This window comes from Pleurodeles waltl, chromosome 4_1 (assembly GCF_031143425.1).
Source record: "Pleurodeles waltl isolate 20211129_DDA chromosome 4_1, aPleWal1.hap1.20221129, whole genome shotgun sequence".
In the NCBI taxonomy this organism is placed as follows: domain Eukaryota; kingdom Metazoa; phylum Chordata; class Amphibia; order Caudata; family Salamandridae; genus Pleurodeles; species Pleurodeles waltl.
The window spans coordinates 317,496,204-318,072,919 of NC_090442.1; positions in this window are offsets into that span (position 1 = coordinate 317,496,204).

Genomic DNA, 576,716 nt, shown 5'->3' on the forward strand with positions numbered 1-576,716 from the left:
CAGAAACACGCCCATGCTATTACGACCCACGAATCCACGCGGCGATCTTTCAACCGCGGTATTCCATTGGCGGTACACACCGCTGCGCTCAAAATACACACATCTCCAAAACACCGCCACATTGGACAATTCAAAATACACACACCTGATACACATACACCCACCACCCCCACACACCCAATTCAATATAAAACACACACCCACATCACCCACAAACCCCTACGACCAAAAATTAGAGACGAAGGCCAGAGAGACAGCACTGATTAGACAATCCCACCACACAGAGTCACACAACACCATCACCCACATACCATCCACGCACAAAACACCACACACCACTACACATCACTACACTCATCACCACATACACCACCTCACACATCACACACACCACCCCATGGCACGCCAAAGACACCCCCGCTTTTCCGAGGAGGAGCTCAGGGTCATGGTGGAGGAAATCGTCCGGGTAGAGCCACAGCTATTTGGCTCACAGGTGCAGCACACATCCATAGCCAGGAAGATGGAGCTATGGCGCAGAATAGTCGACAGGGTCAACGCAGTGGGACAGCACCCAAGAAATCGGGAGGACATCAGGCAGAGGTGGAACGACCTACGGGGGAAGGTGCGTTCAGCGGTCTCCAGGCACAACATCGCGGTACAGCGGACTGGCGGCGGACCCCAACCTCCTCCCCCACAACTAACAACATGGGAGGAGCAAGTCTTGACCATCATGCATCCAGAGGGCCTCGGAGGAGTCGGTGGAGGAATGGACACTGGTAAGACAAATCTTAACTATCCTATCCCCCACCCTACCTGCATGCTATCACACACCCCCACCCTCACACCCTCCCCTATCACCCCAAATCCTCAATAATGTACTAATAACACAAACCACTCATCCCAACACCAAGCCCTGCATGACACAACTAAGCATGGTCACCCCTCACCAAAGCATGCTCACTGCACATACCCTGTACAACCCCCTAACCATCATCACACAAACCCCCACACAGGAATGCTAGCACTGGGGTACACAAACACCCGCCTATTGCACACCATCACACACACACATGCAATAATCATGCTCTTATGCCCCTGCAGAATCACGAAGGACCGTCACCACACCGGAGGGTCCAGATATCTCCACTCCACCCACAGAAGAGTCCCACAGTGACGATAGCAGCTCTGCCCTACTGGAGCCTAATGACCAGCCCGGACCATCGTGGGCCTCGGGACAGTCGGTTCCCCTCGCTCAGGCACAGCCCAACACTGACCTTCCACCCTCTGGTAACACCAGCACAGCACCCACCCAACGGGCCCAAACCTCCCTACCCAGGACAGGTCAATCAGCTGGGTGTCCACCACTACAGGGAACCCAGGATAACCCACCACCCCAACAACAACAGGGACCTGGGGACAGTGGTAGTGGGCACATGGTCCAGGGGACGGAGGCACAGGAACAAAGGGGAACTGGGAGGGCTGCTGTGCGGCAGGTGGCGGCCAGGCCAAGGGAACCCACTCTCCACGAGGCCCTCACCTCCATCATGGGAGCATACCACCACTCCCAGGAGACGATGACGACGGTCCTGGACAAGTTTCAGGAGACCCAGCGCATGCAGGACGAACTGTATTTGGGGTTCAGGGAGGAGCTCAGGACCATCAGCTCCGCTTTGGGCACAATCGTAGGGGTGCTGAAGGACATACAGCAGACCTTGAGGGACACCGTGGCACTCCAAGGGGCCCCTGACACTAGCCAGGATGATGAACTGCCCACCACCTCCGCTGGCGCTAGTGGACAGGATGCCCACCACAGGACCACCACACCAGCACCCCACCCCCTGCAGACGGAAAACCACCACGCAAGCGGTCCCTGAGATCCAGGAACAGGACAGAGCAAGATGGCAAGACCCCCGCCAGGAAATGAGACCACCCTGATTGTCCCCCCACTGTCTCACTTTGTTACCCTGTCCATACTTAAACTGCCCCAGCTCCACTTCCTATGCCCAGATGGGCAGTGAACCTGTGAGACTAAAAGACTGGACTCTGCCATGGACATTCCTCCACCATCACCCATCACCATTTTACAACCCCCCTCCATTTTTGAGCACTTGAATAAACACCCTTGAACCACAAAACATTCTGGAGTCAGTCTATGCTATTGTAAAATGTATTATCAATGACATTGTCAAAATGCTTTTATAGTTGTTAAGGCAACATACCAATGTCACACATCACAAGTCCTTGAAGGATGCATGCAGATGACACACGTTGGTAACCACACCTGTGAAACCGTAATGGAAAGGAACAACTCAGTTACCAAATAATCCCAGTAAATTACACACAGGATAGAGTAAGACGTGTGACAGTGAATGTAATGTAAAAGATGAAAATGTTCTCACCTGTGTGTCACTGGAAATATTGCTGTATGACTGACTTATCATTGTTATCATTGTCTTCTTCCTCAGCTTCCTCCTCATCACTGCCCACAGGCTCCACAGGCTCCACAGCTGCCACAACACCGTCATCTGGAACATCCTCCTGCAGAAAAGGCACCTGGCGTCGCAAAGGAAGATTGTGAAGCATCGAGCAGGCGATGATGATCTGGCACTCCTTCTTCGGTGAGTAGAATAGGGAACCACCTTTCATATGGAGGCACCTGAACCTGGCCTTAAGGAGGCCGAAGGTCCGCTTGATCACCCTCCTAGTCCGCCCCTGGGCCTCATTGTAGCGTTCCTCTGCCCTGGTCCTGGGATTCCTCACTGGGGTCAATAGCCAGGAAAAGTTGGGGTAACCAGAGTCCCCTAATAGCCACACACGGTGCCTCTGGAGTTGACCCATCATATCAGGGATGCTGCTATTCCGCAGGATGTAGGCGTCATGCACTGAGCCAGGGAACATAGCATTTACCTGGGAGATGTACTGGTCTGCCAAACAGACCATCTGTACATTCATCGAATGATAACTCTTCCTGTTCCTGTACACCTGTTCACTCCTGTGGGGGGGGACCAGAGCTCCATGGGTCCCATCAATAGCACCTATGATGTTGGGGATATGTCCAAGGGCACAGAAGTCACCTTTGACTGTAGCCAAATCTTCCACCTCAGGGAAAATGATGTATCTCCTTACGTGTTTCAGCAGGGCAGCCAACACTCTGGACAGCACGTTGGAAAACATAGACTGTGACATCCCTGATGCCATGGCCACTGTTGTCTGAAAAGACCTACTTGCAAGGAAATGGAGCACTGACAGCACCTGCACGTCAGGGGGGATTCCAGTGGGATGGCGGATTGGTGACATCAGGTCTGGCTCCAACTGGGTACACAGTTCATGGATTGTGGCACGATCAAACCTGTAGGTCACGATTAAATGTCGCTCCTCCATTGTCAACAGGTCCACCAGCGGTCGGTACACTGGAGGATTCCGCCATCTTCTCAAATGTCCAAGCTGACGGCGCCTAGGAAGGACAACAGCGAGGATCGGGTCAACTTTTTTCCAGGTATGTACCCACTGTTACACAGAACACGACACCAAACACAAAACCCTTCCTGTATGTGTGTTGAGTGTAGGCCTAGCTATGTGTGACGCAGAAGTAAATGAAGACATGTGGGCCCCTGAAATGACGGCTGCCTGACCTCTACACTGGGACAATGGGATTGTGGGGTAACTGCGTTGCCGTTGCAGACCGTCGCGTTAGGCGGTCGTAGACCGCGGCGCAATGCTGCAATGGTTAACATTGGACCCTATGGGTCCCACGAGCCAATGAGGAAGTGCGACGGCGGTGATGATACGCACCGCCGCGGACGTCACTGCCATTTCCTATCTGTTCAATCACTAGATACCTGATCTTCGACAGGAGAGGACCTACACTGCAAGTGCTGCTGTGACCTCGGTCTGGAAGAGACAATGGCTGCTGCGTCTGGGGAAAGGGCCCCTGCCTTCACTGCTCAGGAGTTGGAGAGACTTGTAGACGGGGTCCTCCCCCAGTACACGCTACTCTACGGTCCTCCAGACCAACAGGTTAGTATACAGGTAGCACGTTGTATGGGCTAGGCCTGGGTGGAGAGGGCTGGTTGTAAGAGGGAAGGGGGCAGAGTTCAGGGAACATTAATGCATGTGAATAAATGTGCCACATGGCTAGGGTAGGGAGGGGGGCCACGCACATTGACGGTGCGGTTGTTAATGACTTCTCTTCTTCCATTGTGCATGTCATGTTATTCAGTGCCCACCAGAAGAAGGACATTTGGCATGCCATCGCCAAGGACGTCCGGACCCTGGGTGTCCACCAGAGATGGAGCCCCCACTGCCGGAAAAGATGGGAGGACATTTGCCGCTGGAGCAAGAAGATGGCGGAGGCTCAGCTGGGGATGGCCTCCCAACGTGGGAGGGGTGCCCGTCGCCCCATGACCCCCCTGATGTTCAGGATCCTGGCGGTGGCCTACCCTGAGTTGGATGGGCGCTTGAGGGCATCACAGCAGACACAAGGGGGTGAGTACAACCTAATTCTGCGGACTTTGCGCGCAGTAGAGGGGTCTGGGTGGGGGAGGAGGCCTGTGGGTGTACCTAGGCCAGGCAGAAATACGTAGACTAGGCCCCTCCATAATGCAGGCCATGTGGCACCCTACCCCACCACAGTAGAGTGCCAAGTACAGGTATACATGCCCCTGTGGCATCCATGTGTGCAGATGTCCGCCATGTAGGCCAGATCCCAGGAATTGCATCTGTAGAGGCCAGGAGCACGGCGTAGTGCAGGGGGCTGCTGTGTCTGTATTGTCCGCCAACGGTCGCCGTATGCCATGCACTCAACCTGTCTTTCTTCTGTCTCCCCCCCCTTTTTGTGCTCTCCCTGTTCTTTTGTGCATCAGCATCATCAGGCGGAGGTACAGTGGTATTGAGGCACGAGGGAGCTGCATCCCACATGGCCATAGAGGGCCATACCACGGACTCAGAATGCACCAATGGGACGGAGGGCGAGGGGAGCTTCATGTCGGCCAGCGGATCACCAAGCAGCGACACAGACTCGTCCGCCGATGGGAGCTCCCTTGTGGTGGCAGCACCATCTGTGCGCCCCACTTCTACAGGTACAGCCGCCACCTCCCCTACCAGCACTGCCCTCCCAGCAGCCCCTCAGCATTCGCACCGTGCCCGCTCACCCAGGAGGGTGGGCATCACCTTCGCCCCAGGCACCTCAGGCCCTGCCCCAGTCACCCCTGCTGCCCTCAGTGAGGAGGCCATTGACCTCCTCAGGTCACTCACTGTTGGGCAGTCTACCATTGTGAATGCCATCCAGGGTGTAGAAAGGGAGTTGCAACATGGTAATGCATTCCTGAAGGGCATTCATTCTGGTCAGGCTGTCTTTCAGCGAACCCTGCAATCTCTGGCCTCAGCACTGATGGCAGCCATTGTCCCTGTTTCTAGCCTCCCCCCTCCAACCGCCTCCACCCAGACCCACTCCCCTGTACCCCAGCCTATCCCAAGCACACCATCAGACCAGCATGCACATACCTCAACACACAAAAGTAGCTCAGGCAAACATAGGCACCACACAACCCACAGGCACACACACAAGCATCACCCACGTGCAGACACAGCAACATCCACTGCCTCCACTGTGTCCCCCTCCTTGTCATCTCCCTCCTCCCTCCCAGTGTTGTCTACACTCTCACCTGCATGCACTACATCTACAGGCACTAGGCCTCGCAGCAGTACACCCAGCACCACACCCCGCTCACCTGCACTCACCACCTCCACTCCCATTTACACGTCCCCTGTGTCCTCTCCCAGTGTGTCTGTGATGCCCCCTCCCAAAGTACACAAACGCAGCCACCCACACACTCAACATCCATCCACCTCACGGCAGCCTCCAGTACCTGCACCTGCACCCAAAACACCTAAAGTGACACCTCCTACAACCACCTCCAATTCCTCCACTCCCAGACCCCCTCCAACTACCCACCCCAGTGTTCGTCAGAAACTGTCCCTGTGTAAAGTTGACCTTTTTGCCCCCCCTCCAATTCATCAGTCGCGTCATAGCGCCTCAGCCAAAAAGCCTCCAAAACCAATGGTGCCTGTTCAAGGTGTATGGAGTGCATCGGCCACCAGGGCAGGCAGTGTGACCCGGAGCCAAGCACTGGCAGCCCACCCCCTGTAAAGGCTCTGAAATTGGAAAGTGGGTGACAGGACCCTGTGAAGACTCCTGGAGGCAAAACAACTCACAGGGGTTCCAGGGGGATTGCAGAGTCAGCTGTGACTCCTCCAAAGGTGGGGAAGGGCCAAAGGAAGTCTGCACAGCCTAGGGTGAGCAGCACGGCGGAGAAGGGCGGCATCCTTCCCGGCGGTCGGGACGCCACCGCCAGCACCGTCCTCACTGGTCAGGAGACCACCGCCACTGCCGGAGTCAGTGCCCAGGAGGGCCCAAGTATCGTCACTGGTCAGGAGGCCACCGCCGGAGTCAGTGCCCAGGAGGGCCCAAGTATCGTCACTGGTCAGGAGACCACCGCCAGAGTCAGTGCCCAGGAGGGCCCAAGTATCGTCATTGGTCAGGAGACCACCGCTGGAGTCAGTGCCCAGGAGGGCCCCGGCTGCCACAGCCCCGCTGGGCAATGAGGGAACGTCATGCCACACACCAATGCCCAGTCCAGAGAATGTCATGCCACACACCAATGTCCAGTCCAGAGAACGTCATGCCACACACCAATGCCCAGTCCAGACACCGCCATGGTAAAGCACCGCTGAACAGTCCAGACACCGCCATGGCAAAGCACCGCTGAACAGTCCAGACACCGCCATGGCAAAGCACTGCTGAACAGTCCAGACACCGCCATGGCAAAGCACCACTGAACAGTCCAGACACCGCCATGGCAAAGCACCGCTGAACAGTCCAGACACCACCATTGCAAAGCACCGCTGAACAGTCCAGAACCGCCATGGCAAAGCACCGCTGAACAGTCCAGACATCGCCATGGCAAAGCACCGCTGAACAGTCCAGACACCGCCATGGCAAAGCTCCGCTGAACAGTCCAGACACCGCCATGGCAAAGCACCGCTGAACAGTTCAGACACCGCCATGGCAAAGCACCACTGAACAGTCCAGAACCGCCATGGCAAAGCACTGCTGAACAGGGCATGCACCGGGGAAGAATGAAAAGGCCGCCACTTCAAGCATCGTTATCCCATGTGCAGGTGGGACAGTGACGGGACAGGAACTTTGTAAGAGGCTGGACTGGCTTGTAGTGAGTACCAAGGGGTACTTGCACCTTGCACCAGGCCCAGTTATCCCTTATTAGTGTATAGGGTGTCTAGCAACTTAGGCTGATAGATAATGGTAGCTTAGCAGAGCAGCTTAGGCTGAACTAGGAGACGTGTGAAGCTACTACAGTACCACTTAGTGTCATATGCACAATATCATAAGAAAACACAATACACAGTTATACTAAAAATAAAGGTACTTTATTTTTATGACAATATGCCAAAGTATCTTAGAGTGTACCCTCAGTGAGAGGATAGGAAATATACACAAGATATATATACACAATAGCAAAAATATGCAGTATAGTCTTAGAAAACAGTGCAAACAATGTATAGTTACAATAGGATGCAATGGGGACACATAGGGATAGGGGCAACACAAACCATATACTCCAAAAGTGGAATGCGAACCACGAATGGACCCCAAACCTATGTGACCTTATAGAGGGTCGCTGGGACTATTAGAAAATAGTGAGAGTTAGAAAAATAACCCTCCCCAAGACCCTGAAAAGTGAGTGCAAAGTGCACTAAAGTTCCCCTAAGGACAAAGAAGTCGTGTTAGAGGAATAATGCAGGAAAGACACAAACCAACAATGCAACAACAATGGATTTCCAATCTAGGGTACCTGTGGAACAAGGGGACCAAGTCTAAAAGTCACAAGCAAGTCGGAGATGGGCATATGCCCAGGAAATGCCAGCTGTGGATGCAAAGAAGCTTCTACTGGACAGAAGAAGCTGAGGTTTCTGCAGGAACAAAAAGGGCTAGAGACTTCCCCTTTGGTGGACGGATCTCTCTCGCCGTGGAGAGTTGTAAAGAAGTGTTTTCCCGCCGATATAATGCCAACAAGCCTTGCTAGCTGCAAATTGTGCGGTTAGCGTTTTTGGACGCTGCTGTGGCCCAGGAGGGACCAGGAGATCGCAAATTGGACCAGGAGGTAGAGGGGACGTCGAGCAAGGCAAGGAGCCCTCTTAGCAGCAGGTAGCACCCAGAAAAATGCCAGAAACAGGCACTATGAGGATGCGTGAAATGGTGCTCACCTGAAGTTACACAAAGGAGTCCCACGTCGCCGGAGACCAACTTAGAAAGTCGTGCAATGCAGGTTAGAGTGCCGTGGACCCAGGCTTGGCTGTGCACAAAGGATTTCCACCGGAAGTGCACAGGGGCCGGAGTAGCTGCAAAAGTTGCGGTTCCCAGCAATGCAGTCTAGCGAGGTTAGGCAAGGACTTACCTCCACCAAACTTGGACGGAAGAGTCACTGGACTGTGGGGGTCACTTGGACAGAGTTGCTGGATTCGAGGGACCTCGCTCGTCGTGCTGAGAGGAGACCCAAGGGACCGGTAATGCAGCTTTTTGGTGCCTTCGGTTGCAGGGGGAAGATTCCTTCGACCCACAGGAGATTTCTTCGGAGCTTCTAGTGCAGAGAGGAGGCAGACTACCCCCACAGCATGCACCACCAGGAAAACAGTCGAGAAGGTGGCAGGATCAGCGTTACAGAGTTGCAGTAGTCGTCTTTGCTACTATGTTGCAGTTTTGCAGGCTTCCAGCGCAATCAGCAGTCGATTCCTTGGTAGAAGGTGAAGAGAGAGATGCAGAGGAACTCGGATGAGCTCTTGCATTCGTTATCTAAAGTTTCCCCAAGACAGAAACCCTAAATAGCCAGAAAAGAGGGTTTGGCTACTTAGGAGAGAGGTTAGGCTAGCAACACCTGAAGGAGCCTATCACAAGGAGTCTCTGACGTCACCTGGTGGCACTGGCCACTCAGAGCAGTCCAGTGTGCCAGCAGCACCTCTGTTTCCAAGATGGCAGAGGTCTGGAGCACACTGGAGGAGCTCTGGACACCTCCCATGGGAGGTGCAGGTCAGGGGAGTGGTCACTCCCCTTTCCTTTGTCCAGTTTCGCGCCAGAGCAGGGCTAAGGGGTCCCCTGAACCGGTGTAGACTGGCTTATGCAGAATTGGGCACATCTGTGCCCAAGAAAGCATTTCCAGAGGCTGGGGGAGGCTACTCCTCCCCTGCCTTCACACCATTTTCCAAAGGGAGAGGGTGTAACACCCTCTCTCAGAGGAAGTCCTTTGTTCTGCCATCCTGGGCCAGGCCTGGCTGGACCCCAGGAGGGCAGATGCCTGTCTGAGGGGTTGGCAGCAGCAACAGCTGCAGTGAAACCCCAGGAAGGGCAGTTTGGCAGTACCAGGGTCTGTGCTACAGACCACTGGGATCATGGGATTGTGCCAACTATGCCAGGATGGCATAGAGGGGGCAATTCCATGATCATAGACATGTTACATGGCCATATTCGGAGTTACCATTGTGAAGCTACATATAGGTAGTGACCTATATGTAGTGCACGTGTGTAATGGTGTCCCCGCACTCACAAAGTCCGGGGAATTGGCCCTGAACAATGTGGGGGCACCTTGGCTAGTGCCAGGGTGCCCTCACACTAAGTAACTTTGCACCTAACCTTTACCAGGTAAAGGTTAGACATATAGGTGACTTATAAGTTACTTAAGTGCAGTGTAAAATGGCTGTGAAATAACGTGGACGTTATTTCACTCAGGCTGCAGTGGCAGGCCTGTGTAAGAATTGTCAGAGCTCCCTATGGGTGGCAAAAGAAATGCTGCAGCCCATAGGGATCTCCTGGAACCCCAATACCCTGGGTACCTCAGTACCATATACTAGGGAATTATAAGGGTGTTCCAGTAAGCCAATGTAAATTGGTAAAATTGGTCACTAGCCTGTTAGTGACAATTTGGAAAGAAATGAGAGAGCATAACCACTGAGGTTCTGATTAGCAGAGCCTCAGTGAGACAGTTAGTCACTACACAGGTAACACATTTAGGCACACTTATGAGCACTGGGGCCCTGGTGAACAGGGTCCCAGTGACACATACAACTAAAACAACATATATACAGTGAAAAATGGGGGTAACATGCCAGGCAAGATGGTACTTTCCTACAAACTTCCACGGGGAGACCAATCCAGTCTGGGCACCAGTCCCCCTCCAGAACCAGTGGAGGCTGTTATCTACTTGTGAAACTGTGGCTTTGCACTCCCCAGGATGGAACAGTGGGCGACCCACCCACTGTATAGACTTGAGAGACTGTGGCTTTGCACTCCCCAGGATGGAACAGTGGGCAACCCGCCCACTGTAGAGACTTGAGAGACTGTGGCTTTGCACTCCCCAGGATGGAACAGTGGGCAACCCACCCACTGTAGAGACTTGAGAGACTGTGGCTTTGCACTCCCCAGGATGGAACAGTGGGCAATCCACCCACTGTAGAGACTTGAGAGACTGTGGCTTACACTCCCCAGGATACATCAATGGGCATGGAGCCCCATCGTGGATCTGCCTTTGCACTCCTCCGGCTGAGGTGCCCCCCCTTCCCTTCCCCCTGAGGTGCCTGTAGTATTTCTATCTGATGCCCTGGCAGTGTTCTCTCCGTGTGTGGACAGGTATCTTTTGTGGGCCTCGCCCATGCATTTTTGGACTAGTGGTGCACGGACATTGATATGTGCATATCTGCACTACTTCTCGGAATGTATATACTTTTGTATGAATTTCTAATATATGTGTTTATTTTGGAGACATGTATATTGATACATTACGATGTTTGGACTGATTTCGTTTTGTCTTTGCATTCTTCCGGGGGGGTTGTGGGTTGTTACTGTGATTTTTGTGAATGCATTGGTGTGTGTGTTGTAATATGCAAGGGTGGGGGTGGGGTGGGGGTGTTGCGTGTGTGTCTTCCTGACTTTTGCCTCCCCCCTCCCCTATGTCATAGGTGCAGTACTCACCGTTGTCTTCGGCGCCTACGTAGATGGTGATCGTAGAGGAGCAGAAAGACAAATGCAGGGAGTATTTGTAGTTCCGGCTCCATGGAGCCCTCCTTCCTCGTGGGATGTGTTCAGGTGAGCGTTTTCCCATTGAAATGTCTGTTTACGCTGTGTTTTTATCGACGGTGAATCTGCCCCAGAAAAGGTGGCGGATTGGCGGGTTGTGATACTATGGGCGGTACATTGTCTTCCGCCTGTCTGTTGGCGGTGACCGCCGCGCTGCTTGTCTGTACCGCCGTGGCGGGCGGTTTGTTAAAGTGGCTGTCTTTGTTGGCGGTTTCCGCCAGGGTCATGATTCCCTTTTTTCGTCCGCCGACCTGTTTGCGGTATTACTGCACCTTTAACACCGTCCGCCCGGGTTGTAATGACCCCCATTGTCTTTGTGGCATTAAGGGACACTTTGCCAAAGTATGTAGGAAAGAAAATAAATTACAAATGTTGCCATGGTTAAGGAGGAGTCCAGCTCTGAGTCAGAATCAGAAAGTTCTGCAAGAAAAGGCACCTAAAAAAATGATTATAAGAATGATTGTGTTTTAGGGATTAACAATGGGGAAGTTACAGAAGTTGTCATTGTACCACTGGATGAAAACTATGTGAACCCTCTCAATTTACAATCCAGAAACAAACCAGTTTGTAAAATATGTTTAGGAGGAGTAAAAATACTCCTTGTAACTGTCCCAGGCTCCCCATATACTATAGTAAATATGAGGTTATGGGAAAAAAGGTTTGTGGGAGTAATAGGCACATTTTTAAATCCTACAGAACACCAGAAATTTTTACTGAAGAATTTATACCCATGATTGGTTACAGGAAAGTCACTTTTGAATTTAAAGGAAGAAAGGCAATTTGTAAATTACAAATAGCCGAGGAAGGTCCAGTTGTACTAGGATGGATACATCAAAGAGAGTTGGATATCATACTTGATCCCAATAGTATAGTCCAAGTTCTAATTGTGAATGAAAGTGAGAAACGTGGAATCATGTTCAAGAATACATTTCTAGAAGTGTTTTCTGAGAAAATTGGAATGCTCCATGGTTATTCTGATAAAATCATTTTGAAAAATAATGCAGTACCAAAGATACATAAATCCAGAGGCATGGCATGGGTACTAAGAGAGGAGGTCAATAAGGATTTGAGTACCTTACTAGAAGGTGGAATTATTGATGAAGTAGAAACAACTGAATGGATTTCACCACTGGTTGTAACTCACAAGGCCAATGGTTAGATCGGTTTATGTGTTGATTTAAGAGAGTTGAATGGGAATATAGCTGTGGAAAAATGTCCCCTTCCTAAAAATCAATGAGATGCTGGCACTTACAAAAGGTACAAAATGGTTCACTTCTGTGGATTTATCATATGCATACCATCAGATAAACTTACATGATGACAGTAAAAATGTAATTGGGTTTATGACACCACAGGGGTGTTATCGATACGTACGCATGCCAATTGGGTTGGCTTTGGCAGCGGCCATATTAAAGAAACCAATGCACAGACTTTTTAAGGACATGGCAGGCATAATTTACTTCAAAGATGACATTTCACTCATGGGGAAAAATATGTAACAACATGATGTCAGGGTTGAAAATTGATTAAAGAAGTTATGTAAGAGTGGATTAATAGCAGAGTTTTCTAAATGCAAGTTCTGAATTACTTGGGGCATGAAATAACAGCAGAAAGTGTGAAGCCAAAGAAGGATTTGTTAAAAGCAATAAGAGATGCTCTCACAGCTTGTAATAAAGATGAGTTAAGATAATTTCTTGGATTGATAGAATTCTACGTTAAATTTGTGAAGAACTTTTCTGAAAATGCATGAAATATGTGACAATTGTTGAAAGAAAATGTAAATTTGTTTGGACAGAAATGTTGCAACATCATGTCAATGTTATTAAAGATGAAAAATGTAAAGCAGGAGCCTTATCAGGTCTTGACCCTAAACTCTCTTGTATTGTGACTACTGATGCAAGTAACAAAGTGATTGGAGCTGTCTTGAGTCAGAAATCTAAGCAAGGCAAGGAAGATATTATAGCATTTTCATCTAGAGTGTAATCTCCTGTGGAAGAAAGGTATTCCGTGATAAAAGAAAATAAAAAAAATTAGAGGTGGTTTGGGGACTTGAGCACTTCAGAAATTTTGTATGGGGTCTTGAAGTAGTAGTAAGGTGTGATCATAAACCCTTATTGAAAGTATTATCCACAAAAGGGCTACTAAAAGCCACCCCAGAATTGCGAGAATGTCTATAAGACTGTTGGACTTTAGATATACGTTAGTGTATCTACCTGGAATTAAAAAACAGAGTTGTAGATTGTTTGAGTAGAATGTCGTTGCCACTGGAAGAAAAATATGAAGAGTGGGAGGATTTAGGAGTAGCATGGGCTTGAAGTAAGTGTGGAGATGCTATTGGTAACAAGGAATGGATGGATGCCAGCCTAAATTATCCCATTTTGAAAACCTTAAGAGAGTTTATGGGCAAGGAATGACCAGGAAAAAGAATGATTGATTCTGATGTCAGAAATTTTTATGAGGTACAAAATGAATTGTCTGTGATAGAAAATAATGTTTTCAGAGGTGATAGGGTTATTCCATCTTGAGAAAGTTCATTTTTAAACTATGTCATGATGGTCATTTGGGTATTGTCAAGATTAAGAGAAGAACCAAGAAAAGTTACTGGTGACCAGTAACTTTTCTTGGTTCTTCTCTTAATCTTGACAATACCCAAATGTGGTAGTTGAAAGGATAATTATACTATGTGATTTATACATGAATGCTGAAAACCACAAGTTATTATTAAACATACACTATACCCGATTCCTTGTCCTGAAATGGCATTGGAAATAATAGGATCGATATTGATATTATGAGACTGAATAAAATTAAACATGGTATGTAATAGTAGCTATGGATAGTATAGTAGCTATGGAATAATTTTATAAGTGTCCGGATATCAAATTTGTTAATAAAGCCAGTGCTGAAAATGTACTGTTATTCCTGGATGAGTTATTCCAAAGGGATGGTGTTACCAAAAAAGATGATTACTTATAATGGAGTACAATTTAAAAGTAGACAAGTACAGGATTTTATGAACCGTAATGGTGTAAAACATAAATTAACACAGTTTACGATCCTAGTGGTAATGTGGAGACGTGGAGAGGTTTAATTGTATGATTAAAGATTCAGTGCAATTGACAAAGTATACAAATTTGAATTGGAAATCTTGCATTAAGAAAATGCTATGGGTGTATCACACTACTCCTACAGTTACTGGATATAGCCCATTTACCATTATTAGGGGAAGAGTGCCTGTCACTAAGGACAATCAACAGCGGTTGATCAACACAAGGTTGAAGAATTGGTCACCCTCTGAGGTAAAAATGAATATTCAAAAAGCACAAAATTCATATAAAAACTACGTAGATAAGAAAGGAAAGAGCTAATGATGTGTGTTTATAGAAAGGAGACATTATGCATGTTAAACTACCAGTTAAAGTAAAGTGGGGAAAAAGTACATATTCTGATCCAATGGTAGTTGTGGACATCTTTGATAAGTGCAAAACTGGGTGATTGGCACATGAGCCATTTTTTAAGGTGTAAAGATGACAATTGGGAAATGCCAGAAGAAGTAGAAAAGGAAAAATATTTCTGGTTGTATTCCAACCAAGTCTATGTAGGTTAGATGGTTAACAATTATTCTGGAAGAGAGAGTCAAGAAGGTGAAGATGTTATTCAAGAAAATATGTCTTGTTCAGAATAAGATTAGAATAAGATGATGTATTAGAAAAAGGTTGCTGGGAAGGTTTTAGGCAGTTGAAGTCCCGTCCTGTGAAGTAGATGTGTTGGCCTTGTTAATTTCATCTTTCGTGAATAAAGAAGTTTAATCATCATGGTGTTTAGAGGATTAATACAACAAATACCTGCAAGCTCCGAAGTCCGACCCATGTGTAAACAAGGGTTTATGCATGGATCATAATTAAACAACCAACTCGTAATCAGGCACTAGTATAGAAACTCCTGTTGATTATGTAGCCCACCTCCAAAACCCGAAAGTAAACAGATATTTTGTGTATATTGGGTATTTTCCAGCATGCAGAATTATTATAGTAGGTGGCCTCTAACCAGTAAGGGTTGTTATCCTGTTTGTCCCAGTTTCAAAATCTAGAGACTCTGCTTGCTACTCTGCGGAGCCAAAACCACTGGAGGCATCAAAAGCAACGAACAGAGACACCTGAAGTCAAACAGTGGGGCCTGAAAAAAGGGTGTCTGTGTTTGTACATACCCATACCTTGGACATGGGAAAGGTGACTTGTGCAGGTTCTCCTCAGCCACCAGATGCGAGGACTTCGAGCTCAGAAATATCACAAACCACGAAAAGCAAGTGCACTGTATCAGTTACTTGCCATTTTTAAATAAATTGTTTTTCCAGCTTGGGAAAGGACAGCTGTCTAAAATGTGATCACATTTCGTCAGCGTTAGCACCAGACCAAAGTTAGCATTCTTTGTGAGGTAAGCTTTTTAAATGATTGAGTGTCTGTATCTTGGAGATAACACTTGGTAGCTTAAATTGGTTGAGGACTCTTAGTAGAAGCCCATGCAAATGGGAAAGGGCAGAATCCCGGTGTTGGAATTGGGAACTACACTGCAGTTCCTACAAATCATGGGGGTTCCTCACTATTCCAAAGGGTATGGAGCATAGGGCATTCCCACTGTCTCAATTAGTTGAGAAGAAAGATTGGAGTTAATGGCTGAAGGCTCAATGCAAAAAAAGAAAGTGCTCCTCTTTGTCGCACCTGAGCAAGGGAAATCTTTGCTTCACTAAATCTGTGGGCGCTGGATAAGGGTCTGTATGTTAAAAATCATACTTTTTTCTCCGATTGCAGACTGCGGACATAAAGGAAAACCACATCCCCACGTGGCTCTGAGATGCCAGTGGAAATAGAGGTCTGCACTTTATGTGACTGAATATCAGGCTTGTATCTATCAGTGTTATAGCTTGCTGGCTCTTATCCTGCTTTGATGTGCTGTTCTTCACGCTGCTACGAAGCGTTATTGAATGCACCATTGACTGTTCCACTTTGCTTCAGCCGATTCTGGGAGCACTCCGTGACATTTTTGCTATCCATCATAGACTGGGCGGGAGACAATCACAAGGCTTAGTCAAGCACACATGCTATCACGTTGTTCTAAGAGGTGGTTAACAGCTGTGTTCGGGTTTATTGACTTTGTGAACTTTCGTGATGCCAAGAATGTGATTTGAATCTAATGACTGGATCTGTGACAACAATGGAGGATTTTAAAACCACGTGCTGTGCAAAGAACACGCATAGTTAAATAATGATTTTGTAAAGACGTTCAGCTATCGTATTCTAAAACTGAATTCTGACCAGAAGATATCATTGTGCTAGTGTTTGAATTTAGCCAAACATATTTCTTGTTTTTGTCTGCTCTGTCAGTATATGTTTTTGCACCACGTGCTTGTTGTGCTAAGTCATTTATCTTCCAGAGTTTTGGACTCTTTTTTTGAAGCTTCAATTTGTTATGGTTATTTTAGGAGTCAGTTAGGCCTGTTGTTTTCAATACATAACTGCCTAGGGTGAGTTTGGGGTCATCCCCTTACCAATGACTCCTTGGTTTTATTGCCTATCTGACTTCCTTGCTTGTAATTTGATGGATGGCCTTCCTATTCTTGTGTGTCCCTTCACGTATTTCTGTCTCACAGTGTTTTGATTTGCTAACGCATTCTTCCACTGGTGATGTCAGACCTTGCTTGCAATGTGTATGTGAAACTATGTTCTTTCCAGCTGTCTGTACTCTCCCTTGCCCTCCAACCCCAACGCCACTACCCTTTCCTCGTCCTACACGCCATCCAGATTTCTCTTGGCACCCACCCAACTTTTTTAATATACATTTTTCAGCCGGGTGTTATTCACTGGCGGGCATCTTAAAACAATTTTTGGACCATTCCAAGATAGTCGGCTTTGCTTACACATGAACACCAGGTATGGGTTTTGTTTTTATTTAATAAATCCCATTCAAAAAGAGCCGCCACATAAACAGTACATTCGGGGTGGCCATGTAAGAATGGGATGTATTAATAGAAAACAAATTAAAACATTAAATGATAGGTGCCACAGATGAACAAACATTAGAGGTGGCTATCTTTGAAAGGAATTTGTTAAAACTTAACAACATGCTTTCACTGATGGCGTCTGTGGATGCATGTACAACACAGTCAAGACCTATTAGCTCTACCAATGATTGTTTACTTTCATTTGAAGACACAGATGATGCTGATGTTCACTCTGGATTCTTTACAAACTGACTAATGGCTTTCACAAATTTCAAACGTTCTTTGCGCTAAAAGTATAATAACTTCTTGAGAGACTGATTCCTCGGTGTCACACATTTCACAATATTATTAAACTGCAAAATAATACATTATTTATTTCTCAAGCAGACAAACATCCCAGAGGCCATCAGGATGCTGCAAAGAGCAAGCCTGTTGAAACTGTCTGGAGAGGAAAGGCAAAAGGTGATTAATTAAATAGGTGAGTTTTAAGTCATTTTTAGAAAGACAGGAAGTTAGTATGCTTCTGTAGCTCAGGTGGGAGAGCTTTCCACAGTTTGAGACCGAGATGGCAGAGTGCTGTTGCTCATACCGGATCAGTAAAAACTGTAAACTTTGCACTTGTATAGCGCACTACTCACCCTTTAGGGTCTCAAGGTGCTGTACGCATGCCCTGTGGAACCCCTCCTGGCTTTTCCCTGTGAGGTGCTCACTCCTGGACATCCCCAGGGTGAAGCCAGGCATCCAAACACTGTGAGAGCCATTGTGGAGATTAAGCAAGCTATTGTGCCCAGAGTTACAGAGTGGGACCCATTAACTAGATTAGGCACGGAGGTAAGAATTATCTGGTCCAAGGGAATTTAGCCCAAGACCCGCTGAGGTGGGAATTGAACCCTGGTCCCGGGTCTGCTGCTCTAACCATTGGCCTTGAATACAGGAACAAGAGCTTAGAAGAGAAGTGAAGAGATTGGCAAGTTCTTGCTTTAGAAACTTGTCCTTAGTGCAAGACTTGTAGGTTTTCTGCATCTTGCATGAGAGTCTGAAGTGAATTCTTTGCTTGAGCCGAAGACGGTGAAGATTTTTCCCTGCCTGGGAGACAACGGCGAATTTCCTGAGCCCAACGGCTGCTTTGTCTGCCAACTTATGAATCCATTAGGTTCTTTTTGATGCAATTTCCTGCAGTCCTAACTAGAGGTCATTACAGTAGTCTATATGAGTGAGAATGTAGGCAGATACTGCTGTAGCATGCCAACACCTTCGAAAGAAAAGAACAGCTTTCCTTGACATACAAAGAACCAAAAATTGATTGGCTTATTTAGTATTTAACTTTCTGATCTGGGGTGCGTGGTGTCTCCAAAAAGGGGTCCATATGTCATGCCATTGCTGTCTGTGTTTGCCAAGAAGAAGGTATTCCGTCGTGTTACAGTTATTCAAATATCCTCACAAATCGACACAAGTATGTCTGACAAGCATGTGTTTAAGCCAGACAGAGACTTGGGTGCCTGTTTTTTTCTATTTGGACAAGCATAGCTGCCAAGTTTCAGATTATGAGCAACATTCTACTGCCAAATGAGTGACACTTTGAGTGACACTTTCTTGCAAGTAAACCAAAGCAGTGTCACATTTTAGTGCCTCTTTATTAGTTTTCCACTGTTATATCAAGCCATTAACATACCAGTCGCAGCAAAGCCATAAGGAATCAATAAAATGCAATGAAAACAAAGTATGAGCGGAATTACAGGCGAGAGGCCATGCAGCACTACTTCCAGGACAGTGACAATTGAAAGTGGAGCCGACAGCCCCAAACCTAATTCCAGCATACCGCACAATAAATGAGCAAGTTCGCAGTCAGCTACAAAATGTCATGCTTACCCCACGCAGATAGGCAGCAATGCGATTCCTTCTACCAGCTAAGGAAAAGTTAGACTGCATTAATACCCAGAGAGATAGATGCAACACAAAGTACTGCAAGGAACAAAGCCAACACTGGAAGCAGCCAGGTAGACAGAAAACAATTGTGGGCTGTGGACACCGATGAAACCGCTTCAACCCCCCCCCACTAAAGTACAAAGCCCTGGTTAACCTGAGGGCTCAACATGTTTTTTGACAGTATTGCTACCCCCAGTGCCTCACCTGGGGAAGCCCTTTTTGAGAACAGCGTCAAGTGAAGTACATGAAGGCAGGCTGGGGCCTGTACACACAACTTAAGCTCGGGCGGCAGTCTGCTGTATAAGAAAAGAAAGGGCCCAAAGAAGCACTACAAGTCTGATTGTAGTGCCAAAAGGCTGAAAGCTGCTGAGCAGCTGTAAACCGCATTGATCTTAAACTGAGCAGAGCAAAACTGGTCTCGCAAGCAACCCAGCACAGTCAAGCAGCAGGCAGTGTTACCTACGCTATAATCCCATCCTTTAAGAATGACAAAGCATTAACATCTGATATCAGATAGAGATACCCACCCCATGTAGTGGTTGAACTGTACAGTGTGAAACTGGAAAAGCTGGGCTCAATCCCAGCTCCTCTACTTGATCAAATGTGCTCGTGTGTGACATTTCATGTTTGAATGTTTCGGTTTTCTGAAAGCTATCAATCAATCAATCAGTATTTGTAAAGTGTGGGTACTCACTTGTAAGGGTATCAAGGCGCTGGGGGAGGGGAGGGCCCTAAGTGTCTACAGTGGGACTTAAATGGCTGCAGTAGCCCTGAAATGCAGATGCAACGAATACAATAGGCAAATGGTTTTTCCCTAAGCCTTCTTTCTATTTGGTATTACATACGGCATGTGAGCTGTACAAAAAGCATGTTTTTTTTTTAAATCTGTGCGATTTTATTAAGCGCAAATTCGAATCAAAGGTATTGGAGTGCTTTTACATGAACGACAGTTACATTACACAAAGTCACATTCATTTTTTAGGCATGGGGATGATCTGCCCAGAATCACAGGGTGTCGAGCCAACCAAACCTAGTTCCACAGATCCAACGCCTCATCCTCTTTGATGTAGTCTGCTTGACCTAATGGCCTATAACTTTGCTCCAGCTAAAATGGGAGTTTAGCTTAGACCTCATATAGAACTGACATGCCTCTAAGTTTACAAGGGAAAGCACGTCACACTGAATATAAACAAACAGTGCTTCCATGATGTTCGTTAGGGCTGCTCTTCTTTTTTTTCTACTCCTGTCTTTTTTCACCATGAGTTGGAGTTGTCCTCATCACTGCTATGACTAATGGGCAAATTAGCATTTTAATAAATAGCATGAAAATGCGTGTAATTAATTACATTTTAGAATATTTGAAGACATAGTATATGAAGAAACACAGATGGTGTATTTTTTTAGTCGTTTTCTGATTACTTTTGTGTACATCATTAATAAACTACTTTTCTAAAAAAAAACACTTTACGTGCTTAGCACAAAAGGACTAGCACAACTACAGTCAACAGACTGCATGGTCATGACAATCGATTTTTTATAGTCTGCTCTTACCTCACCATAGCTGCCAAGTTTCCAGTTTGTTATGTTGGATATTTACACGTTTTTAGTGTGCTTATATGTGACATTTCAGCGCACTATGTGTGCTACTTTGAGTAACACTTAATTACTATCATATAATAGAAATGTCAGTAATAACCTCTTTTTAGCTCTGGCATTAGCCAAGACCTTTTGATTTTATTACAATTATGTAGCTGTTATACTCTCTTAAACGGTCTTTTAGCCAGTCCTCTTGATCTGTAGGTCTGCTTTTGACTCATTCACATATTTTTTCCACCCACTGCGGCATTAGGCAGTGGATCATCCCATTTCAGAAACTGTCTGTCTTCACTATTATAGCATTCTGCTCTTTCACAAGGAGAACAGCCGCATTAAAAGTATTTCCCATAAGTGCCATGGACTACTATGACATATGCGCTTTTTGAGACCAAAAATATGTTTTTGCTAAAGTTTTATTTGTATTGGTGAGGTCCCAGCAGGTCCCTCAACAATAAAGTTTTACAAAAGCCATAAAATATAACGCAAGCATTGACAAAGTCAATAGATTGACAACCAAAGATAAACCCATTGGCTTTGCCAAGTCTTACTCTGATCAAAAATCTAAAAATGAACTTAAAACACCTGCAATGTCCTTGAAGTTGGTTGCGATTTGGTGTTGGCTAAAAAGTCAAAACTGGCTTAGAAGTCAGTTAAACATGAAAAGAATGCGTGGTTGCCACGCCTTGCACATACAACCCAGTAACCCCTCCCCCACTACTTTCACTCTTTGAATGGCGGAGAAACACAAGGCCACATTTGCTTCTGAAAAATATTACAGTACTTTTTTCAACAAATTCAGTTGGAAATTGGAAGTCAAACATTTAAAACCGTCTGCACATGCAAACTCCGGGTTTAGTATAATTAATCTGGCCTTTGCCCCCTTTTAAATTTCACTTCCTTTGCACATTTACAAAGTGGATTGCCCCTTTAAACATTTTTGGCTGCACGAGTTTACCTAGCTTCCAGTGAAACAAAATAGTAATGAGAAAAGACCAATAAAAAGGTACAATGTGTCTACAGAATGTTTTACTTTTAAATGTTCTTAGAAAAATACACCATTGCGGAATGGGAATATGGTTTCCTCATCCACAGCTTTCATAGAGACATAACAATAATGTACCTCCAAACGAATCTGTCAATATTGCAAAATGTATTTCTTATTACAGCTGTAGAGCAACGAGCCCACTTCTCACTGTGTGTGTGTGGCCAAGGGCTGCGGTGGCAGCTGGAGGTTTTTGTGGCCTTTCACTGGGCTATTACATGATCTGCTCACAAGGGCCAGAAAGAGGTAAATCTCAAGCGCCGGTGGGACCGCAATTGTATTTATATCAGCAAGCAGCTCGGGGACTTTTGTGCTCCAGAATCAGAGGAGGGTGGAAGGGGTCTGGTGGCACTCACATCCTCTCGTTGGAACTAGGTGGGTGAAATGGGGCAGTTCAGGGTCTTGCTCCCCCTCAATGCTTTGTTACCCCATGAGAGTCACAAAGATGCACACCAGGAAAGCTGCTCAGTATACCCCGGGTCCCAGTGTACCTCACTGCAAGGAAGTGGAGGGCTACTAGCACAGTTTCCTGGGCAAACGCTCATGATTTGTCCCATGTATAACAAAATACCTCCCTGCAAGCAGCTGCGGAACAGATGGCTGTGCACATTAGCCTTTATTTGCTCAACTCAGCCCTACTAAATACCACGCATATGCATGATAATGTCCAGTCCTTGCGGGTATGTGGGGAGATTATTTGCGTTAGACTAACCCCAGATGTGTTGTACTTGACAGGGCTGGGCAATAAGCTGGGTATTGTCTCTGTACATGACCATTTTACAGCTGTGGTGCTTGATACGCTGGAGCAAGGGGGTGATGCAGAAAAAGAAGGTCCGACATATATTCATACATATCGTGTAATCAAAACGTATAATATAGTGTGATTTTAGCAAAGAAAATAATGTACGAGGGAAATTGTGCCCTCGGGGTAGTTCGCCATCATTGTAAACGAGCTTTATTAATCATGAAGTATTGAAAATGTAGTAATCCGTCATAATTACAAATGTATGCCATGATTTCTTGTTTGAAAACCGTTTTGCTTAGCTTAAATTTAGTACAGGCTTTGGCCTAGTTGCCTGGTCTCAAATTCTAACTGCGTGGTTTTTCCTTGAACTAATGAAACATATATTCTTGCTTGAAGTTGTATTTTTCCAGTAGAGCTGACTGATACACTTATCTCCAAGGTTTCGTACTAGGCCGGTTTCATCCCCTTTGATACAAGGTCAGTCTGTAGGTGCGGACAATGAAGGTACAGATAGTAAAATAATTGGCAAACCATGTTACAATTTGTGTTCCAAGGCTCCAAGGACAGTGTATGCATAAATGAGCGCTAGTAAAAGACAATTTTCATTGGACAATTTCAAGCCAACCTATGAACCCTCCAATGGAAGACCCTGCAGAATTTGGAATGTTTCTTACTTAAAGCCACTGGACAAAGAGAAGTCAGCCATTTGTTTTCCTCGATGCCAGTTTGAAACCAGATGCTAGACTCCATTTTGGACGACACCCTGATGCCCTTTTCTCTATCTGAGAGAAAGAGACTTTAAGAATTCTCACCCTAGAGACTTTAACTTTGATTTGCCCCGTCTTGCCCATGCAGTAACTTTGCCCCATTCTCCTTGCCGCCGCAAGGGAGCTTGCCCTTAACTTTGCCCCCTTGAAACTTGCCCCATGCTGATCAACCGGTACCTGAAGGACGAAGACTTTTCTTGAATGCTGATTGTATTTGGTAAATATGAAAGGATAAATGTATTATGCATTGTGTTTTTCCTTTTAGGTACCAACTGCTATTTTGATAGGGTCCTAGCTAGAAGTTTTCCAAATTTGTGTTGACTAAATTCGTTTTGCATGAAGTCCCACATGCCAATGCTAATTAGAGGTTAGTCAAGGGATTCATTTGATGCACCATGTTGATTTGAAATCTTGTTATGATGACCAATGTATGAGATTAGTCAAATACAGTTAGTCATATTAGTGATTTGTATTGCCATAACTGAGTGTATCATTATGCAGATTTTGCATAGACTGCGTTTCTTCCGCCGTTATGGACAGCTAGTAATGTTCATATACATATATCATTTGGTTTTGAGACTTATATACATTGTGCTAGCTTTGTTAATATAGGGAAATAAATTCACTAACTTTTAATAAACTGGTGTGGTTATTCATGACTGAAAAGTCATGGTGCGCCGAAATTCCAACTGTTATTGATTTCTGATGTGTTATATTGATCTATTAATTGAGTATTGATTACCGATCACAATAGTTATTGATTATTGATCTGAGTGACCCGACTATTCTAGGATGAGGAGAGCCCGACTCGGTTAAAAGATTCACCGACCTCCAACGTGTCCAGGTACAGGTAATTTATAAGGACTGGACGCGTTATCAGGGGCAAGAAGGAAAATGCTACCACTGTGCTAGTGCCTTTACTTAGTCTCTTCTAATCTTTCAGAACGCTTCGCAAGTGTATACAAACCAAATATAAGGATTTTTTAAACCTATCGTATGCATCAACAACATCCAATGAAAATTTAAGGCTGTAGATGCACGCGCACGATAAAGGCAAGATGTTGTTTTAAGAATGGTTTATTGAAATTGTGGCGATAATGTCCCCGATCTTGGATTTTTTATTTTCATTCAGCCTATGGACCTCATCAACAAATTCAATGATTGATGTCATCTGCAGAATTTGCACATTATAAGACATTGAAGGAAACAACAATATTTTGCTGCTGTGCCCCATATATTTGCCCTATGCATATTTCTAACTGACACATTTATCATGTTATAAGCCTCTATTATGTGGAATAGAAAAAGAACCCAGGGCCTGGGAGTCGAATGCCAGCTGTGGACTGCAGCACCTATTGTGCTATCAACAAAGTGGACCTACAAAACACGGTTTCAGGCCTCATTCCTGCAGTGTAAAACAGTCAGTGAAGTTTGTCAAAATAACTATTTTTGATAATCAATTTTATTGATTTTCAGCACAGCAAAAGTAAACCACTCAGATGACACAAGAGGGTACATGGCAAGCAACACAGGACAATTGTACAAAGCACCACAATAGCTTAGGTCGAATACCCAAATAGAAGACAAGATCGTAAAACATAAGACAGAGTATGGCTCAGGGCTCATTCCATTTGGCCCAGCTGTTTCCCCCATATGTGTTCATGTTTTGAGGGACAAGCCCTGCCCTCATATACTGGTTTCTCTTGTTGTGCACATCAATCCACTCCCCATCGCCATTGCGATATCGCACAAGGAGTAGGTTTTTTCTCATTGGGCTGCTATGTTGTGCTTAGCCACCACAGTGGCCGTGTCTAGGAGCTTCTGGTATGCCCTTGATCCCCCTGAGCCCTCTAGGACCCTAAGCAGCAGCATCAACGTTGAGGGGTGCAAGTCCTATCCCACCACATCCGACAGTGCCCTCGTCGCAGCCTCCCAGTATCCCTGAATCACAGTGCACAACCATACCATGTGATAGAAGTCAGCAGGTGCTAGAACAGAGGGGGCAGGTGGGATCAGGAAGAAGGCCTGCTCGGTGTAGTCTGGCTGGAATGAGGTAGGCACAGTAGAGATAGTAGGTCTGATCAGGTGTAACCTGGAGGAGATCGTTATGACTCGGGGTGCCATCATAGCATCTCACCAGTCGTCATCTTCAAGGGGATCCAACCACTCCTCCCAGCGTGCCCTCAGATGGTCCAGTGTACTGGAGGCATTAATGACTAGTGTGCAGTAAATCTGTGAGAGGCCTTTTTTGCCTAACGTACCCATGAGGAGTTTAGCATCCATACGACTAAATTCAGGGAGAGTGGTATTGCGTGATATGTGGACATGAAGTGCATGTTGTAGTTGTAGGTATTTGTAAAATTGTGAAGAGGTGAGTGTGTAGGTGTCTTGAAGTGCCTGAAAGGAGTGCATGTCGGTCCCAGACCATATGTCGCCTAGTTGCACTATACCAATAATGTCCCATCTCCTGAAGCCTTCCAGCATTGCCATCTCACGCAGCCATCCCATAAGGGGGTTTGGAGTGTCGGTTTATTGTTCTATTTAATATGTTGGAGCGCGGCCTTCCAGGTGACGAAGACCACCCATGGGAATGTAGCAGGGATTGAGGATCCATGCAGCATACCCATAATCCAACAAAACCCCAGAGATGTCATTTCCAACTGGTAGGCGGGGTTGAACCAACCCCCGCCATACAGTCATTGATCACCAGAAGATAGGAGGCGAGATAGTAGAGGTAAAGTTTGGTCATCTCCAACCCTCCGTCATAAGGGCCACACTGGCAATGGTCAATGACTAAGTGGGGTTGAGAACTATGCCAGAGGAATGATGAGGCCAACTTGTCTAGATCACGGAACCATTGACAAGACAGGAGTATTGGGAGATTTAAAGTAACATGAAGGAATCTCAGCATGACTATCATTTTGTAGAGGGCAATTCTGTCCATCACATTCCATGGAAGGGATTGGCATTTATTTAGGTCCTCCTTAGCTTTCTGCATCAAGGGCCCGAGGTTAAGAGACCATGTGAGTTCAGGGCGAAGTGCTACCCGGACACTCAGGTATTGGAAGCTGAAGCGAGGGCTCTCAGTCTGCCAGGATATTCGGTCTTGAGTCGGGCCAGAAGTACTAAAACGGTTTTAGCCGAGTTAACTTGGAGGCCCAAAGCTTCCCCAAAGAGCAGAAGGTTCTAAAGTAATCTCTGTCTGCTCATCTTAGGGTCTGCCAGGGACTGAAAGACATCATCCATGTAGAGCATGATTTGGCCCTCTGTTCCCTGTCCCACTGCAATCCCCGCACCTGAGTGTCACAGCAGAGGAGGCAGGTGAGCAGTTCAATTGCTACAGCGAAAAAGAGGAGAGATAGGGGACAACTTTGCTGCATCCCTGCCTAACAGGGAAGACATCGGAGAGCCCACCGTTGATCTGGACTCGTTATAGTAGAGCACGCAGAACCCATGAAAGCGGGGTCCAAAGCCAACCCTCATCAGCACCTACTCCAAGTAGTCCCAGTCCACTGTGTCAAAGGCTTTTTTGAAGTCAATGAGAAGCATGGCTAGATAGGGTGGAAGGAGGTGATGGTAAGCCGGGGCAACATGGAATCACCTGAGGCAGTGCCGCATGCTCCTGGCCAGCATAAAACCACACAGGTCAGAGTGTATGAGGGTCTGGAGAACCTGCTTGAGTTCGGTGACTAGGGTCATGGCATAGATCTTGACCTCTCCATTGATGAGGGAGATCAGACCATAGGTGAAACAGGAGGCCGATGGGGCTGCGTCTTCAGGATGGCCACAATTGTGACAGTATCTATCTCAGACAGAAAGGCACAGGTCTTTGACACATCTTCATAAAGAGCATGGAGCCGGAGTGTCAAGATGTCTCTAAATGTAGTGTAATATTGTATTGTATTGTAACATTCTGTGTGAAACCCTGGGTTTTCCCAGAGGCCACACCACAGGTCCTGGGGTTTTCCCAGAGAACACAGCGGAAATGGCTGTTCCAACCTTTTCAACTGATAGTGCTTGGTCTAACAGCTAGGCCTCCGACAGCTGAGGTTAGGGGCACTTCATGCAGGAAGTGAGGGTCAGGTTTGGCCTTCACTCTTGGGGTTGTCATGTACAGAGGTGGTAATACTCAGCAAAGGCTCGAGCAATACCCAGAAGCATGCAATAAATATGACTGTGCTTATGCACATTTTCTGGTTTTATTCTATTCAGCAATGAACGGGAGACCAGCCAGTACAGTAACTCCATTATTGTCTCCCCATCCATAAACCCTGGCTGCCAAGGCTTGCCACATTTGTTTTGCTGCGTCAAGCGACAAGAGGTGGATCTCCTCACGCATTGGGCCTAGTTGTCAGGTTACATCCCCCAAAGGGTTGTAAGCAAGACGTTTTTCCAATCGAAGGGCACGGGCCTTCAATTGAGTGATGTGCTGGGAGTGGGCATGTTCCTTCTCCCAATCCAGTCATTGGCGTAACCCCTGATAGTGGCCTTGCTGGCTGCCCACAATGTGCCAATCGAGCAGACCGAGCCGTCGTTAGTATGAAAATAGGCTTCCAGCTCAATTTCTAGTGCTTGTGTATAGGCCTCATCCTGGAGATAACAGGCATTAAGATGCCACATGGAGCATGGACCACCCGTGGGGGGAACAGAAGTGGAGAAGAAGAAGAGCATGGTCACATATTCCCTGTGGAAGGATCTGGATCTGAGACACCTCACAGCAGTTTGGAGCTGGCATGAATATTAGGTCTATGCAAGAGTGATAATGCTACGCTGCAGAGGTGTGGGTGTATTGACACTGTTGAGGGTTCCATATCATCCATTCCTTGCGGAGACTTGGAAGAAAACAACCTAATGGACACCTCTCAATCAGGCTTAGCATTCCAACCACAGAACCGGGACCTCACTATGGCTGCCGCTGATGACATCAGAGCATACCTCGACCGTGAGGAAATCACTTCCCTGATCCTCCTTAACCTAACAGATGTGTCCGACACCGTCTCCCACTGCACCTTCCTACAGACTCCACAGCATTGGAATACAAAACAACACCCTCAAATGGATCACCTCCTTCCTGACAGGATGCACTCAGAGGGTCCCACTACCTCCTTTCACCTCCGCATCCAAAAGCATTGTTTGCAGCATACTCCAAGGTTCATCCCTCCTCCCCACTTTGTTTAATACCTACATGACCCCCCAAGCCAACATCGTTAGATCCCATGGACTCAACATCATCTCCTATGCAGATGATACTTAACTGACCCTCTCACTTACTGAAGACCCCATCACCACCAGAAAAAACCTCTACAATACCATGACCACTGTCGCAGACTAGATGAAAACTAACTGCATGAAGCTCAACTCCAACAAGACGTAAGTCCTGATCTTTGGGAAAAACACCTCAATTTGGGACCATAGCTGCTGCCCAGCCAAACTCGGACCTATTCCCACAACTACAGACCACATTTGCAACCTTGGCATCATCCTTGACAGTGAGCTGACCATGAAGCTGCAGATCAATGCATTTGCCTCCTCCTGCTTCCACATCCCCTGCATACTCCGCAGAATCTTCAGATGGGTCCCAGCCAACACCAGAAAAACCATCACCTAGGCCCTCGTCACCAGCCGCCTTGACTATGGTAATGAGCTCTATGCCGGCATATCCTCCCAGCTCCTAAAGAGACTCCAGAAAATACAGAACACCGCTGCCAGACTCTTCCTGGACCTTCCCAGGCGTACCCACATCATCCCCTACCTCAGAAATCTGCACTGGCTCCCCGTCCAGAAGAGATGTAATTTCAATCTCCTCATGCACGCCTACAAAGCCCTACACGATCACGGACAGGGCTACATCAACCACCATCTACACTTCCACCAACCCACCAGACACCTGTGCTCTTCCTCTCTGGCCCTCGAACACAGACCTAGAATCTGGCAAAGCCACAGCGACAGCTGCTCTTTTTCATTAAGCGCCACCATGCCTGGAACATCCTGCCCCTCCCCCTCTGAAACTGAATGCTCACTGGCAGACTTCAGGAAGAGACTCAAGACCTGGTTCTTAGGCAGAGACATCACATCTTACACCCAGATACCCCCCGGGGTGACAATGACACGCTCTACAAATGACTGATTGATTGAGACTGAGAGCAAAAGTCCAGTTCAAGAGATGACGAGCACCTGTCCGACAGGAAGCGGACGGAATGTCTGTGGTGTCCATATTTGGGGCCAGGACCTTGTTGAAGTCACCCCCAAAAACCACCAGCCCTTCAGGGGGGCCTGGAGTACTTTAGACTTTAGGAGCTGTGTCAGATTATGTTGACTCTGAGGGTTTGGTCCCCAGGGGGCGGGGAATCTCCCGGCCAGAGGAGCAGTGGATCCTTAGTAGGCCATGTCCAGGCCACATCTGGGTTGTCAAGGAAGTGGGTTTTGTTCTCGAACACTACTCTGATCTGGCCCGGGAATAGCATCCTGGAGGAGAGGTTGAGTGCCTGTAGCTTTTGTTCTGCGCCTTCAAGGTGGTGACCTCATCGTCTACTGTGGACAGGTGGGTCTTCATTAAGTCGATTCGTGGCATTACGCAGATCTTGGCTTGGAAGAGCGATATCAACAGGCACCTCCCCAATCTTGGTTTCCACGAATGCCTGGGAGGTGTGGAGGATTGTGGGCAGGTTGCCCTCACTTTATGCTGGTTTCAGTCCTGTGACCTATGTTTATTGGCTTGATGGGATGGTGGCAGGGAATGGGTACGCATCATTAATTGAACCAGGTCAAAGCATGTGGGAAACGAGTGAAATATCACAAATGGGCAATTGATTATGGGAATAGTTGAAATAATTCATGCACATTGGGTGGAGGAACCCCTTTTGAAGGTTGAGCCTAATCCTATATACATACTATTTCTATTCCAAGGGCTGTATCTCTTCCCAAAATGGTGCCAGAGAGGAAGTCATTGAAACCTGAGACTGGTGAGACTGGTTGGAAGTAAACAGGACCGAGGAAACACTGTCTGACAATGGACCACTGTTTAAACATAAAGAGGCAATAAAACTCCTTCAGACTATGTCTAGTGCTGGTGGTTATTTCTTCCAAGAGCTACAAACACTATCCAGATCTGCGGAACATCAGAAGAGGACTCTACCTGCTGTCTGTGACCTGAGACAAGTCCTAGAGGACTGCACCCGCTTCTTCTTGTACCTATGATGTTGAAGTAAGGTTAGAAGTTGGTTAACCTCATGTGTTGCTACTAGGACACAAGAAGCTGCTAGAAGCCTTCTCCCTGAAGTGCCAAGCTGACTAGAGACAACTGGATTAGGACTGAACTTTGCTGCTGGCCTCTGCCTGACATTCTGGCAGTCTCTAAGTGCCTTCCCTGATATGCTGGGGTCCTTAGAAGTGTATTCCTGTGGTTGTTTGGGCACCAGAAGAAAGTTTGGAAACGTTTGATAACTTTTCCTTGAGGGCTTCAGCTGGACCAGCCTGAAAAAGTAGCCACCTGTCAGTTCCACACCTTCAGACGAAATTTCATCTTCAACACACACCGAGATATCTGTGCCTTCGAAAAGCAGCAAAGTTCCATTCGGCATTGAGACTTAGAAAACTTTCAGTGAAAAATCTCGAAAGTGCCAGAGATTAACCTGCTACCCGTATCCAACTTTTGGTTCCATGGTGGCAACTACAATTTCAGTGGCAGCCCACCCACACAAGGAGATTTTTCTTCAAGAAAGTGACAAAGTGCATTACTCTGGTGCAACTAAGGAACATTTTTGAACTTTTTGACTTCCAGACTTTCACTGGGACTTATCCACTTGGTGTATCCAAACTGGGCTTCATTGCGGTTGGCCTGAAATTGCACCTTAGTCCCGGCCTTCCACTTCCTTAAACTTTCATTGGCGCTTAGTGCCTTTGCCATTATTTTGACTTAAATATAAAAAAAAAAAAAATCTCCAGTTCACCATATTGGATTGTTGTTGCTTTAGTGTCATTTTGTTCATTACATTTAACTTTTTTTCCTAATTGGGTTTGGTATTTTTATTGCTTGGTGTTTTACATTTTTATTGTTTTGCTATTGTATACATACTTTACAAGTTGCCCTAGGTTAAGGCTGCCTACGCTGTGCCATTACTGTCAGGGGGTTGAACTCAGGTTAATGTAGAGACACTTTAAAGATTCACCCTGACAAGAAATGTTATTATTCCTTGGTGGGGCAGTCACAGACCCCAAATAATAATCCACTTTCTTACAGTTAGCAACCTAAACAGAGATAACACTGTCTTTTATTCTTTACGATCTAAAAGGTTCATTTAAACCATGTGCCAGACTAAAGCTATTCAATATTTCATGAAGATTTATCCTTGTCTCACTTATCCTGTTACAAATCAATGTAAAACAAGACCATGTCACAAAATAGCAAATACAGACAAATAAACCAGGAAAGAGGATAGCTTGTGCTTTCTTGGCTGCCAATTCTCAGATATAGTCCATGAGATTTGGTATGGCAGCTACTGTCCCAAACCCAAAACAAATAACATATTTGAACATATGCAAGTTGTCATGCTTCATCATTTGTTATGGGAGCTGTATATTTACTATAAAGAGCACTGAATGTTTATAGTTAGAGTTTCTATGTGAACATTTAAGTGTGTCAGTGGTGTTTTCAGGGAAGAACATAATACAATTACTTTCCACACTTATGAACGAAGACTATAACCTCAAGTTGTAAATTCTTCATTGATTCAAAATATTGCATAAAATCATCCCTGTGAGAAGCGGATTTTTAGTTGAAGGGTATATCAGTCGTCACTGAGTAATAATGTCACAATGCCCTTCTGGGTCCAGTTAGGACTCAATATTGTAAAGCTGAACTCAACCTTTCTTAAAAGTAACACAGAGCAGAACAGACGTACCTTAGGAGAAATATGTAAAGCATTTATCAGTGCTAAAACAATTAAAAAGTTGACAACACAACAAAATACAAAAACATTCTAAGTTTTAATGAACTATTAGCCAAACAAGTGACAAAAATCAGTAGTAGGGAGTTTCAAATATAATCTTTGAATTTTAAATTCAAAATAGGGAATAAAAGCGCAACATGCCAATCATGGATATCTGGTCACAGTAGACCCGGTTCAAGTCAAAAGTTAAGGTCCATCATGAGCTGCTGCTAGACTGGATTTGTCTAACTGGAAAGGAAATTTTATCTGCTGGCTTAGAATATTTTCTAGAGAAAAGTCCTCGTCAATGGGTTGTCTGTGGGGTCTTGACTACAGCAGTCTGGTGAAGCACAGATCCTCGGTGTGAGCCTCAGGTCTGGTGGGAAACTTGGCATGGTTGTCTTCGATGGCAGGAAGCTCCGAGCTGGTGTTGTTTAAAATCTGTACCCAGAAAGGCTTTGTCAGCTGTCAAATGCTGATCAATATCAGCCTCAGTGAAGTCCAGCTAAGGGTTCAGGACCTTGTGGGCACCATTTGGGTGTTAGGATTTACCCCGCAAGGTCTAAAGCAGATCTAGTTTGAACTGGTCATCTGGGCTCTTGAAAAAGTCATTTTGTTGCAGTTTGTATGCTATGTAGCTTAACAAGAGGTCAGTCACTTGACTTTTGGAGAGCCCTTCTTTGACCTGGGTACAAGTGGTAGAAGGTCCAACCCTTGCGGTCCGTCTCCACGGTTTCAACAGCAGGTCCAGTCCATCTTCTGTCTTTCAGAGGTTGAGATGTGTTCTGAAGAAGGTATCCAGGAGAGCAACATTTATGCCTGGAACTAGCTTGTGGGTAGGAGAGACTCCCTGAGCAATAGGAAAAGAGTTCAGAGGGGTAGCTCTACCCACTTTGGCATCATTTCCTAGGGAGTTTGGCTGTAAAGAATCCCACACTACACTGTTCTGCCGAAATCTAACATGACAGACTCTTTCTTCCCCTGTGCAGAGCTCTGGGCACACTTCTGTGATGTGTTTAGGGTAATGATAAACTCCCCTTACAGACCAGTTCTGAGGCAGGTTTCTCCCACCACTGGATTTGGTGCCATCCTGACTACCTTGACAATGTAAGGTGCAGGCCTTTTTGGAAGCTTGTGCAGCTGCTGGGCATATCCCCATATCTCCCAGTCAGGAGGAACTCACAAGTTCTCCATCTCAAGACCCTTTAATCCCCTTTCCTGGGAGCTATTCACACCTCTTTGTAGTGGCTCAGTACACTGCCAAGTGACCGTCAGGGTTTAAATCTGGAAAGGCTGTCAGAGGCTTTTGGCAGAAAAACAGTGATCTATTTAAGGTTTCCATTACTGAAATAGACTAAATTCAAAGTTAATTTTATATTGGATTTTGTTTACATAGGAACATGAGTGTTTGAAGTATTTTTCTAGCTAGTGCCAATCTGAAGTTAGCTTTATTAAGTGTTGTGAAACAACCCATTTTCTGCTATAGCACACCCATTCTTGCTAAAGTGAAAATGGGTTTTGGGCCTTTTATACTCCAAGGACATGTAAAATACATATGTCCTACTTTTCAGTACTGTACATCCTGCCTTAGTGCTGGCAAGGCCTAATTTAGGGATGACTTACTACCATTTAAAAGTGATTGTTAGATTTCTGTTTACATAGTCACTTTAGTGGTGGCACAGTAAGTGCTGCAGTCCACTTGCACCATTTAACCACAGGCCCTGCCTCGTGAGGTACTGTATACTAGGGACTTATAGGTAAGTTAAATGTGCCAATCGTGGATTTTAAGGAAGTCAACACGTTTTTAGGCGTGAGTGCACATGCAGTGGAGGCTTTTTAGGAGGGTCCCAGAGTACAGAGTTAAAAAAAAAGACAACCACATCATTGTAAAACAATGAGAGGGGGGTTCATGAAAAAAGATGCATTTTCTTCATTGGCCCCACATCAGATTAAAGGTGAGGAGCATCTAAACCAATCTCTTGATTTTTATCATCATCTAAGCGGAAAATTGTTGAATGGCCTTTTGCATTACCATGGTCAATCCCAGTTCTAGATTCCACTGTGAAGTTCATTCCATGTAGGGAGATGGACCACACCAACAGTTTGGATTTTCTCCTCTCACCTGCGTTAGCCATCTGAGAGGCCTGTGGTCACTTTAAACCTCGTAGTGCATCCCAAACAGCTGGGGTCTCTGCTTCTTCATGGACCAAACCACAGTAAAGGCTTCCATCACAGTGGAACACCCACACTGCTCTCTGGGGATGAGTCGCCCCCTAATAAAGACAACTGGTTGACCTTGGCCCTCATCATTCAGCTAGGAAAACACTGCTCCAATTCCATGTTCTGAAGCATCTGTTTGTCCTCCACCAACAAGGTGGCCCAGGTACCAACACGTATCCCTGTCCTATTTGTCACTTGCTGTCCTTGACAGTCAGTTCTGCCTGTGGCAGGGCCAGAAAAACATCCCTGAGATGGATCAGGTATTCTTGCCATATGGGGCTAAAGACAGCTAAATCATCAAGATATGCTACACTAAAGGTCTCCATCCAGACAGCACCCTGTTCATCACTCTCTGAATGGTGGCAGGTGTCACAATTCCATCTTCTCCCCTATATGCAGTGGGTTTTACTCGCGGGGCTCCTGTCACCATTCCCTCGTGCCCCCTCGCCCTGAGTTCTCCAAGTCATCATGCCCTTGTGGCACCTTCCAGTCTCAAGCATTCCATGGCCCCATACCTAGAATGCTCAAATCATTGACCCTCCTGTTCTGTTGCAATGCAAGTTTAGTCTGTTTTTGCACCTGCAGATCATCATCACGTGTCTATTTAGGATAGTTATGCTTCTACTGTGAACCACTGAATTGGGGTTCTGTTGTATTTGTTTATTTTGACCAATTATCCTTTGCACTTGAAACTTGCAAGACTTCATATTCGTTGTATGTAATATGTGATCTTCCCCAGGTTCATTGGAATATTCCATGCTTCCATGTGGGACAGGTGCCTTCTGGAACACTCTTTTCTTCCAGCATAAATTTCCCCTCTGAACCTGCATCGGTGCTTGGCCTCATTCCAATCCTGCACAAGCATCGTCCCAGCACTCCCCTCTTGAGACACCCGGACCTTCCAGCACTCTATTTTTTTAAGGCTTCATGATGATCCTGTGTCTGTGACACTTCAAGTGTCTTTCTTCATGAGCTATGATAACGCCTCCTCTTGAGCTTCTTGCACCAAGTCTTCTGTCATCTTCATGGCTAAGTACTTTCCGCTCTGGTAAGTGCACACTAATCCATAGGTTAGCAAATAATTCAAAGGTTGATTCCTATGAGCCTTTGAACAAATGAATTTTGTCATTGGATATTGTTTGAATATTAATCCCCTTGAGAACTAGTCCTCTGGACTCTTTCATTGTAGCTCTCTGAACTCTATTGTACCGCAGCTGAAAGTTTGCCACTGTGTTTCATGACAAGTTGTATCTAGTATTTTGGGAGAAACCTCTAGAGCTTGAAGTTGTATTCGAGTTTGAAATTCAACCCTGAATGTTCCGGGGTGCCAGAAAATCTCTAGCTTATTCTTGAAATGGTTTCTGCGCTTTCTCATGCAATATTTATGATGACATCTTTAAGTGTACAAATAGGGTATACAATTGATAGATCATTTGGAGTTGAGAACATATGGGTAACTTTGCCTCTTTAGTGTTCCACACTTATATCAGGATAGCGAGGACGAGGGAGTGCTGCTCCTTTCAGACAGTGCATAAGACAGCAGTACAGTCCCCTACAGTGATGAAAGTTCATCTTTTCTTGTGTATCCCTTTCCTCCTTTTCCCTTGGAGGCAGTGGGTGAATAAGAGTTGATTTTGTCTTTGTTCAGTCTCTTTCTAGGGTGGGATAGGAGGTCCAGGGTCTTCTTTGCTACTGGAACCAGGTGAGTGCATGACAGCAGGTTTTTTTCTTAAGAAAAAAGAGCATCACTTTAAAAGGAAAGCTGCCCTCAGGAGTGAAGAATTATGACGTCTCCTTGGCCCCCTCAGTTAGGGCAATCTGCCAGGAGTGAGATTTTAAAAATTACTGAGACACTTGGCAGACATACCTGCAAATAAGCTCATCAGCTCTTTGGATTAGGTGTATGTCGGTCATGATGATGGTATTGAGCCCTCTGCAGTCTGCACAGAATGTGAGTTCCCCACTTTTGATCTTGGGCACCACTATAAAGGGCTGGCACAGGAGTACTGGAGGGCTCCATCACCCCCAGGTCAAACATTTTTGCAACTTCTACCTTAATGGTGGCCTTGCCTTTGCCTGAAAGCCTGTAGATTTTGTTTTTGACAGGTAACGGTCACCAGTGTCTATTTTACAGACGCATCACTGAGTATGGCCAGGTAATAGAGAAAACAGTCCAGCAAACTGTTCCAGTAACTGGTGTCAAACCTTCTGCAGCTATTTAGTCAGTGCTGGAGAGAGGACCACTCACTCTGTGGAACCATCAGTGGCATTACAAGATTAGAGTTGTCAGAGAGGTCTGCTTTCTCTTCTTCTCCTCTGTCCGTTCATAGTCATGCCTTCCTTGTCAAAGTGCAGTTTCAACCATTTTACATGAATCACCCTTTGGGGGGGGGGGGGGTGGAAGTGCCAAGTTCTAAAAGGGAGGCAACCTCTTCCATTTTTTCCAGCACTGAGCAGGGCCCAGTCTACTTGTCTTGGAGGGCACTGGGACAACCCACACCTTCTGACCTGGCTGGTATTCTACCAAGGAAGCATTTTGGTCATGACAGTGCTTAACAAGCTCTTGGCTGGCTTCTATGTTCTGGTTAGCATTCTTTGTGTACTCTGCCTTAAGGGAGAGCATGCCTAGCACCTAGCCCACTATTTCCTGTTTAGGTTCCTTGAGAGAGTTTACCCACCCTTCTCAGACTAAATTTAAAGTTCTTCTAACCGGATGTTAGAGTTCAAAGGGGTCGGCCCACTCCCTTGTGTGGTTCCTCCTTGTAGGTAAATAAAAGTCATGGGTGTAGGACATCCCCCTTCCTATGGAGTTTCTCAGGCAACCCCACTATTTGGCATTTGAAGGTCTTGATGAATCTTTTTGGTTTGGGGATGATAAGGAGTGGTGAACTTGTAGGTCATCCCACAGTCATCCTAAATAGTCTTCAAGTAGGCAGAAAGGAAGTTTGTGCCATGTTGGATTTTACTTCTTTGGGGAATCCTACTCTGGTGAAGACACTAAGCATTGCCCTGGCCCGAAGACCCTACACTGTTGTTGGACCACCAATCTCCTAAAAGTCTTAGGTTTTGTGTCTCTACCCTTACTGCCAGTAGCTCCTGTGGATTCCACTGGTTTCCTTGTGTGCATAGGCCTCAGTCTGGTGCTGAAAGCTTTCAAGAGTTGGCATGTTTTCTAACCTTGGCTGAATTCTTCTCTGGAGGGTCCTCCTGCCCTTTGTACTTCAGCAAACTCTGGCTGGTCTGTCATAGAGGGCTTCTTCCCCTTGAGGTTCCAGATCCTCCCCCTCATGGTCAGACTCCCTCTGGACTGTTGGAACATTTAAAGTTGGTTTCACACTCATCTTGCTCTGTTCGGCACAGGCAAATCAAACCAAATTCTCGCAACATAATTGATCCTTTAGATCCAGCAGGAGTGATGCTCAATGCTCATTTATCAATATTCCCTCCAGAACAATTAGGTTAATGCTGGCTCCAGGAGGACGTCGTGGTAAATGGGGGTTTGTAATGATAGGAAACAGAGAATAACAGGTACCTTCTATGTTATGTCCCTCACTGATGCACCGATGTGTTCATTTACACATACATTCTCCCGAACAACTAGGTTAATACTAGCTCGAAGAGAAGTTAGAGTAGAGATCATAGGGAACAGGTTCCTTCTATGTAATGTTTTCTAAGTGATGCACAGACGTGTTCCTTCACACTTATCGGTTCTCCCTCTGGTTTCTTAAAAGGCAATCTGATTGGGTTTTGTAATTCAGAACACAACAATTGGAAAATCCTCTCTTAAACTGTGGGCATCACTTTACAAAGAATTAGGCCCTCATTACAACCATGGCAGTCGGTGATAAAGTGGCGGTAATTACGGCAACAGGCTGGCGGTAACTACTGCCAAATTATGACCATGGCAGTGCGAACTCAGATAGGCAGCCACTTTACCACACCGACCGCCAGGATGGAAACAACAGCCCCCACGGCGGTAGCCGTCTACAACCAGGCGGAATTCAACATTCCACCCACCATATTATGGAAACCCAATCCGCCACCTTTTCCGGAGCGGTACCAATGACATCAAAAGCCTGGCAGAAACATTGCACAGAAGGGAAAGGACTCACTTTGGGAGACACAGGGAACAACCACGCTGCTGTGGAGCCTGAACTTCAGATCTTCCCCGTACTCTTCTACGTCCTGCTCCACCACGGACACCAACGACGGCGAAGACGACCACAGTGAGCACAGCCGCCTAGCACACAAGGGAGGGGGGAGGAAAAAAAGAGAGTGACACACACACTCACAACACACACCCCCACCCCCAAAACTATACACACAATCAGATGCAATAATAAAACATAATTACCCTGTACCCCTCAGGAATAATACAAGGACTACAGGATTTGATGAAACGTGAGTGTAATAATATAAATACAGGAGGAATACGAAAAAACAATCTAATGGTATGTACATTTGTACAGTTCAAGGGACACTGCCCAGTCCATATTGTGCATGGGCCACAGGGTCAAGTCCAAGGCCCCACTTGTCACCTGCAACAACACGGAGAGAACACTGCAGGGGCATCAGTTGGAAAATAGGCAGGCACCTCAGGGGGACGGGGGACGGGGGGCACCTCAGCCGGCAAATGGAACAACACCACTGGTCCTGGAGGGGGCAACATGCCCAGTGCTTGATCCTGGGGAGTGCAAGGCCACAGTCTCTAAAGTGGGTGTCTTGTCCACTGGTTCTGGAGGGGGCATCGTGCCCTGTGTTTCTGATCCTGAGGAGGATGGGGTGAGTGGGTGGCTTACCTGCTGGTTCTGGAGGGGGCATCATGCCCTGCACTTCTGATTGTGGGGAGTGCAAGGTCAGAGTCTCTCAGATGGGTGTCATTCCCACAGGATTTGCAGGGGGCAGGCCGCACAGCAGCCCGTGGAAGCAGGACTACACACCGTCCGCCGGCGTTGACAGCTGCTCAGTGGTTCAGTGGTGGTAGTAGTGTTGCTGCAGCTGCTGATAGGGGGAGGCTCCAGCCCGTCCCCTGCAGCCTTGGATGGCTGCTCACTGGTGTTGGTGCTGCTGCTGGTGGAGAGGCTCCAGCCCATCCCCTGCAGCCTCGGATGGCTGCCCACTGCTGGTGGTGGCGGTGCTGCTGCTGCTGGTGGTGGTGGTGCTAATGCTGCTTATGGTGGTGGGGGGAAGCTCCAGCCGATACCCTGCAGCCTCGGACTGCTGCCCATTGCTGGTGGTGGCAGTGCTGCTGCTGGTGGTGGTGCTGCTGCTGGTGGTGTGGGAAAGCTCCAGCCCATCCCCTGCAGCCCCGGACAGCTGCACAACCATGGCTGGTGGTGGAGGCTCCGACTGAGTCCCTGCACCAGGCACCTTGTCCTTCTTGCCTGCTGGTGCAGGCCCATGCCCTTCCTGGCAGCAGCTGGGGATGGCTCCTTGCCCTTCCTGGCAGCACTTGGGGCAGGCTCCTTGCCCTTCTGGGCAGCAGCTGGGGCAGGCTCCTTTCGGGCAGCAGTTGGGGCAGGCGCACTTTCTTTGAGGGTAGCACGTGCCCTGGATCCTTTCCCACCACGAGTGGGTGTGGAGACTAGTGGTCCCATGGACTAGGTGGCTGAGGTGCTTGCCTGGGTCTTTGGCACCATGGCCAGACATGAAGGACGGGTAAGGGGTAGGGAAGAGGTCAATGGTGGCGAGTGAAAGCTTCTTAGGGACACTGGGGCGAGAAAAGGGAGAAGGTTTGGGAGTGGAGGAAGAGGGAGTGGTTGTAGGAGGTGTCTGTCTGCTGTGTTTGGGTGCAGGTGCATGGGCTGGATGCTGTTGTGAGGTGGATGGCTGTTGGGTATCTGAGTGCTTACGTTTGTGTACCTTAGGAGGGGGGGACAGACACAGTAGGAGAGGACACAGGGGACGTGTGCATGGATGTTGTAGTGGTGTCTGCAAGTGAGGTATGTGTTCTGCTAGGTGTGGTGGTGATGCTGGTAGTGGATGATGGTGCAGTGCATGCAGGTGTGAGTGTAGACGGAACTGGTATGGAGGTGAAGGAGGAGGAGGGGGACACAGTGGAGGCAGTGGATGTTGGTATGTCTGCATCTGGCTGGTGTTTGTGTGAGTGCCTCTGGGATGATGTGTGGTGCTTATGTTTGCCTATGCCACTCATGTGTGTTGTCTTATGTTCATGCTCGTCTGCCTGTGTGCTTGGGATACGTTGGGGTTGAGTGGAATGGGTTTGGGAAGTTTGAGGGGGGACAGTAGAAACAGGGACAATGACTGCCATCATAGAGGAGGCCAGAGCCTGGATTGATCTCTGTTGGGCCGCCAAGCCAGTGTGAATGCCCTCCAGAAATGCATTTGTCTGTTGCATTGGGCTGCCAGCCTCTGGATGGCATTCACAATGGTTGACTGCCCTACAGAGATGGAGGTCAATAACCTCCTCACTCAGGGCAGCAGGGCTAACTGGGGCAGGGCCTGAGGTGCCTGGGGCGAAGGAAATGCCCACCCTCCTCGGTGAGTGGGCATGGGCAATTCGCTGAGGGGCTGCTGGGAGGGCAGTGCTAGTACAGGGGTGGCGGGTGTACCTGTAGCTGGGGGGAAGAGACAAAGGATACACTTGGTCAATTGCTGCTCCAAAACCACCATTGGCGTACACACCACCATCACACACAGGGAACAGCCCTACACACAAAGCAATGCACTACCAGTAATAATGCTAGCCACAAGGGCATGGGGAGGGACACATAACGCCAACTGCAGCACACCTTAGACCCACACAGCCCTGACCAGTAGTAGGTGCCTACAAGCTAGGTAACAGGATTATCACTTCAGAATCCTGGCCAACATGGGACCTACTCTGCAATGTCAGGACTGGCCTAGGGGCACCCACTGACACACATCCCCCACCCGGGTGCCCCCACCATGCGTAAGTTGTAATTGAGGGGAACTGTACTCACCCCGTTTTGGATGGGCGCTTGGGGCCCTCAAGCGCCCATCCAGATCCGGATAGGCCACCGCCATTATGCGGGCCATCAGGGGGTCAGGGTTCGACGGGCACCCCTTCCTTGTTGGGAGACCATCCCCAGCTGGGCCTCTGCCGTCTTCCGTGCCCAGTGTCTCAGGTCCTCCCACCGTTTCCGACAGTGGGTGCTCTGCCTGCTGTAGACCCCCAGGGTCCGCACCTCCTTGGCGATGGCACACCACATACCCTTCTTTTGATGGGTGCTGACCTTCATTGGAAATACACACATGAAAATAGATTTAGACAAACAGTCCTGTCTGTTACACTTATGGCCCACCATACCCCTTTGCATCGCCATTGCACACACAGGGCCCAGCACACAAGCTGCACGCTGCCCTGGTGACATCCACCCACCCCCCTACACGAGGCCTTCACACACACCACTCCATGCATTCTTGCCCCATGCATCGTGCTCACAGTGTACTCACCTGTTGGTCTGGAGGCCCATTCAGCAGTCAGTACTGGGGTAGGACCCCATCCACCAGTCGCTCCAACTCTGTTGAGGTGAAGGCAGGGGCCCTTTCCCCAGTCACACCAGCCATGGTGGGTTCCAGACACAGGTCACAGCAGCACATGCAGTGTAGGTCCTCTCCTGTTGAAGGTCAGGTAGCAAGTATGTACCACCAATGGTTTACCGTGGTTAAATGTCCGCCGTGGTGATTCGTGGGTGATAAAGTGATGAGCGTTTTTCTGTTGGCGTAACGGTGTGGGTTTTGATACAGCCAGTTTATCACTGACATTTGGTGTGGCGGACTTGTGTGTGTGGCTCAATAGTGACGGATTGGTGTGTGTCATAATATGGTGAATGGATATTTGCAGCGGCGGCGGTATGTTGGTGGCAGTCAGCGTGGCAGTAAGTGGGAATTACCGCCAATGTCATAATGAGGACCTTAGTCTTTTATTGTAAAAGAATTATCTGTATACCTTAAGAGTTCTTAGTTATACTTTGAACGTTTCTTCCTAGTCTGAGTCTTGGTTCCACCTAGATTTGTCTCTGAGCTTTCCGTGGTTCTCTTTAGTTTCTATGTATGTTGAATATTTCTTGTGCCTAAAACAACACTCACATTATTGTCCTCTACTTAGTGTTTCTGACGATAACCACAAAACTTGTCAAAGGTTAACCCTGTAACTGATTAAGCTCAGAAGACAATGGTTAACTGCTAGTTCAGAATTAGCTGTGCACACATGCTAACTTTGTTACTCGAAGATGTGTCCTACTTGATCCTTTGTTCTTTGATTTCAGGTCAACAATCCTCTAAGAGACAGCCCAGCTGTGAGCAGATGAATTTTTAAGGTGGGCCACCATATTCAGGTAAGTAGTAAGAGCGGGTGATAAGCGGCAGCTTCTTCTCGGATTGTCGATTGCCACGCAGGGTGAGGTTGTTGGGGCATGGTTTATGTAGTTGCACCCTTTAAAAATGGCTGTTGTGTTTCCAAATTCATGTGGGAGCCTTTCTATGGGATGACTCACTTCCTGGTAGTGCTTAATGTGCACCAGTAAGTCTGTGTTTATTTTTTTGTGTATCTCTATAGTGCAGCAAAAGGTGTGTCTTGTCACACATTGCAATAATTAAGAGCTTTAATGAGGACTCTGATCGCTTGTCACAGATTTGCAGCTTAATCCCTTGTCTCACATTCACAGTAATGATCTAATCAGCACACACTTGTTTGAATTTTCCACCATCACCTCACGAGAAATGTCCAGTTGTTGATTTAGTGATTCTGAGTGCTTCTCTAGTGTTTTGTACATGGATTGCTCTGAATGATAGTCTTTTGAGTGGCCATGACATGCCTGTACAGTTGGTTATAAGAGCCTGGGCTATTGTTCCAGATACTGCTCACCTCCCTGACATGCTGTCTGGGCTCTTATGGTCACACACAGCCACTAAGGGAGACCCAGCATCTCTGCATGGGTCTTTCTTTCCACTTCAGACAAATCAGAGGCTTCTATGTAATTTACATGACATCACTCTACTGGAATAGCAGGGTTCAAAGCTAACTTCCTCAGACCTGTAACCCCTTCCCACCAAAACTGACCATTGCCAAAGGATGGCACTTCACCTCACTGTCAGCATTGATCACATTATGGAGGACATCCATGATAAATTGCTCTGGGAAACCAGCCTAGCCGCCACAGTCGTCATCCTGGTTCCTGTATCCCTCAGAGGTTCTACTTTGGTCCCTTTGATGTTAGGCCATTGTCTGTACTTCACATTGCTGGTAGGTAAGGCGGCTAGAGCTTCAACATGTACCTCACCCACAGAGACTATGGGGGTCATTCCAAGTTTGGCGGGCGGCGGTTGCCGCCCGCCAAACTTACCCCGTCAAATGACCGCGGGGGCCATTCAGACTTTCCCGCTGGGCCGGCGGGAAAAGCCCAAGGGAGCGACCGCCGGCCCAGCGGGAAAAGCCCTGCAACACAGGAGATTTGTCTGTCTCAAAGGTAATCTGAGTTAAGGAAGCTTCTTCCAAGGCCTGGGGCAGTTTTTCAAGCGTGTGCCTCAGTTTCAATTTCCTATCTTTGCTCAAGGCTCTTAGGTCTGATACTTTGAGGTTGGGCAGGCTAGCCAGATCTATCTCCATGTGTCCTTTAGACTTGTAACAGGTTCAAAAATTGAAGCCCAGTATTATTTAGAAAAATAAAAAATGACCCAATTAAAGACTTAGGCCCTCATTACGAGTCTGGCAGACTCGTGGTGGCGGTTTTACCCCTGACGAGCCCGTGGTAAAGACCGCCATATCACAAGTTCGGCGGTTTGGACTCAGCGGAACTGCTGGTACACCACCTGTACTGCCACTTTTGGGCGGTCCACCGGGCTGGAGGGGAGCACCTCCAGCCCTGCGGAAGCCATAGTACCGCTAGCGGTATTATGAGGTGGCAGACCACCGGCATTTTCATGGCAGGTGGACCACCACGAAAATGCTGGCGGTCCTGCACCCGGCATTCCTGTCGCTGGGAGACACCCCTCCACATGTCCACACACCCACACACATGCATCCACATACTTCTACACTCTTACAAACACTCATCCACTCACTCGCTACATACACTCAAACACACAAACAGAAACACTCATTCACGCACATACACAAACTCAGGCACACCCAGGCGAATGCTCATACACACACGAATCCCCCCATTCACGCGTACACACGCACACAAACATTCACATTCACTTGCTTACACCACCACCTTCCCCCATCCGCATATTCGCAGTCATGCACTCCCCGCCTCCCCCATCTGCATAGTCGCACTCACATATGCAGACACCCCTGCATTCAATACACTCACACACGCACAGACACCCCCCACTGGATGATCAATTACCTTTTCTTGAAGGGGCTGTGTCCTGGCGCTTCCACCGCTGGCATCACACTGCCTTTAGGACACCACCGTGCCGTATTACAGGTCATAATATGGCAGGTAGAGTCCTTTTGGTGTGACGGTGCCAGTGGTGGAACCGCCTCGCCACCACCATACGTCAGACCGACTGCTGTCGGGTTGCAACTGAAATCACGCAGAAATCCAACAGCAGTCGCAATAGAGCAGTCTTGAGACCGCCAGCGTAGGCGGTCTTACGGCTCCCGCGGCTTCAGCGGTCTTTGTAAAAGAGCGCCAAAGTCGTAATGAGGCCCTTAATATCAAGTAAAAATCCAAAACTGTTTTTGTATTCAGTGAAGCAGGGATTTTAAATTTCCTAGTCTGACAGTTGAGTAGCACTGCTAAATGCAAGTTCTGGATCGCCACCAATGTGAGAAAGTGGATTATTAGAGAGAATATGAGTCCTCGCCAAATAATAATATCACAATTTTGTACCAGATTCAATTATGTCTCAATAATATAAACCTACAAGCTGTCAGGTTTAATTTAGGAGAAAGTTGTAAAGCATTTATCAGCATCAAAACAGTTAAAAAGTATAACACACAACTCAATAAAGATCTCACTCCAATTTATAAAAGATTAATAAACAAATAGACACCAAAACAACAAAAATTGGATGTAGAGAACCGTAAATGCAATTTGAGAACCTTTAAGTTAAAATAGAGCCTAAAAGCACAACACACCAATTGTGGTTATCTAGGTGCACTGGACTGGGACCAAGTCAAATGTTAAGAATGACCATGAGCTGCTGCCGGTTGGGTATGGAGACCGCGTTTGTCCCGGTGGACAATTTACCTTAAGACGCAGAATTTGTTTGGGAGACAAGTCCTTGTCAACAGTTTGTTGGCAGGTCGGGGGACAGGCTGGCTCTGAAGGAGAGCTCGACAACATCAGTCTGAAGAAGCAATGGTTCTCAGTGTATGCCTCAGCTCCAGCGGGAAACTTGGTATGGTCGTCGTTAATGACAGGAAGCTCCAAGCATGCGAAATCTGGCATCTATGCTCAGGAAGGCCTCATCGGAGATCATCTGCTGTTCAATGTCGGCCTTAGTGAACTCCCTCAACATTTTGACTTTTCAGGAAGTTTAAATACTTTCAGCAGGAGAAACTGGTGAGTCGAATTTTATCGTCAATTTGACATCAGCTGCAGCGGCTTCGGTGTCCCAGTCTCTGTGGTTCTCGCTAGGAAAAGTTGTGAAAACAATTCTCTAAGTATCCAGTTTGCAGGTTTTAGCATCAAAGAAGTATACTATAATAGCCGTTCTGGACCTTTTGGGCAGTTGGGGGTTAGGACTCCCTGTCCCAGAAGCCACCAGCAGGGTCCATGGCAAATCCAATTAAAACTGTTCAGCTGAGTGATTGAAAAATGTAGATTTCTTGTAGCTTTTGTAGCCCTGTCGATTAACAGCCAACTGACCCCTAGAGTCCACTTCTTTGTACTGGGTACAAGGGGAGCAGGCACAGTCCTTGCGGTCTCTTCTACAGACTTGACAGCAGGTGCAGAACCTCTGTCTTCCAGGGGTCCAAATGCATTCTGAGGAACTAATTCAGGGGTGCCACATTTATGGCTGGTACTAGCTTGTGGGTAGAGGAGATTCCCTGACCAGTATGCAAAAGGTTCTAGGGCAACTCTATCCACTTTGAAATAATTCCCTGGAGGGTGAGCATAAACTATCCTACAGTGCACTGTTCTGACAAAATCCAACATGACAGAACCTTTCTTGCCCTGGGCAGAGCTCTGGGGTCCTTCCTAAGATTTATCTAGGGAAAGGGGAAACTCCCCTTTTAAGCCAGTTACATCTGCCTGTGACAGGGAATTCCCCTTGGAACCTTGTGCAGTTGGTGGGCACATCCCCCATCCCATCCTGTCAGGAGGTGGTCACACCTCCTCCCACCCAAGGCCCTTTTTGTTCCCTTTCCTGTGAGGCATTCACACCTCTTTACAGGGAGCCAGCCCGATGCCAGGTAACAGTTGAGGATTAACTTAGAAAAGGCTTCTGGGTTTTCACACATAAAAATATTGATCTTCTAAATTCACTATTTCTGAAATAGACAACAATCGACTTTGGCATTAAGTTGGATTTTGTTTAACTAGGAAGGTGTTTGAAGCATTTTTCAAGCTAGTGCCAATCTGTAGTCAGCTTTATTAAGTGTAATAGATTGACCTGTTTTTTTGTATGGGACAGCCAGATTTGCTGCAGTGGATATTACGTTTGGGACCTTTTTCATTGTAAGGACATGCAAAAACATTAAATGCATATCCTACTTTTAAATACAGTGCACCCTGCCTTATTGCTGGCAAAGCCTACTTAAGGGGTGACTTTCTACTATTTGAAAAGAAGGTTTAGGCCTGGCAAAACATAGATTTAGGCAGGTCGAAATAGCTGTTTTAAAAATGCTCAGCTCGGCTGCAGTGGCAGGCCTAGAGTCACGCTTTACATGGTCAGTTGAGAGTTAGCACAATCAATGCTGCAGTTCACCGGTGGCAGTTAACGTACAGGCCCTAGGACACTTAAAATACCGGTTGGTGTTTTCAGCAGTGTGTAACCATTTATTGCCTTGTGCAATTGATATGAATTTTCTTGACAAGTGAAATTTCTTGACAAGCAAACCCTCCTCTGCAGTGCACAATGAAATAAACAATGGGTCTAAAAATGGAAAACATTTTGAAGGGAGATTGCACTACATAAAGATCAAAGAATAAGCATGTGCATCATAGCTGCACGTTTCCAACATTTTCCAGAATCTTAGCGACCCATGACTAATCAAAATGGAGCTTATAGTTGACAAAAACCTCATGGACGTGTTGAAGTCAAAATGTTAATTAAGATAATAATGAGTGTTTATGCATTTTCAATAATAATAATAAAGTGTAGAGAAAACAATGTAGAAAAGTAATGTGCACGTTTGAAAATGTGCCCTCGGAGAGTGGCTACCAAGATTCACAAAATGTACTAATAATATAAATAACATGTATGAAATATGGAAAATGTATTAAAATAATGTAGCAGTATGTCATATTGAGATATACAATGTATTTTTTGCATTATATTATAGAGTTAACTTAGCCGAAGTTGTGGCCTAGTTTTGCCAGGCCTCATGCAGAAGCTGAATTATTAGCGCAATGTAGAGAAGCTAATGTGCTGAACTGACCCTGAACTGCTTATTGTTTAATAAAAAATCTGCTCAGCAAAAATCCCATGCGTGAACCGACGGACAGGAGGTGATGGAATCATAAATGTAACAAGGACCGTGTAAAGCAGACGATATGTACTTTCCCAGGACTCGAACAATGGAGACACTGACCGGAGAAGAAGATGCAACATTTTTGATACCTGACGAGCCGAATGATGAGAGCGTCGTACAGTGAACCAATCGACACCTTGAGAATTGTGTAATACTAGAATTCATAGATTTTAAGAACTGAAAGTAATGGGTAGCATCATAACTGGTGACTAATTGACCAATTAGGAATTGGGGGGTAGTCTGAGTGACTTTGATGTAATGACGTGACAGAAGGAGAGAGTTCAGATGTTAGGGGCAGATGTTGGAAGAGAGACCTTCGATATTAGGGAGAAGAGATTCGAGATTCTGTCATTGGGCTCTAGCTCTTGGGAGCCTGATGCAATGCTGATCGGTTGATGACCTGAAGACCAAGACTGACTTTGTTGTTGATCCATACCGTGGATAGGTAGCTATGACAGTGTGACTGATTTACTTTTTGTGCCTTCTCTTTCTAGCTCCCAAGTGCGCTGTTTATAGTTTTTCTCCTAGTTAGATGTTTTTTTTCCAAATTCATGTTCTAAACTGTTTTCGCATGAAGTCCCACATGCTAATGCTTATCTTGGTTAGGTAGGGTTCTTATTCTGAGAAGTTGACATATATTGGTGACAAATGATTGACAGACTGATTTGCTGAACTCTGCTACTCATGTTAACATATTCATCGTTATTGGCTTATGTTGAGGCATTAGAAAGCATGTTTTCTAAAGTTTTGATTAGGTTATGTTATTGGTGGTCGCTAATGAATTAATCTTGAGTGGATTTGAATAAAGTTTGAATTAACCTCATGACTTAGTATTGTAACTAATAGGGAAATAAAATTGTTAAAACGTATTTTGAGTTGTGGTTTTCATGATTGTTGACTAATGTTTTGTTTATTGGTTATTGGTTTGTGTATTGATTTTTGATATACCTTGGTTACACCGTAGCTAGGATACTCCATGCAAATCAAAAGGTTCATCCACCCATATGCGTCCCCTTGTAAGTTTACTTACTAAGGACAAGGTGTGCTAGCAGTTTTTGGTAGTAGCTTGATGGTTAGTTTCCTTGGAGAACTAGTTATGTGGTGACCAATGGTTATAGTTTAAATTAGGGTTAGTTATTCATTTTATGAGATTTGAATTTTGTTTTCTGAAATGGCAATTGTAGCAAGAATGATGCCTCCTTAAGCCCAGAAATTACTTTCCCAGGTCCTGGATCCTGCAAGTAGAGTTGGGTATGTTCTTGGCGTCTTTGTGATAGTGTGAAAGTGGTAGATTGCACTTGCAAAGGTTTATGCAAATCGCAGATGAATTGTGATGTATGTGAGGAAAGTAGGGAGTCTGCGTGCTCCAGTTGAGGTTTAGTAGGAGTGTGCGTACTGCGCAGTATGAGAGTAGGTAAGTCGTTGAACTTCATATGTGTGCGGCGCTTTGTGCTAAACAATTGTCCACGTGGTTGTTGGTGATGTACGGACCCTGCATGGTCTAAGACTCTGGAGTGTATTGACAAGTGTAGGAGACACTTGGTTATATGCTGTAATCTGTCTGGTTTAGTAGGTTGATCGGACATGGTCAACAGGTCAGTGTGTGGGTTAAGTGGGTGAGACAAAATTTAGACTGAGGTTTGGTGAGTCCTATGTGCACCAGGACAGACCCATTGATCAGTTGAGAGTAAAACTTGCGGGTCGAATTTTGCTTGCAGATGTGGGAGACTGAGAAAGAGGAATAGCTGCATGAGCGAAAAGGGCCATCAGTGAAAATTCATAAGGTCTCTGAAGCGATTGTGTTCCTTCCTGTAGTAAACCGGCAGGTTTGTTTTGGTTATTGATTTTTTATTAGTCCTCGCAATAATTTGCATTAGTTTTGTGTGAGTCGAAGATTAGGAGGACGAGCAGCAAGACTTTGTCAGCCGCAGTGTGTGAGTGTGATGTCAGAGTGAGCCGCGCTGGGATAGGTTGGTTAGTAAGAAGAGTCGCAAGCGGATTGGCAGCCGTCCGTGAGAGACAATTGGTTGAGAAGGCAGGTGAAGGGAATCCTGGGAGTAAAAGTCATTTCCTTATTGAATCAAATAAAAAAACTGAGAAAGATGACGTTTTTCAAAGCATTCAGGAGTGCCAGGAAGGGTGATACATATATTAAGGTGACAGTGGGGGAGCCTACCCCACCGGAAAATTCTCCGGCTTATTTTGTGATGGAAGAGGGAGGTTTCGCGCCATGTCTTTGGTTAAAACAGTGGTGCAAATTGACAGAAAAGCAAAGAGCTCTAGCATTTCCAGAGCATGGAACATTTAATTTGAGAATTTTGGATCGATTGCAAATGACATTGAATGAGACAAAGCCTCTTCCGAGACCAGCACAGTTTGAAGCATTAGTAGTTTGGGAGCTCATAGCAAGACGGCAGCAAGAAATCAAATTCCAGAGAAGACTAAGGAAGGTAGAGAAGTCTTTAGCAGAGGCAAGATGGGATTGGGAGCAGAAAAGGTGGAGAACGGAGATGTTGCAGGGCGTTAAGTTGTTTCCTGCTATCACAGAGGAAGATGAGTCGGAAGAAAAAGAGGGAACTAGCAAGAGTGATAAGAGTTTGTCAGGGGGTAAGAAGAACAAAAAGACCTATGTAGAAGAGGAAGATTCAGATGTTGAGGATCTTATTACTCAGGTGTTAAGAGACCGACCTCCACCATATGCGGTGCATGAGGGGGGTCCAAGTACTAGTTCTGCTCCAACTGCCCCAGCTCAAGTATCGGGGACAGTGAGACCAATGCAAGCAGATAATGGACAGGTACAAGGGGTAGTAAAGAGTACTCCTAATGCAATGACTACTTCGGTAGTTCAAGCGCGGATGCACCCACCACCGATACAGAGAATTTATCCAGAGATATGATACTTGAGACAAGCTCGAACATAGTGGTTCCTACAGAGCAGGTGGTTCAGAGGCCGATGTTAGTTCAGAACAAGCCGACTCCAAATTTGATGCCTCAGGCACAGCCATAGGGTTTGCCAAAGGTCACACCAATGACCGGGACACAGTTGGATGTGACACCATTAATGAATCAGAGAATGGGAGTATCCCTTCCACAAAATGCAGGTGTCAGAGCGGCACCAGATGCCATCTTGCTGCCGATTACTGTTGGTCCAGAGGTACTATTATTAGTGCAGAAAAAGCCAATTGTAGGAGACCCGGTGAAATGTCACAGAGCCTCGTGAGGAGGGGGGTTAGAGAGCATGTGCAGGTGGTTTCATCTATGGGTCAGACCTTTGATGGATCTAGGCCATAAATGGACCTTAGTCCACTTGTTGCGCTTCCAGATGCTGTAAATGGCCCAAGTGTAATTCAGAGCTTGAAGCTTTTGACACCGCAAACTCCAGGTGCAGTGGTACAACAGGTGCCATTGCCAAACACAAGTAATATTTAATTACAGGGATTGACAGCACAGCAGTTAAATGAGTGGTTAGATGGTCTGAATACCCCACGAAACACATCCAAGGGTGAAGAGCAAATTGATCGCGTAAGGCTCTCTACAGAATTGACTGAACTGGCTGAGGGATCAATGGGAGTGAATAGGTTAGAATCCTAAACCGAAGAAGAGTTGAGATATTTGTGTCCGAGAATTACGAGAGAAGTGGGCAAGATACATCAGAAATTGGCAGATTTGGCAGAGAGGCATGACATAGAAATTGTGAAAATGAAGTATTTGAAACGAAGCTACAGATTAGATTTTGAGGCAAAAGACTTTGAACACATGAGGTCAGCTGGGATGAAAGCGCATCTTAAAGAGCTATTGCAGAATGCTCAGATCTGGGGAGCATTGGAGAAGTGGGAAGGCAGATGGGCAAAGAAGAAGGATAAACAGAAACGAGATTCACAAGAAAGGTCCGAAAGTGTTCAGAAAGAAATGGATCCAGTAAAAATTTGACCAATGAGGGAAATTCTAGGAGGGTAGTTTGTTCACGTTCCATGGCACAGGAGTGATATTTTGTCATTCACAAATGATTATCCAAAGCTGAGTAATAAACTGGTTGAATGGTACCAGCAGACAGAGAGATTTGTGTAACTTTCAAAATGTCTGTGGGAAGACCTGAATTCCCTGTTGGAGATAGTAGTGCCAGCTGATTTGTAAGTTGAACGCAAGGGAGCAGTAGATTGTCCGATGAGTGAACCGGAAAGAGATAGAGTTACAGGTGTACCATCACCTGAAGTGATACAACATTATTATAAGGTGATTTAGTTCCCGAAGACAAGAACCTCGCCTAAAAATATTGATTGGCAGAGAATTCACAGGACAGTGTAGGAGGGACAAGAGTTGATACATGCGTACTATGAGAGGCTGTTGAATGTGTTCAAGGAGTACAGTGGCAATGAAGCGATTGAGCTGAAAGACATGCTACACTTTGGCCCTCATTGCAACACTGGCAGTTGGTGTTAAAGCGGCTGTAAAACCGCCAACAGGCCAGCGGTAAAAAAAATGGAATCACGACCGTGGCGGAAACCGCCAACATAGACAGCCACTTTAACACTCCGACCGCCACGGCGGTACAAACAAACAGCATGGCGGTCACCACCAACAGCCAGGTGAAAGACAATGTACCGCCCACAGTATCATGAGAGGCCAATCCGCCACCTTTTCCGGGACGGATTCAACGCGAACAAAAACACGGCGGAAACAGGACTTGGAAGGGGAAACGCTCACCTCTACACACCCCATGAGGAACCAGGACACCATGGAGCCGGAACTCCATATTCTACCTGCCATTGTCTTCCTGCTCCTCTACCAGGAGCACGAACGCCGGCGGCGAAGACCACGGTGAGTACTGCACCTAGGACACAGGGGAGGGGGGAGGGAAAAGAGAGTGACACACACACGCAACACCCCCACCCTCACCCACTACAACACACACACAAATACATGTTGATACATTACATTTACACCCCCCCTGGAAGAATGCAGGGCCAAAAGGAAATGATTGTAACAATTGTAATCAATAAAAATCCATTACTCAAAAATATATATACACTATTAACAAATATATACACCAAGAATTTAAGTCCATGTACTGCACCTACATAGTCCGTGGACCACTGGGCCAAAAAATGCATGGGCGAGGCCCACACAAGATACCCGATCAAAACGGAGAGAACACTTCAGGGGCATCAGATCAAAATAAAACAGGCACCTTAGGGGGGAGGGAAGAGGGGGCACCTCAGCCGGATGAGTGCACGACGCCAGATCCACGAGGGGGCTCCATGCCCAGTGATGTATCCTGGGGAGTGCAAAGCCAAAGTCTCACAAGTCTTTACAGTGGGTGGTTTGCCTACTGCATCATTCTGGGGAGTGCAAAGCCACAGTCTCACAAGTCTTTCCAGTGGGTGGTTTGCCCACTGCTGCATCCTGGGGAGTGCAAAGCCACATTCTCAAAAGTCTTTCCAGTGGGTGGTTTGCCCACTGCTGCATCCTGGGTAGTGCAAAGCCACAGTCTCACAAGTCTTTACAGTGGGTGGTTTGCTCACTGCTGCATCCTGGGGAGTGCAAAGCCACAGTCTCACAAGTGGATAACAGCCTCCACTGGTTCTGGAGGGGGCTTTGTGCCCAGAGTGCTTCATCCTGCCAAGGACTGAGGTAGTGGATGCCTTTCTCCACTGGTTCTGGACGGGGCTTTGTGCCCAGAGTGCTTCATCCTGCCAAGGACTCAGGTAGTGGATGTGAATCTCCACTGGTTCTGGAGGGGGCTTTGTGCCCAGAGTGCTTCATCCTGCCAAGGACTGAGGTAGTGGATGCCTTTTTCCACTCGTTCTGGAGGGGGCTTTGTGCCCAGAGTGCTTCATCCTGCCAAGGACTCAGGTAGTGGGTGTCTTTCTCCACTGACAGTGGGCCTACATGGAAGCTGTCCAGGCCCCTGTAACTGACCACCAGCTTCGTACGACAGACCACTGGGGATGCAGGCCATGTCTGTGGTGGTGCCACTGGCACATGATGTGGCGTGGCCGCTGGCAGTGCTTGCGGCGACCTCAGTAGCGGCATTGCTTGCGGAGCTCATTGGCCTGCGGTGCTGGTGGGTGGCTCAATGAGCGTGCTGGTGGCGGAAGTGTCCTGGGCAGCAGTGCTGGTGGTGGCGGTGTCCTTGGAAGCGGTGCCGGTTGCGGCGGTGTCCTGGGCAGCGGTGCTGGTGGCGGCTGTGTCCTGGGCAGTGGTGCTGGTGGCGGCGGTGTCCTTGGCAGCGGTGCTGGTGGCGGCGGTGTCCTTTGCAGCAGTGCTGGTTGTGGCGGTGTCCTGGGAAGCGGTGCTGGTGGCGGCGGTGTCCTGGGAAGAGGTGATGGTGGCGGCGGTGTCCTGGGAAGCGGTGCTGGTGGTGGCGGTGTCCTTGGCATCGGTGCTGGTGTCTGCGGTGTCCTGGGAAGCGGTGCTGGTGGCGGCGGTGTCCTTGGCAGCGGTGCTGGTGGTGGCGGTGTCCTGGGAAGTGGTGCTGGTGGTGGTCTTGTCTGCCGTGCAGGTTGGCGGCGACTTCCATTTCTTTCTCTGCTCCTTCCCCACCTTGCCACTCCCAACTGTAGTCCTGGGCTCCTGGGTGAGCGGCCACGGGGCACACGCTGAGGGGCTGCTGGGAGGGCGGTGCCGGTAGGGGGGGTGGTGGCTGTACCTGTAGATGCGGGGCACAGAGGGCCCCACCACCGCAAGGGAGCTCCCATCAGAGGAGTCTGTGTCGCTGGTCTCAGCTCCTGTCCCCGCCGTGGAGCTCCCCTCACCCTCCGTCCCACTGGTTAATTCAGAGTCCGTAGTCTCGCCCTCCAGGGCCATGTGGGATGCAGCTCCCTCCTGCTCCGGTGGCACTGCTCCTCCACCTGATGATGCTAATGCACACAAGAACAGGGAGACCACAAAAAGGGGGGGGAGACAGAAGAAATACATGTTCTGTGCATGCAATACAGCTACCGTTGGCGGACACTACAGACACAGCAGCCCTCTGCCCTACGCCATACACTAGAGTTCCCTAATTAATCACAGGGCCATGGGGTACAAGGCCTATGCCCGATTGCTGCACACATGGAAGTCACAGGAGCCTGACTAGGTGTAGTTGGCCCTTAACACTGGTGGGGTGGGGTGCCACATGGCCTGCCTTACAAAGGGACCTTGCCTACAAAACACGCCCTGGCCTAGGGGTAACCACAGCCCACCTCTCCCACCCAGACACCTCCAATGCACGCTGATTCAGCTGAATGAGAGTGTACTCACCCCCTTGTGGGTGCTGTGATGCTCTCAAGCGCACATCCAACTCCGGGTACGCCACCGCCAGGATCCGGAATATCAGGGGGCTCATGGTGCGACGGGCACCCCTCTCACGTTGGGAGGCCATCCCCAGCTGGTCCTCCGCAGTCTTCTTGCTCCAGCGGCGAATGTCCTCCCATCTTTTCCGGCTGTGGGTGCTCCGTCTGGGGTGGACCCCCAGGGTCTGGACTTCCTTGGCGATGGCACGACAAATATCCTTCTTCTGGTGGCGCTGACCTACAGGAATAGTACAGGGGAAAAGGAGAAGATATAACCGGCCGGACCGTCACAGTCATTGGCCCGTGTTCCTACCCTTGCCATGACGCACATATACTCACCGTCGTTTCATGCACGCCTCATTCTCCCCCCCGCATCTCATATCCACACCACTCCACACAGGCATTGCCCATACAGCATGCTCACAGTGTACTTACCTGTTTGTCTGGAGGACTGTAGAGTAGAGTGTACTGGGGGAGGACCCCACCCACTAGTTTCTCCAACTCCTCTGTGGTGAAGGCAGGGGCCCATTCCCCAGACACATGAGCCATTGTCGCTTCCAGACTGAGGTCGCAGCAGCACTTGCAGTGTAGGTCCTCTCCTGTCAAAGATCAGGTATCAAGTGAGTGAACAGATAGAAAATGGCTGTCACGTCCGCGGCGGTACGTACCGTCACCACCGGCGTACATCGTCATTGGCTCCTGGGACCCATAGGGCCCAATGTTAACCAATGCAGGATTGCGCCGCAGTCTTCGACCGCCTACCGCGACGGTGTACAACGCCAGTGCAGTTACCTCATATCCCATTGTCCCACCTTCCAGGTCAGGCAGCCGCCATTTCAGGGAGCCACATGGCATTATTTTTAAATGCGTCACACATATCTAGGTCTTGCATACACACTAAGACAGGCACATAGCAGATTGAAAAATGCGTGCAATAAAGTTGTGTTTTCGTATCTCAGTGTTGGCTGACCCTCTGCTCGCTGTTCTCCTCCATAGAGCACGTCCGCTGGGGCAGGTGAGGAGATGGCGCCTTCCTCCGGTGTACAGACAGCTGGTGGACCTGTCAACAATGGAAGAGCGACATGTAATTGTCACCTACAGACTGGACCGTGCCACAATCCATGAACTGTGTGCCCAGTTGGAGCCAGACCTGATGTCAGCTATCTGCCATCCCACAGGTATCCCCCTCTAGTGCAGGTGCTGTCAGTACTCCATTTCCTGGTAAGTGTGTCTTTTCAGACGACAGTGGCCATAGCATCAGGGATGTCCCAGCCTATGTTCTCCAACGTGTTGTCCAGAGTGTTGTCTGCCCTGCTGAAACACATGCGCAGCTACATCGTGTTCCCTCAGGTGGAGGATTTGCCTACAGTGAAAGGTGACTTCTATGCTTTGGGACATATCCCCAACATCATAGGTGCCATTGATGGGACACATGTGGCCTTGGTCCCCCCCGCAGGAGTGAACAGGTGTACAGAAACCGGAAGAGTTACCATTCAATGAATGTGCAGATGGTGTGTTTGGCCGACCGGTACATCTCCCATGTGAATGCCAAGTTTCCTGTCTCAGTGCATGACGCTTACATTCTGAGGAATAGCAGCATTCCTTATGTGATGGGGCAACTCCAGAGGCACCGTGTGTGGCTATTAGGTGAGGACATGGACCCTATACAGTGTGAATATTTGTCTGGGTCTGGGGTTGTCCCTAAGGGTTAGTGTGTGTCTAACAGTTGTCCCTCGACATTTGCAGGTGACTCTGGGTACCCCAACCTGTCATGGCTACTGACCCCAGTGAGGAATCTCAGGGCAAGGGCAGAGGAACGCTACAATGAGGCGAACTAGGAGGGTTATAGAGAGGACCTTCGGCCTCCTGAAGGCCAGGGTCAGGTGCCTCCATATGACAGGTGGTTCCCTATTCTACTCACCAAAAAAGGTGTGCCAGATCGTCGTGGCCTGCTGTATGCTGCACAACTTGGATTTGCAACGACAGGTGCCTTTTCTGCAGGAGGATGGTCCTGAAGGAGGTGTTGTGGCAGCTGTGGAGCTTGTGGACAGTGAAGAAGAGGAAGCAGAAGAAGAGGATATCGACAACAGAAACACTCTGATTCATCAATACTTCCAGTGAGACACAGGTAAGAAGACATCACTGCCTGCTACATCTGATACACTTGTTCTAACTCTCATCTGTCTGTCACTTTCACCCAGTGTATGGACCCTGATTTGTCACTTTCCCTTTCCATTTCACAGATGTGGGTCCCACTGTGTGACCTCTGCTATGTTTCCTCATGGACTAGAGCTGTGTGATATAGATATGTTGACAATACAATGGATATTGCTATTTTCCTCAGTTATTGCAAATACACGTTTGTGAAAGCACAGACTGACTCCAGATAGTTTTGTGATTTAAGGGTGTTCATTTAAGTGCTAAATAGTGGATGGGGTTGTAAAATGGTCAGGGGTGATGGTGGAGGAATGTCCATGGCAGAGTCCAGTCTATTTGTTTCACAGGTGCATTGTCCAAAGGGGCATAGGAAGTGGAGCTAGGGCAGTTGATGAATGGACAGGGGACAGAAGGATGACAATCAGGGTGGTCTCATTTCTTGGCAGGGGTCTTGGCATTGTTCTCAGTCTTTGTCCTGGATCTCAGCGACCGCTTGCGGGGTGGTTCTCCATCTGCAGGGGGTGAGGTGCTGGTGTCGTGGTCCTGTGGCGGTACCTCCTGTCCACTAGCGCTGGCGGACGTGGTGGGCAGTTCATCGTCCAGGCTAGTGTCAGGGGCCCCTTGTTTTGCGACAGTGTCCCTCCTGGTATTCACAAGTTCCTTCAGCACCCCTACAATGGTGCCCAGGGTGGTATTGATGGATTTGAGTTCCTCCCTGAATCCCAAATACTGTTCCTCCTGCAGCCGCTGGGTCTCCTGAAACTTGGCCAGTACTGTTGCCATCGTCTCCTGGGAATGATGGTAGGCTCCCATGATACTGGAGAGGGCCTCGTGGAGAGTGGGTTCCCTGGGCCTGTCCTCCCCCTGTCGCACGGCAGCCCTCCTAGTTCCTGTGTGTTCCTGGGCCTTTGTCCCCTGAACCGTGTTCCCACTGCCTGTGCCCCCAGGTCCCTGCTGTTCTTGGGGTGGTGGGTTAGCCTGGGTTCCCTGTAGTGGTGGACACACTGCTGCTTGACATTTCCTGAGGTATGGGCCTGCTGGGTGGGTGCTGTGCTGGTGTTTCCAGAGGGGGGAGGCTCTGTTGTGGCTTGTGCCAGTGTGAGGGGAACCGATTGTCCCGAGGTCCCAGATGGGCCGGGCTGGTCATCTGGATCCAGTTGGACAGAGCTGCTGTCATCACTGTGGGCCTCTTCTGTGGGTGGAGTGGACATGTCTGGAACCTCCTGTCTGGTGACATTGGGAAGGGGTCATGCAGGGGTGTAAAGGCATAGTTTTAGTATTTGTGTGTGCAATGGTGTGCAATGGGTGGGTGACCCTGTACCCCAGTGCTTGCATTGCTGTGTAGGACCTTGTGTGCTAATTGTTTAGGGGTCTGTGTGGGTATGTGTAGTGGACATGCATTGGTGATGGGTGTCCATGCTTTGTTGTTGCATGCAGGGCTTGGTGTTGGGATGTGTGGTTTGTGATGATTGGACATAAGTGAGGAGTTGGAGTGATGGGGGTGAGGGTGAGGGTGGGGGTATGTGTTTGTATGCAGGTAGGGTGGGGGATTTAATAGTTAAGATTTGACTTACCAGAGTCCATTCCTCCAGCTACTCCTGAGAGGCCCTCAGGATGCAGTATAGCCAAGACCTGCTCCTCCCATGTTGTTAGTTCTGGCCGGAGGAGGTGGGGGTCTGCCGCCAGTCCTCTGAACCGCGATGTGGTGTCTTGAGACCACGGAACACACCTTCCCCCGTAGGTCGTTCCACCTCTTCCTGATGTCATCCCGTGTTCTTGGGTGCTGTCCCACTGCGTTGACCCTGTCCACGATTCTGTGCCATAGCAACATCTTCCTTGCAATGGTGGTGTGCTGCACCTGTGATCCGAATAGCTGTGGCTCTTCCCGAATGATTTCCTCCACCATGACCCTGAGCTCCTCCTCATAAAACCTGGGGTGTCTTTGCGGTGCCATGGTGTGGTGTGGGTGATGTGTGAGGTGGTGTGTGTTGTGATGTGTGGGGTGATGTTTAGGGGTGTGTGGTGTTTTGTGTGTGGATGTGTATGTGTGATGGTGTTGTGTGCCTCTGTATGGTGGTGGTGTCTTTGCTGTGCTGTCTCTCTGGCCTTCGTCAATATTTTAGGTAGTAAGAGTTTGTGGGTGATGTGGGCGGGTGTTTTATATTGTATTGGGTGTGTGGGAGTGGTGTGTGTATGTGGATCAGGTGTGCGTATTTGGAATTGTCCAATGTGGTTGTGTTTTGTAAAAGTGTGTGTATTTTGAGCGGTGTGTACCGCCAATGGTTTACCGCGGTTGAAAGACCGCCACGTGGATTCGTGTGTCGTGATAGTGTGGGCGAATTCCTGTTGACATGACGGTGGAGGTTTAGTTATCGTCAGTTTATCACTGACCTTTGGTGTGGCGGACTTGTGTAGGTGTCTAAATTTTGGCAGATTCCGAGCTGTGGGTCGTAATAGCTGTGGCGGAATTCCGCGGCCGCGGCAGTGTGTTGGAGGTCTTCTGCATGGCGGTAAGCTGGATTTACCGCCAATGTTGTAATGAGGGCCTTTGTGTTCAGGTTTGTGGAAGGATTGAGACCTGAAATAGGTCAGATGATTAAGAGTCATTTGATTTGTTGGCAAGCAAAGCCAATTAATGAGGTATTGCAGTATGCAAAATACTGTAGTGACGAGATTGAGCAGAGTGCAATTTTAAACTGCCAATTCGACTTGGCAAATGTACCCACTTGACAGGCCTAAACCTTCCCATTTTATACATGTAAGGCACCCCTAAGGTAGGCCCTAGGTAGCCCCATGGGCAGGGTGCAGTGTATGTTAAAGGTGAGACATGTACTTATGTGTTTTACATGTCCTGACAGTGAAATACTGCCACATTAGTTTTTTCACTGTTGCAAGGCCTATCTCTCTCACAGATTAACATGGGGCCTGCTTTTAAATATGATTAAAGTGCAAGTTCCCTCTGGGAGCAGATAGACATGTGGAGTTTGGGGTCTCTGAACTCACAATTTAAAAATACATCTTTTAGTGAAGTTGGTTTTTAGATTGTGTGTTTGAAAATGCCACTTTTAGAAATCAGGCATTTTCTTGCTTAAACCATTCTGTGACTTTGCTTGTTTGTGGATTCCCTGTCTGGGTCAGTTTGACAGTTGGGCTGTTTGCACCTCTCCTCTAGACAGTGACACAAAAGGAGCTGGGGTGTAGCCTGCACATCCTGATGGACCATCTGAGCTGAGGGGAGGAGTAGTCACTTACACCTGAAAGGGCTGTGTCTGACCTCACACAATGTAGTTCAACCCCCTGGTGTGTGTCTGGTGCCTGGCCTGGGCAAAGCAGAACCTTGAAAACAACAGAGACTTTTCTTTGAAGTAGGCCTACTTCAAAGGCAGAAAGGGGTATAGGAAGAGCACCCAAAGCCCCTGAAAATCTGATTACTTCTGGAACCAAGAGGAACCTCTGCCAAGGAGAAGAGCTAGAGGAGCTGGAGGAGGAGTACTGCCTTTTTGCCTGTACTGTGTGTTGGCCTGCAGTAGCTGCTTCTGCCTGAGAGAGGACAAATACTGACTTTTGTGTGACTTCCCACTGGTGAAGAATCTCCAAGGGCTTGAACTGAGCTTGCCTCCTGTTATTGAAGTCTCAGGGACATCAAAGGCTTCTTTCTGCCAGCATTTGGGCTTTCTGCTGAGAGTCCTGCCTGCCAAGTGGTGCCATAACCTGTATCTCGGCCCTTGAAAGGTGCAGGTGATGGAAAAAGACAGAAATCCATGCAAAGAACTTTCGATATACCCCTCGCTTCGCAGGTGAAAAAGATGCGCCGCCGGCCTCGTGGCTTACATCGACGCTCCACCTGCATTGTGGCTGGAAGATCGACGAATGCGGCTGGAGAATCGATGCGCAACACCTGCAGCGGCTGCTGTTGATGACGCAAACCCCCCCCCCCACAGCACGGTTTTTTGACACCGTGCAACTGGACTTTCGACGCAACATTGCTGGGTGTGGAAAATCAATGCAAACCGTGCCCGGACCCGAGTTGCCCGTTTAGATCAATGCATCGCTCTCTTGCGGGAGAGAAGAAACGATGCACGCCGACCCAACCGGAGGAGGAATGACGCAATTGAGAAATCGACACATCGCTGGCCTTTCCCCATGCACACTCGCCTGTGCGGCTTTATTTTGACACTACCCAGGTACTTTTGTACAGTAACAACGTTCTCACTGTTTTCTAAAGGATTTTAGACTCTTTTGCTTTTTAAATTCATAACTTGACTTGTGTATGTTGGATTTTTGTCGTTTTGGTCTTGTTTTGTTTAGATAAATATTACCTATTTTTCTAAATCTGTGTTGTGTCATTTTGTAGTGTTTTTTAGAGTTACTGTGTCTATTGGTACAAATACTTTACATAGTGCAACTGAATTTAAGCCTGCCTGCTCGGGCCAAGCTACCAAGAGGGTGAGCAGGGGTTAACTGCGGGTGATATCTCCTTTATCCTGACTAGAGTGAGGATCCTTGCTTGGACCGGGGGTAACCTGACTGTCAACCAAAGACCCCATTTCTAACAGGTGCCAAGTAGCCAAAGGGCCAGTGGATAACGTGCCAGGAGATCAACCTTCCCCAGGAGGGATCCCCTCCTAGATCTTGCCGATGAGGAGGCCCGGTCAGCATCAACCACACCATCGCAGACAATCAGCCTGTGGAGTGAACTCAATGTAGAGCTATCAGGTTAGAACACCACTGGAGGATCTCCCATAGGTTGTAACAAGAGCTGTCCTCAAATGGCTGCAGGCACCACAGGACTGGTTCCAAGCCACATAGTTAGAGGCATTGAACAGTCCCCCTGGTAGGTAAGGACAAGAAAGGCAGCCACGTCACAGGATATAGCATTGAGGACAAAGCACCTGAGCCTCACTGAAACATCAATTGCTGTGCTGAGGGTTCCAAACTGTCCTGACCCTTGTGGGCTGTCACATCCTCTTACACAATGCCCTCCCTACCTGGATGTTGATCCAGGACTTCAGCGTTTCAAGCCATATTCGGGGTGTGGCAGCAGTACAAAGACAGGTGGAGCAGAACCCAGCTTGGCAGGACCTCAGTGCTCTTAGTTGCACATCACAGATAATTTTCCACTGAGTGCCTCCCTAATGCATTAGGATGGGGGCCAGCAGTTCCTCGCCCTAGAAGGCCAACACCATCCCAATCCTCTGTCTGTGGCCACCACTATGCTTTCCTCTGCAGATAAGGCCTTGCTAATCAGCCCCAGGAAGCAACCAGTAATCAAAGAGGCCCTGATGAGTGTAGCTGATCATGTTTTCCTGCGCTGAGCCAGTACTCTCCCCTCCACTCTCCTCTTTGCCGAGAGAAGATGGTGCCCGATCCTCCTAGGCTGCTGTGGTACCCCAACTTGTGCAGCTGTCACAGCATCTGCTGACAAGGCAGGCAAAGGCTCCCCCAACTAGCATGAGCAAAAGAAGCGGCCTCGCTGACGCACCGATCTTCGAAGGTACTGCATGCTGTACAGGGGTCTGCCGTTCGGATCGGGAGGAGGTGACCCGAGAATGAGCCACGACCCGGCAGTTGTGTTGTCTCAGTGTGTGTGGCCTTCTGTTCACTCTGCCACCAGGAGTTGGGCACCAGCAAGCGCCCCAAGATGTACTCCAACTGCAAAGACACAGGAGCCAGGCAGAGTCCCACTGAGGATGAAGCCAACACCAGTGGTCATTGCTCACCAAGCCCAGTGGTTTAGGAAGATGCCACCTTGATTCTTGGCACCAAGCTCTTGTAAGTTACTCCACTCATATTCCACATTGACTTCATGCAAACAGATATAACATTTGTGCCCCTGTCAAACACTACTTCTTCAGGAAACTCCACACAGGTAGAAATCTCCATTAAGGCCCTAGCAACTGCAGGTGCAGTTACGGTCTTCAGAGGGATGGCCTCTGGGTATCTAGGGCTATAGTCCACCAAAGCCTAGGATAAACCTGTTGCATAAGGCAGGTTTAGATTCCGGGACCCAACAATGTTGATGCCTACCCTGTGAAAATAACAGGTAAGGGAACCAGGGGAGCCTCAAGCCTTTTCCCTGACTTTCACTGGCCTGGTAGATTGGGCATGACCTGCAGAATACATCTGGGGTCAATAAAAGTGGGTGACAAGCACAGCAAAGATCTTGTCCTTCCATGGGTAAATCATGAGCCAGACTCAGTAGAAAGGCTCTGTAGCACTGTGGGGGCACCATGTCAAAGCCCAGCTCACCTGAGTTCTTGTTCAGTTCTGATGGAGGTTGAAGACAATCCGACCCCACCCTGAAACTGCTTGTTCCAGCACACTAGTTTTTAAAACAGTGCACTAAGAACAGAAGCTCAAGGGAAGGGGGGAAGTGGATAAAATAAAAAAGAGAGACAACACCGTTCTTGCGTTTCCACTGTTGAAGTGCTGCACAAATCTGCGGCCCTTTCTGACTTCTGTAGAAACTGGTGCCTAATGAAACATAAACAAAGAACAGATAAGTGCAACCTATTCCTAAATGGGTTCCTGACTATCCCTTTATTTATTAGAAATTCTCTTCTAAAAGTACCTCTTGGATCCTGGTCTCTAGTTTCCAGGTTTGGAATGTGTTACTGCTCTGGGATGTGTTTTCTATTACTGTAAAGCTTCTAAAACATTAAACAAATACCATTATCAGAATTACCAATATCAAACATTCATCATAATATAACTAAAGCCTAAATTCCCAATAGCAGACTCACTTTTCCCATATTTCCAGAATCTTTTATAAAACAAATACTGTACTTTTACATCAAAATACAGCATGTAATTTGTGCAAGTCCTTGATTTACTGTTTGCCTTGCTGTTAATGGTTTCCACTGTTCGATTCTTAAAAGTTCCATGAGAAAAAACAATGTTTGCTTCACAAAGTTCTGCAACATATTCTTGTAACAAAGAGTTTGAATCACAATGTTCGTGGAAGGTATTTCGTTTCAAATTGTCTATACACGAATCCAGAAATTGTTGTCAAAGTTCTTTCAGGTAATAAAAGGTTTTGCACTTACTTGTTGCTGGCAAGAGATACTGATCAGTCTAACCTTGTCTTCTTTCTCTTTTTCAGGTTACTCATAGGAGAGAGGCTGAACCAAGGAGGAACCGGAAACCGGAAGAAGGAAGAGCCAGAAGCTGCGCCCATTGAAGGCAATGAAAGTCTGTAAAGAGCAGGAGTGCCAGCGCCGAGGGATCTGTTCTCAGGTAAGCGGGAGGTAGACGAGCACAAGCACTGGGTGAGGCTCGGGGATGCCTTTTATAGACATGGCTGGGTGTGGTTTGAAGGGCTGGGTGTGGTCCTCACATGCTGCACATGTTCTTGGAAGGTGTGCAGAGCTGGGTGTGGTTTGAAGAGCCGGGTGTGGTCCTCACATGCTGCACATGTTCTTGAAAGGTGTGCAGAGTTTCAGTTATTATACAAATGAGTTGGATTAACACATGGCCTAGGGAGGAGTATTTTAAAGAAGCCTTGGTAAAAGCAAGGCCCAATGTGTAAACAAAACAGCACATTAAACAACATACACAGAAGCCTAGGGGGGGGGGAAGGTGAGATAACAAGTAAGGCTTTCAATAGTATGTTTAAAAGGGAGCTATTACAGAACCCACTAGTGCAGTGAGAGGGGACATGCTCTTTGCTGTGTACAAACCCTAACAGTTGCCCCCCTCAAAGGCCCTCCTACAGGACGGGGTTTTCCTGGATTTTTTAAATAAAACCGTCTAATCAGCTGTGGGGCATGTACATATGATGCTGGTTCCCATGAATTCTCAGATTCATCATATCCTTTCCATTCTACTAAATAAAACAGATGTCCACTAATTCTTTTTGAGTCTTTTATGCTTTTCACTTCATATTCCAGATTTCCCTTTATTGGTATGGGTGGAGGTGGTGGTTCAGGTCGGGTTTTTGAGTTGTACGGCTTAAGCAAGGACACATGGAATGTAGTATGTACTGGATATTCTTTTGGTAAATATAATTTTACTGTTACCGGGTTTACTATGGCAGTTATAGTAAAGGGTCCAATGAAACGTGGTTGCAGCTTTCGGGATCCCTCTATGTTTAGGTTCTTTGTGGAGAGCCATACCTTGTCACCAATTTTATACATTGGGGCCTCAGACCTGTGTTTGTCTGCTTGTCTTTTCATGCTTTCCTTGTACTTTAATAAATGTTTCCTGGCTTTGTCTTGTATGTCACCTAACCTCGTTAGTCTATCCGTTACTGTAGGCAACAGGGAATCTTCTAACAAAATGGGTATAGCTCTTGGATGATACCCCTGCAAGAAATAGAATGGTGAGCAAAGTAGAGCTGAATGCTCAGTATTATTATAAACAAACTCTGCTACAGGGAGAGCTTCCAACCATTCACTAGAATAATCAGCCAATAAACAACGTAGTGTTTGAAGTAAGGTTTGGTTCAGTCGTTCAGTCTGTCCATCTGTCTCTGGGTGGAAAGCAGTGGATAAGGCCACATCTATTTTCAGTTTTTCACATAATTTTTTCCAAAATCTGGAGTTGAACTGGCTCCCTCGGTCTGACACCACTTTGCTTGGCAAACCATGTAAACGCACAATTTCCCTTATAAAAATATCGGCAAATTCTGCCGCCGTGGGTAATTTCCGTAATGGTACAAAATGTGCCATTTTAGATAAAAAATCCACTATAACCAACACTGTTGTGAAGGATTTTACAGGTGGTAAACCTACAATAAAGTCTACGCTCACAGTGTGCCAAGGTTGTTTGGGTGTTGGCATTGGTATTAAGCCGTCAGGAGCCTTATGAGAAGATTTATGTCTTGCACAAATTGGACAGGTAGTGACAAATTGCTTAATGTCCTTTCTTATAGTGTCCCACCAAAAGTGTTTTTGCACATTTTCCAGGGTTTTTACCCAACCAGGATGACCTGCCAACGGTGAGGCGTGATGCCAAATTATCACCTGTGTTTGTAATTCAGAGGTGGGCACTAACAGCATGTTGTCGTGATACAATAAACCTCGTTGTATTGTGTTATGGGAATCCTTTAACCAATCCTGAAGTGCTATTTGCATGTGTGCATTATATAGATCTGTGATGAAATCCTTCTGTTGTGCTGGTGCCAACAACTTTTGGGGAGGAATAATGGGTTCTCCTATTTTATCTTGTTTCATGTCTGAGGTATGTCCGTATCTAGATAACACATCAGATTGAATTTGTTGTGCACCTGGTCTATAGGTTATAACAAAGTCAAATGTGCTAAAAAAATTTAACCAGCGCATCTGACGTGGTGTTAGTGCTTTAAGTGATCCAAAAAACTGTAGGTTCTTATGGTCAGAAAAGATTGTAACTGGGTACTTGGCTCCCATTAAATGGTGCCTCCATTCTGAAAAGGCTACTTTGATAGCTAGTAGTTCCCTTTCAGCCACAGTGTAATTTTGTTCAGCTGGCAATAACTTTTTAGAATAGAAGGCTATAGGATGTAACTGGCCATCTACTGCATCTCGTTGAGAGAGAACTCCTCCTAAAGCTACTTGTGAAGCATCCGCTTCAACAAAAAAGGGCAAGTCAGGATCAGGATGTTTCAGAATTGGGGCTGAAGTGAACTTTTGTTTTAGGAGTTGAAAGGCGTGTGCCGCCTCATCAGTCCAAAGAAATCGTTGCCCTTTCCGCAACAAGGTAGTTATTGGGGCCGCAATGTCTGCAAAATGTGCAATAAACCTCCTATAAAAATTGGCGAAACCCAGAAATTTCTGAATATCTTTTACAGAGGATGGTTCTGGCCAATCAGCAATAGCACTGATTTTCTTTATCCATAGTTATTCCTTGAGGTGACAGGCAGTATCCTAAAAAGTCCACCTTGTTGACATTAAAAGTACACTTTTCTAACTTAGCAAAAAGATGATTTTCTTTTAACTTTGATAATACTGCACAAACATGTTGGGTATGTTCTTCTGAGTTCTTAGAGTAAATGAGGATGTCGTCTATGTATACTATGACACAAACGTCCAGGAATTCGTGTAGGACCTCATTTATAAAGAACTGAAAGGCCGCAGGGGCATTACATAACCCAAAGGGCATTACTGGGTACTCAAATAAACCAAACTTTGTCTTGAAAGCTGTCTTCCACTCATCCCCCTCTTTTACTCGGACCAGGTGGTAAGCTCCCCGCAGATCTAGTTTAGTGTATACAGTAGAATGTCTTAAGTGATCCAACAACACAGGTATTAGAGGAAGAGGATATTTATTCTTTATTGTAGCCTTATTTAGTCCTCTATAATCGATACACGCGCGCAGGGATTTATCCGGCTTCGGGATAAAAAAGAGTGGAGATGACACCGGAGATGTGGAATGACGGATGAACCCAGACTGTAGTACGTCATCTAGGTAGGTTCTTAAGTATTTGGTTTCTTCGTCAGTCAAAGCATATACTCAGTTATTAGGTAAAGGGGCCCCTGGGATAAGATCTATACGGCAGTCATAAGACCAATGTGGGGCAGCACACTAGCCTTTACTGGATCAAAGACGTCTTTAAAGTCAGAATATTCAGGAGGGAGACTTGGTTCATCTTGTGTAACACTAGCACAGTGTAATACTGTGCTCTGTTCTGTACCTGCTTCTTGATAGCAATTGGTTCTACAGAAAGAGGAATCCAAAGTAACAGTTCTATTCACCCAATCAATTTTTGGGTTATGAGTTGTTAACCAGGGTACCCCGAGAATCAAACCAAAATTAGGAGTATCTATCAGATCAAAGCTAATCACCTCTGTGTGCCCGTTCTGACAGACCATAACAAGTGGACTTGTTTGTTTTGTGATTAATCCAGAGGTCAATTCTGACCCATCCACTGCACATACTGCTTCTGGACAAGGCTTTAGGCACATAGGAATTCCTAAGATTTCAGCTAACTTATTATCCACAAAATTTCCTGTCGCGCCTGAGTCCAGTAGGACAGGGAGAGAATGCCTCACTTGGGTAGTAACAATTAAAACGACCTGAATTATGAAATGTCTAGGTATGTGCGGTACCCTGAAGGCTGCAGCATTAGAGGTTTGATTAAGATGTTTCTCGAACAAGTAACCTCTCCCCTTGTCGAGCTTAATCGTTTCCTGATTCAGTTGAGGAGGTGGAGGAAACAGCACCCTTTCGTGGAGTTTTAGGCTTTACTGGACATTCTCTGGCAAAGTGACCTGCCCTGCCACAATATAAACATAATTGAAATTTTCTCCTTCTTTCTTTTTCCTCTGATGTGAGTGGACCTCTGAGTGTCCCTATTTGCATAGGCTCTGGTTCAGGGAGTTTATTATCTGTGTCTTTCTTCTCGTGTCTAATAAAAGTTAACCGTGATTCCAGTTTGTATTTATCTCCCTTTCTTTCTCCTAGTCTATGTTCTAATTTCACAACTAAATCTACAAAGTCCGAATAGTCTTTTGGCAAATCAACGATATGAGCCAGCGCATCTTTTAACTCGTCTCTCAAACCTTTATAAAAAAGGGAGACACGCTTTTCTTCTGGCCACTGTGTCTCGGTGAGTAAACGATTAAAACTAGTGAGATAGGTCAATAAATCCTTGTTGTCTTGTTTAAGATTTAAAAGCTCATTATCACTTGCCTGCATGAAAGTGTGTTTTGCAAAAAGGCTGGTCATGGTACGTTTAAATTGATTCCAATTATGGAGGATGGGATCATCTCTATCCACGAAAGGAATTGACCAATTGGCTGCTGTGCCACCCAAATAAGACAAGACGAATGCCACTTTCGTATCATCAGTAGGGAACTGTTGTGGCTTACAAATGAAGTGTAATTGACATTGATTGATAAAAACATGGAATTTGTTACTATCTCCATGAAAACGTTCAGGTGCTGCTAAGGGCACAACATTAGGAACATTAACAGTAACCTCAACTGGGGAAGGCAAAGTTGTATGTTTTGATGGCGCCCCTGTCTCTGAGGAGGTTTTAAACAAAGGCGTAGAAGCTGTGTTCCACTGAGATCCCCTAAATTTATACCTGCTTAAATCCTGTTTTAAAGAGGTATTCTCCATCTTTAATCTCTCTATTTCCTCTTGCATATGTTGCAAGATGCCAGACACTTATTCATTATGAGCCAAGTCCTCATTTAGGGCCTGCGCAATATCCGTGACGTCAATGCCCTCTATTTCTTCCCCGGTATTCATCGTCCACCAGAACAGAAATTTTTTAAGGCTTGTGCTTCTGTCAAAGCCCAGCTCACCTGAGTTCTTGTTCAGTTCTGATGGAGGTTGAAGACAATCCGACCCCACCCTGAAACTGCTTGTTCCAGCACACTAGTTTTTAAAACAGTGCACTAAGAACAGAAGCTCAAGGGAAGGGGGGAAGTGGATAAAATAAAAAAGAGAGACAACACCGTTCTTGCGTTTCCACTGTTGAAGTGCTGCACAAATCTGCGGCCCTTTCTGACTTCTGTAGAAACTGGTGCCTAATGAAACATAAACAAAGAACAGATAAGTGCAACCTATTCCTAAATGGGTTCCTGACTATCCCTTTATTTATTAGAAATTCTCTTCTAAAAGTACCTCTTGGATCCTGGTCTCTAGTTGCCAGGTTTGGAATGTGTTACTGCTCTGGGATGTGTTTTCTATTACTGTAAAGCTTCTAAAACATTAAACAAATACCATTATCAGAATTACCAATATCAAACATTCATCATAATATAACTAAAGCCTAAATTCCCAATAGCAGACTCACTTTTCCCATATTTCCAGAATCTTTTATAAAACAAATACTGTACTTTTACATCAAAATACAGCATGTAATTTGTGCAAGTCCTTGATTTACTGTTTGCCTTGCTGTTAATGGTTTCCACTGTTCGATTCTTAAAAGTTCCATGAGAAAAAACAATGTTTGCTTCACAAAGTTCTGCAACATATTCTTGTAACAAAGAGTTTGAATCACAATGTTCGTGGAAGGTATTTCGTTTCAAATTGTCTATACACGAATCCAGAAATTGTTGTCAAAGTTCTTTCAGGTAATAAAAGGTTTTGCACTTACTTGTTGCTGGCAAGAGATACTGATCAGTCTAACCTTGTCTTCTTTCTCTTTTTCAGGTTACTCATAGGAGAGAGGCTGAAGCAAGGAGGAACCGGAAACCGGAAGAAGGAAGAGCCAGAAGCTGCGCCCATTGAAGTCAATGAAAGTCTGTAAAGAGCAGGAGTGCCAGCGCTGAGGGATCTGTTCTCAGGTAAGCGGGAGGTAGACGAGCACAAGCACTGGGTGAGGCTCGGGGATGCCTTTTATAGACATGGCTGGGTGTGGTTTGAAGGGCTGGGTGTGGTCCTCACATGCTGCACATGTTCTTGGAAGGTGTGCAGAGCTGGGTGTGGTTTGAAGAGCTGGGTGTGGTCCTCACATGCTGCACATGTTCTTGAAAGGTGTGCAGAGTTTCAGTTATTATACAAATGAGTTGGATTAACACATGGCCTAGGGAGGAGTATTTTAAAGAAGCCTTGGTAAAAGCAAGGCCCAATGTGTAAACAAAACAGCACATTAAACAACATACACAGAAGCCTAGGGGGGGGGGGAAGGTGAGATAACAAGAAAGGCTTTCAATAGTACGTTTAAAAGGGAGCTATTACAGAACCCACTAGTGCAGTGAGAGGGGACATGCTCTTTGCTGTGTACAAACCCTAACACACCAACACATGAGTTGTCTTAGGCCCACGAACCTTAGGCTCACTATATAGGACACCATTCTCCCAATAGATAAGGTGATCTCCAGTTGTGTCCCCGGCTGCCTGGGCCTCAGCTTGAAGCCTCAAACACTCAATAGTTGGGCACTCCTTCAGAGCTCTGCACAACTACTGCCTGATGGGCCCACCCTCAACTTGCCATCCAACCATTTCAGGCAGGTCGTTCAGAGTTGCAGTGTCCTCTCCTGGAGGATTCAGGACATTGCCCTCAGTCTTAGCCTTCTCCCAGACTGTAGGGCTTTCAGGGCCTGGTTTTCCATGTCCCTTGCCCTTCCTCTTCTGGACAGTTACCTGGGCCATTTTTCCAGGCTCCAGGTTTCCATGATTACCCTATCAGGCTGCCATGGACGTTGTGGTCAGGCACACCCACTCAGGCAACCCTAACATCCCCGGGTGACCCCAGAGCTCTACTCCCTTCCAGATAGTGTTCTCTGAGTCATTCCCTATCCTAGCAGACAATCTACAGGCATGACACATTACAGTCAATCAATCAATCAGTTCGTTTTTATAAAGTGCAACTACTCACCCGTGACGGTCTCAAGGCGCTGATGGTGGGTCTGGGCCTCATTCAAAGAGCCATGTCTTGAGGTTTTTCCTGAAGATGGTGAGTGATGGGCTTTGTCTGAGGTGTGTGGGCAGGGTGTACCAGCTCTTAGCTGCGAGGTAGGTAAAAAATCTTACAGGAGGTTCAGGATGAGTCTGGCGGCGGCGTTTTGGATGAGTTGTAGTTTCCTGATGTTCTTTGTTGTGGTGCCGGTGTAGAGTGCATTGCCGTAGTCAAGCTTGCTTGTGACTAGGGTGCGGGTGATTATCTTGCGACAGTCGACTGGGATACATTTGAAGATTTTGCGGAGTTGGCAGAGGGTGTACCAGCAGGAACAGGTGACTGTGTTTACCTGTCAGGTCATTGATGGGGAAGAGTTGAGGATAATTCCTAAGTTGCTGGTGTGGTCAGTCAGAGTAGTGAGCGAAGTGGGCCACCAGGATTCGTCCCAGGCTGAAGTGGAGTTTCCGAAGATGATGAGCTCGGTCTTGTCTGAGTTGAGCTTGAGGCACCTATCCCTCACCCAGGCGGCGACAGCTTTCATTCTGGTTTGAAAGTTCCACTTAGCTTTGTCCGGGTCTTCAGTGAGGGATATGATGAGTTGTGTGTCATTGGAGTATGACACAATGTTCATTCTGTTGTCTCTGAGGATGGCTGCAAACGGAGCCATGTAGATGTTGAAGAGCTTTGGGCTTAGGGAGGATCCCTGAGGGACTCCACAGCTGACTTTTGTTGGTTTGGATATTAAGAGTGGGAGCCTGACGCTCTGTGTTCTTCCAGTGAGGAAGAAGTGAATCCATTGCAAGGATTTTCTGTGTATTTCTGCGTCGTGGAGTCTGGAGCATAATTTGCTGTGGGAGACCATGTTGAAGGCTGCTGAGACGTCGAGGAGTATAAGTGCTGCGGTGTGGCAGCGGTCAAGGAGTGCACGGAAGTCAGCGGTGGCTGCCAGAAGAGCTGTCTCCGTTGTGTGGTTGCTGTGGAAGCCAGACTGAGAGGTATCCAGAGAGTTGTTGTCTTTGAGGAATTGTCACAGCTGTGAGTTTATGGCTTTTTCCAGGACTTTGGCTGGGTAGGGTAGTAGCGAAATGGGCCAGAATTTCTTGAGCTCTGATGGGTCGGCTGTGGGTTTCTTCAGGAGGGCCTGTTTCCAATCTTTGGGGAAGGTGGCTGTTTTGATAGAGCAGTTCAGCATCTTGAGGAGTTTGGGGGCAATGGATGCACTGGCTCTGTTGTAGATGTGGTGAGGACAGGGGTCTTTGAGACCACTGGTGTAAATGCTGTTCATGATGATCTCAGTCTCTTCTGTGGTGAGAGTAGACCAGATGTGGGCAGTTTGGGTGGATTCTGGGGGGCTTGGATGGTCGTAGGTTCTGATGCTGGGTGGGTTCTGCGGGAGAAAGCTATCATAGATGACCCTAATCTTGCGGTGGAAGAAAGTGGCCAATTTGTCGCAGAGGTCTTGTGATCAGGGGATGTTGGGTGCTTCGCAGGGAGGATTGGTGAATTCATTGAGTACCATGAAGAGTTCTCGTGTTGTCGGGGAAGTGTTGATGCGTTCACAGAATGTGGCTTTTTTTGCATTCTTGATGTGTTGGTGATGGGTGGCAGTGATGACTCTGAAAGAGGTGAGGTCTTTGTTGGTTTTGTTGTTTCTCCATTTATTCTCTAGGCGCCTGCAGTTGTGTTTGGATTCTTGGAGTTCGGTGGTGAACCAGCTGGCTTTTTTTGGGATGCGCTTGACCGAAGTTGATTGGAGGGGGGCTAAGGAGTTGGCACATTCGGTGACCCAGGAGTTGAGGTTGCGTGCTGCGGTGTTGGCATCATCGTGGGGGTGATTTGGCAAGGGACGTAGTGAGTTGCTCATCTGTGATTTCATTCCATTTCCTGTGGGAGGCCATGGGGACGTGGAAGCAGCTGTTGGGTGCAGTGATGGTGAAGTGCAAGCAGTGATGGCCAGTCCAGTCCTGGGTGGAGATATTCATGATGGTAATCCGGTTGTATTAGGTGAAAATAGGGTCTAGTGTGTGTCCTGCGGCGTGCGTGGGTGCGGTGATCTGTTGTCTGAGGCCGAGGGTGGCGAGATTGTCGAGTAAGGAAGTGTTTCGGTCGTTGCAGTCCTCAAGGTGGAAATTCAAGTCACTCAGGAGGAGGTAGTTGGTGGCCGCCAGGGCATGGAGGGTGGCAATGTCCACAATGGTGTTGATGTAGGATGGGCAGGGGCTGGGCAGTCTGTAGTCCAGGGTGCCTCAGAGGGAGGAGTTGTGAGTAGTGTGGGTCAGAAAGTGTAGGTGTTCCATTGTGGTGCAGTGTTCCTCTGTGTTCACCGTGATGCGGAGTGAGGACTTGTGTACGATGGCCAGTCCTCCGCCCGGACGGGAGGGCCAGTCCTTCCTTAGGATGTTGTAGCTATCCTGGATTGCGATGGCGATGTCTGGTCCGAAGGTAGGGTTGGTCCAGGTCTCAGTTAGGAATGCGATGTCTGGAAGTGCGGAGTCAATCAGGTCCCAAAGTTCGGTGGTGTGCTTATGGAGTCAGCGTATATTCAGAAGGAGGCAGATGATGAATTTGTGGCGGGCGTTGGTGGTTTCAGGTTTGGGGTGTTCCGGTTGTTCATTGTGGCTGAAACTGAGGTTGCAGTTCCGGCAGGAAAAAGGTCCGTGGGTGTCCTTATGCGATGCAGCAGGCACTGAGACGTCCGGTGTTAAGGCGGTGGAGGGTCTTGGTGCTGTAATGGAGGGTGGTCAGGGAATGGCTTATCAGCAATTCAGGGTTCCTAGTTCTGGGGGCGGTCCAGGCACAGACGGGCTTGCCTTTGGCACGCCTGCAGCCGCCATTAAGTAAAGGAGGGAGGCGGGGGGTCCGGTCAGCTGGGAGGCGGGAGGGTGGTACAATTGCTTCACAGGGGGAGACGGGTGGGGCCACAGTGGTGCGGGAGGGAGAGGGGAACAGAAGAGACAGAAAAGTAAGAGAAGAGACAGAAAAAAGAGAAAATAGAAAACGAAGTGAAAACAGAGCTAATAAGGCAGAATAAAAGCAGGAGTAGAAAAGAGACAGAGAGAGACAGATGATACTGACTTGTAGATGGCCACTAGGCCACCAGGGATAAGGTGCAGACAGGAGCCTGTGGGTGGAGGAGGGCATCGAACTGAGAGTCAAGCAGGCTCTCAGTTCGTTCCCCAGGCAGAGGCAGCAGCAGCTCCCGTCATACTGGCTCCTGTGTCCCTCAGCTTCTCTACCCTCTTCCCATTTATCGAGATCCAGTGCCTTTACTTGGAAGTGTTAGCAGGCCTGTGGGCTTTGGGAACCATCATCTTGTCACTCAGGGACACTAAGATAACTTCAGCTCAATGCCCCATACTACCCATACTGACTGGGGTAATCTCCACACCAAGCGCTACAATGCTCAACCCATGAGTCTGCCAACCAATAGGGCCTGTGCCTTATTGGGATACTTCACATTCCCCTTCATGTGCCCAAAACATATAGCACTCATAGCACTTGGAGACAAACTTCTCTCTCTTCTTATCTACAAATCCTTTCTTTTTGTGGTCAGTTTGGGGTTGGCTATCCTTCCCCTGTGAACTGGTATGAGGGTCTTTGTAGAACTCCCTATTTATATGTTTCCCCCTTCTTACTTTTGTTTGGGACCCTGACCACCCTTTTTGGGACCCCCTCAGATTTCTTTTTGGACACTCTGGTGCTGATCCAGAAGTCTGCCTCTTTTGAAATCTCTCTGGGGTCAATGATCTTACTACCAATAAGATGTTGGCTCAACTCTGTAAAACAAGTACTGAGCATGTGCTTTCTCATAATTAGGTCATACAGCAGTTTGAAATCACCTACTTTACTGTCCCTCACCCAACCACTCAGTGTTGTGCTGGAGTAGTCTAGTAAATCGACCTAAGACTGGTTTGGCAAATTCTGGCTATCCTTGAACCTTATGCAGAATTTCCCTGGGGTGAGCCCAAACCTAGTGAGCTGAATGGCCTTCATGGCAGCATACTTCAGCTGATCCCCCACCTCTAGTATAAGAAAGGTGCTGTTCCCCATTGACTACGGGCATGTGTTTCCACAAGCTTTCTCCCCAATCCTCCTCTTAAACCCTCTGCATCCTCTGGGCCACCTCACTGGCTGAAAACCATTTGTGTATATCATCCCCCACAACATAGCTAGGCATCAGGTCTTGGTGTATGCGAACTCCCACCTTTCCATGAGACACTGGATTGCTGTAACCAGTGTTGCTGGACACTGTTTCTTGCTTATCTTTAAAGTCCAGCTCCCTCAGACTCACTTCAGGAGCCAAGATCAGTTTTCACTCTGCTTTCTCCTTTTCCAGGGCCAATTTCATTTCTTCTAGGGCTCCATCTTTCCCCTTGCTTCTCTCTTTCATCTTTAGTTTGGCCATCTTGAGCCTGAACTCTCTTTCTGCTTTCCTCTCTGCCAGCACCTCAGGTGATAGGTTGCGGGAGGACACATTGCTCCCTACCCTGGAAAGGCACCCATTCCCATCAATGAGTTGTCCTCCGGACAACTCAAGTTGCTTCAGTTCAGGACCTATGACCATGTCCTTCTACTCTTTCTTCTCTAAGCCCATCTCTTCCTCCTAGGGACCATCCTTTTTCTGCTCCTCTGAGGTGGACTGTGTCTTTTGACTTTCTAAATGGATTTGAGGGCTACTTAGTGATCCACCTTTGTGGCCTTCTTTGTCACACTCATCCTCCTATCCTCGCAAAGTATCTGCAGCTCTCCTTACTGAGGTTACCCATGTTTATAAAATCCATCTCCATTGTTATCAAAAAGGAAGTGAGGTAACTTAAATTTGGAAAAGAAAAATGATCAAGCCAAGTAGAAATTAGAAAAAGCAAAAGAGGCCAATCAAGGAGAATTAAAAAACAAATCGAATTTAAGGCCCTATTATTTATATAATGCATTAGTGTTACACAAACTCACTGAATGGTGGTGCACAAACACAAGCACTGAATCTCACCATTAAGCACCAAAGTCGAAATTGGATTTTTGATTGAGGAACGTAAAGATCCTTCTCAAGCAACAACCACAATGCCTGTCAGAATGAACCACAAAAGTCACTACATTAATCCGTGTTTAACCCTCTAGTAGCTGCAACAAAAGCAGTCTGGTTTAATTTACAAACAATGTGTAGAGTAAATATGAAACACTTAAACAGTAACAAAGTGAAATCAAAGCACAAGACAAATCTCACACTAATTTAGAAAAATAGAGAATACTTTAATAAATAAAATGACACCAAAATGAACGAAATCCAATCAACGAAAATGACGTTAGGAAATGTAAATTTTTTTATGAAAAATGCCACCTAAAAAACTAAAGCGCCAACCGCGGATATCAGGTTGCACGAGACACAGAGTAAAGTTACAAGTTAAGGCTGACTGCAATGGAGTGCGGTTCGGCTACACAAGGTGGATTTGGCACAGTCTCAGCTTATCTTTGGACTTAGAAGACATTTTAAAGAAATGTTCCTGAAAAGGTAAAGTTCAGCGGGGCAAGGCAGCCAGCAGAGTCTGAGGAGGAAGTGTTGTCATCAGGGATTAGCTGAACGAAGTCACACTGAACATTTCTGTTTTCAGATTTTGTCACATTTTTGGAAGTCTCCAGAGGGATAAAGCTGCAGACTGTAGCAGACAAGGGCTTCTTGAGGCCAAATACTTCTTCCGACAGGGGCTGTTGAACAAGATTTGCTGCCATGAAGCTACCATAAAGTCAGCCCGACAAGCCATGCACCTTGGGTAGATCGGTGAACAGGTAAGTCCCTGGTCTCCTGTTGGCTCTCAGTCCACTTTTTGGTGGAAAATGTTCTAAGTCCCACGTTTCAGTTGTTGACTGTTTGGGCATATTTAGCGCCTCTTCCAAGGGTCCAGGACTAGTGGGGCACCACTTGGAGTGCAGGGCTCACTTCAAACAAGGCCCAGGTGTGTGTTCAAAATTGTTGGAATTTATTGTGTTCCTGTGGCTCACGACAGGATGCCAGCCTTGGAGTCACACTGGTAGTCTTGGGATCAAGCAGCAAGGCAAGCCTAAAGCAGCATGGCAGTCCTTTCAGGGTATAAGGCAGACTTCATTCAGCAGAGTAGTCCTATGGTAGCAACAAAGCAGTCCTCTGGTAGCAGTAGGGCAGTCATCTGAGGTACAAAGCAAGCCCCAAGCAGCAGGGCAGTCCTCTGAAGGACAAGGCAGTCCTTCTGGGGTTCCACCGCAGATACAGGAGTGAACTGAAAAGTTGCTTTGAGGGCCCAATATACCTGGTGCCAGCCTTTAAGTGGGAGAAACTTCTAGGCTTCCCCCCACATCGAGGTATGGAAATTTCCTTCATCCCCTGACCAGGCCCCAAGAGTTCTCAGGTGACAATAGGCTGGTGTCAAGCTCTTTGTTAATGTGCTGGAGGCAGCCTCTTTGAAACGTAATTTAGACAAGTAACAGCTCTGCCCCTTGCATCCTGAGATGATGACCCATCATGCCAACACCTAGTGCCCCTTTATCTCCCTGTCTGGGAGGAACAGACAGAGGCCAAATGCCACTCTATTCACAATCATGTGACCCAGCCTCCAGACTGCAGGCACCAAAGGATTAGAGCAAGAAAATGGCTACTTTCTGAAAGTGCAATTTTCAGATTTGTGGCTTAAAAGTCGACTTTGCCATTAAAGAGGGTTTTAAATTACAATTAATTGGAGATCAAATATGACTTCTGTCTCTATCTGCCCCAATTCAAAGGTTAGCATGTATGAAATGCAATATGGTAACCCAATGAAGAGATAGGCCTCACAGAAGTGAAGAACTAATTTGTGAGTTTGTCAGTTCCAAGACATGTAAAATTTAAAAGTGCATGTCCAACTTCCTAATTACATTGCACCCTCGCCTATGGGCTGTTTAGGGCCTACCTTGGAGGTTACTTAAATGTATTAAAAAGGAAGGCTTACCTTGTTTGTGTGTATCTTGCCAGTCTGAATTGGCAGTTTAAAGCTGCACACATGCGGCAATGGCAGGCCTGAGGGATGTTTTAAAGGGCTACTTAAGTGGGTGTCACAATGAGTGCTACAGGCCCACTATTAGAATTTAATTTACATGCCCTGAGTACGTTTTGTACCATTTTACCAGGGACGTTTACATAAATTAAATGTGCCACTTAGAGATAGGACAATTCTACCATGTTTTAAGGAGTGCACACTAACACTTTAGCAGTGGTTAGCAATGGTAATGTGCACAGAGTCCTAAAGCCAACAAAAATGCAAACAGGAAGGTGATAAGGCAAAAAGTTCGGGGGAAGCCTACACAAAACGCTGCCAGGTCTAATATCCCCACTCACTATCCTGCTCCTTGTTTTGTAGGATGTTTAATTTTTTTTACATTTAATTAACATTGTTTCTGCAGGACCGGCAGCTGCAAAGTGCGATCAGGCCACTCACTTCCTTTTTTGCACCTGGCCACCCTTTGTTTTATTATTATAATATTTTTTTTTTACTTTCAACATACCCTTTTAAAATGGCCACCTACAATTTTAGAATACTAATTTAAAAACACCAGTAAGGCTGTGCATGCTTCATAATGTATGTACAACAATGCTTGTGCGAGCATTGGTGACCATTTTGGAATACTTTTCTTTAACAGGAAACCCATTCCAAGATGGCCGGCCACGGGTCCAAGTGCGCATGTCTCTTGACAAATGTGTCCGCATGAGATGTGATGCACTGGAGGCCGATGGCTTTCTAATGCTAATGAAAAGAACACTGGCAAAGCCAATATCCCTGCCTTTTAGAGCGTATGACTATTGACTTTGCCAATGTTTGTTTTTATTTCCAACATTCTATTTAGAATATTAAAATGGTAGCAGTTAAACATTGACTATAACGTGTTGTAATTTAGAATGCACAAAATATTCTGTCAGATTGTATCTAAGATTGACTCGTGAAACATTCCGTTCATCCCTTTTTTCTCATTTGCGGTGAATATTTTCCTCCATCTTGTATAATAGATGAACACTATCACTCGGTTTCCACAGCAACTCTCTAAAATACCCTGCAGTTTCAGTCAGTGTCATCTATCGCTCGTTAAGATGAATAGTCCTATCATAACATTTCAATCTAGTGATACCTAGAGAACATGCTTCAAAAATCTTAAGCATGACATATAAATAATATGTTTTCTATGCTGCCACTATCAAGCATCGCAGTCTATACTTAATAAGCGCTCTATACTGGAGTTTTATCAAGGAACACCGAGTGACAGTGGAAAAATGTAGAGGGATGTCTACAAGTAGTATACCTATGTTTGAAGTACTGCAACATGGGCCCTTTGTACACTGAAGTGTTCATTCTAGCTTTGCTCTTAACTCGTGAACAATACCGGTAACAGTAGTGACGTTAATTGTTTAGTGATACCACCAGTTTTAGGGTTAGAGTCAAGGAAATAGCAATAACTAGCAATATTATTGTTAACATAGGATATAAGTACCAATACAACACAGGCACAAATATTTGTAATTTGTTAACACCAATTTACTGCATAACCTCATACAATATTTGCGCATCCTTCCAAATATGGGATGAGGTCAGAAATGTATTGTAACCTTATTACTGGAATTGTCTGCTTCTAACATATCTCTCCAAATTAGCCTTTTACTATAGGGTAATAAATATTACAAAAGGGAAACAAATAAAGTTATCGTGCATGACAGTAAGAAAATGAAACAAGTTAACGCTGTACCTAGAATTAATTCGACCAATTTGCTTAAGTTATATGATAGAAGACTGAAGTAATTTCTGGGAAGTTAAAGCGAAAAAATTAAACCTGAGGCCGCAGAGGGGCTGGTGAGGGCTGCAATCACCCAAGAAAAATACTGAAATGAATTAGAGAGTACGTTTGGAGCTGAGGTAGAGCACTAGAGACAGCGGAGACATTAGAATCCAAAGTAGTGAAAATAATTTTTTTGTAATTTGAATGAGCATTTCCCTTATTCAGCGCGGCGGCAGCTTCATGGACGCCTCGCTTTTTCTTTCACAGACACTCGCTCTCCTCATCCCTGGCTCAGCGAAGTCCACATTGTGGCCCTCATTACAACCCTGGCGGTCCAAGACCGCCAGGGCTGTTTTGACGGAAGCACCGCCAACAGGCTGGCGGTGCTTCCTGGTGTATTACGACCGCGGCGGTAGCGCCGCGGTCGCACCGCCGGGGCCGGCGGTTTTCCGCCACAATGGCCCCGGCGGTTGTAATCCGCCAGGGCAGCGCTGCTTACAGCGCTGCCGAGGGGATTACAAGTCCCCCTCCCGCCAGCCTTCTCCTGGCAGTTTGAACCGCCAGGAAAAGGCTGGCGGAAAGGGGAGTCGCGGGGCCACCGGCATGGGCAGTGCAGGGGCCCCCTGACAGGGCCCTAATGAGCTTTTCACTGTCTGCATAGCAGACAGTGAAAAGCGCGACGGGTCCAACTGCACCCGTCGCACAGCCGCAACACCGCTGGCTCCTGTGTTGCAGCCGAGATCCCCGCTGGGCCAGCGGGCGGAAACTCGGTTTCCGCCCGCCGGCCCAGCAGGGATGTCCAAATGGCCACCGCGGGAGTGCGGCCGCATTGGCGGCCGCACGGTGGTTACAACTTGGCGGGCGGCTACTGCGGCTAATGTTGCAATGAGGGCCTGTGTTTGTTATAGTATTCCTAGGAAGTGGTACCATTCTGCTGGTGGTAGTATTAGGGCCGTAAAAGCCATGCCGTGCGATAATTCACTCTTTAGAATGTATTTAGTAAATTATCATTTTAACATTTATTACGTACAAAGCAATACTTCCATTTGTAATCCTAAACATGAAAAATATATTGCCTGACTTGAAAATGGTGCCCACTTCCCACAAAGTGCGGACCATAGTGATGACAAGCTTGCTGCAACTCTAAGCAAGATGCTCTTTCTTGTCTGTCATCTTTCATGTCAATTGGTGCAGTGCCATTGTCCACCTTCTATGTTTGTGAGTAGGTTGGTCTTGTCAGTGGTGACAGCTCTTGTAGTGTCTCATCTTTCAGCCCTTCAAGTGGTGTCTGAAGAGAGTTTGTCGAGCAGGGGTGAACAAGTTCCTCCCTGCTGGTAGTGCCGGCTGGAGACTGCAGCAGGCGCTAGGCAGAGTGCCTTTTACCTGCCGCTTCATGTTTTTCTTGAGAAGCAGCTGGAGAGCCGGCAGCTGCTGCACCCGCTCAGGAGCCGTGCCTATTTACCGCTGCCTGATGCTCTCCGGCACAGCTGCTATGGTAAGGTGGAGCTGCAGACACGCAAGGGTGTCCGGGCCCCTGTGCGCAGGTGAAGTGCTGGTCTGCGTCCCAGCCTGCAACCTATAAGTGCTTTATTTGGAGGCATTGTGGTTGAGCAGCCTTAAGTTTAACAGAGAGAAGTGCAAGACACACACAAAGACACACAATAGTCAATAAATGAGACACACACCTAAAAAAAGGAGATCCATACCAATTCATAAAAATAGCAAGTATCTTTCTATATGTTTAGGTATCAGAGAAAAATCGTTCAGGTAAGTCTGTTTTTAAATAGGAATTCTTTTCACTTTAAAAAGTGAACACTGCAGTTTCTGAGTTCTGCAATGTTAGGCTATGGGAGGAAAACATGTTCTGCAAAAAGTTAGAGTACAGTGACTTACAAGACCAATCTCCAGAATTTATGGTCAGTAGTGGGCAAGGTCCAAGGCAGCATCGGCAGTACACCACCAGCAGCACGGGGGCAACCGGGTGCAGGGTGTAAAACAGCATGGGTGCAGTCACTTCGAAAAGAGGCTGCAAGCTCTGGCCAAGAGGCCATTCGGGCTGAACCAACAGTGGGGCTCAGGCCTCACTGTGCTCATGCACAGGTAGGCACCAGGTGCAATGGGTGCAGAGGTGTCTTTAGGTGTCGGATTTTCCTTTCCGGAGCAATCGCGGGAGAGGGAGACTGCATGCAGAGGCTGCAGGCATATCCGGGTAGTCCAGGAGGGGTGAAACCCCGATGGACTCGGACTTTGGAGAGCTGGGGGACCCAGAGGTCCTCTTTAGTTCGGCTCAGAGATGGCCGGTGCAGTGGTGACTTCAGGTGTCAGGTTTTTGCATTTCTGGAGGCTTAAGAGTCCCTTCTTTAAGGTTTGCTGGAGAACAGGTCTGCTGTTCACAGGAGGTCTTGAGTCTTTTTCAAAGGCAGGCAGTCCTCCCAGGTTTCTAGAGAAACAGCTGCAGGACGAGTCGACTTTGGTGTAGATTTTTGGCGGGGGATGCAAACAGGCTGGCGGGGTTGGCACCAGGTCGGCTGCTCCTTTTCTCCTCTTCTGCTTTTGCAGCTCTTCAGTGTCCTTGGTCTTCTTAGGTCATCAGGATCTGCTCCTCTGGTGCAAGGGGCTCCCTTAAATATTCAAATTAGAGGTGTTATGAGTGTGTAGGGTAGTAGCCAATGGTTTACTGACCCTTGGGGTCACTATGATGCCTACATAACCACTTCTTGTGGGAAGTGGGCATACGTCTGTCCTAGAATTCCTAGGTATCCCATCTCAACGATGGCTACCTCTGAAAAATCATGTTCACTTCGGCTTAGCCCACCCTATGGGTGCTACTAGCCTAAGGCGGGGCACACCTACCTGACTAACTAATTTTCCCACCTGTTAGGTGCCAAGGGGCTCTAGACAAGGGGGTCAGCTTCCTCTACTGTGAGGGGAAGCCAAGATTTTCATTTCAAAGGCAGCAACCCTTTGAGGCTTGCCACCTTAGGAAGGCTAATCAGCAGGTCATCCTGTGGGATGGGGTGTTGCACACTCTTCCCGAACAGGCTTTTGTTTTGGGCCTCCTAAGAGCAGAAGGCTCTCATCCTAGGGGGCCAGAACCGTGCCTTGGGTGGCAAGGTGGCGGAAACCAGTCAGCAAGCACACCAGAGTCTGGTAGGTTTTCAGGGAGTACCTCTAAGGTGCCCACTGGATGCATGTATTGATGAATTCATTACTGGAATCAGTGTGGGCTTATCAATATGAGATATTTGATACCAAAAATCCGTGTCTTCCGTGAAGCCATCATGTAGCTGGAGAACTCAAATTGCCCAGTGTCCAGGACATGCATTTAAAATGGCTTCCCTGGCCACTTACTATGCCTGAGAATTGACAAAGGCAAAGCAGAAGCATACTTGTTTTTGCAGATCTGCCCTCACATGCAATATAATACACCTTGCCATAGGGCTGTCATGCCTGCTGTACGGGTGACTTACATATATTGCATGCAGTGTTATGGGACATGGCACACAGTGATGTGTGACATGTCATGTTTTCATGTTTGTCTGCAGCATTACATGCAGCTTGCAATGGCAGCCTGACATGTGCTTGGTGAGGGGTCCTTTAGGGTGGCACAATTCATGCAGCAGGCCATAAGGACCCTCTTTAGCACCTCAGGCCGTAGGTACCATGATGATAAATGCAAAAGCAACAGAAGATGGACGGAATGCAGGACAAATCAGATATTCACCCCTAGTCACAGATCTGGGTTTAATCCATCAGTTTTTTTATTCACCATGCCATTCTAGTTTGGACCCAGCCATACGCAAATGAGTTTTGAACCATCTCCCCATGGGAACAGTCCAGCCCGTACAGGCAGGCCCTGTCCTCCCTGGACTAGAAACAAGCATCATGGGACTGGTTTTGGGGTATCACCCCCCATCAGCCAGGCTAGCTTGAATCCAGTGGCATAGCGAGCATGGGTCCCACGTCCTGGCATACCCTTCCCACTTAGGGTGACAAATGCAAAAACAACAGAAGATGGACAGAATGCAGAACAAATCAGACATTCACCCCTAGTCACAGATGTGGGTTTAACCCATCAGTTTTTTTGCTCGGCATGCCATTCCAGTTTGGACCAAGCTATAGGCAAATCAGTCTTGTTCCTGCTCCCCATGGAAACAGTCCAGTTCAAACTGCCAGGCATGGTCCTCCCTGGACCAGAAACAGGCATGATGGGACTGGTTTCAGGTTATCATCCATCATCAGCCAGGCTAGCTTGAATCTGGTGACATAGCAAGCACGGGACCTATGTTTGGACATACCCTTCTCACTTAGGGCGATAAATTAGAGAACAACGAAAGATGGATGGAATGTAGAACAACTCAGACATTCAACCCTAGTTACAGATCTGGGTTTAATCCATCAGTTCTTTTGCTCAGCATTCCATTCCAGTTTGGACCCAGCCATATGCAAATCAGTGTTGACTCTGCTCCCCATGGGGACAGTCCAGCCCGAACGGCCAGAACAGGTCCCCCCTGGACCAGAAACAAGCATCATGGGATCAGTTTTGGGGTAACACCCCTCAACAGCCAGGCTAGCTTGAATCTAGATGGATAGCAAACACGGGACTCACGTCTGGACATACCTTCCCACTTAGGGCGATAAATTAAAAAAGAACAGAAGATGGACAAAATGCAGAACAAATCCGACATTCCACCTAGTCATGTAAATGGTACGAGGGGTGCCATTTAATAGGGACTTTCAGAAGTTGCTAAAGGATTTGCCAATTGGGGAAACAATTGTACAGTTTAGGAAAAGAGATTTGGCACTGGGGCCCTGGTTAGCAGAACCCAGTGCACTTTGAGACAAAATCATGCTCGATACTAGGCAAAATGAGGGGGATAACTGCGTCAAAAAGAGGCACTATCCTACATGACCCCCTCCAAAATGAGAGATGAATAAACTAACCTTTCCCAAGAGATTCTTCATCTTCTAAGTGGAGGAAACTGGAAAGGCCATCTGCATTGGCATGGTCAGTCCCAGGTATGTGTTCCTTTGTAAAGTCCATTCCTTGTTGGGGGATGGACCACCTTAACAGTTTGGGGGTTTCACCATTTATCTGCATGAGCCATCTGCAAGGCATGTGGTTGGTTTCGACAAGGAAGTAAGAACCAAACATGTATAGCCTCACCTTCTTCAGGGACCAAACCACAGCAAAAGCTTCCTTCTCAATGGCACTCCACCGCTGCTGTCTGAGGAGTGACCTCCGACTAATAAAAGCAACAGATCGGTCATGGCCATCATCCTCGATCTGGGATAAGACTGCTCCTATCTCATATTCAGAGGCATCTGTCTGCATAATGAACCACTCCGTGTAATCTGTAGCTTTCAGAATGAGTGTTGAGCACATTGCTTCTTTAAGGGTGTCAAAGGCCTTTCGACAGCTCACTGTGCAGTTCACTTTCTTTGGCATCGTTTTGGAGGCAAGTTCTGTGAGGGGTGCCACAATAGGCCATAGTCCTTTACGAACCTTCTGTAGTACCCATCCATGCCAAGGAATATCCTGACTTGATTTTGGGCGGTTGGAGCTTCCCAGTCCAGAACGGACTGGATTTTGTGTTTTAATGGTTGAACTTGGCCTCCACCTACAAGGTGTCCCAAGTATACAACCGTGCCCTGCCCTATCTGGCACTTGCCTTGATAGTGACACCTGCACTTTTCAGGCCCTCCAGAACCTTCTCCCGGTTGGATCAGGTGATCCTGCCAGGTGGAGCTTAAGAGTGTAATATCATCAAGATATGTTGCAATAAAGTCTTCCAGCCCAGCCAAGACTTTGTTCACCAACCTCTGGGAGTTGGCAGGGACATTCCTTAATCCAAAAGGCATAACAGTAAACAGGTATTGTGCATCAGGAGTGGAGCATGCTGATTTCTCTTTTGCTACGGGGGTCAGACCTATCTGCCAGTACCCTGATCTGAAATCACAAGTACTGAAATATTTGGCCGCCCCTAAAATGTAAATTAGTTCATCAGCCCTAGGAATTTGATGTGCATCTCTTTTGGGTACCACATGCAAAACCTCAATTTTCTTTCCACCCTGGGAATGAGGCTTTGAGACTGAGATAACTGGGCTGGCCGGGGGCTGTCAGAGTGATCAATGACTCCCAATTACAGCATCTTTCTTACTTCAGCTTTGATGCTCTCTTTGACATGATCAGATTGTCTGTAGATTTGATTTTTGACAGGTTAGCTGTCCAGAGTGACTACATCAAGTGTACACCAGGTAGTCTGACCAGGGGTCAAAGAGAAGAGCTCAGCATACTGATGCAAGCCTTGCCTGCAGTCAGTCAGCTGTTGGTCAGTGAGAGTGTCTGAAAAGACCACTCCTTCAAGTGAGCCATCTCTGGGGTTGCTGGAGAGGAGTTCTGGGAGAGGTTTACTCTCAGCTTCCTGTCCCTCATCCGTGGTCATGAGTATGGCCATCCCAGCTCTGTCATGGTAGGGCTTAGGGCGATTGACATGGGTAAACCCTTTGGGGTTCCTGCATGAGCCAAAGTCCACCAGATAGGTGACTTCCACTTTTCTTTCTAGGATAGGGTAGGGTCGACACCATTTGTCCTGGTGGGCCCTAGAAGACACAGGCTCCAAAACGCATACCTTCTGCCCTAGTTGGAACTCCACCAGTACTGCTTTTTGGTCATACCAGAACTTCTGGAGCTCTTTGTTGGCCTGAAGGTTTTTGGCTGCTTTTTCCATGTACTCAGCCATTCGAGAATGAAGCCCAAGCACATAGTCCACAATATCCTGTTTAGGTTCGCTGAGAGGTCTCTCCCATCCCTCCTTCACAAGACAAAGTGGTACCCTCACAGGATGCCCAAACAGAAGTTCAAAGGGGGAAATCCCACTACCTTCTGTGGCACTTCCCTGTAAGTGAAAAACAGGCATGAAAGTAAGACAACCCATCTCCTTCCGAGTTTTTCAGGGAGTTCACCCATCAACTTTTGAATGTCTTGTTGAATCTTTCTACAAGGTCATTGGTTGGTGGGTGGTATGGGGTAGTGAACTTGTAAGTCACACCACATCCAGCCCACATGTGTTTCAGGTAGCCAGGCATGAAGTTTGTACCTCTGTCTGACACCAACTCCTTTGGAAAGCCCACTCTGGTAAAGATACCAAGGAGGGCCCTAGCTACTGCAGGGGTAGTATTAGTCCTCAGGAGAATTGCCTCGGGATACCTGGTTGCATGATTCACTACAACCTGTATAAACTGGGTTCCTGATGCTGTTGGAGGGTCTAGGGCACCAACTATGTCACTCCCTACCCTCTCAAAGGGGACCCCAACAACTGGTAGTAGAATTAAGTGGGTCTTTGGGTGGCCACCTGTCTTTCCATTGGCTTGACAGGTGGCACAGGAGTTACAAAACTCCTTCACCTTCTGGGACATACCTGGCCAGTAGAAGTGGTTCACCAACCTACTCAAAGTTTTAACCTGGTCAAGATGCCCAGCGAGGGGGATGTCATGGACAATGTGAGAAGAAATTCTCTAAACTTCTGAGGCACTACCACTCTCCTAGTAGCACAAGGTTTGAGATATCTGGCCTCAGTGAAAAGGAGTTCCTCCTCCCAGTAGGTCCCGTGGAAGCCACTGACATTTCCCTTTTCCTGATAGGTAGCTTGCACACTCAGGCCTTCAAGAGTGGAACGGGTCCTCTGTCCCTGGCACAGATCTTCCCTAGAGGGACCCCAGGGCCTAAGAGCTCTAACCCACACCACTACACTCTACTCTGCTACACTATACAACACTCCACTCCACAATACTAAATTCTATAATGCTATACTTCATTAAAGTATGCTCTACTGACACTCTAATTCACTATTCACCACTACACTCTACAGCAGTATACTCCACAATCTGTGATTCTATGAAAGTAGTCCACTCTACTACACTATACAAAGCTCTACACAACTCCCTCTATACACTACATACCATGTTATGCCACTAAATTCTATGACACTACACTATATAATAATCTACTCCACTCTACGCCACTCTGCTTTACAACATGATACACAACACCCTTTACACTACTCCACTGTATTCTACACCATTACACAACACTCTATACCACCCTACTCTACGACACTGTACTCCGTTCTCACCCTATACTCCACTCTACGGCACTCTGTTCCCTCCACAACACTTCATAACACTTTAAGCTACCACATAACACTACTCTTCACTCCTGTCCACACCAATAAACTCCAGTATACAGCGAGACCTCTGGCATTGCCAATGCTTGATCTTTGCTGTTTGCCACAACAGGGAACAACTATATTCAAATCAGCCTTGGTCATCATAGAAATAGTGAGCATGGGGCACATTTTTGGGTATAACCTTTGAATATGTTGCACCTCGCTGAAAAACACAAGTAGGCATTGGCAAAGCCAGAATGTCTGGCTTTAATGCGGTAAAGTATGCGACCATAGTCATACATACATGTGCAGTCTGTGTCTCATCGCTGTGCAGCCTTCCTGTTTCTGTGTCTTACATCTGTTCTCCTCTTTTGATTCCCCTGGTTTTGGTGCCATGCAGCAAGTTACTTTGTGAGATGGCAGCATTATTCTACAGATAGTCAAGTTGCACATTCTTGTGTTTCAATTCATTTGCAGAGCCAGATCAACAGTCTCTGCCAATGCTTGTTGTCTGAAGATGGTTTTTGCAGGGATGCACTCAAGTTAATTTAAAAATGAAATACCCTCTGGAAACCGCTAATAATCTCTGGAAGCCGCTAAGAAGAGAAGCATTTTGCAAAATCTTGGAGTCTGAAAAGAGTGAAAGTAGTTACAACGGAGTAGAATACATTGTGTAGCTTTAAATGTCTGCAAGGGGTAGGGATGGGGTGGCAGCTTTGGTCACTCATGCACGTTGTATCAAGTGATTAGTTTGTTTTCTTCTTATTCGGAGATCCATAGTTATAGCCAAGGATTTTAACTATGCGTATAATATTTGGACATTTCCTGCCATCCAAGCACTTCTATTGTGCTGAGCAGTTGCACTATTTTTAATTCCTTCATGTGACTATAAGATTTATTTTACCAGCCATTTCTTTTGGAAAAACTGCAGTTGGTTGCTGTTTGTAAACATCAGGGCATTTGTTTTAGACATCCTGTGCTTCCCGACGTGTCTTTAAAAGTAGGGTTTGTTTCGTCAGAGTGCAGCTGAATATACAGGCTATCGTGGTGATAATGGCGCCCATTGGACTCGTAAAACGTGTAAGAGAGCACGAGAGACCAAGGGCTTTTGAGGGGCTCCACGGGGTTGAGACTTCCTGTGTGAGTCTACAGTACCTATTTTTACTTTGTTTCCTGTTTTGCAATAATTAAATCATTCTTTGAACTCTGTCATATGTTTATTGTGACTAACGCTAGAGAGCTGCCTGTTAAATCAACAGCACTCCAAATCATACACATATTGCTGTTTTTCACACATCACCTTTACAAAATATGCCATTTGCACCCAGAGAATGTAATAAGAATGTTTGGAATATGCTATCGAGCTAGTGAGTAACTAGAAGCACACATTACAGGTAGACGTACAAATATTTATATCCTCATGATCAAGATCATTAGGGTTGAGCGCAAAGCCCTCCGATCCTGCTGTAATCTCTCTTTGGGCTTCTACCCACACCCATGTTACCTCAGCCACTTTCATTGGTTCGTGGGCTTGCCTTTTAAAGTCCGCTTGCCTTCATTAGAAAAAGGCATGCATATGTCATGCCTTTTTGCCCTCCTCGAGCTCACCAACCACTGAAAACATACGAGGCTACGTGTTTTCCGTATGATTTCTGGACTACTTTTTCTCTTTATTTCGCAGCACGATCGCGCTCATTTGTTTCCAATTAATGTGGCAAGAAAAGTCCGGTTAGGAGTTTACAACCCTAATAGCTCTAACTCGTCGAAATGCGAGACTCGTTGCATTGTAAATGCATGTTTTTAGGTTTCACCTGCACAGTGCTTGCGCTGTGCTTGTGAAATCTATTGTATTTAATATAAATATTAAGAGGGGCTCATATTCTTCCTTCTTGCTTTCCTTGCTTTTCATTGTTCCTGTGCTTGCCACTTGTCCTCCCTTTCTATTGGCTGTAGCATACCGTTTCCTGTTCTTCCTCGTGTGCTTCTCTTTTCAGTTTCCCATCGACCACGTACTGTTTCCATCCACTTTTGTGGAATTTTTTTAAAGATTTTGTCTGCACACCGCTTGGGCTGTGCTTGTTTTTGTTATTAAAGGGCTGGCATTTCTTTTTGGAGGCCTAATTACTTTGTCAAAGGTTTTTGCCATCCGATCCAGTGTCTTTCATTACTTTATCTAGTTTCTGTTTCACTCGCGCTGTAAATTTTATTTCGTACATGAGGCTCGCTTTGCACCTTGCAACACCCCCCTGAACGCCCCCCTCCCTCTCATGGGAACTGTGGTCTACAGCTGCTGGATGTTTCTACTGCGAAGCCCCAACCCAGGGAGCCTCAGCGCAATGGACTTGCCTTCCCCACGTGGACTTAAAGCAGTCTCAGTGAGTTGGTGGCGCCTTTTCTCTAACCAGAGTTGTCCTGCAATAATCAGCCAAAAGTTTGGAGCACTACTAGCTACTCCTCATTTATTTCAAAAGCATTCCTGATGTGCTAGCATGGCTAGTATCCCTCGAAACTGACAAGTAAACTTGTGTATATTCAAGTTGGACCCATATGGTCCCCGCAGCGCCGCAGTGCACTCTCAACGATAAGGGAAAGTGAAGCCTGCCAGAAATGCATAATGTCACACAAGACATGGAGCCAGTTAGTTTCACATTCCATCTGCTTATGTTGCTTCTTTGTAACTTACACTTGTGTACACTCTCTGCTGATGATTTATTAAAGAGCATTATTACATCCTTTTCACTCCCACTCTACTGCACATTTGTCTCCTCTCCCACATGTGATTATTTTCAAGATAACTCATGCACATCACCCAATGCCCTGACACCCACTGTCCTTCATATGCATCTGACCACCTCATAAACTGTAATCTCCTGTCAACGCTCTTTTTAGGTCTCAGCTCTAGACAGCGCAGATGTGCTGTCTCGAACTGAGACTGCTGTACCTACTGTTGTGGGCTTCAGCCTGCCCACAGGCTGCCCATTGGCTGGCACCATCATTGCTCCTTTTGTCTTTCTGTGTATTTGTTAAGGGCATGCTTCCATCATGCCTGTTTATGAGTTTAACCCTCCCTGTGTGCACTGCCTAACTTCTTTGCACCAGTATGCAGGGCCATTTTGGTGTATTGTTTCTGCACTACTTCTTTCAGTGAGAGCGCTTTTTATGAGTGCCGGTTATGGTGAGCTTTTTCCCATAGCCCTTCACTTCACATTGTCTTTTATTGATCTTCCCCACTGCCACGCCTCTCGTTCTCCTCAAGCCACCACCAGTGGTATTGCCCCCCTTACCTGGGACACCCTCTTGTTATGTTTATTACATGTGCAGGGGCATTAGAATGAACTACAATCCTGGGACCACATTGAGCGAATAGGTGATTTACAACTATATTTGGTTGATGTTACTGAGGTTTATAGTAATCTTTTGAACAACGGGTATGGATTTCCATGATTTAACTTGTTACAAGTATTTATTCAAATAATTTAAACAATATTGCCTGGCAGCCGAGGTAGCATGTGGGCATGCTTCAGTGGTGTGCAGGAGTTGCAGTGGAACCCAACAGCAGTTTGTCCTTGTTATGGCCATGCTTCTTAAGAGATTTGCTTATGAGAATGTCCCACTGTTTTTTCAACAAGTCTACATAAAAGGAGAATGCTATACTAAAGAAAGAATATCTAAACTCATAATGTATTTTTTTTTGTTTCACTTTAGTTTGCAATAATGACAACAAAATTACTGCAGCACTAAAATTGCCCTTGCACTAAAAGCCTCTACTTGCATCCCTATCTAGTACAGTACTTAGCATAACTTGTTTTAATTAATGTCACTTTTTTAAGATATCGAACAATTACTTTGTTATAATGTTTTATTTTAGCCTTCATTATAACCAAAAATAAATTGTTTATTTTCACATCTCTTCATTTTATTTACGTCAGGGTGTTTCTTTATTACAGTCTCTTTTTTCGCATGATGCCACTTCAGCAGCTCACACTTTAAGCTTGAGTCCAATTGTCCCCTTCTGTTAGGATCAGATTGCATTTTGGGTAACCATCAGAACTGTGGCCACACATGGGATCAATATATTGGAAGGCTCTGCTAAATATTTTAGTCATTTTCTTTCTTCTGCAAATAAATCTCATTACAATATGTTTCTCTGGTTCTGAGTCAATGGTTCATTGGTAGAGTTTTTACTACATCATTGGTGGAAAATCAATGTTCAGAATATTAAATTAATTTGATAGTTCGACTATTGGGCTTATGTTGATATTTTCATATCACAGTTCCCTGTAATGACTTTTTGTGCTATGCAGTGGAAGACAATAACATTGCGGAATACCGCTATGGTGCACCACGTTGTAGAAAGTTCTTAGACAAGCAGGCTGCTTTTGAGGAGTAGACTTGTTGATTCTTCAGAGAATATTAACTTTTAATTTTTCAGATTCTTAGCAATTGTGTACTAAAAAGTGACAAGTCCTTTCTTCAGTGACTAAATTAAATCCTGCCCAAATGTTCCTTTCAGGTTTTGAAACCATAAACTCTAAAGCAGCGTGATGTGTGTCAGTCCATTAATTGGGCTGTCTATTGCTCCCTCTTTATCTGTCCGTTAATCCTGCAAAGCAGGACTTTATCTGATGAATGCAACACAAATGACAACATCAGAGCATGTAATTTCAGCTAGTGCATGACTGCAGTACTTAGATTTACAAAAAGTGGCTATGCATGATTCTTCCGACACAAACCGCTGCAGCTCACAGGTGCATTTAATAGCAGGAGTCAGATTAAGTCAGTGTAAAAATTGGTCTTGTTTTTTTTTTTTTTTTTGGGCAGCTCCTGGCTCAGATAACAGGACTTCTACCCACACCGATAAGTCACTCATCTGTTGTATGGATGTATTTTGACAACAAGTCACATAATCCAACTCAGCAGCACAATTACACAACACACCACATACATCCAATCCACACCACAGAATTCCATATCATGCCACAAAATTCAACATCACTCCACATAATTAAACCCCACTATATACCACTCAACAACACAAAATACCAATCTACATAATTACACTCTGTTAGAAATGGGGACTTTGGTTCGCAGTCAGGTTACCACCTGTCCAAGCAAGGACCCTCACTCTAGTCAGGGTAAGTCACACACAATCCAAATTATCCTGTGGCCACCCTCTGGTAGCTTGACACTGAGCAGTCAGGCTTGACTTACAAGGCAATGTGTAAAGCATTTGTGCAATAAATCATGCAATAACACAGTATAGCACTACAGAAATACACCACACAGTGTTTAGAAAAATGTACAATATTTATCTGATAAGATGCAGGTCAAGACGAATAAAATGCAATAAGTAAATGTTGAGAAATCACTGTAAAAGTGTCTTAAGTCTTTGAAAAACAATAAATGTCTCTTAAAAACAATAAATGTCTCTTGCAAACAGAAAGTACCTGGTTTGCATTCAAACTCTCCACAAGGGACTGCAGAGGAGGCGATGCGTCGAAAACGGGGAGGGGTGCATCGGTTTTGCCCCTTCGCACACCGACTTGCGTCATTATTTTCCACACAGGGGAAGACTTTGTGTTGATTTTCGGCGTGCAGATTTGGTTCCTCTTCCGGTTATGGTGTTTTCTCGCGTCCCGGGGACAATGTGTGGAATCCTGGGCTTGCGGAGCGAAGTCACAAGCACTGTGTTGTTCCAGTGGGCCTAGCGTGGAAATTTCTCCTGCACGGCAGGCACTGTGTCAATTTCTCTGTGGAAGTCGGGCTGTGTCATTCCAGGTCGGCTGTGCATCAATTCAGTGGGCCGTGGATCGAAGTTCCGGTTGCTACTCTAGCGCTGTGTCGATCTTCTCCTTGTGAATTGGGCTGCGTCGTTCCGGTTCGGCGTGCAGTGAATTTCTCACCGCGGGGCAGGCTGTGCGTCGTTTTTAGCAGGCTGTGCATCAAATTTTCCCCACAGAAGGAGTCCAGTTGCAGGAGGGAAGTCTTTTTGATTCTGAGACTTCAGGGAACCGGAGGCAAGCTCCATCCAAGCCCTTGGAGAGCACTTCTCAGCACAGCCAGAGGGCAGCAAGGCAGCAGCGCAATAGCAAGGCAGCAGTCCTTCTTAGAAAAGCAGTCCCAGTGAGTCCTTTGGGCAGCCAGACAGTTCCTCTTGGCAGGTCTGGTTCAGGGATTCTTCACCAGCAGGTTTCTTGTCCAGAAGTGTCTGTGAGGTAGAGTGTCCACCCCAAGAAGTGTCTAAAGTCTGTGGTTTTGGGTCCTCTTCTTATACCCATTTTGACCTTTGAAGTAGGCTTACTTCAAAGGAAAGTCTCACTTGTTTTTGAAATCCTGCCTTGCCCAGGCAAGGCCTCAGACACACACCAGGGGGTTGGAACCTCCATTATGTGAGGGCAGACACAGCCCCTTCAGGTGTGAGTGACCACTCTTCCCCTCCCTCCTAGCACAGATGGCTCACCAGAATATGTAGGCTACACCCCAGCCCCCTTTGTGTCACTGTCTGGAAAGAGGTGCAAACAGCCCAAGTGTCAAACTGAGCCAGACAGGGAATCCACAAAAAGGCAGAGTCAAAAAAATGGTTTAAGCAAGAAAATGCCCACTTTCTAAAAGTGGCATTTTCAAACACACAATCTCAAAACCAACTTTACTAAAAGATGTATTTTTAAATTGTGAGTTCAGAGGTGCCAAACTCCACATGTCTATCTGATAAGGGAATCTACGCTTTAATCATGTTTAAAGGCAACCCCCAGGCTAACCTTTGAGAGAGATAGGCCTTACAACAGTGAAAACCGAATCTGGCAGTATTTCACTATAAAACGCATTAGTATATGTCCTACCTTAACCATACACTGGACCCTGCCCATGGGGCTAACTAGGGCCTACCTTAGGGGTATCTTATATATAGGAAAAGGGAAGGGTTAGAAAGTTGAATTTACAGTTTAAAACTTCACACACAGACACTGCAGTGGCAGGTCTGAGACATGATTGCAGGGCTACTTATGTGGGTGGCACAACCAGTTCTGCAGGCCCACTAGTAGCATTTGATTTACAGGCCCTGGGCACCTCTAGTGCACTTTACTAGGGACTTACCGCTAAATCAAATATGCCAATCACGGATAAACCAATCAACATTACAATTAACACAGAGAGCATATGCACTTCAGTACTGGTTAGCAGTGGTAAAGTGCTCAGAGGTCTAAAGCCAACAAAAACAGGTCAGGAAAAATAGGAGGAAGGAGGCAAAAAGTTTGGGGATGACCCTGCAAAAAGGGCCAGGTCCAGCACACTCCATGACACACAATCCAACTTCACAGAATCCCAGTACACTCAATATCACTTAATTGGTATCCACATATTTCCAATGCACACCATGCCACATAATTCCACTACACACAACTCCACTCAACACCACACAATTTCACGCCGCACAATTCAACAGCAAACAATTCCAATCCAACCCACATAATTCCAATCCAGACAAAATACATCCACTCCACTCCACTCCATAACACATAGCTAAAGTACATTGTCACTGACAATGCAAACGGCTGTCGGATTGCCAAGACTAATTGGCATTGCCAATGGTTGTTTGTGTTTGTGTTTCCATTATTTAACTACTCCCTAAATCAATGCTGTTCTAAGTGTGATACTGTTCCTAGACAAGTCAAGGAAATGCTGTTACCATTCCCTCTCCTTTCATTGTCCACTAAAGTCCCTTATGCTCATGGACCCCGTTTAAAATGCAACTGCTCTTGCTTCACCATTGATAACTAGTGCTGTTCCCTGCATTGAAATGCAAACGTTACCATTGATTATTTGCCTTTCTAAAAAAACAAGTCATAACACTTTTTCGACGTTCCTTTAAATTATATTGCACAACTGCTCACCAAGCTAAAACCTAAAAAAAATATTATTAATCACATAGGTGAAACCTAATGCATTTCCCAATGCTTTTTGTCATTTTTGTTGATGAAGGGAGTACCATTTTGTTAGGTAACAATAGACATCTGTTGTTTGTCAATAGTAAAACAAGGACTCTCATACTGAATGCACTCTTTACAAATACACATTATGTTATGCTGTTACAATTGCTGCAATACTTGCAGTCCCTTCAAAATTATGTTTTAATCGGTTCATAACGATGAGTCCAAGCCCCCACCAGAGTTTTCAACACGGATTAGAAAAGCCAGTAGGTTTGGCGTTGTCTACCAGCTTTTCTGCCATTTTCTTTTTAATCAAGGTTTTTTGTAAAACTTTATTGTTGGGGGGGTGAAGAGATAGGATGCCAATATGAAACAAACATGGCTAAAAGCAGAAAAAAATAAGGTTTAAGGCCTCAAAATGTGCTAATTGCATAGTGGTTCATAGCACTGAAGGGAACTATCTTGTGTGAACATGTGCTCCTTGTGGAAGAAAAAAAAGCCATCACTCACAGTATACTTATCCAATATCCGAAGTGGGCTGTCCTACACCCCATGCATAGTGGACAGGAGAAAAATGCGAGTGACAGAACAACAGACCAATGGGTGAGCTGATGCACTGCTGATGCTCACTTTTGGATACAAGCCAAAATGTTGGTTATGTGTTCATGTCCTATGGCAGAAAATAGCCCCAGGTATGTAGCTAATCTCTCCAAAACCACATAGTTTCAACTTCTGAACACTAAAATCATCTATCGTTGGGTGACACACCTATAGATCCTTGATTGGATGGCTGGGAGACCATTCCTAAAATGGCAGCTTTTATTTTATCCAATCTACCACTCTTTCTTTAGGGGTGTACCTGTTAAAAAGGAAAACCTCTTTGGGTCTCTTGAATAAAGAGACACCAGTCATGTATGGATTTTCAATTATTAGGCTGAGCTGGACACAGTACCAAGTTCTGAAAGAAGGGACATCAAAATCATCATTTTGGCTACTGTGAGAAAACAGGGCTGATTGCCGAGGCCCCCTAAATGTTTGCCCCCATTTTCCACTTTTTTGCTGGTGTTTTCCTGACTCTGATGGTGCCCTGGGTACTGCTAACCAGTCCCAGGGCCTGTGCTCTGTATAAAATAAATATGCAAATTAGGCTAATTATAATTGGCTAGGTCAACCTAACTATAAGTCCCTAGTATATGGTAGGGCATGTAGGTTTAGGGACCCCAGCATAGGTAATGCACCCATAGGTGCACTGCTGAGGTGCCCAGTGTCATTTTAAAAGCAGGCGTGCCTTGCTGGCTGTTTTAAAACTAAAGTTATATGCAAATTTGACTTTGGAATTAAAAGTACTTCCAAAGTCTTAAACTACCTTATTTTTACATATAAGTCACCCTAAGGTGTGCCCTCTGCACCCCTAGGGTTGGGTGCCATGTAACTATAAGCAGGGACCTTATAAAAATAGTTTTATAAGCTGTGGTAAGGTAAAAGAGTCAAATTTGTTTTTCCCTCATTGTCGTGAACGGCCTGCACAGGCTAGAATGGGGAGACTTTATTTTAGTAAGACCCCTTAAGTGTCAGATACATCGTTTGGTATCAAATAATTGTTATAATACATCCTACAACTTACAATTTGTGGATTTAATATACTTAGTTCAGGTAAAGACTTTTAAACTCTACCTAAAATGTTGCCAGCTTCAGCCCTGTAGTGATCTGCTCTGATTGGCCAGCCTCTGTCAGCCTGTACAGGCTGGCTTGATGAGGTGTGAAGTGGCCTGGGCTGAACACAAAGGAATGTGCCTGTGGGAGGAGAACTCCCCTCAGCAGGTGGAGAAGCAGGAAGGGGGAGGCCTGCCAAACTGGCCTTCAAAGACAGGGAAGGACATTTGGAGTCACCCAGCACCTCCCTCACATCCTGTAACCCCAGACAATTAGGTGCCCTCTTAATGAGATTAGGAGAGGGCAGGAGAAGGGTGTGTTTAAGATTTTTAGCCACACCAGTGGGTGGGCCCAGCCATGATAGATTTTTGAGGACTGTTGCTCCTTGGGATTGATTTTTGCCACACTTCCCAGGAAGTGGTCATCACAGGGGGAAGGGCCCTGCACCTGAGTAGAGAACTAGGACCTCCTGTTTTTCACCCAGGAGCAAGGATAAAACTAGCAGACCTGCACCCATGCCTCAGATCCCTGCCAGATCCCTACAAGGAAGAACTAAAGGAGAAGAAGCACTGCCCTGCTGGACCTCTGACCTGCACCTGGACACTGCACTCTGGAGGACTGCACCAGCTGCACACTTGGGCTCCACCACAAGAAGGACTTTGCCTGGCTTCAACTGGTTCAAGGAGGGACTCCCTGTTTTCTATAGGTACAAAAGAGCTGCCCTGAGTCCCCTGCATTAAGTCCTGCAAGCAGAGGCCAGCTGACCAGCGTCCATTGGCCATTTGAGGATTCTGACCAGGTGCATTCTGGGAATTGTAGTCCCAACTCCCGAGGAGTAACTCAGAGCTTCTGGAACCTTGGATCAAGTTGTGGACATTTCAAATACCCAAAAATGAACCTCTGGAACAAGATCCAGAAGTTTGGAGCAACTCCATAAGTTGAAGAGGTGCATTGTGGGAGTTGTAGTCCCAGACCCTAAGAGGCAAACCGGAGCCTTTGAACCCTTGGCTGGTGCTGTGGACCACTTTCCTGAATCAAGAAACAGTTCTGAAAGTAAGTGTGACAGTGTTACCTCGTGGGTGGCCTGAACTCTGGACTTTGTTCCTTTCCAGTGTGACCTTTTTTAACCCTTTGAGCGCTAGTTGCTTCTTTGCGCCATAAACCATTAATTCTTAAAAAGTTCATATTTCCGGTTTCCCTTATCCGATTTTGATCGTTTGGTGTCATTTTAAAGATAAAAATATTATCTATTTGTATAAATTGGTGTTAGATTTTTATTGTGTTTTGTCTTTTACTTATTTACTGTTTGTGATTTTTAAATGCTTTACACATTTATCTCCTCAGTTAAGCCTTGTTACTCGTTGCCAAGCTACCAAGGGTTGAGCTGGGTTTAATTTATTGAGACCTAACTGGACCTAAGTGGAGATTAGTGGCCTATTGCTAAGTGTAGGTACTTACCTGCCCTTACCAATACTCCATTTTCCAACACCTACTGCCTGTTGTTTGCAGATATTAAGCATTAATGGCCAATTGAAAGTTTAATGGACAGAGTACTCTGTCACAAGCTTGGCAGAGTAATCTGTCTATCAATCCCACGGTTCACCTGCTCTATTTTGAGTCAAACAGACCGTAATCTATCCGAAGATGGCTTTGCCATTGTAAGGCATGCTCTAATGGGCCTGCAGTGTAGGATGAGTCGGAGGAACAACACCAGATTGGCCACTTATATAAAGCAGGCGGTCTGATGTATTTTATTTCCTGTCCATTAGCTCCTGGAAAACCTGCCAATACTAGACAGTTTAAAAGAAGAAAAAAAACAAGAAAAACCATTCCATACCCATTTGTTTTTCAGACACTGGTTTGACTGTGATCTCTAAATATGGCATGGTAGTCTGCCAAGGTGGAGGACATAATGATCTCTGCCAGCCTGGCTGAAGGTCGGGTCACACACCAAACTCTAAATCAACCTCTAAGTCTTAGTGAAATTTATCAAAGCTATATATTTTAACACCTGCAGGCCATAAGGAATCTATTAATACATGTTCAGACATCACAGATGCAGAGGTTTTGAAAGAGTGTTGGTGAAGTTCAATGTGGGAAATGGCCCTCCCTACACGGTCACCCCAAACATTTTGCCTTTTCCCTACATGTTTTCCTGAATCTGTTTTTATTGGTTTTAGGACTCTGGGTACTTTACCACAGTAACCAGGGTTAAAGTGCATGTGTTCTCTTCCTAAAACATGGACTAATTGGTATATACCTGATTGGCATATTGGATTTACTCATACGTCCCTAGCAAAGTGCACTACATGTGTCCAGACCCTGTACATTAAATGCTACTAGTGGGCCTGCAGCATTGCTTGTGCCACCCAAAGAAGTAGCACTTTAAAACGTGTCCCAGGCCTGCCATTGCTGCCTGAATGCAGTGGTCCACAGCCATGTCGACTTGTCATTTGAACCCCCTTGTCAAGAATTACATTTCCCTTTTATTACATATAAGTCACCCTTAAGGTAGGCCCTAAGTAGCCCACAGGGCAGGGTGCTATGTAATTAAAAGGCAGGACATATTTTTCATGTCCTATTAGTGAAAAACTCCCAAATTAGTTTTTCACTATTGTGGGCCCTACGCTCTCATTGGAAAACATTGAGGATTCCTTAATACATTTATTAAACTTCATTCCTGACTGGAGAGAAAGTAGGCTTTCATGTTTAGTGTAGGAAAGTACCATCTTGCCTGGCATGTTACCCCCATTTTTCACTGTATATATGTTGTTTTAGTTGTATGTGTCACTGGGACCCTGTTCTCCAGGGCCCCAGTGCTCATAAGTGTGCCTGAATGTGTTACCTGTGTAGTGACTAACTGTCTCACTGAGGCTCTGCTAATCAGAACCTCAGTGGTTATGCTTTCTCATTTCTTTCAAATTGTCACTGACAGGCTAGTGACCAATTTTACCAATTTACATTAGCTTACTGGAACACCCTTATAATTCCCTAGTATATGGTACTGAGGTACCCAGGGTATTGGGGTTCCAGGAGATCCCTATGGGCTACAGCATTTCTTTTGCCACCCATAGGGAGCTCTGACAATTCTTACACAGGCCTGCCACTGCAGCCTGAGTGAAATAACGTCCACGGTATTTCACAGCCATTTTACACTGCACTTAAGTAACTTATAAGTCACCTATTTGTCTAACCTTTACCTGGTAAAGGTTAGGTGCAAAGTTACTTAGTGTGAGGGCACCCTGGCACTAGCCAAGGTGCCCCCACATTGTTCAGGGCCAATTCCCCGGACTTTGTGAGTGCGGGGACACCATTACACGCGTGCACTACATATAGGTTACTACCTATATGTAGCTTCACAATGGTAACTCCGAATATGGCCATGTAACATGTCTATGATCATGGAAGTGCCCCCTCTATGCCATCCTGGCATAGTTGGCACAATCCCATGATCCCAGTGGTCTGTAGCACAGACCCTGGTACTGCCAAACTGCCCTTCCTGGGGTTTCACTGCAGCTGCTGCCAACCCCTCAGACAGGCATCTGCCCTCCTGGGGTCCAGCCAGGCCTGGCCCAGGATGGCAGAACAAAGGACTTCCTCTGAGAGAGGGTGTTACACCCTCTCCCTTTGGAAAATGGTGTGAAGGCAGGGGAGGAGTAACCTCCCCCAGCCTCTGGAAATGCTTTCTTGGGCACAGATGTGCCCAATTCTGCATAAGCCAGTCTACACCGGTTCAGGGGACCCCTTAGCCCTGCTCTGGCGCGAAACTGGACAAAGGAAAGGGGAGTGACCACTCCCCTGACCTGCACCTCCCCTGGGAGGTTTCCAGAGCTCCTCCAGTGTGCTCCAGACCTCTGCCATCTTGGAAACAGAGGTGCTGCTGGCACACTGGACTGCTCTGAGTGGCCAGTGCCACCAGGTGACGTCAGAGACTCCTTCTGATAGGCTCCTTCAGGTGTTGCTAGCCTATCCTCTCTCCTAGGTAGCCAAACCCTCTTTTCTGGCTATTTAGGGTCTCTGTCTCTGGGGAAACTTTAGATAATGAATGTAAGAGCTCAGCCGAGTTCCTCTGCATCTCTCGCTTCACCTTCTGCCAAGGAATCGACTGCTGACCGCGCTGGAAGCCTGCAAACCTGCAACATAGTAGCAAAGACGACTACTGCAACTCTGTAACGCTGATCCTGCCGCCTTCTCGACTGTTTTCCTGGTGGTGCATGCTGTGGGGGTAGTCTGCCTCCTTTCTGCACTAGAAGCTCTGAAGAAATCTCCCGTGGGTCGACGGAATCTTCCCCCTGCAACCGCAGGCACCAAAAAGCTGCATTACCGGTCCCTTGGGTCTCCTCTCAGCACAACGAGCAAGGTCCCTCGAATCCAGCAACTCTGTCCAAGTGACTCCCACAGTCCAGTGACTCTTCAGTCCAAGTTTGGTGGAGGTAAGTCCTTGCCTCACCTCGCTAGACTGCATTGCTGGGAACCGCGACTTTTGCAGCTACTCCGGCCCCTGTGCACTTCCGGCGGAAATCCTTTGTGCACAGCCAAGCCTGGGTCCACGGCACTCTAACCTGCATTGCACAACTTTCTAAGTTGGTCTCCGGTGACGTGGGACTCCTTTGTGTAACTTTGGGTGAGCACCATTTCATTCATCCTTGTAGTGCCTGTTTCTGACATTTCTCTGGGTGCTACCTGCTGCTAAGAGGGCTCCTTGTCTTGCTCGACGTCCCCTCTACCTTCTGGTCTAATTTGCGACCTCCTGGTCCCTCTTGGGCCACAGCAGCATCCAAAAACGCTAACCGCACGATTTGCAGCTAGCAAGGCTTGTTGGCGTTCTTTCGGCGGAAAAACACTTCTGCACGACTCTCCACAGCGAGAGGGATCCGTCCACCAAAGGGAAAGTCTCTAGCCCTTTTCGTTCCTGCAGAAACCTCTGCTTCTTCTGTCCAGTAGAAGCTTCTTTGCATCCACAGCTGGCATTTCCTGGGCATATGCCCATCTCCGACTTGCTTGTGACTTTTGGACTTGGTCCCCTTGTTCCACAGGTACCCTAGATTGGAAATCCATCGTTGTTGCATTGTTGGTTTGTGTCTTTCCTGCATTATTCCTCTAACACGACTTCTTTGTCCTTAGGGGAACTTTAGTGCACTTTGCACTCACTTTTCAGGGTCTTGGGGAGGGTTATTTTTCTAACTCTCACTATTTTCTAATAGTCCCAGCGGCCATCTACAAGGTCACATAGGTTTGGGGTCCATTCGTGGTTCGCATTCCACTTTTGGAGTATATGGTTTGTGTTGCCCCTATCCCTATGCGTCCCCATTGCATCCTATTGTAACTAGACATTGTTTGCACTGTTTTCTAAGACTATACTGCATATTTTTGCTATTGTGTATATATATCTTGTGTATATTTCCTATCCTCTCACTGAGGGTACACTCTAAGATACTTTGGCATATTGTCATAAAAATAAAGTACCTTTATTTTTAGTATAACTGTGTATTGTGTTTTCTTATGATATTGTGCATATGACACTAAGTGGTACTGTAGTAGCTTCACACGTCTCCTAGTTCAGCCTAAGCTGCTCTGCTAAGCTACCATTATCTATCAGCCTAAGCTGCTAGACACCCTATACACTAATAAGGGATAACTGGGCCTGGTGCAAGGTGGAAGTACCCCTTGGAACTCACTACAAGCCAGTCCAGCCTCCTACATTTAGTACTTATGAAATTGTAATTATAAATCCCAGTAAAGGTAAAGTTGATTTTATCATTACAGTTTTAAAAGTGCCACTTAGGTGAGACTTAATGGGCCATTAACTGGATTGATGGGGGCGGAGCTTAGCATTGCCTCACTTACACCTGAATAGGCTTGTCCTGTAAACCCACAATAGATTTTAACGACCCTGCATTGACACTCCAGCCAACTTGGAGCCAGGACAGGGGAGGAAGAGTATATATGTACTTCAAAGGCATGCCTCTATTAACTTCTCCCACCTTACAGAACCAGGGCACCAAAGTATGAATAATGGACCTCAAACACCACTACTTTAGTGCACTCTCAGACCCTGTGGATGCTCTGCCAGCAAGTAGGACTGTTGTGCTGCTGAAAGGACTGCCACTTTGCCGGGCTGCTATTTTGCTGGATTCCTACTTTGCTGTGTTGACCTGTGCCTGCTGCCCTCTTGCCCTGGAATGAAAAGGACTGGACCTGTATCTCTACAACCCAGAACCCAAAGTGACTCTAAGTGCCAGCTGACTGGCCTCCCGTTTTCTGAACTCTCAGGGACATTAAAAACTTGCAACCAAACTGCTCCTGGACTCTGCCATCTGTACGTCTGCTCTGCAGGTGATACCACCACAGTTCTGGACCCTTGGACCCTTGGAAGTGGGCCTAAGGTGCTCTGCCCTCTGTGGTCAACACTGGAACCACTGTTAAGCCTTGTAAAGCAACTCCATGCTGGCTGCTCACCAGGAGTTAGGGTATTGTGTTCAGTGGGTTTAAGTGGATCCCTGTATCTGGCCTCCGCTCTATCGTGGGTGGCCTGAATTCTTAGCTTTTTCACGGTCTGGCGAAACCAGAGAACCACAGTTGGCACTTTGCGCTTTTATGCGCTATTTTCACCTAAATCTTTAAAACTGCGTATCTCAGGATCTTTTGGATATTGAAGATATGGTCTTGTTTTACTCAGATAAATGTTCTCTATTTTTCTAATCTGGTGTGGAGTCTTTTTGTGGTGTTTTCACTGTGTTCCCGTAATTTAAGTGTTGCACAAATACTTTACATATTGCCTCTTAAGTTAAACCTAATTGCTTTGTTCCAAGCTACCAGAGGAAGAGCACATGTTGATTTAGGGTGTGTATCTGACTTACCTTAACTAGGATTGTGGTCCCTACTTGGAGAAGGGGCATACCTCTGACAACTAGAAACCCAATTTCTAACACTCAACTTCAAAAAGAAGTGGAGCCTAAATGGTGGCTGCGTCCCTTGTTATTTGATTTCCAGAAAGCATATAGTCAGCAGCTGAACAAAACAAAGAGTCTATTAATCAATGCCAAATCTCTCTACCCGAATTGCTCGGCCAGAATACCATGCAGAAAGCACCCTGTTCTGCAAACAGCTTTGGTCCTTTTGATCCAGATACCTTACCCTAGACTGTAAGGAAAATTGTTACAACCAAATGTTTTCACCATATGAGAAATTTATCAGTTATTGTCAGTGTTCATCACCTTGATTTAGTGGTCAGGGAATTGTGCAAATATGCCTGAATTCTGATTTGTTTTCCAAACGAGGGCATTTTCCTTAAGGCTTGTTTCTGCAGGTGCTTGTTTGTGCAGAAGTTTGTCTGGTTAAGCTTAAATTAACTATGAGTCACTCTGTGGTCAGTTACGGATCTGAACTGACAAATATAGTTCAGGAGAGAATAAATGGTGTACTGTTGAGTATAACTCGTCAGTGAAGGCAAGCAGAAAGGGACGGAAATGTTATGTGCGTTTGCTCACAGACCTTGGCGATGTTAAAGAATGTTAGATGCAATAAATAAAAAAATAATTGGCTGAAAAAAGGTGTTTGTTCAATGGAGAGTGAGTCAAGGGAAGATAGGTGAAAGTATATCAGTTGACGCAGTACACATCTAATAATTATGTAGCCTCTACATAATGGGCTTACGCAAGCATATCCAGTAGCATATGTTGAATGAGAAAGTGGTTATCTTCGTGGGTGGCCTAGAATAAATGTGCTTAGAAGAATGTATGCATATTACAGGGACTTTCAATCTGCCCTCTTCAGCAATTGTTTCATTAGCATTTGCTTTAGCCTGCTTCAGCATACAGTTAGGGTTGCCACCTTTCAGAAAAAAGTACTGGACATTTGTTTATGTGTACGTCTTTATGTTTACATGTTTATGTCTAAAACAGGCAGTAGATGGCAAGTGAAAAATAAATGTGTTTAAAATTGTCCAACTTCTACTGTAACTTATCAATTATCCCTCTGTTTGATCTAATTATTATTTTCAAATGATTTAGACAACTCTCAAATTATTTGAAACTGTTTTTTATGTCTTTGCTTATCAGAGGTACTGCTCTAATTTTAAAATCTGCGATTTAAAAATCCTTGCTTGCCTGACATCCAGTCACACCTCTTTGTCCCTCCTTCTTCTGTGTGGGAGCAGGGACCAACTACTGTATAATTACTCTTTGTCCTGTTTATCTGGTCTGTAGGGGATTTTTTTGTGTTTCCTTTGATGTGGACTTTAGTACAGATCGGCATTTGAAGATTTGCAGTTGTTCCGTTTTGTTTGTTTCCATCCATATTTTATGTAGGAATTGGGAGAGCTGATGCCAAGACTGGAACCAGGGCACCGTCCCAAAGTAGGAAGCTCTGTCCCTTACGCCATATCTCTCAGACCCTAACTGCATTAGCTTTCACAATGGTTATACAATAAATATGTTGGCTTGAATGACAATAGACACATCTCAATTCTGTGCTGCAACATGGCTTAGCTGCGGTAATAGATCTCATAATACAGTAGTTATTTGTGATACAAAAATCGCTACCAGTAGTTATTTGTTATACGCAAATCACTACTCTTATGATTTTTAATTAATATTGCCCCAAATTAAGAGGACAGCTGCATGTCATGTGCGCTGATATCATTAAAAGAACGCGTCATGACGAGGCCGTCTTCTTTTATCCATTTATCATTTGTTTTTAGTGTTTACGTTAGAGATAACTGTTTGGGAATGTGTATCTTTTAGACAGTGAGACCTCTGCTTGTGGGCTTTTAAATGAAAGTAAGTTTATTTTGCCTAATGTATTTGTGTTCTTCTATCCGAAACCTCACATGAGTGAAGTGTCATAGTAATATTAGTAATACGTGACTGCCATTAGTAAGGGAAGCTTGGTTTGTACAGACATCTTATTAACGTAATTTTCTGCGATTCTGGCTGCTGTTTACAGGTTACAATTAGTATAACAAAATATTGTTATTAGTATGGCCTTGAAACATTCTGAGCAAAACTGGAAATAGAGCCACTTTGAATTGTTGAGTTCTCACGTGTGGTTTATAGGGTAATGTCTAAAGTAAACCCTGGACAGTGAGTTGTTTTCTCAAAATACCCGTTATGTAAGTTTTGAACCATGAACCTTCTTAACTGAAGTTTGACTTTCTGGAACCAGTGTAAGATGTTTTTGTATAGTGGGCACAAAATAGACACTATGGGCCAGATGTAGCAAAGTTTTGCGAGTCGCAAATGGCCCGAATCGCTATTTGCGACTGCGCAAAATCGGAAATGGGATGCAAAAATCCCATTTCCGACTCGCAAAAAGCGATGTGAGCCGTTACCGACTCGCAAAAATTGCAACCCCATTTTGCGACCCGCAAATAGGAAGTCGCAATTTGCGAGTCGCAAACCATATGCAATTGCAACTCGCAAATTGCGACTAGTCGCAAAAAGCCAAGTTTGCATGTCCCATTTACCAGTAACTCAGAGCAGGTGGTAATCATTACCAAAGTATAAAAGGAGACCCAGAAGGCATCTGGGTTACTCAAGATGGCAGAGATATACCTGATAGCAGTGAGGAGGAGAGTCCACGCAGCCCAGCAGAGGAGGAGGAGGAGCCACAGACAGGAGAAGATTTACAGAACAAGGCAGACTCTTTTTCAGCAAACTGAGGAAGAGATATATGACAAATACCGACTTAGCAGCGCAGCCATACTAGAATTAATAGAATTACTAAAACCACAGCTAGAACGCCAGACTCTGCGCGGCTGCGCCATCCCTACGCATGTGCAAGTGCTATGCTCACTGCACCTCTTGGCCTTGGGGAGCTATCAGGGGGTCATTGCTGTGGCAGGTGGGGTGTCTCAAAGTGCACTATCAAGGTTCCTCAGGGCTTTCCTAGATGCCATACTCACACACGTCTCACTTCATATACCTACCCAGGAATGAGGCAGAAATTAACAGCACCAAGTTGGAATTTTACCGGATTGCCAACTTTCCCCATGTCATAGGGTGTGTAGATGGGACACATATTCAAATATGCCCCCCTGCTAACCTGGAATATCTGTTCCGCAACAGAAAGTGTACCCACTCACTGAATATTCAGGTTGTTTGTGACGCTCATTATGTCATCACTGACATTGTCGCAAAATTTCCAGGCAGTACCCATGACTCATACATTTTTAGGCACGGTGGGATACACCAACGCCTGGAACGTGGGGAGTTTGGAGACGGATACCTCCTAGGTAGAGCTGCATACACCTCGTAGACATACACACAGATCAATGCTGCACACCAACCAGGAATTTCTAACAGTGTAATGTTTGTGCCCAACAGGTGACAGTACATATGCACTACGGCCATGGATAATGACTCCGTTCTTAACACCCAGCAATGATTCCGAGAGGCGATACAACAGTGCACATAAGAGGACCAGGAACCTGATTGAACGCACCTTCGGTTTGCTGAAAGCAAGGTTCAGATGCCTCCACGGCAGTGGAGGTGCCCTCCAGTATACCCCCATTACAGCATTCAAAATTGTTGTCGCATGCGCCATCCGGCACAATATTGCCACCCGACGTGGGCTACCTCTCACCCCTGCAGACCCTGATTCTGAGGATGAAGAGCAGGAGCAACCACATCGCCATCATGGGGATCGGAGCATCGCAAATCAAGGCAGACTGAGACGGGAACACATCGCAACCCAATACTTTGGAAGGTACGTGTCAACTTCAACCATACTCACCTATTGACCAAAAACTCCATTTGTTAAGTGTAACAAAAAAAATATTTAATATGTGCAGAAAGTGAACTATTTACAATGACAAACTGTTCATGTACTTCAAAAAGCCAACCATGCATGGGGCACATTGCCGTCATGTGCCCCAACATCAGGGACAGGGTTTTGTCTATGACCTACGGCGGCCTCTGCCAGCCTGGCTGGTCCCAGGTTGTTCTGCAGTGCTCTGCCTGGTACTCCCACTTCGGAGCACCCTAGTGTCAGTGGCAGAGACACTGCTCACAGTGGAGCCCTCTTCGCTGTCCTGGGGGGTGTCCCCTGTACCCCTGGACACATGCCGTGCCTCCATTAAATCGATCACATGTGTGATCCGGCCCAGGCCTCTTGCCACATCCCCTGCAAAGTGGCCCATTTTCACTTGGAGGCCGACTGTCCTTCTTGACAGGCCAGTGGTGTTGACTGCCAGTCTGCCAATTGATGAGGCCATCCTGTCCAGCCTCTGGAGCAGCTGGCGGTCCCTGTGCCGCCCACCCTCACTCTGTGACAGTAGTCCAGCCACCAGTTCCCGCATGGACAGGGCTAGGTCCCCAGTGTTTGTGCCAATGACGTCCAATTGGGCATGGAGCTGCTGCATGCTGGTCTCATTGCTCCTCACAAAGCGGTGCAGAACCCCACTAATTCTCCCCAACATTTGGTTCTGCAGGCGCTGACCACGGAGCAGTTGTGCCTCGGTCATGGTGGTGGATGGACGCCCGGACTCAGCCTGCAGCCCTGCTCTCCTCAACCTGCGTCGCCTGCGCAGCGGTGGATGCCCTGTGAGCTGTACTGTGGCACTCCTGGCTGTTGCTGGCGCAGCCTCCGGAACCACTGTTGCAGCAGGTGTAGACATCAAGGGGATGGTGTTTGTGGTGCAGGTGGGAGTGGTGGCAGCTCCTGTGCTTTCCTCATGGGGCTGGCTGACTGTTGGCACCTGGCTGCTGTGGCTTGTGGTGGTGTCTTGTGGGAGACCTGTGGGACATGGGGAACAAACTGTCAGTGTCTACTATCTGTTGCACACTTCCTAATAAATATTTGCCTATTGACTGCCTACTTGACTGCTTACTTGACTACATTGCTCATAATGCATCATTCTGGTGTTTGCTACCCTGAAATGGAGCTATCTTGGTTGTGCATGCCCCTGTGTACATGGTGGGTGGGGGTATGGCATTGATGGGGGTACAGGCATATCACATGGTACTCACCGGTTGATGTAGTGGGCTCAGAGGTGTCCAGATCTCCAAATCCTGTAACTGCCTCCTGCTCCAGGGTCTCCTCCACCCTTTCCTCCAGGGGTGTGGGTGGTGGTACGGATGATGGTCCCCCTCCTGTGCCTCTCATCTCCCGGAGCCTTTCTGCCACCCTCTCCTTGGTCCGGGAGCGGAGGTCATACCACCTCTTTTTGATCTCATCCACACTCCTGTTGCTGACCCCCAGGGAGTTCACTTTTTCCTGAATTTCCAGCCAGAGTTGTTTTTTTGTTGAGTCAGGCACATTGAGGGCTGCCTTTCCAAAAAGATCATCATAGTGCTGACAGCATTCTTCTGTCAGCACCTCCAGCTCCTTCTCAGAAAATTTCAGTTTTCTCTTTCTGGGTGTTTCTGCCATTGTAGCTGCTGTTCCTCCTGTTGGCTGTTCAGCAGTTTAAAATGGGTGTGGTCCTCCCTCCTCCCAGGTGTATTTGTAAACTTCCTGGCTGTGATGTCATCATCATGTGCCAGGAAGTGTTACCAGAGTGTTCTGGAGTGGTTTCTGGAGTGTTCTGCAGCACCTGCAATCAATTTACATGGTACTCGCAATTTGCGATACCCACTCGCAAATTGCGAGTCCGTTTTTTGCGCAGTCGCAAACAGCGACCTCGCAGACAGCAGACTCGCTATCTGTGTTGCGACTCCGGGTGCGAGTCGCAATTTGTACACGGACATTGTACCTGCATTCTTATTAGCGACACGCAATTTGTGAGTCGCACATGCTCGCAAATTGCGAGTCGCTAATTTTTTTGTACCTACATCTGGCCCCTAATGTACATAAAAATGGTCGAGTGCACCTCACAGGCATGTGAACCTCAGCAAGAAGCTCCATAACAAAATTGCAGAGTGAGAAACCTCTGACTGCGCTGCTGGGCATCTATGTACTAGCTCTTAGATCTATCCCTTCCTCCTTAAATGATGTTCCGGTAGTGGGTTCTTATTGAGGTCTCCAGTGAGGGCTTGTGAACCGCTACTTAATGCATATATAAGGAATTCATTTCATGACATTGGTTTTGTTTTTGGGATGTGGCGTGCATGTGACAGTGCAGGACATTTTCCGATCACCATTTTGGGTGCCAGTCTATTCTTCCTTCCAGAGACTATTTAAGTCAAATGCTGGCATGACCGTGCAGCTTATCAGAGGTACTGCTCTAATTTTTAAACCTGTGGTTTTAAAACCTTTCACGTTGAAGTTTACACATTCTGGGTGTTCAGAAATTTTACTGGTGGGCTTTTTGTTGGGTTTAAACCATTTTTATACTTTCGGTCTCGTCTGTCAGTGCAGGACATTTTTACACTGATATTGTGGGTTCCGGTCTAGTTTTCTTTCAGGAGACTATTTAAATCAGATGTTGGCGCAACCGCACAGCTTATCAGAGGTACTGCTCTCATTTTAATACCTGTGATTTGAAAACATTGCTCTTTGATGTTTGCACATTTTTGTGGTTCAGAAATTTTACTGGTGGGCTTTTCACTGTGTTTAATTCATTTTCATACTTTCGGCCTTGCTTGGCGGAGTGGGCCATATTTCGACTGCCATTTTGGGTGCCGGTTTGGTCTTCTTTCTGGAGACTATTTAAGTCAGATGCTGCATGACCACACAACTTTTAAGTGGTACTGCTCTAATTTTAAAACCTGTGATTTTAAAACCTTGCACTTTGAAGTTTGCACATTTTGGGGGTTCTGAAATTTTACTGGTGGGCTTTTCGCTGTGTTTAAATAATTTTTATACTTTTGTCCTCGCCTGTTAAAGCAAGACATTTTCTGACCACCATTTTGGGTGCTGGTCTATTTAAGTCAGATGCTGGTGCCACTGTGCTGCCAGTTCACCAAAGGTGCGCCAAAGGCAAGTCTGTCTGTGCCCGTCTTACTGCGCACAGTGCCAGCCATGCTGTTGGTTGCACCTCAGAGGCACGGGGAATCTCCTCTACCAGCACAAGACTGAGGACCTGTTACACAAGGGACCTATGCTACTAATTGGTACTCCTACAGCCACTATTTATAAGGTATGGTTGGGGCCTTCTACGTGTTCCTCGAGTATAATACCTGAGGCCATATTACACAAGCACCCTGAGGGCGCAATGGGCGTGTGCACCTGCTTTATGTTCCCCCAGGGCACTTTGATATTACAGAAGAGGCTGCAAATGCTTGTGTGGCCCCTTTTGTAATGCTTGTGTGGCCCCTTTTGTAATACAGATAGCGCTGGCAAACACACAGAACCAGCGCTATAATTAGAGGGTGTTCTCTCCTTTGCATGGGGGCATGGCTCGTGCAAATGAGATTCTCACTTTGCCTCTGCACCCGTGCCATATTATCGACATGGGAGCAGACGCAAACAGGCCTTTAAAAGGCGCACTGAAAGTGTGCCACAAAAATGGTGGCTCACTTTCAGTGCAACTTATAAATATAGCTCTGTATAGTAGGGGTCTTCAAACTGGGGGTCAGGCCCCCCTAGGGGGGCCTCAAGTAATCCTGGGGGGAGAGGCACCAGGCTCTTGCCAAAAGAAGCATTATGCTGATAACTGGGCTTTGTTTTAAGCTGAAAAAAGTAGCAGCAGTAAACCGCTCTGTAATGGGCCATCATTAACATGTTTTGTCATTTATAACCAAACTGGGAGTATGTGTCAAAAGGAAAGGGGCCCCAAATACTCTTCAAAACCCACACTCTCACTTCCAATATTCACACTGTGGATACTTTTACTTTTATGCGTTAGTTAGACCTGCCTGACCAGAATAGTATGTTTGACATCATTTATTTGATTGCATTTTTAAAACAATGTCAGAACTTAAATGCAATGTTTAATCAGTCTAGATATAGTTAAACATTGCCAATTTAATAGAATAATTATTAAATATTCGGAGGGAGGGCACCAGTGCTATTTTCTTTACTGGGGTAGGCGCAAAATAAAAACAATTGAAGACCACTGCTGTAACGAGAGAGAAGGGGGTCCTATGGACCCTCCAGACATCCCCTTGCAGCTGGGTGCAGTCACTCACTGCACCCGCCTGCAAGGGATCGCTAAACCCTTTTGAAAGTGCAGATGGATTGCTGCTTGCATAAAGAAACACAGAGCAGCTTTTAAACAGCTGCTCTGTATTTCCCTTGAATGCTCTGCCCTCTGGGCAGCACATGTTTATGGCTGCCCTGAGGGCAGCACATTCTGCCTAATGGGGTGCACTTTCCTAGTTTGCACTTGCTTTAAGGTGCACTGTGGCACAAACCAGGAAAGTGAGCCCTTCAGGTAATATGGGCCCTACTGTTCTGAGATGTAGCCTACTAAATACCAGATCATTAGTGAACCACTCTACTGAAATCAATATACTACTACAATTGGATGCATTGCTTATAACAGACGTAGACTATCCCCGATTCAGCAACAGACTTACGCATGGCCTGTCCATTGGGTTTTAAATCTTTTCACAAGCTACATATTAATAAAAAGGAGGGAGGAGTAGGTGTAATTTACAATGAAAAATTTAATTTTTCCATACTTGCACTTGATGAGTTGGGAGGTCCAGAGGTGCTGGGCTTCACCTTGAAAACAAAGAAACACAGTGCTTTTTAAGGTGTCTTGTGCTATGAGCCCCAGGTCTCCCAAAATTACATCTCCACCCTTTGAAGTCCTTTCCAACATGGTGCTTGCTCATTTGAATTTCTTCATATTGGGGGACTTTAATCTCTGGGCGGGGGGGATCTATCACTCCCTTTTAAAGAACTGCAGGGTTCATTTGAAGTTATGGGTCTACAGCAACAAATAAATGGCCCACCCATCATCTGGACATACTCTAGATCTTATCTTCTACCCTGATGGACTGATCTCCATGAAAGATATCATACCTTTACACTGGACTGATCATGCACTTATATCTTTTCATGTGCTGGTGAAGGAACCCTGTCTCCCTGTTAGACCCTGTGCTCACTATGCCACCAGATTCAGGTTAGCCTGGCTGAAGAGGGGTAATCCCCCGAAACTGGTCCCAGGATGCTTGTTTCTGGTCCAGGGAGGACCTGGCCTGGCAGTTCGGGCTGGACTGTTCCCATGGGGAACAGGGTCAAGACTGATTTGTATGTGGCTGGGTCCAAACTGGAATGGCATGGTGCACATAAAAACGGATTGATTTAACCCAGATCAGTGACTGAGGGTGAATGTTTGATGTGGTCTACATTCTGTCCATCAACTGTTCTTTTTGCAACTTTCTAAAAGTAGCATTTTCAGAATTGTGATTTAAAATTTTACTTTACCATTAAAGCAAGCGTTTAATTACAAATCTCTAGACACCAAACTCTAATTGTACACCTGCTCCCAATTGAAAGTCATCACTTATTAAATGTAGTAAAATAACCTAATGTTATCCTTTGGCAGAGGTAGGCCTTGCAGTAGTGAAAAACAAAGTTAAGGGTTTTTCACTGCCAGGACATGTAAAACTTGAAAGTACATTTCCAACTTTTTTAAAAACACTGCATCCTGCCCTATGGGCTGAGTCCTAGGGATGATTAACATGTAATAAAAATGGAGGTTTAGACATGGCGTACCTTGCCAGGCTGAACTGGCAGTTTACAACTGCACATACAGGCTGCAATTGCGGGCTTGAGGCATGTTTAAAGGGCCACTTAAGTGAATGGCAATCTGTGCTGCAGGACCATTAGTAGATCTTAATTTACAGGCCCAGGGTGAAGGTCATAATACTTTACTAGGGATTTACAAATTCATTAAATAGGCCAATTGGTTGTGGGCCAATTCTACCATGTTTTAAGGGGAGAGCACACGCACTTTAGCACTGGTTACCAGTACTAAAGTGTGCAGAGCTTTAAAGCCAACAAAAAGTGGTTTAGAAAGCAGGAGGCTGAAGGCAAAAAGGTTGGAGATGACCCTGAAGAAACTAATGTTAGGTATACTTTTGGGCTTAAAATCATTGGGAGTATTCTGCCTAAATCAGGTCTGTTGGCATGTATTGTTGTACTGCCACTGCCCCTTCCTTCTGCTCTCAAAGGTCTGCTATTTTGCCAGAGCCTCTCTTGTCTGTCCTGCATGGTCGGTTTGTTGCCCCTGCACCCTTTCACCTGCCCTCCATGGCCCATTGTACTGCCACTGCCCCTCCTGCCTGGCCAGCATGGTCAAATTGTTACCTCTGAACCCTCCTCCCTGCTCTCAATTATCGGAGTCCGTGCTTCTGACCTCTGCCTCCCCACATTATTCTAATGAACAACTTGATTGCTAACATTCTATATTTATTACAAAAGTGTGGCAAGGCTGATGTCATCTTGATTAAAACTGTAAAACCCAAAGCATTTCCTTTAGAAATCATAAAAAATAGAGGGTCTTATTTGCATAGAAGTTATGGTTAGTGCTTTAAAAAACTAAAATGAGGACATATTTTCTGAGTCCTCAAATAGTGTTAGCGTACCAGACCTTGTTAAGTAAACTTACAAGGGAGACATTCATAGGCCGATGGACCTTTTGACTGCGCTTCCAGTTTTTCCAACCATGAACCCTGTACCTATACAAATCAATAGCAGTAACAATCAATTATATCAATAATCAATAGGAGTCAGTAATTTACACACGCCATGACCTTTCAGCCATGAATAACCACACCTTTTATGTAAAAGTTAGAATGTTTATTTCCCTATATTAACAATGTTAGTGTCACGTAACTTAGTCTCAAAATCAAATGATAAACATACAGAAACAATACTGGCTGACTAAAGCGATGAAAGAATTGCAATCTAATCAAAGCATGAGCCACTACAAATTCTAAGGTTACAGTACAAATTAATAGCAAGAATAACTGCGCAAAAGAAATGACATACATTTAGGATTCAGCAAAGGAAATACATTTACGGTTATTACATGAAACAAGCATAATCAGTGAGAATCCTAACTAGCATATTTGGACTTCATGCAAAGAATTTGGTCAACACAAACTTGGAAAAACATCTAACTATGGTTCTGTCAAAATTAGCAGCTGGTACCTAGAAACAAAAGCAAATGGACATAGCAATCAATAACATTATCAGTATCCCTCTCCTCAGTTTGGATCAGCAAGCTCTGACAGTCTTTGTTATCAGGTCATCAGTCTGGTCAGCAAGGCATCAGGCTCGGCATCAAAGTTCATAAAAGGCAAAGTCTTTAAGTAATAAAGATAAGCATGTCTCTTCCCAGGAAAAATGGGCAAAATGGGCTGTCTCCTCTCAGTGCAGTCCGGCTAAGTTAGATTTCCTAAGAATACTTCCCATATCCTTATTGGTTAAGGAATCACATGTTCGCCTTTACTCTAATTAAAATAAAAACCTAAATCTACACTTCTACTAGTACATGATTCACATGTCGATGATTGGCGTATGTTCTTCCGTTTTCGTCATTGTGCTCATCAGGTATCAATATTGTTGCAGATTATTCTCCAGTCAGTGCGTCCATTGTCTTTTCCTGGGAAGGTCAGTCATACACACATTACATTAAACATTGTTTCACCAGCGAGTACATAATTTCCTAGCAAGCAGTTCTCATGAGAAAGACTTTTAACTATGAGCACTTGGTCAGGACAGTGGAAAATCACAATTTAGTTCTCTAAGCAGACATGTTATAAGTCAGTTAAAAAATGCAGCTTGACATGAGGCCGTGCAACTAGGCCAAGACCTTGCTAAGTTAAGGCCTATGATTTATAAAGCTAATACACAATACATAAACCTTAATATGACATATTACTACATTAATCAAATAAAAACTCAATATTTCATGTTAATAAGCTATTCATTCATAAGTACACTTCATGAAAAATGGTGGCCGATCTGGTGGGCTCACCTTGAAATACGTGCATCATTTTTCTTTACATTAATATATTTTCTATGCAAATTCTACACTTAGACTACATCAATAATCATAATTAATTTCATTAATAACTCTGCGTTAACAGTAGCGACAAAACACTTTTAAATGATTTTCTATTTTTATGCACCACAATGAATATGTCCTTCTGTAATGTAACTGATGCTCATGTAAAGCACTCCAATACCTTCAGGTCAAGTCTGTGCTATGTAAAACTGCAAAAAAAATAAAAAATTAATACGTTTTTTTTCACACTTCTTTTGGATTATACTTGGACTACATTTGGGCTCTTTTGTCTCTGGTGGCCATCTTGGGAAACTTATTTGTTATGAACCTCTCTCATTTCCTTATTTACTACAGTATCCTCAGTAGCAAATGCGTTTTATTTTTCCACTTTGATTCAATTAAGATGGCATTCAGATGTGCCACATTTTTGCCATAAATTCTGAATGTTAGCACATTAGTTGCTCATTAGGACACTGTAAATTGTTAATCACCAGGAAGTTAACTGGCAGTCCATTGCTGGTATTGAAGTGCATGTTTCAGTCCGCATGTCAGAATGTTTTAATGAACTAGAAGAGACAGATATTTGAGAACTCACTTAAAACGTCCTAATATTTCATTTTACAGCACTAACCATAATTTCTATGACAAAATGAACCCTCTCATATGTTCCTTTCTAAAGTAAATGTTTTAAGTTTTACCAGTGTGATTCAATCAAGATGGCCTCAGGTTTTCCACACTTTTGTCCTATCAAAGACTGTTAGCACTCCAGTTGTTCTTTAGAACACTCTGGGAGGCTACTGTAGAACACAAGGTAATCAACTGACAGTCTGAACCTGTTGGAAGTACATTTTTTTTACTGAGGATGTCAGTCTTCATTCTCATATGGCTGAGAAAGACAGTGTGAATTCACAGAAGCTCTCATTTTAGCTTCCGGGGCACCTTCCATCACCTCAATTGGAAAAGCATGATTCAAGAAATCCCAGCAGAAGGCTTTTTCACAGGGTAAAATCATCTTAGAACACACCAATATTCCTAAAATTAGTATGGTACCATCAACAAATAATTTATATTGCAATAAAATATTTTATTTCCCTTTATATGTTCTCATTTTTGTGACTCTCAAAACCTGCCAGTCACTAAAATGCATTTTAGTGGGGTGCTATCATGTATATTGGTCCCAATATGGCTGCCAGCACTTCCTGGTTGAAGTGCTGGCAGCCAATCAGAACTCACCATGAGATCTGTGCTTAAGCTCCACCCAGATATGCAAATTTGGTTTTCTTTAAAAGTCTCAAAAACTACTTAACAGATTTACATCAAATAATTAAAAGTGTGCTTTCCGGACCAAAAGCTACCTTTCTGCCAAATCTGGTGTAATTCCATCCAGCTGTTTGGGCTGTAGTTGTGCTCAAAATTAAAATGGGAAACTCACTTTTATTGACTCCTGTTTTTCTCAGGCCTCACCCTAAAACCTTCCATGTACAACAAGACCTTTGAGCACACTTTTTTTGGACACGTTTATAAGGATTCATCAAATGGTGCCAAAGATATTGGCAAGACAAAAATTGCTTTTTCTATGGAAACTTGGTCCTAACTATAGCAACCACCAGTATGGGATATATATCAATATCTATATATATCTATATATATATATATATATATATATATATATATATATATATTTATATGTGTATATATATGAACAAACAAACTGGTCCTCCTTATGGCGCGCTCTTTCATGCTGGTGCAGGTCTGAGGAATAGACCATTTTCTCCCATAAATTCAAAAACAAACAGTTGCAAGCAACTTCACCACCGCACTCCAGGAGGATATTTTTCCCTTTTTATTGCAGTCCAAAATAAGTCACCATCCTTCACCACCGACGCGTTTCGACCTACTGGTCTTGATCACAGTAAAGTAGTCCTATCTCAATGTCCCCTATTTATAGTGTCTCTCCTGTTGCCCCTACTAATGCATTATGGGACATGTAGTCTGTTAAAAATAAAATCAATGTTATAAGTTAAAAACCAAGATCCCATCCACCACAAAACTATCCACCATTCGAAAAATTACATAAATTAATATGTGCAAAGAATGTCGCTGTTCACAATAATGATAACCAAGTCTGTTTCTAAGCCTACCCTACGGGGACTACTATCCTCATTCCATGAAATTCTTTCTATAATTTCTATACTCCTAATAATAGATGATTGCACTTACTATTCTCTTTTCATAGATTATCACATATATCATAAATCTACCTCATTATTTCATTGATGTAAATGCCCTCAATCTATGCATCATCAGATCTTATTATCTAGTAGCTGTTAAAAAGAACGTTATCACTCCTCAAATTACAGATGATAATGTAATTCTTCATCCCGATTAAGGCCCCTCAGACTCTTGGTTTTGAGCTGTATTATAAACCGTGACTCCAACTGTCTCATTTGTAACTCTCTATCTCCTCCCCTCTCAATGCTATCTACACTTGCAATACCAAAGAATCTCATGTCTGTCCATTTAGCTCCATCATGAGTCATTAAGTGTTTAGCAATAGCATAGGTTGGGTCCTTATTTTGCACAGCTCTAATATGTTCTAAAATGCGTTTCTTTAAAGGACAAATTGTGCTGCCCACATAACGCAAACCACATGTACATTGAATTACATATACCACATAATTGGAATTACACGTGATCCTTTTGTTGATAGTCATCTTATTACCACCAGAGTCCTCAAACTCCTTCACGTTAATCCCAATGCGGCATGCTTTGCACTTCTTACAACACACAAAACCAATAGTTTGGCTTGAGAGCCAATTCGACTGCTCTTTGAGCTGGAAGTGGCTATTGACCAGAAGGTCCTGTAGAGATGGTACTTTCTTATAGGTAACCATTGGTTTTTCACCCACCAGCTTACCCACATCAGGGTCCTTCCTTCTGACGTCCCAATATTTTTTTCAAAATTTTCAAGATCAGATGGCTCTCCTTAGTATTTGTCATTACAAATTTGATAGTTGAATCTTTCTGAGGTTTCGCCATCACAGATTTGTTCAATATATTCTCTATGGTTCGAGCTCTTGCTTTCAATTCCCCAGATCTAATGTCTTTATATTTACCTTTTCTTTGGAGAAATCTTTGTCTCGTCCCAGTAAATTTTTGTTCCATTTCTCTCTCCGTGGAGCAATTTAGTTTTATCCTGACAAATTCTCCATAAGGTATTCTTCTTTTCAATGACATTGGATGGAAACTATCTCCACGCAAAATACTGTTAGTCGAAGTTTCCTTCCGAAATAGGGTTGTCTGAATCCGATTGTTCTCTATATATACCATCACGTCCAAAAATTGGACACCTTCTTTGCTCATATTGTATGTAAATTGGAAGCCCATATCATTTTGATAAAGTTTTTCATAATATTGCAGTAATTCCTTATCTGTCCCATTCCAGATGATAAATAGATCGTCTATAAATCTTAACAAGATAATAGCTTTCTCCACAACTTTTTCATTGTTACCTTCCCAGGCTACATGTTTCTCCCACCAGCCCATGGTCAGGTTGGCGTAGCTCAGTGAGAAAAAAAAGCCCATTGATGTCCCGCGGATCTGGACAAAGATTTGATGATTGAATAGGAATATATTATTATACAGACATAATTCTATCATCTTCAACAGCATTTGTGAGTGTTTCAACTGACTAATGTCATGTTGTTTTAAAAAATATTGCACTGCTTTCAATCCAATCTCGTGATTAATAGATGTATAAAGAGACACCACATCAATGGTGATCAATTTGTAACCTTCTTCCCATCCAATATCAGCAAGAATCCTCAAGAAATCACCTGTGTCCTTAATGTAAGAACTCAAATTTTGTACTAACGATGCCAGAAAGGAATCCACATAAGTAGAAATATTTTCATACAGTCCTCCACAGCTTGAAACAATTGGACACCCTGTTTTTTATTTAAAGCTTTTATGTATCTTCGGGAGAAAGTATATTGTAGGAAGAGTGGGATTGTCATTTTTAAGGAATCTTCTTTCATCATCATTTAACAGGCCATCCTCATACCATGAGTCCAGATATTTATTCAACTCCAAGATCAAATCATTTATGGGATTTCTTTGCAATTTCAAATAGTGATTTTTGTCATTTAGTTGACGATAAGCCTCCTGCATGTACTGTTGCTTCTCCATAATCACTATGTTTCCACCTTTGTCCGCTGGTTTAATGTCCAAATTGTTGTTATCCATAAGTGCCTTGAGTGCCTGCCGTTCCCGTATAGTGATATTTTCACCTTTCTTATTTTTGATCTTAATCATCTTGTCAAGGTCCTCAATTACCATTTCATGGAATATATCCATTCTATTACCTGGTGACAATGCTGGGCAAAATTTGGATTTGGGCTTAAAGTCTGTGCGACAATGTCTAGATATCTCAATCTGCAACTCCTCCAATACTTGTGTCTCTGTGAGCTGATCATCTTCAAGATTGTGCATCAAATCAAATGCAGTCTTAATGTCCGATTTCTGTTGAATGATCAAACTAGAGCTGGTCAGACCACCGTCATTATTCATCACTTTCTTAGGTGCACTCTTTGCAAAGAATTTTGCCAGTTTCAATTTACGTACATATTTGTATAGATCCACTCTAGTTTCTTCGTAATCATAGTGCTTTTCAGGACAGAAGGTCACCAATCATAATTAGAGTTATCTCAAGTAACTATAACTAGTGCTCTAAGGTAATTGTAACTCGCACCCACGACATGCACTGCTAATTTCCCCACAAATTACAGCACTTATAATATCTTTGATAACATCATTGATAATATCACTGTGATATGTGCAGTAATATTTTTGATGTAAAAACTGTGCATGGCGGGGGCGCAAGTTATAGTTACCTTAGGGCACAAGTCATAGTTACTTGAAGTAACTATAACTATAACTGCTGAATTTCTATGTTTTTGTGCGAGTAAATTCAGAACCTAAGTATAACTTCCCTGTAACCTTAGTTTCTTTAAGTGAATTTCTATATTTTTTGTATTCTGTTTTCTAGCTTTAATGTCCCTGTAACCTTTGGTTTTTTTTCAGTGAATTTATATGTTTTTTTTAACGTAAAGTAATTTCGATTACAATACATTAATCTAACCACTTCCGTGCAGGCCGCACGAGCACAGCAGAAGGCAGGAGTTAGCTGCAGGGCCTGTCTCTCTGGGTGTGACAATAGGTGTGAGAGGGTGTCTCTGGGAGTGAGAGTGGATGTGATAATGTCTCTGTGGGTATGAGAGTGGGTGTGAGAGGGTCTAAGTGGGTGTGAGAGTGTCTCTCTTGGTGTGAGAGTTGGTATGAGAGGGTGTCTCTAGGTGTGACAGTGGGTGTGAGAGTGTCTCTTTGAGTGGGTGTGTGAGTGTCAGTGTGGGTGTGTGAGAGTCTGAGTGGGTCTGTGTTTTGGTGCATGAGTCTCTGAGTGGGTACATTTCAGCGGACAGGAAAAGAGATGTCTCAAAGGTCTCAAAGTTCCAGCGGGTGAGAGCACTTTGATATCTCTCCTGCTGGAACTGGAGTGCTTACTCTGACTTGTGGGAGCTGTCAAAGCTCCCATCACGTCAGATCCAACAGTTATGTCCTGGGATTGGGCATCCTGGGACATAGCAGCAGCAGGCCCTTGGGTGGAGGCCCTATTAGCTCCACGAGGGGGGCTGTACTGCCCCCTTCATTGTTTCTATTTAGGACTCCCCGGGGCTGGAGGGTCCACAATGGATCCCCTATCTTACTTTGTTTCAGCCCAGGTAAGGTGGTGAGGGTGCAAGTTATAGTTATCCTAGAGCGTGACTTATGGCTACTTGAAATAACTGTGACTATAACTGCTGAATTTCTCTGTTTTTGTGCCAGTAAATTCCGAACCTAACTATAACGTCCCTGTAAGCTTTGCTTTTTAAATTGAATATATATATATATATATATATATGTATATATTCATCCACCTTAAAATGTCCAAGCCATGATCATCAAAACAACAAAATCTGGCTCATTCATTTCTGCAAATGTGCCTTCTACCGGACTCCATTTTGTTCTCAAGTAAAAGAGTCCATCATTGCACCATACCTCTCAAGATAAACCACTTGAATGTCAACCCATGCACCACTACGGTCTCGGATTGGTCACCATGATAAAATATTCATTGTATTCAATCAATGACTCATAAACAAAAATGTAATTTATTTTATGAGTTATTTCCAAAATATTAACTATTGTCAAAATTAGCAATTGCTCTATGAGGGAATTCCACCCCGTCATTAGTTCCTCATATTTCCACTTCGGGAGCCACCTGCCTCTCATACCATTCTGATTATACTTACGATGGTATTCAAATTTGTAAAATGATTTCTTTTTATTGTTTTGGCTCAACTTTTTCTTTCTGTATGTATATTCTTAACACATGTGTTCTTGTCTCTTTCTCTTCTTTGATTTTTCCATTTTTCATGTGCTCCGTTCATCAATTTTCATACATCTTTCTACTAACAGCTTCATAATTTATATTCATGTTTGTTCACAATACACTCCTTGTTAGACATTCAACATGACAACGATGGTTACATATTTTGTTAGTAAACTCATAAGGACACTTTCTAATTGTTATACATCTTCTACTATAACTATTTTGTTCTATTGTGTTCCATTACATATCTGGGATTTGTGGACAATCTCTCACATTCACATTCTGAGAGCAAAGTAGCTTTGGTTCCTTTCATCTTCCATGGAATAATAGATTTTTTCCAGTACTTGTAATCAATTGTCCATTGCCCATTTTTCCTTTCAGGATAAAGCTCACTCCATGATCAGTCCTTGCTTAAACCATAACATTTCCTTCAAACTACCTGGCGATTTGGATTTTCGCTACATATCCCAACTTTCCACTCGAGATGTCTGGTTTATCATCTTGATTACGCTTATCTTTTTCTCAACATCCAATTGTATGCTTTTATTTAACACCCACATTTTGCCTTCAGTAACAGGAAACATAGATGGATACTAGACTGTGCCTGATTTTACATTCAGATCGGGTGGGACTGCTGCAATAATGTTAAAATCGAGTTTAGAATATTTGCCCAGAACACGTATCCCCCTCTCAGTGTTGGGTCCATATCCCCTGGTATGTTCCTATACTCTGCATATCCTAGTATATTTGCTCTTTCAGGAATTTACTGACATACTGCTCATATCATCTTCGTTGTTCTTCTACTCAGCATTTTAGTAATCACACATGTACATATAGTTCTACATTTAAATTGTGCCTCCATGTGGTTTCTGTGCCCAAAGAATTAATATTTTGTACACCTTCTTCCTTAACTCACCACTGCTCTCTCTGGGATGCACTCAGTTGTGCTTTATCATATATTTTAGTACATACTTTTCAAATTGTCCTCATGCTCCTTCCAGAAATGAGTTGCAAGATTATATCTCCCATAGTGATTCTTGATTACATGCTCATGCTACCATATCCTTGCTTTTACCTACTTGGTTCCTTCTTTCAAGATATTTTGTTTTGCAGATGCATTCTATCACATAAAACATGATTAGTGTTAGATTTTATTTTTTGTTTGTTGTCCCTTTTCTTCCATTCAAAGGTCTCAAAATCATTCTTGATAATTATGTGCTGCCATGCTTTACATGAGTTACATTTCCAAAACCTGCAGCCCCCCTCCCCATGGCCGATTTTGGCTCCATGGACTGACTCCTCCCCAGGGCAAGGCCAATGTTAATCTAGGAGGAGGGGGAGTCATGTGGCCCTCCTTTCCGAGGCTGTCTACAGCAGCGGGGATCGCCACCTCCCCAGGGCATAACCTATGTTTCAAAGGGGAGGAGGGATGCAAGGACCCCTCTCCTGGGCCCACTGCGGCTCCGGGACACTACCTCCCCTCCCCCATGGCCGGCTCCGTATGTCCCGAGTTACCCACCCTCTGGACACAGTTGTTTGCTTGTGCTTAGAGGGAGCTTGGACAGCTCCCGCCAAGCGAGAACAAACAGTATGTCCGCTCCCAGTGGGTGGGAGCAGGTATATTGCTCCGGCTTGCTGGGTCATGGACTTTTGATCAGGAAACAAATGAAATAAATTGTTCCTGCATGCAGGGAGCAGCATTTCTTGCTTCTACCTGGTTGCAGGAGCAATGGCGGCTCCTGCTGGAAGCAGGCAGCCAGCTGGGACTGAGGGGGCATTGAAGCTACCCCTAGAGTCCCCAACAGTGCACACTGAAGCGGCAGGGCCCAGGGGTTTGGGTCCCTGGGGCCAAAATCAGCCCAGTGAGAGGGGCCAGATGGCCCCCCTTCCCTGTGCACTAATTGGCCAGACTATAAGGAATGGGGTCCCTGGGGCCAAAATTGGCACAGGAGGATGGCCATGAGGCCCCATTCCCTTCCAGTAATTGGCTGGCTCCCTGGAGATGGAAACCGAAATTGGCCCAGGGAGGGATGCTGCACAGACACCGTCCCCTTGCAGTAATTGACCTGGCCCCAGGATATGGGGTTCCTGGGGCCGAAATCAGCCCAGGGAGAGGGGCTGAGTGCCCCCCTCTCAGGTTGCCTGCAGATGGTTCGTAGGCCACAGGCCAAGCCCTGATGCTCATCCCCTGCTGGCCAAAGGCCATGCAAGGTGCAAGGTGGGTGCCTGAGGGGGACTGGCCATCCACCGGTGCGCACGTCTGAAGGCCGCCCCCGTGCACAGCCCAAGGCCATGCCTGGTGCAGTGTTGAGTGCCTACTGGGCTTGGCTAAGCCCTGTCACGCAGAGCCAAAGGCCAACTCCTGCTGCGCACTCCTGAAGGCTGTACATGACGCATTGTTTGGTGCCTAGGCCAGGTCATGTGGCCAATCCCTGCTGCGTACGACTGAAGGGCATGCATGGTTGGGTGCCTATGGGGGGATTAGCCACAGGCCCTGCGGCAAACCCCTACCACACAGGGCCGAAGGCTATGCACTGTGTGGGTTGGGTTAACGTAAGGTATTTAAATATTACATCACATAAAAAAAAAACTAGACATTCCCTGAACAGAAACAAAGGTTACAGGAATGTTATAGTTAAGAAATAGAATTGTTTTAAAAATGAAGATATTCACTAAGGTTACAGTTATAGTTATACTTATCTCAAGAAACCATAACTCGTGCCAACTTTCTAAAAGTAAAAAGAACAGATGATGGACGAAATGCTCAACAATGCAAGCATTCACCCCGAGTCACAAAGATCTGGGTTTAATCCATTGTTTTGTTTTGCTCACCACGCCACCCAGGTTGGACCCAGCCATATGCAAATCAGTCTTGACCCTGTTCTTCATGGGAACAGTCCAGCCTGAACTGCCAGACCAGGTCTTCCCTGGACCAGAAACAAGCATCCTGGGACCAGTTTCAGGGTATCACCCTTCATCAGCCTAGGCTAGCTTGAATCAAATGGCTTAGTGAGCCCTGGACCCACATCTGGGCATACCCTGCACACTCAGGGCACCCAAAGCAAACAAACACAAACGATGGACGGAATGCAGAACCAATCAAACATTCACTGCCAGTCACAAATCTTGGTTTAATACATCAATTATTTTGCTAACCATGCCACCCCAGTTTAAACCCAGCCATATGCAAATCAGTCTTGACCCTGTTCCCCATGGGAACAGTCCATCCCGAACTGCCAGGACTGAAAACAAGCATCCTGGGACCAGTTTCAGGGTATTACCCTTCCTCAACTAGGCTAGCTTGAATCCAGTGGCATAGTGAGCCTGGGACCCACATCTGGGCATACCCGGCGCACTTAGGGCGACAAAAGCAAACAAACTCAAATGATTGATGGAATGCAGAACTAATCAAACATCTAGCCCCAGTCACAGATCTGGGTTTAGTCCATTAATTATTTTTCTCACCATGCCACCCACATGCCTGCAGCACTGATTGCACCACCTACTCAAGTAGCACTTTCAACAGGTCATAGGCCTGCCATTGCAGCCAGTGTGTGTGCAGGTTTAATCTGCCATGTAGACCTGGCAAAATACAATTTTTGTCAGGCCCAAATCTTCCTTTAGAATATATATAGGTCACCCCTATGGTAGATCCTGGATAGCCTAGAGGGCAGGATGTGATATATTTAAAAAGTGGGACATGTACTTTTGAGGTTTGCATGATCTGGTAGTGAAAAACTCTTAAAATTGTTCTTCACTACTGCAAGGCCTACCTCTCCAATATGGTAACACTGAAGTTCCCTTATTACATTTAATAAGTAATTTCCAAATGGAACCAGCTAACCAGTTTATGTCTGGTGTCTCTGGGACTGTAATGAAAAATCCTAACTCATGGGAGAGTTGGGTTTTAAATTACAATTTTGACAATGCCACTTTTAGACATTTGGCATTTTCTCCTGGATTAGCCATTTGGTGCCTGTAGCCTGTCTCTGGTTCACATAGCTGGGGGTAGTTGACAGATGGGCTTTGTGTATTCCTCCTAGACAGCCGTATGCAATGGGGAGCTTAGGTATCACTGACTGGGCCATCATTGGAGGATGGGAGAGAGGAGCTGGACCCAACCCCACCTACACGTGAATAGGCTGTGCCCTGTTGCTACACAAGGGTTGCATGCCCCTGTAGGTAGTCTGGAGCCAGGGACAGGAAGACAGGGCACCTGTGCACTTCAACTGCATGCCTCTAGAAGCTTCATCCCACTTCAGAGGCACAGCTGGCTATAAATACATACTGGACCTTGGACACCAACTCTTCAATACTCTTCCAGACCTGGGATACTCTGCCAGGAAGATGGACTGCTGTACATGTGGAAAGGGCTTCTACTCTGCTGGACTGCTGCTCTGAAGGATCTGCTGCCCTGCTGTGCTGATCTGCTGTCCTCTTGCCTGGGTGAGAAGAGAACTGGACCTGCAACCTCATCCTTGAAACCAGGACACCAGACTGACTCCAATAGCTAGTCTGCTGGCCTCTTGATCTGAGCCTTAGGAGCATAAAAGGCTTCTCAACACCCTGCACCAGCCCCTGGACCCAGCTGAAGAGAGTTACTGACCCCCAAGTGGTACCCTTCAAGTCCAGAGGACCCGTGGTGTAGCTCAGGGAGCTGTATTCAAGATTTTGGCTCTGTACAAATGTGAACGGGCCCGTTTGCACTGACAATTCGCTCCTCGCAATCAATTCAGTGCAAAGCTCCGGAAGCAACCTCTTGGAGCTAAACCTTCTACCGCTTGCAAGTGATCACCAGCGTGAAGGTCCAGCAATGTCTGCCTGCGATCCCTGGCCTACTCTTTGCCCTACTCAGCAGCCTCTCACAACACTCACCCTCCTCCTCGTGGCTCCCCCATCATGAGCAGGATTCTTGTCTCAGATTCGAGAAAGTACACTTACGCAGGCCTACCCTATTGACTGTAGCTGAGCTACGCTCCATTATAGTCAGTCTGAACATGTGAATTTGACCTGGTCCATTTTTTTAAATTCATAACTCTGGTTATATTCATTGGATGTTTTTAGTTATGGTCTTGTATTTTTTAATCAAAATTTACTCTATTTTTCTAAATTAGTGTTGGAGCCTTTTGTGTGGTGTATTGCACTTGTTACTGTTTAAAGTGTTGCAAAATATTTTACATATTCCCTCCACGTTAAGCCTCACTGCTCCATGTCAAGCCCCCAGAGGTTGGAGCACAGGTTAATTTAGGGTTGTATTGTGTTTCACCCTGAAAAGGACTGTTGTTGCAGGTTGGCCCGGGCTCACAGCCCAATCAACCAACAACCCAATTTGTCACAGGAATAATGTTTTATAAAAGCCACTCAAAGATGGCCAACTGGAAATGGATTTGAAAGGCCATTTTCAAGATAGCCGCTGCTTGTCGTAACATAATACACAAGTACTCAGCTATCCCACCAGTATTGCAAGATGCTGCTAATCTGGAAGACAGAAATTCGTCCTTGTGCTACTGAGGTGACATGCTTTATCATCGTTTTTTCCTAACACAACAACCTATGGGGTGGTGAGGGCTACGTATCCCTCAAAAAGGTGGATCTCTTTGGATGGGCAAATCCTATGTGAGCTCAAGGTGTGGGTGGAGAGGTGGAGTACAACAAGGTTTGTCGATTTAAACTACCTCCAGATGGAATTCAATTGCTTTATTGTGTCCCTAAGTGTAGGAAGCTGGTCTGGTGTGTAGTAGGTACCTAAGGTACTTACACCTTATACCAGGTCTAGTTATCCCGAATTAGTGTAGTGTAGGCAGTGTGTAGAAGCCAGGCTCTCTAGAGGTAGCTGTGGATGAGCAGCCAATGCTTATGTAGAAGACATGCAAAACTCATGCAATACCACTGTAGTCACACAGCACTTACACACATGAAAGAAAACACTCAGGCCCTCATAACGAGTTTGGCGTCCGAGGACAGCCATGGTACGGATGACGGTTGCATAGTCTCTGGTGGTGGAGACTGCCATATTATGACAATGGCGGTGTTACCAACAGAACATAACCAAATCACCACCAGTACTGCCAGTGCAGGCAGACCGCCATGGCCGGCGGTAGGCATCTCCAGGTCGCCACGGACCATGTTTCCGCCAACCATATTACAATCCAGCACACTGCCACGATTTCCAGGGTGGTCTCGCCGCCACGTAAATGCTGGTGGAAATGAGCAACATAAAAGGAGACACTCACCTTCAGGAACACAGACACGTCCGCAGCCCCGTAGAACCCGAACTGGAAGTCTTTCCACTGATCCTGCTGTCCAAACAATTCCAGAACCAGTGACAGTGATGAAGACAACACCCGTAAGTACACCCATCTAGCACACACTGGAGGGAAGGCAATTAGTACACGCCCACACACAACCCCACCATGGCCAGCCATGCCCACACACACACACAAACACATACCCATACCGACACACAAATACATCTGCATACACCCACACACAAACAACACACAGCATGCCCAACATACAGGTGTCATGTACACAGCACACCGCACACACACACCGCCGCCACTATTAGACAGATCCACACACACCACCGAGTCACACAACTACAACACCATCGTAACCACACAAACGCATTGGCAGAGAGGCACAACGCACACCTCCACAGGAAAACACATAAGCCCTCATTACAACCCTGGCAGTTAGTGTAAAAGTGGCGGTAATACCACCAACAGGCTGGCGATAATTACCGCCAAATTATGACCATGGCGGATAAATCTCCGATAGACAGCCACTTTACCACACCGACTGCCAGGGCGGAAACAACAGGCATCACGGCGGTAGCCACTTACAGCCATGCGGAAGTCAATGTTCCGGCGACCGTATTAAGACATGCCAATCCGCCACCTTTTCCGGGGCGGTACCAACGACATCAAAAGCCTGGCGGAAACAAACCTCAGAAGTGAAAGGACTCACCATTGGAGACACAGGGAACAATTACGCCACCTTGGAGCCCGAGCTGCATGTCTCCCCCATGGTCTTCACCGTGCTGCTCCACCACTCACACCAATGACGGTGAAGATGACGACGGTGAGTACAGCCGCTTAGCACACAAGGGAGGGAGAGAGGAAAAACAGAATGACACACACACGCACAACACACACCTGACATACACACCCCATACACACAACCAGATGCACAAAAAAACAAGTTGTTCCCCCTAAATCGGCTGAATAATGCAAGGAGAAAACAAATTTACTAAAGTGAGTGTAATAAGATCAACACATTCTAAATAAAAATGTAGCCAATGTAACAGATATTTACAACTGTACAATTCAAGGGACACTGCCCAGTAATCAGTTTACGTGGGCCACAGGCCAAAGTCCAAGGTCCCATTTGTCGCCTGCATCAACACGGAGAGAACACTGCAGGGGCATCAGTTGGTAAATAGGCAGGCACCTCAGGGGGACGGGGGGCACCTCAGCCAGGAGATGAAACAGGACCACTGGCACTGGAGGGGGCAACATGCCCTGTGCTTGGTCCTGGGGAGTGCAAGGCCACAGTCTCTTGAGTGGGTGACTTGCCCATATGCTCTGGAGGGGGCAACATGCCCTGTGCTTGGTCCTGGGGAGAGCAAGGCCAAAGTCTCTCGAGTGGGTGACTTGCCCACATGCTCTAGAGGGGACATTGTGCCCTGTGCTATTGATCTTGGGGAGGCTGGGGTAGGTGGGTGTCTCACCCACTGGTTCTGGAAGGGGCATCTTGAACCTGGGGAGGATGGGGTTGGTGGGTGTCTTACCTACTGGTTCTGGACGGGGCATCGTGCCCTGGGCACTTGATCCTGGGGAGTGCAAGGTCACAGTCTCTCAGGTGGGTGTCATACCCACTGGATTTGCAGGGGGACGGCCACACAGCAGCCCATGGAGGCAGGACTACATACCGTCCGCCGGTGGTGATGGCTGCTCAGTGGTGGTAGTGGTGCTGCTGCAGCTGCGGGTGGTGGAAAGCTCCTGACCATCCCCTTCAGCATCGGACAGATGCTCAGTGGTGGTGGTAGTGCTGCTGCCGCTGGTGGGGGGAAGCTACTGCCCATCCCCTGCAGCCTCAGAAGGCTGCTCAGTGGTGGTGGTGCTGCTGCTGCTGGTGGGAGGAGGCTCCAGCCCATCCCCTGCAGCCTCGGATGGCTGCCCACTCGAGGTGGTGGTGGTGCTGCTGCTGGTGGGGGAAGCTCCAGCCCATCCCCTGCAGCCTCGGATTGCTGCTTAGTGGTGGTGGTGGGGCTGCTGCTGGTGGGGGGAGGCTCCAGCCCATCCTCTGCATCCTCGGTCACCTGCACAACCATGGTTGTTGGTTGGGGCTCTGTCAGAGTTCCTGCACCAGGACCCTTGCCCTTCCTGCCTGCTGGATCCTTGGGCTTCCTGGCAGCAGCTGGGGCAGGCTCCTTGGTCTTCCTGGCAGCAGCTGGGGAAGGCCCCTTTGTCTTCCTGGCAGCAGCCGGGGCAGGCTCCTTTGTCTTCCTGGCAGCAGCTTGGGCAGGCTCCTTATCCTTGAGGCTGCCTGGTGCAGGCTCCTTCACCCTCAGGACATGTGCCCTGGATCCTTTCCCACCACAAGTGGGTGTGGTGACTACTGGGCCCGTGGACTGGGTGGCTGAGGTGCTTGGCTGGATTTTTGCCACCCTGGCCAGACATGCAGGACGGGGGGAAGGGTAGGGTAGAGTCAAGTTGGGCAAGGAAAAGCTTTTTAGGGACATTGGGATGGGAAGAGGGAGAAGTAATGGGAGTGGAGGAAGAGGGAGTGGTTGTTTGCTGCTTTTGGGTGCTGGTGCATGGGCTGTATACTGTTGTGAGGTGGATGGCTGTTGGGTGTCTGAGTGCTTGCATTTATGTACCACAGGAGGGGGGGACAGACACAGTGGGAGAGGACACAGTGGAAGTGTCTGCCAGTGAGGTGTGTGTTCTGCTAGGTGTGGTGGTGATGCTGGTAGTGGATGATGGTGTAGGGCATGCAGGTGTGAGTGTAGACGGAACTGGCAGGAAGGTGGAGGAGGAGGGGAGACAGTGGAAATTGTGGATGTTGGTATGTCTTCATCTGGATGGTGTTTGTGTGAGTGCCTTTGGGATGAAGTGTGGTGCTTGTGTTTGCCTGACCACTCTTGTGTGTAGTCTTGTGTGCATGCTCGTCTGCCCGTGTGCTTGGGATAGGTTGGGGTTGAGGAGAATGGGATTGGGAAGAGGAAGTTGGAGGGGGAGGGACACTTGCTGCCATCAGAGAGGAGGCCAGAGCCTAGATTGATCTCTGTTGGGCCACCAAGCCAGTGTGAATTCCTTCCAGGAATGCATTAGTCTGTTGCAACTGGGTTGCCAGCCCCTGGATGGCATTCACAATAGTTGACTGCCATACAGAGATGGATCTCAGAAGGTCAATAGCCTCCTCACTCCGGGCATCAGGGCTCACTGGGGCAGGGCTTAAGGTGCCTGGAGCGAAGGAGATGCCCACCCACCTGGGTTAGTGGGCAAGGCAACTCGATGAGGGGCTGCTGGGTGGGCGGTGCTGGTACGGGGGTGGCGGATGTACCTGTAGCTGGGGTGGTCACAGAGGTATCCGCCACCACCAGGGAGCTTCCATTGGAGGAGGTATCTGTGTCAGAACTGTCCCCCTCCAGTCTCCACTGTGGTGCTCCCCTCACCCTCCGTCCCACTGGTGCCATCAGCGTCGGTGGATTCTGCCTCTTGGGTCCTGTGGGATGCATCTCCCAACCGTCGACGGTGCCTCTGCTCCTCCGCCAGATGATGCTAATGCACATAAGGACAGGGTGATAAAAAAAGAAGGGGGGAGAGACAAGGGATATACTTGGTCAGTGGCTGCACCAATACCACCGTTGGCGTACACAGCACTCTCACACACAGGGAACAGGCCTACGCTATATGCATTGCACTACCAGTGAAAATGCTAGCCACCAAGGCATGGGGCGGGGCACACACCGGCAAATCCAGCATACCTGGGACTCACCCAGCCCTAACCATTAGTGGATGCCTACGAGCTAGGTAGCTCAATTTACCATTCTGCACCCTAGCCACCAGGGGACCTATGCTGCAATGTCAGGCCTGGCCTAGGGGCACCCACTGACACACATCCACCACCCGGATAGCACCCCACCAACCGTAAGTTGTAATGATGGGCACTGTACTCACCCCCTTGTGGCTACTGTGATGCCCTCAAGCACCAATCCAGCTCTGGAGAGGCCACCACCATTATGCGCGCCATCTGGGGAGGTCAGGGTTCGATGGGCACCCCTTCCTTGTTGGGAGGCCATCCCCAGCTGGGCCTCCCCCGTCTTCCGTGCCCAGCGTGCCAGGTCCTCCCACCGTTTCTGACAGTGGGTGCTCCGCCTGCCGTAAACCCCCAGGGTCCGCACCTCCTTGGCAATGGCACGCCATATACCCTTCTTTTGATGGGCGCTGACCTGCAGAGGCAATACACACAGGAAAATAGTATTAGTCAGACAGTCCTGCCTGTTACACTTATGGCCCACCATACCTCTTCACATCACCATTTGCACACACATGGCCCAGCACACAACCTATATGCCACCCAGAGGACATCCACCCACCCCCCTACACGAGGCTTTCACTCACGCCACCCCATGCATTAATGCCACATGCATCATGCCCACAGTGTACTCACCTGTTGATCTGAAAGCCCATCCAAAAGTCCGTACTGGGGTAGGACCCCATCCACCAGTCTCTCCAACTTTCCCCAGTCACACGGGCCATGGTAGGTTTCAGACACAGGTCACTGCAGCACATGCAGTATAGGGCCTCTCCTGTTGAAGGCCAGGTAGCAAGTGAGGAATTAGATAGAAAATGGAGGTCACGTACGTGGCGGTGGATACCGTCACCACCGGCATAAATCACCATTGGCCACTGTAACCTATAGGGCCCAATGTAACCCAATGAGGAGTTGCACGTCGGGTCCTGACCTCCTCCCGCAATGGTGCAAAACATCAACGGAATTGCCTCACTTCCACCTGTCCCTCCAGACAGGACAGGCGGATGCCCTGGATAATTGCTGTGTCACTGTCTAAATTTGGACATACTGGAAAATTCACACTGACCCATTTTAAATTAAAAGCATGCAATGTTCTGTTGTAGCCTGATTGTTCAGTTAGTTACCAACTCCTCACTCTTTTGCCCCATAGATTGCTACCGCTGCGGATGAATAGGAGATGGAGACATACCCCCTTGTTCAGACCCCTGGTGGACTTAGAAACACTGGAGGACAGGCACATCATCCTCACCTATAGACTGGACAGGGCCACAATCACAGAGCTGTGTGCCCAATTGGAGCCTGACCTGTTATCTGCTATCCATCACCCCACTGGTATCCCCCCTCGTGTGCAAGTTCTGTCAGTGCTCTATTTCTGGTAACTGGTTCTTTCCAAGTGACAGTGGGCTTGGCAGCAGGAAGGTCACAGCCAATGTTCTCAATTGTGCTGACAAGAGTGTTGGCTGCCCTGATTAAACACATATGCACCTACATTGTATTTCCCCAGGTGGAAGATTTGGCCACAGTGAAGGCCGAGTTCTATGCAATGGGACATATCCCCAACATAATAGGGGCGATTGATGGTACACATATTGCATTTGTCCCCCGTCAAAATGAACAGGTGTACAGAAATCTTAAGCGTTTCCACTCTATGAATGTACAGATGGTGTGCTTGGCGGACCAGTACATCTCCCACATCAATACTAAGTATCCTGGGTTGGTGCATGATGCCTTTGGAATAGCAGAATTCCAAATGTGATGGGCAACTACAGAGGCACAGGGTGTGGCTAATAGGTAAGCCCTGGTCTCCACCCAGTGTATGTTGGTGTATAGGTATGGTGTGGGCCATATGGGATAGTGTGTGGCTAAATGTTGTCCCTCAATATTTGCAGGTGACTCTGGTTACCCCAACCTATCTTGGCTGCTGACCCCTGTGAGGAATGTCAGGACAAGGGCAGAAGAACGTTACAATGAGACACATGGGCGAACCAGAAGGATTATTGAACAGACCTTTGGCCTCCAGAAGGCCAGGTTCCGGTGCCTCCATCTTGCAGGTGGATCCCTGTGCTACTCACCCAAGAAGGTCTGCCAAATAATAGTGGCATGCTGCACAGTCTTCACCTGAGACGCCATGTGACTTTTCTGCAGGAGGAGGAGGCTGGAGATGCCCATGTGGCAGCAGTGGACCCTGTGGACAGTGAGGATGAGCAGGCAGAGGATGAGGACAACAGAACAGCATTCATCAGACAGTACTTCGAATGATACACAGGTAAGACGGTGTAACTTCACATTTCATTATAATTATATTTAATTTCCATGACACTGGCATGCTGTTATTTCCCACTTCTATGCCCACTTACTGTACCCTTTGGCTATTCATTTAACAGATTTTGGTGCCTCACAATAGTTCCTGGTGTGAGCGCTGCAGCCATCTACAGGTCATTAACATATGCTCATTTACTGTACCGTTGAATTGCATTGTTTGAACCTGTTTAAATGAATACACATTTGAAAAATTTGACATACTCCATACATCTGTTTTTTCCAAGGGTGTTTATTGAAGTGCTAGGTAAAAGAGGGGCAAGTGCAATGGGATGGGGTGATGATGGAGGAAAGTCCAGGGTATTGTTCCAGTCTATTTGTAGCACAGATGCATTGTTCAAAGAGACATAGGAAGGGGAGCAATGGCAGTTCAAGGTGGACAAGGTGACTGTGTGGGAAACAAGGGTGACAATCAGGAGAGTCTAATTTCCTGGCAGGGGTCTTGGCAATAGTCTCTGGCTTCTGTCTTGATTGCAGGAAATGTTTGCGGGTGGTTCTCCTTGTGCAGGGGGAGGGGTGCTGGTGGCCTGCTGGTCCTGTGGTGGGGCTTCCTGTCCACTAGCCGCAGCGGAGGTGGAAGGCAGTTCAGATGTCTGGCTAGTGGCAGGGGCCTGCTATTGTGAGACTGCCTCCCTCATTATATTGGCCATGTCTGCCAGCACCCTTGCTATGAAGACCAGGGTGGTGTTGATGGCCTGCACGTCCTCCCTGATCCCCTGGTACTGCCCCTCCTGCAGCCACCTGTTCTCCTGCACTTTGTCCAGGATCTGAACCATTGTGTCCTGGGAATGTTTGTAGGCTCCCAGGATCTCTGCAAGTGCCTCCTGGAGAGTCGGTTCCCTGGGCCTGTCCTCCCCCTGGCGCACAGCACTCCTCCCAGTTTCCCTGTTGTCCTGTGCCTCTGTCCCCTGAACCGTGTGCCCACTGCCACTGACCCTGGGTCCCTGATTGCCTTGTGTGCGAGGTGTGGCCTGGGGTCCCTGTAGAGGTGGACACACTGCTGATTGATGTGTCCTGGGGACAGAGGTATGGGTATGCTGGGTGGGTGCTGGGTAAAGTTTCCTGATGGGGGAAGCTCTGTGGTGGTGTATGACTGGGCCTGGGTAACCGGCTGTCCAGAGGTCCCTGATGGGCCAGGTTGGTCATCCAGATCATGAAGATCAGAGTTGCTGTCATCACTGTGGGCCTCTTCTGTTGGGGGACTGGATATTGCTGGCACCTCCTCTCCGCTGACATTGGCCAGGGTACCTGTGGGGATGTAAATGATGTGTTATTGTTTCTGTGAGTGACATATTGTGAATCAGTGGCTTGCCCTCTTTGTTTGTATTTGCCCTGGCAGCATTCACTTGTGTAAGTTGGTATGTGGTGGGCTAGCTGATTCTCTCTAGTGTGCATGCTTAAGTGATAGGTGTCCATGCTGGGTCGTGGTGGTGTCCATGCATTGGTATGGCATGCAGGTCTTGGCATTGGGATGAGTGAGATGTGATGGTGGGGTGTGTGAGACGTGATGGAGTAATGGGAGTGAGGGTGAAGGTGAGGGTGGGGGTATGTGATGGCATGCAGGTAGGGGGGTGATAGTAGTAAAGAATTGACTTACCAGAGTCCAGTCCTCCTCCTACTCCGGACAGGCCCTCAGAATGCATGATTGCCAAGACTTGCTCCTCCCGTGCTGTTAATTGTGGGGGAAGAGGTGGGAGTCCACCGCCAGTCCTCTGTACAGCGAGTTGGTGTCTTACTGCAATGGAACGTACCTTCCCCCGTAGGTCGTTCCACCTCTTCCTGATGTCATCCCTGGTTATTGGGTGCTGTCCCATGGCATTGACCTTGTCCACGATTCTCCGCCATAGCTCCATCTTCCTAGCTATAGATATCTGCTGCACCTGTGCTTCAAATAGCTGTGGCTCTACACTGATGATTTTTTCCACCATGACCTTTAGCTCCTCCTCTGAGAATCTGAGGTGTCTTTGTGGTGCCATGGGTGTTGTGTGAGTTGTGTAGGTGAGGGTGTGTAGAGTGATGTATTGGGGTGTGTGATGTGGGGTGCGTGGGTGGTGTATAGGTGTAGGCAGTGTGTAGCTCTGGTTTTGTCTGTGGTTGTGGTGTCTGTCTTGTGCCAATGGTTTGTAGTCATAAGGGGTTGTTGGTCATGTGGGTGTGTGTTTTGTAGTGGTGTGGGTGTGGTGTGGGTATGGGTGTCAGGTGTCTGTTGTTTGAATTGTCCAAAGCGGTGTTGTTTTGTTTGTGTGTGTGTATTTTGAGTGCTGCTGTATGGACTGCACATAGTTTTCCGCCATTGAATGTCCTCCGTGGTGATTTGTGGGTCATAATGTAATGGGCGTTGTTCTGTAACAGTGTGGGTTTTGATACCGCCAGTTTATCACTGACCTTTGGTGTGGCGGATTTGTGTATGTGGCTGAATAGTGACGGATTGGTGTATGTGTGTCATAATATGGTGAATGGATATCCTCTGTGGCGGCGGTATGTTGGCGGCAGTCAGCGTGGCGGTAAGTGGGATTTACCGCTAATGTCATAATGAGGGCCATAGTGCCAGCAACACTTAACAACAGCACACAACCAATACAAACAATAACACTGCCAAACAACGTGTCACATCACAAATCACGTCCACCCAACACACAAAGTACATCAGAGATGTATCACAACACACACACCACCACCACACAATGCCACACAACACCAATACAACACATCACAAACAGCCCATAGCACAACTCACCCACACAACTCATGCTGCTACAGTAACACATCACATACACTAAAGACACACACCAAATCGCACATATACAACACATACAACTTGAAGGAAAGGCAGGACAAGTATGTAAACTTCAACACCAATGGGTTTATGTCCTCATGAAATAAATAACCTATATACAACAGAGGCCTACTGACCAGTCCAAAAGTGTTCTTGGCCCCAACTTGACTCCTGTCTGCAAAGTGGCCTCCTCAAGGCAGGGGCATCAATGGGGCATGCAGGCACCTGAGAGGTGATGGAGGGGGGGGGTTCAGGTGGTGGTTTGGGTTTGAGGGGGTTCTTTGGTTTGTGTTTGGGAGGGGGTTCTTAGGTTTGGGAGGGGGTCCTTAGGTTTGGGTTTGGGAGTGGGGCTTTCAATTTTGATCTTAAGGGGGGTGCTTTCCCCTTCGTATGGCCCTTAGGAGGAGGGCCCTTGCCTTTTGGGGTGGTGTTAGTCTCCGTAGGGGAGTGGCTGGGGCATGGGCACTACCACGGGGGCCATGGGAGGACTGGGAGGTGGAAAGACTGGGTATGGGGAGGGCTTGAGGGCACTTGGGGAAACAGGGTCGGTGGGAGGGAACTGGGCAAACTCAAAGAGGAATCTTTTTTTAGGGACACAAGGGCGGTCATGGGAAAGGCAGGTGAGAGGGAGAGAGAGTAGTTGTAAGGTGTGTCTTGGTAGGTGCCTTTGGTGCAGGAGTGTGGGTGGAAGCCATGTGTGTGCTAGGTGTCTGTTGGGTAGATGAGTGCGGGTGTTTAGGTGTCTTGGGAGGAAGGGGAGGAGATGCAGGGAGATGACAGGGTGGATGTGTGAGTCTCTGTTGGGGTGGTGCCTGCAGGTAAGGTAGATGTGCTACATGTGGAGGTGTGGGTAGTAATGCTGAGTGCACATGTGGTGAATGGGGTAGATGTATGGGGGTCTGCTATTGTGGTGAATGGTGGGCATGATGGGACTTGTGGAAGGATCTGGGAGTACTGATGTGGTGAAAGCAGTTGTGAGTGGTGTTGTGTCTGTGAGGATGGAGGTGGGGGAGTCTGTGTAGGGAGTGGATGTTGTTGAGCATGCATGTGTCTGTTGGCTGTGTGCATGGCAGTGGTGGGATTTGTGGTACCTGTGTTTGTCTTTGTGAAGTCTGTTGAAGTGGAAGAGTGCTGGTCTGACTGTGTGCTCTGGATGGGTGTGGGGAGAGGGGTGTGGGATTGGGCACATGTAACTGGAGGGGGGACAGATAACAAAGCGACACTGGTTGCCATCAATGAGGAGGCCACAGCCTGAAAGGATCTTTGCAGGCCAGTCAGACCACGGTGAATGCCTTCCAGAAAAGCATTGGTCTGCTGCATTTGTTATGCCAGACCCTGGATGGCATTCACAATGGTTGACTGTCCCACAGAGATGGACCCCAGGAGGTCAATAGTCTCCTCATTGAGGGCAGCAGGGCTGACAGGGGCAGGGGCAGAAGTGCCTGTGGCGAAGGAGACACCCACCCTACTGGGTGAGTGGGCACAGGTAACTGGGTGGGGAGCTACAAGGAAGGTTGTGCTGGTAAGGGGGTGGCGGACTAGGATGGTGCTGGACTGGTCCCAGATGGGTCCTGCCAGTGAGCATCCATCGGAGGAGGAATCTGAAGATAATGTTGTAGATCCGGTCTCCCGTGTGGCACTCCCCTCGCCCTCCTCTGCTCTGCTGGTATCAGCATCCTGGGTCCCGTGGGCTGCAGTTTCTCCACTTGCTGGTTACCCTTCTCATTCGCCTGATGACGCTGATGCACACAAAGACAGAGGAGGAGAGGGAGGGAGGGAGGGAGGGCGGGAGAGAAAAATGGGTGCAATGGGTCAATACCTACATATCATTCACAGAGACCGACAGCCTAATGAACTGCTGGTATGACATGCCATGCCATTGCACACCCTTACATTGTAATGCTCAACTTTAGGAAATCAGAGGGGTAACAGAAGCTATGCACTCTGATTCAACTAATGTGGGAACATTGGCATCTTTGACTACGTGAAGAGTCATACAATGCACAGTAGCACAGTACTTGGCACACACCCATTGTCGTTAACGTAGACTTACCCTGTACTCCTTACTCTACCGATTCCTGCATGGGAAGGTAGCATGGCAATAAATCCATCAACAATGTGACCAGAAGCATTTTGTTCCCTTCAGCCATCTACACCTACAGTCTGAGGCAGCTAATTTAGATCACACCAATTACTTCTGTCATAGTGGCAGACTATTAGTCATGGCAATGCCGTGACACCTCAGGTATACTGATGCTGATGGAAGGAGCTGGTCATCCAAAAGATGACAAATATCAGGAGACAATATCCAAAATTTAAGTTCCTACCCGCATGAGTCAATGTCTGCATGGTTCTGGCGGTCTGGACTCTTTCTGGTGGGTGCTGACCTGTATGGGTGACACAGACAGAAGGAGAAAATCATGTAGAATGACATCACACTAACAGCAGTGGACTTCGCACATCAGACACATCTCATGACCACACAAATGTGCCTTAATGGCACTTCTGCACCTACTCCTTCGCCATCTGCATGCATCTATCCATGTGCATTGTCTCCACGCCTTTCAACCCCACACACATCACCATCAGACAGAACAGGAACATTAGACTCACCTGCTGCTCTGGTGCCCCATGCAACTGTCCATACTGGGGTAGAACCTCGTCCATGAGCTTTTCCAGTTCCTCCTGGGTGAAGGCAGGGGCCCTATCTCTTGCAGGACATGACATAGTGGCTCCCAGAGACAGAACACACCAGCTCACGCAGTGGAGGATTTGCTTGCACAAGTGTTTTGCTTTACTGCAGACTAAGAAGTGATACACAAATAATGAAAGGAATTTCTGGTATGCAGCACTCTCAGTCTGACCAATACATTTATCAAGGCACTTTGCAAGGTTTGAATAAGAAGGTTATGAACACGAGTGAACATTTGAAGAAAGTCACAGAGTGAAATAAAAGTGTTCTGCTTCTACTTCAAACTGAGAGGAAACAGGAATAAAAGGAATTCCAACAATGCAGAGCCAGTAGTCTGAATAATAAATGTATTAAAGCACTGCGTAAGGTTTAAATAGAGGAATCATGTAGACAAATGCAGTAACACGAATACCCTTCTAAAAATGATCATAGCAGTAGAATAATCATGATCGTAGAAACAAAAAATGAAAATACAATACTTTAATCATGGATTTGATATCTGCATATACAGTGATTATATATTCATTTACAGTGCAAAGCTAAAAATAATATTTAAAAAGAATTTATCACCATGCGGCTCGCTTGCTTCATCTCTTTGCCAGCAACAGGCCATGAACCAGTCGACTGTGAAGAGAGAACTACCCTCAAGGGAGTGGCAGGCACAGGCGTCCCTGTCCCGACCAGAGTTCAAAATTCACAGTTGTCTAGTTTCTTCCTCTTATATACTTTAAACAAGCTGGAGAGGAGAATTCTAGAAATCCCTCTCCCCTTCTGTGAGTTGTTGTTCAAACGCTGGCCCTATCAGTCAGCGTTGGAAGAGCACATAAGAGATTTGGCCATATCCCAAGGTGCTCTCCTAAGACCGAGCAGTTCCCTGCCGTACCATAAACATTATCCTGGTACATCCCTATCTTACTTGCACTCCTCCATGTTATGTTCTAGTCCTTGGTGAGAAAGAGCACAAAGAGTGAAAACATGAGCAAAAAACACATTGCATAACAGGTGCGCCGAAAAATAACTGCACCTCTAACGTGACGATGGCTGAAGCTATGTTAAGCACAAAATGGAGTCAGTGGTCAAGATGGAGCAGTGGTTAAATACAGATATCATTACAGAGTGTCAGGAGTCAAATGAGCTATGCAACACAAAATGGCAGTCACGGCCGCCGCGTACATGACAGTGACTGCTGGCGGTGATCATCATTGGCCCCAGTCTACCATAGGCAGCAATGTTATTGAATGTGGAGTTGCACAGTGATTGCGACCGCCTACCGCCATGACGACTAACGCTGGCGGAATTTGGTCATTTCTATCTTTCCCCTGCTTGCAGGACAGGCGGCTGCCATTTTACATGTAGCTTGTGTATTGTATGTGAATGATAAGTGCGTCATGTATGAATTCTATTGACGTGCATAGATTACCATGTTCACACATCAAAGCAAGGTTCACACATGTGGCATTCAGGGATAGTCAAGTGTGTGTGCTGATAAATACGACACAACGTGCAGTCACTTGCTGCATCGTAGAGGGCCTAACCAAATGTGTGCGTTACCAAGCTGCATGTGTAGTGTTTGGTGGCATGTGAACTGTTGACATCAACGTGTGGCTTACCTCGCTCTTATTGCTAGACACCATGCAGTGGTGAAAATGAGACATGCACCAGTGTATCAGCCCTTAGTTGACCTTGCTACATGGAAGAGAGACACATCATTCAGACCTATTGTCTGAATCATCAGACCATCGTGGAGCTGTATACACAGTTGCAACCGGATCTCTTGCCAGCCATCCGTAATCACTTTGCCATCCCTCCCACAGTAGAGATCTTATCTTTTCAATACTTCCCTGCCTCAGGCTCGTTCTAGATGACAGTGGGCTTGGCAGCAAAGATGTCACAACCTATGTGCAGTGTAGTGTTGAACGACGTACTGTGTGCTTTACTGAAACACCTGGACAGCTACATCATATGCGTATTTGGCCTCTGTTAAATCTGACTTCTGTGATATGGCACATGCCCCTCATGTGATAGGGGCCATAGATGGCACCTGCATTGCTTTGGTTCCGTTCCTCCCAGGGCAAATGAGTAAGTGTACAGGAACAGGAAAAGTTTTTACTCCATCAATGTCCAGGTAGTGTGCCTCGCTGGCCAGTTCATCTTGCAAGTGACGGCCAAGTTTCATGGATTTGTGCATGTCTCCTGCATCCTGAGGAACATCAATGCGCCACACATAATGGCACAACTACAGAGAGAGAGGGCCCGGCTCATTGGTATGTATCCAAAAGTATGTGTGCAACTGTTATGACACCTCTCTTCACATTCTACCCAGTGTCACTACCGGTATTGTGATAGGTCCAACCTTTGTGCACACAGGTGGCTCTGGCTATCCTAACCTTCTGTGGCTGCTGACACCAGTGAGATATCCAACAACAGATGGTGAAAACAGTTTAAATGAGGCCCACGGCAGTACGAGGCGTGTCATCGAGAGAACCTTTGGGCTGCTAAAGGCCAGATTTTGGTGTCTGTATGTGTCAGGAGGTGCCCTGCTCTACAGACCACTGAAGGTCTACCAGATCGTAGTTGCCTGCTGAATGCTACACAATCTGTCTCTGCGACGTCGCATACCACTGGATGTTGAGGAGGTGGTATCTGGACCTGTGGCTGATGATGGTGACATAGACACTGGTGAGAAGGCAAATGATGAGCATATTGCTGACTCTAGGACTGTTGTGTAGCCATTTTAGTTATAGCTTTATGCATGTTATTTTAACATACTAAGCATGCAGCTGTGCACTTTAACCTAGATATATTTTATTCAGCTTTGTTTTATTATTATTACAATAGCCACTTTAACTGTCTTATTTTATTTATTTCTATCTAACTGTTTTTGCCTAGGCCAGCACTTTGTTCTCAAACAACACATTCTTGCTCACTCTGTGCTTCTTCCAAGGCTGCAGTAAGATAGGTTGCCGGTGAACGTGGTACAAGTTTTGTCTCTGACATTCATAGAAAAACACACATTCTTACGTAGGGACATTTTCTCAGAACATCAGCTGTTTAATTATAAAAACACTTCCTTGTCCTTTATAAGTTAGAGAGAGATTCCAGCCAGAGATCCAGGACTGTATGCTGATTGCTGAATGCTTCGCTACAGCTGCTTATGTAGACTTCAAGCCTTTGCTCAGGTATGGGGGATGATGTCTTCCCAGGGGAACCTGAAGGGCAGAATTAGATTTTAATATGCTGTGCTCTATTATGGCCTAGGTAGGAATTAGTCTATTGACTCTAGTGACAATATGGTAGCGTTACTCTCCTTGTCACAATTTTAATCTTGCCATGCTGTATCGTCCCGGTTTTTGCAGCACATGCTTTGCTATCTAAGATACAGTCGCTTCATTCAAATCTTATTGAAACATTTACTGCCTCTGTTTATCATTGTGTATGTGAGACTAATGTAACTGAGAGAAACGGATGACATCTGAGTGACCACGTTTTCCCTGAGAAATCAATTATGTCATGCGCTCGGCAGCCCAATCATCCCTGCCCTTGGTTAGAGATGAAGCACTGCTAGTTAGCGGGAACAAAACCCGGATTGGAGCGACAGGTGTCACCTGTAGTGGGTCAGACTCAGTCTCCCACACCGCAGGCGATTCTGCTGCTCAAAATCCAGTAATCTCATTAGAATAATGAAAGCCTACGTGACGGGACAGAGTTGATCCAACAATATCATACCAATGATCTACAGGTATGTGTCAAGTGTCTTGTATGGGAACTGTACCCCTGTCTGCCTTGTGACATAGCTCATCTTGGTGTGTGCCATCAGTGGAGGTGTTAAGTGCAGCTATCCCTCTGTGTGTGTTTGTGGCAATGTCCTATTGCCCATCAGGGAAAGTGTCACTGTTCATATGTCAGTGCTATGTTTACTGTGCTTTTGGCTGCCATCACATCTGCAAGGGAATGACCATGATGTATGGTCCCAGTAATACAGTGTAAACTGCTAAAGAACTGGCAGCAAAGGTTGTGTCAACAGTATGGCAACTTGTCCTCACTGTACACAATGGATGGATATGGAAGGTAACTCGTATTGAGAGTGGAACTCAGCTTTAGTTGGATACTGTGAGCTGTGAGGGATGGACCATTGGGTATGGATGTCTTGAAAATGTGGATCTGCTATGGTCATTTATGTTCACATGCCACTTGGGTACTTGCACTAGGAAGGACAACAGTGTACTGCATGTGTGTTGGCTGGGAAACAGTGACTCCTATTGTGATGGTTGACCCTGTCTTGGTGTATTTGCAAGTAATTTGGGTGGTGCTACTCTGGTTCCTGCCTTGACTGGTGGCTCCCTTGACAGAAGATTTGAGGCTAAGTCTGTTCTACCACCAAAGTTGCTGCATGTGCCTCCCTTTTTGTTCATCTAAAAGACTTTTGCTGGTCAATGGTTTAAGTAGGCTGACATGTTCCACAACAGTTAATTCATACATGTTACAATAAAGATAGGTAAGCAATAGCTGTGCTCACTGGTGTTTATTGTGATTTACAAGTGCAGTGGGTGATGAGTGGGGTCATCGTGGTTAAACTCATCAGAGCAGTTCGCCCAACTGTTGGTAGTACAGGTCCAGTATCCAAAGACCATGAGAAAATGGACAGATGACAGTGGACAGTCAAAAGGGTGTGTCAGTGGCACACAAGGGAGAATGTTCAGGAGAGTCTCAATTCCTGGCAGTGGTCTTGGCCTTGTCATCAGCTCCCGCAGGATGTTTGGATGGATGACCTCATTTGCGGAGGGTTCCTCAGCTACAGAGGGAGGAGTGCTAGTGGCCTATGGGTCCTCTGGCAGGACCTTCATCCCACTAGCTGAGGTGGAAGTGGATGGCACAGATGGTATGTGGCTAGTGGAAGGGGCCTGCTGGTGGGAGGAGGACGCACACTGGATGGATGTGAGTTCCTTTAGCACCCCTACAATGGTGGCCATGGTGGCATTGTGAGTCTGCCACTGCTTCTGGTGGTGTTCCCTCTGCAGCCTCTGGTTCTCCAGCAAGGTGGAGAGTATCTGGCCCATCTTGTCCTGGGATAGCTGGTATGCTCCCAGGACTTGAGAGATGGCCTCCTGGCCAGTCCTTCCCCTTGGAGGGAAGGAGCCCACAGGTGTCCTCCCACTGGCCCTGGCCTCCTGTGCCCCTGGCACGGTGTATCCACTCTCAGCTACACCAGGAACATTATCGTCTTGGGTGTGAGGGGTAGACTCAGGTCCCTGTACTGTGGGGCACAATGTTGTTTGAACAGTCCTTGGGACACAGGTTTGGGGACGAGGGGTTGCCTGTGTTGTTACCACAGGGGGGGGGGGGGGCACAGATGTGGGCAGTATCAGGTTGGTAGTGGTGGACTGTCCAGATGTCCCAGGTGGGCCAGGTAGGTCATCAATGTCCAGACATCCAAAGCTGTAGTCCTCAGTGGGGCCTTCATCTTGGGGAGGGCTGTCTGTCTCTGGCATTCTCTGCAGGGTGGCAGTGGCAGGGGTACCTGTGGATGGAGAGGGGGAGAGTTACATTGTGGAGGTGTACTTGTTTGTATCATTGTATGATGCATGCAGTAGCTTGACTTGCTTCCCCGTGATGGCAATGACAGATGAGGCACTGCAGACATTGCTAGTGGGTGATGGCTTGTGAAATTGGTTCCATGCTCCATGGAGGCTTGTGGATTGTGGATAGCATAGCTGTCATTGACATGTAGTGGTACGCAGTTGAAACATCCAGTTATTGTAGCTTGTGTGATGGTTTTAGGTGCAGGTGTTCCACTGTGAAGTGGGACTGGCAGCTGGGGAGTCATGCATTGTTGGAGTTGGAGTGCTTGACATTGTTATTGCTATGCGTGCAATAGGGGTGGACTGTGTGGGGATGATGGCAGTGGGGTGGTGTGGCATGCAGGGGAGGTACATTCGGTGATTGGGTGGGGGAGCAAGTGTGAGGTGAGTTGAAGTAGGGAGTGATAGGGTACGGGGACGCATGCTGTACAGGAGTTTTTGGTGGCATGAGAGTGTTAGTGACTTACTGGACTTCAGTACTCCGATTTTTCTAGTCAGGCCCTCTGCATGCAGTATGTCCAAGGCCTTCTCTTTCCACGATGTGAACTCTGGGGAAGGAGGTGAGGGCCCACTGCAAGTCTTGTTGATGACGATGTGGTTTTGTGATGTCATGGTATGCACCTTCTCATGTAGGTCGTTCCACCTCTTCCTGATATCCTCCCTTGTGAGTGGATGGTTGCCCACTGAATTGACCCTGTCGGCGATCCTCCGCTATAACTCAATTTTCCTGGCTATGGATGTATGCTGTACCTGTGGCCCGAACAGTTGCGGCTCTAACCTGACAATTTCATTGACCATGACCATCAACTCTTCGTTTGTGAATCGTGGGTGCTCTTGAGGGGACATGGTGGTAGTGAAGTGGATTGTGAGGGGGTGTTGTGCGCAAGGGTCATGTTTGGTGCTTGATGGGGTGTGTGGGGTGTTTTGGTTGGTGTGGTAGTGGGTTGTAGTGTTCGAGTGCAGTTGTGCTGTGTGTGCCAATGGTGTATATGTGCTATACATTGGGTATAGCAGTATCTCCAGGTCTGTGAATCGTTCCTTTTGCAAAGGATTGTCAGATGTGTGGGGGGGTGATTTATAATGGTGTGTGTGGGTGCGTCTAATGTGTATATGTGTCTCAGGTGTGGGGTGTTTGTATTGTCCAATGTGGCTTTGGTTCTTCTGGATTTGTATTTTTGAGCGCAGCGGGTTGCACTGCCAATGGTTTACTGGCGTGGAAGGACCGCTGTGATGATTTGTGGGTCACATTTTTTTTGCCGTTTTTGGTGCGCTGGTGGTAGGACCGCCTCTCTCCTGCCCTCAGCCGGCCTGGCAGTGTCGGATTTTTGGCTGTTTTTGGCAGATCTTCTGTCTGTGACTTGTAATACGGCAGTTGTGAGACATCCAACACTGGCGGTCTTTTGGCAGCCGCCACCACAGCGTTCTTCAGAAAACACAGCCAAACTCATAATGAGGGCCCAGTGTTACAAAAATAAAGGTACTTTATTTTAGTGACACTGTACCAAAAAGTACTAGACAGGCAACCTTCCAATAGGAGGTAAGTAACACACTATAAATATGCAGTAGTTATCAGAAATAGGCAAAGAAAGTGATAGAAAACAGTGCAAATGCAGTTAAACAATAGTGCCCCTAGGGGGAGCCCAAACCATATACTAAAAAAAGAATGCGAACACAGGGCCCCTATCTAGGTAAGTGGAATATGTAGAAGGGAGCTGGGGGTACCAGGAAACCCCAAAGGTAAGTACCACAGTGTCCCCTAGTGACCAGGAAGAAAGGAGTAAGTTACTGGATTTCCCCCAAACCACATAAAAGGAAGAAAATGCAACAATCAGACAAGACTGCAAGAAACCAACAGTGGATTCCTGAAGAGGAAGACCTGTGGAAGAAAAGTCACAGAAGAGTCCTGGAGGAGTAGGAGCTACTGTCCACCGAGCAGGAGTTGTTTGATTGTAGGATGAAGACGGTCAGGAATACAGCCCTGGAGTAGGTGAAGAGTTCCTGGAGAATGCAGTTCATGTCCAACGCTGGATGTATAATTGCAGTCGGTCAGTGGCGTGGAAAAGCCACAAGCGTTGGCAAAGGCAGAAGTCGTCTGGAGGAAATGTGGAGCTTCCGGGGACCAGCAAAGTCCAGGAGGACTCTACCCATGGGGGGAATCCTAGGGGGACCCTCAGCGAGGCAGAGAGTCCAAAGAAGAAGAGACAGCCCCCACAGGAGACCCACTGGATGCTGAACCAGGAGACGCAGAGAAGCTCATGAAGGGTCCCACGCAGCAGGAGAAGAACGCACAGGGCTGTGCATCGCAGGAGGGAGTGCTGGGAGCTGGAGCTACAGGGAGCCTGAAGACCCCCTGGAGGAGATGCAAACAAGCCTTGGTAGCTGCAAGAGATGCAGTGCATGGGGATACTGTCCTGCATGGTTAGGCGAGAGCTTACCTCCACCAAAGTTGGACAGCTGGCAGGAAGAACCAAGAGGACTACTCCGGATCACCACCTGTGATGCAGGATTCACGCAGGCCAGGATGAGAGGAGATCCACGCAGTCGGTCGTTGTTGTAGTTGGTGCCTGCGGATGCAGGGGAGTGACTCCTTCACTCCGAGGGAGGTTTCTTCTTCCTTCGTGTGCAGACTAAAGACATGCCACCCTCTGATGATGCACAGCCGGGGGAATGTTGCAGAATCTGGAAGGAGCCGTGGAAACAATGTTGCAAGTAGAGTCTTCTTCCTGGATGCAGATTGACTATTCCTGGCAGGGACGGCTCCTCCGCTAGGGTGTTACCCTCCTCTCCCAAAGGAAATCCTTTGTTCTGCCTTCCTGGGCTTGAGCTGTTCAAGCAGCAGGAGGGCAGAAACCTGTCTAAGGGATGGCAGCAGCTTGGGCTGCCCGGAAAACCCCAGAAGGCTGGTAGGAGCAATGCTGGGAGTCCTCTAACGAGTCCCCAGATTACATGGAATCATACTTCCAACACTGGCAACAGTACTGGGGTATGATTCCAACATGTTTGATACATGCCTAGGTTCGGAGTTACCATTATATAGCTGGACATAGGTAGTGACCTATGTCCAGTACACACATAAAATGGCGTCCCTGCACTCACAAAGTCCATGAAAATGGAATTGGAGTTTGTGGAGGCACCTCTGCTAGTGCAGGGGTGCCCTCATACACAGGTACTTGCACCCTGCCATCTGGGCTAGGAGGGTCTGCCATAGGGGTGACTTACAGTGACTTGGTGCAGTAACCTGTAGTGAAAAAGGGCACATGCACCCTTTCATGCAGGCTGCAATGGGAGGCCTGCAGAACACTTTCTATGTGCCCCCAATGGGTGGCATAATACATGCTGCAGCCCATGGGGATCCCCTGGAAACCCAATGCCCTGGGTACCATGTACTAGGGACTTACATGGGGGCCCCAGTATGCCAAATGTTGGGTGCAAGTAGTTAGGTTCCCAAGTTATAAAGGAGAGAGCATAATCACTGGGGTCCTGGTTAGCAGGATGCCAGTGAACACAAACACACTGACAACAGGCAAAAATGAGGGTGACCATGCCAAGGAAGAGGATACTTTCCTACACCAAGAGACGGGATTACAAACAAAACATAGGGAAGATATTCAACCCTAGTGTGATAGTCTGGTCAACACGTTTCTGCCTTTTTGTTACCTTTATTAGGTGTAGGGGCATTCACGAGGGCCTGTAACTTGTCACATTGCCAAACGTAACCAGAAAAAAACAGTTTGAAATGCATGTATATAAATGGAGAAAACAAAAATAGAACTAATGGATCGGTAATACAGGGAGTGCAGAATTATTAGGCAAGTTGTATTTTTGAGGATTAATTTTATTATTGAACAACTACCATGTTCTCAATGAACCCAAAAAACTCATTAATATCAAAACTGAATATTTTTGGAAGTAGTTTTTAGTTTGTTTTTAGTTTTAGCTATGTTAGGGGGATATCTGTGTGTGCAGGTGACTATCACTGTGCATAATTATTAGGCAACTTAACAAAAAAAAAAATATACCCATTTCAATTATTTATCATTACCAGTGAAACCAATATAACATCTCAACATTCACAAATATACATTTCTGACATTCAAAAACAAAACAAAAACAAATCAGTGACCAATATAGCCACCTTTCTTTGCAAGGACACTCAAAAGCCTGCCATCCATGGATTCTGTCAGTGTTTTGATCTGTTCACCATCAACATTGCGTGCAGCAGCAACCACAGCCTCCCAGACACTGTTCAGAGAGGTGTACTGTTTTCCCTCCTTGTAAATCTCACATTTGATGATGGACCACAGGTTCTCAATGGGGTTCAGATCAGGTGAACAAGGAGGCCATGTCATTAGATTTCCTTCTTTTATACCCTTTCTTGCCAGCCACGCTGTGGAGTACTTGGACGCGTGTGATGGAGCATTGTCCTGCATGAAAATCATGTTTTTCTTGAAGGATGCAGACTTCTTCCTGTACCACTGCTTGAAGAAGGTGTCTTCCAGGAACTGGCAGTAGGACTGGGAGTTGAGCTTGACTCCATCCTCAACCCGAAAAGGCCCCACAAGCTGATCTTTGATGATACCAGCCCAAACCAGTACTCCACCTCCACCTTGCTGGCGTCTGAGTCGGACTGGAGCTCTCTGCCCTTTACCAATCCAGCCACGGGCCCATCCATCTGGCCCATCAAGACTCACTCTCATTTCATCAGTCCATAAAACCTTAGAAAAATCAGTCTTCAGATATTTCTTGGCCCAGTCTTGACGTTTCAGCTTGTGTGTCTTGTTCAGTGGTGGTCGTCTTTCAGCCTTTCTTACCTTGGCCATGTCTCTGAGTATTGCACACCTTGTGCTTTTGGGCACTCCAGTGATGTTGCAGCTCTGAAATATGGCCAAACTGGTGGCCAGTGGCATCGTGGCAGCTGCACGCTTGACTTTTCTCAGTTCATGGGCAGTTATTTTGCGCCTTGGTTTTTCCACACGCTTCTTGCGACCCTGTTGACTATTTTGAATGAAACGCTTGATTGTTCGATGATCACGCTTCAGAAGCTTTGCAATTTTAAGAGTGGTGCATCCCTCTGCAAGATATCTCACTATTTTTGACTTTTCTGAGCCTGTCAAGTCCTTCTTTTGACCCATTTTGCCAAAGGAAAGGAAGTTGCCTAATAATTATGCACACCTGATATAGGGTGTTGATGTCATTAGACCACACCCCTTCTCATTACAGAGATGCACATCACCTAATATGCTTAATTGGTAGTAGGCTTTTGAGCCTATACAGCTTGGAGTAAGACAACATGCATAAAGAGGATGATGTGGTCAAAATACTAATTTGCCTAATAATTCTGCACTCCCTGTATGCTAAGCGAATTCACTGTTATCTATACCCAAAAGAGTTGGATTCGGGCCTCAACTCGAGGCTTTCAGCAGGAAAAAAAGAACAGGGTTGCGGCTGTCTGGTCCTCTGTTTTGTGGATTGCCTGCCGAGTCATTTCATGTCGCTTGTCATGCCCAAGATTAATGCGACCCACTACAAGCAGCTGCAAGGGCCCAGAAGCAGTGTCTGGGGAGCTGGCGGGCTGGCAGGACGTAAAAAATCTAAAAACAACGGGAAAAAACAAAAATAATATTTATGGAAAGAGTACAATTGACTCCACTAATCCTGGCATGAAAGGGGACTATTTTTTAAGCTGATGAGTTTATTCTGCAAAGTAAAAATGCCATAATTCACAGTGAGGGGAACCAATGGCTTAAGTGATCTGATCTATTTGCCCATGGTTTATGCTGCGGTGGGAGTAAGAAAATGTGAATGACATCACAAAAGACTGAGGGATGAAGAAGGCTAACTGAGTCTTGAAGCCGCTCTATGTACCTATGTTTATGTATGTATTTTTAACGCCAGATGTTAAAAGACTATCAGTGCAGAAATGCAGCTTTCCCTTCCTGGCGTCAATATTACTTGGCCTGAAAAAGGCAAGAAACTGTGAAAAAGACAGAAAAATCCACGAATTGAATAGCATCAGTAAACAGCGGCCCTTGCTTCTATAGTGAATGAGGCAGTGAACAAATGCATGTTATTAGTGTAAAGGAATTGATAAATGGTAAACCCCATCGTTTTCTTTTTACTGTAGAATTACTGAAGTCGAGGTGATACTACCTAAGATGCTAGAGGTGGTGTGATTTGTACAATTAGCATAATCAAGGAAGGCACTGCCCAAAATATCCCAAATGGTCCATCCCAGAACCATAACTACACTGGAAGTATTTCAATACAGAAAATGTAAATGAACCAAAGTAATAATGTTTAATGAAAAACGGGAGGCAATTGTTTCTTTTGAACTGTGGAACTACAAATGAATGATGGTTGGTTGTAATGATTTTCTATTTATAGGTTTCCTTCACCTTTAAATGGCTGTCAGGGACTGCCCATTCTTTCCTGGCAAGGTCTTTCATGTTTGCCTCTAAGAAATAAATCAGCCCAGATACTCCCGTCTCTAATCAGCGAGGTGAAGCTTTGGAGGCCGAACCTGACTCAAGAATTGTATTTCATTATTAAAAGCCGGACTTTTAGCCCTTCATTGAGCCATCAGATTAATGATTTTGACCTTACCTTGCTCTTTTAACAAAAATACCGACAGACTATTGCAGCAGGAAAGTTATTGGTTTCGTGTTATTCGGTACAGAGCACAAGCACTTAAGTTATGAGAATCGTGGAATCCACTGAAGGTCACTCGAAGGAGAGTTCATGTGTTCAGTGCCCGTCACTGTGAAGAGTTACTGTAGTCGTGTTTTAACTCATGGTTTAACGGTGTAAATAAACACGGATTATTAGGTGTGGGTTTTTTGTAGTAAATAGGCGAAGTGTGATCGGTGAAATAGCTACAGGCATGTCATTTTTTGTATTAAAAACTTAACAAGTATTGGCAAAGCAAATACAGACATGAATAATACTGCTTGCATGTGTTGCAGGTACAAATGGTGTTTAGCACATTAACGGCAAATTGGGGAAGAAGAGCAAAAAGGATTACTTTCTGTATGGAAAGGAAATAAAGAAATGATTCTGAGAAACAGTGTGATTACATTTCAGACGTAAACCGTTGTCACTGCAATGTGTTTGGTCCACGAAGGCCGGTGAGAATTTTGCTGTACAAACAGTGACGACTACTTTTGAAATCAACTCTTGCTCGGATGTATAAAGGAGTGAGTGTTTGTCCTGTGCGTATATGTCACAGAATACATTGAAACATGTTTTCCCCTTATAACTGGTATGAACATATTTATGTACATAAAGTGGGGTCTCTTGGACCTACTGACAGATATGTTTTTTACCCAACTCAATCCTATTAATTTTAAGGTGCTTAAAAGGCTTGAAGGCTCTTCAGGATTCATACCTGTGACCATGTACTAAAATACAAATCCCTGAAGCCAATGCCTTAGTAGGGGTGTGCACGTTTTATTAAATCTGTACCGCTGAGCAAAATCTGAAAAAGGTAGTAGGACAAAGTATTCCATTTTCCTGTATACATTAATCATATTAAAAACCTACAATCCCACCGCCTTTCATTTCCTGATACACGATGTCCCTGGATCTCCTTCCATGATGCCTGGTGGTTGCCAGTGAGAATAGTACTTGTGGACAGGGAAGATGGCATTTCTGTTTTGTGAGTGAGTGGAAAGGTGAGTAGGGCCTGCAGAGTTTGGCCCAGTGCATTGGTCAGTGTTTGTGCTTGGAAAAACGGACGGACCAGTGGGATCCTTGCTTCACTTGTGGGGTAGAGGTGAGGCTTAGAGTAGGGCCCCCTAGGCTGGTGCCAACCAGCACCAGTTCCCACTCTGCCATGAGAAGAACTCTGAGTAGCTCCAATTGTTTAAAAAATATGCAAAATTGCTAGTCTTTAGATTTTGTATCTTCCCACAACCTGATGCATTCCTCCACTAAGCCACACTGTGATATTCAATTCTATTCACCTGACTTTATATAGTGCTTGGCCACCCAACGGGCTTCCTAGCACTCTCAGTGCTTATTCGTGTACATGGAGCAAGATCGAATAGAGGATAACTTATGAAAAGAGATAGGTTTTCAGTTTATTTCTACAACGAATGTAATTACTATCCCTTCTCAGCTCGATAGGTAAAGTATTTCAGAGTTTGGGTCCAAGATATGCGAATGAACGACTTCCTCTTCTGGTTCTCTTCACTCTGGGAACAACTAGAAAATCAAGGTTGTTGGATGTAAGATCTCTATTGGTCTGATAAGGAGTGATCAGCTGGCAAAAGATAAGTGGACCTGCATTATGTTTAGCCTGATGTACCATACAAAGGGCCTTGAATTTTATTCTGCAATTTATGTGTAACCAATGCAGAGCTTTGAGTGCAGGACACCTGATTGTGATTTTGGATCACCCAGTAGTAATTGTGCAGCAGTGTTCTGAATAATTTGTAATCTCGTAATAACTGCCAGTGGGCTGTCCAGGTACAGTGAGTGCCATAATCGAGGCAGGAAATAATTAATCCTTGAATCACTGTTCCTTGAGCCTCCACTGGCAGCCATTTCAGAGTCTTCCTTAAGGCTCTCAAAAGGCTAAAACAACTGCCAGCCATCTTCTTTACTTGAAATGACAAATAAAGATGCTTATCCAGCAGAATCCCTAGGCTCTTAACTTTCAGTTTGGAAGACAGACGTTCTCCCAGGGAAGAGGGCCAGCTAATTTGGTTCCAGCGTGATGCATTATTGCCAACTATCATAACTTCTTTTTTTACTCCATTTATTTTTAAGCAGCTGGCTGCCATCCAACTGGAAACCTTCCCTAAGTCGCTGATAAGTCTCTTAGAAGTGGAACCCATATCAGGGGATAGCAAGACAATCAATCAGCTGAGTATCGTTCACGTTCAATACCATTTTAAAGCCAAAGGACCAAATTATATCAGTAAAGGGGCGGACATATAGCTGAAGAGTGTATGACTCAGGGATGAAACTTGAGGAATCCCACATATCAGTTGATGTCTGGCAGAGAAAAATGGTCCCTCACTAACTTGGAAACAACTCTTGTCCAAAATTGATGGAGACCATCTTGGGGCCCTCCCTGTAATACCAGCTTCCTGGGATGGAATGGGAGACCGTATTGAATGGAGCACTTTGGTGTAGAAGGATCAGAGCTGCTGAGCCACCTTGATCTGGGACAAGTTTAAGATCTTCTGTGGCTCTTAGCAGGGCTGTTTCTGTGCTGCAACCCGAACAGAATCCTGTTTGGGTGAGGTGGAGGATATTATTGGCTTCCTAAAAGTCTATAAGCCATCTATTTATTATCTTTTCAAAGATCTTACTAACTCTCGGGAGAAGTAATATGGGTCTATAATTTCCTGCAACCTCTGGGTCCAGGGTTGTCTTCTTAAGTCATGGCTGAATAATCGCATGTTTCCATTCCTCTGGAACATTTACAGTTATTCAAAGACAGATTATTTATGTCTGTCAAACAGTAAGCACTACATATCCCCCTTTTAACAGGATGTATATTGGAGCAGAGTCAAGGGGCAGATCAGATTTAACCAAACTTGCTACTGCCATGACATCCTCAATAACCAGTTGGGAGAATGTAGAAATCTCAGCTTTAATGTTACTGATTGTAAGCGTTCCTCCTGTATTCTCATCCTGACCTGCTGCAGCGTCATAGATGCTCCTTACTTTCCCAAGAAAGTAGTGCTCCAATACTTCACAGTGTTCTTCCGATGGAGGAGGTACCATATTTGGCTGATCAGGTTTGAGAAAAGAGATAATAATCAAGTAAAGTTCTTTAACAGAATTAAAAATTTGCTCTATTCCTTTTGCAGAATCATTTACTCGGGCTACACAAATGGCAAACTGGTATTTTTTCAGTGATGCATTATAGACCTGCTTACAGGTTTCATCATAATCAGATCTCCATTTTCTTTCACACTTTTTACATTCCTTTTTCAGTGGTCTTCGTGCCTCTGAAAACCAGGTAATTTGTCTTGGGTTGCCTTTTGTTTTTTACACATTTCTAATGGAATTAATCCACATAGGGTCTTATTAATCAATTTTCAAAATCTAAGCAGGATGTAGAGGTCTCTTGTTCTTGGGTAAAATTAGGGATTGACTTACGTAAGGCAAGCTTCCAGCTGATTGTATCCAGTTAGGACCATTGCTGAACTGTCTCGAGATGCATAATTTTAGATATTAATTCCCCTTCTGTAGGAACAGTGAATAGGATAAGATAGTGGTCAGTCCACACTAAGTGGTAAAGGGAGTTTCACTGTCAGGTTACATGTATTTGAAAAACTGGGGTCCAGAATATGGCCCTTGATATCCGTTGGAGAACTGACAAGTTGAGATAGGTTAATCATAGACAGGTCCTGCAGTAAATTGGTGACCTGAGTGTCCTGTACTCAGGGTATTTGAAGTGAATAATTATGTCACAAAATAGCGAATAATTAGCTGTCTAAAGGTTATGGGCAGCTAGTACGTCTGGCATGATCCTCTCAACCTCTGTGGCTGATCCTGGTGCATAATAAATCAGTCGTTCTGAGAATGTGTAAATATGGGAGAGTTGTATCGAGCATGATAGGCTTTCACAGCCTGGGATTGCGACTGGAGTGAATTTATACTCTAAACTGTGTTTTGCAATAATGGCAACATCTCACCCTGCCTTATCCGTCCAGTCACACCTGGCAAATGTGTAACCCGGCGGTAGGGCTGCTGCTATATCAGGCCCCCTGCCCCCTTTCAGCCAGGATTCTGTAAGAAATAGTGCTTCTGGCTGCAAAGCATTGAAGAGGGAGGACAGGTCTGTTTGTTGCTTCTGACAGGCAGCAGGAATAAAACACAATGAAGCTTTCCAATCAGGAATTAGCACCCATTAGAAATACAAAGCAAGTCTTTCTTGTTTCTGATAATCATTAAAATATGTATCTGCACAGCACCCCTCGAGAACTAAGGGACTTGTGCAAAGGGTTTGCAACTGCAAGTGGGTTTTGTTTCCTTTATGTACATAAGCCCTTTTAAATGTCAGAAAAATATTTTTGATTCTTAAAAGAGCTGATGTGACCCTGTCAGATTCAGAAACAGGAGGGTTCATGAAAGGTTCTCCTCCTATTTACAAGTCGGAGAGGAAACGATCAATGGTTTATGACTGCATTTGTAAAACATTGGTGAGATACCGACACCTTAAACGAGGTGGTTTTTGATTCGCAGAGGGAACTCCTTCCCCTTTCTGAATCTTGAAAAAAAATTCAGGTGACGTTGACATGAGGCCACTGTAAACTGTCAGTGAAGCGTTTTGAAAACAAAAATTTCTTTTAAACACATTCCTGTTTTTTTAATGAAATCAACTTGCATTAAAACGTTTTCTTCATTTAAACTCAATTACAGACATGGTGGTCTGCTGAATCTTGTGGCCTGCCATCCCTGGGATTGTGACCAATATTAATTAGGCAGGTTGTTCTGCAACCTCCTGCTATTGGGTATTTTGAGAACCTTTTTATACATAGGGCAGTTCGCAAAATATTATGACATTTGCAAAACTTTGGTGAGCAATCTGAGACCATTTTTTCTGTGAATGGAATACTTGTAAATGAGGCCCCATATCTCTCTTCAGCCAGAACTTAAAATAAATGTATTCCTTAGTTTCACAAATGTTTTCAATTTCACTGACATTTAAAGCATGGTATAACAAAACTGGACAAGAGATATTTCTAAGCATATAGTAACACTCCCTTGAGCACCAGGATTCCTTTCTTCCATCTTTCTTTTGTAATCCATTGAATTTTACAGGTTGATTAACTGGGCTTGTAATCATTAGACTAAATAAGTGTCACGTGTCCCATCATTCATCATCTTATAAATTAATACATCAAGTAAGTAATATCTTCAATACCTCTGATGATGAGTTTATTCTAAAATATTGTATTGGTGTTGTGAACATGATTTATGCAGTACATGAAGATAATGAAAATGTAGTTAGAAAAGAGCCACAACTTACCATGTAATGGAGCAACTTCTCCAATAAGTGCATTAAGATTTTTTTATTTAAAACAAACACATCACATAAACAGAAGAACATAAGACAAGACAACCCAGACTAAGAGAAGTCAGAAAAAGCAAAGGAAGAAAGAAACATGAAAAAAGAGGATCCGTCTTTCAACCTTAACTACAGAAAACATTGAAACTAAAGCGATACCCGATTTCATCATGTTTGTCTTTCATATCAAGTTCCGTAAAATAGTGCCTCTCGTTTTTAAAGCAAACCCATATCTAATATCCAAATCTCATCCCAAATGGTACTAAATGTTTATGGAACTCAACACAGCAACTAAAGGTACTGAGCTCTGTTGTGGGAAAGGGAGACAGCAGAACAGCAACATTTCTAATAAAATGTGGTGCTGTTTCTCACTCCCTCTTCGTAGGCACACTTAAGCCTGCATTGAGCCACCCACACACCCTTGCACCATAGTCTGTGTATGATGCACACACCCTTGCACCATAGTCTGTGTGTGACGCATAGCAAATGTTTGGTGCTGAAAGGATGTCCTTTCAGTACAGAATACTATTCATAGACATATCTAAAACGTTTCCCAGTTTGTAAATGTGCTGAGCAGTACAACAAAAATGAAAGTGGAAAACATTAAAAAAAAGAAACCTTTTATACAATGTTACACCTGCCTTGAAGATGTGCAAATGTTCCTACAATTTGATCCTTAATTTCTGCTAAGGCTCAAATAACCCATAATGACTGGCCCTGTGCAAACTTAATTTTCGTAGTATAGGAATGTAATAAAACTAATCACGGATATTTATCCTACCTATATCCTATCACAAGTATTACACATTCTTCATCTTTGTTGTTTGTACCTTGACCCAAATCAAGTTTGAAATTAACTACCCCTTAATGTATCTTTTCCTATATCTATCTTCCTATATTCCCTGCTCCCATTCCCAGCGAAGGTAGTGGAAAAGATCAACAACAAGCAACTGATGACATACCTGGAGCAGAACCAACTGCCCGATGTCTCCCAATCTGGCTTCCGCAGCTATCACAGCACCGAAACGGCCCTGATCGCAGCCACCGACAACATCCGAACCCTTCTCGACCGAGGGCAAACACCAGCTTTGATCTTCCTCAACCTCTCTGTAGCCTTCGACACCATATCCCACCACATGCTGATCGAAAGACTCCACCACATCGGCATCCAAGGGGGCACGCTCAAATGGATCACCTACTTCCTCAACGGAAGAACCCAGAAGATCTACCTCCCACCTTTCACCTCTGAACCCAAGGAGATCACCTGCGGTGTCCCCGAGGGCTCATCCCCCAGCCCCATCCTCTTCAGTACATATATGACCCCGCTGGCCGACATCGTCAGATCCCACGGTCTCAACATAATTTCCTAGGCAGATGACACCCAACCTATTCTCTCAGTCCCCAACGACCCCGCCACTACCAGAACCAGCTTCCTCAGACGAATGGCAAGCGTTGCTGATTGGATGAAGAACAACTGCCAGGAGCTGACCATAGACAAGATGTAAATACTGATCTTTGGTAACACATGGAACGACTTCTGGTAGCCATCAGACCTAGGACTCACACCCACTCCTTACGACGACACCAGAAGCCTCGGAATCATCATTGACAACAAGCTCACCATGAAATCACAGATCAACTGTATCCTCCGCCTGTGTCCTCACTTTGTGCATGCTATTGAAGAGCTTCAAGTGGCTACCTCTACACATGAGACGCACAGTGACACAGGCCCTCATCACCAGCTGTCTGGACTTCGGCAACGCCCTCAATGTAGGAATTGGAGTGCACCTTCTACAGTGACTTCAGACCATACAGAATGCCAGAGCCAGACTCATCTTTGGCCTTCCCCGATGAATCCACATCACACCCCACCTCAGGCAACTCCACTGGCTCCCGGTACAGCAGAGATGCCAATTCAAGCTGCTGACCCATTCACACAAGGCTGTACACAACCAAGGATCCCTATACATTAACCACCACCTGAACTTCCACCAACCGTTGGGAAGACTATGCTCTGCCTCCCTTTCACTTGCCCATACTCCCCACATCTACCAAAGCAGAAGTGGAGATGTTCCTTCTCACACGTTGCAGAAAAAACCTGGACCAGCCTCCCCACACACCTCTGGACCAGCACCTCACTTCTGGAATTCTGAAGGGCCCTCAAGACGTAGCTGTTCGAATAAGCCTCTGGGACCTGTAAGTGCTTGGATGCCCTATTGGGTGATTAGCAGTGCTTTATAAATCCTGATTGATTGATTGATTGAAACAGTAATGAAGTGAAAAAACAAGACAGAAAAAAGTCCCAAACCAATTTAGTAAAATAGTTCTGAGTTTTTGAAGCTCTAGAGAACACCAAAAAGCACAAAGCATCACTTGTGGTTCTCTGGTCAGGCTGGACTAGGACAAAGTCACACATTCAGGTGGACGGAGTGCAGGTCAGATGCAGAAACCAGATTCTTCCTGGTGAAGAGTTTACCTTTTTGTGTAGCCATTTTAGCTATAATTTTATACACGTTTGTTAGACCTGACAGCCTTAGGGTGGTCACCCTCAACGCTTTGCCTGCCTCCCTCCACTTTTTTACATTGTTTTTGCTGGTTTTAGGACTTTGCACAGTTTACCACTGCTAACCAGTGCTAAAGTGCATATGCTCTCTCCCTTAAAATATGGTGACATGGGCTCATTCCCAATTGGCTTATTTAATTTACTTATAAGTCCCTAGTAAAGTGCACTACATGTGCCCAGGGCCTGTAGATTAAATGCTACTAGTAGGCCTGCAGCACTAATTGTGCCATCCACATAAGTAGTCCCTTAACCATGTCTCAGGCCTGTCATTGCAAGGCCTGTGTGTGCAGTTTCACTGCCAATTCGACTTGGCATTTAAAAGTACTTTCCAAGCCTTAAACTCCCCTTTTTCTACATATAAGTCATCCCTAAGATAGGCCCTGGGTAACCCATAGGACAGGGTGCTATGTAGATAAAAGGCAGGACATATACCTGTGTAGTTTATATGTCCTGGTAGTGTAAAAGCCCTAAATTCGTTTTTCACTGCTGTGAGGCCTGCTCCTTTAATAGGCTAACGTTAGGGCTACTCTCATTTACTGGTTGAGTGGTAGATTCTGATCAGAAAGGAGTAACAGGGTCAAATTTAGTATGGCAAGAATGGTAATACAAAATCCTGCTGACTGTGGAAGTTGGATTTATTATTACTATTTTAGAACTGCCACTTTTAGAAAGTGAGCATTTCTCTGCATTTAAATCTTTTTGTGCCTTACAATCCACGTCTGGCTAGGTTAGTTGACAGCTCCCATGTGAATTTCACTCAGATAACCCCAAACAAAGGATGCTCAGTCACACCTGCACACATTTGCATACTGAATGGGTCTTCCTGGGCTGGGAGGGTGGAGGGCCTGACACTTACATGTCAAAGTACAGTGGCCTGTCCTCACACAATGGACTGCCAAACCCCCTACTGGGACCCTGGCATACAGGATGGAGCTGAAAGGGGACCTTGTGCACTTCTAAGCCAATCTTTGAAGTCTCCCCACTTCAAAGGCACATTTGGGTATTTAAACCGGGTCCCTGACCCTACCAACTCAGACCCTTCTTGACAAGATACCTACTGGGAAAGGAACTCTGAACCAGAACCAGCATCCTGCTAAGAGAAGCTGCATGGCTGCCCAAAGGACTCACCTGACTGCTTTGCTGTAAAGGATTGCTGCCTTGTTGTTGCCCTGCTACCTTGCTGCCCTCTGGCTCTGCTGAGAAGTGCTCTCCAATGGCTTGGATTGAGCTTGCCTCCTGTTTCCTGAAGTCTCAGAGCCAAAAAGACTTAGGCCCTCACTATGACATTGGCAGTAATCCCACTTACTGCCATGACGACTGCCGCCAACGTAATGCCGCCGCGGCGCATAACCGCCAACCATATTTTGACACACACTTACCAATCCGTCACTATACAGCCAGTGATAAACTGACGATAGCAAAACCCACACCGTTACGCCAATAGAACTACGCCCACAACATTATGACCCACCAATCACTGCGGCGGACATTTAATGGCGGTAAACCATTGGCGGCACATACCGCCACGCTCAAAATACACAAACTCAAACAAAACAACACCACACTGGACAATTCAAACTACACACACCTGACACCCATACACATACCACACCCACACACCCACACCACTATAAAACACACACCCACATCACCCATAACCCTTTACAAATACAAACCATTGCCAACAGAGAGAGAGACAGCAAGAGCACCCACACAACCAGAGCCACATACCACCATCACCTACACACCACACACGCACCTTATATCACACACCCCAACACATCACCCCAAACACCCTCACCCATACCACCCACACCACACTCATGGCACCATGACACCCCAGGTTCTCTGAGGAGGAGCTAAGGGTCATGGTGGAGGAAATCATCTGGTTAGAGCCACAGCTATTTGGATCACAGGTGCAGAAGATATCCATTGCTAGGAAGATGGAGCTATGGCGGAGGATCGTGGGCAGGGTCAACACAGTGGGACAGCACTCCAGAACAAGGGATGACATCAGGAAGAGATGGAATGACCTACGGGGAAGGTGAGTTCCATTGCAGCAAGACACCAACTGGCTGTACAGAGGACTGGCGGTGGACCCCCACCTCCTTCCCCACAACTAACAACATGGGAGGAGCAAGTCTTGGCAATCATGCATCCTGAGGGCCTGGCAGGTGTAGGAGGAGGACTGGACTCTGGTGAGTCAAATCTCCATTACTATCACCCCCCAACCTGCATGCCATCACATACCCTCACCCCTCACCCCTAACCTCACACCTATCACTCCACCACCTCCCACATACCTCACCATCACAACCCACTCATCCCAATACCAAGCCCAGCATGCAACACCAATGCGTGGACACCCTTCACAGACCTGCATAGACATCTATCACCACAGCATGCCCATTAGACAGAATCACCTAGCACACCAAATAACAACTCACACAAGGCAGAGCTGCCAGTGCAATAACATCCATAGAGGGCAACACACCCATGCACAATATATCACACACAGAAATAATAACACTGCATTTACATACCCACAGGTATTCCACCCAATGTCACCGGTGAAGAGGTGCCAGCAACATCCAGTCCCCCCACAGAAGAGGCCCAGAGTGATGACAGCAGCTCTGTTCGCCTGGATCTGGATGACCAACCTGGCCCATCAAGGACCTCCGGACAGTCGGTTACCCAGGCACAGTCACACACCACCACAGAGCCTCCCCCCTCAGGAAACACCACCACAGCACCCACCCAGCGGGCCCATACCTCTGTCCCCAGGACACGTCAATCAGCAGTGTGTCCACCACTACAGGGACCCCAGGCCACCCCACAAACACAGGACAATCAGGGACTTGGGGTCAGTGGCAGTGGGCACATGGTTCAGGGGACAGAGACACAGGACAACAGGGAAGCTGGGAGGACTGCTGTGCGACAGGGGGAGGACAGGCCCAGGGAACCGACTCTCCAGGAGGCACTCACCGCAATCCTGGGAGTATACCAACATTCCCAGGATACACTGGGCCAGATACTGGACAAGTGACAGGAGAATATGCGGCTGCAGGAGGGACAGTACCTGGGGATCAGGGAGGACTTGAAGGACATCAACCCCACCCTGGTCTTCACTGCAGGGGTGCTGGCAGACATGGCCAACAGTATGAGGGAGGCAGTTGCACAACAGTGGGCCCCTGCCACTAGCCAGATTACTGAACAGCCCTACACCTCCGCTGCCGCTAGTGGACAGGAGGCCCCACCACAGGAACAACAGGCAACCAGCACCCCTCCCCCTGCAGAAAGAGATCCACACCACAAACGTTCCCTGTGATCCAGGCAGAAGCCAGAAACTATTGCCAAGACCCCCACCAGGAAATAAGACTCTCCTGATTGTCACCCTTGTGTCCCACTCAGTCACCCTGTCCACTTTGAACTGCCATTGCTCCACTTCTTATGCCCTCTTGGACAATGCACCTGTGATACAAATAGACTGGACTCTATCCTGGACTTCTCTCCATCATCACCCCAGCCCATTGCACTACCTCCTCTTCTTCAGAGCACTGCAATAAACACACTTTGATAAAACACAAGTATCTCGTATGTCAGATGTTTTCAAAAGGTATTTGTTTAACAAAGGTTCAAAGAATGCAATTCAACTGTACAGTAATGTTTACATTGGAAAGACCTGTAGTTGGCTGCACTGAACACACCAGGAGCAATAGTGGGACACCAACAACTGCAAAAAGAGATGCCAAAGGGTACAGTGAGCGGGCATAGAAGTAGGAGTACACAGCCTGCCAGTGACAATGTCACACATCAAACTGTCAATTATATGTGTATCAACACTGTCCTCCCTGTGTCTCATTGGAAGTATTGACGAATGACTGCACTTCTGTTGTCCTGATCCTCATCCTCTGCCTCCTCATCTTCACTGTCCACAGGGTCTACTGCTGCCATACGGCCACCTCCAGCCTCCTCCTCCTGCAGAAAAGGCATGTGGCGACGCAAGGCAAGGTTGTGAAACATACAGCATGCCACGATGATCTGGCAGACCTTCTTGGGTGAGTAGCACAGGGATCCACCTGTTAGATGGAGGCAACAAAACCTGGCCTTCAGGAGGCCAAAGGTCCTCTCTATAATTCTTCTTGTTCGCCCATGTGCCTCATTGTAACTTTCCTCTGCCCTTGTCCTGGGATTCCTCACAGGGTCATGAGAGGTTGGGGTAAACAGAGTCACCTGCAAATATCGAGGGTCAACTGTTAGCCACACACTAACCCTTAGGGCCCACACCATACCCATACACCAACATATACTGAGTGAGAACCAGGGCTCACCTATTAGCCACACCCTGTGCCTCTGGAGTTGGGCCATCACATTTTGGATGATGCTTTTCCTCAGGATAAAGGCATCATGGACAGACCCAGGATACTTTGCACTGACGTCAGAGATGTACTGGTCCGCCCGGCACACTATCTGCACATTCATGGAGTGAAACCTCTTTTGATTTCTGAACACCTGTTCATTTCTCCGGGGGGGTGGGTCGGACAAATGCAATATATGTACCATCAACAGCCCCAATAAAGTTGGGGATCCGTCCCATTGCATAGAAATAAGCTTTCACTGTAGCCAAATCCCCCACTTGGGGGAAAACGATGTAGCTGCACATGTGTTTAATCAGGGCAGACAACACTCTGGTCAGCACTATTGAGAACATTGGCTGTGACATTCCTGCTGCCAAGCCCTCTGTCACTTGGAAGGAGCAAGTTGCCAGGAAACGGAGCACTGATAGCACTTGCACAAGAGGGGGGATCCCGGTGGGGTGACGGATAGCAGAGATTAGGTCAGGCTCCGATTGGGCACACATCTCCGTGATTGTGGTCCTGTCAAGTCTATAGGTGAGGATGATGTGCCTGTCCCCCATTGTTGCCAAGTCCACCAGGGGTCTGTACACGTGGGGATGTCTCCTTCTCCTATTCATCCGCAGCGGTTGCAATAAATGGGGTAAAATAGTAAGCAGCTAGTCATTATCTCTACATTCCAACCACTAAAGTTCAATGCATGTTGTGATTGTAACAGTATTTTGTTGGAGATGTCCAAATGGTGCATTTATGTACTGTGACACAATTAGGATCTATGGCCTGCATCCTCCCTGAAATGGCGTCCGCCTGTCCTGTATGAAGTGAGGGGTGGAAATGAGGTAATTCCGCTGACATTGTGGGCCGTTGCGGGAGGCGGTCGAGAACGGCTGTGCAACTCCTCATTCGTTAACATTGGGCCCTATGGGGTACAGTGGCCAATGGTGATGTAGGCCGGCCGCGATGGTATGCACCACCACGGACGTGACCGCCATTTTCTATCTGTGCACTCACTTGCTACCTGACCTTCAACAGGAGAGGACCTACACTGCATGTGCTGCTGTGACCTGTGAATGGAACCGACCATAGCTCGTGTGACTGGGGAAAGGGCCCCTACCTTCACCTCGGCGGAGTTGGAGCGACTGGTGGATGGGGTCCTCCCCCAGTACTGACTGCTGTATGGACCTCCAGACCAACAGGTGAGTACACCGTGAGTACGATGCATGGGACGTGAATGCATGGAGCGCTGTGTGTGAGGACCTCATGTGCGGGGTGGTGGATGAGCCCTGGGCAGCGTGTAGCATGTATGATGGGCCATGTGTTTGCTAATGAGGATGGGAAGGGGCATGGTGGGCCATGAGTATTACAGGCAGGACAGTCAGACTAATACCTTTCCCTGTGTCTATTTCCCTGCAGGTCAGCGCCCATCAAAAGAAGGGTATATGGCGTGTCATCGCCAAGGACGTGCGGACCCTGGGGGTCTACGGCAGGTGGAGCACCCACTGTCGGAAATGGTGGGAGGACCTGAGACGCTGGGCAGGGAAGACGGCGGAGGCCCAGCTGGGGATGGCCTCCTAACGAGGAAGGGGTGCCCGTCGAACCCTGACCCCCCTGATGGCCCACATACTGGCCTATCTGGAACTAGTTGGGCACTTGGGGACATCACAGCAGCCACAAGGGGGTGAGTACAGTGACCTAATATACAACGTGAGCCTGGTGGGGTGGTATCCGGGTGGGGGGTGTGGGCCCTGTGGGTGCCCCTAGCCCAGACCTGGCATTGCAGGGTAGGACCCATGTTGGGCAGGGTTCTGATGTGAAAGTACTCCAACCAAGCTAGTAGGCATCCACTACTGGGCAGGGGTCTGTGAGTCTCAGGTATGCTGCAATTGGCATTAGGTGTCCCTATCCATGGGCTGGTGACTAGCATTGTGACTGGTAGTGCATTGCCTAGTGCGTAGGCCTGTTCTCTGTGTGTGAGTGTGTTGTGTACGCCAACTGTGGTGTTTGTTGGCTCCATTGACCAAGTGTATCCTTTGTCTCTCCCCCCCTTTTGGTTTTGTCACCCTGCTCTTATGTGCATTAGCATCATCTGGCGGAGGAGCAGAGGCACCGGCAACAGAGGGAGCTGCATCCCACAGGACCCAGGAGACCGAATCCACCAACAGAGAGGGCACCAGTGGGACAGAGGGCAAGGGGAGCACCATGGCGGAGACAGGAGGAAACAGTTCTGACATGGATGGCTCCTCTGATGGAAGCTCCCTGGTGGTGGAAGACACATCTGTGCCCACCCCAGCTACAGGTACAGCCGCAACCCCCGTACCAGCACCGCCCTCCCAGAAGCCCCTGATCGAGTTTCCCGTGCCCGCTCACCCAGGAGGGTGGGTATCTCCTTCGCCCAGGCACCTCAGGCCCTGCCCCAGTTAGCCCTGCTTCCCCAGTTAGCCCTGCTGCCACCTCCTGCGATCCATCTCTCTTGAGCAGTCAACCATTATGAATGCCATCCAGGGGCTGGCAGCCCAAATGCAACAGACAAATGCATTCCTGGAGGGCATTCACACTGGCTTGGTGTAGGAGGCTGGACTGGCTTGTAGTGAGTACCAAGGGGTACTTGCACCTTGCACCAGGCCCAGTTATCCCTTATTAGTGTATAGGGTGTCTAGCAGCTTAGGCTGATAGATAATGGTAGCTTAGCAGAGCAGCTTAGGCTGAACTAGGAGACGGGTGAAGCTACTACAGTACCACTTAGTGTCATATGCACAATATCATAAGAAAACACAATACACAGTTATACTAAAAATAAAGGTACTTTATTTTTATGACAATATGCCAAAGTATCTTAGAGTGTACCCTCAGTGAGAGGATAGGAAATATACACAAGATATATATACACAATAGCAAAAATATGCAGTATAGTCTTAGAAAACAGTGCAAACAGTGTATATTTACAATAGGATGCAATGGGGAAACATAGGGATAGGGGCAACACAAACCATATACTCCAAAAGTGGAATGCGAACCACGAATGGACCCCAAACCTATGTGACCTTGTAGAGGGTCGCTGGGACTATTAGAAAATAGTGAGAGTTAGAAAAATAACCCTCCCCAAGACCCTTAAAAGTGAGTGCAAAGTGCACTAAAGTTCCCCTAAGGACAAAGAAGTCGTGTTAGAGGAATAATGCAGGAAAGACAGAAACCAACAATGCAGCAACTGTGGATTTCCAATCTAGGGTACCTGTGGAACAAGGGGACCAAGTCCAAAAGTCACAAGCAAGTCGGAGATGGGCAGATGCCCAGGAAATGCCAGCTGCGGGTGCAAAGAAGCTTCTACTGGACAGAAGAAGCTGCAGTTTCTGCAGGAACGAAAAGGGCTAGAGACTTCCCCTTTGGTGCACGGATCCCTCTCGCCGTGGAGAGTCATGCAGAAGTGTTTTCCCGCCGAAAAAACGCCAACAAGCCTTGCTAGCTGCAAATCGTGCAGTTAGTGATTTTGGACGCTGCAGCGGCCCAGGAGGGACCAGGAGGTCGCAAACTGGACCAGGAGAGAAAGGGGACGTCGAGCAAGACAAGGAGCCCTCTCAGCAGCAGGTAGCACCCGGAGAAGTGCCAGAAATAGGCACTACAAGGATGCATGAAACGGTGCTCACCCGAAGTCGCACAAAGAAGTCCCACGTCGCCGGAGACCAACTTAGAAAGTCGTGCAATGCAGGTTAGAGTGCCGTGGACCCAGGCTTGGCTGTGCACAAAGGATTTCCGCCGGAAGTGCACAGGGGCCGGAGTAGCTGCAAAAGTCGCAGTTCCCAGTAAGGCAGTCTAGCGAGGTGAGGCAAGGACTTACCTCCACCAAACTTTGACTGAAGAGTCACTGGACTGTGGGGGTCACTTGGACAGAGTTACTGGATTCGAGGGACCTCGCTCGTCGTGCTGAGAGGAGACCCAAGGGACCGGTAATGCAGCTTTTTGGTGCCTGCGGTTGCAGGGGGAAGATTCCGTCGACCCACGGGAGATTTCTTCGGAGCTTCTAGTGCAGAGAGGAGGCAGACTACCCCCACAGCATGCACCACCAGGAAAACAGTCGAGAAGGCGGCAGGATCAGCGTTACAGAGTTGCAGTAGTCGTCTTTGCTACTTTGTTGCAGGTTTGCAGGCTTCCAGCGCGGTCAGCAGTCGATTCCTTGGTAGAAGGTGAAGAGAGAGATGCAGAGGAACTCGGCTGAGCTCTTGCATTCGTTATCTAAAGTTTCCCCAGAGACAGAGACCCTAAATAGCCAGAAAAGAGGGTTTGGCTACCTAGGAGAGAGGATAGGCTACTAACACCTGAAGGAGCCTATCAGAAGGAGTCTCTGACGTCACCTGGTGGCACTGGCCACTCAGAGCAGTCCAGTGTGCCAGCAGCACCTCTGTTTCCAAGATGGCAGAGGTCTGGAGCACACTGGAGGAGCTCTGGACACCTCCCAGGGGAGGTGCAGGTCAGGGGAGTGGTCACTCCCCTTTCCTTTGTCCAGTTTCGCGCCAGAGCAGGGCTAAGGGGTCCCCTGAACCGGTGTAGACTGGCTTATGCAGAATTGGGCACATCTGTGCCCAACAAAGCATTTCCAGAGGCTGGGGGAGGCTACTCCTCCCCTGCCTTCACACCATTTTCCAAAGGGAGAGGGTGTCACACCCTCTCTCAGAGGAAGTTCTTTGTTTTGCCATCCTGGGCCAGGCCTGGCTGGACCCCAGGAGGGCAGATGCCTGTCTGAGGGGTTGGCAGCAGCAGCAGCTGCAGTGAAACCCCAGGAAGGGCAGTTTGGCAGTACCAGGGTCTGTGCTACAGACCACTGGGATCATGGAATTGTGCCAACAATGCCAGGATGGCATAGAGGGGGCAATTCCATGATCTTAGACATGTTACATGGCCATATTCGGAGTTACCATTGTGAAGCTACATATAGGTAGTGACCTATATGTAGTGCACGCGTGTAATGGTGTCCCCGCACTCACAAAGTTCAGGGAATTGGCTCTGAACAATGTGGGGGCACCTTGGCTAGTGCCAGGGTGCCCTCACACTAAGTAACTTTGCACCTAACCTTTACCAGGTAAAGGTTAGACATATAGGTGACTTATAAGTTACTTAAGTGCAGTGTAAAATGGCTGTGAAATAACGTGGACGTTATTTCACTCAGGCTGCAGTGGCAGGCCTGTGTAAGAATTGTCAGAGCTCCCTATGGGTGGCAAAAGAAATGCTGCAGCCCATAGGGATCTCCTGGAACCCCAATACCCTGGGTACCTCAGTACCATATACTAGGGAATTATAAGGGTGTTCCAGTAAGCCAATGTAAATTGGTAAAATTGGTCACTAGCCTGTCAGTGACAATTTGAAAGAAATGAGAGAGCATAACCACTGAGGTTCTGATTAGCAGAGCCTCAGTGAGACAGTTAGTCACTACACAGGTAACACATTCAGGCACACTTATGAGCACTGGGGCCCTGGTGAACAGGGTCCCAGTGACACATACAACTAAAACAACATATATACAGTGAAAAATGGGGGTAACATGCCAGGCAAGATGGTACTTTCCTACACTTGGCCGCCCAACATGGATCAATCCAGGTTCTGGCCTCCTCTCTGATGGCAACCATTGTCCCTGTTTCTTTCCTACCGCCTCCAACTTCCTCTGACTAATCCCATTCCCCTCAACCCCAACCTATCCCAAGCACACAGGCAGATGAGCATGCACCCAGGAGAACACATAAGAGTGGACATGGCAAACACAAGCACCACACTTCATCCCACAGGCACTCATACAAACACCATCCAGAATCAGACATACCAACATCCACTGCCTCCACTGTGGCCCCATCCTCCTCGTCATCCACTTCCCTCCCAGTTGTGTCTACACTCACACCTGCATGCACTGCATCCTCATCCACTTCCTCCATCACCAGCACACCTATCAGTACATACCCCTCACTGGCAGTCACCACCCCCACATCCATGCACACGTCCCCTGTGTCCTCTCCCACTGTGGCTGTGCCCCATCCTCCCAAAGTGCACAAATGCAAGCACTCAGACACTCAACAGCCATCCACCTCACAACAGCATCTAGCCCATGCACCTGCACCCAAACACAGCAGACTGACACCTCCTACCACCACTCCCTCTTCCTCCACTCCCAAACCATCTCCCTCTTCCTGCCCCAATATCCCTAAGAAGCTTTTCCTCGCCAACATTGACTGCTTCCCTACCCCCCTGCACTCTCCCAGTCCCTCACATCAGGCCAGGGCAGTCAAAACCCAGGCAAGCACCTCAGCCACCCAGTCCACGGGCACAGTTGTGTCCCCAACTACTCCAGGTGGGAAAGGATCCCGGCCACCAGCCAGCCAGTCGGACAGGGTGCCAGCCCCAAGAGCATCAAGGAATGTCAAGGAGTCAACCCCAACTGCGTCAAGGAATGACAAGGAGGCATCCCCAGCTGCACGAAGGAAGGGCAAGGAGGCATCCCCAGCTGCAGGAAGGAAGGGCAAGGAGACAGCTGCAGGAAGGAAGGGCAAGAAGCCAGTCCCAGCTTCAGGAAGGAGGGGCAAGGGGCCTGCAACAACAGGCAGTAGAGACAAGGGCCCTGGTGCAGGGACTCAGTTGGAGCCCCCACCACCAGCCATGGTGGTGCAGCTATCCGAGGCTGCAGGGGAAGGGCTGGAGCCTCCCCCCACCACTGCCAGAACTGCCACCAGCACCACCACCAGCAGCCCCAGTGGGCAGCCATCCGGGGCTGCAGGGGAAGGGCTGGAGCCTCCGCAACCACTACCAGCACTGCCACCAGCACCGCCACCAGCAGCAGCAGCCCCAGTGGGCAGCCATCCGAGGCTGCAGGGGAAGGGCTGGATCCTCCCCCCACCACTGCCAAATCCACCATTAGCAGCACCACGGCCACCACTGAGCAGCCATCACCGCCGTCACACAGTGTGTAGTCCTGCGTCCATGGGCTGTTGTGCGGCCTGGCCCCTGCAAATCCTGTGGGTCTGACTCCCAGGTGAGATACTGTGACCTTGCACTCCCCAAGCTCAGCATCACTGGGCACAATGCCCCCTCCAGAACCAGTGGAGAAGCCATCCACTCACCCCATCCTCCACAGGATGAAGATCACTGGGCGCAATGCTCCCTCCAGAACTAGTGGGAGAAGCCATCCACTCACCCCATCCTCCACAGGATGAAGATCACTGGGCATAATGCCCCCTCCAGAACCAGTGGAGAAGCCATCCATTCACCCCATCCTACACAGGATGAAGATCACTGGGCACAATACCCCCTCCAGAACCAGCGGAGAAGCCATCCACTCACCTCATCCTCCACAGGATGAAGACCACTAGGCACGATGCCCCCTCCAGAACCAGTGGAGAAACCATCCACTTGAGAGACTGTGGCCGTGCACTACCCAGGACAAGTCAGTGGGCAAATCACCCACTTGAGAAACTGTGGCCTTGCACTCCCTAGAACCATGCACACAGCATGTTGCCCCCTCCAGGACCAGTGGGCAAGTCACCCATTTCAGAGACTGTGGCCTTGAACTCCCCAGGACAAGTCAGTGGGCAAATCACCCACTTGAGAGACTGTGGCTTTGCACTCCCGAGGACCAGGCACAGGGCATGTTGCCCTCTCCAGAGCATGTGGGCAAGTCACCCACTTGAGAGACTGTGGCCTTGCACTCCCCAGGACAGAGTAATGGGCATGTTGCCCCCTCCAGAGACAGTGGGCAAGTCACCCACTTGAGAGACTGTGGCCTTGCACTCCTCAGGACCAAACACAGGGCATGTTGCCCCCTCCAGGACTAGTGGCGTTGTACCATCTTCCGGCTGAGGTGACCCCCGTTTCCCGTCCCCCTGAGGTGCCTGGCTATTTTCGACCTGATGCCCCTACAGTGTTCTCTCCGTGTTGTTGCAGGAGTGACGTGGGGCCTTGGACTATGTGATGTGGCCCTGTGGCCCAAGGACATTGGGGACTGGGCAGTGTCCCTACATTTGTAAATATGTATATACTTGTTGATTTGGATGCACATATTTATATCATTTTATCTTATTATACTCACTTTATTAAATTCTTTTTGTCCTTGCATTACTCCTGAGGAGTACGGGGTGAAGATGTAGTGTTACTGCATCTGCTTGTGTGTATGGTGTTGGGGGTAGGTGTGTTGCATCTTGCTTGTGTGTGTCACTCTCTTTTTCCTTCCCCCCATATGCTAGGCAGCAGTACTCACCATGGTCGTCTTCGCCGACGTTGGTGTTCGTAGTAGAGCAGAACATAGAAGAGCATGGGGAACACATGCAACTCAGGCTCCATGGCGGTGTGGTTCTTCCTTGAGTCTCTAGAGGTGAGTCGTTTCCCTTCTGTGCAGTGTTTCCGCCAGGCTTTTGATGCCATTGGTACCGCCCCAGAAAAGATGGCGGATTGGTGTGTCATAATACAGTGGGCGGAACATTGTCTTCCATCTGGCTGTAGGCGGTTACCGCCATGGTGCCTGTTGATTTCGCCCTGGCGGTCGGTGTCTTAAAGTGGCTGTCTGTCTGAGCGGTTTCCGCCGTGGTCATAATTTCATATTTATTACCGCAGACCTGTTGATGGTATCCCCGCCACTATATCACCGACCGCCAGGGTTGTAATGAGGGCCTTAATCTCTACAAAGAACCCCTTGTGCGGCAAATCTCGACGCACAGCCTGCCGAACCGGCACGACCCAGCCCAGCTACCCGAGTGGAGATCAACGCAGCACGAGAGATGCAACCGGAACTTCGACGCATGGCCCACCGGATCAACACATCGCCGAGCCAGAACGATGCAGCCCAACTTCCTGCGGGAAGAATCGAAGCAGCACCTGCCATGCAAAAGAAATTTCCCCACATTGCCCACCAAATCGACGCAGCTCCTGTGACTGCATCCTGCATGCCCAGGATTTCTCTGCATCGTCCCCGGAGTGTCCAAATACCCCGCAATGTGAAGAGGATCCAAGTCTGCACACCAGAAATCAACGCAAAGCTCTTGCTGAGTGAAAAAGCATTACTGCATCATCTGTTTGCGCCCAGAGAAACCGATGCACACATGCCCATTTTCCACGCATCTTCTCCTATGCGGTCCTGTGCAGATAATTTAGACGAAAACCAGGTACTTTGCGCTCGCAAGAGACCATTTTTGTTTTTAGGAACTAAAAGACTCTATTTATCATTATAAAAATGATATCTCAACTTGTATTCATCAAATCCTGATCGTTTTGACCTTAATCTACTCAGATAATTATTCTATATTTTTCTAAACCTGTGTGGTGTATTTTTGTGGTGTTTGCACTGTGTTATTGCATGATTTATTACACAAATACTTTACACATTGCCTTCAAAATTTAGCCTGACTGCTCAGTGGCAAGCTACCAGACGGTGGGCATAGGATAATTTGGATTGTGTGTGACTTACCCTGACTAGAGTGAGGGTTCTTGCTTGGACTGGGCATAACCTGACTACCAACCAAAGACTCCATTTCTAACAACACCGCTGTGCACTTTAACCTAGATATATTTTATTCAGCTTTGTTTTGTTATTTTAACATTAGCCACATTTGCGGTCTTGTTTTATTTTCTCCATCTAGCTGTTCTTCGCCTAGGTCAGCACTGTGTTCCTAAACAAGACATTTCTCTCACTGTGTGCTTTTCTCAAGGCTGAAGTAAGATAGGTTGCCGGCAAAAGTGGTATGCTTTGTCTCCAATGTTCGCAGAAACATACACACTCTTACATGGGGATCCTTTCTTTGAACATCAGCTATTTTATTATAAAAGCACTACTTTTACCCATGCACATTGGAGGGAGATTCCAGCCAGATGGCTACGACTGTATGCTGATTGCTGATTGCTTCGCTACTTAGGTAGACTACAGGCCTCTTGATCAGGTATGAGGGATGATGTCTTCTCAGGGGGAACTTGAAAGGCAGAATTAGAGCTTATCATGCCGTGCTCTAACATAGCTTAGGTAGGAACTATCTATATAAACTTTAGTGACAGTATGGTAGCGTTATTCTTGTGTTTTTTATTCTCCTTGTCACAATTTTAATCTTTTTGTGCTTCATCGTCCTAGTTATTGCAATTCATGCTTTATTATCTAAGATGCAGTTACTTCAATAAAACCTTATTGAACTATCTTCTGCCTCTGATTGTCCTTGCATACATGAGACTAATGTAACTGAGAGAAACGGATGAGGTCTGAGTGACCATGATTCCCCTGAGGAGTCATATATGTCATGCGCCTGGTACCCCACTCATCCCCGCTCTTGGGTAGAGATGAGGCACTGCTAGTTAGCCAGAACAAACCCAGATTAGGCCAACAGGTGTCACATGGTGCAGGATCAGACTCAGTCCCCCGCAGTACAGGTGATTCTTCCACCTGAATCCAGTAGACTCATTAGGATAATGAGAACTTACGCAACACCTTCTCAGAGCCCAAGTCCACACAAAAAGCCTCAGCTGGATCTTCGTGTTTTCGGGGATCACAAGAAGAGTGTTGCTGGTGTGAGGAGCCATCATTGCTAGAAATTTGTGTTGATGGGTGACACTGTTTGTGGGAAAGAGCAGGTCGCCAATGGAATGTCATGTTGGCAGAAGATGCATCACTCATTAAATACTCTAGGAGCCCGCTGACAGTCGTGAAGAGCCACAAGCCTCTGGATTTTCACTTTGAGTTCAGTTTCTAAGGAAGCATACTTTGATGCCAGCCATGGTCCATGACCTAGGGGGAACCTCTTGAGGATCAGGACTTACTCTAGCAGAGGCCAGCAGCTGGGCTCATGTAGATCCAGTGTTTGTGGTGGTCAGCTGGCAGTTGCAAGGAAGGCCTCTGGAAGCCTATTGAGTCGCCTGTAGCTCCGACAGGAGGCAAGCCAATTGACCCTTAGAGTCATTTCTGGGGATCTTAGGTTCGAGGCAAGCAGGCTCAGTCTTCTTTCTTCAGACAGCAGGGCAGACCTTCTTGTGAATCTTCCACAGGTCCATGAGTGTTTTGATGAGAGGCTCTGATGGTGCCATTCTTATATTCAGTGCTGACGAGGTGGGAGAAGCCCCCCTTTGACTAACTTCCCCTTTTTCCTTGGTCTAACTCCACACTGTCTATGGTAACAAAGGGCAGGTGGGCTGCATTTGTCAGTGGCAGGGCAGGCAGCCTTAGAAGTTAGGAAGAGAGTGGGGTCAGCCCTCAGGCCTTTGAAGCTCAGAAATGGCTGAGTACAACCACCCAGGAAATCCTGCTCAGTAGAGGAACACCCTGTCCCACACCTTTTGCCTGAAGGGAATTCACAAAAAACCACAAGGGAGCCATTCACAGACATGTGCCCCTGGACATTGGTAGAAAGGCACATTTGGGTTAGGCAAAAAATGCCAACTTTCTAAGGGGCTTTTTCAGAAAAGTAACCTAAAATCCTACTTTACAATTGAAGAGGATCTTAAATTAGAATTCAAATGAGTAGAAGCATTGCTTTAACTGTTCTCAAACTGAAGTTCTCACTAAGTAAGTGCACTAAGAAACTCCACTATTAGTCTATGAGAGAGGCAACCCTGTTACAGTGAGAACAAGACTTTAGGAGTTTTTCACTGTCAGAACATTTAAAACATCAACATACATTTCCTGCTTTTTAAGTGATATGCGCCCACCCTGCCTGCCCAGTGAGTCTTTAGAGCCTACCTGAGGGGTGACATATAAGTATTAAAAGGGAAGTTTATGCCTGGCAAAAGATTTATTTTGCTAGGTTGAAATGCATTTTAACACTGTACTACATGCTGCAGGCCTGAGACATGTTTTACAGTGCTATTGTAGTTGGTGGAACAGTGCATGCTGCAACCCACCTGTAGCATTTAACCTACAGGTCCTGGGAATATGCAATACCATATACTAAGAACTTACAAGTAAATTAAATGTGCCAAATGGGTGTATACCATTTTGACCATGTTTAAAGGAGAGAGCACAACACTTTACCTCTGGTTAACAGGGATAAAATACACAGACAAAATGAGTTCAGCAAAAATATGGGAGTGAAGGCAAATAGTCAGAGACTACCATGACCAGGGTGTCAGGTCTAACGATGTCTTTGTCATGCAAATGTTGTCCTATTCTAAAAATCTCTGCTCTCACCCACACACTTCAAAATAACACTGAATTGTTAATTTGTATTGCTTATTTTATTCCAGATAGCAGTGCCAATGGTTTTTGCAGATTGTTTCTTTCCTTTTGTGAACCCAGAGCTCCATGAGGATAACTATGTCCCAAAAGTAATTCATAAACTCATGTATGACTTTCTACATATTACTATCAAATCATATTTGGAATGGTCTTCTCATGAAGCTATATAAACTTGACTGGAGAAATGTATTCACATTTTTAATACAGTAACTTCATTTTCTCAAGCCAAGAGTATTGTTCTTTCTTTGCAATATTTTTTTCATGTGGGTTCTTTTTCATAATAGTTTGGAAGATGGACAAACTCCAAAAGGGTCCAAGATAGACACTGAGGGCAAGATTTAGCAAGCCTTTGCATTGTCCTTGGAAGAGGGACAAACTCCAAAAGTGCCCAAGACATACATTGAGGCCCAGATTTATCAAGCATTTGTGCCCTACTGTTAGAAATGGGGTCTTTGGTTGACAGTCAGGTTACCCCCTGTCCAAGCAAGGACCCTCACTCTAGTCAGGGTAAAGGAGAATCACCCTTAGTTAACCCCCGCTCACCCCTTTGCCAGCATGGCACAAGCAGGCAGGTTTAACTTCAGAGTCTAGGTGTAAAGTATTTGTACCAACACACACAGTAACTCAGTGAAAATACCACCAAATGACACAACACAGGTTTAGAAAAATAGGAAATATTTATCTAAACAAAACGAGACCAAAATGACAAAAATCCAACATACACAAGTCAAGTTAATAATTTTAAAAACTAGTGAGTCTTAAATCCTTTAGTAAACAGTAAAAACACTGTTAGTGTTGAAAAGTACCTGGGTAGCGTCAAAATAACACGCACGGGCGAGTGTGTATCGAAAAAGGTTAGGGATGCGTCGATTTCTTACCCGCAAGCGAGACTGTGCGTTGTTTCTCCTCCTCCGATCAGGTGGCCGTGCGTTGTTTTTCCTCTCCGCAGGAGAGCGATGCATTGACCCGGGCAAGCACTCAGGTCTGGGCAGGCGTTGCTTCTTTTTTCCGTGCCCAGCAAGGTTTGCGTCAAAATTCCTGCTGCACGGTAACAGCAAAACCGCGGTATGTGAGTTGCGACGTTAGGCTCTATCAGCGGGTGTTGCGCATCGTTTCTCCAGCAGCGTACGTCGATCTTCCAGCCGCGATGCCAGTGGAGCGTTGATTTCTGCCGTGAAGCCAGCGGCGTGTCGTTTTTCAGCCGCATCTCAGAGGGTGCGTCGATTTTTTGCCCGCGCAGTAGTCTGTGCATGGATTTTCACTCTTGGTCTGCCAGCTTCACCTTCCAAGGCCCCAGGAACTGGATAGGGCACCACTTGGCAGGGAAGGAGTCTCAGCAGAGAGTCCAGGTGCTGGCAGGAGAAGTCTTTGATGCCCTTGAGACTTCAACAACAGGAGGCAAGCTCAGGACAGGCCCTTGGAGATTTCCTCACAAGCAGGAATGCACAACAAAGTCCAGTCTTTGTCCCCTTTCACCAGGCAGAAGCAGCAACTGCCGGATAGCTCCACAAATCAGAGTTACAGGCAGGGCAGCATTTCTCCTCATCTCTTCAGCTCTTCTCCAGGCAGAGGTTCCAGATGTCCAGAAGTGATCTAAAGTCTGTAGTTTTGGGTGCCCTTCTTATACTCATTTGGGCATTTTAAGTAGGCCAACTTCAAAGGAAAGTCTCTCTTGTTTGTGAAATCCTGCCTTGGCCAGGCCAGGCCCCAGACACACACCAGGGGGTGGAGAAGGCTTTGTGTGAGGGCAGGCACAGTCCTTTCAGGTGTGAGTGACCACTCCTCCCCCTAGCACAGATGGATCATCAGGATATGCAGACTACACCCCAGCTCCCTTTGTGTCACTGTCTAGAGAAAGGTGCAAACAGCCCAACTGTCAAACTGACTCAGACAGGGAATCCACAAACAGGCAGAGTCACAGAATGGTTTAAGCAAGAAAATGCCCACTTTCTCAAAGTGGCATTTTCAAAAACACAATCTCAAAACCAACTTTACTAAAAGATATATTTTTTAATTGTGAGCTCAGAGACCCCAAACTCCAGATGCCTATCTGCTCCCAAGGGGAAACCGAATTTGGCACTATTTCACTGTCAGGACATAAAAACCTACGTACTACCTTAAACATGCACTGCACCATGCCCATGGGGCTACCTAGGGCCTAACTTAGGGGTGTCTTACATGTAATAAAAGGGAAGGTTTAGGCCTGGCAAGTGGGTACACTGTCCAAGACGAATTGGCAGTTTAAAACTGCACACACAGACACTGAAGTGGCAGGTCTGAACCATGTTTACAGAGCTACTAATGTGGGTGGCACAACCAGTGCTGCAGGCTCACTAGTAGCATTTGATTTACAGGCCCGGGGCACCTCTAGTGCACTGTACTGTGGACTTACCAGTAAATCAAATATGCCAATCATGGAAATCCAATTACACATACATTTTACATAGGAGCACTTGCACTTTAGCACTGGATAGCAGTGGTAAAGTGCCCAGAGTAACAAATACAGCAAAAAAAAGAGTCCAGCACACATCAACAACCTGGGAAACAGAGCAAAAAAGTTAGGGGAGACCACACCAAGGATGCAAAGTCTAACACCCATGTTGTGTGAAAGATGAGTAAATATGCTCCTAAGTTAATAAAGATGATTTAAAGACCACAATGCAGAGCATGTGTGTAATGGTTGGAGGTAATGGTGAAGTTCCACCTTGAAGATGAAAGTGGATTCATTCTCTTACTAGTGTACAACAAACTATTGTGGATTACTGGCTGGTCTGCTGCTAAGGTATTGCATTATACTGAATAAGCCACCTTTATTGGCAATAAATGTATATAATTATTGGCAATACATGCATATGATGATTGGAGATCCATAGTAACAAATAGCATATGTCAGATCATCGTATGTTATAGATGACTGTAAGGAAATTGTTGGTGTGCTTAATAAGCGAAGGCAAAGTTCCCACTAGTAGTGCAATAAATACATCAACAAATTCTAACACTTTCCCATTGATTGATTCATTACCAGATGCATTTGGTCTACCAGGTGGTGCGGTTAAGCTTTTGTGAATTTTAAGAAGAAAATATGTTAAAGGCACTCACAGCTGTGGGATGTTGGAGTATTGATACTCCTGATCCCCAAGACCTCTCTCAGCTAGTCAGGTGCTGTTGCTGGTGTCTTCTCTCCCCAACAAGACAGACCACTAGATGCAGGTTTGTGGAATGGAGCCCATCTCCTTTCAGTTGTGGCTATGGTTTTAACCACTTCATTGTTCAGATATCAATCTTGCCGGATCACAGGCTGGCCTGCTGAAAATGACTTGGCTCAGGCTCAGTGAGAAACATAATATACTCAGCGGTGTCTGGCAAGTAGTTAGAGTGGGTGAGGGCAGGCAAATGGGTGAGGGTGGGTGTATGCATGCAAGGTGAGTGGTGACTGTAAATAAAAATAAATAGTTGCTTACCTTGCTTGCTGCACGATGTCCTCACTCCAGTTCATGTTCTCCTCTGTCTCCTCCAGGCTCTGTGGCCTCCAACAAATTTCCCTAACCAATCCTGGTGCTGGGCAACCTTTCTCAGATCAAGCGCATTGGAGGCCCGTGCTTTCTCTAACCCTTATGTCTGAGACATGCCCACTTTTAAACTAGTGCATAGGCAGCCCACCGCTCCTCCCTGCCTTCTGCTGCTGCCACTCAGCATGCCCCCACCCTGTCCTGACACTCTGTAAAGAAATGGCTCCCTGTTGCAGTTACCCCCCACTTTTTGCCGGATACTGATGCTGACTTGACTGAGAAGTGTGCTGGGACCCTGCTAACCAGGCCCCAGCACCAGTGTTCTTTCACCTAAAATGTACCATTGTTTCCACAATTGGCACCACCCTGGCACCTAGGTAAGTCCCTTGTAACTGGTACCCCTGGTACCAAGGGCCCTGATGCCAGGGAAGGTCTCTAAGGGCTGCAGCATGTCTTATGCCACCCTAGGGACCCCTCACTCAGCCCAGACACACTGCTTGCCAGCTTGTGTGTGCTGATGGGGAGAAAAGGACTAAGTCGACATGGCACTCCCCTCAGGGTGCCATGCCAACCTCCCACTGCCTGTGGCATAGGTAAGTCACCCCTCTAGTAGGCCTTACAGCCCTAAGGCAGGGTGCACTATACCACAGGTGAGGGCATATGTGCATGAGCACTATGCCCCTACAGTGTCTAAGCAAAACCTTAGACATTGTAAGTGCAGGGTAGCCATAAGAGTATATGGGCTGGGAGTCTGTCAAAAACGAACTCCACAGCTCCATAATGGCTACACTGAATACTGGGAAGTTTAGTATCAAACTTCTCAGAATAATAAACCCACACTGATGCCAGTGTTGGATTTATTAAAAAATGCACACAGAGGGCATCTTAGAGATACCCCCTGTATTTTACCCAATTGTTCAGTGCAGGACTGACTGGGTTGTGCCAGCCTGCTGCTGAGAGACGAGTGTCTGACCTCATGCGGTGAGAGCCTTTGTGCTCTCTGAGGATAGAAACAAAGCCTGCTCTGGGTGGAGGTGCTTCACACCTCCCCCCTGCAGGAACTGTAACACCTAGCAGTGAGCTTCAAAGGCTCAAGCTTCGTGTTACAATGCCCCAGGGCACTCCAGCTAGTGGAGATGCCCGCCTCCTGGACCCAGCCCCCACTTTTGGCGGCAAGTCCAGGAGAGATAATGAGAAAAACAAGGAGGAGTCACTGGCCAGTCAGGGCAGCCCCTAAGGTGTCCTGAGCTGAGGTGACTCTGACTTTTAGAAATCCTCCATCTTGTAGAAGGAGGATTCCCCCAATAGGGATAGGAATGTGACCCCCTGCCCTTGGGAGGAGGCACAAAGAGGGTGTACCCACCCTCAGGGCTAGTAGCCATTGGCTACTAACCCCCCAGACCTAAACACGCCCTTAAATTTAGTATTTAAGGGCTCCCCTGAACCTAAGAATTTAGATTCCTGCAACTAACAAGAAGAAGGACTGCTGAGCTGAAAAACCCCTGCAGAGGAAGAACAGAAGACACCAACTGCTTTGGCCCCAGACTTACCGGCCTGTCTCCTGCCTTCCAAAAGAAACCTGCTCCAGCGACGCTTTCCAAGGGACCAGCGACCTCTGAATCCTCTGAGGACTGCCCTGCTTCGAAAAAGACAAGAAACTCCTGAGGACAGCGGCACTGCTCCAAAAGAACTGCAACTTTGTTACAAGGAGCAGATTTAAAGACCCCTGCAACTCCCCGCAAGAAGCGTGAGACTTGCAACACTGCACCCGGCGACCCCGACTCGACTGGTGGAGAACAACCAACTCAGGGAGGACCCTCCGGCGACTCTACGACTGTGAGTAACCAAAGTTGTCCCCCCTGAGCCCCCACAGCGACGCCTGCAGAGGGAATCCCCAGGCTCCCCCTGACCGCGACTGTCTGAACTCCATTTCCCGACGGCTGGAAAAGACCCTGCACCCGCAGCACCCAGCCCCTAAAGAAACGGAACTTCTGTGCAGGAGTGACCCCCAGGAGGCCCTCTCCCTTGCCCAGGTGGTGGCTACCCCGAGGAGCCCCCCCCTTGCCTGCCTGCATCGCTGAAGAGACCCCTTGGTCTCCCATTGAAAACTGAAGGAAACCCGACGCGCGTTTGCACACTGCACCCGGCCGCCCCCGCGCTGCTGAGGGTGTACTTTCTGTGCTGACTTGTGTGTCCCCCCGGTGCCCTACAAAACCCCCCTGGTCTGCCCTCCGAAGACGCGGGTACTTACCTGCTGGCAGACTGGAACCGGGGCACCCCCTTCTCTCCATTGAAGCCTATGTGTTTTGGGCACCTCTTTGACCTTTGCACCTGACCGGCCCTGAGCTGCTGGTGTGATAACTTTGGGGTTGCTCTGAACCCCCAACGGTGGGCTACCTTGGACCAAAAACTGAAACCTGTAAGTGACTTACTTACCTGTTAAAACTAACAATACTTTACCTCCCCCAGGAACTGTGAAAATTGCAGTGTCCACTTTTAAAACAGCTTATTGTGTTTTATGTAAAAAGTATACATGCTAAAGTAATGATTCAAAGTTCCTAGAGTACTTACCTGCAATACCTTTCAAATGAGATATTACACGTAAAATTTGAACCTGTGGTTCTTAAAATAAACTAAGAAAAGATATTTTTCTATAACAAATCCTATTGGCTGGATTTGTCTCTGAGTGTGTGTACCTCATTTATTGTCTATGTGTATGTACAACAAATGCTTAACACTACTCCTTGGATAAGCCTACTGCTCGACGACACTACCACAAAATAGAGCATTAGTATTATCTCTTTTTACCACTATTTTACCTCTAAGGGGAACCCTTGGACTCTGTGCATGCTATTCCTTACTTTCAAATAGCACATACAGAGCCAACTTCCTACACACTCGATTTGGGATGGGTTGACGAAAAATAAAATGGTAATGAATTAACGTCATTACAATTTTATTCTTCAACTCTGGGGCATTTTTGGGGCATTTCAGTGGTGTGGCTCTCCTCTGCTCTAATGGAAGAACCGCCCATGAATATACTCCCTGTTTAATTTACTGGAGGCATATCAGAAAAAAAACACATACAATTGGCTCTTTAATGAATTTACTAGGAAGGATGGAATCAGAGCAGAAGCACAGTGGGACTTGTAAGAAGGAGAATAAGTAGCAGTAAGTATCACTAAACACTAAGGCGCACCATCCAAGGATAAAGCTACCTACCAGTAGGGGGCTGAAGAAACCCTGCCCAGGAATCTCCCACTTCTTACACACACAAGTACTCTAATGCACACAATATACAGCTAAGGGCAATCAGGAGGTTCAGACATGGCATTTATTTACCAGGCAGAGGTAATTTGCAGGTTACCCCACTGGGATTCATGTAAAGGGGCCAGTATCGCATAGTTTTCAACTCACCTGCCTTTGTGGCGCCAGATGGTTGGAGAGGGGTGGCTTGCGCCCACTAGCTTCTCTTTCTTCACCTGCGTTAGTGTTGGGAACAACTCACCACAACAAATTGTCTTTTGCACAGAGCTTTGCACGCTATACATAACAGATGGTACTATTTCCCAATTTATGGTGCTTAATTTACCACCTTCAGGATGACAGAAGGCTTACTGGGATATGAAAGGCTGACCGGGTTTTGGCAGAAATCAAAATTGTGTCTTGCTTATCTATCCATAGCACTGTGCCACCTTTGTGCCAATTTAGGAAAGAGATGAGGAACTTTACATCACAATGCATTAACCATGGCAACTCAGCTTCCTCTCCTGTTGTTTGCTGAGTTTAAGCTTGCCTTTAACCGTGTACAGGGCCCCGCTGTCTGTTGGCAAGTTTTGTGCTATTGAAATAACATGCAGGCATATTTACTTTCTTCAAGTTATAAACATTCGCCTAACTTAGGCATTTCCTAGCACGCCGATCGCGGTTTCACAGCTGGGAGAAGAGTAAAGCATGTCAGAGCCCATGAGTAAAATTTTATTACAAGACCGGAGGCTCATATTATGCCTTCTTTTCTTACTTTATTCACAGCAGCCAAGAACTACAAATCCCAGAAAACCCTGGGAAAGAACTACAAAAACGACATCACAATGGAGGTAACCAATCCCACGCCGAGTGTAAGTACAACTATCTTAACTGCGAGCAACAAGTCCTCTTTTCTTGCTGCTCGCAGTCAAGATAAGTACTCTGCTCGCTTATTTTACGTTATTTATAAGTTACAATATTTTTATGGCCTAGTATGTCGTATTATATATTTTAATTGTTTTACTTGCCTTTAGGCTTTTGTATGCCTTGCGCATCTCTTCCTTAGCGCGGGCTCTGTTCTTGGGCCCCGAGGCGTTCTATTTTTAGCCGTTAGGTTCTAATGGCTCTTCGAAGCCTTTCAGCTCTGAGGGAAGCCTTTCAGCTTTGCCCTCGTTCGTCGAGCGGCTTCCTTTCTGGTCGGCAGGGATTCCCTTTCCCTTTACAGCTTCCGTCTGTCTCTGGCAGGCTTCCAGGGGCTCCGCCCTGACACACGCCCTCCAGCCCCAGTCAGGTTAACCCCTGCTTGTCTGGTTTTCCTCTCCACACAGGCAGCATCTTTTGTGGGAGTTTTTTCTCTGTTTTTCCTGGGGTTTTTGGCTCATAAATTTTTGGGTGATATAATAGTTTTTTATTACCCTTAATTTTATATTAATTATAACTTTTTCTTTTACAAATTTACTTTTTATTGTTATTATCATTATGTCTGGGGATGAACAGACTCAGGGGGTTATTCCAACTTTGGAGGAAGTGGTAATCCGTCCCAAAAGTGACGTTAAAGTGACGGATATACCACCAGCCGTATTACGAGTCCATTATATCCTATGGAACTCGTAATACGGCTGGTGGTAAATCCGTCACATTTGGGACGGATTACCACCTCCTCCAAAGTTGGAATAACCCCCTCAGTCTTTAAAAGACAATTTGAAGTCTTTTATTAAGGATTCGGTGCAACATGCCGTTTCCGTTTCCATGTTGGATATTTCCCAAAATTTGGAAGCCTCATTATCTAAAATGCTTCAGCCCTCTGGTGAGGTCCCTTCAAAAAAGGGAACGAAACGTGCGGCTCCCTCCCGGGTGCCTCATAAAGGCGTTTCTGTGCAAACTAGGCCTCCAACATGAGAGGCGAATATTTCGGGGCTCCCTTCTTCTCCCATTTCTGTTACTCACCTCAGAGATACAAACAGTGATGATGATGACTCCTTTGACATTTCTGTCAGGCCTGGGCCTTTGGAGAAAAGGCCTAAAATTTCTCCCTCAGATGTTTCATCCCTCGCACTGTCTCATGACTTGGTGGACCAGTTTGGGGAACTCATGTTCGACCCTACTTCGATCCACCATCCTAATTCCTCTGAGTGGTTCCCCTCCGACCACGTCTCGGATTACGTTTCTTTTTATTTAAGGCATGCCTTGGATAAGTCATGCAGGAATAAACTTAAATCTGAATGTCCCAGACCCTCCCTCCCATCTAAGGTGGCTGATACCCCCTCTATTGACCCAAACATGTTGCTATTTTTTACTAAGTTTGCAAAAGATCCAAAGAAGGGGGTCGATAGGGCCTGGACTAACTGCCAGGACAGATTGCTTGATTTGGTTGGTCCTTTAACAAGGATTTTGGACCTTGCTGAGGAGGCTAAGGCGGAGGGCGGTCAGGAGGACCCTGAAACGTTGTCCAACTAGGCTCAAAGGGCAATTTGTATGCTTGGCAATGCCAACGCCTTTATATCGCAGTAGCGACGCAAGAGCCTTTTGCTCAAGATTGACCCCAAGTTGAGTTCCTTATCCACCAAAGAAGAAGGACTTAAGGCCGAAGGTCTTCTCTTTGGCGATTCTTTCATTAAAGAGATGAGCAGATATGTCTCTACATTTGCCAGCATCGACAAAGCCTAGTCTTCTATGAAGAAAATATTTTCCCAGCTGGTTTTTGGCAGGGCAGAGGAAGGAGTCGCTTTGCCGGCCGTTACTCATCTCGAGGCCAGTTCCTCAACCAAGGATCTTTTAACCAAGACTCCCAACAAGATTATCAAGGATATAAACCCCAGTTCTATCCCCGGCGTTTCCGTGGAGGCCGCGGCAGGGGTTTCAAGCCCAAGAATGATCTCACAGGTAAGAACTTCCTGTTCTGGCCTTCCTCCAGTAGGAGGCAGGTTAGCTTCTTGTCTAGACGCTTGGTTGTCTCTCACATCAGATCCCTGGGTATTGCAGACGGTGCAGGGTTATTGCATAGAATTTTATCAGCGTCCCTTTCAGACCCACCTTCCTCCTCCCCTTCATTTTTCAGACGATCAGTTTCTGTTAGTACAGGGTGAGATTCAGTCCCTACTTGTGAAACAAGCTGTAGAAAGGGTCTCCTTCGATCCTTCGGGGTTCCTAAGCACTATATTTCTTGTCCACAAGAAGAACAACAAGTATCGACTAGTCATAAATTTAAGATTGTTCAACGACTTCGTGGTGTATCATCACTTCAAGATGGAGACAATCCTCCATCTCAGGGACATTCTCCTCCGGGGCGATTGGCTAGTCCGTCTAGATCTCCAGGACGCCTATCTAACAGTTCTCGTGCATCCAGCTTTCAGGAAGTTCCTTCAGTTTCAGTGGGAAGATTCTTTCTTCCAATTCAGGACGCTGCCCTTCGGCTTGTCTTCAGCCCCTTGGTGTTTTACCAAGATTCTCAAACCGGTTGTCGCCTTTCTCAGGGCTCAGGGAGTCAGGCTCATTGTCTATCTCGACGATTTCCTCATTATGGCCCAGGACAGATCTCGTCTTTTGGTCCATCTGGACCTTTGCCAGAATCTGTTGTTAATTCTGGGTTTCCTTATCAATCCAATCAAATCAGTCCTAATCCCTTCTCAACAGTTGGAGTTCCTCGTTTTTTTGGTGAATACAGTCGATTCCGTCCTTCAACTCCCTCAATTGAAAGTAGATTTGATAAAGAAAGAGATTCGACATGCCTTATCCATTTCCAGTACCTCCCTCAGGTCTTTGGCTCGTCTGGTGGGCCTCCTCTCCTCCTCCATCCATGCCATCTTCCCAGGGCCTCTTCACTACAGAGCCCTTCAAAGACTAAAAAATTGTCATCTCTGTCAGGGCCTAGCTTATTCAGATTCCGTTGTTCTAGACGAAGAATCCAGGGAAGAACTCCTTTGGTGGCTCAGTCATTTAGATGCCTGGAACGGGAGAACAATTTTCTCTGCCGCCCCAGATCTTGTCTTAGAGTCAGATGCAAGTCTGACAGGCTGGGGCGCAAGATGTGGTCAACTCTCGACTGGGGGTTAATGGTCCGTTCAGGAGTCAACACTGCACATCAATTGTTTAGAGATGCTTGCAGGTTCCTTTGCCATCCAGTCCTTTACAAAAGACAGAGTAAGGTGCACAGTGCTTCTTCGGATGGACAACCTGTCGGCGGTCAGGTACATAAATCATTTGGGAGGTACAAAATCCAGACCCTTAGCCTTTCTGGCCAAAAGCCTATGGGAATTCTGTCTGCAGAGGAACATTTCTGTCAGGGCAGAATATCAGCCAGGTCAGCTCAATGTTGTGGCCAATTGGTTTTCCAGACATATCCACGATTCAAGCGACTGGCGTTTGCACCCTTCTGTATTCAATCGCCTTTCTTCCATCTTTGGCACTATGTCAATAGACCTCTTTACTTCCCGACTCAACGCACAACTCCTTTCCTTTTTCAGTTGGAGACCGGACCCCTTGGCTCTGGCCACGGACGCCTTCCTTCAGTCGTGGCCCCCTTCTCTCCCTTACGCCTTTCCTCCATTTCTTCTTATTGCTCGGGTCCTAGCACAAGTTCGCAGACAGAGTTCATCCCTCGTATTGATCACCCCGCTTTGGCAGTCCCAGCCTTGGTACCCAAATATTTTGGAACTAACTGCAGATTTTCCAGTGTTGATTCCTCCCTTTCCAGGTTTGCTCTTGAACCCTCAAGGCCTTCCTCATCCCTTAATAATAGACAACGCCCTTCATCTAGTGGCCTGGAGGATTTTGGGTCTTCCTGGAGAACCCCAGGAATTTTGGAGGAAGCCATCCGATTTATCCAGCAATCATGGGCCCCAGGTACAGCGAGGGTTTATAAGTCGGCCTAGTTGGTCTGGTGTAGCTGGTGTCTGGACAGGAATTCAGATCCCGTTTCAGCGCATGTATCCTTAGTGGTCAATTTCCTAGCTTCTTTAGCGTCTCAGGGTAAAGCTTACCGGACTGTTAATACTTACCGATCGGCAATCTCTTCAGAGTGGACGGAAGACCTATTGGGGAACATCCTTTAGTCTGTCGTTTGTTAAAGGGAGTACGTTTTGTTAAACCTCCTGTTCCTAAATACAATGTTATGTGGGATGTTAATACTGTGCTTCGTCTTTTTATTTCATGGCCGGATAATGATCAGTTATCTCTTAAACATTTGTCTGCTAAATTAACAATTCTTTTATGTTTGGTTTCTATTAAACGTGTCTCTGATGTGAAAGCTTTAGATGTTTTCTCTTACCGTTTTTCCACTCTAGGGGTTTATTTCCAGGTTTATAGACGTACCAAGACTAATTTATCGTCTGTGTTTTATCCCTTTTTTCCCTCTCAACCCAAGCTGTGTGTTGGCAATTGTTTGAAGTCTTACGTTTCTCAAACTGCAGATCTTAGAAACGTTTCTTCTTCCCAGTTGTTGATTTCCTTTCAAAAACCACATAAGCCGGTTTCTGCTCCCACTCTGGCCCGTTGGGTTAAATGGCTAATGTCCCTTGTGGGCATTTCTACCCTTTCTTTTGGTGCCCATTCCGTGAGGGGGGCTGTTGCCTCTCGCGCCTTTTGGGCAGGGGCTGGATTGCAGGACATTCTCAGATCTGCAGATTGGTCAAACGTCAGCACTTTTAGAACTTTTTATTGTAAACCTGTTGATCATCCATTGGACAATGTTATTTCTGTGCTTTAAACTAGCATAATAGCCTCCAGTCTTGTAATAAAATTGAGATTTTCCTAGCCTTGGTGTCAGAAAGGCTAGATTTTATTAAAGACACGGAGGCGAGTATTATCCCGCCGCTTTGGATTTTAACCCTCCCTTATGTTTCCTTCACAGTTACGTTACCTTCAACCAGCTCTGCTACATCCGGCTGATTATCATGCGGATTCGCTGGGTTCCAGTTCACGTCTTCGTTCTTCATGGTTACCGGTTCGATTTGTTTCCTTCCTCATGGATTCCTTCTTGGATTTCCTGTTGGCTCTATTGACTCTATATTTGGTGATGATTTGGCTCTCAATTGACTTTGACTGACTCTCGCAAGAAAAGAGGGCTTGTTGCTCGCAGTTAAGATGTACTTACACTCGGCGTGGGATTGGTTACCTCCATTGTGATGTCGTTTTTGTAGTTCTTTGCCAGGGTTTTTTGGGATTTGTAGTTCTTCGCTGCTGTGAATAAAGTAAGAAAAGAAGGTGTTAACGCGTCCGTCTACGCTAATTTATACACATCAGGACTCGTTTAGGTCGATGAACCTTTTGACCCAGTGGTGAGTCTCCGTAGGACGAGATTTCCAAACATCAATTTTATTTCACAATAACCAATAATGAATCTTCGGCGCATTTATTAATTCTCAGATTTAAATAACCACACCTTGAAGGAAGATTTTGTGAATTTATTCCCTATTGATTACAATCTAATATTAAACGTATTAATCTCAAAACCAAGAGGCATAAAAGCATAATCACAGAGTGCCAATTATAATAAACTTTCGAGAATACGATAATCAGAATCATAGGATAGATAAGACAGCAGAGATTATACCATAGTGCATGATAAACATCAGAATATCAGTTCAGCATAGTATCATGTCAGTCACGTCAGTTTCGTCAGTCAATCGGATACCTTTTCTAACCTCAAATTAGCATTAGCATGTTGGGCTTCATGCGAAAACAATTTAGAACATCAATTTAGAAAAACATCTAACTAAGATACTTAATTAAACATACAGCAGTTGGTACCTAGAAAGAAAAAGCATAGAGATTCTGTTAGCAATAATATTTACCCTCCTCAAGTTAAGTCAGCATGCAGGATCAGTCTTCGTCTTCAGGACATTAGTTGGTTCACCATCAATCTATCTAAAGAGAATCATGGGTCACTCTCCTCATATGGAGGACAGTGTAATAGGGCAGTCTATGGACTGTAATATTTTGTCTAAGTCTCAAATCACCAAATAGAGTGACAGCGTTTCTGGATGCAATCGATGTCATCCCTTCCTAACTGAACTTCGTCCTCTGTGTCATGAGTTTTTATCCCCTTTTCTTAACCCATTCCCCCAAAATTCTATTGGTTAATAACTACACCCCATCATTGGTAACCAATCAAATTATTTATTAAGTAATGCATTTGTCATTCCAAGATATTTTCTCATCTTCCAATTGGTCTTTATAATCAGCATTTTCGTAGGTGGTACGTCCGGGGTTACTTCACCATCTTGGCACACGTCTCGGGTCAGGAGTTCTTCTCCCCTCGTCTCATTGTCCTTGAGAGTGTCCATTACTGTTTCGAAGCACATATCTTTATACTAAAAGCTATTAGAATGCGGATGGGAAGTTTTGTTAATGTTGCCTTTTAATACAGAAGAGAACAATAGCTGGGTCATAGTTCTTTTTGCGAGTCTGCATACAGGAAAAGCAAGAAAAATTGATTTTAAATGAGAGTTGCACAGCTAGTTCGCGACTCATGCTAATTTAAGACACACGATTTTAATGAATGCAGTTCAACTCATAATACTACATGTAACTGAAGATTATTATTTAGTTTAGCATTAGCGTTCATATATGAGCAAAACTTATACCTTTATTTAATATATTCTAAGAATGTTTTAGTCAAATGTAAGCATTTCACGTCTATAATATATGATATTAAAACTACGCTCTCTCAGTCCCTCCTCTGATGACGCACGTCATCACACAATTCTTCATTTTCAGTTTTTCACCTTGCGCATTATGCGCATTTCAACATCTTGCCCTTTATGTGAACTTTCCCATATTTCATTGAACATTTTCTCTCTTTCACTTTCTTCATTTTGTATGGCTCTTTTTGATAAATTTCTTCTAATTTTGTCATTAATTTTACATGCTCCCCATAATCCTAGTAGACAAATTAAAACAATTAATAGGCCCATCATAATTTTTGCAAGAACACCATTCCAAATACTGGTAAACCAGTTTCCTACCCGGGCAATTCCTTTTCCAAATTTTTCCCAAACTCCAGGTTCTTTCAGTTCCTTCAAATCCGTACTATCTCTAGTCAGGTTAGTAAGCATGTTTCTAATTTTCTTACTATTATCAGGTATGTAGGTACAACAGTGACGCTCATTAAGCATTTTGCACACACCTCCATTTTTAGCTAAAAGAATGTCTAAAGCAAGCCGATTTTGAAGAGTCATAGCTCTTTCTGCAGCAAGTTCAGTATCCATTAATAATATTGCTCCTGTAAAGTTTGTCAGCATGTTATCCACAATAGTGGACAACTTTTGAATTTTCATAGAATTTAGAATAACCCCAACTGATGGGATTATTGCTCCAAATATGTCACCAATGACAGAAGCCACTGATTCTCGTTTTTGTCTTGAATGTTGTATTTCAGAAGACTTATGTATTTGTTTTAAGTCATCAATCTGGTATATTTTTGGGAAAACTATTCCCAAATAACATGTCCCATACCATCCCTTTGGGAGACGATAATATGCATTCAACCCACAGATGTAATAGATTCCAGGAATCGCTGGGTGTTGTCCATTTAACATGAAGGTCCATTTACTCTGAAACAAAAACACATGCCTACATTCACTCGTACCCACAAACAAATTGTCATTATCAGATTTCGGTCTGTATATACATAGCCTACCTACGTGTAGTGCATCTATAGCTAACTTGCCTTGTGTTTTAATAGCAGTGTAAGCGTAATCATTTGCATAGGTATGTTTTTCTAAGCCTTTTTCTAGTTTCTCCTTTAATGCTTTGCGTCTATCATCTGTGTGATCTAAAAAGCTTTTCTCTACAGGAGACAGTAAGCATGTTAAATTGTTGCGGTGTGCGTAAGCGGTTCCAAATGTTAGTGTTGGTTCAAAGAATCCTCTAACTAATTTTATGTCATGCTCTTTAGCTAGCTTATTTAGGAATTCAATTACAGGCACAAAAGAGAACACAATGTCTAGATTCGAATAAAAGTATTGTACATGCTCTTGATTATAGAGTCTTGTTAGTAACAAACTACAACTAATCCCATAAGTAAGAGGGAGACTATGATAAGTGACCCCCTCCTGCACAGATGAAGGAATTTTAGTACACACATAACAATCTTTCGTATCCATAGTCTCCACGTACTCGTTCAATAAGCGATAGAAGACATTAGTAGAAAGTTCCCCCTTTGTATTAGTTCCCTCATGTAGATGTTTAGTATCTTGTTCGAATTTCTCCCACGGTGATAATTTATTAGTTGTAGTGGTAGTTTCAGGTTTTGAAGTTGCATTAATAGTCTCTTTCTCTCTCCATGGCATTCCCACAATCACTCCCACAATCATTATTGCGCATATAACACCTATCATAAGTCCTAACCAACCACACACTTTACTTCCCTTATTACTATAAGCCATGTTTGTATAGAATCAGAATAGTAGATCAACAATCAACATAAGATGGCAAACTCTCTATGCGTATTTACAGCGTCTTCTTTCACTCCAGGACCCTTTTTTTCAATTCAGGTTAGCAGCTTGTCGTAATCAGGTTTTCTTGATGTCAAATCCAGATTTGGTTGTCTCTTTCTGGTAGGTTTATAGAGTCTCTTTCCTTTTAATATATTTTTTCCACAAAGTTTTCCTGATGTTTTTCTTCAGGTACCGTAGTATTGGCCTGGCACTTCTCGATCAAAGCAGAATGCTAAGAATTGTTGTTGCCATTCAGAGGTTGTAGCATATGCCCATTCAGGACCTGTGTACCTTCGATTTGCTATTTTCTTTCTTTTTAATCTTCGTTCACCTTGTTGTTCCCCTCAGATCATTCACCTGTGAGGTATCACTTTCTTCTATTATTGACTCGTTTGTTAATTCTCTTATTCTAAAGGGTGACCTTTCTGGCCATGTATCACCTTTGCGAGTCTTGTGTCTGTGATCACCTTCAGGACTCTGGACAACACCCTCCTCTCGTGATATGGTGTTTTCTCTCTGCAGGCTTGGAATTCGATCAGAATAGCTTGATTCGTTCTGATCTGTGTTTGTCGCTACTCCGTCTCGCTCTTCTTCTGGTTCAATACTGTATTCAGGTTCTGAATTGTACTCGTCTGCTTCTGGGAGAACCTCTCCGTGTCTTTGTTCTCCTGTTGCCTCCACTGAGATTGGCACTCCGTCACCTCTCTCGATCTCTCTGATAGTGTGAGGGACGCGGCTGTTCTCAGCGGGCTCTTCTGTAGACTCAGATCTTTCTTGACTGATCTCTGACTCTGAGGCTTCTTCTCTTGAAGTTGCTGTACCGGAATTTTCAAGTTCCTCTTCAACAGGACACGTTACCCTTTTTGTGTGACTGGCATGTATCCAGTTGGGAACCCCGGCACATTTCACAGCAGTAGTGGTCGTCAATATCACTTGATATGGCACTTTCCAACGTGACTCAAGACACGATTTTCTTACGTGTTTCTTGACAACCACCCAATCTCCAGCTTGCAGAGAGTGTCCTGGTTCGCCGATTGGTGGTATCGTGTTAGCTTCTACCTGGTGAGAGAAAGAGCGTATCACGTCAGCTAAATTCTTGCAGTAATCCAACACCATATCATCTGTAATATTCACTAGTGCATTGGCAGGTACCGCTGGTAACCTCATTGCTCTACCCATGAGGATTTCATGGGGTGACAATCCTGTTTTCTTATCTGGTGTGTTTCTCATGGACATCAGTACTAGCGGTAATGCATCTGGCCACTTCATGTTTGTTGCTGCACACATTTTCGCTATTCTTGATTTTAAGGTACCATTCATCTGTTCAACTAGTCCTGATGCTTCAGGGCAATAGCTACAGTGTAACTTCTGCACGATGTTGAGTGCTGCACACAGAAGCTTGATCACCTCATTGTCGAAGTGTCTTCCCCTATCTGATTCTATAGAAACCGGGAACCCGAATCGTGGTATTAATTCCCTCAGTAATAGTTTTGCAACGGTGAGACTGTCATTTCTACGTGTAGGGTATGCCTCGATCCAATGACTGAAAACAAACACAATCACCAACACGTACTTCAATCCTCCACAAACAGGCATCTCAATGAAATCCATTTGTATTCTATTAAATGGACCTCCAGCTCTTCCAATGTGGCTCAAATTTACCACTGTTCCTTTTCCAGCATTCATCTGTTGACAGATGCTGCACCTGTGACAAATGATTTCTGCAGCATGTCTGAATTTTGGATTAAACCAATCAACTTTGAAAGATCTGATCATGGCGTCTCTTCCTAAATGCGCTTGCCCATGATATAATCGGGCGAATTGTGACAGTAGACTATTAGGTAAGACTAATTTTCCATCATCTGAGATCCATATATCATCTGCTCTCTGTGTACATTGCATTCTCTGCCAGGAGCGTTTTTCTTCCTTGTTAGCACGGTTCTGTAATGTTTTTAACTCATCTAGAGTATCAACCACTTGCAATGCTAGATTCAGAGTTGTGTCATTTTCAGGCTGAGGTAACAATTCCCATTGCTCTTTGAATGAGATACAATTTAATGCACAAAATCTTGCTACCTGATCTGCATAATCATTTCCCATTGACACAAAGTCTTGTGATCTGGTGTGAGCACTGCATTTTACCACGGAAATTTCAAGAGGTAACTGAATCGCATGTAACAAATCTCTTATCTGTTCTCCATTTTTCACAGGTGATCCGGAAGAGGTCATGAAACCCCTTTGTGACCAGATCTGACCAAAGTCATGTACAATTCCAAATCCATATCTGCTATCCGTATAAATTGTAACTTTCAAATTTACAGCAGCATGGCAGGCCTTTGTAAGAGCTATTAATTCTGCCACCTGTGCTGAAAATACCTTCTCAAGCCAGGAGGCTTCGACTATGCCAGCCATTGTACATACTGCATAGCCAGCTCTTAATGTTCCAGTTGAATCCCTTAAACAGGACCCATCTACGAACATAATGCAATCGTTTTCTTTTAATTGGGTGTCCTGAATGTCTGGGCGAGGTTTGGTACAGAGGTCAGTTACCTCAAGACAATCATGCTCAAATTCTTCCCCTTCTTTGACTTCTGTATTTTCATTGGGAAGCAGAGTTGCCGGGTTCAGTACTGTGCATCTTTTCAATGTGACATTTGGTGACCCCAAAATAATCGTCTCATATTTGGTAAGTCGTGCATTTGTCATGTGCTGTGTTTTTGTCCTTGTCAACAGTATTTCAACAGAATGTGGAACCAAAACTGTTAGAGGGTATCCCATGACTATGCCCTCACATTGGGAAAGGCTTTGACCAACTGCTGCAACTGCTCGCAAACAACCCGGTAGGGCTGCTGCGACAGGGTCCAAAGTAGCTGAAAAATATGCTACAGGGCGATTTGCATCTCCGTGGACCTGTGTTAAAACAGACAAAGAACAAGCATCACGTTCATGACAAAACAACAGAAAAGGTTTTTCATAATCGGGCATCCCTAATACTGGGGCCCTGCACATGCATTCCTTCAGCTCCATAAATGACTCAAGTTCTTCTTTTGTCAAAGTGATTGTATATGGCTCATCTTTGACATCTTTCCCTGTCAATTTTATCAAAGGCTTTGCAATAATTGAAAAATTGGGTATCTATTGGCGGCAATAACCCACCATTCCCAAAAACATCCTAACATCTCTTTTTGTTGTCGGGGGATTCATTTGTATGACAGCTGTTATTCTCTCTTTTGATATTCTTCGGGATCCTTTCTCAATTAAATGTCCCAAATATTTTACTTCTTTCTGACAGTACTGCAGCTTCTTAGGTGACACCTTATGCCCGTTTCTTCCCAAATGGTTCAACAATGCAATGGTATCATATTTGCAACTGTCTCTGGTCTTGGATGCAATCAACAAGTCATCAATGTACTGCACAAGAGTTGAATTAAAAGGCAGTACAAGAGGTTCCAAATCCTTCTTTAAGATCTGATTAAAGATAGATGGAGATTCGGAAAACCCTTGAGGGATTCTGCACCAACTGTACACCTTATCTAGGAACTTAAAACTGAACAAAAATTGGCTTTCTTCATGCAGTGGTATTGAGAAAAATGCCTGTGATAGGTCTACTACGGTAAACCATTCAGCATCACAAGGAACTTGGAACATTATTACCGCTGGATTAGGAACTACAGGACAGCATTTTATCACAATTTCATTTATTTTTCTCAAATCCTGCACAATCCGAATCTTCCCACAGGGCTTTTTCAAACCCATAATAGGTGAGTTGCATGGACTGCTCAAAACTTCCTTTAGAACTCCTTGCCTGAGAAAATCTGCAATTATCTGTGTCACCTCAATGAGCACGTCTTGAGTCATGTGATATTGTGGTACTTGTGGGAATACGGCATTTGGTTTTATCTGCACCTTGACTGGTTTAATTCCTTTAATCAATCCAACCTCCTTTCCTGTCAAATCCCACACTTTTTCTGTTACGGACCCTTGTAGGTCAGCAGGTAAGTCAATTAATGTGAACACTGGAAATAAGGTAATTAGAGGGTAATCTTCGCTCATCTCCCCTCCTCCTATAAACTGGTCCTCTTCACCTTCGTCATCACTGTTTGTCTGAACTTCTATTCCATCGTTGGAACAGGTAATTGAACATTTAGTTTTACATATTAAGTCCCTTCCCAGTAGGGATACTGGACTTGAGTTGCATACAACAAACCTATGCAGGCCTTGGAAATTTTCAATTTCAACCTGTACTGGATCGGTAATTGGATTGGTCAGATACTGATTAGCCACACCAACCACTCGTATGGTGCGTCCTGATAAAGGTAACCTTGGTACTTCCACACTACGGACTGTAGAGCGTGTAGCTCCAGTGTCAACCAAAAATGAAACCTTATAGCCCATTACCTTCCCTTCTACATATGGGCCTCTCTGATCTACTTCTAGTGAGGCTGCAAGCCTACACTCTTCACTGTCTGAACTGTCATCTGACCAATCGTCATTCGTCTCATTTTCACCTCGTAATGGGAACTGCTGTACAGTATTGTTTTGACTCGACACCTGACCTGTGACCTGCTGAGGAAGCATCACCTGTTGCTGACCCATCGGGGCTAGAGGTAGCTGCATTTGCTGCCTAGGTACCATAGGAATCTGCTGTTGTATTGGTTGTACTGACACAGTTTGAAAACGTGGCGTCTGCATTTGCTGTATGGGTTGTACCCCTGACATCTGTGCCAAATTATTTTGATAATTCTGATTTTGCTGTCTCATTCTTGGACCTCGTTGATTTTGTTGTGTCCCAACATTCATGCTCTGCTGAACTGTACCATCATGCACCATATTTGGACAATCCCGCTTCCAATGTCCCATGCCCCCGCACGCGTGACATGGTGACATCCTCTTCATTACTTGCCCATCATTTTGCATGACAACATTATTCATGTCTGAATTTCGATTCACAAAACCTCGACCTCTACCTCTCGGCTGTACCTGAAACCCTCCGTTCATTTGCGGGTGCTGATTCATAATTTGTTGAACACCATTTCCCTGAATTCCAGCCTGTGCAGCTCTTATCTGCATCACCATCATCTTTTCCTTTAGCTTTTTCTGCTTTAACTCAATTTCATCACTACAGTATTTCGCATACTGCAACACCTCGTCAATCGGTTTAGCTTGCCAACAAATTAAATGATTCTTAATCATCTGACCAACCTCTGGTCTCAGCCCTTCAACAAATCTGAACACAAGATGATTCATGTCTTTCGGCTCGATCGTTTCAGTACCACTGTAATGTTTAAATGCTTTTAACAATCTCTCATAATAAGCATGTATTGATTCCTTAACTTCTTGCGAAGTCCGGTCGATTTTCTGCCAATCGGTCACCTTCGGTGACGCCTTTTGTTTCAAAAACTCAATTACTTTATGATAATATTTCATCACCTCTTCAGAAGGTGCTCCTGTCACCTTGTCCCTTGCCGGTTCCTTTGTGGGCCAATCCACCCTTCTTTTGCACTCAAGCCATAAATCTGGTGGAACAATAATCTCAAACAAAGTATTCAAGTCCTCCCAGAGACATTTGGCAAGCTTCACGAATCTATCTGTCTGCTGATACCACTCGATCGGTTTCTCTCTCAACCTCGGGTAATCATTTGTAAAGGACAAAATATCTCCCCTGGACCATGGCACATGGACTAAAACACCACCAGCTGTTTCTCTCATAGGCAAGATTTTTACTGAATCCAGATCGGGTGCTGTCGCCGTTTCAATAGATCCTGGACTATCCCTCTTCCCTTTATCCTTTTTCTTTGCCCATCTGTTTTCCCACTTTTCTAATGCACCCCAGATTTGCGCACTCTGCAGCAATTCTTTCAAGTGTGTCTTCATACCTGTGGATCTCATGTGTTCGAAATCTTTTGTGTCAAAGTCTAATCTGTAACTTCGTTTCAAATGTTTTGTGTTCCCAATATCGATATTGTATCTGTCTGCCAAATTTGTTAATCTCTGGTGTATTTTTCCCACTTCTTAAGTAATCTTAGGGCACAAGTATCTCAATTCCGCCTCAGTGTAAGATTCTAACCTGTTTACCCCCATGGTTCCTTCCACCAACTCAGCAGCTTCTGCACCTAACCGTACCAGATTCAGGTATTCATTTTGTTTTTCTTTTTCGGGATTGACTTCGGTTACCGTAGTTTCTGTAATCTTTTGTGATGTACAGGTTTTCTCTAACCACTCATTTAACTGCTGCACTGTAAAACCCTGCAGTGAAATGTTCCGAGTATGTATCATTGGAGTGTATGAGGTATTTGTACTCATAGTTTGAGGAGTCAAAACTCCCAACCCTGCTTGTCGCATTGCCTCAAGAGGTGCCCCTATTGGACTCAGGTCCATTAAAGGTCTTGATTGCTCGAAAACATGTCCTCCCTGGGCCATTATTTGTGGAGTTCTAATAGACCCTCCTCTTATAATTTCATTGGCCACAACTCCCTGTTCACATGTCTTTGTTCTCTCTTGGGCATATAATGGTACTGGGGGACCAACAGTGATAGGTATTGATATTGCGGCAGGGGTCTGACCTGATCCCAGGCTTCTGGGAGCTTCAACACCATAGGTCTGCTCTAATAATCCTGGTGCAGGTTCCTTTAGAGGACCCGCTACTGGATTATACCCCGGTATCAGTTGTGGCGGTTGTGACACTAACTGTGGGGTTGACTCAATCTGAACCAGTCTTGGTTTTGTATATATCGGGTCTGGCGGCACCACTAAGTTCGTAGTAGTCTCAAGCACTGGAACATCAGGATAAATTCTTTTTATCTGCGGTGGAGGTTGCAACTGTTTCGGTATGTCTGGAGCAGTAGGTACACTGTCACCATTCTGTATCGAAGCTGTATCACTAGTCTGTACCGTATCAGTGACTCCCTTTTCTTGTGTCTGGTTCCCAGGATCCAAGCTAGTGCTCGGAACATTATCACTCACCGCATAAGGTGGTGGTCTGTCATGTAGTAATCTATCCATAAACTCCTCGTCCTCTGAATCGTCCTCTTCTTCCCAGGACCTTTTGTGTTCCTTAACTTTGTCCAAATCTCTGTTAGTTTTGCAAGTAGCTTTCTTTCCCTGTGTCTCTTCTCCCTGTGTTATCGCTGGAAACAGCTTTAACCCATCTACGATTCCCTGTCTCCACATCTTATTCTCGTTATCCCATCTTGCTTCTGCATAGGATTTTTCTGCTCTTGTCAATCTCCTGTGAAACCTTTCCTGCCTGTGTTTAAGAGCCATTAAATCCTAGATCGCTAGTGCCTCATATTGGGCTGGTCTCGGGGGTGGTTTTTGTGTACTTAGCATCCACCTCAAGTTTTCTAAAACTCTTTGATTAAACGTTCCATGTTCTGGAAATGCTAGACACCCTTCTTTTTCTGTCAACTTGCGCCATTGTTTTAACCACAAACACGGTGCAACACCCTTTTCCTCCATAACAGTATAAGCTGGAGTACCTTCGGGCGGTGTAGGTTCCCCATCTGTTGCAACGATGTATACATCTCCCCTCAAAGCGCTTTTGAATGCCTTAACAAAGTTCATTTTAAATTTAAATTTAATCAGGAACGGCTTAGTTCCCAGGACACTCTTCACCTGCCCTTTGCTCACCCTATTGCCTCTCACAGACGGCAGCCAATCCGTGTGCGACCCCTCTCAACATCTGACCTATCCCAGCGCGGCACCCCTGACGTCACACTCATACACACTGCAGCTGACAAAGTCTTGCGGCTTATCCACACCTCACTAACTTCTCATATCCCACACAAACTAATGCAATTTATTGCAGACACCTTAAATGACAATACAAATCTGCTGATTTACTACAGGAAGGATAACGCATTCGCTTCAGAACTTTACAGAGATTTCACTTGAAGCCTCGGCCGCTACTCTCTCCTTCTCAGATCCCACATACGCAAGCAGAATTCGACCCGCAAATCCTACTCTCGACTTGTCAATGACTCCCTCTAGTGCACTTTAGAGCTTGTCAAATCTCCATCGAAGGTTTCATACATACGTTGTGACTCAAACTTGACTTGTCAACCACACCCGATTGACCTATTAAACCACGCAGATTACAACATAAACCATATTTTTCATCCTAATCCGGAGTCTTAGACCTCAACAGGTCCGTACCTTGACCAACCACGTGGATAATTTTTAAACAATAAGCGCTGCATTCACGTGAAGTACGCCGACTTACCTACTCTCATACTGTGGAGTACGCACACTCCTGCTAAACGACTCTTATCTTTGGCCTAAACACACAATCTTCACAATCTCCTGCAAGTTGCATAAGCTTTTGAGCAAGCGCAAAACCCTAACCACACATACCATGGCGCCAAGAACATTCCCAACTCATCTTAGGCAGGCTCCGAGATCCCAGGAGAGCCTATGGTGTACCTAGCCACTCATCGTTTTGCCAAATTTCATCATAATAAAAAAACAAATTTAACCACAAAAACTCTGTCCTAGGGCCCCCAAGGGCCAAACCCGAACTCTGCTACCAAAACTGTTAACGCGTCCGTCTATGCTAATTTATACACATCAGGACTCGTTTAGGTCGATGAACCTTTTGACCCAGTGGTGAGTCTCCGTAGGACGAGATTTCCAAACATCAATTTTATTTCACAATAACCAATAATGAATCTTCGGCGCATTTATTAATTCTCAGATTTAAATAACCACACCTTGAAGGAAGATTTTGTGAATTTATTCCCTATTGATTACAATCTAATATTAAACGTATTAATCTCAAAACCAAGAGGCATAAAAGCATAATCACAGAGTGCCAATTATAATAAACTTTCGAGAATACGATAATCAGAATCATAGGATAGATATAACAGCAGAGATTATACCATAGTGCATGATAAACATCAGAATATCAGTTCAGCATAGCATCATGTCAGTCACGTCAGTTTCGTCAGTCAATCGGATACCTTTTCTAACCTCAAATTAGCATTAGCATGTTGGGCTTCATGCGAAAACAATTTAGAACATCAATTTAGAAAAACATCTAACTAAGATACTTAATTAAACATACAGCAGTTGGTACCTAGAAAGAAAAAGCATAGAGATTCTGTTAGCAATAATATTTACCCTCCTCAAGTTAAGTCAGCATGCAGGATCAGTCTTCGTCTTCAGGACATTAGTTGGTTCACCGTCAATCTATCTAAAGAGAATCATGGGTCACTCTCCTCATATGGAGGACAGTGTAATAGGGCAGTCTATGGACTGTAATATTTTGTCTAAGTCTCAAATCACCAAATAGAGTGACAGCGTTTCTGGATGCAATCGATGTCATCCCTTCCTAACTGAACTTCGTCCTCCGTGTCATGAGTTTTTATCCCCTTTTCTTAACCCATTCCCCCAAAATTCTATTGGTTAATAACTACACCCCATCATTGGTAACCAATCAAATTATTCATTAAGTAATGCATTTGTCATTCCAAGATATTTTCTCATCTTCCAATTGGTCTTTATAATCAGCATTTTCGTAGGTGGTACGTCCGGGGTTACTTCACCATCTTGGCACACGTCTCGGGTCAGGAGTTCTTCTCCCCTCGTCTCATTGTCCTTGGGAGTGTCCATTACTGTTTCGAAGCACATATCTTTATACTAAAAGCTATTAGAATGCGGATGGGAAATTTTGTTAATGTTGCCTTTTAATACAGAAGAGAACAATAGCTGGGTCATAGTTCTTTTTGCGAGTCCGCATACAGGAAAAGCAAGAAAAATAGATTTTAAATGAGAGTTGCACAGCTAGTTCGCGACTCATGCTAACTTAAGACACATGATTTTAATGAATGCCGTTCAACTCATAATACTACATATAACTGAAGATTATTATTTAGTTTAGCATTAGCGTTCATATATGAGCAAAACTTATACCTTTATTTAATATATTCTAAGAATGTTTTAGTCAAATGTAAGCATTTCACGTCTATAATATATGATATTAAAACTACGCTCTCTCAAAGGCATAATACTCGCCTCTGTGTCTTTAATAAAATCTAGCCTTTCTGACACCAAGGCTAGGAAAATCTCAATTAACACTAGGATGTTACACATGACATAACTTTAACCAGTATTTATTCAGTACATTTAAAATCTACGGTTTAAAATATTAAATTATCTCACACTTTGTATAGGTAAAGGTATAGGCAGCCGAGCAGCTGAGCTGCTACAAACGTTTAAGGAATGTGTCCCACTATTGTAATCACCTTCCACCTAACAGTAGTATCATGGCCTGGTCTTGGGGACAGTAGCCACACATGTCAAATGAGGACTACTTTTAGTTACATTCCTGTCACCCATGACAATCTAATGCTCCATTGGTCACCAATATACCAGAATGCTTGTACATGGTAGTCAAGAGACGTGCAGTGGCGTAACGAAACTAGAAGCCCCCAACCCCCATGGGCGTCAATTCGCCAAAAAGCCAGGGTTAGCGGAAGTGACATCACATACCATTTGACCTTTATTTTGACTCACGCAATATGCTTACAAGCACACACCAACATTCACGCACTCACCCGCAACAAGCACGCATACAACATACATTTAAACGCATATTTACTTACTTTTGCTGCCAGATAGAGTCATATGGCTTCTAATTATAATCCTTTTTATTCAGTAGTAGTGAATTTTATCATTCAATATTTGTGTAATAAAAAGTGGACATAAATCCAGGAACAAGGAACTTTAACCAAGGACGAGCTGCCCCTGTGTTCTAGGCTCTGATTTTGACACCTCTGAGGCGAGAGGTAGCAAAGGCAGAGCCAGGGGCAGCAAGGAGAAAGACAGAGGTCGCAGCTGCAACCCCATGGCGACCACTAACTGACGCCCATGGCCTCCCCCCTGCCCTCTTACTCGCTCAGGCCATGTGCTGTGCTTAGGGCCCCCAAGCACCGCGGGGGCTACGCCGGCCCTTATTACACCACTGGAGACTTGTGACACGTCAGTTGCAGAGAAAAAGAATGCCGGGTCTGCCTGAATGATAAACCGAGAAGCGGGCTATCACAGGGCGCAGTGCCAGGGCTTTCACACCTACCACCCAGACCTGTTACCTTTACTACAAATGCCAGTTAATAGGTTGTTTTCACCTTTCTGTGTCTTTCGATGGCGGCACACTGTCTGCTGCTGGCAAGGTGACAGATGTATCCTCTACTAAATTAAACAGATTAAACACTCTATTTATACTTGAGACTCTGTCCCTACAGGGAATGGCGCTATCTCAAGGTGATGCCTTGGAGCCTCAGCCTGACTTCGGCCTCTTCACGGATTTGATTATAAAAGGTTAGTTTGTTAACCCATCATTGAAGCGTTAGATTGATGAGCTTGACTTTGCCTTGTCCCCATTAACAGAAATAACGACAGACTATTATAGGAGAGGCACTTGGTTTCGTTTGATTCCGCAAGGAGCAGGAGTGTTTGTCTATCAGTACCTGGGGGAAGCTCATGTTTCCAACGTCCTTCAGTGTAAGGCACGAGCCAAGACTCTTGCAGTGCTTTTTGCTTCCAAAGTGAATTCAGCTGGACATCAGCATGATAAAGCGCCAGCAACAATACTGTAAATTAAAGATGCGGTCACTGCATTAAATACACATAGTGACATCTTTCAGGAAGTCAGCATAAAAAGTGATTGGTGGAACGCTAGCATTAATCTCAACCACTGGTAATCGCTCTGAACCGCATATTATTATACAATTGCTTTTTATCTCGTCTGTTCCATTTTTTTGCATTTATTTTTCGCCTATAGTAAGCCTTGCGAGCCCAGCTGTCGGTTCCAAGGCATTTTCCTAGGGTTCTGAGCAACAGTAGAACCAGAGGTCATTTTACTGCATGGCACTAGTGCTAATGAAATATGTGGCCACCCCCTCCAGCGCGCAGTGAAACTCTGTGGTTGGATAGCGGGGAGGGCGGAAGGGAGCAGGCTGGTTGGAACATTTTTGCTCAGCTGCCTCTGATTCCCACTGGTTACCTGACTGCACCTCTATGTACAACCTTGTACTCATCATTCATCCGATGTTTAATACATCTGAAAGACACGTTTAATAAAACCTATTCATTAAAATGGTGGCCACTGGCACAGTACACGTCTGTTTCAAGCCAGATGTTCTTCCTGAAATACATAGCCAGTCCAGCTCCACCTAAACCAGTTCAATACTGTTTCTTAGAGAACAAATTAACGGGCCCACACCTCGGTGTTGTTGTTTAGCACTGTTGACTGAGTATGAGGGCATTTCCTTGTCGTTAATACCTTGATAGGTGGTGCCTCTGCCACAAACGCATAAATGCCTGACCGGAGTGCCGATATTTATACTGCATTCCCTTAAAAAGAACACAATACAACGAGCCTTTTGAATGTTTTTCTGCAGCTTCGTCTTTAAATGACTGAAAAACAGTCTCATTGTGTTTGCAATCAGAGCTATAACTCAACAGAGGGTTGCCGTTGTGTTCTATTAGTCCCAATGCGCGCTAATTAAAAAAAAAATACCACATTGAAACATAATTAATATGTTTAATAATAATTCTTGTTTGAGGAAGGCAAGGCAGAAAAATGCGGGTCTTACTATTTTCCTGTCTGCCCCATCAATTGATTTATTATTTTGTTTGTGAACCAATGTGCCCCAGGGCTGCGGCTCTTCATATTGTGCTATGTCATGTGTGATGGTTGACGTTTGGGCATTTCTTTAAAAAATGTGGTGTCTGTGGGACATTTCTAATAAGGAAGGCAGGTGCACTCTGAAAAGAGACTAACAAGCCATATGACGCCATGTTTTCTGGAATGCATATGTGCAGACACCGGAGGAGACGTCTTGTCTTGAAAGAACACCGCGGCCGACCCTAGGTTAAAAAAAAAGCTGGTCAGACATCTAAAGAACTATTTTAAACAGAAGTCACAGCAAACATAAGTGGACATTTTAAATATAACATAGCCCAGTTGTATGCGGACACCCTCAGGTGAAATGTTACACTTCTGCTGCTTTGAAATGCACAACTGTTTGACAGGATCAAAATTACGAAAAAATATCTTTTTTCGATTAGTGCCTGGCGATTTACTGTGACAGGGAGTGACACAATGCAATTTGTGACATGTTTTTATTGTACTTTTAAACAGCATATCGAGTGAAGCATTTGCTTCAGCCACTTAAAATATCTGAGGAAGCAATGCAATATCATACTGTTGAGAACATTTTACGTTTGCTGCTTCCATAAAAATGCTACTGCCATCCTAGGCACTTTTTGATTGGAACCCAAAGAGATTCGCATTTGGTCACAAACAGACCAAATCACGCAAGCCACCCCCAAATTGCCCACAAGAGCTATAATTATGTGCTGTACATGCTAAACTGTTATAAGGCTGAATACAGTAAACTGAGGGCCTGTATTTCTAAGGGCTGCTGCATGCACATGAAGACACCGACCTTTCTTCTACCTATATACAATAAATGGGACAAACTCATAAGATGGGGACCACGCAAAATCCCCAACATGAATTTAGACTTTCTAAGTTCATTTTATCAGTGTCCTTGCATCATAGGTACATTGACCTTAGATAATATATAAACCATATCAATGAACCAACTCTCCTGAGACACATGCTTCGCTGCCCCTGGATCATGCAGATCTTAATGCAAGAATTTCTACAATCTTGGTGGAGAAGCTGAAACCCATACTCAATCGACACAATCGTTTTGAGAACCTTATATCCAGCTTAACCAACTATCCAACTGCGGGCAGCAATGGAGAGACCCCCCTTCACAGGCCCAGTCCAATTTTTGTCATCCTGGGGTCAGTAACATGCGGGTAGAGGCAAGCAGCTCTTACTCGGATCACGTTGTCACCTGTGATCCTCATCCAACAAGGAATGTCAGAACGTGGGGTGATTCAGCATAAGCAGCACAATTAATATTAGTAGACCAAGGAATGCGGATGTTCAGAGAAGAAACCAAAATATGACTGCAAGAGATGACTGTGGGGCTAATCTCTCGCCCTATAAGGACATATTGAATCTACCTCTAGCAGCTTGTCCTTATGTTCTAATTCTAGTGAGTATCCCTCCTCTCAGATCTAATCACCAGGATACGCGGGACCAGCTCCATAATAGATCTGTCCATTGGTTAAGCAAACACATTCCAATGCAAAGGGCCTACATGAGATTATAATGGTAAGGATGGTGTTTTGGGTTGGACAGTCAAGTAAGAATATTGAGAGGGACTGCGTCATTATAAATTTCCAGAACCCAAAATGTGCTCAAAATATACAGAGCATGAAGGAATTTAGTTACCACACAGAATCCAGGATTGTTGCACTCCCCCTAAGTCATTTTTACTGATCAGCTTCTGCTCAACGGCACATAAGGGCCCTCTGAAGTCAGATGTCCCCTTTAACATGTTCAAATAGGTTTTCACCACTGAGTAATTTAGAGGAAGTTGAATGACTACATGGGGATACTCATGTGTGTCAGAAACCAGGCTCTAAGACTGTAATGTCCCTGTTGCATCCCAGCTTTGATAATATTGCTATTGTCCCATTAGGTTCTGGTACTACCCCACTGAAGATATTAAGCTGGAACGTGGCTGGGCTAAGGTCAAAGTCAAGGCTGCCCAATTGTCTCTCTTTTATTAAAGGGATATTACATCATTTTATTCCAGGAGACCTGGGACATTTTGCCTACTGTGGTTGATAGGTATCAATGTTACAATATCCCTGTCACTCCCTCCCGCCATGGTCGAGCTTCTGGCCGGTTAGCGGTTTTGTTTAGTATAACTGTTAGGGGGTCATGTTATGTTCTTGGAAACATCAAATAGCAGTTTCCGAGTTGTGTTGTGATAATGCTATTTGGACCTGTATTTGGTAAATTTTTATAATAATGACTTTTCTAACATTCCTAATACTACATTTGCAAAATTGTTTAATTATATTACCCTGCTGTTAGATGGAATTACTTCTAAAGGTTAGGCTGCTAATCTCTGCCTGGCAGGAGACTTTATTGTGTGACTCTTCCCTAAACCTGGCACGGTTTATTGGTACCCCTATGCTAACACTGACCCTAGAAACCAGGAGTTGATGTCCTATCCTGCATCCTTACATTTAGTAAATGTGTTGGAGATAGTGGGAACAAGTACCCCTGGCATTCTCACTTTTAGGGGCAGAAGAGAGCTTATCCATAATAGAATATGGCCCTCATTATGACATTGGTGGTAAATCCCACTTACTGCCACGCTCACTGCCACCAACTTACCGCGGCAGCCGCAGATATCCGTTCACCATATTATGACACACACGCAAATCTGACAGAATTCAGCCACACACACAAATCCGCCAGACCAAAGGTCAGTGATTAACTGGCAGTATCAAAACCCACACTGTTATGCCAACAGAACAACGCCCATCACATTATGACCCACGAATCACCACAGTGGACATTCAACAGCGGTAAACCATTGGCGGTACATACCGCCGCACTCACAATGGACACCCACATACAAAACAACACTATAATGGCCAATTCAAACAACACACACCTGACACCCATACACACACCACACCTACACCACTATAAAACGCACACCCACATTACCCACAACCCTTTACGACTACAGAGCATTGCCAACAGAGAGACACCAAGACCACTGACACAACCAGAGCCACACACTACTCACACCTATACACCACTCACACACTCCACATCACACACCCCAACACATTACCCAATACACCCTCACCAACACACCTCACATAACCCCCATGGCACCACCAAGACACCCCGGTTTCACAGAGGAGGAGCTAAGGGTCATGGTGGAGGAAATCGTCAGGGTAGAGACACAGCAATTTGGAGCACAGGTGCGGCAGATATCAATAGCCAGGAAGATGGAGCTATGGCAGAGAATCGTGGACAGGGTCAACACCGTGGGACAGCACCAAAGAACTAGGGATGACATGAGGAAGAGGTGGAATGACCTAAAGTGGGAAGGTATGTTCCATAGTAGCAAGACACCAGATCACTATCCAGAGGACTGGCGGTGGACCCCGCCTCCTCCCCCACAACTCACAGCATGGGAGGAGCAAGTCTTGGCAATATTGCATCCTGAGGGCCTGGCTGGAGTCGGAGGACTACACTGGACTCTGGTAAGTCAACTCTCTACTATTATCACCCTCCCACCTGCAAGCCATCAGATACCCTCACCCTCACCCTCATCCCCATCACTCCACTACATCCCACACAACCCACGATCAAATCTCACTCATCCCAATGCCAAGCCCTGCATGCTGAACCAAAGCATGGACACCCCTCACAGCCCTGCATGGACACTCATCACTAAAGCATGCATAGCAGAGAGAACTAACAATCCCACCATACACTAACATACACAAGTGAAGCTGGCAGGGCAAATCCAACCATAGAGGGGAAGCCATGGATGTGGAATATGTCAGCCACATTAACCATAATAAACCATTTCCATTCACACAGGTATCTCAGCCAATGTCAGCGGATAAGAGGTGCCATCACTATCCAGTCCCCCAACTGAAGAGGCCCACAGCGATGACAGCAACTCTGGTCTTCAGGATCTGGATGACCTACCTGGCCCATCTGGGACCACTGGACAGCCGGTTACTGAGGCCCAGTCACACACCACCACAGAGCCTCCCCCATCTGGAAACACCACCACAGCACCCACCCAGTGTACCCACACCTCTGTCCCCAGGACACGTCAATCAGCAGTGTGTCCACCTCTACAGGGACCCCAGGCCACACCTTGCCCCAAAGACAATCGGGTACCTGGGGTCAGTGGCAGTGGGCACACGGTTCAGGGGAAAGAGGCACAAGCCAACAGGGAAACTGGGAGGAATGCTGTGCGCCAGGGGGAGGACAGGCCCAGGGAACCGACTCTCCAGGAGGCACTCGCCGATATCCTGGGAGCCTATCAACATTCCCAGGACACGATGAGCTACATCTTGGAGAACATGCAGGAGAACAGGCAGCTGCAGGAGGGACAGTACCAGGGGATCAGGGAGGACTTGCAGGCCATCAACAACACCCTGATATCCATAGCAGGGGTGCTGGCAGACATGGCCAACATCATGTGGGAGGCAGTCTCACACCAGTGGGCCCCTGCCACTAGCCAGAAATCTGAACAGCCTTCCACTTCCGCTAGTGGCCAGGAGGCCCCGCCACAGGACTCACAGGCCACCAGCAACCCTCCCCCTGCAGAAGGTGAACCACCCGCAAACATTCCCTGTGATCCAGACAGAAGCCAGAGACACTTGCCAAGACCCCGCCAGGAAATGAGACTCTCCTGATTGTCACCCTTGTGTCCCACTCCGTCACCCTGTCCACCTTGAACTGACATTGCTCCCCTTCCTATATCCCCTTGGACAATGCACCCATGCTACAAACAGACTGGAACAATACCATTGACTTTCCTCCATCATCACCCCATCCCATTGCACTTACCCCCTATATGTTATCACTTCAATAAACACCCTTGGGAAAAAAATCTATTTGGAGTATGTCATGCATATCAAATATGTATTGATTGAAACAGGTACAAACATTACAATTTAACTGTACATAGAATGAGCATAGATTAATGACCTGTAGCTGGCTGTAGTGATCACACCAGATTTATATGTCAATTCACCAACATCTGCAAAATGAATTGGCAGAGGGAACAGTAAGTGGGCATAGAAGTGGGAAATATCAGCATGCCATTGCCACACAGATTACAACCAAAGTCATTGAAATGTAAAGTTACACAGTCCTACCTGTGCGTCATTGGAAGTATTGTTGAATAACTGATGTTCTGTTGTCCTCCTCCTCTGCCTCCTCATCCTCACTGTCCACAGGGTCTACTGCAGCCACAGGGGCATCTCCAGTCTCCTCCTCCTGCAGAAAAGGGACATGGCATCTGAGGGCCAGGTTGTGCAACATGCAGCATGCCACTACTATCTGGCAGACCTTCTTGGGTGAGTAGCACAGGGATCCACCTGTTAGATGGAGGCACCGGAACCTGGCCTTCAGGAGGCCAAAAGTCCTTTCAATTATCCTCCTTGTTCGCCCATGTGCCTCATTATAACGTTCTTCTGCCCTTGTCCTGGCATTTCTCACTGAGGTCAGCAGCCATGATAAGTTTGGATAACCAGAGTCACATGAAAATATTGAGGGACAATATTTAGCCACACACTATCCTATATGTCCCACACCATACTCATACTTCAACATATACTGGGTTGGAACCAGGGCTCACCTATTAGCCACACCCTGTGCCTCTGTAGTTGGGCCATCACATTTGGGATGCTGCTATTCCTCAGGACAAAGGCATCATGCACTGACCCAGGATACTTAGCATTGACGTGGGAGATGTACTTGTCCGCCAAGCACTTCATCTGCATATTCATAGAGCGGAAACTCTTACAATTCCTGAACACCTGTTCATTTTGCCGGTAGGGGGGGACAAATGCAATATGTGTATAATCAATCGCCCCAATTATGTTGGGGATATGTCCCATTGCATAAAACTCGGCCTTCAATGTGGCTAAATCCTCAACCTGGGGGAAAACAATGTAGCTGCACATGTGTTTTATCAGGGCAGACAAGACTCTTGTCAGCACGTTTGAGAACATTGGCTGTGACATTCCTGCTACCAAGCCCACTGTCACTTGGAAAGAACCAGTTGTCAGGAAATAGAGTACAGATAGCACTTGCACAAGCGGGGGGATCCCAGTGGGGTGACGGATAGCAGATATCAGGTCAGGCTCCAATTGGGCACACAGCTCTGTGATTGTGGCCCTGTCAAGTCTATAGGAGAGGATAATGTGCCTGTCCTCCAGTGTTGCAAAGTCCACCATGGGTCTGTACACTTGGGTATGTCTCCATCTTCTATTCATCCACAGCGGTAGGTATCTAAGGGACACAAGAGTGAGGAGGCTGTCACAAACTGAACATTGGAGCCACAAAGGAATTTTCAATCTGTAAACTTGTAATGGGTCAGTGTGATTTATCCAGCTTGTGCATATTTCTCCTGTGATGCAGCATAAATCTACAGGGCTGCCCCCCTGAAATGGCGGAGAAGAACATAGAATATCATCGAAAATACATACAGTTCGGACTCCATGGCGGTGTGGTTCTCCCCTGTGTCTCCAATGGTGAGTCCTTTCACTTCTGAGCTCTGTTTCTGCCAAGCTTTTGATGTCATTGGTACCACCCTGAAAAGGTGGCAGATTGTGTTGTTGTACTATGGTGAGTGGAACTTTGACTTCCACCTGGCTGTAGACAGCTACCGCCTTGGTGCCTGTTGTTTCCACCCTGGTGGTCAGTGTGGTACATTGGCTGTCTTTTGGAGATCTTTCCGCCATGGTCATAATTTGGCGGTAATTACGGCCGGCCTGTTGGCAGTATTACCGCCACTTTATTACCGACTGCCAGGGTCGTAATGAGGGCCTGTATGTTTATCACATGTTATATGGAAGAGATATTTCTTTATGGAGCTGTGGTTCCATCAATTTATGATGACCATAACACTACTGAGATTGCACTGCTAACATGCCCAAAGGAAAAACTTAGGGTAGACCAAGGTGCAAGTAATCCTCAGCTATCCACAGATAACCTAACATTAGTGTCGAAAATCCGGGAACTGGTCCAATTCTTTAGGTTGGTATTAGGATCCGGGAGAACACCCCTGGAGAAAGGTTCTTTTCCTACCTCACCGCGCATACCTGGAACACGCTGCCACTGCCACTTCCCCTCAGGCTGTCCCCCTTTCTGGCTCAGTTCAAGAAGGACCTAAAGACCTGACTCATTGACTGATCCGCGTCCCCCCACCAGTGCCTTGAGACCCCCCTGGTGATAAGCCAAGGTATAGAAATATCTGATTGATTGATTGATTGATTGACTGAAAGACAACATTAGGCTAGTGGAAAAGTGTTTAGTGGAGGAGGATGTTGATCACCAGGTTGTGGAAGCGTTCATTGGCTTATATTCCAATACTAGGAAAGCTCTCCTAATGCCTCTTCACCCCACAGTTGACACTCTCAGGTGGAATAATCATGATTGGTAAGGGCTCAACAGAGCTTTGTAGAGGGCTTTTGCCCCTAAATGCAGGGAACTCTCAGTGGTGGCACACTTCATGACGCAATATAAAAAAGTCACAACTGTACGCTGGAGGGAGGTAAAAGAGTCACAGTAGGATTATTAGTGCAGGCATCTGCCTCAAAAGACAGTAAATACTTTTGGTCCACAGTCCCGAACAAGAGACATAAAAACCAGTCTGTGTCCTCAATTTCTTGTCACATTGCGAGCAGGACCTGAGAGACGCACTTTGAAAAAGTCTATTCCACCCTTCCTCTGATGCAGAGTTTGTGATAGATAATAACAATTTGAGAAGCATTCAGACTACATTGGGCGAAGTAGAGGATGCAGTTAATCAATGTGTTGGTAGCAAAGTACCTGGCCCTGATGGTGTCCCTAGTGATCTAATAAAATGCAATACAGATTTTTGGGCCCACTGCCGACTAAACTATTTAATAATCTTGCACACTCTCCGATGCCAACTTCCTGGTCATCCTCCATCATAGTACCCATAGTTAAAAAAGGTGACTGATCTCAGCCTGGGTGCTATAGGCCCATCTCCTTGATTGATACTATGGTTAAAATTCTGGGAAGGGTAACATTTAATAGAATTAAGGAATGAATTCCAGCTGAGTCAGTCCTGTACCCTTGTCAGTATGGGTTCAGAAATACAATATGGATGTTTGAGCAACGTCTTAACCTGAATCTGGAGCTTGGCATATACACCATCACCAAACAAACCCCTCTTTTTTGACATTGTTGAACTTGACGTCAGGTTTCGATTGTATTAATCGCTCTAAAATATGGCAAATGCTTATTTTCTGTGGGCTGAATGAAGCAATTGTGCACTTTCAACAATATATACACGAAGAATATGAGCTAGGGTTGGAGTCCGCACACAGGGAGACATACACATTCATTGTGATGTGAGGCAGGGTGTGTGCTGACCTCACTTTTATTCATTTTATATATTAACGGGCTCCACACCTTTTTAATCAAAATTGCCTCTGATGTACCTAAAATAAAAGGCATGCTGTTACCGACACCTTATATGCGAACTACGCAGGGCTCTGCATCGGTTGGTGCTTGCATTCGTGGAATTTACGGCTATCTTAGATTTACACACACATTTCACAAAATTGCACATCATATCATGTGGTTCGCAGTGTAAACAATCCTCGACCTTATCTGTTGGCGCCAATTGCCTGAATAGTACTAGAACTTTTCCTTATTTGGGGGTCACTTTTTCCACCCCAGGGGCTTGGACCCCTAAAGTAGCTCAGAGCGAGATAAAATTGTCTAGGGCAGGCAATAGGCGCCTTCTATGCTCTCCCACAAGCAACGGAGGGGGTCTCCCCTCGCCTATTATGGATATATAAGTCGCAATGCACCTCTTTTGCAACATATGTGGCGGAGGTGTGTGGTATTTCCCAGTGTGAGGCTGTACAGCGCAAGGAGAACCAATTCTGCAGTAAACCTCAGTCCCCATATCATCCTCCCACCTAATTTGCCACGAAGACCTGGGCTTCCCTTATTTGGAAGATAGTATTAGAGCCCGGCCAGGACTATTGTGGCTGTTAATTTGGAGAAATGAGGAGGCTGTTCTCTTTACAGATTAAAACTGGAGTTCCTGTCATGCGATAGAGGTCTTCGGATTCCTTGGCTAGCATACGTTAATTCTGAATATCTTAAAATCGGTCTGCAATGCGCCTTAACTGAGCTGGAAACGTGTCACAGTCCAAGTTAAAGGCATTTTGACAAGCACTTTATGATTGTTAGCGCTCACATAAATTAGCTATGGAGTCTGAGAAGCCCATTATACTGAATTATCTTAGCTTGCCTTCACTAAATTGCCCCATTAATTATCTGTCGCCCTTGGGGACGTTGGGAGTGTTCCCTACTATTACGCTTTAGAGCCGACACAGTAAAGTACCTGCTGCGATTTTCACCGGGATTTACTAAGAATTTAGATAATAGCCCCGGTCCTTGTGATGTCAAGCCCCGCCAATCAACGATGCACTTTTTTGTAAATTTAATAGAAGGTACACTGGACATTTTTTAATTTCACTTCTTGAGAAGAAATGTTGTAATGCAGACCAGTTTTTAATTGTTAATTACAGTTGTCAGATGAAGAAGTTATTTTGTGTACTGGGTCCTTTTTGAGATCTGCCAATAGGCCCCGTTGTAGTATGCTTTTTTAAAGCTGTCATGATGCTGCACTGCTTCCTATATTGATGTTAATGTTTATTATTAGTTTTATATCGTGTGCTTTTAACTATAATGTCAATTTTATGGATACTTGTTGCCTCCGAATAAAGATTTCGAAATCTGAAAAATCTGAATGTGAATTGACTCTAGGCTTTATGTTAGGAAAAAATAATGCATCTAGCCATAAACGTGAATTTATGGTCAACACAAGTTCTTAATGTGACCAAGCAAAATGAAGTTTATCTACATAAATATAATGTATATGAAAACATTTCTGTTCCATATGACGCACGATCTGGGCAAATGTGTACTGTTCTATGAAACCTCAGTCCTCAACCACAAACTAAAATATCCTTGATTCCTTAGCTAAATAGAACTAACTGTTAATAAATGAGTCTCCACTCATCATGAAACACAAAACATTATGGCCCTCATTACAACCCTGGCGGTTGGTGTTAAAGTGGCAGTAATACCGCCAACAGGCCGGCGGTAATTACCGCCTAATTATGACCAGGGCAGAAAGATCCCTGAGAGACGGCCAATGTGCCACACCGACCGCTAGGGCGGAAACAACAGCCACCACGGCGGTAGCCGCCTACAGCCATGCGGAAGTCAATGTTCCGACCCTTCAGGCCATGGAAACCGCCACCTTTTCCGGGGCGGTACCAACAACATCAAAAGCCTGGCGGAAACAGAGCTCAGAGGGGAAAGTACTCACCATTGGAGACACAGGGAACAACTACGCTGCTGCATGTCTTCCTCATGATCTGCTACATGCTGCTCCACCACGAACACCACAAACATCAACGCCAGCGAAGATGACGATGGTGAGTACAGCCGCCTAGCACACAAGGGAGGGAGAGAGGAAAACGACAGTGACACACACATGCACCACACCCACAACACCATACTCACAATCAGCTGCATCACAAAACAATTTTACCCTGTAACTCAGATGAATAATGCAAGGACAAAACGATTTTGAAAAAGGGAATGTAATGAGAGTAACACATCAAGATAAATAAGAGTGCTAAGATAATAGATATGTACATAGGTAAACAAAAGGGGACACAGCCCAGTCCACAATGTTCGTAGGCCAAATTGCCACAGGCTAAAGTTCAAGGCCACACACGTCACCTGCATCAACACGGAGAGAACACTGCAGGGGCATCAGGTGATAAATAGGCAGACACCTCAGGGGGACGGGGGATGGGGGGCACGTCAGCAGGGAGATGGAACAAGACCACTGGTTCTGGAGGGGGCAACCCTGTGCTTGGCAACATGCCCTGTGCTTGATCCTGGGGAGTGCAAAGCCACAGTCTCTTGATTGGGTAACTTGCCCATTTGCTCTGGAGGGGGCAACATGCCCTGTGCTTGATCCTGGGGAGTGCAAGGCCACAGTCTCTTGAGTGGGTGACTTGCCCACTTGCCCACTTGCTCTAAAGGGGGTAACATGCTGTGTGCTTGATCCTGGGGAGTGCAAGTCCACAGTCTCTTGAGTGGGTGACTTGCCCACTGGTTCTGAAGGGGGCATCGCGCCCTGTGCTCTTGATCCTGGGGAGTCTTGGCTATGTGGGTCTCTTACCCACTGGTTCTGGGAGGGGCATCGCACCCTGTGCTCTTGATCCTGAGGAGTCTTGGCTATGTGGGTTCCTTATCTACTGGTTCTGGAGGGGGACTCTTGGCTATGTGGGTTTATTACCCACTGGTTCTGGAGGGGGCCTTGTGCCCTGTGCTCTTGATCCTGGGGAGTCTTGGCTATGTGGGTGTTTTACCCACCAGGTCTGGAGGGGGCATCATGCCTTGTGCTCTTGATCCTGGGGAGTGCAAGGTCACTCAGGTGGGTGTCGTACCCATTGGATTTGCAGGGGGCAGGCCGCACAGCAGCCCATAGAGGCAGGATTACATATTGTCCACCGGCGGCTGCTCAGTGATGGTGGTGCTGCTGGTGAGGGGAGGCTCCTGCCCATCCCCTGCAACCTCGGACTGCTGCCCAGTGGAGGTGGTGGTGTTGCTGGTGTTGCTGGTGGGGGGAGGCTCCTGCCCATCCCCTGAAACATTGGATGGCTGCCCACTGGAGGTGGTGGTGCTGCTGGTGGGGGGAGGCTCCTGCCCATCCCCTGCAACCTCAGATGGCTGCACAACCATGGTTGGGGGTGGGTCTCCGTCACAGTTCCTTCCCCAGGCTCCTTGCTCCTCCTTCCTGCTGGTGCAGGCTCCTTGCTCTTCCTGGCAACTGGGACAGGCTACTTTACCTTCTTAGCAGCTGCCGGGGCAGGCTCCTTGCTCTTCCTGGCAGCTGGGGCAGGCTCCTTTACCATCGTAGCAGCAGCTGGGGCAGGCTCCTTTACCTTCTTAGCAGTAGCTGGGGCAGGCGCCTTTCCCTTCTTGCCTGCTTGGGCAGGCTTCTTGCTCTTTCTGGCAGCTGTGGCAAGCTCCTTTCCCTTGAGGCTGCCTGGTGCAGGCTCCTTCACCTTCAGGACATGTGGCCTGGATCCTTTTCCACCACGAGTAGGTGTGGTGACGACTGGGCCTGGGGAGTGGGTGGCTGAGGTGCTTGGCTGGGTTCTTCCCAACCTGGCCATGTGTGCAGGTTGGGTGGGAGGGGTAGGGAAGAATCAATGGTGGATAGGAATAGCTTTTTAGGGACACTGGGGTGGGAAGAGGGAGAAGGAATGGGAGTGGAGGAAGAGGGAGTGGTTGTTGGAGTTGTCTGTCTGCTGCTTTTGGATGCAGGTGCATGGGCTGGATGCTGTTGTGAGGTGGATGGCTGTTGGGTGTCTGAGTGCTTGCGTTTGTGTACCTTAGGAGGGGGGGCAGACACAGAAGGAGAGGACACAGGGGACGTGTGCATGGCTGTTGTGGAGGTGTCTGCCAGTGAGGTGTGTGTTCTGCTTGGTGTGGTGATGATGCTGGTAATGGATGATGATGTAGTGCATGCATGTGTGAGTGTAGATGGAACTGGGAGGGAGATGGAGGAGGAGCAGGAGGAGGAGACAGTGGAAATAGTGAATTTTGGTGTGTTTGCTTCTGGATGGTGTTTGTGTGAGTGCCTATGGGATGAAGTGTGGTGCTTGTGTTTGCCTGAACCACACTTGTGTGTTGTCTTGTGTGCATTCTCGTCTGGCAGTGTGCTTGGGATGGGTTGGGGTTGAGGAGAATGGGATTGGGAAGAGGAAGTTGGAGGAGGACGGTAGAAACAAGGACAATGGCTGCCATCAGAGAGGAGGCCAGAGCCTGGATCGATCTCTGTTGGGCCGCCAATCCACTTTGAATGACCTCCAGGAATGCATTAGTCTGTTGCATCTGGGCTGCCAGCCTCTGGATGGCATTCACAATGGTTGACTGCCCTACAAAGATGGATCTCCGGAAGTCAATAACCTCCTCACTCAGGGCAGCAGGGCTAACTGTGGTCTTGCTGTGTCTCTGGTGGCAATGGTTGTAATGGTAAAGGGTTGTGGGTAATGTGGGTGTGTGTTTTTTAGTGGTGTGGGTGTGTGGTGTGTGTATTGGTGTCAGTTGTGTGTTGTTTGAATTGTCCATTGTGGTGTTGTTTTGTTTGTAGGTGTCGATTTTGAGCGCGGGGATATGAACTGCCAATGGTTCACCACTGTTGAATGTCCACCTTGGTGATTCGTAGGTCATAATGTGACAAGCATAGTTCTATTGGAGTAACATGTGGGTTTTGATACCGCCAGTTTATCACTGACCTTTGGTCTGGCGGATTTGTGTATGTAGCTGAATGGTGACAGATTGGTGTATGTGTGCCATAATATGGTGAATGAATATCTGCTGCGGTGGCGGTAAGTTGGCGGCAGTCAGCGTGACGGTAAGTGGGATTTACCGTCAATGTCATGATGAGGGCCTATATTTTGAAGCCATATCAAATCAACTAAAAAGGTTTATTAAATGATCACAACCAAGATGGGCAACTAAGTTCTGGATCTCTGATCTACCTCAATTTTACTTATCTTGTTTGTGGAGATAAATACAGAATGATAGACAAGGTTTAAATGAAATGGTAGTAACAACAAAACTGTGTTCTACCGTTATTTCACAGAAGTTGCTCCGGACAATTTTACCAGTCTTTTACATCGCACAACTTTACTTCACAGGTAAGTTAGCATTAAGGGACATTTTTATACTTTTGATGCAAAACTCCACTAACCAGTTTTGCACCAAAAGTTTAGCGCCAGCTTGCTCCATTCCTTAACACCAGCCTGGCCCTATATTTATGGAATGGTGCAAGCCGGTACAAAGGGTGGGCTAGCGTAACAAAAAATGATGTTTGCCAGGTGGTATAGGAGAAGGGGGTTTTGCACCTAAAAATGAAGTTAGGCTGGTTAAAGGCAAAAAAATCCCTCTAACCAGCCTAGCCTCATTTTCTGATGCAAAATCATCCATACCACATGACTCCTGTCTTAGAAAAACAGGAGTCATGCCCACCATCCCAATGGCCAACACAGGGGACCAGTGTCCCCTGGGCATGGCCATTGCACCCTGTGCCATGCAGAGAGTCCAAAGTTGGGCCCCCGATGGCACTTTAATTAAAAAAAATGAAATACTTACCTATACTTACCCTACTTACCTGGGATGGGGTCTGCCATCCCCCGGTGTCCCTCTGATGTGGGTGGGGGTGTCCCTGGGGCTTGCGGAGGGCATCTATGGACCAATTGCATGGCGTTTAACCATGGAAATGGGTCCACAGGTCCCCTAACGCCTGGTCTGACCCAGACGTTAAATAATAGTGCAAAGCAAGCATCATTATTTAGGCCCTCCTCCCACCCATGCATCATTTTAGCACGGGGGTAAATATGAGGCTATGGGGTTAACACCATTTTTTAGATGGAAACATCTACCTTGCATCTCATGGACGCAAGGTAGGTTCATGCATCTAAAAAATGGTGCAAACTCCAACATTTTAAAAATATAAATTTGGAGTCAGTTTTGTACCAAATTTGCGTAAAAAAAGATGCAAATTTGTCGCAAATGGAATATAAATATGCCCCTAAGTGTTCTAACCTATAGTAATTTAAATATATTTAGATTAAATGTAACCAATTGTTAAGTAAAACTAATGCAGTATCAACTAATAAAATGCAAACATCAAGGAATAAGTGAATCATGTTTATACATGAGATTAAAATAATTACATTTGAGTTTTTATTAAGTGATATTAATTTAATTCTTAGAAACTTAATGTAAATAAATGTTATGTTATAAATAATAATAGAAAAAATAGAATAAAATATTGGGTAATGATTTTAATTTTATTAAACATGAAGCAGTAATGCTTTTTATGACACTCTATTTCCCAACTTTGGATGGATGGAAGACTAAGATGACAAAAATCCAATCAGCAGAACCAGTGATATGTAAGTTAAAAGATTTCAGTGAAAATAGCGACAAAAGCACAAATCGCCAACTGTGCTTATCTGGTTGTGTTCGACCGGGATAAAGTCAAATGTTCAAGCTGATTGCAATAGAGCACAGGCCAGCTGCAGGGATCCAGTTAGGCCACTAAAAAGAAGTACCTTAAATCTTGGGTGCAGAGTGTCAAGGATGCAGTGCGCAGCTAAGGCGTTGTGAGGTCCAGGTTGGAGATGCAGCATGCAAAGCCAGAGAACTGCTAGGCTGAGATGTGATGTCCTGCGTCATCATTGAGCAGGCTGTCAATGAGGGAGGTTTGCGATGTGAAGTCCTGTGTCAAGAATGTGTTGCTGTAGGACAGTGCCTCTTTTGACGTGATTAAACCCCCACTTTATGCCAGGTATATAATGTGGTTTCAAGGTTGTAAGTGCCCTGGTCCCTGCAAACATGTTTCCAGGGCCAGAGCTTTTTTCCAAGACTGTTGTGATGCATTGGCACAATTGGCAACACCTTTAGCGGAAACTATAAGTCCCTAGTAGATGGTACTTAGGTACCCAGGGCATGGGGTGTTAACAGTAAGCCCCTGAGGGCAGCAGCAGAGATTGTGCAACCCTCAGTGACCCTGCATAAAAGTGCACTCAGTACTGCCATTGCAGGCTGAGTGTTCTGGTGCAATCCTAAAATGCAAACATGACATGGCACACAGCCTGTGTAACCTGTCCACTACACGCTGTATGCAATATAGGCAAGCCACCCCTCTGGCATTCATTCCAGCCCTAAGGCAGGGTGCACTATAATGCATGTGTTGGCATAGGTGCATTAACAAAATGCCCCTACTGCGTCCTTGCCAAACCTGGGACATATTAAGTATATAGAGCAGCCATTTTAAATACATGACCTGCACACTGGTCAGTACATGTTTCACAGCTACATGGTGGCCACTCTGAACCCTGGGTTGTTTGATGTCAAACAACTAAGATCAACAACTCCAAACTGGTACCAGTATTGGATTTATTGAAAAATTTACCCAGGAGCCACTAACTAGCTGTGGCATGGTTGCTGGCTGGTCACAACCAGCCTGCCACCACCAGATATGATTCTGTATCCCTAGGGTGAGGACATTTGCTCTCTGGGACCTGAAAACAAAGCCTTTTCTGGGCAGAGGTGGTACACCTCCTCCCCCAATGTGCACCGCCCTGCCTGCGAGCTTCATAAGGCTTGCCGCCCTTGAAACTGGACCATTAGGCCTGCTGCTAGCAGCAGATACCTTCCCCCATTACAAACCCTCACTTTTGACTGGAGCAATGGCGGGAAAATGCACAAAGACTAGGAGGAGTGACCACCCCCAACCTGCACCACCCCCAAACTGTTCCAGGCAAAGTGACCTCTCCATTTCATTTGCCTCCATCTTGTATGGTAGGAAAATAGTCTGTCAGGGTTGAGGATGTGACCTCTCCCCACAGGAAGTGGTCACATAGTGGGTGTAGCCACCCTAAGGTAGATCGCCCATTGGCCACTACTAGGTACTCCTCTAAATGCCCACTATATTAGGTATCCCTAGACCTGCAGATCAGATTCAACAGACACAAGAAGGCTAGTGACAAAGAAAATCCAAGGCTTGAGGACAAAGTCCTGCGGCAAGAAGAAAAGATGTCAAACCCTGCCTGCTTCTCCCAGGACTCCACAACTGCTGCTGAGGGGTCGACTGAACAACAGAAAGACTCTAATAAACCAGAGAGGGCCTCCAACCTTCTAAAATTTGCCAAGAACCTCCTTCTAGAGTGAAGGCATCACTCACGGAAACTAGCAATCAGGATCCCGTGAAGTCCAGTTCACTGACTGGCCACTGACCAAGGAACTGGAGATAGCAGCCAGACCACATTTTCTCTGATGAACCCAGAGGACAAACTCTAAAAGTGTGCCAAGTTTGGTGGCACTGCGACCTCCAGTGGCTGAACTGTGCAATAGCCAGGAGTACTGGACCCCAACTTCGGACACCCAGAAGAAAAGTAAACTCTGGACTCTCTGCGGACCAGAAGCAAGCAGCAGTCAAGGGACATCGGGACCTCCAGAGTGATCCTGCTGACCTGTAATCCACTCTCCAAGTGAACCTTCCCCCTGGTTCCAAAATTTCCTTTGCGCACAGCACTTTGCTGACATATCTGCTCTGCACCTTGTCTGCCTGACCCTTGCATCGGAGAACCAGCAATGCTCTAGGGGTCCCCAACCCCTTGCAACCTCTACACTACAAGCGGTCTTACCGGACTCACTTTTAAGCCCGCTTGTGCTGTGCATTTCCAAGTAGCCCCTCTCACCTGTTCTGCACCAGCTCCAAGACTTTCAGCCGCTGCTTATAGTTTGTGGCCTGAATGTGTGTACCTGTGTAGTGACTAACTGTGTCACTGAGGCTCTGCAAACCAGAACATCAATGCTTATGCTCTCTCTGCCTTTACAATTGTCACTATAGGCTAGTGACCATTTTTACCAATTCTAATTGGCACACTGGAACACCCTTATAATTCCCTAGTATATGGTACCTAGGTACCAAGGGTATTGGGGTTCCAGGAGATCCCTACGGGCTGCAGCATTTCTTTTGCCACCCTTAGGGAGCTCAGACAAACCTTACACAGGACTGCCACTGCAGCCTGAGTGAAATAACGCACATGTTATTTCACAGCCATTTTTCACTGCACTTAAGTAACTTATAAGTCACCTATATGTCTAGCCTTCACTTGCTGAAGGTTAGGTGCAAAGTTACTAAGTGTGAGGGCACCCTTGCACTAGCAAAGATGCCCCCACATAGTTCAGGGCCATTTCCCTGGACTTTGTGAGTGCGGGGACACCTTTACACACGTACACTACATATAGGTCACTACCTATATGTAGCTTCACAATGGTAACTCCGAATATGGCCATGTAACATGTCTAAGATCATGGAATTGTGCCCCCATGCCAAATCTGGTATTGGGGTGCCAATCACATGCATCCCCAGGGCTCCACTATGGACCCGGCTACTGCCAAACCAGCTCTCTGGGGTTTTCTCTGCAGCTACTGCTGCTGCCACCCCACAGACAGGGTTCTGCCCTCCTGGGATCTGGGCCGCCCAGTCCCAGGAAGGGAGAACAAAGGATTTCCTCTGAGAGAGGGTGTTACACCCTCTCCCTTTGTAAATAGGTGTTAAGTGCTGGAGAAGAGTAGCCTCCCCCAGCCTCTGGAAATGCTTTGAAGGGCACAGATGGTGCCCTCCTTGCATAAGCTAGTCTAAACTGGTTCAGGAACCCCCAGTCCTGTTCTGGCATGAAACTGGACAAAGGAAAGGGAAGTGACCACTCCCCTGTCCATCACTGCCCCAAGGGTGGTGCCCAGAGCTCCGCCAAAGTGTCCCAGACCTCTGCCATCTTGGATCCAGAGGTGTGAGGACACTCTGGAGGCCTCTGAGTGGCCAGTGCGAGCAGGTGACGTCAGAGACTCTTCCTCATAGGTGCTAACCTGACTAGGTGGCCAATCCTCCTCTGACAGCTATTTAGGGTCTCTCCTGTGGGCTTTTCCTCAGATAACGACTTGCAAGAATTCACCAGAGTTCCTCTGCACCTCTCTCTTCGACTTCTGCCAATGATCGACAGCTGACTGCTCCAGGAAGCCTGCAAAACTGCAACAAAGTAGCAAGACGACTGCCAGCGACATTGTAGCGCCTAATCCTGCCGGCTTTCTCGACTGTTTCCTGGTGGTGCATGCTTTGGGGGCTGCCTGCCTTCATTCTGCATTGGAAGCCATGAAGAAATCTCCCGTGGGCTGACGGAATGTTCCCCCTGCTCCAGCAGGCACCAAACTTCAGCGTCACTGATACTCTGGGACCCCTCTCATCCTGAGGAGCGTGGCCCCTGGAACACAGGTGGTGGACCCAAGGGACCCAGACTGTCCAGTGGTCCAACTGTCCAAATTTGGAGGATGTAAGTCCTTGCCTCCCCTCTCCAGACAGTAATCCTGTGCATCGTGTGAACTACAGCTCCTAGGGCTTCTGTGCACATTTCCAAGGAATCCTTCACACACAGCCAACCCCAGGTCCCCAGTACTCCATCCTGTATTGCTCAACTCCCTGGGTTGACCTCCGGCTTTATGGGACCCTCTTTTGTATTGTTGAGACAACTGCCATGTTCAGTCTTCTTGAACCCGTGTTCAAGGACTTCTGTGGGTGCTACCTTTTGTGCATGGGCTATCTACGTTGCTGAGGGCCCCTCTGTCTCCTCTCCCAAGTGGCGACATCTTGGTCCTTCCTAGGCCCGGGCAGCACCCTTTTTCTTTAACTGTGACCTTTGCAGCTAGCATGGCTTGTTTGCGGTCTTTTGCCAAAGAAACAACTTTACATCATCCAGCACTACGTGGGACATCTTTTGAACGAAGGAGAAGTTCCTAGCACCTTTCATTGTTGCAGAATCTTCAGCTTCTTCAATCCGGAGGCTGCCATTTTGCACCTTCATCTGGGGTTTAGTGGGCTTCTGCCCCACCTGGACACTTTCACGACTCTTGGACTTGGTCCCCTTCCTTTGCAGGTCCTCAGTTCCAGGAATCCACCTTCAGTGCTTTGCAGTCTGTTGTGGTCTTTGCAAAATCCTCTTTCACAAGTTTAGTGTGTTTCTGGGGAAATAGTAGTATTTTACTCCTACTTTCCAGGGTCTTGGGGTTAGTGTTTCCTTACACTCCCAGCGACCCTCTCCACACTACACTAGCCTAGGGGTCCCTTTGTGGTTCGCATTCCACTTTCTTCGTATATGGTTTGTGTTGCTCCTAGGCCTATTGCATCCTATTGTATTCTACAGTGTATGCACTGCTTTCTGACTGTTTTACTTACCTGATTTTGGTTTGTGTGTATATTTTGTGTATTTTACTTACCACCTAAGGGAGTATATCCTCTGAGATATTTTCGGCACATTGTCACTAAAATAAAGTGCCTTTATTTTTTGTAACCCTGAGTATTGTCTGTTGGAAAATGGGTTATTGGTAAGGACAGGTAGGTACCTACACCTAGCAACAAGCCACTAACCTCCACCTAGGTACAGTTAGGTCTCAGTAAATTAATCCCAGCTCAACCCTTGGTAGCTTGGCAACGAGCGTCAAGGCTTAACTTAGGAGACAAAGTGTAAAGCATTCAAATATCACAAAACAGTAATCAAATAAAACACAGGAAACAGTTTAAAAATCCAAAACCAATTTATAAAAATAGTTTATATTTTTATCTTTAAAATGACACAAAAACAATTAAAATCGGTTCAGGGGAACCGGAGATATGAATTTTTAAAGAATTACTATTTTTCTAGCGCTTAGAAACAAAAAGCGCCAATCGGGTCATCTGGTTGCACCAGGACCGGGGCAAAGTCAAAGTTTCAGGCCGACCGCGATGGAGCCCTGCTCGGCTACAGGTCGCGGGAGGCCTCGGTTAAAAAGTTACCTTCTGACTTAGTCTTTTTTTTGGATGTTTTTCTTTACCGGGACGAACCACGAAGTCAGGCCGGGTCGCGGTTGAGGCAAGCCGGCTAGAATTTCCGCGGCGGGTCGGTCCCTCTCTGGAGCTTTTTTCCAAAAATGTTCAAATCTTTTCCAAACTTCTGGGGCTTCACCCAGATGTTCTTTTAAGGTTCTTTTGGGGTCCACAGCTCACCCCAAGGGTCCAGAAGTTCTGTGATGGTCTTTGGGGGGTGCGGACTTCAACTCCCAGAATGCACCTGGCGCAAACTCCTTTTTGGCCACTGGGCAGTGGTCAACTGGTCTCTTTTTTTCAGGAGTTGGTGCAGGGGACTCTGGTTTAGCAATTTTTCACCTGTAGCAAACAGGGAGTCCCTCCTTAAACCAGTTGAAGCCAGGCAAAGTCCTTCTTGTGGTGAAGCCCAAGTGTGCAGCTGGTGCAGTCCTTCTGAGTGCAGGGTCCAGGTGCAGGCCAGGGGTCCAGCAGGGCAGTCCTTCTTCTTCTTAAGTTCTTTCTTCTTGAAATTTGGTGGGGATCTGAGGTGTGGGGGCAGGTCTGCCAGTTTTATCCTTGCTCCTGGGTGAAAAGCAGGGGGGCCCTGGTTCTCCAATCAGGGACAGGGTCGTCCCCCTGTGATGACCACTTCCTGGGAAGTGTGGCAAAAATCCATCCCAGAAGGCAACAGTCTCTAAAAATCCAACATGGATGAATCTGATTGTTGGAGGTTACATCTGGCTGAGCCCGCCCACTGGTGTGGCTAAAAATCATAAACACACCCCTCTCCTGCCCTCTCCTAATCTAATCAAGGGGGCACCTAATTGTCTGGGGTTGCAGGATGTGGGGGTGTTGCTGGGTGCTCCAAATGTCCTTCTCTGCCTTTGAAGACCAGTTTGGCAGCCCTCCCCCTTCCTGCCTCACCATCTGCTGAGGGGAGATTCTCTCCCCCAAGCACATTCCTTTGTGTGAAGCCAGGCCACTTCACACCTCATCAAGGCAGCCTGGCAGAAGCTGCTGCAGGCTGGCCAATCAGAGCACAGCAGCAAAAACAATGCAGAGCTGAAATTGGCAACTTTTTAGGTAAAGTCTAAACTTTTTACCTGAACAAGTTATATTAAATCCAACAACTGGAAGTTGTGGGATTTATTACAACAATTAATTTGATACCAAATTCTTGGTATGTAACATTTAAGGAGACTTTAAAATTTAAAATAAAGTCTGCCCATTCTAGCCTATCAAGGCCATTTACTTCAATGAGGGAAAAACGAATTTGGCTGTTTTTACCTCACCAGGGCTTATAAATCTATTTTTATAAAGTCCCTGCTTATAGTTACATGGCACCCAGCCCTAGGGGCACATAGGGCACACCTTAGGGGTGACTTATATGTAAAAATAAGGTAGTTTAAGACTTTGGAAGTACCTTTAATTCCAAAGTCGAATTTGCATATAACTTTAATTTAAAAGCAGCCAGCAAGGCAGGCTTGCTTTTAAAATGACACTGGGCACCTCAGCAGTGCACCTAGGTGTGCACCACCTATGCTGTGGTCCCTAAACCTACATGCCCTACCATATACTAGGGACTTATAGGTAGGTTAACTTAGCCAATTATAATTAGCCTAATTTGCATATCCATTTTACACAGAGCACAGGCCCTGGGACTGGTTAGCAGTACCCAGGGCACCATCAAAGTCAGGAAAACACCAGCAAAAAGAGGAAAATGGGGGCAAAAAGTTATGGGGCCTCTGCAATCAGCCCTGTTTTCTCACACAACGCCCCCCCAGCCCACACGCTCAGGAGACTCAGCCCAACCCTGGGAGAGTCTTCCTGGCTTGTTAGGTGAGGAAGACAGTGAAGAAAACTGGCTGTCCCTTTGCAGGGCTAATCTGCCTTATATCCTCCTGTCAGGGTCACTCCCTATGGGTAGTGAAGCCATCCCAACAGTAAAAGGACCCAACTCAAACTGAAACTTTCCTCTAGGGGGGTCTTCCTCCTTTCTCTCTGCCAACTTGGGTAGTGAGGTGCCCACCTCCCCTACTCCAAACTTTGCTAGGGCAAAACCTAGCTTACCCAAAGAGGTCACCCAACACTTGAGCAACCCCACCATGACCAATAGGGTCAGGGGGCCTACTTTGCTATTGGCCCTGGGGTCTGCCTCCCAGGCCAAGTACATTGCTGCCAGGAAGGCTAGCACCCAGCAGAGGATACTGACAGCTGTCAGTACCCAGAACCACACCCTAAGCTCTCCACTGACAGGTGGCTGAGCTGCTTTAGGGGCATCTTTGGGGTCCTGGCACCCCTCTTGCTGTCTAGAGTGGGGTCTACCACCTCCTGTGGCAGACACCCTCCTTCCACTCTCCCTTCTGTCAGTGCAGGGGCAACACCTTGCATCTGGACAGCTGCCTGACTACTCAGGACTTCCTTAGGGTCAGGGGAGGCCTCACCAGTGCCAACTCTGGGCTTCCCCCCTACTGGGGCAGAAGGCCTTTGGCTCCCTGGAACTCTCTTTAAGAGTGGCCTACCCTTCCTTTTCTTCTTTCCTTTTCTTGGGGACCCCTGTCTCCTAACTGTAGGGACTGACTCCCCAGGACTTTGGCTTGGGGAGGCGCCCTGGGCGACCACCCCATCTGTGACCAGACTCACCTCTGGGAGGTCATTGCCCAGGATACAATCTAGGGGAAGGTCAGCACTGACTACCACCCTAATCCAGTCAAGGATACCCTCCCTCTCTAGGGGCACTATGGCTACAGGTTTGGAGGTGACCTCCCCTGTGGCTATCCTGACTTTCTTTGTCTTTCCTGGGACATACATGTCTGGGGTCACTAACCGGTCACTCACTATAGTGTGACTGGCACAGGTGTCTCTCAGGCCAGTGGTAGGGATCCCATTCACTTGAATGTGGTGGAAGTGCCTACTCCCACCCTCAGGGATCACCAGCTTACCATCTGGTCCTGTCTCCCAGCTCAATGCTAAGAGGACGTCATCATCTGAGGAATCCTCCTCTATGGCTACACTGGACAGCCCAGTGTTAACCACCTTCTTTGGACAGGCTGCATCTCCTCTGAAGTGACCTGTCTGCTGACAGTCAAAGCAAGCCCTACTGTCCAAGAGCTTTTTTAACCCTGGGTCTAACTGTCTCTGCTGGTCAGAGTGGGATTTACTCTCCTCCTTCTTAGGGTTCTGGGGTACAGAGGGAGTCTCTGTGGTGGGCTTACCACCTCCCTCCTTAGGTTTTTGGGGACCTGTCCCCCCCTTCTTGGAGTCTCCCCCCTGGGACTTGACAACCACCCTGGTTCTCAACCACTCATCAGCTGCCTCCCCTAGCTCTCTAGGGTTGGTCTGCTTAGAGTCCACTAGATGCCGGCGTAACCTTTCTTGGGTACAATTGGTCAAGATGTGCTCTCTCATGATCAGATTGTATAACCCCTCATAAGTATCTACTTTGTTACCAATAATCCAGCCCTCTAGTGCCTTTAGTGAAATGTCCACAAAGTCAACCCAAGACTGGGTACTGACCTTCTGGGTGTCCCTGAACTTCATTCTATATTGCTCTGGGGTCAGACCAAACTTCTTGGCTAAGCACCTCTTCATACTAGGGTATGAATCTGCCTCCTCCCCCCTTAAGGTCAGAAGCCTATCCCTCCCTGAGTTGGGGACCAACTCCCACAAAAGGGAACCCCAGTATTGAGGCCTAACCCTTCTCATTTGGAGTGCCCTCTCAAAGGCCCCCAGCCACTTATCTATGTCATCCCCCTCTACATAAGCAGGAACTACCCCCTTGGGTAATCTGGGGCAAACTCCCCCACCCATGGACACCTCAGCTTCTTTATCGCTGCCTCCATCTCTTTTCTCTTTGTATGCCCACTTTTTCTTTTGTAGGGCCAGCTTCTCTGCTTCCAAAGCTATGTATGCTAGCTGGGCCTCCAGCTCTCTTTCTCTGATGGATGGGTTCTCTCCTCCTGAAAGGACCCCCTTCCTACCACTAGCTTTGGGTCTGCCCCTAGTGACTGTATCTACTGAGGACCGTTCTTCCTCATCCTCACTTAAGCTCAGATGCCTTCCCTCCCCTGAGTGGTTAGAGCTAGCATCCTCCCTTCTTTCTCCCTCCTCTGGAGCTTTTTCTGACTCTACCTCTTGGGCCTCATCCCATGCTGTCAGGGATGTGATCAGGATTTGCTTCCTGAGATCAGTGGTTGCAGGCAACCCTCTTTCAATACACAACCCCCTAAGCTGGACTACTGTCAGTGTGGGTAGGCTAGCCAGATCAAGCTCCATGGTTCCCTAGTTTTGTGTCAACAAAAACTTTTTGCAAAAATTGGAAACAAGAATTTAGAAAAATTACAAAAATTCAATATTTGAAATGAATCCAAATTCAAAATTAAAAACAATTTTTGCACTAGGACAATTTAAAGGATTTTTAATTTGTTTTACCTAAAACTGTAACGTGATATTGAACACAAGTACAGGATCCCGTCGCTGCTTCCAATTATGTTGGAAAATGGGTTATTGGTAAGGGCAGGTAGGTACCTACACCTAGCAACAAGCCACTAACCTCCACCTAGGTACAGTTAGGTCTCAGTAAATTAATCCCAGCTCAACCCTTGGTAGCTTGGCAACGAGCGTCAAGGCTTAATTTAGGAGACAAAGTGTAAAGCATTCAAATATCACAAAACAGTAATCAAATAAAACATAGGAAACAGTTTAAAAATCCAAAACCAATTTATAAAAATAGTTTATATTTTTATCTTTAAAATGACACAAAAACGATTAAAATCGGTTCAGGGGAACCGGAGATATGAATTTTTAAAGAATAACTATTTTTCTAGCGCTTAGAAACAAAAAGCGCCAATCGGGTCATCTGGTTGCACCAGGGCCGGGGCAAAGTCAAAGTTTCAGGCCGACCGCGATGGAGCCCTGCTCGGCTACAGGTCGCGGGAGGCCTCGGTTAAAAAGTTACCTTCTGACTTAGTCTTTTTTTTGGATGTTTTTCTTTACCGGGACGAACCACGAAGTCAGGCCGGGTCGCGGTTGAGGCAAGCCGGCTAGAATTTCCGCGGAGGGTCGGTCCCTCTCTGGAGCTTTTTAAAAAAAAAATTCAAATCTCTTCCAAACTTCTGGGGCTTCACCCAGATGTTCTTTTAAGGTTCTTTTGGGGTCCACAGCTCACCCCAAGGGTCCAGAAGTTCTGTGATGGTCCTTGGGGGGTGCGGACTTCAACTCCCAGAATGCACCTGGCGCTAACTCCTTTTTGGCCACTGGGCAGTGGTCAACTGGTCTCTTTTTTTCAGGAGTTGGTGCAGGGGACTCTGGTTTAGCAATTTTTCACCTGTAGCAAACAGGGAGTCCCTCCTTGAACCAGTTGAAGCCAGGCAAAGTCCTTCTTGTGGTAAAGCCCAAGTGTGCAGCTGGTGCAGTCCTTCTGAGTGCAGGGTCCAGGTGCAGGCCAGGGGTCCAGCAGGGCAGTCCTTCTTCTCCTTAAGTTCTTTCTTCTTGAAATTTGGTGGGGATCTGAGGTGTGGGGGCAGGTCTGCCAGTTTTATCCTTGCTCCTGGGTGAAAAGCAGGGGGGCCCTGGTTCTCCAATCAGGGACAGGGTCGTCCCCCTGTGATGACCACTTCCTGGGAAGTGTGGCAAAAATCCATCCCAGAAGGCAACAGTCTCTAAAAATCCAACATGGATGAATCTGATTTTTGGAGGTTACATCTGGCTGAGCCCACCCACTGGTGTGGCTAAAAATCATAAACACACCCCTCTCCTGCCCTCTCCTAATCTAATCAAGGGGGCACCTAATTGTCTGGGGTTGCAGGATGTGGGGGTGTTGCTGGGTGCTCCAAATGTCCTTCTCTGCCTTTGAAGACCAGTTTGGCAGCCCTCCCCCTTCCTGCCTCACCATCTGCTGAGGGGAGATTCTCTCCCCCAAGCACATTCCTTTGTGTGAAGCCAGGCCACTTCACACCTCATCAAGGCAGCCTGGCAGAAGCTGCTGCAGGCTGGCCAATCAGAGCACAGCAGCAAAAACAATGCAGAGCTGAAATTGGCAACTTTTTAGGTAAAGTCTAAACTTTTTACCTGAATAAGTTATATTAAATCCAACAACTGGAAGTTGTGGGATTTATTACAACAATTAATTTGATACCAAATTCTTGGTATGTAACATTTAAGGAGACTTTAAAATTTAAAATAAAGTCTGCCCATTCTAGCCTATGAAGGCCATTTACTTCAATGAGGGAAAAACGAATTTGGCTGTTTTTACCTCACCAGGGCTTATAAATCTATTTTTATAAAGTCCCTTCTTATAGTTACATGGCACCCAGCCCTAGGGGCACATAGGGCACACCTTAGGGGTGACTTATATGTAAAAATAAGGTAGTTTAAGACTTTGGAAGTACCTTTAATTCCAAAGTCGAATTTGCATATAACTTTAATTTAAAAGCAGCCAGCAAGGCAGGCTTGCTTTTAAAATGACACTGGGCACCTCAGCAGTGCACCTAGGTGTGCACCACCTATGCTGTGGTCCCTAAACCTACATGCCCTACCATATACTAGGGACTTATAGGTAGGTTAACTTAGCCAATTATAATTAGCCTAATTTGCATATCCATTTTACACAGAGCACAGGCCCTGGGACTGGTTAGCAGTACCCAGGGCACCATCAAAGTCAGGAAAACAACAGCAAAAAGAGGAAAATGGGGGCAAAAAGTTATGAGGCCTCTGCAATCAGCCCTGTTTTCTCACATTGTCTTTCTTATGATATAGTACCTATATGATATAAGTGGTATAGTAGGAGCTTTGCATGTCTCCTAGTTCAGCCTAAGCTCTGCTATAGCTACCTCTATCAGCATAAGCTGCAAGAACACCACTAATCCACTAATAATGGATAACTGGACCTGGCACAAGGTGTAAGTACCATCAGGTACCCACTATAAGCCAGGCCAGCCTCCTACACACACTATTATGACAGGCCTACCTGCCACCTTTTCGGAGGTGGTACCAACAACATCAAAAGCACAGCGGAAACAGAACACAGAAGTCGAAAGACTCACCTCTGGAGACTCAGGGAACAACAACAACGGCATGGAGCCCGAGCTGCACGTCTTCCCCAAGCTCGTCTGGCTTTTCCTGCATTATGAACACCAGCTTCGGCGAAGATGACCACAGTGAAAACTGCCGCCTAGCACACAAAAGAGGGGGGGAGGAAAAGGAGAGTGACACACACACGCAACACCCCCACCCCCAACACCCCACACACAACCAGATGCAGTAACATTACATATCCACCCCGTACCCTTTAGGAATAATGCAAGGACAAAATGATTTGAATAAAATGTGTGTAATATGATAAAATAACATGAATAAGTGCATCAAAATACAAACGTATATACATATTTACAAATGTAGGGACACTGCCAAGTCCTCAATGTCTGTTGGCCACAGGGCCACATCACATAGGCCAAGGCCCCACCTCACTCCTGCAAGAACACTGCAGGGGCATCAGTTCGAAAATACACAGGCACATCAGAGGGATGGGGAATTGGGAGGGCACCTCATCTGGAAGATGGTACAGCACCATTTATCCTGGAGGGGGCTACATGCCATCACTCTGTCCTGGGTAGTGCAAGCCCAAAGTCTCTCAAGTGGGTGGTTTGCCCACTGCTTGATCCTGGGGAGTGCACAGCCACAGTCTCTCAAGTGGGTGGTTTGCCTACTGCTTGGTCCTGGGGAGTGCAATGCCACAGTCTCTCTAGTGGATGGCTTTTTCCACTGGTTCTGGAGGGGGCCTTGTGCCCAGTGTGCTTCATCTTGGGAAGTATGGGGTGAGTGGGTGGCTTCTCCACTGGTTCCGGAGGGGGCATTGTGCCCAGTGTACTTCATTCTGGGAAGGATGGGGTGAGTGGATGACTTGTTCCACTGGTTCTGGAGTGGGCATTGTGCCCAGTGTGCTTCATCCTGGGAAGGATGGGGTGAGTGGATGGCTTCTTCCACTGGTTCTGGAGGGTGCTTTGGGCCAGTGTGCTTCATCCTGGGAAGAATAGGCGTGAGTGGATGGCTTCTTCCACTGGTTCTGGAGGGGGCCTTGTGCCAAGTGTGCTTCATCCTGGGAAGGATGGGGTGAGTGGATGGCTTCTTCCACTGGTTCTGGAGGGGGCATTGTGCCCTGTGATGCAGATCTTGGGGAGTGCAAGGGCACAGTCACTCACCTGGCTGTCAGACACACAGGATTTGCAGGTGCCAGGACGCACAACAGCCCATGGAGGCAGGACTACACACTGTCCGCTGGTGGTGACGGCTGCTCAGTGGTGGCAGTGACAGGTCTGGTGGCAGTGCTGGCAGTGGTGGGGAGAGGCTCCAGCCCATCCCCTGCAGGTTCGGACGGCTGCGTACTGGGGCTGCTGCTGCTGGCAGTGGTGCTGGTGGCGGTGCTGGCAGTGGTGGGGGGAGGCTCCAGCCCATCCCCTGCAGCCTTGGACGGCTGGCAACTGGGGCTGCTGCTGCTGGCAGTGGTGCTGGTAGCGGCGCTGGTGGCGGTGCTGGCAGTGGTGGGGGGAGGCTCCATCCCTTCCCCTGCAGCCTCGGACGGCTGAACCACCATGGTTGGTGGTGGAGGCTCCTAATTAATGAGTCCCAGCACCAGGCCTCCTGTCCTTCCTGCCTGCTGGTGCAGGCCCCTTTCCCTTCCTGGCAGCAGCTGGTGGTTCCTCCTTGCCCTTTCTGGTGCAGACACCCTGTCAGTGTTGTTGCCTGGTGCCCGGGATCCTCTCTCACCTGCAGTAGCTGTCGACACTACTGTGGCCGTGGACTGGGTGGCTGAGGTGCTCACCTGGGTTCTGACCACCCTGGCCCTGCGAGAAGGTCTGGGGGAGGGGTAGGGTAGAGGTCAAGGGTGGAGAGGAAAAGCTTCTTAGGGACATTGGGATAGGAAGAGGGTGAAGGTTTTGGAGTGGAGGAAGAGAAAGTGGTTGTAGGAGGTGTCTGCTGTGTTTGGGTGCAGGTGCATGGGCTGGATGCTGTTGTGAGGTGGATGGCTGTTGGGTGTCTGAGTGCTTGCGTTTGTGTACTTTGGGAGGAGGGGGCACAGACACAGTGGGAGAGGACACAGGGGACGTGTGCACGGATGTGGGGGTGGTTACTGCCACTGAGGTGCGTGTAGTGATAGGCGTGATGGTGGTCGTGGATGAGGATGTACTGCATTCAGGTGTGAGTGTAGACGCTACTGGGAGGGAGGTGGACGAGGAGGAGTAGGGGGACACAGTGGAGGCAGTGGATGTTGGTATGTCTGCATCTGGATGGGGTTTGTGTGAGTGCCTGTGGGATGATGTATGGTGCTTGTGTTTGCCTGAACCACTCCTGTGTGTTGTAGTGGGTGCATGCCGGTCTGCCTCTGTGCCTGCAATAGGTTGGGGTTGAGGGGAATGGGAAGAGGAGGTTGGATGGGGAGGCTAGAAACAGGGACAATGGCTGCCATCAGGGAGGAATCCAGAGCATGGATTGATCTCTGTTGGGCTGCCATGCCAGAGTGAATGCCCTTCAGGAATGCATTTGTTTGTTGCAAATGGGCTGCCAGCCCCTGGATGGCATTCACAATGGTTGACTGACCAACAGAGATGGATCGCAGGAGGCCAATAGCCTCCTCACTCAGTGCACCAGGGCTAACTGGGGCAGGGCCTGAGGTGCCTGGGGTGAAGGAGATGCCCACCCACCTAGGTAAGCAGGCACAGGAAACACGTTGAGGGGCTGCTGGGAGGGTGGTGCTGGTACGGGTGGTAGCAGCTGTACCTGTAGTTGGGGTGGGCACAGAGGTGTCTGCCACCACCAGGGAGCTTCCATCAGAGGAGGTATCACTGTCATAACTGTCCCCTCCAGTCTCCGCTGTGGTGCTCCACTCGCCCTCTGTCCCCCTGGTGTCCTCACCATTGGTGGACTCGGCCCCCTGGGCCCTTTGGGATGCATCTCTCCCCGTCACTGGTGCCTCTGCTCCTCCGCCAGATGATGCTAATGCTCATAAGGACAGGGTGACAAAACAAAAAGGGGTGGGAAAGAGACAAAGGATACCCTTGGTCAATGGTGGCAACAACACTACAGTTGGCGTATACAGCACACACACAGGGAACAGCCCTAGGCAATGCACTAACAGTCACAATGGTAGTCACTAGCCCATGGACAGGGATACCTAACACCAATTGCAGCATACCTGAGACCCAGAGACACCTGCCCAGTAGTGGATGCCTACTAGCTTGGTTGGAGGAGGTTGCCATCAGAACCAACCCAACATGGGCCCTACCCTGCAATGTCCGGCCTGGCCTAGCGGCACCCACAGGCCCGCATCCCCCACCCAGATGCCACCCCACCATGCGCAAATAGTATATTGGGGCACTGTACTCACCCCCTTGTGGCTGCTGTGATGCCCCCAAGCGCTCATCCAGCTCTGGATAGGCCACCGCCAGTATGTGGGCCATCAGGAGGGTCAAGGTTCGACGAGTACCCCTTCCTCATTGGGAGGCCATCCCCAACTGGGCCTCTGCCGTCTTCTATGCCCAGCGTCTCAGGTCCTCCCACCGTTTGCGACAGTGGGTGCTCCGCCTGCCGTAGACCCCCAGGGTCCGCACGCCTTGGCGATGGCCTTGGCAATGGCACGCCATATACCCTTCTTTTGACGGGCACTGACCTGCAGAGAAATACACATAGGAAAAGGTATCAGTCAGTCCATCCTGCCTGTTACACTCATGGCCCTCACATCCCCTTATGCACAGACTTTGACCACCATACATGCAGCACACTGCCCAGGGCCCTTACACCAACCCCCCAACAGAAGGCCCTCACACACAGCACTACATGCATTCATGGCCCATGCATTGTGCTCACAGTGTACTCACCTGTTGGTCTGGAGGCCCATACAGCATTCGGTACAGGGGTAGGACCCCATCCACCAGTCTCTCCAACTCCGCAGTGGTGAAGGCAGTGGTCCTTACCCCAGTGACACGAGCCATGGTCGGTTACAGACACAGGTCACAGCAGCACTTGCAGTGTAGGTCCTCTCCTGTTGAAGGTCAGGTACAAAGTGACTGAACAGATAGAAAATGGTGGTCACGTCTGCGGCGGTGCGTACCGTCACCGCCGGCGTACATCACTATTGGCCACTGTAATCAATAGAGTCCAATGGTATCCAATGAGGAGTTGCATGGCCGCCTATCACAACGGCGTACAACTTCAGCGGAATTACCTCATTGCCACATGTCCCTCCATACAGGATAGGTGGACGCCATTTCGGGGGGGGCAAGCCATGACACCTAACTGCGTCACAGTACACATAGGCACCATTTGGGCCTATCCAACAATAAACTGTTACAGTCACAACATGCAATCCAGTGTAGTGTTTAGAAATACGAAATACTGATCAGCTGCTCACCGTTTGCCCCCTAGATTGCAACCACTGAGGATGAATAGGAGATCGAGACATCCCCTATATACACATCCCTAGTGGACTTGGGAACAATGGAGGACAGGCACATTATCCTCACCTATATAGACTGGACAGTGCCACAATCACAGAGCTGTGTGCCCAATTGGAACCTGACCTGATATCTGCTATCCCTCAGCCCACCGGGACCCCCCCTCTTGTGCAAGTCCTATCAGTGCTCCATTTCCTGGCAACTGGCTCCTTCCAAGTGACAGTGGGCTTGGCAGCAGTAATGTCTCAGCCAATGTTCTAAATAGTGCTGACCAGAGTGTTGTCTTCCCTGATTAAACAAATGTGCAGCTACGTCGTTGTCCCCCTGGTGGAGGATTTGGCCACAGCAAAAGCTGATTTCTATGCAATGGGACATATCTCCAATATTATTGGGGCAATAGATGGTACACATATTGCATTTGTACCCCCTCCCCGGAGAAATGAACAGGTGTTCAGAAATCGAAAGAGCTTTCACTCCATGAATGTGCAGATAGTGTGCCTGGCAGATCAGTACATCTCTCATGTCAATGCAAAGTATCCTGGGTCTGTGCATGATGGCTTTATCCTGAGGAATAGCACCATCCCATATGTGATGGCTCAACTCCAGAGGCACTGGGTGTGGCTAATAGGTGAGCCCTGGTTCCCACCCAGTAGGTGTTGGTATATGGATATGGTGTGGGCCCTAAGGGTTAGTGTGTGGCTAACAGTTGTCCTTTGATATTTGCAGGTGACTCTGGTTACCCCAACCTCTTATCGCTACTCACCCCTGTGAGGAATCCCAGGACAAGGGCAGAGGAACGTTACAATGAGGCACATGGGTAAACAAGAAGGATCATAGAAAGGACATTCGGCCTCCTGAAGGGCAGGTTCCATTGCCTCCATCTAACAGGTGGATGGATCCCTGTACTACTCACCCAAGAAGGTGTGCCAGATTATTGTGGCATGCTATATGTTGCACAACCTTGCCTTACGTCGCCAGGTGCCTTTTCTGCAGGAGGATGAGGCTAGAGATGGGCGTGTGACAGCAGTGGACCCTGTGGACAGAGAAGATGAGGAGGCAGAGAATGAGGATGAGGAAAACAGAAGTGCAATAATATGACAATACTTACAATGACACACAGCCAAGACACTGTAATTTCACTTTACATTGAAAGTTTTGTGTTTGACATTGTCACTGTCAGGCTGATTTTCCCACTTCTATGGCCACTTACTGTACCCTTTGGCATCTCTATTTTCAGATATTTGTGCCCCACTATCGCTCCTGGTGTGTTGACTGCAGCCAACTTCAGTTGAATTGCAGTGTTTAAAGCATGTTAACCAAATACATAGTTCAATCATTTGATAGACTCCATACTTGTATTTATTCAAATGGTGTGAATTTAAGTGCTAATAGGTAGAGGGGTATGTGTAATGGGCTGTGGTGATGGTGGAGAAATGTCCAGGATAGAGTCCAGTCTATTTGTATCACAGGTGCATTGTCCAAGGGGGCATAGGAAGTGGAGCAATGGCAATTCAAGGTGGACAGGGTGACAGAGTGGGACACAACGGTGACAATCAGGAGAGTCTTATTTCCTGGCGGGGGTCTTGACAATAGTCTCTGGCTTTTGCCTGGATCGCAGAACTATTTGCGGGGTGGTTCTCCTTCTGCAGGGGGTGGCGTGCTGGTGGCCTGATGTTCCTGTGGTGGGGCCTCCTGTCCATTAGTGGCAGCGGAAGTGGAAGGCTGTTCATCAGTTTGGCTAGTGTCAGGGGCCCGATGGTGTGGCACTGCCTCCCCCATGGTGTTGGCCATGTCTGCCAGCACTCCTGCAATGGTGACCAGAGTGGTGTTGATGTCCTTCAAGTCCTCCCTGATCCCCAGGTACTGTCTTCCTGCGGCCGCTTGGTCTCCTGCAACTTGTCCAGTACTTGGTCCATCATCTCCTGGGAATGGTGGTATGGTCCCAGGATTTTGGTGAGTGCCTCCTGGAGAGTCGGTTCCCTGGGCCTGTCCTCCCCCTGTCGCACAGCAGTCCTCCCAGTTTCCATGTTGTCCTGTGCCTCTGTCTCCTGAACCGTGTGCCCACTGCCACTGACCCCAGATCCCTGATCGTTCTGTGTTTGTGGGGTGGCCTGGGGTCCCTGTAGTGGTGGACACACTGCTGATTGACTGTCCTAGGGACAGAGGTATGGGCCTGCTGGGTGGGTACTGTGCTGATGTTTCCTGAGGAGGGAGGCTCTGTGGTGGTATGGGACTGTGCCTGGGGTACCGACTGTCCAGAGATTCCTGATGGGCCAGGTTAGTCATCCAGATCCAGGCATCCAGAGCTGCTGTCATCGCTGTGGGCCTCTTTTGGGGGTGGACTTGATGTTGCTGGCACCTCCTCTCCGGTGACGTTGGGTGGGGGACCTGTGGGGATCTAAATGCAGTGTTATTGTTTCTGGGTGTGTCATCTTGTGCATGGGTGTGTTGCCCTGTATGGTTGTTATTGCCCTGTCAGCTTTGCCTTGTCTGAGTTGTTATTTGGTGGGCTAGGTGATTCTTTCTAGTGTGCATGCTTCAGTGATGGGTGTCCTTGCAGTTCTGTGATGGGAGTCCGTGCATAAGTGTTACATGCAGGGCTTGGTATTAGGAGGGGTGGGTTATGATGGTGGGGTGTGTGTGAGGTGGTGGAGTGAAGGGTGGGGGTTTGTGATGGCATGCAGGTAGGTGGGGTGATGGTAATAGAGATTTGACTTACCAGAGTCCAGTCCTCCTCCTACTCCTGCCAGGACCTCAGGATGCATGATTGCCAAGACTTGCTCCCCCCATGTTGTTAGTTGTGGGGGAGGAGGTGCGGGCCCATCGCCAGGCCTCTGTACAGCTAGTTGGTGTCTTGCTGCTGTGGAACGCACCTTCCCCCATTGGTCGTTCCACCTCTTCCTGATGTCATCCCTTGTTCTGGGATGCTGTCCCACTGCGTTGACCCTGTTCACAATTCTCCGCCATAGCTCCATCTTCCTAGCAATGGATGTCTGCTGCACCTGTGATCCGAATAGCTGTGGCTTTACCCGGATGATTTCCTCCACCATGACCCTTAGCTCCTCCTCTGAGAACCTGGGGTGTTGTTATTGTGCCATGGGTGTAGTGTGAGTGGTGTGGGTGAGGTTGTGTGGGTGCTGTGTTGGCGTGTGTGATGTAAGGTACAAGGATGGTGTATAGGTGATGGTGGTGTGTGGCTGTGGTCTTGTCTGTGGTCTTGCTATCTCACTTGTGGCAATTGTTTTTAGTCGTAAAGGGTTGTGGGTAATGTGGGTGTGTGTTCTATAGTGGTATGGGTGTGGTGTGTGTATGTGTCTCAGATGAGTGTTAATCAAATTGTCCAATGTGGTGTTGTTTTGTTTGCATGTGTGTATTTTGAGCACAGTGGTACGTTCTGCCAATAGTTTACCACCATTGAATGTCCACTGCGGTTATTCGTGGGTCATAATGCTGTGGGCGTAGTTCTGTTGGGGTAACAGTGTGGGTTTTGCTACCGCCAGTTTATCACTGACCTTTGGGCTGGCGGGCTTGTGTGTGTGGCTGTATAGTGACTGATTGCTATGTGTGGGTCATAATATTGGTGGCGGTAATCTACTGCGGCATGTTGGCGGCAGTCAGCATGGCGGTAAGCGGTACTTACCGCCAATGTCATAATGAGGGCCTAATTTTGCTAAACGTTGAAAAGTCCTAACTTAAAAAGTACTTACCCAATTTTAATGAACTTGGTCTTAAAACTTTTATAAAAATCTGAAGTATTTTTGTAAATTGGCCTTGACTTCTTTTTGTGAGTGTGTGTCCACATTTATTGATACTCTGAGTCCTACAAATGCTTATCACTTCCCCAAGATTGGCCTAAGTGCTTGACCAAGCTACCACAAACATTATTGCATCAGGTGGGCTAGTTTTTACCTCTGTAAACCAACGTAGGGTGGCTTGGACTCTCTGCACAGTGCACATCATTTTTGTACACTATATAGAGAGCCAGCCTCCTACAGTTTCACACCGGCTAGGCTTGCGATGCAAGGGCCTGTGTTTTTTGTCAAGGCTTCTGTCTGCTGCGATGCGAAGGTCTGCATCAGGGATATGTTGTACAATGGAAGTTCCGATGAGGTGACAGGCTGCGAGGATGATGGAAAGTTCTTGCACTGTGAGAGTCTTTACTGCGAGGTGATGCATCAGTTCTGCTCTGGGTTTTGCTACATAGCAGAGGACATGTGCAGAACTAACAGTTGCAAGAGACTATCCCTTGGAGCCACTCTGGTAGTCTGGGATTCAGGTTGCAGGTTCCAGTCCTTCTCACACGGGCAAGAGGGGAGAAGGGCAGCAGGTCAGCAGAGCAGGACAGCAGTCCTTCAGGGCAACAGTCCAGCAGAGTGATTGCAGTAGCACACCAGACCTTCTTCCTGACCAAGTCTTCCACAGGTCCATATGTGTATTGATGAGTTAGTGTCTTGGTTGCAATATTTATACTTGATGCCTTCTTTGAAGTGGGAGACCTTTCTAGAGGTTTCCTTTGAAGTGCTCAGATTTTCTCCCCTGCCTTGCTCCAGACTAATTACAGTAGGTGTGCAATCCTTTGTGTGAAGGCAGGACACAGCCTATTTAGGCTTTAGTGGGACTGCACCTATCTCAGCCCTTCCTTCCTGTCAGTGAGGGCCCAGCCAGGCACACCTAAGTTTTCTATTGTATGTGGCTGTCTAGGAGGTGAACACAATGACCACCTGCCAACTGCACCTACTCATGTGACCGAGAGACAGGCTGCTAGCAGTAAGTGGCTAAGGCAGGAAAATGGCAACTTTCTAAAAGTGGGATTTTCAAAATTGTAATTCATTTCTGACTTTACCATAAAAGAGGATTCTTCATTACAATTTCAAAAACGGCAAACATGAATTGCTCCTCTGTTCCCATGTGCAAATTGGAAGGGGCCCCAAAGTGACCCCTCTGTGAATGTTTGTAAACGCATTTTTAAGAGCTCTAGTAATTCCTTTAAGGAAAATGGGCTGCGTTTAAAAAAAAAAAGAGTGCTTTGCTGAAAAGCAGTCACAGACGAGGTGGTCTGCTGAGGGCTACCATCCTTGTGATTTTATTGATTCCTAATGGGTCTCAAACCGATACCTACCTCATTAATACTCATGAGATAGGTCTACTTGTGACCCACTGGGAATCATAAAATGTGTTAAACAGCAAATCGCAAAAATTTGGTATTTGGTATTCTCAAACGATTACCTTTCAACATGTGGCCCTAAATTCTCCACTCATATTCTTTCTGATCTCCCGAATTAGTTTTTAGTTCCTGATGCTTTCACAAATTGTGCTTTAGCTGTTTATGCTTTCAATTTTTCAACCTTTATATCAGGTCTCCTCATTGAATGGGGCTGATTCTTCTCCTGTAACCATTGTGTGTTAAACTTCCCTTCTGCAAAGTCTTTGAAACTCAGAACAACTCTCTAAATGCGTTCACAAACATAAACAGAAGCAATCATCAAGAGTGATCTGAGGGTTCAAACTGGATTCACAATGTCATTTGGGCAAACATCTATAATTTATTGCGATTTCCAGCTGTGCCTTTATGTAATGATTTGTGTCACCTTTAGAAAGGTTACAATGTTCTCCGTGATGAGTGCACTAGTCTCAAACTTTTCCTTGCATACCTTTTTGTCCTTCATGCTTTGACATTCGATCGAAGTGCTGATGAAATTTTCCAGTGGCCAGACGATAGATTCAACTCTTGAGTTGGATCATAGGACCAGACTCCAGTAAGTGTTAGATTGAATGCAGAGAAGCGCATACCCAGCAAGAACTCCTCTTCTAAGAAGCTGGAAAGACAAACAACCAGCTTTTGGATTGTGCTTGGTTTGAACAGACTACTCTCAAAGATGCGAACAAGTCACATGACCCCAGAGATCTCTTTTCGAGTTGTGCAAAAGCTTTTAACACAGTGTTCCGGTAAAATCATAGTTACCAGAAAGAGCACGAGGGATTAATCGGATAAAAGGATTCAAAAAATGGGAATCACTTGGCATTCTCTGAAATAATGGGAGATTTATGGAAGTCACATGGAACAGTAATTGTAAGTCACTGGGGTAAACATCACTGGGGATACTTGAAAACTAATTTTGAGAAAACACAAGAGATTCAAATGTCCATATGGTGCAAGTAATGCCGCATACATCCTTTAATGTGGCCAATGTAGAGAGAGGGAAAGCGAAGCTAATAAATAAAAATAAAAAAGCACAACTGTTGCCAGAGTAAAGAAGTATAAGGTTCCTGCATTTGTTCATTAACTGAGGAAGTCATCTAGCTCAGGCTTAACAGTAGAAACAGTGGCGTTACCCACAAGAAGGCGTAGTTAACATCAGTTATTACATTTTGCATTCCATGTTGATTGCTACACGACAATTGCAATTAAGAGACTTCAACATTAGCAATACTTATTGATGAGCTTGTATTCTTCCCCCTCCCTCTGTAGCCCTCTCCCCCCCTTCTCTTCCAGGAATTTCCCAGCAAAGGAATGAAAGCATTTGCACAAAGAACAAGGAAGATCACAAGGTCTCAGCTCATCGTGTATATCCTAGTGGTGTGGAGAGTTTGGGTATCCTATGATTATTATGTAATGGCACAAAATGCCAGAGGGTAACAATGGGGATTGATAGAGGATCTCAGTGTCTGTCCATGTCATGCTTGTGTGGGGAGGAGCTAACTGAGGAGCCAGGGAGCTCAGCTGAGGGGGCTACTTGGAGCTCTGCTAAGAGAGACACCGATTATGGTGACCGCTCATCATCTGTTCCAGTTTTTTAAGGGGCTGTAGGTGTGCATCCCAGTATTCCACTCTGGGATATTTCTGTAGGCCGCGTGCCTCTTCTTCATGGAGCACACAGCTCTCTGCTTCAGCTCAAAGTTCTAAGTCTCTGCACTAAGTACCACAACTGGGGGAGAGGGTACTTCCATCTCATACTTTTGGCAAGGATGAGGGCCAGGTCACTGAATTTTGCAGTAGCTTTTGTGTTTTTAAGTCTAGGATAAATACCTAACATATAGGCCTCAATGGTGTCGAGCTTTGGTCTAGTGGTGATCATGGCTATACCATTTGTGACCTCTTCCCAAAATCCATGCAATTTCTGACAAGTTTATAGCATGTGGTGGAGGTCAGGTGGGTCTACTTGGCATCTAGGGCAGGCCACAGATGTGCTGGAGAATGCTCAATGCATCTTATGGGGTATTAGGTAGGCTCTATGTAATATGATACACTTTATTAATTTAAAGCAGGCATTTCGTATGCCTTTGCCACTCACTGTCGTTATATAATCGTTGCAAGCCTTCTCCCCACCTTTCTCTAAGGGGTTGGAGCAATACTCCAGTATGTTCAAGGATAGCTTTACAAAGTCATGTAATTAATCTGCCCCTATCTCATATTGTGTCTATTGTATGTCGGACGGTGTGTGTACGAGGCTCTGCCCCTTCTGCATTCCTTCGTCCACTGTGTGTATTATTCTATCAAACCATAAAAACTGACATTTCCAGTCCCATTTGTCTGCCAAAGAGTAAAAGTCTGTAGCGGCCCAGTCGACGTACTCTGCGGATGCCTGTAGCTTCCCACTGAGTTGGGTCTTGCTGTCAGCGGGAAAGAGGCAGTAGGCAGACCCTTTAGCAGAAGTGCAGGTGTGTATGGGGACACTGAGTGTAAATACTGCAGGCAGCTCCGAAGTATCAGGGCAGTACCAGTCCTGGCAGTCCCTTGGGGAATATTGTACCTGGAAAATAGCAAGCAGCTAAGATCGCCAATATGTATCCACTCACCACTCAGTCAGCATTGTCTGGTGCACTACCATCCTTAAGGTCGCACATTGTAATTAGGCTGTGAAGAAGTGACCATGGAATTCAGGGGCACCTAGGCATCCCTTGCTAGGTGATAGTCGTAGTTTTCTAGGCTGATTCTCCGCTGGCCATTGTTCCAAATAAGATCAATTAGGAGGAGTCCATTTGCTTTAAAATACGGGGACGATAATAACCCCGTCCAGTTCTGAGCCCTTTTTTGGCTATTTGGTGTAGTTTGCGCTTAGGTCTTCATTACTTTTTGTCCACATAAGCTATCCACGCCAAATTTGCGTCCTTTTTTTCCAACATCTAAAGGTACCCAGAGTTTCTGGGTTCCCCTGGAGGAGACCAAGAAATTAGCCAAAATACAGCTGAAATTTCGTTTTTTTCTGAAAAATGGGAAAAAGGGCTGCAGAAGAAAGCATGTGTTTTTTTCCCTGAAAATGGCATCAACAAAGACTTTGCCGTGCTAAAATCACCAACTTCCCAGCTTTCAGGAACAGGCAGACTTGAATCAGAAAACCTTTTTTTCAACACAATTTTGGCATTTTACAGGGGCATGCCCCATTTTTACTATTTTCTGTGTTTTTAGCCTCCTCCTAGGTAGTGACAGAAATGGGTGTAAAACCAATGCTGGATCCCGGACAGCTAAATATTTCTAAAAAAGTAGACAAAATTCTGAATTCAGCAAGGAGTCATTTGTGTAGATCCTACAAGGATTTCCTAACGAAAATAACAGCTGAAATAAAAAAAATAATGAAATTTAGGTGAAAAAAACTGCCATTTCTCTCCACATTTTACTCTGTAACTTTTTCATGTGATGTCAGATTTTCAAAAGCAATACCCCGCTACGTCTGCAGGAATCTTCTGGTTGCATGGAAATATATGGCTTGCAGGTTCATCAAGAACCCTAGGTACTTAGAGCCCAATAAATGAGCAGCACCTTGCAATGGGTTTTCATTGTACACCGGGTACACAGCAATTCATTTGGTGAAATATAAAGAGTGAAAAATAGGTATCAAGGAAAAGTTTGAATTTCCAAAATGAGCACAAGATAAGGTGTTGAAAAGCAGTGGTTATTTGCACATCTCTGAATTCGGGGGTCCCCATACTAGCATGTGAATTACAGGGCATTTCTCAAATACACTTCTTTATTACACACTGTCTACATTTGGAAGGAGAAAATGCAGAGACAGACAATGGGCAGTAACACTTGTTCTTCTATTCTGTGTTCCCCCATGTGGTACCTCACTTGTGTGGGTAGGCCTAGTGCCCGCAGCAAGAAACACCCCAAAACACAACGTGGACACATCACATTTTCTCAAAGAAAACTAAGCTGTTTTTTTGCCAAGTGCCTACCTGTGGATTTTGGCCTCTCATTCAGCTACCACATAGGGAAACCTAGCAAACGTATACATTTATGGAAAGGAGACACCTGTGGGAATTAAGAATGGGGTTACTTGTGGAGCTCTCACCAGGTTCTATTACCCATAATCCTGTGCAAACCTAAAAATTTGGCAAAAAAAAAAAATTTCCTCACATTTCGGTGATGGAAAGTTGTGGAACCTAAGAGGAGCCACAAAATTCCCTTCACCCAGCATTCCCCCAAGTCCCTCGATAAAAATGGTACCTCACTTGTGTGGGTAGGCCCAGTGCCCGCGAAAGGAAATGCCCCAAAACACAACATGTACACATCACATTTTCCTAAAGAAAACTGAGCTGTTTTTTGTAAAGTGACCACTGTGGATTTTGGCCTCTAGCTCAGCCGGCACCTAGCGAAACCTAGCAAATCTATAAAAAAATTTAAAACTAGACACCTAGGGGAATACAGAATGGGGTGACTTGTGGGGCTGTCATCAGGTTCTGCGACCCAGAATCCTTTGCAAACCTCAAAATGTGGCCAAAAAAACACTTTTTCCTCACATTTCGGTGAAAGAAAGTTCTGGAATCTGAGAGGAGTCACAAACTTCCTTCTACCCAGCGTTCCCCCAGGTCTCCTGATAAAAATGGTATTTCACTTGTGTGGGTATGATAGTGCCCGCGACAGGAATGGATCACACATGGGTCAATGGTAGTCCTTGCATTAGGGCTACTGTTAACCCTGGAGTGATCCATTCCTGACGCAGGCACTAGGCACAGGCACACAAGTGGGGTAGTGTTTTTATAAGAACAAGTGGAGAAACACTGGGTGGTAGTAATTGTGTGGATCTCTGCACATTCCTGTAGTTTCCGTAATGAAATAGCAAGGAAAAATAGTGTTTTTAATCAACGTTTCACTTTTGCAGAGTATTCTGGGTAAGAAAACTTTGTGAAATCCAAACACGCCACACTTCCGTGGACTGCCTCGGGTGTCTAGTTTTCACAAATGTCTGGGTTTGGTAGGTTTCCCTATATGGCCGCCGAGCCCAGGACCAAATACTCAGGTGACTGTCTTACAAAACGAGGCTGTTTTGTGGCAGGTAATTTTGATGTCTCCACAATCCATTTTGGGCTCTTCCCTGTCGCGGTCACTTGCCTACCCACACAAGCGAGGCAACGTTTTTCTCTGGATACTTAATGGAATGCTGGGTGGTTGAAAATTTGTGGCTGCCTGCAGATTCCAGGACTTCCCCTCACTGAAGTCACTAAAGGCAAATGTGTTTTTGTAAGCAAAGTTTGTGATTTCAAGGGATTTCGGGTGAAGGAAAACTGGTGAGAGCCACAGAAGTCCTGCACTCTTGGACTTCCCTGGTACTTGTATGTTAAAGTTAATCCATCACTCACACTGGTTAGTTTTAGCACCTCCAGAAATTATGGTTTCAAAGCATATACTTATCAAAGAATCTGAATATTGAAACCAAGCCTTCTGAAGGTGGGCCATAAAGCCGCGTCCAGGCACCAACCTCTTTATGGTCCATCCACACACCATTCACTCACAACAAACAACCCTTTCTTACCGCCAGCCATGGGCCCAATCCAACCAATCACTGCACTCACATTAACTTACCGCTGCCAGACAAGGGCCCATCACATTCATACACCAGAGGACGGAATACGTTTGACTATAATTCTACCACCTGTCAAGTAACTGCCTCCTTCTTCCTCAACATTACCAAAGGCATGCATGACAAACCTTTACTAATCACTCCCATGACAGCCACCCGAGGCTCAGAAAGAAACATTTTTTGTGTGACTTTAGTGCACTCACTGTACTAAATCCAACTCCTTCCAGTTTGTGGATGCAAGTTGGGGCTGTCCGAGTATGCCGTGCGAAGCGATTCCTTGAACTGAGCAAGCATATCTACCTTTGAAACTAAGGCAGACATGCTGGGGAATTCTCGTGATGTTCCTTAAAGAGAAGGTCATAGGCTATCAAAAAGGGTAGTGTTTGGCACAAAGGGGAGTCCGTGAGAACGTAGCATATGTCCTAACTAACATAATGTATAGTGGTGTGACTGTAATGCACTTATCATACAGCAAATTGAACATCTACTAAGTTCTGATGGAGGATGAACATGAAAAGCAGGTCAAACACGGACCCATACGTGTCATAGTCCTTCAGTGCTGGGATGGCACCAACGGGTTTGAACCCATAGGTGTAGATGATGTAGATCTGTACTACCTTTACTATCTGCATTCTACCTGTGCAATATCCCTGTGAAGGCACACCTACCATAAGCTTTCCTTACCCATTCATGTCTGTCCTCATCAGAGCCTTGGCTAATCCTGTATAGTTGGCAAGTGAACCTATACTAGTTTGTGGATGCAATTTGGGGATGTTGAGTATGCCTTGGGAGGTCTGTGCCTCGAACTGAGCAAGCATATCTACCGTTGAAACTAAGGCAGACATGCTGGTGAAGAAATCCTGAGGGCTCTAAAGTAAAAAGTCAAACAAATATCCTGTGGGACTCATTCACCAACACTTCTACTTTTGCTTTGAAAATGAAGCTGCAAATTGAGTTTGCACACTTTCAAACAAGTAGAAATGTTGGTGAATTTGTCCGACAGGACATTTGTTTGACTTATTTCACTTACTCTGGTTCTCGTTGGCAATCCTGGTGGTCCTTGTGTAGCATACATAAGTTCCCTAAAAGTACTTCAAAATTCAGTCATGCCTTTAACATTTTGCTACACAGGGTACTCTGTGACAATGTGGCATATGTTCTGTCCACTAGTACATGCAGTATGGGGACTATAATGCACGTTAATTGGACAGAACACCTACTACAATAAGACGGTGGATATAGGTGTTAAGCAGGCCATAAGGAGGTCCATGATTTCCTGAAGTAGATGAAGTAAAATTCTGTGGCTGCTTGCCTAACGAAGCAGTGGCCCATGGACGTTCGGTATCCATGCACAGACACTGGAAGGATTACCCAACAGCAGCTCCACCTCAGTCGATTTCCCAGAACTTTGCTTTAGTATGATACAACGTAAAGCAGTTAGGGACACAGAGGCCTGGTTGAGATGGGCATTGGGGATAGTAATACGACTCTCCTGTCTCCTTCCATGCTTCGAGCACACTTTACCACCACTACATGGACGATCCTCTTTGGGTGTTTTAGGAATGCGATCAGCAGTGTTACTCCTGCAGCCTTGCAACATCCTCCAGAACATATGAGGTGGAGGCTGCTGCTTCTTCTGTAACAGCAGTGAGGCTTTGAATTACAGACAACTGGAAGTCAAGGAAAGTCATGAGTCTTCCTGTGGTTGTCTCAAGGTAAACAACATAGACATTGTATGTTGCCATCTGGATCAGGTGGGTAAACAGTTTATTGTACCAAGTGCGAGTTTTACGACACACCTTGTATGGTTGAAGAACCTGGTCGTTCTTGTCCACGCCGCCCATGTACTTATTGTAATCAAGTATACAGATGGGCTTGTGGACTTCGGCCATCTGACCCCAAACTGTGATGGAGGAAGTGCTCGCACCATGAATTGTAGTGATCACATATACATCACGCCTATCCAAGAACGTGACTGCGAGCAGTTTGTTGGAACGAAACGCAGTACTCTGGGATTTCTGGAGCTTCTTGCAAACAAGCTCCTGTGGGAATCCTTTGTGGTTACAATGAACTGTACCGCAGGCCACAGTGCCAGCTTTGTAGAGCTCACTGAACAGCTCTACTCCTGTATAGAAATTGTCCACATAAAGGTTATAACCTTTGTGAAGGAGTTGCTGGACAAGTTCCCATACAATCCTACCTGTGACTCCTAACATGGGAGGGCAACCTGTATACACTCTCAAGCTGTACACATAGCCAGAAGAGCTTTCACATAGCATGTACAGCTTTATGCCATAGCGAGCTCTTTTGCTCGTAATGTACTGTCTGAACCACAGCCCTCCTTTGTAAAGGATCAAGGACTCATCGAGTGCTATATTCTTTCCAGGAGTATAGATCTCTGGAAACCTGGCAGACAAATGTTCCACGACAGGCTGAATTTTGAAAAACCTGTCATGGTCCAGATGGTCCCGGGGTAATGCAGCAGAATTGTCATTGAAATGCAGCATGCGCTGCAGTAGCAAAAAAACGATCTCTGCTCATGTATGGTGTGAAGATGGGGGTTACCCAAACTGTGTGAGTCGTCCAGTAGGACTACAAGGTGGGTTTCTGCACTAACCCCATTTTGAGCGTAAGGCCCAAAAATATCTTCAACTCCGCCAGCAAAGTGAGAGTCCACGGATGTGCCCTAGAATGGGACCCTAGAGTGCCTCCATGCTCCCACAGAAATTGGCCTGCACGCAAATTTGTTTGCTGCACAAACCTCATCCCTGGTGTCGGCCACTGGTCGTTACCACACCAGGGAGGAAGTGTTCACACTAACAATGTCAACATCCAACAACAGATGGACGTAGTCGACTGGCAAAAAGTTGGCCGTATCGACTTTACATCCAACGTCACCAGTAAAAGGTGGAATTTGGGGGTAACTAAATTGGGGGGCTGCCAAGAGAGCACTCTCTCTCTCTGTGCTTGCGGCCGCCCGCACCTGCTCTCTGGGTTCGGCTAACCTGCTGTTGGCCCGCTGCACAGACTGTGATTGCAAAGGGACTGTCATCATCATCTCCTCAGAATCACTGGAAGAGGTGTCGTTGGATGGGACTCAGCCGACTGAAAAATCACTCCCAGATTCTGCCCCACTGTCCCCTCCCTCAGATGCTGTTTCAGTCTCTGACCCTGCCTCAGAGCTATATTCCATAACCTGAGGTAGGGCTTGAGCAGCAGTAATCCAACCAGACGCCATCTCTGCTACTGGCTAAACTGTTCCTCTACAGCACTAGCCTACATAGAAGGCAGATAGAGTCACAAAATTGTTTGTGGGTGTGTGTGATGTGTCCAATAGTAAATGTCGTCACCTTACCTTCGCTTCTTCTCTGATTCAGCAGATTCTATGAAGACACTGAAAAAAACAAAAAAGACACACTATTACTTTACTTTACCACATACCCATCATCACAGCCTTTAGCTCTGGTGGCACCCAGTGTGACAGTCATTTTTGGTGCTCTGCCTCCCAAGATCTCCTCTCTAATTCCCTCAGTACCACCCAGCAAAAGTGCCCCTCAGATCTCCATAGCCCCCCTCCACATACATTTCATTTGTTTTAAAGCACCCCCAGCAGGCAAATAAACCATCTGCACTACTTTATGGCATCAAATCCAAACTGCCCCTAGACAAAAGACAGATGTCTCTCTCTCTCTCTCTCTATCTATCTATATGTATATATATATATATATATATATATATATATATATATCTCGCTCGTGTGGTGTCCCTGGGGGCCGATCGTGGTTCCCGAAAATCAACACATGTAAAAATAAGTGATATATATATATATATATATATATATATATATATATATATATATACACATATATACATACATACATGTCTATAGATTTGTCTCCCATTAAATGTATATATCTATATATGTATGTATATATATATATATATATATATATATATATATAGAGAGCGAGAGAGAGAGAGAGAGAGAGAGACTTACTCTCAACATAACGTCTCTCTTTTTTTTTTTATACATGTGTGCTTTCCCTGGGGCCGATCATGACCACATGGCAATGCACACATGCATAATAAAAATACTCCATAGGGGTCAGCCCAAGGGCTGACCCCACCATTTTCTTTTTTTTTTTAAATATTGAAATCTTTTTAACATATTACCCCCCCAGGGGTGTACAAAGGGCCAACCCCGCCATTTTGTGTTTTTATTTTAAACTAAATGTTTATTTCATATTCTGAAGACCCCCAACATACTTTGATAAAATATTAGTGTCCCCACGGGGCGGCCACTTACACGGGGGCGACCCCACCCCCAAACAAGATCCCTGGTGTCTAGTGGTGTTTCTGCCATCCATGGCCAAGAAGGCATCTATGGAAATGGCAGACTCTCCCCTTTCCATTGATGCCTCCCTGGTAACTGGGGAGGCCGTTTTGTCATTTTTTCCTACCGGAGTGGGGAGAGGACACTCACCTGCTCCTCCGCTGCTCCAGTGGGGAAAAATGTGGTGTTAGCGTGCCTCGTGGCACGCTGATGTCACAGAGAGGCCGGTGGGAGGGGGCGGGGGAGACGCTGAAGTTCTTCTACGTCTCCCAGGGTAATAATAAAAAAAATCCTCAGGTGCTATTGCATCGGAGGTTTTTTTTACCTCATCCCTGGTGTCGGACACTGGTCGTTACCACACCAGGGAGGTAGTGTTCGCACTAATGGGGTTAACAGAGGGAGGTTAGCAAAGTAATACAATAAGCGAGAAGGCATCACCATTCTTGTGATTGCAACGTGACCAGGTAGTAGTAGCACAACATTTTTATAGTATTAAACAAGGTGATTAAAATAAACAAAAGTAGTTGTTCCACACTCAAACTGAACTTTTAAAACATGATTAAAAACTGCATTTATTAAATATAGTTACTTAACATTTTATGAGTTAAATCTAAAAATGTAATGCATTTAATAATCCAATAAAGATTTTTTAAATTAAAACAGTATTTAACTGCTTCAGAAATTAACCTTCTATTAGCGTCCTTAAAAACGGTCCGCAGATGGCAGCTGCGTAGGGGCAGAAGTTTCGAGCAAATGCATAATAGGTGACTAAGGGTTTCCTCTTTATAGCCTCAGAGAGGACATGCTTTCTTTACTTGTAGAGTCTGGCACCACAATGCCTCAGAGTCAATGATATGATTATACAGCAGTCAAAATCGTAAGTACTTCCTTTTTTGCACCTTTCAAGTTAGAATTGTTATAATCCTGTTGAGACAGTAAATAGGATTCGTATACCAGATCCCTATGCTTATATTTTCCTAACAAGATAAGATCTTTCTCCTTTTGAATGAGAGGTAAGGCCTTCCTTATTACACCTCTTTTGTATGGATTGGCTTAGTTTACCTAAACTCTCAAAGTGCCCTAATGTGTGTGCTTATATAACCTTGTTTAAAGAAGAAATTTTCAGTTCCTTGTGTAAGATTTCCTTGAGTTCCAGGTTTTACGGTGGTGGTGGGTGGTTACGGACGGTTTACACAGTCACACAGAAAATTCAGAGCAGCACCAATGGAGTGATGAGAGTGATTTTAAATTCAACTCCAACCTGATGACACCATGAGGGGTGGCAGATTAAAGATGTAAATGTTGACGACTACTCGGTATATAGCTTTTCTCAAGTTTGATGGTCATCTTCCCACTCAAAATAGGCAAAGTGTAAATTAGAAACAGAATGAATTGAATTCTTCAGGCTTTCAAAGAGGAGTCTAAAGCTTTGCCACCAAATGCATTGGTGAATCTCATGATTGATTTAGTGGCAACGGTAGATTTGGACTTCCTCACTGAAAGATGACATGACCATGATAGCTTACTATTGATTGAGGCTCCAAGATAATTCTACTGATTAACAATTTCAATAAAGGCACCACAGAGTTCCCAGGCTGTCTTCCTTGTTTTCTTTCCAAACACCATTATTCTGTTTTTAGAGTAATTTGTTGTCAAACCATTCACAAGATTGAACGTGTTTAATTGCCCTAAACGATGTAGTAATTCATTATGAAAGAATCACTAAGTAATTGGTGTTTGACAAATGTGAGATCCTACACACTCCTAGTTTTTGGGGAACCACTTGATCTTGATTGAGAAACTCAGGCAAGTCGGCTATATATAAAGAAAATAGGAGTAGTGCCAAAACACATCCTTTTTTTTTAGTCCATTCTTGGTTTGTATTTTTGAGGACAGGATCTTCTCTGTACTAAGTCTTATTTGTAGCCATGTATCCAAATGTAGCTCAATATAAAAAAAGGTGCAAGAAAGTTGGATCAAGTTTCCGTTTACTAAGCCTGTTCCACAGATGATGGTGATCAACCTTATTGAAAGCTGTAGAATAATTTACAAAACAAGCATAGAGAGCTGTATTATTCATAAATTCCTGTTTTGAAAGATGGGACAGCACTGCTATATTATCAATTGTTGAGCATCTTGGGTAAAATCTGTTTTAGTTAAGAGGATTAGACCCTGATCCTTTGCCACTTATCTAAATGGGTTAACAAATATTTTGTCAAAAGTTTCCCCTCCAAAACCAGAAGGGCAATTAGGCGATAATATTTTGGACTTTGCTTTGAGCCATTCTTATGGATAGGCTGTACTACTGCTCTTTTCCATGCTGGCGGGATCACACCTGTAGTGATTACCTTTCAAAATAGATAACACAGAAGAGTGTTCCAGTATGGAACATTAAGGCCCGTATTTATACTTTTTTTGCGCCGCATTTGCGTCGTTTTTTGACGCAAAAATGGCGCAAACTTGCAAAATGCCATTGTATTTTGTAGGTTTGCGCCGTTTTGCGCCAAAAAGCGGCGCAAATGCAGCGCTCAAAAAAGTATAAATACGGGCCTAAGTTTGATCAGATCAATCCAATACCATTTTGGCCTGCAGTGGCTACTAATAATTAAAGTTATAATGTCTCCCTGAGTCATCTTTAAAGTCAATACATAAGTTACTTCACAAATCTGAGAAGGTAGCATGTTTGATGTATACAGTTCATTAATATACAACTCCCATTTGTCGTTTGATATTGACAAGACGTTTGTGCTTCCGTAGTCTCTTAATCCACATCCATGGTTTCTCATTCAGGGTGTTGATTGCATGTGATAACTTTGCCTAAGCTATTTCAAGATTATTTTGCATTATTTCCATCATTCTGTTCCTGAGGGTTATCTTTCAATTTCCTGATTTTTATGTTTCCAGCTTCGGAACTTGGTAACTAATGAACTTTAAACTTCTGCAGTACAGGCTTTTGGCATTCACAATTTCCTGAGTAAAGGAATTAGTAACACCTTGACCTTTTGCCCCTCTGATAGTTTCCATGTCATATGCTCTAGGATAATACTTTGCCACGATTTAATCCAGTCACAGTTGATAGTACCAAAACATGCATCAATCTGAGAAGTTAGCAGGAGTGAGTTTCTTCCTGTTTGCCACAAACAAGTGATTGCTATATAAGGATTTCCCCTATTTAAGGACTTCCCCAGTTTAAGCTGACAGGGTTTGAGATGAAGTGTTGTCTTCTGTGTAACATGATCAGTTTCAGTCCTCTTAAATATTTCAAAGTTTTTGCATAAATGAAAAGTATCAATGATGAACTGTGCACAAGGTGTGCTGTTAAGGTATCTGTAGCCTGAATAAGTTACAAAATTGTATGTTTGCATACTTAGAAAGACCATTGTATATGTTTCTCCAACAAATTGACTTGAGGACATGAGATACTACATGGTGAATCTGGGGCTTCTGTACTTGTATAACAATAGCAGTAAGAGGTTTTTGATTGAAATCACCAGTTATGATAATCAATAGATGGCTACATTTCTCTAAAAGATAATCTAGCTCCACAAGTATTGCCACATATTTGTGTTTGTCTTGTAACAAATCTGGTGGAAAGAACACATTAAAAATCAAAAGTTTCAGATTGTTGAAATGATTTATCAAAACTGCCAAAATGTAGTTGGAATTTAAATTTGAGCCTATCCCTCTTCAAGTTGAGGATATTGTTGACCATGTTCAACGGGCCTCCACTAGACTTTCCTACAGCACCTCTTCTTGCCAAGGTTTCATGTATTGAAACATTGGGCAACAAAAGATTGGAGGACATCCAGGTTTCTTGTAAACATTTTATATGGTGATTGTCTAAATAAAATATGAAAGCTTTTTCCAGGTAGAGTTAGATGTCTAGCTAGACCTGCTATTTTTTGAGTGGTTGTATTACATACCTAATAAATTCCTCTCATATCCCCCTGCTAGCTTCGGATAATTGAATAAGAGTTAATGCAAATTTTAAAAAATGTTTTAACTAGGGGCACTACGGTAGGACAAGATCTGATTGTGATTGTAGACCACATATATTTGGACCATGCATCAACAAATTTATCAAGCACAAAGATTTTGATAATTGAAACATTCATCATTAGTTAAATAGCCATTGAATTCTTTGATATTCATTGATATCACATGAGACATTTTTACAAGCATTATTTAAAAGGTAATTTTAAAGTTATAGTATACAATTAGGAATTTATTGTTTATTGCTGTCATGTAGTCACACGTTTGTATTTGAGTAGACCTGTCAGTCACGATGATTGCATCAATTTTTAAATGTAAAGATTTAAACGATATTAGAATGTATAATAATAATAATAATAATAATAATAATTAGTAGTATTATTATTATCATTATTGTTGTTATTATTATTATTATTATTAGTCATAGTAGTAGTAGTAGTATGGTGGTAGAAGTGGTAGTAGTTTTTAAGCACTACAACCCAACACATTTATTGGCCTCTGAGACTTGAATACGTTTTGAGAAGGTGAAAATCCATCTCAGAAGGTACTATGACTGCACAAATGTGAATGTCTTCAGATGCTCTAATAGCAGTTTGATATATAGTAATCAATAACTTCACCAACCTCAACACCGTCCATTGCAAATGTTTGTGTGGCACTGCAATAAACCCAACAGTGGTATCAATGTACTAAAATTCAGAACTCGGCTGAGTATTTAATTACAGAAGAGTCAGTGGCATAACAAAATGTAAGCCCCCGCAAGATATTCTAAAGGGACCCCCACACTCTCATCAGTAGAGGTTGAGGGGGCCCCCTCTGGTATTGTTAAGCCTGGGCCCTCCTCACCTGCACCGTGGGGGGTGTAAGGGGCTCTGTTACACCCCTGAGAAGAGTACAGAGCTATATCAATTTTTAGTGTCTGAGACCTTCAAGAACCAAACAGGCAATGGAAGAAGACATATAGGAAATTTACTAACACTGCGCTAGTTTGCGTAAACTAGGCATTCCTTGGGTGGTACATGGGTGTTCCCAGGCACCCAAGCATAAGTGTTGATGCAAATGTTTACTACTGTAAGACATTTAACTATAACTCGATCGAAGATATTTGTAAAAGATGATCATTTTGGCAATAAGCCCAAATTCTAACCAAAATAAATTACATACAGGTGTTCAGCAGTCATTAGCATCAATAAGGACTATCTAACATTTCTTAATTTAAGTTGTAATATAGTGTGCACTGTCTGTTTTAGCATTGGCTGTGATAATAAAGAAAGGTGAGGAGAAAAGTATTCTACTAAGCCAAAGCTGCTCACCACGTTTATGTATTAAAGTGACAAATCAGATAAGATCTAAGATCCCTTTTAAGACAAAAGTACACTTTCTGGCCATAAGACTTCCGATAGTGACAAAGTGTTTCTGATTGGTCTTCTTATATGTACATACACTAGACTATAGTACCAAGCCTAGCACAGTTAGAAGTAGCTACACATTTATCACTGAAAGAATTGAGTACACAAACTTGTAATAACATACATGCTCTACGACAGGGTGGCGTAGTGCTTGTCGAGTTTCTCTGTTGAGAATTGAGCGCCTCTTTAGCGTTGTCACCCATATGAATTTGTTGGACAACTGAAGACAATGTTACAACCCTGCAGAAAATTTCAAACATTATTGCTTTGTCGCACGTTCTATTTCAGTGCAGGTATACCTCAGGAATATCTCAAGATTATGGGCCTCATTATGACCCTGGCGGGCGGCGGAGGCCGCCCGCCAGGATCCCGCCCTCCAAATTACCGCGCCGCGGTCAAAAGACCGCGGCGGGTATTACGAGTTTTCCCCTGGGCTGGCGGGCGGTTCCAGTTAAACCGCCCGCCAGCCCAGGGGAAAACGACCTTCCCATGAGGATGCCGGCTCGTAATCGAGCCGGCGGAGTGGGAAGGTGCGACGGGTGCTACTGCACCCGTCGCGTATTTCACTGTCTGCAAGGCAGACAGTGAAATACATTTTGGGGCCCTCTTACGGGGGCCCCTGCCGTGCCCATGCCATTGGCATGGGCCCGGCAGGGGCCCCCAGGGGCCCCGCGACCCCCCCTACCGCCATCCTGTTCATGGCGGCTTTCCCGCCATGAACTGGATGGCGGTAGGGGGGGTCAGAATCCTCATGGCTGCGGAGCGCGCTCCGCAGCCATGGAGGATTCCAATGAGCAGCGGAAAGTCAGCGGGAGACCGCTGACTTTCCGCTTCTGACCGCGGCTGAACCGCCGCGGTCAGAATGCTCATTGGAGCACCGCCAGCATGTCGGCGGTGCTCCCGTGGTCGGTGGCCCTGGCGGCCACCGGCCGCCAGGGTCAGAATGACCCTCTATGTCAGTTCCGTTTCTTGCTTTTGAAGACAACACCCAAGTAGTTCATTATTTTAGCTGTAAACAGTATTGGTACAGTATGCACAGTACTTAATTTGTAAATAAAAATGTGCGGGGCCCAAAGCCCTCCTGCTAAACACGCGGCTGCTGCAATTAAATGTGCGAATAGTTCGTCAACGTAATCCTGAAGCCATCTCGGGCCTCTCCAATCGATTTACAGCCACTCCCTGTCCCTTCAGCTCACTCTTGCAGCGTTCTGCTTTCTCTTATTGTGACACTTTTTCTTTTTTCTCTTCCTACGTCTTTCCCATATGTGTCTTTTGCTCGCAGTAAATGCTTGAGGCAGAAAAATAAGTGCCGGCCCTCAAAAATAAGTGCCGGTGCCCCTGCACCGGAAAAAAACCAAGCACAAATTAAGCACTGATTATGCACTTTTGTTATTGCATAGACACAAGAGAGTCGCTTTCTTGGAGCAGCCTCTTAATAAACTGCAAAAAGATTTGGGCCCAGTCAACTAAGGGCTAAATTGGACAAGCTGAGTATTATGAGACTGGCAAGTGGGACTTGCTCCAAACACTTTGTGGATCATTGTGGTTTGAAGACAAAGCAATTGATCAGCGTTCCATAATGCGTTTATCATCTGGCAGAAATCAACTGTTTACCACGAGAACTACCATAACTGAGAAGCCAGGTGGCGTAAACCATAGGCACAGGATGAACAGATGAACATTTTAAAGAAGAAATGGCTGATGCATCGATTTCCAACCTACCAGTGGACACAAACACCTTGCACGAGACTACCAACTCGACCAGGACGAATGAATGTTAAAATATGTCTGCATATAGAAACATCTTTACTAATAACACGATGACAAATAAGCAGCAATTATCACATAATTCATAAAACCTTTAATAATGCATGCACATGTGGGGTTATAATTACTAGCTGTAATAATTGAGAATAAGCCCAGAGGCATGCTAGAATAAAACAGACTGCCTAAGACAGCACAGATCACAGCAAAATGGCACTGTGTACCATGTACATGGAACACATCGTGATTGTTTTGTAGCAATGCGAAATAAACCTAGAAATACAGGCGACACAAGCTACTACCTGTAAATAGCAAAATGTAATTCTTGAAGAAACATATCCTCACATGCACGACACCTTGAATTTCCGCAGGCATTCCATTTTTTCAAACACCTAATCATCGATAAGCCAAGAAGAGGACCCATGAAATGATGACAATAGAATTTAAACTATTTAAAGGCACGGCCTAGGCGACCTAAAATGGAGCTACGATCTTAAACTGATCCGCACCCGGATCTCTGTCCATCCATTTCATCTTCAAGGGTGGTCACTGTTTATGTAGTCGTACCTGCAGCAATGAAGTGCTGTGTTCCTACGTGGATCAGACACAGACAGTATGGAGCACCTGACGATGTGCCCATAGTGAACTTGCCAGGGACCATGTTTGCTCTTCAATCCGGCTCGGCTCCAGGATTCGGGATCTTGGAGGGCCAAGAATAAGCATGGGTAGGACATGAATATGAATGGCGTTGGCTAGAGTTTCCTGGGTGTTTGACACCTGGCTCTAGGGATGCTGCATGGTTTAATAATGGTACACTGTATTTTTGGGGGTTTGTACTTCGTGTCTTCTTCTCCGTCCTCCTCACACTCCTTTCTCTCCAGCTCACTTTTCGCTTCGCCCTGTGCCACTGTCTATCTCAGCTCACCATCCTCTCTCTCTGTCTCACCCTCCTCTCTCACCACCTCATACTCTCTCCCTGCTGTGGCTTTCTTCCTCTCTCTACTTTGCCCTCATTTTCCCCTCATTTCACCCTCATTCCTTTCTCCAATCACCATCCTCTCAATTTGTGTCCTCTCTCCATCTCACCTTTCTGTTTCCACCTCATGCTTCACTCTCTGCCTCACCATCCGCACTCTCTGCCTCACCTCTTCTGTCTTTCTGACGTATTCTTCTTCCTCTATTCACCATCCTCCCTCTCTGCTGCACCCTCCGCCCTTCTCCTTAACTCTCCTTACCTGCTACCCTCCCCTCTCTCTGCATGACCTTCATCTCTCCACCTTATCCTTGTTTCTCTCCACCTTGCCCTCATCGTCCCCCCTCTCCTCAATGGGTCCCTCTCTCTGAGTCACCCTCATCCCTCATCTCTTCCTTCTTTCTTTCTCCATCTTGCCATCCTTTCACTGTGTCATCCTCCTCTCACCAGCTCACTCTTCTCTCTCCACCTCACTGTGCTTACTCTCTGCTCACCCCTCTGTCTTTCTGATTCATGCTCCTTCCCGCCACCTCGTCGTCATCCCTCTCTTCCTCACTCTCTTTGCCTTATCCTCCTCATACCCCCCTAACACACCTACCTGTTTTTTCTCCCCTCTCTCTGCTTCACCTTCTCTTCTCTCCATCTCATCTTCTTCTCTCCACCTCATTCTTCACTCTCATCACCTCTCACTTTTCCTTCAGACTCACCTTCACTGCTGCTGCATATTGGGTAACATGTTTGTGTATGCTGTGGATAGTGCCTTCTGCTGTACATTTACTCCAAGAAGGCATGGAAACAATGTAAACAATAAAACAACTGGAAGAGCAAATATAGTTAGCAACGTGAGCAGAACTGACCACACATTAGGGCCCATATTTAAAAGAAAATGACGGAGCATGACGCTGTGGCAAAATTGGCAGCACCGCTCTCAGTCGTTTTCACAATGCAGGGTTGTGCTGTATTTGATTGAATACAGAACACCCCTGGGTTGTCCACTGCACTGACGCTAAATTAAGCTGCCTGCGCCAATGCAGGCATCTTTGCACCATCGTGCAAGGATGTCTGCGTTGAGGGGTTTGATTGTTTATGTGCGGGAAGGTGTCCCTTCCTGCACATAAACAATCACTAATGGCGATTAGGCACTTCTGTGTGTGCTGCAGAATGCAGCACACACAGAAGTGCCAAATCAGCATTTTGAAATGATTGTTTATGTGCAAGAAGGGACACCTTCCCGCAGATAAACAATTTTGTCTGGCATTTTGCTCTTTCGCATAGAAAAATCTAAAAACGAGAAGGAATATAAGTATTCCTCCTCGTTGTGCCTTGCTAACGCCACCCCTAGGGTAGCGTTAGATTTTGGTGCTGCTCAGGTTTACGAAATCTCGTAAATCTGAAGCAGCATCAAAATGCAATGGGTGTTGCTGGGGCATGCCCACAGCAACACCCATTGCACGTCCCTTCCACGCAAAAGGCTGCGTGTGAATGGGCTGTATTTACCAGATGGCATTAAACCACAAAAAGTGGCTTAACACCATCCTGTAAATATGGCGCAGGGCAGAGGGCCACAGGAGTGTCACTAAAAGTGATGCTCTAGTGGCTTGAGGGGCTCTTAAATATGCCCCTAAATGTGGGCGTGTTTCTACCGATAGCTGCTCCTTGTGCAAAGAGTATAGCTTCCAAGGGTGGAAACTGGAATTTTCTTTCAGTGGGTAGTTTCTCAACCAATATTTGGTTGTCAGTTTCTAGAGCAAATGTAATTTAAGGGGAACAAAAAGGAAATGTACTGCTCATGTGAGTGCCTCAAAACTGAACTGCCTTCCCTAAATTGTAACTGCCATGTTCCTGACTCTTTCCTGTTCTCATCCTCTCTCTGACTAGTCTCTCCTAGTCCCTCTCCTTATCACTCTCCCTGCCTATCACTCACGTCTCCCATTTGTTTTACTACTCTCCTCAAGACTCTTCACCTACCTTCTCTGGCCCCTAACCATTACTTATCATTTGCTCATCAACCTTTTCTCTGGTCACCTTCGCTTCCTATCAACCTCACCCTCCTCATCCTTCACCAGCCTCATCCTCCACATTCACACTTTCGTACTCCTCCTGCTATACTCATCTTTCTTTACCCCCCACGTCTACCGAAAAACCCTACTTCCATTGGCTATTTTGGTCATCATTTACAGCTTCTACTTGCTCCTTGTTCATTCTTGTTTATCCTCCTCTCACACCAGCTTCATTGCCTTTTGTACTTTATGACACTCATGATCCTCCTGCTCTTCTCAACCTTCTTTGAAATATTTCTAATCTTGTCATCAACTCACATCTTTATACATATTTAATGAGCTTCTTTCCTTACAATTCTTTTGTCTTCTCCCCTATTTTCTTTTTCCTTACCCTCATCTTTCCTATCTTCGCACTCTCCTCTAATCACCCTCCATTTCTTATCTCTGTACCCGATTACCATTTCCTCTAGTCAAGAACTTTTTACTGTTTGCGATCCTTTGGAGTCACATTTGCGAAAAATGTGGCTGTGGCTTTTTCAGGATTTCTGTGAATGCTGAACTTTTACTAATAAAATATTCATGTGTATTTGATTATGATTCTGCATAGAGATTAACAGAGAAAAATATGTGCCCACTTGAGTGGCCGTCAATCATCACAACGCCTCCTTGTTAATAGGCTTATTGATATTAATGTAAGTATTTACGTTAAGAAAATGCAGTAGTAGGCTATACTAATGAATCTGCAATATGTATTCACTGTATAAGTCATAGGCCTTAAGTTAGCAAGGTTTCGGCTTAGTTACACTGCCTCATATTAAACTGGACTGTTTTAATAAATTGTGCGGAATATGTTACAGAAATAATTCAAGTATTGTTTTCCACTGCGTTGATCAAATGCTAGTGGATGTCTGTAGATTTCTCATGAGAAACTGCTTGTAGAATCAGGTTGTTCTCAAACTGTCACAAACGTTAACTTGAAGCGTGAGACAGCGATGTTCCCAGGAACTGACAATGGATGCACTGACTGGAGTACATGATGAGTCTGATAGTGAGAACAGGAGAAGAGGAGCCAATGATGTGTGAAAGACAGTTTAGTTATATCTTAGTTTTAGAAATAAATCCTTATTGGACTAATTGCAAACATACGATTCTTTGACTAATGGCAATGTAGGAAATTCTTTAGGCAAATTCAACTTGACTGGACTGCGAACCAAGACTGTATTATTAGCACTTCTATGTCACTACTTCTCATCTCTCATTCTGCCCTGCTGGAGGAACCAAATAGATCCTGATAGATTATTATTTAGTCTTTGATGCAGAATGCTTGATCCCTTAGACTTTGCTTGTTAATGGCTTGGAGAGCTTAGAGCCCCAATTTTCCAAACCATGGCCTTCCATGGTCCTGTTGCTGATGCTGACTGAGATGATGTCCAACTGACGAAGAGACTCACAGCTTGCCGATCCATAAGGAGGGGTTTACCAAATGCTAATGCTTCTTGTTGCATTTGTATCTTTTGTTTCTAGGTACCAACTGCTGCTTTTAACAGAGCCATAGTTAGAAGTTTTCCAAATTTGTATTGACTAAAAAGTTTTGCATTAAGCCCAAACATGCTATTCTAATCCGAGGTTAGTGAGGTTTACTCCATCAAACTAAAACTGCTATTGATGTCACTCAGTTGCTGAATTCAAATGTAAGCTATTTCCATTGCACAATTACTTTTACTATTGATTTGTACTGTGAAGTTAGAAGGGTTAATTATTAATGCTTTAGTAAACTTGAGATTCTTTAGAAGATTTGGTCAACCAGTGTTGTTTTTATATGTGGATCAAATGGTTTTGCGACCAATCTACGTGATATTAGCATTGTTAATCTAGGGAAATACATTTCTAATTTACACTAAAGGTGTGGTCATTCATGACCTAATGGATCATGGTGTGTGATAAGTTACTGACTCCAAAGATATTTAGGGGCATATTTATACTCTGTTTGCACAGAATTAGTGTAATTTTTTTTTACTCTACTTTGGTGCAAAACTAACTCCATATTTATACTTTGGTGCTAGACCCGTCTAGTGCCAAATTTATGGAGTTAAAGTCATTTACTGGAAGTGGAGACCTACCTTGCCTTAATGAGATGCAAGGTAGGCGTTCCTGTGCAAAAAATGACTCTATGGCCATAACACCATATATAGGGGCATATTTATACTCTGTGGCATATGTATACTCTGTTTGCACCAAATTAGTGTAATTTTTTTTACTCTAATTCGGTGCAAAATGAACTCCATATTTATACTTTGGTGCTAGACCCGTCTAGCACCAAGGCCCGGATTTATACTTTTTTTGCGCCGCATTAACGTAATTTTTTGATGCAAAAGTGGCGCAAACTTACACAATATTGGCCCTTATTTATACTTTTTGCTGCAAAACTGCACTAACTCAGTTTTGCACCAAAAAGTTTAGCACCGGCTTGCACCATTTCTGTGCACCAGCCGGCACAATATTTATGGAATGGTGCAAGCCGGTGCAAAGGGTATAGTATAGAAGAGGGTTTAGCACCAAAAAATGACTTTAGGCAGGCTAGAGTAAAAATAAAATGACTCTAACCAGATTAGCGACATTTTATGGTGCTAAACCTACCATGCCACATGACTCCTGCTTTAGAAAAGGCAGGATTCACACCCACCACCCCAATGGCCAGCACAGAGGACAAGGGTCCCCTGGGCATGGCCATTGCACCCTGTGCCATGTATGGGGGCCCATTTCAGGGCCCCATATGGCACTTTCAAAAATAAAATGCAATCTTACCTGTACTTACCTGGGATGGGGTCCCCCATCCTCCGCAGTCCCTCTGGTGTGGGTGCCCCTGGGGACTGGGGAGGGCACCTGAGGGCTTATTCCATGGTGTTCCACCATGGAAATAGGCCCACAGGTCCCCTAACGCCTGCCCTGACCCACGCTTTAAAAAGCTTTGCCCCATTTTTTGACCCTCCTCCCTCCCTTGCACCATTTTTGCATGGGAGTATAAATATGGAGTTAAGGCCATAGAGTCATTTTTTGCACGGGAACGCCTACCTTGCATCTCATTAAGGCAAGCTAGGTTTCCACTGCCAAAAAATTACTTTAACTCCATAAATTTGGCGCTAAACGGGCCTAGCACCAAAGTATAAATATGGAGTTAGTTTTGCACCGAATTAGAGTAAAACAAAAGTGACGCTAATTCAGTGCAAACAGAGTATAAATATGCCCCTTAGCATCAAAAAATGACGCTAATCTGGTTAGAGTCAATTATTTTGACTCTAACCTGCCTAACGCCCTTTTTTTTTACGCTAGCCTACCCTTTGCACCAGCTTGCACCATTCCATAAATAAGGTGCCTAGCTGGTGCTAAAAAATGGTGCAAGCCGGTGCAAAATGTTTTGGTGCAAAACTGCGTTAGTGCAGTTTTGCACCAAAAAGTATAAATAAGGCCCTTATTGTTTAATGAAAGTAATTAATTCTACCCTGCAAAATGCCCCAAGCCGTCACATATGTTTGAAGTTCAAATAAACATGTTAATTCAGATCAGGGACACCTAGCTCCTGAGAACTGTAATATCGGTAGCAGGGCCTAAAGGTTTTGTACAACTCCTGCTGTCCCACTCTTGTGGTGGAAATAGAAGGCTGTTTAGCAAGATTTGAACTTTTAAAGGCCACATGTAGGAACATCTCAGCAGCAAGAGCATTAGGCCGCTATAGTATCAGTTAAGGACCCGGGGAGCGACAGCACTGCTATAATCTATTTCTGGCTACTCATGCAGCCTCACAAGAGAATTTGTTGGGATAGAATAAATGCACAGTCAACGGCATCCAAAGTGAGGTGTCCATGCCGTAAGTTCCTTCTAATTATATTAGCAGGCTTAACCTTGTGCAAGTGTCTCAGGAGTTTGCGAATAGGCAGGACAGCAACACGACTGGTTCCGTAGCGGTAACATGTATTACTAGTGCTGCCACAAGAGAGACAACAGTTCTGGTCTTTGTATCATGGGAAATTGCACTGCTCCTGCCTATGCTGTATCAGTATATTGTGTTGGTGAAACCTGTTCACTTCAGAAAAGTCAAAACCTATGGCAGTGGAAGAGATCTTTATATAGAGCAGCAAGTCAGGAATAGCATCACAGCAGGAACAAAATTGTTCTTCCTATGGAAACTAGGTCCTAACTGGCAACCACCAGTAGGTAATATTCATGGAAAAAACAGACTTTATAGTTAGGTTCTGAATTTACTCATACAAAACCATAGAAATTCAGCAGCTATAGTTGGAGTTCTTTCAAGTAACTATAACTTGCGTCCGTGCCAAAGACTAGAACATATTTTAAAACTATAATTTGCCCCTAAAACACATTTATATCACACCACTGCGTTTAGGGTACCTTCACCCTGAACCCTTATGCCACTTTCAATTTGGATTTTAACCCCCGGGGACTGTGTCCCCTGAAATAAAATGGCTGCCACAACTTCCTAGTCAGGTTGCGGTCAGTTAAATGCAGTGCTTCTTTTCACATGCATCTTCGCAAACATTTGCAAATTTTCATGATTTATTCAATAAATAATCGCAAAGTCATTGCAGCCAGAGATATAGAAATGTATTTTGCCTTTGATGTGTCCTGACAGCTAGTTTTCTGCCACATTTGGTGTAATTCCAGCCAGCGGTTCAGGCTGAAGACATGTCTAAAGGACTTATGGGAATTAACATGGGAAATGCAACTTTTTCACCCCCCCCTTTTTTCTCTGCCCCCGCTTGACGGATCACCCCACAACTTTCTGTGCGTAACAAGAATCACTGGGGCACTTTTTGGGGGGAAATTTTGTGATGATTCATAAACCGGTGCCAAAGATATAGGCAAGTTTTTTTTGATAGAACTGACCCACAAGAACAGTTCAGTGACACCTTTCCATTTCCGATGACCGACAGGAAGATGTGGAGGAGCGGTGTAGCGGTGCAAGAGCTCAGAGCTGCGGGCGTCCCAGTGGTGGTGGCAGGGGTGGACGGGGGTGTGGGCGGAGATTGGGCATTGAGTAGGTAGAGAGAGCAGAGAGCAGTGAGGGAGCAGTCTGCTCCAGACCACCCATGTCACCTCTGCTTTTGTTCTGCTTTCGCCTCCACCCCGCGTCCTGCTCCAACATGTTACACGATACAGGATGCCAGCTCAGGTCACGTTAGCGGTACTGCTCTTCGCTCCAGTCTCTTCGCCCCAGTCTCCATGCCGGCCCCCAATCCAGCCCTCCCTGCATCTTTGTCGCCTGTGTTTTGCTCACCCTTGGCGGGGTGTTACAGCTGCAACAGCTGGGTAGCAGCAAGTAGGAGCCAGAGCAGGCTAGAAGAGAGCCTCACAGCCCAGCAGTTCTTGATCATCAGCTAGCAATCAGCTAGTTACTTGTCATCAGCACTCACCAGGAACGCCCTCCTGCTAGTGAATCCATTGAGTTGACTTGAACTTCCGGGGTTTAAAATGGCCATGGTGTAAAACAAGGTGAGCAGAGGCTAGTAGAAGTGAGTAGTGAGTGGCGTGAGCACCGTGGCTGTAGTCGACTGCCACAAAGAGTGTGCCAGGTGAGCAGTCTGGCTAGTGCTGGATGGTGCTTGTGTGTGCCCACTGTGTGTCCCGCTCATGAAACATCTGTCCTGCGCCTCGTGCCTAGTGCTTCGTCCCCGGTGGGCCACAAAGAACTAACAAACTAATAAAGATCTAAGCCTGCTCCTAGACCTCAGTACTTCAGGACCAGCTGGAAGGTGCTAAGTGAGGGGAGCGGGTGGAGATCCCATAAAACTTTATTTAAGATAAGGACAATCAACAGTAACATCAAAATGAGATCCTGAAATGCATGGGGCAGAATACTGGTTGCAAATAAGAGGAAGCGGGAGTCCCCAATAGGAGAGAAGGCTGCAAAAAAACTGGCGAAAGACATGAAAGACATGAAACAAGAGGATGGTTCCTTGTCCAATAGCGGTTTAGACCTGGAATATAACCCTGGCGCAGATGCAGTGGATTACATGCTGTGCAGCGGAACACTGGGTGCACAGGAAGAGCAACAGCCTGGGGGAGGAGCGGTGTTGACAACAGAAACCATGGAAGCTATAGAAGCCAAGGCTCTGGCCACCACAGAACATCAAGGATAACAGACTTTTTTCGGGCACTAATCAGCCATGAAGGTAGAAGTGTATCGAGTGTATCAAGTTGTATTGAGGATGCAAAATTGACAGTGAGGACTGGAAAAAAAGAAATATGATAGTGATTTGATTTCCTCAGCCTCCCTGTTGCCAATAATTATTGTCACAAACAACCTGGAAAAAAATAGTTAGCTTGTTGAACCCGGCCCCCTAGATTTGTTGCTAGAAGATGCCGCACAGGGTGGGTCAGGTCCGGTCCCACAAAACCCTCTTGACGATGGATGTTCAGTTGAATAAATATATGACTCCTAAATTATTGGAGGTGTCAAGAGATTCTCAGTCTGAACTATTTTCATTTCCAGAATACGAGATGGATAAAGTTGTGGAGCAGGCCCCTTGGCCCCTCTGACCTCCCCAGATCGGTGACATGACGTTCCACAGATTTTCAGGGGGGGATGAAGTAAATGAAAGGGGAGAAGTAGGAAAACAAAGGTAACAGGGATTAGCAATCCATGGGTGATACCGCCAACATGTGGGTGGTCATACTAAACTCCATGCAGGCAACAGTTATGAACCTTAGACATCACTCAAATAAAGTAGATTTTCAAGTGGAATTATTTAATAACATGGCAGTTTTCATCTCTGGGATTGACGAAAAGCTTGAGAAACTGAACTCCCTGATTACCAGGGTACAGACAAAAAAATCAAATTACTTTACTATTTGTACATGCAAAGAGGTGGTTGACAGATTAGTTCAGCTGCAGGCAACCCTGGAAGGAATTCTGAGGGAAGTTGAAAAAGCTCATAAGGTAGGGGGCCTACAACCCTTGAAGCCGACAGCCCCCATGGCCATTCTGCTCACTAGCCAAATGTGAGATAGATGATGATGAATCCAATAGACTAAGCCAATCTGAGGATTTTGAGGCAGAAGAGGGCAAGAAGGAGAGAAGTACTAGACAAAAAAATGAGTGTTGTGATAACAAGGTTCAGGTAAATATGCTGAGCCTAAACCAGGTTGAAGTACACAGCCCTGCTCAGTTGACAAAAAGGGAGCCGAAGTGTTCAAGAAAGGGGAGGAATAGGATATGTACACGTAGCATTGAGGTCATAAGCGCCTGTCAAGGGCTTGTTCATGCAAGTGTAGCTCGCAAGATAGAAGCTCCCTTGGCGGATAATGTTGAAACGCCTGAACCATCTTCACCAACAACAAGTTTAAATAATGGGATGGTTCCCGCATCTAGTACCCAACAATTAAGTAAGGGGGACATCCACAAATTAGGGGCAGCAGGACCCAGCTCTAGGTCGGCGTTACTGGCAGCCCATAATTCTCCAGCTATGGGTAATACTTTGACTGCCATCAGCACTATTCCCATAAAACTAAATGTGGATATGAGTGGTGTAACACCAGGTGCACCTGCGGGCTCTAGACCTGATATGAAGGAGCAGAATTTAAAGGGGAAAGTGACTCAAACCTTGCCATTAGTAGAGAAGAGCTCACAGTGCACATGGCTGCAGGCATTTAAGACTGGGAATCATAATCCAGATGAAGGTGCTTGCTGTGGGCAAACCAGTTTAACCCCCCGGGTCTCAATGTTGGGAAAGGACTGAGCAAGAGCTGACAGTGGTCATGGCAAGCAGACCATTGTGGGGTATCCAAACGATCAGGGATGTCTGCTCCTCTGGATCCCAGAATATAGACCAAGGGGCCCATACTACTTTATAAATCATTCAAGCATCTTAAAACTGACCAAGGCTATACCAGGGCTCGATCATTTGCATCTGATGATATTCTTGCCATTAAGTTTCTACCTACAAGAGAGCGACAATGTTCAGACACCACTTTGGTCACTTTTGCATCCTCACAACTTGCAGCTTTGATTCAGGAGAATAAAAAGCTGCTGAAAGCATGGGACATTGAAGTAATAACTTATCAGGAGGATACACCTATCCCTTAGCAGGTGAACAGCATCCTGATATTAAGGCCAGTATCATGGTATCAGTCTTAAAGGGGGCAGTAGGAGGTCCAGTTGTCTCTGATTATATTAAAGATGTACCAGCTCAGCACTCTGTAAAGATCAAAGTAATATAAGGAGAGGTGTCACTCCATCAACGGAAAGTTAAATAAAATCATGAAACCCAAAGCAGCTGGTCCAGCCTGCTGTCAGTGTTGTCCCAGAGAGGACGTCGTAGAGACTGAGTGGTGGCCTTACCCGTTGCCTCTGCACGCGATGGACACACCCTCTGCTGATGGAATATAGGTGGGCTGTCAACCAAGGCAGAGGACCTTGAGTTCACGAGATTCCTGGGAGCATTCAACATAATAATGCTTCAGGAGACTTGGTTGCAAGATAGTATACCTCTAATTGGATATAAAGAATTTATGAAGCCTGCAGAGAAAAGTAGTATCTTCGGCAGGGCGAAGTGTGGCCTGACAACATATATCAGTATCAATCTGTTTACAGGGAGCGAGGAACTTTATATGGTTGAACCTGGCCTCCTTGCTGTGTGATTGGAAGGGTGAGCTCTGGTTATGAATCAGCCCTTGATTCTTGTAAATATATATGTCAATCCCGAGGCGAAAGCAGCAGCAGTAGAAAAACTAGTAGCGAATGTCCAGCATATAAAAAACAGTTGTCATCCATTGTACTGGCTAGTTTCAGGTGACTCTAATCTTAATCTCTTTCACCACCCTAGTGAGGAGCATGCCAAAGTGGTGGGGCTGTTACTTGAACAGAGATTACCCTTGGGGGTCAGGAAGGATAAGATCGGACTGTAATTAATTAAAATGTGCGCATTATATGGTTTTATTTGCCATGAATGGTTGCAAACTGGGTGATATTCCCCCCCCATATGGAGACGAGCTTCCTGAAAGTCAGTCTCCATTTTGAATTATACATTGGTGACTTTCCATTTGTATGAATTAGTGCAGGATTTCACAATATTACTCCGTGAGATGAGTGATCATCACTTCCTGGTAGTCACAAGGTTTGTCAAGCCCTCCAGGGTGTGATTATAATGGAAAATCTGAGGCGCCTGAAATATACAGTGAGCTCGGTTAGAGTCTTGTCAGAAGAAGCTGTGACCCATCTGAAAGGTATAGCTGGAATGGACTCCAATCTGATTTCAATATGGCAACTGATTTCATTAAAAGGTACCCAGCCCATAGAGTTAACAGAGGAAATAAGGGCGTTAGGTTAGGGTCAAGTAAGACGGTAAGAATGCCACAATCTATTTGTTATAACAGGTTGACCATAAATAGTTTACTCAGGTAGCTGCAGAAAAGGCCAGAGGATAAGAAATTATTAAAATCCCTGCATAAGGAGAAAGGCCCACTGAGAAAGGAGATTAAAACATGTAAAAAGTCCAAGCAGGAAGAACTCTGGTCCAAAGTGTTACACATTACAAAATCAAATGATTCTAAAGGTTTCTGGAAAATAATTCATGACATTGAAAAGGGCCCAAGAGCCGCCAATAACTTGAATATAACTGAACCTGACTAGACTGAGTATTTGAAACTACACTTTGAAGGGAGAATCAATGACATGAAAGGTGTTGAAATGGGGTTACTGGTTGGCTAGGTTATGCACCTAAGCCAGGCAGAACCCATCCACTCTAGTCAGGGCAAGGAAGTTACATATCCAAGATAACTTCTGCTCACCTCCTTAGTAGCTTGGCACAAGCAGTCAGGCCTAACCCGGAGGCAATGTGTAAAGCGTTTGCACAACACACACAATACATAACGCAATAAATACACCACAAAGAAACACAACACCAAGTCATGTAAAAATAAACTGTATTGCACAGAACATAGTAAGACCAAACGTTACATGTCAGAAATACCCTGCTACTTTAGCAGTTGTCAGAATGTTGCACAGGTTACTAATACTCTGCAAGAATATGCAGTAGTCACACTACAACACGTAAGTACTCAGAATTCTTCAATATAAGCAGTAAACAGGAATCACATGGGGAAAGAAAGACACTTGTCATAGACATATAATAATTGCCTATACTAAGGACATTATAAACCATATGGCATGTCATAGAAACATATTAGCCTATCATGCCCATAAAAGGAACATCAGCACATATATGTAGCACATCAAACATACAGGTTAGCACATCAGCCCATAATGACCCCCTGAGGAACATTTAGGAAAAGTATGTGTCTTCTTTAAAGTACCTGTATTATGATGAGGTCACCTTCTGTGCCTTGGAGATCAATATGAGGCCCATGGCGCTCCTATGTGCAAAACGGGGGCCATGGGTTGATCCTGGGGGGAGGGGGCGGTACGCACCCCCTCTAGTTTTGGGTGTCGGGACCCCATCTGGGGCCTGCGCCTAAACGGGCCTGCCCCACGGGTTGCGACTGACCCTTCTTAGAGGGGGGGCCCAAAGTGAGGCCTAACAGTACTGGGGGCCTTGGTGCCCCTGGGGCAGTGGCCGGGGGGAGAGAGACTCCTTCCCCACCCTGAGCCCTGCGATCCTAGAGGCAGCCACCCTCGTCCTCGTGGCAGCTGCGAGAGAAAAGGGCAAGAGGCTGACACCTCTCCCGGCTAGCTGCTCTCCTACTGGAGACAGCCGAGACCCTCTGGCGGGCCACGGCGGTGACATTCCCTCCAGTAGGAGCCGGCTTGTGACCTGGGGCGCTTCTATGGTGACCAGATCCCCAGGGGCACTAACAGAAGCGCACAGGCTCCAATCTCCGTTGTTGTGGTTCCCTGGGGCACACAAGAGCACACCACAAATGCGCTGTTCAGTCTCCAAGCACCCAGGTCGGGGCAGTTACTCCTTCCACGATAACTCACTTGCCAAAATGCTGGGGGTAATTAAGAGCCCAGGTCGCACAAACGATTCACTACTACTACTATAGGCAAGTCAAAAAGTCAAAAGACGCTTTTTCTAAGGAAACATGATCCTAACTATAAGTACCTAGTGGTGACAGCCAGTAGGTAATACATATATATAATTTTGTTTTGACTTGCCTATATCTTTGGCACCATTTGAAGAATCTTCACAAATGTTCCAAAAAAGTGTTGCAGTGATTTTTGTTGGGCATGGAAAGCTTTGAGGTTATCTGTCAAGCGGGGGCCTAGAAAAAGGAAAAGATAAGTTCATCTCTGTCCCCTGCATGTGTGCAGGGGACAGAGATGAAATGCTTCAACAAGCAAGGAGCTGCTATCAAAGCAGCACTGTGCTTGCTGAAGCAATGGCATTGGAAGGGAAGCATTAAGGATTCCCCCGCAGTGCCAGGTAGCCTGTAGAGGGCATTTTTTATTTTAAAATATATATAGGGACCGCGGGGGAGCCCTTAAGGCTTCCCCCACGGTGCCAGATAGCCCATAATGGGCTTTTGATTAATTTCTTTCTTTATTTAAAAGAAATAATATGAAAGCCTTAAAGGGCAAGCAAAAAATAAAAAAACAAAAAAAATAAAAACCTGCAGCTTACACTGAGCTACGAGGTCAGGTCCAGCTGGACTAATTTCCATTTTCTTTTAAATGAAAAAAATATATATTATATATATTTTTTTATAAAATATATTATTTTTTACTTTAAATTGGAAACAAATAAATAAATAACTCATTCTAAGTATATCAGACATCAATGCCTAAAAAACGTTATCTCTCTTCCTCTCACTTTCTTTCTGTCTCTGTCTTTCTTTCAATCAATTCTCCCAATCACACACCCACTCAGACACTTACTGTTAGAAATGGGGTTTTTGGTTGGCAGTTAGGTTGCCCTCTGTCCAAGCAAGAACCCTCACTCTAGTCAGGGTAAGTCACACACAATCCAAAATCAGCCTGTGCTCACCCTCCGGTAGCTTGGCACGAGCAGTCAGGCTTAACTTAGAAGGCAATGTGTAAAGCATTTGTGCAATAAATCATACAACACCATAGCATAACACCACAAAAATACACCAAACAGTATTTGGAAAAATATATAATATTTATCTGGGTATCTTCAGGTCAAAACAATCAAAGTTGCAATATGAATTTGTAAAGATATCACTGAAAAGTGATATAAAGTGTCTTAAGTTTTTAGAAAGTAAACAGAGTCTCTTTCAAACACAAAGTACCTGGTTTCTGGTGGAAAATCTCCTCAGAGGGCCACAAAGGAAGAGGTGCGTGGAAAAAGGGTGTGTGCGTCGATTTCTCCCCAGCACACACGGACTTGCGTCGTTATTTTCCACACGGGGAAGTCGGGCGTCGTTTTCCGGCGCGCGGACAGTCTCTTTCTGTGGGTCGCGGGGATTACCAGATGTCCCGGGTGTGTGCGTGGATTTTCCTGCTTGTTTTCCGGCTGCGCGTCGTTCTGCGGGGCTGTGCGTCGAAGTTTCGATCTCACGGCAGGCGTCGCGTCGATTTCTCCTGCGGAGTCGGGCGGCGTTGTCCTTGCGAGGCCGTGCGTCAAAGTTTTGATCTCACGGCAGGCGTCGCGTCGATTTCTCCTGCGGAGTCGGGCGGCGTTGTCCTTGCGAGGCCGTGCGTCAAAGTTTTGATCTCACGGCAGGCGTTGCGTCGATTTCTCCCGGGAAGTCCGGCTTCGTTGTCCTTGCGAGGCCGTGCGTCAAAGTTTCGGTCGTCCCGAAGGCGTCGCGTTGATCAGCGTCGGTGTGCGGCGTTTTTCTTGCTGCGGAACAAGCTGTGCGTCGAAAAGTTCGGCGCACGGAGCGTCCAAGAGGAAGAGTGAAGTCTTTTTGGTCCTGAGACTTCAGGGAACAGGAGGCAAGCTCTATCCAAGCCCTTGGAGAGCACTTTTACAGCCAGGCAAGAGTTCAGCAAGGCAGCAGGCCAACAGCAAGGCAGCAGTCCTTTGTAGAAAAGCAGACAGGTGAGTCCTTTGAGCAGCCAGGCAGTTCTTCTTGGCAGGATGTAGTTTCTGGTTCAGGTTTCTTCTCCAGCAAGTGTCTGATGAGGTAGGGCAGAGGCCCTGTTTTATACTAAGTTGTGCCTTTGAAGTGGGGGTGACTTCAAAGAGTCTCTAAGAAATGCACCAAGTTCCCTTTCAGCTCAATCCTGTCTGCCAGAGTCCCAGTAGGGGGTGTGGCAGTCCTTTGTGTGAGGGCAGGCCCTCCACCCTCCCAGCCCAGGAAGACCCATTCAAAATGCAGATGTATGCAAGTGAGGCTGAGTACCCTGTGTTTGGGGTGTGTCTGAGTGAATGCACAAGGAGCTGTCAACTAAACCTAGCCAGACGTGGATTGAAGGGCACAACAAGATTTTAGTGCAAAGAAATGCTCACTTTCTAAAAGTGGCATTTCTAGAATAGTAATATTAAATCCGACTTCACCAGTCAGCAGGATTTTGTATTACCATTCTGGCCATACTAAATATGACCTTCCTGCTCCTTTCAGATCAGCAGCTGCCACTTCAACAGTGTATGAGGGCAGCCCCAATGTTAGCCTATGAAAGGAGCAGGCCTCACAGTAGTGTAAAAACAAATTTAGGAGTTTCACACTACCAGGACATATAACTACACAGGTACATGTCCTGCCTTTTACCTACACAGCACCCTGCTCTAGGGGTTACCTAGGGCACACATTAGGGATGACTTATATGTAGTAAAAGGGGAGTTCTAGGCTTGGCAAGTACTTTTAAATGCCAAGTCGAAGTGGCAGTGAAACTGCACACACAGGCCTTGCAATAGCAGGCCTGAGACAGGGTTAAGGGGCTACTGAGGTGGGTGGCACAACCAGTGCTGCAGGCCCACTAGTAGCATTTAATCTACCTGCCCTAGGCACATGTAGTGCACTCTACCAGGGACTTACAAGTAAATTAAATAGTCAATCATGGATAAACCAATCAGTAGTACAATTTACCCAGAGAGCATATGCACTTTAGCACTGGTTAGCAGTGGTAAAGTGCCCAGAGGTCAAAAGCCAACAACAACAGGTCAGAAAAAATAGGAGGAAGGAGGCAAAAAGTTTGGGGATGTCCCTGTCAAAAAGCCAGGTCCAACACTTACGCACCCACTCAAAGACCCACTCAGACACTCATGCACCGACTCACAGACCCACTCAGACACTCACGCACCTACTCACAGACCCACTCAGACCCTAATATACTAACTCACAGCCCCAGTCATACCCTCATGCACCTACTCAAACCCAGTCAGGCAGTTAGGCACTCACTCACACATCCACTCAGACCATCACACACCCACTCACACACCCACTGACACCCTGATGCACCCACTCACAGACCCACGCACACTATGATGCACCTACTAAAACACTGATGTACGCACCCCAACACCAGACAGACACTCTGACAGCCTCAGATACAGCCTCTCACACCTATTTTCACACCCACATAGGCTGCGGCTAACTTCTGCAGTGCAAGTGCAAAGGGCCGTGCACAACACGGGGTTGGGTAGTCAGTGGGGTTGGCCGCAGGGACTGGTTGTAGGCCAGCCCTTGCAAACAAACCCTACTGATCATGGAAGTAGCTTATAGAGGGTTGGCCTCAGGGGCAGATCCTGAGGCCATCTGCCACCACGCACGGCTGAAGGCCATGCACGGCAGTGGTTTGATTCATGTATAGCAATTAAAATTACTATACGTTTAAAAAAATATAGAAATTCACTGAAAAAATCAAAAGTTACAGGGATGTTATAGTTAGGTTTTGAATTTACTCGTACAAAACCATAGAAATTCAGCAGTCATAGTTAGAGTCCTTTCAAGTAACTAAAACTCGTGCCCTAAGGTAAATATAACTCGTGCACAGCTAATTACTCTACATACTATATCATTGATGACATATTATATGCCATCTTTCATACTCTCAGAGCAACATTTGCAATAAACTTATTGACACCTGTGCATGGCGAAGGCAAACTCGTTTCACAGGGCCGAGAAAAAGGGGAAGTCAAAAACTGTGCGTTTCCCATTTTGATTCCCACAGGACTTTTTAACACAAGTAGAGCCTGAACCACTGGGTGGAATTACACCAAAAATGGCAGAAAGATAGCTTTCAGTACACAGATTGTGCTTTTGGTTATTTGGTGTGAATCTGTTCAGTAGTTTTTGAGATATTAAAGGGAAAATACATTTGTATAGCTGGGATTGCGGTTCAGTCTCAACGAATTTGCATATTCAATATTGCATGCGACTACAGAAATGCTGTGATTGGCTGGCCGCAACCTGAGTAGAAAGTTGTGGCTGCCATTTTACGTTACGGGACATGGTCCCTGGGGATGACATTAAAAATGGTAAGTGGCATAAAAGGTCAGGGTGGCGGTACCCTGACCCCAGGGCTGCGATTTGTGGGGTTTTCTATGTCAAATTATGACCTTATAGTGTTTTTTTCATGGCACACAATATTCAGAATTATAGCCCTCATAATGACACTGGCAATAAATCCCACTTACCGCCATGCCGACTGCTGCCAACATAATGATGCGACGGCAGATATCCGCTAACGATATTATGACACACACACACACATCAATCCGTCACTATTCAGACACACACACAAATCCACTAGCCCAAAGGTCAGTGATAAAGTGGTGGTATCAAAACCCACTGTTACGCCAACAGAACAATGCCTACAAAATTATGACCCATGAATCACCATGGAGGACATTCAATGGCGGTAAACCATTGTCAGTACATGCCGCCACGCTCAAAATACACAAATACTAACAAAACAGCACCACATTGGACAATTCAAACTACACACACCTGACACCCATACACACCACACCCACACACACACACCATTATAAAACACACACCCACATTACCCACAAACCTTTACGACTGCAAACCATTGCCAACAGACTGACATCATGACTACTGACAAGACCAGACTCACACACCACCATCACTTATACACCACCCACGCACCTTACAACACACACCCCAACACATCACCCTACACACCCTCACAAACACCACTCACACTACCCTCATGGCACCACAACCATAGCGATGAGGGTCATGGTGGAGGAAATCATCCGGGTAGAGCTGCAGCTATTTCACAGGTGCAGCAGATATCCATTGCTAGGAAGATGGAGTTATGGCGGAGAATCGTGGACAGGGTCGACGCCGTGGGACAGCACCCCAGAACAAGGGATGATATCAGGAAGAGGTGGAGCGATCTACGGGCGAAGGTACGTTCCACTGAAGCAAGACACCAACTTGCTGTACAGAGGACTGGCGGTGGAACCCCCCCTCTCCTCCCCCACAACTAACAACATGGGAGTAGCAAGTCTTGGCAATCATACATCCTGAGGGCCTGGCAGGAGTAGCATGTGGACTGGACTCTAGTCTCTGGTAAGTCAACTCTCTATTTCTATCACCCCCCCAACCTGCATGCCATCACATACCCCCACCCTCACCCTCACTCCCATCACTCCACCACTTCCCACACACCCCACCATCACATCTCACTCATCCCAATGCCAAGCCCTGCATGCTCTACCAATGCATGGACACCCCTCACAGCCCTGCATGGACGCTCATCACTAAAGCATGCACACTAGAGACAATCAGCTAGCCCACCAAATAACAACTCACACAAGGCAAAGCTGCCAGGGCAATAACAACCATAGAGGGCAACCCACCCATACACAAATGTCACACACAGAAACAATAACACTGCATTTACATACCCACAGGTATCCCAGCAAATGTCACCGGAGAAGAGGTGCTAGCAATATCCAGCACCCCCACAGAAGAGGCCCACAGTGATGACAGCAGCTTTGGTCGCCTGGATCTGGATGACCAACCTGGCCTATCAGGGACCTCCGGACAGTCGGATACCCAACCACAGTCTTGCACCACAACAGAGCCTTCCCCCTCAGGAAACACCACCACATCACACCACCCAGCGGGCCCATACCTCTGTCCCCAGGACACATCAATCAGCAGTGTGTCCACCACTACAGGGAATCCAGGGCACCCCACAAACCCAGGACAATCAGGAACCTGGGGTATGTCGCAGTGGGCACACGGTTCAGGGGAGAGAGGCACAGGACAACAGGGAAGCTGGGAGGACTGCTGTGCGACAGGGGGAGGACAGGCTCAGGGAACCAACCCTCCAGGAGGCACTCACCATGATCCTGGGAGCCTACCAACATTCCCAGGATACACTGGGCTAGATTCTCGACAAGATGCAGGAGAACATGTGGCTGCAGGAGGGACAGTACCCGGGGATCAGGGAGGACTCGAAGTCCTTTTGCACCACCCTGGTCTCCATTGCAGGAGTGCTGGCAGACATGGCCAACAGTATGAGGGAGGCAGTGGCACACCACCGGGCCCCTGACACTAGCCTGACTACTGAACAGCCCTCCACCTCCGCTGCCACTAGTGAACAGGAGACCCTGCCAGAGGACCAACAGACCACCAGCACACCTCCCCCTGCAGAAGGTGAACCACCCCCCACCCTTGTGTCCCACTCTGTCACCCTGTCCACCTTGAACTGATATTGCTCCCCTTCCTATGCTCCCTTAGACACTGCACCTGTGATACAAATAGACTGGAATCTAACCTGGACTTTCCTCCCTCATCAACCCAGCCCATTGCACTACTCCCTCTTCTTCAGAGCACTGCAATAAACACACTTAAAAAAAAAAAAACAAGTATGGTGTATGTCAAATGATTTCAAAATGTATTTGTTTAACAAGGTTCAGACATTGCAATTCAACTGTACATTAATGTTTACATAGGAAAGACCTGTAGTTGGCTGCACTGAACACACCAGCAGCAATAGTGGGGAACCAACATCTGCAAACAGATGCCAAAGGGTACAGTGAGTGGGCATAGAAGTAGGAATTCACGGCCTGCCAGTGACAATGTTGCACATCAAACTGTAAATGAAATGTGAAGTTACACTGTCTTACCTGTGTGTCATTGGAAGTATTGACAAATGAATGCACTTCTGTTGTCGTCATCCTCATCCTTTGCCTCCTCATCTTCACTGTCCACAGGGTCCACTGCTGCCACACGGCCATCTCCAGCCTCCTCCTCCTCCTTCAGAAAAGGCACATGGCGGCACAAGGCAAGGTTGTGCAACATACAGCATGCCACGATGATCTGGCAGACCTTCTTGGGTGAGTAGCACAGGGATCCACCAGTTAGAAGGAGGCAACAAAACCTGGCCTTCAGGAGGCCCAACGTCCTTTCTATTATCCTTTGTGTTCGCCCATGTGCCTCATTGTAACGTTCCTCTGCCCTTGTCCTGGGATTCCTCACAGGGGTCAGTAGCCATGAGAGGTTGGGGTAACCAGAGTCACCTGCAAATATCGAGGGACAACAGTTAGCCACACACTCATGCTTAAGGCCCACAACATACCCATACACCAACATATACTGGGTGGGAACCAGGGCTCACCTATTAGCCACACCCTGTTCCTCTGGAGTTGGACCATCACATTTGGGATGCTGCTATTCCTCAGGATGAAGGCATCATGCACAAACCCAGGATACTCAGCATTGACGTGGGAGATGTACTGGTCCGCCAGGCACACCATCTGTACATTCATGGAGTGAAAACTTTTTCGATTTCTGAAGACCTGTTCATTCTGCCGGGGGGGGGGGGGGGACAAATGCAATATGTGTTCCATCACTTGCCCCCGATGTTGGCGATATGTCCCATTGTATAGAAGTCAGCTTTCACTGTGGCCAAATCCTCCAACTGGGGGAAAACGATGTAGCTGCACATGTGTTTAATCAGGGCAGCCAACACTCTGTCAGCACTATTGAGAACATTGGCTGTGACATTCCTGCTGCCAAGCCCACTGTCACTTGGAAAGAACCAAATGGAGCACAGATAGCACTTGCACAAGAGGGGGGATCCTGGTGGGGTGATGGATAGCAGATATTAGGTCAGGCTCCAATTGGGCACACAGCTCTGTGATTGTGACCCTGTCAAATCTATAGGTGAAGATAATGTGCCTGTCCTCCATTGTTCCCAAGTCCATCAGGGGTCTGTACACGGGGGGATGTCTCCATCTTCTATTCTTCCGCAGCGGTTGCAATCTATGTGGCAAAAGAGTGAACAGCTGGTCATTATCTGTACATAGCAACCACTACAGTTCTATGCATATTGTGATTGTTACATTATTTAGGTGTGAGAGGGCCAAAATGTGAATTTGTGTAATGTGACCAAGTTAGGATCCATGGCCTGCACCCACCCCTGAAATGGCATCTGCCTGTCCAGTATGGAGGGACAGGTGGAAGCAAGGTAATTCCGCTGACGTTGTGCGCTGTTGTGGGAGGTGGTCGAAAACCGCCGTGCAACTCCTGATTGGTTGTCATTGGGCCCTATGGGGTACAGTGGCCAATGTTGATGTATGCCGGCGGTGACGGTATGCATCACCGCGGACGTGACCGCTATTTTCTATCTGTTCACTCACTTACTACCTGACCTTCAACAGGAGAGGACCTACACTGCATGCACTGCTGTGACCTGTGTCTGGAACGGACCATGGCTCGTGTGAATGAGGCCTCCAGACCAACAGGTGAGTACACCGTGAGTACGACGCATGGGCCATGAATGCATGAAGTGCTGTGTGTGAAGGCCTCCTGTGGGGGGGGGTTGGTGGATGGGCCCTGGGCAGCGTGCAATATGTATGCTGGGCAATGTCTGTGCTAATGGGGATGGGAAGGGGCATGGTGGTCCATAAGTGTAACAGGCAGGATGGTCAGACTAATACCTTTCCCTGTGTGTATTTCCCTGCAGGTCAGCGCCCATCAAAAGAAGGGTATATGGCATGCCATCGTGAAGGACATGCGGACCCTGGGGTCTACGGCAGGCGGAGCACCCACTGTCGGAAATGGTGGGAGGACCTGAGATGCTGGGCACAGAAGGTGGCGGAGGACCAGCTGGGGATGGCCTCCCAACGAAGAAGCGGTGCCCGTCGAACCCTGACCCCCCTGATGGCCCGCATACTGGTGGTGGCCTATCCGGATCTGGATGGGCGCTTGGGGGCATCACAGCAGCCACAAGGGGGTGAGTACCGTGGCCTTCATTACAAATTATGCCTGGTGGGGTGGTATCCGGGGGGGGGGGTGAGCCTTGTGGGTGCCTCTAGGCCATGCCTGACATTGCAGAGTAGGTCCCATGTTGGGCAGGGTTTGATTTGAAGGTCCTCCAACCAAGCTAGTAGGCATCCACTACTGGGCAGAGGTCTATGGGTCTCAGGTATGCTGCAATTGGTGCTAGGTGTCCCTATCCATGGGCTGGTGACTAGCATTGTGACTGGTAGTGCATTGCCCAGTGCGTAGGGCTTTTCCCTGTGTGTTATGCACGCCACAGTGGTGTTGGTGCCGCCATTGACCAAGTGCATCCTTTGTCTCTTCCCCAACTTTTTGTTTTGTCACCCTGTCCTTATGTGCATTAGCATCATCTGGCGGAGGAGCAGAGACACCGGCGACGGAGGGAGCTGCATCCCACAGGACCCAGGAGGATGAATCCACCGACGGTGAGGACACCAGTGGGACGGAGGGTGAGAGAGCACCATGGCGGAGACTGGAGGGGACAGTTCGGACACGGATACCTTCTCCGATGGAAGCTCCCTGGTGGTGGTGGACATCTCTGTTCCCACCCCAGCTACAGGTACAGCTGCCACCCCCGCACCAGCACCGCCCTCCCAGCAGCCCCTCAGTGAGTTGCCCGTGCCCACTCACCTAGGAGGGTGGGCATCTCCTTCGCCCTAGGCACCTCAGGCCCTACCCCAGTGAGCCCTGCTGCCCTGAGTGAGGAGGCTATTGACCTCCTGCGATCCATCTCTGTTGGGCAGTCAATCATTGTAAATTCTATCCAGGGGCTGGCAGCCCAAATGCAACAGACCAATGCATTTCTGGAGGGCATTCACACTGGCTTGGCGGCCCAACAGAGATCAATCCAGGCTCTGGCCACCTCTCTGATGGCAGCCATTGTCCCTGTTTCCACCCTCCCTCCTCCAACGTCCTCCACCCAATCCTATTCCCCTCAACCCCAACCTATTCCAAGTACACAGGCAGACGAGCATGCACACAGGACAACACACAAGAGTGGACATGGCAAACACAAGCACCACACTTCATCCCACAGGCACACATACAAATACCATCCAGATGCAGACATACCAACATCCACTGCCTCCACTGTGGCCCCCTCCTCCCCGTCGTCCACCTCCCTCCCAGTAGCATCTCCTCTCACACCTGTATGCACTACATCCTCATCCATTACCACCAGCACACCTATCAGTACACACCCCCCACTGGCAGTAACCACCCCCACATCCATGCACACGTCCCCTGGTCCTCTCCCACTGTGTCTGCGCCCCCTCTTCCGAAAGTACGCAAATGCAAGTACTCAGACACCCAACAGCCAACCACCTCACAACAGCATCCAGCCCATGCACCTGCACCCAAACACAGCAGACTGACACCTCCTACAACCACTTCCCCTTCCTCCACTCCCAAACCTTCTCCCTCGTCCCCCCTCAATGTCCCTAAAAAGCTTTTTCTCTCCAACATTGACCTCCTCCCTACTCCTCTCCCCGTCCCTCACGTCAGGCCAGGGTGGTCAAAACCCAGGCAAGCACCTCAGCCACCCAGTCCACGGGCACAGTAGTGTCCCTAGCAACTCCAGATGGGAAAAGGATCCCGGCCACCATCCAGCAAGACGGAAAGGGTGCCTGCCCCAAGTGCTTCAAGGAAGGGCAAGGAGCCAGCCCCAGCTGCTGGCAAAATGGGCAAGAAGCCATCCCCAGCTGCTGCCAGCAAGGGCAAGGGGCATGCACCAGCAGGCAGTAAGGACAAGGGGCATGGTGCTGGGACTCAGTCGGAGCCCCCACCACCAACTATGGTGGTGCAGCCATCTGAGGCTGCAGGGGATGGGCTGGAGCCTCCCTCCACCACCACCAGCAGCACCACCACCACCAGCAGCAGCCCCAGTGGGCAGCCGTCCGAGGCTGCAGGGGTTGGGCTGGAGCCTCCCCCCACTACCACCAGCAGCACCGCCACCACCACTACCACCAGGAGCAGCAACCCCAGTGGGCAGCCGTCCGAAGCTACAGGGGATGGGCTGGAGCCTCCCCCCCCCACCACCAGCAGCACCGCCACCACCACCACCAGCAACCGCAGCCCCATTGGGCAGCCGTCCGAGGTTGCAGGGGATGGGATGGAGCCTCCCCCAATGACTACCAGCAGCAGCAGCACCACCACCACCGCCACCACTGAACAGCCGTCTCTGTCGGCAGACAGTGTGTAGTCCTGCATCCATGGGCTATTGTGCGGCCTGGCCACTGCAAATCCTGTGGGTATGACACCCAGCTGAGAGACTGTGACCTTGCACTCCCAAAGAGCTGCCTCAATGGGCACAATGCCCCCTCCAGAACCAGTGGAGAAGCCATCCACTCACTCCATCCTCCCCAGGATGAAGCTCACTGGGCACGATACCCCCTCCAGAACCAGTGGAGAAGTCCTCCACTAGAGAGCCTGTGGCCTTGCACTCCCCAGGATAGAGCAATGGGCATGTTGCCCCCTCCAGGACCAGTGGCGAGGTGCCATCTTCCAGCTGACGTGCCCACCGTTCCCCGTCCCCCTGAGGTGCCTGCCTATTTTTGACCTGATGCCCCTGCAGTGTTCTCTCCGTGTTGTTGCAGGAGTGAGGTGGGTCCTTGGACTTTGTGATGTGGCCCTGTGGCCCACGAACATTGAGGACTGGGCAGGGTCCCTTGATTTGTACATATGTATATACTTTTTTATTTGGATACACGTATTCCTACAATATTTATCTTATTACACTCACTTTAATCTATTGGAGTTGTCCTTGCATTATTCCTGAGGGGTAACGGGGTTAATATGTTATGCTACTGCATATGCTTGTGTGTATGGTGTTGGGGGTGGGGTGTTTCGTTTGTGTCACTCTCTTTTTCCTCACCACCTCCCCTGTGTGCTAGGTGGCTGTACTCAGCATGGTCGTCTTCGCCATCTTTGGTGTTCGTGGTGGAGCATCACGTAGAAGAGCATGGGGAAGACAAGCAACTCGGGCTCCATGGCGGCGTGGTTCTTCCCAGAGTCTCCACAGGTGAGTCATTTCCCTTCTGTGCAGTGTTTCTGCCAGGCTTTTGATGTTGTTGGTACTGCCCCTGTTTTGCTTTCACTAATGACCGAGCTGACAAAAATCTCTGGAATGCACTTCTTCGTTTAAAGAAGACATTTATTATTACTTCACCACAAGGTTCCTGAGAGAGGAGATTAGTAGGTTGGAGGCACACGTTTAAAAATAGTCACAGCAATGAAAGGAAAGTATATCAAAGTGATTCTCAACTGCAATGTACACAGCTAATATATGTGATTATATTATAGCATAACTGTGAAGCAAAGAATAAAAGTCAAAATTCATCACCGTAGGGCCTATCACTGATCATCATCTTTCTCATGCCAGCAAGTTGATGACTGCTGTTCAACTGCGAGAAATAGATTTTCCACCCTCACGGGAAAGGTCAGGCAGTTGACGTCCACTCCTGACTGAAGTTTCTGAAAATTCCCCCACTGCTGCCCAGGGACACCTTTTATAATATTCAAAACATGCTGGCTACTGTAGGTCAGAGTTGGAAGAAACAAGCGTCGAAAGTTGGCCAAGTTTTCAAGGCTGTCTCTCCCAAGGCCGAAAAACACAAAATATGAGCTTCCTTATCATGCTATCGTGTTCGGTAAGAGAAAATACGAAAAACACAAGCTTAGTTTACCATGTAGAAAAACACAGCTCATCTGCAATGTCTCAACTGCAATGTCTAGCGCCACGATAAAGCCAATAGGCAGCTAGACTGAATACAAAATGTAATGTCTAACGCCACGTTAAAGTCAATAGGCAGCTAAACTGAATACAAAATGTAATGTGCTACTGGTGAACATTGAACAACTAATATGCACAGTGGTGAAACACAAAGTCAGTGGTCAAACATAATTATTTTCACTACATCTCCAGAAAAGGTGGCAGATTGGCATGTCTTAATACAATGAGCAGAACATTGTCTTCCGCCTGGCTGTAGGTGGTTACCGCTATGGTGCCTGTTGTTTCTACCCTGGCGGTCGGTGTGTTAAAGTGGCTGTCTGTCTGAGCTGTTTTCTCCGTGGTCATAATTTGGCACTAATTACCGCCGACTTGTTGGTGGTATTAACGCCACTTTATCACCGACCGCCAGGGTTGTAATGAGGGCCTATGTGGCTATGCTCACGACCCCCCATGTAACGTCAGAACAAATTCACGAGTATATCGACTACAATAAAAGAACGTTGAGAGTCATTCGTACACTAATTCATTCACTCATAGTAGCACTTATGCACCCATTCAGAGAACCACTGAGAGAGTCATAAACACACTTTCAATCGCACTCACTAACAGACATACTCAGACACCTATGCACCCAGTCACAGACACTCTCAGACACTCATGCACCCAGTCACAGGCTCACTCATACACTCATGCACCCACTCACAGATAAACTCATATCCTCATGCAGCCACTCACAGACCCACTCAAACCCTCACGCACCCACCCACAGACCCACTCAGACCCTCACACACCCACTCACAGACCCATACACTGATGAACACATTCACAGACCCACTACGACACTGATGCACCCACTCACAGACCCACTCAGAACCTCACTCAGCCACTCACAGACCTACTCAGACACTCATGCACCCACTCACAGATGCACTCATGCACCCACTCAGAGACCCACTCAGACACTGACACATCAACTCACGGACCCACTCAGTCCATCACACGTCCACTCACCGAACCACTCACACCCTCACACTCCCACTCTCACACCCAGACAGACACTCACACCCTGAGCCATCCTCTCACACCTTTTCTCACACCGAGAGAGACAGACCCTTCTGCCGTGCATGGTGGGGGGTTGGGTGGTTATGGGTCGCCACGAGTTATAGTTATTTGAAGTGTAACTGCTGAATTTCTATGGTTTTGTATGAATAGATTCGGAACCTAATTATAATGTCCATGTAACCTTTGTTTTTTAAGTAAATAAAATGAATATATAAACACACACACACACATATATATATAAATATTAACTACTGACGGTCCATAGGAAGAGTGTTTTTTGCCAATAACTTTAGTGTCGCTTGACGAATCTTCATGAAAGTTTCAAAAATGCATATTTCAGTCAGTTCCCCTGGTGTGTTATAAGTTTTGGGGTGATCTGTCAAGAGGGGCAGAGAAAAAGGTGGTCCCAAAACATGTTTTCCCCATGCATTTTCCCATAGGGATTTTAAACACAACTACAGCTCGAACTGCTGGACGGAATTACACCAAATATGTCAGAAAGCTATCTCTTGGTCCAGGAAACATACCTGCTGTGATTTGATATAAATCTGTTAAGTAGTTTTACAGATAAGGGCAAAACATATAGAATATAGATATCCAGGAACACCGATCCTCCGCGGATCCATCATGGTCTACTCCGTAGATCCATACACTGGTGCAAGAATCTGATTGGCTGGCTGCAACCTGATAGGGAAGTTGCGGCTGCCATTTTTTTATCTGGAAATGGTTCAGAGGGCTGAAATGTGGGGTGTAATTTTCATGACGGGGTCATGATAGAGACTTCCTGACCCCTTGGTGGTGTTATATAGAGCCTTAGAGAGTAAATTATGATTTTGAAATGTGTATACTTTAAAAAAAAAAAAAAATTGAGATCTGTAAATCCAACGGTGGGGCTCAGTGCAGATCCCAGTGTAAATCCGAGGGTGGATTTGGACAAAATTCAAAATATATATATATATATATATATATATATATTGACACACCCACTCAAACAGGCAGACAAACACTCTCACAGTCACTCTCACAAACAGACAAACACTCTCACACCCATTCTCACATCCAGACAGACACTCTCACACCCACTGTCACACCCAGGCACACCCTTTGACACCCGCTCTCTCACCCAGACAGGCACTCTCACACCCTGACACACACACACACACACACACACTCTCAGATCCATAAAGACTCTCTTACAACCACTCACACCCACATACACACTAATGGTCCCTAGGGCTGAAATGTGGAGGTAATGGAGATTATGGGGTCATGATAGAGGTTCCCTGACCCCTCTGGGAATTAATAAGATGTCCTAAATAACAAAGTCCATGAAGTCTTCCTCAGAGAGCCTCCCCCTTTCCAGTAAAGATAAACAGAGAGCTATGGACGCTTGATGTGCCACTTGCAAATTACCCTGCTGTTTAGCCGAGAGTTTCTATTTGGGTTGAAGGAGCTAATTGCAATGCGGCTGCTCAAGAGGTGGCACCCAAACACCAGGAGCGTCCACAATGGTCTCCTGGATCTATTCAGGCATATCATGGCTACCAAAACAAAGGTGCTTAATTACTCCCAGGCTAAAGTAACAGTTGGTAGACAAACATTTGCAGAGCATGCAATTATTTCTCTTTAACCACAGCATACATTAGCATTGTGCACAGCTTGGGTTTGAGTGCACACTGCAGGGCTGGTCCCAGAGCCTGCCTGGCCATAGTCCAAGTCCTGAAGCCAAACCCCTGCCGAAGATGAGGGCAGGTAAACAGATCAAAATATTGCTCCCACCCAGAGGGAGCAGCATAAGTAGCTGGTCCCTGCGGGCAGGAGCCAGATCCTGCTGCATGCAGGTAGATTATCTGGGATGCAGGGGCCTTGGGGCTCCCCCTTGGTCCCCAGTGAATATATGGTGGCTGCTCAGGGTGAGCACCAGGGCGGCCAGCTTCAAGTAATGCAGGTGTTGGGGGATTAGGGCCCCCAGGGCTTAATACATCTCAGGGAGGTGGACTACCTGGCCCCTCTCCCCTTTACTTAAAATCAACAGCCCTGGGGGATGGAGTTCCCAGGGTCTAGTAAGGCTCAGGGAGGGAGGGGTCATGCAACCCCCAACTGCTTTAATTTAAAAAAGGCCCTGAGGGTGGGGTCCCAAGGGTCTAATAAGACTCGGGAAGGGGGTCCACATGGACCCCCTCCCCTTTAAAATATATATGGTCCTGGGGGTGGAGTCCCCCGGGCCATTTTAGGTTTGAGGAGGGGCCACATGGCCTGCTCCCCTTTAAAAAAAGGCCCTAATGGATGGGATACCCAGGGCCAGGCTCTATGGCCAACCACCGCCACACATGGCCCAAGGGCGAGTGCAGCATAGGATTGGCTGCCTTTAGGGGAGAGGGCCACATGCTGTGCGGGATTGGCCCCAGGACCTAGCTACTGGCCAGACTCTGAAGCCAACCCTGCCACGCACCGCTGGAGGGCGTGCACAGCAGGGTGTTGGATTTACAAAAGATAATAAAATAGTACATAATGAAAAAAAAAAAATCACTGAAGAAACAAGGGTTAAAGTAAAGTTATAGTTAGGTGAAATGTTCATTAAGAACAAAATGTTTTAAACTCTACAAATCACTGAAATTCACCAGTTATAGCTATGGTTAGTCAAAATAATTATAGCTTGTGTCCTCGCCATGCACTGCTAATTACACATATTACATCATTCATTACATCATTTGTGGCATCAGTGATAACATCACTGCAACATTTGCAGATAAATTATTGATGAGAAAACTGAACTGTACATGCTGGAAGTACAAGTTATAGTTAAGTTAGGGCACGAGTTATAGAAACAAAACCTACACAACCACAAAACATGCCTGTTAGGAATTATGTTCAGACTAAGCTCAGACAAGTCAAACTGCAAATTCGTTGAGCTAGACTTGTTATTCACCAGAAGGGCAATATCATTCAGATGGAAAACCCCTGCGGCCTCAGACATAGTGGTTTGGAAAATGGAATCATAATAAGTGGCACAAGCAGAAGATACGCTGGAAAGGTGCTTGAAATACAGGGTGGGAAGAGAGAATGGTATGGTTAACTGGGACACCTTACAGTTAGAATTTGCCACCAACTTGGACAACATGGACAATTAAACGCACCCTGCAATACATATTCTTAATTGAGATTATAAATCAATAGAAATGGCCCAACAGAGCTGCCTAAAACAAAGAGAGTCGCTCCCAAACATTACATGAATTTCTCCTGAACTCTGATGTGCCAGCCTCCAACTGGAGTTTACGTACCTGTCCTACCTGTACACCTTGGTTCATTTTACTATTTTGGGTATTTGTTTTTCATATGCTCTTGAAATGACTTGCATCCTTATAAGCAACACATCACCACCGCAAACACAGCCTTATTGTAATTTAAAAAAGGAACCACAACTATTGGATCTCATGCATTATTAGTCCACTGACTCACTTTACGGAATCACCAAATTTACACTGCAAGTCAACTGACTACACTTCAGAACTTAATTTGAGAAAGACATGGGACATTGTGGCAATATGCCTCATTCTACAAAACATGTCATGAACATCAGCTGAAAATATTGTATATATGAACATATTTACACATCTTGATCGTAGGCACATTTATGCACGCGCGTAGGCCCATGTATGTACACATGTCTCTCTATGGATGATTCCATAGGTCTAGGTTTTGTAGTTGTAATGTTCCCTTCCTGTGCATACAACTACAACCAGTGTCTACTATGGGTGTTGATCATCATCAACATCATCATCATCATTGAGTGACATCACATGCCTTTTGACCTTAATAACATTACAAGGAGTGACATTTAATGACCCTTGACTCCGATTTTTTTCCTTGAAGGCATGTCACATGACCCTAACATCACAACAATTGACATTGCAGAAATTCCACAATAACTGCATGATCAGTATAACAGCATAACACAGACACATGTCTGTTCTAGATACTACCAATTATATGGTGGTGCCCTGTAGATGGAAAGTTCTGGGGCATAATTCTTGCCCTGAATTGTAGTGAGCAAGCAAAGCGAGTAAGCCAGACCTCTTCTACGGGGTTTCTCCCCCCGTGCAAATTTTGAAAAAAATGGGTTGAAATTGGGCATTTGAAACCACAAATTCCACATACATTTTCTGAAATGTCATACCTAATAAAAGAACATTCATTAAATATTCAAATCCTTTAATGGTGTGTTACACCAATGAATCCTGATGTTCTGAATGAGTTGACACATTTGTTTTTCAAAATGTGGTATTGGTGTCCCAACATGTCAAACATTACCTTGACTGTGCCAGGCCCAGCATTTTGTCATGGGTTCTCCCATAATCTATGGGTGCAACCTTTTATAAAAAAATAACAGAAAATATTCCAGTTCCAGAATTTTGCAATTTATGCTATCAATTTGCCATAGGTAACCCCTATGTCAAACATTGCCTCAGTGTGTCCACACTACCATGTTGTCATGGTTGCCACCCTTACACATGCCAGTTTGTTCACCTTTATGACAATAATTACCTCCATTGTGCTAGGCCAGCATTCTGCCAATGGTCTCTACATGCCAAGAATTTCCTCAAGTGGTCAACCATTTCTCTATAGGTGCTGTATCTGCCATAAATTACCTCTAGAATGCCAGTACCAGTATTTTACCATGGTGCCCTTTATGCCAGGAATCAACTCCAATGTACCACTGCCAGTATTTTGTCACAGGTATCTGTCCTGCTAAGAATTGCTGCAAGTATGCTAGCACCAATATTTTGCCCTGGGTATCCCTATAAGACACTAGTTACCTTCAGTATTCAGAGCGCACACACCCTTGCACTATGGCACAGGATGTGTACATTGGTGCATGGGTGCCAAATGTTCACCAGCACACAGGGAGAGAAAAAATGGATTATATCTTAGTAGATAAGGTACATTTTTCTCTGACCCTTTGACCCAGGGCAGGGCAGCAACGTTGCCTTGTGGCAACAAACAGTAAATCTGGGCATCATTCTCAACACAATTGTACTCGCTACCTGTCATTTAGTCTCACCCATTTTCACTCATGCAACATGCTTACATTTACAGAGCCATGCTCACACATACACATGCTCACTCACATAGATACACTCACCCACAAGCATGCACACAACCTATTTTTCAAGTACTTTAGACTGACCACAGCTGCCACCAAAGATCCCATTCCAAATGTGCTCATTATGTATTACACTAATACTGAATCATAGAATATTATTCTCAACCTTATTGAGTGTTCTTTCCAAGATGGAAGCTGTAGCAAGTCAATTTGTTCTGCTTGGTGTCTCATAATTTATAGTTGTTATGAACTCAATTTTTAGGTTTCACCTGAGACAGAACATGCACTGCCAGCAAAATCTTTTGTAAACAAAAAAGAAGCTTAAAATGTACCTAGCGCCTCCCCAATTGTTGACTTCATCATCACTCTTGTTTTCATGCTTTTTAGTGGTCAATGCCTCCTGTCCACCTCCTGCGTCCTCCTAAGGCTTGAGTGTTTGTCCCTGCTGTGGAGCATTGGCCAATTACAGCTTCATATCTGTGGCCAGTGTCCTTCTACTTGCAGTTCTGCTCCTGCAGGAACTTTTTAAAAACGTTTCTTCATGCTGACGCTTCCCTCGTGTTGCTTGCCCCACCCTTCTCCTGTTGTCTGTTGCGTTGCTGCTCCCTTCCCTCCCCCACACAATGAGTGCCATGCTCCTTAGTTTTTATGGCTGCGGCTATGCAATTATGATTGATCATATTTTTGTTAGTAGGGGCATGTTGCCATTAGTTTTAGGTGGAGGCATAAGAGAAAATACAGCTAGTGACCATAATCCTCTGACCCTGACTCTATTTGCTCCCATGCTGAGATCTCAGATTGACCTGGAACTTCCGACTTTTAAGGATAAAGGTCTGAGATTGTCTTGGTTTATGATAAATCATACAGAGAGCCTAGCCAAGCTACTCAGACAGAATATGAACAAGTTCCCAAATTATGTCTGAAATGATCAAGGGTTCTGATAGAAGAATTATATTTAAATGTTGAAAGAGGAGAGCACAACCACTTTAACACTGGCTAGCAGGGGTAACGTGCGCAGGGTTCTAAAAACCAACAGAAATGGGTTGAGAAAACAGGAGGGGGAAGGTAAAAGGTTTGGGGATGACCGTGCAGAAAGGACGAAGTGTAACAAATACACAGCTGATAATTCTTTATACAAAACTCTAATTTCCCTACCAAACCAATATACTCATAGCAGGACAGGAGAGCACAAAAGAAGCAATTAACACTTTTTAAAAACTGATAGTCCTAGTGTCCCAAGCATAAAGGTATTTGCCACCTGCTCCTCATATTGGGCCCTAATAATAAACCTAGTAGATCTGCACCATGTTATTTACAGCCACACATGGATCCAGGTTTACTGATTTTCAAATTCACAGACATTTTCCAGGTTACGTCAGGAAACATGCGGCAGTCACTACTTTAAAGGTGCCCTCCAGGAAAACGTTTGTGAATTCTATTTTTGAATACACAAATATATCTATTTACATTTTTAATTGCAAAAGAAATCAGTAATTGCAAATTCACTTAATAACTTTTTTCTTTTTTAATCCCCAGGGAAAATATTTCGCCCTGTTAAAACTTCTCCATAACTCCCCACCAATTTTGTGGTGTTCCCTTGTCAAACCCACCCTGTAAAATGATTTATTCCTGCCACTGTCAGGATTAAATCAACGTTTTTATGATAGGGAAGGAGTTAGAATGAACTTTGTAGACACAATTACATTATCCTTTATGAGTGTTTACAATCTCTCAGAGCACGGGCACCTTGTAACATACACTCCTGCCCCTTTACATCTCTTGATGATTTAATAACACAGAAATCTTTGAGTAAAGCCATACATGTACGCAACACTAATTATCCAGATTTCATAGAGCCGATTGGCACTCAGAAACAAGACTATTTGAATGTGTAGGTTTGACTTACATGTGCCCTGTGAAGGGGCACATGTGGGGCTACTAGAAGCTCTGAGGTGGCAAGCCTCACCACTGCCAGACCGTGTAAATATCATGTGGCGAATATTGTCACTGTAATTTTAGTTGATGGGGGCTTTGTGGGAATAACGCAGTGGCAGTGAAGGAGGCAATAATAAGCCACCTGATTTGTGCTATATCTGCCTCTGCTTTGCAGTTGGTGGAAAGCAATTTAGCAAGATGTTTTTGTAAAACATTCAGTTACCTCCATGTTCAATTAGATATGAACTGCTTTAAGAGTGCTGTTATAGTGTACAAAAAATCTAATCTTTTCCCACTCTTAACTGTACATAACCTTCTACTCTCCCAACTCCTTAATCCCCAATCTCCTGCTCATTACATCATATTTTAGGCCCCAGATTTACTAAACTTCATTCAGTCATCACGAAGGTAAAATCTACAGCACTACAGCATTTTCATAGATCTGGTTTTATGTGTAACGGTATAGGTGGTGTGCTATTCCCACTGCTTATCTCCACTGTTGCATACATAAATAATAAGGGGGTTGTTGCTCCGCACCAAAAAGCTGTGGATGTGCCAAGCTTTCAGTGCAAAATATATTTAGATTATTGATACCATCAAGGGAGCTCCAAGCCTAAATAATAACAAATCAGGACTTTAGTTTGGTACGCAATAGAGAATGTTTAGAAATCTCGGGCTCACACGCCCCTTGTCTTACTCGTTAAGCTATGCCCCTGTCTGCCAGTCAGAGGAGCCAATGAGATTGTCACCAAAATGTAGCCAAAAGGGCCAAACCAACAAGTTCAGCAAAGACAAAGATGCAAAATAATGTACCTGGAAAGGATAAAACCACGGGGTGATTAGCGGAGAGGAAATGGAGGAAACGCTACAGACTAGAACAGTGACAACTCTGCAAAAAGATTAGTAGCTAAGAATTCTGGATCCCCCAGGCCATACAGGGAATCCACAATCTTAGCACCTGTTCATGCCTCCAAACGGTTCAACAGGCAGATCAAATTAAAATTCTTTCTGGAAATCCAAAGGATCAAGAGAAACCCATTGAAAACAAAGTAGAGGAAGTCCAGCCTCCCATAAACTTGGTGAAAGGAGAAAGGGCATCTTAATAAGATTTGATATTTATATGATACTGCCACCCTGAAACCTTTGGACCAAGAGGCAAAGATCCCAGACAAAAGACAACCAGTGGGGTTAAAGAGTACACAGAACCAGATGCAGGCTCCGAGTGGCAGAAGACAGAGGTACGTGGCACCGGGGCCCACAGAGAAAGAAGGGTACCAACATTGCTACGTGAGACAATGCCTTCTGAAAACGAGACAAAAACCTGGGCAGTTTAGTTGTGGCATTTCTGCCATACCACCATCAAATAGTAGCTTCCCAAGAACCTAAACTGCTATCGAAAATGAGAAAGCTGTTTGGCTAGGCAAACAGATGTAAGATCAGCACCCCAAACTAGTTTCAGAAATGCTTGAAGAGATCTTGTCACATTCACAGACCCAGAGAGGAGGGGATGACCTTATAACCTGCTCGTCTGCAAAGGGACCATGGTCCAGGTGAGAGAGGTGGGCAATAACAAAAGAAGTTGTGCCGCCCAAGAATCAACCAGCACTGGCCCTAGAGAGTGGGAAGGCAACAACCCTACCAGTTTATATTTATACAGACCAACGTCGCCATGCTGACTTACCTCACCGAAACAGGACATGCCAAGAGGGCACTCCAACAGTCTCCACAATGTCAATAGCCTGGAACACCACTGAAACAATGTAAATCCAGCAGGGGCCATTTAGCTAGATTCCGATTTGCCCCAGAGCATTGCTCCAGTCAAAGGCAACCACATCATACACCCGAACAACACATCTCTCATGATGTAGCAGAAATCTCCAAGACAAATAAATGGTTATAGCCACCACTGAAGGGGCAGCTGCAAGCTAGGTAATTTTGGAACAAGAGCCACTACGTTCTGAAGGGCTACAACATAGTGGGTGAGCAGAAAGGACAGCAGAGATGACAGTGAAGCCATTCCCAGGCAATTATAAATACACAGAAGGTAATGTAAACCTGCAACTGTATATGACTGGGAGACAGCAGCCAGGCTAGCAAGATGAGATACCATCCTCAGGCACACTGTCCGATGTGTGGGGAGGAAAACCACTTTTAGGATCTTGAAGTGAGCCCACATTAAAACCAGTCCCATGAGGAACAGGGTCAAGACTGATTTACAAATGGCTGGGTCCAAACTGGGGTGGCATGGTGAGCAAAAGAACGATGGATTAAACCCAGATCTGTGACTGGAGTGAGTGTTTGCATTGTTCAGCACTCTGTCCATCATCCTTTTGTATTGCTAAAGTTGCCCTATGTGGGAAGGGTATGCCCAGACGTGGGTCCCTTGCTCACTGTGCCACTGGATTCAATCTAGCCTGGCTGATGAAGGGTGTTACCCTGAAACCGGTCCCAGGATGCTTGTTTCCGGTTCAGGGAGGACCTGGCCTGGCAGTTTGGGCTGGACTGTTCCCATGAGGAACAGGGTCAAGAATGATTTGCATATGGCTGGGTCCAAACTGGGGTGGCATGGTGAGAAAAAGAACGATGGATTAAACCCAGATCTGTGACTGGGGGTGAGTGTTTCCATTGTTCAGCACTCCGTCCATCATCCTTTTGTGTTGCTAAAGTTGCCCTATGTGGGAAGGGTATGCCCAGACGTGGGTCCCTTGCTCACTGTGCCACTGGATTCAAGCTAGCCTGGCTGCTTAAGGGTGATACCCTGAAGCTGGTCCCAGGATGCTTGTTTCCGTTCCAGGGAGGACCTGGCCTGGCTGTTCGGGCTGGACTGTTCCACTGAGGAACAGGGTCAAGACTGATTTGCATATGGCTGGGTCCAAACTGGGGAAGTATGGTGAACAAAAGAATGATGGATTAAACCCAGACCTGTGACTGGGGGTGAGTGTTTGCATAGTTCAGCCCTCCATCCATCATCCTTTTGTGTTGCTAAAGTTGCCCTATGTGGGAAGGGTATGCCCAGACGTGGGTTCCTTGCTCACTGTGCCACTGGATTCAGGCTAGCCTGGCTGCTGAAGGGTGATACACTGAAGCTGGTCCCAGGATGCTTGTTTCTGGTCCATGGAGGACCTGGCTTGGCAGTTCAGGATTGACTGTTCCCAGGAGGAACAGGGTCTAGACTGATTTGCATATGGCTGGGGCCAAACTGGGTTGGCATAGAGCAAAAGAACGATGGATTAAACCCAGATCTGTGACTGGGGGTGAGTGTTTGCATTGTTCAGCACTCCGTCCATCATCCTTTTGTGTTACTAAAGTTGCCCTATGTGGGAAGGGTATGCCCTGAAGTGGGTCCCTTGCTCACTGTGCCACTGGATTCAAGCTAGCCTGGCTGATGAAGGGTGATACCCTGAAACCGGTCCCAGGATGCTTGTTTCCGGTTCAGGGAGGCCCTGGCCTGGCAGTTTGGGCTGGACTGTTCCCATGAGGAACAGGGTGAAGACTGATTTGCATATGGCTGGATCCAAACTGGGGTGGCATGGTGAGCAAAAGAACAATGGATTAAACCCAGATCTGTGACTGGGGGTGAGTGTTTGCATTGTTCAGCACTCCGTCCATCATCCTTTTGTGTTGCTAAAGTTGCCCTATGTGGGAGGGGTATGCCCAGACGTGGGTCCCTTGCTCACTGTGCCACTGGATTCAAGCTAGCCTGGCTGATGAAGGGTGATTCTCTGAAACCGGTCCCAGGATGCTTGTTTCCGGTCCAGGGATGACCTGGACTGGCAGTTCAGGCTCGACTGTTCCCATGAGAAACAGGGTCAAGACTGATGGGCATATGGCTGGGTCCAAACTGGGGTGGCATAGTGAGCAAAAGAACGATGGATTAAACCCAGATCTGTGACTAGGGGTGAATGTTTGCATTATTCAGCACTCCATTCATCATCCTTTTGTGTTGCTAAAGTTGCCCTATGTGGGGAGGGTATGGCCAGATGTGAGTCCCTTGCTCATTGTGCCACTGGATTCAAGCTAGCCTGGCTGATGAAGGGTGATACCCTGAAACCGGTCCCAGGATGCTTGTTTCCGATACAGGGAGGACCTGGCCTGGCAGTTCGGGCTGGACTGCTCCCATGGGAAACAGGGTCAAGACTGATTTGCATATGGTTGGGTCCAAACTGGGGTGGCATGGTGAGTAAAAGAACGATGGATTAAACTCAGATCTGTGACTGGGGGTGAATGTTTGCATTGTTCAGAACTCCATCCATCATCCTTTTTCGTTGCTAAAGTTACTCTATGTGGGAAGGGTATGCCCAGATGTGGGTCCCTTGCTCACTGTACCACTGGATTCAAGCTAGCCTGGCTGATGAAGGGTGATACCCTGAAACTGGTCCCATGCTGCTTGTTTCCAGTCCAGGGAGGACCTGGCGTGGCGGTTCGGTCTGTACTGTTCCCATGAGGAACAGGGTCAAGACTGATTTGCATATGGCTGGGTCCAAACTGGGATGGCATGGTGAGCAAAAGAATGATGGATTAAACCCCAGGTCTGTGACTGGGGGTGAGTGTTTGCATTGTTCAGCACTCCGTCTATCATCCTTTTGTGTTGCTAAAGTTGCCCTATGTGGGAAGGGTATGCCCAGACGCGGGTCCCTTGTTCACTGTGCCACTGGATTCAAGCTAGCCTGGCTGATGAAGGGTGATACCCTGAAACTGGTCCCAGGATGCTTGTTTCCGGTCCAGCGAAGACCTGGCTTGGCAGTTCAGGCTGGACTGTTCCCATGAGGAACAGGGTCAAGACTGATTTGCATATGGCTGGGTCCAAACTGGGGAGGCATGGTGATCAAAAGAATGATGGATTGAACCCAGATCTGTGACTGGGGGTGAGTGTTTGCGTTGCTCAGCACTCCGTCCATCATCCTTTTGTGTTGCTAAAGTTGCCCTATGTGGGAAGGGTATGCCCAGACGTGGGTCCCTTGCTCACTGTGCCACGGGATTCAAGCTAGCTTGGCTGCTGAAGGGTGATACCCTGAAACTGGTCCCAGGATGCTTGTTTCCGGTTCAGGGAGGACCTGGCCTGGCAGTTCGGGCTGGACTGTTCACATGAGGAACAGGGTCAAGACTGATTTGCATATGGCTGGGTCCAAACTGGGGTGGCATGGTGACCAAAAGAACGATGGATTAAACCCAGATCTGTGACTAGGGGTGAGTGTTTGCATTGTTCAGCACTCCGTCCATCATCCTTTTGTTGCCAAAGGAGCAATCACGTATTCAGGAAGGGAAAGACTAGCCACTAGAACCAGAGAAGGAGACAATCGTGCAAGGGTTAACCTAAATACAAAGATTGACCTGTATAATGTTGATGCCGAGCCCGAAGCCGCCCATGACCACAGCAACAGAAAAGGGACCAAAATATTCTCAATCTTCACTCATTTAGAGAAACAGGGCCCACAGCACTCTTTACCTCAGAGCCCAAGACCGAACCTTCCGGACAACCCAGTCAAATATCGGGCTCTCCCCGTGGTGTCCATGGGGAGTACAACAATTTCAGCTAATATCCTTCCAAGATTAACAGAGTGTCCATGTGTCATATGTCAAAGGGGATAGAAAGTGCAACGTTAAACCTCCAACCAGCAAAGGGCTATATTCAGGAGAGCAAGGAATACAGAGGCAACCTAGTGCAGCCCTGCCAAAGGTACCAAAACACAAAATAGTTGCCTCCACTTTCTTCCAACCATTGAGAAATATCCTGGGTATAGTAAAAAGATGATTTGCTAGCGGAGGAGAGGAAGTGGTGGTGGAAAGAAAAAAAGTCCTAGTTCTACTAGAAAGATGAGACACCCGAACAGCAAAGGTTAATCCCACACTGTCCAGGCACCCTCAAACAGCAAGCACAGGGCAACCCATTTCTGGGAACATTTCACTCACCAGTATCATAGAAACAAAATCACTGAGGTGTCCCTAGCTAATCCAGAGGGACATATCACATTCGAGAAAGCAGCAGAAGAAACTGAAGTAATGCTTGATGACCTTCAAAAGAGCAGTGCATACAGTTTCAACATCACAACAATCAAAAGCATAGGAAATGTTTAAATGAGATACCCCTCTGTGCAAAATCCCCATAAACTGCATTCTCAGCAAGGAAAAGAAACAGGCAAAAGAACCCCCTACCATCAAAGGATAAAACCCCCTAAGGCAGAGTTTCGGAACATCAGCTGAACACTGGCTCACCCAGTGAATCAGGCCAGCTGCCAAAGGAGGAAGTCAACCTGAGGCGAACATTGAAATGCCCAGTGCAATTCAAAGAGTCAGCCTCCACAGGCCGCAGAAAACCCTTCCCCAACAAATATGTGTGGTCACCTGGATGAGAAACGACTTTATCAAGCTAAATTCTGAAAAAACTGAGGTACTTCTCTTCGATAGGGACAGTACTTTCTTGAGTGATATTTGGTGGACACTGAACCTGGGTCCTCTCCCTACCACAGTTCCAAAAGTCAGGAATCTTGGAGTAATATTTTACTCCAAATTTACCTTTTCAGAAGAGACCAGTGCAGTTTACTCCCACTCAGATACTGCCCTCAACTCAGTGCTTAATTTGAGCTGGTGGTTTCCAGTACCTTCTTGTCATCCCCAGCTCTTATGACACCCTGACACATGGTGGCATTGTTTGTCTTATTTTCTGAAGAGTACAACAACTGTTGTTGAATTATTAAATATACATTTAAATCACTGAAACCTGCTGTCCAAAACTACAAGAATAGCTTAGGTGGCATATATTTGTCACTTTAAGGTGTACTTCAAGCCTGAATTGTCACACTTGTATGAGTGTGATGGTTAGTAGTGATAATACTGTTATTGGCAGCGCTTATGGGAGCAATGGATGGTGCAAGCTGCAGTAGACTCCTGACAAGTGCCCCGGCACTTCTTTTTTCACAAAGTAAGCACTGCCTCAACTTCAAGGAAATGTCACACAAAGATCCAGAACAAGTGGCTTGTGGTAAAGGTGTATTCTCTGGTGCACAGATGGACCCGGTAGATTGTTGCCAGTTGATCACTTCAGATGGAGGCTGAAGCAATGAGAAAAGGCGGTTGCATCTTGTGGGTGAACAAGTGCAGGAGGAAAATTCTTCAATTGAAATGTCAGGACGGACTGATGCAGTGGAACAGGTGCAGAGTCAGGCGATGTACTTGAAATGTGGTGTACTGCTGTACCAACCTGGTGGTTATAAGGTGATGCTTGTGCACGCTTGCAGTGGTTGGAGTGGATCCAAGTGAATCAGGCCAGCTGCCAAGCTGGGACCCCTCAACACTTCACTTGATGGGCTTTCACAAATACCTAGCTTCCAGGCTTAAAGCTGTGGAAGGCATTGCCTAGAAGAGTGGTTTCCAACCTTTTGACTTCTGTGGACCCATGCTTTATCATAACTCGAACCCGGGGACCCCCTCTCAATCATTATTGGAATCCGAGGACGCCCCCACTGAGTCATTGTCAGAGGCTGGAGAGTCAGGCCTAAAGATTGTTGATGATTTGAACAGCAGAACAATACACAAAAAATACAAAAACAAGCACTCCATCAAAAATACACAAATTATATCACATTATATTTAATTTTCAAACAAATAAAATTAAAAAAAAATAAACATTTTAATTTCAATAGGAAGGTTGGAGCTTTTCTAAATTCAATTAAAGGCACAGATCATCCATTCTATATTCTGTTTGATTTACCTGCACTGCTCCCACGAGTCAATCTAAGGATACCAATTTAATTTTTAGCCTCCAATTTCAAATTCTTTGCCATTTACAGCACGTTTTAAATATTTCAATTGTACATTTAGTCACTTTATTTTTACACACTTTATTTATCTGTTAATATCAGTTACATTTCTAAGCAGTCATGGACCCCCTGAGGAGGCTTCGCTGACCTCCAGGGATGCCCGGACCACAAGTTGGTAACCACTGGCCTGGGACAGGTCAGACTTGAAAATCGAAACTGGAGAGAGAGTAAACCAACTGTTTGCATTACTCCAGGACCAAATAATCACTTAGTTGCAGTTTCAACAAGCCAGCGACACATCAGTGGGACATGGGCTTCGTGCTGACAACTGCCAAGAGAGAACTGTATTTAGTGCTAGCAGCTAAAGCCCACGTCGACCGCCAACATGAAGCTCCAGTAACAACAGGCTCTTCAGGCTACTACAACAGTGACTGCCAGTAATACATGACTTGCTCCTTGCACCGAGGACAGCCTCATCACAGCCCCCAGCAATGCGAACAGCACTTTTGTCATAGACTTTGAAGGTAACTCTTCAGCAGGACGTGCAGTGAAGTAGGGTTCCATAAAAAACATGTCTAATCAGTAATAAGGCCCAATAGAACAATAGCAGGATTAATGATGTTAAGAGTAAATCTTTGATTTCAGAGTCAAGTTAATTTCTGCAAAAGCATGAACGATGTAATGAAGGGAACTCATAGGTTTGAGGGTGAATCGGATTGCTCTGGTCTCAGTCAAACATATAGGCCCTCATCACGACCTCTGTGGTCTTTTCCAAAGACCGCTGAAGCCACCGGCACCAAAATACCGCTAATGCTGGCGGTCTTAAGACCACCCTAATACGACTGATCTCTGAATTCTTCCCGAAATCAGGTGGAATTCTGAGACCAGTCGTGCTGGCAGTCGGCGGTGCAGAGGCGGTACTGCCACCGGTACTGCCATGCCAAAAGGACCCTGCACACCGTATTACAGTCTGTGATATGGTGTGGCGGTGTCCTGATGGCGAGGTGCTGCCGGCGGTGAGAGCGTCAGGACCCGTCCCCTCCCAGATGACCTCCTCGATGGACGAGGTAAGTGGATCATCCGACAGGGGAGGGTGTGTGTATGTGTTTGTGTCTGCGTGTGTGAGTGCGTGTATGAATGTCGTGAATGTGGGGGGGGAGAGGGTGTCGAAGTAAACCTCAGCAAGGCCTACTAGTGCAAGGGGTTCGCCCTTCTCTGCACAAAGTCCTCAGACCATATAGGAAGAAGTTGTCATTGAAACTGAAATAAAAGACAAAGTTTATTAAACCTCATGAGGTGGCACCACAGTTCAAACAGCACCCTTCGGTAATGTTTGAAGTAGCACACTGAACTAAGAGAGCATGGTCCTTTTATACCCACGCAGGGGCTAAAAGAAGGTGGTACAATTATAGAAGCAAGACTTATATACATATAAGGTCATATGGAAATGCACAGTCGACAGGTAGGAGGGGCTAACAGTTTTCAAGGACTAGTAGACACATTACTGTTGGTTACTAATTACTAACAGCTGCAGACCTTACTGGGCATGTGCAAAGTGGGAGATGCTAAATATAACTATATATAACTATATGCTATATGTCACTAGACAGATTTTCAAGAGTAGTTAACAGGAAGGTAGGACAGAGCACATGGCGAGCACATGGCAGCATGTGGCAGAGATAATGGCTGCCATGAATACAAAATGGATTCCGTGAAATGTTCACAATAGTTGCTAAATACAAGATGTCTTCTGCTAATGATTAATCTAATCGCTACTAAATTACAACAGACTACCCTTTCAGCATTAGCTGAAGACATTCGTCTTTCTGGGATAATCTAAATATTCATCTTATATATTTATGCTCATCATTTCAGCTATTTCCTTATCTAACATGTGTTGTGCTTTCATTTCTGTAATATTTCTTTTGGTAGGCATACAAGCAGTAATACACATGGAGCAGAACATTGGACCACACTGAATACAGATACAGCATGTGAAAAACATTGCAATCATTACACACAGGATAGTCGGTAGTTTCCAGCCCCAAGCGGAAACCAGAGCCCAAAACCATCCAGAAAAAGTCCAAGTACCAGTCTCTGTGTGAATTACTGCAGCAATTTTATGCAATTTAGATATTGCATCATATACTGAAGGTGAATGATCTGGAATGAAAACGCAGCAACTACTACCGATGATGCGACATGCACCACCTCGATCAGCTGATATCACATCTAGTACCATACGATTTTGGAGCGCTACAATCCTCGCAATTTGGAGCTCCTCAGTAATATTCCCAAGTGCCAGAGCTGCCTGACTGGTAACAGCTTCCACAACCCTAGTCAATCGTCTCACTTTCCTACTGTTTAACGCAGCATCCACAAAGGAGAACAACCCTAAATTAAAATCAACATATTGTTGCAGGCTAGTGTCCGTTTGGTCTACCTCATTTGTACTTATTGTCCTTTTATATCTATTTTTAATGATGTCATTGAACAGTTTAAAATCTCGGTGATATGATGCAGGTGCCAAAACAACAGGGGGTAAAAGAAAAGATACATAACACACACCTGACCACCCAACAGGTAGTTGGTAACATCCATAGATACCACAAACAAAATATGTATTATGTGAAGCTTTAAAACTACTATTATTTACACTCTCAATAGTTAAAATCAAGGTACAATCGCTTGTCCCCACTGGAATTCGCCCAATGCTACGTATACATAAATCTGCTTTAGTTTTTTGTAATAGAAATCACAAATTGTTCTTTCTTGTCAGAGTCTCTTATATTTGTGAAGACATGTGGTATTGAAACATTGTCCGGTTGATACTCTTCCCATTCCCATTTAGTTCCTTTGGCTTGGGGATACCCATCTTTGTCTTGGTAGCATACTTCATTAAGGCGAAAAAGAAGTCCGCCCTCTGTACGTTTTCCAGATGCAAACAAAAGCATATACCAAGCTTGACAAGAACCATTGTGTGAAAAAGGAAGAGAAATGAAAGGTGTTCCTCCTTTCTTTTGATGCGCAGGTATCATTCCACATACCCAACAGTTAGTAGTATTTGTAGCATTATGAGTATGATGCAACATCTGAATGAAAGTATTATTGAAGTACGATTGACGGTGCTTCTGCTCCTGATAGGGAAGCGTAAAGTAATACTGATCCTCTGGTACTGGAGTAGTGGCAACAAAAAACTCACGAGCAGGAGCCATCTTTTCAACAAACCAGGTGATAATTGCTATAACCACCAAAACAACAACAAACCCCATAGTACTAATGATCACTTTGTTATTCATTTTAGCAACAGTGATAATCGAGCATTCCAGAAATTAATTAAAAACAATCGTTGGAGCTCTTATCCCTGGGCAGCCGCTGATTTCTTCACTACGGGCCAAGACAGGTGTCACTACTCTAATGCATGGCTGATCCCCCCCCTTGCCACATTGGTTCTCCGTTTCACTAACCCAGGGCGGTAGCTCAACCAGTTTTTTTCAGCACTACAGATTCTTTCCTCAGTCTCAAATTATATTGCAACACTCCAGAAATCGTATGGTCCAGGAAGAACTCCACAGATTCATCAGGTGATATAGCACGGCCTTTCTCCGTAGTCAAAATCTCTCGATAATCGGTCAGCACAGCAGGTTCCATCAAGGTAGGTAGCACTCTCTTGCAGTGAGTACTATGGACCCAATTCTTTCGGTTCGTCACTCGAACTACTGTCCTTGTCACAAGGAGCACTTGCTCTGGGCCTCGCCACCTTGGTTTCAAGCTGCTTGATCTTTCAAAGGACTTAATCATCACCTGGTCACCAGGTCGGAGTTCATGGCCTTCACCTGTAGATCTGTAAGGAAGTGCTTCTCGAACCTGTTGATGAATAGAAACCAAATTGTCGGTTAACTGTGCCAAATAATCATTCATCAGGACACAAGGTACATCATATACAGAATTTGGCTTAGGAACTCCCCAAATGTTCATTGGCCTTCCAAATACTATTTCATAGGGGGTTAGGCCTGTTCGAGAGTGTGGCACTGACGTAATAGACAATAATGCCAACGGTAATGCATCCGGCCAAGTTAAAGATGTGGAAGCCTGTATCTTCGCTAACTTCAGCTTCAAAGTAGCATTATACTTTTCCACCAACCCTGCTGATTGTGGGTGGAAAACTGCATGGAACTTCTGTTTGATCCCTAATCCTTTCAGGACATACTTAATAACTTCCCCAACAAAATGAGGTCCGTTATCATTCCATAAAAGTCTGCAAACACCAAACCTTGGGAAACATTCTTTCAAAAGCACCTTCGCTGTGGTAATGGCAGTATTATCCTTTGTGGGGTACGCCTCTATCCATTTACTGAAGGCACATACCACCACCAAGACATACTTTAAATTGTTGCAGCGTTCAAGCTGAATATAATCCATTTGTAGAACTTCGAAAGGTGCAGTTGGTGTAGCAAAACCTCCTGCAGGAGTTCGTGTCCCTTTTTCAGGATTGTATTGTAAACAGATCAAACAAGACAGTACTACTCTCTTAGCTGTACTGGAAATTTCTGGATGCTCCCAAAGTTGCGTAACCAACTTCGTTATTGTTGAAGCTCCAACATGTGCCAGCCCATGTGTCATCTGAACCATAGGTTGTACAAAAGCTATAGGCAATTTCCATTTATCCATCTGCTTATTCCGCCATCAGCCCTCATCATCCAATTCTCCTTCTTCAGACCATTGCTCACGTTCTTTCACAGAAGCAGATTTCTTTATTTCTAATACGTCTTGTCTAGCATTATGCCAACATTCAGCTTGTGACTTCACTACATACATAGAAGTAGTACTTCGCTGCATCGCAGTCTCACGTGTTACGCGGTCCGCAAGGGCATTACCTTGCCCTATCTTATCGGTCACTCTCTTGTGTGCACTACATTTCACAATAGCTATTTTCTTTGGATATGCCAATGCAGTCAAGAGGTTATGCACTAATTCTCCGTGCATTATCTGCATCCCGTGGGATGTGAGAAAGCCTCTCTCCTTCCAAAGCAAACCAAAATCATGAGCCACTCCAAAAGCATAGCGGCTGTCTGTATAAATATTCACACATAAGTCAGTACTGAGCTCACATGCTCGTGTAAAAGCTATTAGTTCAGCTGCTTGAGCTGACTTCTGTGGTATACGAGCTGTCTCCACTACCGTTTTATTGTGGTGATTGCATATACAGCTGAGGTCGTACCGACTGGCAACTTCAAACAAGACCCATCAACCCACAATTCCCCGTCTACATCTGGAAGGGGCGTATCTTGCAAATCAATACGACCCTTTGTCTGTTCTTCAGTAAGGAATATACAATCATGTGTTTCTTGTTACTGAGGCTGAGTCACCGGATATGGCAACAAAGTGGCTGGATTTAGTGTTGCACATCTCTTCGGTGTAATGTGAGGAGCCAGCAATGTCAATTCATATCCTGTCAGACGAGCGCTAGTTAAATGTTGCGTCTTTGTTTGATTTAAAAGAGCATCCACTGCATAGGGTACTAACACCAACAGCTTATGTGACAAAACTATCCCTTCACTCTGATGTATTGACACAGCTGTTTCCGCAAATGAACGAAAACACCCAGGCAACGCTCGAGCGACAGGATCAAGTACTGCTGAAAAGTATACACAGGGACGCTGCTTATCGCCATGTGTCTGTACTAAAACTGACAATGTACATCCATCTTTCTCATGTACGTAAAGTGCAAAAGGCTTAGTGTAATCTGGAGTACCTAACACTGGTGCTGAACAAAGGGCTTGTCGTAGCTGCCGGAAAGCAGTCTCACATTCACCTGTCCATGGGAGGGGCATTGGAGCATCTTTAGTCAAAAGTGCTAGCAAAGGTTTGACAATGCATGAAAACCCTAATATCCATTGCCTACAAAAAGAAGTAAGACCAAGGAATGCACGAACATCTTTCTGAGTAAAGGGTACTGGTGGGTCTAAAATTGCTTGAATACGATCTGATGTAAGTGCACGGCCCTCCTTAGACCAAAGGTGACCTAAATAGGTTACCTTTGGTCTACAATATTGCAATTTCTTTTGTGACACTTTATGATGGTGTGAAGCAAGAAAAGAAAGTAAGGACAAAGTGCACTTTTCACATTGCTCAGGGGTATCAGCTGCCAACAAAATATCATCGACATATTGTATGAGAGCCACACCTTCAGGCACAACAAAAGAATCAAGTTGTTGTTTGAACGTTTGACTATAAATACTAGGACTCTCAGTATAGCCTTGAGGAACTCTGAAAAATCTATGTGATCGTTTATTCAAAGTAAAACCAAACAAATATCGGCTGTCAGGATGAATAGGGATCGAAAAGAAAGCATTCTTCAAGTCTATCACAGAGAACGTAGTTGCTGTCGGGGGAACCAAAGTAAGAAGTGTCGTGATGTCAGATACCACAGGATATTGTGGTACCGCAATCTTATTCACTTCTCGTAAATCAATAATGAATCGGTAAATCCTAGTATCAGTATCCTTTTTCAGAATAGGAAGAATCGGACTGTTACAAACATTATACGGAACTTCCTCAACAACTCCAACTACAATAAGATCATGCACAATTCATGTGAGTGCTTCTTCGCACTCCTGTGAAATTTTGTATTGAGGCAAACGTGGCAATACAGCTCCCTCCTTGACACTAATATGTACCGGTAAAATAATCATTTGTCCCACATCAGTATCTGAAGTAGCCCACAAAGTACTAGGGAGTGAAGCTAATGCACTATCCTCTTTAACAAGACAAACTCTTTCCATCACAGGATGATTATCATTCAAAATAACACGCACCCCTTCAGGAGAGCATCATATTGTAGCCCTGAAATACTTGAGCATATCAAGACCCACAATGTTGTCTGATGTATTTGGAGGAAGCAAAAATGGACATGGAGCAGTACATTTATCAACATGGAATGCAAGTGGTTGTGACAATGGGCTAGGGGAAGGTGTTCCATCGAAACCTCTCGATGTAATGGTTAAGCCAGACAAGGGAGCCCTTGGAACCAATTGTTTAGACAAGGCGCTATGAGTAGCTCCTGTATTAACCAGAAACTGATCAGTAGAACCCAAAACATGTGCTGTAACATAGTATTTTTTTTTTTTTTTTACACACGGAATAGCCGCAAATAAGAAATTGAAAAGTGGTAAAATTGACATTTTAATTAACTCAGTGCGGCCTAATATAGAGAGGGGGAGAGGCCTCCAACGAGTCAGCAGAGCATGAGTTTTCTGAAGTAAAGGAGCGAAATTCAACTCGTAGAGATCACTTATATTGGACGAGAAATAAACCCCCAAATATCTTTTTGGATTGGGATTTACACATTCCCTTAATTCAGGAAGAAGACAACTAGGAGAGGTACCACAAAGAATAATGTCAGTCTTGCTCCTATTAATCTTATAGCCACCGATTTGCTGAAATTCATTAAATAGATTGAAGGCCGCTTCCTGAGAAGAACGTTTTATGTCTATGAAGAAAATGATATCGTCTGCATTAAGTTTGATCTTTCCCATTGATTTTAACGGGGGTTGAATCTGACTATGTTGCCTAATTTTAATGGTGAGTGGTTCAATAAAAAGGGCAAATAAAATAGGGGATAATGGGCACCCTTGTCTAGTCCCACATTGTATTTGAAGTTGTCCGACACACTTCGAGTTTATAATAATATTGGCCTCAGAGTTTGAGTACAACCTTTGAATTAATGCAATAACTTGTGTGGGTACCTTATAGATAGACAAAACTAAGAAAAGCGTGTCCCAAACAACCAAATCAAATGCTTTTACGCATCCAGCAGAAGAATAATGGCAGGGACTTTATTATTAGTGAAATAATCGAGAGCCTCAGCTAAATAGTGTGTGTTTGTAGCCAGTTGTCGGCCAGCCACAAAACCGTTTTGATCGGGATGCACCAATTTATTGATTACCCCATTAAGCCTATTAGCCAGTAGTTTTGTCATTATTTTATAGTCTGAGTTTAACAACGAAATTGGGCGGTATGCATTTGGATCCTCCCTATCCTTATTTTTCTTAGGGAAACTAACCACGTTTCCTGAATGCCAGGTTTTGGGGATCTGTTCACCCCGTAGTAGGCCGTTTAATAGGGCCAGGAACTCCTCAGCGAATGCATTTCTGAAGGTCTTATAGAACTCAGCCGGGAAGCCGTCTGGTCCACAGGTTTTCCCTGTGGGAAGGTTCTTAACGACATCTAGAAGTTCTGGCTTTGTAAATGGTTGAGACAGTGCCACACAGTCTTCATCTGAAAGGCGACGGATGTCAAGGTCCATCAGGAACTTCTCAATACTCCTGGCATCTATAGCTGAGACATCACTATAGATTTGTCCATAATGTTCCAACATAATTTTATCGAGGTCTCCGGGGTCAGTACGTCTAGCCCCATTGACCGGGCATCTTAAAGCGTGTATGACATTGCCAGCAATACGATCTCGAGCTTGCCATGCCAAGAATTTTCCTGTAAAATTACTTTCTTCGTAAATCTTCTGTTTATAGGACCGATATTCTATATCAACCTTCTGAAAAAAAATCCTGCCAGCGCTTTCTTGGCAGCTTCGAAGGCCTGCCTATTAGCATCCGAAGGGGCACACAAATAGGTAACTAAACACCTTTGAACTGCATCTTCCGATACCGCAGTTTGTTGTTTCAGAAACCGTTTATCAGCTGCCTCTTTGACAATTACCCAGCCCCTAAAATAGGCCTTAAATGTATCCCAGACTATCGCTGGGGTTGAGGACCCCTGATTGCGTTGAAAGAAATCCCTTATTTCAGCCTGTGAAGTCTGTATCCACCCCATCTCTGACAAAAGACAGAGATTAAAAATCCACCTTCTAGTCTGGGGTGTATAAACTGTAGAATGGAGAGAGACTTCCAGCAGCAAAGAGGCATGGTCTGAGAGGCCAGAATGCTGGACCGATTGAGATTGATAGCACAATGTTTCTGAAATCAGAAAAAAATCTATGCGCGAGGATCTTTTATACCGCGAGGAGATGCAAGTATATTCCCTCGCATCGGGGTGTTCGTCCTCCAGGGATCACATAGCGCCAAAACCTTAACATAATCTCGGAAGATCTTTGCTACTTTAGGTTTGTGAAGTCTCTTACCTTTTACGGTAGTGTCTAAAACTGGGTCCTGGAGAAAGTTGAAGTCCCCTCCAATAATAATTTTTCTTGTCAATTGCAAAAGGGAGTGAAAGAAGCCTATATAAGGGGCTGGATCGTCTATCAGAGGAGCATAAAAACTAACAAAAATAAATCTCTCCTTAGCGACTAAACACTGAACCCAACACCAACGCCCCTCGGGGTCAGAAAGAAAATCCAATGGTTGTGCATTAAGGGCTTTAGCTAGAAAGACTGCCACTCCTCTATGAGCCGCTGAGGCTGCTGCAACCACTTTAAAATCAGCCATTTTTTTAAACATTTGAAAGCCCAAAACTTTATTAAGTGGAATATGGGTTTCCTGAAGGAATATAACTGAGGGACTAAGAGCAGATACCATCTCTTCAATAGCAGACCTTTTCCTATGGTTATTTAATCCATTAACATTCCAGGATAGTATTCTTAATGGCAAAAAAGATGTTGTCATTTATTTATAGCTTGAGTTAGTCTGCCTACGGTCCCCCCTAATCTGGGGTAAAATACAATATCCAATCCTAACAATCCTTTGAAGTGGCAAAAACAGATCCTGATGTCCATACCTCTACCCCCTCTCCCCCCAAACCCCCCCTTCAGTGGCCCACACCTGGAGTCCTCCCGCCTGGACAGCCCGGGGCCACATCCCTCCCCCACCCGCTGACCCAATTCTTCCCTAACGTGGTGCCTTGTCATAGCACCCTAGGCCAAAGGCTAGAGAGAGAAAAATGGAATAGCCTGACCATGCGCTGTGGCACAAAAAAAAAGAAAAAAGGGGAGGAGGGTCCTATTCTCCTACAGTGTTACTATCCTCATTTCTCAGTATCCAATATATCACCTTGTAGTCTTTATTGGGTTCTTTCCCCCTCTGCCCCGACCCCACCAACCATTACTCGTCCCAGCTGCTCAGAGTTCTGAATTGCATGCAACAAGGATTTAGCATTGTCAACAGTATGAATAAAATTCAAATGACCCTGAAAAAACACTTTAAGTTTGGATTGTTGCACAACGCCAGCCTGTGCCCCTGCTTTTTGAAATGGTGGAATCATCTCTTTCATTCTCTTCTCCGATGCGCTGCCACCACCGACATGTCTGAGAAAATCTTGAATGCATAGCCCCCAGGAATCCGGAAGATTTTGGTTTTAATTGCTTTCTGGAAAATCTGTTCCTTGATACGAAAGTCACCAAAGTTCACTAAAATAGTTCGAGGATGTTTAGAGTTTAGCGGGTGGACTGCAGGGACCCGATGGGCCCGCATAATTGTTAGATCTGGATGCTTATCCACTAGCCCTATTAAAACATGACTTTTAATAAGATCAGTTACCAATTCTGTGACTGTCCGACCGTTTTCGCGTCCTTCAGGGACTCCCGTAAATCGCAGATTAGATCTACGTGATCGATTTTCGGCTTCCTCTAGACAAATCTGTAGATCTAGCAGATCAGCTTGGCATTTTGCCAGGGATGGTTCTACCGTTGCCCGAATATCCTCAAGATCGGAGACTCGTTGTTCGATAACTGTGATTCATGAGTTAAGTTGCTGGATATTACTACAAATCAGGTTCAATTGTGATTCTGTTCTCTGATTTGCATCGTCCTGGGAAACTTTCAACGTTTTTAACTCGCTTAGTATCTGCAAAAGTAAGTTTTCCAGAGGAGTGCTGGCACTTGCCATAACTTTCGGACCCTGAGAAGGAGCTCCACTTTTCCCATTAGATCCGGAAGACACAGTAGAAGTAGAAGTAGAAGTAGAGATGTGGGCAGAAGATTCAGCTGCTGCGCTTGCCCCACCCCTGCTGATTGACTCGTGCGCTAATAGAGAAGCTGAGTTATCTACCTGAGGGGGGGAGTGCAGCTGACAATTGGTGCAAGGGGATCTTCCTTATGATTCTTCCCACCCCCAAACATGGGATAGAGGGGTCTAGATGAAGATCCAATGTCCGTTGTTTGATCACAAGTAGTCTCAGAGTTCCAGTCGGGGATCGACTGAGTGAGCAATGGAGAGCCTTTAAATGACCTTGGGCTAGGATCTGAATCGGACGATGGAGCCCTTGATTCGTCAGATGGGCAATCCAAGCTAAGAGGGGAGCTTGACAAGTTAGCTCCTGAGGGTGGTAAATTGAGAGAGAGAGGTGAAATAGGGTTGGAGGCTGAATCCATAACAGAAAGTAGAGGGAGCACGGAAGCCGGAGCCTTGTGCAAGTGATTATCTGAAGGCGCGGGTCGCTTCTGTTTGGTAGTGCGTGTTGCTCTAGGAACTCTGGCAGCAGAGCGGCCTGCATAGTGCATCTTTCCCAAAAAAAAAAAAAAAGGGGGGAGAGAAGAGTAAAAAAGGAAGAAGGGGCCCCTACCCCCACAAATACGATAGAAGATTGAATTAAGATACAATGAGATATTTAACTGTTTAACTGAGTGTCCAGGGGGGAGTCTGGCAGGTCCCACCAAAAACTCAACCTCTGAATCCGTACCTTACCGAAGCTTGCAGGGTCCCGAGGGGTGGGGGGGGGAAGGAAAAAAAAGGGAGAGAAGAGAAAGAAAAAAATAAAAATGGGGAAGCTTTGTCCCCTTCCCCTCCTCGCTCCTCCTTCAAAAAAAGAAAACAAAAAAAAAACAAAAAATTCAAAAAAAAGGGGGGGGGGCTCTCGTAAAATTGTATAACAGTCCTTCACCCGCCTTAATACAGTCTTTTCCCAAGACCTTTCTCCTTGAATACCCCTTTAATGTCTCTTAAAAACCTGTGTGCTGGGTGAAGCGAGCCCTGAAGGCTGGGCGATCAGCAGGAATCGTAATCAACAAATGTCTTACCACCGGCCCCTTCCTTGCCTGGGGCACACAATCCTGATGTGCAGAGTGAATCCTCTTCAAGAAATCCAAATACTCAGTTATGGCTTTGCCCCCACAGAGCCTGCTGAAAAAAATCCTTGAATCGTCGCGCTCCTGCCCTGAGGCTAAGAGCTGCTTGGCTGGCGTCTTCTCCGTGTCCTAGAGCCACCTCAGCTCACTGAACATCCACGCCCACGTCTCAGCCCTCGAAAAGAAGCGTCCCTGGAAACCACTTGGTAACTGCTTCCGTGTTCCTCTGTCAAACTTGCCGGAGCCTCAGAGGCTCAGTGAGAAGCGTCCCGCTCAGCATCCCCGGCAACCATCAACCACTTTCAGAAACCGCTTCGGAGGGGCTGCTTCCGCATTCCGCATTCTGATAAAACATTGCCTGAAGCCCAGAGAGAAGCGCCCCACTCGGCGTCCCTGGCAACCAGGCTCTGGGGCTGTTTCCGCATTCCTTGCTCAGACCTCCACAGCGTGTCTCATCCTAACGCGCTCTCTCCCGGTCTGTGGCTCAGCCGCAGAGCATGACGGGAGCTCTCGCGGCCATATCTTTGATTGTGCTCTAACATAGGGACCCCTCTGATCTACTGGAACTTCAACTGATTCCTTACCCCATCCTAGGCAATCCTATGCATAAGCAGAATCTTGAAAATCAGGCTGCACATAGTTAGAAATCTGGTATTGATTCCGTCTATCAAAAGTGTTAAACCCATCCTGCCTTCATACATTAGCATCAAACCTAGCATGATAATTTGTGCTTCTTCTAGGCCCTGAATATTCTGAGCGATTTCTCATTTGTACCCGACCACATGAACACTGCTGAACACGTAGTGCCGGACAATCGGCAGCCCAATACCCAAATTTCTTACAATAAGCACACTGATCAACAGACAAATTCGAACGAGTGTAAGAAGAACCATAAGATCCACGTCCACCTCTATCACTACCTCTAAAAGGCAGACCATAAGCTTGAGCCAACATAACCTTCGTCTTTAATTCTTTAATCTTTTTACCCTCGCTACCTTTTGCTTCTAATTCCTGATGTTCATAATACTGAGCCATAGTCAAAAGAGAAACCGGAGTAGAGGTAGTCCATGAACTTTCACTAGCTTTTAGACGACTAGCTATTCCTGGTAACAGATTTGCAACATATTTATCGACAAACAAATGTCTGCCCGTATCATCTGACAATAACTGGCTGCTAAAATCATGAAATGCTTCTTCAAAGCGTGTAAAGAAATCAGAGACCGATTCATCTGCCTTTTGCTTACAAGACGCTAAAACAGTCCAATCTATCTTTTTAGGGGGAATAATCGTTTTTAACTTAACTAATATGGCTGCGGGAAGATCTAGAATCAACTGATACGGCTTTTTCGCAGGTTCCCTATCCCTGTCCATCTGTTCTAATTCTTCCATGACGCCCCAAAAACTACACGATCATCAACTTTACGAACAGTTCTCCACATATCTGGCGGTAATATCAATCCGAAAAATAAATCAATGTCAGCCAAAGTCATAGTACAAGAACTAATTGCTCCCTCAACTTCCTCATAAAAGGCGGCTGGATTTTTCCGTGGGTCAGGTAATGCTGTTTTAAGTGCCATTACATCTGCCCTATTCCAAGGAGTATACACCCAATTATAAATAAAATAACCCTTAGCATCAACAGAAGTTGAGATGTCCGTGCAACTACGTCCGCGGCTCTTTTCTCCTCTTGCAAACGGACTGCCGCAACACATAATTTCACTAAACGCCTGATTGCATCAGCCACCTGGGAGAAAACAAAAAGACCATCATGCAATTGCTTATGATCAGCTGCTACATCATCGGGCCCTAACTCATCAGAATATTTCTGAAATAGTTCAATAACTTCTGTGCCAAATGCCTCAGTAAAATATAGCTGCTCCTTTTCCATCCACCCTTTCATGTTGTCTAAAAGTTCAGAAGCAGAGACAACGCTACAAATTGTTTTACGAGCAGTAGATCTAAGCTCAGACGCACAGTCAGCAGGCAACTTAGAGCGACTGTCTTGTATCTTCTGTTGCTCTGTACTGGAGACCTCAGCTAACTCATGAGGGGCAGAAGGAACGACATACGGAGGTGGAGGGCGATCTAGTAACAAAACATCATTGTGCGGTTTATTAAGGATAGGATAGAGAGGTTGCCGAACAGTGTATTGGCCAGTTACCTGTAATTTACATTCTTTCACTTCTATCTCCATTAAATTGTTTATTTCTTTCTTTCTCATTTCCAATGCTTTCACATATACATTCTTCGCTGCTCTTTCTCAAGCAAGGCTTGCTCACGCTTCACTTGTCCACGCACTTCTTTCTCCCACATTCGTACACAGTCAAACATATCTTGCCTAGACCTTCGCTTACACATACATTGTTCCACATACTCAATCATTCACAAATCAAATGACCCATGCACAGGCCAACGTAACTCAGGATCCGCACAAGTGTATTTATTCCATAATGTTCTGTACATTATAGAAGAAAGACCATGTTTAGCATACATATCTTTATTGCGATTCTTCCAGTCTCAAATTGGTAGCATTACAAAAGCAACACATCCTACGAAGTGCGCTAAAAACAGGCATGCCAAAAATAGTGCAGAATATGCAGTATTATAATCAAAGTAGCACTTAAGGTGCCGTTCAAATCAAAATTAAATTGGAGAAAATTCTCCTCATTACCTGCCTATATAAATTGTAATTTATATATCAATTCAAAGGACACAAATTGACTAGTCACCCAAAACACGAGAGCCACAGTAAGTGGTGAAACGAAGGCATCAAAACCCACAGCAAGTGCTGTAAAACGCCTCTTACCAATCACAGGGCGTCCAGGTTCCAACTGCCAAGTTCTAAAATCGACCAAATGGTCACTGCACGACGAATGAACAAAAAGGATCTCAGTCGAGGACCGGCGCCACCTGGATGGTCAAATCAGAAGGAAGGGAAAAACACCGTGGTTGCCAAGACTCGGGTCTCCTCAGGCATTGATCATCCACAGCAAGATCCCAATCCTTCGTCGCGACCAATCCGTCGGGTGTCCGAGTCGCCGATGAGTCCCTGTTCGGGCGCCAATTTGTTGAAGAAAACCTCAGCAAGGCCTACTAGGGGAAGGGGTCCGCCCTTCTCTGCACAAAGTCCTCAGACCATATAGGAAGAAGTTGGCACAGAAACTGAAATAAAAGACAAAGTTTATTAAACCTCATGAGGTGGTACCACAGTTCAAACAGCACCCTTCGGTAATGTTTGAAGTAGCACACTGAACTAAGAGAGCATGGTCCTTTTATACCCACGCAGGGGCTAAAAGAAGGTGGTACAATTATAGAAGCAAGACTTATATACCTATAAGGTCATATGGAAATGCACAGTCGACAGGTAGGAGGGGCTAACAGTTTTCAAGGACTAGTAGACACATTACTGTCGGTTACTAATTACTAACAGCTGCAGACCTTACTGGGCATGTGCAAAGTGGGAGATGCTAAATATAACTTGTCATTAGACAGATTTTCAAGAGTAGTTAACAGGAAGGTAGCACAGAGCACATGGCGATTACATGGCAGCATGTGGCAGAGATAATGGCTGCCATGAATACAAAATGGATTCCGCAAAATGTTCACAATAGCTGCTAAATACAAGATGTCTTCTGCTAATGCTTAATCTAGTCGCTACTAAATTACAACAAGGGGTGCGTGTTTGTGTCAATGAATGGGGAGAGCAGGTGAGTGCGTGTATGCAGTGCAGGGGGAGGGGTGTGTGTAGGAATGTATGCAGTGCAGGAGGGAGGGGTGAGAATGTATGTATGCGCTGGGGAGGGGGAGTGAATGTGTGCGTGAGTGCGGTGTTTGTCAATGTATGTTAATGTGAATGGGGGTGTATGACGCCAGTGCGTGGGTGAGTGGGGGTGTGTTTGTGTGCAGGAGGATGTGAGTACATATGTGCGGGTATGTGGACGTGTGTGTGAGTGTATCCTGGTGACAGGAATGGTTATTCCTGTCACCAGGGTGCAAGACCGCCAGCTTTTTCTGGCCGTGCGATCGGCAAAAGAAAGCTGGCAATCTCTCAACTCGTGATACCACTTGCCGTATCACACCTTCTCCCGTACTGGAGGTACTCACCTCCAGCCCAGCGGAATGTGGTAATGTGGCAGGACGGATGGAGGCTTGACAGTTTAGCTATAGCCAAACTGGCAAACTCCTAATTTGGCAGTATTCACTGCTGGCCCATCGGCGGTGACACTGCCACAGTGGCCCTGGCAGTCTTCAGATCGCCAGGGTCATAATGAGGTTCATAGTAATTTTACCATTGATCAAACACTTAACGTAAGGGACAGCTTGATCTACTAGAGTGAGGGCCTTCACAACAGAGTCAACAGCTCTCAGGCTGACCTACAACTCAGGATATTGGTTTTAAACAGTTTACTTAAATGTGGATGGTTGGTTTGTAAAGGGTTATCTGAAATTATATTAGGGCAATGCTATTCCAATGTCGCAAGTGGCCACAGTTAAAACATAACTCTGCTTGGTCTCCTCATACATTTTGTGGATCTGTCTGTGCTCTTCCGTGACCCCTTCCCTCTGCACCTCTCCCACTCCCTTTCCCTTTATAATTTGTAAAGACATTCATTTCTATTATTTGATTCTTTCTTTCTTTCTTCAGGTAATTATTGGATGCAGTAGATTGCATCCAACTGATAATTCCTCCTCTTGAGCAAATTCAGGTTTATGCACGGTTTGGAATACCTGACCCGACCATAATCAGTGCCTTAGTTAGCCAACCCTCACAGAGTACACAATTGATTCTGAACATTAGGTAACAAACCCTGTACAAAGGCCACACCTTCAGCTTTTTAGGCAGTGCTGGTGGGATAGTTTATACCGGAGTATTGCTCAAACACATCCTTAAGCCTAAACAATCTACTGATGAAACAGGCTTGTTTTGTTGCAATTGGAAATCTTTATTCAATTAGTCTTGACTAGGGGTGCTCAAAACCCACGTGATTAGTTATAGCATAACTAAGTGACATTTCAGCAAAATTACAAGAGATTATATGCAATTACACGAGAAGCATAACCCAAAATTTAGCGCTATTTGCTTACCACAAAATAACCTTTACGTCCAAAATGAACAAGAGGATTAATTTTGTGGTAAGAAAATAGCACTTAATGAAAGATGGATAGGAACAGCAGCTGCTCGTGTTTGCTAAGTTTAATGTCCTAGTGCTCCTGCAGTAGGATTGTTGTTTAAAATTATTCACAATTACAGGAACAGGATAGTCATGCAATTTTCTGTAGTTTCATGTCAAAAGACTGACATGATATTACAGAAATCCCTCCTATTACTACAGTGTAATTACAGTTTTGCAGCATTCAAAAGTTTCACAGTTTCCCTAGCACTTTATGTTGTTACTATACCCTCATGTTCGGATGACACATAGTAAGGGTCCGGCCTACTAGATCTAAAACCCCCCATGGGGTTTATAAAACGTTTATCACACCCATTGGTATCTATTGGCCACAATAACCACCCGCCAGGATGTGACAGTGAAGAATTAAACATGCCATTCTGGACCCATTTATTGAGCTGATCTTCTGTTACATTTTTATATTTTTGCCATTTGTAAAATTGTGCAGGGGCATTACAACTGGGCGCATTCAATTCCTTAATTTTTGCTAAGCCTAAACAACTTGTTTGTTGTACAGTTTCATTAAAAAAATATCATTTGAACAGGTATCAGGCATGCTCTAAACAAAGCTTTCTTCCCCCGTATTTGCCAATTTCGTGTTCCCCACACACTTTTTAAGTCAATCAACATTAGCCAATATTCAAAGCCTTCTATAGCCAACCGATAAACAAAGAAATCCGAATAAACAAATTTCATATCTGTCAATAATATGTGTACATTTTCCATTGATAGCAATTTTAAATAATATGACTCAGCATTTTTAACATTGTGCCCAGAAAAATATGCAAACTTTTCAGAATATGTTTTAGAACTCCCTTGTGGTGGAGTTGGACAATGTTCCCATTGCGTGTAATTAAAAATAGTCTTTGGGGTACTTGCTCTGTGAATGAAATGGTGCCCATAATAATTATAGCAAAACATATCAACAAAATTCTCTTTAGATTGATAAACATCTTCACTTTCAAATACAGTATAATACTGCAATTCAGTCATCATGGAATCAACTGTTTTCACATCCCAGTCATCAGAAGCAAATCCAGGTACTATTACATCATTAATTGAAAGTTTAAACACATATGGTATTTGAATGACCTCCGTGGGGCCGTATATATCGAATGTTACTTTATCCCAAACAATCCCATCAGGAATTGGTATAGCGAAAATGTTCACTAAAGACAAGTCTCTGCGGACCTTGTGAGAAGAAAAATGGTGTTTTAGGACCTCATCCACCAGTTCAACTGTTGATCTTTCAGGAAGAAAATGACCATGTATCAATAGAAAGAATGTTATGAGAAAGCCAATCCAAAGGAGGAAAGCTAATACGGTCAAGGAAAGTCACAGATAGTTCCACGGGAAAATAAAGTAATTTATTTTAAGCCAGTTGATCAGCTTACGTGTTTTTGGCAGTTCAGATGTAGAAGAGGCAAACGAGTCAGAGAATGTGTCGTTGACGTCGGCAGGGTATCCAAAAGCAGTTTGTGCAAAAGCTGGAGCCTTATTTGTAGGAGGAGAACTGGTAGGGGTCTCCTGTGGTGGTTCATAATAAATGACTCCATCCGTCTGTGTTGAAGTTGTGTCGAATCGATCAGTACCTTCAGTACTAATGCAAGATCATTATCCAACCTCCCCAAGCTCGGAGAGGTGTCAGCGTTGCTGCTCACGACTTGTAGAGGGACATATTGACCAGTTATGAGAGGGATTCAGGAACTACTGGCTGTTCCTCTTGACCTGCTGTGCAGGATCGGCCACATGGTGTAACTTGACATTGTCGATAGATACAAAGCATTTTCTTTAGCACCAGCCAATGGCGGTAGAATGACTATTCTGGTACCATGTATTCCCAAGACTGGGACCGGTGCACGATAAGATGGACCGAACTCCTTTTTTGCAGCAACTCTTTCATGTATTAGATCCCCAACCTTAGGAATCCAGCCGGTCGGTGTTACTGGTACACCCTTAATTCCTGTGGAGGCAGCACTGGCAGAAGCGTTGTCGGCACAGTATTGTTGTAATTCCTGTAAGACAGTGACACATTCATTTATGTCAAAAGGTGTTTCTGCCACCTCCACGCCAGGACCATCAAGACGTGGAACATACATTTGAGTTCCGAACAGGCACTCGTATGAAGTACGACCCCCCAGGGACCTCCTAGGTAGATTGTTAAGTGCTCTCTGGACTCCATACAGGCGATTAAGCCAACTACAATCCGTACCTAAGACTCTGGCTGTTAAGGACTGCTTTAAATCACGGTTTCGTCGCTCCACTACACTATTTCCCTCGGGATGAAATGGAGACGAGTAATGGAGTTGGACCCCTAATGAAGCCATGGCGTCCCTGAATGCACTTGAGGCAAAAGCAGGGCCCTGGTCCGAGTGGAAAGCCGCAGCTGCATATGTACTGATATAGACTCACAAATCTTTAATAACAGTCTGAGCATCAGCCGAGCGTTGTGGCCACACCCATAGAAATCTGGAGCAGGAGTCAACAGTGACTAAAATGTATTTGTATGCACTATCCGGCATTAGGGGACCACAGTAGTCCAAGTACACACATTGTAATGGTTTGTTGGAAATTAGGAGGGGTGTCTGCGGTGGGCGTTTGATGATGGAACCCTTAATTTGTTGGCAGATGTCACAACAAAGGACATACTGCTTGGCCTGGTTGTACAGACCTGGCCACCAATAACGTGCTTGCAACAATGATATTGTCGCCGCCACACCAGCATGGGCAGATGCTACCCCCTTATGCGCTGCTTTAATTAACTCTGATCTTTTGTCTTTGTTGGGAATTACTCGAACCCCCACGTCTGGTATTTTTACTTCGGTGTCTAGGCAGCCTCCCATTCGGTAGGAATATTTAGCAGGAAATGCTTTTGGATAGGGCGTGCCTTCACGGCAGCCCATATGTCATTGTCCAGTTTTGTTCCAGAACTGGTTACTTCAGCAACAGAAGCCGTAGCTACTGCTGATTTTGTGGCTTCATCAGCCAGTGTATTTCCAGCAACGTATAGTCCAACACGCTGGTATCCAAGTGGATGTACAACATGGAGGTTTGGTAGCGTTTCCTTTAGATCCGCTACTTTCCCCCACAGAAGTCTGTGTTTGATCGTGTTGCCTTTAGAATTTCTGAACCCATTCTGGTGCCAGTAATGCAGGTATTCATTGAAGGACTGGACACAGTGGTGCAAATCACAAACAATCAGTGTTAGCTGTGCAGGATCCGTATATTCCAGTGCCATCACCAGAGCCTTTGGCTCTGCTAATTGTGCTGTGCAGTCCCCTAGAGTTTGCGTGAATGTATATTGGGGACAAAATGTATTATCCTCCATGTAGCCTCTTACGACTGCACAAGCAATGGAGTATTGACGTTTTGTGCCAATTGCAGGTTGCGCTGAGCCATCGGTGTACATGACTCTTTGATATTGATCAATAGACAGTATATTTGCTGGAACTGGGTATTCTAGTTCATATTACAAAAATTCTTGAGTTTGTAATTTTGGGTGAAAGATGTAGTCAACATAAGTGACTGTCAAAGACGTTGCCCATTGGATCCAACGTGGATGCAATGCTTTAGCGTTTGAAAGGCTGGCTTTGGTAATAGCCTCAAGGGCTGGGATTGGAGGGATGACAATAATGCGTTTGCCTTGGGCTAGTGGTCTTTCTTTAATGATGGCCATCTGAACAGCAGTGAGAATTTTCTCAGAGGGAGCAAAACGTTGTTCTGCTGCTCAATACAAATGTGATTTGTATGCAATCGGGACTGTCTCACCTTCATTGAAAGTTACATAGGTGAAACCAATGGCACCAGCAATTACTCTGATGACCAGATGTTTTTAGTTGTCCCTTTGGTGTAAGTGTTGTGCTGCAAGCATGTCTGTTTGCAAAGCTCTGCATGTGTGTTCGACTGTCCAAAATTTATTTGAAAAGTCAGGACATATTAAGCCATATAAAGGTTTTATGCACAATGTATAATCAGGAATGTAAGTTCTGCCAAAATTTAGGAAACCCAATAGTGATTTTTTAAATTGTATTTGGAGGTTGTAACTGTGCGCATTTTTCCAAGAATTGTGGCGCTTGGCTCTTTCCTTCACTTGATAGCTCATATCCCAGAAACAGGACGCTAAGGAAGGCTATTTTTGTTTCTTTTAAATTGAATTTGTGGCCGAACTCGGCAAATCCCACAACAATGGAGGCTACCCTTCTAAAATGTTGCAGCAATTCATCATCTGTGAGATAGATATCATCTACATCGGACAATGCTTCAGGGTCAATGGCATGCAATATTGAAGTCACACGAGCCGGGAACAGTCCTGGACTGTTCTTGTACCCCTGGGGTAAACGACAAAAAGATTCCTGGGAGCCTAGTGTGCTGAAACTTGTTAAGTCTCTACTCTCAGGTGCTATATTTTGGCAGAAGAACCCGATGAAACCATTGGAAATGTCCAGTGTTTTTTGTATTTTTTTATGCACTATGTTGTTCATGAGTGCTGTGCTATGTGAGTTTTGTATGGCATGTGTGCGTGTACGACTGTTTAAATGTCTGTAGTCTAAGACTATTCTGTATGAATGGTCCGGTTTAGCTACTGGGAATAAGGGATTATTCATTGTTGAGACGCAGAGTTCGATTATGCCCTGGTACTCCAGTTGTGTGAGGATTTCTCTCACAGTGCTTTAGCATCATGTTTTAATGGATACTGGGGTTGTGGTTGGGGTTGATTTTTAATAGGGATTACTTGATAGGGGGAATCTTTCTCCCATCCTATGTGGTTGCCATATAATGCTGGTGACTGCGCTAATGCCCAATCGATGGCATAGGATTCTGCAAGCTCCTCGGGAACAAGGGGCGAGAAAGAAGGTTTGAAAACATCTTCCCCAAACGGGCAAGTATGGACAAATTCAGGTGGCCAATCTCTTTTGGCCAGTAGAATATCATATATACTTACGATCCGGTCCCAAAAGATTGTGTTGATTGTGCGTTCAATGTCTCCTTCTAACTGTAACATTACTTTGTACACCCTATCAGGCGTGGGGACATGCATGTCCGCAGTTTCTACTTGTAGGAAGTCATCAATTGCTTTCACCTCCAGATGCTCTAGAATATTCCGGCGAACTATTGTGACCTCTGCTGCGCTGTCTAATAGCGGTAATGCCCACTTCTTGTTCTTCAATAGAGCCCTCTTCTTGAGTGGCATGTCGAACTGCAACTGCTGCCACCTTTTTCTTTTTGAATTGAGTTTTTTTGTTGGGGAAGTTTCCCTTCGTTTTTAACAGAAACTTCTGTAGAGCGTTGTGATTCCTGTCTCGGTTTCACATACTCAGTTCTTCTCTCTGACCGCCCACCTCTCACACTGCATTTTTCCTGTGAGTCCTGAAAGGAACGAGATTAGCGTGTATCAGTATATTGATATCTGTCAGATGTTTTTATATTATCTCCATTGCGAAGATTATATCTATTCTGTGGGTTTCCCTATGTGGAGATTCTCTGCTTTCTTTCTTAGGTGTTTGTTGTTTTTTATCCCAGCATTTCTTAGTACCATCAGGAGCTTGCTTGGTAGAATCTTTATTAGATTTACCTTGAAATTGTGGTTTTGTTGGTCTGGCCCCCAGACTATCTCGACCAATGCTAAAGAAGGTCTCCGCGATAATCTTTTGCAGCTCGCATTCTTGATCCTGTGGAGGAACATCCCGGAGCCACATGCGCACCGCTAGTGCGACTACTTCCCCTTTAAGGTTACTTAATATTAAATGAGGATACCGTGGCAAAATTGCCCATTAGTTGCATCCCAAGTCCAGGGCCGGGCAGCCCCGTATTCATCTTGAATTTGTTTCAACACTTCTGGTAAATTGGCAAGTGTCAGTGCACCGTGTGCGGTAGTATAGAGCGTGGCACATACTGTGCCCCATGTATTGCAGTTATCCATAGTGGGAACCATTCCAAATGACAAGCACATAGTTAATATTCTGTGTGTATTCTGAGGTCCCGCATGGGGAAATACTGCTTCCAGTGCGTTTATTTTTTGAGCTAACCAAAACTGAATTTCTTCTCGTTTGGCGGGTACTTTACCCATGATCGAATGTACAGTCGCAGGATTAATGCCTGGCATTACTGCATGTGGTTGCGCTGGTGCAGCACATGCCGGGTTTGTATTCAATGTTTACATTACAAACTGTACTAATCATCTGTATATTGCCGTTAGATCAGCATATAAGCGACGGACTTCAGCTACCGTTAGGTTCCCTGCAGCAGGATGAGGTGTATAAGTGGCCAATAAAGGCCAGGTAGGACCATCATTACTTAGAGGGCCTAACCTAATGTGTAAAGTTCTGTGGGGTAGGGCACCATCAAGCCAATTATTGTATTTTTGATAAGATTGAGGTATTTCAAAATATGCATATGCTCAGTATTGTGAAGGTACTTTTGCAGGTGTATAGTGATGAAATGTATTGGTGTTCCCATCAACTGCTGGGAATGTGACCAAGAATCAAAAAGTTCTGTTCTATAGGCTGGGTGAGCCTCAACAACAAATGTGATTGGACCCCCTGGGACGTTATGCCATGTGCCAATATATGTGCAGTAAGGGGTGGTCGCATATTGACTGCATTTGCTACCTGTTGTGGATTTGCTATAATGAATGGTAAGTTTTGTTCAGAGATAGGCACACCAAATGGGGATTATCCTTTTAGAGTTCAAGCTTGAACAACCTACAACGTTAGTTATGTACTCCCTACTTAGCTGAGGAGGAAATCCTCAGTACCATGAACGTCACTGCATATAGTACTGAGGTGTCTTTGTATGTAGTGAGACAGAGATACCCAGGAGGACCCGAAAATTAGAGCCTGATCAAACATTGGCGGTGCCATGTCGTGTATGCTCTCATTATTCTAATGAGACTACTGGATTTGAGCTGCAGAATCGCCTGTGGTGTGGGGGACTGAGTCTATCCCACCACAGGTGACACCTGTTGGCCCAATCTGGGCTTTGCTCCTGTTAACTGGCAGTGCCTCATCTCTACCCAAGAGCAGGGATGACTGGGCAGCCGAACGCATGACATACTTTGTTTCTCAGGGAAGTTGTGGTCACTCAGATTGCATCCGTTTCTCTCAGTTACATTAGTCTCACGTATACAAGGACGATCAGAGGCAGTATATGTTTCAATAAGGTTTTAATGAAACAATTGCATCTTAGATAATAAAGCATGTACTGCAATAACCAGGACGATAAAGCATGACAGGATTACAATTGTGACAAGGAGAGTGAAATGTAAAAATAACGCTACCACATTGTCACTAGGATCAGTAGACTAATTCCTACCTAGGCTATATTAGAGCACAGCATGTTAAGCTCTAATTCTGTCCTTCAGGTTACCCTGGGGAGACATCATCCCTCATACTCGAGCAAGAGGAGCGTTCAGCAATTACCAATCAGCATTCAGTCGTGGTCATCTGGCTGGGATCTCCCTCTAACATGTATGTGACAGGGAAGTGTTTTTATAATATAATAAAACAGCTGATGTTCTGAGAAAATGTCCCACGTAAAATGTGTATATTTCTATGAATACCAGAGACAAAGCGCTACCACGTTTACTGGCAGCCTATCTAACTGCAGCCTTGAGAGAAGCACACAGTGAAAGAAATGTCTTGTTTAAGAACGCAGTACCTGCCTAGGCAAAGAACAGCTAGAGAGAGAGAAATAAAATAAGACTGTCTATTGCTAAAATCATAAACGAAGCTGAGTAAAATATATCTAGGTTAAAGTGTACAGCGGCAGGCCTAGTGTGCTAAAATAACGTGCATGGAGCTCTAACTAAAATGGCTACACAACACTCCATGTGGAAAGTGGTTTTGGTGATTAGCTTTCCATGATTGGCATATTTGATTTACTAGTAAGTCCCTAGTAAAGTGCACTAAGTGTGCCCAGGGCCTGTAAATCAAGTGCTACTAGTGGGCCTTCAGCACTGATTGTGCCACCCACATGATAGCCCTACAAACATGTCTCACACCTGCCACTGCAGTGTCTGTGTATGCACTGGTGAACTGTCCGTTTGAACTGGCAAGTGCACCCACTTGCCAGGCCCAAACCTTCCCTTTTTACCACATGTAAGTAACCCCCGAGTTAGGTCCAAGGCAACCACATGGCCAGGGTGCAGTGTATTTAAAAGGTAGGACATGTATTAGTATGGTTTACATGTTCTGATAGTGAAAGACTATCTCTCTCATAGGGTAACATGGAGATTGCCTTGAAGTATCTTTTAAGTATAATTTCCCATGAGGAGCACATAGAGATATGGACTTTGGGGTCGCTGAATTCACAATTTAAAAATACATCTTTTGATGAAGTTGTTTTTTAAATTGTAAGCTTGAAAATGCCACTTTTAGTAAGTGAGTATTTTCTTGCATAACCATTCTGTGCCTCTGCCTGGCTGTGGAATATACATCTGAGTGGATGAAAGTTGGGCTGTTTGTGAATTCACTCTAGGCAGTCACACAAAGGGAGCTGAAGTGTGTCTTGCATATCCTGATGGGTCTTCCAGGGCAAGAGTGGTGGGAGAAGCTGACACTTCCACCTGACTAGGGCAGTGCCTGTCCTCACACAAAGCAGTCTCCAAACGCCTGGAGTGTGTCTGGGGCCAGGGCAGGAAAGGCGGGGTCTTCTGCACTACAAAGACTTTCCTTTGAAGTTTGCCCAGTTTGAAGGCAGGAATGAGTATAAGTAGTGGGCCTCTGAGACCACAACTTCAGAACAATTCTGGACTGAGGACATTCTGGCAGGAAGAAGAGCTAGATGCCATAGTAGGGACTGCCGCTCTGCCAGTTGCTTTGTTGTGCTGGCCTGCTGCTTGCTGCTTCTGAATAGAAAAAAGTGATATATAGATACCTCACCAGCCCTGAAGAAGTCCTAGTATAGGACGAAACACGTGTAAGCTATATTTTCTAACTGATTGGGTGGCAAAATATTTTTCAACCTTTGGACTGAGACTATAATCTCCGATTGATTGGGCTGAGGATTCAATTCACAACTGTTTGGACTGAAATCAATATACATTTTTGAAAATACATTTTTGGTGGCTATAATTTTCAACTGAATGATTGAGGATTTGGACTGAAAGTCACAACGATTGGACTGGACAAGCACAATATCTGATTGTGTAACATCATCTCAAGAAATGTATTTTTATTGTTCTTGTTTGAGGATGGTATTGGAAAATACAAAGTGACATGAATAATATATTATTAAAATGATCAAACTTAATATTTGAAATAGGTGTTTGCAATTATCTTTTTCATATATGTACCAAATAGTAAGCGTCCTAGGGTGTCTTGAATTGATTTGATGACTAACTACACTAGGATGTTTCGAATTGATTTATTATAGATGATTAAACACATGTTTTGAATTAATAGTTATTTACATATGTGTGCCTCACTTTTTTCTATTCAGTAATATACTGGTCCCTTTTGGTTCCAGCTTACACACGTTGGCAACAGGTGTGATTTAGGCCCTCATTATGAACATGGTGGTCGAAACCGCCGTGTTCATGCTGGCTGTCAAACTACTGACCGCCAGCGCCCCCGGATCCCTGCTGGCGCCCGCGGGCCCAGAGGAATGCCTGGCCGGGACATTGACGGCCAATGCTTCTGTGCGGCGGGTGCAGCTGCACACGTCGCGCAGAGCACTGCCCGAAAATCAGGAAGTGACCTGCGCGATGGGGCACTGCACAGGGGCCCCTGCACTGCCCATGCAAGTGCATGGGCAGTGCAGGGGCCCCCAGGGGTGCCCTGGGGCATTCCCTCCGCCAGCCTGGAGGATTATGGATCATTATCTGAGGGGCAGCACTGCTGTCCTGTCGGATGATGATTCCAACCATTGACAGGCTGCCTGACGGAGGCAGCCTGGCGGTGAGTGAGCGCTGCCAAAGGCTGCCCTCATGGTGTTGTTTATGTGGCGGTGCGGCCCGCGATGCAGGCTGGCGTGTTTTCCCGACACCGCCAGCAAGGCGGGTCACACCGCCAAGTTCGTAATGACCACCTTAGTGCTTAGAGCACCATATGTATCAACAATATTCTATATTTGATGAAACTGTAGGGATGTGCAACTAGGTTAGTTAATGTTGCCATATATTTATAATGCTTGCTGCTTCTGTCCTGGAAGTGAAAGAACTTAACTTTGCTTTCCACATCCTGCTTCCCAAGGTTCTGCAAGAGATTGAACTGAGCTTGCCTCCTGTTAGAAGTCTCAGGGACATCAAAGACTACATATGCCAGCACCTGGGCTCTCTTGCTGAGAGTCCTGACTTGCCAAGTGGTGCCAAATCCAGTTTCTGGGCCCTTGGGAGCGAGTTCTGGTGTAACCAAGAAAAAAACAAGTGCATCGACTCCAGAGCGACTTCTGAACTGGCGGCACTGTCTGACTACATGCCGCTGCCTGCACTAGGAGCAGTGGTCACCACTCAGTGCATCAGCTGCATCCAGTGCCGCAGGCCCGATGCTGCTGCAGCACCTCTGAAGTCCCGCCACAGCGTGAGTCCTGAGCGCCATCTCTCAATGTCTGGGACATCAGACTCTGTCACAGCATCTGTGACTCCGCATTGTGATTGCAACACCGTGAAGTCGACGCCCCGCATCTTGATCTTCTGGATTCATCGACCCCGCCAGATCGAAAGGAACCAACGCTTCGCCACTAATGCTGAATCACCTCCCCTGCAACTGTAAGGAACCAACATCTCACCTCCCATGCCTTGCTGTAAGGAACCAACACCTCACCTCCTTGGTAGCAGTAAGCAACCGATGCCACACCGGCTACAGCGACGCCTCACCTTCCTGACTCCGTGCAACATCTATGTTTCATCGTTTTCAAAGGTACTGTACGTGGGATCCATTCAACTCCGTGACCAGCTCCTCTTCTCTTGCAAGTAGTGTTGGACTGTTGTAAATGACTCCGTCAACGTCGTCGCGATAGCCCCAGTTGGAGCTATTGTGGTTCTAAGCGCTATAATGAAGTTTGATCTTTGAAAATTTGTGTCTTTGCTTGTGTATGTTGGATTTTTGTTATTTTGGTCTTGTTTTATTCAGATAAATATTGCCTCATTTTTTAAACTGTTGAGGAGTGCATTTATGGTGTCTTCACTCTGTTAGTGTGTGAGTGTGTGTGTGTGTGTGTGTGTACAAATACATTACACATTGCCTTGTCAATCTTGCCTTGTCAATCTTGTGTCTGTCCCTCCCCTGGAGCACTGTCAATTTACTTGTGGCCTTCGATGTCTCACTTTTAGGGAACTACCTTTTTCTTTTGTTTGAAGCACTCCACAAGACTGCATGTATTTTTCAGCTGTCTTCCTAGTTTGCTTCTCTTCCCCTTTGTGCTCCATGTTCTCTCTCATGCTTGTGCTACTTCTCCACCCCCTCCGTGATGTGCTTTCCCTCATTTGTTTTACCAGCCATGTGTCTTTTTCCCAAACATGAGTCTTCCCTCAGCTCCACAATGTTCTCTCTCACTCACCTATTTGGTTTTCTCCCCTTCCTGCACTCTACATTTTTCTTTCTCTCATTGGTTTGCTTTTCTCTACACCCCACATGTGACCATATGTTGCTTCCCCCTCACATATGCCACCTGTGTTGTTTCTGCCTCCAAGGCCCCTTTGTTGATTCTGCGCTCCTTATGGCGTCCACCCCTCCACTATGTTCCCCAACCCTCTTTAAAAAGACACTTTCACACGTTTTTCAAGAACAAAAGCAGCTAAGCCATTTTGTAGGCTTGTCCATTGATAGTGTGTGCTCCTACCAAATGATTCAGGCAACCTGGTCAAAGGTTTCTTTTGTTCTTCTTTAGACATGCTGCACAACATTGCTAAAAACCATTGGCAAAGTCAATAGGTCCCAAAGGTGAGACCTTTTGGCTCTGCCAATGCATATTTAAGTTTATGATTATCCCATCACCAAACGTAATTTGTTCCAGTAGTACCTGTGTCAATTTAAAAATACAAGAGTATCTGGTGAGTGGTTCACTAACACCTGTAGTTACATGTTTGGATTATATGTTTTTATTAGGCCTCTGGGAAATTTTAATAAAGCTGCAATAATTTCAGTAATTAAGCATTACCCTTATGATGCAAATTACCCAAATTTTGCAATTACACCAGCTTGAGTAATGAAGAGTAATTTGGGGCAAACATCCTACTGCAGGAGCACAGGAACAATGAACTAAGAGACAGTGAGCTGCTGCTGGCTACTGCTGTTTGTTTCCTGTAGCATTTAGTTCTATTTTCTTAGCACAAAATTCCTCATGTGGCCCATTTTGGGCACGAGGGTGAACTTTGCAGGAAGAAAATAGCTCTAAATGCTGGACTATGCTTATAACACAATTACGCATAATTACGAGTCATTTTATGGTAATTACGAGTGATTACTCTAATGAGAATTATGCCAGTTACTCCCACCCCTAGTTTTTATGCTTTGTGTTTCTTTCCTAGGAACATGTGGCTACTGTTTCCTTCTACTGCGATCAGACGAGGGATCTATGTTTGGTGATAAATATTTTCCTATTGACTTTATTATTTTAATACTATGTGTATGATCCGCCTATGCAGGTTTTAGTAAGACAATACTAGGGTCCCCAAAGCCTGAAATATTGTCATATTTGGAGAATGATATTGACTAGAAGGAGTGAAAGAAGCTGCATAATGTATAATATATAAATATCATGGTTAGGTAATCTAATACAATTTATTGATATCTTTTATGATCTTATTTTTGCACCTTTTGCTTTACAAAACAAACTAAAACAATATATTTTTTCATCTCCTGGCACCAACCCCTGAAAGGAAGATGTGGCGGTCACCAGCCACTTCTCATTCTCCATTCTTCATTTCCACCATTTTGATCCCCATAATATACTATTATTCCTCTCTTATTTTGAGAGTCTTAAAGTTGCTGTGTGCATCACACATTCCTTTTGGTTGTAATGATTCGTACAGTGCATCCAAACCTTTTTGTTGTCTTGCTGCAGACATTTCCATAAAATACTCCACATTCGACTCTTGCTCATGATCAGATGCCTTATTTCCCTGTTTTGTTATTGGTGGCTTCTCTCTATATTCTGTGTTTGTCCCTCCTCTGGAGCATTGCTCTTTTATCATTGCTTTTCATGTTGCCTTCCACTGCTGACACTGCTTGAATTTATGAACCACTTTTTCTCTCTCCAATGGGTTCCTTCCCACTTCACTTTTCCTGATCCCTCTCATTCTCCATGTTGCTTCCCTCTCTTCCATGCCTATCCTTCCTACACCTATCACTGCCCTCCCGGCCACAGTATACTTTCTGTCCTTCAGTTTCTCAGCCTTTCCCTCGCTGGCCAGTATTTGCAGTGCACATCCTGCTGCTTTTTTTACTTTTTCTCTTGCTCCCTCATCCCAGCCTCCTCAGTGATCTTCGGTATCATTCACATTGCCTCAATATTGTCATCTTCTTAAATGTTTCTGTGGTGAAGTGAAGTCAATGGTTATTATTTTCAGACCTCATTGGTATGAGGTAAGCTACGGATCCTTTGTTGCAGGCAGCATGTGCTGACTGTGCTGCTGTTTTACCCCTGCCAAATTTGTTTTAGGAACCATCAGTTAGTCTTCTCTGTCCCCCATGACCCACCTCAGCTCCTCTCCAGTCTCCACCATGGGACTGGTAGCGCGTCAGTCATTAATAAGTAAACTTACAAGGGGACGCGTATAGGTCAATGAACCTTTTGACTCGTTTAAGATGTTCTTACCATAGCTCCAATAAAAGGAAGATCAATCAATACACAATAATCAATAATCAGTCAAATAAATAATCAATGGAGTCAGTAATTGTCACACACCATGACTTTTCAGCCATGAATAACCACACCTTCAGTAAAGGTTTAGTAATTTTATTTCCCTTATATTAACAATGCTAAAGTCATATAGATTAATCTCAAAATCAATTCAAAATGCATATGAGGACAGTATTAATTAGCCAAAAGATGCCAGAAACACCATCTATTCAAAGCTTGAATCACTATACATTCTAAAGTGCAAACCATTAGTAAAGTCAGCTTCAATAATACAACGCTACCCATAAAGTTCAGCAAATTAGTTCATCAACCATTTGACTCTGCAATTTGTCAGTCGTCATGTAGATACCCTCAACTAACCCAGATTAGCATCAGCATGTGGGGCTTCATGCAAAACAATTTAGAACATTAATTTAGAACACCTCTGGCTAAGGAAAACTAATTAAGACAGCACAGTGGGTACCTAGAAAGAAAAGGCACAAAAATGCAATTCAGTCATTTTGTCATATCTACCTATCCACAACATTGGTCAGCAAACAGAATCAATCTTCGTCCTCAGGTCATCAATCGATCAGCAACGCATCAGGCTCTCAGTCAGAGAGTATGAGCCCAATGACAAAATCTCAAATTTCTTTTAAGTCTTCACAATATGGCATCACAAACTCGGAATAAGGTGTGCTCTCTAGTCTCGCAATCTGAATCTTTTTCTCTCTGTCACGTTGTTATATCAAAGTCACGCAAACTATTCCCTAATTTCCAATTGGTCAGTTAATCGTACGTTAATACTCTACTCAACAGTTTTATTGTCCCAAATCTATGAATTCTACTATTTCTCCTTTCACATAACGTTGATTGGTTCACCTTAAGAGGTTCTCATCATCCGGCTCGTCAGGTATCAATTTTGTTGCATCTTCTTCTTCAGCCAGTGTCTTCATTGTTCGCGTCCTGGGAAAGTACATGTAGCACACATCACATGGAGTATGATACATTTTAAGGACGCTGTCTCCTGTTAGTTGGTTCTCATGGAAAGCTTCTGCTAAGCATTTTATTAAACAATGAACATTTTACAGTTAGTTCACTCTGTCAGCATTTTCTATTAAACGCTAAGAAATACAGCTTCTGCATGAGGCCTTGCAAAACTAGGCCAGGACACTCGCAAAGTTAAGGCCTACGATTAATAAGCAAGAACACATTTTATAACTCTCAATATGACATATTATTTCATTAATCTAATATATTTTCAATATTTCATAAGTATTAATCATTTATTTAGTACATTTCGTGAACACTGCTGGCCATTCTTTGAGGTCACAATTTCAAACGTGCACATTCATTTTTCTACGTTATTCATTTTCTACATAATTCATTACTCAAAATACATAAACACTCATTAATAATTTATAATTAAGACATCTGCTTCAGCAGGTTCACCACTCCATAAAGCATCTTGGCCCCATTTCTTCTCTTGACTACACCACGTTTCATCCATTCATCTCCACATAGTCTTTGCCCAATGAGAAGGGGATAGTTATAAAGTCATGTTTTATTTTTCTTAGTGACTGCAATTTGTGGAATATTAATAGTGAGATAAGAAAAAGTGAATTTCCAACATGTTTTATTATTAGTGACTGAACAGCTTCTAGGAGCAAGTATGTGTCTTTGAAGTGTGTGTTTCAGGGTTCAAATCTGAGCAAGTCTTAATATTTAACATTGCCACCTTAAAATTATTATTCAAGCTGTCTGGTTGGAAAAGTCCTCTTGTGGCTAACCCATCATTTGCAGTGGGCATACAACCCACCCATTGTTAACCTGTGGTTGGCTTTACAGTCATTCACTCTCATTGCTTGTTTCTTATTTGATGCCTTTCCCTGTCCATCTTATTCCAGCTTGTGCTTGTCCCTCCTCTAGAGCATAGCCATTTTACCATTCTTTAGATAAGCCGACTTGTAACTGCTCAGTTTTAGGGATCTACTTTTAACATTTTGGTTAAGCACTCAATAAGAGCGTAGTTTCTCCTGTTCTCTCCCTTGTGTGCATATCTCCCTGCAAAATAGCCGCCTCCATGGTTTGTGTTGCTGTCTTCTTCATGTTGTAAGCTCTCGCTTGGGTGCTTCTCCCCCACTAAACTCCACATCCTCCTCCGCGCTTCACTTTGCTTTCTCAGTCATGTGTTTCTCCCTCAGCCTTATCTTACTGATGTTGTATCGAATCTTGTGGACGACTCAGAGCATCACCAAAAGGCATTGGCAAACCCAATAGGTTACAGACTTGCGACCACTTGGGAGACAATCTAGGATAAGAAAAAGTTGGCAGTTATCATTGTTAGAGATTTGATTCCCTTTTTTTGCCACGCATTTTATTTATTGAGTACTAAGTGCTTGCAAATCGTTTCGGTGGAACTTGATACTTTCTTAAAATGTTTTCTCAGAAAATGGCATGAACCTAACAACTTTCTGCCAAAACTGATTTATTATCCTAGAAGTGCAAAAACGTTCCTATGCATATGAAAACAATCAAAATGTGCCTGGCTAATGGGATAGACTGAGATATTTCTTAGTAGACCCAGAACTAAACAACATTCACATTACATTGAGTGAATTGGCAGACTGCAAGAGTTGTTATGTTGCATTCAAAGTATAAATCAGTGGAGCTAATCACTTGGATCTAAAATGTGCTGGCTGGTTGACAGATGTGCCTCCTTTGACTTTTGTTCCCGTGACTCCCTGTATTCAGCTAACCAAGAAGCATGACAGAGCGTGCCTGTTTATTAACCTTTCTTCGAATTATTTCTACATTTTGAAATGAGTAGGAGAAATAAATGTCTTTCATATGCAAAGTATTATTGGAACAACTACGGTTTCTCACTGTTTTATTGTTACATGAAGTTTCACACGTAATATGTCAGGCAACAGAGATTTATGTTTTACCGATCTTTTGGTAAATAACGAAGGAGTGCATTTGGCAGCTGGATTGAGTGCCTGACATTATTTTCTCACTGAATGTGGATGTGGCCAAATACAAGGCAACTTCTGATTCTACATCAGGCCTCTTTCTTCTACCATTCTACACTTTCTGTTAATATCATAATCTTGCAGCTTTTATTGCCTGCCTCCTCGGTTTGTCACTATCCTATCCTTTTTTCCCCTCTCCTTTCTACTGCCTTCCTCTTTCTTGTTCTCGGTCAAGCTTTTATGCAAGGCCGGAACTGCAGGGCATCCCGCCGATTCCCGGTTCTGGCAGCTGCTTCTGAGCTGTATCTGAGATCTAACTAACTAGTGAAATATGATGAATTTTTCCTATTGTAATGTTCCAAAAAGGGACACAATTTAGCAAAACCCGCAGGCAGTCTGATTATTGGTCTGAGCAGCAACCTGCAGGGGGCAAAGGGCTTTCTTATTTTCACTTCCAACTGGACACAAAACAAAATCCCAATTGAAAGGGCCATCAGCCCTCCTTTTGATTCTGGAGCCTAACACCTAGATGCCAATGCAATGGAAGGAAACAAAGGTGCACATCTTATTGCTTCACAAGTACTTTAGAGAAATCTAGGGGGTAAGTAACCTCTTAACAGGCACCTTGATCACACACTACAGAATCAGGAACCACATTGGTTATTTTTTTTTGTCCTCAACCGGGATTTTAATATTCGTCCCAGTGTAATTTTTTATAATGAGTTCCCACCTACGGTGGCCCAGATGGCTTTCCTTTGCCGCGGCTTCCTCCGCACTTGGGCACTGGTTTCTTGTGGTCAGTATACCAGTTTTTTTCCCAACCCTTTCCTCTTTTTAGACCTGTCATTAGGATTCCCTTCCCACCTTACTGCTCGGTCAACTATTTGCACTGAGCTTATTTACTTTTTGATACCCAACAATGCCATTGACCACCTCAATCCTTACGTACCCACTCAGTCCACCAGTCTACTCTAATTTTGATGACAGCAATAGTGTTATCTGTTAAAAAGTTGTATTAATGTTATGAGGTTACATAGCCCCTAGATTTTAGCTTCTGTTGATGGACGGATGTAATTTGCAGTGTCATATATATAGGGAAGTAAATTACCATCCTTTGTGACTTTATGTTTTAATATTAACATATACTAGTGTTCTGTTCAATTACCGGGTCACAGTAGTTCCACTGGCTCGCATTGTCCCAAGGTGCCCTTTCCTTAATATAGGAGGGTAAGAAATCCTGCTGTTTTATCATTTTGAGCGACTCATGGTGTTTCACATTTGGAGTTGGCAGGAGCACGCTGAGTCAGGACACATTTTGTTTAGGCTCTCAGCATGAGTGCATGCAGCCACGAGTGCCAGTCCACCATATGTATGGTAAAGTATGAAACATTTTTAATTATGGATGTTTTTTTATTTTTTTTATTTTTTTTCCACAGGTCATTAACTAGTGTTTGTTTATAGTTCATTATGTAAGTTTGTTTCACCTATTATTTTTGACTTAATGTGAGTCCATTAGTGAAGCTTAGGAGTTTCTTTATTTTTGGTCCTGAAGAAACATTACTACATCCGTTAGGGACTTCATAGGTGTGAAGCATGTCGACCATTGTTTAGGGTTTTAGGATCAATCTTCCTTTTCCCTATCTTTTCTGGTAGAGTGCAGGAACATTATCTCCCTGATCACTCCCTTTGTTTTTAACCTTGACCTAGACCCTTTCTAAGTAATTAATAGATTGGTGTTAGGGTTTAGAGCCAATTTTAATCTCTTTCCTCCAGCTTCTCACTTCTTCTCGTAGGTCTGAAATCCACCTCTACACACAACGGCACCTCTTCACAAAAGATCTCTGGCAAAAAGCCCCTTTGATGGAGCCATCGGACATTGCAGTGCCAGCCCAATGAGGAGCAGACCTTATGATGAAGCATGACACCCATTGGGTGTGTGAGGGCTCTGTCTTCTACTTTTAATAGTGCCCTTTTGACTTGCGGTTCTTCAGTGGAACAGTGCACCTTAATTGTGTATACTTAACTTTGGGAGACTGAGCACTGGACCATTTTAAAAATCTCTCCCCGTCCTTCTATTTTTCCATAGACTGTGAATACTGTGTCAGGAAGAAGGACTGCTGTGCTGCTGAAAGGACTGCCTCTTTGCTGGGCTGTTGCTCTAAAGGAACTGCTGCTCTGCTTTGCTGACCTGCAACCTGCTGCCCTCTTGCCTGGGTGAGAAGGACTGGACCTGCAGCATTTGAACCCAGGACCCCGGAGTGACTCACAGGTTAGTTGGCTGGCCTACTGACTAGAGCGTTGGGGACAGAAGGCTCAAACAACCTTGAACCCAGCACCTGGACTCTGCCATCTATAAGTCCGACCCTGCCAAATGGTGCTATCCCAGTCCTGGACCCTTCGAAGTGGGCCTAAAGGTGCTCTGCCAGCCCAAGTGTGGACCCAGCAGATACAATACATCTTCTCTGCTGAGCAAAGCAATCTGAATCAAAACCGGTGCATCATCTGTGCTGAAAGGGTTCCCCCGACTCAAGAACTTTGCATTGACCCCACAGTCCACATTGGAACCGCCGCCTGTGCAAATCTTTCCCAATGCAGGCCATCTGAATTCAAATCCCTTGTTGATGGCAGCCTTGATGACGACGCATGTTCTCACATGACAGCCTCACAGCTCTTCAGAACCCATGCATCACCTTGGCTGCGCAACGCATCCTCAGTGCTGTATTTCACAACACAACCCATCATCGACAGATCTTCAATGATGATGCAGGACCTGACATCACAACTTCACTGCTCCTCAGAACCTATGCATCACCTCGGCTGTGACACACATCCTCAGTGAGGGACCTCACAACACTCCTCAAGCCTGGCATTAAGGTTCTCTTGTTCAGTGGGCCTAACTGGGTTCCTGTAGCCAGTCTGCAGTCCATCGCAGTCGGCCTAAACTTGTGACCTTGTCCCGTCTGGCGTGACCAGATATCTACAGTTGGTGTATTGCCCTTTTTTGCTGCTATTTTCACTGAAATCTTTACAACTGCATATCTCTATTGAACTTTGTTGTTTTGGGATTGTTTTATTTATTATAATTTACTCTATTTTTCTAAATTGGTGTTTGATTTTTCTTGTGCTGTGTTTTCACTTTGTTACTTTTTCAAATACTACATGCGTTACACATTGCCTCTAAGCTTAGCCTGACTGCTCTGTGCCAAGCTACCCAAGGGCTGACCACAGGTTAATTTGAGGCTTGCTTGTGCCTCAGCCTGACAAGAGTTGTGGTTGCTGCTTGAGTAGGATTTCATCCCCCTTGCTAGTAACCCAATTACTTACACACAGCCACTGTAGCTTCACCTTTAATTGCTCTGACTAATTGTGTGAATGATTTTTAGGGGGGCAATTTAATTTTCAAGCCTTATTTAAAGTGTTTTTCCATTGTTGTCAAAGTCTGCAACACCCACATTCTCTGTTGGATTTTTAAGATCCAGCATTGTTCCACTCTGAAATTTTTGGATGGACTGTGGATACAATTATTTCTTGGTGTTTCTTGCATGATCATTGTAAAAGCTGGATAGAATTCCAGTAAATGGAATGTAGGTGGTATGAAGCTGATACAGAAAGTAAACCTAGCGGTCAGAATTATTAAATAAAAATAACCATGTTTTTCAATCCAGTTCTACAATTTACTACATGTATACCATGTTCATTCTGCTGAGAAAGGAATGTTGAGACTGTTATAATTGAGTTGACTTCATTTTCTATGTATGAGGACAGCTCTGTTCATGAATTCAAATATACCAAAAAGATTATTGTTAGAAATTGAATTTCTAGTTGACTGAGGTATACACCCTGATCAAACAGGAACCACAATCCTACTCAAAGTAAGTCACAAACACACCCTAAATTAACATATGCCTACCCTCTGGGGGCTTAGTACAGAGCAGTCAGGCTTAACTTAAGAGGCAATGCTTGAAGTTCAGGCCGACCGCGATGGAGCGTGGGACAGCTGCAGTATGTTACAACTCCATCTTCTGCCCTATGTGTGGTGGGGTTTACTCACCATTCTTATGTAACTCTTCATTTGTGGCACCACCCTGCCCCGAGTCCTCCAAGTCATCCTTTCCTTGTGGTGCCTTTCAGTCTTGAGCATTCCATGGCACCCCTCCCAGGAAGTTTAAACCATTGACCCTCCTGTTCTGTTGCTAGGCAAGTTTAGTCTGTTTTGCACCTTGAGATTATCACGTCTTTAGGATAGTTACGCTTCCACTGTGAACTATTCAATTGTACCATCATGCACTTGGGGTTCTATAGCACTTGTTCATTGTTGCCATTTACTGTTTGCTTCTGTTACCTGCAAGGCCTAATATCTGTTGTATGTAACATGTGATCTTCCCCAGGCTCATTGGAATATTCCACATTTCGATATGGGATATGTGCCTTCTGGAACACTGTTTTCTTCTAGCATAAACACTCCCTCTGAACCTGCATCTGCGCTTGGTCTCCTTCTAGTCCTGTGCACTCACCTCTTGAGTCACCCAGAACTTCCAAGTCTCTCGTCTTCCAAGTATTCCTGATGATCCTGTGCTGCTAGTGTCTGTGACACTTCCAGTGTCTTCCTTCATGATCTGCGATTTTGTCTCCTCTTGAGCTTCTTGCACCGAGTCTTCTGTTGTCTTTGCACTCCAGTTAAAATACCAGACATGGCTAAATGCTTTCCCTTCAGGTTAGTGTGCATTAATCCACAGGCTGATTATTATGAAGGAGTGAGCAAATTTTCTGACATTGGATATTGTTTGAGTATTGAAACCCATATAGCCCAGCACTATAGAATATTTCATTGCAGAGCTCTGAACTCTATTGTACCCAAACTGAATATTTGCCACTGTGTTTCTTGATAAGTTTTATCTAGTATTTTTGGAGAAACTAGAGCTTGAAGTTGTATTTGAGTTTGATCCTGAGACCTATATGTCCCGGAATGCCAGAAAATCTCCAGCTTATTCTTGAAATGGTCTCTGCTCTCCCTTATAATATTTATGATGATGTATGTAAGTGTACAAATAGTGTAAATAATTGATAGATCATTTAGAGTTGAGAACCTATGCTTAACCTTGCCTTTTGTTGTTTTTAGTGTGCACACCTGCATTGAGGAAAATGAAGTCCAGGGAGTCCCGGTCCTACAAGGCAGTGCTTGAGACAGCAGAGCAGCCCCTGCAGTGACACAAGTTCATCTTTTTCTTTTTTTCATCCCATTCCTGTTTCCCCTCTGGGAGCAGTCTTTGGAACCAGACAGTTGTGACTTGTTTCACTAAGCTGCCCCAGCTGGAATAGAAAGTCCAGCATCGTCTCCGTAGTTGGAACCAGGGGAGTGTGCGACAGGAGGCCAATCCTTGCACTTTCCACCACTCAAAAGATATGGACAACCAATTACATGTTGACAATTTAGCTCAGGCATTATCTGAGGTACAAGCTGAAGTTAAATCCTTGCAACAGAAAAATCTGTTGCTTAAGGATGAATTTGATAGATATTGCCCCTGCCATTCACCCAGGTTGGAGGATGCAGGGGCAACTCCTAATGACACGCAGCCTGTTCTAACCTCCGGACTCTGGTAAAACAAAAAATACCACCAATACGCCCTCCATTGGTAATAATAATCCTGTGCAGGTCACTGTAACTACTCCCACAATTGTGCCTCTGCAGCCTCTGGAGAGGTTTTTTGGGATAATAATAAATTGTATGCCTTTAGAAGTCAGTGCCATTTGCAATGTTTGGTTAAACCAGGAGCCATTCCCTCTGACAGAGCTTAGATAGCCTTTACTATATCCTATCTTGGGGGCACAACTGCTAACTGGTCTATCCCACTCATTGAAAACAATAATCCTATCTTAGGTGATTTGGGAATGTTTAAAGAGACAAACACTTGAAAAATTACTTGGATGAGTTATTAACATTGGGATTCATCTGTCATTCCACTCCCCTGACCCTTCATCCCTATTTTTCGAACCAAAGAAGAATGGAGAGTTAAGGGTGTGCATAGACTATAGCACATTGAATAAGGTTACAGTTAAAAACAGATCTTTTGCCCTCTGATTTCAGTCTTAATCGATCAGGTTCGGAAGTCTACTCTGTACACCAAACTAGATCTGTGAGGTGCATACCACCTCAACCGTATAAAAGAAGGCAATGAGAGGAAAACATCCTTCTGACCCAAATTTGGATTATTTTAGTATACAGTCATGCCATTTGGGTGATGTGAGGCTCCCACAACGCTCCAGTACTTTATAAATGAGGTTTTTCTAGATCTCCCGGATGTTTGTGTAATAGTATACATCAATGGCAGCCTCATTTCTTCCCAAAATATGACAGAACACATGGAGCACATTAGGAAGGCACTGCAACAACTCTGAGAACATGACCTATTTGTTAAGCTGGACAAATGCACCTTTCACACTCAATCTGTTGAATTTCTGAGATATTTCTTATCCCCGAAGGCACTACCATGGAGAATAAAAAGGTGCAGGTGATGCTGGATTGCCAGCACAAACCTCAGTCAAAAGTTACAAAGTTTCATGAGATTTTCAAACATTTATAGACTTTTATCACCCATTTCTCTGACATAGTAAGCCCAATTACCAGACTTTTATGAGAAAAGATGCATTTTGTCTGGTCCCAGGAGGCCAATGATGCATTCAAGTTACTCTAGGAAAAATTCACCATGGCTATGTAACTCAGACCTTCAGATCTCAACTAATCATACTTTGTAGAGGCTTACGCCTCTCAGGTTGCCGTAGGTGGTATCCTGTCCCTATCTCACTAGGCAGGAGGTGAGACAGCAGAGCAGTCTCTTCAGTGACACAAGTTCATCTTTTTCTTGTTTGATCCCACCCTCTTTACCCTCTAGGGACACTTTTTGGAATCAAACTCTTGTTACTTGTTTCACTAAGCTGCCCCAGTTACGAATGGAGGTCCAGCATTGCCCACGCGGTTGGAACCAGGTAAGTGTGTGACACAGGGACATAGTTAGGCCCACTGAACAAAAGTACCTTAGTCCTGGTGGTGTCAATGTTGAGAATTGGGGGATCAGACTGAAGCAATGCATTGGTGTTCACCCCCACAATGGAGGCAATGCATCAGTCCTTTCCATGCAGTGGTGAAGATGCACTGATTTTCTTTTTGTGTGGTGTTGTGTGGTGTTTTCACTGTTTTACTGTTTGAAGCTTTGTACAAATACTTTAGACATTGTTTCTTAATTTAAGGCTGGCTGCTCTGTGTCAAACTACCAGGGGTTGAGCACAGCTTAACCTAGGGTGTGTTTGTGATTTACCCTGACTAGAATTGTGGTTTCAGCTTGGACAGGGCACATACCTCAGCCAAAAATGAACCCAATTTCTAAACATATGCCCTCCTTGATAACACAGATATCTTTTGCACAGAGGTAAATCCACCCAATAAGTTTTCTTACTGCGCGCACCTAACACATGTCTATAGATTTACTGGGTGGCATAGTTGGAATGAAAATGGATTAATCTGTATCTTTCTTTTGAAGGAGATCTAAAGGAGAAGTCAACTATCACACCAATTTTTCCACCAGGCAAAACTATAACACTTCTAGTGGAACTTTTACCAAAAAATCATGTGTACATACACATTTGTTGTGTTCAATATACAGTTAAATACAATTAACTATCAAAGTACCTCTGTTTCCGAGCTCTCTAAATTTCCTTTAGGACAGAACATGCACACATCTCTTCATTAAGAGACAATGAAAAATAGAAACTCCTTTGCCTCAAAATAATATAAAATAGGCAGAACACCAAACGTTATGGAATGTCGCAACACAAATTGATCACAATCACACTTTATACCATGACGATTATAGATACACTATTTTCTCTGATTAAAGATACTTCTAGACCTTAAATGTAAACATATGCAAAACACTATGTGGTTCATGCTCAGATTACTTTAAAGCTAGTGACACCTTATTCACTTTATCCCAGCGTGTGCCAATTCTAACATGCTCAAAGTTAGTCTAATGTTTGGCAAACACAAAATATGCATTTTTATCAGGGCAGACTACACTTTATATTTTGGTATTTATTTCCTTGCATCCTATATTGTGCTTTTGCTCATTTTGCTTAGGCCTTAGAGTTTGTTATTCATTTGAAAGAACTGATATACTTATTTTCATTATTGTACAATAATATGCATTACATCCGATGCAATTGTCACATGTTTTTACAGTATATTCAAAGTTCATATATATATTCAGATATTGTATTCATTTGTATAGATGGTGCTTTGGAGAAAGCAGAATAGCTTTAGATTTCCATATCACTGTGCAAGGGAATTCTGAAGTTATTTCTCACACCTTACATCAGGATCACAGGATTTTGTTTTCTCTAAATGCATTTTCAGAATTGTACTTATTAGCTGTCTTGGCGAGAGAGGGCCCAATTTACAAAGGTAAACTTTCTCCTGAAGTTTAAGTTTAGACATGATGTCTAAGTAAGACCTGAGGTCTAACTGTAGATCTGAAGTCTCAGTTGGGCCTGAAGTCAAACTTTAGACCTGAAGTTTAAGTTAGACCTGAAGACCTCTGGTCTAAGTTTACCTTTGTGAATCAGGACCAGAGATCAGGGCTTCAACGATATTCCAAGTAGAAGACCAGTGGCTCAAAAAGTGAACCATCCAAGGCCACATGAGGGTGTTTGTCTCATAACATATTTCCCAACACAGACCTAAATTAGCTGTATTTTGCAAACAACCTTCCAAACTGGATAAACGTAAATAAAGTATAGGTGTTGACTCTGTTAAAATACTGACCCTCATTATGGCAATACTTTGAAGCTTCAAGATGTAAGAATTCTACAGCAATACATAATATATTACCAATTTTCATTATATTTACATTTAGGCCCTCATTTTGACTTCGACGGTCTACAACGTAGACCGCCAAAGTCCCGCCAGCCACAAGACCGCCAGTGATGGCGGTTATCAGACTGCCATAATATGACTGCCGGTGGCTCTCCACCATATTTTGGGCCGAGAGCCGCCAGCATCCATTCTGGCGGTTGGTGGTGCAATGGAGGTTACTCTGCTGGCACCGCCACATCAACACAACACTGCCACTCCTATTACGACTTAGTAGTTGGCGTGGAAGTGTTGTGTTGGCAGGGCGCTGGCAACAAAGCAAGCGCCATGGACGCCGTTCCCTCCCGGATGACCACCGCGACCACCAGGTAAGGTGATCGACGGACAGGGGATGGGGAGGAGGAGGGGGTGCTAAATGTTGTGTGCGTGAACGGGGGAGTGTGTTTGTGTGAATGCAGGGGGTTGGGGGGGTTGTGTGTGTTTTTGTGCGTGTGTATGCAAGTGTATGTGTTCGTGTGTGAATCCGTGTATGCGGCGGGTGGGGGGATGTTGGAATGGGGATCAGAGGGTTGGGGGTGTTGGAATGGGGATTGGGGGTGAGGGGGTGTTGGAATGGGGATCGGGGTTAGGGGGTGTCACAGCTTGGGGGGGTGTGAGGCTTCAGATGGGGTCAGGGTGGGTCCTGCATGGAGGGGGGGAGTCCTGCAGTGGTGACAGGAATGAGCATTCCTGTTGCCAGCATCGTTACTGCCAGGGATTCTGTGGCGGGGCTGCCGCCATGGAATCCCTGGCGGCAACGCATTCCCTGGCGGTAAGGACGCACATAATACCGCGGGCATTGTTAGGTGGACCGCCAGGTCGAAGGTGGTCTACCTTTGTCCAGGCGGTCCTGCAATACAGTCAGTTCACTACCAATGTAAAAATTTGGTGGTCCTGCACCCACAGGCTGTCGGCGGTGTGGCTTATTAATCCCTCAATGTCTAAAAGGATTTCCATGTGATTTAAGTTCTGTTTGAACCATACTCTGAATCTATTGTTAACATGGCGGATGGGACTGTACAAATGAGTGAATGTTAAGTTTCACATCAAGTCCAGCTTACCCATTTGAAATATGTTCTACTGCGTGGAGTTTGTACCAGTTGAGGCTGCAACACGACACATTGCTGCATGTAAGTCAATAAATGATCCGATACAAAAGACAGGCAATACCTATAGGTTATCCTAAATATTCTTAATGGTTAAATGGAGAATTAGACACAAGGAGGAGCCAGATGGAATGGGTCCAGTGAACCTTGCAGAGTCAACATTACCAGTGTTAGCATGATAAGAGGATAAATACTGAACCCAAATACAACATTTAAAGTAAAATTAATGCAGATAGTTTCAGAATTAGCAAGCGTATACAGACATATTACAGTTGCAAGGAACTAATGTCAGGGCTCAAGTAGTTGCACATGGACCTCCCATACAGACTGGTAGTCTGCAGACTGTAAATCTTGTAATGGGCAAAGTGCCAGCTAAGAAGAAAATAACAAAATCCCATTTTGAATTTCTTCTAATATTAATCAGTTAGACAAGGTCAGTTCTCACGTAATGCCTCAAGCATTGACAACATGCTTTTTGTTAGGATTGGTAAAACCCATTGAAAAATGTGTTACCAGAGGAACCATATTTGACAACACAGATAACATTACACATGGTACACCTACTCTTGCAATTTTCTAAGGTTTTCTAAAAACAATAGAAACCGAACTTGGGACCAATCCCGCACTTGATTTGTTATGTTATGCTATGTAGATTTGTAAAGTGCACAGTTACCCGGTACAGTAGCCTTGCACAGAGCTGCAAAGAGTCTAGCCAAACCTAGGTCCCAGTGCAATTACTCAAAAAGTAGGTCATCAGCTTCTAGCGGAATTCAGGAAATCAGGAGGAGGCTCTTATGTGTAGTGGCAGGTCATTCAATGTTTTAGGAGCAATGTAGGACAAGGCTTGATTGCCGGAGTCTGGTTTTCCAAATGCCTGTGAAAGTAGGAGTCTGGACGAGCTGGAATGTTTCTGAAAACAGATGCAATTGTTGAGGTGTGCTGGGCCAGTGTTATGTACTGCCTTGATAGTGTGGGTGAGAAATTTGATGTGTAGTTGTTTTTGTATGGGGAGCCAGTGAAGCTCCTTCAGGAGTGGTACAATGTGAGTATGGTGTGGGAGGTAGACAGTGATTCTGGTTGCTGAGTTCTAAATGGTCTGCAGCCTTCTAGTGAGTTTTTGTTGATTCCGGCATACATTTGGATATGAACCTTATGGTTAACTTTGTTGCAGTCTCTTCAATAGTTTTTACCAACATTTGAGGGGAAGCAATATTGTTGGACATAAGTCAGTGTCTGACCACTGTACTGCTACCTGCCTAAAATTAATTTGGAGAAATATACCTTCATAGGTCATGATACATGAGGTATTTATCATTCAAAGCCACAACTTAGGGGGAAGGCTAAGACAGAGGTAGTGCAAGAAGAAAAACACCTTACGATGGTAAAATGTGACAGAAGTTTAAACAGAAATTGGATCGGATTTCCACTAAAGCAGGAGTCCAGTAGTAAAGAGATAATTTGAGAGACTATGATAAAGTAAGAAAGTCTGATTGGTATTGTATAATGTTAGCTGTCATGTTCTACATTGGACTCCGGGGACAGAAGGTGTTTGTAGAAATACAGTGTACATGATAGGAGCGGCAGACTGAGTATTGTAGAAAAGACAAAAAAGCTGAAGGAAGGCAGTCTCAGGATATAAATTGCAGCAAAAATAATTAGAAGAAAATTTTGAATTTAAAAGTTATTTATAAGAAAAATAAAGTGCCAGGCTTGACCACTAAAAGATAAAATAAGTCTCAGAGAATGGTAGCCCTTCTAAGAAGGGAACATGGGCAGCAGCTCTTCTGCACATCACAGCAAGAGAAACAATAGTTTGCAGCTAATTATAGCTCTGCTCTGGGATTACACCTGCTTTCTTTGCATCTATACTGTCTGAAATTGAAGGAGATGGTTGAGCAACCTATCAGTATGGTTAAACAAGCCTAAACAGTTAAGGTGCTGAACACAGGTTTAGCAACACAAAAGGATGATGGACGGATTGCTGAAATGTTTCAAACAGTCAACCCCACTCACAGATCTGGGTTTAATCCATCATTCTTTTGCACAAAATATCACCCCAGTTTAGACCCAGCCATATACAAATCAGTATTGAACCTGTTGCCCATGGTAACAGTCCAGCCTGAACTGCCAAGCCAGGTCCTCCGTGGACTGGAAACAAGCATCCTGGGACAGGTTTCAGGGATTCACCCTTCATCAGTCAGGCTAGCCTGAATCCAGGACACAGGTTTCTCATGATACCACAATCATAGTCAGGCTCAGTGAGCAGTCACTAATTTGCAGATTGCAATACTAGATGGTTTCAGTCGTACCAGCATGTATGTATGTATGCATTTAGGTATGTATGTATATATGTGGATCTGTAAAATGTAAACCTGGTCAAAAGGCAGTGCAGTGCTATACGGTGTCAAAAACAAGCATAGAGTCAGCAAGTGATAGGAGAAGTAGCTGGTTTATGAATTGTTAATATGTTGTGATGTAGCATTCTGTAAATCAGTGAATTTTCAACTTTTTCCTAAACTGGGAGAAGTGTTGGAGTTGTCTGGTGGATACAGGGATGTTGATCCACATCCTCAGTGCAGAAATGATAATGGCCTGCTGCCTTGTTTTCTTACACTTCTCAAGCTGGTAAATCAATCAATCAAGTAATCAATCAAACATTTATAGAGTGTGGCAAATCACCCATGAAGGTCTTGAGGTGATGGAGCTGTATGCTGCTTTGTGGAGGTATGATCATTCGAACATCAAGATCTTAAGTTCTCTTCTGAATTGCTGGAGTGACAGTGTGGTCCTCAGGTGCAGGAGGAGGTTGCTCCAATCCTTGGCTGCCAGGTGGGAGAAACAGCGTCCTCCTCTACTGGCTCTATGGATCCATGGGGTGTCTGTAAGGGAGAGGGCAGCTGATCAGAGGTGTCTGGTTTGTTGGTGGAAGGTCAGGCATTTGTTTATGTATGTTGGTCCTTCGTTATGCATGGCCTTGTAGGTATGGATCAGCATCTTGAACTGGCATACCTCCTTAATTGAGAGCAAGTGTAGTTTCTTGAGATGAGGTGTGATGTGGGTCCTTCTGGGGAAGTTGAGTATGAGTCTTGCGGCTGTGTTCTGTATTGTCTAGAGTCTCTTCAGGAGGCGTGCAGTGATTCCTATGTAGAACGTGTTTCTGTAGTCCAGTCTGCTGGTGATGAGGCCCTGCTTGACGGTCCTTCTGGTGTATGGTAGGAGCAACCTTCAGATCCTGTGGACCATGCAAAGGGTGTGGAAGCAGGATGAGCCTTGGGGTGGGGTGTGTGCTGAGCTCCCCGGACCACCATGTGTCGGTCCACAGCGAGGTGTTGTTTCCAAAGATGAGGACTTCAATTTTTTCACTGTTAAGTTTCAGAAAGTTGTCCTTCATCTAGTCCGCTACGTTCATCATGCATCTGTGGAAGTTAGCTTTTGTGGTGGATGGATGTTCGGATAGTGAGAGGATGAGCTGTGTGTCTTCAGCCTAGGAGATTAGTTTGAGTCCCTGTGATCTGATGGTGATGGTCAGGGCGCACAGTTAGGTGTTGAAGAGGTTCGGCTGAAGGACGATCCTTGGGTGACTTCCAGACACCTTGGGCTCTGAGGTGAAGAGTGGGAGATGGATCCTTTGGATTCTGCCAGTAAGGAACAAGGCAATCCATTTGAGTGTGTTTCCTTGAATGTTGTGAAGTCTGTTGATCCGGTTGTGGTGGGTGACGATGTCCACCATGGTGGACAGGTCCAGAAGGATGAGGGCTGCTGTTTCCCTGAACTCCAGGAGGGCTTTGATGTGGTCCAGGAGGGCTCTTATGTAATCTGAGACAGCAATCATGGCTGTCTTGGTGCTGTGGTTAGCTCAAAATCAGGATTGGGAGGGGTCCAGGAGTTTCTGGTCTTCTAGATGTTGGGTGAGTTGCTGGTTGATCACTTTCTCGAGGACTTTTGCTGGATAGGGGAGCAAAGAGATAGGCTGGTAGTTCTTCAATTCAACTGGGTCGGCTGATTTTTGTTTCAGGATGGGCCTCACTTCAGCATGTTTCCACGCTTCTGGGAAGGAGGCCTCGTAGATGGAGGAATTCAGGAACTTCCAGAGCTTGTCACTGATTGTCTCAATCAATCAATGAATCAATATTTGTAAAGGGCAGCTACTCACCCACGAGGGTCTCAAGGCGCTGGGGGAAAGGGAAAGGTACTCATCCAAAGGGCCACGTCTTGAGGTTCGTCCTGGAGATGGTGAGCGACGGGCTTTGTCTGAGGTGCAGGGGGAGGTTGTTCCAGCTCTTCGCTGCAGTGTAGGTGAAGGGTCGTCCTCCGGCGGTGGTTTTGCGGATGCAAGGGATGGTGGCCAGGGCCATCTGGGCAGAGCAGAGAGATCTGGCGGGGTTGTGGAAGGAGACGCGGTGGTTCAGGTATGCTGGTCTGCTCTGGTCCTGCATTGTGTATGGCCTTGTACGGGTGGGTGAGAAGCTTGAAGGTGATTTGCTTCTCGACCGGTAGCCAGTGGAGCATCCTCATTTGTTGGGAGATGTGTTCTTGGTAAGGAAGGTCCAGAATGAGTCTGGTGGCAGCATTCTAGATGACTTGTAGTTTTTTATGTTCCTGGTTGAGGTGCCGGCGTAGAGGGTATTGCCGTAGTCGAGCTTGCTAGTGACTAAGGCATGGGTTACTGTCCTGGGACAGTCTGCTGGGATCCATCTGAAGATCTTCCGAAGTTTGCAGAGTGTGTGCCAGCAGGAGGAGGTGACAGAGTTTACCTGGCGGGTCATGGATAGGGAGGAGTTGATGATGATTCCTAAGTTGTGGCATGCTCAGTCAGTGCAGGGGAGGGCGCTGAGGGATGTGGGGCACCAGGATTTGTCCCAAGCTGAGGTAGCATTTCCAAAGATGATGAGCTTGTCTTGCTTCTGAGGTTTAAAACATGGTGGGGCAAGGGTCTGTGGGTGCTTCCAAGTGCACGGAGCTCATGATGGAGATAGTGTCTTGCATGGCGAGGAGTCCCAGTGGGTGAGAAGGTGTTCGGGTTTGTGTTCGTGGGTGTGAGCTGCTTGATGCTGTCTGCAGTGGAGGGTTTGCATTTGAAGTTTTCGTAGATGGCCGAGATCTTGTTGTGGAAGAAATCTGCGAGGTTCCTGGCAGGAAGCGATGTTTTTCTCAGTGGCTGCAGGATTGGTGAACTTCGTTATGATGGAGAAGAGTTCTTTGCTGTGGTTTGCACTGGCTTTGAAGCAGTCTACTAGTGCTTCTTGGTTTCTTTCAAGAGGCGGTGATACTGGTTGAGAGCGGTCCTGAAGGTGGTGCGGTCTTCTGTTTTTTTGCTTATATGCAACTTCCTTTCAAGTTGTCGGCAGTTGCATTTGGTGGAGTGCAGTTCCTGGGTGAACTGGGTGAACCAGCATTCTTTTTTGCTTTGTTCTTTGACCTTGGCTGTCTTGGCAGGGGCAATGGTGTCAGGGCATTCTGTGATCAACTGAGATAAGCTCTTTGTTGCTTGTTCAGGGTGGTGTGTAGGGTCTGGGCGGTGGGAGCAGAGAGGGTTGTTCCACTGGTCTTCTGATATCTTTTTCCAGTTTCTTTGCGTGTATCTGAGGAGGAGCCTTGTGCCGGGGTAGGTCAGTCCTCAGATGGGGAAATGTACACTATGATGGTCGAACCAGGTGAGTGATGTGGTGTGGATGTACCTGACTCTGATGCTGTAGGTGAATTTAGGGTTGAGTGTGTGTCCTTCAAAGTGGGTGGAGCTGCTTGAGGCCAATGTTGCTCATGTGTTTCAGGAGGCTGCTGGAGTTGGCATCACTTGGCTCGTCGAGGTGGAAGTTGAGGTCCCCTAGGAATATGTAGTGCTTGGAGTCAATTGCCTGGGGGGCGATGAGTCCAAGGATGGTTTCAGGGAAGCTGGGCGTGATTATGGTGGATTGTAGGCAAGGGTGCCTCTGATGTTGCTTTTTTCATCTGTGCGGAGTTGGAAGTCGAGGTGTTCTATTATGTCATGCAGCGGATGGTTTCCCTGTAGATGATAGCGATTCTGCCTCCGTGCTCGTTGGATCAGTTCTGGTGTGTTATCTTGTAACCTTCAGGGAATGGCGGTGGTGATGTCTGGTGAGGAGGCAGAGTTTAGCCAGGTTTCTGTGAGGAAGACAACATCTGGGGTGAGGAATTAAATCATGTCCTAGACGCCAGTAGTGTGTTTACCAAGTGAACATGCATTGAGTCGGATGCACTGGAATTGAGTTGTGGTGGTCTCAGTCAATGTGCAGGTGCATCCGCATTTGCGGTGTCACTGGTGTTGTTGGTTGATTCGATGCTGAAGGTGAGGCAGCAGTGTCAGCAGGAGAAGGGTCCTCTGGCGGTACACAGGGATGTGTGGCAGCAGTGGTTGTTGGTGCGTCTGGGGTCCATGGCTTGGAGGTCAGAAGCGGGGTATCTTCGTGGGCTGGAAGAGCCAGGGGTCCTGGCACTAGGCACGATCCAGGCACGGTCAAGGCACAGACGGGCGCGTTGGGCTTGCCTTTGGTTCACTGGCGATGCCCCTGCTGCGCTCATCTGCTGCGTGGCCATTATGCAGCCTTCATTATGTAGGTCCTGAGAGGAGAGAGGGGTGCTGGGAATCAGTGAGTGGGGCTAGGCAGGAATTGGGAAAATGGGCAGCAGCCAGGGGCAGCAATGGGGAAAGAAAAGGATAAATAGTGAAAAAACAATGCAAAAAGCAGGAGAAAGCACTCCGAAAAACAGGGACAGAGAAGGAGAAAGCAGTTAAAACCAGGCACAAACAAGGAGAAAGCACTCAGAAAGACAGGGGAAAGGAAGGAGAAAGCAGTAAAACAAGGCACAAACCAGGAGAGAGAGATGCAGGAGCACTGAAGAGCTGGGTCTGGGACCTGCTTAACGGCGTCATGCTGCGGCCTCCATTAAGTAGGTCTTGGGAGGAAGAAAGGGTGCTGCTGGAGGCAGTGGGCGAGACAAGGTGGGAGGTGGGAAAACAGGCTGCTGGCAGGAGTGGCAATGAAGAAAAAGGGATAAACTGTGAAAAATTTAAGACAAAAAGCAGGAGAAGGCACTCAGAAAATCAGGTGGAAAGGAGTAGAAAGAAGTAAATATGGGGCAAGAAGAAGGCGGAAGCACTCAGAAAATGGGGGAAAGGAAGGAGAAAGCAGTTAAAATTAAGCAAAAAGCAGGAAAAAGCAGTCCAAAAAACAGGGGGCGAGGGGTAGAAAGCAGTATAAACAAGGCACAAAGCAGGAGAAAGCACTCAGAAACACAGGGAGAAAGGAAGTATAAAGCAATAAAACGAGGCAAAAAGCAGGAAGAAGCACTCAGAAAAAAAACAGGGTGAGGGGAAGGAGAAAGCAGTAAAATGAGGCAGAAAGTAGGAGAGAGCGATGCAGCAGCACAGGAGAGCTGGGTCTGGGACCTGCAGGTGGTGTCTTAGTTGCAATTTGCGGAGAACCACTAGAGATGATGAAGGAGTCTGCAAAATAAGTGGGGTGCTAGTTGTGATGGCTTTGCAAATGATACAAATGGTTTTGCCAATTGCATAGGCTGGCAGAAGAAACCAATGGCATTCCATGACAATATTTGTGATACCTTTATATTACTTCAGAGCCTGGATGAGACATGCTGTGGCTTGCAGGATGCCCTTAAGTGGTGCCAGTGTAAGGTTTAGAGGCCAAGGAGCAGAGTGTTACCACCATAAAGGACATCTTGCACTGCTTTATGTTTGTTATTCTTAGCAAATTAATTCTATCTTGGTTTGGTAGAGCTTCTGATAGACATTGGGCATCCAATTTTGGATGATATGCAAGTAGTGTTTGAGGTGGTAGATGTGTGAAGCAGAGGAGACTTTCAGGTAGCGTTGTGTATCATCAGCATATTGGTGATTTTTATGCTGTTATCTGTGAGTAGAGCACCAAGCGGTCCCATTTAGTGGTTGAAGATGACAAGGGACAGTATGGAACACTGCGAGACTCCTCAGGTGATACGATTCACTTGGGACCTAAAGGTGTCTATGTAAACAAATTATAGTCAATCAGAAATGTAGGAGGAGAATGACCGAAGTACATTGCGAGTGAATCAAATTTGAGAACACAGGGTGGACATGAGGATGGGATGTTTGTGACAAAAGAAACTGAGACATCCAGCTATATCAGGAGACAAGGATCATCTTAATTTGCGATCAGGAAGACATAGGGGGTCATTCTGACTTCGGCGGTAAAAGGCCCGTACCGCCGGTCAGAAGTCCGCCATTCTACCGCCGCGGTAAACCGCCACGGTCATTCTGACCACCAACTGTGAAACCGCCAACAATCCGACATCCAAGGAAGTCCGCCTCATCAGCGGGCCGCGGAAAACTGGAGATGACCAAACCTCCACCGTCACGCCAACACAAACACGCCCATGCCATTCTGACCCACGAATCCACGCGGCGGTCTTTCAACCGCGGTATTGCATTGGCGGTACACACCGCCGTGCTCAAAATACACACACAGCTCCAAAACACAGCCACATTGGACAATTTGAAATACACACACCTGATACACATACAAACAACACTCCCACACATCCAATCAACTATAAAACACACACCCAAATCACCCACAAACCCCCACTAGTTGGAAATCGGAGAGAAGGCGAGAGAGACAGAGATAGAGAGAGCGAGCACAGCAATAGAAAACCCCAACACACACAGGAACCCAACTTCATCACCCACACCACATCTACGCACACATCACCACATATCACCACGCACATCACCACAAACACCACCCCACACCTCATCCACACCACACCATGGCACCCCAAAGACACCCCAGGTTCTCGGACCAAGAACTCAGGGTCATGGTGGAGGAAATTATAAGGGTTGAGCCCCAGCTCTTCGGCACACAGGTGCAGCACACCACTATAGCAAGGAAGGCTGAGCTATGGCAAAGGATCGTAGACAGGGTCAACGCTGTGGGACAGCATCCCAGAAATCGGGAAGATATCAGCGATGGAACGACCTACGGGGGAAGGTGCGCTCGATGGTGTCGCGACACAACATCGCTGTGCAGAAGACTGGCGGCGGACCCCCACCCACTCCACCCCAATTCACAGCATGGGAGCAAGAGGTGGTAAACATCCTGCATCCTGATGGCCTCGCTGGAGTACACGGAGGAATGGACTCTGGTAAGTCGAATCTCAACTACTTCACCCCCCCCAACCACCAGCATGCCAACCCCCCCCACCCTCACCCCCAATCTCAACCCCCAGCACACAACCTCCCTGCCAATGTCTCACCAGCACAACCCACCCTAAACCACACCAACCCCTGAATGCCAACACAAACCATAGACAGCCACCACCAAAAGCATGACCATTGCACATACCCATACCCCCCCCCACCACCCTCACAAAACCTCCCACAAGGGAATGCCAGCACTGGGGGCCAAGGGCACTCAAAATGCACGCCATGGCACACACCGAAACAATAACCATACTCCTTTACCCCTGCAGGGCCCGAACGCCAACACACCGCCACGGAGGGTCCAGATTTGTCCATCCCACCCCCAGAACAGGCCCCCAGCGAGGACAGCAGCTCTGTCGACCTAGAACCTGATGACCAGCCCGGACCATCGGGGACCTCTGGACAGTCGGTTCCCCACACACAGACACAGGCTACAGCAGACCCAACCCCCTCTGGGAACACAAGCACAGCTCCCACCCAGCGGGCCCATGCCTCTGTCTCGTGGACGCGTCAATCAGCGGTGTGTCCGCCACTACAGGGCACCCAGGCTGACCCAACACCCCAACAACAACAGGGACCTGGGGGCAGTGGTAGTGGGCACACCGTCCAGGGGACAGAGGCTCGGGGAAACAGGGCAACTGGGAGGGCTGCTGTGCGACAGGGGGGGGAGGACAGGCCCAGGGAACCGACTCTCCAAGAGGCCCTCACCACCATCATGGGAGGATACCATCACTCCCAGGAGACGATGGCGACGGTACTGGCCAGGTTCACCGAGATCCAGGCACAGCAGGAGGAACGGTACATGGGGTTCAGCAAAGAACTCAGGAACATCGCTACCGCCATGGGGACCATAGTCCAGGTCCTCAACCGTATAGAAACCACATTGCGGGACCATGTGGCACCACAAAGGGCCCCTGTCACTAGCCAGGAACAGCCTACCACCTCCGCCGGTGCTAGTGGTCAGGAGGCCCCCACAGAACGACGGGCCACCAGAACCCCACCTCCTGCTGAAGAACAACCACCCCGCAAGAGGAACCTGAGATCTCAAAGGAAGACAGAGTAGGATGCCAAGACCCCCGCCAGCCTAATATCCCCCCGGATGTCATTCCACTGTCCCACAGTGTCACCCTGTCCAACCTTGAACTGCCCCTGCTCCATCCTTCCACAGGCATATGGACAATGCACCTGTGCGACCGAGAACTGGACTCTGCCATGGACATAACTCCACCCTCACCCATCACCGTTTTGATATCATGTACCAATATCTAGCACTAAAAATAAATCACTCATTGCACTGAAATCATTCTGGAGTCAGCCTGTATTATTTACAAATGTATAACACATTACTGTTCAATAATGTTCTGTTATTTATGTGATGATAACATACCGATGTCAATAAGCATAAGTCCATGGGCTAACCAAGCAGAAGTCACGCAGTGGGTCATACAGCACTGAAAAGGGAAGGGAAAATCAAACATCAGTTTAAAAGAACTGGGGGGAAATACACAAAGTAAAGATGCAGGGGGCTTTTAGTAAATGTTAAATGGCGTGGGTGATTCCTACCTGTGTGCTACTGAAAATACTGTTGGATAACTCTGTCCCTGTTGTCTGGGTCGTCCTCTTCGTCTTCCTCCTCTTCACTCTCCGCATGCTCCACAGCTGCTTCAACACCACCATCTGGACCATCCTCCTGCAGGAAAGGCACCTGACGTCGCAATGCCAGATTGTGAAGCATACAGCAGGCCACGATGATCTGGCACACCTTCTTTGGTAAGTACATCAGGGATCCCCCTGTCATATGCAGGCACCTAAACCTGGCCTTCAGGAGGCCAAAGGTTCTTTCAATGATCCTCCTAGTTCGCCCATGGGCCTCATTGTACCGTTCCTCTGCCCTGGTCCGGGGATTCCTCACTGGGGTCAATAGCCAAGGCAGGTTGGGGTAACCAGAGTCACCAATTAGCCACACACGTTGTCTCTGTAGCTGTTCCATCACATAAGGGATGCTGCTATTTCGCATCACATACGCGTCATGCACTGACCCAGGGAACTTGGCATTCACATGGGAGATGTACTGGTCAGCCAAACAGACCACCTGGACGTTCATAGAATGGTAACGTTTCCTGTTTCTGTACACCTGCTCATCGTCTTTTGGGGGTACTAAAGCCACATGGGTCCCATCAATGGCACCAATTATGTTGGGGAAATGTCCAAGGGCATAAAAATCACCCTTCACAGTGGCCAAATCAACCTCCTCAGGGAATACAATGTAGCGCCGCATGTGTTTCATCAGGGCAGACAACACTCTAGACAAGATTTTTGAAAACATAGGCTGAGACATTCCAAATGACATGGCCACTGTTGTCTGGAATGAGCCACTTGCCAAAAAATGGAGGACTGACAGAACCTGCACTAGAGGGGGAATTCCTGTGGGTTGGCGGATGGGGGACATCAGGGCTGGCTCCAGCTGGGCACACAGTTCATGTATAGTGGCTCGGTCAAGTCGGTATCGTAGTATTATATGGCGTTCTTCCATTGTCGACAGGTCCACCAGCGGTCGGTACACGCGAGGATTCATCCTTCTCCTCGCAAGTCCCAGTGGACGGTGCCTAGGAAGGACAACATGGAGCACAGAGTCAAGCAAATCACAGGTACGTTCACCACTGCATGCATAGCACTCGATTATCAATGTATTGAAAGGCGTGTATGTGTGGCAATGCAAGGCCTAGGCCTGTGTGACGCAGTACAAATTAAGCCATGTGGGCCCTTGAAATGGCGGCTGCCTGACCTGTGAAGTGGGACAATGGGATGTGAGGTCAATGCGCTGGCGTGGCACACCGTGGCGGTAGGCGGTCGAAGACCGCTATACGAAGCCGCATTGGCTAACATTGAAGGCTATGGGTTTCAGGAGCCAATAACGAGGTGCGCCGGCGGTCGCGGTACGCACCGCCGCGGTACGCACCGCCGCGGGCGTGACCGCCATTTTCTATCTGCTTAATCACTCGAGACCTGATCTTCCACAGGAGAGGACCTATACTGCAAGTGCTGCTGTGACCTCGGTCTGGAAGTGACAATGGCTGCTGCGACTGGGGAAAGGGCCCCTGTCTTCACGTCTGAGGAGTTGGAGAAACTTGTGGATGGGGTCCTCCCCCAGTATGCGTTACTCTACGGTCCTCCAGACCAACAGGTAAGTACACTGGTGTACATTGAATGGGCTATGCCTGTGTGGAGTGGGGTGGATGTAAGTTGGTGGGGTGGGGGGCGAATGAGGAGTGCAACGCACGACAGATGAGAGCATGTGCCATATGGCAAGGTTGGGGAGGGGGGGCCAATCGCAACTAACATGCAGAAAATTGATGATTTTTCCTTCCCACCCTGTACATGTCAAATAGGTCAGCGCCCATCAGAAAGTGGACATTTGGCGTGCCATCGCCAAGGAAGTCCGGGCCCTGGGGGTCCACGTCAGACAGGGCACCCACTGCCGCAAGAGGTGGGAGGACATCCGCCGCGGGACCAGGAAGACCGCCGAGTCACTGCTGGGGATGGCCTCCCAACCTAGGAGGGGTGCCAGTTGTACCCTGACCCCCCTGATGTCCCAGATCCTGGCGGTGGCCTACCCTGATTTGGATGGGCGCTTGAGGACATCACAGCAGACACAAGGGGGTGAGTATCAGCCCATTCTGCTATCTCTCTGCGCAGTGGAGGCGTCTGGGTGGGGGAGGAGGGTTGTGGGTGACATTAGGCCAGGGCGCTTTCTGTAGTGTAGTCCTCTCCTTTAGGCATGGCCCTGTGCTCCCGGCCCCCACCTCTGTAGGGTGACAAGTACAGCTATCGATGGTCCAGCATCACACATGTGTGCCTTTGTCGTCTCTAGACCTGTTGTCCTAGTCAATAGTACTGAGTAGTGTACCCCGAATGCGCGGCTTAGTGCATGAGGCTCCTGTGTCTGTCCTCTCCGCCCACGGTGTTGACATTGCATGCACTCAACCTGGTCTTCGTTTTTCTCCCCCCACCCTTCTTCTTCATCTTCTTGTGCATGTGTGCATTAGCATCATCAGGCGGAGGAGATTTGGCATCGGAGCACGAGGGAGCTGCAAGTCACAAGGCCCCGGTGGGACCAGGAACAGACACCGAGGGCACCAGTGATCCGGAGGGCGAGGGGAGCACCACAACGGGGACCGGTGGTGACACCAGCGACACGTCCTCGGAAGGGAGCTCCCTAGCGGTGGCGGCAACATCCGGGCCCCCCGCCTCTACAGGTACAGCCGCCACCCAGCGCACCAGCCCCGCCCTCCCAGCAGCCCCTCAGCCTACGCTCCGTGCCCGCTCGCCCAGGAAGGCGGGCGTCTCCTTCGCCCCAGGCACCTCAGCCCCTGCCCCTGTTACCCCTGCTGCCCTCAGTGAGGAGGTCATTGACCTCCTGAGGACCATCATTGTTGGGCAGACTACCCTTTTGAATGCCATCCAGGGGGTAGAAAGGGAGGTGCATCGGAGCAATGCCTACCTGGAGGGCATTCATTCGGGTCAGGCTGCCCATCAACGATCGTTCAATGCTCTGGCCTCAGCACTGACGGCAGCCATTGTCCCTGTTTCCAGCCTCCCTCTTCTGACTGCCTCCAGCCTGTCTCTGTCTCCTGTTCCTCAGCCTATCCCATCCACACCATCAGACCACCCTGCACACAACTCAACACCCAAGGGCAGCTCATCCAGACAAAAGCACCACAGAACCCACAAGCATTCACGCAAGCAACACCCAGATGCAGACATTCCAACAGTCACTACCACCTCTGTGTCCCCCTCCTCCTCGTCTCCCTCCTCCCTCCCTGTGACGTCTACACTCACACCTGCATGCACACCACCATCAGCCAGTGCTTCCATCACCAGCACACCCTCCAGTCCAGTCCGCACACGTGCAGTCACCACCCCCACTACCATTTACACGTCCCCTGTGTCCTCTCCCACTGTGTCTGTCACCCCCTCTTCCAAGACACACAAACGCAGGCAGACACCCACCCAACAGCCATCCACCTCACGACAGCCTCCAGCACAAGCACCTGCACCCAAAGACAGCACACCTGACTCTCCTACAACCACATCCTCTTCCTCCACTCCCATCACCACTTCTCCTACCTATTACCTTGGTCCTAAGAGAGTTTTCCTCGCTAATCTTGACCTCTTTCCCTCCACTGACCCACCCCCTCCATCTGCAAAGAGTCCCAAGAGCACCTCAGCCACCACCAGCCCAGCTTCGAGTGTCACTGTGGTGCATGGGTTCTGGAGTCCACCCTTTGCCAGCAGTGACACTTCAATCAGCAGCAAGGGGACAGCCAGCCCCCCCCCAGGCAAGAGGACCCGGAAACTAAAGGGCCGCCGTGAGAGGACTGACACCGCTGCCCCCAAGAAGCCAAGTTCGCCCACTTCACCAGCCACAACAGCTAGGGGAGGCAAGGGCCCGAGAGCCCCATCTAAGGAGCGAAAGGGCAGCAGGGCGGAGAAGTCAGCCAGCAGGAGCGCAGAGCAGGAGGGGCCCACAAGCCCCATCCCGGGTGTTAGGGAGAACACCAAAGGGCCCAGGACTCCGTCACCGAAGGGTCCAGCAACAGCACGGTCGGAGGGCGACTGAGCAGGGAGTCCAGGCCAGGTCTGGCTCCCTTGACTTACTGGACGAGCACCGCTGAACAGGGCCCCGCCATGCAGAAGAGCACTGCTGAACAGGGCCCCGCCGTGCAGAAGAGCACCGCTGAAGAGGGCCCCGCCGTGCAGAAGAGCACCGCTGAACAGGGCCCCGCCGTGCAGAAGAGCACCGCTGAACAGGGCCCGCCGTGCAGAAGAGCACCGCTGAAGAGGGCCCCGCCGTGCAGAAGAGCACCGCTGAACAGGGCCCCGCCGTGCAGAAGAGCACCACTGAACAGGGCCCCGCCGTGCAGAAGAGCACCGCTGAAGAGGGCCCCGCCGTGCAGAAGAGCACCGCTGAACAGGGCCCCGCCGTGCAGAAGAGCACCGCTGAACAGGGCCCCGCCGTGCAGAAGAGCACCGCTGAACAGGGCCCCGCCGTGCAGAAGAGCACCGCTGAAGAGGGCCCCGCCATGCAGAAGAGCACCGCTGACCTGGGCCCCGCCGTGCAGAAGAGCACCGCTGAAGAGGGCCCCGCCGTGCAGAAGAGCACCGATGAACAGGGCCCCGCCGTGCAGAAGAGCACCGCTGAACAGGGCCCTTCCTGTCTAGCACCGCTCCGCTGGGCCCCGCCGTCTCAAGCACCGCTCCGCTGGGCCCTTCCTGTCAAGCACCGCTCCGCTGGGCCCCGCCGTCTCAAGCACCGCTCCGCTGGGCCCTTCCTGTCAAGCACCGCTCCGCTGGGCCCTTCCTGTCAAGCACCGCTCCGCTGTGCCCTTCCTGTCAAGCACCGCTCCGCTGGGCCCCGCCGTCTCAAGCACCGCTCCCCTGGGCCCCGCCGTCTCAAGCACTGCTCCGCTGGGCCCTTCCTGTCAAGCACCGCTCCGCTGGGCCCCGCCGTCTCAAGCACCGCTCCGCTGGGCCCCGCCGTCTCAAGCACCGCTCCGCTGGGCCCCGCCGTCTCAAGCACCGCTCCGCTGGGCCCCGCCGTCTCAAGCACCGCTCCGCTCCGCTGGGCCCTTCCTGTCAAGCACCGCTCCGCTGGGCCCCGCCGTCTCAAGCACCGCTCCGCTGGGCCCTTCCTGTCAAGCACAGCTCCGCTGGGCCCCGCCGTCTCAAGCACCGCTCCTCTGGGCCCCGCCGTCTCAAGCACCGCTCCGCTGGGCCCTTCCTGTCAAGCACTGTTAACGGTTCACTGTGCCCACCATGCCTCCTCCTTGACCGGTGGAGACTGTAATCCACTTGAGAGACTGTGGCTTTGCACTCCCCAGGATGGCACTGTGGGCAACCCACCCACTTGTGTGACTTGAGAGACTGTGGCTTTGCACTCCCCAGGATGGCACAGTGGGCAACCCACCCACTTGTGAGACTTGAGAGACTGTGGCTTTGCACTCCCCAGGATGGCACAGTGGGCAACCCACACACTGTATAGACTTGAGAGACTGTGGCTTTGCACTCCCCAGGATGGAACAGTGGGCAACCCACCTACTGTAGAGACTTGAGAGACTGTGGCTTTGCACTCCCCAGGATGGAACAGTGGGCAACCCACCTACTGTAGAGACTTGAGAGACTGTGGCTTTGCACTCCCCAGGATGGAACAGTGGGCAACCCACCTACTGTAGAGACTTGAGAGACTGTGGCTTTGCACTCCCCAGGATGGCACAGTAGGCATGGTGGCCCCTTCGTGGTTCTGGCGTCGTGGACTCATGTGGCTGTGGTGCCCCCCCTTCCCTTCCCCCAGAGGTGCCTGTAGTTTTTTCTTCAGATGCCCCTGCAGTGCTCTCCAGAGGACTCAGGTTTCCTGTGTGGGCTTTGCCCTTGTGTTGTTACACTTTGGCCCACGGACACTTCGATTTTCTTTTGATGTGCAGGACTAATTGCCTCGGTTATCCATTGCACTGTATATAGACTTATTTTGATATTGATTTTTTGGCTAGTTGACCATAACTTTTCAGAGCCTAATTTGTACATAAATTTGTATTCACAATTTAATTATGTCTTTGCATTTATCAGGGGGGTTTGGGTGGTGTCACTGTGACTTGTTGCTCTGCATTGGTGTGTACATAGTTTGGGGGGGGGGGTCGCATATGTGTGTGCCCGTAAGCTTTACTCCTCCCCCCTCCCGTGTGTCGTAGGTGCAGTACTCACCGTTGTCATCTGCGCCGGCGTTCGTACTCGTGGTAGATGAGCAGGTAGACGAGAGCAGGTAGTATGTTTAATTCGGGTTCCATGCTGTCCTCCTTCCTCGTGGAGTGCGTAGAGGTGAGCGTTTTCCCGTTCGTAGTCTGTTTCCGCCGTGTTTTTATCGGCGGGGCTCCCGCCCCAGAAAAGGTGGCGGATTGGTGAGTTATGATACTGTGGGCGGTACATTGTCTGCCGCCTGCCTGTTGGCGCTGACCGCCGCACTGTTTGTCTGTACCGCCGCGGCGGGCGGAGTGTTAATGTGGCGGGCTGGGTTGGCGGTTCCCGCCAGGGTCAGAATTCCATTTTTTGGACCGCCAGCCTGTTGGCGGGTTGGCCGCCGCTTTATCACCGACCGCCAGGGTTAGAATCACCCCCATAGTCTACGATATGAGATGGTCCAGCCTGTCTTAAGAGTTACAACAAAAATTACGTGTGTGGGAGGTATTGGTAATTGTGCGCAGGGGTGAGGGAGCATTCTCCAAGAGTGAGAGAGCTTTGAGGAAGGATGAGACTAAGATATCATCTTCATAGGAAGTGACTTTGAGGGGGTTGAGTATGTATGTGATATCTGCTTCCGTTGGTTGCTAATTGATGGCGGTGGTGTAGTACTTTGCTTTGGCTGATGTGCTGAGCTGGCTGCATGTTGTGCAGAGGGACTTATGTGATTATCTGTTGCAGAATACTTAGATTTGAGTGGAAATGTGAAAAAAATGAAACGTTCTTCCAAATCTGCCATTGGGGCGAAAGCTGCTGATGAGAGTCTCCCACAAGTAGGAGAACTAGACCAAAAAATGATTCCTGAAAAATAATCTTTTGGACTCTCATACAGACCACCTGTGCTCGTTCTTGGAGTGGAAGGTACTTTTAGAGTCCCTCTGCCACTATAGCCTGGTCCTCAAAAACAAAGGAAGGTGTCAATTGAGCACATCAAGAAGCACCATTTGGATGATTCTGTTCAGCACCAACTCCAACAATTCTGAAGTTCCTCCAGATTTGACCAATATGTCCTTTGCCTATTTGGAGATATCATGAAAAGAGATTTAGGCAAGATGAGGTAGTTTCCCCAATAGGAGGGATTCCACAATCTACAGCTTTACAACCAATAAGCCCAACAAACGTGACCAATCCTTATCTTATACCAGCAGCTTGGAAAGAAGGAAGCATGGAGAACAAAGACAAATGTCACACACACACACACTGGCTCGAAAAACTAGTGGTTGTCCACTTGGCCAGAAGGAGACATGGAAAAATAGGAGAATGTGGATTCCCTACCCTGGCTGGAACCCCTCCATCAACAAAAACTTGCAGGGAAAAGACTTCACAAATATTCATCCATAATGTGACTGGGCCCATCTTTGGTAGTCATCACAGTTCAAATGCACCAGTTATGAAAAGGGGTGTAGTGGTCTTTAAAGAGAGGCTGATGTAGAGGGATGAAACGAGAGGAAGAAAAGGGTCGATAAGCCTCTATAACGCAGCATTTTTCCTCCTATACGCTACATGGTAAGGGTGGAGTATTTCAAAGAGTTTAACCAAAGCGGGAACATGCGTGTTCTGAAACTAATGTTGATACATAAACAAATGTCTGTATAAAAATTCAGATATAGTCCTCTATCACTGGGAAATACAGAGCAAAGAAATAAAGCAGCAACATTGATGCAAAATAGAATTCAACCAAAATAAGAAATATAATGTTAGCAGAGCAAAACGGAAACAGTGAGAAGCGATTAAAATAAACTTTAAAAATGCCCCATGCAAAAACACAAACATTCCTACAAAATACCATTAAAACTAAACTCAAAGAAAAACAATTAATCAACCATCCCACGCAAACAGACACACCAAATGGTTAAATGGGCCGATACTTCTGGAGCCACCCTGACACCTAGTCCCCAGCAGTCAAATTTGGACAAAAAAACACCTAAATCTGGCATGAATACAAAGTCATCCACAAGACCTTCTAATAGCAAACAATATTCCTAACAGAGAAGGAATGAGAATGTGAAAACACCTCAAAAATGCACCCAAGGCCTGCAGAAGACTAGTCCCCAAAAAGTAAAACACACCACATTATGAACACGAATCCACACAAAAATGAGTAATTTAATTAACTGTAACTCTCCAATATCCAAATATTTCCATTAACTCAATCTCACATGGGGCTAACTGCACCCTCCCTATTTTACACTAACGGCCATTAGCAACAAACAAAATAAAAAAAATCCCCCCAAATGTAACAAGAATAGTTGTCCCTTCCTTGAGGAATTCCATATTAATCTTTTATTTACAATTTCTGAAGTTAGGCCATTACACCACTTTGGGTAATTACACTCTATTCACAGGGGAAAATATACAGCAGAACAAGCCATTTGGTGTAAAGTTTTACTGGGAACATATGCTAATGACAGAATGGGAGTGGCTGTTTGCGGTGCTTTGCTTAAATGCATCCTTGTGCTGAAAACCGATGCAAGGACGCATTTTGTGATACAATATAACCTAAATGATGCTTTTTCATGTAATTCGTTTTTTAAAGGAGGAAGCTTAGTTGTAGCTTAATGGCGTAAAACCTTTGCAATGTGAAATTCCTGAGACTACTCCAAATTATGCTGGTGTAACCCATTTATGAGTAAGGGCCTGATTTAGATCTTTGCGACAGAGCAACCCCTCCCCCAAGGTCTTAATCAGGTCCCAGATCTAATTAAGAGCAAAGGAGTCATTTGAGGATAAACGGTCTAGAGGGTGGTGAGGGACGTCAGTTAAACACCAAGCCAAGTGTTGCAATTTAAACAATATTTCAACTAAGTGAGTGAAGGTGTCACTGAGATAGGAGGGATGTGGTAGGACACCAGGTATAGAACTGTCGGGCATGATGGGTGCTGCTTAGGGTGGACATGGAGGATGGCAGGAGCCCAGGTATTTATTTTATTAGATATCTGAAAAGGGGTTGGGACTGGCTTTGTAAGTCCCAAACTCTGACTGGGGAGGGTAGCAGAGCAGTCCACCAGTTATTGATTATTAATTTAATATTTGGACATTTTTTGTAGAACAATGACTGACGGTCATAGACTCGGAGGGAGAGGGAAAGTGTGGGAAGAAAATTGCACCATTTTTTAGATACAGCAAGTCTTGCAGTATTGTGCACACCCATAATTCAATGCTAAAAATATACGACGGCAGAGAAGAAATAAAATGTGTATGACAAGAAAATATTGACAGGAAAATAATGATGAAGGAGAGCGCGTTGGAAGGGCACATTTATTCAACCAGCAGATTTTTGTGACAGCTTTTTTTACACATGCATACTGTGGTAGGTACTACTGATCAGTGCCTGTTGTCGATCTTCTGGAGTAGAGAACGCCTGTATATCATGCTTATTGCTTTTTTATTTTAACACTTTTAATTGCCATGTTTTTGCAGACTGGTTTTGCCAATATATTTACCAAGCATGTGCTTTGCAACTTTCCATGTTTTTCTCCAACCTCTGTCACATTTGCACAGTTGCAGAACTGATGAAGTTTGAAAAAATGAAAGCGAGACAGCACACAATATGTTGCCACCACTGAGGCCTGCAAAAATGTTTCTCGACAGCTGCAGCTCACGTTCTCCCTGTGCTGCACCTGCTCGATGAGCAGCGTACTTCTCGTACTTCTGCCGGCAAAAGAGCTCCATCAGCAAGGGATAAAACTAGAGAAAGTATGTTCGGCAAGCGCTTATGTCACAAAGTGTGCTTCATCACTGCTATTCAGTTGGCTACGGCAAAGTCAGCTCTGAGAGACAAAAGGGAAAACAATTCTCTGCAGCTTGATGTCCTGCTGCCGAGCTTCGTGCTGTGGGGATATGGTTGACTTCATGTCGGTTTTATTTTTGTTCAGTGTGCACTAAACATCTTTATTGGTTTAAGGCACTAAACAAAAAAATAGTACAGCGAGCTGAATTTAGTGTCGTTTGTATGCCATCACCGCTTATACCCTTCATTGTTCTAAATCTAACCAAACATAAACCTGACCCACACAAACTATTGCCCAACCCTAACAATATAACAACTTGCCTCAATTCCTCAAACATTTACCCAACCTTTACATGTATCACAACCATAACTCAGGAAAATATGTATAGGACTATTTTTGCATGATTAGATAAGGATAGTGATTCATCAGCTTTGTGAGATACATAATATTATTATGGTGAATACTACCAATCAGTGTCCTTTTCATCCCTCCATAGGAATGCCAACACCTCTTGGTGTGAATGACAGGGTCCAGCAGGATGATGCAGCGGCAAGGCAAATATAGCTAGAAAATATGGGGGAAATTGTGACAGTCTTCTGTCAGCTGGTGGTGGCTATTGAAGAGAAGGCACCACTACCACGACCACGCACTGATCACCAGCCACCAATGTATTACTGCAATAACTACTCCAGCTACTACAATCTCAGCACAGCCTCCATCAATCCAAAGTCTTACTTCAAATACATCATACACTATCTACAAGTAGAGAAAAATACTTTACAGCCAGACTGACTATTTTTGTTTTACATTTCATTGTTGGTATTGGATAAGTGTTTCTAGTTTTAGGATGATGTTGGTAAATGGAGGGTGTGAGTTGTTCCATTTAGAAAGGGGGTGGTGTGCTGTTGTTTGTATTGGATTTAGGGAGTAGGTGGGCGTGTTATTGTTGGTGATATGTATTAGGTTTTGGGAGGGTATGTTTCTGAAGAAATAATTTATTGAACATGCTTTTTATATGTCTGTTATAAGTTGTGTTGAATCATTTCTATAATGCTTCTCTAGCCCTACCAAGGATTAAAAAAGCATCTGGGTGGATCAATAATGTGCTTATTGAGTGTTATGGGGGATGGATGTGCCCTATTCACAGAGAACGTAAGGCTTGATGTAAGCACAAGGGGAAGCAGAGTTAGAAAATGTTTACACAAGCTTACCTTACTATAGATACCATCTTCTGATTACTGATTTAGAAATATTAATAATCCTCATGTTGCTCCTCTATAAATAGGGTGTGAGTTGGTTGCCTGGTCTAAGGGTAAGAAGATTGAAGGGTAACTGTCAGTCCTCTAAGGTTAGCCTAGTTGTGGCTGGGTTCAACCCAATGAGATCTAAAAGTCAGAGACTTTCACACAATAGGTATCAAATGTGCCACTGAGAAGCAGGCACCCTTCTGAGTACTCTTCATTCCTATACCAAGAGGATACAAATGCATTCTATCCATGTGCAGTTGAGTTGCAACTGAGAAAGGAGGGTTCTCCCTTCCCCCATGTTTTGATTGGCTCCTTGCTGAGATGCAGGGCTGACAATGGGATGCACCTGTGCTCTGAAAGTGGTTCAGAAAGTTGAGCAGACTGTAAGTAGCATTGCCAGTACCCCCACATTTAAAGTGTTACTCTCTTATCAAGTAAGGACAATCATCCTGAAACATGTCTAGAGATACACAGCACCAGCTGCCCCAACAATGGAGACAACTAACGACATTTAACCTAAATGAGTGTTTTCAAGCGCTGTATTTACCACAATGTATTTAGGCACATTTTACGCTTGTATGTCAGGCATTGTGCTCTCATTCTTGTTTTGATTGGCTTATTGATGGATATTGGAATGGACGGCACATTGGGATGCACCTGTGTTCTGGGAGTGATAAGGAAACCTGACAAGACTGTGAGTAGCATTGCCAGAAACGCCACATTTAAACTATTACTGACTACTCAAGAAAGACACACATGCTGGAACACATGTCTAGAGGTAGATAGCACTGTCTACACCAACGATGGTGAAAACTAAAGGCTTTCAACTGAAGTTAGTGTTATCAAACACTCCATTTGCCACAATACATTTGGGCAAATTGTGTGCTGTTATGGCAGGCAGTGTGCTCTCTTCTCTCTCGTTTTGATTGACTCCTTGCTGAGTTATTAAGCTGACAAGCTCATTGGGCTGCACCTGTGCTCTGGCAATGGTACAGAAACCCAAGAAGACTGTGAGAAGCCTTGCCGGCAGCCACTCATTTACAGTGTTATTCTCTATTGAAGAATGACAAACATCCTGAAACATGTTAAGAGATGCACTAACAATGGTAACACTAAAGACTTTCAACTGCACTTTATCACAATGTATTTAGGCAAATTGTGTTTGATATACCAGGCAGTGTGCTTCTCACCTCCCCTCTGTTTTGTAACTGAGAGTGAGACCACCACTACCATAACCATTCAAATATTTATATATGGGGTGATCAAAGATCAATTCAGGTGTTAATTGCAGCCTACTGCTGCTACCCCACAGCCAGTCATGAGTCTATTCGCCAAACTGAGATTCCCGTCTGAAGGCCTTGATTCTTCCCACTGCGTTGAGATAATAGCCATTAACATTCTTCCAGGTGTTGAGGGGTCCAAATAAAAAGAATACAGGATGAACACAGGAGTACAGAGTTAGGAGCCCCATTGAGAGTGTTACTTGTGAAACCAAAGTGAGTCAGTGTAATCAGTAATCCACTGGAAGGGATTGGATTTATCTTTAGGAAGATAAGAAGGCAGTGGTGAGGAGCGAAAAGAAGTTAAACAAGATGAGCAACTGTTATCTAATATTTGGCTCATGGCCATTTCTAGATGCCTAAAGGCTCCAAAAAGGAAAGATACTACAGAATGATGCCCTTATCCACTCCTCTCTTTATTTGGATGTCCTGCAGGAGAGGTCAAGACAGTCAGGCAGGTAACTGCATGTTGAAGAGGCAGGAACGCCTCGGGAAAAAACATTGCCCAAGGGAGTATGACCCTCAAGAGACAACATATACACAGGCTATGGGCAGGAAATATGCTGAGGACTTGGCCACTATAAGCAGGACTAGAGTTGGAGTGGAAATCGGCATTTACAATGGATGTGGTAAGCTGACATTTCCTAACTCCACTAGATTTGGTGATAAGCAAAAGTATAGACACCTGCTCCCACTGCCCACACACCCCTCACCCCTCACCAAGTCAGAACTCAAGACCTGCATCCATCACCTACCCTGCACAACAACCCTAACTCACATACATGCTCCTCAACACACGCTCACTGGGCAAGCACTCCACTGAAATTTGAGGCCTCATCGCCTCCCATGCACCAGACCTTCTCTACCCCACTAAAACCTGGCTCAACCCCATATTGAAATGGGACATTGCTGCAACCATCCTGAATAGATACAAAATCCTGGACCAGTACCAACTCCATAAACCAGAAGAAGGATTGACCATCATCCACAGAGACACCATCAAGTGTATCTCTTACCCTGACCCAGGAGCCACTTTTATGGAACACATGCACTTTGTGGATGCATTTTTTCACCCTTGAATCAAATGCTTCACCAAGGTTGATGGACCTTTGGACCCATAAAGAAGTGTGGTGAACCATCAACAATATTCAACAGTGCCCAGACAATTTAGACACCATGTGGCCACGGAAGGAAAACTCCAATCAGGAATAAAGTTAAACGATTTATTATAAGCATAAACTCAAAGTCATGTAGACAATGCAAAAACCAAATTATAAAGACACATTGGGCCTCATTCTGACCCTGGCGGTCTCTGACCGCCAGGGTGGAGGCTGGCTGAAGCACCGCCAACAGGCTGGCGGGGCCACAGCCGCGGTCGCCCAGCCGGGTCCGGCGGGTTTCCGCCGGATTTCCCCCGGCTGGGGGAATCCTCCAAGCAGCGCCGCCATGGGGATTCCGACCCCCTTCCCGCCAGCCTGTTTCTGGCGGTTTTCACCGCCAGAAACAGGATGGTGGGAACGGGTGTCGTGGGGCCCCTGGGGGCCCCTGCATTGCCCATGCCACTGGCATGGGCAGTGCAGGGGCCCCCTAACAGGGCCTCATAAAGATTTTCACTGTCTGCTTAGCAGACAGTGAAAATCGCGACGGGTGCAACTGCACCCGTCGCACCCCTGCAACTCTGCTGGCTCCATTCGGAGCCAGCTTCCTTGTTGCAGGGACTATCCCGCTGGGCCGGCGGGCGCTCTTTTGGCGGTCGCCCGCCAGCCCAGCGGGAAAGCCAGAATGGCATCCGCGGTCTTCTGACCGTGGAGCGGCCATTTGGCAGTTCCCGGTCAGAATGACCCTCATAATGCCCAAGGGATGCACAAGGCATCAAAATAAATTGAGACAGACTAACATCAATTAAACTAGGCATTCAAGAAGAAAAATTCTTAACGTCAATAAGAATATCTGAAACACAGATATTACTCGCTGTTCAGAAGTTACAATCATTAATCAATTAAAATTACGCAGAGTCAATAATCTTAGGCTGGGCACAGGTCAACCCTACAGCTAACCAATTCAGGGAAATTCATGTGTGGGAAGAAACACATGTGGGCAAAAATACAAAAAGAACAAAAATAATTTAGAAAAGGTAATCTTGGACTGCAGAACACTAACTACATTTGGCAAAAGATTGGTAAAAAGAGAAAGCGTCAGCATATCAGAACCTCAGACTCAAGTCTTCTGAAGGGGCAATTAAAAGTATTACTAAATCTAAAAATGGCATTTCAGAAGTAGGACAAATGGCAAGAGGAAGACACCTCTCCAAGGGATACAACGTTAAAGAAATCTTCATCAGCAAGACATCAGAATCAGCAAGCATCAGGACAATCTCTGCAAGCCGCAAAGGTCTGCTCAGGACTACTCAGGAAAATGCTGCAGACTTACCAAAGTTCAAATGTCCATTGATATTTCAAATAACGGAAAATAATTTGATTCTCTAAAGATGTCAGTTCACGTTATGTTGAATAGGCATCAACGAATCAGGAACAGTCAGAAGACTCCAAGTTGAAACAAGCACATCTCTTCCCAAGCATGTCATGGGAACATCTCCTTTCCATGTGATTCCAAGCAGGTTTGAAACAAATGTATAGGATCTCAGTCCATGTTCCTGCAATGTAATGTTTCCAAGAACAAACGGGTACTTCTCTCCACACTTAAGCGATTAACTTATTTCAAAAGGACTTTGCTTCGCATGGGAATGAAATCTGAAAAAAGACTTCATGTTATGAAAAAATTATTAAACACTTTCACATGACTGCAAAAGGCAAGTTCTACAGGCCTTACTTATGCTAACACAAGAAAAAATATAAAATACATTTAATTAATACTTTTTATTAAAGCACATGTCATTTCAAACAAAAAAGCTTTGTTATTGCATTCAATTAAGCACAAAGAGAATTACATTTCTTTCATTGTGCATGCATTTTCAAACTCATTAATCTTTCATTAATCACAAAAAACAATATTGTTTTTAAATGCACTGTTAGTCTAGAAGCTAAGTTACATTTAAACATCAACTTTAACCTTCTAATGTGATTTAATTCAAAAGGCACCTAAGTCGAACTCTGAAATACAACCAATTGCACATTTGCAATGTGGTCCACTACAGCTTTCTATGTTAGTTTTCCTCTCTTTTACTTTAATAAAGTTAAACTTGTCACATTCTGATGACTTGTGTGATACGAGGGACAGCACTAAAATTTAAGCTTTATAAACTTCAAGTTTCAGACTGACAGTAAAACACTAACAAAAGCACTCTCGCCTAGCCATCACCCATGATCTCACACTCACTTCAGAAACTTCATTACAGGCCTCACTGCATCCCTGCCCTGGGCACCAAAGACTTTATTCTCTGAGGCAATCTCAACTGTCATCTCAGTGACCCCATGGCCTCCAACTCAATGGACTTGCTTGAAGGTTTACAGGACATCGGCCTCCCCAGCTCATACAAGGCCCTACCCACATTACAGGACACACGCTGGACCCCATCGTCTCATCCAACAAGATTAAAGTCAGACACATCCCTCCATCACTCCACCGTCCACTTCCACATAACAGGACTACCAGCTAACCATACGAAGTCTAGCAACCACCCAAGCCACTGCTGAAAGAAACCCACAGAAATGGAATGGCTTGATGCCCTCCAGCTAAACTACCCAGACCCCACCAACGACCTCATCATTGACACAAACAACTTCAACAACTCGATCATCATCTGCGCCAGTACCCTGGCACCCCTGTTAAACACCAAACCTAAAAGATCTAACAAGCCAGCTAGCTGGCTTCAGAGAATCTGAGAGAGTTTACAAACAACTTGAAAGGAAATGGAGAACCACTTGATGAACCACCACAAGAAACACCCACAAGGCCCTTATCACCATCAAGTAAAAGAGACAAAGAAAAAGGTCCTGATAATGAGAACTAAATCTAGCTTCAACAACTGCAAGGAACATTTCTCCATTGTCACGGAATTCACCAATCCAACAGCTGCAACCCAAACCATCACCCTAACACAAGAACTTTGCAACAACCTCTCTGACTTCTTCCATGAAAAAATTCCAAAATTCTACCACAACTTCGATCCTCAGCCACCCCCCATCCACCTTCCTAGACTACTAACCTCTTCGCCCAAAGACTACCAACTCACAGCATGGAACCCTCTATCCATCAAGGGCACTGAAGCAGTAATTAAGGCAATTCTCTGAAATGCTCCAACAAACCACCGCCCCTCCATATCTACAACCTGGGAAGAGCCACGATGAACACTACAGTCACTTCCATCACCAACACCTCCCTCAAGACAGCCACTTTCCAAGATAACTGGAAACATGCAGAAGTCATTGCCCTCTTCTAAAATCACTCAGCCAACTCTGAAGTACTCAGCAGCTAGTGACCCATCTTGGTGCTCCCCTTCCAAGCCAAAGTCATTGAGATGACCATCAAGTCTCTGACCAACTAGAATACCACAATTGCCTGAATGACTCACAGTCAGGATTCTGATAAAAACACAGCACCGGAACAGCCTCATTGCTGCCACAGATTAAATGTGTACCATCCTCAACTGAGGACAGACCGCCGCCCTCTATTTCCTTGGCCTCTCTGCCATTTTTGACACTGGCTTCCACCGCACATCGCCAGAATACACTCAGTGGGAATACAAAGACCAACACTCAAATAGATACATCAGAACCTAAGGACCTCATCTGCGGAGTCCCACAGGGATCATGACTTAGCCCCACACTTTTCAACATGGACATGATTCCTCTGGCAAACATCATCAGATCCCACAGAATCAACATCATCTCCTTCTCCGATGACACCCAACTAATTTTTACCCTCTCAGATGATACTGTCACAATTAAGACAAACTTCAAACAATGCATGGTCAGCATGGCCAACTGGATAAAAGAAAACTGCCTCAAGCTCCACACTGACAAAACTGAAGTACTGATCTTCAGAAATAAGAGCTCAACTTGGTGTTCCACCTAATGGCCCGCTGATCTTGGATACACACTCACCCCAACCGACCATGCTAGGGACCTAGGCCTTATCCTGGACATCATGCTGAATGCACACCACACTACTCCTCAGAGTCCTCCATTGGCTCCCCACCCAAAAGCACTGACAGTTTAAACTTCTCACACATGCGTTCAAGTCACTACAGAACATGGGACCCACTTGCTTAAATCACCGCTTCACTTCCACCAACCCAACAGACAACTTCACTCAGCATCACTCGCACACACCCCTCATCCACAGAAGCAGAATGGGAGTTGGTCATTCTCCTATCAAGTTGCCAAATCTTGGAACAACCTCCCCCAACACATCAGGGCCTCCTCCTCACTTCTTGGCTTCTTGAATTCCACAAGAAGCTGAAGATCTGGGTAATGTTCTTGTGGAACCATCAGGCCCAGCTTCACCAAATGCCAACACTCACCTAGTCAGAGCATGGATACCCTCACGAGTGACAAGCACTGCGCTAAAAATCCACCTTATATTGTCCAGCATACCAGTGAAAATTTTAGTCTACAGCATGGTCCATGGTGAAACATATTATCAGTGAGCAGTATGGGTGACTTAATTTTTACAGTCTGATAAACAGGTTTTCTCTTATAGCATACCTGGCACACCAACTGTGAGATATGTTAATGGTAAAAATATATTACATGCACAGCACAATAAATCTCATAAATGGAGGCAAGAAAGTTGGGGGAAATTGAATGGCTGGGAAAAGGCTGAGAGAGAAATGTTGAAAGTGAAAGTGAAAAAGAGCAAGAGAGAGAGAGAGAAACATTGATATAAGAAACCAACAAGGCCCAGCACATCTGTCGTAGGAGGAATATGAAATATAAGACAATGAAGAATTTAATTTTTTCTTTCTATTCCCGAGTGGTTTGTATCTCTTTTTCCATAGTAATGACCCAAGCAGTGAGTGCAGTCCATTCAATCTTCATTTACTACATACAAGTATGGAGGTGATATGGACATCAGGTTTTTTCAGAAAGCATCTTTTTCAGATAGTATCTGTGACCCTAAGTCAAACTGCTTTATCATGCTGGGGCTCGCTTTTAGATGTATACTCAGGATCTAGCTTATGTGGGCTATTGGACTAAATGTTTGATCAGCTAACATGAAATACTATCTCACAATAGCATCTTGGTAGATGGCATCCAACCTCTTGAAGTGAAGTCTTTCAAAGACCGAGCTTCGTATTAACAAAATGTAATCTTAACCACTGGAAGTCATGTGCTTGGCCAGGTGTCATTGGCCCTCCCACTTCTGGTTTCTAAGGTATGTGCAATTTATTTATCTACTTTGAAGGGACCCTCTCTCGCTAAGCTGTCCAGTAGCTCCTTTATCAAATAAAACCACTCAGAAGAATGCAACTCTTTATTCAGCCCTGACATTGTGTACCAGCAGTGAACATGCTGATATAGTCCTTAGTGGGCTATGGCAGCTCAGTCTACCTGAGTGTCCTAGAAAAACTGCGGGAAAGACTTAAACTTTCGCAGAATAGGACAGTTGGGATTGTATCAGGCTGTAGAGATGTACAGATGTCACCATAGAATCTCATCATTCAGGCACTCCATGAGTTCCCTGTGATGCAAAAGAGTTATTTAGAGTTTGTTGGATGCATGATATCCACCATAATTTACATAAATGAGGGTCCTAATAATGCCATTTAAACTTGGCTGCAACGAAGTGAGGAGTCATTATAACCACAGTCTTGAAGAACATTCTGGGGACTATTTAGGTTTGGAAGGATGCAGGACTTGGTAGCGGTCCAGTCCATCCTATTTTGAGTGACAAAAAAATTGATGTCCCATATGCCTATTTTACAGTGTAGTGCATAGGACTACACTCTTTTTAGGGAAAGGGGACAATCCCCATTTTTCAACAGACAGATATTACACATTTCCCCATCTCTAACCCAAAGGATTTAACGCTATAGGTATTACACAGAGATGTCCATCAATCGGTTTCTTACTTCTTTTCAGCCATGTTTAAATGCCATTCCTTGGTCCTCCATCTACGTTCTGGCCGCCTGGTTCTTTTATCTGGATCAGAAGCACCAGCTTTCTGGTCACAAGGTTCAACCAGTTTTTTTTGGAATGAGAAACTAATTTTGCAAAGTGACGTGTGCAAAATAAGGATTCAGAGGGTCTGTTTTTTTGTTTTGGTGCAAGTGAATCCAGCCTTCAGCGTTATCTATTGTTATAAAGAAGATATGTCATACGATAACAATAGAAAACCAAGAAGTTGCATATATCTCATACAATGAGATGAATTCTAGAGGAAAGATGAAGTTTTACTGTGCATTGTCTGTCATTCTGGAACAAGAAGGTGTAGGAAAGTAATTGGGGCACTTAGTTCTCATGGTGGTTCACTGCTCGGTTTATGATGGAACCCTGTGTTGGGTTATTGTTCAGGTATTTCATTGGAGGGTACTGGTGGGACTTTTTAACTGCTACATCACATCCTAATTTTGTGTTCTAGTTTATGTGAATAGCAGGTGTTCCACAATGACTGAGGCTTAGGAGCCCGTGTGTTTCCAGGAGGCTGTGATTTACTTGTGAATGATTGCCACCAGGTTGCCTAAGAGTTTGTTGTACTGTGTCTGTATAATGGTACCTTTTCCCAGTGCTTGTAACTATTAGTTCCTACCTGGGTGGATGATACACATAATAGTTTTGCCCATGTCCTAACAATATGGTTGAATCATGGGACAAGAGTAGCATGTGCTCTAAATATGCTCGTTGTTGTTGCACTTCCTGTAGAGGTTATTGTATGCACCGGGTTCATGTAGTCTGTCTGGTTTCCATAATAATCTGTGGAGGATGAAAAAGACAGCTTGATTAAAGAAGCTGAACATGAATTAACATTTCATGGCTGCTTATCTTTCTGAACAGGGCATTGATGCCTAAGGAAATAACGGGACCTATATTTCGCTGATGGGATATCCGTCACTGTTGTGACAGACTAACCCATCTGACAAAATCTAAATCAGGCTCTAAGTTTGTTGGCCTTGTCTTAAGGGAGCCTGGAGTGTGAGCTGGGATTCTGAAATAACTGTGTTTGCCATTCCATAAGAATATGCTTAGTATTTTGTTTACCTCACTGAGGAAGGGATAAATAAATGTGACTGAGTACAGTAAACATCATTTTGAAATCATATCAAATTTATAGGTTTGAGGGGCACATCTTGATTTTTTTTGCCTTATGTCTTCAAGTATCTAAGGTTTAATTTAGAGTAGTGGATAGGCTATTTGCATGTAGAATTGCAATTATTTATGAATCCCAACTCACACTCCAGAATCCCTTAAGACAAGGTCAACAAACGTAGGCATCAGTGCCCCAATACAGAACAATACATCATCCTGTTCATCACATGTTCAGGAATTATTTGACATTCCATAAGAATCTGCTTAGTATTTTGTTTACCTCTCCAAAGAAGGGATCAATAAATGTGACTGGGTAGCGGAAAACATCATTTTGGATTCCTATCAAATTTATAGGTTTGAGGGGAGCCCATCTTGCTTTTTTTGACCTTCCATCTTCAAGTATCTTGGACTGGGGTCAGGGTAGACTAATAGATTGGCTATTTGCATGTACAATACCTGAGTATGTGGTGTTATCAGGATTCCATTCAAAGTTTCTGATTGCAATGTGGTGTTGTAAGCACACTTAATTCAGTGAAGAACCTCAGATTTGTCCTAATTTAGTTTGTATCCAGAGGCCCAGGCATGTGCTGAAGGTTCTTAGGAGAGATGGTGGATTTAATTTTTTGGGTCCTTTAAAATTAATAAGATGTCATCCTCCATGTGCTGCAATTTTATACTCAGCATATCTTTTTCATGTCCCTAAGGAGGTCGTTCGCTTCCTTAGCTGACAGACAAAGCTTGGGACATAATGCCATTCTCTCTTTGTCCACACACAGGCCCGTATTTATACTTTTTTAGCGCCGGATTTGCGTCATTTTTTGATGCAAAAACAGCGCAAACTTACAAAATATAATTGTAATTTGTAAGTTTGCATCACTTTTGCGTCAAAAAATGACGCAAATGTGGCGCCAAAAAAGTATAAATATGGGCCACGGTATCCACATGGTTAGAAATTGGGTCTCTAATTGGGAAAGATATGCACCATGTCCAAGTAGGGGCCACAATTCTGGTCAGGGTAAGTCAGTCACACAGTATAAACTAGCCTGTGCTCACCCTCTGTTAGATTGGCACACATCAGGCAGGCTTAACTTAGGAGGCAATGTGTAAAGTATTTGGCAAACACTTAAGAGGGTAGCACAGTGGAAACACCACAACAAGACCCTACACTGAGTTAGAAAAATAGATGATAATTTTATGAGTAAAACATGGCCAACATAACAAGAATCCAATAGGTAGAAGTCAAGATATGATTTTTAAAGAATACATTAAAATGTATTTCTTAGAAGCAAAATGTGCCGTCCACGATGGGGTGTGGTTCAGATACAGGGACAAACCATGTCCAGCTGAAAAAGCATCTTGTGTATGGTGGATTTGTCAATGTCAAAGACCTGCTGTGAGGAGCAGAGGAGGCAATGTGCAGGTGATTTGTTGGTTCAAATCTGCGCAGTTAAGGATGTGTTGTCGGTGAACCGTTGCCAAGAAAGTGATGCATCATTGTTGAACCACGCAGCCAGCAATGTGAAGGCAATGCATTGGGCTGAGGATCATGTGTTGATCTTGAGCCGTGCAGTTGGTGCTGCAAAGTCCTCATCCACAGTGCAGCGGTGAAGTGTTGAAGAGAGATGCAGCGGTTCTGATCAGTGCATTGACCCTTATGCATGGGTTTCCATAGAAACAGCCTCAGAACTCACTTCCATGGCCCACAATGGAATTGGCACCTCTTGGCTGGGCAGGACGCACAGTTGGCAGAGTCCAAAGGCTGTAGAGGGGGGTGAGTGAAGTCTTTGATGTCCCTGAAACAGCAGAACAGGGGGCAAGCCTGCAAGCCCTTGGAGTCACTCACGGTTCAAGTGAGATGGGTCCATTCCTTCCTCAGTAGGGCAAAGGGCAGCTGACAGCAGGGTAGCATGGCAGAAAAGCAGTTCTTCCAGAGCAGCTGTCCAGAATGGCAGCCCTTGTAGCATCACAGCAGCCCTTGTTCCTGACAGAGTACTTCACACATCCAGAAGTTATTGATTTGGTAGGGCCAGAGGTTCAGTACTGATAACCAGCTGTGCCTTTGAAGTGGGAGTGACTTCAAAGAAGTGTTTATGAAGTGCACAGAGGTCCTATCTTCCTGCCTCGGTTCCAGACTCACTACAGGGGGTTAAGCATTCCTTCATGTGGAAGCAGGACACTGCCTATTAGGTGTGTCAGCTCCCCCCTCACATCCTGTCCAGGATCACCCATCAACATGAAGATGTCCACTCACACCTACCCTCCCTTTCTATGATGCTGTCTAGGGGGAATCCAGGAAATCAGCTGTAACCCCACCCCAGACATGTATTGGAGACAATCTGTAGGCACAAAGGACTAAGAGCAGGAAAATGACAACTCTCTAAAAGAGGCATTTTCAAAATTGCAATAACAAATTCAATTTTATCATTTAAGGGAATTTGTCATTACAATTCCATAGGTACTGAACATGACATAGCTACTCCTACTCAATTGGGGATTACAGCTTATTAAATGTAATACGGATTCCCCAATGTTAACCTATGAGAGTGGTAGACCTCATAGGAGTGAACAACACAATTGGGATTTTTTCACTACCAGGACATGTAAAACCTAAAAGTACATGTACATTTTGAGATTTGGGCTATTAAGGAATCTATCAACCCAATATAGCTGCAGATATAGAGCCCTAGCTCAGTCTCTACCCAAGAAAATCCATCATACCCAGACATTTCTGAAAACTAGACACCAGGGGGGTCCAGGGCGATGTGGATTTTGTGATCTGACAGGGTGTTTTCACTCAGAAACCCCTGCAAATCTCAAACTGTGCCTAAAACACACATTTGATTCCCCTTCTGTGAGGGAAAGCTCTGGAATCTGTGAGGATCCACACATTTCCTACCACCCAGTGTACCCCCACGTGTGCCAATAAAAGTATACCTCACTTGTCTGAGTGGACCATGCACTTGTGACAGGACAAGGGCCAAAATGTAATAAAGACAGATTAAATTTTCCTACCCAAAAATCAACCGTTTTCTTCATTGTTGGTGTTGGATAGATGTTAATTTCAGGCCATAGCTCTGCAGGCACCCAGGGAAACCTAACAACCCTGTGCATTTCTGAAAGCTAGAGAAACAGGTGAGTCCAAGGTGGCATGACTTGCATGGCTGTCACTATTTATTTTTATCCGAAATCTAAACACACAGCACCTGTGACAGGAATGGATCAAACCACTGTTAATGGGAGTCCGCTCGCAAGAACTCCAATTGAACATGATTTTATCTGTTCCTGTTGTGGGCTCTAGATACAGCCACATAAGCATGATGGTGTTTTTATCAGGACAAGTGGGGAAATGCTGGGTGAAGAGAATTTTGTGGAGCCCTATAGATTCCAGAAGTTTACGTCACAGAAATACAAGAAAAATGTGCAATTTTAGGCAAAGTTTGGAAAGCATTGTGAGCAGGAACCCGTTTTGGGGATCCATGCAAGCATACCACCTTGGACTCCCATGGGTGCCCAGTTTTCAGAAATGTCTGGGTTTAGTAGACTTTCCTGGGTGACCATCTAGCCCATACCCAAATATCCTCTTGACGATTTTTCCATGTTGCATTTTGGGGCATTTTGTGTAAGGGTCAGCTACACATTTTTATGACACTAAGTGGGGAAATGCTGGATGGTAGTAAAATTGTGACTCTCTGCAGATTCTGGAACTTTTTTCCAGAAATTTGATGAAACAGTATGATTTTAGGCAAAGAGTGAGGTTTTCAGTGCATTGTAGATAATTACTCATTGAGGGATCCATACAAGGCACACCACCCTAGAGTTCTCTGTGTGCCTAGTTTTCAAAATGGATGGGCTTGAATGGTTTCCTTGAGTGGCACAACATGAGTCTGAATAGTGCATCCATTCACCGTGGAAAGTAGGAGGACATTCGGATGTACTCCTATTTTGCTGGTCCATGTCTCAAAACTACAGCCAAAATAACCAAAATTTGCTCTTGTGTGCCATTGGAGTGGGGCTATGTGCCAAAGTAGGAAGAAAGACTGTTGGGGTTTTAGAGCTCGTGGATAGGCCCCACACCAGGGCGGTCCACCAACACACTATTTTTGTTCTACAATGATAAAATATATCCCTGGCATCTAGTGGACTTTATCCCCCCTTAGGGCTCAGATTGGAGGTAATCTCCCTCAATCAACCTCCAGGAGAAGACTGTTGAACATGTTCAGGAGTAGGGGCACAGTCCGATGCCAAGTGGGTGCCCCCCTCAACCCTTCTTTTTTTGGAACCATATTTTGGTAGAGAGGTAGCACAGCCCCATGCCATTGGAACTGCTCCCCACCCAATAAAAATAATCCTGAGGGGGGCAGAGTTGGGGTGAACACCCCTCATCCACCCTCCAGGGTGAATGAGACCCAGCTGTGGGGGATCACATAACCATGGCTTTGGGGCCACTCCTACCTCCTCAACAAATGTAGTTCACTAATCCTTGATATCATGTGGTGTTCTGCCCCGGGGGGAGGCAGGTAGGGGCCAAAGACCCCCATTCACCCCTCTATGTAGGCAGAAAGGCTAAGGAGGTCCAAGGGGGGAGAGGAGCACAGGCCCCTGGCATTCAGATGACCCCCCTAAAAACGAATCCACAATTTGCAATTCACCTTCCATGGTGTCTGGTGGTTGGACCTTTGCTTAGGGATCACCCTCCTGCAGTTATCCCCAAGCATGGATCCACTAGCAAGCGATTCCATTGGACAGGGGACATTAGCCCCTTTCCAACAGTACCTCCCCCATGAAAATAGGTGCTCGGAGGCTGATCCACAGTTAAAAGGTTACCCACCTAAATGGAACTAATTTCATTGACCCTGGGAGGATGAAATATTGAGTTCAACAACTGGAATTCCAACTTATGACCAATGGGTCAAGCGTAGATTCGTCAATAGTTGAAATAGTCTACTGAGATATTAGATCTGGAACCTCCTGCAAGGTTTGTGTATGGGGAGTGTTAGAAAATGGGTTTCTAGTTGGCAGAGGTATACAGTCTGCCCAAGCAGGAATCACAATCCTAGTCAGGTTGAGTCAGATACACTCAATAAATTAACCTGTGCTCACCCTCTGATAGCTTGGCAGAGAACAGACAGGCTTACCTTAAGAGGCGATGTGTAATTCAATAGTAAAACAAAATACACCACACCTGGTTAGACAAATAGACTGTAATTTTATCAGCAAAACAAGGCCAAAAAAACAAAAATCTAATATGTAGAAGTCGAGGTATGTATTTCAAAAGATTAAAATGAAAGAGAGTGCTTAAAAGCATAAAGCGCCAACTGGGGCTATCTGGTCGCACTAGGGCAGGTTAAATCCCAAAGTTTAGGCCGACCACGATGAAGCATGGGTCGCATACAGTCCCAGATAAGTCCCGCTGAAGTTTTACCTTCTCAAGAGTCCTGTTCCCGGGGTAGAAGTATGCTGGGAGCAAGGAAAGCGTAACTGGCGGTAGTCCGCAGGTGCGAAGAGTCAGCCTGTCATCGAGGTTGGTGGAATAGAATCTTGCAGTTGCGAGTGGTCATGATTGCAGTGTAAAGAGATGAACTTGTGGTGGCTCATACTGATTCTTCTGGAGAGTGGTGCATTTTTAGTGCAAGTGGAGCCATTTGCACTCACAAAGAGCACAAAAGCTTGATTTCAGAAGCCAAAACCACTTCCAAGGGCCCAGGACTAGAGAGGCGTATCTTGGGGCCACAAACTGGTTGAAGATGGGTCCAAGAGCTGTAGCAGGTGTGTTGGAAGTCTTTGTGCCCCTGTGACTTCAGAAGAACAGGAGGCAAGCCAGCAAGTCCTTGAAGTCACTTTGGTTCTTGGTTGGAGAGATTCAGGTCCACTACTTCTCACTAACAGGCAAAGGAAGGCAGCAGGCAGCTGGTCAAGAGAGTAGAGAAGGAGTTCATCAGAGTAGCAGTCCAGCAGAGTGGCAGTTTTTGTAGCAGCACTGCAGTCTTTCCTCCTGGCAGAGTATCCACAGGTACAAAAATGTACAGAGCTGGTGGTTTCTGAGGTCCAGTACTGAAACTCAGTTATGCCTTTGAAGTGGGGAAGACTATGAAGAGAGGCCTTTAAAGTGCAAAGAGGCCATTCCCTGCCTGCCCTGGGTCCAGAATCACTACAAGGGGGCATGAAGCCCTTTATATGGGGACAGGACACAGCCCATTCATGCATAAGTGTCGGTTCCTCTCTCCCAGCCTCCCCAGGATAGCCCATCAGGCTGTGGATGGCCCATCAGTCACACCTAAGCTCACTTTCTGTGTAGCTGTCTAGTGGGAATGAACAAGGCAGGCTGTCATCCACCCCAGATGTATATTCAAGACAAGCAGAAGGCACCAAATGGTTAAAGTAAGAAAATGCCAACTTTCTAAAAGTGGCATTTTCATATTTACAACATAAAATCTGACTTAACCATAAGTTGTGATTTTAAACAGTGATTACAGAGACATCAAACTTGGAAGTCCCATCTGTTCCCAATGGGACTTTACACTTGTAAAATGTAATAAGATATTCCCAGTGTTATCCTATTGGAGAGATATGCCTTGCAGTAGTGACAAAAACAATTTACGAGCTTTTCACTTCCAACACATGTAAAACTAAAAGGTATGTGTCTTACTTTTTAAATACACTGCCCTCTACCCCTGGGCTGTCCAGGGCCTACCTTATGGCTGACTTATATGTATTAAAACAGAAGGTTTGGGCCTGACAATAAGGTAAACTTGCCAGGTCGACACAACAGTTTGAAACTACATACTCAGGCTCTGGAATGGTAGGCCTGAGGCTTGTTTGAATTGCTACTGAAGTGGATGGCACAATTAGTGCTGCAGGTGCACTAGCAGCATTTAATTTACAGGCCTTGGAACCAGGCAGTTCACTTTATTTGGGACTTATACATAAATTAAACTTTAGCAGTGGTTAGCATTGGTAAAGTGCCAGAGTCCTAAAGCCTGCAAAAATGAGGTCTGCAAAACACGAGGTTTGAAGGTAAACAGTCAGGGGATACCACACCAAGGATGTCAGGTCTAACATCTTCTTATGTTAGTTGGTGGAAGAGCTGTAGAAGAACAAGACAATATAGGCGATGAAGCTCAATATCGTGCTCTGCTTCTACCTCAGGTTTGTCAAACTTTTTTTTTTAGTTTTGTTGGCACAGATGAATAGATAATCCTGTCTCATTCTCTGTTATGGTTCTTCTTACTGGAGCTCTGAGAATAATGTGTTTTTTCTCTGGCATGGCAATGATTTTGGTGGCTTCACATTGTATGTATCTAGGAGCATTTTCAATGTCTTTCTGCTCAGAAGAACACTGTGCAGTGTTGCTGTCAGTTCTTCCACTGGCCACTTTCTTTCCAAGAATAAGTGTTTTGTAAATCATCACCACTTTCTTCTTGAGTTATTCAGTTTTGGAATTAGGAAATCCATGACATACCTACAGGCAAGAAGAAATATGGAGTCAGACATGCAGTCAGACTTGACCATTGTAATGAAAACAATACATGATATAACATATATCAACATACCAAGTGCAGTCATTAAATATGAACTTTTCATTTAAAACTGACATTTCAGAAGTATTCAAAAATAATTCTCAAAACTAAAAATTGCTTTGATTGTAACCAATGAATTGTCTGACTTTCCCTCACAATATTCATAATGAGAAAGAAGACAAGGCAATCATAAATAGAGAGAAAATACTAAATGACAGAAACACATACAACTGTGCTTAGTGCTGACGAAATAGAAGCTCTTTTGGAGCACATCATCAATAGTATACATGCACTGTTTATTCAGTTTTGTGTCCTCTAAAATGCAATCAACATTCAGTATTGAATACATGCAAAAAGATATAACCCTAAAAATGCCCTAGCCACCCAAAAAACCTTTCCCACCCTAAACACTAAAAATGCTACCTAAAAATCCATAGCCACCCTAGAATCATAAAAAATGGGCCTTGCCACCCATAAACACATAGCCACCCTAAACCCTAAACAATAGCTGTGCCACCCAAATACCCTTACCCACCCTAAAACTGAAAATCAATCTTTCCCATATATATATATGTATAGATATTCGTCCCAAACGGTCCAATTAAGGCACGCTTTCCTAATGTCGGTGCCCGCACCAGGGAAGGACCTTTCCCTTAATTTATTTCCACACCAACTTGACACTTCTGTCAACGACGCAGCACTCACAGGATTTTCACAAAATCTTCATTGAATAGGTGAAATGATACCAGACAAACAAACACCAACGCGTTTCGACCTTCACGGACCGTGATCAAGACCGTGAAAGGCGAAACGCGTTGGTGTTTGTTTGTCTGGTATCATTTTCACCTATTAAATGAAGATTTTGTGAAAATCCTGTAAGTGCTGCATCGTTGACAGAAGTGTCAAGTTGGTGTGGAAATATATATATACATAAACATAAATCCGGCATGATCGCTCTGCACCTAAGTGCCTATGGTGCTTGACAATTAACGCGCGCCACCACGTTTATACATTTCCACTTTCCCCCTTCTTCTACAAAGAGGATCAGCACTCCAAGGCAAATGTTCAAAGTAGTTTATTCAGCAAAATCAACAGGAACGCGTTTAGGCATCTCTGCCTTCATCGGCCTGTTGGACGCCATATTTATTCACTTTTTATACTCTTCACATGATCGTATCGTTCAACATTATTCTATCCAAACAACATTTCTCCATTTCAATTTAAAACATAATTTGCGACAGTTAATTATATTTCACATTATATTTTTTGTGATGTATATTTCTTACTGTTTTATCTAAGTTGAAAATCATTGTTCGTAAATACATCTAAAAAAGTAAAAAATAATTTTATCTTTTCAGATGTATATATAATTCCTCACTCTTATTAAGTCCATTTGGTTCCTTAGTATAAAATGTTATTATATATCTCGACTCAAGTATCCTCAACTTTTTCTCTCTATCTCCTCTCTAGAATCATTCGATATTCCATCTATTACACTATACTTGAGGTCCTTCATGTCTCCACCATGTATCTCCTGGATATGTCTAGCTACTCGATAAGTGTCATCTCTGTTTTGCACTGCTCTTAAATGTTGCAAAATACATTTATGTACTTGTAGCTTAGTACTCCCTATATACATTTTAGGACAGCTGTATTTCAATCTTATATTACATAATCACTTTTACAAGTATATACTCCCTTGATCCTGTGTACAGTTTTGCCTTTAATCTCAATTGTCCTAATACGTTCACAATTTTTACATGCCTTACATTTCAAACATTTGAAAAAAACATCTTTCTGATTCAACCAAGTCTTATTTTTATCACTCTGCCTGATGTCACTTCTTACTAACACATCCTGCATAGATTTCCCCCTGTGGTAAGTGATTTGTGGATTTTTCTTGATGTCTTCTCCTATAATAGGATCACTTCTCAACATGTGCCAGTGTTTTTGTAAAATCATTCTTATTTGTGTAAGTGCCATATTATAAGTGGTTATAAACCAACAGGTTTGCTGTTTGTCTGATTTTCTCATCTTACTCTCTGGTGTATCAAATAGAATACTATCTCTTGAACGATGACCTACCTTCCCAGTGACATCTGTTAATGTGATATTAGAGTATCCTCTCTCTTTCAATCTTGTCATAATGTCCCTTTGGACCTTGGCAAAATTGCTCTCAGTGCTACAAATTCTTTTTTCTCATAATAACTCCCTATATGGGATGCTCTCTTTCAAAGGTTTGGGGTGAAAGCTAGCTGCATGTAATAAACTATTACCTCCTATTGGTTTCCTATGTAACGTAGTCTGTAACTTATCTTTTTCTATTGTAACCTTAACATCCAAAAACTAAATTTCTTTAGTATTGATGTTACCCATAAAGTTGAATTAAAATTATTGTCATTAATATCATTTATGAATTTTCCAGCACTCTCCACATTTCCTTTCCAAATCACAAAGATGTCATCTTTATAACGCACCCATATTACAATGTAATCATTCCTAACATCTAAAGGTGGACTATTTAGGACCTGCTCCTCCCACCAGCCCATGCACAAATTAGCATAGCTGGGGGGCAAAACAAGTACCCATCGCAGTTCCACACTGTTGTTCAAAGATTTCGTTGTTTAAAAAGAAGATATTATGTTTAAGACACCAACCGACTATGTTGATCAACATTACACTATGTTTATAAAATCTTATGGGTCTAGCTCTCAAAAAGTGTTCCACTGATCTTACTCCATCTTCATGAGGAATACTTGTACATAATTCTGTAACATCAAGTGTCATGAGAAACATATCTTGCTCCCAGCTTACATCAAATACTCGTTGTAAACATTCTGTGGTGTCTTTCAGATATGAAGGCAAATTACGCACCAAGGATTTAAAAAATGAATCTATATATTGGGACACAAATTCAAACAAACTGCCTTGTGCTGCAATTATAGGTCTTCCTGGATGCAGCATTTTTTGTGTATCATGGGAATCAGATAGAACACTGGCAATTTAGGATGATCTACCTTCATATACCTATATTATTTTTCACTTATTAAGCCTTGATCTTTCTATGTTGATAATGCTTGACCAAATTCAGTTCTTATATTCTCCACATATTCCATACTGACCCTTTTGTAGCAAACTTTGTCATTCAATTATTTTTATGCCTCCTCCATATAATCATTTAACGGCCAAATTACAATATAGCCTCATTTATCCGAACCTCTAATTACCAATTCTGAGTTCTTTGACAGTTTTTATATTGTTTTTTAATAGCTCTTGTTTAACTCTGACTCTTTTTTAATTTCTATACATTTTAAGTTTTTTAGATCTTTTATCACTGTCTCTGCAAATTGGTCAATCAAATCTCCACAGTATGCAGGTATAGTTGTGGATCTAGGTTTTAGATGTTAACCTACTTCTTCATAGATTTGTATTCCTTCTGCCTCTAATCTTTCAACTACTTGGGCTACATCAATAGATTGTGCAGCATTTTTTTCTTGTTCCCATAGTTCTTTCATCAAAAAGTATCTTCAATTAGTAAATTGTCATGATCACTTTCTTTTACATTTTCTATTCTTCTGGCTGGCCTGTTCTTTTCAATTTTATGAATTTTCATCAGTTTAAGTTTCCTCACGAATAAAAAGAGATCTATCCTACTTTGCGCATAATTGAAGGCATTAACTTCACAGTACGACAGGCCCAATGTAAGATTTTAATGTCTTCTTCATTCAACTCCACATCCCAAAAATTGCATACTGTTTTGTTATCTATTAGTAACGCCTGTTGCTGCGAGTCACTTTCTCTTGCTTGTCTCTGTGAATTTTTGTTTTCTCTTGCCACCTCTTCTGTTCTTCCTTTGCCTCTTCCTCTTGGCCTGCCCATGCCATGTCTGTGGTTGGTCTTTCGATCTCTCCTCAAAAAATCAAAATCTTCCTGTAAAGTGGTATGCACTTTCATCTGCATAGATTCGTCTCCATCCGTATCAGAGCTTTTGCTGACTTCAATACTGGTGCCACTAATTGTCTGATTTAATTCTTTAGTGTTAATCTCACTTAATTTCTCTTTTCTCCAATGATCAACTTTCTTTGAAAATGTATACATCTGATCTGTTTCATAATCAGTTTTATCTCTAATAAACGTGCGTGCCTTTTTCTGGATGATGTCTTCCTCCACTTTTCTCAATTGATCATCCATAGCTTTATTTAAGGATTCCACAAGTTTTTTTATATTTATATAAATCAATTTTAGTGGTTACTGCTTCAATGTTTTCAATAATTTTAACTCTATCAATTTTTGCATACTTAATAAAAATGTCATCATACCAGCTGCATTATGAATAGCCCATTCTTTTAACATCTAAGGATTTGGATCTTGATATGTTGGTGTAATCATAATTCTTAGACCTCTCGGAGTTCTTTCCACATCAAGATATCTTTGTAAGGATTCACTTTCCCACCATTTATTTAGCTCTTTTTTCTTGAGTCTCTCCAAATCTCTAAATAAGCTATAAATGTCTGTAATACTTTGTCCATATTCAGATGTGTAAGGATTTCCCATATTATTCATAGATTTCGAGAAAACCATTTTGGCTCTCTGTTTTCTGTGGTCACATAAACTCTGTATTTTGTTCACCATAGTCTTCTTTAATTCCAAATGCTGAACTAAACTGCAATGCACACGCTCATGTGCTACTTCAACTTGCAATTACAATGGCACCCGGCTCTGCTTTTGCAAATAAATTTGATTGTGCTTACCTCTGGTCTGGATGTTCCCTACTCCTGGGTCCTCCGACTCAGGTCCAGACGAGGCCTTGGCAGAACCTCAATTTACTAGTCAGCAAGCGGGGGCGGAGCGGCAAAAATTGAAACACAAATCCGGCGTGGTCGCTCCGCACCTAAGCGCCGATGGTGCTTGACGATTAATGCGCGCCACCGCGTTTATAAAATTCCACTTCCCCCCTTCTTCTACAAAGAGGATCAGCACTCCAAGGCGAATGTTCAATGTAGTTTATTCAACAAAATCAACAGGAACGTGTTTCGGCATCTCTGACTTCATCGGCCTGTTGGACGCCATATTTATTTACTTTTTAAACTCGTCACATGATTGTTTTATTCAACATTATTTGATCCAAACAACATTTCTCCATTTCAATTTAAAACATAATTGGCGACATTTAATTATATTTCACATTATATTTTTTGTGATGTATATTGTTTACTGTTTTATCTAAGCTGAAAATCATAGTTTGTAAATACATCTAAAAAAGACAGAACAACAGTGATAGCTACACAATACCTACAAAAAACAGCCGATATCCGATGATTTTTATTGTTGTTTTTCTTCTTGATCATCTAATGCTGAATTAAATAATGTGTGAAAACACATTTAAAGAAAAGTAAACAGCCTAAGCGTTTTAGTACACCTTCAACTGGGCCGTACAAGTGCTCTCAATAGGATTCCTTTGTAAAGTTCTTCGTTTGTTTCCCTAACCCCAAACACTAGAGCTGTAACCAACGTTTAAAATCCTGTCCCCGTGTGTCCGCCGTTTTTACTCTTAATAATATATAATAACAAGAAGTTAATTAACCTTTCATTTCCATTGGCATCGTTGTTGTTTTTATTCATTTGCATTCATTATATTCTTTTTGTTCACTGGGTAAGCAAATATTGCAACCTCCATTGTTACATATGATGTCTATTTAATAAAAGCAATCATGGAGAACATGACGGACTGCGGAGTTCACGTAGCGCGCTAGGGCGCTTCCGGTTCCTGGGGGGCGCGGCAGGACGCGGCTGCCGAGCGGATAGTGGCTGTAGGCACACGGATGTGCGCGCCGCAATGTATGGAGTCTGAGGCAGACTGGAGGGCAGCGGGGGCTGTCTGGTGGTGCCGGGCCACGCTGGAGCTGCGCCGGGCTCGGAAAGGCGTGGCGCAAATTCCCCTTTGGGGGAATAGCGGCAGCAGCAGCTGCAGCAGCAGAACGGGTGGAGCAGCAGCCGAGAAGTTGCGGCAAGGAGTACAATTTAAAGAAAATTTGGAGAAGGGAGCTAGGAGAAAAACAGTGAGGCAGTGTGGGGGGGGGTGATTTCCCTTCCCCCCCGCTTTTCTTAACAAGAGTGGAGGGGACTGATCAGTGGCTTCGGGACAATTTGGCTGCGATTGCCGAGGAGAAGGGAGACAAGGGGGGATCAGCCAAAAAAAATCCGAAATCTAAAGCTGGGGAAGGAGGAAGGATTGCGGTGAGGAAGGTGAGGGAAAGCAAGCTTAAGGGGAGAGATAAGTTGACGCCCTCCCTAAGGTCTTTTTTTAAAGTGAGACCAGAGGTAATTAAGCTAACCCCTGGGCAGGCCAGAGTGGCAATGGAGGTTACCGCGAGGCAGTCGGATAATGGTGCCGGTGAGGGCAGGGGGTGGGCGAGGCTCCCCCCGCCACTGCCAGGAGAAGAACAGACGGCCCCAGTGCAAGTTCAGATCCCAGACGCTATGCCAGCAGAGGTTCAAGACTCCGCGCCTAAGTCGGTAGCTGTGGAACCCCCTCAAGCCGCTTCTGTTATCTCTCCTTCACTGAGTTCTTCGTTGGAGGCGTTAATTTTGTCTATTTCTGAGGATGTAAAAAAAGGTTTTGCGAACTCAGAAGTAAATCAAGGGGAGATAAGAGAGGTTTGTGCTAATTTAGAAAAGAAAATTGATGGCGTAATGGAAAGAACACAGGCCCTGGAAGAAGCGATGGGGGGTATGAAGGAGGAATTGGCACAGCATAAGGGTGACATCGATACACTGAAGGGGAGCGAACAGGCATTAAAAAACAGGTTTGAGCAGCTGGAAAATTATTCAAGAAGAAATAATTTAAAACTTTTGAAAGTGCCTGAAGGTATAGAAGGGAACGATCTTAAGGCCTTTGTAGTATCACTAATCAAGTCAGCTGTGGATCTGGAGGAGACTGAGGAGGAAATCGGGAAGGAAATTCAGAGAATCCATCGAGACCCCTTTAAGCTGCGAATGAACAGCAGTAGACCTCGGAAAATTTTGATAAACTTTTTGTCATACCAGATGAAAGAAAAGATTTTATCTAGAGCATTGAAACAAAAGTCTTTAAGAGTGAATGATATTGTTTTTGAGATTAGGTCTGATCTATCCAGGGTTACTATGGATAGGCAGTGGGAACTGGGGAAACGTTTGGAGATTTTCAAATCTTTGGGGGTCTCGGCCCAGTTGAAATTTCCAGCCTTCCTCAGGGTCATGTATAATAACAAAATGTACAATATCAGAGACATAAGTGAGGCCGATGAATTATTGGTAGTGGTCAAAAATGGGCAGTCCACCGAATAAGGCTGCGTTTAATGTTTAATGTTTAAATTCTCCCAGGAACACGGGCGCTCTAAAATTTGGATCATTATGGTCCTTAGTCGGGGGGGGTTCTCCACGGGTGGGGCATGGGGGGCAGGGGACGGGGAGAGGGAGGTAGGTTTAGGGTTGGGGAGGGAGAGTGGGAAAAAAGTAAAAAGTAGTGCCTCTTTCAACCCAGTTATCTGTTACCTAAGATTGATTGACAGCTAGTAGGGAGAGAAGGCAGGGGGTGCAGAATATATCATTGCAAATCCTTTCATGGAATGTTAATGGCTTGAGGGTGCGAGGAAGAAGGGAACGAATATTACAGTATCTGCGGGATTCTACGGCGCAAATTTTAGTTTTGCAGGAAACGCATTTAACAAAGGCGGAGTGCATTAACATAATACAAAAGATGAGATGGGTTCAAACATTTTCATGTACAGAACACAACTATCATAATAAAGGGGTGGCAATCTTAGTTAAATATTCACAGCAGGGGGGTATGGCAATTTTGGAATCTAGATCAGACATAGCAGGGCGATGGGTGATAGTTAAAATACAATTTGGGGGTCGTAATCTGGTTTTAGCAGGTTACTATGGCCCCAACTGCGACGATATAGAATCTTTAAAGCATCTCTTTTCTCAGCTTCTTGAATTTTCGGACCCGGTTATTTTGATGGGTGATTTCAATGTGGTGTTAGACAATGAGCTGGATAGGCATAACTGCGAATCACGAGGCACGCCTAAGTCGCAACAATATTTAAGGAGGATGATGAAGGAATTTGGCCTGTGCGATATCTGGAGACAAAGGGTGGGGAATAGCAGGGATTTTTCTTTTTTTAATAAGAAATATAGACATGCCTCTCGAATCGATTATTTTTTATTAGATACACGTCTGAGAGAGGAGGTGAAGAATATAGTGTATCTGCCCTTGCATTTATCAGATCACTCAGCGGTGGTGTTAAAAATGAGTTTTCGGCAGACAAGTTTCAGTAATCGGTGGACGATTGATCGGTCCTTGTCATTAGATCAGGAGGTGTTGTTAAAGCTGCGTAAGGAATCCGAATTTTTTTTTAGTGTAAATTTGGGCTCCGCACCTTTATCAGTAGTATGGGACACGTTTAAAGCGGTTATTCGCGGGGAGATACAGAGTAGTTCCATCCAGAAACATAAACGGCAGAGAGACGAGATTAATGCGCTAGAGCAGGAAATGCGAAAACATAAAGTCGAAATAATAGGAGCAGGGGAGACTGAGGCTTTGAGGGCCAGCTTGGATGGTTTGAGAAGCCAGTTGGAGAAGATACTACCGGGAAGAATTCAAAGGAAATGGGAGGCAAGCAAATTGGCTCATTTTGAATATGGGGAAAATGCGGGGAAATTGTTAGCCTGGAAAGGCAAAACAGATCGTGTTAGGAACTACATCAAGGAGGTTGAAATGGAGCATTCAGGAGAAAAAAGTACAGATGAGGCGGCAATAGAATCGGCTTTTTGAAACTTTTTTGCACAACTATATTCAGAGGGGTTAGAGGTGGATGAAGGTAGGGTAACGGATTGAATGGGGGCTGATATATCTTTAGGTTTATCGTTGCAGGAGAGGGAAGCATTGAATGCTCCAATAACGGCTGAGGAAATTAGGAGAACCTTGATTAGTAGTTAGTCGGGGACGGCGCTGGGCCCGGATGGTATCCCAGTGGAAGTTTATAAGGTATTAGGGGACTCAATTATCCCAGTACTGACTGAGTTGTTTGGGGGGATCCTGGAATGTGGTAATGACATTCCTCTTTCGTGGAATGAGGCGGTGATCTCTTTAATTTTGAAACCGGATAAAAATCCAGCGAAATGTGCTTCTTACAGGCCTATATCATTGCTGAACAGCAATTATAAATTGCTAGCTAAGATTCTAGTGGATAGGCTGAGTAAGATAGCGAATAATTTAGTGCACCCGGATCAAAAAGGCTTTTCTAAAGGCAGATATCTGCATGAATTAACTTTTGAACTGATCGGGGCTATAGATATGGCTACAACGTTTGGGTCGCCATTGGCAATTATTATCTTAGATGCAATGAAGGCCTTCGACCAAGTAAATTGGAACTTTTTGAAATCGGTCTTGAGGCGGGCCAACTTAGGATCCAAGTTTTGTGGGGTTATTGACCGGATCTATACATCACCTCGTGCTAAGATTCTGGTGAATGGGAAACTTACGGACCCCATTACAATTTCAAGAGGTACTAGGCAGGGTTGCCCCCTGTCGCCTGTATTGTTTAATCTGTATATCGAGCTGTTTGCTAGAAAAATCTGACAAAATCCTCTTATCTCGCCCTTTTGCTGCAATGGCTGGGAAAAGAAAATCTCTTTATATGCAGACGACTTACTGATATATACTAATAACCTGCCTTTAGCTTTTAACACAGTTAAAGATCTTGCCGAACAATTTGGAAGGATATCAGGGTATCGGATTAATGTGGGGAAAACAGAAACTATGCAGTGGAATATGGAAGTAGGGTCAATATCAAACAAGCAGGAAATGCGGTATCTGGGCATTTTAGTGACCCAAAATTTGAAGGACTTAGTGGAAAGGAACGCACAAAAGTTATTAGTGGAATGTAAAGCTATGCTACAAAAATGGGCATATCTCCCTTTGACGATTCTCGGGAGGATAAATTTAATTAAGATGTTTATTCTGCCCAAATGGAATTTTGTGTTTTCAGCTATACCTTTGGCAATGCATAAGGGATACCTGGATAAAATGCAGCAAGCAATAAGTAGTTTTATTTGGAATTCAAAGGGGCCGAGGATATCATGGAAAAAATTATGCAGAAGAAGGGAAAAGGGAGGACTGGCTCTACCTGATTTGACATATTATGCGTGGGCTTTCTTGTTTGAAAACTCAAGTATGTTGTTTCTGTCCCCAGACGGTTCAGCAGTGGGCAGAATGTATAAGGCAATGGTTTTATCTGTGAAAGGGGCCTCAAAGTCCTTATTATTTAAATTCGGCGACCCTAACTTTTTCAAAAAAGTTAAATTAAAAGTACTGCAAGGAATGGCAAGGAGCTGGTATCAGCTGAGAAGACGGTTGGGTGTACACTATTACAGCAATCAGGCCCCTATCTGGGATTCCCCGGGCACCCCAGAATGCTGTCAAGATATCCTAGCATTACCACTCAAAAGGGCAGGTGTGGAAAGGTGGGGTGAGCTTGCGCGAGAGGGTACTTTACTTTTTTGGGATGAATTGGTAAGAATAACGGATGGGTCACTGTCCAGGTTAAAATATCTACAGATAAGAGAGTGGGAAAAAGAAATTAAGGGGGGATTGGGAGTGGTAAATGCTTTGGAGGATTCTTTTTTAGATCTGGCGGACTCGGCACCTGTGAAGAGGTTGGCGGTTTGGTATTGGGAAATATTAGAAACTCTTGATGAGAATTTTGTCCTACCAAACAAGCTATGGGGCAAGGCGATGTCAGGCGACAAGATTGGGTCATGGTGGAAGAAGTCGTTTGTGACTCTGTATGAAGTAGTGAAGCCTGCCCCATTAAGGAAAAAACATCTTTATACTCTACACAGAGCGTATATATCTCCGGCACAACTTGCCAAGTTTAAGAAGGGGGAGGTGATTAAATGTCCGAAATGTGGCGGGCCAGGAGCAACGGATATACATATGTTCTGGGATTGCCCCGCTATTCGGTTGTTTTGGGAGGAGGTTTTCAGGGCATTATCATCTATGCTAGGTTGGAAAATTAATGTATCACTCCCACTGATTATATTTGGGCAGCTTCAGGATGAGGGTATATGGAGCAGGGTGAATAAAGCTAATCGCACATTTTTGTTTTATGTAATTGTGTTGGGCCGGAACGAAATCTGCAAAAATTGGATGAAGGAGCACCCTCCGAGCTATACAGATTGGTTTAATGCTGTTCTTCGTGCAGCGAATATGGATCTAAATGTGCAGGGCTCTAAGAGAAACGTAGAACTGTGGTCATCATTATTAGAATAGGAGGGTGTAGTCTGAATCTGTTTTCCTGTTAATATCTGTCACTTTGTGACTATGTGAAGTTGGGTTGGTTGTTTTCTCTGTTTATTCCAATGATTAGCCACCGTTTGATGCTCCTGCAGGTTTGCCTAGGCAGACCGGGAGATACAAAGGTGCATCCCTTGACTCGAGTCTCTCTTCTTGGTCAGAGGGTGAGAAGGTTACAGGAACTAAGAGGTGGCTCAGTAAGCGGGGTTGAATGAGGACAATAAAAAAATAAAATAAAAAAAAAACAATCATATTCTAAAAACATTGAACACCAATAAAAATCCCAATGAACAATAAGAAAGGATGACAATGTCAATGGAGCAAACTAAAGTGCTAAAGTGCTAATACATTCATATGTATGCAAGTACTGCATGCAATTCCCTATCAGTACCATAGAATGTAATGATGGAATAAACACATACATATCTCATTGTTCACAACACATCAATGTCATTAAAACAAAATCCTTATATATTATGTATTGTTCAATAAGTCCCAATGCGATTCTATTTCTTGGACTTGTAAATTGACAAGTCTGTATCCTTGTATATATGTTTATACCTGAACCCGTGATCAAGGAACGAGGGCTCCGAAACCCGTTGGGTTTAATGCTGGTGTAACGCTGCTGTTATTGAAATAAAATTTGTTGTGTAGATTTGAGCCGCAGTCCTTCGTCTACATGGCGTTTCATTTTTGCGTGCAGGTGACGTTTGATTGCTGGATATATATATAGTATTATGCTTCTACAAAGATGGCAGCTGCCTTTGGTATTTATGTCACTTATGATGCATAAGAAATAATGTGGTCAGTTCCTCAATATGCCGTGATCAAGGCTACAGCTGAAACACGTGGGTGATGACTGTTTGTTGCAATAAATAGCATTCACTCAATCCAGGAATTGTCCAAGGTGTCCTTTGATATATCTGAGGAATGTGGAGTGTGATATCTATCTATCTACCTATCTATCCGTCTATCTGTCTATCTATCTATCTATCTATCTATCTATCTATCTATCTATCTATCTATCTATCTATCTATTTATATTCACTGAAAAGGAAAAAGAATTAAAACAACCTTAGACATTCACTTAAAAAAACAAACGTTTACAAGGATGGTATAGTTATGTTCTGAATGTACTTGTATAAAACCAGAGAAATTCAGCAGCTATAGTTAGAGATATATCAAGTAGCTGTACCTTGTACCCTAAGGTAACTATAACCTGTGCCCCCCACCATGTACACTTGTCTGATCAATAATTTTACTGCAGATGTTACAGTGACAATATCAAAGATGTTATCAAAGATGTCATTAATGCTATAATTTGTTAGGTAATTAGCAGTGCATGGTGAGGGTGGCCAACCACCCAACCCAGTGCCTTGCATGGCCTTTAGCTGTGCGCAGCAGAGGTTGACTGCAGGGCTTCTGCTGCCAAGTCCCTATAACCACCCAATCTGTGCTGCACACAGCCTTTGGCCGTGAGCAGCAGGGGTTGGCCGCAGGGCCTTGTCTGCAGCCAGGCCCTGCAGCCAACCCCTATAAACACCCAACCCCACTCCGCCCACGAGCTTTGGCCGTGCACAGCAGGGGTTGGCTGCAAGGCCTGGCATGTGGCAAGGCCTTGCGACCAACTCCCTGTCACCACCCAGAGAGTTTTTCTAAACTTTAATAAATGATATAGTTAGAATGATATATTTGAGGACAAATTGAAAAGAAAAATGTAATTTTCAAGAAAAAGGATGAAATCACCCTTCGGTATGAACCTTAAACTGAAGTTTAAAAGGAATTAAAGATGGAAAATGACCACTGACATATCTGGAGTAGAAACCTCAACTTTCAGTTTCAGGGTTTGTGATCTTACCATTTCAGCCATAGGTGGAAAGACATATGAGTGTTCCATCACTAGGAAGGTTTAACAGTCAAAACACTAATAAATAAACAGACTGATAAAAAATATGAGGCCTCTGTGGTGCTAGCAGGCTCCCCACTTGCTGCGGCAGCTGGCATTTCTCCAACAAGCCCGGAGCAGCTTTAAATAGCAGCTCCCTGCTCACAAGAAAAATGTTTCATCTGTTTCCTTGCAAACAGGAAAACAGATAAAAACTCTGCTTTCTGATAGCAGGAGCTATTTGACAGCTCCCGCTTGCGGAAAGCAGAGTTTGTTTTCTTTTGCTTGGTGGGAGCTGTCAGTTCACACCAAGCAAAAGCAAACAGCTATGTCCCGGAGGTGGGCACCCGGGGATATAGCAGGAGCAGTCCTTGGAGGGTGGTGGTCCCCAGAGCCATGCATGGCTCCACAAGGGGGGCCACATGGCAACCCCCCAACATTCTGTTTGTCCCAGGGAGGTGGTGGTCTCCAGGGCTGGGGGTCTGCAATGGACCCTCTTCATTATTTTATTGTAGCGCTGGGGAGGTGGTTGTCCCAGGGGGTCCATGTGACCCTCTGCATACAACTCAATCATTGCCCCAGGGAGGTGGGAGTCCCTGGGGCTGAAGGGGGCTGTGCAACCCCCCTGCATATAATTGTATCTTTACCCCTGGGAGGTTGTGTTGCTTGGGGTCGTGGGAGGGCCACGCTGCCCACTGCATACATAGTGTGTTTAGCCCCAGGGAGGTGATGTTCCCTGGAGCAGAGGGGGAGTGCACACCCGACACATACAATTGTATCTTTGCCCCCAGAGAGGTGGCGGTCTCCTGGGCTGGAGGTAGGCAACTTGTCCCCCCACATATAACTCTTTCTTTGCCCTAGGGGCCTGGTGATCCCTTGGGCTGCTGGGGGGCTGCCCAGCCCCCCACATACAATTCAATCTTTGCCCTACATACATAGTATATTTAGCCCTGGGAAATTTGTGCTCCCTGGGGATGTGAGGGGGGCGCGTTGCCTCCGCATACATAGTTTATTTAGCATTGGGAGCTGGAGGTCCCCGGGGCTGCAGAGGGCCACGTGACCCCCCTGCATACAATTCTATCCTTGCCCAGGAGAGGTGGAAGTACCCGAGGCTGCCGGGGGTGCCGTGCGGCACCCCTGCATACAATTCCAACTTTGCCTTGGGAAGGTGGTGGTCCCTGGGGCTAAAAGAAGCCGTAGGATGGGGGCCCAATGCACCCCCCTCCTTTTCAAAGCTACCAATGCCCCCGGGGACCTAGCCCAACTGGGGGCAAATGAAGAAAAAGTGCAGGAGACCACCCTTTTAAAAAAAAGTCATGAAAATCCACTGATCCAGATCTCCCCAACATTTTACCATAAAAATGCTTTTTAGCCATGGTGGGGTCCCTAAGGAACCCAAGGCTAGGGGCTTAGGGTGTCCCTACCCTGGCCCCCTTTTTTTAACTGAAGCCGATTCCCAAGATAGTTGGCAAAACTTCCTTGTTGATGTCCTGGCAGCCAATCAGATATCAGCACGGGTACAGTTGAATCCGCGGAGGATACACGTCCCTAGATGTCTATATTTTTTTTAACTCTAATATCTCCTAAAGTACTAAAGGGATTTATACCAAATCACAAAAAGCATGCTTTCTGGACAAAGAGCTAGTTTTCTGCCCAACGTGGTGTACTTCCATTCAGTGGTTTGGGCTGTAGTTGTATTCAAAAAGCCCATTGATGTAGGATGGGGAAAATGTGTTTGGGACCCCCTTTTCCTTGGGCTCAGCTTGATGGATCAACCCAAAACTTTCAAGGCAGCAGCTGAACTGACCAAAGTATAGGTTTTGAAAAGTTTGTGAAGATTCATGTTAGAAATGGGGTCTTTGGTTGGCAGTCAGGTGATCGCCTGTCCAAGCAAGGACCCTTACTCCAGTCAGGGTAAAGGAGAATCACCCTCAGCTAACCCCCGCTTACCCTCTTGGCAGCATGGCACAAGCAAGAAAGCTTAACTTCAGAGTCTAGGTGTAAACATTTTGTACCAACACACACAGTAACTCAGTGAAAACACTACAAAATGACACAACACAGGTTTAGAAAAATAGGAAATATTTATCTAAACAAAACTAGACCAAAACAACAAAAATCCACCGTTCACAAGTCAAGTTATGAATTAAAATGCAAAAAGAGTCTTGAATCCTTGAGAAAACTGTAATAAAACTGTTTGTGTTCAAATGTACCTGGGTAGCATCAAAATAACACTGCACGAGCGAGTGTGCATCGAAAAAGGGCAGTGATGCGTCGATTTCTTACATGCAAGCGAGACCGCGCATTGTTCCTCCTCCGGTCGGGTCGTCGTGCGTCGTTTGTTCTCTCCGCAGGAGAGTGATACGTCGATCCGGACAAGCACCCTCTGGTCCGGGTAGGCTTTGCGTTGTTTTTCCGCACCCAGCGAGGTTTGCGTCGAAAATCCTGCTGCACGGTATCAGCAAAACCGTGCTATGTGGGTTGCAACATTATCAGCCTCTGCGTGTGTCGACCTCACAGCCGGGATGAAGGTGGAGAGTAGATTTAAGCTGCGAAGCCGGCAGCACGTCGTTTCTCAGCCGCATCTCGGGAGGTGCGTAAAAATTTTCTACGCACAGCGGTCTGTGTTTTAATTTTTAACTTTGGTCTGCCAGCTTCACCTGTCAAGGCCCCAGGAACTGGTTAGGGCACCACTTAGCAGGTCAGGAGTCTCAGCAGAGAGTCCAGGTGCTGGCAGGGTAAGTCTTTGATGTCCTTGAGACCTCAACAACTGGAGGCAAGCTGAGGAAAAGCCATTGGAGATTTCTTCACAAGCAGGAATGCACAACAAAGTCCAGTCTTTGTCCCCTTTCACACCAGGCAGGATAGCTCCACAAAGAGCAGTCACAGGCAGGGCAACACTTCTCCTCAGCTTTTAAGCTCTTCTCCAGGCAGAGGTTCCTCTTGATGTCCAGAAGTGATCCAATTTTTCAGGGGATTCAGTGCTCTTCTTATACGCATTTTAGCCTTTGAAGTAGGCCTACTTCAAAGGAAATTCTCTCTTGTTTGTGAAATCCTGCCCTGGCTAGGCCACGCCCCAGACACACACCAGGGGGTTGGAGACTGCATTGGGTGAGGGCAGGCACAGCCCTTTCAGGTGTAAGTGACCACTCCTCCCCTCCCTCCGAGCACAGATGGCTCATCAGGATATGCAGGCTACACCCCAGCTCCCCTTGTGTCACTGTCTAGAGAGAGGTACAAACAGCCCAACTGTCAAACTGACCCAGACAGGGAATCCACAAACAGGCAGAATCACAGAATGGTTTCAGCAAGAAAATGCCTACTTTCTAAAAGTGGCATTTTCAAACACACAATCTTAAAATCACCTTTACTAAAAGATGTATTTTTAAATTGTGAGCTCAGAGACCCCAAACTCCACATGTCCATCTTCTCCCAAAGGGAATCAATGCTTTAATCATATTTAAAGGCACCCCCCCATGTTAACCTATGAGAGGGATAGGCCTTGCAACAGTGAAAAACAAATTTGGCAGTATTTCACTGTCAGGACATATAAAGCACATTAGAATATGTCCTACCTTAAACATACACTGCACCCTGCCCATGGTGCTACCTCGGGCCTACCTTAGGGGTGTCTTACATGTAAGAAAAGGGAAGGTTTAGGCCTGGCAAGTGGGTATACTTGCCAAGTTGACTTGGCGGTTCAAAACTGCTCACACAGACACTGCAGTGGCAGGTCTGAGCCATGTTTACAGGGCTACTAATGTGGGTGGCACAACCAGTGCTGCAGGCCCACAATTAGCATTTGATTTACAGGCCCTGGGCACCTCTAGTGCACTGTACTAGGGACTTACTAGTAAATCAAATATGCCAATCATGGAAACCCAGTTACACATACATTTTACACAGGAGCACTTGCACTTTAGCACCGGATGGCAGTGCTAAAGTGCCCAGAGGAACAAAAACAGCAAAAACAGAGTCCAGCACACATTAACAACCTGGGAAACAGAGGCAAAAAGTTAGGGGAGACCACGCCAAGGATGCCAAGTCTAACAATTCATCAATCGGCGCAAATGTTATTGGCAAAACAAAAAAACGCTCTGTTTATGGAAAAATGTGTCCTAACTATAACTACCTACTGGTGTACTGGCGACTGCCAGAAGGTATTATATATCTCTACAACTTGTGCCTTTGCCATGCTGAGCTTTCTCATCAATACTTTTATTGCAAATGTTGCAGTAGTAATATCAAAGATGCCATACAAGACCTCATCAATGAAATAATATGTGGAGGAAATAGCTGTGCATTGCGAAGGCGTAAGTTATAGTTACCTTAGGGCATGAGTTATAGTTACTTAAAAGAAATCTAACGATAAATGCTGAATTGCAATGGTTTTGTACAAGTAAATTCAGAACCTAACTATAACGTCCCTGTAACCTTTGTTTTTTTTCAGTGAATTTCTATGTTTTTTAATGTAAGGCAATTTTAATTACTATACGTTATCCTAACGCCCTTGCAGCCAAGACTTTATAACCACTCAACCCAGCTCCATGTATGTCCTTTGGCCGTGGGCAACGCAGGTAGGCCACAGGGCTTGTCTTTTGTCAGTGGATCTGTAAGTGGGTGCGTGAGTGTTTGAGTGGGTCTGAAAGGGGGTGTGTAAGTCTGAGTGGGTGCAAGTGAGTGCATGAGTGTTTGAGTGGGTGAACGAGCAGGTGCATGAGTCTCTGAGTGCATATGAGTGAGCCTATGGGTTTTCTTTACATTTTTTCCAGATTTGCAAATAATTCACAAAAAGTCTCGAATTTTTGTGAATATCACGAATTGTGACACAATATTATTTTAAACCTGTAATCTTCCCCTAAAACACACCTATATCACACCCCTCGGGTCAGGGTACTTTCCCTCTGATCCCTTATGCCACTTTCAGTTTGGATTTTCACCCCCGAGGACCGTATCCTGTGACCTAAAATGGTGGCCCCAACTTTGTAGTTAGATTGCGGTCAGTCAATTGCAATGCTTCTTTTCACAGATTTACACCAAATAAGTGAAAGCATGTTCTGCGTACCAAAAGCTAACTTTCTGCCAAATTTGGTGTAATTCCATTCAGTGGTTCGTTCGGGCTGTAGACATGTCTAAACGTCCTCTGGGAATTAACATGGGAAATGCAACTTTTTTCACTCCCCCCTTTTTCTCTGCCCCGCTTGACAGATCACCCCAAAACGTTCTGTGCGCAGTAAGAATCACCGTAACACTTTTTGGGGGGAAATTTCGTGAAGATTCGTCAAAAGGTGTCAATGATATAGGCAAGTCAGAAAACGCTTTTTCTATGGAAACATGGTCCTAACTATAACTACCTAGTGGCGACCGCCACTAGGTAATACACATAAATGCATATACATGCATATCTAAACTTACCTGCAAAATACTTGCATCTACCTGTAAAACCTTCACGGAAGTTGTTGTAAAGGCATGCATGTTAAAGGCATACTTGTTGTGAAATCTTGTGTGGTAGAAGCATGCGTGGTAAAAACATGGTAAATACGCATGTGTAGTAAAGCCTACGTGGTACAGGCATGCAGGATTCAGCCGCCATTGTTAAGGCTGTTTCCCTCTCAAGAGGGAGAGAAAGAGAGGGAGGGAACGAAAAGGAGGAGAGTAATCGGAGAGGGAGAATACAAAGAGGAGAGAAGGAGGAGGAGAAGGAGAAGGATAAAAAAAGGAATGTCATTATAAAAGAGAGCAACCACACAAGAAAACGAAGGGAGCAGTGCAGGTTAGAACATTTCTGCCAGGGCTGTTTTAGGATTGTTAGTGCAGAATGAGGAAATTATAGACAGAGTTTTATACATAGATTGCTGTCTCCTGTGTATTAAAACATGATAATTCATTTACTTACTGCCATAAATACTATTTTTTCTCTGATTTTCTGTGTCACAGAGTGCATGCATCCTTAATGAAAACAAATGTATATTTTTGAGGGGGGAAATTGCAAACTCATTCATTTCTGGGGGCTAAGTATGTTTCATTGTCTCCCATAAGATCAAGAGGCATATTGGTAAAATCCAGTAATATTCTGGAAAAATAACATCTGTGCCCTACATTCAACACAACGCCCCCCACACACCAGGACAATATTCAGTAGATTTGGGAAAATGTTTAAAATTCAGAATAATATCCCTAGTGAACCAAGAGACTAACAAGGCTACAGGAAAATTCCACACCCCAGATAAAACTCTGGAAAATAGCATTTCCCTATAGTAACACAACAAAATGCTAATGCTCTACACACACCAGGGCAACATGCAGTGTATTTGATACTAATGATTGAAGGGCAGACAGGACCTATGGCAGCCCTAGGATAGCGACATGGAGGCTGCAAAAATGCTGAATAATTCTGGATAAATAATGATGGTGGCCTGCACATACAAGGTGGAACAAATGTAAAATGATTGCATGCCTTCAAACCTTCAATAGGCACGGCCACCAAATAGATGCAGAGCATGTAGTGCACAAATGTACCAGATTTCGGAATAAATTAAATAATATGTAGATCCTTTGACGTGCCATGCCCCTGTCACCTTCAGGACATTAGTAGTGAGACTGTGAAAATCAATTAACATTGAGGAGATCACCTGTGGGCACCAAAAAAAAACATAATTTTCCTAAGACAGATGCAAAGGGGCTCACAATAATCGATTAAAGATAAAAACGTGTCTGTGATCCCCATGATGGCTGATAATCACGTAGCAATCGCATCCATAGAAAAGGCAGGATAGAGTCACACATGTGCCAATGTCATTAGACCATCTCCACAATGGAGACATGGAGATGTCTTGATATGCGAGATGTACATCCACTGACAGCAAACCATCAAAACACATCTACAACTTATACTCAGGCCGGGTAGTTACTACCCATTCCCACTAGTCTACATACATGTTGCATTGAGTATTTTGTCACATAAACTACAGTAAGGAAGCTAATCCCATAAAACCTGAGCCAAGTCCCAGGATACAGTCAGTACTCACCCCCTTGGGGCTGCTGTGCTGCCCATCCACCTCAGGGTTGGCCACCGCCAAAATGTCGGCCATTAGGGGCATCAGGGTCCGATGAGCACCCCTTCCTCATTGGGAGGACATCCCCAGCTGGGCCTCTGTGGTCTTCCGGGTCCAGCGTCTCAAGTCCTCCCACCGCTTACGACAATGATTGCTCCGCCAGCTGTGGACGCCCAGGGTCCGCACTTGCTTGGCGATGGCACACCAGATCCATTTCTTCTGATGGGCGTTCACCTGCATGGATGACACAGACAAAAGGAGACAGTTGTGTACACTGGCACCAAACCAACAGGAGTTGCCTATACACATCTGACTCACCAAGTGCCCACACATAGCAATCCTCTCTGCTCAGACACCTTCACTTTATGCCCTCTGCATGCATATACTCAGTCACTGGAACACTTGCCTGATTCAACGCCTATCACACATGACTATGGCTTTGGACTCACCTGCTCCTCTGGTGCCCCACATGGCTGTCCATACAGGGGTAGGAACTCCTCCACAAGTATTTCCAGCTCTTATGGGGTGAAGGTTGGGTCACTATCACCTGCAGGATGTGGCATGATGGCTCAAAGAGACAGTACACTGCAGCTCAGGTCATGGAGGTCTTGATAGCAACAGTGTCAGGAGTCAAGTGACCAAGGCTGCAGAAAATGTTGGTCATGGCTGCCATGTACAGGACCGTCACCGCCGGCGGTCATCGCCATTGGCCCCAGTCTGCCACAGGCAGCAATGTTAACCAATGACAAGTAGCATGGTGGTTGCGTCCGCCTACCGTCATGACGACATATGCTGGCAGACTTAGGTCACTTACAACTGTGCAGTGCAGCAGGACAGGCAGCTGCCATTTTGTGCACATATAAAACATTGAAGTGGCAAAATAAGTGTGCCATACACATATTCGCCCAAATGTCGGAGTAAGCCTATGTTGTGCCATCATGGTAGTGCAAAGAAATGTGACATGCATGACACAGTTACGTGATGTGGCAGTATATCTGATAATGGGCATGTTTAGATACTAGGAGGAACATAGGCAATGGCACTATATTGGTACATCCAAAAACCATTCTTTTGATTAGTGCAGGACAGCTCAGTCTGCCACATATGTTACATTACACATGTGATATGTGTCCTTTATGACTTACATGTACAGAAAAAGTGCTGCAAGGATAGTGTCCAAATCGCTTCTGCATGCCGTACTAGTATATGTCAGCAGTTCAATGCTTGTCCTACAGTGGTAGGTGTGTGCTATTTTGACATGTTCTGGTTACATGTGTCAAATGCTTTTTTCAATGTACATTCTCTCCACTCTACCTAGATCTCCTGCCATGGGGAGATGGAGACAACCACCAGCGTACCATCCACTAGTTGACCTTGCAACCATGGAGGACAAGCATGTCATACAGACCTATCATCTGAATCATCCGACCATAATGGATCTATGTACATAGTTGGAGTCATGTCTCTTGCCAGCCATACGCAATCCCTATTGCATCCCTCCCACAGTACAAGCCCTGTCAGTGCTACACTTTCTAGCCACAGGCTCCTTTCAGAATACAGTGGGCTTGACAGCAGGGATGTCTCAGCCCATGTTCAGTCTTGTGTTGAAGGATGTACTGTGTGCATTGTTGAAACACCTGGACAGCTACATCAGGTTCCCCCAACATGCAGATTTGTCCTATGTGAAGGCAGACTTTTATGATATGGGACACATCCCTCATGTGATAGGTGCCATTGATGGCACCCATATAGCCCTGGTCCCTCCCAGTGCCAATGAACAGGTGTATAGGAACAGGAAGAACTGCGACTACATAAATGTTCAGGTGGTGTGTCTGGCAGACCAGTACATCTCACAAGTCACAGCCAAGTTTGAGGAACAGCAGTGTCCCACAAATGATGGCAGGATTACACACAGAGAGGGCCTGGCTCCTTGGTACGTATGCATATGAAGAGGTTTTATTGATATGACACCTGTCATCACATTCTTCCCTGTCACTGTACCTGTAACTTCACTGGTCCTGCATTTTTATGCACAGGTGACTCTGGCTAGCCTAACCTTCCCTGGCTGTTGACACCAGTGAGGTACCCTGCCACGGAAAGGGAACTCCGTGTCAATGAGGCCCACGGGAGAACGAGGCATGTAATTGAAGAACATTTGGTCTCCTGAATGCCAGATTCAGGTGTGTGGACCTATATGGAAGGTGCCCTCCTCTATTTGCCCCAAAAGGTATGCCAGATAATAGTAGCCTGCTGCATGCTCTGCAATCTAGCCTTGAGATGTCAGATACCATTGCTAGCTGATGAGGGTGTGGCAACTGGACCAGTGTTTGATAATGCTGACATGGCAAGTGATGAGGCAGAGGAAGAAGGTGCAGCTGACTTTAGGACTGAGCTCATCAATCAGTACTTCCAGTGACATACAGGTATGTTGAGTGTGGGTTTGTAAGTTTTGTATATCCACATTAATTGCTGACAATAGTCCCCTGAGTTGACGCATCAATGGGGATGTCATGTGGTCCTAGCCCTATGTGTGTGCTGGGGAAGCTGACTGATTGAATGTAAGGTGCACAGTGAAAGTGTCTTAGGTCTAACAAGTGTACTCACTGCAGTTTTCTACATTCACATCTCCATTGTACAGACCAGTATTGAGCTATGTTTGCTGCATTCTCCTGTTGTCATGTTATTCCACCCACTGACTGTGGTATTTAAATATTTGCCACTGCTACCTATGGCTTGCGGCATTGATAGTCATTAGCCATTGGTAAATGATTACAGAATTGAGGGTTGTACACAACAGATGTCAGGTAAAGTGATTTGTTATGAATACTATGTGACTGGTGATGTAGAGATAATATCTGGGGGGGCCTGCTTAGGAGGCATTCTACACTGGGCACATCATCTATGAGCTGAATATGTGCTTTGTGTGGCTCCATGCCTTCCATCCCGATGGTACTCTCTGTGATGGTCTTTGTGCAGGTTGGAATACTGATTATACTCTAGTGTGGTCCTGGATTCTGAACACTCTGACATCTTTCCTGGGACATACCTGTTGTACTGTGTCTCCTGCTGAGGACGCCTCCCTCTGTTGTCCATTACACTGCCTGTTGGATGTAGGGGGGCATAACCTGATCACAATTAGCAATGATTAAAATGTTTGATGTTTTAATAAAGACACCTTTACAATAGCTGTGTTCCATGGTATGTATTGTGTATATAATGAAATTGTGACAAAAAAAATATGGTGCATACATTATCTAACAGGTGTTGAGTGAGGTCATGGTAGATGTAATCATCAGAGTAAGGGGTACATCTGTTGCTTGCACAGGTCCATTGTCCATGTGCCAATGGGAAGGTGGAGTAAAGTCTTTGAACAGTCAATAGGGTGTCTCTTGGTTGCACACCAGCGAGGCAAATCAGGTGAGAATCACTTCCTGGCAGTGGGTTGGGTCTTGGCATCTGCTCCAGCCAGATGTCTGGATGGACATCCACCTTTGCACAGGGTTCTTCAGCTACAGAGGGAAGGGTGTCTGAGGGCTGTGGTTCCCCTGGCAGGGCTTCCATTCCACTAGCTGCCGCTGATGTGAATGCCTCAGATGTAAGGTTGCTAGCGGAAGGGGCCTGCTGGTGGGTGGAGGAAGCACGCAGTGCGGTGTTGATGTCCCTCAGCGCCCCTGCAACAGAGACCATGGTGGCATTGTGAGCATTGTGAGTCTGCCACTTCTGCATGACCTCCTGGTGGTATTTTCTCTGCAGCCTTTGTTTTTCACCCAACATGGTGATGATCTGGCCCATCCTGTCCTGGGATTGTTGGTATGCTTCCAGGACTTGGTAGATGGTTTCCTGGTCAGCAGAGTCCCTTCGGGGCCCCATCCTCTGGCCCACAGCTTCCTTCCCAAGCCCCCTGCCCCCATGTCCCTGTGCCGCAGGCACGGTGTCCTCATCCCAGTGTTTTCAGGACCTTCATTATCTGGGGTGTGAGGGGTCGACTCAGGTCTTTGTACTGTGGGGCACACAATAGTTTGAACAGTCCTTGGGACACAGGTTTGGGGACACAGGGTTGGTTGTGATGTAGAAGCCACAGGGCTGGGAGGGATTGATGTGGGTAGGGTGTCCCAGATGGGCCTGGTAGGTTGTCAGTGTTCAGACATCCAGACGTGTTGTCCTCAATGGGCCTTGTATCAGTCTCTGGTATCCTCTCCATGGTGGCACTGGCAGGGGTACCTGTGGATGGAGTGAGAGACAGAGTTAAATATTGAACGTGTGTTTGGTTATCTCTTTATCATATGCATACAGTGGCTTGACATGATTCCCAGCAATGACAATGACAGATGCTATACAGCATACCATTGGTGGTAGATAGTGGTCTGTGACATGTGTACCATACTCCATTTAGGTTGGTGTCATTCAGGTTTAGTACCTTTGGCTATGTGGATGGGTTCTGGTACTGTCTGATAGTTCACATGATTGTTCTGCACTGTTAACTGGTGACTATTCAGGTTTGCTAGTTGCATGAGCGGATTGCGGTCCTTTTTAAGGATGGGTGGTGCACGGGGATGGGGGTAAAGGGGATTATTTTTTTAAAATTCACTTATCTGCATGATGCTGACTTCATCACTGCACTGCATCTCTGCTGCAAGCACAGGCACCCAGCCTGCCCTGTGGCTAATCCTGACGCTGCTCAGAGCAGCGTTAGGAGTGGCTGGGAGTGCCCAACCAGGGTGCTCCCAGGCAGACTGAGAGCCTGTGCCTGCTCTCTCCAGCCTGGCAACACAGTGCCGGGCTGGAGAGAGCACAGTATGCATGTGTGTTTGGCCAGCTGGTGATGGCCGGCCAAACATTCATGCACAATGAGGGGGAGTGCTTGTCATCTCCAATGCCCCGCCCCTTCTACTACAAATCAATCAATCAAAAAAAATTGTAGAGCGCGCTACTCACCCGTGAGGGTCTCAAGGTGCTGGGGCGGGAAATCAAGGGGAGGGGCAGGGAGGGTCACTGATCGAACAACCATGTCTTGAGGTTCTTTCTGAAGAGCAGGAGGTCTTTGGTTTTGCAAAGGTCGTTGGGGAGGGAGTTCCAGGTTTTGGGGGCGAGGTAGGAGAAGGACCTGCCTCCTGTGGTGGTGCGTTGGATGCGGGCGACTGTGGCTAGGGCGAGGTTGGCTGATCGGAGGTTGCGTGTGGGAGTGTGGAAGTTCACTCTTTCATTGAGGTAGGTTGGGCCGGTGTTGTGGATGGAATTGTGTGTGTGGATGAGGATCTTGAATGTGATTCTCTTGTCTATGGGGAGCCAGTGAAGGGATTTGAGGTGTGGTGAGATTTGTTCGTGGCCGGGGAGGCCAAGGACGAAGCGTGCATCTTTGTTCAGGATTATCTGGAGTTTGTGTTGGAGTTTGATTGTGGTGCCGGCGTAGAGGGCGTCGAAAATAAAATAAACATGGTTTAATATCTTTTTGTAGTAAAAGGCTTGCAGCTGCTGCTTGCGGGGGGTAGGGGTGATGCTTCTCTGCCCTAGCAGAGGAGCTGTGCCTGGCTAGTTGTGAGAGGAAATGGCTGGACATTGCAGCATGTTGTCCATGTGAGAGGAGGGTTATTTGTCCGGTCTGTGCATGTTGTGCATGTGCATGGAGTCTGCCATCTTACATTCCATACCTTGGTGGTCAATTTCTGGATTGTGGATCCTGATTAGTGGCCAATTGAAATAGTCACACTTCTGTAGTTGTGTTTTGTCTTGTTTGGCATTGTGTAGTGCCATTGCATTGTTGTCATTGCCATGTGGTGGTCCTCAGTCATAACATCTAGTTGGTATAGCTAGTTCAATAGTCATACATGCAAAAGGTGTGATGTGATGTGCACATTGCAGGTTTTCACTTAGATGGGCTAGTGCATTGTGGGAGTCATAGTGCTAGTATAATCCAATGCTATCCTTGCCTTTGCCAAGAGCTGTGTGGGCAGTTGGGCTAGGTGGAGGTGTGGCTTGCAGGAGAGGGGCATTAGTTGTATAGGTGGGAGGTATAGTGAGACATACAGTGGATTGAGGAGTATTTGGGTGGTGAGGAAGCATGCAGGACACAACAATTGTGTGCCATGGTAGTTGGGGGTACTTCTCAAAGTCCAGTCCGCCAGGTATTCCAGTAAGGCCTTCGAGATGCAGAATGTCTAAGACCTTCTCCTCCCAAGAAGTGAACTGTGGGGGAGGAGGTGCCAGTCTTGTGCACGGCTATCTGGTGTCATGGTGTCATGGAACACACCTTCCCCCAAAGGTTGTTCCACCTCTTCCTGGTGTCCTGCCTTGTGCGTGGATGGCTGCCTACTGAGTTGACCCTGTCGACTATTCTCTGCCACAACTCCATTTTCCTGGCTATCAAGGTTTGCTGAACAGTTCTGGCTCTACCCTGGTGATTTCATCCACCATAACTCTTAACTCATCGTCTGTGAATCATGGGTGCTTTTGTGGGGACATGGTAGTGGTTGTGTTTGGGGGGTGTTGTGTGTGTAAGGGTGCAGTGTAGGGTGATTGATGGGGGAGGGTAGTGTGTTGTGAGTGATGGATGCTTGGGGTGTGTGTGTGCTCGTTATGTGTGTTTTGCGTTGGTAGTGCAGTTGTGTGGTGTGTGCTGAGTGAGATGTGTATATGTGCCTGTGGGGTAAATGTGCAATATAGGTTTGTTTGTCTGCTCTCGGTGTATGTGAAAATCGATTTTGTAGCAAAAGGATTGTGGGTTGTGTGGGGGTGTGTTATGTAATGCAGTGACTATGTATGTCTGGTGTGTGTATGTATGTCAGGTGTGCGATATTCAAACTGTCCAAAGTGGTGTTTTGTTCTGACAGTAGTGGGTCTAGAGAGGGGTGGTTCGCCCCGCCAATGGCTTTCCACCATGAAAGAACTGTTGTGGTTATTTGTGGGTAGTAATCGGTGGGTGGAATTGTGTCTGCCTGGCGATGCTGGTGGTGGAACTGCCTCTTTCCTGCCCTCCTGTGTCCTGTCGGTGTCGGATTTGTGGCTGTTTTCAGGCGGTCTTCAGAGTCTGACTCCATGAAATGGTAAAGGAGATGTAACTCTTTTAAATGATTTATAGAAACTGAACATTAATTGTCAATATCCATACAGCTATATTTACATTACATTAACGTTTTTTTCATTATGCAACAATTTGGTAGCTTTTGTAAATGCATGCATGGGCAGCCTTGCAAAACTCATTACATTTATTGGCTAATTCACCCTTAGAATGTTATTTTTCAAATCTAAGTCTAGTCAATAACAACACAAGCAGATAATTTCTTCTCAGGCATTGCACTGGTTCATTAATATTATATCTATATATAATCTACTATAGACTATATTATTTTTCAGCTTTATTTGTGTTTTACTGTCCAAAAAGCTAAATATAAAAGTGCCTATTGAAATCAAATGAAAAAATACGATCTGTGAATGTGAACGGTAAGCAGTTGGGTATATGAATAATATTCGAAAGTTAAAATGAACACATGAGAATGTATAATAGCCATCAAAATAATGTAAAACAAAGCAGGCCACCCCAGGAAAATGTTTGAGTACTAATTTGTGAACCCTTTAGACTTTATGTAATTCTGGGGGTTCAGTCATGGGAGTTACATCAGGTGGTCATTGCACGGATGTCTAGATGCATGAGCCCATGGGTGCCAAGCATAAGTCGAGAAAGGCTGGTCCATGCCACATTTTCAACATATCCACATAAGACACAATGAAGTGCATTGCATTTCAATTTACCTCATTTACAGTTAGTGGTTATTCTGCAATTGTTCCATGACAGTAGACTAACTGGCTCTACGCTGCTAAACTAAGTTAGAAAATAGGCCATAATATTATAAGGAAGCGATGTATTATTTTTTTATCCCAGAACATCTGAAATCATCTGGAAACTCAGCTTTGTCACACTTTTGTAACATTTACTTGTGTCTCAGGCCATTGCTTGAAGACAGATTGTTTCCTTATTAACTAGTCCAACTATTTTTTCTGATGTCATGCACACAACTCTTTGAGAAATGTCTCTGAAATCAGAAATGGACCTAACACAAGTCCAACACATGCCAATGGCCAAAATAGTTAAATTGTTTAGAAGGAGTCTGCATCTCACTACATCTGAAACACGTATGCTCTCATATATGCTAAGAATCTGTGTCACATCAACAGAAACATTTAGGGGCAGATTTACATGCCTCCTACGCCTACTTGCGCTGCCTAGTGTAATTTTGTTTTTTTACAGCACGGAGGTGTTAAGGAAGCCCCCACTGTGTGCCATACTTACAAAGTGGTGCAATGCATGTATTGCGCCACTTTGTAACCCCTGGCACCACATTATACCTGTGCCAGGTATAATGTATGCAAGGGGGGGTTAACATGCAGGGAGGACCAGAAAATGGTGCAGTGAAATTTATAAGATTTCACTGTGCCATGTTTCTGTCATTTTTAACGCAGGTGTTAAAGTGAAGCTTCCATAATAACCTATGGGCCGCCTTGTGCTTTTCTGGACTAGCCCCATAATTTATGACATGCGCCATGGTGTGCTGTATAGTAAATACAGTGCTACCATGTTGAGGTTTTAAGGGGCTCAGGGCAATGTAAGAATAGTGGCGCATCAGAACTGATGTGCCACTTTCTTGTAAATGTGCCCTTTTAAATTGCCACAACTTACTATCAAGACATCCTAAGCACATGTTTCTGAATGGTCCCTAGTGTGCTCTTTTTAAAATACAGAACACTAAACAGCACAGTGTGCTCTTTCCTGACACAAAGAAGTGGACTTTTCTAAAATCATTTAGAACTTGCAAAACAGAAGAGCTCAGTGTGTGACTTTCTGCCCCTTCGCTGCCAGGCCTTCTCCCACTCAGGTGCCAGGCCTTTTTTTAGCTATTTGGGGCAGTTCGCGCTTAGGCCCTCATAACTTTTTGTCCACATAAGCTACCCATGCCAAATTTGCGTCCTTTTTTCCAACAACCTAGGGATTCTAGAGGTACCCAGAGTTTGTGGGTTCCCCTGTAGGAGACCAAGAAATTAGCCAAAATACAGCGACAATTTTGGGAAAAAAGGATGCAGAAGAAGGCTTGTGGTTTTTTTCCCTGAAAATGACATCAACAAAGGGTTTGCAGTACTACAATCACCATCTTCCCAGCTTTCTGGAACAGGCAGACTTGAATCAGAAAACCCCATTGTTCAACACAATTTCGGCATTTTACTGGGACATACCCCCTTTGTACTATTGTTTGTGCTTTCAGCCTCCTTCCAGTTAGTGACAGAAATGGGTATGAAACCAATGCTGGATTCCAGATAGCTAAACATTTCTGAAAATTATGGATTTAGCAAGGGGTAAATTGTGTAGATCCTACAAGATTTTCCTACAGAAAATAATAGCTGAAATGAATAAATATTGAAATTGAGGTGAAACAAAACAGCCATTTTTCTCCACATTTCACTCTGTAATTTTTTCCTGCAATATCAGATTTTTGAAAGCAATATACCGTTATGTCTGCTGGATGCCTCTGGTTGCGAGGATATATAGGGCTTGTAGGATCATCAAGAACCCTGAGTACCCAGAGCCAATGAATGAGCTGCACCTTGCAATGGGTTTTCATTCTATACTGGGTATACAGCAATTCATTTGCTGAAATATAAAGAGTGAAAAATAGGTATCAAGAAAACTTTTATATTTCCAAATTGGGCACAAGATAAGGTGTTGAGAAGCAGTGGTTATTTGCACATCTCCGAATTCTGGGGTGCCATGCTAGCATGTGAATTACAGGGCATTTCTCAAATGGATGTCTTTTTTACCCACTCTCTTACATTTGGAAGGAAAAAATGTAGAGAAAGACAAGGGGCAATAACACTTGTTTTGCTATTCTGTGTTCCCCCAAGTCTCCTGATACAAATGGTACCTCACTTCTGTGGGTAGGCCTAATGTTCGCGACAGGAAACGTAACATGGACACCTCACATTCTTACATTGAAATCTGACCTGTTTTTTGCAAAGTGCCTAGCTGTAGGTTTTGGCCTTTAGCTCAGCTGGCACCTAGGGAAACCTACCAAACCTGTGCATTTTTTTAAACTAGACAGCTAGGGGAATCCAGTATGGGCTGCCTTTTGGGGCTCTCACCAGCTTCTGTTACCCAGAATCCTTTACAAACCTCCAACTTTGGCCAAAAAAACACTTTTTTCTCACATTTTGGTGACAGAAAGTTCTGGAATCTGAGAGGAGCCACAAATTTCCATCCACCCAGCGTTTCCCTAAGTTTCCCGATAAAAATGATACCTCACTTGTGTGGGTAGGCATAGTGACTGTTTTTGCAAGAGGAGGAGGACCTGCGTTTGTGGTCCTGGGCTCAGCAACCATCTAGGGAAACCTAACAAACCCAGACATTTCTGAAAACTAGACACCCGAAGGAGTCCAGGGTGGTGTGACTTGCGTGGAATCCCGAAGTGTTTTCTTACCCAGAATCCTCAGCAAACCTCAAATTTAGCTAAAAAATAAAACATTTCCCACATTTCTGTGTGGGATCACTGCACCGAGACAAATTTCCTACCACCCAACGTTCCCCTCAGTCTCCCAGGAAACAAGATACCTCACTTGTGTAGGTGGCCCAAGTGCCTGTGACAGGGGAGAGCCAAAAACATGTCAAAATTGAGGGGGAACAAAAGCGGGTCCAAAAGGGCAGTTTGAAAAAAAAACATTTTAGGCTGACAAATGGGGCAGAATTTTTATTGGTATGGATGAGACAATGCTGGGTGGTTGTTGAAAAAAAACCAAAAAAAACAATTTCCCTGGTGTCTAGTGGCGATCGGGCATCAGAAATGCTGAGAAAGACATCAAAGAAAAGGAAAGGCCTTTCCTTTCCTTTTATGCCTCTCTCGGCTCCTCCACGTGATCGGAGGAGAAATGCTTTTTGGAGGGGTAGACCTCTGATGAGGTCAGCACGCGGTCACACACTGACTTCATCAGACGCCACAGGGGGTGTATGCAGGCTACACCCCAGCCCCCTTTGTGTCACTGTCTAGAGAGAGGTGCCAACAGCCCAACTGTCAAACTGACCTAGACAGGGAATCTACAAACAGGCAGAGTCACAGAAATGGTCTAATCAAGAAAACGCTCACTTTCTAAAAGTGGCATTTTCAAACACACAATCTTAAAATCAACTTTACTAAAACATGTATATGAAATTGTGAGTTCAGAGGTCCCAAATTCCAAATGTCTACCTGCTTCCAAAGGGAATCTATGCTTTAATCATGTTAAAAAGGCAGCCCCCAAGTTAACCTATGAGAGAGATAGGTCTTACAACAGTGAAAACCTAATTTGGCAGAATTGCACTGTCAGGACATATAAAACACATTAGTATGTGTCCTACCTCAACCATACACTGCACACTGCCCATGGGGCTACCTAGGGCCTACTTTAGGGGTGTCTTACATGTAGGAAAAGGGAAGGGTTAGGCCTGGCTAGTGGGTACACTTGCCAAGTTGAACTTACAGTTTAAAACTGCACACACAGACATGGCAGTGGCAGGTCTGAGACATGATTACGGGGCTACTTATGTGGGTGGCACAACCAGTGCTGCAGACCCACTAATAGCATGTGATTTACAGGCCCTGGGCACCGCTAGTGTACTTTACTAGGGACTTACTAGTAAATCAAATATGCCAATCATGCATAAACCCATCAACAGTACAATTTACACAGAGAGCAAATGCACTTTAGCACTAGTTAGCAGTGGTAAAGTGCCCAGAGTCCTAAAGCCAACAAAAACAGGTCAGACAAAATAGGAGGAAGGAGGCAAAAAGTTACAGGATGACCCTGCAAAAAGGGCCTGATCCAACAATTAGGATGAGTGATAAAGTGCACGAATGATAAGTGACTAAGGGCCTCATTATGAGTCTGGCGGTCTCACGACTGCCAGACTCTCGGTGGCGGTCGAACCTTCACACTCCTGGAGGTCTGACCACCAAATTGTGACCCTGGTGGTCGGGCCACTGCCACCGCCAGGAAAATGGTTCCTGACAGGGTGGAGACAATCAGAGTCGTGGTCAGCCACGGCAGCACTGAATTCAGCAATGCTGTGCTGATCATGAGTCCTCTTTCCTCCAGCCTTTTCATGGCAGGGACCATGCCATGAAAAAGCTGGAAGAAAGCCAGTGCGGGGGGCCACTGGAGGGGCCCCTGCACTGCCCACAACCATGTTGTGGACAGTGCAGGGGACCCTTTGTCCAGCACCCTTGGAATCCACACAGTCTGCTATGGCAGACAGTGTGTATTCCGACGGTGCTGGGAAACACCTCTGTGCGATGGCATTGGCCTCGGCTCCATGAGTAGCCGAGGCCAATGCTGCCACACTGTTTGCACTGGGCTGACCAGCAGAAACCTCTGATTTCAGAGGTTTCCACTGGTTGGTTCAATGGAAATTTCGTAATAGGGCTGGAGGGGAGACCGACAGCTCCGTGACGGAGTACTGCCCACAGGGCTGGCGTGCCCGCGGTTGGCCTGCCAACCTAATAACGAGGCCCTAAGTGCATAGGCAGATAGAGAAGCGAGTGGAATGAAGCAGCACCTTCATAACATCAGACCTATTAACTTTGCCAGTACTTATTTACAATATATAGGTTAACACATGCAACACCTGACAGTGACCGCAGAGAAAAGCATCTTAGTTCATAAAACTGCACTAAACTAAGATGTTCTTGTTAGATGGTGCTGACAGGGACAATATACATATGAATAAACTGAAGACAGCCAGAAGAATCCAAAATCCAAGCATATTCTGTGTATAATTACAGGTTCAATGTATTGTACTGAACAATTTTGTTTCAAACTGCAGCAGCCATGGAGATCACAAATTGTCTTTTTTAAATGCATGGTACATCACTAACATTTAACCTCTCTGTACTTAGCTAAAAGAACTAACTCAAGGCAAAGGCACTGAAATGTTTCACACGAAAGTGACATCATTAGTAGATTTAGGGCCCTGTTCCAGATATTCTGGTGGGGGGGGTGTTAATTTTTCACCCCCAGATTTAATGGTACAGAGGGTTCATTAATTCCAGTGTTGCAGAAACAACAGTTTAGAGGTTGAAACCTAACAAATACCGAGTAATGAGCTATTAGTGGGGAAATCAGTCATTTTGGCCCTATATTCAATTTTGAATTTTTCTCATAACGTTCGCTTGAAGAAATTGGATGCTTTCAGTTTTTTACTTTTTTGGACTTTGAGCTCTATCTAATGTTTCAGTCGCCTGGAAGTTTTTCTGGCTATTCAGATGTAATGCATCCGATCAGAAGGTTCTTGTTTAATATATTGTGGAGCTTGATATCTTATTGTACCCCATGTAGAAAACATGTGCGAATCCAATGCAAGGCTGATGTCACATTACAGCCCATTTGTGTGGAAAGTTTTACCAGTGCCTGACTGTCCTTGTGCGAGGCAAGGACAGCGTGTCTGCAATGACCAGCTGCTAAGACTGGGCTGCGAAGAGCAGCTGTTTTCATCATTAGCAGTATCTGCGTGGTAAGCTTTACCAGTCCCTGCTTGTTCTCATTTGAGAACAGCGGGGCTGGAAAGAGCAGCTGCTGTCATGAACAGTGAGGTTTGTGCTGGCAAGCTTTACCTGTGCCTAGGAGGGCTGTAAAGAGAAGCAGCGAGAGCAGTGAGGACTACTTTGCTTCTGACCACCAATGTAAACTGACAATTGCAACATTTGAACATCAGTCAAATGTTGTGGGCTGATGTAAAGCACGAGGGATACTCTATCTAAGCAAAGTCTAAAGGAGCCGAACACAAAATAGGTACAAAAAGTGAGAGTAACCTCCCTGTACACCTAAAGACAAAACCACAATGACTCCTCTAGGCTCTACAAGAGCTACAATAATAAAATCATAAATGTAGTGTGTGAAATGTGCACAATTAAACAAACATCCAATAACGTACAAACATACATATAATTTACAAATGTCATGTCATCTAGGCCAATAAAAAAGTACAAAGTGTGGGCTTTGGGTTATCTCCCACTAGCCATTGGCTAATTTGGGTCAGACAAAAGCACAAGGACTCTGCTAGGTCCACAAGGTGTATAGTAATTAATTCATATACGAGATGTGCAAAATGTGCAAAACTAAGAATGAATACAAAATATCTAGAAAGTATAATTATACATAAAAATATATATCAATACACACATAAATTAAAAAATTGCAATTTCATAAAGATATGGAAGATCACATACCAAGCTCCACACAGCTCAATGGTTTTATAACTCTTCCTCATTACTCATCATTGATGAAGGGGTCGCCAATCTTTATCTCAGTTCAATACTGTGAGAGGGGAAATGAGTCTAAAATATTCGATAATATGTATACAACTAATCAGACATTGTTATTGAATGTGCTTTGTCAGAATTTTACAAATATTGCATCAAGATGTTTCGAGCAAGCAGTCACCAACCCTACATTTTTTATTATTCCATGGGTTAACGTCTGGGGTGAAAGACATGACCACTGAACCTAGAAGTGGTATGAAAGACAAGTTCCGACAATTCTCATCCTTTGTACTGCCCTAGACACAATAGCGCATCACAACCCCTAGCAGAGTTACCCCTTTGTGTACTATTTCAAAGCATCCTTTTTTCTGAGGAACCACTGCTAAATCTTACCATAAATACACTCAGGATTAAGCAGGGGATCACGGGGTCTTTTTTCAGCTCTCAGTACAACACGTTCTGTTATGAATTTTAAAAATTACTTGTTTTTTCAGAATTTTTTTCTGTCTTAAGAAGTGTGATTTTATTTAAATTAAGGTGTTGTGTAAATTAGAAAGGACAAATACGTTCAAGTAGCATCGCAAAACTCCACGAGCTTCCATTTCCGTCTAATAAGTTGGTTGTAACACAATTTTCTTTCGATATTCTCACCCCACAAGCTTTGAGGTACAACCCCTCACTGATTTGTAATCATTGATCACCACTGTCCTTTTTGATGGTTAATTATTGCTGTTTATCCAGACTTCATCAAGCCTCTCATTCTTCATCATCCACCACACTGCTCATGCTGCTTCCCTAACAAGAAATCCGCACCTCGGTGATCATCTCGGACGATATGCAAACACTTTGCACATAGGATGGAAACAAATACAACAGACTTCCAGCCACGCACCCTACAGAGGAGTACTAAGCGCTATATCAATACTCCAGTACATTTCAATAAAATGTCATGCATGCATTCTCAGGCAGTTAAAAGCATAAAGGATAAGAAATAGCACAGGTTAGTTGGGTAAAGCAGCACAACACAGAAACATCTAAAAATGCTGGGGTCACTCATGAGACATAGCAATTACATAGACTCATCAATGGTTACTCAAGTCTTGAAGGCAACCTCATATTGCCAAAAGTGATTACATTATAGTTGTTTATCCCCTTTGTTATTTTGCCCCACCATTGACTTTCAAGGCATTTTTTCGCTTCTCCTCCTATCCTCCTCTTTATGAACCTGACTAGAAATATATGCAAAAAAACTGAAAAAACATTCTTCGCTAATCCTCCACACATCAAAACACTTATTTCTATTTAATAAAATTAGATTACTTCTTAATGTTTTATATGTACAGACAAGATACCGTAAGCAAAAAAGAAGTTTCTTCTGGATTTTGTTTACTGCATTTAAATTATAGAGCTCACTTCTCTGCTATTCCTATTTTATATTACAGAGAATAATAGGAATAAAATTGCAAATGAACTCAGAGAACAAAATTTGGATTGCCACTTTCTGTCACCATGATAGGGGGCACATGGACATAGAAGGGACTAGCCTAGGAAACCTCCTTTGCCATAAACAATAAAAAAATGGATACCTAGGAACTCCAAGTTTTAATGGGGTTTGTTTTTTGGGAAATCTAATATTCCACACTGCTTGTAGACCAAATTACAGGCTGCTGATCCAGGCTGCAACTCAAGACCAACCATGATGCCACGTTATCCTGCTTTCCTGAAGAGCCTTCGAAACTCTAATTCTTAAGAGAGACAACTTCATGAACTTCAAAAACACCAGTGCGACTGCTTCTCTTATGCCAAACAGCCATCTCCACCCAAATGCGTATAAACAATCTGCCGTCGGGACACATTGACAATCGGGCAAGGGCCTTCTCTAGATAGTTGCAGTCAGGCCTTACTCTCACCCCACTATGGATATCAGCAGACAACCCCTGCACCGCACTCATGCCAGTTTCACCAGAAGCATGACTGATAAAGAGAGAGAGAACGAGATGGGAAAAGAATTGGAGAGGAGGAGCAAGAGATGATGGGACGTAGAGAGACTGGGAAAGAAAGAAATGTAGGTTGTGAAACTGAGAGAGAAAGTGACAGTAAGGCAGAAAGTCTGAGCATAAACGTAAAAGGTTGTATGTGTTACACTACTACTGCTGTGTTGTATTTGTCCCGTGTATGCATGCCACTGTCGTGTCCAGCACTGTATTTGTTCAGCATGTGATTGAAGCTTGCACTACCTTCCCCTCTGCTCTACCTGATCTGTGAGCAGGCCTTTAAGAGGGCCAGGTCCCTCCGAGTTTCAGACCCGATAGTAATTAAAATCAGACATTGAAAGAGGTCCCTATCGTGACCTATATTCATCTCAACTCTTCTTCTCAACTTTACTGCCAAACAACATTGCTCCATGTCTGAAAAATGAATGTAAAACGTATTAAAATAATCCATATCATCAATTTAGTTCCTGTCTATAGTTCACATATTAATTTTGCATTTCCTAGAGTGATAGCTATTTTCAGGATATTGTGTCTCTGTATTTTATGTGTAGCATATTGTTCTTGTAAAGTGCCTACAGTTGGGAGCTCTGGAGTGGAGGCTGAAGGCAGTGCGATTTTCTCATAGTGCTGTCAGTGGTTCGTAAAACCATTCAAAATTCATGGCCATTCAAATCTTGGGCTCACAGCAGCGTGCACAGAGCCGTGGTCATGTACTCCAGTTACAGTTTTGATTCTAGAAAGGTGTGCCTGAAGGAGGTTCACAGTTGCCAAACTATTAACAAGGTGAAAGTAAAGAGATGAGCTGCAAGGTATACAGAGGGATACGATGTGGAGAGAAAAAGAGCATACATGTAACACAAAAGGAGTGACTGAGGCACTCTAAAGACCACTACCTCTTCCCAAGGCCTGAGCAGTGTTTCATGCAGTGTCACAATTTCAGAATGGAATCACTTTTATCAATAAATATGTACAACAAAATCATTATTACGACTCATTTATCTTAAACAGCTGACAACCATTGACAAAGCTAATAGCCCTGGTTCGTTTTAGGTGTACTTCCTTTTTGTTATATATTAAGCTGCAATAACAGAAAGCATAGAGAGGAGCCAAAATACCAGTTGGGTGACACACTATTTGAATCCCAGAATTTAGTTTACTTTACGTGTTTAAGCCACACTGTTAATTACTCATCCCACACCTCTTTTAGGGACCACCCACTTTTAGCATCCCACTCAAAGTCCTGTGTCTAAGTAATGGAAGATTGTGCCATTGCTCACAGTAATTTGGCTCTTCATTATGCCAAGGAAGCTTTCACTAATGCTATGTGCACATTTTGTAAACCTGTATCTGTCTTCAGGCTCTGTTTCTGGTGCTTTAAGAATCCTTATTCACCATCCCATATATTAAGAATCGATCTATGAACCCAAGACTTGTATACACCTTCAGGACCATTTCTGACTTACCTTGGGTGGTCAAACCATTGCAGAAAAGAGTAATGGATCAACTTCAGCAACACATAAAATTGAGGATGTCACTAACTCATTTCCAGCCCATATTTCATTGTACACATGGTAGAACAATTGATATAAGTGATATATTGGACAATACTGATAATGGCACTCTCTCTCTGTTGATTCTTTGAGGGCCAGATGTAGGTATGTTGCAAATTGCGACTTGCAATTTGCGAGTCCGAGCGACTCGCAAATTGCAACTCGCAATTTGCTATCCAGAAAGGTGTCTCAGACACCTTCTGCGACTCGCAATGGGGTCGCAAAGACCCACCTCATTAATATTAATGAGGTGGATCGCAGTTTGCGACCCCATTGCGAGTCTTGCCACTCACAGGGATGGTGGCCTGCTGGAGACAGCAGACCACCATGTCCGTAACTGCTTTTCAATAAAGCAGTTTTTTTTTTTTTATCTGCAGCCCGTTTTCCTTAAAGGAAAACGAGCTGCACTTGGAAAAAAATACCGAAACCTTCCCGTTTGCGATTGAGTTACCATCCACTTCAAGTGGATGGTAACTGCGAGTTGATTTGCGACCGCTTTCGCTGTCGCAAATCAACTTACATCGCGTTGTGAGTCGCAAATAGGAAGGGAACACCCCTTCCTATTTGCGAGTCGGAAACGCATTTTGCGAGTCGGTTCCGACTCGCAAAATGTGTTTCTGCATCGCGTGAGGGCTTTTGCGCCTCGCAAACGGCGTTTTTCGCCGTTTGCGAGGCGCAAAAGCCATGCTACATCTGGCCCTTAGATCTTTCAGTATATTTTGATATCATGGGTCAAGACCCGCTGCTACTCTGCCTGCAGTCAGTTGCATCTTTCGGGGACTCACCTAGCGTAATTTCAACCTGTTTTTCGATTCTGTAAACAATGGAACACGGGTGTTGGCTAAGGCAATAGGTCTGGTCTTTCTAATATGTTTAGCATCTTTTTTTAATCTGTTTTTTACATTTTGTGAAGAAAGTAATAGGCCTTATTACATTTTAAATTAGCTCGTAAAAAGTTTTGATTCAGGTTTTAACATTGAAGAGCAAGAATCATGTGTTTGTGCCCTGATTGAGCATTACGTCTAAAGTAAAAACATGCTATAGTTATCAAATTGAGTAATGAATAAAAAGCAACCATTAAAAGACTAAGAAATACAAATGGAGTTACAAAATTAAACATTACACATAGACTGATCCTTTAGGTTGGTGCTAACATATAAATTATACCGGACAAGGATGATGAAATGGTATGTGCTTCATCATATCAACACCAAGAAACCAAACAGATTGGGTAGATCGTGTGGTGGGCTAGCGACATATGTTTCAACTGCATTATGGGTAACGTCAGAACAATTACCAATCTCTTCTCATGATCTGTAGGTTGTTAAGCTCAATTTAAAAAACAATCTCCAAGCAGCTCCTGTTGTATCATTGAATGTCTATGCCCATGCCCGCAAATCACGAAAGGATTAACTTTTTTAGAAATTACTTCACAAGATATAGGAAATCAGATTCACCCATCCAAGCTGTGAAATTTTGGTGACATGCAATTTTAACGCTAACTTAATGTCCAACCCTGAAAATGACGAGCAGCTGGCAGCAGAAATGGCTTATGGTCAGTCCAACCCTAGATGAGCCATCCGCAGAAACAATCTGACCGTGCTCGCAGGGAATTGGTTGCTCTCTTAGAGCACCTGGTAATGAGGGTCCTTATTGAGAGGACCATATATGACACTCCGCCCAGGTTCACCCATTACAGCTCGAACTCTGGAACAGTAATTGATTACACCATTGTCACCTTCTCCCTGCTATTACATCTAAGGAAGATTAAAATTGAAACTACGCTGCAAAGTGATCATTCGTACCAGAATGTTGAACTGACACTGAATATGACTAGGCATGCTTCTGCACCACCTGTCTCCAGAAGCCTTGATCAATTAATTTGAAGAGTCTAATTTAGACACACTGCTCTTTGCCGAAGCTAACCACCAAGGCAAAAAACGGAACTGCAACTCACATCAATGTCATGTTTGACTGTAGTAGGAGCCTGGACTACTTTTCTAGCAAGGCTGCTATCATTCAGTTCTACATCTCTACCCATTGGGGCCCGGACGTCTCGGCAACCGTCGAGCTTGTCGGGCAAAACTTTAATATTAAGAAGGGAGCTGAGGAGAGAGCTCCAAAGGATCAGAAAATCAAATGTTAAATCCTTTATGTGGGAGAGCATAAAATGACTAAGAAAGAAGTATAAGCAACAGCTATGGCAAGAGCGAAAAGGGAAGAATTTTGGGCAAGGCTACTCTTTACTTTTAAACAGTTAAACACCAGGGTCCTTAGAGCAACGGTTAATGGTATCGACTGGGAGGCAAGAGATATTAGTTCTGAAGCTATCCCTGAAGAGAGCTGGGTAGTCTATCAGATGGAAATGTTTGCTAGGCAAGAACAGGCAGACAGAGTAAACTTCCAGCCACAACCTCAAGCAAGCAATGTGAAAGATTAGTTGCTCACCCCCTCGATATACAACAGCTGCGGTAATTCAAGTGATCAGCAAAGAGATGGAGCACCTGGCCCCAGTGGCATTCCGCAGGCCATTTTTAAGTCAGACCCGGAATATTGGTCTAAGCCACTCACAGCTTTATACAATGAAGTAGAAATAAGTAATGCTATTTCAGACAGTTGGAGAGAGTGGTAATCAGACAAACCCGGAGAATTATAGATTTATAGCTTTAATTGATTCAGAAGCCAAGTACTATTCCTCCCTAATACTTGAGGATTCAGTAGAGAGGTCTAACTCGTTCAACTTGGTCCCATTAAATTAAACTGGCTTCTGGAAGGGTTATGGTACCACCATCAATATAATAACTTTAATAACTATAGCTGATAAATCTAAGTGCTCCAACAAAAAAATGCACTTATCATTTATAGAATTTAAAAGTGCATTTAATTGGGTGGACAGGTCCCTCCTATGGCGGAAGCTAAGAAGATGGGGGTTGCACCTAAAAACCCTATGAGCCATTGAACTGTTGTATGAAAAAACATGGGTCCAAGTCAAGCTTGCAGATGGTACGGGGTTATCGAGAAATATTCCAACAAACATTGGCCTTAAGCAGGGCTGTGTTCTCACACCTCATTTGTTTAATCTTTTCATGGCAGACTTGTCACCTAGGCAAGATGAGATTAACCCCTTCACTGCTAGGCCTTTTCCACTCAGGTACCAAGCCTTTTTTTGGCTTTTTGGGGTGGTTTGCGCTTAGGCTTTCATAACTTTTTGTCCACATGAGCTACCCAGGCCAAATTTGCGTCCTTTTTTTTTCAACATCCTAAGGATTGTAGAGGTACTCAGAGTTTGTGGGTTCCCCTGGAGGAGACCAAGAAATTAGCCAAAATACAGCTAAAGTGTCACTTTTTAAAAAACAAATGGGAAAAAGGGCTGCAGAAGAAAGCATGTGTTTCTTTCCTGAAAAGGGCATCAACAAAGGGTTTGCGATACTAAAATCACCATCTTCCCAGCTTTGAGGAACAGGCCTACTTGAATCAAAAACCACATTTTTCAACACAATTTTGGCATTTTACTGGGACATACCCCATTTTTACTATTTGTTTTGCTTTCAGCCTCCTTCCAGTTAGTGACAGAAATGGGTATAAAACCAAGGCTGGATCCCAGACAGCTCAACATTTCTGAAAAGTAGATAAGATTCTGAATTTAGCAAGTGGTCATTAGTGTAGATCCTTCAAGGTTTTCCTACAGAAAGTAACAGCTAAAATTAAAAAAATATTGAAATTGAGATGAAAAAAGAGACATTTCTGTCCATATTTTCTTCTATAACTTTTTCCAGCTATGGCAGATTGTTGAAAGCAATATACTGTTATGTCTGCTGGACTCTTGTGGTTGTGGTGACATATAGGGCTTGTAGGTTCATCAAGAACCCTATGTACTGAGAGCCAATAAATGAGCTGCACCTTGCAATGTGTTTTCATTGCATACCGGGTATAAAGCAATTCATTTGGTGAAATGTAAATAATGAAAAATAGGTGTTAGAAATGGGGTCCTTGGTTGACAGTCAGGTTACCCCCTGTTCAAGCAAAGACCCTCACTCTAGTCAGGGTAAAAGAGAATCACCCTCAGCTAACCCCTGCTTACCCCCTTGGTAGCTTGGCAGAGCAGTAGGCTTAACCTCAGAGTGCTAGACGTAAAGTATTTGTACCAACACACACAGTAACTCAATGAAAACACTACAAAATGACACAACACAGGTTTAGAAACATAGGAAATATTTATCTAAACAAAACAAGACAATAACCAAAAAAATCCACCATACACAAGTCAAGTTATTAATTAAAAATCAAAAAGAGTCTTTAAGTAGTTTTAAAAACACACTAGCGCTGCTAGAGTGAAAATGTACCAGGTGTGCGTCAAAAATAACCCCGCACGGGCGGGCGTGCGTCAAAAATAACTCCGCACGGCGGTACTCGAGTCAAAAATCCAGCCGCACGATGAGTTGACGATCCAGCCGCGCAGGTTGCGATCTCCCAGCCTCCGTCAGCGATGCTGCATGTCATTTCTCCTGCTCCGTGCGTCGATTCTTCGGTCGCGTTTCCTGCGAGCGTCGTTTCTCAGCTGCGGAGCGGGCGGCGCGTAGTTTTTCAGCCGCAGATCGGATTCGCGTCGATCTTTTCCCCGCAAGGCGCTCTGTGCGTGGATTTTCTTGTCTTTAGGCTGCCAGCTTCTCCTTTCAGGGTCCCAGGAACTGGATGGGCACCACAGGGCAGAGTAGGAGTCTCTCCAGAGACTCCAGGTGCTGGCAGAGAGAAGTCTTTGCTGTCCCTGAGACTTCAAACAACAGGAGGCAAGCTCTAGATCAAGCCCTTGGAGATTTCTTCTCAAGATGGAAGGCACACAAAGTCCAGTCTTTGCCCTCTTACTCTGGCAGAAGCAGCACTGCAGGAAAGCTCCACAAAGCACAGTCACAGGCAGGGCAGCACTTCCTCCTCAGCTAACAGCTCTTCTCCAGGCAGAGGTTCCTCTTGATTCCAGAAGTGTTTCTCAAGTCTGTAGATTTGGGTGCCCTTCTTATACCCATTTTAGTCTTTGAAGTCACCTTTCTTCAAAGGGGACTCACACCTACTTGTGAAATCCTGCCTTGCCCAGGCAAGGCCTCAGACACACACCAGGGGGTTGGAGCCGGCATTGTTATAGGCAGGCACAGTCCTTTCAGATGAGAGTGACCACTCCACCCCTCCCTCCTAGCAGAGATGGCTAATCAGGAAATGCAGGTTACACCCCAGCTCCCTTTGTGTCACTGTCTGGTGTGAGGTGAAAAACAACCCAACTGTCAAACTGACCCAGACAGGGAATCCACAAACAAGGCAGAGTCACAGAATGGTTTAAGCAAGAAAATGCTCACTTTCTAAAAGTGGCATTTTCAAACGCACAATCTTAAAATCAACTTTACTAAAAGATGTATTTTTAAATTGTGAGCTCAGGGACCCCAAACTCCACATGTCCATCTACTCTCTAGGGGAATCTACGCTTTAATCATATTTAAAGGTAGCCCCCATATTATCCTATGAGAGAGACAGTCCTTGCAACAGTGAAAAACAAATTTAGCAGTATTTCACTGTCAGGACATATAAACCACATTACTATATGTCCTACCTTATCCATACATTGCACCCTGCCCTTGGGGCTTCCTAGGGCCTACCTTAGGGGTGCCTTACATGTAAGAAAAGGGAAGGTTTAGGCCTGGCAAGTGGGTACACTTGCCAAGTCGAATTTACAGTGTAAAAATACACACACAGACACTGCAGTGGCAGGTCTGAGACATGATTACAGAGCTACTTATGTGGGTGGCACAACCAGTGCTGCAGGCCCACTAGTAGCATTTGATTTACAGGCCCTGGGCACCTCTAGTGCACTTTACTAGGGACTTACTAGTAAATCAAATATGCCAATCATGGATAAACCAATCACATACAATTTCACACAGAGAGCATATGCACTTTAGCACTGGTTAGCAGTGGGAAAGTGCTCAGAGTTCAAAAGCCAACAGCGACAGGTCAGAAAAAAATAGGAGGCAGGAGGCAAAAAGACTGGGGATGACCCTGCATAAGCAAAAGTCCAACACGACCCCCTACCAGCCTAAAGCCAGGGGAGAACAATCAATACCTTGATGTACTTCCCTGATTGGGGCGATAGAACAAGGACCCAGGCCCACAACAGCAGGGGCATGTTCCAGTTCTACGCCTTCCTGACTCCAGTTGGATCCCTCTGTCCATACTCTCAGGGCCCACTAAGCTAACCCATGGGGAACCCTTCTCCACATCTACAGACACCATCTGTGCAGCACCTAACTTTACTTTGCTCACAGATGAATTGCAATGGGCAGATAGTACCACCAGGGCCAACACAGTGGTGTTGCCCACTCCACCCCCGGGGTGTGACTCTCGTCCCCCCCCCAGGGGCAACTCTGTCCACCAGGACAGCAAGCCACGGTGACCCCTGACAACTGTCAGGGATGAGAGCCCGACCTCAGGCCTCTCTAACCACTGTGACTGTGGAGAGTGGGGGGCGGTAGCCCCAGGTGCCTGGCAGCCTTTGACCACTCTCTCTTCCACCAGGTCAGGGATGACAACCTGACCCTGGTCCTCCCCTCTGGGGCTCAATACCCTCCCTGCAGAAGCAGCACCCCCAGAGTCAAAAACTGTCAGGGTGCTTGTAGAAGCAGTCCTGCACAATTCTTCCACCAGTGCAGGGCTGTTAACCTGCAACTGGTCCGCCAACCTGGGGTCTGTACCTTCAGGTTGGGCCAGGGGTGAGGCTTCCCTCCCACTGCCCTCCCTTCTGGGGTCCTGCACCCCCCAACTAGGAGTGGCCCCCTCAGAGGACAACATGGGATGGGCACTGTTAGCAGTAGCCCCTTCCTCCAGGTCAGGGGGGACACCCTGAACCTGGCCTTCCAATCCAGGGTCTGTACCCTTAGATTGCACTGGGGCCAGGGGTGAGGCTCTTTCTCCCCTGCCCCTACTCTCAGGGTTCTGCACCCCCCCTCAGGGAGAGTACCCCTTGAAGTCACACCAGGGGGGGTGATTGGGCTAACCGCCCACCCCTTCAGGTCAGGGTTTACCCCCTGCACCTGATCCTCCAGTCCAGGGTCTGTACCCACAGACTGGACCACTGCCTGGCAACCCAGGACTTCCTGGGGGGCATACCTACCCCCCACCAGGTCAGAGTTTACCCTCTGAACCTGGTCATCCAACCCAGGGTCACCACCCTGCGGTTGAACCACTGCCTGGCGCACCAGGACTTCCTTGGGAGCACACTTACCCCCCATCAGGTCAGAGTTTACCCCCTGAACCTGATCATTCAACCCAGAGTCACCACCCTGCAGTTGAACCACTGCCTGGCACACCAGGACTTCCAGGGGGGCACACTTACCCCCCTCAAGGGACACACTGTCCCCAAGGGCCACACAAGAGTCTGGCTGGCGCAGGTCTCCTGACCTCTGCCCATCTGACAGAGTCTGGATTCCCCCCAACCCAGAAATGGTCTTACCAAGGTCATTCCTAGGGGGCTCTGCTCTCAGAGCTGACCCCGGACCCTCCAGGTTCTCCACTGGGGTCCGCAACCCCCTCTCAACCCTCTGTCTGGACTTCTGCACCCCCTCACTAGGAGTGGTACTGCCAGACACCAGAACTGGTGGGACGCTGGCTACAGCCGCCCCCCCAAGTTCTCCTGACACTGTGGGGTCTCCCTCAACAGATGGCCCTATGGTACAGGCTAGGCTCCCCTCCTGGTGTTCCCTCATGGAACCCTCCAGGACCTGGGACCGGATCTCGGGCACCTTGGACCTCAGCCCATCCCCATTCCCTCTCCTCAGAGACTGGACATGGGGTCCTTCACCCATCCCACTACACTGGGACCTACCTGGGACACTACAATCCTTCCCTACCTCACCTGGTTGGGAAATACCTAGACCACTCCTCTCAGGAGCACCCCCAAATGCCTCTTCAGACTCTCTGGTACTCACCAAGAGGTCTGCCTCCATTGTAAGCTCCCTGGGGTCAGAGAACTCACACTCCACCTGGTGTTGGCATAGCTCTGGAAAATAAGGACTAGACATATGCTCTCCAGCAATTACATCACTCAGCCCCTCACATGAATTAACCAAAGTACCCTTCACCCAACCATCCAGTGACCCTGCTTTGAAAAAGCACCCCACATCACCCTCCTGAGACTGGTGAGACAGTACCTGACTGTCCCTGACACTCAACCCACACTCTTCTGGGATGTCTTCACACTCCATAACAAGGACTTCTACCTGGGGGGAACCCCTCTCCCTGTCACTCTCACCTAGAGTCAGTAGAGTGTCCTTCCCACCAGTAGGAATATGACTCCCCATGCCAGTTCCCCAATCCACCTCAGGGACCCTGTGCATCACTGGAGCTACCTCATACCCCTGAACCTCCTGGTGTATGTTAACTCCCTCCTTCAAGTAGGGCACCACATCTCTGGGCATGTGCATTTCTTCAGCAGCACTAGATATAAAATTGTTGCTGCCACCATTCCAGCTGGATTCAGCCCTCATGACTTCCAGCGGTTTCAATTTAAGCTTGTAAGCATAAATCATCCTTTGTATCTCGAAGTCCCTTTCCCACTTGTCATACTCCCTTTGCATCCTCAACTTTTCTGCCTCCAACCGGCGAACCCTTTCTGCCTGTCTGTCCTGCACATCTTTAGGAGTCAGACCCTTAGACGACACCCTGATACCCCTCCTGGGGACCCTCCCCCCAGGCGTAACAGGTACCTCCACTACACCACTGTGTATCCTCTGCACTTCCCCACCCACATTCTCCTCCTCTGTGTGCCCTCCAGTCTTCTTGATTGTCACCCCGGCCCTCTGTGCCTTTTGCAGCTCCCCCTCCCTGGTGGAGCTCTTAGTGGGGCAGTCAAGATCTTTAAGGAACTGTTTCAATTGAGCAACTGAGTACTCCTTCAGTTTCTCCATTTCAAACACAGCTCCAGCTGTTGCATCTCCAGATTGAGACATGATGGTCACAAGTGCAAAGTTCCAAAGGCAGAAAATAAGTTCCCAATGAAGTAAAAAGAATCAGTCAAGGGATCAGCAAAATCATGGAAGTAGAACAAAAAGGAGTCCTTAAGAGAAAAAGCAAAAGATCACCAAACAAGTAGTATGTGGTCACGTAGTGGTCTGAGATCAAAACAGTAGTGTACACTCAATCACTGTATGTCAGGCACAAATACAAGTCCAAATCCCGACCGCTGATCACCAATGTTAGAAATGGGGTCCTTGGTTGACAGTCAGGTTACCCCCTGTTCAAGCAAAGACCCTCACTCTAGTCAGGGTAAAAGAGAATCACCCTCAGCTAACCCCTGGTTACCCCCTTGGTAGCTTGGCAGAGCAGTAGGCTTAACCTCAGAGTGCTAGGCGTAAAGTATTTGTACCAACACACACAGTAACTCAATGAAAACACTACAAAATAACACAACACAGGTTTAGAAAAATAGGAAATATTTATCTAAACAAAACAAGACCAAAACGACAAAAATCCACCATACACAAGTCAAGTTATTAATTAAAAATCAAAAAGAGTCTTTAAGTAGTTTTAAAAACACACTAGCGCTGCTAGAGTGAAAATGTACCTGGTGTGCGTCAAAAATAACCCCGCACGGGCGGGCGTGCGTCAAAAATAACTCCGCACGGCGGTACTCGAGTCAAAAATCCAGCCGCACGATGAGTTGACGATCCAGCCGCGCAGGTTGCGATCTCCCAGCCTCCGTCAGCGATGCTGCGCGTCGTTTCTCCTGCTCCGTGCGTCGATTCTTCGGTCGCGTTTCCTGCGAGCGTCGTTTCTCAGCTGCGGAGCGGGCGGCGCGTCGTTTTTCAGCCGCAGATCGGATTCGTGTCGATCTTTTCCCCGCAAGGCGCTCTGTGCATGGATTTTCTTGTCTTTAGGCTTCCAGCTTCTCCTTTCAGGGTCCCAGGAACTGGATGGGCACCACAGGGCAGAGTAGGAGTCTCTCCAGAGACTCCAGGTGCTGGCAGAGAGAAGTCTTTGCTGTCCCTGAGACTTCAAACAACAGGAGGCAAGCTCTAGATCAAGCCCTTGGAGATTTCTTCTCAAGATGGAAGGCACACAAAGTCCAGTCTTTGCCCTCTTACTCTGGCAGAAGCAGCACTGCAGGAAAGCTCCACAAAGCACAGTCACAGGCAGGGCAGCACTTCCTCCTCAGCTAACAGCTCTTCTCCAGGCAGAGGTTCATCTTGATTCCAGAAGTGTTTCTCAAGTCTGTAGATTTGGGTGCCCTTCTTATACCCATTTTAGTCTTTGAAGTCACCTTTCTTCAAAGGGGACTCACACCTACTTGTGAAATCCTGCCTTGCCCAGGCAAGGCCTCAGACACACACCAGGGGGTTGGAGCCGGCATTGTTAGAGGCAGGCACAGTCCTTTCAGATGAGAGTGACCACTCCACCCCTCCCTCCTAGCAGAGATGGCTAATCAGGAAATGCAGGTTACACCCCATCTCCCTTTGTGTCACTGTCTGGTGTGAGGTGAAAAACAACCCAACTGTCAAACTGACCCAGACAGGGAATCCACAAACAAGGCAGAGTCACAGAATGGTTTAAGCAAGAAAATGCTCACTTTCTAAAAGTGGCATTTTCAAACGCACAATCTTAAAATCAACTTTACTAAAAGATGTATTTTTAAATTGTGAGCTCAGGGACCCCAAACTCCACATGTCCATCTACTCTCTAGGGGAATCTACGCTTTAATCATATTTAAAGGTAGCCCCCATATTATCCTATGAGAGAGACAGTCCTTGCAACAGTGAAAAACAAATTTAGCAGTATTTCACTGTCAGGACATATAAACCACATTACTATATGTCCTACCTTATCCATACACTGCACCCTGCCCTTGGGGCTTCCTAGGGCCTACCTTAGGGGTGCCTTACATGTAAGAAAAGGGAAGGTTTAGGCCTGGCAAGTGGGTACACTTGCCAAGTCGAATTTACAGTGTAAAAATACACACACAGACACTGCAGTGGCGGGTCTGGGACATGATTACAGAGCTACTTATGTGGGTGGCACAACCAGTGCTGCAGGCCCACTAGTAGCATTTGATTTACAGGCCCTGGGCACCTCTAGTGCACTTTACTAGGGACTTACTAGTAAATCAAATATGCCAATCATGGATAAACCAATCACATACAATTTCACACAGAGAGCATATGCACTTTAGCACTGGTTAGCAGTGGGAAAGTGCTCAGAGTTCAAAAGCCAACAGCGACAGGTCAGAAAAAAATAGGAGGCAGGAGGCAAAAAGACTGGGGATGACCCTGCATAAGCAAAAGTCCAACAATAGGTATCCAGGAAACCTTTGTATTTCCAAAATGGGCACAAGATAAGGTGTTGAGAAGAGGTGGTTCTCAAATAGGCGTCTTTTTTACACACTGTCTTATATTTGGAAGAAAAAAATGTGGAGAAAAACAAGGGGCAATAACACTTATTCTTCTATTCTGTGTCCCCCAAGTCTCCTAATAAAAATGGTTCCTCACTTGTGCGGGTAGACCTAGTGCCCGCGACAGGACACACAACATGGACACATTGCATTTTTACATTGAAATCTGATGTGTTTTTTGGAAAGTGCCTAGCTGTGGATTTTGGCCACTAGCTCAGCTGGCACCTAGGGAAACCTACAAAACCTGTGCATTTTTGAAAACTAGACACCTAGGGGAACCCAGTATTGGGTAACTTGTGGCACTCTCACCAGGTTCTGTTACCCAGAATCCTCAGCAAATCTCAAATTTAGCGGAAAAAAAATCACTTTTCCCCCACATTTCTGTGTGGTATCACTGCACCGGCACAAATTTCTACCACCCAACACTCCCCTCAGTCTCTCGATAGCAATGATACATACTTGTGTAGGTGGGCCAAGTGCCTGTAACAGGGAAGAGCCAAAAACATGTTGAAATTGAGGGGGAACCAAAGCGGGTCCAAAAGGGCAGTTTGAAAAAAAACGTTTTCAGGCTGACAAGTGTTGCAGAATTTTTATCAGTATAGTTGCGATAATGCTGGGTGTTAGGAATTTTGTAGATTCTGGAAGGTTCCATCACAAAACTATGGGAAAAATGTGTGATTTCAAGCAAAATTGGAGGTTTGCAGGGAATTGTGGGTAAGAAAAAAGTATCGGGGTGCATGTGAAGCACACCACCATGGTGTCAACACCAGGACAGTGTGCACTCTACGGGCATCTAGAATGCAAAAACCCAACACTCGCAAGATAATGTAATTTATGCATTGTGATGTTATGTTATTGTTTAACCTTTTGCATTGCAGAATTCCATCCAAAAGATTCAGTTTTAAGGTGCTTATAAATACTGTACATTTACAATGTATTGCTGCAGACATTCAGAGTGTGTTAGGGTGTGGTCCCTTTCCAGGGCCTTCTAGAGACTTTCCCTGCAACATGCCTGGGCGTGGTTCTAGGCTGGGCCAAGACTCTATAAAAGAGAGTCAGCCCAACTTCCAGTGCTCACTATTCAGAGGTCCCGGTGCAGAGCAGCAGCTTCTTCCTGAGCTCCTGTCCCAGAGGCCTATTTGGATTTTCCAGTCTTCTGCACTCATTTCTCATTGGTGATCACTGTTTCCAGGCGGTAAGACGGTGTTTGGACATTTCCCAACACAGTAATTGAGAATTTTCATATTCTTGATTTTAATTCTTAAATGAATAACAGATGACTTGTGCGCTGCCATTTTTTGACATTTGTATGGTGGTTTGCAAATAGGGAGGATGCGCAATTTATTCCAAAAATATTTGACTTTGTTATTACATTGTTGTTCATTGCGCCCTGATATTTCTTGACATTTACATGATGTTTTACGAGTTGGCAAGACGTGCAACTCGCTTCATGAACATTTAACTTTGTTGTTCATTGAGCGCTACCTTTTCTTGACATTTACATGGTGGCATTCGAATCGGCGAAACGCGCGATTCACTTCTCGTGTGTAATTCATGCTGTTCATTGTGCGCTACCATTTTTTGGCATTTGCATGGTGGCATTTGAATCGAGAAGATGCGCAATTCTTTCCTCGTGTATAAATAATGTAAATTACTGTGCGCTACCATTCTAAGACATTTTCTTGGTAGCATTTCAAGTTGACACGTCGCGTGATTTATTCCTTGAATCTACGTTGTGTGATTTCATGGTGCACAAACCTTTATGGTGTTTAATACTCATATAAAAATCTGCAATGTGCGCAATTCACTTCCCAATGTTTTTTCTGAGATGAACGCAACAATACCAGAGTTCTAGATGTAATGCTGTGTGTTCCTGATATGTATTCCTAAAAGGAGATTCATATGGTTGTTTAGAAATTGCTCAGAGTGTTTCCTGATTCTCATGCTAAAGAAAGTACTTGAATCTGAAAAGTCCTATTTAACTTTTCCTGTTCCCTCCTCAGGTATTCGGTCATCTAAAGCCTAGTCAGTTTTAGGACTATTCTAGGGTTGTTCATATTTTTCGTAAAAGACGAAGCTTAGAGTTGTAGCATGGTACTGATTTCATGAGATGCAATTTTGATGTTGTGTTTTAACCTTTTGCTTCCTACAGGTCTCCTTCCTAGCTGTTCCCGTCCTAATCCCCTTTTCCCCACTTGTACTCTCTTAGACTCTGTGATAAATCTAATCAGAGTATTGGAGCTGTCTTGTGTTGGAAGTGTTGGGAACGTGCACAGACCCCGAGGATCTGGTGACTCTGACATATGGTCTCAACCCAGATGTTTAGTTTTCAGATGTATCTAGGTCTCTTAGATTTTTCTAGATCGTAGCATCCCAAAGTCAAAAAAGTGCAGCCCACACCATTCCAATTCAGACGATTTTGAAAATTAGCCAAGCTCTCATGGCCCAAATGTAAAACCAAAACCCAAAATAATCAAATGTCCGCTTGCTTTCCGTTGGGATAAGATCCTTTAGTGTATGGGGGGAGAGCTGAAAGACTGTTACCCCCTTCAGTTGGGGTAGGGGCATAACCATGGCCATACTGGTTGGTAGCCACCACCCCACTATTTGTTTTTAAATTCCCTGGCATCTAGTAGGCTTTCTGCCCCCCGAGAGTGGATCAGGGGTAATTGCTCCATCTGCCCACCGCTGGGCAGAACAACTTTGTCCAAATATATTTGGGGTACGGGTATGGCCATACACCCACCCACTTTAAAAAAAAAAAAAAATCTTACCCCGGTGTCTGGTGGGCTTTCTGCCCCCCTTCGAGGCTGATGGGCCTTACAAAAATAGGCTGATCTGCCCCCAAGGGGGGCAGAAATGGCCAACATTAATAAGCCACCTTGGGAAGCGACTCTTGCTCAAGGGGCTGCCCTCCCAAACAAAACACACACACCAATCCCTGGTGCCTTAGTGGTTTCGGCTTAATTAAAATAGGCCGTTAAATGGACTAAAATAAATTTGTCCCCCAAGGGGTCGACCCTTGCCTGGGGGTCGTTCCTCTTGCGTGAAATTGTCACAAAAAAATCCCTCATGTCTAGTGGTTTCTGCCCCCATGGGGGCAGATTGGCTTAATAAAAATAGGCTGATCGACCCCCAAAGGGGGCAGAAATGGCCTAAAATAAGTTTGCCCCCCAGGGGAGCAATCCTTGCCTAAGGGGTCGCTTCCTACCTGTAAATAAAAAAAGATGATCCCTGGTGCCTAGTGGCATCTGTCCCCTAAGGGGGCAGATCGGCCTAATTAAAATAGACCGATCAGCCCCCAACAGGTGCAGAAATGGCCTTTAAAAAAATGTCTACCCCAGGGGAGCAACCCTTGCCCAAGGGGTCGCTCCCCTTTATTGTTTATATTTAAAAATACCAAACTCCCTGGGGTCTAGTGGCACTCCTGCAGCACGGTCGCTATGCAGTGGTGCTGCAGGAATGCTCAGAGAGACATGAAAGGAAAGGAAAAGCCTTTCTTTTCCTTTCATGCCTCTCTGATCTCACCCACCCCCGATCGGAAGAGAAATGCTTTAATTTCTCTTCCGATCACACTGAAAGCTGGGCTTGCAGCATGATGGGGGCTACCTCTAATGAGGTCAGAGTGTGATCGCGCTCTGACATCATCAGAAGTCACTGGAGGGGGCTGGGGGATTGGAAGTGGAAGGGGGAGAGATTCCTCTTTCAGCCCTGCCCAGAGGAGAGGAGTCGGAGGCCAATGGGGGGAGCGCTAGCACTCCCCATCGTGGGCAGGGTGCAGGACGATCTGGTTACGTCCTGGGCACACGAGCGCCATGGCCAAGGATGTAACCAGCTCGTCCCAAGCACCCAAGGGGTGAACTCACATTCACCGAAGCTGGGATTGCGGACTATATCACACCTTTCCTATACAGATGACACCGTCTTTTTGAGCCATACAAGAGAGAGGCTACAGAGATAAGTTAATGCATTGGTTGAATTTGCTCTGGCTAATAATTTGGAAATGAATACCTCTAAATCAAAAACTATGTTTATGTGGAATATCTTTGGTCCTGTCCTCAATTTCAAGTTAGCCGATGCAATGCTAGAAGAAGTGACCCATTATAAATATTTGGGGCTAAACTTCTTGGCGCACAAACAATATAGGATGCAAAAATGCAGTTGTTTGAATTTTGCTTTTTGTGCCATCGCCATGAAGCTGGTATTTAAACTATTTTTGTCTGTTATGACAGCAAAACTCCTCTCAACAGTGGCGTATGGGAGTGGAGAATTACATGGAAAAGCCACCCTGGACCAACAACAAACTAAAATTTAGAAGCGCGTCTTTGACCTTCCCCAGAGTGCATCACCAGCTCAAGTTAGATTAGAATTCGGCCTGCTGCAGCAACCGCTAACAAGAATGTATCTTACCATTAAAACCTGGTACAAAATTAACCATCCGAGCCCGTTAGTAAGCACACTATGGCACTCTGTGGAAAAAGATTCAAACTCAGTATACAGTCAATATCTAAAATGCTCCCTCCAGGAAACACAAAACTGATATTTACATAACTCCAACTTATTATATTCTCTTTTCTCTCATGCATTGAATAGACTAACTAAATTGCATTCTTTACTGGAAGATAAGCATACATTTGTGGATCAGTCGCATGCTTGGATGCTTATGCACAACTACAACAGTTTGGAGCCAGCACCTTTTCTGAGCTTGACATATCCAGTATATTTGAAACGCCAGTTGATAGCTCTGCGAATAGGGGCCTTACCATCGCTTGCCGATCACCCCGAATGGAGGCACTTCGGTGCAACATCATGTAGACTGTGCGGTGCTGGGAAGGAGGACATCATTCACTTGATTAGCATTTGTTTGGAGCTAAAGGATGCTGCATCAAATTCTTGAAATCAGTCTGCGTTATACGATCTTGTCGGCTGGCAATAATGAAAGGGCTGGACCCTGCTGATCCACAGATTAACTGTAAACTGGTGAAATTCCTGGCGATATATGCTGAGCTCCTTAAAACACATTTGAGACATTTCCTAATATGTTCATTGACTTTTTTATGTATTATATTGCTCCTATTGACTGATGTATTCGGTTGACAAAGTGGGTATTACTAGATGTGCCTCATAATCTAGTCGCTCATAAATTCCATTTTATTATTATATTATTTATAATGCCTTTGCGTCAGAAGAGTCCGGTGTTGGGTTTCTTTTATTATTTACTTAGGATTTATTGAGTGTCTGCCCTGTATATGGTTTATTACAGAGATACAAGGGCCAATTAATTATCTGACTTTTGCTCTTGTTCCCTTTTGATGGGTATGATTCTCATGCTATCACTACACGTTTTTGAAACATGTTTCCTGAAGTTGCAGGTAACATACAGGGCTTTACAATTTATTGGTTGTGCATTTCTATAAACTTTTATACCTTTTTTAGCTTCTTTTACTATATTGAGCAACGGCTATGGCAAACACCTTAGTAGATATCCACAAGGGTCATTTGGTAACCCTATTTCTTAATGGTTTTTAGATGCTAGGTTTTCAGTGCTATAATGACTTGCAATGTAAATATGTTTTAGGAGGCAGCAGGCACCATACAAGTCACTACAATCTTACAGACTATGACCCTCTTCAGGACTTCGGCGGTCTTTTCCAAAGACCGCCGAAGCCGCTGCAATCAACAGAGCGCCAGTGCTGGCGGTCTGGTGAGCGCCAGTGCTGGCGGTTTGCTGACCACCATATTAGGAGTTGTGCTTGGACTTCAACCCACTTATGGATGGATGTCTGACTCCGCCAGCCTGGCTGATGGAGTTGAAGAGGCAGTTGCATCACCAGCACCACCACACCAGCAAGACTCCGCCTACCGTATTACGAGCTATAATACGGCTTGGCGGAGTCTTGCTGGCGTGGTGGTGCTGGCGGTGCTAAACCACCAGAACCCATCTCCTCCCGGATGACGAGGTCGCCGAAAAAGGTAAGGTGATCATCCGAAAGGGGGGGGAAGGTTTTGGGTGCATGTGTGTGTGGTGTGCGCGTGTATGTGTGCAAATGGGGGTGTCTGTGTGTGTGTATGTGTGCAAATTCAGGTGTATGAGTGCTTGTTTGTGAGCAAGTGAGAGGGGGTGTCTCTGTTCAAGTCTGCGAGTGAGTGTGGGTGTGCAAGTCTGCAGATGGGGGGTGAATTAATGTGTACGGTTGTGCGTGTTTGTAAGTGTGTGGAAGGCTGGGCGGTGTTTGTAAGTGTGTGGGCAGGTGGGGGATGTCTGCATGTGTGTGGATGTGTGAGGGTGTGTATGCCGGCGACAGGAATAGGGATTCCTGTCACCGGGTGTGCTACCAACAGGGTTTCTGTGTCAAGGTGACCACCACGGAAAGCCTGGCAGTCTGCAGGCATGTAATCTGGCCGGCAGGCAGAGGCATGCTGCCGGGCTTGAGGTGCTCACCACCGGCTGGGTCGGTGCAACCGCACGGGCGGGCCAGGCACCATTGTGGTGGTTTGGCTTCTGCCAAACCCCACAACTTGTAATGTGGCGGTCTTTACCGCCGGCTCCGGGGCGGTAAGACCGCCACAGTGAGGCTGGCGGTCTGATGACCGCCATCCTCGTATTGAGGGCCTATGTGCTCTCGCCACCTTTCATACCTTTGTGGTTTCTGCTATATGTGTATGTCACCCGACGGCTGCTAGCATTTGATGAGTACTGTACTGAATTTTGTAATAAGCAGTTGCTCTTGTACTTTGATCTTGTCTATTAAGAAGGCAAGGGCACACCAAAGATGGATTCAGTTGTTCATATGTTCTAGTGAAATTTGATTCTGATGAGTGCTATCGAATGCAATTTATTTCTTTGGAATCTCCTAGTCCTGCACTAGTTTATTGCATTTGAAAAGATTATTTAAATCAATTTTTCATTACTAGGTTGTAGCGTGAGATAACTTGCCTTATGGTTTTATTAGGGTCCTTATACATGTAATTGTTAAAATTAACTGCATGTGTTAAAATAAATACATGAAAAGTGCAAAATATAATGTACGCTTTATGTACACTAATGTTTATATTTATTCATATAGCACTTTGACCAATACTTGCTACCTTTCGTATGGCCGTAAATGATAGACTTTAATACAGACCACTAATAAAAAAGCAATGCCTTTATTGCTTGTTAGCAGACAATAGTCTTTCAAGAGCCGCTACGTTTGCTTTTTCTTTGTGCTCTAAATAGCAGCTGTTTACTATACCATCTTCTCGCTAGGTGGCTAATTGAATTAAAGGAGAAAATGGCTAAACATGCAAATGGCCAAAATAGCCTGAAAACATCCTTTGCAAATATATGTAAATGCTCGGAAAGTGTGAGCATCGCTATGCTAATATGTAGCTAGAAGCAATAGCGGCACCTGGAAAACCCGCCTAAGATGTAAATTCCTTTACTCACATTTTTAGCACGTGCTTTGAGATATTAGTTTACTGTTACAAAGCACGGTGTGCATGTTTGAAACTGGTATGCTAACACATATGTGTGCAGCTTCTTTACCATCAGCACCTTCTTAACGGTTTGATACTGATTATCCTCCATTAATGAATTTTCTTCGATAAAACCGTCTAAATTACTTTTAATGCCAAATGCGTTCTAATGTAAATTGTTGAGAGTCATCACTTTCACACTTAAAAGCCTGTTTAAAATCAAGGACCGGAAATATAAGGGTATGGGTGCAGACATGGTGAGAAGCAACTAAAATATTGTATGTAAACTGAGCATACACAAAAATAGTACAGGCATTAAAGAGTTTAAATACTAATATTATAGAGAGTGGTAGCGGGTAATAGTGAGATCTATTTACAGCACTTCGAAATGTGACAAATGCTTTATTAAGATTCATGTTCAATATTTGTGTTTATTTGCAGTCGGGATGAAACAATGCATTAATACAGATTACTCTAGAGTCAAATAATGTCAACAATGATAAAGGTGTGAAACTCTGTTAATGGAAAACTAGTCATTGTGTGAATATTTCACAACCTTTAAACCGAACCAGAGAAATCGGTAAATCGCATTTGTTGCGACGAGTTAATGTGCTTTCTTCGAATGTGCTAAACTCGGTAATACTGGAGTTTTAATGGTGCGCTGACCCGTGTGCCATCATCTCGGTGCTGGCAACAAACCGGACTGGGTCGCAATCTGCGACCGACCTCGATAATATGCATAAGGAAGGTGGGAGTCCAACAAACTACGATTTGGATTTTTGAGATCCGACCTATTTGTGCAAAGGTCGGTTCTAAAAACGTTTACTGGTCGAAAAAAATACGGTTCGTAAATTATGACCAGTATTTTGCGACCAGTAAACAATGCAGAAGGACCAATGTTACGAGAAGCTAAACGCCTTTGTCAGCCCTATGGCAAACTGAAATCAGAAAAGATTGCTGTGGATAACCAATAGTGAAACAGGTGATTAATTGAATGTTATGCCAGAGTCCATACATTTTACAAAAATGATATCTTAAAGTTTTAAATCAGTTTCACCCTCCCCCATTTCAAGCAATCGGTACGTTAAACATCATACCACAAAACCCAAAGCAATTCCACTTCGCCAAAACCTAAAAAAACGTTCCTGTAAATCCACACCTCACATTAATCAATAAAGGGCGAAACGAGGGAGAAATTATTAGCAATGTGCGAGTATAACCCCATATTAAAGCACACATACAGCAGCACAAAAAACAAGTATTAAAACATACCGCATTATCACTTCAGAAAAGTCTTTGTGTATAAATTTTACACGTAGGGACGTAAAATATCAAACAATGGAGATACAATTAAGCGATTAACAGTTGTCTACATCACAGTTTCGCGTGTAAGTACAAGCTTACAAAAAAGCAATGTTACGCATACCTGCAGAAACAAAAAAACAGTATTCAAATTAAACAGTGTCAAAATCGCTCTAAACCATATATATATTGTAACCACTTACTGCATCAAACAACGAGGAAAACAGTCCCTCACAGTGCACAAAATAACACAGAATCTTTGCTATTCAGAGACCTGTGCAGTCAAAATGCCACTCAAAGAAGTGTCAACGCCAACAACTAATGAAAGTCTCACTGAAACAGGATATGTAAGATAACACCAAGAGCTATCAAGAACACATCCGCAGTCAATAAAGGGGTTGAGTAGGCTGGTTCAGTGATAAACTGATCGGTAAATAAATGCCAAACAAAGGCTGACCAAAGCCACTTTTTATATGTATGTATACACACGATAATGTATTAATTTTACTGGAAACATGAGCATATTCAACAGCTAACGCTGTCTCTAGGCCAGACATAAAAACGGTATGCAATTCTTTCAATGAATTAATTTCTTCCAGATGCTTTTAAAATCTCTCTCAGCTGACTCCTATGCTCCTTCTCCATGGCAGCGAACTAGCCATTCAGTAATATGCAGATGACACACAAATTTATCTTTGCGTCAGCAGGATCCATCAAGTTTTGCCGCAGTGTCTGCAAGCTATATATGTATTTTTCTGTGGTTAGATGCTAGAGAGATTGAGCTCAGTGCCTCACAAGTCTAGCTCTAACTTTTGGGCCTTCATTACTTTTAGGGTCAAGCGTGAGCAAGCGCTCTGGACCATGTTGTAATCTCTCTGTGGGCTTCTAACAACGCCCATGTCACGCCTGTCACTTTCATTAGTTTGTGGGCTTGCCTTTTCAAAATCGATTGATTCCATTTGTGAAAGGCGTGCAATGTCATGCCTTTTCCAGTGTTTAGCCCTCTTCGATCTTATCTGTAAACTACTGAAAACATACGAGGCGCCATATTTTCAACTGGTTTCTGGGCTAGTTTATCTTTTCATATCCTACTCAGCACAATCTTGCTGGACAGAAGTCGAGCGCTGTGCATGACATCGACCCTGTTACATGGATAATTGCACTTTTGCTGGTTACATGGATGATTGCACTTTGACGATAAATTTCACTGCAAGCAAACTTCTATTTCCTTTTCCGTGTCTCCTTCAAGCTCATGGCGACCATTGGCTCGCATATGTGAAACTGTTTTACTTTTAATTTTTAGTTTATGTGGCAAGAAAAGTCCGGTTACGAGTTTACAATGCTAATAGCTCTAACGTGAGCAAACGCAAGACCCGTTGAATTTTTTTAACACTGAAATCATACCAGCACACTAAGCAGTGCTTAACAATGAGTGCCAGTGCCCCAAGGTTTGCTAACATTTGCTTTTAAAAATCGACGGTGCATAGTATTGAATTCACCTCATGCCTCTTTAATCCACTACCAGAATTCACTGCCACTTCATGTCACTCTTGCTTGTCCGTACTCTCTCTTCTTTGTACCGGATTTTCCATGTTTCTCTTTTTCCTTCTTTCCTGTTTGTGTGTTTTTCTCTCTCGCTTGCTCACAGTCAATAACTGATGGTGAAAAATAAGTTCTGGTCCCTAAAAATAAATGCCGGTGGGCAACCACTGACTCAAATTAAGGACGGGCACCAATACTGTTCAGTTTAGAATCCTAGAATCCACTTTTTTGGTACTGGGAATCAGATATGACCCTAGATTCTCATACTGGGACAGCAGTTTAATGTGCTCTACCTTTTACCACATCTGGCCAATGTCTTTTGACTATCTGTACTTTGGTCAACTGTACGCTGGATATTTTTTATGCCACTCTCCCACAATTCCAGTTAAATCATCTGCAGGTGGTTGAGAATGCTGTTGCCTATTTGCTTTGGGGCCTTTTAAAATCTGGACCTTTTAATACTTTCAGGCAATCTCTCTACTGTATGCTGCACAACAATTTCTACCTACCTTATAGGTGTCTCAGTAACCTCAAACCAGTCCACATGGGTAACAATACTGAGCTCTATGTTCAGGTGTACCTAACGTAATGTAACAATTGTAGTGCTTACAATAGGGTGACTGCTGCAGTAGCCCTAAGGCCAATAAACTGGGGTGGGTCAGTGTTCTTTATTCTGAGTAGCCTTTAAAAAAATATTGATCAGTTTGCCAGATGGAAGTTGGACAGTTTGGGGCTCTTTATTAATCTATGTATTTGTCTGTATGACAGATGTCTGAGTGCTGAAGTGCAGAAGAGTCTATAATAAAACAGTGCTGTAGTACCTCTGATGTCAATGTTGCAATGTTGTTGCTAAGGTGAAGACAATGTGAGGCATTTGGGAATAGGAGGCTGAAGAGGTAGGAGTATGAGAATGGTTAGAGGCAGGAACCATAAGTTGTACAGGTAACCCTGATAGAATACTTGGTACAGATAGCCCCTGAAGTATCTTATATATGTAGTCTCATGGTTCTCTGAGGCTATCCTGAGATAGGACCTAGGTTCCTGCAACCCAAGGTATTTGTCAGTAAACCAACTTCCCTTCCTCGGTTGGAGAGCTGCATGTGAGAGAGGGACCCTGAGTAATAAGGTAACTCAGGTGAACTGTCAATATTTAGTCATTAATTACAGGGTTTCCCTTGTTTGTTTTTAGAATTGTCTGTGGAAGCCTAGGTGTGATAAAGTATGGGGTAAGATATGTAAAAGAAAGCTAGGAATAGAGATGACACCTTTGTAAACATTCACCTGTGGGCACTACAGTCATGGTTATTGCACAAAATATTGAGTTTTTAAAACCGTGATACCTAAACATCTTGTAAAGAATATCGTTAGTACAACAATATTGTGTCACAGAATATCATTGGCAAGCATTTAATTGTTTGGTAAATAATATTGTTCTATTTATTATTGTTTACTTACATATAGTTGCACAAATATTGTTTTTTGAATACTTTAATATATACTATTTGAAATATTAATTGTAGGTGTTAGAATAGTTAGTATAATTGTTATTAATATTTAAAGTATAGTTTGTACTTTAAAATGTTAATTATTTTGTTATATAATAAATTAGTATTTATAATGTCATGGGTCATTTGGTTTGTAGGAGAACAGGGTTGTGAGAACATTTTATTGTTAATTCTGTGTTGTAAATTAAATAGTGTATTGAATAATAATTATGTCAGTTCGAAAGGAAGCTTTGAGAGTGCACAGTGGCCCGCTAACCAGACCTCAGTGCCAGTGCTTTGACCCTCTACAAATTGAAATTTGAATTGGATACACCCAATTGGTAAGGGCTGACTTACTTGTAAGTCCTTAGTATATGGTACCCAGGGTACCCATAGGATGAGACAGAGTGTCCACTTAGGGCTGTAGCACTGTTTGTGCCACCCTTCTTGTGACAAGTTACAAATGGCACTCAGCTGCTTCTGCAGACTTGAAAGACAGTGTTTTCACCACCAGTTCGACTTTGCCACTTACAACTATGGCAAAGTCACCTTATCCTTTAACAATGCAAGATATTTACCCTAAGGAAGGCCTATAGAGTCCTATGACAGACAGCTGTATTTTGTTAAGTAAGGCATATGTTTAGAATGACATAGCAGCAACCCTTCCAAATTGTTGATTTGCTGTGGGTAAAGTTGGTAGCCCCCTTGGCTAATACATAGTTACCGGGTGGCATCCCAACCTGGCTAACTTTTGACTGGGACGACCAAAGTGGACCATGCAAGGTATCAAATTATAGGGGACATTAAATGCAACTCAATAGTGCAGTTGACATTTACGTCAAATATAATGCTGGCAACTTTTGCAGAAGTTACCATTCTTTGACTGAGCTGGTCCTGTGACTTTACAGAGGCACTGGGACTGAGACAAGTTTCTGCCTGTCTGGGGAGATGTGTGAATGACTCCCGGACCAGGAACAAAGGCTGTGGCAGCACTATAGGTGTGACCCCCTCCCACAGGATGGGCTGCAAGAACACTGCAGTGCAGGAAGCTCTGTGCTTTACCTAGACAAGGTAGAGCCAAGGCCAAGGAAGGGAAAACCGTTTTCAGATCCAGTTTTCTGTGGACCTGCAGCCCATTGTAGCCACACCCCTAGGACAGGGCTACCAAGGTCCTTACACTCAAGTCTTCAGCCATGTTATTTATGGCCAGAATGTTGCACTGTGGGACAGCGGGATGCCACACATCACTGGAACTGTATCACCAGAAGGAGGGGCCCAACTAGCCCAATGGCTAGTGATCGCATTGTCCCCTCTAGGCACCTCACTGGGATATATTGGACACCCCTGGCACCTGCGATTTCACTACTTACTGGACTTGGAAGGAGGACGAGAAGAAGATCACTTTGCATCTGTTGGAAGGTCACAAAGAGAGGCTATGACACTGGGGCAGCTGCACCTGCTGCACTATGGGCTAGTAGAGTTTGGACCTTGTTCTGTGTGCCTGGCTTGGGGAAAAGTCGATTCCCAGTCCGAATCAGAGATTCAAAGGATCATTTGGCTGACCTCCCATACCCAAACTAGGGATATCAAAGCTGGAAGAGCCCAAGCCACATCCCTGGTAGCCACCGCAGAAGTGTTGATGCCACCGAACACTAGCATCGCAAAGGACAATTCCGAGATAACCCGAGGTGCACTTGTGTTTGCTGGGCCCACAAGTGTTGGTTGTGACCAGTTTGTCAACCCAAGTAGACACCAGCCTCCACCAAAGATCCACACTATAACTGCAGTGCTGCAAATGTGCCTGGTCTGCATCAGCAACCCTTGCAACCCTGAAAAGAGGACTTCATGTGACCTCAAAAACCATGGACAAGGTCACCCCCCCACTCACCTGTGGACCGAGGACTCAACCAGCCTTCACCCCGTCAACTGCAGAGCATCAGGAGTACCCTTTACCATCATTAAGCCTGCATCCCTCAGAAAAGTTTAGATCTTGCATTGAAAATGCTCTGATGGTTAGGTAACTCTCCAGTGTCCATTCTGGACCCCTAGACATTGGTCCTGCTTGACCTGCTTGCTCAACCCAGGCCGGAGTGGTCAAACTTACTGTTTTAAACTTTCCAAATGTTTCCAAACTTTTTGTTGCCCAAGGCTTGGTTGCTGCTGATTTAACCGTTATTTATTGCTTCTAAAATCTGTATCTTCGGAACCTTCTGATCCATTTTAATGATTAAGGTCTGTAAAAATTCATAAAAATAAGCTCTATTTTTATACATTTCTTTATACTTGTTTCTTTCGTGTTGTGTAACTTTCTTATTTTGTTGTTTGGTGCTGTTTAATGCTTTATACATTGTTTACACATTGCTCCTTTGCTAAACCTTACTGCTTGCAGACACAGCTACCCAGGGTTAAATTGTTATTTTTGATAAGGCAGATAAAAAGTGGGAGGAGTGGTCTACTGTGTATAGCACTTCTTTTGAGTAGACAGAGTGAATCCAAACTTCTAGAAGCAGACTGCTCGACAGGAGGAAGCACTGTGCTACCAGACTCATGTCATATAGGGTGAGAGATAATTCCACATCAACATAAGCATAACGCACACCCAGACCTGCTTAAAATGCCCCACAATAGTAATGAATCATCCAGTAAATCAAGTAAATACACAAATCCAGTAGAATTGAGATGTTAATTCCAATAAGTGCAGGCAGTCGACACGGAAGTGGAAACAGTAGAGCCAAAGAGAAGAGAAGTTAGAACCATTAATCCCAAGCAGCCATCCATAGTGCACAAGACAAAATCAGTGTGAGATAGATATAACAAAAAGCCACTTTGGTGGTTACCTGTGTAACAGCAAGCGTAATTCATAAACAAAAGAGTCAAGTAATTGTTGACTAGGCGGTACAGGTGGTAAGTTTTCTGCAAAAGCAGTGCTGCTGTACAGGCTACTGCATATATGACAGTTCTAGGGAGGGAGCAACAGGAGAGAGAGAAAACTAAAAACTTACCACCTGTACTGTCTAGTTCCAACTTCTCTTCTCTTTGGTTGTACTGTTTCCAGTGTGCTCTTTATGCACACAAACATTTTGGACCTCTTGGATTGCCTTTTCCAATAAGCTGCTCATGTTCTGGGGAACATTTTTTCGGTTCCAATACGTCTTTTTATGGGATTTTATACACCTATGAAGTGTATTTTGGCGTGGTTATTTGCTACACCTAGAAAGTTTCTTACTATGTCTTGCTTATGTATGTCATTTAATATTGCATTTTTGAAGTCTTAAAAAAGTTGTCAAAGATGAAACATGTCAGCTGCCTTAATTTATTGGAATAACATCTCAATTGTACTGGATTTGTGTGTTTTCTTGACTTACTGGATCGTTCATTACTATTATGGGACATTTTAAGATGCTCTGGGTGTGCTTTCTACTTGTTATTCTTGATGTAGATTTAAATTTTTAATATTTCTGTTCATGATGTATTTAATATTGGTTTGTTGGGTTTGTTGGGGAGTAGGGTAGGAAGTTAATTAAATTATACATAATTTTATATTAATGGTAATTAATTTGTGGTTGTTAATAGATTATGTAATTTATTAATAATGTGTAAATTGTTTTATTTTTAATTGCTGTTTCGTTTACATTTGATTAGTACAATTCTACAGCACATTCAAAAAGTTAATATTTTTGTAAGTGCTATATGGTAGTAATGGGTTGTTGGTCTTGTAGGGGCACAGAGTCGAATGTTATTGCAGTGATAATATTTTTAGTTATCAACTAATAAATTAATTGATTATGATTAATTAGTAACAGTTGGCTGATTAATTGATCATTAAATATTTGTGCTTTTAATGCCGGACCTATTATGTATGTTTTAATTATTTAATTATTGTTTGTTTAGTGTTTTAATAATGATCTCTAGAATTATTTTGTTTAATGTATTGTACTTTAAAGTTACATTTTTGCTCTATTTAGTTTGCTTTATTTATTTGTTGAATTTATTATTGGTATTTTTTGGAGTTTACTTTTTATTTTGTGTAGGTAGGGAAGTAAATTTTACTTACAATTGTTTATTTTTTACTTACAGTATTTAATCCATTTCATAATTGTTTCAATACTATATAATACAATATCTTTATTTATAATATGTTATTCTATTTCTGATATTAGGTATTTACCTGTTTTGTTTGCAATGAATTTCAGCAGCAAGGCCTATTGAAAGATGTTCACCATCAGGCATGCTTTCCAGCATGCACAATTCCACATATGCCTGTGGATGAGACAAGTTTGTTAGCTCTCTCATTTTCAGAATTCTAGTCCTCTACAAAAGTAGAATTTAAGGGCAAGGTTTGGACAGATTCAAAGGTATTTTTTCCACAGGCTCAGCAGAGAGTCCTTTGTTATGTGCTTCTTCTCTTCAATTAATATTGACCGAAAGAACCAACTTGTTGGGCACAGAGTACTGAAACGAGCAGCTAAAAAGCCAATGGAAGCTAAATCTAGATCAAATTCATAAAAAATCCTATGCTCCCTATTCACACTTTAGCTATACTATTATATGGATCTTGTACTAACAATACACCCCGTGGCACTAACATACTCTGGTGTAGATCTTTTCAATAGTTATTGAGAAATTGATGTTACAAAAAACTTCTGAGAGGGCTTTAAAGGATTAAAACATTTGCACATATTAAAATGCTGTATTGTTTAAGCTGCTAATGTGTTGAAATTTGTCAATGTAATTTTTCAGTACTTGTGACTGGCTGATGAAGGGTATGACAAAAAATGTGGACACTATTTTGAAAGTTGTGAATTTTGGACAAAATCATGAATTCAGCTCTGTGGAAAAAACTTTACAGCAAAAGGGGAGGCACTTTCAGAGGTGCCTAGCCCCAGGGGAGTGCTAGGGGCACTCAGAAGCACAGCAGCATAGGAAAGATAGAAAAAAGAATCAATTTGCCCTGGTGAAATCACACATTTGGTGGCAATGGCGAACATGCAGCTGCTTTTTGTATTCAGAATCAGGCATCATTTTCATAAAATTTCGATTTTCTGACAAATGATGAATTTAGAAATGTGTGCTTTTCATTAAATTCATAGATTTTTATGAAAACTGAAAAACAATCCCTTGATTGGTGCATGGGTTATTGGCTGCTCCGCAGAATGGATAGAGGGCTGGTGGTTGCAGTAAATATTAACGAAATCACAGAAAGAGCAGAGTTTGAGGGTGGTTATAGTTCTGCAATCAGAAAACCCCCAAACCACTGAAGTCCAACAGTTATCCTGTAGAAACTTAACACCCACCATAACTAGACTGTCCTGTTTTGAGCGTGTTATTTTTTATGGATTTTAGTGGTGGGTATTTCATTAGTGTTTTCCAAATCCTTTGAAATCAGTGGTAATCGGTGTTTATTCAACTGCTGTGTCCCCAGATAGAAAGAAGTGTGTTTCCCTGTGTTTACAAACATGTTGCTTTTTACAGTAATTGCTATAAAGCACATATATAATTTAGTGGAGAAGTAATGCAGGGTATGTAGTGTTTCCCCATTAGCAGAATGTCCAATGGACTTATGTCAGACTTTTTTAAGCACAGAAAGTCTATGTATTGCACTCTCACTTTCAAATCATTGCCCTCTCTCACATCTCACTACCTATCTTATCTCACTTTTTCAGCACCATATCCGATTTACAGAACTATTAATGGATTAACAAAGTAAGAGTGCTATAATCAAATGTTTTAAGAAACAAATTTCTTGACACAGTTAAGGGCTATTCAACTACTCCTTACTTAATATTATGACGTTGGCCTGGTCAATCCTGCCCACAGTATAGTACCTTGTAAAACCTTCAACATTTTGAATTATACCAAATTAATTTGAAGCCTAGCTTTGAAAGACATCTGGAGCTTGATGCTTTAAGCATGCTCACAACTGCTTTTGTGCATTTTCGCCTGACTCCATTAAGATGGTGCTCTGTTGTGAGGACATTCATAGCTGCCAAGTGCCCTCATGCAAATGTCTCACTTTATGTCAGTTCTGACCTTTTTTTTTGGAAAACGTTTTTTATTGATTTTACAAAGTGGGTAATGGCGCTCCACGTGCAACACACAAATAGGACACATCCTCATATGTAGCACAACCACTGAGCAATAAAGCAACAATGCAGAAAACATGGTATATTAACACTGGGCTGCAAGCCAAGGTCTAAGGTACCCATTTCGCATGGGAGCTGAGTGTATGAAGGCTGCATAAGTGTGTATGTCTGAAAGTAGACCATAACCTGCCTATGCATGGTAATATATGGATGCCCCTGAACCCAGCCCATTCCTTCCAAATGTTATAATGTTACTGGGGGCATCCAGTTCTGACCTTTTAACAGATATCACATTGTCTCATGGGGCTTGAAATTCTGCTGTTAACATTGTAACTATGGGTGTTACTAGGTGCTAACATTTGATTGGAAACATGTAGAAATGGAATTTGTCTCAAAAGAATTGTAATTTAAAATCCTCTTTAATACTAAAGTCGGATTTTAGGTCACAATTCTGAAAAAGACAGTTTAAGAAAGATGGCATTTTCTTGCCCTAACAATTTGGTGCCTGCAGCCTGTGCCATGAATTGGGAGTTGGCCTTTGTGTATTCCTTCCAGTCCGTTAGAAAAAGGGGGACTAACGGTTTGCAGTATGGGCCATCCTGCCAAGATGGGAGGGACAGACCCCCACTTACATTTCAAAGGGGCTTCCTTCAGCACACTTCACAAACAAATTGACACCAGTATTTTGTCAACCAAGACCTTTTGAGCCATGGCAGCGGAAGGGAGGGAAACTTCCAGAACCAGATGTAGAAAGGCCTAGAGGTGTCTCCCACTTCAAATACTGGAACCATATATAAATATTGGACCATCAGACAAACTCTTCAGTTCACTCCTGGACATGTGGAGGATCCCCACAAGGACAGCCTTGTACTTTAGAGTCCTGCCCTACTGCTTGAATCTTGCCTTCTACACTCAGAGGACTGCCCTGCTGTTTGAGGACTGCCTTGCACTTGATCCCAGGACTTCCAGAGTGACTCCAAGGGCTAGTTGGCTGTTCTGAGCTACAAGGCCACAACAAGCTCCAACAACTTTGAACCAGCACCTGGACCATGCTGAAGTAAGTCTTGCTTTCCAAGTTGTGCCTCAACAGTCCTGGATTCTTGGACGCAGTACCCAAACAGCCAAAATTCAAAATCTGAAAGTGGATTGAGAACTGACAGGAGACCAGGACCTACCTGTTTACTGACCAAAATGAACAAACTACCTTTTTTATGCTCTCCCAAACCCTATACCTACCCTGGATATCACCCAGTTAATGTCCAAAATACTCTCTTTTAAATTGGATGGTAAAAAACCCACATATCTAGTTATATGATGGAACAACACATTCTGTTGCAACACATGCCTTTACCAGGCGTGCGTTACAATGCAAATGTCATTACCCCGCGTTACCTTAACCACGCATATAAAAAAACAATATGTATTTACCGTGCATGCTTTTACAATGCATTCTGTTGTAAAAGCATGCATGTTAAATGCATATATGTGGTTAAGGCTTTCCCTGGCCCCTTCCATAAACACTAAAAATGGATCTCTGCTGCCCCCACCCACAGCCCCTTTAAAAAAATACCAACCCCTGTCTTGAACCCTAAAACTGCCCCAGGTCCTCAAGCGAAACCCCCTCTGCCCTGACACCCTAAATCCTGACTCCTGACCCCAGCACAACCTCCTCCCTGACCCTCAACCCTTAAAACAAAACCAAAAAAACAGCCCCCGAACTGAGCTCTAACACCGCCCCCACCCCAACACTAAACCTATGCCCTACCCCAAGCCCTAAAACTGGAACCCCAGCAGGAACACCTCCCCGACCCCCAACCCTTTAAAATACAAATACCAGCCCTGAGACCTAATACCCTCCCACCCCAAGCCCCAAACACCATCCCTCACTGCCAGACCCCAACCCTTTCTTTAAAAAAAATATACGTACCTAGCCCTGAGCCCTAACACTGCCCAGCCCCAACACTAAACCTATACTGCCCGCCCCAACCTCTGAAACCTGCCCCCTGCACGACTCCCTCCCCCACCCCCAGCCCTTTTTAAAAAAAATACCCACCGAGCCCTAAAACCGCCCCCTGCCCCAACACTAAACCTAAGCCCCCCACCCCAAGCTCTAAAACCTGACCCACAGCATGACCCCTCCCCCAACCCTTTTACAAAAAAATACCCTCCCGTGCCCTGAGCCCTAACATAGCCTCCACCCCAACATTAAACCTATATCCCCTGCCCCAAGCTCTAAAACCTGACACCCAGTGCGACCCCCTTTCCCCAACCCACAACCCATTTAGGAAAAGAATACCAGCCTCCTGCCCTAAGCCCTAACATTAGCCCTACCCCAAGCCCTAAAGCCTAAAATCCCCAAGCCCTACATCCACTCCCCCACCATTTTCTTTACCTTACTCTCCACACAACAAGGCAGTTCTCCAGGCAGGTAGTAAAGAGGAAACAGAAAGGTCTTTCCATTTCCTCTAATGACGCTGATAGCCTTTCCACACCTTTACCACACCTATGCCCTAACCCGCAAAACCATGCATATGACCTTACCATGCATTCCTCTACAACTTAATACGTTGCAAAGGCATATGTGGTAAGGGCATATGCGTTGGAAAAAATGCATGGTTAAGGCCATGCGTGGTAAAGGTGCATGCGTTGTAACGCATGTGCGGTTAAGGCTGTCGGTGGTTACAGCTGCGTGGTAATGACCCATATCTATAAGCCCTTCTGCTCCCTAGAGACAGGGGTGGACTGGCATGAACAAACCTACTCGAATATCACTGTACAGTGTATTTCCAATATGTCTCAGAGCAGGTGGTGAGAGATAGCAAGAAACAGTGGTCAAACATGTATTGTGCGTTGGTTTGTCACTCACTTTGGAACCTATACTGGCTCCCCAGTCATGAACGACCACAAAGTAGCCACTCCAATTAAGACTGTATTTAAGAGGTGGGACTATGTAGTTGCCACAGAAAGCCTTACCACTTTTACCTCTCTGAATATGCCTATAGCCAGAAACTCAGGTCCTGATTGAAGAAGGAGCTCTGCAGTCATGACAGAGGCCCCACCGTTGTGGCAGGGGTCTCGCAGTTGTGGCATGACCTCTGCAATGAAAAACTGAAATACAGAGGTCCCACCAAGTGGAGCTGTCAACAGAATTGTGATGAAAAATTGGCATTTAGTGAAACATGATTCTGTAATTGGGAAGACCCTGTCCCATGGTCCTCAATTCACGTACCGGAAGGCAAGGTCATTACGTGATATTTTAGTTCGCAGCTATTTGGGGGGACAAAATAAAAAGATTGGATGGCTCAGTAAACAAAAGAGTTTTTTCAAATGTGGGAACTGCAAGGCATGCAAAAATAGCAAAAAATTGAAAACATTTAAGACAGCTTTGGGGGAGGTTAGGAGGATAAATAAATCTACCTCCTGTGGTTCAGATGATTGCATTTATGTATTATAATGTCCCTGTGGATTACAATATGCTGGCAGCACTATTGGTCCTGTGAAGAAGAGGATTTTAGAGCATTATAATGTATGAAGAATTATGATATTTCACGTTCAGTTGCCAGACATTGGGCGAAAACACACAGTCGGGATGCTGAGTGTTTGGTATTTTTTGGTGTAAACAGAATTGAAAGGACTATACATGGAGGTGATCGAGAAAGGCTTTTAAGAGTGAGGGAATCAGAATATATTATCTTGCTAGGGAGTAAATCACCCGGGGGCCTGAACGAGGACGAGGAGCTTTATGTACATGTTGGTTTGATGCAATGAAATTATTATTGATACATAGGTCTTTACGAATATTTCCATTTCGCGCTGTCATTAGGTTGAATATTGGAATTGAATAAAATTTGTGGGGTTTCTCATTTATTTTCACATGTAAACGTTTCACGGGGTGGTTGTGGATGTTCCTTTGTGATGACAGATTATTTATTTATATATTGATTTCTCAATGTATTAGGGATGTTATTGGTACTATGAATTATGAAATCTATGTAATTCATGATTTATTCAATATATTTATTTATTTTAATTATATATTTTTTGTGGTTGATTGGACACTTGGCCTGATATTTGATGAAATACATTTCATGTAAAAGGTATCATGGTATTAGTTTAGTTGTAATAAGATTGGAAGGAATTATGTTAAATAAAGAATTTGATTTGAGAAGCTGACACGTTGGGTTTTACTTATTTCTGCTATATAAAAAAAGGTGGCAGAAATATCATATATATATATATATATATATATATATATATATATATATATATATATATATATATATATAATGAAACTACTTAATACTTACCTACAAAACATTTACCATGCATACACCTTCACCAATTAGGCCTTTACAAAATAAAAAAAAGACTTTACTTTAAAACCTTTACCAAGCATATACTTTACATATATATATAGGGTTTTTAGGTTTTAGGATGGGTATGGTGTATGGTATTTAGGGAGGTAAGGGTATTTTCAGGTTTTAGGGTGTTTTGGGTTTTGGAGGGGTAAGGGAATTTTTAGGTTTTAGGGTGGGTATGGGATTTAGGGTGGTAAGAGTATTTTTTAGGGCTTTGGTTGGATATGGATTTTGTGGTGATAATGGCATTTTTTGCTTTAGGGTGGGTATGTCCATAAATATACATATATATGTATATATTTATATTTCGTGGTGAAGGCATGCGTGGTAAAGGGATTTTCTTAGTAAAAAACATTTGTTGTAATGATAGATGAGTTGTAATTACCATGTCGTAAAGGTAATCGTGGTAATTGCATTTTTTCGTCAAACAACCCACGAATATAAGCAAAATGGATGGACCCACATCATACTATAAAACGTTATTCAAAAAGATTAAAAACAAAGGAGTGTGTCGACATGCTCTGGAGAGACATTGACATGAGAGGTTCACAGCTAATCAAAAGAACACACATTTCCCCTACAACAGTTTACTTCTAAAACCCAGAACCTCACTGGGAAATATTAGTAGCTGTTACTGCTGCTATCAATAAACAAAAATAGACAAAATACCAAGGCAGAACAGATGTCTGCTCTGCTGGACTTAAAAACTTGCACAGCAAAACAAAGTGCTATTTTATTAATTAAGTAAATGCAAAACTGAATACAAGATTGATGTAAAACTTCTGACATCCAAAACATTAGCCTTTATCCTAATTATATAGAACGACAAAAGGAAATAGGGAGAGCTGGAGCGCAGCAGGAATACCTCTTATGCAGTAAGACAAACCTTTCGCAAATCAAATTGAATCATAAATTAAAGTAAAGAAATGACTGTCATAAAGACACCTTACTTGAAAGTGCCCCCTTAGGTAGCACTCAAATGCAGGAGACAACATGGGTATCTATGGCCAAAAAACTAGCAGAACAGAAGCCCATTCTTTGGTGATGGTATGTCAAAAGCATCAACAAACCAAAACAATTGTATTGCCCACACAAGAGACAATTTTGCCTATAATCTCAATGGACATCTTACAACAATCTGAGAGAGATTCTTCTTTCTCCTGAAGTAATAAAAGGATAGTAGTTTAGGATCCAGGAGTGGAAAGTGACAGCCAGGAAAGACAGCAGCCCCATCCTGGACGTGAGCCACAACAAAGCACATTGTACAGTTGAAAACACCAGCTGTGGACCTCCTTATCGATCTAAACTGGCAAATACCTGGACAAGCTCTGGGTGCTCCTGATGCAAAGAGCTGTGATGTTTAGATGCCTGCAACCTAAATCAATAAGGCAAGGTATAGAAACCGCTCCTCCGCAGCCATCATTACCTGATAATTTATAGTGCCTACCGACAACCTGCAAATTCCTCATTGTTCAGGCAATGGAAGAAAATGTATATTTTACCTATGATGGGGTGTGCGGACTTGGGAAGTAAGATATACAGCTAAATAGCAATTTCAAAAGGCAGGTGTTCAAGACATCATAAAAGGCTGGCTGCCTGCTAGCATCAACACTGCAATTCTCTGAGAGAGAACAAAATGCCAGTAACTTGACAGTCTATTCCAATTGTATTGTATTGTAACAGTATTTATATAGCGCTTACTACCCCTGACGAGGCGTTGAAATGCTTTTCGGCGAGTAGTACGCTACTCCGGAACCCAAAAGGAATTAGTGGTAGATTAGTATAAGTAAATATGAGTACAGTTTTAGTATTTGTTAGACCTGACAGCCTTAGGATGGTCACCCCTAACTTTTTGCCTGCCTCCCTCCACTTTTTGGACACTGTTTTTGCTGGTTTTTAGACTCTGTGCACTTTACCACTGCTAACCATTGCTAAAGTGCATATGCTCTCTCCCTTTAAACATGGTAACATTGGATCATACCCAATTGGACTATTTAATGTACTTATAAGTCCCTAGTAGAAGGCACTATATGTGCCCAGGGCTTGTAGATTAAATGCTACAAGTGGGCCTGCAGCACTGATTGTGCCACCCACTTAAGTAGCCCCTTAACCTTGTCTCAGGCCTGCCAATGCCAGACCTGTGTGTGTAGTTTCACGGTCAATTCGACTTGGCATTTAAAAGTACTTGCCAAGCCTAAAACTCCCCTTTTTCTACATATAAGTCACCCCTAAGGTGGGCCCTAGGTAACCCCTAGGGCAGGGGGCTGTGTGGGTAAAAGGCAGGACATGTACCTGTGTAGTTTACATGTCTTGGTAGTGTAAAACTCCTAAATTCGTTTTTACACTACTGTGAGGCCTGCTCCCTTCATAGGCTAACATTGGGGCTTCCCTCATACATTGTTGGAGTGGTAGCTGCTGATCTGAAAGGAGTAGGAAGGTCATATTTAGTATGGCCAGAATGGTAATACAAAATCCTGCTGACTGGTGAAGTTGGATTTAATATCACTATTTGAGAAATGCCACTTTTAGAAAGTGAGCATTTCTCTGTACTTAAATCTTTCTGTGCCTTACAAGCCACGTCTTGCTGGGATTAGTTGACAGCTCCTTGTCCATTCACTCAGACACACCCCAAACACAGGATACTCAGCCTCACTTGCATACATCTGCATTTTGAATGGGTCTTCCTGGGCTGGGAGGGTGGAAGGCCTGCTCTCACACAAAGGACTGCCACACCCCCTACTGGGACCCTGGCAGAAAGGATTGAACTGAAAGGGGATCTGGTGCACTTCTAAGCCACTCTTTGAAGTCTCTCCCACTCGAAAGGCACATTTGGGTATAAAATCAGGGCCTCTGCCCTACCACCTCAGACACTTCCTGGAGAAGAAACTTGTAACCAGAACCTGCATCCTGCCAAGAAGAACTGCCTGTCTGCCCAAAGGACTCACCTGACTGCTTTCTCTGACGGACTGCTGCCTTTGCTGTTGCCCTGCTGCCTTGCTGCTCCCTGGCTGTGATGAAGAAGTGCTCTCCAAGGGCTTGGATAGAGCTTGCCTCCTATTCCCTGAAGTCTCAAGACCAAAAAGACTTCTAACTTGCAACTGGACTCCTTGTGCAGAGAAAATTAGACGCACAGCTTGCTAAAAAACGACGCACAACCTGTTCCGTGGTGAAAAATTCACCGCACGCCGAACCGGGACGCCGCCGCTTGACTTCGCAAGGAAAAGATCGGCGCAGCACCTGCGGTGCGACCGGAACTTCGAAGCACAGCCCACCAGATCGACGCACAGCCGACTGGGACGACGACGCCCAACTTCCAGAGGGGAAATCGACAGAGCGCTGCCGTGAGGGAGAAAATTCCCCGCACCGCCCACTGGAACGACGCAGAGCTTGTCAACAAGCCCAGCATTCCACACACAGACCCCGGGGCGTCTGAAAACCCCGCAGCCCGAAGAGGATCCACGACCGAGCGCCGGAAGTCGACGCCTAGCTGTCCCTGCGTGGAAACTAAATGACGCATCGACCGTGTGCGGCCCGAGAAATCGACACACACGCCTTTGTTTCAACACTTCTCCTCCTCTGCTGCCCTTTGCGGAGATTTTTCACTCAAACCAGGCACTTTGTGCTTGAAAGAGACTTTGTTTGCTTTTAAAAGACTTAAGACACTTTATATCACTTTTCAGTGATATCTTTACATTTTCTTATTGCATCTTTGATTGTTTTTGACCTGCAAATATCCAGATAAATATTATATATTTTTATTTTGTTGTGCTATATGGTGTTATTGTATGATTTATTGCACAAATACTTTACACATTGCCTTCTAAGTTAAGCCTGACTGCTCAGTGCCAAGCTACCAGAGGGTGGGCACAGGATAATTTGGATTGTGTGTGACTTACCCTGACTAGAGTTAGGGTCCTTGCTTGGACAGGGGGTAACCTGACTGCCAACCAAAGACCCCATTTCTAACATTGGTGATCAGCGGTGAGGATAGGACTTGTATTTGTGCAGTGACATACAGTAGCTAAGTATTCCACCACCTACCCACAGTTGAAGGTCAACTTGATTTTTTATCTCTTTTTGCAACTCCGTTTTTCCTGTCACTTTTTGACTGAAATCCTCACTCAACATGTCTCAGGCTGGGTCTCAAGCAGGAGATTTTGACCTAGCCCTGTTAGAGACATATACTGTCAAACAACTGAAAGGGTTCTGCAGGGATATGGGAGTACCCACCCAAGGTGCCTCCAGAAAGGAGGAATTTCAAATGGCACTGAGGGCCTGAGCAGAAGCCCATTCAGAGGAGGATGCTGAGGAGGAGGGTCCAGAAGATGGCCCCTCAGAGGATTTCTTTCCATTAATGGTTAATGTTACTTCTGCAATTGTGCCCCCTGCCAAACCAGGGAGCTGTGTCTCTGATCAAAGCCTGACCGCAGAGGAAAGGAGAGAGGAGAGAGAGTTTCAATTGCAAATGGCAAAATTAAAAATTGAGGCTCAACAGGCGGAAAGGAGGGCAGAAAGAGAAGCCAAACAAGCTGTGGCTGAAAGAGCAGCCAAGCAGATTGAAGCTGAGAGAGCTCTGGCTGAGAAAAAACATTTGTTAGCTCTGAACTGAGTCTCAAGGAGCTGGAGATCAAGGCAGGACAGTCTGAGTCCAGCAGTGATGGTGGCAGCATACATACAGGACCTGTTGGAGAGAAAAAGGTTTGTATACCCAAGAGTGTAGTGCCCAGTTTTGTGGTGGGAGATGATATTGACAAGTGGCTGGCTGCCTATGAAGTTGCACTAAGGGCTCATGGGGTTCCGGAAGGGCAATGGGGGGCGGCCTTGTGGTTTTGTGTACCCCCAGAGAGGAGGGATACACTCCTTACACTAGACCCACGTGATCACTATCCTGTCATGAAAACCGCTTTACTGGCCAAGTTTGGACTGACCCCTGAGAGATACCGTCAGAGGTTTAGGGACAGTACCAAACTTTCCACACAAACCTGGGTTGACTGTTTTGATTTCTCCAATAAGGCACTGAATGGTTGAGTGCGGGGCAGCAAAGTAGATGATTACAAAGGGTTATATGACTTGATTCTGAGAGAGCATATGCTCAGTATTTCTTTTACAGAGTTGCACCAGCACTTGGTTGATAGTAAGCTGACTGATCCCAGGAAGCTTGCTGAGGTGGCGGACCTCGGGATAGCACCAGAGTGTCCCGAAGGGTATCTGGGCTGGACACCCACAAAGGTGGTCAGGGTTCCCAACAGAAGAAAGAGGGGGGAGATAAACTTACAGATAAGGAACTCTCAAAAGGCTCCCAAAATAATTCCCAGGGAGGGGGTGGCAACTATTCCTCTTCCAGATTTGGGAAAAAGACAGGGTATTTTGATAAATCATTAGGGAAATTCATCCCCAAATGCTTAGAGTGCTACAAGCATGGTCACTCTAAGGGCGACCCCCAGTGTTCCAAGAGAGCACCGTCCACTACCGGACAGACACCTGGGTTGACTAGTGTAGCGCCCGGGGGGAAGACAGACCCAGATAGCTTTGGGGAGCAGGCAGAGGTTTCCCTAGTGTCCCTGGGAGAAAGAGAAATGGTGCCCAAAGCCCACATGCCACAAAATACTTCCAAGTATAGGCAGTGGGTGTAGGAGGCTGGCCTGGCTTGTAGTGGGTACCAGAGGTACTTACACCTTGTGCCAGGTCCAGTTATCCCTTATTAGTGTAGAAGAGGTGTTTCTAGCAGCTTAGGCTGATAGAAGGTAGCTATGGCAAATCAGCTTAGGCTGAACTAGGAGACATGTAAAGCTCCTACTATACCACTTATATCATATGCACAATATCATAAGAAAACACAATACACAGAGTTACTAAAAATAAAGGTACTTTATTTTTATGAGAATATGCCACAAGTATCTCAGTGAGTACCCTCAGTAAGAAGGTAAGAACTATACATAAGTTATATGTACACAAACCAAAATTAGGTAAGTAATAGCAAGATAAGTAATGCAAACAGTGTAGAATCACAATAGGTTGCAATAGGAGCACGCAGGTATAGGGGCAACACAAACCATATACTCCAAAAGTGGAATGCGAACCACGAATGGACCCCAGACCTATGTGAGCTTGTAGAGGGTCGCTGGGACTGTAAGAAAACAGTGAGGGTTAGAAAAATAACCCACCCCAAGACCCTGAAAAGTAGTAGTAAAGTGCACCTACTACCCCCAGAGAGCACTGAAGTCGTGATTGGGGGATTAGGCAGGAAGAAAACACACCAGCAGTGCACTGACAATAGATTTCCGGACCTGAGTACCTGTAAGACAAGGGGACCAACTCCAATAGTCGTGACAGTGTCGAGAGGGGGCAGGAGCCCAGGAAATGCCAGCTGAAGGTGCAAGGAAGCTGCCACTGGTTGGAAGAAGCTTGGAGTTCTGCAGGAAAGAAGAGGACTAGGGACTTCTCCTTTGGAAGACGGATGTCCCACGTCGCGATGAAGCTTGCAGAGGTGTTCCCACACAGAAAGACCGCAAACAAGCCTTGCTAGCTGCAAGGGTTGCGGTAGAGGTTTTTGGGTGCTGCAGGGGCCCGGGAGGAACCAGGATGTCGCCTTTTGGAGGAGGAGACAGAGGGGTCGCTCAGCAACTCAGAGAGCCCTCACAGAAGCAGGCAGCACCCACAAAAGTACCCCAATAGGCACTTGGAAGTAAAGTGAACTGGAGTCCATGTGAAGTCACAAAAGGGAGTCCCACGACGCCGGAGGACAACTCAGAAGGTTGTGCACTACAGGACGGAGTGCTGGGGACCCAGGCTTGGATGTGCATGAAGGAAATTCTGGAAGAGTGCACAGGAGCCGGAGCAGCTGCAAATCACAAGGTACACAGCTTTGCAGTCTAGCGTGGGGAGGCAAGGACTTACCTCCAACAAACTTGGACTGAAGAGTCACTGGACTGTGGGAGTCACTTGGACAGATTTGCTGTGTTCCAGGGACCACGCTCATCAGGATGAAAGGGGACCCAGAGGACCAGTGATGCAGTCTTTTGGTGCCTGCGTTAGCAGGGGGAAGATTCCGTCGACCCACAGGAGATTTCTTCGGAGCTTCTGGTGCAGGGTGAAGGCAGACTACCCCCAGAGCATGCACCACCTGGAAACAGTCGAGGAAGCCGGCAGGATTAGGCGCTACAATGTTGCTGGTAGTCGTCTTGCTACTTTGTTGCGGTTTTGCAGGCATCCTGGAGCAGTCAGCGGTCGTTCCTTTGGTAGAAGGTGAAGAGGGAGATGCAGAGGAACTCTGGTGAGCCCTGGCATTTGTTATCTAAAGAATTCCCCAAAGCAGAGAGCCTAGATAGCCAGAAAGGGAGGTTTGGCTACCAAGGAAGGAGGGTTGGCTACCAAGAGAGGTAAGAGCCTATCAGAAGGAGCCTCTGGCGTCACCTGCTGTTACTGGCCACTCAGAGCAGTCCAGTGTGCCCCCAACACCTCTGTTTCCAAGATGGCAGAGGTCTGGGACACACTGGAGGAGCTCTGGGCACCTCCCCTGGGAGGTACTGGGCAGGGGAGTGGTCACTCCCCTTTCCTTTGTCCAGTTTCGCACCAGAGCAGGGCTGGGGGAATCCCTGAACCAGTGTAGACTGGCTTCTGCAGAGATGGGCACCATCTGTGCCCATCAAAGCATTTCCAGAGGCTGGGGGAGGCTACTCCTCCCCAGCCCTTCACACCTACTTCCAAAGGGAGAGGGTGTAACACCCTCTCTCAGAGGAAATCCTTTGTTCTGCCTTCCTGGGCCAGGGCTGCCTGGACCCCAGGAGGTCAGAAACCTGTCTGAGGGGTTTGCAGCAGCGGAGACCCCAGAAAGGCAGTTTGGCAATACCCGGGTTCTGTGCTAGAGACCCGGGGGATCATGGAATTGTCACCCCAATACCAGGATGGTATTGGGGTGACAATTCCATGATCTTAGACATGTTACATAGCCATGTTCGGAGTTACCATTATGACGCTATACATAGGTAATGACCTATGTATAGTGCACGCATGTAATGGTGTCCCTGCACTCACAATGTCTGGGGAATTTGCCCTGAACGATGTGGGAGCGCCTTGGCTAGTGCCAGGGTGCCCACACACTAAGTAACTTTGCACCCAACCTTCACTAGGTGAAGGTTAGACATATAGGTTACTTATAAGTTACTCATGTGCAGTGGTAAATGGCTGTGAAATAACGTGGACGTTATTCCACGCAGGCTGCACTGGCAGGCCTGTGTAAGAATTGTCAGAGCTCCCTATGGGTGGCAAAAGAAATGCGGCATCCCATAGGGATCTCCTGGAACCCCAATACCCTGGGTACCTCAGTACCATATACAAGGGAATTATATGGGTGTACCAGTATGCCAATGTGAATTGGTAAATGTAGTCACTAGCCTGTTAGTGACAATTTGGGAAAGCAGAGAGAGCATAACCACTGAGGTTCTGGTTAGCAGAGCCTCAGTGAGACAGTTAGGCATCACAAAGGGAACACATACAGGGCACATACTTATAAGCACTGGGGCCCTGCCTGGCAGGGTCCCAGTGACACATAGACTAAAACAACATCAGTGAAATATGGGGGTAACATGCCAGGCAAGAAAGTACTTTCCTACAGTGGGTCACCATTGATGGGCAAAGGGTGGAGGTTCTGCGTGACACAGGAGCCAGTATGACTACTGTCAAGAGTCAGCTGGTGTCAACAGAGCAGATAGTCCCTAATACATTCCACCAAGTCATAGTCACTGACAATCGCGAGAGTCACCTACTGGTGGCTCTGGTTCCCTTTGAGTGGGGGTGGGTCTCTGGTACTCTGAAAGTGGCTGTGAGTCCTGCCATGCCTGTAGATTGTCTGTTAGACAATGATCTTGAACATACTGCCTGGAAAGAGGTAGAGCTCAGGTCCCACCTAGAGATGTTAGGTTTGCCTGAGTGGGTCTGCATGACCACACGGTCCATGGCTGCCCGGGAAGGAAGTCAAGGGCGTCTGGAGCTTGGAACAATGGCCCAGACAGCTGCAAAAAGGAAGGGCAAGAGGCGCAGGAAACCCGCTTCAAATGTTCCCACGGTGGTGGACGGGGCCCCTGAGGAAGAGGAGGCCCCTGAGCCAACTGGGGAGGACATAGCTGACCTGGGCAACCTGCCTGAATTTGCTGGCTGGCAAGTGGAGGGTGGGACAACCAGGGCAGAATTCTGCACAGCGCAGAAGAAATGCCCCACACTGGAGGGTCTGAGGCAACAGGCCACAGCACAAGCAGCAGGTGACGCCTCTGGCACTCACCATATTTACTGGGAGAATGATCTCCTTTACAGTGAGCCTAAGGTTCCAGGTCCTGGGGCAGCACGTGTGCTGGTGGTCCCCCAGTGTTACTGGGCCTCCTACTGGGTCTGGCTCATGACATTCCCCTGGCAAGACACCTGGGCCAAGACAAGACCTTTAACAGGCTTGTCACCCACTTTCATTGGCCCAGAATAAGGATAGCCTCAGATAATTTCTGCAGAGCTTGCCCCACCTGCCAGGCTAGTGGGAAGACAGGGAAACAGCTTAAGGCTCCCCTGCTCCCACTCCCCGTCGTTGGCACCCCCTTTGAAAGGTTGGGCATCAACATTGTTGGTCCCTTGGACCCCATAACTGCCTTGGGCAATAGGTTTATCCTGGTTTTGGTGGACCATGCCACCCGCTATCCAGAGGCAATCCCTCTGATAACAGTGACTGCACCGGTGGTGACCAGAGCCCTGTTGGGAATATTTACCCGTGTGTGATTCCCTAAGGAAGTTGTGTCTGACAGGGGCACAAACTTCATGTCTGCGTACATGAAGTCCATTTGGGATGAGTGTGGGGTGACCTACCGGTTCATCACCCCTTACCATCCTCAATCCAATGGGCTTGTTGAGAGATTTAACAAGACCTGAAGGGCATGATTAGTGGCCTAACTGAAGCCATGAGGTGTAAGTGGGACGTCCTCTTACCATGCCTGTTGTTTGCTCACAGAGAGGTGCTCCAGAAAGGGGTGGGGTTCAGCCCCTTTGAACTTCTCTATGGTCACCTTGTCAGGGGACCTATAAGCATTGTTAAAGAGGGCTGGGAGAAAGCGTCCAAGACACCTTCCCAGGATGTGGTCAGCTACATGCTGGCCCTTCGCAACCAAACCCAACGCTTCTGGAAGCAGGCCAAAGATAACCTTGAGGCCCGTCAACAGGTGGTGAAGGAGTGGTACGACCGGAAGGCCACTCTGGTTGGGTTCTCACCTGGAGACAAGGTTTGGGTGATGGAGCCAGTGGAGCCTAGGGCTCTCCAGGACCGCTGGACTGGCCACTTTGAAATTAAGGAGCGGAAGGGGGAGGCTACTTACCTAGTGGACCTCAAGACCTCTAGGCACCCCCTAAGGGTTCTCCATCACAACCGACTCAAACTTCACTTTGAGGGGTCTGAGGTCAGTATGCTCCTGGTCACAGATGAGGGCATGGAAGAGGAGAGTGAACCTCTCCCCGACCTCCTCTCTGCAAAAGAAGATGATGGGTCCGTGGGGGGTGTCATTCTATCCGACTTCCTGACTCTAAACCAGAAAGGAGACTGCTATGAGCTGTTAGAACAGTTCTCTTCCCTGTTCTCCCTTACTCCTGGACTTAGCCATTTATGTGTTCATGATATTGACACAGGAGACAGTCCCCCTGTAAAGAACACAATATACAGGTTATCGGATAAGGTCAAGGCCAGCATCAAGGAGGAGGTCTTCAAGATGTTGACCTTAGGGGTTATTGAGAAATCCAGCAGTCCCTGGGCCAGCCCTGTGGTGCTGGTCACTAAGGCTGCTGCCCCCGGTGCAAAGCCAGAACTCCGGTTCTGCGTGCACTACTGGGGTCTCAATTCAGTCACACGGACTGACGCTCACCCCATCCCCCGAGCTGATGAGCTCATTGACAGACTAGGCGCTGACAAGTTCCTGAGTACATTTGATCTTACATCAGGATACTGGCAGATCGCCCTGACTAAGGGTGCTAAAGAGAGATCTACATTTTCCACATCTGGTGGCCATTACCAGTTCCGGGTGATGCCGTTTGGGTTGAAAAATACCCCCGCTACCTTCTAACGGTTGGTAAACGGGGTTCTAGCTGGCAAGGATGCCTACTGTGCAGCCTACCTGGATGACATAGCTGTCTACAGTCCCAGCTGGGAGGAACACCTACTCCACCTCAAGGAGGTGCTTCAGGCTCTGCGACAAGCAGGCCTGACCATCAAGGCTAGTAAGTGCCAGATTGGACAGGGTTCCGTGGTGTACTTGGGACACCTAGTAGGTGGTGGCAAGGTGCAGCCACTCCAGGCCAAGATGGAAACTATCAAGGCCTGGCAACCACCTAGAACACAGACTGAAGTGAGAGCCTTTTTAGGCCTCACTGGACACTACCGCAGATTCGTCAATGGCTATGGTACCATTGTGTCACCCTTGACAGAACTCACTTCCAAGAAACAACCTAGGTTGGGGAATTGGACAGCGGCTTGTCAGAAAGCCTTTGAATCTCTGAAGGAAGCCATGTGCAAAGCCCCCGTGCTCAAGGCCCCTGACTACTCCCAGGAATTTATTGTACAGACAGACGCTTCAGAGCATTGCATAGGGGCTGTTCTAGCACAGCTAAATGAGGAGAGCTCAGACCAGCCAGTTGCCTTTATCAGCAGAAGGCTATTACCACAGGAACAGAGGTGGAGTGCTATTGAAAGAGAAGCATTTGCTGTGGTCTGGGCACTGAAGAAGCTGAGACCATACCTGTTTGGGACTCACTTCCGGGTTCAGACAGACCACAGGCCCCTCAGATGGCTCATGCAGATGAGTGGTGACAATCCAAAACTCTTGAGGTGGTCCATTTCCCTACAGGGGATGGATTTTACGGTGGAGCATCCCCCAGGGATTGACCACGCCAATGCTGATGGTCTCTCCAGATACTTCCGCCTTAGTGATGAGAGCTCCCAGGAGGTTGGGTAGCTCTCCCCACTTTCAGCTGGGGGGGGACACATATTAGACCTGACAGCCTTAGGGTGGTCACCCCTAACTTTTTGCCTGCCTCCCTCCACTTTTTGGACACTGTTTTTGCTGGTTTGCTGTATGTAGAGGGGGTGTGTGAGTGCGTGTATGCTTGCGGGGTTGTTGTGTATTTGGGAATGAGTGCGTGTATGTTTGTAGGTATGTCTGTATGGTTGTGTGCGTGTATGTTTGAATGTGGATGTGCGTGTCTGACTGTGTGTGTGGATGTTGGCATGTATGTCGGTGTGTGTGCGTGTATGTGTGTCGGTGGTGCCTGCATGCGTGTCGGGTGTGTATGTGTGATCCACATTCAAACATACACGCATTGCGTGGCGTGGCGTGGCGGTGGAGGGAGAAATATCCCTGCACCGCCCACCGGAACGACGCAGAGCTTGCCAACAAGTCCAGGATTCCACGCACAGACCCCGGGGCGTCTGAAAACCCTGCAACCCGAAGAGGATCCATGACCGAGCGCCGGAAATCAATGCCCAGACGTCCCTGTGTGGAAACTAAACAACGCATCGACCGTGTGTGGCCCGAGAAATTGACGCACACCCCTTTGTTTCCACACTTCTCCTCCTCTGCGGCCCTTTGCGGCGATTTTTCACTCAAACCAGGTACTTTGTGCTTGAAAGAGACTTTGGGGGTCATTACAACACTGGCGGAAGGTGGAGAACCGGCGGTAAGACCGCCAACAGGCTGGCGGTCTTACTTTGTGGAATTATGACCATGGCGGTTACCGCCATGGTCATCCACTGGTTCTCCGTTCCGCCCGCCGGGCTGGAGACCTGGGTCTCCAGCCCGGCGGCCGTCACTATACCGCCGGTGGTATTTGGACCTGGTTTACCGCTGTGGATTTCCAGCGGTTTGAACCGCCATGAAATCCATGGCTGTAAGCACTATCAGTGCCAGGGAATTCTTTCCCTGGCACTGATAGGGGTCTCCCCCACCCCCACCCGACTCCCTCCCCTACCCCCTCACCACCCCTGCCACCCCCCAAAGGTGGCAGGGCCCCCCTCCCCACCCGACCCCCAACATCACTTCACCCATACCAACACGACATGCACGCAGGCACCACCTATATACTTACACGCACACACGCCGACATACATGCCTACATCCACACACACAGTCATACACGCACACCCACATTCAAACATACATGCACAAATCCATACAGACATACCCACAGACGTTCACGCACTTATTTCCATACACACAACACCCCCGCAGGCATACACGCACTCACACACCCCCTCTACATACACACACGCACACCCCCATGCACCCACACAACACACAACATCCCCCCTCCCCTCACGGACGATCGACTTACCTGGTCTGACGATCCTCCGGGAGGGGAGGGGAGCCATGGGGGCAGCTCTGCCGACACCACACCGCCAACAGAACAACGCCACGGCGAATCACAGGACGTGATTCGCTGGGCGGTGTTCTGTTGGTGTGGCGGTGGAGGTGGAGCAACCTCCACTTCCCCGCCTCCCGCCAGTATGGCTGTTGGTGGCTCTCCATCCGTAAAAGGACAGAGAGCTGCCAACGGTCATAATAGGCCGAGCGGCAAACCGCCACCAATGGCGGTCTTCCGCACGGCGGTCCCTCGGCGGTCTTGACAAAAGACCGCCGAGGTCAAAATGACCCCCTTTGTTTGCTTTTAAAAGACTTAAGACACTTTATATCACTTTTCAGTGATATCTTTACATTTTCTTACTGCATCTTTGATCGTTTTTGACCTGCAAATATCCAGATAAATATTATATATTCTTCTAAATACTGTGTGGTGTATTTTTGTCGTGCTATATGGTGTTATTGTTTGATTTATTGCACAAATACTTTACACATTGCCTTCTAAGTTAAGCCTGACTACTCAGTGCCAACCTACCAGAGGGTGGGCACAGGATAATTTCGATTGTGTGTGACTCACCCTGACTAGAGTGAGGGTCCTTGCTTGGACAGGGGGTAACCTGACTGCCAACCAAAGACCCCATTTCTAACAGTATTGTTATGAGCTAATTTGAGCCGGGGATATGTGAGTTTGTTAGTTAGATTGCCTAGAGTAATGGAGGGGTGGAGGAGGGAAGAATCCAGAAGTGTTAATTGGGAGTTTATGGTAATAGGATTTAGGCTTGGGATGAGTAATGAGGGGATGGAGGAGCGAAGAATCTGTGGAAAGGGTTAGGGAGATCAATAGTAGCAGGGTGAGATAAATGAGGGAGAATATAGTAGGGTTGTTTGGGAGGTCATGGTAGTAAAGTGAGGTTTGGGTGAGTTAGCTGTGGAAGCAGAGGGAAGAGCTGATGAGGAGTTATTTAGGAGTTGAAAGTAGTAGAATGGATTTGGGATGAGTCAGAGTGGGAATGGAGGATAGATTGATAGAGGCATGACATATAGTGATGGGTAGATAAGTGTGTGAAATTATTATGTGCTAAATTATCATATGGCATATACTTTGCTTTCATATACTTTATGTTATGATATGTGATGTTATAGCACGGTAATATCATATGCTATAATCAAATAACATATGTTATACTACAGAATGGTATACGATTGTATTGAGTTGTCCTGTGTGTTACGCAGGCTGGAAACACGCCAAATGAGCACTGGGACGTTTGGAGGGTGCGGCAAGCAAAGTGAGATCGATTCTCACCATCCCTTTTAGGGAAACATCTCGTCCCTGACTCCGAGATCCACAGCCTGTCTCTTTGTCAACTTTCCCGGACCCCATACTGCCCAAGAGCCTGCTTGACAGGCAGCCACTGACCTAGCCCCCTATGCAGCGCTGCGCCGAAATAAATATACTTCAGCCTCCTGCACCGGCTCTCTCCTAAACTTACTCCGGGAGTGGTCCCACCCGATGGGTCGATGCACTCAACACCAACTTTACCTGCTGGATTTCTACAGGAACAACTGGAGACTGAGGATTTAAAAGGAGAGCATATTTTATTCCTCCTTTAGGGAGCCCTAATACCATTCAGCGGGGGAGGGAGGAGAAATGATAAGCAGGGGAATAGAAATAGAAAACCATTATAACACATCTCCCTTTGAATGAGGGCGGAGATAAATTAGGAACCCAAGAAGCAGACATTACATTGATGCACTAAAAGAAACTCGCATTAGGAGGTAAAAGGCACGACAGCAATTTCAAATGCCTTGATGCAAACTCGTTTTTTGCTCAGTCTCCCAGATTGTCGTGGATACAAATGTTACAGGAAAGGCTCGAACAGAACTTTGATGGCTGAATTTAGAACGGAGGACTCCTCCTAATGTACACATTTTATTAATTTTCCAAACTTACCCATTATCCAACTTGACTATAATGCTTCTTTTATCGGCAATATTGAAGGGTATACAGAATTTTGAAGGCAGGCTTAGCATAATCTAAGGAAGGGTATTTAACCCTAAAGAATTCACGCACACGCCACTGAGATTTCTTCACACATTTCAAAATACTGTAGTGGTATGTGGATTTCTACTGATTCTCCATCACTCTTTCTCCTATGCGTGTTTTTTTTATACTTTCATTATCAATAAGAGTCTTGTTCATTTATTTTATCATTCTGCTGGTAGCTTCGACACTGACTCACATCACTCAGTTGTGTTTTGCACCCTTTGCTTCTAAATCCATACTTACCACTCCGAGTTATTCATATGCTCCTGGTGTAGCCTGCACGTAGGGTAGATGGGTTATACTGTCCACGACAGCATTAAACTACGGGGCATATTTAAGAGCCGCTAGGGCCAACGACCGCGGAAGCACCGCCAACAGGCTGGCGGTGCTTCTGGGCCCATTCTGACCGCAGCTGTAAAGCCTCGGTCAGAAAAGGGAAACCGGTGGTTTCCCGATGGTTTTTCCCTGCCCCAAAGAATCCTCCATGGCGGCGCTGCTCGCAGCACCGCCATGGGGATTCCGACCCCCTTCCCGCCATCCTGGTCCTGGTGGTTTTAACAGGATGGCGGGAACGGGTGTCGTGGGGCCCCTGGAGGCCCCTGCACTGCCCATGCCACAGGCATGGGCAGTGCAGGGGCCCCCTAACAGGGCCCCATAATGATTTCGCGACGGGTGCCACTGCACCCGTCGCACCCCTTCGACTCCGCCGGCTCCATTCTGAGCCGGCTTCATCGTAGAAGGGGGTTTCCCGCTGGGCCGGCGGGCAGCCGGCGGGCGGCCTTCTGGCGGTCGCCCGCCGGCCCAGCGGGAAAGCCAGAATGGCCGCCGCGGTCTTTTGACCGCGGTGCGGTCATTCGGCGGTTCCCGCTTGGCGGGCGGCGACCGCCGCCCGCCGAAGTAGGAATGACCCCCAAAGAGTGTCTTATGGTCCGCTCTTTAGTTTATCATTCCTTAAGGATTGTTTTCTCTTCCTATCAGCCTTAGAATACTGCCTATGAAATAAAGAACTTTTCCATGCTATGCTGTGGATTCTGTAAAAGACAGTTGGAAGCTGCGCCAGGGCAGAGACATTGCTGCTCGTGTACTTATCACAATAAGTAATACATCTCCTTGCTAAAGTAGAGACCACCTCTGTGAATTAATGCATCAGAACTGAGAGAGCAGGAAGGGAAAGACCAGAGGACAAACCATGAGAGGAAAAAAACGAAAAGCTAATGAACGTTAGCGAGACAGCCAATAAGGTGGGCAACAAATACATCATGCAGGGAGAGGGAACCATATATCACAGAGCAGATTAAAGAAGGTGAGGAAGGAGTATGGCAGAGATGGAAATATGAAGGCTTAGATCTAAAAGAGGAAGCGAGAGACAATAAAATGGAGAGGAGACAGACCATCAGATCACACAAAGTGCAGGGGAGGGTACTCTGAAACTGGAAATTAGTTAGGACGGTCACAGATTGAAAAAGGAAAATATTGTAAATCACAAAAATAACTGTGGACAAGACACAGATTAGAATGTTGAAGAGGGACAGTTCACATAAAGTAAGGAAAATCAAGAATGGAGAGTGAATATGAGTGAACATGATACCACATAAATTGTGATGATTGGGCAAGCACATGCAAACAGTAAGCTGGAGAGGGACATGAGTGGCAAGTGGTCAGAGTGAGGATTCGAGAAAACAGAGTATAAAAAGAGTGAGAATACAAAAGAGAAGAAACTGCACAAAGACCTCAGTCGTATGAAACAACAGAGTGAGGTTGAAAAGCACAAGGGCAAGACCAGGACCACAGTTATCATCCATAAATTGCTGCTTCATTTTTAAGTAACATTTTCCTGATTTGACTTAGGAAAGGCTTAGAAAACTTGATTTTCACCACATTATAATGGTTATAAAAATCGAGTTAGTTGAAGAAGTATTTTAGTAACTAATGCCCAAATATAATTTGGATTAAAGCTGTTCATCTCCTCCTTATTCCTAAAATCATCATCAGACTGGTTCTGCCAGGCTCCCTTCCCCTACAGTGATAGTAATTACATTTCCCAAACCGCCCATTAAAAGACTATTGACTTTTAGGAGTCTGCTCGTAGATATCTGCCAGGAAGGGAGGGGAGACGTTATTATTGTATCCACCCATAGCTATCTAAGGGCCAGATGTAGCAACCGGTTAGCATGTCACAAACTGCGAAAAACGCAGTTCGCGACATGCAAAACAGCCATTGCGATGCTCATCCTCAAATTGCGAGTCGGTACCAACTCGCAATTTGAGGATGCGACTCGCAAATAGGAAGCGGTGTTCCCTTCCTATTTGCGAACGCATCGCCATGCTGAGTTGCTTTGTGACCGCGAATGCGGTCACAAACCAACTCGCAGTTACCACCCACTTGAAGTGGGTGGTAACTCATTTGCAAAAGGGAAGGGGTCCCCATGGGACGCCTTCCCATTTGTAAATGCCGAAAAAAATGTTTTTTCAGAGCAGGTCGGAAGTTTTTCTTTTTGCAACTCGTTTTCCTTTAAGGAAAACGGGCTGCAAAAAGAAAAAAAAACTGCTTTATTAAAAAAGCAGTCACAGACATGGAGGCCACCATCCCTGTGAGTGCATGGACTCGCTATGGGGTCGCAAAATGCAACCCACCTCATTAATATTCATGAGGTGGGTCTTTGCGACCCCATAGCGAGTCGCAGAAGGTGTCTGAGACACCTTTCTGCATACAATTTTGCGAGTTGCAAATTGCGAGTCGGTCTGACTCGCAATTTGCAACTCGCAAAATGTTTTTTTGCTACATCTGGCCCTAAATCTTTAAAGAGAGGAGAAAGCACAACGACTTACAAAGAGCTTGGAGAAAGATAGAAAGCAATATAAAGAAGGTGTAACACATAACCAGGTTGGCCTCTGTCATCACGCAGTACATCAATGTCCCAGAACCAGTCTGAGTGAGTTTGCTACCAGTGGGGAAAAACAAGTTCTATACAGGGACCATAGGGTCCTGCCATCTTTGAAATTTCTAGGCCAGAGCTTTCTGCGATTGGACTGCTGTCAAATACAGAAAGTACTGTGAAAGATGGATGAACTGAAGTGTAAGTGCTCTCTTGGAATAGGCTTAGACCCAATTACAGCTACTAGTTATTGACCAGTATATGTCTTTTCCAGATGCAGCATAACACAACCAGTCTTGGACAACAACATAAGTTAGAATCTGCTGTCCTTGCGTGCCTGGGGCAACCGGTACACCTCCTGTGGTCCCAGGGATATACAGGACAAGCATGACATCCTACTCAAAGACCCAGGTGACCAGTGAAACAGACTTTTATTGTTCCGTAGCTGAAGAGAACGGCTGACCTACCTCCCACTGTTTTCTGTGCTCCTGTACCACAGAGGATGTCCATGGAATTGTGAAGATTTTGAAGTGACCATCAGCAAAGAAAAAAAGGTCAGGTTTTTTATTCCCTGAAGAAGCAGGCCATCCAACCAAGACACAATCTCAACAGGCACGATTGTATGGCTTGTCCTGCTTCAAACATTCTGTAGAAAAGTTTAAAGCTTCAGTAAGACTGTGGAATTCAGACATCTGACCTCTTGAACTGCTGTCCGTCTACTGTTCCTAGCTTTATTACATTGGAGGATTTCAAGTTCCAACAATAGGAATAAAGTACTAACAAAAAGAGAGTGTGAGCATGCATACTTAAGAATGTTATCCCAGCTATCCCAGTGACGCCAGTGACATGAGGATTTGGAGTCCATGATTATCAAGCCTGCTCACTCAGATTGTATGGCACCAAGGCCTAAGGCTGTTGGTGCTCCCAAAAAAAGATTTATCCAACCACGTGGCGCCCTTGCCAGATACATCTTTCAGACTCATCCTGTACAGGAATTTGAGCACCAGAAAAAATCTAATCAGGTGTTCAGAAATCAGTGGGAAGACTGGCATTGCAGTACACCATAGTTAAGATCCCCATCTACCTGGTGAGGGTCTCTATTTCCATGGTACATCTGCTGGGGTATTGTATTACTGTAGGTACAGCTGAGTGCCAAGCAAGCACCTTTTCGCCCAATTGGTATTTTTGTTTTCCCAAACTCCCAAAACTGAAGTTTTCTGATAAACAAAAAATCAAAGGCCCTGGTGTGATGGCAATTTTCTCTGTGGGTGCTTGCTGGAGTCGTTGCTTGTTTTTCATGCAAAGTCTGGGAGTTCTGGGTTCCCTACCCAAAATGAGTAAGCTACCATCAGTGTGTCCCAGTGGTTGTGTGGCTGGCGGGCCACTAGGTTAAGAATTTCCAAAGGTAGAGCCAACCAAGGGTTCACCATTGGAAACCCAACAGTTGCTCCACTTGTAAATAGGGCAACAGGCTGACAGGTTTATTTGAGTGGGAGCCGTAGAAATGTATGATGGAGCTCCTGGTCCCCCAAGCTCTAAATGACTACATTTGTCCTAATTTGAATGAGTCAGTGGGAAAAGGCAGTTAGGTGATCCCAGAGGTTACAATCTTTATATTGTCCCGCTCAAAGATTGTGGTACTAATACTGAAGGTACTGTGTGATGCTAACTTCAACATATCCAGTTCCATGAACCCTTATTGGCCACAGTGTCCTTTTTTGTGCCATTGGAGGACTTTAAGTTCTGCTTTGAAGACTAAGAACAACACTCTGAATGGCCCAGTCCTACTGCCCCCATATTTACAAGGTGTAACAATACTAGGTCAAATATAACCTTATTGGGAAAAAGCACCCAGTAAACCCACTAGGGTTCCTGGGCAGAGACAGTGAGCAGAGACCGCCTCAGGTACTACCCACCCCATTCTAAACCCTACAGTATAGGGGGAGCATGACTAGCACCTTATATACTCCCCACACCACAGACCCCACAGACCAATCAACTGTATGCAGACAGTACCACCATGGCCAATAAAGTGATGTGGCCCGTTCCACCCGTTGGGTCGGACTTCTGTCCCCAACCCAGGGAAAACTCTGTTCACTAGGACAGAACCATAAGGGGCTACTGACATCTGTCAGTGACAGGAGTCAGGCCCCAGACCATCCACTGCTAAGTGAAGACCCTGAATGGGGCTTTTGGATGAGCTCCTCTTCCAGCTGGGGGCTGGCATGAGCTCCCAGGGGGCTCCTGAGGCATCTCAGAATGGGGGGGCAGTAGCCCCAGGGGTCTTGTACCCCTTCTCCATTCTACCTCCAAACCAGTTCAGGGGTGTGACCCTGTTATTGGTCACTCAGCCCAGAGTATGTATCCTGAGGCTGAACAGGGGACAAGGTGAGTCCTCCCTCACCTTGCCCCCACATCTGGGCTCACGTACCCTCCTCTGGGGAGGGATACTGCCAGATAACTGAACTGTCGGGGTACCCTTAGGAGTCAACCCTCTCAGTTCTCCTGACATTAGGGATAACTCATTCCCCAGAATGCAGTCAATGGGCAGCTTGGGACTAACTATGACCCGCCTCTGGGTCACCTCCCCACCCCACCCCACTCCAGGGACATCCTCCCCATGGGCTGGAGTCACCCTACACACCTGGCCGGGGTACAGCTCTGTTGAAACTAGTCTCTCCACCATCATGGCAAGATTAGCCCCTGTGTCCCTCAGAGGGGTGATTGGGACCCCATTCACTCCCACCTGGTGGAAGTGACGACTCCCACCCTCAGGGATCACCAGCTTACCCTCCGAGTCTATCTCCCAACTGAAGGAGATGAAGGCATGGTCTCTGACCTGCCCCTGGGGACTACTTTCCCCTAAGGCCACACTGGCCTCCCGTGTAGAGGTCTCACCAGTGGGTGATTTCTTTGGACAGACAGTCCTAGCAAAGCAGCAGGGTTGGGAATGGGATACTTTGGGACACCTCCCACCAGAACTACCACCCTGTTTCTCAGATGGGGCATGGGAACCCTTTCCTCCCCCCATACTCTGGAACTTGTCTGGGTCATCTTTAACCTCCCCCTCACTCTGTTGGGGGGAACCAGAACCACTCTTCTTGGAGTCACTCCCAGGTACCTTTTTGGACACTCTGGTGCTAACCCAGAGGTCCGCCTCCTCAGCAAGCTTTCTAGGATCAGTCAGCTTACTGTCAACTAGGTGCTGGCGCAACTCTGTAAAGCAAACACTGAACATATGCTCTTTCAGGATCAAATTATATAACCCTAAATAGTGATCTACTTTACAACCCCTCACCCATCCATTCAGTGACTTACTGGAGAAATCAAAAAAGGCTACCTAATTCTGGTGGAGAGTTTGGTGCTGCCCCTTAACCTCTGATGGTACTTCACAGGTATCATCCCAAACTTGGCAAGCCAAGCAGTTTTCACGGGTGTGTATCTGTTTTGCTCCTTAGGATCCAAGGCAAGGAGTGTGTCCCTCCCCACTATTGGCACATACCACCACAGGGCCGCCCACCATTGCTCTTCAGAGACCCCATGAGCCCTTAGTGCAACTTCATAAGCAGCCAACCACTTGTCAATGTCATCTCCCACCACATAACTTGACACTACATTTTTTGTATACAAACCTTTCCTTCTCCTGCAGGTCCTGAATGTGTGCTGCAACCATCACTGCTGGACTCAGACTGTCTGGCCCTAACCCCTTCGCTGCCAGGCCTTTTCCCCTCCTGTGCCAGGCCTTTTTTTGGCTATTTGGGGCAGTTTGCGCTTAGGCCCTCATAACTTTTTGTCCACATAAGCTAGCCAAGCCAAATTTGCGTCCTTTTTTTCCAACATCCTAGGGATTCTAGAGGTACCCAGACTTTGTGGGTTCCCCTGAAGGAGACCAAGAAATTATCCAAAATACAGTGAAAATTTCGTTTTTTTCAAATAAATTGGAAAAAGTGGCTGCAGAAGAAGGCTTGTGGTTTTTTCCCTGAAAATGGCATCAACAAAGGGTTTGCAGTGCTAACCTCACCAGCTTCCCCGCTTTCAGGAACAGACAGACTTGAATCAGAAAACCCAATTTTTCCACACAAATTTGGCATTTTACTGAGACATACCCCATTTTTAAAAAAATTGGTGCTTTCAGCCTCCTTCCAGTCAGTGACAGAAATGGGTGTGAAACCAATGCTGGATCCCAGAAACCTAAACATTTCTGAAAAGTAGACAAAATTCTGAATTCAGCAAGGGGTCATTTGTGTTGATCCTACAAGGGTTTCCTACAGAAAATAACAACTGAAAAAGAAAAATATTGAAACTGAGGTGAAAAAAACAGTAATTTTTCTCTACGTTTTACTCTGTAACTTTTTCCTGCAATGTCAGATTTTCGAAAACAATATACCGTTACGTCTGCTGGACTCCTCTGGTTGCGGGGATATATAGGGCTTGTAGGTTCATCAAGAACCCAAGGTACCCAAAGCCAATAAATGAGCTGCACCCTGCAGTGCATTTTCATTCTATACCGGGTATACAGCAATTCATTTGCTGAAATATGAAGAGTCAAAAATAGCTATCAAGAAAACCTTTGTATTTCCAAAATGGGCACAAGATAAGGTGTTGAGGAGCAGTGGTTATTTGCACATCTCTGAATTCCAGGATGACCATAATAGCATGTGAATTACAGCGCATTTCTCAAATAGATGTATTTTTTACACACTCTCTTATATTTGGAAGGAAAAAATGTAGAGAAAGACAAGAGGCAATAACACTTGTTTTGCTAATCTATGTTCCCCCAAGTCTCCCGATAAAAATGATACCTCACTTGTGTGCGTAGGCCTAGCGCCCGCGACAAAAAAAGCCCCAAAACGCAACGTGCACACATCACATTTTTTGAAAGAAAACAGAGGTGTTTTTTGCAAAGTGCCTACCTGTAGATTTTGGCCTCTAACTCAGCCGGCACCTAGGGAAACCTACCAAACCTATGCATTTTTGAAAACTAGAGAACTAGGGGAATCCAAGATGGGGTGACATGTGGGGCTCTGACCAGGTTTTGTTACCCAGAATTCTTTGCAAACCTCACAATTTGGCTAAAAAAACAAATTTTCCTCACATTTTGGTGACAGAAAGTTCTGGAATCAGAGAGGAGCCACAAATTTCCTTCCACCCAGCGTTCCCCCAAGTCTCCCGATAAAAATTATACCTCACTTGTGTGGGTAGGCCTAGCACTCAAGACAGGAAATGCCCCAAAACGCAACGTGGACACATCACATTTTTTTAAAGAAAACAGAGGTGTTTTTTGCAAAGTGCCTACCTGTAGATTTTTGCCTCTAGCTCAGCCGGCACCTAGGGAAACGTACCAAACCTGTGCATTTTTGAAAACTAGAGACCTTGGGGAATCCAAGATGAGGTAACTTGTGGGGCTCTGACCAGGTTTTGTTACCCAGAATCCTTTGCAAACCTCAAAATGTGGCTAAAAAAACACATTTTGCTCACATTTTGGTGACAGAAAGTTCTGGAATCAGAGAGGAGCCACAAATGTCTTTCCACCCAGCGTTCCCTCAAGTCTCCCGATAAAAATGGTACCTCACTTGTGTGGGTAGGACTAGCGCCCACAAAAGGAAATGGCCCAAAACACAACGTGGACACATCAATTTTTTTCATAGAAAACAGTGCCTACCTGTGGATTTTGGCCTGTAGCTCAGCCGGCACTTGGGGAAACCTAGCAAACCAGCGCATTTTTTAAAACTAGAAACCCAGGGGAATCCAAGATGGGGTGACTTGCGGGGCTCTGACCAGGTTCTGTTACCCAGAATCCTTTGCAAACATCAAAATTTGGCCAAAAAAACACTTTTTCCTCTCATTTCAGTGACAGAAAGTTCTGGAATCTGAGAGGAGCCACAAATTTCCTTCCACCCAGAGTTCCCCTAAGTCTCTCGATAGAAATGGTACCTCACTTATGTGGGAAGGCCTAGCGCCCACGAAAGGAAATGGACCAAAACACAACGTGGACACAATACATTTTTTCACAGAAAACAGAGGTGTTTTTTGCAAAGTGCCTACCTGTGGATTTTGGCCTCTAGCTCAGCCGGCCCCACGGGGGGGGGCAGAAATGGTCTAAAATAAATTTGACCCCCCAACACCCACCCCCGGGTCGCTTCCCCTGCGTGACATTGGCGCCAAAAAAACAAATCCCCGGTGCCTAGTGGTTTCTGCCCCCTTGGGGGAAGATTGACCTAAAATCGGCCAATCTGCCCCAAGGGAGGCAGAAATGGTCTAAATACAATTTGCCCCCCAGGGGAGCAACCCTTGCCTAATGGGTTGCACCCCATCTCTAAAAAAACAAACAAACAAAAAAAAAAACCACAAAAAAAAAATTTGCCCTGGCGCCTAGAGGTTTCTGCCACCCCTGGGGGCAGATCGGCCTAATAACAGTCCGATCTGCCCCCAGGGGGGGCAGAAATGGCCTAAAATAAATTTGCCCCCTCAACCCCCCCCCAGAGCAACCCTTGCCTACGGGGTCGCTCCCCCTGCGTGACATTGGCGCCAAAAAACAAATCCCTTGTGCCTAGTGGTTTCTGCCCCCTTGGGGGCAGATTGACCTAAAATCGGCCAATCTGCCCCCAAGGGGTCAGAAATGGTCTAAATACAATTTGCCCCCCAGGGGAGCGACCCTTGTCTAATGGGTCACTCCCCATCTCTAAAAACAAAACAACAAAAAACCAACAAAAAAAAATTTGCCCTGGCGCCTAGAGGTTTCTGCCCCCGGGGGGCAGAAATGGCCTAAAATAAATTTGCCCCCCCAACCCCCTTTCCCTCCCTGTAGCAACCCTTGCCTACGGGGTCGCTCCCCCTGCGTGACATTGGCGCCAAAAATTAAATTCCCGGCTCCTAGTGGTTTGATTGGCGTAGCAAAAAATGGCCGATCTGTCCTCAAAGGGGGCAGAAATGGCCTAAATACAATTTTCCCCTTCAGGGGAGCGACCCTTGTCCAAGGGGTCGCTCCCCATCTGTAAAACAAACAAAAAAACAAAAAATCCCCGGTGCCTAGTGGTTTCTGCCCTCCTTGGGGGCAGATCGGCCTAATCAAAATAGGCTGATCTACCCCCGAGGGGGGCATAAATGGCCTAAATTAATTCCCCCCCCACAGGGGAGCGACCCTTGCCTAAGGGGTCGCTCCCCTTGCGTGAAATTTACGAAAACAAAAAAAACTCCCTGGTGTCTAGTGGTTTCTGACCCCTTGGGGGCAGATTGGCCTCATCAAAATAGGCCAATCTGCCCCTAAGGGGGGCAGAAATGGCCTAAATATAATTTGCCCCCGCGACCCTTGCCTAAGGGGTCGCTCCCTACCTAAAAAAACAAAAAACAAAACAAATAGAAAAAAAAAATGATCCCTGGTGCCCTAGAGGTTTCTGCCCCCCCTGGGGGCAGATCGGCCCAATAATAAGCCGATCTGCCCCCAGGGGGGGCAGAAAAGGCCTTCCCAAAACAATGCCCCCCCTGGGAGCGACCCTTGCCCAAGGGGTCGCTCCCTTATGTTCATAACCAAAAAAAAAAAAAATCCCTGGTGTCTAGTGGGGTTTCAAAAGCCGGATTGCAAGCAATCCGGCTTTTGAAACCCTGGGAGAGACTTCAAAGGGAAGGAAATAAATTTCCTTCCCTTTGAAGCCTCTCCGGGCCTCCCCCACGTGATTGAAAGAGAAATGCTGAGCATTTCTCTTTCAATCGCGGGAGACCCTGTGACTAATCAGCGTGTGCTAGCGCACTGACGTCGCGGGGGGGTGAGGGGGATCAGGGTGGAAGGGGAAGGGCTTCCCCTTCCATCCCCGCCTTGGGGGGGTGGGTGGGGTGCACGGGGGGCGCGCTAGCGCTCCCCTAAGTTCATGTGACTTGGATGAGGTGACCTTGTCCAAGGCACACGGGAACTGTAGCCTTGGACGAGGTCACCTCTTCCAAGGCACAGAACAGGTTAATATCCGGCTCCTTGAGACTCAGTTCATGAGCCAACAAAAGTTTCTTTTCAGCCAAGGCTCTCTCAGCTGCAGCCTCAGCTTGTTTGGCCTCTCTTTCTGCTTCAGCCTGTTTGGCTTCTCTCTCACTGCTTCAGTCTGTTTGGCTTCTCTCTCTGCCCTCCTCTCCTCCTGTTGAGCTTCAATTTTTAACTTTGCCATTTGTAGTTGAAATTCTCTCTTCTCCCTCCTTTCTTCTGCGGTCAGGCCATAGCTAGAGACACTGCTGCTTGGTCTACAAGGGGACATCATTCAAGGGGTAACATCCCCCACTACTGGCAAGAAATCCTCTGAGGGACCATCCTCTGGACCCTCCTCCTCAACATTCTCATCAGAATGGGCTTCTGCCCAGGCCCTCAGCGCCTTTCGGTATTCCTCCTTTTTGGACGCACCCTGGGTAGGTACTTCCATCTCCTGGCAGAACCCCTCCAGCTGTTTAACAGTATGGGGGTCATTCTGACCCTGGCGGTAAAAACCGCCAGGGCCAACGACTGCGGGAGCACCGCCAACAGGCTGGCGGTGCTCCTATGGGCATTCTGACCGCGGTGGTACAGCTGCGGTCAGAAACGGAAAACCGGCGGTGTACCGCCGGTTTTCCGCTGCCCTGGGGAATCCTCCATGGCGGCGCAGCTTGCTGCGCCGCCATGGGGATTCCGACCCCCATTACCGCCATCCTGTTCCTGGCGGTCGTGACTGCCAGGAACAGGATGGCGGTAAGGGGTGTCGTGGGGCCCCTGGGGGCCCCTGCAGTGCCCATGCCACTGGCATGGGCACTGCAGGGGCCCCCGTAACAGGGCCCCACTAAGATTTTCAGTGTCTGCCTTGCAGACACTGAAAATCGCGACGGGTGCAACTGCACCCGTCGCACCATTCCCACTCCGCCGGCTCCATTCGGAGCCGGCTTCCTCGTGGGAAGGGGTTTCCCGCTGGGCTGGCGGGCGGCCTTCTGGCGGTCGCCCGCCAGCCCAGCGGGAAATCCAGAATACCCGCGGCGGTCTTTTGACAGCGCAGCGGTATTATGGCGGTCCCAGCAATGAATGACCCCCTATATGTCTCCAGCATGGCTAGGTCAAAATCTTCAGCTCCTGATTGAGACCCAGCCAGAGACATGTTAAATTAGGATTTAGTTAAAAATCAGGCAGAAATCGAAATTGCCGAAAACGATAAAAAATCAAGTTGGCCTTCAACTGTGGGTAGGTAGTGAGCACTTAGCTATTGTATGTCACTGCACAAATACAAGTCCTATCCTCACCGCTGATCACCAATGTTAGAAATGGGGTCTTTGTTTGGCAGTCAGGTTACCCCCTGTCCAAGCAAGGACCCTTACTCTAGTCAGGGTAAGCCACACACGATCCAAATTATCCTGTGCCTACCCTCTGGTAGCTTGGCATTGAGCAGTCAGGGTTAATTAGAAGGCAATGTGTAAAGGATTTGTTCAACAAAATCATGCAATAACACAGTAGAACACCACAAAAATACACCACACAGTGTTCAGAAAAATATATAATAATTATCTTCTAAGATGCAGGTCAAAACGATCAAGATTCAATAAGTATAAGTTGAAATATCACTGTAAAAATGATATAAAGGGGGTTATTACAACTTTGGAGGAGGTGTTAATCCATCCCAAAAGTGACGGTAAAGTGACGGATATACCACCAGCCATATTACGAGTCCATTATATCCTTGGAACTTGTAATACCGCTGGTGGTATATCCGTCACTCTACCGTCACTTTTGGGACGGATTAACACCTCCTCCAAAGTTGTAATAACCCCCAAAGTGTCTTTAGTCTTTAAAAAACAACAAGTGTCTCTTGCAAGTACAAAGTACCTGGTTTGCATTCAAATTCTCTGCAAGGGACCGCAGAGGAGGAGATGCATGGAAAACGGGGAGATGAGCGTCGATTTGTCCGGTGTACACAGACAATGCGTTGTTGAGTTTTCATGCAGGGCAGGCTTTGCTGCGATTTCTGGCGTGTAAACTGGGATCCTCTTCGGGTTGCGGGGTTTTCGGACACCCCGGGGACGATGCGTTGAAATCCTGGGCGTGCAGGATGAAGTCACAGGGGTTGCGTCGATCCGGTGGGCGTTGCATGGAAATTTTTGCTGCACAGCAGGTGCTGCATCGATTCCTCTCAGGAAGTCAGGCTGTGTCATTCTGGTTCTGCTTTGCGTCGTTCCAGTGGGCCGTGCCTCAAATTTGCAGTCACAACACTGGTACTGCATCGATCTCCTGGTCGGGAAGTCGGTCTGCGCCGTTCCGGTTTAGCATGCAGTGATTTTCTCACCGCAGGGTAGGCTGTGAGTCATTTTTTGCAGGCTATGTGTCGATTTTCGTCGCACACAGAGTTTTTTTGCAGAGATGAAGTATTTTTGGTCCTGAGACTTCAGGGAACTGAAGGCAAGCTCTATCCAAGCCCTTGGAGAGCACTTCTCAGCAGAGACAGAGGACAGCAATGCAGAAGGGCAACAGCAGGGCAGCAGTCATTTGCAGAAAAGCAGACAGGTGAGTCCTTTGGGCAGCCAGGCAGTTCCTCTTGGCAGGTTGCAGGTTCTGGTTCAGGGTTTCTTATCCAGTGGTATCATGTCCAGAAGTGTCTGTGAAGTAGAAGTATCTTAGTTGGTAGGGTCAGAGACCCTGCTTAAATAGCCAAAAGTGCCTTTGAAGTGGGGGAGACTTCAGAGAGTGGCTTAGAAGTGCACAAGGTCCCCTTTCAGTTCCATCTTGTCTGCCAGGGTCCCGGTAGGGGGTGTGACAGTCCTTTACGTGAGAGCAGGCTACTGTCCTTTGATATGTAAGTGTCAGGCCCTCCACCCTCCCAGCCCAGGAAGACCCATTCAATATGCAGATGTGTGCAAGTGTGACTGAGCATCCTGTGTTTAGGGTTGGTCTGAGGTGAATGCACAAGGGAGCTGTCAACTAACCCAGCCACACATGGAGTGTAAGGCACAGAAGGATTTAAGAGCAGAGAAATGCTCACTTTCTAAAAGTGGCATTTCTAAAATAGTAATATAAAATCCAAACTTCACCAGTCAGCTGGATTTTGTATTACCATTCTGGCCATACTAAATATGACCTGGCTACTCCTTTCAGATCAGGATCTACCACTCAAACAGTATATGACGGTAGCCCTAATGCTATTGTATGAAAGGAGCAGGCCTCACAGCAGTGTAAAACTAATTTAGGAGTTTTACACTACCAGGACATATTGAGCACACATGTTCATGTCCTGCCTTTTAGCTACATAGCACCCTGCCCTATGGGCTACCTAGGGCCTACCTTAGGGGTGACTTATATGTAGGAGAAAGGGGAGTTTAAGGCTTGGCAATTACTTTTAAATGCCAAGTCGTGGTGGCTGTGAAACTGCACAGACAGGCCCCGCAATTGCAGGCCTGAGACATGGTTAGGGGGCTACATATGTGGGAGGCACAACCAGCGCTGCAGCCCACTATTAGCATTTAATTTACAGGCCCTGGGCACATGTAGTGCACTTGACTAGGGACTTACAAGTAAATTAAATAAGCTAATTGGGTATGGGCCAATGTCATCATGTTTTAAGGAGAGAGTATATGCACTTTACAACTTATTAGCAGTGGTAAAGTGTGCAGAGTCCTAAAGCCAGCAGAAATGAGGTCAGACAAAGAGAAGGAGGAAGGCAAAACATTTGGGTGTGACCCGGCAGAAAGGCCATTTCCAACACATGGACACCTCCACCAGCTACATGGAGACGTTAAATTTCACCTACAAGACCACACTGACCAAAACCCTATAAAGCTGTTCTAGAAAACCTCAGAAACCTTTTCCTCAACCAGCAGGTAAACCAAACACACCCACACCGCTGGACAGCTATTACACCTGATTGTCTCCTCAATTAGCAACATCATAATGGACAAGCCAACAACTATGACCTGGACAGACCAGCCCTTGTCAGTTTCAGTACACCCATTCCACACCACCACAGACCTACCACCACCGGACTGCCTGCTGCAGCTGTTAAAGGGAAGTGGGAATGCACCCTCTCCGCGCACTGGCTGGAGCACAGTAGGAATATGCTGAAAACCATCAAGCATCTCAACAGCTGGATCACAACATGTGCTGATACCTGGCTCTCCTCAAGCTCAACCCAATGGAAAGAGCCCAACCACAGGCCAGTTGATACAAAGAGGAACTCAGACTGACGAAACGCCATTGCAAGCAACTAGAGTGCAAATACAGACCAAGTCAAGACACCACAAAAAAGACTTCTTCAAATCATCCTTAAGATGCTACCACAAGCAGATACAGAACAACTAACGCACAGCTAGCAGATTGCATCAGCGCCTGCATTAACATCAGCAAGAAAAGCTTCACCATCATCAAAGAGTTGACTGTGCCTCCTGTTGTCTCCAGCAACATCACCTGCTCACAAGATCTTTGCAACAAGCTCTCTGAATTCTTGTGTAACAAAATTCCCTCCATACACAGCAATTTTGATGCTCAAGTGACCCCTGTCACCATAGCAACTCAACTGCCCATCTCAGCTGAAGAACAAATCCCGACCTCTGATCTACCGTCACCACCGGTAAAATTACTACTACCATGAAGACACCCACTCCGGGGCCCTAGCTGACCTTTTCCTTCACCACGCCTTCACCAAAGGACTCCTAAGGATGAGTAAAGCACTAAAAGTCATCCTCAACACGTCCATTGACTCTGCCACATTTTTGGACACCTGGAAACGTGCCAGTGTCATGGTCATGCTGAAGAAACCATCCACTGACCCAACCACATCTTCCAATTACTGACCCAGCTCCCTCCCACCTTACCCCGCAAAGGTGTTAGAGAAAACAAACGAATCAACCGATGACCACCAAACACCTCAGCAACCACTAGCTCCTTGACACCACACATTTCAGATTCAGGCACAAGCACAGTACAGAAACAGCACTCGTAGATGCCACAGATGACACCCAGATTATCCCTGACAGAGGAGACAAAGCAGCTTTCATTGTCCTGGACCTCTCGGCAGCATTTGACATGGTTTCACACCCGATACTAATCAGGCACCTGCACAACATTATCATCCAATGACCCGCTCTCCACTGCATCTGCTCATCTTTAATAGATAGAACAAAGCCTGTCTGTCATCTTACTCTTCAAAAGCTGGCAAACTCATCTCTGGTGTGCCACAAGGTTCACTGCACATCCCTACCTTTTTCAATGCGCATGTGATTCCTCTGGCCAACTTTACTGTACACTGAACATCAGCATCCTCTCCTATGCTGGCAACATGTAACTCATACTCTCTCATTCACACAAGATCCCTAACATAAGAAACAAGGTCACTGATTATATGCCCAAAGTCGCTAACTGGATGAAAGCCAACTGTCTCAAGCTCACACCGTCAAGACAAGTAGTGATCTTCGGCAAGAAGACCTCACCATGGGACTGAACGGCCACCAGAACTGGTGGCTGGTCGAACTCAAGCTGACACCCGCACCCAGCAACCATGCCAGAAACTTCAGAATAAACATCACTAGCAAACTGAACATGACAGCACAAGTCAACACCATCACTGCATTCAGCTTCCACATCCTGAACATCTGGATGAAGATCACCAAATGGCTTCCAAGTAACAGTGGAAAAACTGTCACTCACACCTTAGAAAATTGGACTACAGGAACACCCTCTACGCCGGGACCATAATGCAACTCACTAGAAGACTACAAAGCATCCAGAACTCTGCAGCCAAACTCATCCTCAACTTCCCAACTCCATCAGGCGACACCTGATGGATCTCAACTGGCTCCTGATACACATATGTACTTGTGTCAAACTCCTCACACACACATTCAAGGCCCTACACAAATTAGGCCCTCTATCTGAACATTTGCACCCTCTTCTACCAACCACCGAGACACTACACAACTTAGGGCATACCTACCCGAACAGTCGCATCTACTTTCACCAACCACCCAGACACCTCTGCTCCATAGGAATCCTACTCTCACTCTTCCAACACAGAAACAGATCAGGACAGGCATCCTCTTACGCCACTCATAAAGCTTGGAATGGCTTCCCACTCCACATCAGACCCTCCTCATCTCTTTGAATTCTGCAAGAAGCCAAAGACCTTCCTTTTCAATAAATCAACTTACCATAGGCAGGGCTTGGTACACACACCTTCTCAGTGCCAAGATACCCTTGCAGGCTATAGTGTGCTTTAGAAATATCCATTGCATAACATAACAACAAAAAATAATGCAAAGATAGCAAGATGGAGAGGTGAATGGGGAGAAAACTAAAAAGAAAGATGGAGAAGGATAGACAAAGAAAATGTTTGATCAAGCAGAGAGAAGAATGGATAAAAAGGAGAAAATGAAGGCTAGATGGAGAAAAGGAAGGGTAGATGACAAGAAGAAAGGCTGCGTGAAGAGAAGAAAGGAAGGAAAGCCAAATTAATTCAGAATGAAGGTGTAAAAGGTGCCAGATACTACAATATTTTCATAATTTCCCTTGGGAAGCAAAGGAAAAAGTGCTGGGCTTGCCTGCTTCACTTACTCAATGACAATAGGGACATAGCACAAAGTGGGAGTATTTTATTTTTCATGGCTAAACCCTTGATTTCGATGATGCAAATTTTACAAGCTTGAAAAACAGCTCCACGTTTAACTAAAATGCTCATGTTTTCCAATGAAAACCAATACTTTACATTCCCAAAACATAATTCACTTTCTTCTCCAGAAAGTAAACTACTCTGACATCACTTCATCTGGCGCTCTGGCTCTACTAATTATTTTCATTGAGGCACATCCAAATGTATTACTGAAAGTAGATACTGCCCTGCTGCTCGAATAAGAAATTTCCATGATCCAAGAATTTCCTGATGCACTCGATGTGATTCTTACTCAGGCAAATAAAGTTATGTTTAAACTCTTGTATTTATGTACTTCCATTTCTTTACATGTTGTGCCATTATTAATAGGGGTCTTTGGTATACTATTGGTTTTACCATTTTTATCGGAGCTTCCAGAGCATTTTCAAATTTTTAAAGACGTTGTCACAGACTGACAATGTGTACAATATGTGACAATGTGTACATTAAAATTTATGTCAATTTCCACTTACTTGTTGGCCTTTGCTCTCCCGGATTTACAAAGTTCCTATAACCCATCACCGTACAATGTAACATAATGTTTCCCAAAACAACAAAACAGACATCTATAGCACCTTGTAATCCATCTTGCTCTTCATTTCCTATGTGACCACGGTGTTACCAGACACATTCTTTATTTCAGACTTCCTACAATGGCCCTCATTATGACATTGGTGGGAAGTCCAGTTTATCGCCATGCCAACTGCCGCCAACATACCAGTGCCGCGGCGGATTACCGCTACCCATATTATGACACACTCATACCAATCCATCACTATACAGACACACACATGTCTGCCAGCCCAAAGGTCAGAGATAAATTAGCGGTACCAAAACCCACACCGTTACGCCAACAGAACTACACCCGCAGCATTATGAGACACGAATTGCGGCGGCGGACATTCAATGGCACTAAACCATTGGCGGTACATACTGCCGCACTCAAAATAACACACCGCATTGGACAATTTGAATAACACACACCTGACACACATACACACACCACACTCACACACCCACAACACTATAAAACACACACACACAATACCCACAACCCCTTACGATGAAAAAATATTGCCGACTGAGAGAGACAGACCAAGAGCTCCCACAGAACCAGAGCCACAAAACACCATCACCCATACAACATCTACACACCTTACAGCACACACCCGAACACATTACCCCACATACCCTCAACCACACCACACACACTACACCCATGGCACCACAATGACACCCCAGGTCCTCAGAGCTAAGGGTCATGGTGGAGGAAATCATCCGGGTAGAGCCACAGCTATTCGGATCACAGGTGCAGCAGACATCCAAGGAAGATGGAGCTATGGTGGAGGATCATGGACAGAATCAATGCAGTGGGACAGCACCCAAGAACAAGGAATGACATCAGGAAGAGGTGGAAGGACCTATGGGGGAAGGCGCATTCTGTGGCAGCAAGACACAAGATAGCAGTACCGAGGACTGGCCGTGGACCCCCACCTCCTGCCCCACAACTAACAACATGGGATGAGCAAGTCTTGGCAATCATGCATCCTGAGGGCCTAGCCGGAGTAGCAGGAGGACTGGACTCTGGTGAGTCAACTCTCTATTACTATCACCCCCCTACCTGCATGCCATCACATCCTACCACCCCTGCACTCACCCCCATCACCCCACCACCTCACATACACCCCACCATCACAACCCACTCATCCCAATGCCAAGCCCTGCATGTAACACCAATGCACGGACCCCCATCACAGAGCTGCAAGGACACACATCACTAAAGCATGCACACTAGAGTCAATCACCTAGCCCACCAAATCACTACTCACACAAGGCTAAGCTGCCAGGGCAATAACAACCATATATGGCAACACACCCATGAACAAGATGGCACACACAGAAACAATAATACTGCATTTACATCCCCACAGGTCCCCCATCCAACGTCACCAGAGAGGAGGTGTCAGCAACATCCAGTCCGCCCCCAGAAAAGGCCCACAGTGATGAAAACAGCTCTGGACACCTGGCTCAGGATGATCAACCTGGCCCATCAGGGACCTCCGGACAGTCAGTAACCCAGGCACAGTCCCATACCACCACAGAGCTTCCCCCTCAGGAAACACCACCACAGCACCCACCCAGCAGGCCCATACCAGTGTCCCCAGGACACGTCCATCAGCAGTGTGTCTACTACTGCAGGGACCCCAGGCCACCCCAAAAAACACAGAACGATCAGGGACCTGGGTCAGTGGCAGTGGCACATAGTTCAGGGGACAGAGGCACAAGACAACAGGGAAGCTGGGAGGACTGCTGTGCTACAGGGGGAAGACGGACCCAGGGAACCAACTCTCCAAGAGGCACTCACCAACATCCTGGGAGCATACCACCATTCCCAGGAGACGATGGTCCAGATACTGGACAAGTTGCAGGAAACCCAGGGGCTGCAGGAGGGACAGTATCTGGGGATCTGGGGATCAGGGAGGACTTGAAGGACATCCACACCACCCTGATCACCATTTCAGGGGAGCTGGCAGACATGGCCAACACCATGAGCGAGGCAGTGGTACACCAACGGGCCCTTGACACTAGCCAAAATGATGAACAGCCTTCCACCTCTGCTGCCGCTAGAGGACAGGAGGCCCCCCCACAGGAACAACAAGCCACCAGCACCCCTTCCCATGCAGAAGGAGAACTACCCCTCAAACAGTCCCTGCGATCCAGGCAGAAGCCAGAGAACATTACCAAGACCCCCACCAGGAAATATGACTCTCCTGAATGTCACCCTTGTGTCCCACTCAGTCACTCTGTCCACCTTGAACTGCAATTGCTCCACTTCCTATGCCCCCTTGGACAATGCACCTGTGATACCAATAGACTGGACTCTACCCTCGACTTTCCTCCATCAGCAACCCAGCCCATTGCAATACTCCCTCCACTTATTAGCACCTAAATAAACACCCTTGGAACAAATACAAGTATGGAGTCTGTCAATTGATTGAAATATGTATTTGCTTAACAAGCTGTAAACACTGCAATTCAACTGTACAGTAATGTATACATAGGTATGACCCGTAGTTGGCAGTAGTCAACACACCAGGAGCTAGAGCGGGACACAGATATCTGAAAATAGAGATGCTAAAGGGTACAGTAAGTGGCCATAGTAGTGGGAAAATCAGTCTGCCATGTTCAATGTTCAACACAAAACTGTCAATGGAAGGTGAAGTTACAGTATCTTACCTGTGTGTCACTGGAAGTACTGTTGTATGATTGATGTTCTGTTTTCCTCATCCTCTGCCACCTCTTCGTCACTGTCCACAGGGTCCACTGCTGCCACACGCCATCTCCAGCCTCATCCTCCTGCAGAAAAGGCACCTGGCATCTCAAGGTAAGGCTATGCAACATACAGCATGCCACGATGATCTGGCACACCTTCTTGGGTGAGTGGCACAGTGAACAACCTGTTAGATGGAGGCAACGAAACCTGGCCTTCAGGATGCCGAATGTCCTCTTGATTATTCTACTTGTTCGCCCATGTGCCTTATTGTAACGTTCCTCTGCCCTTGTCCTGGGATTCCTCACTGGGGTCAGTAGCCATGAGAAGTTGGGGTAACCAGAGTCACCTGCAAATATCGATGGATACCTGTTAGCCAAACACTAACCCTTAGGGCCAACACCATACCCATACACCAACATATACTGGGTTGGAACCATGGGCTCACTTATTAGCCACACCTGGTGCCTCTGGAGTTGAGCCATCACATATGGGATGCTGCTATACCTCAGGATAAAGGCATCATGCACAGACCCAGGATAGTTAGCACTGACATGGGAGATGTACTAGTCCGCCAGGGACACTATCTGCACAATCATGGAGTGAAAGCTCTTTTGATTTCTGAACACCTGTTCATTTCTCCGGTGGGGGGGGGAATGCAATATGTGTACCATCAATCACCCCAATAATGTTAGGGATATACCCCATTGCATAGAAATCAGCTTTCACTTTGGCCAAATCCTCCACCTGGGGGAAAACACTGTAGCTGTGCATGTGTTTAATCAGCGCAGACAACACTCTGGTCAGCACTATTGAGAACTTTGACTGAGACATTCCTGCTGCCAAGCCCACTGTCACTTGGAAAAAAACAGTTGCCAAGAAATGGAGCACAGATAGGACTTGCACAAGAGGGGGGATCCCACTGGGGTGACGGATAGCAGATATCAGGTCAGGCTCCAATTGGGTACGCAGGCCCTGTCCAGCCTATAGGTGAGGGTAATGTGCCTGTCCTCCATTGTTGCCAAGTCCACCAGGGGTCTGTACATGGGGGGGTGTCTCCATCTCCTATTCATCTGCAGTGGTTGTACTCTAGGGGGCAAAAGAGTGAGCAACTGGTCAGTATTCCATATTTACAAACTGTACCCTGTATTTGGTGCCATGGCCTGACCCCCCCTGAAATGGCGCCCACCTGTCCTGTGTGGATGGACATATGGAAATGAGGTAATGCTGCTGACGTTGGGTGCTGTTGCGGAAGGCGGTCGAGTACTGTCGTGCAACTCCTCATTGGTTGTCATTGGGCCATATGGGTCACAGTGGCCAATGGTGAAGTACGCCGGTGGTGACGGTAGGCACTGCCGCGGACTTGACTGCCATTTTCTATCTGTTCTCTCACTTGCTTCCTGACATTCAACAGGAGAGAACTTACACTGCAAGTGCTGCTGTGACCTGTGCCTGGAACCGACCATGGCTCGAGGCACTGGGGATAGGGCAACTGCCTTCACAGCTGCGGAGTTGGGGAGACTGGTGGATGGGGTCCTACCCCACTACCGAATGCTGTATGTGCCTCCAAATCAACAGGTAAGTACACTGTGAGCACGATGCATGGGGCATGAATGAATGTGGTGCTGTGTGTGAGGGCCTCGTGTAAGGGGAGGGGGTTGGTGGAAGGGTCCTGGGCAGCGTGCTGGATGTATGGTGGACAATGTCTGTGCGTAAGGGGATGGGAGGGCTATGGTGGGACATTAGTGTATCAGGCCGGACGGTATGGCTGATACCTTTTTCTATGTTTATTTGTCTGCAGGTCAGCGCCCATCAGAAAATGGGTATATGGCGTGCCATCGCCAAGGACATGCAGTCCTTGGGGGTCTACGGCAGGTGGAGCACCCACTGTCGCAAACGGTGGGAGGACCTGAGATGCTGGGCACGGAAGACAGCGGAGGCCCAGCTGGGGATGGCCTCCCAACGAGGAAGGGGTGCCCGTCGAACCCTTACCCCCTGATTTTCTGCATACTGGTGGTGGCCTATCCGGAGCTGGATGGGAGCTTGAGGGCATCACAGCAGCCACAAGGAGGTGAGTACAGTTTCCAAATCTACTACTTGTGCGTGGTGGGGTGGTCTACGGGTGGAGATGTGGGCCTGTGGGTGCCCCTAGGCCAGGCTGGACATTGCAGTGTAGGTCCCATGTTGAGCAGGGGCTGATGAACACCACCTCCTACAAAGTTAGTAGGCATCCACTACTGGGCAGGGGCCTGTGGGTGTCAGGTATGCTGCTACTGGCGCGTAGGTATTCCTATATAACCACTAAGGGTGTGGGGTAGTAGGGGTTGAGGGTAGAACTGGGTCAGTGTTCCCTCAATGGGAGGTATCAATTAGGTCGCCTTGAGATATGAGACGGGGAAAGCATGGGTGAAAAGTGTCCCAGGGACAGAAAGCTGTGTTGTCCTACGGGGGGAGGGAGGAGTTCCCTTACGGACTAGGTGGTCTCACACACATAATAGTGTCTTGCTTCATCATTTGACCACCTAGCCCCACCCAAGTAAGATGATACTACTTGGGCGGACTCAACCTCTTGGTTAAAAGAACCAGAGGGAGTGCTGAAATTAAACTGACTGGATAAATTACAGGGATCCAGATGGGGTGGAGATAAAATTACCATACATGTCACCAGTTGCTACTAGTTAGTTTTTAATGGGGGTGCATGTTGGTAAGGTTAAGAACAGGGGAGAAGGCTCACTTGAGAATAATGTCTCTTAGAGTCTAAAAAGAAATACGTATGACCAACATGTTTCTGCCCTCACAAAGTGCTGGTGGGTCAGGGGCATTCGTCAGGGTCTAGGATCCCGGAGCACTAACAATAGGTGAAGTGCTCAAAGTGAATCATGAAGGGCCTACCTGAACAGATGGTTCATGATGTGGTAGGTCTGTAATGGCTAATAGATAAACCACAAATTAATAAGAGTGAGAGGTGGCACACCACTGCACACAACACAGCAAAAAGTGACAATGTATGGGGAAAACACTCACACACACATGCATTAATGACTTACCCCGGAGTCGGGGCGGGTGGCCTCTGGTCTGGCTAGTGCCAGGGGAGGAGTATTCCCTTGTAGTCACACTCTAAGGAGATGAAGGGTTTAAGGTGGGGGGGAAGAAGGGGAAAAAAAGAAGAAAGAAAAAAAGAAGCAAAGGAAAAGAGAAAAAGGGAAAAAACGGGGGATGCTGGTAAAGGGAGGGAGGGAAAAAAGGAGAGAAAGAAGAAAAAAGAAAGAAGAAAAGAAATAAATGAAAATAGAGACAACAAGAAAAGAGAGACAACAGGAAAAGAGGGCTGTTGGCCAGAGGGGTTGTCTCTGGAACAGGGTAAGGAGAAATCCAAAAAGGCATATAGGCTTAAACTTACCACTCCAAAGGGATTACCGAGGAGAGTACCTACATGCCGGTGCCAGGCCGCTCTGGTATTGAGTGGAGGGCTGTCCCGGTATTAATGGTGATGAGGGAGGACATAGCCAATGAATGCGAGGCAAAAGGCGGCAAGCAATCAACATGTAAAATGACGAACAGATGTGGCTGGCACCGAAGGGTAACATGCTTCCTGAATGGAGGAAAAACACCAGCGCTCCGACCGCACCCAGTGGGGGGGGCGCGCGGCCGGGTGCCTGAAGGTGACGTGCCGGGAGCGGTAGGGTGCGCCACGCCGCAGGACTCATGGGTAATGGAGTCCCACGGCTTGGGCCGCATCCAAGGGACGTGTAGCCCAGCGTAACAAGCAAGCGCTCCGACCGCGTCCTGTCTGAAGGACGCGGTGGGGCGCCCAATGATGACGCGCCGCAAATGGTGCGGCGCGCAGACTGGGCCGCGGGACTCTGGGAAAGAGAGTCCCGCGGTTATGACCCAGCGCCCCGCGTATACCGCGGTGGATATTACTAGGGATGGGCAGATAAGGGGGAGAGGGGGAGGGAAGGTTTTTTTTAAAAAAAGGAACGGGAGTAAAAAGGAGGGATGAAAGAAAGAAAAGAACAAGGGGAGGAGGTGAGAAGGGAGAAGAGGGGGGGGTGGATGGAAGGAGCCTGTGTAAAGGGGGGGAGGGAAAGTGGAGGGGTTTGGGGGAGAGGGGAAAGAAGAGAAAAGAGGGAAAAAAAGGGAAAGAAGGAACTGAGCAGCAAGAAGTGGGGAGAGAACGGAGAAGGAAAAGACTAATAGAGATAGAAGAAAATGTGGGGGATGAGGGAAAGAAACGAGAAAGATGAATGAAGGAGAGAAGGAGAGGAAAAAGAAAGATAAAAAAGGATGATAAAATGACAATAGCTCTTTGCTCAAAGAGGTTATTTGGTTGAACCGAGGACAGTAAAATGCTGCATGACGTTTGTCATAGCAAGACATTCCGGAGTTGAGGACATAAGGAGGTCGTTTGGATGCTGCCATTGAATGGGATAGTTCTATGCTGGATAGAGATCAAGACCGTGCGGAGTCTACCTCAGTAAGGATATACTAGTAGTAAAGCCATTAGCCTAAGGCTGACCACTGGATATTGTCATTAAGTCCCATGGTATCGGTCCGCAGCCTCCATATCCATCTCTGTTCATATAGTAAGAGTTTCTGTTTAGCGTTGGTTGCTGTGGGTTTTAGTTGGTCCAATACCACCCATTGCATGTGGTTGGGATGGTGATTGTTGGTGACGTAGTGTTCTGTGAGTCTCGTGGCATCTCTTTTGCAGCGAATGGTGCTCCTGTGTTCCCAGATGTGTGTACCCACTCTTTTTGTTGTCATCCCAATGTATTTTTGACCACAAGCGCATGTGATCATATAGACGACATTTTTGCTATTGCAGTTTGTTAGTTGTCTGAGTTCCCATGGTGTTCGTCGGCCCAAGTCTACTGTAAGTTTTTTTTGGGTGAAGGCACATACGCTGCAGTTGCCGCATGGAAAGTGTCTCTTGGGGGAGGGAGATCCCAGAGGGTCTTTTGTCTGCTTCTAGCGGGGATCGCCCGCGGGCGGGTATGTACGATCATATCCTGGATGCTCTTGGCCTTTCTGTAGGCGTTCATAGGGACTTGAAAAGGGAGACCCCCAGAGGTAAGGATTTTCCAGTCCTCGTTTATTATTTTTTTGATCATATTGGACGCTGGGTTAAAAGTGGTCACACAGATCAGTGGGTCTCCCTTGTTGGTTCTGGTGCTGGGTTGGAGTAGCGTTTCCCTAGGGCTAACGCGAGCACGTTTATCGGCTCTCCTAAGAAGGTGATCTGGGTACCCTCTTGCTCGAAGTTTGTTGGTGAGTTGCTGTGCATGTCTTTTGTAGTCCATTATTTCGGTACAGTTCCGCCGGAGGCGGAGGAACTGGCCCACTGGGAGATTCTCCTTAAGAGAGCGTGGGTGGAAACTCTGGAACTGAAGGAGGGTGTTTCGGTCAGTAGGTTTGTAATACACCTCTGTTACGAGGGAGCCGTTCCTTTCGGTTATTAAAAGATCGAGAAAGGAGACCGCTGGGTCTCCCAGGGTGGCTGTGAATCTCAGGAAAGGGTTTAGGGTGTTTAACCATGTGATGAATGTAGTCGCTTCTTCCCTTGTGCCTTTCCAAATAATCAAGATATCATCAACATATCTTTTCCATAACTTGATGTGATTGACGTAAGGGTTGTCTTCTGTGAGTACCATTTCTTTTTCGAAATGGTCCACATATAGGCATGCCAGGCTCAGTGTGAAAGAACTCCCCATCGAGGTACCCTGGATCTGTAGGAAGAAGTTCTTGTCGAGCTCAAAGAAATTTCTGGTAAGGGCCAGATGGGCTAGATCCAGGATAAATTCTGGTGGGGTAATGTAGTTCCAGGCACCCCTGTTCAGTAGATCACTGACCACTTCTAGAGTTGCCTCCTGTGGGATATTGGTATACAGTGACTCCACATCCAGGGTCATTAGTTGTTCTTTTTCTTTGTTAAATTCAAGAGTGCTTAGTAACGCAAGCACATCTGTAGTGTCTTTGAGATACGTGGGAATCTGTTTTACAAATGGTTGTAGGAACCAGTCGCAGAATTGAGACAACGGTTCCAAGATGGAGCCACTCCCGGAGACTATTGGTCTTCCCGGGGGTGGATGTTTATTCTTATGAATTGTGGGCAGAATATAGAAGTAAGGTGTTTTTGGGTCGGGTTGAGTGAGGAAGGCGGCCTCATGCTTGGTAATCCAGTCATTGTTAATACCCTTATCAACCAGAAAGGTGATTTCTTCCTTGATATCTTCTGTGGGATCCTTCTGTAGTCTACTATAGTGATGGTTATTGCCTAATAGGCGTAGGCATTCCGCATTGTACATAGCCTTGGGCATTATCACTATTGCCCCACCTTTGTCGGCAGGTTTAATAGTGATAGAGGAGTCATTACTGAGATTGCGGAGGGCTGTGAGTTCTTCGGTGCTGATATTATGGAAGACCTCCCTCTGTTTATTCTGTAAGTCATCGATTTTCCGGCTTACTGCTTTTTTGAAAGCCAGGACTTCGGGTGGCATTAGGTGGGAGGTAGGAGTGAACTTAGATTTGGGACGCAGCCCTGTGTTCTTTTCTTGTTCAGTGTTGGGTTCAGGGTTCTGAAGGAAGAAGGTTCTCAACCTGATCTTGCAGAAGAACTCGGCTAGCTCTATCCTTAGTTTAAAAATGTCAAGTTTAGGGGTGGGGACGAAGCCCAAGCCTTTCTCTAAAGCTTGAAGCTCATTTTCATTCAATGCTTTTGTGCTCAAATTCACAACAGTGGTTGAACCCCTACTTATGTTCTGCTTGTGCTGGGGGTCTTGTCATCTGTTGGTCCTTCCTTCAGGTTCCAACTTACTCCCTTTTTCCTTCCCCTTCCACGTCCGGGGCCTCTTCCAAAAAAAGGAACATTTGGGTAGGTCCAAGTCGTCGGTGGTTGGGGGTACAGCGGGGCTTGGAATTGGTTAGGTGGCCCATATGGAGAGGGTAAGGTCCAAGGTGGCATGTTGAGCAGTGGGGGCGGAGGGCCTGTAAATGGGGTAGGCCAATTATTCCGTGAGTTCCCCCTCCTGCTGTGCCTTGGACGTCAGGGTTGTGTCCGGCTGATGTCAGAATCAGAGCGTAGGTATTCCTGTCTTTGAGCTGGTGACTAGCATTGTGACTGGTAGTGCATTGCATAGTGCGTAGGCCTGTTCCCTGTGTGAGGGTGCTGTGTACGCCAACGGTGTTGTTGGGGCAGCCACTGACTAAGTGTATCCTTTGTCTCCCCCCCTTTTTGTTTTGTCACCCTGTCCTTATGTGCACTAGCCTCAACTGGTGGAGGAGCAGTGGCACTGGCGGCAGAGGGAGCTGCATCCCACATGGCCATGAGGCTGAATCCACCAACGGTGAGGACACCAGTGGGACGGAGGGCGAGGGGAGCACCACGGCGGAGACAGTTCTGACAGTGATGCCTCCTCCGATAGAAGCTCCCTGCTGGTGGCAGACACCTCTGTGCCCATCCGAACTACAGGTACAGCTGCCACCCCTGTACCACCACCGCCCTCCCAGCAGCCGCTCAGCGAGTTTCCTGTGCCCGCTGTCCCAGGAGGGTGGGCATCTCCTTCGCCCCAGGCACCTCAGGCCCTGCCCCAGTCAGCCCTGCTGCCCTGAGTGAGGAGAGTATTGACCTCCTGCGACCCATCTCTGTTGGGCAGTCAACCATAGTGAATGCCATCCAGGGGCTGGCAGGCCATTTGCGACAAACAAATGCATTCCTGAAGGGCATTCACTCTGGCATGACGGCCCAACAGAGATCAATCCAGGCTCTGGCCTCCTCCCTGATGGCAGCCATTGTCCCTGTCTCTAGCCTCCCCCTCCAACTTCCTCTACCCAGCCCCATTCCCCTCAACCCCAACCTATTCCAAGCACACATTCAGACCAGCAGGCAAACACAAGCACTACAGATCATCCTGCAGGCACTCAGACAAACATCATCCAGATGCAGACAAACCAACATCCACTGCCTCCACTGTGTCCCCCTCCTCCTCGTCATCCACCACCCTCTCTGTAGCCTGGCCACTCACACCTGCATGTACTACATCCTCATTCACTACCCCCATCACCATCATGCCTATCACTACACACTCCCACATCCATGCACACGTCCCCTGTGTCCTCTCCCACTGTGTCTGTGCCCCCTCCTCCCAAAGTACACAAACACAAGCACTCAGACACCCAACAGCAAGCCACCTCACAACAGCATCCAGCCCATGCACCTGCACCCAAAGACAGCAGACAGACCCCTCCTACAACCACTCCCTCTTCCTCCACTCCCAAACCTTCACCCTCTTCGCGCCCCAGTGTCCCTAAGAAGCTTTTCCTCTCTGCCGTTGACCTCTTCCCTCCCCCTCCCCCATCCTTCACATGGGGCCAGGGTGGTCAGAACCCAGCCGAGCACCTCAGCCACCCAGTCCATGGCCACAGTAGTATCTGCAGCTACTGCAGGTGTGAGAGGCTCCAGGGAACCAGCCATCAGCATTGACAGTGTGCCTGCACCAGTTGCCAAGGGGAAAGGCAAGGATGCACCACCAGCTGCCAAGGGGAAAGGCAAGGAGGCACCACCAGCTACCAAGGGCAAGAGCAAGGGGGCACCACCAGCGGCCAAGGGGAAAGGCAAGGAGGCACCACCAGCTGCCAAGGGCAAGGGCAAGGAGGCACCACCAGCTGCCAACGGCAAGGGCAAGGAAGCACCACCAGCTGCCAAGGGCAGGCGGCCTGCCCCGGCAGGCAGGAAGGACAGGAGGCCTGGTGCTGGGACTGATTCTGAGCCCCCAACACCAACCATAGCAGTTCAGCCGTCTGAGGCTGCAGGGGATGGGCTGGAACCTCCCACCACCACTGCCAGCACCACCACCAGCACCACTGCCACCAGCAGCAGCCCCAGACGGCAGCCGCCCGAGGCTGCAGGGGATGGACTGGAGCCTCCCACCACCACTGCCAGCACCAACACCAGCACTGCCACCACTGAGCAGCCGTCACTGCCGGCGGGCAGTGTATAGTCCTGCCTTCATGGACTGTAGTAAGTCGTGGACCCGGCAAATCCTGTGGGTGTGACACCCAGGTGAGAGATTGTGACCTTGAACTCCCCAAGTGCTGCATCACAGGGCACCAGGCCCCCTCCAGAACCAATGGAAGAAGCCATCCACTCACCCCATCCTTGCCAGGATGAAGCACACTGGGAACCAGTAGAAGAAGCCATCCACACACCCCATCCTTGCCAGGAAGAAGCACACTGGGCACAAGGCCCCCTCCAGAACCAGTGGAGAAGCCATCCACTTGAGAGACTGTGGCCTTGTACTCTCCAGGACCAAGCAGTGGGCAAACCACCCACTTGAGAGACTGTGGCTTTGTACTTCTCAGGACCAAGCAGTGGGCAAACCACCCACTTGAGAGACTGTGGCTATGCACTCCCCAGGACCACTCCCCAGGCCTTGCACTCCCCAGGACATCGCACAGGGCATGTAGCCCCCTCCAGGACCAGTGTGCGGTACCATCTTCCGGCTGAGGTGCCCCCCCCCACTCCCCATCCCCCTGAGGTGCATGTGTATTTTTGACCTGACGCCCCTGCTGTGTTCTCTCCATGTTGTTGCAGGAGTCAAGTGGGGCCTTGGCCTATGTGATGTGGCCCTGTGGCCCATGGACATTGTGGACTGGGCAGTGTTCCTCCATTTGTATATATGTGTATACTGTTTTGATTTTGAAGCACGATTTTCTACACTTTTACCTTATTACACTCACTTTAATCAATTCCTTTTGTCCTTGCATTATTCATGAGGGGTACGGGGTAAATATGTAATGTTACTGCATCTGGTTATGTGTATGGTGTTGGGGGCGGGGATGTTGCGTGTTGCGTGTGTGTGTCACTCTCTTTTTCCTACCCCCCTCCCCTATGTGCTGGGCGACTGCACTCACCTTGGTCGTCTTCGCCGGTGTTGATGTTCATAGTTAAGAAGGAGATAAATGAGCATGGGGAACACCTGCACCTCGGGCTCCATGTCGACGCAGTTCTTCCTTGTGTCCCCAGGGGCGAGTCCATTGCCTTCTGTGTACTGTTTCCGCCGTGCTTTTGATGTTGTTGGTACTGCCCAGGAAAAGGTGGCAGATAGGCCTGTTGTAATACAGTGGGCGGTGCATTGTCTTCTACCTGGCTGTTGGCGGTTACTGCCGCGGTGCTTGTTGCTACCACCGTGACAGTTGGTGTGTTAAAGTGGCTTTCTGCATGAGCGGTTTCCGCTATGGTCATAATTCCAATTTTGTTACCGCCGGCCTGTTGGAGGTATTACCGCGCTTTATCACTGACCACCAGGGTTGTAATGAGGACCAATGTGTTTAGTCTCCAAACCTAGATTTTGTAAGGAAACCTGATGAGTCAGCATTTCCGTTTGGTGTAAAAATGATTTATAGATAGTCATGCACACATGTTAAAATCATAATAGGAACAGTCACTTGTAACCCAAAACAAAAGAATAGTCATGCCTCATCTTTTGCTCTCTCCAAAGTCGTCTTGTCCATTTTACTGTGGATGAGTACCATCTCATACAAGTTTTATAGAATGTTTTAGGTGTTGTTACACTGTAAAGTGAACTTAGGGTTAGGTCCTTGCTCCTAAATGGATGTCTCACTTGTCTTGTAGGTGCTGGTACAACTTAGAGTGAACGTAGGGTCAGCTCCTTGCTGGTAACTGGATGGCTCACTTGTCTGTTATTAATTTCTTATTGTTTTGACCAACATGGGTGCATTTAGATCTCACAATCTCTTGATTGGATGAATTACATCCATCCGCAGCATACTTTAAGAACTCCATTTTAGGTCTGGCTTTAGCCAAACCTTTTGATTTAAATATATATATGTATATGAATAATACACTTATTTAATAGGGCTTTCAGCCAGCTGTCTTCATCTGTTGGTCTGTTGGTGTGTTACTCACACTTTGTTTCCTCCCAATACAGCACACAGGAATTGGGTAGAGGGGTCAGCCTACTTCAACCACTGGATAACGTCACTTTTAGTGGCTGCATTTTGCTCTTTCACAAGGAGAGCATCTGCACACTAGGTAGTTGTATACAATGACAATTTGTTATTTTTACTTTATTAATTTGGTGTTGACTTTGTGGTTAGGTTCTCATAAGATAGCAGGGCTCTTTCATCTAGCTCTCCATGTTGATCACACAACACAGTCCAGCTTTAATAGTTTATGTCTCCTTCTAATGGTGTTGTAAAGTTTTTTTCAAGCGGCCTTTTACCTGACTGTTGTTATTTCAAAATTTACCTAACTTTGTCCACTCTGAACTCCTCTTTCTGAAGTTGTCATTAATTTATTTTCATTTTTACTTTATGTGTGCAATTAAATTCATTTTTAATTGCACTCTTGTCGGCATGCTGAACTTTTTTTTTTTAACATGCACAAAAGAAAGTTCATTTCTAATTGCACTGCTGCATGACATGCTGGTATGAATTTCAAGTGAGAACTAGAGATAGATATGTAAATTTATTTAGTCTGTATGTCATGCTTGTATGGCCTTCAAGTTTGCTTTCAGTGCTCTTGTAAGTAGTGCACTTCTAAACATCTAACTTTTATATTACTAAATTTTACTCTGCAGTTCATTTAAATCTATCTATCTATCTATCTATCTATCTATCTATCTATCTATCTATCTATCTATCTATCTATCTATCTATCTATCTGTCGGTATACCTATCTGTCTGTCTTTCTGTCTGACTGTCTAGCTATCTGTGTCTGTCTATCTATCTACCTGTATGCCTATCAACCTTTCAACCCACCTATCTGCCTAGCTATCTGCCTAGCTATCTGCCTAGCTATCTGTCTATCTTGTTTATCTGACTACCTGTCTTATCTATCTATCTATCTATCTATCTATCTATCTATCTATCTATCTATCTATCTATCTATCTATCTATCTATCTATCTAACCCTATTTACCTGCCTGTCTATCTAATACGATGTCTGTCTTTGCAAGACTATTTTTTTACCAGTGCTTTCAACACTTCATATCTATTTGTAATAAGGATTTAGAAAAACACCACAAAAAGTATTAGCAAAGGGGCTGGCAGACAACAAAAGATACATTGGCTTTTGAGGTCTGGTTTTATCCAAGACGTTTTGATTTATTCTAAAATGATGTGTATAACATAGTTATAGGGTTTTTCAACCACACTTCAACCACTGATCTGTTGTTGTGTCATTCACAGTTTTCTTTCACCCATTCTAGCATGCATCATGAGGCATTGGGTCAGTCTCCTTCAGCCACTGGCAGAATTCACTTTGATTAATGGTATGCTATCCAATCACAAGGAGTACATCCACACACAAAGTAGTTATCTTCATTGGCAGGAACTACTGATACACTACTGTGTGCTTTTTAAAGACTAAAAAATACTTTTGCATCAACCAGTGTTTTTTAAATTGATGAGGACCCACCATCTTACCCAACAAAAAAAGTTTGCAAAAACCATGACATAAAAAACAACAAAAATTGCCAAAGCCAAAAAAGCTGTAGGCCAGCGCCAATGCTTGTTTATTGTGCTTGGGGCAAACTCCACAAGAGGGCATGTGTTTCTTTGCCCTCTGCTTTTTCTCATTCATAAGCTATCTTTTAACTACCTTCTGCCTCACTCTTTAATGCTTCCTGACGTACTTCCCAATGCTCCCCAATCTGTTGCTTCTCTTCCAACTCCCTGTCCTGCTCTCCCACCCACTGGGCATTATACGGGACCTGGCAGCCGTCAAGGAGCTTTATGCAGCTGGCAGGAGAAAGAAATTCTCCCACTGTTAGCATTGTTACACTGCACTGAATAATGTACAATGGTACACACTGAAGAGAGAACTGATTGTCCTCCTGGTGCTTATTAGGAATGCAGTATGGCCATAGCTGATAGGGATAGTTGCAGCACTTGCTGTCTGGAGTAATAAAACATTGACATCCTCCCTACCACTTAGCAGAACTTGTATATGTCTTAGAAAGTCTGGGTGTGTTGTGTTGTTGTCTATCACAGGGCTCCTGGAGGTATTTGCTTCCTAGACTCGCCACACAAAAACACTAGACAGATCTCTGAGAATGCATTCTTACTTCTGACAAAATTGTGACACATATGAAGCCTTCTTGATTGACTCAAACTGGCAAAACTTGAAACACTCAATTTAGAAAGGAAAAGAACAAAATGAGGGGGTTTATTTTGCCATAGACATTAAAGTTAGTGCCATAGAAAGAAAAATCAGGACACGTGTTAGAAATGGGGTCTTTGGTTGGCAGTCAGGTTACCCCCATGTCCAAGCAAGGACCCCCACTCTAGTCAGGGTAAAGGAGAATCATCTTCAGTTATCCCCCACTCACCCCCTTGGTAGCTTGGAACGAGTAGGCCAGCTTAACTTAACTTCAGAAACAATGTTTCAAGTATTTGTACCAACACACACAGTAACTCCATGAAAACACTACAAAACGACACAACACAGGTTTAGAAAAATAGGGAATATTTATCTAAACAGAACAAGACCAAAACGACAAAAATCCAAAAGACACAAGTCAAGACATGATTAAAAAAAAAAATAAGAGTCTTAGGGCCAGATGTAGGAAAAAATCAAATTGCGACTTGCAATTTGCGAGTCTGTGCGACTCGCAAATTGCAAGTCGCAATTTGACATGCAGAAAGGTGTCTCAGACACCTTCTGCAACTCGCAATGGGGTCGCAAAGACCCACCTCATAAATATTTATGAGGTGGGTCGCAGTTTGCGACCCCATTGCGAGTATAGGCACTCGCTAACATGGAGGCCTGCTGACGTCAGCAGGCCTCCATGTTAGCGACCTGCCTTTTAAATAAAGTTTTTTTTTTTTTTTTGAAGTGCAGACCGTTTTCCTCACAGGAAAACGAGCTGCATTTCAAAAAATTCGGAAACCTTTAGTTTCGGAATTTTCAGGGCAGGGAGTGGTCCCTTGGACCACTCCCTGCCCTGAAAAAATAATATGGGGTCCATTCACAAAGGGGAAGGGGTCCCATGGGGACCCCTTCCCGTTTGCGAATGGGTTACCATCCACTTCAAGTGGATGGTAACTGCGACTCGGAATTGCATACCATTGCGAATCGCAAATAGGAAGGGAACACCCCTTCCTATTTGCGATTCGGAAATGCATTTTGCGAGTCGGTCCCGACTCGCAAAATGCATTTCTGCATAGGAATCACGCATTTGCGAGTCGCAAACGGCAAATTTTGCAGTTTGCGACTCGCAAAGTGCTTCCTACATCTGGCCCCTAATCCTTAGAAAACTGTGAGAACGCTGTTATTTGACAGAAGTACCTGGGTAGCATCAAAATAAAGCCGCAAGGGCTAGTGTGTGTCAAAAAAGGCCAGCGATAAGTCGATTTCTCATCCGCAAGTGAGAATGGGTGTAATTTCTCCTTTGGTCAGGTCTGCGGGCGTCGTGTCTTCTCTCCCGCAAGAGAGCAATGCGTTGATCTTAACCGGCATCACAGGTTAGGGCAGGATTTGTGTTGATTTTCCACGCCCAGCGACGATGCGTTGAAAATCCGGTTGCACAGTATCACAAAACAGCGCTGCATGGGGTTTGCGTCGTTATCAACTTCTGTTAGCAGGTGTTGCTTGTCATTTTTCCAGCCGCGTTGTGTCGCTTTTCGAGCCGCAATGCAGGTGGAGCGGTGATTTCAGCAATGTAGCCGGCGGCGCGTCGTTTATCAGCCACGTCACGAAGGGTGCAGTGAAAATTTCCCTGCATGCCGGTCTGTGCGTGGATTTTCAGTCCTTGTCTGCCAACTTCACTTTCCAAGGGCCCAGGAACTGGATAGGTCACCACTTGGCAGGGCAGCAGTCTCAGCAGAGAGTCCAGGTGCTAGCAGGGGAAGTCTTTGATGGTCCTGAGACAAGGGAAGCTCAGTTCAAGCCCTTGGGGATTCTTCTCAAACAGGAATGCACAACAAAGTCCAGTCTTTGTCCCCTTTCACAGGCAGAAGCAGCGACTACAGGATAGCCCAACAAAGCACAGTCACAGGCAGGGGCAGCACTTCTCCTTAGCTCTTCAGCTCTTCGCCTTGGCGAGGTTCCTCTTGATTCCAGAAGTGACCTGATTTTCAGGGGTTTGGGTGCTCTTCTTATACCCCTTTCTGCCTTTGATGTAGGCCTACTTCAAAGAGAAGTCTCTGTTGTTTTCAAGATCCTGCCTTGCTCAGGCTAGGCCCCAGACACACACCAGGGGGTTGGAGACTGCATTTTGTGAGGGTAGGCACAGTCCTTTCAGGTGTAAGTGACCATTACTCCCCTCAGCCCGGACGGCCCATCAGGAGATGCCGGCTACACCCCAGTTCCCTTTGTGTCAATGTCTGGAGGAGAGGTGCAAACAGCCCAGCTGTCAAACTGATCCAGACAAGGAATCCACAAACAGGCAGAGTCACAGAATGGTTTAAGCAAGAAAATACCTACTTTCTAAAAGTGTCATTTTCAAACACACAATCTAAAAACAAACTTCACTAAAAGACGTATTTTTTAATTGTGAGTTTAGAGATCCCAAACCCCACATGTGCATCTGCTACCAAAGGGACTTTGCATTTTAAGAATATTTAAAAGCAGCCCCCCTGTTATCCTATAAGAGACATAGGCCTTGCAACAGTGAAAAACAAATCTGGCAGTATTTCACTGTCAGGACGTGTAAAACACATAAGTACATGTCCCACCTTTAACATACACTACACCCTGCCCATGGGGCAACCTAGGGCCTACCTTAGTGGTGCCTTACATGTATAAAAAGGGAAGGTTAAGGCCTGGCACGTGGGTACCACTAGAGTAGGGCATGTTTTCCGTGCCTCACAGAATGCCTCCCTGGTGGGTCACTCTTTCTGCTCTTACTGTGACAGCTCAGGGACCTCCTGCAACTACTTGGTAAAGTACACGGGGATCTATCTGCTTTTCAGACATCAGGCAACTTCTCATTGTATCTCTCAGAGCCTCCACCCTTTGTCCATTAATGGTCACCCACTGCCTGTACTTTTTAGTGTTCTCAGGCACTGGGGTTCTCTGGACCATCTCACTTTCCCATAGTAAGACAAGGGTCATCTCAGCTGGCTCCCACCCACCTAGAACCAACTCCTCCCCAAGCGCTACACTAGCCAGATCCTGAGACTGAGCACCAGTGGGTGCCGGTGTACTCTTGGGGCATTTGGGTTTCCCACTCACATGACCCAGCTGGTCACATGCATAACACTTACGTGGGGGACCCCCTTCCACAGGTTTCCCCTTGGAGAACCATGGCTTCTTTTCACTGGGGGGGCTGGGAATTCTTGCCATGGGAACTAGGTTGGTGCCCTTTAGAGAACTCCCCCCTGTTTACCCTTACCCCGCCTTTCTCCTGCAAAGAACCCTGCCCACCTTTGGCATGGTCTCCCCCATACCTCTTCTGGACCCTGGTGCTCTCCCAGCAGACTGCTTCCTATGCAAGCTTCCTGGGGTCAGTCAGCTTGCTGTCAATTAGGTGCTGGCTCAGCTCTGGAAAACATAAACTGTACGAGTGTTCCAAAGCAATCACCTTCACCCAACCATCCAGTGATCTACAAAAGGAATCAACACATTCCAACCATGTTTGGGATTCCTTCTTCTTATAGGACCTAAACTTGACCTTATACTGCTCAGGGATGAGACCATACCTTGGAAGTAGGGCATCCTTCATGATAGTGTAGGAGAGCCCCTAAGGATCCCTAAGGATGTCAGAGTATCCCTCCCCTCTACCTCAAAGTGCTTCCACAGACCCACCCCCCAATGAGCTTCAGGGACCAGATTCATATGGAGAGCAGACTCATACACCTTGAATCACAAGAATATGTCATCCTCCATTTTGTAATCCTTCACAAGATGTTTAGGAATGTGCACTCTCTTCTCAGGCTGCCACCATCCCTGCTTGACTGGCTCCTCTGATCAATCAATCAATCAATCAAAAAGTTTATAGAGCGCACTACTCACCCGTAAGGGTCTCAAGGCGCTGAAGAGGCGAGGGTGGGCTGCTGTTTTACTGTTCGAAAAGCCATGTCTTGAGGTGTTTTCTGAATGACAGGAGGTCCTGGGTCTTGCAGAGGTTGGTGGGGAGGGAGTTCCATGTTTTGGGGGCGAGGTAGGAGGAGGACCTGCCTCCGGTGGTGGTGCATTGGATGCGGGGGCCTGTGGCGAGGGCGGCGGAGCGGAGGTGGCAAGTGGGGCTGTGTAAGTTCACTCTTTCGTTGAGGTAGGCTGGTCCAGTGTTGTGGAGGGATTTGTGTGCGGAGATGAGGACCTTGAAAATGATCCTTTTGTCGATAGGAAGCCAGTGAAGGGATCTGAGGTGGGCGGAGATGTGTTCATGGCGTGGGAGGTTCGAGATGAGGCGTTTTGGATCCTCTGGAGTTTATGCTGAAGCTTGACTGTGGTGCCAGCGTAGAGGGCATTTCCGTAGTCTAGCCTGCTGCTGATGAGTGCAGGGGTGACGGTCTTTCTGGTTTCTATGGGTATCCATTTGAAGGTTTTTTGCAGCATGCGGAGGGTGTTGAAACAGGAGGAGGTGATAGAGTTGATTTGCTGGGTCATGGAGAGAGAAGAATCTAAGATGACGCCGAGGTTGCATGCATTGGTGGCGGGTGTTGGCGGTGATTCTAGGGCAGTGGGCCACCATAAGTCGTCCCATATTGTTTTGTTGGGGCCAAAGATGATGATTTCGGTTTTGTTGGAGTTTAGTTTGAGGTGGCTCGCTGTCATCCATTTGGCGGTGTCTAGGAGTCCAACGTGGAGGTTGGTCTTGGCGGTGGTGGGGTTCCTGGTGAGGGAGATGACGAGCTGGGTGTCGTCTGAGTAGGATATGATGGTGATTCCGTGTGGGCAGAGTGTGTTGGCGTGCGGGGCCATGTAAATGTTGAAAAGGGTGGGGCTGAGGGAGGATCCTTGGGGAACTCCGCAGATGATCCTGCTTGCTGGGGATTGGAAGGGAGGGAGGTGGACTTTCTGGGTCCTTTTGGCGAGGAAGGAGGCTAGCCAGTCCAGGGCCTTGTGTCAGATTCCTGCATTGTAGATCCAGCTCCCTCAAGCTGAGCTCATGAGCCAGCAGTATCTTCTTTTCCTCTATTGACATCCTCCTCTCTTCCACCTCCCTTTGCACCCTAAACATCTCAAACTCCAACTCTCTGCCTGTCTGTACTTTAACTCTTCAGTAGTCAGACCCTTGGATGACACATTGTTACCTGCCCTGGAGATTCTCTCCCTGGACATAACAGGCCCACACTCTATACCATTGTGTATGGCTTGCACCTCCTCACCCTCATCCTCCTCCTCCTCCTCTGTGTGCCCCTCAGCTTCCTTGGCTGTCACCCAGGCCCTCAGTGCTTTTTACAGCTCCTCCTTACTGGTATAGCCCTTAATGGAACCAGCAAGGTTTTTGCAGGACTGCCTCAACTGGGCAACTGTATAGGTCTAAATCAAAAGCATCCTGGTCTAACATTAAGTTAGCAAATAATTTGAAAGTACTTTGTCGTTATTTAAAAACTCAGAAAGTATGTCCTCATTTTAGTTTTTTAGAGTACTAACCATAATTTCTATGGGAATAAGACCCTCTCATTTTTATTATTTCTTAAGGAAATGCTTTAGGTGTTACAGTTGTGATTACATCAAGGTGACATCAGGTCTTCCACACTTTTGCAATAAATATAGAATGTTAGCAATCTAGTTGTTTATTAGAATACTGTGGGGAGGCAGATGTCAGGGGCACAGACCCGGATAATTGAAAGCAGGGATAAGTGTGCAGAAGACAACCACGCTGGGCAGGCGGGAGGGGCAGTGGCAGCACAAGGGACCATGTAGGGCAGGGTAAAGGGGAGCAGGGGCAACAAACCAACCATGCAGGACAGGCAAGAGAGGCTTTAGTAATATACCAGACCATTGAGGGACGAAAGTAGAGGCAGGGGCAGTATAACCATAGGTAGGAGGGAGGGGACAGGGGCACGGCAACAGACCAGACAAGGCAGGAGGGAGGGAATAGGAGCTTTCACATGGAAAATGGAGGGCATAAGGGCAAGGGGGCAAGGCTCGAGTGGCAAGCTGACCATAGAGGGCAGACAAGATGGGCACTGGAAGTACAACACACCATGGAGGGCATCAGTGAGACTATATTGGCATACACACAGACAATGGAGAGAATGTGGGAGGGGGTCAGAGGCAGCAAGCTGACCGCACAGGGCAGGTGGGAGGGGCTGTGGCACCACAAAATGCCATTCATGGCAAACGGGAGGAGGAATGGCAGCCCAACAGCCATGGTGGGCAAGAGAGAGGGGACAGGGGCATGCCCAAAGGACCATGGAGGACTGAAGGGATTGGTAGGGGCTGGACACAGGCAAGAGAGGGCAGAGAAGGAGCTTCAGAACAGATGACGTGGGGTAGACAGTAGAAGCAGCTGTAGCACAACAGAACATGGTGGCGAGAAGGGGGTGGCACAAGTCTAACCATGATAGGCAGGTGGGAGGGGGAGTGGAAGCTCAACAGAACACTCAGAGTAGATAGAGGAGGGGCAGGGGCAAGTCCATGGAACATGGTGAGCAAAAAGGATGGAGTAGGGGCAAGTACATAGACATCAGAGTGCAGGGGGAAAGAAGGTAAGGGCAGCAGGATAAGGACAGAGACTAAGGAGGGGGCAATGATAGGGCATAGAGTTAGGCAGTGGAGAGCAGGAGGAGTGGACAGGGACATCAAGCTAAATGGAGGGCAGTGGCAGCACATCAGACCATGCAGGGCAGGAGGGAGCGGGCTTGTGCATGGGCTCAGAAAACAGAAGGTAGGGAAGAGGTGGATGTGGAAGCTAGCTGACTGTTCAGGGCAAGCGGGAAGGGCAGTGGCAGAACAACAGCCACAAAGGGCTGTAATGAGGAAGCAGGGACATTTACTTGGACAATAGATGTCAGAGTGTGGGAAGGAGCAGCAAGCTTGAGTGGAGTCAGCACAATGCAAGGCCAGGCCCGGCATCTATTTCCCTCCCACGTGCATTGGGATGGGCATTTTACTCAACGTTAAAAAAACATAGAAATTCGATGAAGAAAAAAAAGGTTACAGGGACATTATAGTTAGGCTCACATTTCAGATGTAAAAAACCATAGAAATTCAGCAGTTATAGCTAGAGTTAATTCAAGTAACTATAACTCATGCCCTAAGGTAACTATAACTCGTGCCCTTGCATGCACTGCTAACTTCCCAAGATATTACAGCACTCATGACATCGTTATGAACTTCTAACTTTATTGATAATATCACTGTAACATTTGCAGTAACATTATTGATGGGAGAAAACTGTGCATGGCAGAGGCGTGAGTTATAGTTACTTTAGGGCATGAGTTATAGTTACTTTAAATACCTCTATCTGTAGCTGCTTAATTTCTATGATTTTGTACGTTTGGATTTGGAAATGTGAGCCTAACTATAACGTTCCTGTAACCTTTGTTTTTTTAAGTGCATTTCTATGTTATTTTAAATTCTATTGCCTAACTACAACATCCCTATAACCTAATATATGTATATATATATATATATATTACCTAGTTGCGGTCGCCACTAGATAATTATAGTTAGGACTTAGAGCCTGATTACGAGTTTGGTGGACCACCATGGCGGCAGTGATGTACCAACATCGATCTGCCGGTCGGAGCGCGGTATTACGAGTATGATGGTTGCACTAACATAAGACCGCCAGTGGTCTTCCGGTATTATCAGGTAGGACAGACCGTCACGCTCACAAGGTAGCATGAACAGGCTGGTGGAGCCAGTGTTGCCGCCAAACTCATTAGGGGGTTGCACGCTGCCATTGTGATCGTGGCGGCCCAACCACCACGTATCAGAAGGCAGAAACGGACTATATAAAGGCAGACACTCACCTGCAGGCAGCCTTGCATGCCATATGCCACCATGGAGCCCGTCACAAACATCATGCCTCTGCTCCTGTTCATCCAAAGACAACAAATTCCATGCTGCTGTGTACACCAGCAAACGTAAGTACACACACCTACCCCTGTTTCATTAACCTTAAAAACAGCATGTTGTTTCTACTACACATCAGGGGGGACACCACAGGCAGCAGGTACACATCTCAAACCACACACAACCACAAACATCAACACAGACACGCACATAGTCACTATATGCCCCCTTTGGCCAGCACACACACACTGCACCTCAACACTATACAAATACACACAGCCACACAGCTCAGGCACAGGGACAGTAAAGGCTACACAATATTTCAAAAACCGAGACACACTGTTCCAAAACATAAGGCTCCACAGTCCCTAATAGGGCAGGAGTCCTGTGGTGCATGAAAGCATTAATTCACTGGGAACAATAGCCCTCACTCACCATTAGGTGACATACTTCATCATTGGGCTTTGCTCCTCGTCTGACCGGCACTGCAATTCCTGACGGTCCCCACTAGAGGGTTCTTTGCCGGAGATCTTTTTGATAAGTTTTCTGAGGATGAGTGCAGGAGTGAGGGAAGGGACAAAAAGGTGTCTCATGTGTGTGGACATGTACAAATACAGATGCAGTCTCTTTCCACTTCAGGGGTTAGGGGTCTGTGTGTATCATCATCAACACAAAACACACTTTTTGACATACTTGTACATAATACATAGATCACCTTCAGAATAACATAGACATGCATTGTACATTTTCTGCAATGTGACCAGACAACTGAGTCACATATCATGGGTTATCAATAAACAACACACAGTTTCCACTTATGCAATGTCTGAAATGCAATGAGCCTGCACAGGACACATGTGACCTGTATGAAGGTGACAACAGGGATGTGGGATCAAGGGACCTGTCAAGTCTCTGAAACACATATTGACAGAGATGCCAAGTGCACACTAGTCACAGATCATTATCTCTCCCTTACGACCATGTACTTTCTAATTGGAGGATACAGCCTCAATATACTGCATATTAGCACTGAGGCAAGATTTGGCCTCATAACATGTTGCGCTGGGATATAAGGAGTAGGCACAGTGCTAAAGTTGCATAACAAAAGTGATTCAACACCAGCCCAGACTTGGATGAATACAGTGAGATATATTTGTCAGGCCCGGTCTCTGCAGACTGAGGAGACAGACTTACAAGAAACTCCACACTCAACACTTCCATGCATGGCAGTTTATCATGTAGCCAACAGCCAGTTTGCATGTGGTGGTTTTGTACCAACTTGAGGGGCAGAGTAGGTCTGGATATGCCTTCCATAGAATGGTCTAGCAGGGGCAGATGTGGTTTGAAATCCCTGTGGCACCATACACATAGCTCACATTCCATACAACAGACACATACAACATGCATATAATGCTCATGCTGTCGTTCAAATACATGTGTCCTCACATTGATACCATCCATGAGGTAGAAGATGTCTGAAGGTGGCTGTATGTCACCTCACCTAGTTATGTGTCTCCAACACAAGGTGGATCAGGGTACACTCAATACACACACCACAGTGTATCAGAGCTCAACACCTAGCATTGAACACAAATACATGCACATTGACTCCCTCATTGATGCACAATGACTGCACTTACAGGATTTAGAGTTCACATTCTGCCACACATGATCACACTCTAGCCTGTGAGGAGGGAATGTTTATAGAAGTACTGAGAAAACTGTCCACATGAGGCACTTCCCTGCTCCTCTTCTGCACCATAGAGGTGTCCATACGTGGGAGGGACCTAAGACACCAGCTTCTCCAGCTCCTCTGGTGAGAAGGCTGGGGCCCTATCACCTGCTGGACATGGCATGATTGCTCTCAGAGGCAGTACACAGCAGCTCAGGTAGTGGAGGTCTTGCTGGCAGCAGTGTCAGGAGTCAAGTGAGGGATTTTGCAGAACATGGCGGTCACATCTACCACATACCTGGCCGTCACCTCCTGGGGACACAGCCATTGGCCTACGACCACCACTGGCACAGTTAGCCTATGGCTGTGTCCACTGCAGTTGCAACTGCAACCGCCTACTGCCATGACGACTTCTGCCAGCAGTCACAGGCAGTTCCCAATGTCCTGTGGAGTAGGTCAGGCAGCCACCATTTTAGATGTCTGAATTGTGTTATATGGCTCCGACAAATGCGTCACACCTCCAAAATTATTGGAGTTTGCATCATTAACTGCTTGTCTTTTCCAGTCATGTAGCTCCTACCACTCATATACCATTGCTGAACATTGCTAGGGATAGTTGGTGATTTACATTGGGGCACCTCCCCACACCCCAACAAAACTAATTTTAATGCTTGGTGCCTCAAGTCACAGAGAGGTATGTTTTGTTGCACAGTTGTTGAAGACTATTCACATGATGTGTACACATTTATGTCAAAGCAAGGGGATGACCTATGACTGCTGTGTGATTATCAGTTGTGATGGGTATTGTGTATCATGTCCAAACCTCAATACTGTCAGGTGCTAGCCGGCGCCTACAGGGCCGATCGGGAGATTGTAGTCATTAAGGACTACACTTCCCATGAAGCCCAGCGCGGTAGAGATCGCGTAAAAGTCGGCGCACCCTGGAGAGGGTGTGCGTTATTTGTGCTAATGAGGCAGGTCGGAGCCTCAACGAAGTTGGAGCGGACGGCGTTCCCCAGGGGGGAATTCATCGGCGGCCCGAAAAGAGGAATGAGATTCAGCATGGCCCCCTCATGGAAACTGACCTTTTACCGGTAGAAGGAGTTCCGAGCTGCTCCTCCTTTTCGAATTCCAAGTACTAAGAAGGTGGTAGGCGGCAAGCTTGCTACTTGCCGGAGGCTATCGCCTTTCTTTATTTCTGCATTCCTTACGGCCAGGTTGGGGATGACTGTCATAAATTGGAGCACTTTACTTTTTGAAGTACCATAATAAAGGAACGGCGATCTTATGAGACATAATCTTTTGGCTTTTTGTTGGCGGCGATTCAGAATGAGATTTACTGTTTGCAGGATTCCAAACAGCCGGGACAAATAATTCTTGTCAACATTCACTGAGATATGAACGAAGTACTTCTTCAAATATACGTGACATTAACGAAAGGCTTAGTGGGTTAACTGAATCATAGGAAGAAGTACAAAATAGATTTTCTTCACCTTATTCTTTCTCCTCATGTTCGTTTCGTTATACGTACTGTAGTATTGTTTAGGAGGAAGGGCGGTGAGACCCTTAGGTGATTATTAGTGGCCGTAGGTGGCTTGGGGCATCCATTGGTGATGCTGATGGAACATAGTCAGGCTTTGGACTAGTTCTGCCCTTATGAGTTATGGGCAGTCCAGGTCGTTTTGGTTTTAGTGAGACCTTATGAGAATAGACAGACAATGTGATAATTAACACTGTGTATTTTTCTTTACAGTTATCCCGTCCCTGCTGATCCTTCCCCTTCCTTCCCTCGCTTGATTACTCCAATGCACTGTGGTTTTTTATCAGTGACTTGGTGGTGTCAGGAGGTGGACCTTGTTTGCATCACACCGAGTCTGAGGAGTACCTACCCCGTGACAGAATAACGCACCCACGAATAATACTCCTCCTGCTCGGTGTAATGCAAAGATGGCATCTATGGATGATGTATTACAGGCGTTAGTGTTAGTGCAGCAAGAGTTGGCAGATTCTAGGGTGGAGGCAGCGGCACTAAGGGACAAGGTAGAAAGGCTTACTAGGAATCCCTTCGATGCCTCAGCATCTACACCGCAGATAACCGTGAACGTCTCCCCTCCAATTCCTTTGGCCAGTCCGGAACGGTTTTCAGGGGACCCCAGGAAAGTTCAGGCTTTTTTAACGCAGTTATCTCTTCAATTCTCATGTAGACCGGCGTCTTTTCCCTCTAACCTTTCCAGGGTAATGTTCGCTATTTCTTATCTCTCGGGAGATGCAGCCAACTGGGCAGTGCCGTTAGTTAGAAACGATGACCCATTATTATCGGATTGGAATGCCTTTCGGTCGGCCTTTGAGAAGGTGTTTGATCACAGAACAACCACCTTTAGTGCTGATAGAGAACTGCTGGAACTGAGACAGGGGAGGTCTGACCTGGTTACTTATCTTACCACCTTCAATAGACTGGTAGCGGAATCAGAGTGGCCAGAGGAGAAGAGAATGTCTCTCTATTATCAAGGATTAAGAGACGACATGAAGGATATCCTAGCCCAAATAGATCCACAGCCTTCCACGTGTACTGAACTTGTGAATCTTACCTTGAGATTGAATCATCGGCTAGCAGAGAGAAGGGGAGAGCGTAGAGCGGGTGATAGGCGGCCGGTCATTCCAGAAAGAGAGGGGCGACCAGTTCCTAATTCCCCTGATTTATGCGGGGAACCTATGGAAGTGGGAGCCGTTAGGGCACCTCTGTCAAAGGCCGAAAAAGAGAGTAGGAGGGTACAGGGGTTGTGCATGTATTGCGGCAGGAAGGGTCATTATGTGAGAGAATGTCCCCAAAAACCAAGAAAAAGGTTCTCCTACTCCCCCACTCAAAAGGCCGCGGTGACGTCAGGGAAGATATCAGAGAAAGAGGATTTGCCCTTTATAGAACCCCTATCGGGGTTCCGGTTGACTTCTTTAACCCTCTTGCCACCAGAAGAAAAGGCGTCACACCTGTTGTTATCCGTAGAGCTGGTGTCCCAAGATCGAAACCATCCTGTATGGGCAATGATAGACTCAGGAGCCACGGGAAATTTCATAGATGAAGGGGTGGTTAAGAGACTGGGACTTCTGAGAATTCCAAGAAAGAACCCCGAAATTGTGTTGGCAGTTGACGGTACACCACTGAAGTCTGGACCCCTTACTGAACAAACTGAGGATGTGGGGTTGGTTTTCAGTGGAGTATCTCCGGCACGCAGAGAAATAATTAGGCTAGATATAATAGAGGCTCCTCAGTATGAAATAATTTTGGGAATGCCCTGGCTAAGAAAGAGCAATCCTGTTATCGATTGGCAAGCCAAGACGGTTAGTTTTCAGTCCGTGAGGAGTGAGAAAGTCGGTTCCTTATATGATAACCCCCCCGCGTTAGCGTTGGCTCAAGGGTTACAGTTGGCCACAGTGGTGGAGAAAGCGGTGATATTGCCCTCTGTTTACGCCAAGTTCAAGGATTTGTTCGACGAAGGTCAGGCGGAGACATTGCCACCCCATCGTATATACGATTGCAAGATAGATCTGATTCCGGGAGCACTCCTTCCTTCTTGTAGGGTATATGCTCTATCAGACCCAGAAACCAAACATTTGCGAAGATATCTGGACCGTTTCCTGGAAATCGGGTTCATTAGACCATCTTGTTCTCCGGCAGCTTCTCCACTCTTTTTCATAGCTAAAGCGAATAAAGAGTTGAGAACCTGCATCGATTATAGAATGCTGAACAAGAACACGATAAGGAATAGATACCCTCTTCCCCTCATTCCGGTGTTATTGGAACAGGTGAAAGAGGCAACTATCTATACAAGGTTGGATCTGAAGGGGGCTTACCATCTGGTCAGAATCCGTGAAGGGGATGAATGGAAGACGGCGTTTAAGACCCGTTATGGCCTGTTTGAATACTTGGTAATGCCGTTCGGGTTGTGTAACGCCCCGGCGGCCTTCCAATACTTTCTGAACGATGTTCTCAAAGAATACGTAGACCACTTTGTGATCGTTTATATAGATGACATATTGGTGTATTCTACCTCCTTAGAGCGGCACATGGAACATGTTTCCCTAGTACTCCAAGCATTGCAACAGCACCATCTTTATTGCAAACTGAGCAAATGCGAGTTCCATGTACAGAAGGTTGAGTTCTTGGGGGTGGATTTAAGCCCGGAAGGGTTCTGCATGTCGACAAGAAAAATACAGGCGGTTCAAGAGTGGCCAGTGCCCACTAGTGTGAGAGACGTGCAATGCTTCCTGGGGTTTTCCAATTACTATAGAAGATTCATCTGTCATTTTTCCCACATTGTGTCACCTATAACAAGGTTGCTAAGAAAGGGAGTGTCTTTTGTTTGGTCAGAGGAGGCAGAGGAGGCCTTCTGTTTCTTAAAACAGGCCTTCTGCTCAGCACCTATACTTCAGCATCCACAGCCAGAAGTACCTTTTATAGTCGAAGCAGATGCCTCGGATATAGCCATTGGGGCTGTGTTATCCCAAAGAAACAAGACCTCAGGACAGCTTCATCCGGTGGCGTTTTTATCTAAGAAGCTATCTGCTGCGGAACTCAATTATACGGTGGCAGAAAAAGAACTACTAGCCATCAAGAAGGCATTTCAGGAATGGAGACACTATCTCTGGGGGGCCCAACACCCGGTCACGGTATATACTGATCACCGAAACCTGCAGTATATGAAGGAGGCTAGACAGCTTACCCAGCGGCAAATGAGGTGGATGCTGTTCTTTTCAGAATATGAGTTTGTAGTAACCTTCCGTCCTGGGGTCGACAATCGCAAGGCAGATTCACTGTCTAGACAAAGGGACGCGAGGAACGTCACTTCAAGACCTGATGAAGCAATCATCCAACCGGAAAAAGTGCTTTGTGCCCTTCATATATCTCACTTCCTAGAAAAGGTCTCTAAGCATAAGTCTGCTGCTCAGTGGAAGGAGTGGGCCGAAGTAAGTCAGGACCGTACCCTTAAGCACGGAATACCGTTGCAAGGTAATCGTTTGTATTTACCAACACCTGAACTTCGAATGCAAGCCTTCAATTGGTGTCATGATGCGGTAACAGCTGGTCATCCGGGGTACACCAAAACTGCGCAAATAGTTCAACGACATTTCAGGTGGAAAGGTTGGGCTAAGGACGTTGCGACATGGGTAGCTCGGTGTGAGATATGTGCTCGATCCAAGGGAGAAAACGCGAAGAGCCAGGGCAAGCTGATGCCTTTGCCCACTCCGGAAAAACCATGGCAAACCATCAGCGTGGATTTTGTGGTAGGATTGCCAATGGATCAGGGGTACAATGCTATCATGGTGGTAATTGATAGTCTTACCAAGATGGGTCACTTTCTCCCTTGTAGAAACCTACCTACAGCAAGTCAGACCGCCCATCTAATTCTGTCTCAAGTGGTGCGGTTACATGGTTTACCAAGAACCATTATTTCAGACAGAGGCCCCCAGTTCGTTGCTAGGTTTTGGCGCATGTGGTGCAAGGTTCTGCGCATTGAATCCGCCCTATCCACCAGTTTTCACCCACAAACCGATGGCCAGACGGAGCGTCTCAACCAAACCCTGAAGAAATATCTGAGGTGCTATGCAAAAGACGCGCAGGAATCGTGGGTGTCATTGCTATGGCTGGCCGAACTATCGTACAACAATGCTTGGCATAGCTCGATAAGGGAGTCTCCTTTTCGTGCTAACACAGGGTTCCACGCGGAGATGTTGCCCATAATCATACCTCGGGATGTCACGGATCAACCTACTGTCCATGCTATGGTTAAGAACCTACAATCCATGCAAAAGAAAATACGACTTAATTTGGATAAAGCCAAGGAACAGTATAAGAAATGGGGTGATGTACATCGGTGTGAGGGGCCGGTGTACCAGCCAGGGGACCGAGTGTGGCTTTCCACCAAGTATATACGTTTTAAGATGCGTAGCATCTTTCATCCTCGTTACATTGGTCCTTATGAGGTGGTACGCAAGATAAACCCTGTGGCTTACCGTCTCAACTTACCTGCTTCCTTAAGAATCCATCCGGTGTTTCATTGCAGCCTTTTGAAGCCAGCTCTGTCCGCGACCCGGCGGGCGGTGCCTCCGGTGGTTAGAGACGGACAGCTGGAGTATGAGGTGCGCAAAGTGTTGGATTCCAAACTACGGGGGGGGTAAGTTATGGTACTTGGTGTCGTGGAAAGGGTATGAGGCCGAGGAGGATTCATGGGAGCCGGAAGGCAATGTTCATGCCCCTAGGGCGGTGCAACGGTTTCATGCTTGTCATCCCACTAAACCTGGCCCTAGGAGGCGCTTTGGAGGTGGGCGTACTGTCAGGTGCTAGCCGGCGCCTACAGGGCCGATCAGGAGATTGTAGTCATTAAGGACTACACTTCCCATGAAGCCCAGCGCGGTAGAGATCGCGTAAAAGTCGGCGCACCCTGGAGAGGGTGTGCGTTATTTGTGCTAATGAGGCAGGTCGGAGCCTCAACGAAGTTGGAGCGGACGGCGTTCCCCAGGGGGGAATTCATCGGCGGCCCGAAAAGAGGAATGAGATTCAGCATGGCCCCCTCATGGAAACTGACCTTTTACCGGTAGAAGGAGTTCCGAGCTGCTCCTCCTTTTCGAATTCCAAGTACTAAGAAGGTGGTAGGCGGCAAGCTTGCTACTTGCCGGAGGCTATCGCCTTTCTTTATTTCTGCATTCCTTACGGCCAGGTTGGGGATGACTGTCATAAATTGGAGCACTTTACTTTTTGAAGTACCATAATAAAGGAACGGCGATCTTATGAGACATAATCTTTTGGCTTTTTGTTGGCGGCGATTCAGAATGAGATTTACTGTTTGCAGGATTCCAAACAGCCGGGACAAATAATTCTTGTCAACATTCACTGAGATATGAACGAAGTACTTCTTCAAATATACGTGACATTAACGAAAGGCTTAGTGGGTTAACTGAATCATAGGAAGAAGTACAAAATAGATTTTCTTCACCTTATTCTTTCTCCTCATGTTCGTTTCGTTATACGTACTGTAGTATTGTTTAGGAGGAAGGGCGGTGAGACCCTTAGGTGATTATTAGTGGCCGTAGGTGGCTTGGGGCATCCATTGGTGATGCTGATGGAACATAGTCAGGCTTTGGACTAGTTCTGCCCTTATGAGTTATGGGCAGTCCAGGTCGTTTTGGTTTTAGTGAGACCTTATGAGAATAGACAGACAATGTGATAATTAACACTGTGTATTTTTCTTTACAGTTATCCCGTCCCTGCTGATCCTTCCCCTTCCTTCCCTCGCTTGATTACTCCAATGCACTGTGGTTTTTTATCAGTGACTTGGTGGTGTCAGGAGGTGGACCTTGTTTGCATCACACCGAGTCTGAGGAGTACCTACCCCGTGACAAATACATGCCTTGTCACATTTTAACATTGACATGCATCCTGTATGTTGCAAGGGACACATTGAATAATGGCAATAGTCATGTCTTGTCCTACCTAGATATCCAGTGAGGGGGAGGATCAGACAACTTCCTGTCTATTCTCCACTGCCAGACCTTCAGACCATGGAAGAATGCCACATCATCCAGATCTGCTGTATCAATCAGCTAACAATTGTAGACCTATGTCATCTGTTTGAGCCAGGTCTGATGCCTGCCATTCGTCATCCAAATAGCATTCCACCCATTACAAAGGTTATGGCAGTTTTGCACTTCTTGGCCACAGGGTCCTTCCGACATACAGTGGCCCTATCTGCTGGGATGCCCCAGCCTTTGTTCAGTCTGGTTTTGAAGGATGTACTCTCAGCAATGTTGAAACACATGGACAGCTATATCTGCTTTCCTTAACGTGAGGATTTGACCCATGTGAACGCTGAGGTCTATGGTTTAGCACACATCCCACATGTAGTGGGAGCCATTAATTGTACACTTTATGCCTTGATCCCACTTCATGGCAATGAACAAGTGTACTGCAACAGAAAGAGCTACCACTCCATCAATGTCCAAGTGGCTTGTTTGGGGGCTTTCTACATTTCACAAGTCTGTGCCCATTTTCTGATTTCAGTCCATGATACCTTCATTATGCTTTATAGCACAATTCCCCAACTGATGTTACGACTGTACCCAAAGAGGGCCTGGCTGGTTGGTAAGTCAAATCTGTCCTTTTTGTGTGTGCACTTTCTGCTGCAACAAGAGGGACTCATAGTTGCACATGTTCCATTCCATAAAAGAGGACTCTGCGTGTCCAAACTGTCCATAGTTGTTGACGCAGGTGGGGAACCCAACTACACCAGGGGATGTCCGCTTCAACGATGCCCATGGAAGAAAACAGCTTGTTGTGGAGAAGGATTTTGGGCTCCTGAAGGCCAGATTTAGGTGTCTGGACAAAATAGGTAGAGCCCTCTACTTACCCAAAAATGTGTGTAAGATCATTGCGGTCTGCTGCATGCTCCACAACATTGCCCTGCAGAGGAATATATCACACGTTCTAGATGAGGGGGAGCCAGAAATGCCCCTGGGTGAGAATCCTGAAACACCAAGTGAGGATGACAGTGATGAAGAGGAAGGGGAAGACTTCTGGGCAGATCTCATCAATTACCACTTCACCTGAGTGGAAGTGAGTATTGTTATGTTGTTCCTGTGACTATCTGGGGAACTGTAATTGTCAGGATGTGTGGACTAGGGTGTTTTTCCTACAGATTGTGGATATAATGCTTTGCCATGTAGATCAAAGATTTGCTAAGTCAGACATGAACATTTCACTACCTTGATTATCTGCAGGGTTTGTGTCATTCTCATAGCAATGTAAGTGTATCTATTGATGTTTGATATGAGCTTAGGGTCAAAGGTATAACTTTCCATGCTAAACCTTCACCATGCCATCCTCATGTGACCATTTCACAGTAATTACATTAGCTCGTATCTGATGCTGTTCTTACATAGGAAGAAGACATAGATTGATCCAAGTAATGTTGGTCACAAATTTAGGGTTGATGAGTCTTGTGCCAAGGCAGCTTGGACAGTGCGTGGATGGAAATCTGAAGTGCAGGATACACTGGTTTGATTTGATTTTTTGGGTCCAGTTGTCACATATGTGTGATCATATGGCCTTGAGATATGTTCTAATCAAGTGCAACCCATGCTTTCTCCCTTCACATTGTGTTGACAATTACCCTGTATGACCTGTTGCAGCTATAGATGTGTTTCCTCATTCCAGGCCAGAGTGCCTGTGCAGCAACAACACTGACATAGGTTGTGTCATGCCCATAGATACTTTGTCATTGTAATGAGATGAACCCATGTTCAGGGACTGTTGTACTGCTTTCTGTGCCATGGCTTATGTACTGTTGGCAGACCTATTTTTGGTACGTGATAAAGGCTCAAAATGGTGACAACATCCACTAATCTATTAGCCTATTCTACAGGACAATGTCTGACAAAGCCCTTTCTTCTGTGGTTTGGGGAACGGTACTTTGGTATACCTAGCCTGCTGATTCAATATGGTTCAGACATTCTTGACTATGACAGTCCAGACATTTTGACAGTCTATGTGCTGTACAGAGCAATAAAATGTTTGGTGTGTTCAGACACTTGTATCATTGTGCTGCTATTAATCCTCAACATGACACTATTTGTGACATATCCCTCCTTCCAGTACCATCGTGTGTCTTCATATTGTGCATCACAAGGGCTTACCTCTCAACATTTCAACATGAGGAACAGAAGCAAGCAGGCAATGTTTTTGTCTGGTTGGTGAGTTTATTTACATAGGTGCAGGACATAAAAAACGGATTCTACAGAAGTTGAAACTGAGGCGATCAGCCATGGTGAATCTAATCATATTAGTAGATGCCACAACATTTGGAGTCCAAAGTCCAGTGTCCTACTATCATGGAAGATGGAACGTGGTTGGAGAACAGTCAATAGAGTGAATAATTGGCATACAAAGGAGTGAAATCAGGAAGAGGTCACTTGCTGGCAGTGGTTGGTGTCTTGCCTTCTACACCTCCTGGAGTCTCAGGTGGATGTCCCCGCTTGTGTGGAGGTTTTGTAGCTACAGAGGCAGGGGTGTCTTAGGTGGGTGCTTCCCCTGACAGGACCTCCCTTCCAGTGGCTGCCACAGTTGTAGAAGGGCCTGGTGTTGCTGGGGCCAAAGGATAGGGTGCAGTGTTGCTCACGGTCCCTGATCAGAGTACTGCTAATCTCCCTGAACACCCCTGATAGGGAGGCCAGGATAGTGTTTATCGCCTCTCACTTTTCCAATGACTCTCGAAGGAAGACCCTTTGAAGCAGCTTGACTTCTCTGAGTTCGGTAAGCACCAGGCCCATCACGCCTTGGGGTTGTTGATAGGATCATAAGACTTGACTGATGGTGTAATGGCCCAGACCTTCCCCATTGGCCTCATGCCACTGGCCCACAACATCCCTCCCATGCACCCTACCCCCACATGTCGGCACCCTTGGCACAGTTTGCTCACTACCACTGGTTCCAGGACCATCATTGTCAGAGGTGTTTTGCTGTGACTCAGGATCCTGGACTGGGGGCACAAGATGGTAGTCACTATCCTCTGGACAAAGGTTGGGGGAGAATGGCTGCCTGAGATGTAGATGCAACCAGGCTAAGAGGAGTTGATGTGGTCATGGTGGGCCCCCTGGTGCCATCTGACCAAGTTGCCCTGATGGGCCAGAACGTTCCTCAACGTCCAGACATCCATGAGTGCTGTCATCACTGAGGGCTTCATCTATGGGGTAGTGGCTGTCTCTTCAGCGGTCTTAGTGTTCTTAGTGACAGCTCGACCTGTTGATATGAGAAATACAATGTTACAAGTTACGTTGTGGCATCTGCCTCCAATAGTTGACAGTGATATTTAGCCAAGGCCGTGTACAAGTTGGAAGCCCAACGCTGTTCAACGTCTACATGGCCCCCCTCGCACAACTGGCCCGTCAGCACAACCTCAACATTCTCTCCTATGCCGAAGACACCCAGCTCATCCTCTCCCTCACCAAAGACCCACACACCGCCAAAGCCAACCTCCATGATGGAATGAAGTCCATCGCAAATGGATGAGAAAAAGCTGCCTGAAACTGAACTCCGACAAGACGGAGGTCCTCATCCGCGGACGCACCCCCTCGGCCTGGGTCGACTCCTGGTGGCCCACCACACTGGGACCTCCTCCAACACCAACCAACCACACACGCAACCTGGGCTTCGTCCTCGACTCCGCCCTCACCATGTCCAAGCAGGTCAACGCAGTTTCCTCCTCCTGCTACAACACCCTCCGCATGCTACGTGAATCCCGACGGAAACCAGAAAAACGGTGACCCAGGATCTCGTCAGTAGTAGACTGGACTACGGCAACGCACTCTACACAGGCATCCCAGCTAAAGACATCCGACGCCTCCAACGCATCCAAAACACCTCCGCCCGACTGTTCCTCGACGTACCCCGCCGATGCCACATCTCCCACTAACTGAAGGACCTCCACTGGCTCCCCGTGGACAAGAGGATCACCTTCAAGCTCCTCACCCACGCTCACAAGGCACTCCACAACGCCGGACCAGCCTACCTGAACTACAGACTCAACTTCTACGTCCCCTCCCGCCAACTCCGCTCTGCCAACCTCGCCATCGTTCCCCGCTTCCAACGCAAGACCTCCGGTGGCAGATCCTTCTCCTATCTCACCGCCAAGACCTGGAACGCCCTCCCGACCGCCCTGGACCTTCTCACCTTCAGGAGATTCCTCAAGACCTGGCTCTTCGAGCAGTAGCAGCAGCCCCCCCCCCTCAGCGCCTTGAAACCCTAACGGGTACGTAGTGCGCTCTATAAATGTTGTGATTGATTGATTGGCAGCTTTTCCTAATGTGACTGGTGCACATGCTAATATTTGTATGAACCCTTTCATTTCTGAGATATGGCAATTCCATTTCAGTCAACCAGCTGCAGAATGTATGACTTCATTAGCATATGGGAGGATGGCCATAGACTTACATCTTGACAGCAGTGCAAGCAAACCAGTGGCTGGGCAGGATGTGGCTTTGATCCTTTTAAGTCCTAGTTGACTGTTATGCAGGCAGACCCTGGACATTTTTGTATATGTGATTGTTGTCATCATGTGGTCAGTGCATTATGAATATGTCTGCTGCCAATATCGTTCAGGTGAGGCCTTTGGTTCATGTTTTTGAGTGCACACAGGTTGAGCTGTCCTTCCTGTTCACAATAATTCCATTTTGTCTTAGGTGCTCAAGATGGATCTAGGTGTTTTAGCCATATCACAGAGTGTAGCATTATCTGTATCATGGTCCCTCCCAAGTGAGTAAAGTTCATTTGTGAGTTCACAAACAGATGCAGTGTGACATATGTACAGTGTCCTGGTGACTGGAGATACAGGGATTTGCCCTGCTGGAATTTACAGTAATGTTACTCCAAGTACTACACAGTATACATAAATTATCCTCCTAGGTGTGCACACTTCCATTGCGAGTCCACATACAAGGATATTGGGACAGATGTACACTGGGCTTGTATTTGGATTTTGTGAGACAGAATGTCCTGGCCTTAGCAGTCATGTCCCTTCCTGTACTTTATGCAGTTGTTATATGTCATCCCACCAGATGAGTGCCCTTCATGTGTGAATTGCCAAAGAAGGAGATATTGATAAGTGTACACTGGACAGGTGTTTGGATTGACAGTAAGGGAGCCTCCTGAGAGTTGCAGCCATGTAACTTCCTGTATTACTCAAACTATACTGATGGTTTCCTCCCAGAGGTATTTTGGGGGAGGACAAAATTTTGTAGTCTTGATTTGGGGAAGCAGGGCTTGCTGTGAGTTGCAGTCCTTTCACTCTCACTGCTTCACAATACCTGACAGCTGCCAACTACCCCAGTGAGTACACATCAGATGTGCTTTGACATACTGTTGTCTTCAGGGAAGGGGACACTGTTCTGGTGTTTGTAGTGACAGTGGCAGTGCCTCCTGTCCTTATCAGTCATGTCAGTGCTTGTACTACCCATACACCATACAATTATCAACCTCTCAGGTGAGTAACCTTCAAAGGTGAGTTCAAGGACAAGGGTCATTGGAGCAGAGGACACTGTGGTGGCTGAGTGGAGTGACAGAAGCAGTGCCTCCTGGCCTTAGCCATCCTGTTATTGCATATACTACCTACACACACCATACAGATGTCATCCCCTCAGGTGGGTACACTTCACTAGGGATTTGCCAAACAAGGTAAATTTGAGTATGATACTCTGTTCTGTTTTTTGGAATTGCATAACAGTGCCTGCTGGGAATTGTAGTGCTGTCAATCCCTGTACTACACACAATGTACACAGTCATTGTTCCCCCAGGTGATTCTAGTTCACATGTGAGATGCCAGATAGTGGTCTATGGATAAGTGGACGCTGGGCTGGACACTACATTTGATGATATTTTAGTGTTGTGACTTACCCAACTCCAGTCCCCCACGTATTCCTGTCAAGCCCTCAGGATGTAGGAGGGCCAAGACCTTCTCCTCCCAGGATGTGAGTTGTAAAAGGGAGTCCACCGCCAGTCTTCTGGACATGTAGCTGGTGCATATATGCCATGGAATGGACCCTCCCCATGAGGTAGTTCTGCCTCTTCCTGATGTCGTCCCTTGTGCGTGGGGTGCTTCCTACAGCATTCACTCGCATTCACTCTATCCTTTGCCACATTTCCATTTTCCTGGTGACTGTAGTATGCAGGACTATGCTCCAAATAAATGTGGCTCTACTCTTATGATTTTATCCATCATGGCCCTTAACTCATCGTCAGTGAAACGTGGATTTTTCTGGGGTGACATGGTGGTGGTAAGGAAATGGATTGAAATTAACAGGTGACAGTGAGTTTGTGAAGTTGGGAAGTGCAAATGTATTTACCTGGAAAATAATGTGTGAAAAGTGTGGGAAAATTGCCTGGGTGCCTAATCTAATAATTTGTTTTCTCTATTGTGCGCTCTGGCTAGAGTGTGTTGTGTTGTAGATGCAAAGGATTGCAGTGTATGAAGGGGTGTGCTTTATAGTGTCCTTTGTAGGTGTGTCAAATGTGGCAATATATGTCAGCTGTATTTTTTTCAAATCAATTCATTGTGGTATTGTGTATTACTGTGGTGACCGTGAATGGCCATGATTTGCACTGCCATTAAATGACCGCCATGGCTGAATCACCACTGGGACTTCTGGCTTGTAATATGGTCAGAGGTTGCTCAACATGCTGTTGGTGCTGGTGGTCGGCCCGCCTATTCACGCCCTCCACAGGACTAGCGGTCTTGATTTTTAGGCTGACTTTTGGTTGCCTTTCCTGTGTAAGTCGTAATACAGGGGTCTGTATGATGACCAACATGGCAGTCTTTTGTCAGCCGCATGAAAGAAACTATGGGGGTCATTATGACCATGGCGGAAGGCGGAGAACCGGCGGTAAGACCGCCAACAGGCTGGCGGTCTTACTTTGTGGAATTATGACCATGGCAGTTACCGCCATGGTCATCCGCCGGTTCTCAGTTCCGCCCACCAGGCGGTATTTGGACCCGGCTTACCGCCGTGGATTTCCAGCGGTTTGAACCGCCATGAAATCAATGGCGGTCAGCACTATCATTGCCAGGGAATTCCTTCCCTGGCACTAATAGGGGTCTCCCCCACCCCTCACCCCCACCTGACTCCCTCCCCTACCCCCCCACCACCCCTGCCATCCCTCCAAAGGTGGCAGGGCCCCCCCTCCTCACCCCGACCCCCAACATCACTTCACCCATACCCACACGACACGCACGCAGGCACCACCTACATACTTACACGCACACATACATGCCGACATACATGCCTACATCCACACACACAGTCATACACGCACACCCACATTCAAACATACACTCACACATCCATACAGGCATACCCACAGACATACACACACTCATTCCCATACACACAACACCCCCGCAGGCATACACGCACTCACACACCCCCTCTACATACACACGCGCACACCCCCATGCACCCACACAACACACACCACTCCCCCACCCCCCTCCCCTCACGGACGATCGACTTACCTGGTCCGACGATCCTCCGGGAGGGGACGGGAGCCATGGGGGCAGCTCTGCCGACACCACACCGCCAACAGAACACCGCCACGGCGAATCACAGGATGTGATTCGCTGGGCGGTGTTCTGTTGGTGTGGCGGTGGAGGTGGAGCAACCTCCACTTCCCCGCCTCCCGCCAGTATGGCTGTTGGCGGCTCTCCGTCCATAAAAAGGCGGTCTTCCACACGGCGGTCCCTCGGCGGTCTTTAAAAAAGACCGCTGAGGTCAAAATTACCCCCTATGTGCTGGAAAGTAACTTTGGGCAACGAGTTATAGTTTCTTTACATAAAAATAACTATAAGTATAAATATAACTGCTGATTTTCGATGGATTTGTATGGGTAAAATGTCAACCTAACTATGACGTCCCTGTAAAAAAAAAAATTCCTGTATATATATATATATATATATATATATATATATATATATATATATATATATATATATGTGTGTGTGTGATCAAGGCCCTTTTTTGCCAAAATGCATCATGGGACCAGTTTGAACAAAATAAACAATTTTTTATACTTGCCTTCAGAGCGCAACTATTTTCCTTTTGGTATATATATAGATATATATATATATATATATATATATATATATATATATATATATATATATATATATATATATATATATTGATATATGTATATATATATGTTTATATATATATATATATATATATATATATATATATATATATATATATTCATATATATTCACTTAACCCTTTGAGCGCCAAAGATGTAATGGTTACGTCCGGTGGCGCGGTGCTGAGGCTCCACAGACGTAACCATTACGTCCCAGTACTGGCACTCAGGGGAAGCGCTAGCGCTCCCCCGAGGGCCATGCCCCTAACCCCCCCATGGCAGGGCTGCAAGGGAAATCGCTTACCCTTCCACCCCCGCCCCCCAATGACGTCTGATGACATCAGCACTCTTGTGCTGACCTCATCAGAGGTCACCTCCCATTGCGCTGAAGCATGCTTCCAGTGCGATGCGGGTTGAGAAATGCTCAGCATTTCTCTTCTGCTCAGGAGGAGGGGGCAGGCAGAGGCATGAAAGAAAAGGAAAGGCCTTTCCTTTCCTTTCATGACTCTGCAAGCATTTCTGCTCCCTGACCGCTTCCCAGGGGGCCAAATAATTTTTAGGCCATTTCTGCCCCACCCCCGGGGGCAGATCAGCCTAATATAATTAAGCCAGGGGAGGCAGAAACCCCTAGACACCGGGGATCTTTTTTTGTTTTTTTATTTATTTGTTTATTTTTTTATATGTGGGGAGTGACCACTTAGGCAAGGGTCGCTCCCCGGGGGGCAAAATTACTTTTAGGCCATTTGGGGCAAATCGTCTTATTTTTATTAGGCCAATCTGCCCCCAAGGGGGGCAGAAACTTCTACACACTAGGGATTTTTTTCTTTTTACACTTACGAATAAGGGGAGTGGCCCCTTGAGCAAGGGCCACTCCCCAGGAGGGCAAAATATTTTTAGGCCATTTCTGCCCTCCCGTGGCAGATCAGCCTATTATATTTAGGCCGATCTGCCCCCGGGGGGCAGAAACATCTAGACATCAGGGGTATACATTTTTTTAAATTACTTTGGGGGTCATTCTGACCTTGGCGAACCATGACCGCCATGGCGGAGTGCGGCGGTAGCACCGCCAACTGGCTGCCGGTGCTTCCTCGGCGATTCTGACCGCGGCGGTAAAGCCGCGGTTGGAAAAGGGAAGCCGGCGGTTTCCCGCCGGTTTCCCGCTGGCCCAGGGAACCCGCCATGATCGGGCGGGATTCCGACCGCCTTCCCGCCAGCCTGTTTCTGGCGGTGTCCACCGCCGGAACCAGGATGGCGGGAACGGGTGCCGTGGGGCCCCTGGGGGCTCCTGCACTGCCCATGCCACTGGCACGGGCAGTGCAGGGGCCCCCTAACAGGGCCCCACAAAGATTTTCACTGTCTGCTTAGCAGACAGTGAAAATCGCGACGGGTGCCACTGCACCCGTCGCACCCCTTCAACTCCGCAGGCTCCATTCCGAGCCGGCTACAGTGTTGAAGGGGCTGTCCCGCTGGGCCGGGCGGCGGTCTTCTGGTGGTCGGCCGCCGGCCGCGCGGGAAAGCCGGAATGCCCGCCGCGGTCTTTTGACCGCGGTGCGGTCTTTCGGCGGGAACCGCTTGGCGGGCGGCGACCACGACCGCCGCGGTCAGAATGATCGCCTTTGTGTTTTTATGTATGGGGAGGGACCCCATAGGCAAGGGTCACTCCCCTGGGGGGTAAATTGTATTTAGACCATTTCTGACCCCCTTGGGGGCAGATCAGCCTATTTTTATTAGGCTGCTGAGCCCAAGACCAAAAACATAGCCCCTGCATCCACATAGTGTTTTGGGGCATTTCCTTTCGCGGGCACTAGGCCTACCCACACAAGTAAGGTACCATTTTTATTAGGAAAACTGAGGGAACGCAGGGTGGAAGGAAATTTGTGGCTCCTCTCTGATTCCAGGACTTTCTGTCATTGAAATGTGAGGAAAAAGTGTTTTTTAGCCAAATTTTGAGGTTTGCAAAGGATTCTAGGTAACAGAACCTGGTGAGAGCCCCCCATCTTGGATTCCCCTAGGTTCCTAGTTTTCAAATATGTGCAGGTTTGGTAGGTTTTCTTTGGTGCCGGCTGAGCTAGAGGCCAAAATCCACAGCTAGGCACTTTGCAAAAAACAGGTCTGTTTTCTTTGGGAAAATTAGATGTGTCCACGTTGGGTTTTGGGGCATTTCCTGTCATGAACACTAGGCCTACCCACACAAGTGAGGTACCATTTTTATTGGGAGACTTGGGGGAGTGCTGGGTGGAAGGAAATGTGAGGCTCCTCTCAGATTCCAAAACTTTCTGTACCCGAAATGTGAGGAAAAAGTGTTTTTTTGGCCACATTTCGAGGTTTGCAAAGGATTCTGGATAACAGAACCTGGTGAGAGTTCCACTACTCACCCCGACCTGGATTCCCTCTAGATGTCTAGTTTTCAAAAATGCACAAGTTTGGTAGGTTTCCCTAGGTGCCGGCTGAGCTATAGGTCAAAATCTACAGCTAAGCACTTTGCAAAAAACACGTCATATTTCAATGTAAAAATGTTATGTGTCCATGTTGCATTTCCTGTCACGAGCATTAGGCCTACACACGCAGGTGAGGTACCATTTTTATTTGGAGCCTTGGGGGAACACAGAATAGCAAAACAAGTGTTATTGCCCCTTGTCTGTCTCTACATTTTTTCCTTCCAAATGTAAGACAGAGTGTAAAAAAGACGTCTTTTTGAGAAATGCGCTGTAATTCACATGCTAGTAGGGGCACCCCGGAATTCAGAGATGTGGAAATAACCACTGCTTCTCAACACCTTATCTTGTGCCCATTTTGGAAATATAAAGGTGTTCTTGATACCTATTTTTCACTCTTTATATTTCAGCAAATGAATTGCTGTATACTCGCTATACAATGAAAACCCATTGCAAGGTGCAGCTTATTTATTGGCTCTGGGTACCTAGGGTTCTTGATGAACCTACAAGCCCTTTATATCCCCGCAACCAGAAGAGTCTAGCAAATGTAGCGGTATATTGCTTTCAAAAGTCTGACATTGGAGAAAGTTACAGAGTAAAATGTGGAGAAAAATGGCTGGTTTTTTTCACCTCAATTTTAATATTTTGTTATTTCAGCTGTTAATTTCTGTAGGAAACCCCTGTAGGATCTACACAAATTAACCCTTGCTAAATTCATAATTATATCTACTTTTCAGAAATGGTTAGCTTTCTGGGATCTAGTATTGGTTTCACACCTATTTCTGTCACTAACTGGAAGGCGGCTGAAAGCACAAAAAATAGTAAAAATTGGTTATGTCCCAGTAAAATGCCAAAATTATGTTGAAAATGGGGTTTTCTGATTCAAGTCTGCCTGTTCCTGAAAGATGGTGATTTTAGCACTGCAAACCCTTTGTTGCCATTTTCAGGGAAAAAATTACAAGCCTTCTTTTGCAGCCTTTTTTCAAATTTTTTGGAAAAACAACTAACTTTTTGCTGTATTTTTGCGAATTTCTTGGTCTCCTTCTGTGGAACCCACAAAGTCTTGATACTTCTAGAATCCCTAGGATGTTGGGAAAAAAGGCCGAAAATTTGGCGTGGGTAGCTTATGTGGACAAAAAGTTATGAGGGCCTAAGCGCAAACTGCCCTAAATAGCCAAAAAAAGGCCTGGCATCTGAGGGGGAAAAGGCCTGGCATTTTACGTTTAAAATGGGAGCCTAACTATAACGTCCCTGTAACCAGTGGTTTTTGAGTGAAACCTTTGTTTTTTTTTAGTGAATTTCTATGTTTTTTTTTTACATATAGTAGTTTTCATTACTATACATTAATCCAACCACCACAGTGCACGGCCAAAGGCTGTGCATGGCTGGGGTTGGCCACATGGCCTGGCCTGCAGCCAGTCCCTGCAGCCAACCCCTATAACCACCTAACCGCACACTGTGCATGACCTTTGGCCGTGTGCTGCGGAGGTTGTCCACAGGGCCTTGCCTGCGGCCAGACCCTAAGGTTAACCCTGCGGCCAGTCACTGCGGTCAATCCCTGCAGTCAGCCCTATAACCACCCAACCGAACCGCACGCTGCACTTGGTCTTTGGCCATGTGCAATGGGGGTTGTCAGCAGGGCTTGGCCTGCGGCCAGTCCCTGTAGCCAATTCCTATAGCCATCCAACCCCACACTGTGTACGGCCAGTCCCTGCGGCCAACACCTTTAACAACTTAACCCTGCATGGCCCCCCTCCTCAGGGCCCCACCACCGTAATGCTTAATTTTTTGAGTGGGGGGGTGGGGCTGCGTGCACACCCCCCAGCCAATCTCGGACCTGGGGCTCACACCCCCAGGGACGGACCTAAACATTTTATTTTTTTGGGGAGGGGGAAGGGAGCTCCCCGGCCCCCCTCCCCAGGGCCGATCTTGGCCTTAAGAACCTCATCCCCCTGGGCTATGTGACCTGGGTTCCCAGTCTGAATGTTTGGTACCGTGGAGGGAGCCTGAAACCCCCCACGGCCCCAGCTGGCTTCCCACCTCCTGCAAAGTCAGCATTGCTGTCACAGTGAGAGCAGTTTCCTCTGTGTGCCTGCCTGCATCTCCACAGACAGGTAGACAGAGGAAACCTCTGCTCCAATCATGGAGCAGAGTCTCCACTCATCGCAGCGGAATGTTTGCTATGACTTTATGGCAGATTCAAAGCTGCTGCCAAGTCATAGCAAACAGCAACGTCCTGGGGTGGGCACTCCAGGACATAGCAGGAGCTGGCCCTGGGGGGTTGCGGTCCCCACCTCCTTCAGAGGCTCCATAAGGGGGGCACATGGCCCCACTTCAAGACAGAATAGCCATGGGGAGGTGGTGGTCCCCGGGACTGCGGGACCCCCTTTCTATTTTTCACACTTTGCCCCAGGAGGTGTTGGTCCCCGGGGCTGTGGGGGCCATGGGGGCCGAACAGCCCCCTGCTCATCATTACAGGAATGCTCTGGGGAGGTGGTGGTCCCTAGGGCTGAAGGGGGATCACGCGACCCCGCATATAATTACATTAAAATCCTAGGGTGTTGGTCCCTGGGGCTGTCGGGGGGGTTGGGCATCCCCACAACATATTTCTTTAACGTCCTGGGAAGGTGTTGGTTTGCAGGAAAGTGGGGTGGGGCGGTAGGCCCCACTGCATTAAAATAACAAAGCTTCCGGTACCTGGCCCACCCAGGGGCTTATTAAAACAGGGGTATGGAAGGCTAAGCTTGGTTTTTTAAAACATTTTTTAGTTGATCCGCTGATCTGCTGTGACGTCTGCTGAAAATTAAATTAAAATGCTTTTTTGCACTTTGGGATCCCTCTGGAACCCCCCCAACAGAGCTAAGGGGTCAGGGTGTCCACCAAAGTCCCAACATGGCTGCCAGCACGTCCTTGTTGAAATGTTAGCAGCCAATCAGATCTCTGCACCAGATCGGGAGAGGCTGCAAATCCTTTGCGTCCCTAGATATGCAAATTTGGATTTCCTTTCATTTCTCAAAAAACTACTAAACAGATTTACGCCAAACAACAAAAAGGGCTTCTCTTGGACCAAGCGCTACCTTTCTGCTAAATTTTGTGTCATTCCATCCAGTGGCTCAAGTGCTTTCGCTGTTGAAAATCTCCTATGGGAATTAACATTGTAAACACAACTTTTGTCACCCCCTTTTCTCTTTGCCCCGCTTAACATATCACCCCAAATCTTTCAATAGAGCAGCTGATGTGGCTGTCCAATTTTTTGGGAATCTTTTGTGAGGATTCACCAAGCGGCATAAAACATATAGGCAAGTAAAAAACGGCTTTTTCTATAGCAACAAGGTCCTAACTATAACTTCCTAGTGGCGACAGCCATTAAGTAATATATATATATATATATATATATATATATATATATATATATATATATATATATAAAAATCCTCAACAGATGGACTGATGGCCATCTGACGGCTGCACCGATCCCGTCGGTTGGATCTCGGTTAACGGAACAAACTCATATCCAGCAAGCTCGAATTCAGTTCATTGCTTTATTTCTTTATACAGGTAACACAGAGTCCTGAAATGCGATGTCAACGCGTTTCGGCAGAACGCCTTCTACTGGACAAGTCTGGCTACAAAGCCGGCATCATGTAAATGCAAGTTAAAAATCCTTCATTTATTTCCATAACAACCTAGTGTGATCTCAAGCGGCGGCCATCTTAAAACATGCAAAGATCTATATTTAAATTCCACAATTTCTTAAGAAGAATTACCTATATCCAATGAAATACTTAAAAAAAAAAAAATCTTTTAAATTAAAGAGACATAGATATCATATATATGTCACATATGAAAACCCAAATAAACAATACATATCATCGATTCATTCAGATATCGATCATAGGTTAACTGTTCAGTAACAGATAATACATATAAATTCATCATTAAGACCACAGTTATCAATTGTTCTGGGCAACCTATGTTGGATCAATTAATCAAATGCTATTTAAGGTATGTTATTTGGTTGAGTTTCTATGGAATGTATTCTTCTCTGCAAGTATATAGATATTTGTTTATAGCTCTCTCAATTTATAAACACCATCATCATGTCACGATTTTTATAAATATTGCAAAAGGTTAAGAGCTGATATAAATGGATTATTGTTACATATGACTCAATCCTAAGAATAGATAGATTGTGAAAGGTTAATTGTAAAAATTACAAAAAATTATTAAATTATTCTTAAATAATTAATACGTTAATCATAGAAAACCCCAATTTTTCATACACAGATTCCTCAATATATAATTTTTTATATATAACAACAACCAATTACATTGTGTTTATATTCAAAACCTCTTCTATGTCGACAATGCGACCTCTAATTGATAATAAGTTGCAATATCTAAATAACTTTCAATAAATTGTGATGTATGATCTCGTGTTATAGTTACTGAATTACCAATAGGCCTATAATTTCTTTTTATTTTTTGTTTGTTGTTTTTTATATCTGTGGCTAGTTGGTGCCATACATCAGAATCAAGTTTGATTGTGTTATGATGATTAAATATGTCTCTGATACCTGTATATTCTGGATTAATTCTTCTCTATCCTTGTCTAGATAGTAAGTGGCTCTATAGATGCATGTTAATAAACTATGTTTAAGCAGGGCCTAGGCTTAAAGTGCAAAGTGCTAAATAACTTAATACTAATGTGTGCAAAATGTGCATATAAAGTACAACTAAGTGTTACAAAACTGTAATATTAGTTAAAAAGATTTTGTATGTTTCTTTCTCTTTAATCCTATATCCTGTATGTATATATATATATATTAATTCGATTTCCTACATTTCTTACATTCTTGAACATTTTTTAAGTTACAAGGAGGTATAGTTCTAAAACCAATTGCACACAGAGAGATATATATAATCATAAACATGACCCTTTTTCTTTACAGAGGTAAAGGGCATTCAGAATCTCTTTCTACGTTCAAAACGGATACAATAGATGGTTATGGTATCATCTGAGATGGACATATAATTCAGCATCAAGATTTTGCCCCCAAGGAGATTCAGAGCCTAATAGTAGAATCATCTTCGATTCCATTTGTCTGAGCTCTAATGTTCTATTTCCAGCTCTGGGATTGTTTTTAATAGATTTAATACTGTAAAAATATAATGTACTACAATCTCCTTTGTGTATGTCCCAGAAATGTTTAGCCAAGGGATAGGTTCTATCTTGGTTTTTTATGGCTCTAAAATGTTGTAAGAATCTGACTTTTAACTTGTGAATAGTACTCCCAATGTATTTTTTATGACATCCACATTCAATAACATAGATCACAAATTCCGTGTCGCATGTGATTCGATCTTTAATCTCACATTGGCGACGGTCAAAGGTTTGATACTCATGCGTGTTATGAGCATACTTACAAGCCTTACAATGGCCACATTTCCAAAATCCTAAACTTTTTTTGCTCAACTAGTATGTATTGGCTTTCAGTGAGAAATAGCTTCTAGTCAAATAGTCTCCCAGTGAGCGCGCTTTACGAAACGTTATAGACGGATGTGCACCTATGTTATCATTAATGATGGGATCATTCTGTAAAACGTGCCAATTGTTTTGAAGTATGTTTCTTAATGAATCATGTTGTTGATTGTACTGGAAAAATATTCTAGGTGATGATTGTTTAGGGTCACTGCTAGTTACTGTGTTGTTAAAGAGTAACTCATCTCTACTTTTGTTTTTGACCCTGTGCTGTGCATCCATCAAAATTTTAGGAGGATAACCTCTACTTAGAAATCTTTCCACCTTTGCCCTGGCTTCTAAATCATATCTGTTCTCATCTGAACATATTCTGCGAGCCCGCAGTAACTGGCTGTAGGGTATACTCCATTTTAATGCCATGGGATGCCCACTATTGGCATGTAATATGGAGTTGCAGGCCGTGGGCTTGCGATATATAGTTGTCTCTAGATGATCGTTTTCTACTTTCAGTAGAACATCTAAAAATGCACTAGTGTCTCTGCTGAAAGTGGCTTCCAAATAGATGTTAAATTGGTTGTTATTTAGTACATTTATATACTCCAACAATAGTTGTTCTTTGCCATTCCAGATAATAAACAAATCAACGATATAGCGCTCCCACAGTACCACTCTATCCATGTAGATGTTGTTATTCTCAGACCATGCCACCTCCTTCTCCCACCAGCCCATATATAAGTTGGCGTATGTGGGAGCGAAGGATACCCCCATACCTGTCCCTTGTTTTTGTAAAAAGCATTCATTGTCAAAGAGGAACAAATTATGGGTTAAGCAAAATTGTAGCATGGATAAAAGCATATTAGTGTGCTCCAAAAATTCAATGGGTCGTGTTTGTAAAAAGTACCTACATGCCTGTAACCCGTATTGGTGTTTAATGGAAGTATATAAAGATGCTACATCCATGGTGACCAAAATGTAGTCTTTATGCCATGGGATGTCATGTATCTTGGCCAGAAAATCATTGGTGTCACGTAGATATGAGGGTAGTTCAGTGACAAAGGTACATAAAAACAGGTCTAAATATCGCGAGGTATTTTCAAGCAACGACTGATTCATGCTAACTATTGGTCTACCTGGGGGATGTGTTTTGTTCTTGTGAATTTTAGGCAAAAAGTAGATACATGGGATTTTAGGATGGTCAATTTTCAGGTACATAAACTCATCATAATCCATCAGTTGCTTGGTATACCACTCATTGAGCATTTCATGATATATCGCTTGATACTGAGTTACAGGATTAGTCACCAGTTTATCATAGTGATCAGTATTCATCAGTTGTCGGTATGCTTCTTTAGTGTAATCAGTTGTATCCATAATAACAATATTACCACCCTTGTCTGAGGGTTTGATGACAACAGAGGAGTTAGATCTCAATATGTTTAAGTTTTTCCAATCTTGTTGCGTAAAATTGGATCTATTCGTCAATCTCGATGTCTTCGATGAGCCTTTTCTGCGAAATTTGTCAATGTCATTGATCACTAATTCGTGAAATGTATCTATCAGATTTCCACTGGGTAATGGAGGATTGAATCTACTCGACAGTTTTAGATGGCTGTTATCATAAAGATTAGTTACAAATCCCATCTCATTGAGAGTGTTGGTACTGTTGTTCGTATCATCGTGTATAGGACATCCAACTCCATTACTATCACTAGCTAGATCACTGATAGTCATCAGTTGTGAGCTATCAGCAATATTGAATCCAGAGACTGCAGCCCTCATATTGATATTCTCTGCCACTCGATTTATGTCTTTGTTGGAAAAATGTTTAATTAGACGTAATTTGCGAACAAATTTATAAAGTTCAATGCGAGTGTTGACATAGTCCCATTGAATATTTGGGCAGAAACTCAGTCCTAAATCAAGTATATATAATTGCTTATCTGTAAAGGTGCTGTGGGAGATGTTCACAACAGTACTCAAGTGATTCAATTCGCTGGTAGATATGGGGTTGAGTTCTAATTTGATTGTTGATTGCTTCTTCTTCTTACCCCGCCTCGTCTTCCGCTTCCTCTGCCACGCCTGCGGTTTTGACCAGGGGGTGGCGTGACCATTTGCATGAGGCGCATTTCCCCCTGAAAATCCAGCTTGTTTCGTGGTATCTCATCAGCAGAGGACTCTATCTCTGAACTGTCATCAGCGGATATATGTTGTGCAGCACCATCAGCCCCACTCTTGGACATATCTTTGGTTCTTGCAGTATCATATTTTCGAGCAAATGTGTAGATTCTTCCATGCTCGTAATCCAGCTTGTCTCTATTGAATTTATGTGCTTTGCGTGATTTAATTTCTTCTTCCTTGTGTTTAATCCGTTCTTCCATTTTGGCTAGCTGATTGGAAACTTCTTGTTGATTCGACATCTTTTCTAAATCTTTGATTAGTTGTTCAATCTTAGTGATTTGTTCCTCCATTCGTCTTTTGGCTTGGGTGATTAAAGTTCCCATAAGTCTAGTTGAGCAGTTTGCTGTTTGCATTCTCCATTCCTCCAGTAGATCTGGATCCATATCGCCTAAAGTAGGTAAAATTAGAATGCGTAGACCTCTAGGTACTCTACCACTTTCGATGTATTTGGTTAATGAGGTCATTTCCCACCATTTTTTAAGTTCAGAAATACGTGCTTTTTCTAATTGGCTTATGATGCTGGAGGTAGTTTGTATCTGGACCCCCGGGGTCCATTGCTAATCTTAGAATTGTCAAACAATTCGGCTGCAGCTTGCTCCCACAGTTTTCTCCGTTCAGCCATAATGTATTGAACACAGAGTGTCCACGATGTCCAATCACTTATTAATGTTCAATTTATAGCTACTAACAGACAAACAAAATGTGCAGAGTGAAAGGATATAGGTATAAAATCTAAAGTACAGGACGCTGTGTAAATGTCCACCAAATAACAACTGAATACTTTGTAGCTTGTTGATTCTTTCTAATAACGAGGTTCTAAGTTTGTGTTCCACAGGAAAGCCGTATACCAAGCGGCAAAGTTAATTCTTATCTGTCGTTTGTTTTCCGGGCTGTGTGCCAATTTCTGATGTAAGACAGAAACGCCAAATATGAGATAGCCTAACTGCAGGGAGAACTGTAATCCTCACCCCGCAGGTGTTCTCCAACCCCCCCGGGTGAAAGTAACACTCCTACTGTGTCAGTTCGGCTGCGTTTTCTTCCAATTGTCAAAGGCACGGTGCTGCGTGAGAAGCGATTTCCAAATTCCTCCAGTTGTGAAAGCCACATGCACTCAACCGGCGTGCCAGCCGTATAGCGTACCGGAGACCACGTTAAAATAAATCCTCAACAGATGGACTGATGGCCATCTGACGGCTGCACCGATCCCGTCGGTTGGATCTCGGTTAACGGAACAAACTCATATCCAGCAAGCTTGAATTCAGTTCATTGCTTTATTTCTTTATACAGGTAACACAGAGTCCTGAAATGCGATGTCAACGCGTTTCGGCAGAACGCCTTCTACTGGACAAGTCTGGCTACAAAGCCGGCATCATGTAAATGCAAGTTAAAAATCCTTCATTTATTTCCATAACAACCTAGTGTGATCTCAAGCGGCGGCCATCTTAAAACATGCAAAGATCTATATTTAAATTCCACAATTTTTTAAGAAGAATTACCTATATCCATTGAAATACTTTAAAAAAAAAAAATTCTTTTAAATTAAAGAGACATAGATATCATATATATGTCACATTTGAAAACCCAAATAAACAATACATATCATCGATTCATTCAGATATCGATCATAGGTTAACTGTTCAGTAACAGATAATACATATAAATTCATCATTAAGACCACAGTTATCAATTGTTCTGGTCAACCTATGTTGGATCAATTAATCAAATGTTATTTAAGGTATGTTATTAGGTTGAGTTTCTATGGAATGTATTCTTCTCTGCAAGTATATAGATATTTGTTTATAGCTCTCTCAATTTATAAACACCATCATCATGTCACGATTTTTATAAATATTGCAAAAGGTTAAGAGCTGATATAAATGGATTATTGTTACATATGACTCAATCCTAAGAATAGATAGATTGTGAAAGGTTAATTGTAAAAATTATTTAAAAATTATTAAATTATTCTTAAATAATTAATACGTTAATCATAGAAAACCCCAATTTTTCATACACAGATTCCTCAATATATAATTTTTTATATATAACAACAACCAATTACATTGTGTTTATATTCAAAATATTCCATCCAGTGGCTCAAGTGCTTTCGCTGTTGAAAATCTCCTATGGGAATTAACATTGTAAACACAACTTTTGTCACCCCCTTTTCTCTTTGCCCCACTTAACAGATCACCCCAAAACTTTCAATAGAGCAGCTGACGTGGCTGTCCAATTTTTTGGGAATCTTTTGTGAGGATTCGCCAAGCGGCATAAAACATATAGGCAAGTAAAAAACGGCTTTTTCTATATCAACAAGGTCCCAACTATAACTTCCTAGTGGCGACCGCCATTAAGTAATATATATATATATATATATATATATATATATATATATATATTCACCACTGTTTAGTTGTAGCTGTGACCTAGTTACATTAGGAAATAGATTTTCTGGTTTGCTAATAACTTTGGCGGTGTTTGACAAATCGCCACAAAACTTTAAAAAAAAGAATTCATCCAACTCAGCTTCTTTCTTGAATGTTTTGGGCTATACCTTTAAGCGAGGGTTGGTGAAAAAAAGAGGGGGAAATGCAATTTTCCTATGCAGTTTACATAGGGATTTTTGAACTACAGTCCGGCTGGCTGAATCGAAGTCCACCAAATTTGACAGAAAGCTAGATCATGATCCAAAAAGCATGTTGCTTGAGAATTAGTGTGCATTCATTCAATAGTTTTAGAGAAATTAAGGTTTAAAATATTTGTATCTCTGGATGGTTGGGTCAGTGGGACTCCTGGGGGAGTACCACAATCATTCAATATCAATTGGCTGACAGGGTCTTTTTTCTCAGTGGTGGTCTCACTTCAGTGGAAGCAAAAGGTTCTTGTGAGCTCCACTCATGCTCTCATTCATTCATTCAGATGAAGAGAAATAATGCAGCCGTCATTTCAGAATATGGGTGCTCAGTCCTTTTGTCTTGAAAATAAAATACAATAAGCTATAAGGGGGCAAGGTAGGTGACTTCTGACCCCTTGGACATTGTAGGGGGATCTCAGAGGAACTGTGCCCCTGGGTCAAATTAAAGAAAATTGGGGGGATTCCTGTGATCTAACAGGACTCCTGGAGGGGTCAGTGGGGCTCCCCTGCTGCTGTAAGAGTCCTTTTGGAGCATGAGGGCTGTGCTGGCTCCTTCAAAATTCTCTCTGGACTTGAATGTCTGCAGTGAGTTGGTCCCGTACAGTGGTTTACCCTGTGGCTAATCAATAAGTCCCACAGGCAAAGTCCATGTGCGGTGGGGGGGGGGGGGGTTGGCTGCCCGTTGGGGAAGGGTGCAGGGCCAGGCCCAGCCACGCCTGGTGGGGGGGGTTGGTGTTATGTATGATAATAATATATGTGCCCAGGGTCTGTCCGTTAAATGCTACAAGAGGGCTGCAGTACCTTCATTTTGTGATGCCGGTGATCGCGAGCGGTTGCGTCTCTGTTTCTCAAGTCGATTTTCAACTTGATGCGGGTAAATCAACTCAAAAGTACCTTTTTGAGAGACTATTCAAGAGAACAGGTTGTTTTTTTAGTGCAAAAAGCATTTTTTTTATTTTACTTTTTTCAACAGAAAGGAAGTGCCCCAGAGACTTCAACTTCCTCTTTCTGACTGGAAGATCTCCTCCCAGTACTTTGTCACCTGCTGGTTATTTTTGATTGGGATTTCAAGATGAAAGAATTACTCTTTGTCTGCAATTCCTTCTGCATCTGTACTATTGGATTTTAAGGACTTTGGGCCAGATGTATGAAGGTTCACATTTGTGAATACCAAATAGCGATTTTTACCAAATCGCTAACTGGGATTCGCAAAATGTGATGTAACAACACCATTGCAGAATGTTTTGCAAATAGCGAGTACCAAATAGCGAGTCTGTAAAAGAGTGAGTCAATATTTGGAAATCGCGAATTTCAATTTTGTATTCTGGAGCAGCATGATGACAACACAACCAGGAAGTGAGACAGTGCATGCTGTTTCCAGACGCCTGAGCCACAGGACCAGGCAGAGAGATCCAGCACAGCACCAGGGAGGCACCCAGCAGAGCCAGCCAGGACCAGGAGAACACAATGGCCACTGATGGAAAGGGCAAGGACACAGGAGAGAGAAAAAGAAAACTAAAAGTCAGTGAGCAGGAATTGGAGGTGCTCACAGAAGAGGTGGTCGAGAACCATGACCAGGTATTTGGCAAAAAAATCACTACTGGTCCTAGAAAGTGAGAAGAGGAAAATGTGAACTGACATCCAGACCAAAATTTGTGCAGTGTGAGTTGGGCAGCATTCAATTGAGGAGATATGGAAGCGCTGGTATGACTTTCAATCATGTGCCAAAGAGAGGGTAGCAAGCAGGCTGATGGAAGGAAGGAGCACTGGCGGAGGACCCTCCACCCAGACACCATCCACCCACTTGGAAGACATGGTGGAGTCAACACTGCTGCCTGAAGCAGTAGGTGGTGTCACTGGCATTGACATCTCAGACACACCTGGCACCAGGAAAGGTAAGGGCAGTGATGATTTGTATCACCATATGTGCATGTACAAATGTCCCCTAAAAAATTGCGATGGTACTATGCACTGTGACAAATAGGCCATGCCACATATTCCATTCAACACAAGAATGCCTTATGTGAGTGTTAGTCCATACCCCCAAAAGTGCATCTACTACATATACAGCAGTACAGTATAAAAACCAAACAGAGAAACAACATACAATCATAGACACAATTCCAAGGGAAATGTTTTTAATAAAAATAACTGTAAGAATACAAATACAAGGTGAAGATCATGAATGACATGCTGTGCATTGTTGTTACTGATGTTCCGGGCCCTGACGCAGTAGAAACTGGAAAAGGGGGGAATGACGAAAGTCAGCCTCAGTCATATTCAAACACCAGAGAGTCCATCATACCAGCACCAATGAAACGCAGGGCAAGAGTGCAACCCCTCCCTGAGTTTACACCGGACTCCGATGAATTGCAGGAAGATGTACACACACCAACTTTAGAGGGTAGAAGCACCGACAGACAGCAGTTCCTGTTCCAGAGTCAGTCTACTCCCCTCATAAGGTGTTGTGAAGAAGGCAGACAGAGCACAGAGGAAGGTGAGGGCCCATCACTGATTGGTGGTCTTGGGGCATCCATGCTGAAAGTGCAGCGTCTGCAATGTAAACACAGGAGATCAATGCACAGACAGTTGGTGTCTCTCAATTACAACATGTGCAAGCTGTATGAGGGACAGCAAGCTACAGCAGAACACGTAAGGAAGATGACAAATGTCATTAAGGAACTCTGCACCGTAATGCAGCAGGAGCATGTCACCCACCGTAGGTGCCATCACCAATTGATGGGTAGGTTGGATGGGATCAGCAGCTCTGCCAGTCGGCTCACTAACACTACTGCTTTGCTGTCACAATGTGCTGTGTGAATGCAAGTGGAAATGGCACATAGCAGTCGGGACATTGCATGAGGATTGGTGCAAGTCACCAATGTATTGGAGACAATACAGACATCCTGGAGTGCTACAAACAGTGATCTGGGTGGAGGGGATAGTAAGGAGCTCTCTAGCCTCAGCAGTGCCACAGCCCCTGTGATGGATCCTAGGCGTCACAGTTCCAGACTCAGTTCTGTCTCTGAACCCGCAACAAGAGGTGCCACTGAGCCTACTGAGCTTTCAAGTGACGTGTGTGGATGTAAAAAGTAATGTTGAGAAGTTCAGGGCCTTTCATAATATGTAGCAATGCATTGATACTATGATGTTAATAGTATGACACTGTAATTGGGACCTGATTGTGTCTTTTGATTACCTATGGCCTATTCACACATACATGTCTTGAAGTCAAGGCAATAAATTTGATACCTAAAGCAATAAATAGAAGTAGACGTGGTGATATCATTACTTACATCAGAAATAGTTACACGTAATCTCAGCATGTCTTATCCTGCCCTCTGCTGCTCTGGTTCTGTCTGCTGGGTGAGGGGGTGTCAGGGGGTCGTCATCCTCATTGGAGTCCATCTCTGTGGGTTCGACTGGTATGCCTCTTGTTGCGATGTTGTGCAACATTGCACACGTGACCACAATCTTGTAGGTTGTCTCCGGACTGTATTGCAGTGCGCCCCCACTCTTATGCAGGCATCAGAAATGACTCTTCATCAGGCCAAAGGTCCTTTCAATCCTGCGTCGTGTCCTCCTGTCGTCACCCCTACTTCACTTGACTCCCTGATCTCGTGCAAGCAGGTGATCCACTGAGTGTACTGCTGTGTCCTGCCTCTGGTCATGGAAGTGGCTCATGCTGCAGGGGAAAGGGCCCCGGCCTTCATCCAAGAGAAATTGGAGAGGCTCGTGGACAGGGTCCTGCCCCTGTACACCAAGCTCTACGGACGGCCAGAGGTACAGGTGAGTAGGGGGATTGTAGGCCATGGTTGTGTGTAATGGATGGTGTTGGCAGCATATATGTGTGCACCTCTGACCCTGGATGGGCCCAGGGTCCTGACATACTGCGTGTGTATGTGCTGTTAGTCTGTTTGTATTGTCTGTCCCATAGTGGATGTATAGCCAGCTGTACATGTTTGCCAAGTGCCTGACCTCTGTGTTACATTTATGTGTGTCCCTTTTAGGTAAGTGCCCACCAGAAGAGGGCACTTTGGCATGCCATCGCCAAGGAGGTGCGGACCCGGGGGTTATACAACCGGCGGAGCACCCACTGCAGGAAGAGGTGGGAGGACCTGCGGCAGCCCAGCTGTGGAAGTCCTCCTAACGGGGAAGGGGTGCCCGTCAGGCACTGACCCCCCTTATGCTACGCATCCTGGCGGTGTCGTACCCAGACGTGGATGGGTGCTTGAAGGCTGCACAGAAGTCACAAGGGGGTGAGTACACATACCATATATTTGACCCTTGATGGATGTCTGTGTGTGCATTCGGGTTTATGCTGCTTAGTTGCAGGGACTCTGACTGATGTCCATCTACATGATGGCCCCCGTGAGGAGTAGGGGTGTTTTGGTCAGGTCTCCTACACGTCGGGTCTTTAAGTTGTTTAGGGAATGGCTGTAGAACAGGGTTCTGGGCACTAGTCAGGGGCACAGCCATGGGTATAGTGGAAGGTGCTGCCTGTTGGTGGGTCTTCTGGGTGGGTGTATGTATGAACCACTATGTTCACTCCATTCAGCTATTTACAAGTGTCTCTCCTGTTTTGTCTCCCCATCCCTGTTCTCTTGTGTTGCCTGTGTACATCGCATCATCTGGCGAGGGAGCTGAGGCACCGGCGAGTGGGGATGCAGTGGCCCACGGATCCTCGGAGGCAGAGTCGTCCGACGCCAAGGGGACCAGTGGGTTGGAGGGCGAGGGGAGTACCACGGTGGAGGCTACTATCACTGGAGGTAGTGTCTCTGATACCTCCTCCGATGGGGGCTCCCTGGCTGTGGCGGACCATAGTGGGCCCACACCTACTGTGTCATCTTCCGCCACCACCATACCATCACTGCCCTCCCATTTGCTCCCCACGAGTTGCCCGTGCCCGCTCACCCAGAAGGGTGGGTGTGTCCTTTGCCCCAGGCACCTCTTCCCCTGCCCCAGCAAACCCTGCTGCTCTCACAAAGGAGGCTATCGACCTCCTGAGAACCTTCTCTGTAGGGCAGACAACCATTGTCAATGCCATCCAGGGGCTAGCATCAGAGATGCAGCAGACCAATGCCTATCTGGATGGCATTCACAGTGCAGTGTCTGGCCCACAGAGATATTTTCAGGCACTGTCCTCCTCTTTGACGGCAGCCAGTGTCCCTGGTCATTCTGTTCCCCCTCCAGCCTCCACTACCCCTTCCAGCACCCCATTCCCTTCATCTGTCCAAAGCACGCATTCTGAAACGCAAGCACACACCTCAACACACAAGAAGCACACTTCAAAACACAAGCACCCCACCACAAGCATTCACACAGCCAACATACACATGCACACACAGCAACAGCCACTTCCCCCAGTGTGCCCAACTCTTCCGCCTTCCTGTCTATCCCCTTTACATGCACACCCCCAGGCACTGCACCTATATTCACTGTTGCTGACACTATTCCTGCAGTCACCACAATAGCACACATCCATACATGCACCCCAGGCACCACACCCGCACTCACCACAACTACTTTAGTTGACACATGCAGCACACTCACCAGACTTGCAGACACCCAAACAACATACATTCACATGGGCAGCCTGTCTTCTCCCACTGTGTCCACCCCCCTACTCCAAAAACACACAAAAGCACCAAAACACCCACCCATCACACATCCACCACACCTCAGCATACTGTCCAGTCACCTGCACCCACAACATTCACACCTAGACCACTTACGACCGCACCCTCTACCTCCACTCCCACGCCCTCCTCCAGGTCCAACCCTATTGCTCCAAAGAAACTTTTCCTCTCCCATGCTGACCTACTCCAACCCACTGGCCCACCCCGTCTTGTCCCTAAACGTGCACACCTCCTTTCCCTTTCCACTCCTTCCACGTCATAGCCCGCCACTATCCACCCTTCACATTCCCATGCCCCTTCCTCAGAGAGGAAGAAGCTCCATGCTGATCCAATTCCATCTGGCTCCTCCCGGTCCAAGCACAATCCCCCACCTTCCAAGGCCAAACCCAAACCCCCTCCACCTTCTGAGCGCAAATCCAAGGCCCACCACTGTCTTAAATCCCCACCCCCACCATCCCATGCCCCTGTTCCCTGAGGTGCCTGGATGCCCCATTGTTGCCCCTATAAGGTGGAGTACCATAGCAATTGTGGGAGTCAGGTTGGGGCCATTGTCACCCATGGGACTCATAACACTTTGGACTGGCCATTGGCCTTACTTACAAATCCTTTGCTCAGAGAGCTGAATTAAAAGTTAATGTGTGGCCTGTGTTTTGGCTGCACACTCTGGATCCCTGGTCTCTTGTTTCATTGTTTGTGGGTGTGGAGCACATGTATGTACTATGGTCAGGTTGGATTTGCCTTGTGTCGGGTAAGTACCTCTTGCTCTTAGGGTGTATGGCTTGTGCTGCTGTGAAGGGAACTACGTCAACATCCAGATGAAGGAAGTTATCTACTTCTTGCTCAAAGGGAAACCAACATGACTTAAAGAGGCCTACTCAGCCCTGTGGACTTCACTGGCAAAAGGTGGGTTGATTTGGAAAATGCTAAGTAACGTTCTTGCTCAAATGTCAAACTTCTCTAATGAAATGGTTCTGGTGGTGTGTTGTAACTGGAGACTAACATGTCACATGATAGAAACACTTGGCTAAATGTTATGACAGTTATGAGATTCAGAATCAGCCAATTAAATGCAGCTACCTATCTGAGTTTTTTGTAAAATTGTTCTCAAGCCTCAGTTAATCGCACACGAGTCATCATGTGATGGATTGCACTTAAGCAGTCTATGCTCTTGCTTTGCCTCTTGGTCCACTCTCCATGTAGCTTCCCTTCTCTTTGACTCTACAATATCGACATTTACTGTTTTCCAATCCACAGGCTTTTTCGTCTTCTGCACAAAGGCTCCAACACTTGTTCTTACCTTACCAGACCGGTTCAGCCATGCACCCAAGACAGATATTCTAAGAATTCAAGGTTCAGCCATGCACCGACCAATTTGGCATTTATATTCAGTATATTTTTCTTTTAAAAATCATATTTTTAGAACTGTGGTGGTTTCACTCCACCCTAATTTGTATTTTTCAAAACTAGATGACAGAACAATTCAAATAATAACTTGAATCTCTTGGGCTGATGGACTGCTTGCAATTCATTAACAGAACTGTGTCTTTCCTTCATTTCCTTCCTTAACAGATTTGATGATGATGATGTTCTGTTTATCGACCTGATAAAAAGTAATGTTCTGCAGTGTTTGTCTTTGTCACATCTTTCCCAAGTCATTCACCAAACCTCTAATCCTCCTCCCCAGGCTGTGTAAGCTATATTGAGGTGTGACTTACAAATGTACACTATAAATAAAACCTGCACTTGTTTGGGCGTATGTGGTGAAAAAGCAACACCAACTCACTGTGGGATCTTCTTAGTACTCACAAAGTTACTACTCGTTAATTTACTGATGAGAAAGTTACTAGTTGTAAACCTACACTGCAAGAGTCTGCAAAGTAACTCCAAAAGTTTAACTTTATCTTTGTGAATCTGACCCTGTGTTAATTATAGAATCTATGCTCCTGCCCCGGACTTGGGGATTAAATACATTTTCAACTTCACCACAGTATCCTCAATTGTTTGAGGAAACATTAAAGGGGAAACAGCAGCACTGGCAATACAGCACATTGAGGTAGCAGACCAGGAGCGCGTACAACCAAAAATTATTGCAGACACCAATACCTCTATAGGTTGAGATAATTTGATGGGCAGACCAAATAAGCCACAGCTTAAGGTTAGTTCTGATAAGGACAATACTAAGCAAGCATCTGAGACTTCTGAAAAATGCTGCCATATAAAAATAAGGATTAAGTAAAATCACAAACAGAATTTCGGCAGTCAGAGATCTCTGACAAACGTTATAATTTACAAAACTCTGATACATTAAAACAGTCTGATAGGTATCAGCACCCTGATACACGCAATTCTCGTTCTTTTCAGGGCTCACCCGACAAATGGCCTAAGAGAGCAGGGCATTCAGAATGCAGACAAGAAGAGTGTGTGAAACTGAAAAAGGATTCACAATGCATGTCTAACATCATCATAAAAAGAGAAGAGAAACTTCCTCAACAAAAACCCCAGTTCAAAAAGAAGAAAGTTGTGGGAATCTTGTCAAGATATGCCACACATATTGAGAACTTTCCTTCAGGCCAGGACGTAGGCAGTGACTCTGCTATACAGCGCAGAGGAGTCCACAATAGTTCACCCTAGGATGATCAAGAGTTTCTGGATGCGAAGGCAACTAACAACTTTATAGAAGTCGAAACCCCAGACCAACGTGTAAGCCCTCCTGATAGAGTCTACAAATTAAACATACAGACTGAGGGTGACATAATGTACACAATTAAAGTATTTTGGGAAAATGTATCACTTAACTATTACATTCTCTTGGCTGAAAAAGATTAGCCACCAGAGTTTGTTAGAACACTCTCACAAGGGGAAAATGTAATATTCCCATCTTTCTCAGTGCTTGATCCTGAAGAAGTTAAAAAGGTGTATGCTATAGAATGGGCTCTTGCACAAGCCCTGGCATTATACCACAGTATCCTCAATTATTTTAGGAAAAATTAAAGGGGAATTAAAGGGGAAGCAGCGTGTGTGCTGGGGTGAGGATGCGCCTTCCCATGTAATAACCATAAGGTCCAGCCTGCAAGTACAACTACAATACGCAATTAACCATGAAGCAAAAGTTTCAGTGAGAGAAAGTCTCTCACAGCTCGAGTACCAGAGAGTACTTGAACCCTGTGTATCTTCCATGAACAACCCTTTGTTTCCAGTAGCTAAGCCAGATCACTCCTATAGAATAGTCTTAGATTTAATTCATTTAAACAGTCATACATACACATTTGCAATACAAAATTCACACCGTATGGCTTTTATGAAGAATATTGTCCATAAAAATGCGAAACAGACTTGGATATTCCCAAAGTTTTTTCTGTCAAACCATAGAGCCTGAAAGCAGGAATTTGACAGCTTTTTCTGCACTCTACTCTCAGCTCCATTTCTGACAGCTGCCTCAAGTGTATAAGAAGAGTCCTTGATTGTTTGTTTCCCGAGTAACATCAATATTGCATGATTTTAATCCAGAAGCATTGTCCTATGTTGATGCTAAATATAATAGATCACATTGCTATGGAATTTGGTGAACACGGTTGCAAATTAAATTTCAAAAAAACAAAAATTGCTTTTCTCAGTGTATTGTATTTAGGAAATGATTTGTAAAATGAGATAAAGAACCTGGCATCACCCTTCTTAGAGAAGTGTGCCCTATTACAACTACCAAACAATATTTAAAACATTGCAGTTCTTGTTAGGATTCTTAAATTTTGGCAGAACATACATACCAGATTATGCACAACATATAAAACCTTTGCACAGTTTAATTCATTTAGATTTTTTCAGTAAACATTGGGCACGAGAACATACACAAATACTAACATCTTTACAGACTGACATGCTTGCAGCATGACACTTACAAACACATGCCAACAAAACAAATTTGGTCATCTGTATAATAGTGGGTGTCATTGGTTTCACCTTTGTCATATTCAATAAAGGTGACACAGTGCCAATTGCATACAAATCACATCTATTTTCCAATGCAGAAATGCATTTTCCATTCACTGAAAATGTACTGACTGCAGTTCAGATGGCTGTCATAAAGGAAGGGCCACTGGCTCAAAGGAAATGCATAATTGTGGCTACTCTCATCCTAGCCTTAGAGGCTGTAACAAAGTTCAGCATTCCAAACCAAAAGCCTTACATCCTAAATGGATGGATAGTCTATGTCTTTGCCCCTACCTTACAAACTCAGAAAATGTCTCCAATATGGACAAAAGTACCCCATGCCCTCTAATATAATGCTTCTAGATCAGTATAAATATATGATATCTACTGATGGTTCAGCCCAGCCTACTAGAGGCACCAAACGTCAATACTCCATGGCTTGTGTAGCTGTATATGGAGGAATGAGAGATGGAGAATTCCACCCTCAACACACTTTCATGCATTCCCAGGAGGATTGCACTGCACAAATGACTGAATTAAAAGCTTTGATTCTGGCACTAGTACACACAGATCCAGAATCCCCTGCACCCGTAGTGTGTGATTTGTATTACCACATCCAGCCTTTTAATGTCAATTTGCATTATGGATGCCTAAATAGTTCCGGAGACTCAAATAGAAATACTATAAAGCATAAAGGTGGTCATTACAACCCTGGCAGACGGTGTTAAAGCTGCGGTAATACCGCAAACAGGCCGGCGGACAAAAAAAGGGAATTATGACCGTGGCGGAAACCGTCAACATAGACAGCCACTTTAACACTCCGACCGCCACGGCGGTACAGACAAGAAGCGCGGCGGTCACCGCCGACAGACAGGCGGAAGACAATGTACCGCCCACAGTATCACAACCCGCCAATCCGCCACCTTTTCCGGGGCAGATTCACCGTGGATAAAAACACGGCGGAAACAGCTTTTGTAATGGGAAAACGCTCACCTCAACATACTCCACGAGGAAGGAGGCCACCATGGAGCCCTGCGCTTATCTTCCTGCTCCTCTACGAACACCAGCAACGTAGGCGCCGAAGACAACGGTGAGTACTGCACCTACAACATAGGGGAGGGGGTAGGCAAAAGTCACGGACACACACACGCAACACCCCCAACCCCACCCCGACCCTCACCCACTACAACACACACATCAATGCATTTCCAAACAGCACAGTAACAACCCCCAACCCCCCCGGAAGAATGTAAAGACAAAAGGAAATTAGTTCAACCATTGTAATGTATCAAAATACAGTAACCAAATATATACAGATATATAAAAACAATCGAAAATCAATGTCCGTGGACCACTGGGCCCACAATGCATGGGCGAGGCCCACACTAGATACCTGTCCACAAACGGAGAGAACACTGCAGGGGCATCAGATAGAAATACAACAGGCACCTCAGGGGGAAGGGATGGGGGGGCACCTCAGCCGGATTACAGCACCACGCCAGATCCACGACGGGGCTCCATGCCCATTGATGTATCCTGGGGAGTGCAAAGCAACAGTCTCTCAAGTCTCTACAGTGGGTGGGTTGCCCACTGTACCATCCTGGGGAGTGCAAAGCCACAGTCTCTCAAGTCTCTACAGTGGGTGGTTTGCCCACTGTACCATCCTGGGGAGTGCAAAGCCACAGTCTCTCAAGTCTCTACAGTGGGTGATTTGCCTACTGCTGCATCCTGGGGAGTGCAAAGCCACAGTCTCTCAAGTGGATAACAGTCTCCACTGGTTCTGGAGGGGGACTGGTGCCCAGAGTGCTTCATCCTGTTAAGGACAGAGGTAGTGGATGCATGTCTCCACTGGTTCTGGAGGGGGAATGGTGCCCAGAGTGCCTCACGCTCCCTGTGACGGTCCCAGTTCCGTCATTGTCCCAGCTGCACATGGGCTAACGATGCTTGATTTGGCGGTCTTTGCCCTGTTCAGCGGTCTTCACCATGGCGGTCTTTGCCAAGTTCAGTGGTCTTCACCATGGCGGTCTTTGCCCTGTTCAGCGGTCTTCACCATGGCGCCCTTTGCCCTGTTCAGCGGTGCGTGCCTTTGCTGTGTCTGACCTGTTCAGCGGTGCTTGCCTTTGCTGTGTCTGACCTGGTTAGCGGTGACTTGCCATGGCGGTCTTTGCCCTGTTCAGCGGTCTTCACCATGGCGGTCTTTGCCCTGTTCAGCGGTCTTCACCATGGCGCCCTTTGCCCTTTTCAGCGGTGCTAGCCTTTGCTGTGTCTGACCTGTTCAGCGGTGACTTGCCATGGCGGTCTTTGACCTGTTCAGCGTTCTTCACCATGGCGCCCTTTGCCCTGTTCAGCGGTGCTAGCCTTTGCTGTGTCTGACCTGTTCAGCGGTGCCTTGCCATGGCGGTCTTTGCTCTGTTCAGCGGTCTTCACCATGGCGGTCTTTGCCCTGTTCAGCGGCCTTCACCATGGCGGTCTTTGCCCTGTTCAGCGCTCTTCACCATGGCGCCCTTTGCCCTGTTCAGCGGTGCGTGCCTTTGCTGTGTCTGACCTGTTCAGCAGTGCCTTGCCATGGCGGTCTTTGCCCTTTACAGCGGTCGTCACCATGGCGCCCTTTGCCCTGTTCAGCGGTGCTAGCCTTTGCTGTGTCTGACCTGTTCAGTGGTGCCTTGTCATGGCGGTCTTTGCCCTGTTCAGCGGTCTTCACCATGGCGGTCTTTGCCCTGTTCAGCGGTCTTCACCATGGTGCCCTTTGCCCTGTTCAGCGGTGTGTGCCTTTGCTGTGTCTGACCTGTTCAGCGGTGCTTGCCTTTGCTGTGTCTGACCTGTTCAGCGGTGCCTTGCCATGGGGGTCTTTGCCCTGTTCAGCGGTGCTTGCATTTGCTGTGTCTGACCTGTTCAGCGGAGCCTTGCCATGGCGGTCTTTGCCCTGTTCAGCGGTCTTCACCATGGCGGTCTTTGCCCTGTTCAGCGGTCTTCACCATGGCGGTCTTTGCCCTGTTCATCGGTCTTCACCATGGCGGTCTTTGCCCTGTTCAGCGGTCTTCACCATGGCGCCTTTTGCCCTGTTCAGCGGTGCGTGCCTTTGCTGTGTCTGACCTGTGCAGCGGTGTGTGGCATGACGGTCCCTCAGTGCCCAGCGGGGCTGTGGCAGCCGGGGCCCTCCAGGTCACTGACTCTGGCGGTGGTCTTCGGACCAGTGATGACAGTGCTGCCCTCCAGGGCACTGACTCTGGCGGTGGTCTCCGGACCAGTGGCGATACTGCTGCCCTCCAGGGCACTGACTCTGGCGGTGGTCTCCGGACCAGTGACGATACTGCTGCCCTCCAGGGCACTGACTCTGGCGGTGGTCTCCGGACCAGTGACGACAGTGCTGGCGGTGGTGTCCCGGCAGGCGGGGAGGATTGAAGGCCTTCTCTGCCGTGCTGCTCTTACCAGACTTTGGAGACTTCTTCTGCCCCTTCACCACCTTGGGAGGAGTTACAGCTGACTCGGCACTCCCCCCGGGACCCTTGTGAGCTGTTTTGCCAGCAGGAGTCTTCACCCTCTCCCGTCGGCCACTTTCCAACTTAAGGTGCTTTACAGGGGGTGGACTGGCAGTGTTTTGGCTCTGTGTCACACTGGCTGCCCTGGTGGCCGGTGCACTCCACACACCTTTAACACGCTGGTACCTGACTTTTTTTGGCTGAGGTGCTACTACAGGACCTATGAATTGGAGGGGTGGGGGTGGTGGGAAAGAGGTCAACGTTGCTGAGGAAGAGTTTCTGACGAACACTGGGACGGGTAGCTGGAGGGGGTCTGGGAGTGGAGGAAGAGGAGGTGGTTGTAGGAGGTGTAACTTTAGTTGATTTGGGTGCAGGTGCAGGTACTGGAGGCTGTCGTGAGGTGGATGGATGTTGGGTGAGTGGGTGCCCGCGTTTGTGTACTTTGGGAGGGGGCGTCACAGACACACTGGGAGTGGACACAGGGGACGTGTAAATGGTAGTGGGGGTAGTGAGTGCAGGTGAGCGGGGTGTGGTGCTGGGTGTTCTGGTGCGAGTCTTAGTGCCTGTAGATGTAGTGCATGCAGGTGAGAGTGTAGACGACACTGGGAGGGAGGAGGGAGACGACGAGGAGGGGGACACAGTGGAGGCAGTGGATGTTGCTGTGTCTGTATGTGGGTGATGCTTGTGTAAGTGCTTGTGGGATGTGTGGTGCCTATGTTTGCCTGAGCTGCTTTTGTGTGTTGAGGTGTGTGCATGCTTGTCTGATGGTGTGGTTGGGATAGGCTGGGGTACAGGGGATTGGGTCTGGGTGGAGGAAGTTGGAGGGGGAGGCTAGACACAGGGACAATGGCTGCCATCAGTGCTGAGGCCAGAGATTGCAGGGTTCGATGATGGGCAGCCTGACCAGAATGAATGCCCTCCAGGAATGCATTAGTGTGTTGCAACTCCCTTTCTACACCCTGGATGGCATTCACAATGGTAGTCTGCCCAACAGTGAGTGACCTGAGGAGGTCAATGGCCTCCTCACTGAGGGCAGCAGAGGTGACAGCGGCAGGGGCTGAGGTGCCTGGGGCGAAGGTGATGCCCACCCTCCTGGGTGAGCGGGCACGGAGCGAAGGCTGAGGGGCTGCTGGGAGGGCTGTGCTGGTAGGGGGGGTGGCGGCTGTACCTGTAGAAGTGGGGGGCACAGATGGTGCCGCCACCACAAGGGAGCTCCCATCGGTGGACGAGCCCGTGTCGCTGTTTGCTGATCCGGTGACCGACGTGAAGCTCCCCTCGCCCTCCGTCTCACTGGTGTATTCGGAGTCTGTGGTGTGGCCCTCCATGGCCATGTGGGATGCAGCTCCCTCGTGCTCCGGTGCCACTGTACCTCCGCCTGATGATGCTGATGCACAAACGAACAGGGAGAGCACAAAAAGGGTGGGGGACGACAGAAGAAAGACAGGTTGAGTGCATGGCTTACCGCTAACGTTGGCGGACAATACAGACACAGCAGCCCCCTGCACTACGCTGTGCTCTTGGCCTCTACAGATGCAATTCCTGGGATATGGCCTACATAGCTATGAGTGTCATCTGTCCACATAGATAACACAGGGGTATGTATACCTGTACTTGGCACTCTACAGTGGAGGGGTGGAGGGCCACAGGGCCATGCCTTATGAAGGGGCCTAGCTTACGTAACTCGCCCTGGCCTAGGGAAACCCACAGCCCTCCTCCCCCACCCAGACCCCTCCACTGCGCGCAACGTCATGAGAATGAGAGTGTACTCACCCCTTTGTGTCTGCTGTGATGCCCTCAAGCGCCCATCCAACTCAGGGTAGGCCACTGCCAGGATCTGGAACATCAGGGGGGTCATGGTGCGACGGGCACCCCTCCCACGTTGGGAGGCCATCCCCAGCTGAGCCTCCGCCGTCTTCTTGCTCCAGCGGCGAATGTCCTCCCATCTTTTAAGGCAGTGGGTGCCCGTCTCTGGTGGACCCCCAGGGTCCGGACGTCCTTGGCGATGGCACGCCAAATGTCCTTCTTCTGGTGGGCGCTGACCTACATGACATGTACAGGGGAAGAAGACAAGTCATTAGCAACTGCACCGTCGAAGTGAGTGGCCTCCATCCCTACCCTTGCCATGTGGCACATGCATTCACAGTCCTTCATGGTCGCAGAACTCTGCCCCCTTCCTACTGACATCCAGCCCTCTCCACCCAGCATAGCCCATACAACCTGCTCCCTGTGTACTTACCTGTTGGTCTGGAGGACCGTAGAGTAGAGTGTACTGGGGGAGGACCCCGTCCACGAGCTTCTCCAACTCCTGAGCAGTGAAGGCAGGGGCCCTTTCCCCAGATGCAGCAGCCATTGTCTCTTCCAGACCGAGGTCACAGCAGCACTTGCAGTGTAGGTCCTCTCCTGTCGAAGATCAGGTATCGAGTGATTAAACAGATAGAAAATGGCGATCACGTCCGCGGCGGTGACATCCGCGGCGGTGCGTACCATCACCACCGGCGCACTTCATTATTGGCTCCTGGGACCCATAGGGTCCAATGTTAACCAATGCAGCATTGCGCCGCGGTCTACGACCGCCTACCGCGACTGTGTACAACGCCAGCGCAGATACCTCACATCCCATTGTCCCAGTTTAGAGGTCAGGCAGCCGCCATTTCAGGGGCCCACATGGCTTCATTTACTACTGCATCACACATACCTAGGCCTACACTCAACACACATACAGGAAGAGTTTTGTATTTGGTGTTGTGTTCTGTGTAGCTGTGGGTAGATACCTGAGAATTTGTTGACTCTGTGCTCGCTGTTGTCCTTCTTAGGCACCGTCAGCTGGGAAATTTGAGGAGATGGCGGAATCCTCCGGTGTACCGACCGCTGGTGGACCTGTTAACAATGGAGGAGCGACATTTGATCATCACCTACAGGTTTGACCGTGCCACAATCCAGAAACTGTGTACCCAGTTGGAGCCAGGCCTGATCTCACCAATCCGCCAGCCCACAGGAATCCCCCCTGAAGTGCAGGTGCTATCAGTCCTCCATATCCTTGCAAGTGGATCATTTCAAACAACAGTGGCCATGGCATCAGGGATGTCCCAGCCTATGTTTTCCAACGTGTTGTCCAGAGTGTTGTCTGCCCTGCTGAAACACGTTAGGAGCTACATCGTTTTCCCTCAGGTGGAGGATTTGGCTACAGTTAAAGGTGACTTCTATGCCCTGGGACATATCCCTAACATCATAGGTGCCATTGATGGTACCCATGTAGCTCTGGTCCCCCCACGCAGGAGTGAACAGGTGTACAGGAACCGGAAGAGTTATAATTCAATGAAGGTACAGATGGTATGTTTGGCAGACCAGTACATCTCGCAGGTAAATGCTATGTTCCCTGGCTCTGTGCATGACGACTACATCCTGCGGAATAGCAGCATCACTTATGTGATGGGTCAACTCCAGAGGCACCGGGTGTGGCTGTTAGGGGTCTCTGGTTACCCCAACCTGTCATGGCTATTTACCCCAGTGAGGAATCCCAGGACCAGGGCAGAGGAACGCTACAATGAGGCCCATGGGCGGACTAGGAGGGTTATCGAACGCACCTTCGGCCTCCTGAAGGCCAGGTTCAGGTGCCTCCATATGACCGGTGGTTCCCTATTCTACTCACCAAGGAAGGTGTGCCAGATCATCATCGCCTGCTAGATGCTTCACAATCTTGCTTTGCGACACCAGGTGCCTTTTCTGCAGGAGGATGGTCCAGATGACGGTGTTGTGGCAGCTGTGGAGCCTGTGGACAGTGATGAGGAGGAAGCTGAGGAAGAAGACATAGACAACAGGGAGTCAGTCATACAGCAATATTTCCAGTGACACACAGGTGAGAACATTTTTTTTTACTATTACATTCACTTTCACACTTCTACCTCTATCCTGTCTGTCAATTAGAAGCGGTATTTGGTAACTGAGTTGTACATTTCCATTACGGTTTCACAGGTGTGGTTACCAACGTGTGTGATCTGCTTGCATCCTTCATGGACTTGTGATGTGTGACATAGGTATGTTGGCATCACATTTGAAAACGCATTTTGTCACTGTAATTGGTAATACACATTTTAAAAATCACAGACTGACTCCAGATTGTTTTGTGGTTCAAGGGTGTTTATTGAAGTGCTAATTATTGGAAGGGGTGGTAAAATGGTGATGGGTGATGGAGGAGGAATGTCCATGGCAGAGTCCAGTCTATTAGTCTCACAGGTGTACTGCCCATATGGGCATAGAAAGTGGAGCTGGGGCAGTTCCAATCTGGACAGGGTAACAAAGTGAGACAGTGGGATGACAATCAGGGTGGTCTCATTTCCTGGCGGGGGTCTTGCCATCGTGCTCTGTCCTGTTCCTGGATCTCAGGGACCGCTTGCGGGGTGGTTGTCCATCTGCAGGGGGTGGGGTGCTGGTGTGGTGGTCCTGTGGCGGGGCGTCCTGTCCACTAGCGCCGGCGGATGTGGTGGGCAGTTCATCTTCTAGGCTAGTGTCAGGGTCCCCTTGGAGTGCCACGGTGTCCCTCATGGTCTTTTGTATGTCCTTCAGCACCCCTACGATGGCCCCAGGGCGGAGCTGATGGTTCTGAGCTCCTCCCTGAAGCCCAAATACTGTTCGTCCTGCAGGCGCTGGGTCTCCTGAAACTTGGCCAGGACCGTAGCCTTCGTCTCCTGGGAATGGTAGTAGGCTCCCATGATGGAGGAGAGGGCCTCGTGGAGAGTGGGTTCCCTTGGCCTGTCCGCCCCCTGTCGCACAGCAGCCCTCCCAGTTCCCCTGTGTTCCTGTGCCTCCGTCCCCTGGACCGTGTGCCCACTACCACTGCCCCCAGGTCCCTGTTGTTGTTGGGGTGGTGGGTTATCCTGGGTTCCCTGTAGTGGTGGACACACAGCTGATTGACCTGTCCTGGGTACGGAGGTATGGGCCCGCTGGGTGGGTGCTGTGCTGGTGTTGCCAGAGGGTGGAAGGTCAGTGTTAGGCTGTGCCTGTGCGAGGGGAACCGACTGTCCCGAGGCCCATGATGGTCCGGGCTGGTCATCTGGACCCAGTTGGACAGAGCTGTTGTCATCACTGTGGGGCTCTTCTGTGGGTGGAGTGGAGATGTCTGGACCCTCCTGTGTGGTGACGTTACGTAGTGGTCCTGCAGGGGTATAAGAGCATGATTATTGCATGTGTGTGTGTCATGGTGTGCAATGGGTGGGTGTGTGTGTACCCCAGTGCAAGCATTTCTGTGTGGGGGCTTGTGTGATGATGGTTGGGGGGTTGTTCTGGGTATGTGCAGTGGGCATGCTTTAGTGATGGGTGTCCATGCTTAGATGTGTCATGCAGGGCTTGTTGTTGGGATGGGTGGTTTGTGTAATTAGTACATTAGTGAGGAGTTGTAGTGATAGGGGAGGGGGTGACGCACACCCACCCATTTGAGGGTGGGGGTGTGTTATAGCATGCAGGTAGGGTGGGGGATATGATAGTTAAGATTTGACTTACCAGTGTCCATTCCTCCACTGACTCCTCGAGGCCCTCTGGATGCATGATGGTCAAGACCTGCTCCTCCCATATTGTTAGTTGTGGGGGAGGAGGTGGGGGTCCGCCGCCAGTCCGCTGAACCATGATGTTGTGCCTGGAGACCACGGAACGCACCTTCCCCCGTAGGTCGTTCCACCTCTTCCTGATGTCCCCCGATTTCTTGGATGCTGTCCCACAGTGTTGACCCTGTCGACGATTCTTCGCCATAGCTCCATCTTCCTGGCTATGGAGGTGTGCTGCACCTGTGCTCCAAATAGCTGTGGCTCTACCCGTAAGATTTCCTCCACCATGACCCTGAGCTCCTCCTCGGAAAACCTGGGGTGACTTTGGCGTGACATGGGGTGGTGTAGGTGATGTGTTGGGTGGTGTATGTGTTGTTGAGTGTGGTGATGTGTGGTGGTGTGGGGTGTTTTGAGCGTGGATGTTGTATGGGTGATGGTGTTGTGTCCCTCTGTGTGGTGGGGTTGTCTATTGCTGTAGTCTCTGTCTGTCGCCTTCGTCTTCAGTTTTTGGTCGTAGGGGTTTGTGGGTGATGTGGGTGTGTGTTTTATATTGTGTTGGGTGTGTGGGAGTGGTGTTTTTTATGTGTATCAGGTGTGTGTATTTGGAATTGTCCAATGTGGCGGTGTTTTGGAGATGTGTGTGTATTTTGAGCGCGGCGGTGTGTACCGCCAATGGAATACCACGGTTGAAAGACCGCAGCGTGGATTCGTGGGTCGTGATAGCATGGGCGTGTTTCTGTTGGCGTGACGATGGAGGTTTTGTTTTCACCAGTTTATCACTGACCTTTGTTGTGGCGGACTTGTGTGGGTGTCTGAATTTCGGTGGATTCCGAGATGTGGGTCATACTAGCTGTGGCGGAATTGCGCGGCCGCGGCGGTGTATTGGCGGTCTTCTGCACGGCGGTAAGCGGCTTTTACCGCCAATGTTGTAATGACCCCCAAAGTGTTTTAAGGAAAGGTGGCAGGACTCAAAAACAGTCTGCCATGGGATAATGTAATTCATACAGTGAGTCATCAGCATGCTGGAATATCAGTTGTATGGAATTCACTTGCTGTTGAATCCAAATCTGCAGCTAAGACTGCTACAGTAGCTGTGATTACTCATTTTCATATGAGGCTAGATGAAGAGATCATGGCTGCTGTTAACACTTTGGCCAACTGCACACGCTTACCAAAAGCATATCTATCAAAATATTTCTACCACTTAAGTGCTCAAAACATTCCTTATGCTACCATTTTGGGGCGGGTGATTGTGTGATACCCAACAAAGACCGGAGGCTAGACTTAATTAAAGCTGCACACGAGGGTGTAGCAACTACCCATGCTGGTGTGGAGGCCACAGTCTCTCTGTTACAAAAAGACTATTGGTGGCATGGACTCTATAAGCAGAGAAACCAATATGTCCTTAGTTGTGACATTTGTGAACAAATTAAAGGTTTCAATATTTCATGCCCACCGCAGGCACCCCTTATAGTTTTAAACAAACTCCAATGAGTGTATCTAGACCTTTGCAGCCCCTTAAATTCAGAGGGTGCATTTAAATACATTCTACTTGCTGTGGATTCTAGCTCCAGATTCTTCTGGGTGTGGCCACAGCGATTGGCTGAGGCTTGCACTGTTATTAAAGTTTTGCAAATCTTCATCAGGACATATGCAGTAGCTGCATTCCACTAGGACAAGGGCCCCACTTTTGCTTTAAGGCTTACAGGGATACTATGAGAACCCTGAGTGCAACTGTGCATTATTCCTTGCTCCATCATCCTGAAGGAAATTCCATCATGGAGAGGTAAAAGCGAGACTTAAAGCAATCAATCCTTAACAGCTAGAATATTAGGTTTAGGTTGTAGTTGGATCCATCATCTGTATGGAGTCCAGAGAGCATTAAACAATCTGCCTCGATGATCTTTGAGTGGCCAGACCCCATATGAGGTCCTGTTTGGCACCCAGCTGTACATTCCAGATCTTGGTGGTCCTCGTACAGTGGCGGCAGACACTCCTTTTGACATAAATGAATGTTTCCCTGGCTTACACAAACACCAAGACTTCCATGATGAGCATTCTAGTAAATGTTCGGCCACTGATGGAATGAAGGAGCAACCAGCACTTTCAGGCTGGACTCCAAAGGTTGGGGATCTGGTTTGATAGAAGACTGCAGTGAAGAAGGAGTTTGGCCCATTATACCATGCACAGGTGCCAATCCTTGGGGTTCAAGGTACCAGAACTGTGATTTTTCTACCGCTTGCTGGTTGCAAAGACAAATATTTTGTCTCTATTGATCAAATAAAATTGCATCATATGGCCTATCCTTCACAGTAGGCGACAAGGACTCCTTGGTAGTTCCTAATGCCTTTCACCACCCTAAAGGAAATACCTCTCCAGGTATTGAGCAACACTAATATTGTTTCCTCCTCACTGGGGAGCGTGGAGAATGATCTTTTGTGGATTCCTGTTATTACTGCAAGCATAAGAAATACACCAGACGTAGGTCTACAGTTTTCTACTGATACTCAAAGCAATAGATTTATTGATAATGAACCATCGTTGGAGGTGTGTGCCAGTGCTTTTTCACCTGTTGCTGCTCCTGTCTTCACACAGACTGCTTCTTGCTACTTTGTCTAAATTGATGACTTCTCTACTGGTTCTTCTCACACTTCACTACATGGGTACGTGATTTTTTTCCATTGGTTAAAACACACTTATCTGATTCGTCCATGGTCCTACTTGTGGATTATAATTTCATTACCTGCTTTGCTTCTGTAGATTGGATTTGTGAAAGTTTTCTCCTTGCTTATAAACAGACATTATCTCCTAGAATGCTCTGCTGTTGAACGATACGTATTGAAACCTCATTTGTCTTCCCACAAAGTGCGAAGAGACCTGTCCCTTGTGAAAATTTCAGATGGAATTGTGTGGGATAAGGTCCCATATCGTATGTTTTGGTCCTACAGAGACTGTATAAATTCTTTATGTTTTTAAAGTAGCAATGGATGACATAATAACCCCAGGAGTTATTTCCGATGAATGGGATGTGAAAACAGTGTCAAAGCTGCCTGATCTTGAATATCATACTGTATTTGAAAGTGAAGATTTGCATATGAATTCTGCAATTATGGTGAACTGATTGTTTACAATCACTATGCCCACCACTACCTACACAGAGCTAGTACTCCACGTCCAGTTTTCAATCATACATAATTGGAACATTGCCCAACACCACCATTGGGAAATCCCAAAACATATTTAGACAAATTTGCACTTTTTGGACTTTATACTTCAGTTTGTGCTTATTACTATGAATTAACACCTTCAAAACCAAAGAAAAATATGCGGACCCAAATACAATTATTTTATTCAAATTCGTTCATTTTTTTAACCTGCAATTAAAGGCTACTAATATTGGAAAGAAACAAATGATTTAAAATCAGTTTGGGAACAAAGCATTGGCAAGTGCAGGATGCAGATGCCTTATTTAAAGCATGCCTAATTCCAATACAGATGACCTTTCTGAATGACAGAGCAGCAGAACACTTGCTTGGGTCTAGAAAAGGTTAAAGAAATGAATGTGCCCAGTGTTCCCTCTATTTCACATTTTGAAGGTTGGCAATACTTAGTAAATTACAATGAAGAACAACTCAATGACATGGTACAGAATGTTTCATTTAACTGTGCACTTTCAGGTCCTAATGGGTGGTTATTGTGGCCAGTAGACACAAATGGCTTTAAAGCAAGCAAACCAGACCTTCATTATGTTCAGTCCCAGCACTCAGGGGTGGTCACCACATATAGCGTGGAGAGGGTATGCCAGCAAATGGTTGCCACTTTCCACTCTATCTGCAGTAAAAGAACACCTCTCTCTCTGCTCTGATGGCATGGTTTTACAGGAGTTATTGCTTGGTTCTAGGTCATCACGTTCCAAAAGGTTTCTTTATGCCATCTCTAATGAAACTGGAAGATTTTTCAAATGAAAGCTGCTGCTCATTTAAGCCACACTGATCAGGCAAATTTGGAAAAAGCATGGGCTGTTGTGAATAATGGCATTAATATATTGTCCACTCATATTCACACATTGAATGGCATTATATCATCTGCAACTGATATTGTACAGAATGATGTGCCTTTTCTACAACAATGGCAAAGTCAGCTTAGGTCTGAGTTGGACGTTACAAGTTTTAAGGCCAAACAGCGTGCCCTGGAAGCATGTGAATACAACAGAATTATTTATGCCTTTTAATTTGGCACGTAAACAACAAATAATGGTAAAGATAGATGCTACTTATACAATGTGGAATATTGAAAAATTAGAAACATTTCCTTTCACTGTAGCTGAAACACTGTATGCAATATGGCTCATTTATGGAGTTATCTTACTGACAATTTCAACATTTCTGTTCACATCATGCTTGAAAATTTTTCCAGTAGGCAGATAAAAAGCTGTAGGGGAGAGTTGTATTTATGTGGTGTGGGAATTACCCTTCAAGTACAGATGTGTGAGTAGGGAAAAAGAGGTTCTTATTAGTGGAAGCAAATGCCAAACTTCTCTAAACCACTCCATGACTTGTAAAATGGTGACATTGAACGGGGCGAGTGATGCTTCTCTGATCAATCTAGCATGTTACTTGAAGGTGATACCAGTTTCCTTGATTCACCCAGTATTTCAGTTACTTTCAAATGGAAGTTACTTGGCATTGAATGATCAAGGATGTTGTGGGATACGAGCAGGTGTACCTTATGTGGTTTCTGTTTCTCAAATAGTGAACTGCTTTAATAGTGGGGGGGGGTTTCTCCTGCCCATGAGATTAGTCAGTTTGTGACCTTCCATTCCTATCTTTAATGTTAATTTTGACAAGATGAGTAGACTAAAGGCATTATTGTTTCAGAAAAGTGTGGCATTTGTCAGTCGGTCATTTTTTATTTATTTCGGCTCGTCGGCCATAAAAGAACATAAATGAAATACAATGCATAAGACTGTGTCACTGAGACAATGCACTTCAATAAAAATAATTCTGAGATAAAATTCATTCAAGATCCTAAAATAATTTTCAAATATTTACAATTTTAAAATGAAAGCAATCAATTTAACACAAGAAATTCCTAGTAATTCATAATTGTAATCCCCACTTTCAGTACAATGTACACCATAGCCCCAGATCAATCCTATACTCTACCATTTAATAATAGGAACAACTCTTAATAAAGTGACAGTGTTTCCCTTTAGAGCCTAGCATTGAGGATACACTGAGGAAACCTTTACCATTCTAACTCCAATATATAACATCTTCAGCAAATAGGAACAGCGGGATTTAGTCTAGGTTCCTCTTTTCATCTCTACTTACAGCATCACATTCAAAATAAAATATTAAGATATTTAAAAATATTTTCAAAACCCGACTTACCAATTCATGCAATGCTACATCATATCATCCTCTAAAACCCCTTGTATTTCAATTGGAAATCAGGCTAAGGTGCAAGTCACATTTGAAAATCTCATATCTACCAAAAAGGTAAGAGCTTGAACCCCATTAATAATATTATATTCCAGTAAAATCAGCTTTAGAAACTTCTTATGTGCATCTAGAAATCACAGGTAGTCCAATAAAATGTGTTGGGCTCTACATTTTTGTTTAAGCCACATGTACATAAGACCAATTCATCTCTAATTACCATTTTTATTTTTTGATCCATATAGGAAGGGTTTAGCCCAAACCTAAATTTTAACAGTGCATCCCTTAATTTGGGGTTCAGTAGAGACTCTATATAGGGGACATTTTCCTCATTTCTCCAGCTATGCATCATAAACTGGGTGGATATTTTCCCCTCTAGATACCTTAGATCTGTTTCACTAGCCCTATTATTAACCACAGCATGCAATTCCTGTTTTGGAATCTATTCTCTTTGCCACTGTGTAGGCGCTAAGCCTAGAGAGGCACAGATCTTTTTTAGCAGTCCTCTCACTTGGGCTGCCCAGTTCAACTCACTTGCCTGTATTTCCCTTTAACATAATCCTGCGATTTTTGGACTCTCCACATCAGACATACTCAGCCAATATTTCAATCCTGCTTGCATTCCCTGATAGCTCTGCCCCGTCATTTGGCATTCCACCCTTATTGCCTGAATCATACTTGTGGGGGGAGCAAGAGCAATTGTTTTACACATCTGCTTTCTTCTGCATGCCAATTCAGCTTCCCAGCAAGGGACAGAATTTCTACCCCATATTGAAATTGAGGGTGCACCATAGCATTAATGTCAGAAAGACTGGGCGAAGGGACGGACGTCCATACTTTCGACTAAATTGTTTTAACCCCCGGCCGCTGTTACTGCTGTGGTTTTTAATGTCTTAATATGCTCCTACCATATTAGTTTAGAATCAAACCACATTCCTAGATATTTATATTTATCACCTAGTTCTACTTCATCAGCTACCAGGGACCAGGAAAACTCCCTCTTTCTTTTCCCTCACACCATTATTTTCATTTTGTCCAAATTTACTATAAGTTTTTTATTTTGACAATAAGTGTAAAAGGTATCTAATTTTCTTTGCAGCCCCAGTTCTGTCATATCAACTGCATGTGCCCCCTATGTGGTAGTGCTGACGAATGTGCCTGCTCTTGTTTATGGGGCAACTGAGTCTACAAACCAACTCATAAATAAGGTTGAACATTGGCTGAGCAAAAATTTAGATTTTTCATGTAAGGACTTCAAGGATATCCTGTTTGCCAGAAGAAGTGGGTGGGTCGGTCTTAAAAATAAGATGGGGAAGGACGACTGTATTATTATAAATGTCAGATATCCCGCCCTGACTAAAAGGCTTCTCTCTAGCCATCGCTCTCCTGTCCCTAGTGCAGGTTCTATGGGTATGGTTCCCTTGGGCTATTTCTATGATCACATGCCAGTGTGTACTGGGGTCTCTTCTGGATCTGGTAGGAGCCCCTCCCTGGGACAATTCAGCCTGCAGGCACATAGTAGAAGAACCAATAGCAACCTATCCTTGGAAGGGGTGGATTGACAATGCGCCAAGGCACTGGCTATACAAGAAGAGGTACCCCCACAGTGTAATCTTATCTCATGGAATATTGCGGGCTATTACGCTAAGCTATCTGATCAAGCATGGGTTGGGTGTGTGGCTAACTATGATGTTATCATGCTTCAGGAAACTTGGTCGGCGGGACTGGCTGTGTGGGATGGGTATGACAGATATGCAATTCCAGCTGTACAGTCTCTTGGTGGTCGCTCGAAAGGTGGCCTGGTTACTCTAATTCGCCTCTCTAAGATAGTGGGTGCTTTCCAAATTAACTGTAACCATCAAGGTATATTGCTGGTATGGGTACTCTTCTCCAATCATTTTAATGTATTATTGGTCAACTTTTATAATGCTGTGTGGGATATGGGGTGCCAAATTGGGGCCTTGTTCTCCATTTTTAAGATTATGAAATATAGAATGGAGAAGGTGGGATTGGAATTTCGTGCCATCATCTCTGGGGACTTTAATGCCAAGTTGGGCCGGTCCAGTACTGTGGTTAATCCCTTCATCCGTGACTGCGAGGTCTATTCAGCGCAGGGTCCGCAGGACTCTAGAGGCAGAGATCTACTAAAGGAACTCGGGGAGATGGGCCTCTTGAATTTCTATGATATTGAAGCAGTAGGCACTCACCAACTTCCAACCTATGTCGGAAGAGGGTCTGGATCCACCATCGACTACATTTTTGTGTCCCCTCCTATGAGAGACTTGGTGATTGGGGGTAAAGTGGTAGGCGAATGCTTTAGCGATCATAATCCCCTTATATTGTCCTTTAAACTCCCTGGGGCGTTTCGCTTACTAGGACGAGGCAGGCCTGTAACGGTGGTGACAAAGGACCAGGGTAGGCGGCTTGGGTGGAAGCAAGTAGACCACCAAAAAGTTGTGGGAAGGGTTGTGGGGGATAACCTACATCTATTTATGGAAATACTACTGACAGAAGCGCCAAATCCCATGACTGTTATAGATGCGATAACAGTAGTATATGCAGCAGTCAGAGACTGTCTCTTTTTAGTAGGCAACCACCCTAATAAACGTAAATGTGGCTGGTACGACAAAGCCTGCTATGATGCAAGGGCAAATTTAAAGATGGCTACCAAGACCCACCCTAGAGATTGGGTTCTCGTAAAAGAAGCGAGAATAAGGTATAAAAGGACCCTGAGGGATAGTAAGCTAAAATATAAAGATAAAGCCTGGGAAGAGTTAGAGCGCGCTACAGCTTTGAAAGACCCCGGCCTGTTTTGGAAGGTGGTGAATAGAGGTTCCTTTGAAACAGAAACCTCTGAGGGCCTTGGATGTAATATAGCCCCGGAGGCCTGGGTAACTCATTTCTGTAGTATATTTGAGGGTACCCCCCTAAGAAATATGCGGGAGAGTGTGTATGATGTGGCTCCTAACCTAGCAATCAGATTCTCACTACAGGACGTTATTGATGCGATACAGAGTTGTGCGCATAATAAAGCTCCGGGCCGGACTCAATCCCGATGGACCTGTATAAAGCTAATCCTCAGTTATGGGCACCCATTCTCTTAAATGTTCTCAATGCAGCCGTAACTGTGGGCATCCCTGCCTCTTGGAGATTGGCATGCATAGTCCCAGTGTTTAAAAAGGGTGATTGAAATGATCCTAAGTCTTATTCCCTATTTCACTGCTGGATTCCTCTGTGAAGATTCTGGGATGGATTATCCTAGGGCGTCTGGAGGCCTGAATGATAGGAAATGATATTTTAAGTCGGGAACAGTATGGCTTCAGAGAAGGCCTCGGCACGCAAGAACAGTGTCTCAATTTACTGATGATAATCAACAAATACACGCAGGCCAGGAAAGGTACCCTTTATCTTGCTTTTATGGACCTCAGCTGTGCTTTTGATAAAGTGAACCGGTCTTTATTATGGGAGAGGCTAATTCAGTTAGGGTTGGACCCTATTATTGTAGAGCTTCTCCGATATCTCCATTCAGGGACAGTAGCAAATGTGAGGGTGGGCCCAAATGGGGAATGCTCGGACGCTTTCAAGATTTCAAGGGGTGTGCACCAGGGGTGTGTCTTGGCCCCTACCTTGTTCCTTCTATATACAAATGGACTGACAGATTTTCTGATGGAAGACTGCAGGGATGTCCCGAAGGTGAAGGGTATTGCTATCCCTGTGCTGACGTACGCGGATGACGCGGTCCTTATGGCCAGCACGATGAATGGTCTCCGAGAATTAATTAGAGCTTAAGGTGTCTTTATGTCAGCTTTGGGACTGGAGGTCAATTTTAAGAAGTCACACTTTATGGTTTGTGGTAAACCTATGAGTAGGGTGGGGGAGCTAAGGGTGGAGGATCAAGTTATTAGCAGAGTCCACGAGTTCCCATACTTAGGGGTCATTTTTGATGAGAAAGGATCTTGGAAACCCTGTATATTGCTAGAAGGATTGTGCTTTTTCATGCAACAGTTGGTGCAACCTTTGACTTTGCGGCTAGGGTAGGTAGCAAACCGATCAAACCCCTGCTTGAAATCTTTAGGTGGAAATGCCTACCTGTCCTTCTGTATGGTTCAGCACTTTGGGGGTTTAGGGATACCCGAGCCCTTATGGTGGAAGAAAATCGTTTCTGTAGAAGGCTTCTGGGTGTTGGTCAAAATATTCCTGGATTTTGCCTTCACCTGGAACTGGACCTTGAGTATGTACAGGACACTACCCAGCTGGCTCCCCTTTTGTTATGGATTTCAGTTTGGAGTAACGAACATGCCTCTCTTAATAGGGATATCCTAAGGGATTGTTTGGCCTGCGACAATGTAAAGCGTATTCCCTGGCTGTCGTACATAAGGAAGATGGCACATGACCTGGGGCGGCCTGAATTGTTTGATTATCCTGAGGACCTGACTAGCTATGATAAGAAATGGGTTAAGGAAAACTTTCAGAGAATCCAGGAGACCAAGAGGGAGGGGGAGGCTCTAAGGAAAAAATCGATCAGGGAATATACTATGCTAAAGATGTGGGTGGGTCCTGAGCGATATATCGTAGAAATCAAGGATGTGAGGGAAAGGTCTCTCATAACTCGATTTCGCTTGGGGATCATTAGAAGTAATTTGTGCTTCCCCCTAGGTCAGTATGGGGAGAAATGTATGAGACCCTGCCCCTGTGATGGGGTGAGCTATTGTCGAATGGCCTTCTTTAAAGGCCCCTTGCTCTACAGGGATCAAATTATTTGACTCTACCTATGTTTTCATTTGCCCTAGTAATAACTTTGGGAAGATTTTTTGACCCACGTCCAACAAGCTAATTAGGCGATAATTCTTTGCATGTGTTGGGTCATCTTTTTGTGGATTGGCCTTATTATTGCACCTTTCCAATTCTCCGTGATACAGCCAGAGTCCAGGATTTTATGAAAGCACTTATTTCTGCCAGTGAAACATTTGAACTCAAGGTGCAAGGTTCTCCTCTGAAATACACTTGATTTTGCCACAAACTTTCTCCGACATTTTGGTGCATCTCTAATGCTTCTAGCATCGTGGGAGTCATACACTTGTTTAAAGTGGATGGGCTTGGCTTTGACATCCCATTCCAGATTTTTTTTTTTTTAGTGAAACCATGTTTTATATATTCTTTGTTTTCGAGTCTGCTTGGAGGCAAACCACTTGTGTTATTCCTAATTGGTGGTATTTTAGTTCTGTTTTTACTGCTCCACAATGGATATCTCACCTCGAGGCCTAATGGTGATGAAACTACTGCACATCCAGCTGTGCTGTGAATGCATGATACAGTACTTTGGCGTACCTTTAGTGGATGAACAAAATGAAAACTGGTCCCTGTCTTTTCAACCAGTTTGGTTCTAGTGTGTGCAGTCTGTGTTTCACTGTCTTTGGGGCCTTTTTGAGTGTGCACTCAACATCTGTCTTGCAACACAATTGGTACATTCTATGGACATGGATCTGCAGATGTCCCTATTGAGGGTTAATTTCTGATGTTGTTCCATGATACTGTCATTGCTTGAGGATGCTCTCTATGGGCCATTCTATTCTTTGGGAATGGATGCTGCGGCTCAGAGATTCCTTAATACTGGCTCTTCTACTGCACGCACAGTATAGGTTGCAACAACCTCTGAGGTGTCTGAGGGTACCATCGATGGTTGTTCTTTTGATTTGCTCACTGAGGTCATTGGGTTTCTGTCATCTGCAGAAGCACAATCCGTCTGGATTCCATTGAAACTGACATTTTGGAAGCCTCCTTTGATTTTTAAAATGTGCCCCTTTATTTATCAAAACTATTTAAATTGATTTTATATTCTTAATTGGCAAATTGTAATGATTTGTTTGCTTTGCTTGTTGAGGTAAACATGTTTTTCCCTTTTAGAATATGTCCTTTCATGGCCAAGGGGAGGGAGTAGTGAGGCACTCTGGGACCCACATTGGTTCTCCATTTCAGCTTTGTTTTATATTTTAGATGTTACACGTTTTAGCTGACATCGCTTTTAGCAGTGACATTTTACACATTAAGGCTGGCATGATATTATTCTAAGAATAAATTAGACATGGTGTTTCTTTTAGTTAGCCTTTCTTGACATGAAATCTGTACATTCTGTTCAAGGCTAGGAACACAGTACAAGATAGCCTAATCCTTGCGTTGCTAATTCGGAGACAGCTTCTAACACCAAGACATATCATTGCACCAGAACTGTGCCTGTAGCAAAGTGTGCCTTTGACTATATAAATGATGCACTGACCTAGGGGTGAGAGGGGCACTCCCACCACAACCATCTTGGAACACATGCTGTGTTCAACATGCAGCTCTGATCTTCCAGTTTGCAGAGAATAATTGCCATCTACACTACAGGCCGATTCGTGATTCAGTTCTCCAGCTATGGGGTAAAGGTTATCCTCTTAGATTTGGGGAAGGCAGAAGGTAGACTCACTATGCTCTTAGTATAGAGTTAGTGATAGGAATATTTAGAAATCATTTCTCATTGTTGGATTATTTATTCTATTCACCCTGTTTGTAATACTAATAGGTTTTCCTTGTTTCATCTTCCTAATTATTGCAGCTCATTCTCTCTATGCAAGACTACCATTGCGTCAATAAATGTATTGTAAGCATATCTTGTACCTCTATTGTGTTTCACCTGGGCATGCATGAGTAAGGCAACAAAAGGGTAACGTCTGTTTTCATGATTCTCTCGAAGATCAGAGTGTCATGTTCAGGTTGCCATAATCATCAATCACCCTGGCGAGGTTAGGGGTTTGGGTGAAGTACCATGAGCTAGCCAGAAGTTGGGCTGACCACCTCTGATGGTGTGGAAGGACTCAGTACCACACCTTCTGAAGTTTTGCTGTCCTAATACTCAGTCCTATTATTTTAGTAGGACCCATATAACAACAATTTAGGGCTTTATTAGGTCTCAGCCAAAACGTGTTTCATTGTGAAGGCTTGTGACCCACGACTTTATCAGGGTTAGAAAATT